Genomic DNA, 576,716 nt, shown 5'->3' on the forward strand with positions numbered 1-576,716 from the left:
ATTTGGCAACAAAACAATTCATCAATGAGCTTAGTGAGTAGTTTCAGTGGAAGAGTGAATATGAAAGCTCCACTGCAGTAGACTCAGGCTCTACTAGAAGATAAGAAGGTAGAGACAGTATAGATTCCTTTTTCAAGAAGCCTGGCTGTAAGGCGAAGGAGAAAGACTGAGTAGATTCTAGAAATGGCAATAGAATCCAGGGAGAGTTCCTTTCATTTCTTAAGATGGGAGAGACTGGATTATCTTAATGTGAAGGAGAAAAGGTCCCACCTCAGCCAAATAAATAATTTAAAAGAAGACATGGAGGTAGGAAAAAAATCTTTACATGTACCACATTATTGTAATTTCAAGCCTTGCTTTCTCTTGACTGAAACTGTATGTGTTCATCATTCTATTTCTATAATTTAGCATAGTGCCTAGGTCACAGTGGAAATTCTAATACATGTTGAATGAATAAGTGCGTGAAAGAATTTAGAGAAGTAAATAAAGTAGTAACAGGTAACACTGAAAAGGAGAGCACATAAATTGAGAGAATTATTGCTTGTTGTTTTATTTCCCCTATAGAGGAATACCCAGGTCATCTGCTGAAGGCAAGGGAAGAAGACTGTAGAAGAATGATTAAAGATACAGTCACTGTCACAAGTGAGGAGTTGATTGAGGTACACAAAAGTCTGGCCAGGCAGGGCAGGTGATTCAGCTAAAACTGCAAAACATGTGTGTGATAGCACCTGGGACAGCACAGGAGTTACTTTATTGGCAATAGGTACTGATTGGATAGAGGATGTAAACAAACCAGGAGGGGGCTCCAACTTGGGGGAAAATAGAGGCAACAACTGACTGAAGTTCTCTCTGAGCTAAGAACTGATGTGGGAGAAAATGAAGGAGCTGAGAGGATGAAAAGCTGTGGCCTGAGGGTGCCATGTTAAACTTCACAGAAGAAATAACCCTAGGAGTGACACATCACAGGTAATAGCCCTGAATGTAAGTGGACAAAGTATAGCAGAGGTAAAGGTTATTACAGATGAGGAGGTTAAGGTACCGTGAGGCCAGAGTGACAAGTAGCTTATCCATGTGGACTTTGAGCTCACCCAGGATGATGGCAAGACACAGAGGATGATGGTGAGCCTGGTGCCATGATTTTCCATAATAGATGGTAGATAACAACGATAGATGCGGACAGATGGTGGATAATGATAGATGGGATAGATGGTAGATGATGATGATGAAATAGGCTGGAAGGTGATAGCCAAATGGAAATGGTCTCAAAGGAAAAGATTTTCTTTTTAAAAAAAAAAAAAGGCAGAAACATAATGGATGTGGGAGTGGGGAGCTGAGATAATGCAAACCCATCTTTCTCTATCTGTAGGATGAGGGGCATAGGAGATGAGCACCCTTCCATTCCAACGGCTTGAGGGAGACTCATTATCTGGGGGGATAGACCCAGATTAAAAAAGGTAGAAGATGAAGTCATAAATCCTTCATGCAACATCATTCAACTGACACTGATGGCTGTCTTGTTATTGATGAGAATTGCTGAAGTTACTTCCCCCATTATTTGGTAGGTACCTCCCTGTACACTGCTATAACTCTATAGTCTTTTTGGAAGAAAATCAACCAGCCATCTCAGGTACAAAACCCTAAAACATAACTTAACAGGTCTTAATATTTCTAAGATTTAGAGGCTTATGGTTAAAACAGAACGAAGTAAACTGTAGGCAAACTTTAGAATTCTCCCTCATTCCCCATTCACTGCTAGGAACTGGAGAGTAACTCTAAGACTTTCCTGTTGCTCCTTCCATCTGTTCCTCAAATCCTTCTCTTACGTGGCCCTAATAGAGACCTATTTTTCTCTGACATGTAAAAGTTAAATAACTTAGGACTGAAAAGCAGGATTCAGAAATTCTGAGGTGACTAGAAAACACCTAAAAAATGCTATTTCCCCTAAATGTCATATATATATATATTTTAAAATACTCTAGAAAAACTTTCCCTTCTGCTTTACAATGGGGTAAAAGGATTTCTGTGATCTCTCGAAAGCTATTGCTTTGAAATGAGCTTGAAACGTCATATTTCCCCTCCTCAGGATATCTCTGGACTTCATGATGATACTGTTTCCCTGGTTATTATGAATCAGCTGCTTTTGTCTCTTATGAGCTATGCTGAGACCTTTAGAAGGTCACTGCACTTGGGAGAAGTAGACTTACTGGACCCATTTTTGGTGGTTCAGGGCAGGCTTCTTAGAGCACTCAGTGACCAAGCTGTGACCTGAAGCAACAGAAAGCAAAGCAAGCAACATTCAAGACACTGAGGACTGCAAGAAGTTTGATACATTCAGATCTTAGAGTACACAGTAAGGAGACTGGTGATATAAGTAGAGGCTTCAGAAGTTGCGTTAAGGAATGTGGTTTGTACTTTCTCCTGGAGGAATGGATAGGGATGAGCAGGAGCTTCTGCTGAATCTCACTTCTTCCACACCACTCAGTGGCTGATGTAGACTGAGGAGTCTACACAGAGAGTACAACTCTACCTTCATAGCATCTGTACCACCACCCCCAATACACATCTAATCCACCCACTCTCCCAAGCTGCAGGACCTTCAATCTTCTAGTATTATCAAGGAAGAAAATAAAGGGCTGGGTCTGCCCTAAGCTGATCGGCCCAACTGTATCATCAGTATGAGATACAGTCCATAGGTTCTGTACAGCCTTTTCTAGATGGGGTCCAGGTAAGCAATAAGAACTGGGGAGTTACAGAGTTCGGAAGCTGTGGAATGAAAAGTGTGTTAAAAATTTGATCTAATAGTTTGGAAAAACTCCAATGATGCCATGCTGTGGAGATAACAGTGATTCCTCACCAACTTTAAGTTAGGTTGCTGCCACTGATAAATGGAACACTGGAAGTTTCACATTCCATTATGTTAGCAGGTTTGCATGAGACCAAGTGCTGTTTGTTTTCATCTGATCCTATTCCGCTCTTCCTGGGAAGTTCAAGGTAGCCATGAGAAAAAGGGTATTGTTAGGTGAACAATGGTAAAACGCCATTCTGGTTTCTTCCTCCCCACCTTCCTAAATTAGGCACTCATTTCAATTGCTGTGAGATCACAGAGAGAAAAGTTGTATTCCCACAAGGGGCTAAAGCATCATGCTGACCTGAACAGGAAAATCCAAGTCATACCTAGTCCCAAGTTAATCACTACTGCAAGTCACAAAATATCTAAATAAACAAATTTTAGGTGACTTTCTAATAAACAGCAGAATGACACACATTTCCTTTATCAAATATCAAAGTGGTTTGAGACCTGGGATATTTCCACAAGTTTATTATTGATGTTGGATTTTCTTTCTCGGGAAACAAGAAGAGAAACACAACTGATATCTATCAGTTGCTCAGGCTGTTTTATATAATTTTTACATTGATTATATGACCTTGATCATATCACTCAATCTCTCCATAATTAATTATTAGGTTGTCTTCATTTCATAGATGAGGAAACTGAGGCTCAGGAAGATTGAGAGATATGATCAAGGTTCTGTAAGTGTATAATGGGTGTTGTGGGCAGTATTGAATCCAAGTGTTTTTGTTTCTAAAACACATGTTCTTTTTACTGCACCACATTTCTATTCCAGTGACCATATACATCTATTTTTCTAAACTAGAAAAAAAAGATTGGACCCATCATCCATGGCCTTCTAAATTCACAAATCACCATAAGTAGTGGACCTGAGACACTATCTAGACTTTGGCTCTAGAGTAACCATAAACTTTTCTTTTCTTCTCCAGGTTGAAAGTACACTAGGGTGATGGTTCCCAAATGGTGAGGTTTTCAATATCTTTGGCAAAAGAGAGAAAAACAAAGACAAGGTAGTCAATTTTTTTCATAAAGTTAGAGTTCTAAATGTAAAGGACTTCCTACTATTCTAAAATTATAATTTCTCTTCCCTGACCCAGCCACTTTTTCCCTCTCTCTTTCTGTGTGTGTGTATGTCGGTGTGTATATTCAGACGTCCTTTTCTTTTTAAATGAAATAATGGAGCTAGTAGAAGGTAGTATACTGTTTAATGTGCTTACTTGAGGAAATAAAAAGTGGCAAGTCCACTGAAAGAATGTGCCCAATGGATATCAAAATTTTAAAAATCTTATTCTATTTCCCAATGTCCCACTCAAATCTGTTAGATATGTCCTTCCCCTGACCCTGAATGAAATCTTGGGCATGCTCTATAGCTTCTCTACTGAGCTTTAGTTAATAAGAGGTTCTCTGGTCACATTCACTCACAATAAGTCTCTCTCTTTTTTTTTTTTTGGAGAAAAAAATATATAATTAAAAAGTACAATAATTACAATAGAGTTGTGTACCAATTTTAGAGGTGACTAGAAGAAAGCTGTGTGGGTAGGCAGAAAGGTTAGAAATGAATCTTAAAGATGTACAGTCGTTTTTTTCACAGAAAAGACAAGTGTTTGAGGCAAAAGATTTAGACAATAACAGTCTCTTTTTAATAATTAATATGTTTGGGCTTATTAATAATCAAAACTGCACACTTCACACTAAGTTAGTTTTTCCCCCACCAGCTAGGGCCTGCTCCAGGCTGGAAGCCTGCAGTGGGGGAAGGGAGAGATATGGTGACCTTGTCTTTTCACCTTTCTAGCTACCCTCCATACTCCCCTACCCACCAAACACACATATTGAGTTTTGGCTTATGACTGCACCAGGTTTGGGGATAAGAAGGAGTGAGAGTAAAACAAAGGAATGGTTTTAGTTAATGGCATAGATGACATCTGGCTTTTGTTTTTTCTACACGGGGCAGATGTTTAAAGATGTTCTTTCTCTTATGGGAGTTTTCATCTTATCCAGCTGCATTTCTACCTCTTGAAATTTTCTCAGTGGCCTATCACCATTCAAGACCAAAACAAAAGTATAATGGGTCCCTATTGTGTGTCATGCACTGTACCAGGTGCCAGGATATTTACCCAAAGTTCTGGAAACCCAAAAACACAATGCAAAAGGACATATTAGAAAAATAAATATTCAGTCTCAATATCCTATTAACCTTAGCTTTTCAGCTGTATTTGGTCGTGAAGTCTTACTTTACAAGGTAATTGCTATTGTAAAAAAGGGATAGGTTATTAACAGTCTCATTTCCCAGATGTTATTTGATATATGCTCTAAATTATGTTATATCCAACATAGTGTGCACTTTGAACTTGTAAGCAGAAAAACTATCTTCAGACAGTATACATTCTAATCCTTGAAATTAACGTGCCCACAAATGACAGTTTATCAGGCTTTGAATCATGCAGGTGAATTTCGGGAGAGGAGCTAAGGAATCTAGAGAAACTAGAGAAACTAGGGTGGTTTGGAATTAGCGTAGTGAAGTGACCTCTTGAACTTTAAACTTCCACATCACAGTATGAAGTTGGTTCTAAGATAAGAAATAGAATAAATTCTCTCCTAACGACAGCCCTGAATCTCTGCTTGCCTAGAGGCTCAACCAACTGGAGACCATGGCGTTCGATGGTACTTGGAAGGTAGACAGAAATGAGAACTATGAAAAGTTCATGGAAAAAATGGGTAAGGGCTTAATATTTTAATGGCTTGTTCTTTTGTTTCTCACAGACATCTTTCTCTCTAACTCCTTCTAAACCTTAAGGCTTAGGGAATGGCACCTGTTGTGGTGGTGAGGATCAGGAATGCGTGGTGGTTCAGAGTAGTGAAAACTATATTCTCGCTTCTTACATTGGAAAGAATACACTGCCTCAACATTGGAAGAAAAGATTCTTGGGTGCTATTCTCTGAAACACAAAATACATCCAGATATGTTTCATTCATGTTAACTGCTGATTGAAAATTGACAGTGTTTTGTTCAGAAAGTAAAATATGGCAGTGTGTATCGATAACTTCCAGACTTTAAAACTTTAAATTCTAGGGGAAGGAAAAGCAAAGAGAATGGAATAAAGCAATGAAAAGGAGTTCTATCAAAAGTCACAGCTCTGAATAAATGAGACAATTCTCTTTTCCTCTGACTTACAAAACTTCTGGAATAATCTCATGATGCTATGTAAGTTTCCATGGAAGTTTTAATGTAACAGATTTTAATATCTATACTAACACTCCAGCAGCCCACACACTGAACAAGATGGGGAAAAACATTTGTGTCGTTCCCTAAAAATAAAAATCTGTATCAATTGTATCTTATAGTTCAGGGGTTTCAAGTTTAATCTACGGAATTTGTATGTTCTTACAATAATGAATTTGACTATAATATTTGCTAATTTTCTCATTTTTGAGACAGTCAGAAATGCCACAAAAAGCAAAGAGAATTATGATGTTCAAAATTTTAAAGCCGTTATGGAGAGCAAAAGGACATTAAAAAAAAAAAAAAAAGAGTACCATATAGGCGGAATTAAAGTGGTATATCCTTATAAATATATACTTTTTTCTTTTTATTTATTTATTTATTATTTTTTGGGGGGGGTACACCAAGTTCAGTCATCTGTTTCTATATACATATCCCCATATTCCCTCCCTGCCTCGACTCCCCCCCACCCTCCCCGTCCCAGTCCTCTAAGGCATCATCCATCCTTGAGTTGAACTCCCTTTCTTATACAGCAACTTCCCACTGGCTATCTATTTTACAGTTGGTAGTATATACATACTTTTTAAATCCTTCATTTGACATTCCTGGAATTTGGTTTACTTAAAATTGAAACAAAAAATTGCTAATTAAAAAAAAAATACTCAGTTCTAAGATTCTACAATTCTCACTTCATTTAATTTTTCTTAAGGTTTGGAATAATAGTTTGATATGAGTGAGGCTGAACTTTTTCTACAAAAGCAATCTGAATGCTCTTGTGCAAAGGCAATGCTATCAGACTTTCCACCTCACCCTCAAAATACTAATTAAGTAGTTAAAACAGAACTTGGAAAAGTAAGCACTTTCCATGGCATTTTGAATTTATTTCCTTCAAATCTCTTTCCTTTTGCAGGTATTAATGTGGTGAAAAGGAAGCTTGCCGCTCATGACAATTTGAAACTGACAATTACACAAGAAGGAAATAAATTCACAGTCAAAGAATCAAGCACTTTTCGAAGCATTGACATTATTTTTGAGCTTGGTGTCACTTTTAATTACAGCCTTGCGGATGGAACTGAACTCACTGTAAGAAATTTTTTATAAGCACTGCATTTCTGATTTTTCTACACAATACTAAAATAATCTCTGCTCTCTGTCATTGGATGTAGGTCTCCTTCATTTACCGAAGCAGCCAATAGAATTTATCCATATTATATATCATTCAAGTTAGCAGAGTTTTGATTTTCATACACATCTGTAAAGAATTAAACAATAAGAATTAGAAAAATACCTTTGAATGACTGAGTATACACCTATTCATAAAGAAAACTAAAGCTCACTGTTTTCAACTTTACATATCTGACAGCAACAAAAGCTTTTAGAGTTATCTAACTTAAACATAATAGACATTTAATTAATGTAATTGAAATAACATAATAAATAAATAAATAAATTAGTGAATGAATGTGTGACCAAATGGAAAGGTCTAATGCTACAATGTAGGTCATTGGGAATTCACCTTTTAATATTTAAGATATAAAATTTTATGAAGTCACATTTTTCAACTGATTTTTAAAAAACTTTTTTGCCCTTAGAATTTTTCTGGTTAAATTAAATGTTTGCAATGACAAATTGTCAAATATTTTATCAGTTATGGTGGTGTTTTAATTATCACAACAATTACATAAATTAAAACAAGCACAAGCTTGTTAGTTTCTCCATGAAACTAATGAAATATGACTAAATTTAGAACACTCTTTTTAATGTGAAAGGTTTAGAAAAGAGAAGACCTGATGATCTGCCTTAAAATCTGCCATATGGAAACTAATGAGTGAGAAGAGCATGATGGTTACCAGTGCATACTCTAGAGCCCAATAACCTAAGTTCAAGCCCTGGCTTTGTGACTTTAGATAAATTACTGCATTTCAGTTTTCTCATCTGTGAAATGAAGATAATATTATTATTTTTTTTAATTTTATATAGGGTGCTTGGAGCCAAGAGGGAAATAAACTTGTCGGAAAATTCAAACGGGTGGACAATGGAAATGAACTAACTACTGTCCGTGAAATTATCGGTGGTGAAATGGTCCAGGTGAGTGGTTATTATAGTTATTTTCCAAAGACAAAAATAATTACATAGCAGTGATTTTATTTGGGGGCGTTGTTGAGTTATATTATCAATAAGTAAACTATTATTTTTCTTATAAATCTTACTGACTTTTAAAATATAGATATTTTCTGATGCATAATTGTTGAAGAGAACATATATATGTCAATACATTGAGCCTATTTTAACTGAAAATGTGACTACAAATCAAAAGGTGTTTTTAAATGGATGTATCCTATATCTGTATAAAGTGATGCTAATTAAGTACAAGAAAAAAATACTATAAACATTTCAAAGCTATAATACTACTAATATTTTTCTTAATTTAGCCTTTAATCTTAATGGCAAATTCTTCTATGTTTGTTAACACCTTTCAGACTTACCTGTATGAAGGAGTGGAAGCCAAGAGGATCTTCAAAAAGGAATGAGCATTGTTCCTGGAGCACAACTCAGAACACTAATTAGATGGAAAATCTATACTGAACCAGAACTTATTTCCCTCTCCTTATCAAGTATAAAGTTGCTGACTGATTAGTCCCTTTATAAACATTGCCCAATGGCTTATATTTCCAGTCTTGCTAAAGCAAAACACGTAAAAGCTAATTAGGATTTAATTTGCTCTACATTCTCTAAGATGTACATTTATTGGTGTTCTAAAAAGAATTTGTGACATGTTAAAAGACAGATGAATAAATGTTGTTCCCACATCCACATTGCTTTATCAGTAGTCTCTCCTTCAAAAAAAAAAAAAAAAAAAAGCTATGCGACATATGCATTGATAGACTGTTTTGGGTTTTTCCCTACATTTGATAAACTAAAAACATACATTGCATGGAGGTCTTTAAAATCTTGTACTGGTGGTAAATGTTTCCCTTACTAACATTTATTATAAAAATAATACATATTCAACCAGAAAATTTAGATTAAAAAAAAAGCAAATGCAAAATAAGTATTTCCATGAACCCACAATCCAGAGATAATTACTACTCAGATTTTAATAGACGTCCTCCCAGTCTTCTTCTCTGGATGTGGATCTGTATATTTTCCCATACATACCACTTTGAATAATCTGACAGGAAACAAATGATGTACTAAGGTAAAGAACTGTATTTTTCTACATTGTCAGTGATTCCTAGACCTGGGTAAGCATCAGGATCATCTGAGAAACTTAAGAAATGTTTGCATGCTTAATCTCCACTGTTATCCTGTTAGATCAGAATCTCTGAAAATAGAACCAGGGATTTTAGAAAACTCTCAAGTGATTCTGATACAGCAGGTACACTAACCGGTCTTTGAGAAAAAGTGAGCTATCAGATACCAAAAGTGTCACCTTCAACTGTCACCCCCCCTTTATTTGTAAACACATACACTGACAGTTTTCCAGGGCCTCAAAAGTTTTCTTTCACTCATATGCTCACATAATATACTATTTTATGTATTTCAAGCAATTGCATTTTAGGTGGGTGTGTATTACAGCGCACAGAACGTGGCCAATTTTTTAAGCATTTAACTCTATGGACTTTTGTTTTGACTAATTATTTTTCATACTGGTTGAGGTAACAGTTTATATGGTTCTTACCAAGTTCCAGGTACTATTTAAAGTTGTATATAAACATGGCAGATACATTACAACGTGGGAAGAAAAATGTTTGCATACATGATGAAGATGAACAGATGAGAGGATATGTAATGTTTTGCAAAAACAAGAACTTAAACCCACTGTTTATTTGATAACTTCATTAAAAACTTCACATTGAAAATAGTAATTATTTAGATTTTTCACATGTTTTAAAATAAAGACTCAAAGTGCTTCTACCTCTCTGATCTTGTCTACGTATGTGAAATAGGAAAAGAGCAGGTATTAATCTCACCTGAAAGTGGAGAAACTAAGGCACAGAGAAGTTGATTAGCTTGTTTAATGTTGTACAGAGTCCACGAGGAACACAGGAATTAAATGTAAGTCTTGACTTTTAGTCCAGTACATTATGATCCATGCTATTACTCAGCCTACTATAAACAAAAACATCTTAAGGAAGAAAAAGTCCCTTAATTCCTTAGTGTCACCCAAGAATAGCACTCCAAGTGAGTCAGGTCAGACTGTAAAATCATGGCAATTAAGTGGTTAGGCATTTATCTATTTCTAGACTCACTGCAGGCTCACTTTTTTTTTTTTACAATTTATATCCCTTCTAGCATTAAATCTCCACTATTTATTAGTATTGGAGAGCAGCCTATTGTTTGCTAAGTGACTACCATTGCTATAACCCCTCTTTGAGAAATTGACCTTGACATCATGCCAACCTGATTGACCAAGAGAGGGTACCTGACCCAAGAGCAGCCAATCTAACGCGATTTGGGCAGTTTATGAACCCTGTGCAGAAGGAATGGCACAATGACCTGAACTTAGAAGAACCTCTCTTTAGGGAGTCTGAATTTGAGAAATACACAGTAATTGGTAGAAGGAAAAAGGTTTAGGGAATTTCCTGGCAGTCCAGTGGTTAGGACTTCATTCTTTCACTGCTGAGGGTGCGAGTTTGATCCCTGGTCAGGGAACTAAGATCCCGCACACAGCGAAGCCAAAAATAAAAAAATTTAAAGTTAAGAAAAAAATTTTTTAAGATTTAAAGAGGATAAAGAGGGCAGGCATTAAGTAAATGCCATGAGTTTGCAAAGCTATGAGCAAGCAGGAGCCATAGCGTAAATCGCAGAACAGAGGAGCAGTTAGAAGCAGCTGGGGTAGTAAAAGCTGAAGTATTTACACATGAATTATGGCATCTGGAGTTTCCTTCAAATTGCTTTCTCTTCACTCTAGGGTCAGGGAGGTAGTGGGGAGGAGTATAGAAGAAACAAGTCTGGTCATAAGTCGACAACTGTTGCAGCTGTTGAAAAGTGCCCGACAAATGTTGACACTTGATAGGTTCATGGGGTACCTAGTAGGAACATGGCAATTCATTAAACTTTTCTCCCTACTTTTGTATGTAGTTGATATTTTCCATAACAAAAGGTTAAAAATTTTAACACATATAACTCCAGAAACTAACCACTTCCATCACTTCCATCGCTATCACCTTGGTCAGAATCACCATTTATCCTTCCCCTGATTACTGTAATAGTCCCTAAAAAGCCTCCTACTTTCTTTCTACCTTCCTTACTCCACCCTCTTAGTCTCTTTTTCAACAGAGCAGTTAGAATGATCCTTTAAAAATCTAAATCAGATCATGTCACTCCTTTGCACAAAATACTGCAATGTCTCCCATTCCATTCAGAGGAAAAGCCAGTGTCCTTACAGTGGCCTACAAGACCCTATCAGATTCCTTATTACCTATCTCACATGCGTTCTTGCTTTCATGGGCTATCTGGAGGAGGAATATTTCAGGTGGAGGAAACACTCTAGAGCAAAGGCCTTAAGGCAGGAGCAAGGCTCGTAAATTTGAAGAACACAGATTACCTTGTAAGGGTCCCCAAGATCATCCAGAGATAATCAAAAACAAGACCAATGATCAGGAAATAAAGGCTGACTCAGCCTTCCTGGAACTCAGGAATGATGTGGTAAAAAGCGCATGGGTTTCGGAATCACATAGACTTACCTAAATTCTTATCTTTCCAGTTACTAACTAAAATTCAAGTTCTGAGCCTCAATTTTTCTCACTTGAAAAATAGGGAAAATAGCAATGATTTTCTGAGAATGTTGTCAACTGAGGTATTATATATAAAACATCTAGCATAGGGCTCAGTGCATAGCTGGTACTCAATAAATGTTACTAAGTAATACGAACCTGTGCCCTTCTCTTGTAGAGAAAACAAAGTCTGGCTTGAGTAGGTGGGAGAACTCTTTTCTTAAAATATCCCTCTTGAGGCCTGTGTGGTAAGATCAAGCCTTGGCTGGTAGATGAGAACTCTTAGTTCTGGTCCAGGCTGTGACAACTAGCTGGGGACTTTGGGCAAGTCACTTCATCTCTTCAGAATTTAGTTCAATCATCTTTAAAATGAGTTAATTGGACCAGATGATCTCTAGTGCTAAGATCCAGTGCTGTATCTGAGTAACAGTCAATGACTCTTCCTTTAAGCAGCCCCTTTGGTATGTATCACAGGGAGGTGTTGCCATTAAGAGGGTGGGTTAGGGTGGGGAGAGGGAGATATCTTCTAAATTCTTAAGCCTGGCTGGCTTCGTGGGTGTGTGACCTGTGCAGGCTCAGAAGGGCTGTGTGCTGAATTTAATGTTCTGCTGCTAGTGTCACAAAATTCTCAATAAATTTTGAACAAGGAGACCTGCATTTTCATTTCATACTGGACCCCGCAAATTATGTAGCCAGTCCTGTTCCTAGGAGATGATTATGAATAAGTATAAAAGATATTTTCCTGTGATCAATTAGAAATTGGCAGCAAGACATCCCTGGGCACCTGAAGAGAGGTGACTAGGTACGTAAGATAGTTGTCTGAGATAGGTTGAATTCCACGAAGTCAACCAACCAATCGCATAATATGTATTTATTAAAATAAGTGGGCCCACGCAGTTCAAATCTGTGTTGTTCAAGAGTAAACTGTATTCTGAAATGTTTCTTTACCCTCTGCCATTTGCTGTCTAAAGTATAGCATAAGACTGCCATCTACTGGCCAATGACATGAATTCTTTCAAAGATTTCCAATGCAAGGTCTTTGTATTTCAGTATCTAGAGGGTGTTCCCAAAAGGTTTGACATACTATATTGTGCAGTTTGAAATAATTATTAAATGCTTCCTCAGTTCCAACTTCCAAAATAATCAGAAGTAATACAGAGACTCCTTTTCTGTTTTCCTGAGCAATTCCCTAAGGCAGCTTTCATTTGTTCAACAAAAAATAATTTTTAAAAAGTACTATGTGCCAGGTATCAAGTATTCAATGATAAACACCATTGGTAGAGATATTCAGGTCATTAAGAACTTCATCGAATAGATTCAAATTCTCAGGTTCATCCTGGGTCAGAATCAGAATATCCAGAATAGTATCATCTTCAAAAGTGGATGGTCATTTAGGGGCAGGGTTACCCTTTCATTCAATGTGTGCTAATATGCAGGGTGCTGTTCAGGCCCAATGACCCGCATTCAGGTTACTGGCTGGAACAGACATTACTGGAGAATTGACTGGAAAAGAAGAGTAAGCAAGGCAGTGAGAAAAGATGAAAAACTTAGGGGCATGGAGCAAGTTAATAGTCACGGATAAAGAACAGTGTTCCAGGGAGCTTCTCTCAACCATAAGCAACCCCACTGAGAATTCTACTAGAATGAAGGGTTACCAGAAGTCTGCCGTTCTATGGTATCTAGATTACCAGGAAGAAAAGAGGGGACTTAAATACTTGTCCAATGATTGGTGCTTAGGACCACTGTGAAGGGAGAAGAGTGGTAGAAATCTAAAGAAGGGTGGGGAATTTCTCTCAGGATCTCTGCCCAGTTTTAAAGCCACATTCCTCATATTACAGGTAGTGTTAACAGGTTCTTTTCAAACAATCTTGATATGCTCACTAAACTGAATTGGAGAGAATATCTGAGAGCCAAAGAACAATATTCTCCCTCCACTCAAAAACACACAAGAAAAAGTCCTTTAAGTAAAGCAGTATGTACTCAATGCCATTTCTTGTGTTGCTTTAGATAACTTTTTTTAAACAAGACATCAAGATAACAAGGATATCAAAGGATATAAATGTGACACCGAGCTTCTTCTCTTTAACATATCCTTAGGGCAGAAAAACCTAAGTGAGGATGGGGCTTATTTCACACTCCCAGTCCCCACTGAGTATTCATCCTGTTTCCACAGCACAATGTGCTCACCAATTCATACCATTTTCCATATTCAGTTTGCTTGCCTGTCTCCTCTAGTCCATGAGCTCCATGAGGGCAAGGATAGAGACTTATGTCTATACACCCCCGCCCCCGCCAACTATATCCCTTTAACACATAGTAAACATTAATAATTGCAGTGGAGTGAATAAATGGGACATGCTGGACAGTGTCAGCCTCAGCAAGCCAGACTTCCCCATCCTGAATCCTGAGAACTTACACACAGAAGCTCTACTGAAGGAATCGGCCCTACCTGTTCTTATACACAGATAACCTTATTCTGAACCAGATCAACCCTACCTTGGCTGTAACACATTAGGCTACCTGATTCAAGGGCAGTCAACCTATATACTTGAGAACAGCTTATGAGAACTTTGTCCAAGACCAATAATTCTAATTAGTTAAACCAGGTAGGGTCTCATTCTTGGGAATTTGACCTCAATACACAGAAAAAGTCATCAGCTAATAATGACGGTGTAGAGGAACAGAATTTGCCACCCCAAAATGTATCTCTTTGGCACTATGATTAATTTAGGTTGATTACCTTTAAGAAACAGAAGACTCAGAAAGTCTTTTTATTTCCCTCTTAACTGCCTAAAACATTTAAATTAAGGGCTTGTTCCCAGAATAGAGTAATCACAAGAAATATCTGCAAAGAATATGGGCTAGATGTGGTGGGGGAGACTCAGGGGGGCCTAGAGCTCAGAATTCACCCAAGGTCCCATTTTCTCTGCATGGCCCAGCAAACATTTGTTTACTAAACATTTGCTTTTTCATCTCCATAAGCATTGCCTTCCTCCCCATTTAAGTACCAACATCCTCTTTCATCTCTAGCTGAATATATGGTATTTAAGGTGAGGTTTTGGCCATTTTGGCAAATTACTCCATTTTCCTGGGTCTCTCCCATGCGTGCACCATTTTCCTGGGTCTCTCCCATGCGTGCATGTTATTTAATTTTTGTTTGATTTTCTCGTGCTAATCTGTCTCATGTCAATTTAATTCTTAGACCAGCCAGAAGAACCTCAATGGGTAGAGGGAAACTTCTTCCTCCTAGACAATGGGTACAGAAGGAAAGGCACAGAAGGAAAGGCAGACAACAGAGGCCATGAGGCAAAAGGGATCATGGTGAGTTCTAGTAAACAGAACCAGGAGAGAAGAGGGTGAGATAATAGGTTCTTAGAGATGCAAATAACGAATTCTTGGTTCTGATGAATAAAAATATAACTTTTTCACTATAGCTTCCTTGGATCCTGAGTGGCCAAGAGCACCTATTTCTTAAACAAACATGAATAAAGCATCTACCATGTGACACATATGACAAATTTTAGAGGTAAACAAGACAAATCTATTTGGTTCCCATGGAGCTTTGAATCCAGCTCAGAAATGTAGTATCTAGAAGTTGAAGACTGACATTAAACAAGTAAAAACAACTGTGATAAGCATTACAGAGAAGTAGTACAGGCTCTCAAAGAAACAAACTATCTTGAATTACATTTTCCATTGGCCTATCTTTGCTAAGTTGCCTGATTCTACAGCCTTTCCTGAATTCTACAAGGCTTGACTTAACATTTGAGACTCTTTTCATCCTTTTTGCACCTATAACCATACATAAAAAGGCTACTTCAAAATACAAATTGGCTCCAAATCCAAAGAGGAAATTGTAAAATCTAAATAAGTAAATGTTTTATCCACAAAACACAGCACTAATTTGAATGCACTTCAATGCAACTCTTACTACCACTACAAGATTAACACATACAGTGTTTAGAAAGTACCAGATATTGTTCAAAATGCTTTACAATAATCAACTCAGGGACTTTCCTGGCAGTCCAGTGGCTAAAACTTCGCCTCCCAATGCAGGGAGTGTGGGTTCAACCCTTGATCGGGGAGCTAAGACCCTATATGCCTCACAGCCAAAAAACCAAAACAAATAAAGCAGAAGCAATATTGTAACAAATTCAATAAAGACTTTAAAAATGATCCACATCAAAAAAAAAATCAACTCATATTAATCCTCACAGCAACTCTATACTGTAAGAACTAATATTACTATTCTCATTTTACAGATTAGGTAACTGAGGTAAAGAGAAGTTATGTAAGTCAGTCAAAGGTCAACAGCCAGTAAGTGGCTGAACCAGGATTTGAACCCAAGCAGTCTGGTTCTAGAGTCTATATGTTCTAGAGTTCGGATTCAATTTTATTTAATAAGGTTATACAGGTAAATTTTCTTTCAAAATATCATTCAACAAATATTTATTGAACATTTATTAGATGCAGGTGTTGATCCAGGTGTTAGAAATACAACAGTAAACAAGACAGACAAAAAAATCCCCGTCCCCATGGAGGAGGATACAGATAATGTACAAGAGACAAAGGTAAAATATAAAGTACATTAGATGGTATAAATGCTACGGAGAAAACAAGGACAGGAAGAGGGACGAGGAGTACAATTTTAAAGAGGGATGAGAATATGAGTACAATTTTAAACACGATGGCCAGGACAATAAGCTAAGTAGGTGATGTCTGAGCAATAACCAACCTGAAAGCAGTGAGGAAAGGAGCCATTCTAGTTATGTTTTATATGTTAATGGACAGAGTGACAGCCCTGGGTTTGGATCCTTGGACTCATAACAGTCTTAAAATGGCCCTGGGGTTACATTTAGTGAGTTTCTGGGATCTGCAATACAAACCAGCACATTCTATGAGGGCTTGATGCTGCTAGTTTAGGAAGAACAGAGTAATGGCAATTGAATGAGTGTTATGAAACAAGCAACAGTTTCTTCATTTATTTTGAGCTGAAATTCATGTAGGATTATTTTGTCAGGTGGCAATGTTAAACACTTTATAAACTTTACTCTTCCCAGCTTCTAAAGTCAATACACTCTCTATTTTAGTCTGCCTGGGTTACCAGCTGATATAGTGTACTCGGTAGTTTTTGTGTGGAGTGTTCTGTATATGTCTGTTATGTCTCATCACTTTATAGTGTCCTTCAAGTTCCCTATTTTTTTTCTTTTTTTAAAAAACTGAGGTATAGCTGATTTACAATACAAGTTTCAGGTGTACAACATAGTGATTCACAATGTTTAAAGGTATACTCCATTTATCGTTATTATAAAATATTGGCTATTTCCCTGTGCTGTGCAATATATCCTTGTAGCTTCTTTATTTTACACACAGTAGTTTGCACCCCAATCCCTTAACTGCTATATTGCCTCTCCTGCTTCCCTCTTCCCACTGGTAACTACTAGTTTGTTCTCTGTATCTGAGAGTCTGCTTCTTTTTTGTTATATTCACTAGTCTGTTTTATTTTTCAGATTCCACATATAAGCAATATCATACAGTATTTGTCTTTCTTTACTTGAAAGTCCTCTATTTTCTTACTGATCTTCTGTCTAGATCAGATGTTTTGCCTATTATTGAAAGTGGAGTATTGAAATTTTCAACTATTATGGTAGATCTATTTCTCCCTTCAATCCTGTCCATGTATTCTTCATATATTCTGACTCAGGATTGGCTTCGTTTCTGTAAACCTTTGACGATTTCCCAGAGTTTCTACATACTGGTTTCTGGTAGTTTCTGCTTATTTTTCAATGTTTCTGTGAAGGGACAGAGGCGTGGAGTTGCCTACTCTACTGTTTCAAACATGGGTCTTCCAAGGTGATTTTCTGACAGAACTCTCACCAGAGCAGAAAAAAAAAAAAATAAATCTGTTTCCTAACAGGGCGTATTTATAGATATGAACATAACAGCTGAGTTTCTCCAGTAGAGGCTTAAAGCCCTATTCCCTGTATCTATTCCTCCATTTCATATTGGTCCCTGAGGAAACATGGAGCTCCATGAAACACAGTTTGAAAAACAGTTATAAATCATTATAATTCCCTGATACTTATGTGCCTAGTGCCTGTGATCTGATGTTAGAAACACTTAAGTAATCATTTTGACCTAGACTGTCTCGTTTGTTTCTTAACTTGTTTCAAAAAACCTTCTTCCCATCTTCCCAACTTTGTGAAAAAAGCACAAAGAATAAAATGATCTGTCATTCCATCTCCCAGAGTTAACTGCTGTTAACATGCTGACATTTCTCATGCTTATAAAATAACTGTAATTCAGGTTAACATTTTATATATAACAGTTATCACCTTGGCCTCCATTTGCTTAACACTGTTATTCTAGCTCACGCCTATGTCAATACTGTCATGTCTACTCTTGGAAACCTAATACATAATTTTATGAGAGAAGACATGTCATGTATTGACTAACCTTTCAATCTGTACCCTCAATGACCACCCCTCCAACACCTTTCAATAAAACAAAAACAGGCTGATTGCCCTATTGGTTAGCATAATGAGACTTCAAGGCTGTGGATTTCAACATCTTTGTCATCTATGCCTACCAATTAAGCTTGGCTGTATTGAAGTTGTGTTTAAACTTCAAACGCAGCAGAATGCCCTCTTTATTTTGAAATAAAGTCTTTTATGAAACCCCAAAATATAAAATACACAAAACTGAGCTCTTAAGGTTGAAGTCTGCACATGCATGAGTAGGCGGGGGGGAAGAGGGTAGGCAGTTTATCTACAGCCAATCCTGCTTAGCCTTCCCAGCACCCCAGCCATGATGCAGAACCCCAGGGCTCTGGGACAGAGGGTTTGAATATCCCATATCCCTGAGATGTCCTCAGTCAGTACTTCTTATGAACTGGATGACTATTGCATCTGTTTCTCCTATGGCTCCTCAGACAGTGCCTGACACAGTAGGCATTCAAGGAGTAGTCACTGAAATAAAAGACATGAAATCCAAAATGGGGGAATGGATTAGAAAAATCTCAAAGTGTCGCCACTGCGAGTGGCAGATCAGTAGTGGTAGATCTTAATGGTATCAATTACACTATTATGTTACAAAAGAGATAATTAAGATTGTACTAGTGGATGCAGAATACAGCAAAATATAATTGAATAAATGCTTAATTTCTTCCACAATCAAGGTATTGTTTGAGGGACTATAGAGGCTGCAAAGATGGTAAAAATAATAGGATAGGTAAAATATCCTAAAGAATACTTAATACTCTGACAGGGAAGATAATTTACACAAAATTGTGCTACAAAGCAAACCAATGTACCAAACAATATGTCAAGAAAATTTAATGTTTTTTGAGCTGAAGGTAGAGAAATTTTGAAAAATGACCAATAGACACCTCATCAACAGAATGTAGAGGGTAACTGATGCAGAAGAAAGGCAAAAAACTATGGGAACAAATACTTCACTGCCTAATTTTCAGAAGATAACCCTCATCCTAAGAAGAAAGCATGACATATGAAGTAGTTGGAAATGAGTTAAATGTGAACTTCTTGCAAATGGTGTGTTAAAAATACTGAGAATGGAGAGATCAATGTGAACTGTAGTGAGGAAAACTTTCTGAGGTTAGCAATCTGAACTGAAAAAAAGATTGACAGGATTAGGATAGGAGGGGAAGCATTTCAGTTTAATGAAAATCAACATGCGCCAAAGCCCAAAGGCCAAGAGGAGAAGAGTTTCCATGAGGAAGAAGAAGAAATCAATCTGGCTGGAGTGAAGGCTGTTTGCTGAGCACGAGGTTGGCTGAGTGGGGTGGAGACAGATTAACAGCTGGAGCAGCTAAAGGTCAAGATGAAAATAAAAGAAAAGCTGCAATGAATAGCAATTAGTTTTGATGACTGTACAACTCTCAAAGAAAACTATCATAGGCATGTAAAGTAGTAGTGATGGAAAAGAATTAAAAGAAATGGAAGTCCTAAGGATATTGAGGTGGCCTGAGATGTGGACTATGAAATAGGTTACCCAGAGAATTCAACAGCTTGAATAAAATCAGGGGTGACAGATAGAGATAAATTCTCTGAATGGATGGTAAAGTTGCACCAGTGTCAAGAAATCCAGTTTCTGATTCTCTACTGTAAGTTTAATGGTGAGCTCTGGGGTGCAACTGAGGATCAGTTGACCCTGTCATTTGACGGGGTACTGTCCCTCAGAAGGGGTAAAAATGTACCCTCTGAGGATGCTGGGGTCTATGAAGATTGTTTTTTAAGCTTTTCTTTCTCTACAGCCATTAGAAATAGAAAACAAGAATATTCATAACAGAAGACACTGGAGTCACTATAACCCCCCAAACAGTTCACACAAATGTTTTCTCCTGCTAGTCTAAATTCAGAAAGGGAAAAAGACAAGAAGAGACTCTTACCATTCTTGTTTGATTGGATACTACAGGCAGAAATCTGGGAGAATGACTGGTAGAACTCTCATCTTCTGCGGCTTATGTTAGCAGTCCCAGGACCTGTCAGCAGCAGCAGCCCTGGAGTGAGCAGTGTCCAGTCAGTGACATCCATCCTTGATACCAGAATAGTAGGCGAGGAAATATGCTCCTCTACCACATTGTTCCTTACAAGACTCCAAACGGATTTCACAGTTTTACTTCCAGCTTTAGGCTAATCCCAGTGGCTTACTGTCTGTATAATAGTGGATGGACTACATGCTATCCGACTAGACATGCCAACAGCACACAGCGGTGAAGAAATTAATAACTAGATTATTTCTTATTTTGGTATTCCTTTATGAATTGAGTCAGACCAAGGAACTCATTTTACAGCAGAAATGAAATACATGCTTGCAAAAACTTTGGGGTACTCATTATAATTTCATGCCCCGCAACATCCCCAGTCCTCGGGGCAAATAGAACATAAAAATCTAGACATCAAAAGGACTTTAGGAAAAGTCTATCAGGAAACTGGACTTAATGGCCAGAAGCACTACCTCTGGCCCTTATAAAAATCCAGAATACTCCAAACAGAAGGTGTGGATTAACACCTTTTGAAATAGTGTTTTGTCACCCTATGCCTACTGGCCTCTCTAAACCTCCCATTTCTGGATTGAGTGAACACTGTAGGGACTTAAGCAAACAATGTGATACTATGACCAGCTATGTACAGGAACTAACTAGTATTTGTGGGGATGTTATCCACAGTAAAAAGGGTGTGGCATCCACTGACTGACAAGCCTTGCTATCCCCTTTGACCAGGAGACTGGGTGTACATCAAGGTTTTTAGAAGAAAGCATGCATTGTCATCTCGCTGGGAAGGCCCTTACAAACTGCTAACCACTCACTCTGCCATCAAATAAAGGAAAAATCCCCCTGGATTCATGCGAGCTCTGCCAGCTTTGAACTGTACCAGCAGCAATCCCCAGACAACTGGAAGACCATCCCTAAGGCGACCTTCAACTAAGGATTTCCAGGGCCAATTTCCAGGTCCCAGAAGCAGATAAAATCATGAAGTAGACAGCTTTTCCCAAGATCACAGATCAAGAAACTTCCTTCTACCTATTTTCTCCCCTATTGGGTTTCCCTAGTCCCAGAGGAAGAGGAAAAAAAAAGCTTCCTTTTAAAAAAGCCTTCCCTTTCTTTAGCCATTTATTAAAAGGCTGACTGGAGATTGTTTGTGTCAATCTATTTTATTTTCCCTCTGATTCTCCACTATGGGCTCTTTCAAACTTTGTCTTCACTCTTACTAACTTACTACTTTCTCAACAGGTCAAGCAGAAACCAGATATCCCTTTACATCAGTTTTCTAAACCCTGGCCACATTAACTAATCAATACGATTGCTGGTTATGTCAACATCTAGATTATGCAAAAGAACCTGAATTAATTTTTGTTCTTGCCAATCTGAGTACCTGGTGGACGACTCAGGAAAATGGATGCATAACACATAACAGCATCCATGACCAAGAAAACAAGGTCACTCTTCTACTTTCAGTGAGTTAACTGGCCTTTTGCTCAGGTAAAGACGTTAAAAGGAAATTTTTTCCTTCGTATTGAAAACAGGCATGGTGCTGGACCTTTCCTAGATGACATACTAAGGCAATATTGCAACCAAACCTTGTGGTTTGATTCCACAGATGCATCCTCAATCCTCTCTTGAAGGTCATACGTGGTCTTAAGGTAAGGACACTGGCCAAATCACCAGATGTTATGGGTGACTCCTAAGCCACCCTCGTGTAACCTAGGGTAGCTCAGCTGTTCCCCTCATTAGGGGCCAAAGACAAAAGATTACGTATAGGCAGACCAAAAATCCAGACTAAGTTGGTCAGGTAACAAAACCAAGCCTTACAGCTGCTAAGGCCTAACTGTAGGCCTCCTATATCAGATATTTCACAACCCGTTCTGCTCCTATAGACTGACAGGGAAACACAGAAGATGGAGATGTACAGATGCCAATATGACAGGTGACAAGATACACCAAACCCCAACCTAGTATGTCACAAGTTCCATTCTGACCTTATTGAGGAACAATACTGGTCTTTTTATGTCATCTGAGATAAGGTATATAAAGATAAGGAACAATACTGGTCTTTCTTTATATGAGTCTGACCTGGCTGGTCAGACTTGAATTCCTGACACCCTCTGTCACCTGATACTCCATCTTAAATGTCAGCCCAATTATAAATTTTGCCTTCTTTGTTCATAAAGTAGTGCCACATAAACACACCAGACCAGACGTTATAGAAACCTGGCTTGTATATCACAAGCCGAAGTTCTTTTCAGTTCTAAGATCCTTTTTCTTAGGCTTTGGAACTCATGAGTTGGAAAAGGCAGTTCTAAATCTTTGCATAGTAACAGAACAAGGGTTTAATATTGCTATGCAAATGTCTGAAGCCTTTCAATCAAAAGTTAATAGCCTGTGTTGGACTTGCAAATCACCTTGCCCTGGACTTACGGACAGCTCAAGAAGGAGGAGCTTGTGCCATCACTGATGAAGCATACTGCTTCTATGTAAATCACTTGGGACAAATACTGTCTAATCTGCACCTTCTGAAGACAAGATAAACACTCTCCATCCAATACACGAGTCTCAGCCATTCTATTGGACTTACTTCTAGGGATGGGAACTGATTTAATGGGATCTGGGGAAATGTGCTTAGATTTGCTGTTTTCTGTTTATTCATCCTCATTCTAATCTATGTTCTTCTCTCCCTTGGCAGATTCCTTGCCACTCAGCTAACCCAATTCTTCTCTCCATAGCCACTAACTCAGATTCCATGTGAAACTTCTAGAGAAGTTTCAGACAGGGGAATGAAGGAGATCAGAGCATGTCACCCCAAAATATGTCACTGTGGCATATTGAATATTTTCAGTTAAAGGAACTTGAGAAACAGCTGGTGCTAGAAGGGCACTCTGACCTTCCTTCTTCTTCCTGAAGGAGATAAAACTCCCATGTAAAAGATGCCTTCCCTACATCAGGAGGAAGAAAAACATTTTTATCACCAGAGATGGGAAACTGGACCCCAAAAAACCCATACAAACTTTGTTAAACTAACGCTTATCTCCACAATTTACTACCCCTAACCAAATCTCTTTGTCTTACCTGTTTCTTTCTTCTAAAAAGTATAAAACCTCTCTGCCCTGGTCACTTCCTCAGGTCCTCATTCTCTTGTGAAGGTTCCCATGTACAGATAAAAACAAACAAGCAAACAAACAAAACAAAACAAAAACCACTTCTACGCTTTTCTCTTGTTAACCTGTCTTACATCAGTTTAATTCTTATACCCAGCCAGAGACCCAAAGAGGGTAGAGGAGAATTTTTCCTTGCCTACAGTGGTAAATCATTTTCTTTCTGCGAACATTCTAATGTCATGAGGCAATCACACTCCCAAACCCTAGGATTATTCTTAAATTCACTCCTTTGAGGTAGATACAAAATTCTCACGTTTTGCTGTCTGGCCTCCTGCTCATACTTATGACGTCAACCTCACTATAGCTGCTTCAAGAATAAAATAAAATAAGTGTAACATGCTAGCGACAGTACAAAACCCATTAGAGGAGGCCCTTTGAAAACCTTGGCATAAGGACCCAAAAGGAATACAGGGATGAGGGGAGGTGACCACGGGTTGTCCCAGGGTGGAATCCATCACCTGACAGGAATGGGACTTGACGTGACTTCTGGGCGGGCCAGACAGTATCTCCTCCAGCGAAAAACCCGAACAACCGGTTTCCCACCGGGACGCTGCAGGGAGGAGCTATCGGGCTGCTTCCCGCGCTTCCCCCGCCTCCGGGTGGAGGCGGCGCCGCCTGCCTGCAGTCACGGAGACAGCCGACCGGCCGGCGGCGCTTGCGCGCTGGGAGAGGCGGGCACAGGGCCCATTTCCGGGGCGGGAGCTGCGCATGCGTGTGGGGTCGGAATTTGTCCACTCTCTGGCCAGGTGAACGCGGAAGTGCGGGATCTGAGGGTGTCCCGCTTCTCGGATTGTGGCGCGGCGACTGGTGCGAGATGGAGTTGGACGCGGTGGCCGAAGATGGTCGGGACGGTCCCCGGGAGCGGCGAGGCTTGGGTGAAGCCGAGGGGCCGCAGCAGAACCACCACGTGCGGCTTCAGTCCGGGGCAGACCGGCTTACAAAACACTCCTACTGGCTGGATCTCTGGCTCTTCGTCCTCTTCGACGTGGTGTTGTTTTTCTTCGTGTATTTTTTGCCATGGTGAGTACTCTGAATGCAGTATTGAAGTGGTAAGAGGCTTAGAGACCATCTACTCCAGTCTGGAGAGGTGGGTGGGGAGAGGCAAGGAAACTGCACTACGGAAAGTATGGTCTGTCCCCGATCATCCACCTGGTGAGTGGCAGGATCGGGTAGGTGGAGGAGTCGGAATGAAGACTAGAAATGTCCTTCCTTGGCACCTCAGTTGAGGGTGTTCAAAGAGGTGTGGAGGAAACTTGGCTTCGTAATGTTTTTGTTATGTTTTGGAATGAAACCGGCTGGGTTTCATTGAGTTCCTGCACTACCCCTGAGAAACTGGAGACGTTATTTGGCTTTTTGGAGCTTTATATTCTCATTTACCAATAGTAACCAGGTCATAGGGGTGTGGTGTTGTGGTGTGATGTTTTAGATAAATCGCTGACTTAGCTAAAAGCGATTTATTTGCATATTGCCTGGCAGCGGTTAGCGCTCAGCTAAAGCTATTGTTACTATACAACAGTTTGACCGTGGGCAGGTCACGCAGGGTTATCTCAGATAGGTCCAGAACTGAACTCTTCTTACCTAAATATACTTATTTTTCAGTGTTCCCATTTCAGTTAATGTTAACTTTATTCACTCAGTTCTCCCAGAAGCCTGGGACTCGTTTTTTTGACTCCTCCCCCCCCCCCCCCGCCTTTTTATACACACCCACACACTCCAAAACACCAATTGATAAGGCACAAAATTCTCTAGATTCCACTTGGAAAATCCATGCTCTCCATTTTCATTGCCACTGACTCTGAGAAGACAGTTTTGGCAGAGGATAAAGGAAGGGAACTTAGAGAAGGGGGATGGGGGAGCAGAACAAAAAGGACAGAGGACTGAGATAACAAGGGACTAGTTCAAGGAGAGACGCAGTGAGCTGAAGGAAGAAAAGCAGTGCAGCTCATTTAGTCATTAAACAGCTCTTTTGGACTTTGGGGCTAATCGTTTACTCACTGTAAGTTAACTTCTCTCAATCATCATTCTTACTGAATTTGCGGTAATTATATCTGCTTTCCTCACCCCCAGCCCACAATTTTGGCAAAGATTTTGTCCTGAATTCACTGTACCTGAGGCCCCTTTGTCTCTGAGTTCTTGGATTTCTTGAATGGTGTGTCAGAGGGTTCAGCTGGACAAAGGGAAATGGGTATTTCTATAAAATCCTCCGTCAAGCCATTTATAAAGGAGAATCTTTCCACCCACTCCTCCTGATTTTTGGTAGAATGATACTTCAAATATAGTGGGGGGGTTTTTGTTTTTTAAATGATCTGAATTTTCAGCTCCTGAATAGAAAATGGAAGACTCATAAGGAATATTCAAGGCCTTTTTTTTGCTCTTATCAATATGAAAATCATTTAGGAATAGGCAAATGACTAAGACAATCAAGATTTTCAGAAGTTGGCATAAAGCATTTAAAGGGGAAGAAAAAGCAAACATTGTTGACAAATATTTGGTTTTTACAGAATGGTTTGCCTGATACCTAAATTAAGAATTCTGGCTCCTGGATCCTGTAAAAGACTACAGACTTCTTGAACAAAGAAGAGGGGATTGTGCACCAGAAGAATTTCAAACTCTAAGGGACCTTCCTTTCATTTTACATATTCTGTTATGCTTTGTGGGGGACTATATTAAATGGGTAATGATCTCACCCATTCATAGCTAAGTCCTTAAAATTCAGCTCTGATTCATGTTTTAAAACTTTTTACAAATTATCTGATGGCTTTACAGGGGCTAAATATAATTAGTATTTATACATGAAGGTTTATTATACTCATGAAGAAATAAATGTTTTTCCTTTAACATTTTAAGAGTTGGCCAGGGTTTAGTATGATACAGATAATATGGTGAATATTTAAAAATAAATTATTCAAAAGGAAAAAAGGAGCTAAAAGCTGTACAGAAAATGCAGGCCCACAATGTATTTGCTGTAAGTGCCAGTTTAATTTTTAGATTAGGTGGACCTCTGTTATGGTTGCTAGGTTGGTACAATCTTAGAGAAAGCATAGTCTCCAGTAATCAAAGGCTGGAGTGCATGTCCTCTTACCTGGATGCTTCCCCTGACTTTCAAGCTCTTGAACTCTAAAATAGGGTTGTGTGTTTCAAACCTAATTTTTATTGCAGTTGCATTAAGAACACTTGTGGCCAAAACATGTTTATTATAATGTCTGTAACTACTTTAATTCTTCAGCAATCACCATATTTACTCACAAGCAAATGTTTGAGTACTTACTGTGGGCCAGGTACAGCAATGAAAAAAAGACACAAATCTTTGCCTTTGTGGAGCTTACATTCTTTTTTATCTAAATATGTTAGCAAGAATTTACTCTCTAGGAGTGATCAGCTAGTATTTAATCAAAAAGGTCACATTCCCCAAGCAGCTACTGTAAGTCCTTCAGAAGCTATTATTATAACAGTTATTAGAAATGGGCTCTCGTCCTTGAAATTGGTGACATTTTATATACTGGAATTGCCAAAATAACTTTCCTGTCCCTTAGAAACAGGGGATAGATCTGGTAAACTCTACATCCTCTATTTTTTAGAATGGCATTTTGGGTTAGTGTGAAATCTGGGATTGATTTTGGAGGCTTTTAGCCTATTGCTGACTATAAGGTTAACAATTATGCCTTCAGAGAACCTAACAAATCTGAGAACTTCTTAGGCAAGTTTGAAGCATCTAGAGAAACACAGAACTGGGATTTCATGGAAGGTACCAATCAGATTGTATGAATTTTTTGTGCTGCTTGCTAATAATTTTGTCCAATAAATGTTTATTATACAGGTAAATTGGGTCTGATTTGCTTTTGTTTTAACAAATTACTTGTGTTAGGTCACACACAAAGGTTTGTAATCCATATTACCTTTCTGAGTCTAAAATCAGCCTTCTACCACAACTATTGAATATTCTGAAAATTTCTAGTACAGGGAAGATATACTGAGAAGAAAGCTCTTAGTGTTGTGACATGACTGTAAATGGTATACAGAATGGTGGCATTATAAGGTTTAAATCTTTCCTACAGATGAAACTGCCTGCCACTGAACTGTGCCATCTCAGGTAACATAATAAAATACTTGAAGGCTTTTAACTGGATAAGTGGACACCAAGAAGAATTGGCAAACTTGCTATGATAAAAATAAAGACACCAAAAGAATAACATCAATGTGATTTTAGTCTGATAAATTCCTTTGTAAATTTCACAATTTCATATAAGTGAAATGATTGTATTAATAACCATTTGAAATCAATTGGCTAATAGAGCAATTGTGAGGAAGTCTTAGAGGTCTGTTAACCTGAAAATTTTAGCATGTGAAGTGCTCCATATACCCAGTTCCTAAATGGCATGGAAATACATTCAGATACTACAGGATACTTAGTAAGGGCATTTAATGTAGAGGTTATTATGCTCTAGAAAAAGGGTCGTCAAACTACAGTAATGGGCCAAATCTGGCCCACTTGTCTCTCTTTAAAGGCTGGTGAGCTAAGAATGATTTTCAACACCTTAAAATGACTGAAAAAAATCAAAAGACTATTTCATGATGTGAAAATTATGTGAAATCCAAGTTTCAAGTCTGTAAAGTTTTACTGGAACACAGACACGGCCATTCATTTGCACGTTGTTATGTAAATGTTATGTTATGGCTGTTTTCACACTACAGTGGCAGAGTTGAATAGTTACAGAGATCCTATGGTCCACAAAGCCTAAATCATTTACTATCTGGCTCTTTAAAGAAAGTTTGCCAACTCTTGTGGGAACCTTCCTTTAGACCTTGCTAGAGTTGAACTCTTAGGAGTCTCCTGTGATAAATTTTTTGATCTCTGATATTCCAAGTTCACCCCTGAACTTTAAGTTGACTTACATTTCCCATAAAATACATAATTTGCAGGGGTAAGAGGAAGCCATAGTTCGTGAATGCAAAGAAAAGTCCAACCACATTAAGTGAAAAATCGGTTTATCCCCCCCAAAATTTTGAACCAGAAGAAATTGACTTCACATGAAAATACTCTGAAGATAAGTATTTTGAACATTACAATTGTTGGCTGTGTTATTTTAAAAGTTACCATAATAAGCTTATAACCAGAAGAAAACATCTATAAAAATAAATAGGTATCCTAGAAATAAAAAATGCACATGTGAATGATTAGTAAATACATATTCAATCTATATTTGGAGTGTTGAATCAACAAAAACAAATGGTCAGTTTCTAGTTTTGTTAGTACTATAACATGATTCAGGAGGTTTCAACTGGACAGTACTTTAAAAAGAGCCAAAATCAGACATTTCTATTTGATGTTTGCAACTCAATTGTGAGTTGAATCTCATACAAATCTATGAGATTGTTAAGTATCAGAAATCAATTTAAATGTTTCAAATAACACATTTTCAAATGGACATTAAAAAAACTACACAAAGTTTTTGAAAGCTGTTAAAAAAACTCATTTTTCTAGTATTTTACAATGTTATAAAAGCAGTATTAAATAACACTGACATTTCAAATACAATTGTACAAACTTTACAATATTTACAAACCTTCCATACTAAAAGCTATGTTTAAAAAAAGCTTTCTTAAAAGATAAAACTTTAGTTAATATTCAAGTATTTCTAAATTAAGAGAATATAAAGTAATCATCACTCACTGTTATAGCTAGAAAAGGCTATTAAAAACTCTAGGTGGAAGACAAAATTTGGCCAAGATTTGATAACTGGGTGAGCTTAGACTCCTACAAGCAATTATTTTCTACTTATCTAGAATTATTTACATTTTGGAATATTTTAACAATTTGTGGGATTGGTCAAAATATTAAACTTACTAATTAGTTTATGGAGTTATGTCCCCGCAACCCCCCTTTTGTTAAAAAGAAAGCCTTCTCCATGAAAGCAGGCAGGGTAAAATTAAATTATTATTTGTTTAGAGTAGAAAAAAGGGAGGGATGCTCAAATTAATACATTTCATTAAAAATTAAAGCTGTATGAAAGGCAAAAATTTAATATGGAAACCCAGAAAGATTTTCAAATTCAAGAATATGAAAATCACTAAAATGGGGTGACAACCTACAAACAGGTAATATTATAGCAGGGAAAATTTAGGCAGTCACAGTGATACTCTTAAAAAGAGGGCTATAGGTTAATTCCTAACACTGGTTATTAGCAGCCCAAAGTAAACCAAACCAAAATAAAAACCTTTCACATTTCATATAAAGTTAGAAAAAATGTAACAAGATAAATAAATACCCTAAAATGAAGTATTTTAATTATTTTTAGCTTACATGACTGAAGTCATGTTTATGAATGCATACAACATTATATTCTGAAGATAAAAAGTCTAGGAGCAAAATTACGTCTCTTCTCTTCTGACCTTGAGGATTTAATTAAACAATTGCTTTATCATTAAGGCTTTTTTTCCCCAAATGCTACCAATTTCATGGGTTGATATTTTTTAAGACACTTAAAGGGATCATATGTAGTAGACTATCACAGAAGTCAAAAGCAAATGGGTGAAGTCTTTTGGCTACCCATTAGAAAGTGCTTCCTCACAAAGCAAATACTGCTTTGACTACACAACCTACCTATCATCTGCTATCTTTCAGTTAGCACAGTTTACCAATCTACATATGAGTACTGGTTAGTTTAATACTTATGGGTCTACCAGTCAGAAAATAAAGGGACAAATTATATTTTTACTTAACTGCAGCATATGATAAATGACTTTCTGCATACCCCTTGATTTTGCCAAGACTATTCAGAGGGGATTTCCAAAATATCCAATAAGTTGATCTTCACAAAATAAAATATCTGTATAGAAAGTTAAAGTGATTAATGACTTTAAAAATGCCATGGTTTTAATTTCATATAGCACTAGGTTTGGTCAGTCGATTATTAGTTAATGGCCTCTGAGAAGTAAAAGTCTGCTGGTTTCATCATTTATCTATTACAATGTATACCAGGTTTATATCTTTGCTCCAAAGGGCAGTTTGAACCAAGACCACTGTGTAACACAGGTCCTAGCCCTCTTTCATTCTGAGACAGTGAATTATCATTACAAAAGCCACTGCTCTCTGGAAAACAGAGCTTGGGCCTCTGATGGTATTTCAATCTATATGTATCAGTCATGCAGTTATCAACTGAAAAATAGGTAGTTAATGAAACTGCCTCATTTGGACAGGTAGAACTAGAGTCTGTTTCTGGCTGGCAAAAAGCACCAACAGCTGTACCCAAGTCTGCCTGAAAATCAGTAGCTGAAGAGCTGAATGGGGTGTTTGATGTGTTGCCGACATACTCTTTTGCTTGAAACGTTTCTTTAAGTCTTTCATCATTCATATATGTACTTGCTTCTAAACCTGGTTCTGAAGCTGTACTTAAACTGTGTTTCGGAAGACTAGAAGGATTAGTTTTAAATATCTCTGTTGGTTTGACAGCAGGCATAGAATCATTTTTCTCTGACTGTGGCACACTGGCTGTAGCATATTTCTTTGGTGGCAGAGGGGGTGGTGGATTCTGGCAAACAAGTTTTGGCATCTGACAACCATCAGATCTGCAGGTTGACTGAATTAGATGTTCCCTGGATGGAGAGTTCTCAGAGTAACATTGTTCCATCATATTTTGCATGAGCGGAGCAGTTTCTGGCTTTAACCCCACAGTTCTCATGTGTGAAGACCACAGTGAAGATGGTGAGACTATTTCATTACTGTTCACTTTCTTTCCAGAAGCAGAATTATCATCAACGTGAAAAAGCACACCTGTTCTCTCAGAATTTTCAATATTAAGCCACTCAGAAAATTTGCGTTCACTTGATTTTTCAAGTTTCTGTTCATCTGACTGGTGGGTATGCTCTCTTGCTGTATGGTCCTTGAGTATTTGTGGATTGGATGAAGATAATAACTTTCCATTGGTTTCACGTATATGTGACCTGAAAAATAAAAACACTATGCAAATATGCAAAATTGGAGGGGAAACAAACATTTGTCCTGTAGTTTAACTTCCCAATATAGTGTTTATGTTATTTGTGTAACATAACAGAAATGGAAAGATATTTGCAACCATTAACAATTTACACTCTCTGAATCCAAAATCTTTGTGCCAGAATACATAAATGTTTACCAGCAACATCTGTTATTACCAAGATCAGATTTATAATAATTAGAAGTATAATTAAAAAATCAAATTTCAGGGAATTCCCTGCTGGTCCAGTGGTTAGGACTCGGCATGTTCACTGCCTGGGCCCAGATTCAATCCCTGGTCGAGGAACTAAGATCCCACAAGCCACACGGTGTGGGGAGAGAAAGAAATCAACTCACAAACACTGAAATTACATTTATTGTGATAAAATGTACCATAGACTTAAGAAAAATGTTACCAGCAAACAATTCAATATTCTAAAATACTTCCCACCCAAAGCTTATAGAAATAGAGGTACTTGAACTTTGATATATAATGCTATAAGGATAGTATACTAATCAAAAAAATTTAGTTACTCAATAATGACTACCTTTATTTAAGTAATAATTAACTTCTAAAGTGAAGATAAATGGTATCACATTGCAAATTATTTACCATCATATGATTAAATTATTTTTCTCATATGAATTGCATGAAATTCAATTAGAGCACAAAGATAAAGAGTTGAGACTCTAAGTAGATAAGAGCTATATTCAAATCTCAATTTCATTGCTTTGGGCAAATTACTTAATATAAGCCCCAAATTTTCTCTTTTGTAAAATACCATCTACCTCAAAAGAATGCTGTGAGGATTAAAACAAACAATCATATATTGTACAAGGTACTTTGTAGGCCCCCTTATCATTAAGGTCTATGTCCTTTTAATGATCCCCAATAAAACATGCATCATAATACTCTAGACCCATTGCTTTTAGAATAGTGATAGGTAAGTATGCCTTTCTGATAAAGAGTTCCTGTAATACATGCATTTAATTTAAAAGACTAGGGACTTCCCTGGTGGCACAGTGGTTAAGAATCCACCTGCCAATGCAAGGGACATAGGTTGGATTCCTGGTCCAGGAAGATCCCACATGCTGTGGAGCAACAAAGCCTGTACGCCACAACTAGTGAGCCTGTGCTCTAGAGCCCGAGTGCCACAACTACTGAAGCCCATGTACTCTAGGGCCTGTGTGCCACAACTACTGAGCCCACGTGCTGCAACTACTGAAGCCCATGTGCCTAGAGCTGTGCTCCACAATAAGAGAAGCCACCACACTGAGAAGCCTGTGCACCTCAATGAAGAGCAGCCCCCACTCGCCACAACTAGAGAAAGCCCACATGCAGCAACAAACCCAACGCAGCAAAAATAAATAAGTAAATAAAATGTTTTAATTAATTAAAAAAATAAAAGATTTTAGTATCTCCAAATAGCGAGGGTTACCTTTTTATCAAAGGATTTCTTATTTGTAGATGTGGCTCTGGGTGGAACTCACGAGATTGACAGGCTGCTTCCAAGTTCTTGAGTTCTTTTCTAAAGTCTGAGAAGAATGAGAAAAAATTATTTAAGTGATCTTTTAGAATTTATTCCATCTGTACTTCTCCATAATTTACATAAGGTTTTCTATAATCAGGTAATTCTCTTCCAAATTAACAAACAGACAAAAACTAATTCTTCAGTTTTCAAATAATACCTCTTTTCTGAACCTTTTATACAAAATGAATAGCTCTTTCCTCAATTTACTATCACTTGAAAATGTCAGCAGCCTGAAGAGTGTTATTCCAGATGGGTCCTATGGCGCTATGTTTCCCCTGTTTACTCTTTACTGACAAAATGGTGGGAAAATTCTACATCTGAAGACAGATGGCTTGAGTTGAAGTTTGCATTCACAGCTTGTTGATTGGTAACTTTATATTCCTACAACCAACTTTACAAATGTATACCATCTTACAGTCTAGGTTTCTTCCTTTTTGTAATGAGATGCTGATATCTATTTTACCTGCCTCACAGAAATATTAGGAACATCAACTGAATTAAAATGGGTGGAAGAGTATTACAATAACACATAAAATGTTATCCCATCACTAACTAGTTACCATTTATTGACTGCTTACTCAAGTTGTAAGAAGCTTATATTATTTCATTTAAGTTTTACAAGTGAACACCGTTTTTACTTGAAAAGACAAGGAACAAACTAGTTATTCAGACTTGGGTACTTGGCAGAAATTTCCTTGAAAATGAAAGAAGTGAACCTGTCACTTCAAAGAAAACAACTGGCAGTATTTATTGCCAATTATAAAATTCAAGCTTTTAGGCGAAAGTAAGAGTTTTGGAAAACTTGTATTTACCACCATGAGTTTTGTGGTTTTCCAATAATTATAAAGACTTTCTACTAATATCTGTCGTATATTATAAATGTGTTCTTTAAAAAAAATATGTAGAGAGAGAAATGGGACTTCCCTGGCAGTCCAGTGGTTAAGCCTCTGAGCTTCCACTTCAGGGGACATGGGTTTGATTCCTGGTCAGGGAACTAAGATCCCGCATGCCGCACAGCACGGCCAAAAAAAAAAAAGGAAGACTTGCATAATTTAGCAAACCAGTATTTTCCAAATGAGGATACATGGATGTTTCAAAATCATGCGTGAGTAAAGGATTTATTCATTCTTTAAATGAATAAATAAAATATTTAAAATTTTCAATTTTAATGCCTAATATAATGAATATTAACAGATATACCAACAAAAGCTGTTTGAGGTCCTCAATATTTTTTGAAAATAACTGTTCCAGTTGATTGCAAATAGGTGTCTTTTTAAAATCTGAGTCACAACTATTCTGTAAAACTTCCTTTTTTATACCCAAGGAATTGAGACTTAGGGAAGTTAAGTGACCTAACCAATGCCATATAGTTGGTAAGTGGCAACACTCAAACAAACCCAGGATTAACTGCAAAGCCAGTGCTCTTTCCACTACCTGCAGGCTTTCTTTCACATATGCCACTAAAACACAAGATCATTATACAGAATCTCCTTCTGATGAAACTAGGCCATTAGTTTCAACATCAAATAACATGATATATTTTAACATGCGGATGCCCATAGAAGATACCAAAATATATGGCATTAGCCTGAATATTCAATTCATTGCCTATACTTCTGCACAATCCCAGTAAATTCTCTGTATTTTCCCTTATTTTTAGTTGACCTTTTCATCATGTTAATTTATTTGTTTCCTCTCATTCTCATGCTTCTAGTCTACTGCACGCTAAATCTGTGAACTGAAGATTACCAAGAAAACAGAATCAAGTTATTAAAAAAGCAACATTATTTTTCAAACAATAACAGGTAACTTTATCTTAGATGCCTTTTTATCTCTAAGTTGATGTTCTAGGTACATTTTTTAAAACTACCCTGTCACTCACAATTCGATTGGAATCTACAGTTGATCAAAACATCTAAATATTACCCTATTTTTAAAAATCTATATTGATTATTATATGGCTCTGCAAGTTAAACGTTGCAAGTAATTTCCAAGAAAAAGTGATGTAATATACATGAGATGTTAATACCCCATATGCTATACTGCTCACAGAGTACATGGCAGCTCCCAATAAAAATGAAAAACATACTGTTTTTTCCTTCTTTTAAATCACCCCCACACTGTCTACCATATTCCCAACTCACTGATCCAGTACAAAATAAGTATAAACTGTGACAAATTCTTACCTTACCCTCTGCCAACCTATTTCTATATCTACCAAGTGTCATACTAATAGTCTCAAAAGTAAAAGGCAATATAATGTATCACGGAGAGTCTTTTCACCTGTAACCTTGACACACTGCCTGAGGCTCAAACACTAAGCCTGTCTCTTAAGTGAAGGCAGACAGAAGAAGAAAAATATCATGTGATATCACTTATATGTGGAATCTAAAAAAATGATACAAATGAACTTATTTACAAAACAGAAATAGACTCACAGACACAGAAAACAAACTTATGGTTGCCAAAGGGGATACCAGCGGGTGGCAGTGGGGGGTAAATTAAAGAGTTTGGGAATAACATATACATACTACTATAACAAATAAGCAACAAGGACCTACTGTATAGCACAGGGAACTATAGTCAATATCTTCTAATAACCTATAATGGAAAAGAATCTGAAAAAGTGTGTGCATGTGTATATATATATAAAACTGAATCACTTTGCTGTACACCTGAAACACATTATAAATTCATTATACTTAAATGAAAAAAAATGGTCGTTAAAAAAAAAAAACTAAGCCTCTCTTTTTTTTTTTAATTTTTAAAAAATCTGTATTGGGTATGGTTGTTTTACAATGTTGTGTTAGTTTCTGCTGTACAGCTAAGTCAGTCAACTGTATGTATACATATATCTCCTCTTTTTGGATTTCCTTCCCATTTAAAACCTCTCTCTTTGACAGCTACTTTATGACTAAAAAAAAAGTAATATCAAAAAGAATCTTGATTATTTTTCTATCTTTAAAGTCTGAAAAATTTGTAAGTTGAAGTTACATTATAATTTCCCACACACTGTGATTTTAACTTTGGAATGTTTATTTACTTCTTAACTTATCCATAACTTCAAGTTTAATATTCACAAATACAAGAAAAAGTAAATACTTAATTCTTACAGAATTCTTTACTTTTATTAAAGTATCCACACAATGGGCAGCAGGAGGCAGTAGAGGTTTTATAAATATGTTTGAAATTTTAATATCACTATGGCAGGCATTCAACCAAGTGGTTTGACTTCAGAATTCCAACTAACTTAAAAATAGATGTGTTATTTTTCTCTTCTGCTGACACAGACATCCATGTGTCTTTACTGGGAATTTTGGCTTCAGGTTCTTTGCAAATCTAAGATAGTCAGATTTTAACACTTGGCACAGAAAATACTTCAACATCAAGGCAAGAAGCTTTAATTAATAACGCTAATTTTGGTACTGTATACAAAAAAACTAAACCCCAACAGTAAAGAATCAAAACATATATACTTAATCTGAGAAGCAGACCTCGGTTTAAAACAGACTTACACAGCAAGAAAACCAAACTGCTAGTCTAGACACTGTAATCCTCATTCTTGTTGTATGGGAAGATTTCAGACTATAATAATAATACTACAATTACAAAGCCTAAACATTCAAGAGCAGTAACCTAATAAATGATCTGATTTACAATAAAAAGACAGTTAAACAAAATTTGAATACTTTAGAAAAGTCACAAAGCTTTAACTGTATAATATTCCTGGCTAAATTTATTACATGCCAAAAGGAACAGAGACATAATTTGATATGTAATAATCTACCATATCAGATACTAAATTTGCAGCTGATACAAAATAAAAAGGCAAGAGTAAGTTCTTTTCTCACTGTGATTATTATTTAAAGACAGAGCAAATAATGCTATTTTGCTACAAATTAAATTTTAATACTGAAGGGTTATGGTTTTTAAAATATATATAAACATTTGGTGGTCCTGGGCCACAGCAACTGCCTCTCAATGTTCTATGAAACTCTTAGAGAAAATAAATTTAGTATGCAGAAAAAATCAACTGTTATAAAAGTACCTCGTTCTTTAAATATACTTTCCAATTTATTTATTTTAAATGAATATACTCTGCAATTGGCAAAAAACATCCTAGAGACAATAATCAAACTTATGTATATGAATAAACTCTTCCAATAAAATTTTTTTCATTTACTAATTTTAGGATTTAACAACATTAAGGGTAGTATATTTTACTTAACATAATGGAGGTATAGATTTTTTTTACAGTAAAAATTAAGGGAATTAACAGGTTTTTTTGACCACTGATTAACTTCTTTCACTCTTGTCATTTGCAAGATCAAGATTCTCAGCTTGAACTAACCCTGACTTCTATGATTAACTAAGATTAAGCCAAGTATTAGACTTCAAAGTAAATGGCAAAAGTTTTTTGAAAGACCTAGTAATTCCTTTGTGATTTGTTATTTACAATCTGTAAATATATTTATTTCAGTAGATAACCTTACTCCATAGAGAAAAGAGTTCATTAGGTATGAACTCCTTCAACTGACTCATCTAACACAATACACACTGAATGGTACCCACACTCACCTTGATCTCTCCCATTACAGAAAAACTATTATTCCCTTAATTCAAAGCCTTCTTTGTTCCATTCTCACTCTACCTCCAGAGATCTTATTCCATTAATTACTGTTCTGTTCTTATCTTCACACCTTTCTCATCCTCTGTACATCATTAGTTCCTTATCCTCTGTAACATGAATGCAAAACTAAGTGCTTGGTTTCATTTTTCTCCTTTGGGTAGGGCTTCTTTATTATTCACAGCAAGGTTTTTGACAGACACGTGCATTTATTTACTTCTCTTTTACTTACTTTTTACTCTACTGTAACCTTTTTTGAAAAACTTTTAATTTGAAGATAATTTCAAAAAGTTCTGAAAAGTTGAAAGACTAAAACTACTACAAAGAATAACTACCTGTATATCCTTTATCCAGATTCACTATTATTAACATTTTACCCCATTTTTTTTTCTGAACCATTTGAGAGTAAGTCACAAACATCATGGCCCTTTACTTTTAAACACTTCAGTTCCACTTCAATCTTGTTCTAACATTCCTCTAACACTGGTTTTACTAGGTCACTAATGACTTACTAACTGCTAAATCAAACTTGCACTTTTTAATCCTTATTCTGCTTAATCTGTGACCACTTTTCCTTTCAAAGCTCCCCATTTTCCCGATTTCCACGTGATAGCTCCCTCTCCTGTATTTTCTCATACTTTCCAACTACTCCTCATTCTTTTCCAAAGTTGCTCCTCGTCTCTACCTTAGCTCATCTCCTTTAGGCAGCAAACCCCATGTTCCTTCCTTTGTCTGTTTTTTGCCCTGAAATCTCCTGTTTTCCTGTGTGATGTTGTCCATGTCTATGGCATTCAATTTCCACATATGTTGATGGCTACCAATACATAATCTTTCCTGAATTCCAGACATTTGTTCCTAACTGCCTAAAAAATCTACTTACCTAGATGACAAACCAAACAAATCCAAATATAAATCTTGCATCCCCTCTCACCCCCAAAATCTGTCCCTTATTCCTATATTCCTCCATTTGGTAAATGGTGAATCCACTTACGTATAAGACCCAAATACAGCTACCCCCACCTTCCTCCTTTTCCCCCACTGTTTACATCTGTCAAAGAAACTGACTCCACTGTCCACATATTCTTATATTCTCTCAAATCTTCTTTCTTGACACTGATACTGCCTTTGTTTACACCCTCATCTTTTCTCTCCTAGGCTATTAAAATATTCATCTAAATAACTTTTTTCCCATTGCTCCAAATTCACCCTCTACACTGCCACCAAAGAATTCTTTCTAAAATGCAAACTGGAGTAGGCTACTCTCCTTGTCCTTTGGTGCCTTTCCACTTACTTTTCAGGATTTAAATATAGCACAAAAGTTTCATCATGATTTGGCTTCTATCTTCCATCCATCATCTCACAATTTCCATGTAGGCATTCCAGACTTGCATATAACAAACTACCTGTATTCTTCTAATATGTGATATTTTCTCCTGACCATGTGCTTTTGAACATGTCATTTCTTCTGTTTTGAATGTAACTTAAGGCATTTGAAATTCTCTCCATTAGTGACCCATTTTCAAAAGAGGAACTAAAATAATCTAAATGGCATTGCAGAATTTCAACAATGTTCCCAACTAATAGTTTTAGGCAGTGTAGGTATGTTTGTTTGCAGCAGAACCCATAAATATAACAGGCCATACAATATCTCTATCAATGAAAAACTATCAGAGATTACAGTGGCATTATTACAGATTTTAAGTTTTCTACCATCATATAAACTTGTACAGACTAATATATATTAAAAGCTGACTTAAATGTTAAACAAAATATGAAAACAAAAAAATTTCTAAGGTTTCTTAACTTTGTAAAAGTCTTTTACCTATGGAGTAAAGTGATTCTTCAGGTTAATAATGTAAGTGTTGCCCCCATTTTATAAATAAGAAATAGGAGAAATCCAAGAAAATCATACCAAGCCACAAATAAATTAAATTGTGCCTTATTGGGGGGAAAAAAAAATCCATGCAGGGCAAAGTTTTAGCTTGGCAAAGAAATTCCTATACCCACTTTAATATGTTCTCAGTCAAAGACTAGGGGAGAGGAATACACCTACAGATACCATAAGGCATGAACACTAATAAAGGTTCCCTAAGCAAACACCAGCGTATAGAACTATGGTAGGTTTTGAAGTTTACTAAATAAGAAATAATTTTAATGTAATGCAATTTATGTAGTTAAATAAAACGTGGGTTACATAAATCCACAACAAGACACACCCTGTAGGATGGCAATTCTTTAAAAAAAAAAAAAAAACAGAACATAACAAGTATTGGTGAGGATGTGGAGAGCTTGGAACCTTTGTGCATTGTTTGTGGGAATGCAAAATAGTGGAAAACAGTATGGTGGTTCCTCAAAAAATTAAAAATAGAATTGCCACAGGATCAAGCAATTGCACTTCTGGGTACATACTCAAAAGAACTGAAAGCAGGGATTTCAGGTATTTGTACACTAATATACATAGGAGCATTACACACAATAGCCAAAAAGTAGAAACAACCCAAATGTCCATTAACAAATAAATGGATAGACAAAATGTGTTACATCATATAATGTAATATTATTCAGCCTTAAAAAGGAATGAAATTCTGATACATGGGTGAACTCTGAAGATGTTGTGCTAAGTGAAATAAGCCAGTCGCAAAAAGACAAATACCATATGATTCCACTTATATGAGGTACCTAGAGTAGTCAAATTCAAAGAGACAGAAAGTAGAACAGAGGTTGCCAGGGGCTGTGGGGAAGAGAAATGGGGAGTTGTTTAATGTGTACAGTTTCAATCTGAGAAGAGGAAAGAGTATGGAGACAGATGGTCGTGATGGTGGCAAAACAATGTGAATTTACTTAATACTACACAATTGTCACTTAAAAGTGGTTAGATGACAAAATTTGTGATGCATATTTTACCACAATTAAAAAAATTATTTTTTAGTGGGCTGCATGCATACTCTTTCATATTAAATGGGGAAACCCAGAACAAAGCTATTATAGCAATGCACTCCTAACTATCGAAATTTCTATCAACTTGTCTTTTCATTCATATCAGGAAGCAAGTATCATTTTATAAAGAGCACTGAACTTGCAGTTATTGTTCAGTTTTTACCAACTTCTGCTGTTGATTTCTGGCCAGCCCTTTACTGTTTCCTGTAATACTTGGTTACCAGACTTTTATCAGATTTTTTAAACAGGCGAGACATTTTATATGGGAAAGAAAGGTTATTTCCTTAATATAAGTGTTTCCTTGTGATACTATACCATTTGATGAAAACAAAATAATTAAACATTTAATCACATCCAATATCTGCAACCTGAAAAACAATCTCCACAAAAGCCTTAAGGATGATAAAGACTAAAAACAAACTTTAAAATATGTTCTTCATGGCTACTTTTTATTGTGAAAAATTATATCCCTTCTAATCCTCTGAATTCTAAAATTTGAAGACAGTGTCTTTGATTGCAACCTCAACAATCCCCTTGCTCATCATTTTCCTTGATCCCTGTTCCCCAAATCCTTCAGATATAACCTCTCAGTAACAATCCAAAATTCTATATATATTCAAACATCTAATTTTCTTTGCTTCTGGGCTGCTATGTGTTGCTAACAAATCACCTATAATAATGTCACACCGGGAACTTCCCTGGTGGTCCAGTGGTTAAGACTCCACTCTTCCACTGCCAGGGGCAGGGTTCGATACCTGGTTGGGGAACTAAGATCCCACATGCTGTGTGGTATGGCCAAAAAGTAAAACAAACAAAATAATAATAATAATAATAATAATAATAATGTCACACCATTACATATTTATTGTTTCCAAACTGAACTTTTCCAGCAGGTTATCAGTTTTTCTATCTGTCCTTATTGCCTGTGGTAGACATGAGGGCTGTTCACACATATTGCAGTGCACCTGTAAACTGCCCTTTTCCATGCTCTCTGAAATTAGGCCTGGCTGTTAAGACTTGCCTTGGCCAGTGAGGTGTGAGTGGAAGCACATGTATCACTTCCAGGTTGAAAAAGAGCTTACACGTGATTCTCCATGTTGTGTCCCCTTCAATCTCCTCTCTCCCCAATACTGCAATGATCAGAGAAGTACTGGTGGAGATGAAGTCCCATTAGCCTCAGGCTTTCAGTGATTACTAGGGAGACTTCATGCTAACCTCCACTGGACACGTGTTGTGAGCAAGAAACAATCCTGTGTTAAGACATTGAGATTTTCAAGTTGTTACCACTGCACAGCCCAGAACCTAGCCTAGCCTGACGGACACGTTTCCCCTTTTTCCTCTTCCCTGTAGTAGCTATTTTCATCCTCTAAGGCTTCAAGCATAAACTCTCCTAGCTTCCATCCTCATTACTCATAAACTTATCAGAAACAAGACTGCTCTTAGCTTCTTTACTCTTAATACCATGATTTATTTTTTACTGCTACTATGATAATATATTTAAATAAAATTCTTACCTTCCAATTGGTTTTTGCTCTGTTGGGAGGTATAGTTCACACGATCTATGTTTAGGTTGCTTGTCTTATTCTGGTCACTAAAAAATAGAATAAAACACACAAACACATCAGCTATAATGGATTATTATTTAGTTTACCCTAAGAAAAAGAAAGGAAATAACATCTGTTAAACAATTATTATATACCATGTGCTGTTCTAGGGGATTAATGTACATTATTGATTTACATCTCACAACAATACTTAAAAGTAGCTATTATCCTTATTTTCCAATAGGAGATTAAGGCTAGGAAAGTCAAATTAATTTGCCCAATAATTAAAATCCAAGTCTATCTGGTTACAAAGTCCTGATCTTTCTAATACCCTAGGCTACCCCTCTCTAAGAAGTATTATCCTGCCAAGTAAAAAAGCCTCCTTAAGTCTTTATCACAATGATTATTTCAGTAAGACATGAGCAGTCATTTTTTGCAAATCTGGCTTTTCAATAATGAATGTAATAAAACTCCAGCTAACATCAAATTAAGATGTTTTAGACTGATTAAGAGCATAAACAGTGGCTAAACTGACCTAAGCGGCAGACATGTTTTAGAGGTTACACAGAGAAGTGCAAACAGACTGCTAACAGTAATATAATAAATGTTTTCAGGATTAATTAAGAATTAATTGAACACAAACTTAGTTATTTGGCTGTATTCTTTAATACTGGCTAAAGGAAAAATATCTCTTTCATGGAACTGGGTTGTGACAAAATAACCCCAGTTCTGAGTTACAGCTGTAATGAGCATTAAATAGGTTGAAGAATTAAGCAATTCACTTAATGACTGAGATACACCAATTTAAATCTATGTTTTAAAACCTGTAGTACATATCATTAGCTTTCAGTGGCAACAATGGTAACGTATTTTACTTTCTAAATTTCCCCAAAATAAATAGTTGTTATTTTTGGAACCAAGAAGTAACTATTAAAAATAGAAACTAGAAATATCAACCTGCAATATCCCAGGTTACTCTGAGCTCAAGCTCTTTCCTTTCCATTTAACTGACCCCAACCTTTGACAGTTACTTCAAATAATTAAAAAGAGAGTATGGTAGCGGGGAAATCATTCATATAACTTGTGTATTACCTGAAGAATGCAGTTTCTTTAACACCATTGATATCCATCACGATACCATTTCCATCGATAACAGGTGAGTCCAAATTAGCAGAGCCATTACTGATGTGATCACTGCTTTCATATCCAGACTCTGTCCTTTGCATCTGCCAACTGTCACCATGAACTTTAGTTTCTTTGAGGGCTTTATTTTTCTCTGCTCCTTTTCCATTAAATTCAAGGGAACTCCTGCTTCCTATTTCCTGCTTCATTTCATCTTCATATATAGTCATCAAACATTTTTGCTTTGGATTCTCTTTTGACCAATTGTTAAAACTCTGATCTTTGCTACATTTAGATTTGTTAGTAATATTTGATTTATGTCTTGGACTATGCTGCCTTTTTTCACTTTCATTAAAAACACTATCGACATTTAACGTTTCTCTCATAGGTTTCCAACCTCGGTTTCGGCTTTTACTGCCGCCATTATAGCTGCTTCCTTTATCCCGAGAATCTTGGCTGCTGTCTGTATCATATCCAGTGGCACTGTCGTTCTTAACTTTGCCAGTTATTTTCTCTCCTGAAGAAAGAATCTGGGATTTACTTGAACTTAATGTTTGCGCAGAAGCTCGACTCTGATGGGCAATTCGGTCATGCTTACACGGTCCTTTTCCTTGACTATGATATACATGTGGACTCCCACATTGTCTAAAGCTGTTTGGGGCAGGAGGTGATCCAGGCTTGAAATGTGGAAGGTCTTCATCAACCAAATCTTTAAAAATAAATAAGTAAATAAAGACACAAATGAACTGCTCTTCAGAGCCACTTTTCAGTCACAAGCCAAATACCTTGTTTGAGAAGAAATGTTAAACAGTAATAAGTAAATCACAACAAAAATAGTTACATAATTTTAAAAAATGGTCTCTATAGTAGATCATAAGATAAAGCAAAGAAAAAAACAGTATTCTATCTCATTAATAATTAATAAAAACCACAAAAATGAAAATATTTCCCACCTATTATATTGGTAAAGATTTAAAATTTATTAAACCAATTGCTGCTGGAAACAGACATCTAATCACTGTTGGTGGGAGTGTAGATTATCAAGTATTTTAGGAGGACAACTGAGCCACACCTACCAAAATTGAAAATAAACATATGCTAACCCAGCAATTATTCTGAAAGAATTTTATGCTATGGCTATATGCAAAAAGTACACAAAGGTACCTGTGAAAGGATTTCACTGCAGCAAGAATCGTAAATCAAGTTTTTAAAGTCTAGCAGTATCAGTTAAATTATGCTATGTCCATAAAGAAAGAAACATAAAACCACAAGAAGAAATGCTCATAATGAACTGTAAACTAGTAACAGTAGAACAGAGCGAAGGTCAAGCATTGCAGGAAAAGAAGTTCTTTTCACTTAATTTTATAACCTTCCTTATTTATTTGAATGTACCACATGGGTGAACTGAATTTATAGTTAAAAGTTGAAACATAAAAAACACAAGTATTCCAGGCTAGAATTGAATAAGAACTAGGAAAACTTTACATTTATAGATTTAATAGGTATATTAAAGAAATCATACTAAGATATATAATATATAACTATATATAATATATAAAGAAATTATATTAAATTGTATTAAATTTTAAAACTTAGCTTTAAAATAAGATTTTAGCTGCCCCTTTTCTAATGAATGCAGTTAAGTTCTTAACTTACCTCTATGTCTGCCCAAATCTTTTCTTTGTTCCCTTTCCAAATCTTTCCTTTGTGAGGAAAGAAAGTTTTTCTGTTCAATGGCTTTTAAAGCACATTCTCTGGAAATGTCTTTTATTTTTTCCCTTTGATCATTGTGACTTGACTTAACTGTAAAAGAAACCATTCTTATAATAATGATACGGATGATTTTTCAAATTGCTCAATAAAAGTACAAATTGAACTACAAATATATTAAACATTTAAGATGCTATATACTAACAAAACATAGACTGAACTATACAATGAACTCATTTTTATGCTTAACTAAAAACCCAATGTGATTTATCCTGACACTAGAGATGCAAGTTGTCTTTTAAAACTTCATATGTATAGCCCTAAAGCGAATGTAAAGGAAAACAAGAGATCTTTTCTTGAAATAATGAGAGCTAAAGGTAACTGAGTGGCTACTATGTGTCAGGCACTATTCTAAGTGTCTAAACTCATTTATCAATACTTCTCTGAGGTGGGTACAATTACTGTCTTCTTTTGGATCAGGAGACAGAGGCACAGAAAAGTTAAAAACCTGCCCAGGTTCACATAACTTGTACGTGTAGAACCAGGATTATGAACACAAATTCTCTGGCTCCAATGTCTGTGTTCTTAAACACATACACAGTTTCCAGTAAATGTAGGTATCTTTGAAAAATAGATAATGGCTTAATCTAAGAGTATCAATAATACATAAAATGGAAAAAGGTATAGTTTCATTAAGAACTGTTAAAAGCATTTATTGTAGTTCTCCATTAATGATAATTGTTAATTCTGAATCTTATCATCCTTGATTAAATGGGTTACTTTTAGGGTTAGACATTATTTCATTAATATATTTAAAAGTTCCTCACAAAATCATCCTCAACATCCACCCAATTAGTTTTGCATATTTCTAAACCATAATTACACACCATACTGTGATGTCCCATGTTGGACCCTGACCACAGATCTTGGTTTGTGAAAATTAAAGTTGTGGAATGGCAATAATAAGTAAAAATGAGGTTAAAAATAAACAACTATAGTAACTTCAGATTACTGTCACTGTTCACTAATACTAAATTTAACTTTGGCATATGAGCCGAATTATTAACTAAACGTTTTCCCTCTCCCAGTTAATAACTAACTCCTTGAAGGAAAGGCCATATCATAGCTTTCTTTGGTGACAGTCCAGATTGCCTCCAGCTTACTATGCATGGCTTTGAGTGCATGGAGAAACTCAAACACTAGTTGGGTCAAATTGTTCAAATAAAACTACAGGTCTCAGAGAAATGCTTAAGTCAATATACAAAATTTTGTTTCTACTTGTTATTTGCTCTTCATGACCAAGGAAAGCTACTTAAGGATTCTCCTTCTGGTCCTTACCAAGAATTACAGATTCAGCAAGTGAAGAAAACAGGAAGCTTAACTATGAAGAGAAGGGGGAAGCTTACCTATTCAAGGACATTGTAAAAAAGACAACTTAAATACATACCTGGTCCTCTACCTGCACTTGCTTGAATGTGGCTCCGATTAAATGATGAAATACTATCTGCTTGAAATTTTTTATTTTCTCTCTGTTTTGTCTGATCACCAAATCCATTTTCTTTTGAATTCTCTGACTTATAAATTGGGGGCCTTTCACATCCTTAAAAAGACCAACAGAAATGTATTATCCCCTTCCTCCTCTCCACCAGAACGAGAGATATTTGAATCATCTTTTCAGACATTTTAAAAACTAGATAGAAAATTACTTAAAAACTTAGAGGACGACATCTTTCAAGGACTTCTACATGCTTTGCAATGCATTCAAAAATGAACTCGCTGCTTTAGACTTTTCCAGTGTACTAGCTCACTTTAAATCTCAATATTTACTGCTAGTTAGAGCTATCAGCCAAGTACCCCCTCCTGTGTTTGTGTAACCACAGTAGTGGGTGGCTGCTGAAGGTGCTTCTGAGGCCACAGATGAGGAAAGGTTTCTTTATAAAGGCTAACTCTAAATATTAGAATTTTCTTGAACTCCCCTTTACTGAAACTAAATGTTGAAATTATCCCCAACAATCATTCCATATTCAGTATATGAGTATTCCTAGCGTGATTGTGATAATAGAAAAACACTTAAAAGAACTTTTAAAGAATTACCTATATTTTCTGCAACAGATTTATGATGTGACCAGTTGATGACCTGCCTAAGCGCATCTTCAGTGGAAACTGCTGTGCCGTCTGGGTTTGCATAAAACAAAAGCAGTGGTTGGAAGTGGCATCGAATACACTTGGAGACCACATCTTTCCATCTAGTTCCAACCTTAAAAAATCACAATGAACAGAAACAAAACAAAACCTTGTAATCAATGTGTTACATGAAAAGGCAGAGACTGAATTACTCTGTATATTAAAAAATTTTAGACACTCCGATACTAGAAGTTCAACTGTTCATCATATTAAAGAATTAATTTTATTTTATTTAGTAACTAGTCTAAACAAAAATCTTATAAACATCATCATTAAAAAAATGATGGGCAAGATTGTACACCTTCTATATCAAAATCTAGATTATCGGGGACTTCCTGGTGGCCCAGTGGTTGGGAATCCGTCTCTCAAAGCAGGGGACCCCAGTTTGATCCCTGGTCCAGGAACATCCCACATGCCGCAGAGTAACTAAGCCCATGTGCCATAACTACTGAGCCCGTGCTCTAGAGCCCGCGAGCCACAACTACTGAGCTCGTGTGCCACAACTACTGAAGCCTGTTCACCTAGAGCCTGTGCTCTGCAACAAGAGAAGCCACGGCAATGAGAAGCCCGTACACCACAATGAAGAGTAGCCCCCACTCGCCGCTACTAGAGAATGCCCTTGAGCAGCAACGAAGACCCAGCGCAGCCAAAAAATATAAATAAATAAAAAATAAATGATTTAAATGGTAAATTAAAAAAAAAAAGATTGAGATTATCAAATTTTTAAAGGCTTTGCTCACACATGGTTGATTGACTTTTAACAAAGACTTTAAGCAGTTTAATGGAGAAATATAAGAGTCTATTCAATGAATGGTGCCATAACTGGATGGCCATATGAAAAAATGAACTTTGATACCATTCCACAAAAAGCACAAAAATTAACTAAGAATGAGTTGTGAAAAAACCATAAAGCTTATAGAAGAAAACAAAAGAGAAAATTTTAACAACCTTGGGGAAGGTAAAAATTTCTTAGATAGGACATTAAACAAATCACAGAAGAAAAAATGATAAAATGGGCTTCACCAAAATGAATTAATAACTTCTGCTCTTTGAAAGACACCATTAAGAAAAAGGAGGGGAAAAAAAGCCACAGACATCTAATAAAGAACTGGTAAGCAGAATAAAGAATTACTATAATTCATTAATAAGATAATCCAATTTGAAAAATGTACAAGACATCTGGACATGTCACCAAAATAAGAGTGGCCAATAAGCACATGAAAAGATACTCAAAACATTATTAATCATAAGGAAAACGCAAATTAAAACCACAGTGAAATAACCTTACAAATTCATTAGACGGGCTAATGTTAAGATGACTACCAATGCTGAGAATGTGGAGCAACCGGAACTCCAGGACACTGCTGGCAGGAACGTAAATTGTACAATCGCTCTGGAGATCAATCTGCCAGATCCTTGTAAAGTTTAACTTACTGTACAACCCAGAAATTCTACTGCTGGGTGTTATCTAAGAGTAATGGAAAATAATATGTTCACACAAAGACTGTTCATATCTCAACAAGTGAATGGATAAATTGTTATACAGTCATAAAATGGAACCCACAATAAAAATGAAGCACTGATACACACAACATGAATGAGTATTAAAACATATCATGCCTAGCAAAGGAAGCCAAACACAGAGAATGCATGTTGTAAGAGACCATTCCTATAAAACTGCAGAACGAGCAAAACTAATCTATAGTGAGATCAATGATTTCTTGGGGCCCAGGGTAGGGGACTGACAGTAAAGGGACATGACAGGATTTTCTGGACCGATGAAAATCTTCTATACGATTGTGGAGGTTACACAGGTGTGTATATGGTTGTCAAAATCCAAACTATACACTTAGAATGGGTGCATTTTAATGTTGTAAATTATACCTCTATGCAGTTCATTTAAAAACAAAACCAAACCAGTGAAACAAAAAACAAAGCATTCTAGAATATTAGCTTTTGCAGAAGGGGCCTTTAAAAAATTCTTGAGGCGTTTGTTCAAATTACACATTTAGCTGTTTACCCTCTTTATCTGGGATTCTGAGATACTTGAAGAACTAGAGTAATTTGAAAACAAAACAAATCTAAAACTCACAGAGCGACTACACACTTCTTCCTTCAAACTCTGGCAATTGAAACTATGAGGATGCAAAACAGGACTGCCAAAATGCTGCTGCACACTGACTCAAGACGGAACTTCTTGGGACTTCCCTGGTGGTCCAGTGGTTAAGACTCTGCGCTCCTAATGCAGGGGGCCCGGGTTGAATCCCTGGTCAGGGAATTAAATCCCACATGCCACAACTAAGAGTTCCCATGCCACAACTAAAGATCCCACATGCAGCAATGAAGATCCCACATGCCGCAATTAAGACCCAGCGCAGTCAAATAAATAAATATTAAAAAAAGATGGAACTTCTTAATAAATTGCCATATCAAAGTACTAAGTAATTCAAGCAAAGCATGGACGTTAGAATATGAGTTTCCAAATCTTCTCACTGGCTTTACTGAGTATAATTTAATAAAACCATCCTATTACACTGTACAAGTCAATGACTTCTGACAAATGTTTACAATCATGTAATCCTCCAAAACTTTCCCTGCACCGCTTTGCAATGCCTGGCAACCAATGGTCTACTCTGTCACTTTTTTTTCCTTTTCCAGAATTGTTTATAAGCAGAATCATATTATTCAGTTGTTTGCATTTCATTTCTTTCATTCAGCACAATGCTTTTGAGATTTTTCTACATTACTGCATGTATCACTAGTTCATTCCTTTTTACTGATGATTATTATATTTCATTGTAGAGTTATACCACAACTTCTTCATCTATTCACCTGATAATGGACATTTGAGTTGTTTCCAGCTTTGGTTACTATGAATAAAACTACTATGAACACTGAAGTACAAATTATGTATGGATACGTGCTTTCACAGGAGTGGAACTGCTAGGTTGTAGGATAAGTATATTTTTAAGTTTATAAGACACTGACAAACTGTTTGCTAAAGTGTTCAATTTTGCGTTTCCATCAGCCTCATGAGAGGTCTAGCTGTTCGACATCCTTGCCAACTCTTGGTATGGTCCGCATTTTTAATTTTAGGCATTCTAACAGGTGAGTAATGCAATCTCATTGTGAATTGAATTTGTACTTTTTTTTTTTTAATTTTTTATTTTTATTTATTTATTTATTTATTTTTTGGCGGGGGGGGGGTACACCAGGTTCAAAATTTGTACTTCTTTTGTGCCTAATGATGTACTGAATATCATTTCAAGGGCCATTCACACATCTTCTCTGGTGAACTGTCCAAATCTCTTGCCCACTATTTTTTAAATTTATTTATTTATTTATCGGCTGTTCGTTGCTGCCCATGGGCTTTCTCTAGTTGCAGTGAGTGGGGGCTACTCTTGTTGCAGTTGTGAGCTTCTCATTGCAGTGGCTTCTCTTGTTGTGGAGCACGGGCTCTAGGCATGCCGGCTTCAGTAGTTGCAGCATGTGGGCTCAGTAGTTGTGGCTCGCAGGCTCTACAGGGCAGGATCAGTAGTTGTGGCACACAGGCTTAGCTGCTCCATGGCATGTGGGATCTTCCTGGACCAGGGATCGAACCCATGTCCCCTGCATTGGCAGGCAGATTCTTAACCACTGTGCCACCAGGGAAGCCCCTGCCCACTTCTTAATTGATCTTTTTATTACTGAGTTTAAGAGTTCTTTATATATTCTGGATACAGCCTTTATTAGATATATGCTTGACAAATATCTTCTCCCAGTCTATGGCTTGTCTTTTCATTCTCCTAACAGTATCTTACTGAAGAGCAAAAGTTCTGATGAAGTCCAATTTATCAGTTAGTTTTACTGTCCATATTTACCAGCTAGCTGTTTATCTAATAAATCCCTCTATAGCCAAACAGTAGTTTTAACCTTCTTATCTGATATTTCTACTTGTCATTTTTGGTCTCTTTTTCCCTAAAGTAATTTAATATCAGATCTAGCCTGGCACTGACCTCTGAGATCACCTGGTTATTAGTCTGAACGCTCGTTTTTGAGGTTGATGATGACGTTTCTGAGAGAAAAGAAGGTGTGCTGCACTTCCCTACCATACCTGCTCACCCATTCATGTGATTTTAAGAAATTAAATGGCAGAGAAGGTCTATTATTACTGATATTCCTTCAGGACATGGGTCATGTCTTCCCACTTCTTTGCATATTTGGTAATTTCTTATTGAGTGCTATTTTGAAACGGCATATTGAAATTTCATTGAATTTTACATTTTGGGGTGTTGAATTCTTTTGTTTTCCTTTTAAATTGTTGTTGTGTTATGTTATGTGGGATCAGCTTGGTCCTTTGAAGGCTTCATTTTAAGCTTTTTGTGTCAGGTCCAGAGCAAACTTCAGTCTAAGAATAATTTAGCCCCACTATGAAGGTGATATTTTTCTGAGGATTCAACTTGATGTCCTGTGTAGCCACTCTTGCTACTACAGGTGCAAACTATTTTAGCTCTGTACGAGTTTAAGGAATTGTTTGATCGATTTTCCAGTGGTCCTTTCTCCCACCTTGTGCACATTTGCCCTACAAATGGTGGATCACTGTTCAGCCGAAGATTAAAAGGAATCCCTCTGCCAATCTCCAGAACGTTCCCTCTGTGCAGCTTTCTTTCTGGTAATCTGTCCAGCAAATTTTAGCCATCTTGGCCTCTTTGAACTCCAATTTTGGTTTCCTCAACTCAGTGAGACTACTAGGCTTTGTTTGGGTTTTCCCTCCCTGCACTGCAATCCAAACTATCTACAGGCAGTAGGCAGGAATCACTGTAGGGTTCACCTTGTTGGTTTCCCTTTTTTCTGTCCAACTGTCTGTCATCTAGTGTCTAAAATAGTTGCTTCATCTATTTGTCTTTCTAATCTTTAATACTGGAGGGCTTTAATGATGCTATTATAATTACGTTCACCTATTACTATTTTATATAAGTACTTACATATAATAATTATTTTATATAATTATATCAATTATTATATCATTTATTCCTAAAAAGTAAAAATAATAATTATTCCAGTTAGTAAAGTGTCACTTACCTCTTTCACATTTGCATCATCAAAAAATACCCATTTGGAACTCTTGGTATGAAAAGCAAAGGCACAATAATGTCGGCTGGTGTAGCAAATCATGCCAACAAGGTGAAGTTCACTATTTTTGGCATTTTCATCAGTAACCCTATAAAAAAGCTGTGTAAAAATAATGTATATTTAATACTGTATCTTTTTTAAAATGAGGAACAATAGTTTGATGAGTCATGCATTTGATTCTCTATGAAAAATATTTCTCACGCATACTGCCCCAAACTGATATATAAGTACTAAAGACACCACATTGCACTGTTAACAGAATTACTAATTTCATTTACTCCATCATAAATATTAAGTCCAATAAAATGTATTTACAGCTTAGTTTAGCAGCACAGTATCTCTAACACAAAATTGACACTTTGCATACATGAACTCAAAATGTTCGAGATAAATTACACATTTCCTCATAATTCATGATTGAATCACATATTTTAATATATTATGTTAACAATCAGTTAACAATCTTGATTCAATTAAGTTAACTTACTGAAACATATTACCTCAAGATAACTATCTAAAAGTTTAACTGTAATGTAAACCAATTCAAAATATATTAAGATAGTAAAAAGCATATTAAGAGATCAAAGCTGTAGGTGAATTTTAAATCTTAAATTTTTCTAGCTTAATACTTGTATTTATAATCATTATCATACACACACAGAGACACATATACACACATATAGTATCATATCATCATCACTCTACGGTGATAAAGGGATAGAGCAAGTGATGGTTTAGTTTGTAACTGAAAGCCATTCCTATTCTAGGTAAGAAAGGCAGTCCAGTTAGCCTGATTTGATTAACTTTATCAGAGTTACATCTGTAAATTATTTACTTTAGAAAGAAAATTTAGTTCTGAAAAACAAAGTGCATTATAATATAAGAAGATGTTTTAGAGGAATTTAAAAATAAAAAAGAAGAGAATGAAAAGAGTTGCTATACCCCGGGAAGATAAAGATGTGTTGCTAGATTCCGAACAACATCTTCGGTCAAGTCAGAATGCTCAGAGTCCCAGACTAAACCAATTGTAACAATCTCTGGGCAATTCATTAAAACACGCCGAATTTTTATTTTTTGGCCACAGTTACTCTAAAGAAAAACACAAAAGGCAACTTCTGAAATTATCAAAATATGTACCACAGGTAATGCCTTATACAGTTTATATTAAGCAATAACAATCTTAACATGTATCAGAAATTTATTTCTTCAGCATATTAAACTAGACCTCTAACAAAATATTTGTCTTAATTATTGATTAAACATAAAGTTTATTTAAAATGAAAGTATTTTTCTTTGGTATTCTGTAAATCTGCTAAAACAAGAGTTCAACCTTAAAAAAAGCAGATATAAAGCCCTTGAAGTCATTAATAATATTACATGAGGAAAGAATAATACCATTTGTAATGTTTATTTAAAGGAAAACAAAAAAGAAATCTTCTCTTTAGTCAAAAATAGACTTCAGAACTTAAAATTAATCAACATATGCTACCTTAAACCCTTAACAGTTACAAATTTTTAAAGAAATAAGAGCTCAGATGGTATAAAGAGTTACCTAAAAAAACACTGAAAAGGTAAATTCTTAAAATTAATTCTAGATATAATATTTGCATGTTAATTCCTGAATGCCTATTTTCAAATTTACAAATATAGAAGCACATTAATGTTCTCCAAATTATACTTACAGGACATTTCCTATAGTCATCAGTTGTATTTGCTGCTTGCAGCAATTCTGCGAACATTTCAGGCTTAAAGCGTTCATGCCTTTCCATCATTCTTTCAACTTCATTGCTACAAAAGAAAGAATCAGTCCTAAATCTGGTCTATGAATTTAAAAAAGATCTAATAAATTTGCATCAAAAATATTAAGTTATCAATACAGGTATGATCACTTTTTGTCTTAAAACACAATTTTGTTTGAAAAATTAACCATAAATTTCCATGAAATGAAAAATTATATTTTGTAGGTTATGATGAAAAAAATTAGGTCAAGAACAGAATAAATTAACACGAAATCAAACCACTGCTTGGAACTACATTAATGAGGTAAGATGCTCCATCTGAAGGTAATTCCAAGTTAACTGTTTCTTTTACATTATTACTTAACAAATAGGGACTTGAGTTTAAACTTTTGCCTAACAAGAACAACAAACTTTAGGAAAGGCTCCCTCTCTGGCCTGAAGTTCCCAGAAACAAAGCTATTTTCAGTTAAGAGAACGGCCCTTTGCTGATTAATGCAGAAGTCACAACCAAAGCTATTAAAGCCAGGCTTGTGCCTTTTATTCCTATTGTGAATGCTAACCATTTCATTAGAGCCTAGGCAAGGTATCTGTGCCATTTTGCATCCAACTTTTCCTAGAGTCAAATTTTTACCTATCAAGGTATTTAGTATCTTTAAACAATTATTTCAACATTTCCAAAAAGATATATAATGTAAGCTCAATGTTCCGACTAGTTTCCATACATAGTGTTCTGGTTTTACTTAGTAATTGTAACTGTCCTCGAGCTGGATATATTTTACAGTTCAATGGTTAAAATAATACCCAATACTCAATAACCACCATAAGTACCAATTCTTCTAAAGCACTTCACAAGTAGACTAGAAAGCACTAAATCCGACTGGCTCATTTAAAACGCACGAAATGGTTTTTTACAAAATTGACCACATCAGAGAAGTGGTTAACGAGATACATTTTGAATTTCAAATGAACCCAGATCTGGGTTTCAATCTTAATTTGTCCATTTACCAGATTAATCGTATGAATCCTATTTCTTGATCAACAAAGGTTTTTGTTAAGATTAAAAGCAACAATTTATGTAAAGCCTGGAACATAGTAAGCATTGAACAACTGGTATTCAATACTTACTACCAATAAAGAAAGATTATAATTAGAATTCAAATTCTGGGCTTTTGCGTTTTGTGGCATGGACCAGGGAGAAACTGATGCAGCTCTAATTTTTATTACCTAAGACAGTGTCTCAGAGCACTGTCATTTTACACAAGAGTTTCAAAGTAGACAAAGTTTTACAGTTTCTAATTTGTGGTCTATCCTTATTCAAACACCATCCTACTTTTCATAAAAAGTGAATGAAACTGACTACAACTGACTGAAGTTTAAGGAATGTTCCTCTAAACCAATGTTTCCCAACTCTGTATATATCCAAATTACCAACCTGCTATATTGATGATCTTTAATAATGTGCTATATCCAAAAAAATTCAAGGAAGTTTAATAATATAATGAATGAGCATCCTAATATTCACTTTGAGCAATGATAAAAACATTGGTAGCATTTGGCAACTAACTGCTGTACTGATGTATTCTGATTGATAATTATTGATCTATGTTTTGTCTTTCGTATTAAAGTACCTGCAAACATTTATCATCTTATCCAATGTTTATCACACATCAAATATTTACACTCTCAAATACCTGTTGCTATGTTCAAACAGTTCTTATTATGTAAAGTCTAGGGATCATTTTTGGATCCCTAAGTTGATGTTTCATGGCTGGGAAGGGAGGGAGGGGACAGCGAAGCATGACAAATTTTTATTTCAGGTGAATGTTGAAGCCTTAAATGCAATAAACCTAACAAAGATTACTTTCACTTTTTCCTTTCTTGTCTGCTTACCCTAGCTTCCATCACCACGCAGGGACATGGTAGAGCTGACAGGAGACCTGGCCACTACAAAGGTAACACCTTAGCAAAAAATGAAGAAATCATGTACAGTTCCATTTACCACTGAAGTTGGCATTTTAAGCTCTCCATCACAGTTCCAAAAACTTGCTATAAATATAGATATACATTTTGACTAATATTTTATACATTTCACTGAGTGACATGGATATTTGGTAAATCAGAAACAACCAATTGAGACAGACATCACTTAGTACCCCTAATGGTACCACATTTGTTAATCTCAGAGAGTAGATATTCATGTATGTTATAGTTTCATAAGAGAAAGGCTCAATGTGATCACATACATTACTAACATCCAGGGTAAATATGCATTAATAGGTTCTTACCATAGAGCTGTTGTGGAAATGTACCGCACAAATTCTGTAAAGGGTAGAGGGTCTGATGATGCTCCACAGCTACGACACACACACTGCAGGTAAAAATATGTTTAATTTATCAATCATAAAACATAAATATAGTCTCTAATGAAACAGTTAAGCCATCTCACCTGTTCATACAGAGTCATAGCAAACTTCTGGTGAGTGATACAAGACTTAGAGGTACACATGTCTGTGTCTCTGCTTGGCACTATGTGAAAATGAATCCTCTCCAATATATTTTCCTAATTTAAAAATTAAAAGACAAATGAGTTGAAAATCTTGCACAAGATACTTCAAAATACAACTCTTTTTAACTTTACAAATTAAAAAATCTAAATATTTTCCAAAGTGTTAAATTTATAAGTGCCATATACAGTCAGCTTTTCCACTTCTCTCTTTAACCAAGCCTTCAAATGTTGCTCAATTATTCACCTCTTACAGCATAAGCTTTAAAAAAATTTTAGCGAAACATTATAATGTAATATATGATTTTAATAAAGATTTAAAAAAACAATTCATGGTCGCTGACATCTAGAATTTAGTATTAGAAAACAAGATTTCCTATGTTCCCAGCGTTCTTATACTGAGAAAAGGCAAGTGATTTTTAAAACCCCTACTTAGGGGCCTCCTAGGTGGCGCAGTGGTGAAGAAACTACCTGCCAATGCAGGGGACACGGGTTCGATCCCTACTCCAGGAAGATCCCACATGCCACAGAGCAACTAAGCCCGTGCACCACAACTATTGAGCCTGTGCTTTAGAGCCCGTGAGCCACAACTACTGAGCGCATGTGCTGCAACTACTGAAGCCTACGCATCTAGAGCCTATGCTGCGCAACAAGAGAAGCCATGGCAATGAGGAGCCCGTGCACCACAACGAAGAGTAGCCCCCACTCACCGCAACTAAAGAAAGCCTGCACACAGCAACAAAAGACCCAACACAGCCAATAAAATAAACAAACAAATAAATAAATAAATAACCCTACTTAGATCATTTGGAGAGTCTATATAACTTAAATCAAAACATCAATGATAAAGGCTTATAATACCTGCACTAACACCTTAATGCAAGGAATCTGCTCTTCAACAAACTTCTTACGAAAGTTGGGATTTGTAACATAGATCAATAAGGGGTATTAATCTCCTTAACAAATTATTCCTTTTTACCAAAGCTTAACCAATGGATTCTTTTAATTAGTTAACTTCCCCCTCCTCTGCCCCAGGACATTTATAACCATTCAATTAATTAAGCCTGGATTTCTAGATATCCCATGAATAATCATATTGTGGATTAGCAATATTTCATTTAAATGAAAGTAAAATTATAAAGTTCAGTATTCTTCAAAATATATCCATTTATATTTTAAGCAATCGAGCAATTATAAACATGACAAGTATGAAAAGCATATTTCATGACTGTGCTGTTTTGGTCATATTTTAGTCAATATGGCAAGTGTGCTAAATAAGCAGTGCACTAGTCAAGGAGCTGTCCATCTGTCTAAGGAAACAGTCGAGATGTTTATTTTTTAAAAAACCATAAATGCCAAATAAATTCTATAGAGAGTAATAAATTCTTCAGAAATTTGGAGAACGGAGTGGGGTGCTTTGAGGATGCATTATCTCGTAGATAAGACTTAGGTTGAACTTTAACAACTAATAGATTAGGAAAGTTTGGAGTATTTCAGGAACTTGAGCAAACCCTATAAAACAGGAATTTAAAATACACGTTTGAGGAACAAAATGAAAGTATCTCACCAGAAGGGAAAATTCAGGAAGGAAGCAAAGAGATAAGTTGGAGTTTAAATGTAAAGAGCCTTAAATGTCAGAAGAGTCAGATTTGAACCACAGAAATATCTGAAGAGGAAGCATTTATCTGAAGAAAATTATATTAACATGGTGGCTGTTAAAAAAACACACTCTTAGGATATAGGTTAAAAGGACACTAGTAAGGAGGCTTAAATAATGCTGAGAGTAGAGGCCTGAGCTAAGAAGAAATGGTGACAGGGAAATAACATGGCAAGGCAAACCTTAAGAGGGATTCTGATGAAAGAATTTACGCATTTGCTAAAGAGATGTAAGACTAAGATAAGAAATAGCTACATCTTAAATATAGGTGACATCTATGTTATTGAAACAATTAATCATCAACAGGCATACTTAAGAAGGTATGTAAGGTACGTCCCTGATCAACATGGTGGTAACACAGTCTCAGAACATCCACCTCAGTCAGTGATTCTCAACCTGGAGTAAGGTGTATATCAGAATTGCTGCCCCTGACAGCTGCCCATCAAGATCCTCTTCTCTTCCAAAGAGAATCATTGCATGTAATGAGAAATGTTACTGGGAGAGTGTGCTGCATATGTAAACCCTGTGGGACAGAACAACGACTTAAGTGATATGATTTATACATAATAAGCCTTTTTGTTCCAACAAATAAATTTTAAAGTATTCTAGTAGCCTAACTCTCAAAAATTAGAGCAGCACAATAATCAAAAGTGAAGTACACAAAACACGTGTGGACTTAAACTGAGCTTTGAAGGGTAGGTAAGACAAGGATCTACTAAGCAGTTCTGACTTTTCCACTGTTATGAACTTATGCTTCATTTGTCTCAAAAGATGCATCATTTAAGGAATGCACACTATCATTCTGACTTAAGGATTATCAGAAATACTTACAAAGCACTCTGCAGCATCATCCATAAGACCAACCTGAAATCGCTGCTCATCTTTGAAACTTTCTGCAAGAGCATGCCGTATGTTATCTGAGGGAAGTGCTTTTTCTCGACTGTGTTGAAACTGTGCAAATATTGTCTGGGAATCAACAAATACATCAACCAATAAGTTTAACACCAACAACTAAAAACACTTGAGCAATTTCATTACACCAGCGGAACTCGAAACTTTATACTCAGAAACTAAGTCTTTTGCTCTAAAATTCCATATAAAAATTAATTTTAAAAAATTAATTATTTCTAGTAGTAATACGTAAAAATGGTTGCCCCAGCCTCGAAATCAAATGTTAGTGCATAAGAATCAAACATGAAAATTTCTCAGGTCCCATCCTCAGAAATTCTGATTGAGATAAGGCCCATTTTAAACTGTTCCCTAACTGACTGTGATCTAAGTTGTTTAAAAAGAGTTTTGAGATAAGTTGTTTTAAATCTTAAAGTATACTGTAGGAATTGAAATTATATTATTCAAAACTAAAACATATAATCAAATAAAACAGTAGGAACTCACTAGACTTGAAACAGTGGGAACATTCAAGAACATGTGATTATAGGTGTTAAATCTGGTCTCCTATTTTCTTTATTGAATTTAAGCAAGAAAAACTTTTTAATAAGTTCCAGTTTTATGACAACCATCTTAAGTGGGAGGAAGTGGGGGAAAAATAGTTTACTGTGATAAACCACCAAATAAGGATTGGTCATATTAAGTTCTGTATCAATTAGCTCAAGGGGTATGTCATCTCAAAATAAAATTGCTTTTAAGATCAACATATGGTAGGCTAGGAAATATTTCAAGAATCTGTTCCACTGATACAAGAAAATTTAATTTACAAGAACAAAGTTAAAAAGAAAGATGCCAAATGATATTAGATATCCAGAACCAAAATTTATAGCTACAATTACAAATGCTAAAAAATGAAAAATACTTTCACAAGTCATTTCTTATTTAGGTAGTCAACTTTTCCAGGTAACGTATAAGATACTAATCCTACACAAGACTGATGTTCATTCAACATCTATTTTTTGATTGCCTAGTATGTGTGAGGCATTGTTCTACATCAGAAAACAAAGACCCTGCCCTCATGGAGCATATGTTCTCGTTGTAGTAATGGGGAAAGGGTAATTATATGTCAGAATGTAATGTAATAAGTACAATAGAGAAAAAGAAATACAATACAAGAGAGAAAGATAAAGTAGTGTAATAGGGATAGGGATGCTGAGGGCAGGAGAGACGGAAGGAGTTTACCTATTACCTAGGGTAGTCAGGGAAGGTCTCACTGATGGAAAAATAACATTTAAGGAGAAGCATAAAGGAAATAAGGGTGTTAGCCACAGGGACATCTTGAAGAAAATCATTCTAGACAAAAGGAATAATAATGAAAATACTCAGAGACGAAAGCCAGCTCTGAGAAAGTGCAAGGAGGACAGTGCAGTGTGTGTGTGTGTGTGTGTGTGTGTGTGTGTGTGTGTGTGTGTGTGTGTGTGTGTGTGTACGAGCAAGTGTTTTGAGGTGGGGAGGCAAGCAGGGGGAAGAGGCAGATGATGTGTAAGGCCATGGGAAGACCTGGGCTAGAAAATTTAATTAGTTTTTACAACTGAACAAAACATTCAAAATTTACTGCAGAGTAAATAAAATGCAATACTGTAATTTGATGTAAGTTCATTCTTCATCAATCCTATTTTTGCCATATAAAAAAGAGAATATAAAATTGCCTCCTTTGGTGACTTATTCAAACAGACCTTTTAGGAATATAAGTCAAAATAAACATGAAAATTACCTTTTGTTTTCCTGTATTATGTATATGCGTGTATACTAAGAATATTCAAGAATATAAAACACTGACATATTTCTGAAAACACAACAACGAAATCTTAAATTCTTGGGTAAAAATGTCAGTGACATAAATGAGTTGCTAATTTATACTGGACTCCCCATTTCTGCCTTTGTCCCTGTTCTATGTATTCTCATCCAAGCAGCCAAAGAGATCTAGTCCAAGTATCATACCTACTTAACACAGGTTTTATCACTCCTCCACTCAAAACAATCCCATGACTTCCTAAAGCACTCAAGAGAAAAAGTTAAGGTCCTAGAAGGCCCTACACAACCTGGACTCCTGTTTCAGTTATTAAACAAAACCACCCCAAATCTTAGTTACTAAAAATAACATTTATTTTGATCACAAATCTGCAGTTTGGGTGAGGACAGCTCAATTCTGCTCCACTTGCAGTCATCTATAATAGTTTGAATGTTGGAACTTGGAGGCATCTGAAGGTCGCTCACTAGTGTCTAGAGGTTGATGCTGGTTATTGATGCTGTCTGCTGGCCAGGAACTTTGCTGTAGCTGTGACCAGCTTGGCTTCCTCACAGCATGGCCACTCACTTCCAAGAATGAGCACCCTAACAGACAGAGCCAGGTGAAAGCTTTGTCACTTTTTCTAATCTGACCTAATCTCATTTCTGCCACGTGATGGAAATGAATACGGGCAACCCAGATTCAAGGAATTAGATTCCACCTTTCGATAGAAGAGTGCAAAAGAACCTGCAGACATTTTTGAAACCACCACAACTCACCTTACCTCTGAGCTCATCTCCTATCACTGTCCCCCTTGCTCACAAAGCTTCTGCCACCCATTCAGGCTTCCCTGAAAATGTCACGTACACTCCCACCTCAGGGCCTCTGCAGTTGCTGTGTCCCTGCTTGCCTGGAATGCTCTAGTCCACTCCATCACCTTTTGCAAGCCGTGATTTAAATGTCACTTTCTCAGTGAGGCTTTCCTTGCTACTCAACACTCTCTGTTACCTTTCCCTGATTTATATTTCCTCCTTCACAATTATTATTACCTAACGTACTTTATATTTTGTTTACGTATTTTCTTCTCCCCTACAAGGATTCAAGCTACATGAGAACAGGGATTTTTATTAGTTTCATTCACTGCTATATCCTTAGTAACTACAGCAGAGCCCAGGATACAGTAGTAACTCGAAAAAAATCTGTTAAAATGAATAAAGGACTGTTTCAAAATAATGAAAAATACAATGTTCCTACAATGTTATACTATTTAGAATATTAATTTAAACTGCTTTTACAGGAAAATGGAAATATACACCTGAATAAGTCATATTTTAAGAATTCATCTTCAAAACTGTAAGTCACTTGACAAAAACTTTATTACAAATAAACTAACCAAATATGTCAAACCAGACTATCAAATAAAATTAAATCTTTTGAGAAACAATAGTAATTTTTCAGAACTATTAAAAGGTTACCTTCAGTGCACAAAATATGCAGGCATCTCCCTGACAAACATGTCCAGTCAGAACCCGCAAGCTTCTTCGGAATATATCTAATTGCCATAAAACCTAAAAAATAGTGAGATGTGAAAAAAGAAATACAGTGATACTTTCTCACTGTGATGAAAGACAGATTTAAATATTTTTTAAATTGCAGGAGGCTAAAAACTTCTTTTAATTGCTTGTACATAATCAGATATATACAACTACTAAAAATAAGCATAAAACTTATATACATGTAGTTCTTATATAAACAATGGATTTAGAAAATATTCCTATTAATTCACATGTTAAAACCATAACAGGCACAGAACAAGAAAAAAACAACTCCTCAGTTAAGGAATTTATATGAATAGGAAACATGGGATACTGAACAGAGGACTTGGCAGAGACTTGAAAGAGGAAGTGATTATAATACTTGGAATGAACTGAAATTTCGGAAGGAAATATAATTGCAGTTAAAAGTCAGGGTGTTCCAAATAAGGGTCGGTATGTAGTGACAAGAAAAAGGGCAGAGGCCTGTGTGGTCACTGTATACTGAATGAAAAAGGAGGCATCTGTGTAGTAATGGGGGTACAGCATAATACGAAGCAGCAGTAAAAAGAATAACCTGAATATATTTGCTGCAATTATCCAGTCATCATTTACTAATAAAAAACAAAACCAAAATAAAAAAGACAGTAGTTGTTTAAATCAGTTCTGTACTTAAAATCATTCTAGAAAAACCTGAAATCTATACAATGGGGATAATTGTGCCAGCCTCATAGACTTTTTGTAAGGATTAAATATACGTATGTGATATGTGCAGTGATTAGAGCAGCGCCCAGTACACAACTGGCATGCATTGAATGCAACCTGCTATTTGCTGCTGTAAATACTATTACAACAAACAATTAAGATCTTCCAGTTTCTCTACACTTTTCAGTCATTTCCTCAAATAATAAAACTAAGAAAATCGATACACCACCTCACATTTCTCCCAACGAAAAAAAAAGTTAATAAAAACAAATAATTTTAAAAGTTGCCTACTTTTTAATAACTCAATAACTAAAAACCCTTTCAGAATTTCTTTTAGATAGTTGCTTTTTCTTAAAGCATATCTAATAGGATTCATTTATCACAAATAACTCAGTGTTTTGGAAAGCACTTGAAAATGCTTAATAACTTTCTTGCATATCATATTCTATCATATCATTAAATATACTACGTTGAAATTCATTCGTCAAAATGAAGGTCATGACAGCACAGCCGTGGGAAGTGCACAGCACTGTGGTTAATGATACAACCTCTGAAGACAAGCTGCCTGGGTTCTAATTCTGGCTTTACTGTTTACCAGCTCTTGGGCTGACTTGAGCAAAATATTTTCTGAAACTCAGTTTTCTCATCACTGAAAGGAGGATAAAAGTAGTACCTATCTCTTAGGATCATTGTGAGAATTAGGTTAGACAAAATACAGATTCTACCAATACACAGCAAGAACACAATAAACGTTTGCTATTAAATATTTTAACTTTGCTTTTAACTTAGAGAACTTAAAACCACACCAATAAGTCATACCTACTTAATTGTACCACTTTCTCAACACATAAAAGTTTAAAATATTCAGCCAAAAGAGAAATCTGCATAATCTGCTTATAAGGTTAACGAATTAAGTCTTTCAAATATAACTGGAATGTTTTCTGAGGTTAGCAAAATGTTTAACTTACACTGGATCCAAACTACAGAAAAAATATTTTATGTGACGTCTCTGAAAATTACTCAATATAAAAGTTTCAAAATGATTTCCACAAATCCATACCAAAAATTATCTTCATTATAGTTAATCTTTATCCTATATCATTTTAAAATGTTGATTATATTCTACCACCTGTTTTAAAAAGTTAAATTCTAAGCTAGTTGTTGGACTAATTAGTTTTTAGCAATATAATTTTATAACAAACATTTTTCTTTTGTATCATTTGCATGTTTCATTTTAACATGGTACCTAACAAAATTAATGTAGTTATTTTGAATGTTTATGCATGTTTCTTATTTAGTTATTACCCAAAGATTAATATATACATGCATATGCACTTAATAAAGGAATATAAACCTTTCATCATATTCCTCACTTCAAAATAATATAAAAAATAAAAATTAAGGGGAAATGGCATATAAATTCATGTTTCTGACATTAATCCAAAACATTTTAATAATGTCCACTTTTAGTAATTTCTCACAAAATGTATTTCACAATTTATTTCTCAGCAGTTTTAAAAAGTATTCATCAAACTGCATATTAGCATTTATATTGTGAATTTTAAAAACGAAGTCAGGCTTTTTCTGACAGAAGTCTACTTGAACAGCTGTTTTGTCAGTGAGGACTGGCTTTGTAAATTAGTTTATATGGTAGACATTTTAACATCAGAGGCCAGCAGATTCCCTGAGCTGAAGGGGTGGAGCTGGGAGTTCAGGGAAGCCAAAGCAGCTAGAGTTGGCAGCACACAGTGCTGCAGAGGGGAGAGCTGCACACAGTTAACAACAGAGCTGGGGAGGGGGCCCCTCGAGTAGTCAGATAAGTACTATAAGGAAACTACCTGAGACCAGGAAAGAAATTCCCAAAAGATTAGATGGAATGCCCAGAGCACATATCAGTTCAGGGCAGTGCCGGTACCCAACAGCCAAAGTGGAAAACCACACAATTCACACTGCGTCAGTGAAAGAAAGAAGGGTCCCTCCCCAGTAGCAGAGAAATTAACCCCAGAATAAACACAGTTCTGGTACTGCCTAACAAAGCTTAAACGTAAAATGATCAAACTGTTTCCAAATAATCTAATCCTATCCCAGAATAATGTTCAAAAATATTTTTAGGAATATAAAAATACCCCTTACCCAACAAAGTAAAACTCAAAATGTCATCTGACATCCAATCAAAAATTACCAGGCATTAAAAGAAATAAGAAAATATATTCCAAAACTAGGAAGAAAAAATACACCCAGAATTTGCAGAGGCAGAATTAGTAGACAACTACATTAAAACAATTATTACTGTATTCATATATTCAAGAGGATAGAGAAAAGATTGAACATGTCAAGTAGAGACATAGGCAATTTTTAAAAGACCCAGATCAAACTTCTAAAGATGCAAATTACAATGCCTGAAATTAAAAAATACACTGGATGAGATTAATAGCAGATTAAACAAACAATGCAAATGAAAAGATTAATGAACTTGGAAGACACAGCAATAGAAACCATACAAAATTAAAGAGAGAGAGAAAAAAAAAAGAATGAGAAAGAAAACGAAGAGTGCATCAGTAAGCTCTGGGACTTAAAGCAACCAACTACATATGTAACTGGAATGCCACAAAAGAGGGGAGGGACAGAAATATTCGAAGAAATAATGGTCAAAGAGTTCCCACATTTGATTAAAATTATAAAGCCATGGGTTTAAGATGCTCAATAAACCCAAACACAAGAAACATGAAGAAAACTATGTCATGGCACATCATCACCAAATTGATTTAAACCAGTGAAAAAGAGAAAATCTTAAAAGCGGCCAGAGAAAAGGGGCACATTACAAACACAGGAACAAGATAAGAATGACAGTAGTTTTTCCATCAGAAGTAATCAAGCTAGACAATAGAGGAGCAAAATCCTTAAAGTACTGAAAGAGAAAAACTGGCAACCTAGATTTCTTTAATGAGTGAAAATCTTTCAAAAACAAAAGTAAAATAGAGATTTTTTTTTTCCAGACCCACAAAAACCAAAAGAATTCATCACCAACAGACCTGTATAACAAGAAATGTTAAGAGGGGTCATCCTTCAAGCAGAAGAAATGATACCAGATGGATCCCCGTGAAGGTGTGATGAGCGCCATGAATGGTTAACTATGTAAAGAAGTAGAAATAACCTTCATGGCAGAGGTCAGTGGAATGTTCATTTAAAAAAAAAAATCAACATAGGAATACTCCATTTTCTTTACCACGTAAGTGTTCTCACTTAGAATTTTCTCTTGGTATAACAAGCTTTTCATCTCCCTAAACTACACACAGTATTTTGGGAGCCAAAGAAAAGGACAGACACAAAGGGAAATACATAAATGTAAAAAGAAAGAACTGGAAAGGGGGTAATAGGAAAAGATTTTAAATGACAGAAGCCCCTTCTTATAGCCTGATTCAATAAAAGCATATAATTCCAAGTCTTTTGGTGTCTGGTATTTCTCTATATCGGGTGTCATTCAATAAATATTTTCCTGCCCTCCTCACAGCACTTACTGTCAAAGGGACCTTTCAGCCAGGGCAGAACAGTGACTGTCATTTATGGGTCCCCAAGTAAATTAGAATTGAGGCTTTCCAAATACCAACTGCTTCTCTTTCCCTGAGTGAGTTATAAAACTTTCAAGTTTGACATATGTCCCAGACAGAAGGCAATTGAGAACAAGTCTGAGTCAGATTTCTGAGCACTTGACCCATTCTAGATGTGTTCATTTATCAAATGAGTTAATTAAACAATATTTCTCCTTCTACTCTCAGTTTTCAGGAGGAAAAAAAAGGCAATAGAAAGAAAATATATGAAAAGCTATCTATTTTCAATAAAATCTTTTAAGGTATATTCTAGGGTCAATTAGGGTCACATTCCAATATTCTAAATCTGCCTTATCTTTAATACTGTACAGTCAACAATCAGAAGGATATAGACCCCTACAAAATCTGAAAATGTTGAATTAAAAACTATTATACTTAAGAAAACTGGATTAATACATATTTGCTAATTAAAAGAAATTTCAACAAGGATGAAGCAAAATGAATTAACCGTTAATTTAAGTAAAACAGTGGCATCCAAATTACGATTCTTAGAGAGGTGATTTAAGCCCACAGTAGGAGGGTGAAAGGAGTTTGAGTACTGAGATTAAAAAGTCTGCATTCTCATCTCAATCCAAGCAGCTTGTTTCTTTTCATGCAATCTATGGGGATTCTACTGGATTTCTTAAACAAAAAAAAGGGGGGTGGGGGGGTGGGCAAGGGGAGGGGTTGATTAGCTAATTCAAAAAAACAATTTTATGTATTTTAGAAACATTCTTAATTTACTAAGTAAACATTTTAAGCCACAAGATATTTTTATATCCTAGCAATGTATCATTCTGTTGAAAAAACCACTTCCATTTATTATAAAAACCAAAATGCCCAGTCAAAATACTTTGCTACTATTAAAAGTGATATTAAAGTCATTCCAGTCAACAATAACTTTATTCTTAATTTACAAGGTAAAGAAGCATTAAGCAAAGAATTTCCTGAAAGGCACTTTTTAAAATTTAACAAGAAATTATGGTCTCACCTGTACAGCACTATTAAGAAAGCAGCTGTTTTGTCCTGGTTCATTCAACAAGCCTTTGGTAGGGGCTAGGGATAGCATACTCCCAGGTTGATAAGCTTTTCCAAGATTGCCACCAGGTTTCCGTAAAAATTTTACCCATGCCATTTTCAAGCAACTTTGTTTGCATTAAAGCTAAGAATCATATACTTATGTGATACTTCTGATGATAAAGTGGATGGGGTCTTGAATGGTCCACTTAAATTCGCTGCAGTCTATTACAATAACATAAGTTTCCAAGTCCATATCTTTCCTGATGCTGTAGTTTTGAGAGCTTTGTCAAGTAAAAATAAGATACATAAGCAATGAAGTTCTGAAAGTTAAAAAAGAAAGCTATCTTAAACAAGGCCTTAAAGATGTAAAATTTTTGTGTTAAATTTTATAAGAGTACAATTTAAGATGAAAAAGATTTTTTAAAAACTGCTAAAAATAACATCGATGAACAAATCATATTCTTTAAAATGTAAGTCACTTGTCTTGATGGTTTTAAAAACCGATGATACAAAAAGATATAGAGTTAGCATTTCATATGATTCCTTTGGTCATTCGTTTTCCTTATGTTTTTTTAATAAGAAAAAAGTCTCTCTCTTTCCCAAGTGAAGTTATTAAAGGTGACTCCATATTTCATAGCAACATGACCTCAAAGCAAATCTATAAGAAAAGAAAAGAAATCTTTAAATAAAAGTAAAGGCTAATCAACAAAATTCCTACTTTATTATATGAACACATATTGAATACATAATTAAAATAATATATATAATTATAAAATTAGAACTAAGAATGTTCCTAAAAATATGAAAATGAAAACAGTTCATCATTTAAATTTTCAAAAAATATCAAACTGACATCAATCATTACCTACTTCAAGATTTCAACGGTCATATGATGGTTTCATATTCTAAAGAAAACTAGAATTAACTTAAATCTCAGGTGGTATTTTGAAAAATACTAACTTTACTGTCAATATTATATTGCTGTTCACTAAACAAAGACTGTACAGGGACTCTATATTTTATCTGTTTTACTCAGAATCATATCATTTCTCCAAGAAAGTCAATAAATTTTATATAAATTGACATGCATTAAAACTCAGAAGAAACATTAAATTAACAAATCTTAGTGAATTAAAATAAATTTCCACACTATTAATGAACACATGCTCCTGGCTAAAAGGACTTCAAAATTTCAACTTCTTAATTAAAAACAATCAAGTATTACGAACAAAGTTTAGTTTAATCAACTGAATTTCCTTCCTGCATTCATTCATTCAGCAAATGTTTATTGAGCTATGTACTGTGCCAGGCACTAGAACTGACATTTTAATGAGCAAAGACAGACCATAATTCAGCGAATAATAAATTGTAGCATGTACTAGAAGAGTTATGCACTGAGTGCTAACAGAAAAACAATCCAAGCAAAGGGGATGAGAAATGCATATAATGGGAGATGGTTTGTACTTTTAAATAGGATAGTCACAGAAAGTGTAATTGAGAAGGTTACTTTTGCACAAAGATTTGAAGGAGGTGAAGATGCCACTCTGGAGAAGGCATTCCTAGTGGAGTGAAGAGCATGCCTGGCATATTGGAAGGCAGAAAGAAGCCCAGTGTGGCAAGAGAAATATGAACAAAGAGGAGAGTAGATGAAAAGGGAGGACGTGAAAGAGAGAGAGATCATGAAGGGCCTCAAAAGCCCTGTGAAAGAACTTTGGCTTTAAATTTAAACTCTAGATGAAAACCACTGAGTTTCACTTCATAGCACAAAAACATGAGGAGACAGAACTTTATAGGTCAGTTCAATTCCACTGATCAAACACCCACTAAGATAGCAAAGCACTGAGGAATAAATAGAATTCAAGTCAGGAGATTTTGTTTCCAGTCCCACATACTAGCTCATCACTTATTAGCTGTTTGGTCTTAGATAAATTCTCATCATCTCTAATTTGGAGCATCAGCTATAAAACGGGGACAACAATAACAGCCCTGCTTAATGTAGGTTATATATTTCAAGAATTATAAAACACTACACTATGTTAGTTGTTGTCTTTTTATTTTAACTCTATGGATTGTAACTTCCTCTAAAGTGATCTAAATGATCCTGAAAACTTTACACAAATTTTTAATAAATGTAGTTATGATTTTACAACATTAAGGGAGCTCTGTATTGGTAGTAAATTTGTATTTTTAATGGAAGAATCCTTTGAAATGATATTCTTTCAACGATCATTTAACTAGGCACCAGGTCTCACCCTGAACTGTGATAAGATATATGAAACAATCCCTATGCTAATGAGTTCAGTTTTGTGATGGGCACTGACACAAATAGATAATTTTAAAATACTGTAGCTTCCATTCCTATGCAATATGTCAAACTAATATATCCTGCTGGTTCTCTTCCTCCAACCCAACTCTGGAGATTATACAAAAGCAACAGATAGTCTAAGGAGAAACAGGGAAAAACATTAAGTAACTGGCTTCTAGACTGGGAGGGAAACAGCAGCCAAGAGATAGAGAGAGCCAAGACTGGGAAAGATCTTTCTAGTTGTGACCTTTTCCATTCTTCACATTGTTCTGGGCAGAGAATTCCCACCCCACACAGTGCAATGAAACAGGAAAGCTCTGTTACCACCCCAGTGCCATCTGGAGGGTAAAGGAGATGATAACATCAGGTAAGCATCAGAGCACAGCCATTTTGGTAAGTGGTAATAAGTACAGACACCTGCAAGGCCCCTGAGTGTTCTATCCTCACCATACTCCACAAACAGAATGGAGGATAGTAGGACCTGTTAGGACCGCCACTAAGCAAGTAAACAGTAAGCTCTTTTAGGAATCAACTCTCAAGCAGTATCACCCCAAATCAAGCCCTTACATCCCCACCTCTGCTCCCTGAAATCACCTGAAGAAACACAAATCAGAGCCTAGTGCCTTCATTCTTCTCCTCATGTAAATATTACTAGCTTATAACTTGGTACTCCCAGGAAAAAGAGAACCAGATACTTGCACAGTATGAGCACTATGTGAGAAAGGCAACAAACTGAACAATCCACACCACAGGAAACAGCATGAACAGACCAAACGGAACACAAATTGAAAATAAACTTAATAAATATCTACCAATAAAATATGTGTACAATTTTTGAAACTATTGAAATAAAAAACTCAAAGGATGAGTTAACTAGCAAAATGAATAGAAGGAAACATCATACTCATGAGCAGTAAGTGTAGGTCTAGAAATTCTCCTAAAAGTATTAAAAAAAAAAGTGAAAAATATAAACATTTTCAAAAAACTAAGAGAGACAGATGAAATCTAAGTGTCAATAACTTTTCACAAGGATTCCCAGAAAGAAAGGGGAGAAAGTAAACAAAGTAAACACTCTTAGAAAGATTTAGATTTTTCCAGAATTAAAGGCTGAAAAAATCAAAAAGAAAAATAGATAACACAAAAATCCAAACATCATGTGAGGAAGAAAGGAAGTAGGATGAAAACTGTGAAACCCTGAGAGGGGTGGGGGGGGGAGAGAGAGAGAGAGAGAGAGATTGATTTTCAAGCCCATTAATAGGGAAACAACAGAAAGAAAAAATAAATCTATAAGATTAAACTTTAGAAAAACTAATAAAATCTTCACAAGCATGATTAAAGAAAAAGGAAAAAGAGAACTATATCACCAATAGGATTGATAAAGGAGAAATGACCACATACAGATAAGCAACCGAAAGAAACATAGAGGAATACCATTTAAATCTCATGACAATAACTTTGAATATCTAAAGGAACAGGTAATTTCATAGCAAAATACAAATTACCAAAATTAACTCAAGAGAAGCAGAAAATTTTTTAAAGACTAAACGAAAATGGAAAGGAGACAAAAGTTCTTCCACTGAAAATGGCATCTGGATCAGATGGATTCAAAGTTAAATTTTATCTAAACTTTAAAGAACTGTTAATTCTAATGTTAAAATATTGCAGGCCACATGAAAATAAAATACAAAGAACTCCCAAATCATGTCATGAAGCTAACATAATCTTAATATCAACCATGATAAACCTCAGACCAATGTGACATGTGATTAAAGATGTAAAACTTATAAATAAAACACTAACAATCACTGTGTCAAAAGAATAATGTACCACTGAAAAAATATAATAAGGTTTATTCTAGGAATTCAAATGTGATTCTATATTTATTCTTTTAATAAATATTTGGGAAGCTGTGCAGAAAAGAGCTAACAGCAATATTTATAACAGCAGAAAGGTAGGAAAACAACCCAAATATTCAATTAAAGAATGGATAAATACAGTGTGTGTGTGTGGGGGAGGGGGGTGTATGAATATGTGTACACACACACACACACACACTGGAATGTTATTCAGCCATAAAAAAAAAAATGAAGTACTTAAACATGCTACAACATGAACACTGAAAACCATTTGAGAAGCAAAAGTCAGTCGCAAAAGACTACACACTATAAGATTCCATTCATACAAAATGTCCAAGAGAAATCTAGAGACAGATAGTAGATAAGTAGTTGCTCAGACTGGAGAAGTGGGGACTATGGAGAACAAGTGGGGATGAGGGCGGAAAGTGATAGCTAAAGGGTACCCAGATTCTTTTTTATTCCTTCCAGTTTTATTGAGATTTGACACACACTGTATAAGTTCAGGGTGTACAGCATAAAGATTTGACTCACATACATTATGAAATGATTATCACAGCAAGTTCAGTGACCATCCATCATCAAATATAGATACAGAATTTAAAAAGTAGGAAAAAATATCTTCCTTGTCATTCTTAGGATTTACTCTAACAACTTTCATACATAACAAACAGCATGTTAATTATATATCATGTTGTACACTACATTCCTAGTCCTTACGTATCTTATAACTAGGAGTTTGTACCTTTTGACAAGCTTCGTCCAGTTTCCCCACTTCCCCCACCCCCGGTAATCACAAATCTGCTCTTTTTCTATGACTTTATTTGTACGTCTGTTTGTTTTTGAAGTATAATTGACCTACAACATTATGTTAGTTCCTGTTACACAACATAGCGATTTGGCATTTCTGTGCATTTCAAAATAAAAGTTACAATATAACATCTTACAAATATATTACATAGTTATTGACTATATTTCCCACACTATACATTTCACACCCAAGACATTTATTTTGCAGGTGGAAGTTTGTATATCTTAAGCTCCCTCTGCCCTCTGGCAACCACCTGTTTGTTCTCTATATCCATAACTGTTTCTGTTTTGCTATGTATGTTCATTTCTTTTGTTTTTTAGATTTCACATTTACGTGAAATCATACAGTATTTGTTTTTCTGTCTGATTTATTTCACTTAGCCTAATACCTCTAGGTACATCCAGGTTGTCACAAATGGCAAGATTTCATTCTTTTTTTTTAATGGCTGAATAATATTCCATTGTATGTATGTAAATATATGTAGCATCTCTTCTTTATCCATTCATCTACTGATGGGCACTTGGGTGGCTTCCATATCTTGGCTATTGTAAATAATGATGCAATAAACATAGGGGTGCATACATCTTTTCAAAATAGTGTTTTTGTTTTCTTTTGATAAATACCCAGGAGTGGAACTGCTGGATCATATGGCAGTTCTTTTTTTTTCCTGGCAGTTCTATTTTTAATTTTTTGAGGAATCTCCTTATTACTTTCCACAGTGGCTGATCAGTTTACATCCCCACCAATAGTGCATGAGGGTTCCCTTTTCTCCACATCCCTGCCAACACTTGTTATCTGTGGTCCTTTTTTAAAAAAATATATTTATTTATTTATTTATTCATTTATTTATTTATTTTGTTGCACCAGGTCTTAGTTGCGGCAGGTAGGCTCTTTAGTTGTGGCATGTGAACTCTTAGTTGCAGCATGCATGTGGGATCTAGTTCCCCAACCAGGGTCAGAGTCTTAACCACTGCATCACCAGGGAAGTCCCCATTGTCTTTTTTAATGACAGCCATTCTGATAGATGTAGGTGATATCTCATTGTGCTTCTGATTTGCATTTCCCTGATGATGAGTGATGTTAAGCATCTTTTCATGTGCCTGTTGCCACCTGTCTGTCTTCTTTGAAAAAATGTCTATTCAGATCCTCTGCTCATTTTTTTAATCATGTTGTTTTTCAGGTGTTGTGAGTTCTTTGTATATTTTGGATATTAACCTTTATCAGATATATCATTTGCAAATATCTTCTCCCATTCAGGAGGTAGCCTTTACCTTTTGTTGATAGTTTCCTTCACTGTGCAAAAAGCTTTTTAGTTTGATGTAGTCCCATTTGTTTATTTTTGCTTTTGTTTCCCTTCTGGTGGAGACATATACCAAAAAATATTACTAAGACTGATGCCAAAGAGAGTATTGCCTATGTATGCCTCCAGAATTTATGGTTTCAGGCTTTATATTTAAATCTTTAACCTACTTTGAATTTATACTTACTCATGGTGTGACAGATTAGTCCAGTTTGATTCTTTTGCATGTAGCTGTCCAGTTTCTCCAGTAACATTTAATGAAGATGTTGTCTTTTCTCCTGTATATTCTTGCTTCCTTTGCTGTAGATCAATTGCCCATATAAGTGTGGGTTTATTTATGGGCTATTTTGTTCCACTGACCTATGTGTATGTTTTTCTGCCAGTATCATACTGTTTTGCTGACTGTAACTGTGTAGTATAGTTTGAAGTAAGGGAACATGATATGTTGAGCTTTGTCCTTTCTCAAGAATGTTTTGGCTATTCGGGGTCTTTGTGTTTCCATACAAACTTCAGAATTATTTGTTTGAGTTCTGTGAAAAATGCCATTGGTATTCTGATAGGGATTGCACTGAATCAGTAAATTGCTTGGGTAGTAGGATAATTTTAATAACATTAATTATTCCAATCCATGAACACAGTATATCTTTCCATCTGTTTGTGTCATCTTCAATTTCTTTCAACAGTGACTTATAATTTTCCGAGTACAGGCCTTTTACCTCTATAGTTAGATCTACTCCTAGGTATTTTATTCTTTTTGATGCAATTGTAAATGGGACTGTTTTCCTAATTTCTCTTTCTGATAGTTCATTGTTAGTGTATAGAAATACAACAAATTTCTCCATATTAATTTTGTATCCTACAACCTTAATGAATTCTTTCATGAGCTCTAGTAGTTCTGGTGGCATCTTGAGGATTTTCTATGTATAGTATCATTTCATTTGCAAACACTGACAGTTTTACTTCTTCCTTTCCAATCTGCATTCCTTTTATTTTTTTTTCTTGTCTGATTGCTGTGGCTAGGGCTTCCAATACAATGTTGAATCAAAGTGGCAGCAGTGGGCAACCTTATCTTGTTCCTGATCTTAGAGGAAATCCTTTCAGCTTTCCACTGTTAAATGAAATGTTTGCTGTGGACTTGTCATATATGGCATTTATTATGTTGAGGTAGGTTCTCTCTGTACCCAAACTGCTGAGAAATTTTATAATGAATGGATATTGGATTTTGTCAAAAGATTTTTCTGCATCTACTGAGATGAACATATGATTTTTATTGTTCAATTTGCTAATGGGGAATATCACACTGATTTGCAGATACTGAACCATCCTTGCATCTCTGGCATAAATCCCAAATGACAATGACATATGATCTTTTTAATGTATTGTTGAAATCAGTTTGCTTATGTTTTGTTAAGGATTTTTGCATCTATATTCATTGGTGATATTGGTCAGGCATCTTTTTTTGTGATATCTTTGTCTCGTTTTGATAACAGTGTGATCCTGGCCTCGTAGAATGAGTTCAGAAGTGTTCCTGCCTCTCCAATTTGTTTTAATAGTTTGAAAAAAATAGGTGTTAACTATTCTCTCTGTGTTTGGTAGAATTCACCTGTGAGGCCATTTGGTCCTGGACTTTCATCTTTTGAGAGTTGTTTTATTTCTAATCCAATTTCATTACCAGTAATTGGTCTGCTAGTATTTTCTATTTTTCTGGTTCAGTTTTGGGAGAGTGTACAGTTGTAGGAAGTTGTCCATTTCTTCTAGGTTGCCCATTTTATTGGTATATTGTCCATAGTAATCTCTTATGATCCTTTTTATTTCTGTGGTGTTGACTGTAACGTCTCCTTTTTCATTTCTGATTTTACTGATTTGGCACCTCCCCTCTTTTTTCTTGATGATTCTGGCTAATGATTTACCAGTTTTATTTATCCTTTCAAAGTACCAGCTCTTAATTTCATTAATTAACCTTTTCTTTCTTTTTTTTTTTTTTTTTTTTTTGCTCTATTTATTTCTGCTCTGATCTTTATGATTTCTTTCCTTTAGGTGTAGGGTTACATTGTTTCTCTGAGATTTTTCTTCTTTCTTGAGGTAAACTTGTATAAAGTAAGCCTTTATACAAGGCCACTTCTGAGAACTGCTTTTACTGTGTCCCATAGGTTTTTGGATCATTGTATTTTCATTTGTCTCTAGGTATTTTTAAATTTCCTCTTTGATTTCTTTAGCCATCCATTGGTTGTTGAGCCTCCATGTGTTTATGGGGTTTTTTGTAGTGTTTTTTTCTTGTAGTTGATTTCTAATCTCACAGGGCTGTGGTCAGAAAAGATGCCTGATATGATCTCAATTTTCTTAAATCTGCTGAGGCTTTTTTTGATGGCCTAGCATGTGATCTATCCTGGAAAATGTACCATGGGCACTTGAAATAGCTCTAATGACGAGAGGGGAGTGAGCTTCTGTTGTGATGGCCCGATTACTGTAGGCGGTCTGGTAGACATAGCTGGCTGCCATTCTGGTTGATTGACAGGTGCTGTTTTCTATAGAGACTGCTGGATGCTGGTGGGTGGGGCCAGTTTACAAGGCTGCTGGCTATGGGGCCTGGGGGAAGGGGGTCATGGAACTATTGCTGTCCCATTGGTGGGTAGAGCCAGGCCTCAGAAATCCTAGGTTAGTGCAAGCTCACTGGAGGGCAGAGCCAGGTTCCTAGGTCTCTGGCTGTAGGGTCCTAGGGATCTTGGAACTGATGTTGGCATGCTGGTGAGCAGAGCCACTTCCTGATACAGCTGGCTGTGGTGTCTGGTATTAGCTTTGGGATACCAAAGCTAATGCTGGCCTACTAGTGGGTGAGGCCAGATCCTGAGGTGGCTGACTAAGTGGCTGTGTTGGTCCTGGGGCTGGTGTCTGACTACAGACAGGCGAGGTCAGGGTCCAGAAGTTCCCAGGCCTGGTGCCGGCCCACTAACCAATAGGTAAGGCTGGGTCCTGGGGCTACTGCTGCCCCACTGGTAAGTGGTGCCAGGTCCCAGGGCCTGAGGGTTCCTGGAGCCGCTGTTTCGGCCTGCTGGCAGGTGGGATTGAGGCCCATGGGGTCCCAGGGTTAGTGCTGGCCCACTCTTGGGCAGAGTTCTAAGGTCTCAGGCTGTGGGGTCCTGGGGCTAGTGCCAGCACACTGGCATGTGGGGCTGGGTCCTACAGTGGCTGTGGGCTCATAAGGTCTTAAAGCAACAGTCCTGCTGGTGGGTAGGGCTGAGCCTCAGCCAGCTAGTTTCTTGGCCTGAGGCATCCTAGTACTTCTGCTGACAGGCTGGTGGACTGGCTGGGTCCTGGCACTGATAAGCTAGAGAGAAGAGTCCAAAATGATGCTTGCCAGCACCTATGTCCATGTGGTAGAATGGGCTCCCCAAAATGGTGCCACCAATGTCTATGGTCTGGATGAGTCCTAGCTGCCTTCTGTCTCTCCAGAAACAACTCCAAGATCAACAAGTTAGTCTGACCCAGGGTCCCTTTTAAATTACTGCTTGCCCTGGGTCCTGGAGCATATGAGACTTTGTATATACCCTTTAGGAGTGGAGGCTCTATTTCTCATAGCCCTCTGGCTCTCTAGAAAGTAAGTGCCACTGGCCTTCAAAGCCAAATGTTCTGGGGGCTCATCTTCCTAGTGCAGGACCCTGAGGCTAGGGAGCTCAATGTGGGTATGGACCACTCATTCCTGGGGGAGAACCCCTGCAACTGTAGTTATCCTCCCATTTGTGGGTCTCCCACCTAGGGGTATGCATCTTTACTATTCTGCTTCTCTGCCCTCTTACATGTCTCGTGTATATCTTTACTTATAGAATGTCTTTTCCACTAGTCTTCTGGTTTTACTAACCAATAGTTTCTCTGTAAATATTTATAATTTTGGTGTATCCAGAGGAAAAGGTGAGCTCAGGGTCTTCTTACTCTGCCACTCTTGGCCACTCTCCCAGTATCATACTGTTTTGATTACTACAGATTTATAATACAGTTTGAAATCAGGAAGTGTGATGCCTCCAGCTTTGTTGTTCTTTCTTAGGATAGTTTTGGGTTTTTGCGGTTCCCTACAAATTTTAGAAGTGTTTTTTCTCTTTCTGTGAAAAATATCATGGAAATTTTATACGAAATACATTGTATATACAGATGGCTTTTGGTAGTATAGACATTTTAACAATATTAATTCTGCCAACCCATGAACATAGGCTATCTTTCCCTTTATTTGTTTGGCTTCAATTTCTTTCATCAACATTTTACAGTTTTCAGCATACAGATTTTTTACTTCCTTGGTTAAATTTATTCTTAAGTATATTATTGCCTTTAATGCTATTATAAATGGGACCGTTTTAGTTCTTTCTTTTTCAGACAATTCATTGTTAGTGCATAGGAATGTAACAAGTTTCTATATGTTGATTGTGCATCCTGCAACCTAACTGAATTTATTTTTTAGTTCTAAAAGTTTTTTGGTGATTTTTAGAGTTTTCTATATATAATATCATGTTATCTGTAAACAGGGAAACTTTACTTCTTTCTCTGTGATGTAGATGCCTTTTATTTCTTTTTCTTGCCTAACTGTCCTGTCTATGACTTCCAGTACTGTGTTGAATAGGAGTGGTGAGAGTAGGCACCCTCATCTTGTTCCTGATCTTAGAGGAAAAGCTTTGGAGCTGAGTTTGATGCTAGCTGTAGGCTTAAAAATATGGCCTTTATTATGCTGAGGTACACCCACTTTGTTGAGAACTTTTATACTGAAAGTAAATTGATGGGCTTCCTAGGTGGCGCAGTGGTTAAGAATCCACCTGCCAATGCAGGGGACCCGGGTTCGATCCCTGCTCCAGGAAGATCCCACATGCCACGGAACAACTAAGCCCGTGTGCCACAACTATTGAGCCTGTGCTTTAGAGCCCGTGAGCCACAACTATTGAGCCCATGTGCTGCAACTACTGAAGCCCATGCGCCTAGAGCCCGTGCTCTGCAACAAGAGAAGCCACAGCAATGAGGAGTCTGCACACCACAACGAAGAGTAGCCCCCACTCACCGCAACTAAAGAAAGCCCACGCACAGCAAAAAAAAGACCCAACACAGCCAATTAAATAAATAAATAAATAAAGTAAATTGACTTTGTTAAATGCTTTTTCTGCATCTATTGAGATACTCATATGATTTTCAACTTTCCTTCTATTAATGTGGTATATCACACTTATTGATTGTGCAAATGTTGAGCCACCCTTGCATCCCAGGGATCAATCCCACTTGATCATGGTGATGGATCCTTTTAATGTGCTACTGAATTTGGCTCTTGCTAATATTTTGTTGAGAATTTTTGCATTTATATTCACCAGCAATATTGGCCTACTGTTTTCTTTTCTTATAGTGTCCTTATTTACCTTTGGAACCAGTGTAAAGCTGACCTTGTAAAATGAGTCTGGAAGTATTCCCTCCTCTTCAATTAATTGGAAAAGTTTGAGAAGGACTGACAATTTTATCTTATGCAAGTATTTCTCTTTTTTTAATGCAAGTATTTTAAACTTATGATTTAAAAATTTTAACTTTAACTTGAAAATGTGCCAGGAGTTTGAAAGGGGGGAAAAAAAGGAAGAGAAAGAAAATCACCACTGTTTTCTTATGAATCAGTGCTTTGCCAGTAATAAGTTAACCCCAAAAGGCAAGATTCCAGGCCTTCTCTCCTTCATTACCCTAGATACTAAGTGCATTTTCTTCTCCCAAATTTGAAGCCCAGTACCATATTAGGAAATCTATACCACACTATTTAAAGTCTTTAGTTGGTGTAAATTTCTTTCTCTATGTTTAAAATGGAGAGAACTAGGCTACATAGAATTTATTCAAATTCTAACAACCAAGGATTTGATTAGGCTCCTAGAACAGTCTGGGTAAATGGTAATAATAGTTTAAATTGGACTCATTAAAGCCATTATGGTTAAATTGTATCCCCCTCCCCAAAAGATATTTTGAAGTCCTCGCCTCTAGAACCTTTATTTCCTGAGCTGTGACCATGACCTCACTTGGAAACAGGGCTTTTACAAATGTAATTAGATTATGATGAGGTCATTAGGATGGGGCCTAATTCAACAGACTAGCGGAAGTCATTAGAAGAAGAGACAGAGACATACAGAGAGAATACCATGAGAAGATGACAGACAGAGATTAGAATGATACAGCTATAAGTCAAGGAAAACCAAGAATTGACAGCCACCACCAGAAGCTACAAAGTGGCAAGGAAAGATTCCATGCAGAGCCCTCAGAAGGAATGAATCCTGCCAACACCTTGACTTTAGACTTCTAGCCTCAAGAACTGTGGGAGAATAAACTTCTATTGTTTTAAGCCATCTGGTTTGTGGTACTTTGTGACAGCAGTCCTAAGAAACTAATACAATAACTGATAAACCCGTGAGACTCTTTTATTTGTTCTTTTAAGTATATTGGTTTTTAATTATAAAATAGTATTTGTTTTTCATATAGATATCTAAAATACATATAAATACTGCATAAAGAAAATTAGAAACACCTACAATCCCATAGTAGTAGAGAATCACTGTTAAAACTATTTAAATATATTCTTAATAGTACCCTATCCTAGCCATCAAACTGTAAAGTGAAATTTCATTTTAACATCTTTGCACTAATAAGCAATATAGCTACTCAAGGACACACTGAATGATATATTTCAATGATATATTACTATGTTCATCTTACTAGTAAAAGTATTTAAGGCTTTATTTTAGATAACTAGATAGCAAGCTATCTATAGGTATATAGATACATATACCTATATATAGATATATAACAAGTTAAAGCAATTAAAAAATTCATTATAGAGCTACCTCATTTTTATAAAGTTGAAGGATTACAGTAAGAAAATTGAAGAAAGATGTCCTTTGAAACAGAAAACTACTGTCACTCTACAAATGGAGAAACTGGAGAAGACTATACTAGAAAATTTATAAAACAAACACAGAAAATAAAATTAAAGTAGTAAGGACAAACTTTGCCACCACCACCAAAACCAGCAAATTTTAACTAATTTTCGATGCTTTGTACTTTTTTTGCTCAATTTCTTTGTGTTCAATAAAGAACTGTGTTTTATTTCTTCCAGCTTTTACTAATCACTAGTTTTCACTGGTAACTAATCAGAGAAAAACAGGAGTGCATGTGTATCCAGAATACAGAGTATGAACATTAAAGGCAATGGCTTATGGCAATCTGCTTTAAGACATGACCTTCAGAAGAAAAGTATGCCAAAGCAGGCATAACTTAACCTTCCTTTGCCTTGACAAAGCTCCAAACTGCACTCTTGCTTTACCTATATCTTCTTCCCCATCTTAGCTGATAGCAACTTCATCATTCCAGTTGCTCAGAATAAATATCTTGGTATCATCTTTGACTCCTCTTTCTTGCATATCTCAGTCAGAATATGCCTGATTCTCACCACCTCCACTTCTACTATTCTGGTCTTAGCCATCATCAGATCTTGCCTGAACAGACTCCTAAATGTCTCCTAGCTTCTACCTTTACCCCTTACAGTCTATCCCCAAGATTAGACAAAGAAATCCTTCTAAAATCAAATCATAACGTCATTCCTCTGCTTAAAACCTTGTAATGGGTCCTTATTAATTCAGATGAAAAACCAAAAAGTCTACAATGGCCTGCAAAGCCCATACTACCTTCTAAAAGTAAAAAAGTTTTCTTCTATACTCTCACACCACTTCTGAGCCCAGATGTGTGGGTTTTTACACAACAAGCGATTATCTACTACTCGGCAGGCACTACAATTTAACTCAATTTGACACTACCGGAGTTAAGGTCAGATTCCACAAGTCAAAGGCTCAGTCCCACTAGACTGACACCCCCCCCCCCAACCACAAGTCCCAAGCTGCCACCTGTAAGTCTGATCAACCACCAATAAATTAGGGGTGCCCACCGACCTCTTCCATGGATTCAATTAACTTGCTAGCATAGCTCTGGAAAATGGCTTACTTGAGTAGATTTCAAGTTTATTATAAAAGGATACAAGTCAGGAAGAGACAGATGGAAGAGCTGCATAGGTCAAAAAGTATGTGGGAAGGGGCATGGAGCTTCCATGCCCTCTCAACAAACACCACCCTCCTAGCACCTCCACAAGTTCACCAACCCAAAAGCTTTCTGAATCCCTAAAAAGTCCTAACTTTTTATGGAGGCGTCATTACATAGGCAAGCTTGATTAAATATCTGGCCATCAGTGAGTAGCTCAATCTCTACCTCTCCCCTCCCTGGAGGTATTGGTGGGGGGGGGGGAGCTTGGGCTGAAAGTTCCAATCCTCTAATCACATAGCTGGTTCCCTGGCAATCAGTTCCCACCCTGAGGCTAGACCCCAGCCACCAGTCATCTCATTAGCACACAGAAAAACATTTATCGCTTTGTAGATTCTAAGAGTTTTAGGAGTAGTGTGCTGGGAAACAGCCAGAGACTAAATATATATTTCTTATTATGTAAAACCTGCCCACCTCCTCACCTCTAGCTTCATCTCTACTTTCCCTTTACATTCTCCATTTCAGCTTCATGGGCCTCCTTGTTATTCCTGAACAAACCATGAAAACTCCTGCTCTAAAGCCTTTACACTATCTATTCCTCTGCCTGGAATACACCTCCCCTTGATACCCACAGGGTTTCTCCCTGACTCACTTCATGATTGCTTTGCTCAAAAAATCAGCTTCTATATGAGGCCTATACTTATTTAAAATTGCAACCCACTCCACATTCCCAATACCCCTTCCCCTGCTCTACTTTTTCTTTCCTCCTTGGCATTCTTCACCAACTAATATAGTATACAATTGACTTATTTTTATTATTGTTTATTATTGTTTCTCCTCCCAATCCTCTTAGAATATAAGGTAAATTCCAAGCATCTAGAACAATGCATAGTACATGGTAGGTAATCACTGAATACTTATTGAATGAAGCTCAGGAAATAAAGTGAAACCTCAATCAACGAACCCTCTGCAATCAACAAAGATGACCTAGTCACTAAGGGTATAGGACAATTTCCCACTCTCTTGCAGCTAGTTTAGTGTCGGTACTATAATGACAAGGAGGTAAGATTATCTCAGGCCTATACAGTAGTACCTTATAAGAAGAAAAATCTTCCAGGGTTCAAACAGCCTGCTCACCTAAAACTAAGGAAGGTCATCATTAGAAGCGCAAAAGTTCATTATGCAGGCTGAGAAGTTTAGAAGAAGCCAAAGCACAAAGTACCTAGTAAACAAAAGAATGCCCTGAAGGGTTCTTCATAAGGATGGAATCCATGTTTCGATACTGACTTCATGATTCCCAATTATTCTACCTCTGAAAAGTTTCCACCAACACAGCACATTATACTCAACTACTTAATCATTAAAAGTAGATGAGTTCCATCATCTATAATCACAATCTATATAAAAAGATTCATAGAATTATTGTAAGAATCATAAATCATGTATAAAATACCTAATAAATGCCCAAAACATAGCAGGCACTCAGTAAATGCAAGCTAATTATAATAACAGCAAAAAAAACCTTTGTTAAATGATTTTTAACAATATAAATACACATTTGAAGAAAAAGTAAATGCTGTATTATAGTTTATAATTTTGTTATTTCTCCATTTCCTTAAACTGACATATCAATCTTGACTAAAGCCTTAATCCAAATTAGTGGCATCAGATAAACTGTACAATAAAGTATTAATTTCTAAATTTTAAAATCTATTAATAAGTCATTCTTAGAGGAAAATAAACAGTTTCATTCATAGAGCTAATGTACTTTAAGAAAACTTAAAATATGAAAAATTCTAATTTACAAAAAAATGTTTGGGAATGCTTCACTTTACAAGTAGATTCACCATAGTATTATTTTAAACATTCATTTACAAACTGGGCTAAAGAAAGAGAAATGAGTGACAATGTTAGAAGGCAATGCATCAGAAATAAAGGGAAAGCAACTCTGAAATAACAATGTAAGCAACAGTGAAGATTCAATTTAGAAAAATTCAACCTATGTATACAACTTCTCAGAAGAATAATTCAAAACTTAATTAATGACAATTTTAATTCATAAATAACATGACAATCCATCCAGCCATAAACAGTAACTAGGGCACCCAAAGTGCACCTTGACATTGCTCACATCATGTCTCTGGGTCACAAGAATTCTCCCCACAACCTGTATTACCGACCCTTGTGCTGTCTATCCAGTGTTCTCCTTACACTTAAGATGCAATACACATATCATCTTCATTCCCTTAGTTATTCTGGCTTCCCTCTATAGCAACACAGTATAAATCTTTAACAAAGGTATGTAAAAAATACAGTGGTAATCAAAAATGAAGATAATTCACAGGTGTGATGCGGGTGACTGAGAAGCTGGAAGAGAAGGGAAGCAGCATCTTGCAAAGGCCAAGTATATAAGAAAAAGACTATTTTTTTCTTTGGAAACTCGATGCAGCTGGAGAAGGATTGGGAACAGCCAGAGATGAGGTTTAGGAAAGGTTATTTCTTTCTCTTATTTCTGACTACTTTGACACTGTCTTACTAATTTTCCGATCTCTAGTGCTTACCATACAACAATAGGTCAATAAATATTTACTGAATAAATCTGCTAGCTTGGAAAAACACAAAAAGTAAGTAAAAAAAACTTCCAAATTCCAAAGGCAACGTATTTCTTCAAACTGCTTTTTGCAGGTCAATGTTTGTAAAAATAGAAGACTAATGTAATTATTTCAAATTAATTCAAAAATATCATGACAACTCAGATAACCTGACTATCATTAAAAAAGCTAAGATACTGAAATATGGCTTGTGTTGCATAACATTTTATTTTCTGATGAATTACAAATATATAAAGCAACTTTTCTGAAGTGACTCATGCAAAACAAAAATTCTTCAACCACATGCAATGGTTTGTGACACTTTGGAGTATGTCAATGGACACCTTTGATGGTCTAATGAAGCCTATGAACCCCTTAGAATAATGTCTGTAAAGCATAAAATTCATGGGATTAAAAAAAAGAGAGAATGTATAAGATTCCAAAGAAAACCAATTACATTAAAATTCAATCCTAACCACAGACCACAGTTCTAATCACGTACCCTTAGTTTATAAAAGAACTGCTGGTAGAGGATATGGACTAACTTGGAAAAGTAAAGAACAAATACTTTTGCCTAAATATTCTATATATGAGGTATTCCTATTACTTAAAGAAAATAGCCAAGATTAGGATATTAAATAGTTGTTTAAAGTTTAAATAACCTTTGAAGATTTTATCTGTGGTGGAACATTTCTTGTTTCTATTGTGACCATATACAGTAATGCAAAATGTTCTAAAATCATTACATCTGTACAAACTTAATACACTAATGCTACATATGTATCATCACTAATTTGTAGCTATCTCTCCAAATATGACATAAATTAGCACACTTCCTCCTTTAATCCAAGAACTCATGAGCAACAGTAGACTATACTGACAATCTTTTGGGGCCGAGCACACCTAGCACATCCTGTGTTCAAAATACTTCTAGATGAAATATTTAAGTTACCTTACTGTAGCTTGCCTTAGGGCCTATAATTAAGAAAAACCTTACAGTTAAACCTATCAGATAACAATATCTGCTAAGTATTTTAATAACTAAACATTTCTGTAGAGTAGCTCAATCTACCACTTTATAGATTTCAAACATATTTTTGGAAAATTGTAGGGTAAACAATGTCCTTTCTAGCATGATAGGTGAGTGAATTCCAAGCAGTTCCAGAAGGGAAAATAACTGTAATTTTGACTTCTGAATGTGTACTTTACCCTAAAACAGAATTTTCATTTTTAAACTCTTTGTCTTGCTAAGAGAAACTTCTAAACCATAATTCCAAAATTGTGTTTCCTAATACCACAGTTTAAAATAAACATTTTACACTAAACACTAGAAAAGATCTTGGAACACAGTACATACCAAAATAAGTTGTGTGATTTTTTCTTTTTTTTTTTAAGGAAAAGAATAAACTAGGTAAAAATGGTGCCCTTCCACGATTAAAACAGCTTTCTTTGTAAAAGTTACTTTTTCGTATCTTGTAAAGAAAATAATATCAATGAATGACTATTAGTGTCAAATTCCATGACCTATATGCAATCTACACACATTTATTAAAAGATTTTTTTAGTTAATAGGGAAAAGTAAAGATCTGTTCTTGGTTGCTTATTTTTCATACTGTAGGAAAAAAATACACTAACTACCAGTGAGTTGAGCTGAATAAATCACCATCAGGGTTTATCACCAGTAACCATGAACCTAAACAAACTGTCCAAAGAGCTCATTTTAAAAACGTATAAAATGTAAAATAAAAACAAAAACTTTGTTTTTTCAGAGCATAATTAACTGCTACCTACAGTGAGTTTGTCTATTTGGAATTATGACAATAGTAGATAAATCATATATTTTGATTTTGCAAAAATAAGGTTCGTTTTTTTAATTGCTCTTTACAAGATTAAGGACTTATGCCTAGACAATTATCATGGAACTGAAAGAAACAGAAAATTAAACTAACAAGAAGAATTAACTTAGCCAAAAGTTCAATTCAATCAGAAGTTTGTTAGCAACTTCTTCTCCTTTTAAATATTAAGGATTAGTAACGCTTTTCTTTAAAGAACAGGACTAAAAGTGAATCAGACCCTAGTCACAAAGAACCTCCTCACTATAAACATCCCTCGGAAATAGCCTTGAAAATTCCTCGCAAAAAAATTTTTTTCCAGATGAGAAAACATTTGGCAAACTCTGCTATCTAACAGATAAAGCCTTGCAGTAATTTTGCAAGCATTAACCAGGCTTCACACTGATAAAGAAAACCTTGTAGCAAGATACCAAAACCTCCGAGCACGCTCAGATTGCAGGCTTTAGAAACCCTCCCGATTACACCTGTGCAAAGACTTCCTGTTCTCCAACGATGTTTAAAAGTAGTTTGGTAAACGTCCCATAAGTCGCCGTTTAGAAGCTAAACATTAACTTTATAAATTACTACTACCACCCAGAAACCAGCAGCTCAAAGATCCTCACGAATCATCTCTTCTCCAACATAATCACCTGGACCCCTTTAAAAAGCTGCTGCTCGGGAGAGGCAATGGCTTGCAAAGTGAGGGGCAGGCGCCAGATACGCGTAATATTCACAAACCCGATGCACTGAGAAACCCAGCAAGAGCCCTGGCCAGCCCTCACACACAGCAGCAACTAACAACCGCGACCCAGTAAGTACAGCACCTCCTCCCTCCGCGCGCGCCTCCAGCCTGGCCAAAGGCATCTCCGCCAGATCCCGGACGCGCCGGGCAAAGAGCCCCGCGTCTGCCCCGAGGACAGTGGGGTGGGGGAGACGGTCTCGGGGCTGCGAGGGGAGAGACGAGGTCTGGACCTGGAATGAGGGTCTTCTAGTCAGGCCCATACGAGTTGGATCTCCGCCCAGGGACTAGTTTTGGAGACTTACCTTGAGCTCTGCCCTTTTAAGTGATAGGAACGTGCGGTCCAGGTAGAAAAATACGGGCCTTTTACCTCCACAGGGCAACCTCCCGCTTGCCCAGCTCCGCCTCAGGCTGATACCAGGCTGACCCACCAACAGCTGCCACCGTAACCGAGGCTCACCGGGAACTGGAGCAGAAGCGACTGGTCTCCGCCGCCCAGAGCTCGACCCAGCGCACGGAGCATGCGCACACGCCTCAACACCCAAAGGCCAGTCCGGGCAGTGACACCTGCGATCAACAGGTCCTGGGAACCCCGCCCCAATCCTCGCCTCGCCCCCGCCCCGCCTCTTTGGAGCTGGCCCCGCCTTCATGTTCAAGGAGCTGGCCCCGCCCCCGCACGCGATTTCCCGGCTTTCCGGACTTGCGGAACTGTGTTCCCGCGGGGATTCGATGGGGCGCGCGATTCAGCCGAGGCGCGAGATCCCGCGAGAGCGGGAGCTTGACCGTTTTTCCTCAGGCGGGAGCGGAGCGCTGGGGCTTAGCTGTTGGAGAAAGGTGGATGCAGGTTGGTCTGTGTGGTGTAGAGGGCAGGAAGGGATAGTTCCTCACGTGGAGGTGGTTATTCCGATACTCTTGGTCATTTATTTATTCAGTGTTTCCTAAAGCTCAGGGACGGGAATCCGTCAAGGACTAGCCTTTAAGTTACATGTTGTTACCTCAGAGAAAACAACCTGCATTGCCTGGCCTCGGAACCCTATGGGAATACACAGTTCTCTTTAGCTTTCCGTGGATCATCACGATCTGTTTGCAGTTAAGTGACTTCCTTTGGCACTAATGAATATCCCCCAGCTGGTTATTTCGTGACTACTAATAAAATGAAAGCCTTAAGAAACATATTGACCCGGTTAATGGTTAATTGTGGTGAGAAAAATGTGGCTGCCTCCTTACTGTGCTTTCAGTAGATTTGAAGTTGCAAGCTAATGCTTGGAAAATGGGCTAAACTTTGTTTTGTAATAACTTGTTTCTTAGGAATAGTAAATGAAAAACCCACTGTCATCTGTAGTATCACAGATCCCTCTCAATAAGTAGTAAAGTTTTGGAACTCATTTCAAAATTGTTGCAGGTACAACATACAGATTATAAAAATTTATTTAACGAAACTCGTAGGTAACTCTAAAAGTTAATTTGAAGAAACAGAATGAAGAAACAAACATTTTAGGTCGGTATAAACAAATAGTACTTGGGACTGAATCAGAGCTTATTGAGCATTTAATGTTCCCTTCAATGAACTGGGAACTGAAGAAAATACAATATTTAAGATGTGGTTCTTGCCTTCAGGAAATGTAAAACTAGGAGGATGAGAGGGAAAAAAACCTCTACATTTAAAAAATGACATCATTAATTCTACCCTTAGTTTCCTTAGTGCTGCTTTCTCCTGGTTCTGCAACTCCCTCTCTATGCACTTTAAATATTTTTCTTCTTATGTGTGCCCTATGTGTTCCCAAACTCTCCATTTTCTTTTGTTGTTACTCCTCTTGTCTCCTTGAGCAATCTCTTCCCCTTGATGGACTTACATACTAAGTATCCATGGACTCCCAAATGTATATCTTTAGGTTAGACCTTTTTAAGCAACAGCATCTTCGTTTGGATTTCATATAGGTACTTAAATATGTCCCAAATTGACATGGGCATCTTTGCCTTTCCCTACTCGTAGTGCAATATCTCTTCCCACCCATCTGGAACCTACCCCAATTTCCTTCCCTATTTCAGATAGTCGCATCCAGTTTCCCAAGTCAGGAATCAATGGGTACCCCTATATTATATTTCCTCTATCCTAATATCAAATTTTATTGATTCATCTCCTTAAGGATCTCTCAAAGCCACCACTCATTTTAATCTCCATTCTCACTGTTTTAATCCATCAAGTAATCATTTCTCCTAACTCATCTCCCTTGACTGTTGCAATAACCTCTAGTTATTTCCCATTCCAGTCCAACCTCGAGGCTGTTAAGAGTTTTTCTTACATGAAAATATGATAATGATACTCCTCACCAAGATTTTTTCAGGGGTCCCCCATCACCTTCATGATCTGGCCTCAGACTTTTAATCTTATCTACCATTCTTGCCCATTTACTCCACACTAGCTATACTGAACTCCTTGCTCTTCTGTGATTCTACTAGGTTCTCTCAAGATCCTTTAGGTCTCAGTTGAGTACTTATTTCTTCCATGGAACCTTTTATAACTTCCTGAGACAGACTTGCCCTTCCTTCACCATTTTTGGACTTATTTATAACAATTTTGTGGTAGTATAATTATTTCTTTACAGATGTAACTAACAGAGCACTCTTGAAAAATAATTTGAACTGTGGATAATAAAGTCATACTATCTCCCTCATTTTGAGATTATAGAAGAATGCCCTTCAGTTCACCCTGTTCAAGAATTTGACTTAACCCTGACTGTACACTTTTTTTAATCATGTAATTTCAAACTTTATACTAGTTATTGGCATGTCTAAGTACTGAGTTTTAAATGATAGACTTATAATAGGTCACAAGTTAAGCATCAAGAGGGCAGTCTGAAGCAAACAGATAGAGAAAAGGAAAATTGACAGTGCACTGCATTTTAGGACAGGAGTTGCTCCCGGAAACCTTTGTAGTTAGAAATGTCACAACATAGGTTTTAAATGTATTGCCTCTGAGAATTCCTGTTTGTCCTTGGGGGATATGTATTTATGGTTGATTCAATAGTTATTTATTGGGTGGACCCACATTAATGAAGAAAAATCTCTGCACCTCGCACTGGCTTGAGATCGTGAAAGGGAATAGACTTGGAATGCCAAAGACCATCTTACATTGTTTGAATGAGGTCTAGCCAAAGTGTACGTGATCAGCACCACCACTTTATTATTCCGGAGTGATTAAAACTCAGACTTTGGGAGATATACCATCTTGTGGCTATATTCATCCTATCACTGTAAGTGGTAAGAGTAGCAATATTGTATCCTGAGGAGCAGGATAGTTCTAGGAGGTAATCAATATCTAAAGCATGCATGAGCTGGATGGGATAAAGTGAAATACAGTATAGAAAAATAGCTGAATGGCCTACTCAGGATTGGATATGAGGCAAACTCCTTTTTTCCTAAATGCATCAAGGAAATATTGACAGGTTTTGTTTTCTTAGTAAGCTTCTAGAGAGCAGGGATCATATTTTTTCATTGTATTTCTAGGCTATGATACTTAACAAATGTGTTCAGTAGATGGAGTGAAAAACTGGAAGTTTTGTTGATTACTTAGAGAGTAGCAGCATCTGTGTGGACAAAAATTGATGGGGAAAGCTTCTGTGGGAGATCAGATATGAGCTTCAGCTTGGAAGGTTCATGAGTAGGCATATTTGACAGCACTGAGGAGGAGACATGACTACTTCAAGAGCAAAATGTTAGAAACAGGAATGAACAAGGCCAATGCAGGGCTATAATAGGAAGCCTTTGTAAGTTCTTGAACAGGATGTTTAGTTTGGAGTTATATACAGAAGATTTGTAGAGGCAATTGTAGTTAGGCAAGAAGATGAACTAAACCAGTGCAGTTCGAGAGAAATCTTCAGTCTGTGACTCAATGAGGAGGCCAACCAAAGAAATCTAGTCACAGTCGGCCAATTCCTCCTTGACTCACATCCCAGTTTTTGTAACACCATTCTCTTTCATGGCTTTCCTCCAACCTCTTTGCTTGCTCCTTTTCAATCTGCTTCTCTCTTACACTTTCCAGTCTGCGTTTATCTTCTAAATGATGGTGATCTGCAGTGCCTGGTCCTAAGATCTCACTTTTCCTCATGGTTTTAAATGTTTCCTACACAGCAGCCAAAGTAGTCTATTTTATTTTATTTTTTTCAAAGTAGTCTATTTGAAATGTCAATGTGTTACTCCCCAACTTAAAATTGTTCAATGACTTACTGTTTACATAAAATAAAATCCAAATTCTTGCCAAGGCCTACAGACCCCTGAATGATCTACCCTTACCTCCCTGATAGCATCTCTTGCTATTCAAGGATTTTGCATTCTTTATTCCCTGTGCCTAGAACAGTGATTCTCAACTGAGGGTGATTTTTTTCTTCCAGGGGTCATTGGCAAAGGCCAGTACATTTCTGGCTGTCACAGTTAGGGTGGGGAGGGGGTGCCACTACTGGTATCCAGTTGGTTGAGGCCAGTGATACTGCTTAACGTCCCACAATGGACAAGACAGCCCCCCACAATAGAGAATTATATGGTCCAAAATGTTAATAGTGCCAAGGTTGAGAAACCCTGCCCTACAACACCTTCCCCTGAGTCTCCAAGTAGCTGACTCCTTTTCATCCTCTATACTTTAGTTTTAACTTCATCTTAGAAAAGTCATCCTTGACCTAGAACTCCCTGCTTATCTCTATCAGAGTGTTCTGTGTATTCATCTCATACCATTTTTCACAACCTGTGATTATTTAGGTTATTTGCTTATTTGTTTATTGTCTTCCCATGAAAGTCCTCTCTGCTGAGCATCATTCTTTCTGTAAAGTCTAATACAGTGGCACAGAGTAGGCGTCAATAAAGAGTTGTTCGACACCTGAGTCTGTATCTACAAAAAGTCACTGAATGAAAACTTAACAGTAAGGCTTTCTTCTTTTTCTTTTTTTCTATAAAATTAAAATATACAGTTATCAAGAGAGCAGAGTGAAGACACCTGGAAAGAAGTTATCATCACTAAGAATGTCTTTTGGAAGGCTGCTGTTTTGTGGTCAGTATTCAGATGTGCTCCACGAATACCCTTCCTTCCTAATAGCTTCTCACAATCAGAACCAGAAGTAGAGTCATGTCATGGCCAAATTAACTAATGTCTGGAAGAGAAAAAAGAAACAAGGGAGAACAATACCAAAAATGAGGTAAAATTATAATATTTTTGATCAAGTGATCTCTATATTAATTTTTTAATATATGCACATCTAAAGAAAAGCTGTTTCAGAAATGTATTTAGAAGTGATTGGTTAATATACATTTCAGTTTTTTCAATAAGAAAAAATATGTATTGTGGACATATACTGCTTTCTTTTTTCCTGCTTTTAGTAGTATAACCATACCACTTAACCACAGGATGGGCATAACTCCATGTGGGGCATTTCACCATTTTCTGGCTGTGGTGATTGTGTATGGGTGATTCAGGCTAATTAGCATTCTTTCCCAGGAGTTTTCAAATTAGATCTTACAGGAAAGATCCCTTTTTTCTCTGATTGCGAAGCTATAAAACTGTGAGCTCAGAGGTGCTTGTGCAGTGTGCCTTGTCATTTATAGCATCTGGTCTGAAAGAATAAGGCACATATGGGGAGAGAAGGGAGAGAGAGAATCCCTGAAGGATCTTTATCCCCTTATAAAATAGGTAAATCAGGAATCAAGTGTTCACTGGACTCCTCAAAGCTCTGCAGCATGACATCAGAAGATCAAATTCAATATCCATGGCATCTTAGCCAGCTCTTCCTTAAGCAGAACTTTACTGGCCTTACATCCCAATCTTTCTAAGCCTCTGCTGTGCTGGAGTCAACATTAGCTAGTTGTTTAACCAGTAACCTCCTAAATTTTTGCTGACTTATTGTCAGCTTAAGCAATTTCATTACCTTTATTATTTCACTTTGAAGCGTCCTAATTTTCTTATCTGTAAAGTTGGGATGAGAAATAATACTTATATATGATGTCTTTTGATGATGCCCCAGATAAAAGCTATAGTAAAGTCTTATACTGTGTTATTATGGCCATTAGTGTTGTCACTATGATTACCAGTGCCACTGTCATCAATGATAATGTGATGCTATAGGAACCTATATATTGTCTTTCTTGCTATAATATGTATTTTTTCACAATCTCAAAGATGCAGGAAGCTTTAGATTCCATCTCTTCAGCCTCCCACTCACTAAAGGATCATCCCTGCCAGTGGTTGTCCAACCTCTGTTCAAATATGATGACAGTGATAGAAAACCTGATGCTTTTTGGGGCATCCTTTTCCTTTTTAAGACTTCTTTAACTATTAAGAAATTTTCATCATGATGAGTTGAAATTCACCTCCTAATAATTTCTACACACTGGTCTTATTTCTGTCCTTTGTAGCAACAGAAATCTGTATTCTCTTTTCCATAAGATGCTGTTGAACTTTGAAAATATCTTTTGTATTTTCAAGCTAAAAGTACTCAGTTTTCTAATTTTCTCAACAATTTTTTGAAGGCCTAGTAAATATTAAACTAATCTGCTCATTCATTCATTCATTATACTTCACCTTATCCTACAAAGATTTAAAGTAAGTTCTAAAAAATAAAATAAAATAAAATGAATTCTAGCATACAACATAAAACAATGGTCAAATAAAAATGAGAAAAAGAATCAGAGCTATGGGAAATTAAAATATAAGTAAAATGTAAAAAATGAGAACTAAAGAAGAGAAATATGCATGAGCCTATGACTTAAATTTGTTTGGCTCTGATCTAAAGTCAAAAGTGAATATGATATTTAAGTTATCAGTAACAGGAAAACATTTTTCTGTCATCATCTAAAATGCTTTTTCCTCTACATGGGCCTTCATCTGAGGAGGCTCTTATCCTATGTTCACTGACAATGGACTCATCAACATGTCCCTGGAAAATTGAGTAACAGTCTTCATAATCCATAAAACTGAATTCAGAATGTACTTTTGTTGTCAACTGCTGAAAAAATGTGGTACCCAAAAATAAAAACAGATTTTGCAATTAGCTTGGTTATGGTTTGGGGAAATTATTTCCTTTTTTGGTTTAGACACTGTTTTTATCAGGACAGTTTAAGTAAGATTGTCTTAACCTGTTTTGTAACTGTATCAGTTTGTTAGCCAATGTAAGTTTATGTTCAAAATACTAATTTTTTGTTCCATTATTTTTTTTTATGAATTGGTATTAAGCCAAGTTTCACAAATTTTAATGCCATTAGATTTTTTGGACACAAATCCTTATATTGCCTTCAGAACACAAGCATCTTCATCATCTGTTTCCTTCATGTCTTTAAAACATCCTATTAGGTTTTGAAGTTTTAGTCCATATTTCTTAAGATTCACTGTTCTCCCTGAGATTTTGTGTTGCCAAAATTAATGATATCTTCTTCATCTCCAGCTAAATCATTGAGGAAAACGTTAATGAAGGCTGAATTCCTGACATTCAGCTTCAGCGAGACCATGTTTAAAGGCAACATGGTATCATGAAAGAGCATGGCCTTTAGACTTGGACAGATCTAGGTTCAAATCCTGACTTTACCATTTATTGTTTGTGTGACCTTGAGCAGTTATTAACTACTATAAAATCCAGTTTCCTCATCTGTACGTAGCAGGGTGTCTTAGCTAATCCCTAACTGGATTGTTGTTGACAGGATTCGTAGGATTGCCACCCCTGTGTGCATTTATTTACATGGGTTTTTTTCTAGCAATGTTTTGTAATCTGAGAGAAAGAATGAAAGAAACAGATAGTGGAATTGCTTATGTTCATAAGCAACATAATATGATAGAAAGAATGGATGGATAATGATGGAACTCTTGCTCTCAAGTAGCTGTGTGGCTGTGGGAGGTCAGTTTACCTCTTTTAACCTTTCTTGATCTATAAAGGAAGGGATTAGACTACATGGTTCTAAATGCTAAAGATGTGAAATGGAGTCTTTTCCCAGTTGTTACTTAATTCCAAAATATGTCAGGAACTAAGTGCTTTATGCAGATTATATTATTTAACTTTCCTAACAGCCATAAATTATTAATATTTAGATATTATTAATAGCCTTATTTTAGAGACAGTGAAAGTAAGGTACTTGTCTGGCATATAGGAGGCACTCAATGGACAAACTGAATGACTAAATAAAAGAATTTATTAGTTAAGTATGACATCTGGTTGCAGCCATGGAAATACAGGAGAGTAAGTAGAAATGAGGAAGGCAATATGTACCATACTAACAGATCCAGAATTAAAGGTCAGAAACATCCAGGTTTTGATTGAAAGCCATTCGTTAGGACTTTTGTGCATGAATATAATTTCTCTTTAATTTGTTTCAAAAACAAGTTTTATAACGTTTTATTTTTACAGTTCTTTAGAATCTTAGAGATGGGGAGGATCTGAGAGATTAGTTTGCTAAAATCCCTCTCTGTACAGATGAGAACACTTAAGCTCAGGGAAGTAAAGTTACCTAAGCTCATGCTAGACACTGATAGAAGCAGGACTAAAATTCAATTCCTAGTCACATAGAATTTGCCTGTTGTGAAATATTTTCCCTGAAATATTCTGAAGTTTCATAGCAAATAGTACTCTTTTGTTTTTTAAAGTGCATTCAAATTTCTTCTGTATTCAAATACTGGTGATAAACATACTTGACACCTTTGTGCCCTTCTGAAAGACAAGGGAAAGGAACATAAGGAAGAAGTCAAGAGCATTTCACAGGAAAAGATTTTCTTTTTCTGAATTGTGATATCTGTGGTACTACTGTGACTTTATGAAAAACACTATGGTGTTTGGAAATGTACCAAACTTATTTTCCTACCTCTTGGGAATCTAACAGATCTAAGTCTCTGGGGCATGTGTGGGTACATGTGCGCAGGCACGCGCGCGCGCACACACACACACACACACACACACACACACACACACACACACACACAGAGCTATATATCTTAGACTGATTTGTTTTTGAAGTAGTGCTTTAAGAAATACAATAGTAAAATAACACTATCTCATAGCATATTGGCTAAAGCCATGAACCCAAAGGAAGTTGCCCTGGAGAGCACTTTTCTTTGTAAAGATGACAAAAGTATTCAGGGCACCAGTGTTTTCAAGTTGAACTTCCTTGTTGAAATTCACTTCACAGTCAAAGGAAAAAGGAAAAAAAGGCTTTATTTTTTAATACAGTAATAAACTTGGAAAATATTCACTGATACAAATAATCCAAAGATGTTTAGGTAAAGGCAGACATTTTAGAGTATTTAATTTCTTTATTTCTTTACTGTTAGTGCTCTTGAGTTTTTTAGTCTCTTATCTGTAAAACAAGCCCTCAAACTGAAATTGTGCTGGAGGAAAAAATAAACTGATTCTTGGCAAGTAATATCCCTGGAATGTGTGTTAATGTCTTTTTGTACATTTTTCAATCAAGGTTTTCTGATTAAATTGTTTTCTACAAGTTTTGTTCTGCTTAATTCTGTTCTTTTAATTCTGAAGAACTCCCTTTATCTTTTAATTCTGAAGAACTCTCTATATCAAATTAGTTGTAATAGTTTTGATGTGATGGAGAAAAGCCATTCCAATTGCTAGTAACAGTGCTGACATTTAAATTTTCAACAGCATTTAGTAGTAGATAGAACAGTAGCTTTCAAACATTTTAGACTGCAACCTAGAATAAGCAGTATATTTTACTTTGTGATCCAGTTTGCATGAACATATATAAGACAAAATCAGTAGTTTCCTGAAATAATACTATTTCTATGAGTGATATGCTCTGATATTTTATTTTATTCGGTTTCATTTGAAAAGATACTGATCATAACCATCTAAGTTAATTTTTACACCACGTCACTGAACACAACTATAGTTTGAAAGACACGCACCAAGAGGTTTTTAGAAAGGAGCAATGTTTACTTTTTTTTTTTTTTAATACAGTATGGAAATTTACTCCCTTCCAGTTAGAAAAGAATATTCATTTTGGTTTGATATTGTCACATTAAAATTTCTAATTAAAATTTCTTAACATTGTAAAAAATTGCCTTTACTCTCTGGTTCCACATTTTACTAACCTTACCGCAATTCACAGTTTTATTTCTCTGTAGCTAATAAATAATGTATACAAATTATATAAGGCTATATTTATATAGATATAGATAAATATGAAATCCCATACAGTATGTTATGTCACCAGAAGTTGTGTGGATTGTACCCATGATCTGGATGATTGTTCTCCATGAGAGAATAAGATAGTGGCAGGAATGTTAGATCAAAAGCAGGACTCTTGGGTTCTAATTTTAGACAGTATGAGACTGGGCCAGTTTCTTAACTTCTCTGATATAAGTTTCTATTCTGTAAATGAGGGAATTGATCTAGAATATTTCAAGATAGAGTCTAATTCTGAAGTGCTGTGATTCTAAGTAAGTGATTATTTAAACCAAAGAGAGTGTTTCATTATGCCATTAACATAGTATTAGTGGGTTATATTTGGTAAAATAATAACTTTTTTGCTTATTCTTACATCTCAAATATTAATATCCTTTTGGTATGCTAACAAGAGAACACTTAAGTAAGCATCAGGGCATAGATTTGTACCAGTGGCATAGTCTAATACATTCTGATAATTATGATCATTAACCATAATTAATACACTGTACATATATGCATCTGAAAACATGATAATTTTTCTGCATTGCTATGTGTCTTAGTCTGTTCAGGCAGTAGCTGTACTATAACAGAATACCATAGACTGGGTGGCTTATAGACAACAGAAGTTTATTTCCCATAGTTCTAGAAGCTGGGAAGTCCAAGAGCAAGACACTGACAGATTGGTAGGTGAGAGCCTACTTCCTGATTCATATCTGGCTATCTTCTGTCTGTGTACTCACGTGGGGAAAGGGGCAGGGGAGCTTTGTGAAGTCTCTTTTACTAATCCCATTTATGAGGACTATGCCCTTATCACTTAATCATCTCCTAAAGGCCCCACCTCTTAATACTATCATATGGGGGTTAGGATTTCAACATATTGATTTTAGGGGCCCATGTACATTATCTATAGTATTATGGTAAGTTTAATGTGTTTTTAATAGATTTTGATGAGTTTGTGAGGAAACTTATTGTAGTTAACCATAAAGTATATCCACATCTCTTTCTATATATCAGAAGTAAAGAATGTTTCTTGAATAAATGTGGTCCATGTTTGCATTTGACTTTATGTTCCAAAAACAGTGACTGAGCCTAGAGCACTGTATGGCCCAGAAGGTAGCCTTGCCCAGGAGGCCTGGAACCTGAGGCAAATCAGTTATGTTGTAGAATCTTCATTATCTCCAATTTTTCACATACATAGAAGTAAGGTAAAATAGATATTAGGAACTGAGTTTAAAATGAAGCTTGGAAAGTATTCCTGCTTTTTCAAGATAAATGGGAAAAGAATAAAAAGTTATTTCAGGTTGATTGTATTTAGGTGAGTTTTCCATTATGTTAGCATCAGCTTGTAGAAGAATCACCTCCTTTCCCCACTTATGACTACCAGATACCTAATTTCTTTAAGCTACATGGAATCTCCCCAGGGAAAGGGACTTGGGGTGATTGTTTTTATTCGTTATACTCTAGAGATGACTGTGCCAAAACATTAGAATTCAAGGGTAACATAGTTATACATCCTGATTTGAAATATTCCAAACAGGTATTTAAATGAAAATCCATTTTAGTTTAGAAAAAAAAAATGAAGGATTATGTACCATCTGTCTATGGGAACTCCTTTCTGATTGTATAATGTATTTTCTAAAAAGGTAGGGTATACTGAACAAGTAATGTATCCACCATATAGATTTTTTAAATTCTCAAGTGACCTACAAAACGTGAATGCTCATAAGAAATAGTACTATTTGAGCAAGATCCTATAGTCTCCCTTAATTGCAATTTTCAGTCTGGAGAATAGAGCTGGCACTAATGCTTATCCTAAAAAGTAGTCAGGCCACATTAGTGTTTCTGATTATGTATGTATTTAATATACTCACAACTCCAACATATATTAGCTCCAAATCAAGGTCACATATATTTATCCCAAAGCAGTTCCAGTGTAACCTCTAATCTGACTTCATTCTAAATGCCTTTGCTTTCTTACTGCATGATCTTGATAATTTTTTATTTTGTTACTAATAGCTATTATTTACAGTATATTGGGTGGTATACTTTATAATGCATAATTTTTAAGATAGTTACTAATATTATCCCCATAATTAAGATACATTTAACAAATTTTTATTCTTTACTATATACCATGCACAGAGGATACAGCAATTAATAAAAAAGGCAAAGTCTCTACCCTCAGAGAACATTCATTCCAGTGGACAAGATAAATAATAAAGAAATAAATACATACATTGTGTGTGGCAGCTACATCTTGTGGATCTTAAACAATGTAGTTGACTGAGGGCCCCAGTTCTACTACCTCTGACCTCCATCACTGCATTCTTGCTGAGCTTTCCACAGTCTGACCCTAAGGCAGACCTGTTTCCGGGAAACATAGGATCTCTCCTACAGGTGACTTTGGCTCACAGATCCTCCAAGAGCCTTGCTGAATGTTGCCTAGACTGCTGGGCAGTCTAAAACACATGCATGTGCTTCCATCTGAGGTCCTTTGGGTTTCTCCCAGTCTTTCTTTGACTCTCTCCCCATTTTCTCTCATGTGGGCAATTTTCCTAATGAAATTTTTGCAGGTTTAACCCAATCTTGGCATCTAGTCCTCAGAGGACCCAGACTAACACATTATATTAGGGAGTAATAAGGGCTATAAAGAAAAATAAAGGCACAGTAAAGGGTTATAAGGGTGCTCTCTTCAGTAAGAGTGGTCAGGGAAGGTCTTAGGCAGAAGTGGCCTTTGAAACACATAAATAGTTGGAGAAAACTTCCAGAGTGAAGTAAATTGCTTGAGATTGTATTACTAATTTGTGGTAGATCAGTAGATAGCTGGCACATTTAAATACAACTGCTTTCATATGCAATTTATAAGTGAGCAATGATAAAGAAAATGTAATGAGAGTATCTATTTGAGTGACAATTCACATTGAACAATTGACAAACATATAACAAAACTTCAAAGGGGGTGAGGAAAAGGCTCTAGAAACCATAGAATATCACAATTATTTCCTTTCAGCCTGTTTCATTCTGACATTCCTTTTTTCCCCCTGTTCTTTTAGATTTATTTTGCTAGTTCTGCAGTCTATATCAATTCTTCAGTCAGCAATTGAATATACCTTTTTTCCTTCTGACTTTTTCCAGTTCTGTTTCCTGAGCTGTCTCCTGTCTTCATCTCCTACACTGCCTAAATTGTCATTGAAATGTGCTTCAAAATACTGCACAATCCAGAATAATAAGCACATTGCTTTTGAATCTGTATTGTAACCTCTTAGAAATAGCTTCCCCCCACCCCGCCCCCCTTGCCCATATGTACCATATCTTCCTATTGAAATCACATTATGTTGAGCAGTCAGGGAAAGTTTATATCCTGAGTTGAAATCTAGTTCTTTTATTTAAGGAATTCCAATAGGGGCACGCCTTTTTATTTAATAATACTTCAATGTAAGTCATTGAAATTCTAACAAAATTTTATTTACTTTTTTCTTAGTTCTGAAAAGTTTAACTTTTTTAAGCATTATAATTTTCTAAAAATCTTTTGATATATTTGTGAAGTGCTTTGATCAGTTAGTTTGAAATAGATTCCCCTTGCTTGTTCTTTTGGCAAAAGCCTGGCACTCTTCCACCTTTCATAGAAAGTGAACTGCCCTTCTTCCTACAGAATAGAGCATGTGGAGATTGAAAGTATTTTTCATAAGAAAAGGGGCATTGAGAGCAATACTTTCCTAAGCTTAATAAAAAGCAGTTGTGGTGGAGAAACTGCAGTGATGTCATGTAAGTTTTATCTTGTATAAGCAGCAGAGTGAGGAAATTCCAGAATTAATAAGTCTGCTGGTACAGCTGTGCCCTGAGTTGGAAAGTTCAGGATGTTCTTTTCACACTCATGACTGGACATTTTGCTCCACGTTAGCCTTTGTGAGAATAATTGGCTCCCTCCGTTTCCACACTGCTAAAACATTTATAAATGGGTCTATTTAGAAAATGTAAAATTTTAAGTGGAGAAGTGGTCATTTTGACTAAAAATTATTGTCCATATTTGCCTTGATTTTGTAATAACCAATAATTAGTTATTTTAAATTATCTAGTCCTTTCAAATATTGAGTCAAGAAATGGAAAATACCAGCCTTGAGAAATGATTGAAGGAAGTGGAGAGTTAAAAGCCAAGAATGAGGACTTCCCTGTTGGTCTCATGGCTAAGACTCCATGTTCTCAATGCAGGGGGTCCAGGTTTGATCCCTGGTCAAGGAACTAGATCCCACATCCATAACTAAGAGTTTGCATGCTGCAACTAAAAGATCCCACATGCTACAGCAAAGATCCTGGTTGCTGCAGCTAAGGCCCAATGTAGCCAAATAAATAAATAAATAAATTTTTTTTTTTTATTTAAAAAGCCAAGAGTGATCTTTCTAACCATTGCTCTAGTTGTTAATGTAGCTCTAGTATTATCCAGGAAAAAATTGGCCAGCCGATCATCAAGAAATTGGCTAAATAAAATAGGAGATAAAATTTTATGACCCGGAAATCTGTTGAACAGTATAATGGGAATTCTTCTAAAGTTTTGAAACGTAGAAAATATTTTCATGTAAAGGAATATTTTTGGTGTGTTACCACACTAGATGGTTTCGTTCAGTCTTATGGTTATTAGCATTGTGCATTTCTGTCCTCTTTATTTCCTCTTCTTTCTCCCTTCTTTGCCCTTACGGGGGAAAGGAAAAAAAAAGATTACATCAATCAGAAGTATGCACAATGTTGAGCAGAAACAAGCAGGTTTAATCAGAGTATGTTTTTGTGTTTCTCCAGTTTCATAATTAAACATGCATATTACTTGTTTGAAATTCTGAAAGTTCAACTTTTTATGAGTACCTGAATGACTTTAGAGGGTAACTCTAAAATTACTCAATTTATAGCTCTATTTTCCCAAAATTAATGTGATGGAGATTTTTTATTATTTTGTCTAGACATAATAAAATAGTTTAAGACTGAAATTACCCTGAAAGAGAAGTTATGAACCATGAGTTCTTAGAGCATATATTTTAGAGCCAGACTCACCAATTTCTTCTGCTTTGGAGCTAGAATTAAGCTAGTCACCTTAGTTCTCTGAGGCTCAGTTTTCTTACGTAAAGTGGAGATTATTTATAATACATTTCTCACAGGATGATCATAAAAATAAAATAATATTAAAAATATAGGGAATTCCCTGGCAGTGCAGTGGTTAAGACTTGGTGCTTTCACTGTAGTGGCCTGGGTTCAATCCCTAGTTGGGGAACTAAGATCCTGCAAGTCACATGGCGTGGCAATAAAATAAAACAAGTAAAAAAGTAAAGTAAAATAAAATTTTTATAAACCAGTAAGTATAGTATTTGGCATTTAGTAGTCCGTCAGCAAATATTATTTTCATTCATTTACTTTTTCTTTTATTTCTTTTTTATTTCATTTTTTATGTATAAAAATGTGGGTGGAAAAAAAATGCCACAGTCTTTCTGCTGTTCTAGAAAGGCTATCATATTTCTTTGAAGGATTTAGCTGTTTTTCAGGTCAGTAGAAAACCCATTCAAAATTCCTTTCAAATTCTAATTGTGTAGCAACCAGAGTGCAAAATTTGGCATTTCTAAAGGTGTCAGACAACTGAATTAGAATTAATAGACACTTCCAGGAAAGGAAGAGATACAATAGTGAGCAGAGGGTTATTGCATCGTTTTCTAACGAGGCTTAAAAAAATTACTTAGGATTCCCCCTTTAAAAATTCTCCTTTATGATATGGAGAATACTGTTCTGTATCTAACATTTAATTGCTGGCCCCTTTTTGGTGGTTAACAGAGTGGTGACACTAAGCATAGAGTTTAACTATTTGGAGATAGTTAATGCAATAAAGTTTCAGTTTAATGAAAAATATTAACATTTCAAATTGTTAATAAAGAACTAAACCATTTCATAAAAATGCATAATAGAATATGACTAATTTTTTTATTTTTTAAAAAATTAAAATGAACAACAAAATGGCATGATGGGACCCTCATATCTACAGTTATCAGAGATGCCAGCAGTGGTATTTACCTGTTTAAAAATAACAAAACATAAATAAAACTAAGATATCTTAAAGATATATTTTAAATTCTCTACAATGATAATATGTATAAGTACAATATTGTTCCTTTCTAGGGATTGCGTTTTTCATAAGCAAATTTGTAAAAAATTTCTCTACTTTCAAGACGAGAAGATGATCAAAACAAGTGCCAATTTCAACATTACATACAGCTTCTTTTATAAATATGTGATGTTGCTACATGGCATTTTCATTACTCTGTTATACACTTTTCTTCTTCCAGTCTCCTAAGCTTAATCTGGTAGATAGTTTTCTATGGATGAGACATTTCTTCTCTGGTATAAACATCTATCACAGAACTTTTAACTGAATTGAAATGAGAAGAATTGACATTTATTTCTTACCAGTTCCATGTCATATATTTCTTCAATGATATTTTAAGATATATCTATAACTTTATATTTGTTTGTCTTTTATACCAATATATTAATATATTTCATGATAGACGTGCTATATTACTTTCAAATGTTTTCGTGTTCTTCCATTTCTTGTTTTTGTTTGTGTTTTATAGCATATATAAAGATTTGAGCAGAATTTAAAGATTCAGTAAAGGAAGCTGCCAATTCAAATTACATACTCCCTCGTATACATATATTTATTTATATGTATATTAGCATGTTTTTTGTTATTACTCTTCTAAAAATGCATACATAAAGTTGCACATAATCAACACACAACATTGTGGAACTCGAATTCCAAGTATGCCTTGGTCATGAAAACTGCAATAGTATTTCTTTGAGTCATTGTCTCTCAGTCTCCTTGACTTAATAGTAAACAAAAATAATAACCCCAAAATAACGAACTCTGGAGAATGTCATCTGGAATAATTACCTAATGGTTCAAAGCACGTTGAAAAATACAAAGCACATTAGAAATTCTAAGAATGACTAATGAAAAGACTTCATCTAAACAAGTTATCATGGAAAACTTGTCAGAAAAGAACCCAACCCTTTTCTCCATCAATAATGTTTGTATATCAACTTTTATAGCTTTCATCCCTTAAATAAAATTCTGAATTAATCTAAATATCTTGCACTGTATTTTGATTCTAGATCCATTTGAAAAACTTATTCAGGAGTAGATTATATTAAAGGCAACAAAGATGAAACCCTTTGTTGTCAGTAACTTTTCTGGACTTTCTCCGTGAAAAGGCTGGATTGGTTAGACCAGGTGAAAACAAGATTATGAATAAAGACAAGTGAGTTAAAAGGTTTTAAAATAAGATTTTGAATTGTTTATTAGATTTTGATCTGAGATTGAAATTAAATGTCATAAAAGGAAAATTGCTAAGTTGCTATTAAATTATTGCTACTAATGAAGAGTGGAAGTGCCTTTGCCAGTGAGTAGAATAATAAAACAGCAACATTTATCTTCAGAGGTTTTTGTGGCACATACAACTTTCTTTTCATAGGTCTTCTGATTCTGGTATGGTGGTATCTTCTGTAGGTTCAGTTGTTATCACTATAGGAATATTCTCAGATATCCATCCCTTAGGAGTCCTATTAAAGGACCGTCTGCCAGAAAGAGGATTGGCAAAGGCCATGAACCTGGGATCTGTTAGAAGTAGTAGGTCAAAATCTGGAACCTTAAATTTAACCATTTTTGATGCTTTTTCAAAACCTCCAAATGGGGTGGCAACTCTGTGAGAAATGAAAAGGAAAAGAATAAATTAATTAATATTCAAATTTATTTGCCAGAAAATAGAAAACAATTTATTGCATGGTCTTATGGGCGTGTTGTTGTGTTATATTCTTTGTAGGGTTTCAGTTTGTGACCTCTGAGGCAAGCATTTCCATTCAAGGACCATGCCTTTATGATAAAACAGATATTTGATAATAAATTGGTGTAAAGTCCTTTTGTATGTGCTCTTAGTTTTGGACTGAACTAATCTGTTCCCTAGACCCTGAGTCATTACAGACATTTCTTGTCTTTGTGCCTTTGCTAACAATGTTACACTTGCTTAAGATATTTCCTCTGTGCCTCCTTTCCACCTGTGTATGTCCTGTGGCTTTTAAGTTCTAACTTCCCTCTAACTATTCCAGCCCTCACTCCCTTTCTTAACCAAATTCCTGTCGCATTGATTCACTTGTGTCAGTCATAGCGCTTGTAATATGGTACCTTGTATTGTTAGCTTTTCTTTTTCAGAATATGATTTGGTTGGGGTCAACTGTGAATTATAAACTCTTTGAGGGCAAGAAGTATATCTTTGCATCTTTCCACCTCTATCTCAAAAACCTCAAAATCCTTCTACTCATCTAAATAAAGTCCACCTTCCTTATCTTGGGATTTAAAGTCCCATGTAACATTATTCTAGCTTTGTTTGATTTAGCCATTAATTATTCATTCATTCAGCGCCAGGCACAGTTCTAAGTGCTGGGAGTATAGCAGTGAACAATGCAGTCAAAGTCTAAGTTTTTATACTCCAGTGAAGGAGACAGACAATTAAAAAACATAAACATATGTAAGTCAACTGTATTTCAATTAAAAAAATAAATTTTAAAAAAGAAACATAGAGACAAATATCCAATAATGATAAGAGCTATGAGAAAATTAAAATAGGATGATATAACAGGGCACAACTCAATGACTAGATACGTAGAGAGGGCATCTCTGGGACTTCCCTGGTGGCACAGTGGTTAAGAATCTGCCTTCCAATAGATGGGACACGGGTTCAATCCCTGGTCCAGGAAGATCCCACATATCGTGGAGCAGCTAAGCCCATGCACCACAACTACTGATCCTGTACTCTAGAGCCCGAGAGCTACAACTATTGAGCCCACGTGCCACAACTACTTAAGTCTACATGCCTAGAGCCCCTAGATCCACAACAAGAGAAGCCACTACAATGAGAAGCTGGCGCACCACAGTGAAGAGTAACTCCCGTTCACCACAACTAGAGAAAGCCCATGCATAGCAACAAAGACACAACGCAGCCAAAAATAAATAAATTAATCTTTAAAAAAAGAGAGAAGACATCTCTGAAGAGGTGACATTTAAACTGCCATCTGGAGGTCATAAGTTACCCATGGACAATATGCTGAAGCACTTCAGCATTTCAGCTAGAATCTAAGACAGAAGCAATGTTGAACTTTTCAGGAAAAGAAAGAAGGCCTATGTTGCTATACAGGTAGGTGAGGGGGATGACAGAGCGAAGAGAGGACAGAGAGGAGAGGACAGAGAAGTAGATTGTGTGGAACTTTGTCCAATAAAGAATATGGATTGCATTTTAAGTGTGAAGGGGAGCCATTGTAAGGTGTTAAACAGAGGGGTGGTATAATCTGATTAAATTTTTATAAAGATCACTCTGGCAGCTGTTACTATGTGAACGATTACAGGTGGACAAGAGTGAAGGAAGGGAAGATATAGCAATTCAATTGAGAAATTATGACAGCTTGGATTTCAGATGTTTTCCTTGAAGAAGTGGGTTGTTTCAAGATGTGTGCTACAGGTTCTACAGGTAGAGTCAACAGGATTTGCTGACAAATTGGATAAGAATTATGAGGGTAATATAGAAATCAAGAATTACTCCTAGGTTTAGAGTTGCAGCAACTGACTGATAGAAGACAAAGAGGAACAGGTTTGGTGTGTATGTGGGAAAAATGACTTTGACATCCCAATGGAAAGGTCAACCATGCTGGTTTTGCCCTATTCACTTTCATATACTCTTTGTTCCAGTCAAACGGATACATTGCTTTCTCTTCTTATGCTCTCTAACGTCACAGCATTTACTCATATTCGTTTTCCTCTGCCTGAAATGCTCTGTCCCTTGTTACTACATTTCTAAATCCCCTTTAAGTTCTTTGAGTTCCAAGTATGTTATATAAGTAACTTATATTTAAGTATTTAACTTTCTTCTTGAAGCTTTCCCTGATCTCCCATAGCAAGAAATAAGGTCTTTCTACCCTGAGTTTTCATGGACTCTGTTTTTACCTCCCCTGTAGCCCTATTTTCCATCTTTCATTATATCTGCTGGTCTGTCTGCCCTATTTCTTACCAGACTGCACTCCAAGAGGACAGGAATTCTCTCTGATGTATCTGTGTAACTTAATATATGTACTTGTATAATGTATTGTACCTAGAAGATCCTCATAAACATTTTTTTGACATTAACTCATTTTTTTAGTTTTTATTTTATTTTATTATTATTATCATCATTATTATTATTTTGGCTGTGTTGGGTCTTCATTGCTGCACGTGGGCTTTCTCTGGTTGCGGCGAGTGGGGCTATTCATCTTGTGGTGCACAGGCTTCTCGTTGCAGTGGCTTCTCTTGTTGCAGATCACGGGCTCTAGGCGCACAGGCTTTAGTAATTGGAGAACGGGAGGTCAGTAGTTGTGGCTCACGGGCTCTAGGGCTCAGGCTCAATAATTGTGGCACACGGGCTTAACTGCTCCACAGCATGTGGGATCTTCCCAAACCACGGCTCAAACCCATGTCCCCTGCATTGGCAGGTGGATTCTTAACCACTGCACCACCAGGGAAGTCCCTAAACATTTGAACAATGTAATTGGCAAGACTATATAGATTTTCCAATATTGTAGAGACTATTTTGAAGCCTGCAAGAGATATGATTTTCTTCGAAGCTCAATCACCTGTGATCTTTCTTGAATATCTTAATTTCTGGGTAATAATAGTAGGGGACCATGGAGTCTGGTAAGATAAGGAGAAAATGATTGATGGACTTTGAAAAATGATATGGCTTTGATGTATGGAATTGAAGCATTATTGAAATAAAGAATAAATGAAAAATAAAAGTAAAATGTGATAGAGAGTGGGATGCTTGAAATTGAGATTTTGAAGGTGATAATAGGTATTAGTAGTGGCAAATTTTAAGAGAAGCCAAGAGTGACTAAGATGGGATTGAAAGATGAATCCTTAAGAACAAGACCGTCAAGGACTTAAAAGGGCCGAGAGTTCAGTGGATCATTTACATGGATATTTAAGCCACCAAAAGCTGATGACACTATAGCCTTGTAGTATAGTTTGAAGTCAAGGAGCCAGATTCCTCCAGCTTCATCTTTCCTTATCAAGATTGCTTTGGCTATTCGGGGTCTTTTGCATTTCCATACAAATCATAAAATTTCTTGTTCTAGTTCTGTGAAAAATGCCATTAGTAATTTGATACGGATTGTGTTGAATCTGTAAATTGCTTTGAGTGGTATAGTCATTTTCACAATGTGAATTCTTCCAATCCAAGAACATGGTATGTCCCTCCATCTGTTCGTATCATCTTTGATTTCTTTCATCAGTGTCTTATAGTTTTCTGCATACAGGTCTTTTGCCTCCTTAGGCAGGTTTATTCCTAGGTATTTTATTCTTTTTGTTGTAATGGTAAATGGGAGTGTTTCCTTAATTTCTCTTTCTAATCTTTCGTTGTTAGTGTTTTAGGAATGCAAGAGATTTCTGTGCATTAATTTTGTATTCTGCTACTTTACTAAATTCATCGATTAGTGCTAGCAGTTTTCTGGTAGCATCTTTAGGGTTTTCTATGTATAATATGTCATCTGCAAAGAGTGACAGTTTTACTTCTTTTCCAATTTGGATTCCTTTTATTTCGTTTTCTTCTCTGATTGCTGTGGCTAACACTTCCAAAACTATGTTGAATAATAGTGGTGAGAGTGGGCACCCTTGTCTTGTTCCTGTTCTTAGAGGGAATGCTTTCAGTTTTTCACCATTTAGAATGATATTGGCTGTTGGTTTTTCATATATGGCTTTTATTATGTTGAGGTAATTTCCTTCTATGCCCACTTTCTGGAGAGTTTTTATCATAAATGGATGTTGAATTTTGTCAAAAGCTTTTTCTGCATCTATTGAGATTATCGTATGGTTTTTATCCTTCAGTTTGTTAATATGATGTATCACATTGATTGATTTGCATGTATTGAAAAATTCTTGCATTCCAGGGATAAACCCCACTTGATCATGGTGTATGATCTTTTTAATGTGCTGTTTGATTCTGTATGCTAGTATTTTGTTGAAAATTTTTGCGTCTATATTCATCAGTGATATTGGCCTGTAATTTTCTTTTTTTGTGACATCTTTGCTTGGTTTTGGTATCAGGGTGATGTGGCCTCATAGAATGAGTTTGGGAGTGTTCCTCTTTCTGCTATATTTTGGAAGAGTTTGACTTCAGACTATACTGCAAGGCTACAGTGATCAAGACAGTATGGTACTGGCACAAAAACAGAAATACAGATCAATGGAACAGAATAGAGAACCCAGAGATAAACTCACGCACATACGGGCACCTTATCTTTGACAAAGGAGGCAAGAATATACAATGGAGAAAAGATAGCCTCTTCAATAAGTGGTGCTGGGAAAATTGGACAGCTACATGTAAAAGAATGAAATTAGAACACTACCTAACACCATACACAAAAATAAACTCAAAATGGATTAAAGACCTACATGTAAGGCCAGATACTATAAAACTCCTAAAGGAAAACATAGGCAGAACACTCTATGACATCCATCAAAGCAACATCCTTTTGGATCCACCTCCTAGAATAATGGAAATAAAATCAAAAATAAACTAATGGGACCTAATGAAACTTAAAAGCTTTTGCACAGCAAAATAAACCATAAACAAGACAAGAAGACAGCCCTCAGAATGGGAGAAAATATTTGCCAAGGAAGCAACTGACAAAGGATCAATCTCTGAAATATACAAGCAGTTCATGCTGCTCAATATCAAAAAAGCAAATAACCCAATCCACAAATGGGCAGAAGACCTAAATAGACATTTCTCCAAAGAAGACATGCAGATGGCTAACAAACACATGAAAAGATGCTCAACATCACTAATCATTAGAGAAATGCAAGTCAAAGCCACAATGAGGCTCACACCAATCAGAATGGCCATCATCAAAAAAATCTAGAAACAATAAATGCTGGAGGGGGTGTGGAGAAAAGGGAACCCTCTTGCACTGTTGGTGGGAATGTAAATTGGTACAGCCACTATGGAAAACTGTATGGAGGTTCCTTAAAAAACTAAAAATAGAACTACCATATGACCCAGCAATTCCACTCCTGGGCATATACCCTGAGAAAACCATAATCCAAAAAGAAACATGTACCACAATGTTCACTGCAGCACTATTTACAATAACCAGGTCATGGAAGCACTCTAAATACCCATCAACAGATGAATGGATAAAGAAGATGTGGCACATATATACAATGGAATATTACTCAGCCATAAAAAGGAATGAAATGGGAGTTATTTATAGTGAGGTGGATGGACCTAGAGTCTGTCATACAGAGTGAAGTAAGCCAGAAAGAGAAAAACAAATACCAAATGCTAACACATATATATGGAATCTAAAAAAATGGTGCTGATGAACCCAGTGACAGGGCAAGAATAAAGATGCAGATGTAGAGAATGGACTTGAGGACACGGGGTAGGAGGCAAAGGGGAAGCTGGGACGAAGTGAGAGAGTAGAATTGACATATATATACACTACCGAATGTAAAATAGATAGCTAGTGGAAAGCTGCTGCATAACACAGGAAGATCAACTCGATGATGGGTGATGCCTTAGAGGGCTGAGATAGGAAGGGTAGGAAGGAGTTGCAGGAGGGAGGGGATATGGAGATATATGTATAAATACAGCTGATTCACTTTGTTGTACAGCAAAAACTGGCATATTGTGAAGCAATTATACTCCAATAAAGAGTTTAAAAAAAAAAAAAGGTGATGACAGAAAGAGTACAGGCGAAGAAGACGGAGAGCCAGATAAAGTCTTCAGTGTCCACAGAGTGGTTAGGTGACCTCAACAATGGCTGTGTTGTATAGTGTAGAATATCATGTTTTATTGGTCCATAATTTTCTTGTCTTGTAGTGTTTTGCTCCCTTCTGAGGAACAGTATGTTTTACTTTCTATTGCATCTGTTTTCAAGATAACTGATCTTATGATATTTTCCCCAAATTGCTGTGGAAGATATGGATAAAAACAGATCACTGACTGATGCAGTAACCTCAGTCTAATGTAGTATTTCAGCAATCATATCAGTATAGACTTTCAATCCAGGGCCTAAAACCATTACTCTGGAGGTGAGAGAGATCAGTTAGGAAAAGAACTTTAAGAATTTAGATTATCAGTCAGGTGCTTTATGATTGTTAGACTTCAGAAGGCACAGTAATAATGAAAGCTAATATTTATTGACAGGGTACCATGCACCTGACACTGTTTTAAGTGCTTCTCAAACTCTATTAGTATAGGAATCACCTTGGGACCTTGTTAAAGTACAGATGCTAATAATTTAGTCCATCTAGTGTATGTCCTCAGATTCTGCACTTTAAACCAGTTCCCAGGTGATGCCAGCACAGCTGGTCTGAACACACTTTGAGTACCAACTTTTACATGATTGCCTCATTAAATTCTCACAACAACCTTATGAGTTGATTCTTTTTATATCCCCACTTAATAAATGAAACTGAAGCACAGATAGTTAAATAACTCGCCCAAAGTAACCCACCTAGTAGGCTGTAGAATCAGGATTTAAATCCAGGCATCCAAAGTCACTGAAGGCCTTCTCTTCTATACTACCTTATATCATACCCCCATGAGATAATTCTTAAGGAGTATTGGGCCTTCTGAGATCACTTTCTAAGTATAACAGTGCATTTAGGACTCTTAACCACTTGGCTGTGTCTAAATGTTATCAAACCAATTGCTATCACATTCGTGATATAACTAGGTGATTTAATGTCCCACATTTGTCACTTGATTTAGAGAACTGAAGAGTCTTTATGACTCAAATTTGACTCAGTACATAAGTAAAGCTTCTTATTCTTGGATGTCCAAGGTGTCCAAGACAGTATTTTGTCATTTTAGAAATTTACCATTGTAAAGCAATAGTTTGTTCATTTGTTGATTCATTCATTTATTCATATAACAAATTACTGATTCTTATTATATCCAGACACTTTGCTATATGCCAGGAATTCAAAGATTGTAGTAGGTCTTAACCTCAAAGAACTCACAAAAAAGACAAGAGTGAAAAGTAAGGGAAAAAAACACACTATGGACTAAGTTACTTTAAGGGAAAAATTTCCTGAATGCAGAGGAGCTTAGGGTAAAGTTTAAAGCCTGGGATCAGGACCAGCCACGTAATTTTGTAGGGCACAGTGCAAAATGAAAACTCAGGACCCTTTGTTAAAAAATTGTTAAGAATTTCAAACATTAAAGTAGAACACTAAACCTACCATGGCCTTTTTAATTGTGGGGCCCCCTGCAATTGCACAAGCCACACATCCATTTGAGGGAGTTTAAGAGTATACGGTTATCCATTGGATACAAGAGGCTGGAGTTGAACATTTCTAGATTCAGGCTGAATTTGGTCAATTAATCTTGTATTTATTAATTCCAGAAATCACTTTTACTCATTTATATTTTTTTTTCTGAATTAACTGAAAAAGGAAATGTTCCTGTGCCACTGAAATCCAATATTTGGGTTTGGCATTTAGTGCATTAGCTTTTCCCTTTTTATCCAGAATTGTTTTGTTTTTCCCTCCCAATCTGTGGGTCATTTTCTTTTGTAAATGAAAACATTCCCTTCAATTCCATCACCCATCTCCTACCACCTACCACTTATCCAGTGAAAGGTTGCTGTTTAAAAAGCAGAGTTTTCTTTTCTTTGGCACCACTGAGACTATATGCTGTTTGTTTAAATTTTTATTGCCCTCGGACACAAAGTAAAGAAAACCTTTTAACAGAGATGTTAAGCATTCAAAGTGAGAGACTATTTGTAAGATTTTTAAGATCTCTGAAAATAGTTTCAAGTTTTAGTCAGTTAGTGAAGCAAAAAATTCCACTGAAAGATTTGGAATATTCTACTAAAAGATAACTGTGCCTCTCTATAATTCCTATAACATAGTTTCTTCAAACATAGATCTTACTTAAAATGGTTTTTACACTGTCATCTACGTAGTGACTAACAAGCTTGTTTCACTCAGATTCACTTAATGTATGCTTTGTTGTTTATTTTGATTGATCAATAAGTGGCTTGCATTTGTAAAAATTAATAGTGCTGGACATGTAAAACACCCATAGTAATTACTGGTTATTCTATACAGTAAAAAATTATGTTGGTTATATAGAAGTTAAAATAAATTGTTCTACTAAATAGATAATGCATGTAATATATTAAAGGTACTTAATCACATAATCACAGAATGTATTTACAGATGAGGAAATTAATACAAGGAAAGGTTAAATGACATATCCAAAGTCATACAGCTTTTTGAAACAGAGTTGGAAATCTCCTTGATCCTAGTTTACTTTTCCTCACATGTTACATAGATTTAATATAGTATTATTTAAATATAACATACATGTTTAAATATCTCAAAATGAGTATAAGAATACAAAGTTGTATTAAACTGTGGGCTATTTTGAAATTATGATTAGACTTGGGAGCCCATTTGCATCCAGTCATTACCACTGCTGAATACTATAAGACTGTATCTCACTCTTACATGCTTTATTAATAATATCTAGTAATTACATATAATAATGTGGGGCTACCAAAGAACGCTTGTAAAAGACTTTGGTAATATCTGGAAACTACTTATTTCTTCACCCTCCCTCTCCCTCTCTCTATTGTTCTCCTTTGAAAAAAATAGATACATTAAGAAAAAATAGATATATTAAAATAAAATTTTCTCAGGTAAAGGAGAAGTACTAGCAAGTTAAATTCCTTCCTCTATCTCTCTCTTTCTCTCTTTCTCTTATACATATGCACGCGCGCACACACACACACACACACACACACACACACACACGGTTACATTTACAAAAGCCTTGATTTAACACAGGGAGTTACGTTTCCTAATTATATAGTATTACGTTCATTGTTATAGCACTCACTTGGTCTTTATACAATCAACAGGCATCTCTTTATAACCAACCCAGATACTATAATGTGTTTGTAGAACTAGAAGCAAGCTGCTCAGCAGGTATGGGATACTGAAGCCACGAGGTATACAGAAGTCATATGGCATCTCTAAAGCACTAATCTCAAAAGCAAGCCTCAAGTATTCTATTATTTTCCATTTTTTCCTAGTGTTTTACTTTTTATAATTTTCTACATTCTCATTTTTGAAAAAAATTATATCATTGATTAGAATGGGCTTTCAACATCCTTTCTCTGCCACATCTCAAACTCTCCTTAAATTCTATGGTATACCTCATTTATGCAATACATGTAGTACTAATACTACTAGCATTACTAATAATGTAATACTAGTTACTAGGTGTAATACTAGTAGATGTATTACTAATGTATTATGAGTAATAGATGTAGTACTCATAGCATTACTATAGCAGTAAATGAAAACTAAAATGTTAATAGTACAATAATATGAAAAGTACTAAAGAAGAGCACTATTTAAATGCAGGCTTTTGGCATTCTTTTATAAATCAAAAATTTACTCCTTAATTTATTAATTGTTAAGTGAATAATCATTAAGCAGTCTATAAATTGAGTATGAGACAGGATACTGGAGATATTTTACTCTAAAATGAAAATCTAGTGATCAAAGAATGGATTATGAGACCATTAAAAATATATGGAAATTATAAAAAGTGGATAACAGAAAAATAAATGTCCATTGTGTAAACTATAATGCAGATATAATCTGGCAATATTTTTGGTAGCATAAGTATTAGTGTGTATATGTGCTGGAGTCTTGGGCCATAAATCCCTAAATTACCTTTAATCTGGTTTAAAGCCTACACAAATATAAATTGGAACCTAGAGTTAGGTGGTAATTCTCATAGTCCTGCATGCGAATTATTTCTGAATTCTTGAACAGCGTTGTCATTTGGAGCAACATATAAACTAATATCAACCTTCGAATTAGAAATTACTATTAAAATAACATTTTAAAATGTGGGAGATAATCTTGATCTTATAACAGTGATAGTTTCTGAATTTTAGCCTTCATTTTTATACTAAAAAGGGACTAAGGTTTGACATAGTAGTAGTATTGCAAAAATGAGTCTTTGCCTAGGCTAAGGACATGTTATATATTTCTGTTGAGAGTCTTTAAAATTTTTTTTCTTCTAGAGGATTCAGTTCTCCATACCATGATATAAAAGCCTTGGTATTGCATGCTGAAGTATCACCCAGGACAATTGAATTACCTGTTAAAGCTCCTGTAGTCAGGCAGTTCTATCTTTCCTTCAGGCTTGAAAAATTTAGGGTATAAAGCCTCTAAAAGCTCCGGATCATTGCTAATGGCCTGTTCCCAGGGTGACTGGTAGTACTTAGGGACAGCTGTGGTGTTGAATCTTTCAGGAGGAATTTCCTTCAGTGGTCCAGAATATCCTTTGGAAAAATATTGCAAGAATAAGTAAACACAGAGTGCCTGAGAGTTACTAAACTCCACCTAACATTTTACCATGTTTAATTTTTCAGGCAGGGGTAAATTTATGAAGAATGCATTCTTTTTATGATCTTTCAGAAGAGTAGTCTGCAAGTGTTAGACATTTTTAAATCCCTTTAAATTTATGGAATTTTCAAAAGACACCATTTAGTGTTTAATTTTACCAAATCATACACTTAGTTTTTTCCTTGACTATCCTAATATATATTTGTTCAGTGAAACTATTAACTTAATTTTTAAAAAATTGTCTTGTGTTAATTTATACTAGGTCTTATATACCACAATTAACAAATTAATTTAGGAATGTACATTGAGTATCTACTGTGGTCTAGCTTCTGGGGAAATAACAATGAAGACAAAATCTCCCTCTTCTAGAAGCTGATTCTTTAGAAGTAATGTTCAGGTGTTGACTATCTTAAATTGCTGAGTGGTCTGTAGAATGTTCCAGCTTCAAAATGGTGAAGCTACTTGCTTCTATTGTCTTAATCAGGCCCTTCTTATTCCCTGATGTGTCCATCCCTTGTTTACGTTGTTCCTGAGGATTTCTTACCTAACTTTTTTCTGCTTCCAGTCTCACCTCTTCAATTTATTCTTCTCACATGAGCTAGAAAGTTTCTGTAAGTACCATTTAAAAACCACATGAATTCCTGGCATAAATGTGAAACCATTTTCACATGCATTAAGTGACATTCTTCAGGTCTTCAAAGGCACAGCTGTTTACTCTCCAGCTATGCTACCATACCACCTAGTTACGTCTTTCATATAATTCTCTCTTCCACAATGTCAAAACCTCTACCATGTGATCACTCCTACTTTTTGGTTTCCCTGATGCTCTTTTCCTTCTCTAAAATGTTTCCTATTTTCTTCTGTAAAACCATGCCTATCCTCTCTTTACACTAAAAATTAGTTTCTCTTTTCCAAAAACTCTTGATAATTCCACCAATGCAGTTATTTGTTTGCAGTAATTTACTTTTTTTCTGATTGTCACCAGTAGCAAATGGTAGTCTCTTCAGTAAGCTGCTTTTCTCCGCTTGCCACTTAAATGTTGGTGTTACTCAAAACTCTTTTCTTAGACTATACTTTCTGCCTAGAAAATTTCATTTATATTCTTGGCTTTAATTGTGACCTACATATTGATGATTCTAAGGTTTGTTTTTGATCTCCAGGCCCTTCTATTCAACCAACTATTATATTTGTCCAAATTAACATTCCCCTGGCACCCTTTATAACCTGTCTAGACCTACATGCAGCCATTTTCCAATACATCCTGCTTCTGTTTGTATATTGGTCATCTTAGCAAATGTGATCACTACCCTCAGATGTCCAAGACAGAAGCACTGTCCTAAACAATCCCTCATTCCCATAACAAATCAATAAGTATTACCAACTATATTTAAGGATTTCTAAAATAGGGGCTCTCAGCTTTGTGTTTCTAAATCACCTCGGGCACCTACTTAAAATGTTGATAATGGATTCTTCCCTCCAGAGACAGGAAGTTTCAGGTATGGCTTACAAATTTTATGCAAATAATTTGCAAACAGAACATTGGGAGATCTTGTTCTAGCAAATTCCCTCTTTCCTCCTCATTTCCATTATTACCTACCTGTTTCAGGCCCTGCGCATCTCTTACCTGGGTTTTCACAGTTGCCTTCATCACTAATCCTTTAGCTCCCAGCCCTTCTTCCAGGCACCTCCACGTTGCTGCCTGAGTGACCTTTTTAAGTGGGAAACTTGATCAGGTCACTCATTTCCCAGGTTCTATAATGGCTCCCGAGGACAAAAATCAAAACTTCTCAGCAAGGGAATTCCCTGGAGGTCCAGTGGTTAGGACCTGGCACTTTCACTTCCATGGCCAGGAGTCAGTCCCTGGTCGGGGAACTAAGATCCCATAAGCTGCGCACAGCAACCAAAAAACTACTCAGCATGACACAAATGGCCCTACCTAACTGTCCAGCCTCATCTCCTGCCAACTCCTCTCACATTTTTTTTTTTTTTTTTGGCACACGGGCTTAGTTGCTCCGCGGCATATGGGATCTTCCTGGAGCAGGGATCAAACTCATGTCCTCCGCATTGGTAGGCAGACTCCCAACCACTGTGCCACCTAGGAAGCCCGCCTCTCACATTTTATGTTCCAGAACTATGGATCTACTTGAAGCTTGTTGTGTCCCCTTATGCTCCCTACTTGTTCCGTTTGTTCCCTGTGCCTGGAATGCTCTAATGCTTGTCACCTGCAAATTCCTATTTTAAGCCTTAGTTTGAGGTTATCACTTCTGTGTATTCATTCCTGACTTTCTCAGGAAAGCAGATTACCTTTTCCTGTGTCTATCCTTTATATAGTATACATAACTCCATTATCATGACTACCACATTTTATTTCCTGTTCCTTTCCTAAAATTGATCAGTCAGCCATATAGAAATTGGAAATTTTAAAATTTTGTATTTTTAAAAATTTATTGAAATCCCACTACTGAAACACAATTTTCCCCCAGTTTTTCTTCACCTGTAAACATAATGATCACATAACTATATTCTAGTGCACATGGAATCTTGTATTTTATTGCAAATCAATTTTGTTTAAAATACTTTTGAAAGCTTCTACATCACATTCATGATCATTTTAAGGGTTTTGAATAATCTTTTGACTTGAGGAACTATAATTGGTCTAATCTTTTCACATTTTTGAATATTCCAGGTTTTCAAATGTTTTACTAGACGGGAATAACTATTAACTTTTTTCTTTTTTGATATGCTGAATTATTTACAAGAAAGAAGCCGCATGTTTAACCTCTCAGTAATATTGCAATTAACAGTGCTACATGCCAACATTTTTGTTTGATTTTTAAATATATTTTTAATGTAACTGATTTAAATTCAAAGGAACTTCATTCCTACAGTATTGCAGCATCGTAAGAATCTTTATTAATTCACGTGAGATAAGTTCGCTTGTGGAGACAGGAGGTTAATCAATAAAAATGTTTGCTAAATTGGGATAAGCTACGCTCCCTGAATTTGTTATACTTTTCAACTCATCAACCAGGAAGGAAGGATCCATTACTCTTGCTTCACTGCAAGCTATCTGATAACCTCCAAACTCTCCCTTTTCTTAGTCTGTATTACACAGATATGTCCAAATATTTAATAATTGAATATTTAACTTTAAATAGCTATATGAATTTATACTTTCAAAATTTCTCTCTCTCTCTTCCTCTCTCTCTATACATATATATATACACACACACAGAGATAGATAGATAATTGATAGATTCCTAACAGTAAATAAAATATAATATGATATTGAATTACATATGCAGAGAGAAAATTAGACTACAAATATAGTGTGGACATTTGTCCTGTCTCTCTATGTATGAATTCCTTAAGGGTAGAGATGAAATTTTCTATTCCTTTTGCAACTTCATAGTTTATGATAATGATTAATAATGAACACTTTTAACTTAGTAATGGGAGTGCCAGAATGAATCAACATAAACTTTTCTATATGTCTTCTCTTTCCTATTAAAAATAACCCTACCATCTCAAACATTAGAAAGAAGGAGGCTGCAATATAGTGGTTGGAGATAAAAGAATATATGTATAGTCTGTTGTGTATTAAGAATATAAAGGTGGGTAGGGAAAGGATTCATTTTAACTGAGTAATAATGTTAGGGACATTATCACATTTAATTCTCACAATGACCATGTGCAGTTAGATTTATTTTCCTTGTTTTAGAGAGGGAGAAAACTGAGACTCAAAGAGATGTAGTTTCTTTCCCAACACAGTAGTAAAATGGGCAGGGATGAAAGGAGCCAGCAGGTTGAACCCAGATCTGTCTGATTCTAAAGCTTGTTTTTCCCCCATGTGCTTAATGTTGTATGTGTAGCACCTGTTGACTGCTTTTCTGCCATAGAAAAAGCTATTTGAGAACTTTATTACAATGCTTCACTTCAGAATTCTGTGTATTCTAATTGTGCATTTGGTTTCCTTCAATGTTGCTTTATTACGTCTATCGATACCTTTTCTCATTGTGTTCAGTAAGAACGTCCTAATAAATCTAAGCTCATCAGTGATTGACATTCAACTTACTTTTAAATAAGATTTAATATTATACAGTTGCTTTACTTACATATTTTCAAAAATACTGTTACTATTTGAGAAGATTTCCAGAAGTACTCTTGCTAAATTACTGTTTAATTTACAAAAATATGGTATAGGTATTGCTGATTTCAATATAAAAGCAGTTGAAAATATTATAAATCTACTTTATACATAACTCTTGAGAAAAAAAAGTATTTGCTACAAGTTATTATGAAAAGTTATTGTCTAAATCAGATAATTTTTCTGATTTAATATTTCAAAATGTAACAATACTTCTAAATAACATAACATCCAGATAAGCATTTGCTTCTCTTTTAAGATAATAAACAAATATACGGTATTAAAGGATTGCATTTAAAGTCCTGTAAGAGAGCAGAAAATAGCAAAAGCAATCTCCACAAGGGCGTTTCACATGAGGCATCAGTGAGTTTGGTACCAGATATGGATTTAATTCTTGATCAGTCAGTATTGGCTTATAGCTATTCACAACCTCAGGTTCCTAATTTGTAAAATGAGGATTATAATAAATGTCATAGAGTTACTATTAAATTAAAAAAGACATATATATCATAGCACTTAATAAATTGTACAGTTTATAAAATAGGATTTCAATATAATTACAAACAACTTAATTTTTAATATAACAGGTGATTGCCAACAAATACAGTGGACCATCTGAAAGAACATAAGACTCTTGTAAATGTTTTACAAGACTCCTCTAGGTCTAAATCTTTACATTTGTCCTGAACTTATCTGCAAAATAGATATGTAATGAGAAAAGCTGTATCATTTAGATACCATTTACTAAAGAATCCAAATAACTTGGGTCATATATTTAAGTGCATAGCAATTTTATCCTTCTATTTTTAAGGGGGTTATTTACCTGGTGCAATGTTTTCTGGATTTGGGGGACTTCGTGGATCCGGGGTGTTAGGAGGAGTAAATGGGGCTTGCTGTGAACCACCTTCCAAGTTGCTTCCATCCAGTTTCTCATTCTGCATGGCAATATTGTGCTGTATTTGATCAAAAGTAAACTCAACTGAAAAACTCAAAAATATTAGATACACTAATAGGAGATATCATATGTGCAAGATGCCATTTGTATACTTAGAATTTAAATGCAATGCCACTTCATTGTTACATGAGGTCTCAATAATTTATATGGTAATTAGTTGAGCTATTGAATGAGAAATTTTACTGATATAAATCTAAGATCTGTTTTGTGATGACAGTCCACTTAATAATAATTAATTGAGCTTTACTGTATGCCAGGCACTGTGTCTAGGGCTTTGTATCAATTATGTAATTTACTATTCATAACATACCTATAAGATAAATCTAGGTATTTAATTTTTAAGTCTTTACTAATTTAATATCATACAGCAGACTCTCCAAACGTATGGCTTAGTCATTGTTACATTGCTATTTTATTTATACTTGGGATATAACTGTATGCTTTAATATGCCTTGTTTTAAAATTTAATCTGAAATTTGGACAGCAGTCATGTATAACAAAAAATATTTGCACTTTTAGCTGCATGAACTTATAGAAGGAAAAATTTGGAGTTTCTAGAAAATAAAATGCTTAAAAGAGCATTTGTCTTTAAAGTTTTAGGTGAATTTGTTTTAATATTATAATTTAGGATTTTTCTATGACAATATAGCACTTTAAGAACGGTCAATTTGCATTTTAACAGAGAAAAATAGACATTGTAATAGGTTATATCCTCAGAAGTATGGCTAGGACTTATCTCTATAATAAAGTATTGTTTTAATTATATATGAGAAATATATATATATTTTATAAAGCCAATCTGTTTAAGAAGTGCATAGTCAAATCATCTTTTAACTTTAGAAAGAAAAATTTATTGAAGGTCATAGCAAATAAAGACCAGTTTTGACTTTTTTCTGTGTGACATAAACAGAAAATATTTAAAAATATTTTTTCATTTCTTTATTTATAAAATGATAAGGCAAAGTACAATTTTACAGTTTAATACTTATTTAACTATAGAAATGTGATGATAAAAGACTATTTTGTCCTAAAATCCAAATACTGTAATTAAAGATCATAAATTAAGGCCTCACCTGACAAAATTATGAAGAAAATAAAGTTTATTCCATTTTCAGGCTTCACCCACCCATAGCCACTCTCCAGGTGCTTTTTACAATCACCTCACTCTAGCAGCACCCTAGTAAAGTTGCTGTGGAAACGAGTAGGGCAATGTTAGTGGTAACATTTTAGTGGTAAGCTGGCTTGTGGAGACATACAAGAAGGCATGAGAGGTAACATTAACTAGGTGAGTATAGGGTCTTGATTATTGAGCATAAGAGTTTGCATTTTATTCAGTAGGCAATAAGAAACAATTTCTTAAAGCTGACTAATGCTATACTCAGACACATCAGTTTTCAGTGTTTTGAATTTAGCTATTATCTTAAGTGTTCAGCTTAATTGACTGGGTTAGTATCTTTTTTCACTTCTGAACATACACCACCTCTTAAAAAAGAGAAAAGTTCTTACTAACTTTAATTATAAATAAAAGGTAGTTGAGATAAATATAGAAAGTTTAACTGTATCATGCATAAAAATTCCTTTTTATAAGTTATCGAATTGTGTCCATGAAATGAATTTCATCTAAATTTACAAGTCATTCTACCTACGTTAATTTAAAAACTGTCATACTAACCTCCTTTATAGATAGGAAAATCAACTCTTTCTTTCTAACTAGCCATTAATTATCAGGAGACACCCAGTAGCTCAGCTTTATTGTCATTGTTAAGTACACAAACAAGTGATATGAGCCTTAAATTATTTTTTATAAAGTTATTTTTTGAACAAAATATGTATATATTCAGAATCTCAGTATATTTAGTTTGGTCTTATTTCAGAATCAGTTTTTACAGTATACCTACCCTTTTCCCAGTATTATCTAATATTTTAAGGATTTTTAAAAGTCCAATGTGAATTGTTTTGGTTAATATCCTTTTGTAGTGATTTATAAGCAGGAATTTGAATTCTGAGGAATCACTCTTCTAGTTTTACACTCGAATGTTTATTGTCTTCATCCTTTTTTTTTTTCCTGTTTCTGTGAGAAGTTCATGATCAACTTGCTAATTGGCATGTGTAGCAAGCATCGTATCTTCATTTCTTTTTTTTTTTTACTGTAAATATCAGTTTTTAATTTTTTCTTAATTTCAACATGTCCATTCAAGTACAATAATAACAACTTGGCCTACTAGACATTTCTGTTTATTTTCTTTAGAGGACAGTTTACTTTGGCATTTTCTTCTTCCCCTCCTTAAAAGTACTGGGGTTTTTTTGTCGTTTTTTGTTTTTGTTTTTAAAGCTCTCTATTGGAATATAATTGCTTTACACTCTTGTGCCAGTTTTTGAGGTACACCAAAGTGGATCAGCTGTATTTATACATATATCCCCATATACCCTCCCTCCCGCGACTCTCTCCCACACTCCCTGTCCTGGCCCTCTAAGGCATCACGCATCATCGAGTTTATCTCCCTATGTTATGCAGCAACTTCCCACTAGCTATCTGTTTTACATTTGGTAGTGTATGTATGTCAGTGCTACTCTCTCACTTTGTCCCAGCTTCCCCATCGGCCCCCACCCACCCCATTCATTTCTTTTTAAAAACGCATATTTTCTGTTGTTATTTATGACATAAGAAGGCTTGTGTGGCTTCTTTTTGCCAGTTTCTCAGCAATAGAGTAAGCCCAAAGCTGTGCTCATTTTTTTTTTAATAATACTTAATACTTAAACAAATGGCATTGATTACCAGGGAGTCAGTTTATATTTTCATCTAATGATGTCCTGAACATTATAATAAGAAATGCATAAATATAAATTAAATAATTATTTTGACAATATCTATAGCTCAAGGGAAATAGTAAAAGGAAAAGCTCATTTCAGAAAATGTCATAAATGTTTAAGTTAATTTGATATAAATCATATAAAGATGGTTCAAGAATTAGATTGTAAGTAAATAGTTGTTTCCTATTTTTCAGTGTTATTTTGTCTCTCCATCACTAGGCGAGGGCTATATTTATTTATCTTTGAAATCCCAGCATAGTTTCTAGAACATAGTGGGCAATCAATAAATTTTTGCCAAAAGTACAAGTAAATGAATGGAACTAGACCTGAACCTAATATTATTTTTAAAATTCCTGTCATATTATCAATGCTTGCTCCAAGTTGCAATCTAATACCTTGATAAAGCAAATGTGTTATCATACAGTGTAGCTCACTATCTTCCTCAATGATTTATTGTGCAGGTCATTTTTAGAATTAAGATCAGAGAATACAGATCATTAAAACCAGAATGCAGCTTACAAAACCATTTGCGTCAATCCCTTATTTTATAAATGAGAAAACAGGTCCAGAAAGGCAAAGAAACTTTTAAATTGACTCCAAATTGCACACCTTGTGGGATAGCCAGGACTGAACCCTGGTCTTGCAGTTCCCAGGCCAGAGTTTCTCTTAATTACGCCATGATAAGTGTCAGTGCCAAGAAGTCTAGAATTCTGAGAGCTGTGTTTCAGTCTACTTTATTATGGTGTTACTTAAGCCAAATCAATATATATACTTCCTTGAATACTACTTTCCTCATTTCTAAAGAAGAGAGAGTAAATTTTATCACACTTCAGAGTATGTTATGTAACTCAATGACATGTGACTTCACTCCATGACATGTGACTTCACTCCATATATCGTTATTGTGTATTGCTCTGTTATTTATCAGCATTTAACTGTTTGTTTCAATATAGCTGTTTGGGACTCTTTTATTTATTTCCCAATCTTCTAGGAACACTGAAAAACTATCAAGACCTATTCTTACACATTTTACCTATGACAAGAACGTTTGACCACAGGTGTATAAGATTATTGTCAGTAATTTGAAATACTAGTGATGTGAGAATATATAGTATTCTAACTCATTGTACCTTCCACCAGAACTGTAGTTAAAGCATTTACTTACAGATATAAATGTAAGTTATGAAACTGGATTTATTCATTTATTCAGGTGTCTAGACTTGTAGGTGACTTTTCAAAGAATTTCCCTTAAGCCGCTATATTTCATATTATTCTTCAAAGCTGCCTCTCTGTTGTCATTATTGAAAGAATATGGTTATATAATTATGCTTCATGAGATGAGGTGGGGGCTATTTTAGGCTCATCCTGTATTAGCTGCAGACATTTTCTGATGAGAGGATACAGGGCGTAATTATAGGATAACATAACATTACATTTACCCATGACTTCAAGTGAAAACCATCCATCATAAGTGTAAATACTACAGTTGAGTAAAATTGGATTTCTAACTGAATTCACAATCATAACTAGATTCAATTCATGGATGTTGAAGGATGCTCATTAATGTGGGGACAAAAAACTGTTTAAGATGTTCTCTAACCATTTGTTTTTGTTTTTGTTTTTTATAACTTTTTTGTGGTTTGATTTTTGGTTTTGTTTGTTTGTATTTATTTATTTAATTAATTGGCTGGTGCATCTTTTTTTGCTGTGCGCTGGCCTTCTTTGGTTGCGCTGAGTGGGGGCTACTCTTCATTGTGGTGCGTGGGCTCCACATTGCAGTGGCTTCTCTTGTTGTGGGGCACCGGGCTCTAGGCTCATGGGCTTCAGTAGTTGCAGCACATGGGCTCAATAGTTGTGGCTCACGGGCTCTAAAGCACAGCCTCAATAATTGTGGCACATGGGCTTAGTTGCTCCACAGCATGTGGGATCTTCCTGGAGCAGGGATCGAACCCGTGTCCCCTGCATTGGCAGGCGCGTTCTTACCCACTGCGCCACCTAGGAAGCCCTAACCATTTGTTGTTAACCAGGATCATAACAAGGGAAATAGAAGTTTCAGGAATGAATAAAATTTTAGTGTTTGTGAGTGTGGATGTTAGTTCTGTAATGTGTTTTAGTAATTATGATAAAAGATCAGTGAAACCAGTCTGTTTGCTGTAAAGAGTTTAGCTGTCCATTCGAAACAACTTACTAGTAGTGATGGCACCTGGAACAGTTTCAGATTTAAGTTCATAAGTAAACTTATAGACTTTTCATAACTATAGGAAGAAACCCTCAGTAAAAAAACAAACAAAAACTTATAGCCGTTGTAGTCTCCACCATCTCCTCAAATTTAGAACCAAAGCACTATTCCTTTTTGATTCTTCATACCTGGTATTTTATTTTTAAAGTAATTTTCCCAAAGCTAATTGTTTTTCTACTATGAACTTCTTCCTCTAAAATCTCTCTAAATGACAGTTTAAAAGAATATGGTATCCATGCAATATGTAAAATATAATTTAATTAATTAATTTGTTTCCTTTTTTAACTTTTGGTTGATAAAAACTTTTGTCCAAAGACTTTTGTTGACATTGGTTTTGTTAGTTAGTAAGTACCGGACTTCTCTATACAATGTGGAATAAATGCTTTGAAAGGAGATCAGCTGTGTCTGTAGTTCCCAGGCATGTTTTAGTGCCAGGATGTTCAGCCAATAAAATGCTTATACTTACTTTATGGAGCACTGTGTGCTTTGGAAATGTTTCTATCCCAAACATTTAACCAGTGGTGATAAGACCATGGAAACTTTTAGTACCACCAATCTCCACTCCCTCTCCCAGTTCTTAGCAGAACAGACCAGTTCTTCGGTGCCAAATCTACAAACTTACAATGTCTGTACTGAACTAAAAAGATACTCATATTATGCTTAATATTTCTTTTTGTTTATCCACCTAAACTATTCATTATCATGGGGAAAAAAAAGCCTAACAGAGTTAATGAAAAGAAAATTTGTAGAATCCTTGTTTGGGACTCTAATAATACGTATAAATTTAGAAATGCTGCCCGTTTATTTAGACACCACATTATCAGGTTATACCTACGTTTATTTGTGCTTTAGATTCATACTGGAAATTTTCAAATGTGTATTTGTCAGATCTTCTTTGTCGCATCTTAAATAGTCTGGCACCACGGTTACTGAGATGGGATAATTCTTCCAACATGATGTCTCTGGGGATGCTGACTTTTTTGCCCAGGTCCATGCCATCTACATCTGAAAAACAATATTCATGTGCATGAAAACCCCAAGAAAAGCATTTTTAAATGCTTTGCTATATTTCGTAATTTATTGCCCGCTATATACTAGTATAGTGACTAAAATGTAGGCTCTTTACTCAGACTGCCTTGGGTTGAATCCTGGCTCTACTACTTTCTACCATTGATCATAGATATGTTACTTATGTTTTCTAAACCTCAATTTCCTTATCTCTAAAGTGGGGCTAATAATAACAAATAATATCTACTGCATAGGGTTAATATGAGGATTAAATAAAATGTTTCTTATCAAACACTTAGCATCATACCTGGCCATAGAAAGAGTGAATGAAAGTCAGCTAATGACACTATTAATTTAATCTCTCCTTATTTAGTGAGTTTTAAAATAACACTGTTCACAGTTCTCTTCATAAGCTCTGTTTGACTCCCAACATTTTTCTGTATCAGTTTTAGCAGTCTCTATTACAAGAATGCCTGCCCTTTGGGCCATGCCACCCATTTCCCTGTCTGTGTCAGAACACTGTTCATTCTGCATCTAGCACCAAGGAGCCTAACTTAAAGTAGGTAGGTGATAAGTATTGAATGAACAAATCTTTCTCAGTCCAGCTTATGTGCCGTTTCTGTCAATTCCTTCTCTAAAATCTCTATTCATAATTATTCATGCCGTTTCTGTATTTCCATAGCACTGAATCACAATTACTTGATTCCATTTTACTTTTATGGCTTGCATTTTCTTTATGTTTTTGTCTTTGTGTCCCCTGTGCCTTAAGTATAGGGGATGTTCAGTAAACAATTGTTATTTTTATTTCTAATACTGAAGGACTTTTCTAAAATCCCAAAGAAATAAAACTCCTCCACTTGCTCCTTTAATCAGAAATATCTTTTTGCATAACCCACAGAGTTCTTTGGCCATTGAGGACTGCTATTAAATGCAAAGAAGAAAAATTGGATTATTTGTAAAATAAATAATCATGCCGGTTGATTGGGAAAACATTTTCTAATGTAAAAAATTAACCCTAATAATTAGGCTTTTGGAGGTCTTTGGGGATAAAATAATAAAATTACTTACAAACTTTCTCCCCATTTTGCTTTAAAAAAAATCAATTTGTTTATATATTTTGATGTTACCTAGAGAGGAAATCTACTAATTATAAAAATTATAATATCAAGACTTTTGCTTCTAGGAAGATAGAATAGATCTACTTTTCCCTATACCTCTACTAAGTAAAACTAAAAATCCTGGACATTATGTATAAAATAAACATAAGAAGACTCTGAAAGTTGGAGAGAAGAAGGCAGACCAGCTAGGGACTTCAGGACTCAAGGAACAACATGATACTTAATATTCTGGGTTTTCTTTTAGCCCCATATATCCCGGAGTTGGGGCTGAAGATGCTATTAACCCAGAAACACCAAAATGTGCAGTTGAAAGCCTCCAATAAAAGATTGTTCTCACTAGCCAAGACCAGGAAAGGAGCAACCTAGAAAGAAAATTTTTAGATCATACCTACTCTACTTCAGCCAATACCACAGAAAAAACTTTGGCCTCAAACATATCAACAAAGTTCAAGTGGGGAGCCCAGAATTTTACCCTTGCAAGGCTATAATGAGGTGCCCCCATGCTCCCAATAAGGGTCATATCAGAGAGACCAAGGAGGAAGCTGGAACTTTCATCCCTGTCAGCCAGTAACAACCCTCCATCCCTGCACTGTTAGTGGAGACCAGGCAGGGATTCTGAACTCCTACCCCTCCTAGTAGTAACTAAGTGAGTGGCCCTCCTCAAGTTTCAATGGGGGCCAACTGGGAAACCTTGACTTCCTACTTCCATCTGGCAGTGATGCGGTGGCACTCTCCTTCCCCTGCTGAAGCAGTGTCAGACTAGGATAGATAAAACAGAAGGCTTAAATTAGAGCATAGTATGAAATGTGCAGGCTCAAATAAAAAAATCATTCTTGTCATACCAAGAATCAGGAAGATCTCAAACTGAATGAAAAAAGACTGATGCCAACATGAGATGACTGAGATATTAAAATTATATAACAAAGATTTTAAAGCAGCTGTGATAAAAATACTTCAAAGAGCAATTACAAAGTTTCTTGAAACAAATATTTTAAAAAGATAAAGAAAAAGAAAACTTTAGCAAAGAAACAAAAAGTCATGGCAGAGGAATAAAGTTGTAAAGAACCAAATAGAAACTTTAGAACTGAAAAATAAAATACCCAAAATAAAAAGTTCAGTGGATGGATTCAGTAGCAGAATGGAGAGGACAAAGGAAAGAATTGGTGAATTGAGAGATAGAACAATGCAAATTACCCAATGAGAACAACAGAGAAAAAAATAGACTGGAAAAAAAAATAAAGAAAGCCTTAGGGATTGGCGTGACTAGAACAAAAGATACAGTATTTGTATCACTGAAGTCCCAGAAGGAGAGGAGGCATGTGGGACTGGAAAAGTACACAGGTAAATAATAGCTGAAAACTTCACAACTTTGGCAAGAGACATAAGCCTACAGATTCAAGAAGCTAAAGATAGTGTATAAAAGATAAACCTATAGAACTCTACAACAAGATATATTATAAACTTCTAAAAACTAAAGACAATGGGAAAATCTTGAAAGCAGCCAGAGAAAAATAACAACTTACCTATAGGGAGAAAAAAATGAGAATGACAGTGGATTTCTCATCAGAAACCATGAAGACCAGAAGGAAGTGGCACAAAAATGCTGAAAGAAAAGAAATGTCAACCCAGAATCTGAAACCCAGTGAAAATATTCTTTGGAAATAAAGGGGAAATTGAGACATCTTCAAATGAAGGAAAACTAGGAGATTTGTTGCCTGGAGACCTACCCTAAAAGAATGTTTCATGCTGTTATAACAAAGTATCAGAGACTAGTGGCTTATAAACAACAGAAGTATATTTCACATAGGTCTGGAAGCTGGAAGTCTGAGATCTGGGTGCCAGCATAGTTGGTTCAGTTGAAATCATTCTTCTGAGTTGCAGACTGCCCACTTCTCACTGTGTTCTCACATGATGGAAGGGACAAGAAAGCTCTCTTGGGGTTCTTTTATAAGGACATTAATATCATTCATGAAAACCCCACCCTCATGGCCTAGTTACCTCCCAAAGGCCCCATATCCTAATATCATTAGGGACATTTGGCATTCAATATATGAATTCTGGGGGGCCACAAATATTCAGACCATAGCAAATAACTAAATGAAGTTCTTTAAAAGGAAACAATAAAATGAGGAATCTTAGAACATCAGAACAAAAAAAGATTACAGTAAGCAAAAATGTGGGTAAATACAATAAGCTTCCCTTCCCCTCTTGAGTTTTCAAAATTATGTTTGATGATAGAAGCAAAAATTATAAAACCCTTTGATATAATTATAAATACATGTAGAAAATAGTTAACACAATTATAAACAGGGGAGTGTAAATAGGCATGAAGGTAGGTAAGTTTTCTATACTTCACTTGAAGTGATAAAATGACAACATGAGTAGACTTTGATAAGTTAAGCATATATAATGTAATAGAACAACTACTGAAAACTACATAGATATCCTTGAAAAACTATAGATAAATAAAAATAGAATTCTGAAAAATATGCAAGTAATCCCATAGGAAGATAGGAAAAAGAAAACAGAAAGGAAAAACAGAGATAACAAACAGAAAACAAAAAATATAATGATAGACAAGTTCTAATAAATACATTAATAATTACATTAAATATAAATGCTCTAAATATACTAATTAAAGGATAGAGACTAGCAGACTGGATTAAAAAAATATGACCCCAAAATAAACTGTCTAGAAGAAACTCACTTCAAATAAATGCCTTGAACAATACAGGCAAATTGAAAATAACAGGATAGAAAAAGATTTCAAGCAAACATTAATCAATGGAAAGCAGAAGTGGTTATATTAATATCAAAGTGGACTTCAGAGCAAAGGAAATTACCAGAGACAGAGAATGTTATATAGTGATTAAAGTGTCAAGCCACCAAGAAGACCTAAATGTGTATGTACCAAAAAACAGAGCTGCAAATGAAGGAAAAATTAATAGAACTAAAAGGAGAAACAGATAAATCCACAATTAGAGTTGGAGACTTCAACATCCCTCTCTCAACAAGTGATAGGACTACAGAGAGAAAATCAGCAAGGATATAAAAGAAGTCATCAACACCATTAACCAGTAAGATATAATCCTATGTTTATAAAATATTTATAACAGTATAAAATATTCTACTGAACAACAATAGAATGCACATTGTTTCCAAGTGCACATGGAGTATATACCAAGATAGACCATTTCCTGGGCCATAAAATAAGCTTCAACAAATTTAAAAGAATCAAAATTGTACATAGTATGATCTCTGATCACAATGGAATCACACTAGAAACGAGTAACAAAAAGATTACAGAAAAATCTCCATTTGGAAATTTTAGTCTCCATTTGGAAACTAAAAAGAAAAACCACACTTCTAAACAATCCATGGGTCAAAGAAGAAGTCTCAAGGGACATAAAATATTCATAGAAGTGAGTGAAATTGAAAATAGAGCATATCAACCATATGGGACACAGATGATGCAGTGCTGAGAGGAACATTTATAGCACTGAATGCATACATTAAAAAAAGCAGAAAAGTCTCAAATCTATAAGCTTTCACCTCCACACTTAGAAAAAGAAGAGCAAAATAAATGCAAAGCAAGCAGAAGGAAGAAAATAATAAAGATAAGACAGAAATTAAAAACAAAAAAATAATAGAGAAAAATCATTGAGCACAGTGTTAGCTTTTGAAAAGATCAGTAAAATTGGCAAACATCTAGCTAGACTGACAGAAAAAAGAAGTACGAGTAGAAAATACAAATTACCAATATCAGGAACAAAATAGGGGATATCGCTACAGACACTGCAGAGAGCAAATGGATAATAAGAGAATACTATGAACAACTCTACATGTAAATTCACATAAATTTGAAAACAGAAAAAATATGAGCAATCCCTTGAAAAGCAGAAAGTATCACATCTCACCCAACATGAAGTAGATAATTCAATTAATCCTATAGCTGTAAGGCAATTAAATTTATAATTTTAGAATCTCCTCCAAAAGATATCTTCAGAGCTAGATGGTTTTCCTGGAGAATTCTAACAAACATTTAAAGAAGAATTAACGCCAATGCTACATAATCTCTTCCTGAAAACAGAAGATGAAGGAACACTTCCCAATTCATTTATTAAGCTAATATTACCTTAATAGCTAACAGAAACAACACACAAAAGAGGAAGCTACAGAACAATATCCCTCATGCTTAAAGAAACAAAAATCTTTAACAAGATATTAGTAAATAGAATTCAACAATACATAAAAAGAATTCTATACCATAAACAAGTGGGGTTTATACCAGGGATACAAGGTTGGTTCAATATTCAAAAATCAATGTATTCCATCATATTAAAAGGCCGAAGAAGAAAAATCACATGAGGATACCTTTGGGATCTAGGGCTGGACAAAATGTTGTTAAACTTGACACCAAAAGCACAATCCATAAAAGGAATGGTTGATAAATTGGACTTCATCAAAATTAAATACTTTGCTCTGAGAAAGACTGTTAAGAGGATGAAAAGACAAACTACAGAGTAGGAAACAATATTTGCACATCACATATTTGACAACAGACTAGAATATGTAAAGAACTCTTAAGACTCACCAGTGAAGAAAGCAAACCATCCAATTAGAACATGAGCAAAAGACATGAAGAGATATTTCACTGAAGAAGATATACAGATAGCAAGCATAGAAAAAGATGTTCAACATTATTAGTCATTAGAAAGATGCAAATTAAAACCATGAGATATCACTATACACGTATCAGAATGGTCAAAATGAAAAATAGTGACAGCATCTAATGCTGGGGAGGGTGTGGAGAAACTGGATCACTGATACATCGCTGTTGGAAATGTAAAGTGGTACAGCCACCCGAGAAACTAATTTAGTAGGCTCTGTTAAAAACTGAACATAGGACTACCAGCAATACTGGGCATTTATCCCAGTGAAGTGAAAGCTGATGTTCACACAAAAAACTATACACAAATGGTCATAGCAGCTTTATTCTTAATAATAATAATGATAATAAAAGAAACAACTCAAATGTGCTTTAATGAGTAGGTAAAAAGTTAAAAAAACTGTGGCCCATCCGCAATTTGATACTTGGCAATAAAAACGAACAAACTATTGAAATGCATACCTGGATCTATCTCTAGGGGATTACACTGAGTGAAAAAAGCCAATCCTCAAAGGTTACATACTGTATGATTCCACTTTATAGCATCTTAAAATGGAAAAAATATATATGTGTGTGTGTATATGTATATGGGAGGCAGATTAGTGATTGGTAGGAGTCTCTTGATTGCATGAATGTCAATATTCTGGTTTTGATATTGTACTATAGTTCTGCAAGATGTTGCTACTGTGGGAAACTGAGAAAAGGTGCATGGGATTGCTTTGTATCCTTTCTTACAGCTGCATGTAAACTACATTTATATCAAAATTATAAGTTTCATAGAGCTATCAAGTCATGAAAAGGCATGAATGATCCTTAAATGTATATTGCTAAGTGAAAGAAGCCAGTCTGTAATGGCTACAGCTATAAGACATTCTGGAAAACACAAAATTTTGGAAGACAGTAAAAGAATCAGTGGTTGCTAAGGGCTTGTAGGGAGGGAGTAGCAATGAAGAGGTTGAGCACAGAGGAATTTTAGGGCACTGAGACTATTCTGTATGATACTGTAATGGCAGATACATGACAGTGTGCATTCATGAAAACCCATAGAACAGTGCAACAAAGTGTGAACCCTGATGTAAACTATGGACTTCAGTTAATAATGCTATATCAGTATTGGTTCGTCAGTCATAACAAATATAACACACTAATGCAAGATGTTAATAATAGGAGAAACTGTGTTTGAAGGAGAAGGGTTATACAGGAACACTATACTATACTCTCTGTTCAGTTTTTCTGTAAACCTAAAACTGCTCTAAAGATAAAAGTCTATTATTTAAAGAAATGTTTAATTAAAAAAAATTTTATAGCCTTTCCTAATGCAGTGTGGAATGGCATAGTCTACTCTCTAAGATGAAAAACAAAAATATCTGTTTTTTTCAGTCCCCAGGGATGGCAGAAATAGCTTATGGAAGAGGTATGAAGGCACACACAGCAAGGTAGATGAGGCTATTTTACAGTTTCCTGGGATTTGTTTGCCAGCTGAGTGCTACAGGGAATATTCACTTTTGTTTATTTGCAAGTGTTTGGAGTCTCTGTTACTGTGTGCTAGCAACATGTAAGGAGGAACTGGCTTATTTTTCAGTGTGTCTATGAATATATCTCTCAGTATTCTAGAAAGTGTGACAGGAGTGTACTATTTCAGCTTTTTGATTCTGGAATCAGAATAGCAAGTTCCCTTTAGATCACAAATGATTGAAAAGACACAATGTTGCTTATAGTAATTTTGTGCAACAACAGGTGGTGGAGGGGAAATCTTTAAATGCATCTTAAAATAATTCAATTAGCAGTGCAAGAGAGAGAAAGAGAATAAAACAATAACACAGAAAATCGAAATCCATAGATTTTTGTCCATTAACCTTCCAGGAACACACATTCTATGTAAATAATTATATATTACAAATAATGTTTTTAAACAAATTCAGGTTTTTCCTGAAAAACCTTTCTAATGGGACCTTTTCAGGAAATAAAAAATGCCCCAAGCAGGCAGCCACTAGAAAATGCAAAGGTGACAGTCTTTATATTATAGTAATGAAATCTTTTGTCTTTACAGTTAAGGCTACAAAGTTCTTTCATAAGGAAACCAAAACAGGAATGCAACTTTTCTCTTTCTCCTCTTTTCTGTTACCATTTTGAGTCATTATAAACAGTTAAATGAAAATAGAGAGCTTAGAAAAAGGAATAGCATATTATTATGTTATTTTCTATACATTCTAAATTTCAAGCTAGGGCATGAGTTTAACTTGGGGATCCCAAGACAAAAATGTGAGCAAATGTTTTTATCTCATTTCCCTCTTCCTAATGGGCCCCAATATTAGCTGATTCCACCAGTGTTTCTGAAATAACCACATGACCTAAGTGAATTCCATCCCTCTGGCCCCTTAGATTTACAATAGTTTCCTGGGGAGTATTTGACAGGAATTAATTACCTTTGTGATTGATACAAGAACAGGTGTGTGACCTGACCTAGGCCAATGGGACAAAATATCAGGACTTTTCTTTGTGTACATTATGCCAAAGATACTTTCTTTTCCTGCTGCAGGTGAGCACAGATGTGTATTGCCAAGGAAACTGTTGGTATGTACTTGATAAAATGATAGAGCCAGACGTGATATGAAGCTTACCCCAAGAAAATCAGAGCAGAGAGAGAAAGAAAACTGGTCCGCAGTGGCATACTTCAGCTGCCAAATGAAGACTTATTAGATCACCTCTGAACTTTTCATTTATGTGAGGCAGTAAATTCCCTTTATTTTTTAATCTAGTTGGTTTCTGATTTTCTGTTATTTTTAACTAAAAGCATGCTAACCAATATGGTCATTCTCTCCAGATCTTCATCTCACTGATGTAGGTTCAAAAAGTCTATTAAGATTGGAATCACAAGAAAGACTAAAGGAGAGCCTAGAAGCCCAGCAGTGGGGGCCTCAGAGAGGAAAGGAAAAAAAAGAGCAAAAATATAAAATATGGATATACCTCTGGCCAGACTCATTTGGGCTCATAAGAAACATTCACTCCTTTTTAGCAAAACGCAACAATCATTACTCAAGCTGCCATGAGTAATAGATGTGCAGCAAGAGCCATGAGGAACTCACCTACCCTCAATAATCAGCTAGTACAATCCATTATTACTAGTAAATTTATGCCATGAGAGAGAAGATATGAGACAAAAAGGAAAGAGGCACACAAAATAATTGACAAACTCTCAATTCTGTTTTCTTATTCTTTATACTTCCTTCTATTTCCTTTAATCCTAAGATTTCTCCCTCTTACTCTGTAATTAACAGACAGTGAGTTAATAATTGGCTTTGAGGTATTATGGATTTCTGGAACCAGAAGCACTGCACGAGAAATATAGTAGTGTCTGGAGCAGGCTTGAACTGGCTCACAAGAGTCAATTGATAAATTTTCAGGAATCCTGTGAGCCGGTAGTTAAACTCAGTGAACATAGCCACTTTTAAAATTAAATTATATAAAGTTAATAATTAGATAAGTTATATCAAAAAGAAAGCAATAAATACTCAAAACTATCACTTTATAAATTTTTATTCCTTTTTACTATTATCTATGCTCTTGATGTTTTCTGATATCTATTATATCTGTATGGTGGAAATACCATATAGTGTTGTATTACTACACATTTCTTCCCAACTCTGCCTTCCATTTCTCCTTGATGGTAGCTCAGAATTGACCATGGTAAGAGTATTTATAGCACAGAAATTGGCAAAATCTACAAACAAAGGCATTCTCTCCCCTACCCCCCAAGAACCCGTTAAATATTCACTAGCATACTAATAATAGATATAGGAACATTTTAAATCAACATATTTTGCATAAAGAAACAAACAAAGGACAGAAACTAAATTCTCCAAGGTTTTCTTCCCTTCCCTTCCACTAGTTAAGTTTATGATGTAACTGGGGCTGGAGTTCCAGACCACCTGTGAGTTGGGAAATCTAATGTATGAACACTCTCATTTACTTAAACTTTCAGAGTGAAGAATGATGTCGACTGAGCAGATAGAATCCAAGTTCAGCTGTTCCTTGCCCTTTATTGCAAACCTCTGTGCAGGGTCTTAACAGTGTGTTTAATCTGGATGCTTGATAAATGATATAACTTATTCAGGGTTCATATCCTTGCCCTGATGGATTAGAAGGTTGTCTTTGTGGCATTAGATCATCTATTGAAAATAATATTGCTAGGCATACTTTCCTGTTGATGTCATTTATAGTGATCTGGAATTTTCCATTTATTCTTTAAAGATCTTATAGGACAATCTATTATAGTTTGCTGCTATTGTAAGGAAATAACGATTATTTTGGAATAGTTAAATATCTGATTATAAAAAACTATTAAAATATAACTTTAGGGTCTTGACCATAATCAAATTAATTTCCACAAAACCCTCCACACTTTTCAATCTACTAGAAATATTAAATAATTGTAACCAATATTCTTTCTTAGTAACGTCCTCAAATATGCATTATTTTTGTGGTTAAATTTAGATTTAAAAATCTTACATGAAAAGCTGAAAATTTTTACTTGAGTATACTTTTCTTCTACTTTAGCCGCATTACTGTGAGTACTCGAAACCAAATGGACAATTGTATTTTACTGGGAGAGTATCAGTGATCTTTGAAAATGTGATCAATTCCTTTTTCAAACCTTTCTTGAATATTTAGTCTTATGAGCAGACACTGAACCTAAATTCCTCCAAAGGAAACATTCTTTTTTTTCACATTTATTTCATGGGTTAACATTCTGAAACTTAGTCAACAAGGATTTATGTGTGCACAGGTATTTCTATACTTTTAATTTGAAATTTTGATCCTGCCAAAGTTACATATTTAGTTAGATCCATGAATCCAGTAATTGTTTGCAAAGATACTCACAAATAATTGTAGTAAGACAAAATATCTTTCAAAACTGTCGTCACTAGGAGCTGCAGTTGTGGTAGAATGGTCAAGATCACGGAAGGGAAGACAATTGAAACTGATTTGCTTTAGGGTGATCCTATCAATTTGCTTAAAAGCCTAATTGAAGCCGAGAGATTTTCTCTGCAGTTACACAGAACTCTTCAGCATGTTTACAGACAGTTGGCCTATGTGGATTGAATAATAGTCCATAAACATACATTACTGCATACTACAAACATGCATATATACATTTTATATAAAAGTTAATAGTCTAGACTGTGGTTTTGAATAATACTTGAAAAGTCTACATCTGATTAAAAGTTTATAAGTAATCTTTAATAATTTTCTTTACATTAAAAAACTGATTTTGAAACTCATCTGGGATTCTGTATTTTCCCATTTCATGTCTCCTTGCCTTGATTTGAGTTCTAAACTATAAAGTTTTCAAAAATTTACTGTTAATTAAAGTATTACCATTTAATAACTATGTAAACCTGTAAATATTTTAAAAATGAGATTACCAGTGTATTGAATTATGCAAATTGAATTACACAAACCAGTAATTCATCTAGTATTGTTTATAGGATACATATCTAGAGCATATTAGAGTGAAAAAGACAACTATTATGGCAAGAATTAAACATTGTAATTTCAACTTTGGTATAAACTGGAATTTTGCCTACTTCTCTGCTGCTACTTTGCTGGAGGGCCTTACTAGAGGTTTATAAATCTATGGCATGCTTAGAAAAATCCATGATTTCACAACATATTACTGCACACCAAATTTCAAAATAAAGCATGCTTTTTCTTGGGGTTATGAGAATGCTAATGTGAAATTTTAAACCAAAGAAAACTAACAAATTTGCACATTGAAGCATTAGGTTAACTTCTTTTTCTCCCCCCGACTTTTTACATTTGATCTGTGGTGTTTAAGGCCTTCCTTGTGTCCTCATTTTTATATTTGTGATGATATTATGGTTTAAAATATGCTTATACAGGAAAAGTGAAAGGAGTCCTCATGTTATCTTTCATCTGAAAGTCAAGACATTATATCTGTGCTTTTCAAAATACCCCTGCAATTTGTGTCAGTATTATCATTGCCTTTGTTATTGGTGGAGAAACACAAATATGCTGATGTTTGACTTCAGCACATAGCTCAATATAGTAGAATCATGAAATTTTAGAATTAGATGACAACAAATCCAGCCCCCTCATTTTCAGATGAGGAATCTGATGTCTGGTCTGGAACCCAGAGCTCCTGGTACTGTATCAACAACAGCACTCCATTTAGAACCTAGCTTCCTGTTTTCAGACCACAGACTAAATTCTTCCTGAAATTGCAAAAAACAACCTGCTCAGTCCTCTTCTGTGTGCTGGGAAAAGCTGCTCACCAGTCATGAGGGAAAAAACAAACAAAAATGCAAAAAAAGCCCTCACGGAGCCAAGGTGAGAAAACTGTGGAGTGACTGAAACAACTATAGTATTTCTATTTCTGAAGCTGTTCTTCTAAACTGTCAGCAATATCTGTGCTTAAGATCAGGGGACAGCATACTCCCAGTTCTTAGTAATTTTGATTCCTATTCCTTTTCCGCACCATTTTTGGACAGATGCCAGTTCCTCTAGCGTGCCTTTCCTTCCATTCCTTCATTCCCCTTTCTCTTTCTCTATAGACTTATTACTGCCTATTCTTTTATCCTTCCCTTTCTTTCTTCCTTCTGTGATCAAGTCTCAAATGAATTTCTGAGTGAGAAAGAAACGTGATCACCACTGGAGAATATATACAGCTTCAGGAGTATACAGCACAGGGCTGGTGGGCATGGAACCATTATAAGCCATCTTTTCTTGCCTCCACAATGAATTCATAACAGATAATGGCAAAATATTTTTGTGTTTTTGTCTTTTAGAATAGCACTTGTTAGATGGTAGCAACCTGGCCCTGATATTTCTGTTTAAAGCTTATTGGTTTTGTATCACAGTAGTAACACAAAACAGCTACTAATCATCAGCTCTAACACTTCTCGTATTGATGATGGTGACCATGATGATGTGATGGTGAGGATGGTCAGTCTGAAAGTATACGGCCTTAGTGTTAGGGCATGCTTTTCATTAATTACTTATTGAGTGTGTAGTATATTTGCTTCTGGTACATAATTGGATACCAAATCATTATGGATACATAATGAGTGAACAATTTGGGGTGTAGTTAGTAGAGGCTGGGAGTTATCTACATTTTTACTCATGCTATCCAGTTCTATGTATTTTAGTCTGTATTGATAGGATTTCTTAGTAGTTCTCTGAGGTTATTTCTCCTTCAGATTCAATGAGTACTCTGATGAAAAACTCTCCTTTTTGATCCTTATATTTTCCTACTGATCATCTCAAGGATCACCAGCTATAGTCTCTCTCCCCACAACAAGAAGTGGACTGAACTTCTAGCTCAGGTTTAGAAGACAACTCATTTAGCCATCTCATTGTCACATTTCATTCTCCTCCAGGCTAAATGTTTTTGAAAAGTGATATAAAAAATAAATGAATTATAATACTGCCAAAAAAATAATCTTGATGCACAAGAGGAGAAGAGGGTGGGAGAAAAACTTTGAATACCTTCTCTGTTCCTTTTTATAGAACACAATCCAGTCCAGATTTTACTTATTTAGTCTTAGAATTAAGATCGAAACAGTTGCATGTTTTATCTTAAATTATCCAGGTTTTTGTTAGTGTGAAGTGTTTGAAAGTTTGGGGAATTATTCCCAAAAAGGGTTTTCTGCAGTCCATGTCTCATTTCTGCCTCCTTAGAAAAAATGATACTCCCCTAGCTCCAGATCTCTAAACACGATGTCATATACAAATAGTAAAGTTCCATATAAGATGTCAGAGGAAATAAAAGAGAGAAATTAAACTGCTTCCTAAAGTACTACAGCTGTTTTATCTGAGATGAGTTAAGAAAGAGTCTGCGATTATCCCTGTTATCTGTAGTGCTTGACCTCCAAACAAAGGCAGAGCATGTGACTCCATTTAAGGGACTGGAAATCTTCCCATGACTTGGGAGGGAGGACTTCAGCAGACTTTACATGGCCAGGACCTGTTGGTAGTGAGATTATAGTCTTGAGAGGTTTTTCCCCCTTGAGATATAATTGTACTTTTTCTTCATATTTCATAAAAATACAAAACTTATGTTATAAAAAAAAAGGAAAAAGATACTCTTATAGATCTATGTCAGGAATAAGATAGAATCCAACACATGATTTAAACTAGAAATACATTAAAACAATGGATTGATTTATGATTATGATGCAATTAGAGAATAACATATCCCAAGCCTAGTTTTAAGGTAAATAATTTAGTCTCAAATTCAAGTTATTGTCTGATTTTTTTCCTTATTGATCAAGGAAACTATTAAAACAATTTCAAGTAAACTGTGTGAAGCAGGAAATACAAAGAAGCATAAAAATTTGAAAGAAGCATGAGTTTTGGAACCTTGCATTTGTACAAATTTAGTTCTGGTGTCTGATTCAGAATTATTTTCACTTTATTCCAAGCTAGTGTGACATAATAGTGAAACATGGGACTAAGTTGAATCCAGTATGATGATTTTGTATTGCAGAAAATAGAAAACAAAACTTAATAACAGAACCCTTTAGATATGATTACATTGTGGGGGAAGCATCTAACACAATCTCTGATTGGTTCTATTCAGCTTGCTTTATGGAAGGTGAAATATGAAAATGCTACACTTATACCTGTTCCCAGCTGCCTTCACCAGATCTCATTGCTCTAGGTCTCAGTATTGTTCAGGTAAAAGATCACATTCCTTATTAATAGAAGGGAAATAAGGAGGTGCCCTGAAAACTCCACAAATATATTCTGGAATGGCTCAAACCAGCCCTTAAAATGATCTGCATATTCTACTTATCAACTTTTAGAATTGATGCTATCCGTTGCTTAATTTCCTTTATAACAATCAAAGTTGAATTTCCTTTATAACAAAATGCAATGTACAAAGCATTACTTTCTACAGCTTTTGGCTAGAACTTAATGAAGAGAATGGAATATCATCTTGCATCTAATTTACATTAAAATTTTTTTGAGTCATATGCTTGACTACAAGAAATCTATATTTTCCTAGAAATTATAAGTAGAAGTAGATTTCCACACAAAATATCTTGCTAAATCATTTACTAAATATGAAGACTGGTTTCAGGGTTAAAAAAGTTCACAATGAATACCAATTCCAATTTAACGCCTCTTTTTTTTTAAAGGATGCTAGAACAGATTTTGAATGATTTGTATAAGGTAAAAGAAATCAAGGTAGATCTTGTGAGATGGACAATGAAGAGAAGATTATATGAGACCTGTCCAAAAAAGAAAAAAAAGAAGAAAAAGATCTGAGTGGTGATATTAACTTATAATGTGAAAGGCAAGCCAAGCAGAATGTACATCAGCTGTCAGATTGCTTCATTCCTTTAGAGCAGTTGTTCATCTGAAAATAGCTTTCAAATGAGAAAGGATGACTACAAAAGGATTAGTTACCATAGGCTTTTCTACACCCCCTAGAGCTCCAGGTTTGTTATGACAGAATACTAGGAATTTAAAGGAAGTAAACTATACAATATTAAATAACATCAGGAAGTGTCTACATTAATGCTGAGCTATATTATTGCTATGAAGGACTTTCATTGATACCATTTCCATGGATTTCCTTCATGATGGCTGATGCTTGCTGTTTCCTCTGCTTCACCAAGGTATTATGTGATAGCATGATTTTTTGTTCCCTGTTAAAAATAAAGGAACATTATTGAAGCAATGTCAAGAACTCATTTGGAGTGTTTTATAATCATCCTTTTGAAAGAGAGCATCTTTGTTCTTTATTAAGAGTTTATTATTGCTTTCTACTGAAAGACTTTAATATCACTGCTTGTCTGATGACAGAGCATGCTATTCATTGACAGGCAATATTCCAGTAAACAGAGGCTGATTCTCAGAGTTTCAGGCCCAGTCTTATCTATAGACTAGTACTGTGATTATTGGGCAATGAGAAACAGTGAAAGAGCTGGCCTATTTTCCCCTTCCTCTCTTTTTTCCACAGTTTATTTTAATCTGTCATTGGTCCCTTACTGTCCTTCATTTGTACCAGCATCACATACATCAATTACAGCAAACTGTAAGAATGAAGAAAAGGACACCAGATTAAACCAGAATTCTTTGGTAGTAGGTAGCATTTTAATATTGGCATCAACAGGTATGCTTTAAAGCAAAGAAAGCCCATTAATGAGTCACAACTCTGAACTTCCTTGGATAACTGACTAATAGAACATTCTAGGAAACAATATACATACCTTGCTCTTAGACCGTGCTTTTCAGGATGGATGAATCCCGATTTGTGGAAGAAAGATGGAATATGGATGGCACTTGGGCCCGATGGTTTTTATCCTTGAGCCTGGGACGGCATGGTCCCTAGCTCTGACTCAAACTGGGGACTGAGGCTTCTGAAGAGACTGGCATCCAGCTGACATCAACTGGCTATATATAGCACCAAATACTTCAGCTACTCATATCTTCCTGGCGAAAGGGAGGAACCAAGAAAGATTAGGTTCTCTCCATTGTGTTTCTAGTTTGTGAGATGGTTGAACGAACATACAGAAAGTTTTTATGGCGCACCTTCTGTTTGAAGAGGTACTACCCAAAAGAGATTTTTAAAACTTTTTAAGATGTAGCTCTCACATTACATCTTAATTGAGGTGGCAAAAGATACATACTGAATACATGAATTAGAACAGAATGATAGATTATTAACAATTAAAATGAAAGTATTGACAATAATATTTAAGGCGTTTCAAGAAGAAAGAAAGCAATATGGGGCAGATCAATAGTGCCATCCCTTAAGCAAGAGTGAGAACCTATGCAAAGTTCAGAAAAATGGGTGATATTTGAATGGCAAGGTGGGGGAGCACTTTGTAATGGGCATTAGAAGCTGAGCCTTGTAGGTATCTGAGTAAAAGTTTAGACTCATAGCTGGGTCATGAGTCTTTCTGAAGAGACCCTATAGAGAACAGTGCCTGCAAAGTTGACTGATCTCTGCAAGGTCTGAAGTCAAAGATTCCTGTTTGGGAGTCAAGATGAGAGGTCGGAAGTTAGGCCATGTTGGCCTCCTTGCTGGTCTTTGAACACAGAAGCATGTTCTCTCCCATATTCAGGCTTTGGCTTTTACTATTTCCCACTTCCTGGAACACAGTCTCCCCCACCACTTGGCTGACTCATGCATTCAGGACTCCCCCCAACCATTGATTCCTCATAAAGTCCTTCCCCAGTCACCCTGTCTAAAATATCACATGGTGCCACACTCTAGTCCCTTACTCTGCTTTATTTTAAAAAATATTTTTGTATTAGTTAAGATTAAAGTCGAATGGGAGTGACAGAAAATCCTAAAAACAGAAATTTCAAAAAGATGGAAGTTCGTTTTTCTCACATATAAACTTTGTTCAGAGGTAAATAATCTAGGTTTGGTATGATTGACATAATCATCGGGTGCAGTCACCTCTAACTTTTTGCTCCATTGTCCCTGAAATTCAGACTCTTGGGCCTAAATGACTGCTTCAGCTCTAGTCAGCATGCTCTTATTTCAGTCAGCAGGAAAAACAATGAGCAATGAGAAAGGCAGCAGGAAAAAGAAAAAGTAATGAAGGTATCCAAACATGTCCTGATACCGCTCAGATCTCTTTTGTTTACATCCCTTTGGCAGAACTTAGTCACATAGCCATACACAGCTCAAGAGGTTGGGAAATGTAGATTTTATTCTGGGTGGCCACACCCAGTTAAATTCAGAGGTTAATTTACTGACAAAGAAGCTAATGATTACTGGATGTCAACTCTCAATTTTTACCACAAGGACATAACATTATTTTATCTGTGTCTATATATCTATAACTATATCTAATCTATGTCTATATCTATACATCTATCTGGCTGGCTAGCTAGCTAGCTATCATCCATCTATCAATCTATCTCTATCATCTGTCTATCTGGTATCTCTTTTTCCTATTAAAATATGAACTTCATAAGGACTTAGGCTTTACATCTTCAGCAGCAAGAATTGTGTCTAGTATATTGGTGGACATTCAATACTCATTAAATGAATGTATAAATGAGTGGTTGGAGATAAATTGTGGAGTACATGAGTTTGGAATTCTTTTCCTATTATGTCAAGCACTTGAGGGAATATAGAATTGTAAATAAACAGTCACTTGAATGTAAGATGATGGTTGCTACTTAAGGGAGAAGTTGTTTTATATGCGACCAAAATAGGTGCCTGATCATAGGATTGACAGTAGTAAATGAATGGTAGATTTAAGCTAACTTATTGCAATTGCTTCTAAGTAAACATTTGCATTGAAGTTAGTAATTAGGTACCAATGAGAAACATTTAGCCAAGCCAATGAATTTAAATTCCCTCTCAAGACTCCTCAACTGCTTGTATATTCCTGCTTTAGCATTTACGGTGGTGTGCTGTTAGTCCAAGTCTCTCAAACTCTCAAAGTTTTTTCAGCTGTAAAATGGAGGTTACAGTATCTACCACATAGAACCATGGACATTTTACATGTAATAATTTTAGAAACTCTTGATACTTAGTAAAAGTTTAGTAAGTTTAATTTTTCCTTTTACTATTTTATTCCTGCAATATGAAAGGATTTAGAACCTTAGAATAATCAACTGCATTATTCAGTAAAAATTAGAATATATTTGGAAAGACCATTTTCCTATTTGGTCACCTTTATATGTTTCCAATTTTGTGTTATATATAGTTCTATAGGTTGAAATGGTGTCCTCAAGACAATAATTGTTATGTTGATTTTGGTTTCCAAAATGAAAGATTATTTTAAAAGATTTTAAAGGTTTTGAGGAATATAATAACTTACTTGTTTTTGTTTATTTCTGAATTATACCTAAAATTGTTTTGGCCTATACTTTAAGCTCATTTAAACATATCTCTGATAGCTTTCTGGTTTTTTGAGTTATTATTTGTTTTGAAAAGAAGAAAGAATTAGTCACTGGTATCATAGCTTTAAGACAGTATATACTATCCATTTGCTTCATGACACAACAGCTAAATTTTAAAAAGAACTTTAATGGTTATTATACAGCATTCCCAGATGGTCCATGCTGAATGCCAGTGCATTTAAATTTTAAATCAAGTCACAGTTAATATATTTTTGTTTCATCTACATAGAGGTCTGGCTCTAGATTAAACTTCCCTCAAATCTGTCATATTGCAATCTTTCTTTGTCTGCAGCCCCCACCCTCTTACCTCTAAGACCCAGGACTGCCCTGCTCCCTGTGTCCCCCCCACACCCACACACACTGTACAGTAGAAAAAAATCTCTCCTACCCCCAGGGTCTAAGTACCTACACTGGTCCTGCTAATCATTCCTGCCCTTAAAGTGTCTCCCGACCCTAATTTAAATAAGTAGTACTTTATTTTCCCCTCAAGGCCCTAAGTATTTTAAACTAATTGGTGCAAAAGATAATGATAGAATCTTTTACTGTAGGCAGAATAATGGGATTCTAATGGTAGAACCTGGTGCCTTAGGAGTCTAGTGAGGAAAAAGTTCTTGGCAGAGCTTTTAAACAGCCCTATAACCAAAACATTTCCATTTCTGGGCCTGCTGCAGTTGCATTTCCAACTCTTTTACCACTTGCTATAAGAGAAAAAAAGATTAAATAAGGTGAATTTTACTGCAAATATGCCACCTAACAAAAATCCACACCATGAGGACCCATGAAAGGCAACTTTATTCAGCCACTGGTAAACATGTGCCCTTTAGCCAAGTAGTAAAATAGTAAACAATGTCTACATTGAACTTCCTCTGACTGAGCACTTGTTTTTTAATTCCGTGTTTCTCCTTGTCCCATTTTCAGTCATTATTAGGTGGCTGTGGGCATTTGGAGATTAGGGCAGGGTCGGGGGGCCCAGGATGTGGGGACTGACTGTCTGCTAGGTGGGCAGACCGCACATTACCATACTGAGGCTAAGTTCTGGATTAATGCACACAGAACCCTGTAAACAGGGCAGTTCCCAGGCTAGCGCTGAATGACATATCTGAGAAGACGATCAGTTCTTTACCATCCTTCAGGGCCTTAGATATGGTAACCCTGGGAGGAAAGAATCTGCTTGAGGGCCTTCTTTGGTTAAGAATCCGCCTGCCAATGCAGGGGACACAGGTTCGAGCCCTGGTCCAGGAAGATCCCACATGCCGCAGAGCTACTGAGCCTGTGCGCCACAACTACTGAGGCTGCTCTCTAGAGCCTGCAAGCCACAACTGTTAAGTCCACATGCCACAACTACTGAAGCCTGTGAGCCTAGAGTCAGTGCTCCGCAACTAGAGAAAGCCCATGCACAGCAACGAACACCCAACGCAGCCAATAAGTAAATTCATTAAAAAAAAAAACTATTAAAAAAATAAAAGAAAGAATCTGCTTGAAAGGATAAAAAATGTGTAAAAACTCACAGCTGATGAGGCTGTGTATGGTAGCATGGGCTTTGGTTTGTGCAAAAAACCTTGTGCATTCTCCTTAATAGCTAATTGGCTTGCCATGCCTTCCATGGTTTCTATTTTCCTATGTTGAATAGGGTCCAGCTTACAGTTGATCTCCTTACCAGGGCAGAATAGTTATAAGCAGAGTTGTGGTGATTATCCTATTGGCCAAAGTGGGATAGTACAAGACAGATAGAGGCCTAAGTGCACCAACTAATAGTAAAAGGAACTATTACAGCCACTATTTAGTTACTATTTGCTAGGCATTTGTTTTGCAGATGAGGAAATTGAGGTTCTGAGAGATTAAGTAAAATCCCCCATGCATCATACTTGTAAATTATAGAGATAAAACTAAAAGTTGTTTCTCATTTAAAGGTTTTTGTGTTTTCACTGTATTGTGCAGAAATCTCAAAGTTCCTGATTTCTGAATATCTGTGGTGATACCTTCATGATAAAAATAAAGAAGTAGAGTTAAGAATGGTCAGGTTAACTATTTCAATGTGCTCCTTGTTGATTCCCTTTGGAATTTAGCATCCCAACACTAGGTTTACCTTGGCTGAGCTACTTTTTACTTATTAACATTGATGGCTCTTTCCCAGCTCATGTTTTTCTGGTTTGCAAACTTCTAGAGTTCCTCATGCTGTCTATCCTCAGGGTGCTTTCCTTTCCTTCAGCTGTGCAAATACTAACGTTATTAAAATGCTGAACATAAACAATGGAAACATGCCCATTTGCTGTGCAGACCTCTCCTTTCTTTCCTGGACCATGTACCACACACACAAACACACTTACCACCTTCTCTGCCAAAAATAAGGATTAAATCCAACTCCATCAAAATAATCCATTTATAGACAAGCCCAGTGTTTTACCTGTCTTCCTCTGCAAATTTATTTCTTTTACTTAAGCATTTCCTTCTAGGCTCTTAAATTAAGCCTTAAGGTAAACTGGGGAGAAAAGGAGAGGTAAACAGAGCCCGATGACCAGCTTGTCAAGGACAGAAGCTAACGTAATAGGGTTGGGAACCTGGAAAGAAAGAAAGTTTCATATGCAGGAATATTAAGAAAGAAGTTGCCAAAGAAAACCTGCAAATCATTTTTTTTCCTTTGCTTGCATAATCCCAGCATTTATCCAGAACTTTGTCACATTTCCTTTCACGATTCTAGCCAGCCTGTATTTTTCCTATCGTCTACAGAAGCATTTTCTTTCACAGTTTTCCCACCTGCAAGAAGTTATCCCTGCTTTTATATACAAATTTAGCATGACCTAATTAAACAAAAGGTAATTAAAAGAAACATGAAGTTTTTTTTAAAGGATGTATAGTCAAGGAACTTAGTGACAGAATCTGGATTTCACAGCCATGTATCACATGCTAGAGTCTCAGCTGCATGGTTATAAAATAAGGACAATCATAATATCAACATAAGGCTGCTGCATAACATAGTACTTATCTCAATGCCTGGCTCATATTAAGTGTGTAAGAAATGTTAGCCATTATTATTATCATCAAAAAGTTTAACTGTGGCATAAATGTGAAAAGATGACAATCAAAATATGTTGTCACCTTAAAAAATAATGGCATAACCCTCATTTGCAGACGAGGCACAGAGAGGTTAAATCACATGTTGAAGGTCACACAGATAGAAAAAGTAGAATAGTTCCTTAATGAGAAAGATGTGAATATGAATTGAACTGTGGGATTAACATACATAAATAAAGCATGTGTAGATCAAAAGAGGAATTGCTAAGAAAACAGTCAGAAATGAACAGTGAAGGGTCTGGTATATTTAATAAGTATATATCCTATGTGGGAGTGATTTTTCAGTGCATCAGAACCCAATGTCATGAACAAAATCTGAATTGTATGAGTAACTCCTTATTCTGATTCTGTGCTCCGATGCAGACTTTCACTAATCTACTGGTTTCCCATGCAGTTTGTCTGAAGCCAGACCAACGTACTACTTTATTTCATAAATTATGACACATTTTAAGAGTAAAAAATTCAGTGCCTAGTAATTGTTTATTGAATAAGTGAGTGGATGAAAGGATGAATCAGAAAAAGTTAAAGAAATTGGGGAGAAAAAAAAAAAAACAGGAGAGCAAAGTTCAAGAGAAAAGAGAATTTTAAGGCACTGTCAAATTCTACACAGAGATTACAGAGGATGACATGAGAAAAGGTCGTTGGATTTAGCAAGAAGTAGGTCATTGGCAGAATTTAGAGACACTTTTTAATGTGTTAGTCACAGAACCCAAATAGAAAGGATTTAAGGCAAGAATGAGTGGATGGGAAGTGTAAGCTACAAATGGAAACTATTTATTTAAAAGAACTGGTTGTGGACTAAAGGGGAGAGAGAGAGTTCAGTAGCTAAAAGGAAAGCAATTTTCATGTGTGCGTGCTTATGTATTTAGAAAGAGGAAACTTCGACAGTTTCGAGATGAAAGCAAAACAAAAATATTGATGTGTAAAACAATAAAAACTCTGATAATTTAAGATTTGAGGTGGTTCACTTCGGGATGGATGTAAGTCTGTGATGGTTGATCATTGGAGAGAAATCCTGGTAGGAGGGAAGAAGTATGTGCCATGCAAGGTTGAAAGGGAAATGTGCATGGAGCTTTGGCATCTGGGCCAAGTGGTGCCATCAGAAGGCCTTCCAGCATGCCATCATCAGGGTAAATTTACCAGGGACCAGGTGCTGAACAGATGCAGACATGCCAGCTTACCATTTTCATTAGTCTTAGCTTGTGCCCCATCAGTTCATTGAAATTACTTTTGAGACAAGTGACCTCCTTGATGGCAGATCCTAATCTGTCTCCTGGCCTTCTTAACTGTATTCCAAACTGCAACTAGAAAACTCATTTTAGTGTCCCACAAACATCTCAACATTAACATGCCCCAAACTGGGCTTATCATCCCCTTATATGAGCTCCTTATCCTGAATTCCCAATCTCAGACAATATACTCATCACTACCTGCCCAGTAGACCAAACCAGGAATCATCCTGGAATCCTCTTTCTTCCTTTTCCCTCTTACAATCTCGTCAAGCTCTTAAATCATTTTTGGACTTGGGGGATGGAAGTCTACCTCTACCGCACCCCTCTTACCCAAAGAAAGAGATGAAATAATAATCTGATTGTTGGCTCCCAAGGCACAGATCTGCTTAGGCTGAGTGGTGACTGTAGCCAAAATGTGTTCAGAGGATATACAACTAGGTATTGTTTCATTCTTTGCTACCTTTTCCAAGCAAGCAACAAAAGTTGTGAGCAACTGCAGTTCCAGTCTTCTTTTCTCTTCTGTTTTCAATTTTATATGACTGATAAGATTTATTGAAGCTATGTTTAGGCTTGGGGTTGGTAGGCTCTTAGGCCTCTACCCATGTTCATTGTTTGGAACTTAAAAGTTTTACAAACAGTGGTTTTTCCTTCAACCTGATGAGTCTTGGTGAGTCTCCAGTGATTTTTCTATGGTCTCCTTCTACATATTTCTACCTCCTTGAAACCTTCTCTGACCTTCCCAAGTAGAGTTTGTGCTTGCTCTTGGGCTGCTTGCTCTTCTGGGCTTATGTTGTATTATGTTTATATGTATAATACATCTGTTATTATATTCAATCTCTTTATTCTAACAAGGCTTTGTTCCAACAAGGCTAACATACATTATGAATGTAATGTATGTTAGTTCCTTTCACCACCATTAGCTTAACCATCCATTCTCCATTCTTACCTCCTGATTCCATGATATGCAGTGGTGGCTCAAGAAATGATATTGATTAGGGGACCTTTAGCTCCTTTATTTTGTATCAGAGCTCTTGATGCCAAAATGGTGTGCATGCCATGCAAACAGGACTTTAACACACCTCAAATAAAGTCAAAAAATGCATCAGTATTACCTTTTCTCTTGAAAAGCTTTCATTCCTGATTCCAGAAAACCATATAATCTTGGTTTTCCTCCTCTCTTCCTTCCTAGTTTTTTCTTTCTTTTTTTTTTATAAATTTATTTATTTTATTTATTTATTTTATTGGCTATGTTGGGTCTTTTTTGCTGTGTGTGGGCTTTCTTTTAGTTGCAGTGAGTGGGGGCTACTCTTTGTTGTGGTGCGCGGGCTCCTCCTTGCCGTGGCTTCTCTTGTTGCAGAGTACAGGCTCTAGGCGCATGGGCTTCAGTAGTTGCAGCACATGGGCTCAATAGTTGTGGCTCACGGGCTTACTTGCTCCAAGGCATGTGGGATCTTCCTGGAGCAGGGCTCGAACCCGTGTCCCCTGCATTGGCAGGCGGATTCTTAACCACTGTGCCACATAGGAAGCCCCTTCCTAGTTTTTTCATTCAATGAATATTTATTGAGCAACTATCATATATTAGTTACTATTCTAGGCAGTGGGTAGTAAATAAAAATTTTTAAATCCTCACCTTCGTGGAGCTTGCATTCTAGTAAAAGAAATAGGCATAGGGCAAGATAAGAAAAAAGTACTGTATGTTAGATAATAAGTAGGAAGAAAAACAATAAAGCAGGGAAAGCAGACAGCATTGTTGGGAGCAGGGATTGTGCTTTTAGATAGAATGACTGAGGAAGACCTCAGTGAAAAGATGACATTCAACTAAAGATCTGAAGGAGATGCAGGAGGAAGCCAGAAGGGTATATTAGGAGAAGAACAGCCCAGCAAGAAGGAGCAAGTATAAAGGCCCTGAGGTGGTAACGTGTCTGATATATTTGAGAAAAGTGAAGAGGCTAGTGTGACTAGGCAGAGTAAGGGAGAGAGAAATTAGGAGATTGGTCAGAGATAATGTAGGCCTCATCAGCCATCAAGGACTTAGTTTTACTCTAGGATGAGAAGCTGTTAGAGGGTCTTATCCAGAGAAATGACATGATATGACTGCAGTCCTAATAGGATCACTCTGGTTGCTCTGTGGAGAACAGAGCACAGTGGAGCCAGCGCAGACCACTTAGGAAGGCTCTTGCAATAATCTAGGCAAGAGATGGTGGTGGCTTGGTCCAGGGTGGAGAGCAGTGTATGTGGTGAGAAGTGGTCAGATTCTGGATATATTTTGAAAGTAGAACCAATAGAATTTGCAGATGAATTGGATATAAGATATGAGCGGGAGAAATGACTCCAAGTTTGGGGAACTGCAATGGGAAGAATCAAGTTTTCACCCTCTGAGATTTGGAAGACTGAGAGGATTGGATTTTGCGGAGGATGTCAAAAACTCAAATTTGGAAATGTTAATTGTGAAATGTCTGTGAGACATCCAAGTGAAGATGTGAAGTAGCCAATGTTATATATGAGCTAGAATTTCAGGGAAGAACTCTGGAGTAGAAATATAAATTTGAGAATTGTCAGTGCTTACATGATATTTAAAGCCTTTGAGACTGGATGAGATCCTCTTTGCTGGTTCCTATTTAGCAACCCAAGCTCTTAATGCTAAAATGCTACAGGGCTCAGTCTTTGAACCTCTTCTTTTCTGCCTATACTCACTCATCTCTTGTTCTTTCCCCTTTCTCTCATGCTCTTTATCAAATCTGGTCAGCAAATCCTGGCTATATCCTGCATTTTGAAGGCTTCAAAATAAATCCAGAAACTGACCCCTTCTCACTGTTAATACTCTGATCCATTTCGTTTGCCTAGATAACTGCAGTAACCTCAAAGCCAATCTTCTGTTTCTGAAACTGTGCTCCATAGAGTTAACAGAAGCTGATGACTAACAGGAATTTTTGAGCTTGTCTTGCAGAGCGACAGATAGGAAAAAGCTTGTTAAAAAGCCCTCTGCTTGTAAACTGCCTTCACTGATTAAGCTTGCTTTAGTTATTGTTCTCTTTCTTTCTCTTCCTTCCTTCCTTCCTTCCTTTCTTCCTTCCTTCCTTTCTTTTTTCCTCCTCTTTAATTGCATATCTTCCCAGCTTCACATAGCCCAGTTGTATTGCAGGACCTTGGAGTCAGCTCTTGTCCGGTGAGAGCTGGTTAACACTGATTAGACCAGCAACATTAAAACTGGTCCTGCTCAGGTGTCTGAGGAATGGCCTTTTGATGTCAGAGGGCCAGAAAACTCCACCCTCAGATCATACTAAGCACCTCCGTTTTTGAATATGCAGAAGCATATAACCTGGATACATCTGCACAAAATGCTGATTATCTCGCCTTTTTCCCTACCTCTAATCACTTTTCCCCTTGCCTAACACCACCCTGCCCCTTTCAGAAATATTCCACTACCCTTGACTTCAAGGAGGCAGATCTGAAACTTGTCCTCCCAGTCTCTATCTCCTCACTTTCTACCTTGCTTGGCTGCCTTAGGTATATACTCTTTCTCTGTTACAAACTTCCACATCTCAGCGTTTGGCTTGCTGTCTATCAGGGAGACGGGCTGGTTCAGTAACATTTCCACATGTATCTCACTTAGGTTCTCAAAAAGTAACTAGAACTTTTTAAAAAATTAAAATAAAATTTTACTCCTCTGCTCAAGATACTCTAATGCTCGAATGGTTCCTATCTTGGAGTAAAATCCAGTCCCAAAAATGGCTTAAAAATATCTTCCACAATCATATTATCTGATAACTCATTGACCAACACCTTCTATGCTCTCTCTTACTTTTGCTGTTCTAGACCCCCCAGTCCTCTTTGCTTTTCTCAGACATCCTAGGCTGTTCCCTCTGAGAGGAATACTTTGTTCCAGATATCTGTGTGGCTCGCTCCCAAACCACATTGGGCCTTTACTCAGTGCCACCTTCTCAGTGAAGCATCCCTTGTCCACCCTATTAAAAAATACACCACTTACTTCCCCTAGAATTCCTTATCCTCCCAGATTTATTTTTCTCCATAATACTAATCACTGTCTTCATATTTATGTAAACACCATGAATGCATGAATTATTTTCTATTTTGTTCCCTGCTGTATTCCTAGCATCAAGAATAGTATCTGACACATTGTTGGCACTTAATAAATATACTTTAATAAATGGATGAATGAGATAAACATACAGTCTAAGCAAAAGCAGTCTGCTTGCTATGTGAATATTGTTTTAAATGAGTCTCCTGCACCCTCGTCCCTAAAAATCCCCTCTAGGCTCCTAAATGAAATGCTGAAACATCCACAGATGGTACAGTAGAAAGTACATGCTGTGGGGCTCAAGAGTCATACTGAATGCTTCTTTAGTTCATGCCTATGGCAGACATTTATAAAAATGATTAAAATATGTTTTGAGGAATTCATAGTCCAATTGAGGAGAAAGTTGTGTGCAATGTGACTTGCATAAAAAGAACAAACTTTAACATAAGTATTCACAACTTTCCCTTTGGATGCCAATTTGTAAAGAATTTTTTCAGCCTAAGGCAGCAGAGAGCTGCAAATTTGAAAGAAGTTGGGCAGGCTTCCTTCATTTACATTAAAAAGGGGAGGAGTGGCTCCAGAAAGTTTTTCTCCTGAATGGCCAGATTGGAAAGGAAGGAATTGGGTAGTGATAATAAGAAGGAAGGAGTATGATCAAGTCATAATTGTAGACTTAGAGTTTGGCAATATGGATGCGAAGAAAGAGAAGGATTTTGGGAACAGTTTCCATAAGAATTGAAGGAAACCAAGTGGATAAAGAGAATCTTTAGATTATTTATGGGTCAAGTAAAGGAACTGTCCTTTCTTTCCTCTAGAATATTGCAGTTTTATGACCACTTTTTCTTTTTGAGAGCATTCAAATGGCTTGGTTGCAAATGTACCTCTAGGAGGCTGAATAAAGTCATCTAATATTTGCTATTTGACTTGGAAAATGTCTTGTTTCAAAATGATAATTTCAGTTTTGCCTAATATACAGCAATTCATTCTGACTATAAGTAGTGAAGATCAGAGGCTGTCCCTGGCTTTTTTATCAAAACATGACATGAGCACAGAGGAGAATGTCTGTGAAGGGAAATATTGCATCTGCTACTTTTATAAAAGAAATCTATGAATCTATATGTATACACAAAACTCCTTTTTATCTAGAAGGTACTGCATTTGTACTTTCATTATTTGCTCTCTGGAATACTTTCTTTCCTCTCTCTTTTTCCTCTTTTTTTTTTAGTTTCCTTTTTTTTTTTGTCTTAAATGTTAAACCATTTTTATACCATAAAAATTATAAAATTTTGTTAATGTTATGTGTTTTTCTTTTTAAATTTTCGTCCTTTTATACAGGGACTCATTAACTAACTGATGAACTGGCCCAAGCAAGGACTAGAAAGACCCTTCTCTGTTAAGGGATCTCTGAGTGAGGGATTTCTATATCCCACAAGTGGATTATCACAGTATCAGTATTAGGTTTCCATATATGTTTGTCTGTTTTTATGACATCTATCATGTTCCACTGGTCTGTTGGTCTATTTCCATCCCAATATCACACTCTCTTAAATTTTGTAACTTTATAATGAATCTGTATCTGGCAGGGCAAGCAGTACCCTATTTGTTTTTCTTCTTTAAGATCTTAACTTGTCTTGGATCTTCCACATACATATTAAAATCATTTTGTCAATGTCAAGAACTGTGTGAGTTCTGAAATTTTAGCATACTTGCAAGCCAACAAGTTAGCTTACCACAGTTTCATGAATGCTGACAGAAGACATGAACTTCTGAGTCAGAGATTTATTTGGGCCTCCCGGGTGGCACAGTGGTTGAGAATCTGCCTGCCAATGCAGGGGACAGATTTGAGCCCTGGTCCAGGAAGATCCCACACGCTGCAACAAGAGAGGCCACTGCAATGAGAAGCCCACGCACCACAACAAAGAGTAGCCCCCGCTCACCGCAACTAGAGAAAGCCCACCCGCAGCAGAAGACCCAACACAGCCGATAACTAAATAAATAAAAATAAATACATAAAATTTATTTATAAAAATAAAAATGCTAATGCTGAAGAGATACCTTAGATCAATTTTAAAAAGAGAGAGATAAAAGACTTTATTTAAGGCACAGTAAGCAGCATGAGCTTCATATTCACATCTATTCTCCTTGTCTCCAAGTCCCATGGGGGCAGTGTGGATAGGCTCAGATGGATGCTTGCATATGCACTGAGTGCATTATAGAAGAGGAACCCTAAGCTTAGGGAACTGGAATCTTTTATAATGGGCAGAAAGTATGAATGCTCTTTGCTCCAGAGGGAGACACTATAACCTTCCAACACTGTTCATTATGCAAACATCCCTGACAAGTTAGTTCAGAATGAAATCAGTCAATGTCTCTTATTTTCTAGTTTTTAAAATATTCTCTTATTTTAAAAAGCTCTGCTATATTTGCAGTGTTCCCCCTTTTCATTCCTAATATTGTTCATTTTTGCCTTACCTCTTTTGCCCTGGATCAACTTTTCCAGAGGTTTGTTAATTTTATTAGCCTTGTTATATTGTATCCAAGAGTAAAGGAGGTAGGTTTTACATAGAGTTCTTTGAACTGAAATCTTCTAAAAGAGTTGCATGTCTTTCTGAAAGAGGAAAATCTCAAGAATTTTGTGCTAAGTGACCTGTTTAGAGCCAATAATGCCATTCTAGGATTTGAATGCACTAAGGCCCTTGATGACTCCTTGGACGCATATCATATTTTCTTATAACTAGTTTCATTGTGCGTCTTCATCTGCTCACTTTTGCATGAGTACAGTATAATAGAAGCAGCTTATGTGGCCTCATGTCCTTTCCTTTTTTTTTTCTTAAATATTTAAGAGTTGTATGCCTTTGTTTCACTTTGTTTTCAATCCCTGTATTTCTCTGGTATTTTGAACAGTTTGAAATGAGTCTGATTTCACTTCCTAAGGACTCATACCCATAAAACCTATCAAAAAACAATGATTAGTTTTGCTTATGCCTGAAAGCATGGATCCCAACACACTCTGCTTCTGTTTCTAGCGTGATTCTGAGTCATGCTTTAAAAAGAATGTTTAGCACTTAGCAACCCAGAGTTCAGTCTGGCCCTGAAGTCACATTGTTTGGTTTGGGATGTAGCATGTTTTTAAAACAATGGATTCCTGTCTCCACTCCAGACCTACCAAATTTGAAACTCCATGAGTGCATGAGTGGAGGTCAGGGAATACAGTTTTACAAAACTGTACTTTTAGCTCTGAGGACTTCTTCTCTGGGAAGAGCTGAGAGAGCAAGTTATTTGGCTAGAAAAATGGAGGTAGGGTTGAGGAAGACTTCACAGAAGAGCTTTTTTTTTTTTTTAAATTGTCTGAAAGATGAATCAAATATTTGTCTGATGAGGAAGACTAGGGAAGGATATTTTACACAGAAGTGGCATGAGTCGCACAAAAGTGAGACTCCATGGCATATCTTTGAGAGCTGTGAATGGTTTAGTGTGACTAGATGGATACCAATACAGAAGTAGAAATAACAGAAGAAGAATCAGGAAAGTAGATAAGGACTAAATTGTGAAAAGTCTGGACTGATAAGGAATTACATTTTATTTCATGGGAAATAGAAGTCATCAAAGGATTCGTAAATATGATAATAATGTGGCAAGATTTTTATTTTATATTATAACTGTGGCAGCATTGTGGAGGATGAATTCAAGGAAGAAACTGGAGACAATGAGATTGATTGAAGATTTAATTAGAGTAGCTCAGAAGAATGAGTATAAGACAGTTGTTGGGGAAATAGAGGAAAAGGGCATAGATTGAGAATCATTCATTTACTCAGTAAATATTTGTTAACTATTTTGTACGTGCTAGCTGTGAGCCCTGTGCTAGCTGTTAGGAAAAAACCAAACCAAACCATGAATGTGCTAAGGCAAATAAAAAATATGTAACGTGTGTTTGTGTGTGTATGCATGTGTATATGTATATGAAAAAATAAATATTTTTAAGATAATGGTATCCTCTTTGTGGAAGAAATATAATTTTACTTTTATCTTCTTAGACATTATTGAATCTTCTAAAATGTCTACAGTGTCAGTGTATCACATTTTAAAATTTTTCTAATTTTAAAGTGTATATATTGTTTTGCCTCCCAAAATCCTAGTAAGAAGATAGACATGTGAACCACAAATATAACAATACAATAGTTACAAGGGAGATATGTTCAAAAAAATACTGAAAAGGCAATCAGTAGTATCTAAACATGCCTTCAAAAGACAGGGAACCTTCACGAAGGAAGCAGCATTTCAAGTAAAGCTCGTAGGATTTGTGGGAATCCCAGAGAAGAGATACTTCAGGCAAAGGAAACTCAAATTAATTGGAAAATTTATCTGAGTGGAGAGGCAGATGTCAGATTCTGAAGTCTTTTATTCTTTGTGAAAGTGTTTAGAATTTATCTTATAATCTATTATGAAAATGCAAGCTGGAAGAAGACAGCAAATGTTCACACCATGAAGGCCATTCTGCAGCAGTACAGAAGTTAGATTGAGGTGATTTGGAGTGAAATTGGAAGCAGGCAGGAAAATCAGTAAAGAGACACTTGTTATAGTTTAGGTGAGAATGAACAAGCATTAGTGATTTGGCCAGATGGGTGGGCTGGTATCTGTGTGTATTTACATGCATGTGCATGGGTATGCAACACATATGTGTTTGGTGGGTAGATAGTGAAAGGAGCAGAAATTATCTAATTTCTGATGTCTATCAAATTATCAAATTACTTTTTTTTTCCTCAGTTGAGGGGATAATGGTGTTATTCACTGTAATACGAAATACATGACTAACAGACTGGTGAGTTATGGTGAGTTTAAGGTACAAGTGGGATAGTCAAGTGGAAAATTATAAAGATTAAAAAATCAATAAGACTTGGTCACTGCTCAGATATAGTTGGAGGAAATGGTTGTGAGGTATTCAAATATGGGAAAAAGAATGAGGAAAGAGTTGGAGAGGAGTGAAATATTGAATTTGACCTTGAGTGTTATAAATTATTTTATGACTATATAGCAGAGTGATTAAAATCTAAACTCTCATAATGCTTAAGACTACTTGAGTTAAAATCCCAGCTTTAACACTTGCTGAGTGTATTGCCATGTATCCCCAAATTATTTAACCTCTATGAGGCTCAGTTTCCTTATCTGTAAAATAGAATTAATGTTAGTCTTAACCCATAGAGTTGTTGTGAGAATTAAATGAAATAGTTTATGAAGGGCACTAGAAGTAATACCTGGAGCATAATTAGTGTTAGTTATTATTTGGATTATTTAAGAATAATAAAGAAGAATTTTGATCTTAAATGATGAAAAATGTAGTTGTGTGAAACTCTTTTATGAAGAAAAAATTTCTTTGCTGCTTGGTTACCATAGAGAAGGTAACCTTTCTATCTGTGTTTTGGTTCATGGATCAAAGTGAGGCAAAACAAGTAGAGCTTTCAATAGAAAAAAATAACTGATGTTCTAGTCAAGTTTTTGAAATTTAGTTCACAGTTGTCCAAAATATAAGACAATAAGACAAAGAACAAATCTGTGTTGTCTCAAGACATGGCCCTAGGGCTTCCTAGGTGGCGCAGTGGTTAAGAATCCGCCTGCCAATGCAGAGGTCACGGGTTCGATCCCAGCTCCAGGAAGATCCCACATGCCGCGGAGCAACTAAGCCCGTGTGGCAAAAAAAAAAAAAAATCTTCAAGACAGAGCCCTGTTGTGTCCATCATGAACATGAGGCTCTCTTGGTCTTTTCTGGGCATGGTAGATTATTTTGGATCTCCAAGCTAGGTAGTTTGAAGACACATTTCTCATTTAATGTCCTAACCATTGCTTCCTTTTTTCTTATTATAAAGTGTTACAGACACAGAAGTTAGCCACCAAAGGGAAGTGGAAGCCTGGAACATGATGTCTGGCTATGTCCTCTCATTTGCTATGCGTCACGTTGGTTATATCTTTTTATTTCTTAAGAATAACTACAAAGAAATGAACAGCTAGGCTTTCAAGGTTTTAGTGACTTTTCTTCTTAAATGCAAAAGATGAGTGGATTTTAAGAGAGACAGTTGGGTACTTTTCTAAGGCTTGTTTTGTTTTGTTTTTTCTTTTTCTGAAATAGTAAATGAATCACATGGTCTGATTATGTAAATACCTACATCCTCTAGTGATAAAGGTGCCAGCTGATTCACATATCTTTTCAGATTCTTATTCTTCTTAGAAGAATACTTTTGAGTGTCTATTGTATAACAGTAATTGTTCTAGGTACTTTGCATATTTTAATGAATTTAGTATGCAAAACAGCCCCATGAGGTAAGTACTATTGTTATATGCCATTTTATAGGTATTGAGAAACAGATTAAGTAGTTTGCCTTAGTAAGCAGCAGTTTGACTCAGAAGTTTATGAGTATAACATTCATAAATGCTCTAGTATATATTAGTTATTGAGTTTAACACTCATAAATGCTCTAGTATATATTAGTTATTTTTAAATAACTGGTTAAAAAATCATGATAAGGCTTACAGAAGTATTTTTAAATAGTTTGGATATATATATTCAATAATGTATATATTTATATATAATAGGTGCCATATTATATATCTTTAGTAAAAGATGCACAAATTCATTACACTTTTTTTAAAATAAATTTATTTATTTATTTATTTATTTATTTATTGGCTCTTTTGGGTCTTTGTTGCTATTTACTGGCTTTCTCCAGTTTCAGTGAGTGGTGGACGGGCTTCTCAGTGCAGTGGCTTCTCTTGTTGTGGAACACTGGCTCTAGGCGCATGGACTTCAGTAGTTGTGGCATGTGGGCTCAGTAGTTGTGGCACAGGTGCTTAGTTGCTCCACAGCATGTGGAATCTTCCCAGACCAGGGCTTGAACCCATGTCTCTTGCATTGGCAGGTGGATTCTTAACCACTGCACTACGAGGGAAACCCATTACACTTTTTTAAACTGCAAAGTAATAGGCCATTTACAACAAACCCCAGACAACATAGTACTCAATGGTGAAAAGCTGAAAGTCTTCCCACTAAATTTCAGAAACAAGACAAGGATGCCCACTCTCACTGCTTCTATTTTACATAGTATTGGAAGTACTAGCCACAACAATCAGATAAGAAAAAGAAATAAAAGCTACCCAAGTTGGAAGGGAAGAGGTAAAACTGTCACTATTTGTGAATGACATGATACTCTGTATAGAGAACTCTAAAGTCTCCACCCAGAAACTATCAGAATTAATAAATGAATTCAGCAAGGTTGCAGGATAAAGGTTAATATATAGAAATCTGTTGCATTTCTATACATTAATAATGAAACGTCAGAAAGAGAAAGTAAAACAACAATCTTGTTTAAAATCACATTAAAAAGAAATAATGAAAATAAATAAATAAATAAATAAATAAATTTAAAAAACAGGAATAAGCTTAACCAAGGAGGTGAAAGTCCTATACTCTGAAAATTATAAAAACATTGATGAAGGAAATTTATGATAATTCAAATAAATGGAAATTTATTATGTGCTCTTGGATTGGAAAAATTAATATTATTAAAATGGCCATACTACCCAAAGCAATCTACAGATGTAATGCAATCTTTATCAAAATACCCATGACATTTTTCACAGAACTAGAACAAATAATCCTAAAATTTATATGGAACCACAAAAGATCCTGAATTGCTAAAGCAATACTGAGAAACAAAGAACAAATCTGTAGGTATAACTGTCCCAGAATTCAGACTATACTACAAAGCTACAGTAATCAAAAAACCATGGTACTGGCACAAAAACAGATACATAGATCAATGAAACAGAATAGGGAGCTCAGAAATAAACCCACACACCTATAGTCAGTTAGTCTGACAAAAGAACCAAGAAAATACAGTGGAGAAAAGACAGCCTCTTCAACCAGTGGTGCTCTTTGGACACTGGACAGCCACATGTAAATCAGTGAGATTAGAACATTCCCTCACAGTGTATACAAAAATAAACTCAAAATGGTTTAGAGACCTAAATGTAAGACCTGAAATCATAAAACTCCTAGAGAAGAACATAGGTGGAACACTCTGATATAAATCATAACAATGTTTTCTTGGAATATTCTCCTAAGACAAAAGAAATAAAAGCAACAATATATAAATAGTACCTAATTAAACTTAAAATCTTTTGCACAGCAAAGGAAACCATTGACAAAACAAAAAGACAATCTATGGTATGGGAGAAAATATGTGCAAATGATATGACCAACAAGGGCTTAATATCCAAAATATATAAACAGATCATACAACTCAATATCAAATAAATAAATAAATAAATAGCCCAATCAAAAAATGGGCAGAAAACCTGGATAGTCATTTTTCCAAAGACATACAGATGGCTAACAGGTACATGAAAAGATGTTCAACATCACTAATTATTAGAGAAATGCAAATCAAAACCACAATGAGGTATCACCTCACACCTGTTAGAATGGCTATCATCAAGAAGTCTAAAATAACAAATGTTGGAGAGGATGTGGAGAAAAGAGAACCCTTGTTCACTGTTGGAGGGAGTGTAAATTGGTGCAGCCACCATGGAAAACATTTTGGAGATTTTTTAAAAAACTAAAAATAGAATTAACATATGATCCAGCAATTCTGTTCCTGGTATATTGAGAAAAACTGAAAACACTGACTCAGAAAGATACATGCACCCCAGTCTCCATAGCAGCACTATTTACAATAGCCAAAACATGGAGGCAACCCAAGTGATTGGGTTAAAAGATGTGGCATATATATAAACACTATGAAATATTAACCATAAGAAAAAGAATGAAATACTGCCATTTACAGCAACATGAATGGATCTAGATAATATTATGCTTAGTGAAATGTCAGACAGAGAAAGACAAATGCTGTTTGATATCCCTTAAATGTGGAATCTAAAAAATAATACAGATGAATGTATATGCAAAACAGACTCACAGATACAGAAAACACACTTGTGGTTACCAAAAGGGAGAAGGAATGGAGGGAGGGACAAATTAGAGGTATGGGATTAATAGATGATACAAACTACTATATATAAAATAGATAAGCAACAAGGATATACTGTACAGCACAGGAAATTATACTCATTATCTTACAATAACCTCTAATGGACTATAATCTGCAAAAATACTGAATCACTATACTATACACCTGAAACTAACACAATATTATAAATCAACTACCTTTCAGATTTTTAAAAAAGTGCTTTACATGTATTATCTCATTTGATACTCACAACAGCCTTATGAGTAATTTTTGTCCCCATTTTCAAATGAGAAAATGAGGTTCAACAAGATTACTTACTCAAGGTTGCATGGCAAGTAGTGAAGTTGGGACAAGAATTTACATCTGTCCAATGTTTTCCCCACCAGACCATCTTCTTACTTTCATAAACAGTAATCCCACAGTGCCTTTGCAGGGTAGAGGAAGCATGGGGCAAAATGGGACATTTTTTGAAACAGATTTTTTACTGAATCATAGAAAAGTGCAAACTAAGGTAAACATTTATTATTTGTACTACATTTAATACCAAAACTGAATTTCAAATGAAGAGTTGTTAGATTATTTCCTGGCTTCCTTCCTTCCTTCCTTACCACAAGATCCAGTCTTACCTAGTCCAGTTTTAGAAACTGCAGTTTTTCACAATGAATATATTGGAAATTAGGCTATCCTCTTTACCTGCCTGTTGCTCTTTAAAATTTTTTTCCTTGAATAAATTTAAAGTATTTCTGAGAAGAATTGAAAAATTTGTTTGATTTTACTTAAGGCCATTCTAAAAACTGATCTCTTGCTGTTAGTATTCACTGAGATTAGTTTTGAGGTAATTAATTGTGATAATATCATAGCCTAGTACAGTTTATCCTTTCTGCTTTTTGTTTGTTTGTTTTTAAAATCCACAATGCCCTTTGGAGATTAATCAGTTTGCTCTGCTGCAGACAGTACATTAATAAAATAATAGTGTTTAGAATCTTCTAAAGCCATCCTCTTCAAGCTGCTGCTTAGGTTCAGTGACCTATAATCCCATGCAGGCAGAGTGCTTTTCTGGAGCTTACTCTGAATGCAAGAACAATAGATATGTCCTGAGTTTGTTATAAATCTGAGAAGTATCTATAGGAGATTTATAAATAAGATATACTAGGGTGAGTCAAAAATTACCTGCACTCCAGTTATATTAAAACTTCTGTTGGCCACACTGTCTTATCAGTGCTTTTTGTTCAAGGCTACTGTCTACCCAGTCACTGCTGTGCAGGTGTGAATGTGTTACATCAGTTCATTTGTAACTGTGGTGCGAGCAAAAATGGATGCCCTACTTGTGATTTGCATGAAAGAAGAGCAGCGTGCAGTGATTTGTTTTTTGTGGTCTGAGGATGTGCACGTCTACACACTTCTGCACACACTGTCGACACTCTACAAAAATTTCATTTTGAGGTGTTAAAGCATCCTCCCTATAGTCCTGATCTTGCTCCATCAGACTTTCGCCTGTTTGGTCCCCTGAAAGCAGCCCTGTGAGGATGAAGATTCACTTCTGGTGAAGAAGTGAAGACAGCAGTGCATTTGTGGATCGCCGCTCAGCCTAAAACATTTTTCAATGAGAGAATACAAAAGCTTGTTGACAGATGGACAAAGTGTATTGAAAAGCAAGGAGATTATGTTGAAAAATGATGTATTTATCTTTTCTAAAAGTTAATTAAAATAAAGTGTACTGCTAGAGTGCAGATAATTTTTGACTCACCCTTGTATAATAAAGCAAATAAGTTAAGGGAATGAAGGGGAGGCAGTAGCTAAAAACCCAGGACAACTTCTTTCTTGCTGGTTTACTCTTTCTGAAGAAAGAGTTCAAGCACTATGCTCTCAAAGGCCTTAAAACTATACCTTCTGGCTAACAGCCATGTCGTGGAAACATCTGCTGCTTTTCATCCTTGAGTTGAATCCTGTGTATGGGGAAGCAGACCAGAAAATGAAGGAAAGGCTGTTTAATGAAGTCATATAAAGTTGGTCTATTTATTTTTTGCTCTAATTACATCTAATTCCTAGTCATATAATAATCCAGTTATTCTGATTCCTGAGAACCAGAGTGGCCCAAGAAATAAAACCTTGGACCCTAAGTTTGGGGCCACATTCATTCATATAGACACGTGGTGGGCAATTGCAGCACATGGAAATATAAGGTGACAGTGGCTTTTTAAGTTGGTGCTGTGGTTCTCATGTACACAGTCACTCCATACATTCCTTCACTTTGTATCATGCATGGGATGATCCTCTTTTTCACAGAGTGCTCTCTCTTGTGATTTCTTGTTCTTATGGGCTATTTTTTATATTTACCATTTCTCCTCTACCAAAATTGTGGCTGTTACAGCTGGGGAAAGTGAGGGAGCATAGCCGAGGATAGTGGGAAATCCACCCCTCCTTTCCCCTATCTATAGTCTAATTCCCCAAAACCAAGAAAATCCTTCATTTTGCTACATTTTGTTTAGTTTTCTCTTTCTCCTCTGTGTTCTCAGAGCACTTAATGCATACTTCTGCTATCGAATTTGCTATCTAATGTATATGGGTTTTTTTAATGTGTTGGGTTTTTTTTTAAGCTCTTTATTGGAATATAATTGCTTTACACTCTTGTGCCAGTTATTTTAATGTGTTTTATATTTGTCTCTACTGCTTGATGATAGGCATTGTATTACATTCATCTTTGTATTGTTATCTAAGACCCCAAAAATTACTCCTTATGCATAGTAGATATTAAATAAATGTGAATCAATGAGATCAATATTTCCATTCATTTTCTCTACCTGTATATTTTTTTAACAGTGCACATTTTCTTATGTTACTTTCTTAAGGAAAAAAATTAGATTGTGTTACTTGAAGAATGTGCTAATTCCTAGATAATTCCTTTCTTGTTGATGATCAGTGTAGTTGTCAACTAGCAGCAAGATCCTCAGAGATTTTTAGAATCATACCAGAAGCAGACACTAATGAGCTCCAGATGCACATTGAGAAGAAAAGACATGATTGATTGATTATCATTTTTGGTGCAAGGCCTGGCCTGGTCCAGAATCCTTGTTCTTAACTGGCACTTGTTGGTTAGCCTCTATACAGTGGCTAGGAAGCAGGGCTATTTATTGATGGTAATGATGATAGCTATGGACACACTAGGTACTGTGCTGTCCACATGTATTATTTCATCTAATCCTGTGGTGTAGGCACAGAGAAGGTAACTGACTTTGTCAAGGTCACACAGTAGCATGTGAGGGAGCCTGGCATTCAAACCCCCACAGTTTGCCTCTAGCCTTTACTCTTCACCACAACATATTCTGTTTCTGTCAAAAAGACAATGAATTAAAATAAAGAGCAGTAAAGTGAATTTTCTCAAGAAATAGATGGTTTATATGTATGTTTAATGACCCTTTGCCTAACTTTTAATAGAAGTGACAACTAAGGTATTTAACGTATTAATTAATATGCACAGCAAGTACTAGTATATGTAAGTAAATTAAACAGGGCAACTCAGTAATGAAAAATTTTAAATTATAATAAATATATGCTCTTTCATTTGTACTGTTTAAAAGAGTTTTTACCTTCTTAATCTATGCCTTTATTTTCTACAAACGGAAGAGGAAGTAATTATTTTTATCAGAACTACAGAATTCAGAAATACTTCTTTGGGGGGATATTTATAGACATTCTTGAAAAGAAGTTTGTGAAAACTTGGGTCACTTCATAGATTTTTGCAGTCTTCCTTTCAAAACAACAACAACAACAAGAGAACAAACAAAAGCTTCCTATAGCAAGAGCAAATAGAGAAGATCAAATTCTTAATCATCATATTATCTTTCAAAATGAAGATCTTTTTATTCATGACTTTCAATTTATTAGCACTCATACCTTTATCTTGGACCCCTAGCTAAATTTTTAATTATTTGATTCTTTACCACAATTTCATTATACAATATATTTTAACCCTTAAAGTTTTATCATTAGTGGTGTTCAAACTCTAAAACACAACTCAGATTGATCCCGAATCCAGAAACATAAAGCTTCTGATCTTGCTCTCAAGTCCTGCATTTTGTTTTCTGATTATTTGTAACAGTAGTTCTCGAACACGGGTAATTTTGCCCCCCAGGAGGCATTTGGCAATGTCTGGAGAAATGTTTGATTATCACAACTGAGTGTGCTTCTGACATCTAGTGAGTAGAGGCCAGAGATGCTGCTGACCATCCTCTAATCCACAGGACCCTCCCATCTCCCACTGTTATCCCACCCAAAATGTCAACAGTGCTGAGTTGAGAAACAGTGGTTTATAAAAAAACCTTATTGAGAACATTTCTTTGTTGTCTTTTCAGCTACTATAGAGAATTTTTTAGGCACTATATGAAAAAAATGTCAGATTTATAAGAATTTAAACATTCAAATGAAAGTTGTGCTTCAAAGTCAAAGAGATAGAGGGTGAGAATGGGATTCAGAACCTACATTGAGAGGTTTTGTTTTTTTCCAGAAGGTGGAAGCCTTTCCATAATGGAAGGAGGAAAGAAGGAAACAATGGATGTGGGTACAGATAATTTCGAAGATGTACAGATATAAAGTTGAGGTCACCTATTGAGAGGGAGGTGCCAGTGGTGTCCTAGGAGGTTTAAAAATAATGGAAATTGCAATAGCCACTGTAGAGAATGGACAGTGGTTGTGCTTGAAGTTAAACCCTAGGGGTATCAAAGTTCAGATAGCTCATTGAGTTAATGCCAAACATAGCCTCCAGGAGAAGGAGACTATGGAGAAATAAGGAAGGGCTCATTTCTTACCAAGTGGACCAGGGTACAGAACAGAGCCCTAGCCATAGCAAGGGACTTGGGAAACTAGTAGAAGCCCAGTTATAATGGCTGGACAGAAACAGTGGTGGTTAAGGGAAACAATTGTAACTTGATGGGCATGGAAAAGCCCAAGCTTACACTAAGATTGATTCTTAATCCCACCGGCAGATGGGAATGAAAGTCTTATTCACATATGTTTCAAGCATTAGCTCCCACAGCTATTGGAATAAAGGCTGGGAAACTGTGGAGGCGCAATAAATATCTGTTGAATGCATAAATGCTACCCACTGTTCTAGTACTGGAGATGCATACTTTGCTGAAGAAAATGGTCTTTTCTTGCATAAACTACTTTGATTTGTGTTTTCTGGCATTTTGATACTGAAAGAGACATAATTAATACAAGGGACAAGCGCACTGTACTCTGAGACCCAAAGGAGAGTCACTTGACAGCCTTGAGGATTCAGAGAGGGGGCTTCCCATAGGAGGTGAGCTTTGAGTTTGTTCAGAGCATGCCAAGGATGAGGCAGGATCTTTTTTTTTTTGTAAGGATGGGTCCAGGTGGGCTGTGGTAGGCAAGGCTAACAGTGAGAAATTCACCCTTTGCCCTAAATCCCTTTACCCTACTGCCAGAGAAAAGTTGTGTAGGACAGGAATATCGAACAAAAGCTGTAAGTCTAGGAAGACCTTACACACAACAATTGTGAGCCAGCTGCCTGTTTTACATATTGATATTAATTTAATAACTCCACAATAATTCTGCAAATTAAGTATTATAATTTTACCCATTTTATAGTTTAGGAAGGTAAGGAGGTTAAAGAACTTGGCCTAAGACCCAGGGGCTACTGTGGTAAAGTCATGAGGGTTGCCTTTCTTATGGGGATCATGTCTGTGCTATCCTCCTACTTGTGGAAAACTGTCCTCCCCTACAACATGTGATCTGATTGGCAGCTGCCTTATCTTATATGATCTCAATCTTCTGGGCTACCCTGAGTGACCTTGGAATGACCATTTGACCTAAGCTGGACTAATAACAACAATCTTCGAGACCCAGCTCATGAATGCACGAAGAGAGCCTGGAATGGAATCTCTCTTACAGATTAGAGTCTTTTCTCACTTTTTTTTTTAATACATTTATTTATTTATTTATTTATTTATTTATTTATTTATTTATTTATTTTATTGGCTGTGTTGGGTCTTCATTGCTGCACATGGACTTTCTCTAGTTGCAGTGAGTGGGGGCTACTCTTCATTTTGTGGTGCGCGGGCTTCTCATTGCAGTGGCCTCTCTTGTTGCAGAGCACAGGCTCTAGGCACGTGGGCTTCAGTAGTTGCGGCACATGGGCTCAATAGTTGATGCTCATGGGCTCTAGAGCGCAGGCTCAATAGTTGTGGCACACGGGCTTAGTTGCTCTGCGGCATGTGGTATCTTCCTGGGGCAGGGATCGAACCCGTGTGCCCTGCATTGGCAGGCCAATTCTTACCCACTGCGCCACCTAGGAAGTCCCTTTTTCTTTTTTTTTTTTAAACTTGGATGAGGTGAGGGAGGGAGAAAGGTGAGAGCGGTGATGTGGGGAGAACGTCATCTTCTCTGATTGGGATGCTGTTTAGATGGGAGCCAGAGGAAGCCACTGAAAGTTGTCGTGGTAGGCATATTGAGAGTGCTGGTCCAAGAGAAGGAGGCTGACGTAAAGACAGAAACAGAGATGAAAGATAGGGAGCTAACAGCATTCATGTCTCTGATCTAGTTGCCCCTGATGACAATTATATTTTTATCCTTCTGCCCATTTGGTTTCCTGAGCCAATAAATGCCTCTTTTTCCTTTGCCTAAGCTACTTCTAATTGGTTTTCTTCAACTTTAAACAAAAGTCCTGACTAACACAACTGTATATAGGCAGAACCAAAATTTGAATGGATACTCTTATTCCAGTTTCCCTGCTATTTCCCCCAAACCACAATATCCATCGTGTCTCTACTCTGGGGTCCTCAGGTTCTTCTGGAATCAACATGTCATTTATACTGACAATAGCAGACAAGTTGTGCCAGGTGCAAGTTTCTGGCTTTCTTTCTTGGATCTCATGATTTATGCTGCCTGATCATTCCAGACTGGTGTTTCTTGTATGAAAAGCCAAACATCCAGGGCGACTCAGTATAAGCTAAGTTCTGGGCTGAAGTTAAGTTGTTCAGATCTTGCACATTTAGAACTAGCTGGATATCTTTGTTGTTAGGTCTCAGATCCAGCTTTTCCCCCTTTGAGGAATTAAAGCCAAAGAAGTGGAAACATGAAGGATATTTTTCAAATGTGAATTTTAATGGTCTCCCAGAAGAATTAATTTTGGAAGTACAGCTAGTTCATTAGATTTAACTATATCCTTTGTCATCTTATTCACTAGAGTAAGATGGCCCATTCTTCCTGTATGACAGAAAGTGGTTGTTTGCTCTTCTGAATTCATATTATAGCTACCATTGCATATTCCAACAGCTTAAAATCTTTTCTCTAACCCATTTCATTTTTTTAAGGAAAATATTGGTTATTTTGATATCATAGAGTCCTTAGCCAAAAACCTTTTTATTCCCAAATAGCATTACTTAAAAGTAGATTTAGGGATTTCCCTGGTGGTGCAGTGGTTAAGAATCTGTCTGCCAATGCAGGGGACACGGGTTCAAGCCCTGGTCTGGGAAGGTCCCAGATGCCAGAGAGCAGCTAAGCCCGTGTGCCACAATTACTGAGCCTGAGCTCTGAAGCCCATGAGCCACAACTATTGAGTCCATGTGCTGCAGCTACTGAAGCCTGCATGCCTAGAGCCCATGCTCTGTAGCAAGAGAAGCCATGGCGAGGAGAAGCCCATGCACACAAGGAAGAGTAGCCCCTGCTCACCGCATCTAGAGAAAGCCCATGTGCAGCAACAAAGACCCAATGCAGCCAATAAATAAAAATAAAATTTTTTTAAAAAGTAGATTTATACTGAAAAAGTATTTGTGTATTCATATACGTATAATGCATGTATTTTATATATAATGTAGACTTTAATAAATTGCAATTTTTTGCGTAGAAATAAGACATTGAATTAAATGACTTATCTGAAACCCCCAAATTCTGATTATACAGTATTCTTAATAATATCTCTCTGTGATTGACAAGTCCTTTTTTAACTCTGTTCAACTTGCAGGTGAAGAATTCATTTAGAAGGGCTATGTAATGCACTCTACAGTCATAAGTTTACATAGTTATAGGATATATCATTCATGATAAGAAAACACCTATGCTTAGTTGTACTTGATCATTTTCCCCCAAAAGATTTGCTCTCTTAACAATTTTCATATATAACATACAGCTTTGTTAATTATATTTACCATGTTCTGCATTATATCCCTAATACTTATTTACCTTACAAATAATTTGTACTTTTGACTGCCTTCAGCAGGTTCCCCCTCCATCCATTTCCTGCCTCTGATAACCACAAATCTGATCTCTTTTTCTGAGTTTGTTTGGTTTTTCATTTTTGAAGTATAATTGACCTACAACATTATGTTAGTCCCTATTACACAACATAGTGATTTGGTATTTCTGTACATTTCAAAATGATCACTGCAATAATTCTATTTACAATATGTCACCATACAAAAATATTACATAGTTATTGACTGTATTCCCCACACTGTACATTTCATATGCGTGACTCATTTATTTTCCAACTGGAAGTTTGTATCTCAATCTCCCTTACTTATTTCTTTCCTCTCCCCCACCCCTTATTTTTGGCAACCACCTGTTTCTTCTCTGGATCTCTAACTCTGTTTCTGTTTTGTTATGTTTCTTCAATTGTTTTGGTTTTAAGATTCCACATATAAGTGATATCATACAGTATTTGTCTTTCTCTCTATGACTTATTTCACTTAACGTAATACCCTCTAGGTCCATTCATGTTGCTGCAAGTAGCAATATTTCATTCTTTTTTTATGGCTGAGTAATGTGCCATTGTATATGTACATACCACATCTTCTTTATTCATTCATTTATTGATGGGCACTTGGATTGCTTCCGTATCTTGACTATTATAAATAATGCTGCAATGAACATAGGAGTGCATATATCTATTCTAACTAGTGTTTTTATTTTCTTTGGATAAATACCCAGGAGTGGAATTGCTGGACCATATGGTAGTTCTGTTTTTATTTTTCGAGGAATCGCCAAGCTATTTCCCATAGTATGAATTTACATTCCCACCAGTAGTGTATAAGACTTCCTTTCTCTCAACATCCTCACCAGTACTTGTCATTTATTGTCTTTTTGATGATAGCCATTCTTCTGATGGGTCTGAAGTGATATCTCATTGTGGTTTTGATTTGGATTTCCCTGATGATTAGTGACTTTGAGCATTTTTCATGTGCCTGTGGGGCATCTGTATGTCTTTCTTGGAAAAATGTCTATTCAGGTCCTCTACCTAGTTTTTAATCAGTTGTTTGTTTTTCTGATGTGTTGTCTGAGATCTTTGTGTATTTTGTATATTAACTGCTTATCAGTATATATTTTGCAAATATCTTCTCCATTCAGTAAGTGACCTTTTCGTTTTGTTGATAGTTTCTTTTGCTGTGCAAAAGCTTTTTAGTTTGATGTAGTCCCATTTGTTTATTTTTACTTTTGTTTTCCTTGCCTGAGGAGACATATACAAAAAAAAATATTACAAAGACCAATATCAAAGAGAGTGTTGCCTGTGTTTTCTTCTAGAAGTTTTATGGTTTCAAGTCTTACATTTAAGTCTTCAATCCATTTTTAATTTGTACTTGTGCATGGTATGAGAAAGTAGTCCAGTTTGATTCTTTTGCATATAGCTGTCGAGTTTCCCCAGAACCACTTGTTGAAGAGATGGTCTTTTTTTACATTCTTGCCTCCTTTATCATAGATTAATTGCCTATATACGTGGGCCCTCTGTTCTGTTCCGTTGATCTACGTGTCTATTCTTGTGCCAGTACCCTACTGTTTTGATTACTGTAGCTTGGTAGTATAGTTTGAAATCAGGGAGCATGATATCTCCAGCTTTGTTCTTCTTTCTCACGATTGTTTTGGCTATTCGGGATCTTTTGTGTTTCCATAGAAATTTTAGAATTATTTGTTCTAGTGCTATGAAAAATGCCTTTGGTATTTTGATAGGAATTGCACTGAGTCAGTAGATTGCCGTGAGTAGTAGGGCCATTTTAACTGTATTATTTCTTCCAGTCCATGAACACAGTATATCTTTCCATTTGTTTGTGTTATCTTCAATTTCTTTAATCAGTGTCTAATACTTCTCCAAGTACAGGTCTTTTGCTTACTTAGATTTAGCCTTATGTATTTTATTCTTTTTGATGTTATTATAGATGGGATTATTTTCTTAATTTCTCTGATACTTCATTGTTAGTGTGTGGAAATGCAACAGAATTCTGCATATTAATGTTGTATCCTGCAAGTTTACTGAATTCACTGATGAGCTTTAGTGGGTTTTGGTGGCATCTTGAGGATTTTCTGTTTAGTATCACGTCTTCTGCAAACAGTGACAGTTTTATTTCTGTCCTTTCCAATTTAGATTCCAATTTAGATTTTATCTGATTACTGTGACTAAAATTTCCAATACTATGTTTAATAAAATTGGTGAGAGAGGGCATCCTTGTCTTATTCCTGATCTTAGAGGAAATGCTATCAGCTTTTCACTGTTGAATATGATGTTAGCTGTGGGCTTGTCATATATGGCTTTTATTATGTTGAGGTATGTTCCCTCTATACCAACTTTTCTGAGAGTTTTTTTTTATCATAAAAAGATGTTAAATTTTGTTAAAAGCTTTTTCTGCATCTGTTGAGATGATTATATAGTTTTTCTTCAATTTGTTAATGTGGTGTATTGATTGATTTGCAGATATTGAACCATTCTTGCATCCCTGGGATAAATCCCACTTGATCATTCGATCCTTTTAATGTACTGGGGTTTTGTTTGTTTTGTTCTGTTTGTTTGTTTTGTTTTTAATATTTGTTTATTTATTTATTTATTTAGGCTGCACTGGGTGTTAGTTGAAGCATGTGGGCTTCTTAGTTGCAGCATGCGGACTTCTCAGTTGCGGCATGCATGTGGGATCTAGTTTCCAGAGCAGAGATCGAACCCAGGCCCCCTGCATTGGGAGTGTGAAGTCTTACCCACTGGACCACCAGGGAAGTACCCCTTTTAATGTATTGTTGAATTTAGTTTGCTATTATATTGTTCAGGATTTTTGCATTTATGTTCAGTAGTGATATGGGCCTATAATTTTCTTTTTTTGTGATATCTTTGGTTTTGGTATCAGTATGATGCTGGCCTTGTAGAATGAGTTTGGAAGTTTTCCTTTCTCTGTGATTTTTAAAAAACAGTTTGAGAAGGATAGGTGTTAACTCTTTTCTAAATGTGTGGTAGAATTCACTTGTGAAGCCATGTGGTCCTGGACTTTTGTCTTCGAGGAGTTGTTTTATTACTGATTGAATCATGTTGCTGGCAATTGGCCTATTTGTATTTTCTATTTCTTTCTGGTTCAGTCTTGGAAGATTGGACATTTCTAGGAATTTGTGCATTTCTTCTAGGTTGTCCATTTTATTGGTGTATAATTGTTCATGATAGTCTCATGATCTTTTGTATTTCTGTGGTGTTGGTTGTAACTTCTCCTTTTTCATTTCTGTTTTTATTGATTTGGGTCCTCTCCCTTTTTTTCTTAGTGATTCTGGCTACTGGTTTATCAGTTTTGTTTATCCTTTCAAAATAGCTGCTCTTAATTTCATTAATCTTTTTTGTTGTTTTTTTAGTCTCTATTTTATTGATTTCTGCTCTGGTCTTTATGATTTCTTTCCTTCTACTAACTTTGGGTTTTGTTTGTTCCTTTTCTAGTTCTTTTAGTTATAAAGGTAGGTTGTTTGAGGTTTTCTTTTTTCTGAGGTAAGCTTGTACTGCTATAAACTTCCAAGAACTGCTTTTGCTGCATCCCATAGATTTTAGATCATTGTGTTTTTATTTTCATTTGTTTCCAAGTATTTTTGCTATCTTCTTTGATTTCTTCGGTGATCCATTGGTTATTTAGTGTCACATTATTTAACTTTTACATGTTTATGTTTTTTGGCAGTTTTTTCTTATTATTGATTTCTAGTCTCATAACATTATGGTCATAAAATATGCTTGACATGGTTTTAATTGTCTTAAATTTACTGAGACTTGTTTTATGTCCTAGCATGTGATCTATCCTGGAGAATGTTCCATGTGTCCTTGAAAAGAATGTGTGATCTGCTGCTTTTGGACAGAATGTTTTATATATATTCAATTTGGGCTAATGTCATTTAAGTCCAGTATTTCCTGTCTGGATGCTCTGTCCATTGATGTAAGTGTCGTGTTAAAGTCCCCTACTGTTATTGTGTTACTGTCAATTTCTCCCTTTCTGTCTGTTAATGTTTGCTTTATGTATTTAGGTGCTCCTACATTGGGTGCATATATATTTATTTACAATTGTTATATCATCTTCTTGGATTGATCCCTAATCATTATGTTATGTACTTCTTTGTCTCTTGTTGTCTCTTGTTTTAGTCTTTTTTGGCTCATATAAGTATTGCCACTCCAGGTTTTTTTTTTCATTTCCATTAGCATGGAATATCTTTTTCCACCCCTTCACTTTCAGTCTGCATGTATCTTCTGATCTGAAGTGAGTCTCTTGTAGGCAGCATACATATGGGTCTTGTTTTTGTATCCATTCAGCCACTCTATGTCTTTTGATTGGAGCTTTCATCCATTTACATTTAAAGTAATTATTGCTAGGTATGTACTTACTGGCATTTTGTTAATTGTTTTGTCTTTCTTTGTTGTTCATTTCTTCTTTTTTTCCCTTCTCTTGTGATTTGATGATTATCTTTAGTGTTATGTTTGGATTCCTTTCTTTTTTCTTAGTATCTTGTATAGATTTTTGGTTTGTGGTTACTGTGAGGTTTATATATAGCTATATACATACATTTTATATATATATATAAAATGTATGTATATTTATTTTAAGGTGCTGATCTCTTAGGTTTAAACGCATTTTAATAATGCTGAACTTTTACCCTCCTTCCTACCATCATTACTGTTTTTTTACATCATATTTTACATTTTTTTTGTTTCACGTATCCCTTAACTACTTAATATGAATATGGATTTTACTACTTTTGTGTTTCAACTTTCCTACTAGGTTTTTGTGTGGTTGATTTACTACCTTTACTGTATATTTACCTTTACCAATGGGATTTTTCCTTTCATAATTTTCATGTTTCTAGTTTGGCTTTTTCTTTTTCACTTAGAGAAGTCCCTTTAACATTTCTAGTAAAGCTGGTTTGGTGGTGCTGAACTCTTTTAGCTTTTTCTTGTCTATAAAACTTTTGACATCTCCATTAAATTTGAATGAAAACCTTGCCAGGTAGAGGGTTCTTGTTTGTAGGTTTTCCCCTTTCATCACTTTAAATGTTTAGTACCACTCCCTTCTGCCTACAGAGCTTATGCTGAAAAGTCATCTGATAGCCTTATGGGAGTCCCTTTGTATGCAATTTGTTGCTTTTCCTTGTTGCTTTTAATTTTCTCGCTTTATTTTTTTTATTTTTGCCATTTTAATTGCAGTATGTATTGGGGTGGTCCTCTTTGGGTTGGGGGTCTCTGTGCTTCCTGGACCTGGATGTCTGTTTCCTTTCCCAGGTTAGGGAAGTTTTCAGCTATTATGTCTTCAAGTATGTTCTCTGCCCCTTTCTTTCTCTCTTCTCCTTCTGAGACCCCAGTAATGCAAATGTTAGTACCTTTGATGTTGTTCCAGAGGTCTCTTAAATTATCCTCATTTCTTTTTATTCTTTTTTCTTGTGCCATTCAAATTCAGTGATTTCCACTACTTTGTCTTCCAGCTTGCTGATCCATTCCTTTCTATCATCTAATCTGCTATTGATTCCTTCTAGTGTATTTCTTCATTTCACTTGTGTTCTTAAGCTTGGTTTGGTTCTTCTTTATATTTCTAACTCTTTTTAAAGGGGGAACAGGAAAATATGTTCCAAACAAAGGAACATATTTTGCCTAATTTGCTTTTTAAAATTGCTATGTATTTGGTAGGTTGGTTACATTTCCTGACCTTAAGGAAGTGGTCTTTTGTAGATGTTCTGTGCATTCCAGCAGCCCACTCCCCTCTGGTCACCAAAGCTATACATTCTATGGCTGCTTCCTACTTGGACTGCATAGGTCCTTCTGTTGTGACAGCCTGGCTACTGTGGGTGGTCTAGTGAGTGTGGCTGGTGCATGGTTCAGCTTGTTGCCGAATCCTGTCTTGTGCAGAGGTTACATCATATTTTACATCTTTTTGTTTCATGTATCCCTTAACTACTTAACGTGGATATGGATGATTCTACTATTTTGTCTTTCAACTTTCCTACTAGGTTTTTGTGTGATTGATTTACTACCTTTACTGTATATTTACCTTTACCAATGGGATTTTTCCTTTCATAATTTTCATGTTTCTAGTTATGGCTTTTTCCACTGTTGGGCAGGGCATGGTAGCGTGGCTGCTGGCTGTGGGGCCCTAGAGGATTGCAGGGCTGGTGCTGGGTCAGTGGTGGGCAGAGCTTGGTTCTGGAGTGGTTGGTTGCAGGGCTGGGGGCCCCAGATCTAGTGTTAACCTGCTGGTGTGTTGGGCTGTTTCCTGACACACCGGCTGCAGTGTCCAGGATGTCCCAAAATTTCTGTTGACCTGATGATGAGTGTGGCTGGATTCCAGGGGGTCCTGGAACTAGTGCCATCTCACCGGTGGGTGGTGCTGGGTTCCCAGGTCTCTGGCAGCAGGCTCCTGGGAGTAACAGACCATTTGTTGGCCTACTGGTGGGCGGGGCCAGATCCAGAGCTGGTGTTGGCCTGCTGGTGGTCAGTGCTGGAGTCCAGGGTGTCCCAGGCCTGGGGCTTACCTGCTGGCAAGTGGGCTGGGTCCTGAGGCTAATACTAATCCACTGTTGGGCAGACTTGGATGCTGGAATCTCTGGCTGCATGGCCCAGGGATTCTGGATCTGGTGTCAGCCTATTATTGGTGGGCAGCTGAGGCCTAGGGGGACACAGGGTTAGTGTCTGCTCACTCATGTGTGGAGCCAGGTACTGGGGTTTCTGGCTGCAGGACCCTGGGGAGAGACACACTGGTGGGAGAGGCCAGGGTTCAGGGAGTCCTGAGGCTGATGGCCACCCACTAGTGGGTGAGGCTGGTCCTGGGGCTAGTGCCAATGCACTTATGTGCAGGGCCAGGTCATGGGCTCTCTGGTCAACAGGGCTTGGATCTGAGGTGGCTGCAGGCTCAGGGGGTCATAAGAGAGCAGGCCTGCTGGTGGGTGGGGCTGTGTCTCTGCCTGGCTAGTTGCTTGGCCTTAGGCATCCCAGTACTGGTACAGATTGGTTAGCGGGCAGGGCTGGGTCCTGGTGCTCATGCTAGAAGGAGGATTTCAAAGTGGAGCTTGCCAGCACCAGTGTCCATGTGGTAGAATGAGCTCCCCAAAATGGCTGCTGCCAGTGTCTATGTCCCCAGGGTGTGCTCGTGTTACCTCCTCCCTCTCCAGGAGGCTGTCCAATATCAGCAAGTGGGTCTGACCCAGTCTCCTTTCAAATTACTGCTTCTGCCCCATGGTAGCCTGATGTGGGGCTCAGACCCCTCACTTCTTGGGGAGAATCTCAGCAATTGTAATTATCCTTCCATTTGTGGGTGCCCCACCTGTGGGTATGGGTTTTGACTATACCACATCTTGACCCCTCCTACTCATCTCATTGTGGTTCCTTCTCTGTATTTTTAGTTGTAGAGGATCTTTTCTCCTGGTCTTCTGAACCTTCTCATTAATAGTTGCTCTGTAAATATTTGCAATTTTGGTCTGCCCATGGGAGGAGGTAAGCTCAGGGTCTTCCTATTCCACCATCTTGACCACTTCCTCCCAGTGGTCTGTCCTTGATCATTTGGATGTGACCATTTTTATTGAACAAATTATCAAAGTAGCAGTAACAACAATAACAACAACAATACTCACTTAAGAAAAATATTCAATGAAGAACATTAAAGACAAAACCAACCTTAGATCCATAATTCAATTAAGAGAGAGATCAAAGTTACAGTGAAGATTTTAAAAAAGTCAAGTTCTGCTTGTGTTTTCATTGACCTGCAATGCTATGTAACAGGACTCAGTGCCAAGTCAGCTTTAGCTATCTCTTTTTTTCCTTACCATGCTCACAGTTTCTATTGCCATCAGTAGAGGCAATAAAAGGCAATAAAAGCAAGAGGCAAAAACAATAGAATGGCAGTAGAATCTTGCTTGAGTTTTCAAGTTACTCATCAGTCCTGGTTTATGGGCTTTCCGTGAATATACATGTTATTTATTTTTCTTTGCCAAGTCACCTGATGTCTCAAGTCCTGGCTTCGAAAATGTGACAGGCAGGGAGGCATTCCATTGGCTCTCGGAGAACTGTGTTTGTCACAGATGCCTTTTGTTTTATTTTTACTGTACAAAGCATAAAGTGCCATGTAATTACAAGACTAGATTATTTATACTCTGAGGCTTAAGAAGGTAAAGATTAGTCCCTCTGTTTTTTTATTCTATTTTTCCTAGACATTCTGCTATGCTAAACTCTTAGATTACAAGGTATTATTTGCCAGAACAGTGATCTACATTTTGATGTCCGATGTGCAAATACTAATCTCTTTAGAATAACTGAAAATTTTAATATTTTGAGGATATGAAATAATACATTGAGGTAAGCTATAAGATTTGATATAAAATTTATATTTGTCCCCAAGGAAAAGCAAAACACTGACGTGATACCTACTCTAAACTTGGTGAGTAATTGTGAGGAATTTGAGAAATCTCTTCTTTCTAAAGAAGAATTTGTTAAAAGCATTGAGTAGATGAAAAGTAAATGAATAAAATTACTCTAAACTCATGCTGTATATATACTTCATATGTAATTTTTTGTACATGTATTTTTCTTGTTTAACCATCACAGCAATATGAATGGATGAGGCTTCACTGCCCCCATTTTGCAAATGAGAAGTCTGAGACAGAATGATTAAGTAGCTTTCCCTCCACCTACAGCTAGTAAACAAAACCAGGATTTGAAGCCAGGTCTATAGGTTCTAAAGTCTACATACTTAACCCCTGTGTTATACTCTTTCCTTTTTTATTTGTTTATTAATAATAATAATAAGACAGATTTTAAAATCTACTTGCTATATTGTGGAAAAGAGACCTGCCTGAAGCCCTCATTCTTTCTACTCATTAATCTGAATCCCAATAAGTGAGGTCATGCTTCCTGAACTAAAGCTGAAACTTTTGTTAAATTTGGTGAGAGTTCTTTAATTAAACCAGCAGATTAGGAAACAAATTCATGAACATACAGTATAAGAATTCAAAAAAAGACACTGGCACACTAATTCTCAACTAGACAAAGAACCATAGTCTGAAAATCTATTTGTGTAGAAAAAACTGAATCCTAGCTCTTGAGTGAACTATTCCAGCACCCATGCTGAAATACCTCAAAAAGAACATTTCTAGAGAAGATGTTAGTAACTTAGTGGTAGAGATACTATAATAAAGAATGACTTTTGCTCTGTGGATCTTTCTTTCCTTCTTTTTTTTTCCCCTTAGTCATCCATTACTGTTAACTGCTGGTCATCATAAAAAAAGACATTGTCTTGGATTTTCAGGATTTCTTAATATTAAGTCATTGTTACTAGATGGAAGGAAGTTGAGTACTTGGAACTTAAGTGACTTACTCAAGATAACAACAGTGAGTCATTTACTTAGCTGAAAAGACAGTAGGGAGCTTCCTGGTTTTAAGTGTTATATGCTGGGGACTCCACTGTTTCCCCTTCAAACCCACAGGCTTTTAGTGTAGGACTAGAGGGCTTGTTCTTTAGTGTGACTGTCACTGCTGCTTTCTGAGAGGACATCAACTTGAACTAAGATTTGTTTCTATCGTCAGCATACAAACCTCATGGTTTTATTTTGAGAAGTTAAATCTTAAAGTGAAGATTCCTTGTCAGTTGCTAATTTCTTTGGATAAACATTGCCTTAAGAGTTGACTATTCCTAGAGAACAAAGGTTTTGAAGTTCAGGCAGTCTGAGTCAAGCTGTAAGCAGGCATAAGGAATGAGACAGTGTGACCATTTGCTGCCCTCTTATTTTGAAAAATAGTTTAAACCTACTAGGTATCCACCTGGTATGATGTAATATTTCAGGGGAGGCACTGTTAGCTCTGACTCACAGGTATCACTGTTGTCTGGATGTGAGTGATTTCTAGAATTTATTTCTCATGAAATAAGATTCTATATGTAGTGCTTTATTGCTTAGAAATTAATCTTACATACGTATTGATAATTCTTAATTATTCATTTTTCTTTATGTCTGTTTCCAGTTCTAAACTATATACCATATTCTTTCCTATATTGCAGTTATCTGTATCATAATTTTTCTCATGAGTTTTGATTACGTAAAATTTGCCTTGTTGACCTGTGCTTTGATATCTTTCACGAGACAAGTCAGGAATGACCCCAATTGAACTGAAACAACAAGCCTCTTTTCTGCTGTCTCTTAGAACAGTAGATATTAATAGAAAACTTCACCTTCCTTTAGATATTGCCTTTTACTTCTCCCTACAAGGCCCCCAGGGATAGATAATATTGCTGATTAAATATTTAAACTTTTAATAACATTTTCTAAATTCTTCTGATCACTTCCTACCTTCCTTAAGTAATAACAGTCATTGCACATCAGAATACATTCTCTCAGTCGAGCAATGTGATATGTCCAGGTCATATGATATTCCTCAAAGCAGTTGCACCATCCACTAGTCATTCCCGGAATGTACTTCCTCCTCAACTACATCTCTTGCCTCCATTAAAAAAATGTTAGTAAATTTCCCTTCTGTAGATTTCTTACCTGCCCACAATCCTTACTGTATTTATTGTCTTCAGAGAGTAGAAGATAAGAATTTAAGATTAAAAGGGTAAGTGTGTTCATTGTAGCCCTAATCATCACTTTCCATCAGTGATCCCGGAGAACATCCACATTCTTACAACCACATATGCCAGCTTACCTGCTTCTGTAATGTTATATTTTGCCTTCTTTCCTATTATAATAGATTAATTATCCATGCTGTTATTTAGAGTTAAACCCTCCGCTTGTGCACTGGATCCTCTCTAACAGCCTCACTTCGTTCAGGTTCACTGCTTCATTGTCATTAAAAAGACCTTTCCTAACAATCTAAAATAACAGCTTTCCCACACCATTGCCTTCTATCCCCTCGGCCTGTTTCACTTTTCTTCAAGGCAATTATCATTACCTGAAATGATATTATACATTTTCTTGTCTCCTTCCACTTGGAACAGAGGTTGGCATACTATGGCTTGAAGGACAAATTGGCCTGCCATCTGTTTTAATTTTAAAATTAAATTCTTAAATTTTTGAATTTAATTTAAAATGTTTCTTTGGAACTCAGCCATGGCCATTTGCCTGTCTTTCTATGATGGCTTTGGCACTTACAACAACAGAGTTAAGTAGTCATGAAAAAGACTGTATGGATCACAAAGTCTGAAATATTTATTGACCCTTTATAGAAAAAGTTGGCCCACCCCTGCACTAGACTACAAGCCACACAAAGGAAAGTACTTTATTTTGTTGCCTGCTGTATCCCCAGTGCCTAGAATACATGACACTCAATAATTATTTGTTGAAGAAAGAAAAAAAGAAAGAATGAATAGATTGATCATCCCTGGCACCATCATGATTCAGTCTTCTCTGCTCTCAATATCCTTCTTCCATTTTACATAAACTCTATCCTCTGATTTGTTTCTTCCATTAACTTCTTTTTTTTCCACATTCATCAAATTTCCAGTTGGAGGAAAAACCCTAAAAATAGCTAAATAAATTTTCGAAATATGAAAATTAAGTTAGAGGAATTTTTTTCTCTGTAAATAATACTAAGAATGTGTCCATTTTTTTTCTTTGCTAGCACCTGTATCATTGTGTTCATTATAGAGCAAAAACTCTGCCACGAAGAAATGCTATTTCTTTTAGTAGTCATCCTTCACAACTAGTTACTTAGCGTATTTCTTGATACTCTTAGCAATTTTTGCTAACAGTGTTGGCATTTTTTTAACTTTTTTTTTTTATTCATTCTATAGAGTTGGATTTTTATAGAACAGTCTCCTTTTATATTTGGTTGACTGAGCACTTTTTATTATTGATATGTAATATGCTTACCCCTTCTTCAGTTTTTGCTCATGAGTCTCTATTCAAAAAGTAAACTCTTCTGACACATGCAGTTGTTTTGATTTCACAATTTACCCATGCCGGAGATACTTTCCATACTGACTTTGATCTCTTGCAGATGGGGAGAAAAACCAGTACTGGATAAGCGAACTTTCTATGCCTACACTTAAAACAAACAAAAATCTCTGCTGGATCTGATTAGTCCTAGGTGACTAAAAATTCTGTGAACCTGTGGAATCTGGAATGTGCTGGCAACAGAGAGCTGGGATTATCTATTGGAATCTTGGATTATGCTTTTGAAATAGGAGGTTAAAGTTCTAATGTATCCAAAAACAATCTAAAGTGTGAGTTATTATTGCTCCGTTAGAGGGAAATTCACAATCGTATGATACCTGTGGTAAAAATCTGTGACTCTGAATATACAGTTATTCACATGTTAAGAGTGGATGCATTGAATCAGGTCCATCAGAACTGTCCTGACATGATTACTTCTGTAATTTGCTTCTAATACCAAACAAACCTTCATGGTTCCTCAGTCAAGTTGATTTGCTGCTGCCTTATCGTGAATAATAACGAAGACACTTGCCCCCTCTCTCTGTCTCTAGCTCTGACCTCATTTATTTAAATTCTGAGGTTCACTCCTGACATCTTCACTTCACATTCCACCCCACCTAGAGTTTTACTTATAATTTATTTGAGTCTCATAAGTAGTGATAATGGCAGAAAAGCTTGATGAAAGATTTTTATTTCTAAATGTCGAAATAAATTTCTGTTTATTTCAAAATATAAAGGTTGTAAATAATAAAAGCTTTTTCTTTAATAATAATGACATCCCTAACTAACTTTAATGTTTCCTAGTTTTCTAACTACTGTGCTGGTAAAAACAACTAAGATACTGGGAAACAAAAGGATTAACCTATACCATGTAATGGAAAGATTTTTTTTTCAACTGTTGGTTTTATTTGTGAACTCCAACAGATTGTTTTTGCTTATTTTGCATTAATCTGGCATTAGATACTCAAAATAAACAAAATAAACTAAATTTACAAAATTTATCAAGTTTGTTAAATATGTTTATGATTTTTTGGTAAAACGAATCTGCTTATTATATGACAGCATAATATAGTTGAAAGAAGTAAGTTCCTGGGAATCGTGAGACCTTGACTTGGAATTGCTTCCATTGTGTGATGCTTCCTGGGAATCAGGAGACCTTGACCTGGAATTGCTTCCATTGTGTGATGCTAAACAGGTCACATAACTCCTCTGGGATTTTATTTCCTCATCAGTGATGGGAGAAGGTTGAATTACATAATTTCTCTTCCCTTCCAGTCTCACACTGGAATAGTCTCACACTCTATTTTAGGGTGTCTGTTATGTGTGTTGTGGATACAAATTCACAAGCTGGAATCCAGGTAAATATTCCTACTTCCATTTTTTTATTGCTTACTTTCAGTATTTAGCTCAAAATAAGGATCAAATTAAATTCTTTTAGTTTATTCATCTTTTGTTATTCCAAAGGCACACCCAAACATGGGTCAGTGAGAAAAATGTTCAAACATTTGTAAACAATCAACTTTCCTAATGTGAAGGCCAACCAAGCAGAATCCTAAACAGGGCAAGGCAATGAAAACAGTCTAAGTTCTGACTTGGATTTCTTTAAGGGATCTAGAATTAGGATTCTTTGTTAACTGTATCTTTTTTATCTCTCTTTCTTCTGCAGCTATGTTTTATTGCTTGAGGCAAAAATGAAAGATAATGCAACTGACTCAATGAAACATAAATCTCAGCATAATAACTTAAACACTGTGACTTCGTATTAGGCTCATCACCAAGCAGGGTGATCAGGCAACTTGAGTCAATATCAGACCGCACAAACTATGAAGGGCAAGCTGATGTTTTGGGTGCCCAGACCAAGCCTGTTGCTGAAAGCAACTTAAAGTGTTGTTTGAAAAAAATCTTGAGTGTATCCATGAGCTGGAATAATCAAGCCATGAAATCAGTGAAGGTGGGAACCCAGAGAAGTAAGCAGAGTATATCTTTTGAGTGTATTTCCTGATTTGGATGAACTTGAGGGTTGATTTTTGTATCTTTGCAGTGTTATGGGGATGGGTGACACCAGGAGGGGAAAGAATGGCACCTTTGCTTATAACCTGACAGGAAAAGAGAATCTAGAGAAGAGAAATGAGAAAATGTCTACAAGGAATTTTCAAGTGGTCAGCTCTAGAGTGTGTGCTGTGAACTTTCTCTTCCTTTGTTTCCATAAAATCCTTTCTCTTCTCAGCAGTGTTTTTCTGTGAAGTGGATTCATTATTTTGTGTGTTTGGGGGAAGATGTTGGGGAGCTCAAAGAGAAGGACCAGGAGACAGATGAAATCTGAGTTACATTTACACATGATCTCCTAATTTAAGCCGCCAAGGATACCTTTTCAACCGTAGGGGAGAGGGTAGGGAACATTGAATGGGCTTTGAGTGAAAACAGGAAGGCTGTTTTCTCTAAAAATTCAGTATGACATTAGGATAGTGCTGCTTAACCCAAACGCCATAGTAAGACACAAACTGAGAAGAGAATCATCCTTCCCTCTTTGGCCAAAAGCTGGGCACTCTCTGTGAAGGAAGTGCAGAGCTGTCTTTTTGAGCCCACAGTCCTGAGCAGCCCTGAGCCGCAGCCCAAGGTCTGGCAGTGAAACAGTCATGCGTGTCAGGAGATATACCTTGGGCATGTGGACTTCCTATTGTTAGCCTGGAGGAAATAGCAGGACAGAGAGGTTAAGAAACTTGTTCAAGGTCACAAAGCAAGGAAGTGACTGGGGTTTGAACCCAGCCCCCTGACTACAGAATCAGGTTCCTTACCACCATACTAGATCCTAGAGGATAGGTTCTGGAAATCAGACACCTGGGCTGTTCCCAGGCTCCACAACTGTATTCAATAGACTGCAAGCTCCATGGAAGTAAACTGGACAGGGCAAGGAGTATGTCTGCTCTGCTCATCACTGTACACTCAGCAGCTGTTAAATGGTAGGTATTCAGTAAATATTTATAGAATGAGTAAAATGAGATGCATCACTGCATACACAGGATGTCTTCTCTCATCCAGACTGGAATTCTCTACGCTGTATAAGTCAGTAGGATGTACAAGCCAGAGCAGAAATATTTTAAATTGTTTTGCTTTGAAAGATAAGAGAGCAATCTCTAATAAATTCATAGGGATTAAAGAAATGTGACACATCAACTTTATAAATAAGTGACCAGACCCAGAGTGGTAAGGGACGCTGCCAAGGTCACACTATCAGTAAGGACTAGGATAGTGTTAGAATAGGCAAACCAAGCATGTATCGGGGTGGGGGGTGGTGGGGGGAGAGAAGTTCTAACTAGTTTGTTCAAAATGTAAAATTCACAAAATATAGAAAAACAATTATCCTAATTTCAGCATACAGGTAAGGTATATGTTATTAAAAATGTTAAAATGTTATTTGAATTACATAATGGGAGCAGTGGTGGACCCATAGTCTTTTCTGTGCTTGAGACCTAGAAAGATCTAAATCCTACCCAAGCCAGAACCAGCAACTGGACTCAGACACCTTTTTCTCCTCCCACCCCCACCCCCCCAGCTGTCAGTGTATGCATTGCTCTTGAAACCGAGCAGGACCCTGCGGGGCCCTCCTGGGTACAAAAGCCCTTCCTTCTGTGCCTTCCATTTCTTGTTTGCAGAAAAAGGCCTTAGTCTCCTAGGCCTTCCCTGAGTTCCAAGGTGCAGATTTAAGCAGTTACTAATTAGGGAAGTGAGAGAATGCAGGAACAAAGAAAAAGCAGACAAGAAACAATGGTTCAGTGATAAAACACAATCCTAGCCCTTAATGATGGAGTAAACTTGGAAGAGTCCCTTACCACTCTGCGTCTAGTTGCTCATTAATAAAGCTGGTGTGTCATATTTCTTTAATCCCTGGTTCCTCCTCATGCTGAGCACGGGCTTGTAGACCCCAGATTGGTCAGAACCAGGCTGATGATTGAGGTTCCTGACACACCACCCTGTTACCTCACCAACAACCAATCAGAAGAAAGTCATGCACCCTGCAACCTTCACCCCAAATTTTGCCTTTAAAAACTCATCCCTGGAAGCCATTGAGGAGTTTGGGTTTTTGAGTACAAGCTGCTTATTCTCCTTGCTTGGCCCTTGCAATAAACCTTTCCCTGTTCCAAACTTGGATATTTCGGTTTGTTTGGCCTCACTGTGCAACGGGCACACAAACTTAGGTTCGACAACACTCTTTTTCCCATTTGTCACATGGAGCTATTGTGTTAGCGCCTGGCTTGATTCTGAAGGAAATGCTGAAGGAGGGGTGGAGTAGGGAGAAGGAATGTGGATGACGGACTCCCAGCCCATTATTCCTTTTGCTCAGGGAGGCCACAAATGACACAAGGAAGAACTGGACTCATTAGTCATGTTCTTGGTCTTTGTCATATGTCCTTCTTCCCTTTTTCTCTTGTTTCTGACCTCCCTCTTCCCCTCACTTCCCAACCACAGCAAACGTGTTTTACTTCGAAATTTCAGTCAGGTCGCAGGTTTGGTGTGAACCTGATGAGACTGAGTAAGCCAGCACAATGCATTTGCCTGGCAGCTCAGAGCCACGTATTCTGCTGCTCCCGAAGTATTTGTCATCTTTCTTTTCCTTCCTTGTTTTCTCATTCACTCCTCTTTTAGGGTGTGCCGGTGGTAGGAAAGGAGGGAGCAATAGGAGACGCTTGGTCAGAGGCCCTACCCTCCCGCTCTACTCCAGCGGAGGACTGAGCGGTGGCGCTGAGCCACTCCCACTCAGTGCTCAGTCTGCGGGCACAGAGGAGGCCTGTGCAGTGCAGGAAACCCTCCCAAGTCACTGTTGACTTTTCTGTAAGCTTTGTTTACAAAAATTGCCACCACAGATAATCATCTAAGTCTTGGGACCAGAGGTGGGTGCAGGTTTTGTGGAGTCTGAAATACATCCAAATTTGTCCTCTCTCCCCCACCTTTAAGAAAATAAAGACCTAAAGTTAAAAATATAAAATTAGCACAGAACTTTAGAAGGGACCTCTATAAATCAATCCCCTTAAACTACAGGAAACCAGCTTAAATTATATTAGCTTCAGGCTAAATGCTGGGAGGGCTTTTTACTTTTAGACTGGAAAGTTTTATTTTGTGACTGTAAATAAGTTATGAGGGTAGAGATTGTTTTAACTGCTCCAACATTTAGCCACAGCACCTACTACTGGTGGATAATAGGTACTGGTCCATGAATTGTGTTGTTGATGAGACAGTCTGATAGACATTGTGCTAGACTGATGGGATCACTACAACAAAGTGCTCCAGAAACATTTGACCCTAGAAGTGGTGGGGACATAAGGGAGGAAAAGGTCAGTTCTATTTGGGGCAGAGGCAGAGTAATCACCAAAAGCTTCAGAGACAAGTTGATCTGCGGGTTGAGACTCGAAGATGGGTAAAGGTATGGGGATAGTGTTGAAAGGCATTTAAAGCAGAGAGAGAAGTGTGAGCCGAAGCTTGCAGTCTGAAACCACATAAGGAGTTCATGACATTGTAAGTAGTTTGGTGTGGGTGGAGTGTGAATCACTAGAAGATGAGGGGTCATTAGCAAAATGTAAGTCTGAAAGGCAGGAAAAGATGAAATACCAGAGGGCTTCGCAGGAGTTGGGACTTTAGTGTGTGAATTATGGTGAGCTGTTGATGGCTTTAATGCAGAGGAAGAACACGATTTGCATTTTTGCAATATTATTCTGGCACTTGTATAAAGAACAGATTGAGGATGCGGCAGTAAGACACTTAGGACCCTACTGCAGTGAAAGGCCATGAGGAGCTATTCGAATGCTGTGACAATGGTGGTGGAAGGACAGGCGAATAACCAGAGATGCTCAGGAGGGAGCTCACAGTGTTTGGTGATTGATGTGTTGAGTAAGGGTTGGAGTGAGGGAGAAAACTAGAGTAATGATTCCAGTTTTGGCTTAGGTAGTTGGGTGGATGGTGGTAGAACCGGGGCATGTAGGAGAAGGAACAGGCTGTGGGGGAAAATGAGGTGAAGTCTCTTTTGAATCGATGCTGTTTGAGAATCACTCAAGCAGTAATGTCTAGTGTGATTCAGGGCTCAAGCTGAAGGGATCATTGAGTAAGACTTGGGTACGGATTACCTGTCACCACGTTGAGGTGGTTGTAATTGGGTTACTCAGGGAGAGCCTTCAGAAAGAGGAGGGCAGGGGCAGGGTTGGAGCACTCGCGTTAAGAACAGGAAAGGGCATTTCCACATTTGCTCCATTGGAAGTTTTGGAAACCTGCTACCTGCTACCTCTGTTCAATGGCACAGATGCTCCTGGAGCAGTTCCACAGTGCTCTATCAGCTGCTTCTCTTCTCTGGCGAAGAACTATTGAGCTGCATCCTGATTAAATCCTACCTAATGTCCCCCATAGAGGGTTGGGTGTCCCTGCCGTGTGTACTACATTCAGCACATACAGTTTATTTTAATTGGTGGTTTCTTCTTTTTTGTCTCCCTATCTAGTTGGGCGCTCCATGAAGGCAGGGAATTATAGTTCCCATGCTTACTCCAGTGCCTGACTCATTATAGATGGTCAGTAAATAGTTTCTGAAGTGATAACTGTGGAGGCAAGTGGGTGTCCGCAGGTGATTGCCACTGGATAAGAGAGCTAAATGGGTATCCAGTTAATTCCCCTGGGAGAAGTCCTTGTTGAGCAATAATCTCTACTTGGTGCCCAGTACATAGTGATTTCTATAATGGCATTCATGATAAGAAAAGTTATTTTATTTCAGCAACAGAATTGTCATTTATTTTAAAAAATCAGTGTTTAAAAAATCCTATCATGTAATATACGGAGAGCTGTGTTTGGTTCCTGTTGGTTTTAATTGGAAATAAGTAGGATTTAATTTCCTGGCACCAGGTCAGTACTTTTTCTTTATACAAATATTAAAAGGCCAGGTTCTGGAATCAAACTGCCTGGATTTGCATCCTGAATCTGCCACTTACAAATGTGAGGTCTTGGGGAGATAGCTTGACCATTCTATACCTTATTTTCCTCATCTGTAAAATGGAGGTCACAATGGTAACTTCTTCATGGAGTGATTTTTTTGGGGAATTATATAATTTAATCTGTAAACAAAGTCTGACACATGGTAAGCAATCCCAATGATTATTAGCCATTCTTATTGTTATTTGGTGGTTCATTTACTTTAAGAGCAGTTTTCCACAGTAAATTTTAAATATCCATTCTTAATATCATTTCAATATGTCCAAACATAGAACTTTTTATTTTCCCTCATAAATTTATTTCTCACTTTGATCTTCCTCATCACAGTAAAAATTATGCCATCCAACCAATGATTCAAACCGTAAAATCTAAAAATAAATCGTGATGCTTCCCTTTCTTTTTTTGCCCACGTCTAATACATTTCCAAGACCTGGTGAGTCTATCTCCCAAATATAACTAAAATCTGTCTATGTTTCTTCCATCCCCAGTGACTCCACTTTAACCGTTGTTTGCCTAAACTTCTGCCAAGAGCTTCCCAGTTGGTCTTCCTATGTTTACCCTTGCCCTGCTTCAATTCCTTTCCCTCATATTTAAGTGCACAGGTCAGATCAGTTCCTGTGGATAGGAACCCTTCCATAGCCTCCTGTGGTTTTTAGGAGAAAATCCAAATTCCTTATTATAGCCTACAAAGCATGCATGAGCTGTGACTGCCCTCCGTCTCCAACCATTTACACCAACGTGGCTAGAGTCACATAAGCCTCTTTCTTTCCTTGATCATAATGGTTATTTTCTTCTCTACTTCCTTGCTGTTCTCTCTGCCTGAAATGCTCTGCCCTGACCCTTTGCTAGGCTAGGCATCTTATCCTTGAGATCTTCATTAGAATATTACGTGCTTGGAGAAGGTTTTTCTGACCCCTCTTTCTAAGATGGCCTTCCTCAGTTACTTTCTCTGTTATCTGTTATCTATTACTTCCTTGGCATTTATTATTTGCTTGTTATTTTCTTTTATCTGCATTTCTTGGTAGAAATAGCTCCATGAGGGCAGGGACCTTATCTACCTTTTTACCACTGTGACCCCTGCACCCCCTGTGCCTCGCAGAGTACCTGGCACAAAGAAATATAATCAATATTTATTGGAAGAACTAAAAGACTGAATGGAAGCTATTGTGGTAAAAATTGATTTGGAAATCAAGAAACCAGAGTACTCTCAGTTTATTCATTCATTCAACAAGCATGTATTGAAGACTTACTATGAGTCATCCATGTGATTTATTAGGTGTTAGAATAAAAGATGAGCAAGTCATTGTCTCTAATATTGAGTATAAATGAAATATTATAGAAATGCAGAGGAGGGAGTTTGGGGGACAAAATGCTTTAATGAGTGATATTTTAGCTGCTTTTGAAGGATGAACAGGTTCACAGGCTAGGAAAGGAGAAGGCATTTTAGTCAGGATTGTGGAAATGGATTACTGACCAGCTAGAGCAGTGGTGGGAGCTGCAGCAGGAAGAAGGATAGATTGGTGCTTGATAAGGCAGAGCTGGGCCTACAGGAAGAAGGAAGAGAAAACCTTTATGAAGAGTTTAAGTAGTTCAACATTAACAGATCTGAGTTCATTATAATCATAATAGAATTGTATATAGATATAATTTTAATAGAAAATAATGGAACTAGAGATGGAGAAACATAGTATGATGCTATTTTAATAGTTCAGGTAACAGATGATGAGCACCTGGATTTGTGTAGTAGCACTAGAAGTAGAGAGAAGTGCTTCTGCACTCCATTGGGCATTTTGTCCTAGCTAGGTCTCAATTTTCTTTCTGCAAAATGAGAGCTTTGACAAGATAATTGCTATGACTCTTTTCAGCATCATGATCCCATACATGCCTTAGAATTTTTCTTCTGTTATAAATTTATCTATCTAGTTTCCCAAACATGGAGAGGCCATGCCACCTACATCTTTTTATCATGTATGTATAGATAAGTGCAAATAGAATGGGCTGTGAAAGAGAAAGGCCCACATTCAAATCCTTGATCTACCACTTTCTATTTGTGTGACCATGTCAGTTATTTATACATTCTGTGCCTCAGTTTCATCATCTGTAAATGGGGATATTAACAGTATCAACCATAAAAAGTTAGGAAGATTAAAAGAGACAATAGAGTTAAATTGTTCAGCAAAGGACTTGGTACATTGCCAGCATCTATAAAGAGTGACTACCCTTGTCATCAGTCTTTTAACTTAGCAGAGTGCTTATCACCTAAAAAATACTTACTGTATTCCTTTTTTAAAAATATTTGTTTATTTATTTAGTTTATTGCGCTGGGCTTTAGTTGCAGCAGGCAGACTCCTTAGTTGTGGTTCGCTGTCTCCTTAGTTGTGGCATGCAAACTTTTAGTTGCAGCATGCTTGTGGGATCTAGTTCCCTAACCAGGGATCGAACCCAGGCCCCCTGCATTGGGAGTGCAGAGTCTTAACCATTGCACCGCCAGGGAAGTCCCACTTATTGTATTCCTGATAAGTGATTGGATGAACGCAGTGAAAGAGAATAATCATTCAAGTAAATTATGTCAAATAAATCTCTTAATTTTTTTTGATTGTTGAATAAGATTGTTGTTAATTCTATGAGAATAGATAAGCAACAGCTAAGTCTCTAGTGCAAATATGCACCTTGCCATGTTTAAGAAGCTTCATTTGGAGCGACATATGTGATGAAATCAGAGCAGATCAGAAGAATATATGGCAGAATTGCCCAAGTTTTGTGACACTTTTCCAATTTTTTTCTGTTTTTGAAAATCCATAATAAACTCTTGTGACTTTGTCATAATTTTTCACATATCATCCTTTCGAAAGATTTTCACATCATTCTTGAACTTGAACTGTTTATGTGGGTATAACAGACTGCAATTTCCAGACTCCAGAGCTGCTTTAATTAGAATGAGTTATTATTGTAGTCAACTCTGGCTTTTTCTGCTTTACTCTTTTAGAAGCACACATTATTATACATCTTCCATTACTACCTTCTCTTTCATTTTGTGTTTCTCCACTTTGGGAGGATTTCAGAATGGAGGTAATGATAGAGTGCAACATCAGTTGCCAATGACATCACCTCTGTCTGTAGAACAGGAAGGGAGGAGGGATGTTAAAACCGTCTGTGTCTGGAACAATGTAACAGTAGTTCAGGTCTATACACATTAAGCACTTTAAGAGCTTAAAATGGAATCGGTATTACAGCAACATTCATGTTTGAAAACGGCATTGTACCCAATGTAGGATGATACTGACATCTTAAATCTAGCAGATATTGGGTTAGAAAAGCTCTGCCATCAATTCTTTGAAGAAGGAACACAACATTGAAAGGAAAAAGAACCTGGTGCATTTTTTGTCTTTTAAAATCCCCTCTGTGTTTCATTATATGGTCTATAGTTCCCCTTCTCATTTTAACAGTCCATGAGTTTTGGAAACTTACCAAAGATATTCCTATTTTAGTTCTTAATCTATTAAAATAATTTCAGTACCAAAGCATTTTTGTAGCATATTTAACTTCAAATGCTTTGAAATCAAGACTATTTAGCAAAGGATAAAATCTTTGATTATGCTGCAGGAAAAGAAGACGGCATTACTTCATCTGCCAAATGCAAATTAAAAAGAAAAAATATTTATTCCTGTCAACTGGAAAACAAATGTTCTGAAGATTGTAACCACATCTGTAACATATATTGATGGATTGGAGGAAGGTTGGGTCACGCTAGTGCTCACTCAGCCATTACCGTCTTCCTAGAAATTAGAGAAGTGAGGCTACGGGGGGGTGGGGGGGGTGTCACTCTTTCAGCACAATTCCCTGTTCTCTGTTCTGTTGAAAGAGTTTTAAAGATGAGGCCAGCTGGCAGCGATGGTGTGTGTTTTGGATGAGAGTGGTGAGATGAGGAGGAGGGTGAGATGAGAGGAAGAGGCACGGTGGCAGAGAAAGGAGTGGGCAGTAATGGAGGAGGGAAGGGATGCTTAGAGGGTATTCTGGTGTTGACTGATTTCTTACAAAGTGTTCAAGGAGGCAAACCGGGCCTCCTTTTCACAGGAAAGATTTGACAGCTCTCTGCGTCCTTCTTTCCTTGGGCCCTCCTCTCTCAAATGTATCTTCCCCACTGCTGCCAAAGTGAACTTCCTACCAAGAGGACTAGGTCACGCCAATTCCTGTTAAAAATCCTTTCATAGCTCTCCATTGTTGCCTGACAGCAGGAAAAGGCAAACTATGGCCAATGGCCCAAATTTGGCCTAATGCCTATTTTTGTACAGACAGGCAGTTACAAATAGTTTTTACATTTTTAAATTGTTGGGAAAAAAATTTTTTAATATTTGATGACTTGTGAGAATTATGTGAAATTCCAATTACAATCTCGGTAAATAATGCTTTATTAAGCCATGCTCATTCATTTTCATATTAGCTGTGGCCCTTTATGTAGATTTCAGTCAAAGCCATATGCTTCTCTAAGCCTAAAGTACTTACTATCTGGCCTTTTACAAAAAAAAAAAGTTTGTCCTTCCCTGTAGGATAAAATCCACTGCTTTCTGACTCTCACTTTATTATCCAGTAATAACACAGAATTGCCTGGAGGTTATTAGCTGTGCCCTCATCTGGAATGGGCTCCCCCTGGCTGTACCTTAGCTCTACCTCTACTGGTAGAGGTGAGTACAGCCACTCAATCTTTTTATTTTTTATTTTTGGCTGTGTTGGGTCTTCATCTCTAGTTGCGGCGAGCAGGGGCTGCTCTTCATTGAGGTGCACAGGTTTCTCACTGCAGTGGCTTCTCTTGTTGTGGCGCACAAGCTCTAGGTGCGTGGGCTTCAGTAGTTGTGGCACACAGGCTCAATAATTGTGGCTCTCGGGCTCTAGAGCACAGGCTTAGTAGTTGTGGCTCACAGGCTTAGTTGCTCTGTGGCATGTGGGCTCTTCCCGGACCAGGGATCGAACCCGTGTCACCTGAATGGGCAGGTAGGTTCTTAACCACTGCACCACCAGGGAAATCCCCAGCCACTCAATCTTTAAGACTCAACTCTAAGGATGCAGATGCAGAGAATGGACTAGAGGACACGAGGTTGGCAGGGGCGGGGGCAAAGGGGAAGCTGGGACGAAGTAAGAGAGTAGCATAGACATATATATACTACCAACTGTAAAACAGATGGCCAGTGGGAAGTTGCTGTATAACAAAGGGAGATCAACTCGATGATGGATGATGCCATAGAGGGCCTGGACAGGGAGGGTGGCGGGGAGTCGCAGGAGGGAGGAAATATGGGGATATGTGTGTAAATACAGCTGATTGACTTTGGTGTACCTCAAAAACTGGTACAAGAGTGTAAAGCAATTATATTCCAATAAAGAGCTTTAAAAAAATAAAATAAAAAAATAAAATCATTTCTAAAAAAAAAAAAAGACTCAACTAGGCCAAGAATTCTTAAAGGCTTCTTTGAGGATGCTTTCACCTCCATGCAGCAATCCTCCCACCCTTAAGGCTGAATGGTTTTTTTGCTCTTCTCATAATCTCTGTGTACAATCCTAACGGTATTCTTGTCTCCTTACATTGTACCCTCTCTTAGCACTATTAGCTCTGTGGGGACAGAGGCTACATCCCTGGCATGAAGCATTGTGTATAGCCCTGAGTAGGTAAATGATAAAGGGTTACTGACTGATAGGTGAATGCATCCATCTCCCCCTGACAGTAGTTACTGGAGCTGCCAACAAGAGGGCTTTCTATGTTCTGGTTAAAAGTGGTATATTCTGGAGGAATTACTAAACATCCACCAATTGTGACATTGCATTCTCCTTCCTCGGGATTTCTTCTTAAAATTTGCAGTCTATAGCCATAGACTATATTAGCTTTCCACTTAGGGAAAGGATTTGAATTTGCTTTTCCTTTAAACCCAGTTCTGGGTACATTCATTGTACTAAGAAAAAAAGTCTAGGACAGAACAGAAATATCATTCAGTGTTTTTAAACCTGCTCAGGCTGATAAAATTTCATGTTTCCCTTGTCACAGAAATTAAAAATCAGGATGAGCATTACTTGCTAACCTGATAATTCTGCTGTCTTCACCAAAGTCATCATTTTCTTAGATTAAAATCAAGCCTTGGGCTTCTTAGGTGGCACAGTGGTGAAGAATCTGCCTGCCAATGCAGGGGACACGGGTTCGATCCCTGCTTCAGGAAGATCCCACATGCCGCGGAGCAACTAAGCCCATGAGCCACAACTATTGAGCCCATGTGCTGCAACTACTGAAGCCTATGTGCCTAGAGCCCGTGCTCCACAACAAGAGAAGCCACGGCAATGAGGAGCCTGCGCACCACAACGAAGAGTAGCCCCCACTCACTGCAACTAAAGGAAGCCTGCACACAGCAACAAAAGACTCAACACAGACAAAAACAAACAAACAAAAAATCAAGTCTTGCTATTGATAACTTCAAATAATAATAATGGGAAAAATTCAAGGTTGGGTAATTTAATACCTGAAGGGAGATCTCTTACAGTGAATGCAATGCATGTTTTATGGAAATATTTGTGCCATAAATATCGATGTCTTCATAGTAGTAAAATCATTTGTTTTATACTTATGGCTAAAATTCACCCCCTTCCTTTTTTTTTTTAAGAATAATTTTATAGCAGGGTAATGGTGAAATAAAAATATGTTACAAATTATTTCGCAACTTCCTCAGGTAAAAGATCTATAGAATTTGTTCATACCTCTGATTTTTTTCCTACGTGATAGCACTTTAGGGCTTGAACAGTTAATTCTTATTTCTTTCCCAGTGTTTTCCTTTTCATGCAGAAGGAGAAATCCAGATACTTTGCTTATTAAAACATATTGTGGAAGTTGAGTCTCTGTTGGAAACACTGTAAGATTTGCAAACATCACCACTGGAGAACACTGCAGGACATGAAACCTCTGCCCTCTTTTTGATTTTTTTTTTTTATCAAATTCATGCTGTACCTAGGGCTTGGCTTAGCTGAGCATTGAACTTTGACTGTTTTACCACAAAATCAGCGTTCTTTTTCCTCTTCTTAACCCCCTACTAGGTATCAATGTCAATAAATTAAAGGCATTTTTGTATTGCTAATAATCAGAGCTGTAGTTACTGTAGGTAGAAACCAGAGAAGATATCATTCAAATTTAAGGACAAAATTTAACTGGCATAAAATTCCAAATAAAACCAAGTTATAGGAAAATAGATAAAACCCCTCCTTTATTTATTTATTTATTTAAAATATATTATTCTTCTCTGTCCTATGTACTGGTCTGGCAGAAGGCTGTGGTATGAAAGACATGTAGAACAACAGGAAAAACTACCAACCTCTTGAAATGAGGCTAGGCCTGACTAGGTCAGGGATTGGCCCTGGGCCCTGGGGTCCTGAAAAGCTGCTGTGCCCTCCTGTCATGGATTTCTATGCTGCTTAAAAAATGGTTGCTCCATCCAAGTGGGAGTAGGGACAGTACAAACAGTGTATCTTCCCTAATTTAAGGATGGCACTTTACTTTCCAGCATATGCACTGTACCTGCAGAATACATTTATAGCTCAATTGTCTAAATGGATAATTTTTTCTAGAAGAGGTGATGCTGACAAAAGGCTAAGATCCTCTAAATGTTCATAGTAATGTAGACAGGGTTCTTCAAGGTCAGTTTGGGCTTCCATATTTGTGCCTTTGCCTACATATACCCCACTGTAATTTATTTGGTAATTTAGGGCAAACCTCACATTTATTCAAAATCATCTTGTGGCATTCCTGCTCTATAAAGCCTCTTCAGACCTTCAAATAATAAATATAAATCTCGAAATCCTGAAGAGGTGGTGAAGCTTTTTCCTCTTGGCAGGAGGTGGGAATGGACAGTTTATGAAGAAGAATGACAGAAAAGTCAAGGAGAAAGCAGGTACAATATAACAACTCTTCACTACAACTTAAGAGAGGAAAAAAATATCAGAGCAAGATAAACTTGGTGGCATTTCCTCTTTAAGTGGCTTTCATAAAGTTACATGATTTTTATGGGGGGATTGCCAGACTCTTTCTAGAAATATAAACTGTCACATTTTATAAGGCTGTGAATAATGAAATGTCCCTTTGTGAAAAATACTGCTCCAATAAATTTGAGAAGTCACAGGTCTTGTTAGTTGCCAAAACCACCGAAGGAAAGTACTTTGCACTAAATACTTCTGGTGTTATGTGGGCTAGAGAAACACTGGCTAGTCCTGAAGCATCTTCCTGGTGACTAGCCAGGGAACTGGACTCTCCTTGACTCAGGCTGCCCGCTGGCTCCACGTGGAGATAATATTACTTATCTCTTGGCATGTTTTGAAATTTGTAGTTTACTGAGTGCTAGGAATTCCTGAAAGAAAAGGGGCTTTTTCTATGGCATTAGCTTCTTCAGACATGTGAACAAAAAAAGAACAGAGTGTCATTCATCATCTAGTTATACAAAGGGTTAAGTTGGAATCCACTGCTGTTGGCCCACCAACAGGACAGTGCATGCACCCTGAATGGAAAAAACAGGATGAGTCATTCTATGCTTTGGATAAACAGACCCCTAGGTAGTTAAGATGTACATCTCAGGAAGAATTTCAGTCACCTCAGTTTCTTGCAGAAAAGCACGAAAATCATTAATTTGAGATATCTGTTCTATGTGATTAGCAATAATCTTTTACTAAGATGTATGCTTGACTACCAGTATTTCCTAGCAAAAACTTTCATATGTATACTGGCTCCTCTCCTGACTCTTCAGAGCAGTTTCTCAGAGCTACTGAGTGACTGTCTCCCAGGCTGTAGTCCTCAGGAAGACCCTAAGTAAAACTTAAACTCACAACTCTATGTTGTGTGTTTCTCTTTAAGTTGATAGACAGTATAGTGCTACTATCTTTTAAGTTATTTAAACCTTTAAAATGATCCTCATTTTTAAAGAATGTTTCAAGTGCTGGCCCTTTAAAAAACATTTTTTATCAGAATGCCAAAAGCAGCCATTTTATTCATACTTTTAGAAAACAGAGGATCAAAAAAAGCTGTGCTGCATGATATCACTGACCAGGGAGCTCACATTCCAGCTGATGGTTTTAATAGTATGTAGGGAGATCCAAAGTCATTTTTGAAAAGTTTTACTTAAATATGCCTCATTTTGATGAAGTCTTCAGTTTAATCAAGGTCAGTCATAGGACAGCCTAAAGAGGATAAGTGATCAGAAGCACTGGAATGACAAACATGGTAGATTCTTTGAGTCCAGAGTGGTTTTAGAAATCCAACCAATACATTATCAGGTCATATTACCATTGGCTATAACTTAGAACTGATTTTCAACGTTATGAAAGAAAGAATTAATAGAGAATAATACTAAATTAATAAAGAATAATATTCTAATATTAAATATGGATCCAAAACATTTTAACTTACATGTGAAATTGATCATATTTTGAGGTAAGACTTTTTTTTAAGTTTTTAAATGTTACAGTTAAAATATTGCCAATCAGCATGAAATTCTTTTGATGTGTCTGGAAGCTGATACAGTAGAAACTAAAATTTAAAAATATGTAGTAGATAAGATTAAATCCTTGGAGCAAAGACTATTTCAAAACAATTTTTTATAAGAGAAAATGAAAAGGCTCTTTAGGTTTTCAAGTTAATTTTTATTACTAATACAATTTTGATTTTCAGTATGCATCTTTCAAATACAGTCTTTTGGGATAAACAAAGGTGGAAATGTTAAGCTAATAAGCAGGAGAACATAGTCTATTTTAGTAGAAAAGTATGGACCGTGTAGATAATTCTACTTTGAAAAGAAATCAAATGTGAAAATCTACTTTCTCTTAAAAACAAACATTTCTACAGTTCCTCTCTAATTATAATAACTGAGCCTGTCTGACATATTTTTTATCCAAAGTTTCAATTCAGTAATATATATATGTATATGCTTGAGGCCTAACAGTGTAGCCCTTTCCGATGTGAGTGATGGGGCCAGAACAGAAGACATATTCAGAGATAAATGGACTAGAATCGTGCAATTATAAAACTTAAAATACAGGACAATATTTAAATCAGCTTAATAACAGACACTTCACAAACATGCAATGATATATTTAAACTCGATAGAAAGCAGGTGCCAAATTAGTGTACTTTTAGAGAATCCTTATTCATGGTAGAACAGCTATGTGATTGCTGCTAGTAGAAAAATGTCTTAACACGAGGTATTTATTTACAAAGCAACAGCTCTTCTCTAAAAAGGCTATTATTTGGAATATAAGACAAACTGATTTTATTTTTGTGAGAACAGTAGTTATCTAGGTATTCTTAACAGGAATCAGATGTCAGCATGGCAATCTTAGCTCAAACACTAGCTTGAATGCAAGCAATCTAATTTTACTCCTTTTCGAGTAAACTGGAGATAAATACCCATACATTTTGTGATGATTTGACAATGGCACTTTTGCTTTTCAGAATTATATCTGCAAAAAGTAGGACTTCTTGAAACACTGACTTCTAATAAAAATATGAGACATTCATTTCCTTGTGAATGAAAATGTATAACTTTCCTGCCATGTATTGTCTTTTTCTTGATGTCTAGAATAAGCTCAAATAATTTAATACAATGATTATTTTGATCCAGTGCATGCAAAGAGGGAGATGGCTGTTTTATACTAATATTTAAGTTTAAAATGTCTGATTCTTTCTATTTTGAGTCCAGTGAAAGTTTTAGTGAATAATATAATGTATATTAACTTCTAGAGTTGAAGTATATAAAATCTAAAGAGTAAAGGAAATAACTTCTAGCATTATTTTAAAAAAAGCAACAAAATAGGACATGATCCTGTCACACGAAATCTTTTCTGCTGAATTCTGTATATCTTAAAACTTTGACATCTAGGACAACTGGACCACTATAAGAATTTTTATGTGGGGATTCCTGAGAATTCCTGACAGATTAATCAATATACCAGGCATTATTTTTTTAAGATTCCATAGGAACTCTTCAGGAATCGATAATTATATCTTATCATTTGAGAGAATGAATGCTATATCAATTGAAGATAATTTAACAATATAACTTTAGAAAGTTCTCATCTTAATAACTGAACAAATTAGTATGTGGATGATTCCATTACCAATAAACTTACTGTGATTTCTTCATGTTTTAATTTTTTGTTTCCAAGATAATGGATTACTTGTGTCCTGGCAATTTTAAAAAAGTTTTATACTGTGAACAAGACCATCATAATGATAAATTCAAAAGTCAAAAAGTAAAACAAAGCAAAATAATCATATTTAGAAACCTAAGAAAGGTTTGCCCCCTCAAGATGTTTTTATTTACAATATTCTCAGTGCTTGTTTATGATGTAAAGTACTTTAAATTTCCTTGTATTTAATACTTTGTGGGTATGGCAGCAAGGAGCGGGTATTTGACTGATTGCCTTATGGTCACACTAACAAGGCCTGGGTCCTGGAATTGTCCAAGCAACTGTTTAACTTCCTTTAAACATCCTAATGATGCCTTTCTAAAGAAGCGCCACTTGTTGCATAGGCTTCTGTGGCATGCTTTCTATAACTAAATAAATGGTCATGACCTACAGTTGCATAATAACAGACACATCCCTCTACCACTTCCTTAAATCCATTAATAGCTTTTTTTCTTCACATCAACCCTCACTCCACGTAACACATAGCACAAAACCTGCTGCCCAACAATTCCTCTTGGACCTTTGATGACACATATAGTGACACCAATGACCTAATCCGCTCCTAAACTTATGAGCAATAAAAATGAATAATGCATCAAAGGTCATTCTACAAATGAGAGAAACAGAATATCAGAACTGTTAAGGATATAAGAGATTAAATAATCTGATCTTCTCATTTGACAAACAAGGACACCTGAACCCAGAGTCTATTCCTGTCTCAGGCTCCTGGCTTTAAATAGATTAAAAATAAATCCTCTAGCTAAATCTTTCTATTCCCCGCATAATACACCATTTACCTCAAAAGTCTGTCTGAAATGTATAATTGTCTTACTCTCAAATATTTCTTTCTTTCTGAGAACGTCTATATTTTAATTCCAAGAAACAAATCTGAATTTTATCAGATTTTAAAATATATTTCAAAGAAATGCTTAAAATAACACCAAGGAAATCCTTTTTATATAATTACTCATTGGCATACTCCCATTGAAAACTTCTCCAATGTTATATTCTTGCTGTTACTGCTAATGACAATTAGCATACTGTATTTCATTAATTCCATCCTTGACTAAGGCACAAACAAGAAAATACTAAATTTCATTTTAATTGAGAGAGTTTAGTTGCCTAGACTACTCCATATTAATGAAATAAATGAAATTAAGATTATGAGTTATATATAAATGCCATCAGCACAGAAAATGAATTTTTCTTCAAGGAAATTATCTGTGCATTTGCAGAGAATGAAGTGATTCACACTCACGTGTGCATACACACACACACACATACAAACTCAGATAAATGACCTATGAGAACAAGCCAAGATCAAAAGTGAATCTAAATGTATTGGAAATGTCAAGAACACTGCAAAGAAACATTAAAAAAAGTTATAGGAGGCACATGATTAGTCCTTCTAACTTTCATGTTTGGCGTCTCCATCCCCTTGGGTGTGGGTTATAGTTGCAACTGGTTACTGAAAGACAGTAATCAGACCTGGTCTCCATGGACATGATTTCAGAATCATTTCTGGAAGGCTGCCTGTTATATGCATATGGCACCTGTGAACCATATTGGGAGTTGCTGGGCATATTATTGGGTAGGGATGCAACATTATACTCTTGCCTTCCAGATGAGCCTATATTGGCCTTCTGGGTTTGAGGGACATAGGACAGTCTTTCATTCCAAACCTCAGACGACCCTGGAAGCACCTTCCTCCGAGCTGCTGAGACCACATTTGCCACAATGGATTCCTGAATGTTTCTGGGTCTGAAGGCATCATCCACTAAACCAAAAGGAGACTTGGCCGCTGCTTCCCAAGGAGTTAGTCGCTTGTTTGCTTCCTCTAGCCCATCAGTTGGCTTGCTAGAGTAGCTATAAGCAGGCTGGTATACCCAAGGAGATGTTGTAGAGATGGGGGGTGGGACTGGTCTTCCAGGAAGAGAAAGAGAGCGTCCAGTCTGCTAGAAATAATGAAAATGTTAATATATCTCATTCATTTTGGTTTATGCTGATTGTTATTCCAAAGTATTCTCCACACCATTACTAAGTACTATAAAAATCAAATGCCCACAATGCTTAGTCCTAAGATAGGCTGCCTCTACCTGGTCTGGGACTTGGCCTGCATTTAGGGCCTCCTCCTTGCTCTCCTTTTCTGAACCCATAGCTCCAATTGCTACCACATTTCTTAGGCATAACCACCATGGCAGGTGCCCTGTCATCACTGGGAGCCACCCTTACTTCTGCCTGCATTCTTCATATTCATATCTACATCCACAGCCCACCCTCATTCTAATCCTGTTTCCCTGATACCAAATAAACATAACATATTGATATACCTCCAGAAACAGACCTTAAGCTACTGGGCTTTGTACTTTTTCCAAGTGACTTTTAATATGTTATCTTATTTTGACCCACTGAATATAGCAAAAACAAAGAAAAACTACTTGGATGTATTTAATGTTACTGGTCTGATGGAGTGGATCACCTTTTTCCAGCCAAATTCTTTTTATACATGGTGAAAATCACATCAATCTTTATTTCCTGAGGGTGGTGTCTTGCCTATGTTTTGAAGGAAACGTTTCAGCTACCTTTTTCATTTGTGCTTTGGTTCCTTTTATGTGTATTACATTCCTTATTTCTTTGAGAGTGTGTGTCCCTGAAACAGCCCCTTGTGTATGCTAAATGTTCAGTTTGTCTAATATGCAGAAATATAACTTATTGAAAGTAGTAGTCTCTCCTTTTACCCATTCTGTATTTCCAGGGACCTTGAAGTCTGGTTATATACGTTACTTCCTCACACACCCCCATTTGCACCAGACCTTTAAACAAACTCTTGGCAGAAGTATCAAAGGCACACTTAAGAGAAATGAATCAACTTGAAAGTGTCATAACATTGTGTTTCTTGAACAAAAAATATTGCCATGCTTAAAATTGTGTTCAAATTCCATAAATGGTTTCAACGGCTTTTCTTTCTTAATCAAGTTCTTACATTTAAAATGAATAGCAACACCAGGATTTGGACAAAATATCTCAGATTAAAATGTTTGGGTTTTGCTGTTGTTGTTGTTGTTCCATTAGGCACACAAAGAAGGTCAGTGATTCATTCTTGGTTTGCATATAAAGAATAAGAAAGGCAATATAATGAATCTTGATTCTCTCTTTTCAGTCATTAAAACTTTAGTAGTAATGGGGAACTTTCCTGGCAGTCCAGTGGTTAGGACAAGGCATTTTCAGTGTGGAGGGGTAGGGGTGGGGGGCTGATCCCTGGTGGGGGAACTAAGATCTTACAAGGGGCACAGCCAAAAGAAAAAAACACTTTAGTAATAATGGTTGACTTCTATCAAAAACTTGTGGTTCATTAATCTCCTTCTCTTTATCTAAATCCAGTAAGTCTCTATTTAAGGACTTGGTTTCTATTCCATATTGTTAATGCATTAGTTTCAGTCATTCATTCATTTAACAAAAATTTTATTGAATACCTAATATTTCTAGGCACTTTCCCATAAGCTAAAGATACAAAGATGTTTCAGATAAAGTCCCTGTCCTCGGGAAGCACACAATCCAGTACTGTTTTTACCTCTGCAATTGTGAGTTAGTCAATCAGAGGTCAATTTAGAGAAGAGACTCTTTACCTATCCTGAAAGGACCAACAGCTAGTTTTGTACACTGTGAGATGTATTAACATTCAGCATTATAAAGAGAAATTAGCTCTTATCTCACATAGTATATGTCTATGTCTCCCTTTTGTCCTTTTCTCTAAAAGAAAGAGAACAACCTTGGTCTGTAGAGTCCCTGGGACATTTTTCACATTCCAACGATGTGTTTTCCATCAGATATAGCACCTGCTTTAGTCACGTCTTTAAAACAAAGAGACTGAAAGGATGGCAACAAAAGGATCCAAGTCTCCACAGAAGTATAGGAGAGGCTCCTGAATATGCATACAGGTATCTAAAATCACTGGCTAATAACTGGAAAAAGAAATAATTATCAATATATTTTTAAGTATTAAGTATAATGTGAAGGCATACACCTCAACAGTAGGGCATGCAAAACACTGGATGAAAGAGAATTTTATTTTCTGGTCTTTCTTCTACCCACTTAGTTGGAAAATCTTCAGAAGAATGGAATCTTAACAGAAATGTAAAAGTTCAAAACACTGTTGAATTTCTATTCTGAAAACAAAGACATCAGGGATTGCTTTTCAGCTAAGGTAAAACATTAATCAATTGAATGTGGGGGAAAAGAGTAAAACTGTGAAGTATAATATTGAAAGAGTAAGTCAAAGTTTTCTGAAGAGAAATTTAAAATTGCATTGAAGTTTTTAAAAAAGATCTTACGTAGAATAGACATAAGCCAAGTATAGCAGCAGTGCTGGTTGTGAAGGAAGAGTGCAATGACCTCAGTGAACAAAATAACAATTGCTCTTCTACATACTCCTCAGACTGCCAAATGTGACTTCATGGTCCTTTCAGTGCTAATGATAGAATAAAATCACAAAATTGTCTTAGGTTAGAGATACAACTGTGGTATAAATAAATCGTTCTTTAGGTACATTATTGTTTCTGTTCATGCCAAAATTATTGCAGGCCTCTAGTCTCTGCCTGCACCCAAACCCCTAATTCTAATGTATTTCCCCAAAGCAATTTTCACATCTTGCTCTTTGGTGCTATTTCCTTCTGTCAATCTCTGTCCCAAGGCTCATGCTGTTCTCTGCTTGGCTGGCTAAATGAAGCCATGTGATCTATCCCGAGCCACAAATGACCAAAGGGACCTGAAAATAACAGAAGTGTTTCTTCTGTTTTGGAGTTTGGATGTCTGATGGTAGAATCCTAGCCACATATGGGTTACATTCTGGGTTGGAGTTTCTATCTTGGGTTGTATTATTATCAACAGAATTTAAAGTTTTGATATGAGAGCACATAACTGTACTCAATATGTTAAATTGGCTATTTTTTGGGTATTAGTATATACTATGAGTCATGAAAATGCTTTTTTCTTTTTGTCTCCTACTACCCTTTAAATTTTTTTAATGAAAGAAATTTTTTCACTGCTGCTGGATGAAAACTTAGCAGATGCTGTGACATTCTGCTTCCTTTTAAGACTAGTCCTATGGTTACCTTAAGTTACCCAAACTAGTTTATTTCAACATAGAATATTCTAGCCACTGGAATAACAAACTCCAAACTCCTCTTAGAGTTAAATCTCCTTTCCTTCCCCAACTGGGGCCCATTTCAGGAGGATCACCTTCCTTCCGGGAAGGCACTGTGGTTGGCTTCTTCATGCTTTCCTCCTCTTCCTCTCCTCATTTGCTAACCCTGACTTCCAGCCCCTTGGGTTAGAGTACAAGGATAGAGAAAAAGATGAGCAGAAAGAAATTTTTACTTGATTTGGTAATATCATATTCTGGCTTTTCACTCTCGGATCCAGGGAGGCCCAGAGAAGAAAACTTTCAAGGGCTATTTGAAGATTCCTATCACTGGGGACGTCTTGTCTGTAGTCCTCAATTCATGCCAATTCATCTCAATTCTAGGAGTTAACTTGTAACTCAATCTGCACCCCACAGAAAGCTGTCTGCCTACAGCTTGTAGCTACTGGGGTCTGTTTGCACACATGGAGAGGCCCCAAGACAACCCCATCCAGCTCTGCCTTAGTGCTGGCCTGCTCTGGTCCATGGGGAACGCTCATGTCATTTGCCTTTGGAAGTGCAGCAGCAAATACCCTGGTTCTTTGCCAAAACAGTTTTCAGACCATATCTCACCCTGTAGATATCCTGGGAGGGAGTCAGACTGACTCCAGCCCACTCTGACCTCCCATCCATCCTCATGCTGACATCTCATATCAAGTTCTCTAAGAAGCCACTTTGAAACTCTTTTCTCACAAGGCTGGAGGTGAGAGGGTAGGGCCCCCCAACTCCACTTATGCCAAACACACACCATGATCTATAGCATTCCAGAATTCGTCCTCACAATATCCTCTCTCCTTGCCACACTCTGACCCCCTTTTATAACCTGGACCTCGCTAAGGAGTTAAAGAATTGTAGAAGTGTTTTGGGTCTGTGAATACACCAGGGACACTCATGTCTACTATTTTCTTTGTAAAGTCTATATGTTTTAACCTGGAATCTCACTGCAGTATGAAGCATCTCTTGTATTTGAGGGCCATGGGGCAAACTTGCACTTTAATGTCCTACTATATAACATTATCATTTTCAGTAGAGCATATAGTTATTTCTCTTATTTTTCTTTTTAAAATGAAATATAGGCTAAAAATAGAATGAAATTTTTTTTTCTACTAATTAATTTCAAGAAATTTATCTAATAACTTCAGATGGTTTTAAGAATTGAAACCTTATGTCTCACCTAGGCCTTGCTCTAGAGAAGAGGGCTCACTTGTTTTCAGGGCATCCTCAGGCAGTTCTTAAGCTCTAATTGTTGAGAACATCTTCCTTACAAGGAACCAAACTTTGCCTCCCATAACTTTATCCCATTGATCCTGATAACATAGAATACATCTACATATAATCCTGTCCAGCCAGTCCTTTACATATTTCCAGTTGCTTCCACTCTCTCCGAACAGCTTCACCGTCCTGATGCTACTCTTCACTTTTCCAACTAAGGGGAAATAACATCTATGGTGTTCATTCCCTCAAGTTTTCTGCATCCTTCTTCCTCTAGTTTGTTAGATAAAGCTAATACAGATATAATATCTTAATCTCCTTAAGTAGATGTACTTACATAAACACAATCACCCAAAGTAAACCCATGAAAATATCATTCAAACTGAGGGGCCATGTCATCTGGCAGGTGGCATAGTTAATGTTGCATGTAGAACAGCAGTCTGTGTGTGTTTAGACCAGTGTATCATTTAAGTGTTGAATCCATGAGAGTACATGTCAGTCTTTAGCTGGTCCAATAAAATGCATGCAGTAAAGGCTGCAAATATTCACAGTGAACTCGTGAATCATGTGGTGCTAAGTATTCCCATCAAAAGGATAAACAGGAAGGAAGCGTTTTCCTGCCTCTGCCTTCAGTAATAGCCAACACTAGTAGATCATGTGCTGCACTTACTGTGTGTACTATGTGCCCAATAGCAGGTGCTAATTGCTTTGCATGGAATATTTCATATATTCTTCATAGCAATCCCATGAAGTAGGCTCTTTTAAGATCCTTATTTTCCAGATGAGGACAGTGACACTCAAAGAGGGTAAATAACTTACCCAAGGGTAGAAAGCTAATAAGTGCTGGAGTAGGGGGAGCTGAACCTAGGTAGTCTCATATCAAGGTTCTTAATCAAATACATAGGACACTATACTTGCAATTAAATTGTTTTGAAAAAATATCTTTTCAAAAAAAGACTTGAATCCAAGCAAACTAAATGGAATGAGATGTTAGAAATTTTGGAAAGGGTCATTGAAATCTCAAGTTTGGATTAATTGAAACTGGCATCTTGCCATTTGTCATAAGCACAAGTAGGTACCAGTGCATAGGGAATACATCACATCACATGAGATGCATTCCCTCTCTCTGAAGCTGAGACACAGGGCACTCTGCATTCAGGTCAGCTGAAAAGCTCAGAGAAGCTGGGGGCCTTTCTCTGCTTAACATGGACCACCTTTTATGCCAATTAAGTGTTGGCACATAGCTTGTTAATGAAGCAGCTTTGTGAGTTTCCTTGTTAAACTGTCTGGTAACCAATTTAGCTGGCAGGAAACACTTGACATTTAAAAACAGGAAAGGTCATCTAAGGTTTACCTAGGACAAAGAAGTGAATTCTAAAGCAATGCAAATAGCACTAGAAGCCAAAGAAGTTTAATGTGATATATGTTTTGAAGTTCAAACTATTTCATACCATAAACCTTAAAAGCTAAAAAATTCTATTGGCTGAAACCCTGCTTACACATGCACAGCAGAGTCTCCAGCTGACAAATGTTATTTCAACTCCCTTGACTCCTTTCTGTCTAAACACACATAATCAGTAAATATTCATCACAAACACATGCTTTATCATAAGCAGATTCCAATAAAAGCCAACAGATATAAATGGCATTTCTTTTGCCTTTTAAATCACTGATTAGAATTTCTGCAAAGCAGAGGTCCATAAAAGGGCACATGGATACAAGAAAGCACCAGTCACTCACCAGTTTTCCATTTGCTCAGGTCAAAATATTTGGAGTGGACGTCCTAGGTGGCGCAGTGGGTAAGAATCCACCTGCCAATGCAGGGGACAGGGGTTCGATCCCTGCCCCAGGAAGATACCACATGCCACGGAGCATCTAAGCCTGTGAGCCACAACTATTGAGCCCATGTGCTGCAACTACTGAAGTCCACGTGCCTAGAGCCCATGCTCTGCAACAAGAGAGGCCACTGCAGTGAGAAGCCCGTGCACCACAATGAAGAGTAGCCCCCACTCGCCACAACTAGGGAAAGCCTGTGTGCAGCAGCGAAGACCCAATACAGCCAATAAAATAAATAAATTAACTAATTTAAAAAAATTTTGGAGTGGTTGTTGACTCCTCCCCATCTTGTTCACTCCACACCTGAACTGTCAGCTTTAGAAAAATATCCAGGAACTTCCCTGGTGGTCCAGTGGTTAAGAATCCACCTTCCAATGCAGGGGATGTGAGTTCGATCCCTGGTCAGGGAACTAATATCCCACATGCTGTGAGGCAACAGCCTGCACACTCTAGAGCCCATGTACCACAAGTAGAGAGCCCGAGTGCTGCAACTACTGAATCCGTGCACTCTGGAGCCCACCTGTCACAAGTAGAGAGAAGCCCACACACTGCAACAAAGAGTTCATGCACAACAAAGATCCCGTGTGCCGCAACTAAGACCCAATGCAGCCAAATAAATAAATATTTTTTTAAAAAAGAAAGTATGGGGCGGGGGGTGAAGGGGAAGCTGAGACGAAGCGAGAGAGTAGCACAGACATATATATACTACCAACTGTAAAATAGATAGCCAGTGGGAAGTTGTTGTATAACAAAGGGAGTCCAACTCGAGGATGGAAGATGCCTTAGAGGACTGGGAAGGGGAGGGTGGGGGGGACTCGAGGGAGGGTGGGGGGGAGTCAAGGGAGGGAGGGAATACGGGGATATGTGTATAAAAACAGATGATTGAACTTGGTGTACCCCACCAAAAATAATAAATAAATAAATAAAATCTAAAAAAAAATAGCATGTACAAAATTATTTTTTTTTAAATAAAATAAAATACACGCAGTATCTGACCATTTCTTACCACCTTCATTGGTACCACCCCAGGCTAACCAACCATACTCTTTTGCTTGGATTATTGCTATAGTCTCCTAATTAGTTTCCCTCGTTCACCCTTACTCCTTTAGTCTATTCTCAACGTGGCAGCCAAGATTATCCTGTTAAAACCCAAGTCAGATTTTGTCACTTAGTCCTCTGTTTAAAACTCCATGGCTTCTCATTTCAAAACAGAATATTCTTTCATTGACCCACAAGACCCCACAAAAATCTGCTGGTTTCACCCCTCCTTACACCTCTGATTTCATCTCCTCCTGTTCTCTCCCTCCCACTTTGCTCCAGCTACACTGGCCTCTTTGCTATTCTTTGAACAGATCAGTTACACTCGTGCCTCAGGACCTTTATACTTGCTGATCCTCTGCCTGGAACACAGGACTCCAGATATCAGCATGGTTCTACTTCTTTTCCTTCAGGCCTTACTCAGATATCCTATGATCACTGTTTGGCTATTCTCAGTCTCTCTCCCTCTTCCCCCCATCCCCAAGATTCCCTGTCCTCCTCCCCTGCTTTATTTCTCCCCTTAGGCTTATGCCTATCTAACATAATAAATGTTGATTTAATTATTTTGTTTATCTCTTTTCCCCACTAGAATTTAGCTCCATCTAAAGTAGGGGTTATTGTTTTATTCATCAAGACATCCCTTGACCTAGAATAGTGCCTGGCAAGTAGATGCTTAGTAAATATTTGTGAAATGAATGAATAATAATTTCTACATCAGACTGCCATAATCAGGAAATTGTTATCTTCACCAAACCTTTTGATCCTGTTCCAAGATGTAGTCCTTCTCACATGTCAGTTACATGTGATGAGGGACTCACACAAGTAGACCCATCCCTGCCACCCCAATATATGCACACCAGTATGCACACCAAGACTTGTTTGGCAAAACAGATAGCATTAATCAATGTTTAAAAACAAATCAAATTTTCTAAACAGGTAAAAGATTTTAACGTGCTTCAAATAAATGCTTTGCATTTAGGTTGGTGGAAGTGTAAAGGTTTTAAACTGCTTTGATTCCCCAAGTAAGAAAAGTCTTAGAAAATTATGCATCAATTCTAAAGAGAGCCCAAAATCTATTATTTGTGAGATTTAAAAATTAAGACTAAAGAAGAAAAAGATAATGGAAATTGGGATGATTTAGAGTTGGAGAAGAGAAAGCTGAAAGTTAATTTGCCATTTATCATGAGATTGCAAGCAGGCGTAGGAAATGGCAGTTTCCGCTGACTGATCTCTTAGGGGCACTTCCAGCTCTAAAGAGTTTTCAATTACAATTTTTCTGACAGTCGAAGCAGGTCAACATTGTAAGGAAGTTCTCCATAGGGATATGGAATTCCTTTATCTAGAGATCTTTAAATATAGGACAAATGCTCCCTTGAGATAATTTAGATACAATTAAGTAGTCGCGGGATAAGGAGAATTTTAAGGTCATTTTTGTTCTAGTCTCTTAATAAGACAGTCTCTATCTCATATTCCTTGGAACCTGCCTTCTCAAGTGAATCTGAAATCTTCTTCCTGGTGGAAGAAGTGGAGTTTTTAGAAATTTTGTTGTAGCTCTCTCTTATCTAAAAAATGGAAGAGTGTCTGTTTTTTAGACAGAAGTCAGCAATATTATTCTCCTCACCAAAAATAGTGCAGACAACCAGGATGAATAAGTTGTATTATTGAATAGAAAAGTAGCCAAGTAACCATACATTGCTTATTCCATAAATGCAATAAACATACTTAGACATCAAAATAAGAGATTATGTCTTGTGGCTAGAGATTCTCATCTTGGCTTTGCCATTAACTATATATCGTAATTCATCTTAGACTAACTATCAGATTAAATTTTTGGTTCTAAAACAATAAAATTTTTTTTAAAGTTTTATTTTAGATTTGAAGGCAATCCCTTTGTGAGAGTGAGTAATCCCTTTGTGAGAGTGGGTAATAGTTGTAACTGAAAATAAAAGCCAGCATGTTCTATTGGAAAGAATGTGAATTTGGACATCACACTGACCTAGGAGACCTGCCTTTGCCTCTTTTTACCCATATGATTCAACCTCTCCCAGACTTACTTTCCTTGGTTGTAAAATGGTAAGAATGCTGGCTACTGTTTTAAGATTGTGGGTAGAGTAGAGGTTGTGTTTACACATCAAATGCCACATAACACAACAGATTATACTTGTTATTGTGAGAAGAGTCTGCGAGCCCTTAAAAGGTGTCAGAGACCTGGCAGAACCTTTTGTTCAAGAGGCAACTGCATAGCCCGGCTGCTGACCCAGGATAAAAATAGGAGGGAGCTGCCTTTGAAGTGGCATTAGCACCGCACGCCTCAGATACTGCTGTGCCAGCCACTGCCTCCCTCCCACCAGAGCACAGGCAGCAGAGCTAGCCAGAAACATCGCCACTGACCTCACCTCTCTGCTAGCTCTGGGTGGGCCAAAGTATAGACGTCTCCATTTTTTTTAACCTTTTGTTATAGAAGAATAAAAATAACCACATTAATTTAAGGTCATGAAGACTGATGTTAGGCAGGAATCTGTGCGTATACTTCTGTGGTCCCTTTCATCTTGGAAGCAATGATAGCAATAACAAAAATGTATAGAATTTTTACTATGTACTAGTCACAGTTCTAAGCACTTTTTGTCTATTAACTCATTTACTCTCCCCAACAATCCTATAATCCCCAATTGCTGCAAATAAGGAAACTGAGGCATAGAAATTTGGTGATTTACTTGAAGTCGCACAGATCATGTTTGTAAAGGAAAATTGAAGAATTAAGGCCATAGATAATAAAATTTTATCTAAACAATGTGTTTTAAGGTATTATATCTGTTACTGGAAAAAAATTACTACAGCAGCAGTTTTTACCCTCTCACTTTCCTTTATCCTCAGAAAAGAAGCATGTCACTCTAAAAATTATAATCTGTGAAAATACTACTATTAATATAGACTATTTTATTTAAGTAGCTGGAATTGCCTTTTTAGTTTTTAAAATTCTTGGAGAAAAGCCTTACTTAAGTGTATTTTTATAATAGTCTACTTTAATTGGTTTGAACGTAAAAATAAAATCTTTTAAACACATTTCAAAATATTTTCTGAAAAGAAGTTTTCTCTCCTCAGAAGATTTAAACAGTAAAAGTTATATAGATTACCACTACAGAAAAGAATGAATAATAGATAGCAAAAGTTCAGCTCTCATCAGTTTCTATAGAGAATTTCACAATAAAGGACGCTGATCCCATATGAAATAAATGAAATTTTGACCTTGTGGGAGGTTTTTTGTTTTGTTTTTGCCACATGGCGCAGCATGTGGGCTCTTAGTTCCGCAACCAGGGATCAAACCTGTGCCCCCTGCGTTGGAAGCACAGGGTCTTAACCACTGGACCACCAGGGAGGTCCGTTGTGGGAGGTTTTTGTAGAGAAAAATTATCAGTGCCTGGCATATAGAAAGCACTTCATTCATAAAGAATACTCATCTGTATTAGTATAAAATTAATACTTATACTATATGCTTTATTAGAATTATAATTATGATAAATTATAAAACCCACTTAAAATGTGTTTAACTATGTGAATATAGCTTTAGCTGTCCATAATATTCTAAACACCTTCTTTCCTGAAACAAATCCAGGCAACCATCTCTCCTCCCTCCCTCATTCACAAAAAAAGTTACCATGAATGTGCATTTATCCCTGGAAGAAAAGTAGGGATAAGAGATATCTTTTATAGCTTATGTGTCTGCTATTTGAAGTAGAGATAATATCCTTAAGCAAACTTGTGTCCCAACTAGGGCAGCTTTTGCTTTCTAAGAGGAAAATTTTATCAGTTAAGATATTAAGAACAATTTTTAAGATGAATGTGGCTGCTGTAGAACAGGGGTTCCCAACCCCCTGGCCAAGGACCAATACCAGTTCACAGCCTAGGAACCAGGCCGCACAGCAGGAGGTGAGTGGCAGGTGAGCGAGCGAAGCTTCATCTGCTGCTCCTCATCGCTTGCATTACCTCCTGAACCATCCCTCCCACCCCTGTCCATGGAAAAATTGTCTTCCATGAAACCGGTCCCTGGTGCCAAAAAGGTTGGGGACCGCTGCTATAGGACAACCTTGCTCGGGCCCTTTGCATGATGATATTCTCCAATTTCCTCCTCCCAGGTTTTTAAGCAGTCCTACTGTCACAACTCCTTATAACATTTTTAAAAAACTGGAAAATCCAAGCTGGTTAATGGTAGTGACAGACACTTCAATAACTACACAGCATGTGACATTATTTCATAAGGATGCAGAGGATACAGCATGAGGAAAATGACTTACTTGATCTTTGTAACTGTTTTTCTATCCATTATGTTTCTAAGCTTATTAAATAGATCCTTTGATTCATATCCTGGGCTCTGGGGGAAATATTTAACCTACTGTTCTTGGGAAGTTTAAGATTTAGTGCCAAATCATATTTATGTTTCCTTTGTCAAAAATACAGCCCCAGAGTGATGTTTAAAATTAGGAATAAAAAATGTAGCTATTCATCTGGGAAATCACCAACTTGTTTAAGTGCGGATAGAATTTTTGCTTAATTGCCTTACCATATCTCTCTGAAACAAGTGGTAAATTTTATTTAATGATATCTTTCTTGTTTGAGGGAATTTACACGATAATTTCATATATGTCATTTCATTTTAGAGACACAGGAACACAATAAAGTGGGATTTACAAATGAATGATTGTTTTTCAAATGAATAGATAAAAGACCACTAAGGGGGGAAACAGATTAAAGCAGAGTATACAGTGATAGTCCTGATGGTGTGCTTTTCAAATGCAAATGGGAGATATGGAAGCATCTCCAATCAGAAGTACATTCCTTCAAAATAGGAAGCATTTACTTTACTTGAAAGATACTAATCCCAGATATAAATGTAATCCCATTAATGGTTCAAGGGGTTGTCTCATAAGGTATTAGGATGCTTGTCTATTTATGAAACTTTCAAAATTAGAGAGCAAATATTTAATTTTTCTCTTGGCATTAGTTGTTACAGCTTTTCCTATTGGCAGAGCTTTCTTAGTGCACTTACAAAAGAGCAATATGTAATTATCTAGACATAACATTGCATATTAATACTATAGCAAATTTTTCTATGTGGGCCACTCATTTATTCAAAAGATCTCATTCCTTATTATTTCCTTGACCACTCCTCATTCCCAAGTTCACCTTCACTTTGATATGATGTTAGGTAGTTATTGACTATCCAATTACTAAACGATTGTTTCACTTTGAGTATTGATTCATGCAAATGCATAGATGGATTAACAAAAGTCTTATGAATTAGCTAACACTTCATCAACCCTCTAAGCCACTTTCGTTGTGAAGTCTTAGCCTAAGGTAAATTCTTCTGGAGGTACTAACACGTCTGGGCCCTCATAAATATACATTTGAGATTGAGAGAAGAAAAGAGATCCTTCAGTATGTCTGAAGATCTTAAGCAACTATTCATGTAAGAAAGAAGAAAAATGCTGGGGAAGGGATGGAAAAAAAGTGACCAGAGCTTATCTATTTGTAAAAAGATCCCTTACTTATACCAGTAATATTTATGGTTTGTTTCATAATTATATTGAGACAGTTTCTGATAGTGGTGTGCAGTTTTTCCAGTTGATGGTTGTTTCCCCATTCCATCTTCGTTCTTAATCTTGCTTCTTTCAATATTGGTAAATCTAATGAAGACAAGTCCCTTGTAGAATATAATTAATAGATAAGAGATCACTGACCACCTGGAATCACGCATGCTAGTGACCTAGGCTAGAGCTTTTGTGTGTTCTAGCTGGGAGGAAACTTATCCCCCAATTCTTTCATTTAAAGAGGCTGAAGGAGGTGGGGGTAGGGGGAGCTGCTCTTACAATTTCTTATTGTGGGTCAGACAGTCCTAGATGAAATCCAACTTTGATGTTACAACCAGTTGTCTAGACGAGTACATTTTTGGCAAAAAGATGAAATCTAGATGGGACAAAATGTAGTCTGACAATGAAGTATATCCCCATGAAACGTTGATAACTAAACATCTATGTACCATTCACAAAACAGAACTTTGACCATGGTTGACAGTGGTAGATAGAATATTACAGAAGTTTGAAAAGGAAAAAAAAAAAAAAAAAAAAAGACAACAAAACAGAGGTTGAATAGTGAAAGCAAAGGAGAGACATACTACATGGTTCTTTGTAAAAAATTGCTTTTTGTATGAATGCACAATACATTTGACATAATTTTATAAAATGGACATGTGCATTTTAACAGCAAAGGATGGAGAGCTAGTGATTACAGTGACATGATAAGAAAAGAGCAGCGAAAGTTCTTGCAATGCTTTTACAAGCCCTTTTCTTACTTTACTCCAGGGTGCATAATGGCTGCCCTAGGATTCGAGGTGTCTCTGAGCTTCAGAATGCTCGCCATTCTCAGGAAGTATCTGTGTGTGTGTCAAGAATAGTCAGGAGGAATTATAATCACACTTTACAGACACTGGCAGCGAAGCAAATCCTCTAGTCAGGGCTTCACGGAAAGAAAAATTATTCTCTAACCTCCTAAGCTATGCTTTTTCTCTCATTAGAAAAATGATGTCTTTAAGATATTTTTCTTCAAATATTCTGGAATTAAAGTGGTAAGGAACAAGCAAATTTTGTCTTGTCGGGTTTTAAACTGACCCTGGTTTTTAAAAAGCATTGAACTACATCAAAATACTCACAACACTTAAAAACCCAATTATTTTAAGCAGATGTTTATATAGAGAATTATAAAATCTTAGACATGGAAGGCATTTTAGAGATTCTGCAATTAAGCTTCCATGAGGTACAGGAGTTCCTTTTACAACACACCTGATATGCATTGCAATGGAAAAAGCACAGGCTATGAAAACAGATAAACTTGGACTCAGCTGGTGAGTCTGCCACCTTTCTGGCTGGGTGAATTTGGGCAATTTTCTTAAGCTCTCTGAACTTGTTTCCTTATCAATTGAAAAAAAGAGGATAATTTCCACCAAATAAGGTTGTTGTGAAGATTAAATTAAATACATGTATTAAGGCCCTTAATACATTTTATATGTGTAATATATTTGTTAGTTCCTTCTCCATTCCTTCCCCACAAGTTTTTGAAGTTTTCTTAAGTTAAACTGAAATTTAATGTCTTGTAACTTCCATTCATTAGTCCTGTTTTTCTTTTTCACCAATGGAGACCTTTACTCTCTTATCCATACCAAAGTTCCTCAAATATCCAGCTCTCCTACCTCCTTTTAGTCTTTTCTCCTCCCACTGGTAAATGTACAAACATTTATCTCCTATTACAAAACTTCCAAACATATCACCATCCTTTTTGTTTTAGAAATAAACTAGTGCAACAAAGGCCTGAAAACAATACTCTTGTTGAGATCAAAGCTGCTACTCTGTTCACTCTTCTAATGTTTAAGCAGCCTCTTGACTGATTTTGCATTTTGTCAATCCACCACACCATTTGATTGTATTAATGTTAAGGTTAAACAAAAATATTGGGATGTTTCCCTATGACCCATAAAATAGACGAACTTCTTTTTAGTTTTGAAGATTTTACAGTCATATTTGTTTTCATTTTAAAAAGCTAATTAGCATTCAAAGTGCTTCAAAATTCTCTTTTAGTCTAGATCCCAAAATAAGAATGTTTTGATTGCTGTCAGAGAGATTTCAGTTTGTTATTACTAAGAACATTTTTGATTAGAGATAAGAGACTCTACTGCCCTAGGGCCAAGGGAAGCCATACAGTCCCTTTCCCCAGAGATAAAAATCAGCCAAGGAACTTTGTAAGTGGCTTCTCCAGATGATAAAATTGTATCATTCTATTCCTAGAAATATTTATTATTGGACTTGTTTAGAAGCAGGGGGTCAGATAAAATCACATCTCAAGGCCCTTTTTATTCTTTCATTTAAAAAGCAAATTTAAAAGAGTGTTCAAAGCAAATTATTTACAGGACGCTTTAGAATGGCTGCCTGTGAAGCACTGTCTGAGCAGGAAGAGAATTTGCTGCCACCTCCTGGGCCTTTGTAATAAAGCCATCAAGATCAGCGCTTCCGGGCCTGTTCCCTTCAGACAAGGCACCAAGAGCATTTGAAAGCAGGTGCTGTTTACAAGTCTAGCTGTCCCCGACTGAGTGCACTAGAAAACTATTTATGGGTTTTAAATAATAAAGTTGACTTAAGTGTTTTCTGTGTTAGAAAACTGGTTTTCAAAGTGTGGTTCACAACCCATTAGCATCAGAATCACCTGGGGTATATGTTATAAAAACAAATTTCTGGGCCTCACCCAGGGCCTACTAAATCAGAACTTCCCTAGGGCGAGGGGAATCTTAATTTTTCCCTGAGAACAAAAGTTGGAAAACGGTATGTTAGAATACGGTGAAGGCAATAGTTTGCTCACACTGAAACACTGTATATAAAGGAAATAGTATTCGTTGGTGAATTGAAGTGAAAAATTAAAAGTTCTAAGAGATATATTTTGCTTTGCTCTTAATGTCAGTAATACCACGTGAAATGAATTGTGACATTTTGCTGGATATTTCATAATGTAGAATTCAAAATCTATTCAGCCCATAGTGAGTTTATATGAAGAATTATAAGCACCAACCGATAAGTATTGACAAGCAGTTCAGTGGGCCAGACCATCAATCAACTGTGAGTGATTAAAAAACAAACTTCCAATTGTGCGAGGATGGGTGTCATACTGTAGCATTTTATTTATATCAGTCCAGCCTATTCTGTAGTGATTTTTAGCTCTAGAGGATGGTTTGGTGAATACTTCTTTATCAATCTGAGATATCCTAGCAGAAAAAAAGAACTAATGCCAAGTAAAAAAGAAATCTAGTTGTTTTTCACCTTTTAAGAAAAAGTGTAATTAAATGGCACAAAAGGAAAACTGAACTAAGTCAACTTAACTATATTTGAAACAAAAGCAATTTTAGACTCAGAGAAAGTTTTCCGAATCTCATCTTGTTGTGAGTTTTCTCTCTTCAAGATCAGTCCTAACTTCTGCTTCTGACTCAGAAGAATTCTAGAAGTACCAGAAAACCCACAAAAATTCCCTGGGTTTGAAAGGCAGCTGGAATTTTAGGTTCCTCCCTACATCAGTCACTCAGCTTCTGAGAATTGTTTTTCATCACTTGCCCTGTGAACTGGGAGTTTGCTCTGTTCAGACAGAGGTTTCACTCTTTCTGGTTTTGGAAACTGATCATGCTTCTCAGGCAAGGGGATCAACTACTCTAAAAAGGCCAGGTTGCTGACCCTTTGTCCTGGGACAGTGTTGGGGAGGAGGATAAGAACAGCTGTCTGCTGTGCCATCAGAGGCCAGCCAGGTTCTGTCAGAGCCCCAACTGTTGCAGGCCTGAATTGGGGTAGCTTCGGGGATTGGGTTGCCAGCTGTTCCACTTTATGTGCGATAGGCCTAGTTAAGCTTCAGCTATCCTACTAGAACCTTGCTCAGGATACTAGCTATCCTACTTTGAGAATATATTTAATTTACAAGCCTTTCTCCATAAGAATTCTCTCTATATTGCTAGATGCACTACACTTATTTTCTTTAATACTGATACTTTGAATTGAACACAGTCCCTTTGTAGTAGTCTCAAAGCTGACATTTTCTTTTTTTTTAAAAATATTGTACCAGTCTTTCTGAATCCTGGTCTCATCTTTGTATGCCACTACAACAGTGCTAGTACAATAGATGAAGAGAAAGAAGAAAAAAATTGACCAATAGGCTGAATATAGAGGGATATAGACATATAAAGCTTCAGTAAAAAGAAAACAGTAGAGAAGAAACAGAGATCACTCAGTAAAAGACTCCTGGGGGTAGATTATTTTTCATGTCACTATGAGATTTATACAGACACTGCTTCGCTTTTTCTATTTTAATTCTCTTAGATCCTCTTAAACTGGGACTCATATTAGCAGAGAAAACAAAAGAACTTGTTTAATTATTGTATGTGTTTCCCTCCTTGGTAGTTTATGGAATTAGTAGCTAGTGTTTATTGAGCGTCCTTTACAAGAATATTAAGAGCTAACATATGTTGAATGCTTTCTGTGTGCCAGGCACTGTTTTATACACATCCCACATATTGGTTTGTTTAATCTTCACAACTTGTGAGGTACACCTATTATTTTCTCCATGTCACAGCAGAGGGTACTGAGACACGGAGAGGCTGAATCATTTGCCTAAAGTTTCCCACCTAGCAAGCGGCGGCCTGGGACTCAGCTGCAGGCATTTTGGCCCAAGTTCATACACCCACTACAAAATGTTATATCTGTATGCTTGGTGTTTATGTGTATTATCTCACCTAACAGGTGAATTTCATTTAAAAAATGGTTACCTTTTGCTTCCCCTAAATCAAACCATGGCTTTTATTTATTTTTCTTTAATTTAAATATTTGCAGGAAAATTTTTCTGCATTGTTGTTACTAAAATTTGAGGAATTTCTCATCCCTATTCTTTTTTTCCTTAATTTACCTGGTGTAACTGAGCACAGCTGTAGTAATATATGATAGCTTGAGGTGAGTGTTTGAGGAATTTAGTCTAACGCATCATGGGTATTCACTCAACGGAACTAGCAAAATGTTAGACTTCCCCCTACCATTTGAGTTCTAAGCAAATAGGCTGATAGAAATAAAAATGACACCTTTCTCCCTTCCCTTGTACCTGTTCACAAGTGTCATTTGGGGCTACCAAACTCTAAGACGTTTATTCAACACTTCTTTCTTTGATTTAGAAGGTTTAAAGTGACTTTTGAGATATTCCTGAGAAAGGTATAGCTTATCACCTCTGAGGGGCTGTTCCTTTCATGTGTGACCTTTGTCTTCTTGTGATCAAGGGAGGTAATGCACCCTTGTGATTAGAGAATGGCTCTGGAGTCAGACTGTTGGGTCTTGAGTCTTAGCCCCATCACTTTAGACAAGTTCCTTAACTTTTCTTTACTATATTTTCTCATCTGTAAAGTAGAATGGTAACAGTACCTTCTTCATACACTAGTCATTTTGTGATGACTAAAAAAGTTAACATTTGTTAAGTATTTAGAATGGCACCTAGCATACAGTAAGTCCTCATAATTATCACTGTATTAGTGACTCTACGATTTTAAATTAAGGCAGGGAAGCTCTGCAAATATAAAGAGGGTTTTTTACAACTAATCTAGAAGTTCACATCTTCTCTCCTTGAAGTTAGTGATGAGAATGTTCACACCCACATTTAGAATCCATTACACTCATTCTTTAGGAGATGTTTCCAAAATGACAATGAGACATAGTTTAAAGCAAAGAAAACGAAACAAAAAAATACTGGAAAAATAATAAGGTATAAAAATGTCCTTTCTGGGAACTTTTCAACAGAAATACCTGTTGAGAAACCTTCCATTGAGGACATTGTGGCAGGAATGTCCAGGATGAATGCTAGCTCAGCTAGGGAGACTTCATGGAACTCTAAGATGCCAGTGGCAGCTACTTTTTTGGATATATTTTGAAACACTGAAAACTTGTGACTCTCACAGCATTATTCTGTTTAGACTTATTCTTGTTGAACTATCTCAAGTTATTATTAGGTTTAGTAGCAAGCCAAGCTCTGTGCTGATTCACTATGATAAGAAAGTTCCCTGAATTGCTTTTAGTGGGAAAGGCATGAAGCCAAGGGAAGCACTTCCTTTTGTGTAGAGGCTTTGCTTTTGCTTTTTTTTTTTCTTCCTTAGTGACATTCCTTACCACCCCCAGCTCGTGAATATCGCCTTTTCATCCTGAAATAAAGTGAAAGAATTGGGGGAACTCATACAAAATCACTGTCGAATCCATCATTTCTATTTATAAAACAAATGCTTCTTTTCTCAGACTGGTTTTCACTCCCTACATACTATCATAGGATCTAATTTTATGAGCAATCTTATGAAAGTAGTAGGGTCCTTCCTAATGTCTCTCAAGTGGTCCAAACCATCCTTTAAGCATATGCAGATTAAGGCTCTTGGTGGATGGTTTGGTGAAAACACAATTAACAGGTCTCAGGGAGTGGGATTCTGGGGTCTAATGAGACTGTGGAAATCTTATGGTACTGAAGGGAGAGCCTGGGCTTGGATGTCAGATAAGTATGTAGGTCCAACCCTAGCCCACTACTTTATAAGCTTAGTGACCGCCAGGCACGTTGGTTAGCCTCTCTGGGCTTCAGATACCTCATCTACAAAATGGAAATAATAATAATACCTTCACATTCAGGGTAATTCTGAGGAGTAAATGAAATCATAGAGTGTAATTGGTTAAGTGTGTAGGTCCAGACCGAATCCAGGGTCCACTACTTAACACTGTGTGATCTTGGGCAAGGTATTCAGCCTCTTTGTGCCTCAGAATCCCCTCTATAATCTATACAGCGAGGATTATGATGGCACCTATCTCATAAGGACTACTGATTGAAAAAGATAATCTGTGGTGGTTGCCAGAGGGGTGGAAGTGTGGGTGGGCAAAATGGGTGAAGATGGTTAAAGGCACAAACTTGAGGTTATAAGTTATGGGGATGATGTACAGCATGGTGACTACAGTTAATAATACTATATTGTATGTTTGAAAGTTGCCATGAGAGATCTTAAAAGTTCTAATCACAAGAAAAAGAAATTTGTAACTATGTTTGATGATGGGTGTTAACTAGACTTACTGTGATTTGTAATACATACTAGAATCAAATCAGTATATTGTACACCTGAAAATAACATAATGTTATATGTTAATTATATCTCTGTTTAAAAAGAGAGAGAGAGAGAGAATCTGTGAAGATACTTGGCATAATTCAGGGCCCAAAGTTTGTGCTCCGTTAGTGATTGTTATAATTTATGTAAGTATTTAACATCATTCTTAGCTTTTAGTAGAAACTTAACGTATCAACCTCTCACCCTGCCTTCTGTCTTTTCCTTAGACCTCGTGAGATTGTTCAAATGGCTGCCACAGCTTCCATCCCCACACATGTTATCCTAACTGGGACCATAATCTTGACTCAGAACCTTTGGATGGTCTCAAAAACAGATTATTCCACTAAATAAAGATACCAAAGGTTCTCCTTGACTTCCAAAATGTCTCCTGAAGAACAAAATTAAATACTTTTGCTTTTTGATATTTACTTGCAAGAAGAAAAATTTTCTCAGTTTATTCCTAAAATGTGCATTTCTTTTCAACTTAGAGCTAATTGCAATTCTATGTTTGTTTGTTTATTTTCCATGAACAACCATTAATAGTTATCAAGAAGCTCAAGAAGCAGGGGCTGTGAAAGCAGGATTCCTCCATGGTATATTGGAATATTATTATTTTAAATATTATTATTATTATCAGAGGAAGAAGGGTAGGCTGGAAAGTAGGTCCTTGTGATTATTTTTATTAGGGACCCTGAATGTATATTTCACCAGTCATAAAGCACACATAATTTAGATAAACATGTCAGGAATGAGGTATAAACAGAGGTAAACATGAGGAACTTTACATTTAGAACCAAAAAATGAAAATTTAAGAAATTCTGTGTACCAATAACAATTATTTAAACTACAGGACCCTGTAGAAGTCTAACTTTTTCTTTTTATATTTGAGAAATACTTTATTAGCTGGCCTAGCTCTGATAAAATCAGGAATCTGAGACTTGTCTGACAGGATTTGATATTTTTAAATTAAACTTCTCTTTATTCAATTGCTTCTGAGTAGTAAGGTCTGTGATTGCCAATTGGTAATTTAGAGTACAAATATACATACCATAGAAACATTATTTTTTTTTTTAATTTAAGAAACTGGCTGTACCTGATAACATCAAGGAGAGGATAGTCTGATGTGGGGCTTCTGGTTTTTATTGGCATAATGCTCCACAGGATGCCCTGTAATTTTTTTTCCTTTTTTTTTTTTTATTTTTTATTTTTTATTTTTTTTAATTTTTATTTAACTCAGACTGGCCTCTTTTAAGCAATTTTGCCTGGTGTTTGGGTCCTGTGGGAATTTACTAGCTTGCTTTATGGCCTTTGGCCAATCCTGGTGGGAAGTCTAGAGAAGAATTCAATTCTGCTTTTTCCCAGAATACTTGTTGACAAACTCAGAGGCACTGAAGTGTTACATGAGGCTTTTTGTCCCCCAGAGTCCAGTGATAAGGGGACATGAGACCAGCAAGGGGTCAGTGCTTCTGGGAATATAATGTTGGCTCTTAGAATTTACATATTTTTCTCATGAACTTTTAACAATTTTTAAAACAAACTCAACAACTCTGGTTTTAGGAGGGAATGAGAACACAGCCCACTGCTTCCCTCTGGAAGCATTTTAAGCATTTAGCTTTTCAGAAAACAATCACTTGTTTTTGATGACCATGACTTCAAATACCCTTCCTGCCAGGCCAGTGGTGACTCATAAAATAGCAATGGATCTCAGGAATTCACTTAGAATTTGGGTGCTTGCAGGTTCTCGAATTTATAACTGGGTGAAACGATACACAGCAAAGGACTTTTGTTTGAAAGATTAAATCCAAACTCAGACACTAACAGCCATGTGTCTTCTTGTGTTCTCACGAGACTTCTATGAAAGTGCTGCAGTCAGAGTGTTTAATATGCCTGTCAGCAGAAAACAGCCTTCAAAGTTTTTTTAAGCTAGTAACTGTAAACAAAACAATGGTCTCACAGAAGTTAGTCCACTCCATTTAAATGCAGATCATTTGTTCTTGACATCTCAGATGTGACTCTTGCTGCCAGGCTAGAATTCAACTGTGTGATAACACTCCGTTGCCCTCTGAAACCCACTTTTTGAAAGGGGTCAGCACTGTCTAGAAGAGTTAAAGAACGCTGGCTTACTCTCAAGAACTACTGTAACTCAGATCAGTTTTCCTATTGTTAAAGTGAGTTGCTTCTTGTGAAGATTAAATGAGATACATGTTATCATTAACAATCAATCATACTAGATATATTTTGAGTTACAAACTTTTACATGTTCCAGAAGGACAGCCCCAATGTGTCTTATAAAACATTCCTAAAAATGTATGCTTTATACTATCAATGAATAGTCAAAAGGCAGAAACAGTGTGATATTCCTCTCTCAAAACAGAATGTTTGTATTGAAATATTAGAAATAAAACTGTAACTGTTCTAAGCTCAAAGTGGCAGTGCTCAGATTCCCAATCTTACCAGTTCTGTGATTCAGCTGGCCTCCTATAAGACTGAGAGGAATATGTGTACTTACATTTACATAGCACCTTTCTTCCTAGAATATCTACTGTGGTGCATATTCACCATGGCACAACATTCCAAGAAGAGAGGTTTGAGACATCATTAAGGGGACACTGGTGGAAAGAAATTTGCATAAGTACCTGCAGTAAGTCAGTGACTGTGATTACATTTCATTTTATATTCCAGTGCCTGTTAACCATGCAGTGGATTCCTTGGGTTAATGTACATAAGGCACCCCTCATAACACAAGCACTCAATAAATGATCATTGCTATTGTGTTGACAATGAAAACTCGACTTCATACGTGCTCTGCCTAGAAATTAAGCTAACAAGGGACAAGAACAAAGGCAGGATCCTGAAAACTAAACAAAAATTGCCTCCTCATACCCTCAAACCAGCCAACCAACAAATCCAAACATCTACCACCACAATAAAGCTAACAACACCCAGAATTCAAAGGGTGCCCAGTAGGAGGGAAGCTGAGGCCATGAGTCCTAAGTCTCTCACCTGCCACAATGACATCATTTCCACAACTCCAACCTGAAAGGTGGTACCCCCAGCTTATTCTGCTTGCAAGTTTCCATGGGGCTCCCCGGCAAAGAAATCCCTCCTTCTCCAGGGAGTTGGCTCAGTCCTTCTCCCTCCCATGCCCCCATCTTTCAGGGTGAGGATGGACTCCACCATGGATACAATTTTGGAGGATTCCCATGCCTTTTCCATAATTTGGGACTGTATGGTTTCAGATGAGATATATACTACCAGCTCCCAGTCGAAGCTGTGGATGCTTTGACTGCATGACTGACATGCTTCTTAGAAGCTTTCTGGGAACCCCATGATATAGTCCCAGTCACGTTAGTTGTATCTTTAGTCATCAACTCCAAACAGTGGCTCTGCTAAGATGGCCACCTGTCCAACAGGAAATGGACCCCAAACACTTCTCATTCCTACATACCACAAATCACTGGACAAATGGCAATACTTGTGGGTCATTACCACTCTAGGCTGCTTTTGAACCAGTGTGGTCTCAAACTGACTACTTTGTGTTCCATTGTCTTCCCTCTAATTCATGCCATTCTTAAATGCTATGTTAAGAATGCAAAGTGATAAAAATGATCTCCTTTCCTGCTTCACCTTAAGATGGCTTTTTTGGTTGTTCTATTAGAAAAGAATGCAAAATGCACAGCATGCAACAGACTTCCTTTGCAGGGAACAAGTAATACAAACAATAGTGTTATATAATGGATAGACTGCTTTTATCTTTATCCTGTATGAATCTTCCTAATTGATTTCCCAAAAAGGCAAATAAGAGACCAAGCTACATCCAGTGGTTCTAACCTCTACGTAAATTGCCACCAAATGCAATGGAAGATTTTCCAGAGAAAAAGCAGAAGAATAAGCCCCATTGTTCTACAGCTGACTTAATTCTACTCTGTGTTATGTTGTATGTAAATACCTACAGCTTGCAGTTTTACAATGTACAGAGAAATGGAAATGTTCCAAAAAAAGAAATTCAGATGTTTGGGAAGCAATATAAGAGCAATATCAAATGACTTAAGTCAGAACAGCTCATACAGGGAAGTTTTTTTTTAAATACATTGAACAGATAAAGAAGAAAGTAGTATTTTAATAGGATAGTGAAAATATAGCAGATTGACAGTGACAGCAGAAAAGAACAGGAATACAGATATTTTCAGAGGATTAAAATGGTACCATGTACCCTCATACCAGGCAAGCTTTTATGAGAGGTCTCTAGACATATCTCTTGTATTGAGTAGATGGTTTTCCTTGGAGCTGTCAAAAACACTTTGTGGTTCTCTACATTAATTCACGTTGAATATTTTCCATGGTTGGTCAGACTTGGACTTAAAATAGATATGAGAAAGGTCTTCAGGTTTACTGTCAGTAACATTATTAACTTCAGAGCCAGCTGGATGATGGCATGGTGTGTGACCAATCCAAATTTACAAGGTAACCTTGTCTGAATCCTCCTGGTCCATCAAATATAAATAAAAAAGTGAAGGTGCAAGAATAGAATTGCAAGGAACAGTGGGAGAAGCAGTCGTCAGAAAGCAAAACAAACACAAGAAAAATAAAATCTGTGAGGTCACTCAGAAATGATGCTAATAATTGTGTGTTCTCCCCCTACAGCTTCCACACACAATGGGGTTCCTCATGCTTCACAATCAGCCCCTGGACTCAGTAACCCTTCATGCCCCAATCATGTGACTTCCCAAGGGAAAACAATAGTCATATGTACCTTTATCTGCAGCCTGCTCACCTTTTTATATGTCACTCCTTTATACTGTACTCTACCACTTGCCTCAGCCGAGGAAAACAAACTTAACGCTTTCATGGACAATTGGAGATGTACTCACTTTAGTTTCTTAAGTAACTGGGGAGAGGATGGAAATCAATCTCTAAGGATAATTATCCTTCTTGCCCATCCAGTTTATTTTAAAGAAGTCTTCTGAAGTGAGCTAACATATGTAAAACATCTGGCAAGGAGCCTAGTACATAGTGAGTGCTCTGTAATTATTACTCCCCTCTTCCTTACCTACCTTACTAACCTATGTACATTCCAACAATCCCCAAGGTACCTTCTCTGCAACATCAAACAGGTGGCTGAGGTTGACAGACCAGAACTGATCCCTGTCCTCAATAAATTTCTTATCCCTTAATACTATTAATAGAGATAAAGCCCTACTTAAAAAGGAAATGTCAGTCAATACATGTTATATTTTCACTACATTTGAACATTTTCATTGTAGGAACACAGCTGTTACGTTACATAAAGACTGTGTCCGAATGTTGATAACGCTGATCACTGTCTTTCTTGTGGCTAAAGCATAAACCCCTAAGTATCCCGCTTACTTAATACAATGGCCCATGTCTATTTGGGGGTGCTCCCAGATTTTTTAAGTGTGCAAAGAAGATAAATATGTTTTAAGTCAATCTGAGTTAGATTTTTGACTCATTAAAAATATTCTGCTCCTTGGACCCAGATTGGGAGGTGACATCTGAAATTAAGTAAGTTGAGGACTTGCTAGGCATTCTCAGGGACTCAAGTAACACTGCAAACAATTCGTTTCAAGCAAAGTGGACACTCAGCTTCCGCTACAAGATTACTCTTCCACAACAGACGGTTTCCACACCTGAACTGTGACACCGCTTTTCTTTGCTGAGAACTTCGGCCTTGGTGCCACAAAGTAAGATGTTGAGGCTGACTCTTGCTTTGGAGAGGTGGGAATGGCCACAGGCACTGGGGAGGCTCTGACTGGTGAGGTGGCCTCGGCAAAGAAGGCAGGCGGAGAGCTATAGGCCGGCACTGAGTACACGGACGAGGGCTGCACATTAGTGGGCAAGCCAGCATTCACTGGCCGAGGAGGAAGAGCTTGCTTCATGGCTGGCAGTGAACTGAGCTTGACTGATGGCTTTGCAGGGAGGCCATCCTTTGCATCGGGAGGTTGGAAAGTAAACAAGGACGCATTTAGCTGATACGGTTGGTGCTTCATAACATCCAAAGCATTGAGGGGTTTCTTGCCCTTTTTCTTGCTTGTTTTGGAGGCCTGTGGGGCTGATGGCTGAGACTTGACGGCAGCCAGTGGGTAGGAGGGGGAGTGGATAGGATTGTAGGCCACAGGAGGAGGTGCTCGGACGTTGGAGGAGTACTTCCAGCCAGCTGGTAGAGATGGAGTCGGAGACTGAGCACGGGCAGCATGGGCTTGCACGGTGTCTGAATCTACCACGTACTTCTCCATCCTTGACTGCCTTTTAGCAAACAGCTGGGCTCCTTTCCCACTCATTCCCGGAAGCTCATTGGATGGTCCCACGGCACCAGCATGAGCAGCATTTACTGTTGGTGTGGGAGCTGCTGGTTTGGGAGTGTAGTTCAGACTGGCTACTGATGCTTGTGGTCCTTTGAAGGGACCAGCCAGGTTCAGAGCACTCGCAGGCCGGGCAGGAGGGTAAGAAGGCTGCGCTATTTTGATGGAGGAGACAACGGTGCCGTGTGATGGGTTGGAAGTGGGGAAGGCAGGAGGTTGGGTTGGAGCCACTCCTGGTGACCAGACTGGAGAAACTGGAGTTACTGGTTGGGAGGATGAGGACTTGACAGCAGGCTTTGGAGCGACAGGAGGTGGGGTCTTTTGTTTTGCAGAGGGGCTTTGCATGAAATTACAAGCCTCTGCTCCTAAACTGAGGTAGTCTTCTTCAGGTCCAGAATCTCCTCCTGCTCCCTTTTTGCCTTCTGAATTTTGAAGAAGTGACAAGAGTTCAGGATTTGGGCTTACTTTGGGCTCTTTAAAAGTGAACATGGGTTTTGTCGTGCTTCTCCTTTTGGCCTCCTGCAATATTCCTGTTCTTTTTGCTGGCACCGCGATCCTTTCATCCCGGGAAGCTATTCGTTCAGATGAATCGTAAAAGGCTGCCTGGGACCATGGGGCAGGCTGGGGCCACGGAGGGGGCTGTGCTGGGCCAGCTGTCGGACTTGACACTGCTCTGGAGAAGGATTCAGGTGGGGGTGTGACTGAAGAATAAGGTGGAGGCGCAGGAAAGTCAGTGATGGGACTTGTCACGTTTCGGGTTGGAGAGAAGGGGGTTGCTGGCTGGTTCACAGATCCCAAGAAGGGTTTGGCCGTTCTATTCATAGGGATCATCCTCTGAGCCTCCGCTGTCTCAGACACCCCAGTGAAGCCATTCTGTTGGGGCACATGGCCAAGACCATGGCTTACCTCGATGTAGCTTTTGCTCACAGAGCTCTGCACTCTCACTGATTCTTCTTCCTTCCTTTGGTAAGACGTCATGGTTCTCAGGCCATCTGTTTGGGCAGCATCTGGTTCTCTGCTTGGCATTCCACCCATCCTCTCCTCCTCTTTTTGGGCTGTGATCTGATCCATTCTCTCCCTCCTCTTGGCAAACATGAGGGCCCCCTTGCCTGTGGTGTCTGGCAACATCTCCATCTTGTCCTCTCTGTTCAGTTTCTTTTCAATATCCACTAGTCCAGAATCCCAGTCAAAGTTCACAACTTGTGTGTTGTCGTCAGTGTCAGACAACAACTCTTCATCCACCTCGGATTCACTTGCACCCAGAAACGCTACTTCACATGTATCCTCTTTGTCTCCTTCCTCCTCTTCGTCTGCCTCTCGCTCAAGTTCGCCAGTCCCGTAGCTGACTAGGGTGTATTTCCTGGCCCTCCGACGACGCTTCTTAAACATCAACACCCCCTTGGAGTTGGGGTTGGGGGCATCTGTCAGAAGGAGGGCAATGCTTTTGCATTTAGATTTTGCTTCTTTCACCTGTTTTTCTGATAGGCTTTCACTCCTCCTGAGTCCTAGGGAAAATACAGAAATTATATTGAGTTGATGAGTTCAAGGAAGACTCCATACCAACCCAGAAATCAACTCTTCTGGGGGAAAATGAATACAGAAAGAACATGTTTACAATTGAGTACTGAATTTTGAAGCAATCCAACTCATTTTCTTATTTCTTTTAAAATGTATACTTCTATAATGATATACATGAAGACATAATACAGATATAATTTATATATATACCATGCCATTCCATTTTTTCCTGTAAATACATTTTTAGGCATGTTGGTTAGAATATATGTTTCATAATTTGTTTCTGTATGGATCCTTACACTTTAACAATAAACACTGGAAAACAAATGTCAGTTAATTGGATGTAATTAAAACTACAAAGGAAATAATTTGACATAATATTTTCTGCAAACAAGTTAGGACATACCTTGCATTTCCAAACTTAAAAAATAAAATGCTGATATAAAACATTCCCAAGCATTTTTAAAAAGTGGGAGGGGGAAACAATAAAATATTGTTTACCCAAATGTTTTAATGTAATGAATTTAAATGTTTGTTTTCTTTTTTTTTTCCTACCTTGCCATTCCTCCCAAGTCTTTGCATTCACAGCCACTAAATTAATATAAATTCAAAGAACTGAATGAATAATAATTGAAGGTACTGAGTCAATAATTAGTAATAATTCAGAATACAAGATTATTGTGAACACATTTAAAAAATTTTAGCTACAAGGTTGTCTAGATAAATTTGTTTGTAAATGTATTGTCATCTTGGAAATATAATACTACCTCAGTTGTAGCAAGAATAAGTGAATCTTGGGGAAATTGGGACCTAGAGTCTGTCATACAGAGCGAAGTAAGTCAGAAAGAGAAAGACAAATACCATATTCTAACTCATATATATGGAACCTAAAAAAATGGTACAGGTGAACCCAGTGACAGGGCAAGAAAAAAGATGCAGATGTAGAGAACGGACTTGAGGACAAGGGGCGGGGGAGGGGTGGCAAAGGGGAAGCTGGGACGAAGTGAGAGAGTAGCACTGACATATATGCACTACCTAATGTAAAATAGATAGCTAGTGGGAAGCTGCTGCATAACACAGGGAGATCAACTCGATGATGGGTGATGACTTAGAGGGCTGGGATAGGGAGGGTGGGAAGCAGTTGCGGGAGGGAGGGGATATGGGGATATATGTATAAACACAGCTGATTCACTTTGTTGTACAGCAAAAACTGGCACAACAGTGTAATGCAATTATATTCCAACAAAGAGCTTAAAATTTTTTTTAAAAAATTATATTACTAGTGACCCTTATAACTGTGGGTAAAAACTGATGCAGAAATTGTAATATAAAATGAGAACTTGACAGTTTTAAAATAACAAAAATTTATATTTAAATTTTTAATTTTATTATTATTGTCATAAAAAAATAAGTTGGTGGCAAATTAATTTATAGCATCAGCTAATTATAATCATGTATTCAATGATAATTGAGCATGAGTCACGAATAATTTTTGAATTACTCAAAATAGTTAAATGGAAATTTCAGAAAGTTTCAATATTTTTTGATTGAAAATTAGCTCTGTTTGTCACTGGAAGAAAATCAGACTTAATGGTTAATTTTTTAAAAATAAAATAGAATCAGTAAGTTTTATAACAAAATTACAGATATTCACTGGTAATCAAATTTTATTTAGAGAAAATAGTAAAAAGCATGGTCATTCCTAAATGTAATTCCTTTTTTGACTACTGTTATACAACTTACTATTAAATTGACAGTCACAGTTGCACAGTTGTTGCTAACCTCACCGCCAACATGTAAAGTATGTGAGCGCTGCCTTAATACACATGTTCAATATGCTATAAATGTGAAGATGCATACAGATGCTTAAAGTATAAGGAATGATTAACAGCACTTGCAAATTCAGCTACAGATGGTTATGCTAAAAATATGCTTTAAAAGGAACAACAATAGTTAGGAGACCTAATAGACTACTTTGAATAACCAAGATCATTACCACTGTGTATCATTCATGCATTCAAGTGCCTTTGACAGTCAGTCTTTACATCCTCAAATGAAATTCCAAATTTGTTTTTTAAAAGGACATGAAAGAAAATAACGAAAGTCATAAAACCTAACTGCCATTCTTATCTTCACTCTCCTTTCTGTAATCACTCCCCTGGGTAAAACAAAACACCATAAAAAGTCTTGAATTTAAAAAATATTTTGTGTTGGGGGACATTTAAATGCCTCTACATGGCCCTGGGGATTGACTCCTGTGTCTAGAAGGTAGATGAAACGCTCTGCAGTCTAGTGAAGGCTTACAAAACGGAGAGGATCATGTAACTGCTCAGTATTCCACATGTCCTTGTCCGTCAAACTCACTTCTGCAAGCATCATCATGCTGCACAATGATTTTTTTCAAAATGAGGATCTGCTTTTAATATCAGTGGTGGAGCCCGTATTTTAAAGACACCTCTCAGCAGCAGACTCAACAGTTTTTGACATATAAACTCAGCATCCACATGACTTCAAATACTCTCAGATGTTATCTTAACATGAAATATCACAATATTCTGAGACAAATCAAAAAGACACAGTAACAGTATTATTTTCTTTAACAGTTCCTGTGCCTTTGGGATAAAAGAAAGTGCATTAAAAACATTTACATCTACTACAAAGTTCAAATTTATTACTTCCAATTCAGAAATTGGTGTTTTCCACAATTTCATGTTTATTTTGTGCATTAATTAACTTAAAAAAAAAGCCAATGAGAGACATACTAAAAATCTTACCAAAAAAAAAAAAAAAAAAAAAAATCCACCCAGGCGAAGCAGCAGCAAAATGCCCTAAGTTCCCAAGCCCCTTCCGACAGCCCAGCAGTGGTCCCCCCCGGGGAAGGACTTACGTGCGTGGCGTGCTCTGTGCTTGTGAGGTCTGCTGTGATCCCTTTCTGAGCGTGGATCTTCTCCCAGCTCTGTGCCTTCTGATGAGACTGCAAAGGATACCAGAGAAGGAGGTGCTTCTGACTGCCCTCCTTCCACTGGAGAATCCACACACCCCTTTCCTGCCTGAAGCCTGCACCCTTCTGTCTTCTGCCTGTCAGAGCAGTCGAAGATCACTTCCACTCGGGGCAGCCTCGCGTCTCCTGCTTCACTTCCCTGGATCACTCTCAACTCTTGGCCACTGGAGATGTGGATTATCTTGCTGGATCTCAGAGAAGGGTCCCCTTTCTCACCAGTGGGGACAGAATTTATGTGGACAATCCCGTCGTGTTGTAAATTAGGATCTGGGTCAGGAGACTTAGATTTTTCAGTTCCCAGGAGAGCCACTACAGGGGCACTAGTGCCCTTGTGTCTCTCTTGTGAAAGGGACAGTTGTAGCTCAACCACAGTGCCTGGCCGCCCCACTTCTGCCTTCTCCCTTACAATAACCTCCTCTGGTAAGCGTCCACTTTCAGAGTCAGACGTGTGAGGGGCCAGGCCTGTTTCTTCTTTTATGTTCCCAGAAAAGCCAGCACCACTTGCTTGGTCCTCAGTTAAGGGAACTCCACTCTTGACTGGGGCGATATAGAATTCTCTGTACTGGCTCTTTGTGGCTGGTCGAATCTGTAGGGTGGTACTTTCCACATACCCTTCATGGGTGAGATGTTCATGGTTTTTGTTTTCAGTTTCAGAGATCAAGCTCTCACTTATTCCACTGGATGGTCTGCACACAGGAAAATCAGTCCAGACAGTTAAATCAGAATGTGTTACACCTGCCAAAGAACTTCCTGACACTTTTATGATGTCTAATACATGATACAATAAAAATATTTCCTCCTAAATGTCAACTGCAACATATTTGAAAACAGAAATTGGCAACATGTTTATATTATTATTTAAAGATCTTCCAAATAAACTGGTCTTTAAAGCAAAGCAAAAATGCTCACAAAAGGTTATGAAACCAAAATCCATCCTAAATTCAGCTTTTATTTTTTTTTAAAGCAAAGGTTAGAGCTACATGGATGCCCTTTATCTATAATTGGGGTGTTTTCAAATAACCATGCTTGTTATGATATGACAAAGTGTTTTAATGTCTTAGGTGTTTTCAAATAACCATGCTTGTTATAATATGACAAAGTGTTTTAATGTTTTATTGACTAAGTTTAGGTCTGGACATTATAAAGTCGCATAAACATATTCAGCAGCCTCAGAGCAATATTAATATACAGATAACTCAAGTAATCCTTTTAGAGACTGTGCTTTCTTAAAAGGAATGAAATAGAAGCTGTTTTTTTAAGCTCCAATGAGCATGTGTTTTGTAATAAGTGGACCCCAGCCCAGTACTCTTGTGTAAAGAGAAATCCTTTCCATGCTGCAATGAATCATTGAGTCATGGAGTATTTATAATCTGAGATGCCTCCCCTTCTCTATTTGAACTTGTCTCTTGGAGCATTTTCCTTATAGGATCCCTGAAGTCAAACTGTTCCTTAATGGCTCAGTTAAGAAGCTCACAGCTGTTCACCACAGTCCTTTGATTTTGACCTTAACCATTCCCAGCTGGTTTTTGCAAATTCGGGTTTGCAAGAAACAATGTCAGTTAAGGGTTAAACAACTTCTTGCTAAAACTCTAATTTAAACTCTAACTGCTTTTAGAAGAGAAGCATCATTCACAGAACAGCTGTAGGAGATGCCTTCATTTCTTACATTTGTAAGGTTTTTAAAGAAGCAGTAGCGTCTATCTCGGTCCCTTTCTTCTTTCCTCAAAAGGTACCCTGACTAATGCAGGATCATCAGTTGAAGGAAGTGAGCCCCTACTTCTGTTCTATTCAAGGGAATTTACCTTAGAATTTATGTGGTAGTAAAATTTAAGACTAATATTCAAAATAATTACTTCTGACTTTGCTTTTGACTGCATTTAGCAAAACAAAAATAAAACACTACTAACGGTCAAATGAAATTCAGCTTTCTCTATGCAAGTAATCTGTAAAGCTTCCTGGTAATACCAAAAAAAAGATTATAATATAGTATTTTTAAAACATGATGAAAGCAAATTAGATCTTTCTTATATAGGAAATGATGAATACACTCTGTGCAACTGAATTTGAGGGTATCAAAAGGCCAGAGAGTTTTAATTTAGGAAGGCCTTGAGATGGAAGTAGATTAAGTCACTTTGAATTATGTCAGCAATCAATTATGAATCTGAGAAGAGAGTAGTCTGAATTCATTCCAGCCTTACAGGCAAATGGGTCAGATAAATGTTAACATTTATTGGTAGCCCAAGTAAAACGGATAGTATACATGAATAAAAAGCATAAAAGAACTAGAGGTTAAAGCTCATTTCCATTCATTGCACATAGGTACTCAATTCCACAATTTATGTGTCATAATTATATGTATATATATAATCATTTAAATAAAATTTACAGTAATAGAGACAATGTTAAAGGAGGATTTTTTTAAGATAGTCTGACCCAGCAGTAGTCCAGGAAGAGTAAACCACTTGTCCTCTAGGGATAGATGACAGTTACACGAGTGGAGAGAAATATTTAATTCCGGGAAACAATGTTTAGGTATCCAGATTGGTGGAGGTGGCAGTGGTGATGATGATGATGATGCTTACCTTTGGGCTGACTTTAATTTGAGATTCCATTTTGAATCTTGTCAATTATTTATTTATATTGTAAAAGTAAAAATACTTAAGAGAAAATAATAATGATCATGATTCCAGTTATTAAAAGCAGCAGAGAACTAGTCTATTTACTTCTGAAAGTAAATAGGTACCTAAGACTCAGCTTTAAACCACCAAGGACTTTCCCAGTGACAGTCATCCTAATCAAAACAAGTAGAGGATGTCCCAGACTGCAAGTGTGTTCTGAAGAGACTGGCCTCATTAAGCCAGCAAAGACACTAAAAGGGAATAAATTAGAAAAGGTTTTTCTCCCCTTTTTGGATGTGATTAAACTTTTACAAAGATGGGATGCTTCAAATACCTCAGAGATTTATGTATAATATTGGCCAACACTGTGACTACACTTGGCAATATTCCTATTAGATCCCTTTTAAAAGCAAATGGCAGCTTTATAAATAAGTAGGATCCCAGGGGCTTAAACACTGGGCTTGAAGGGTAAATATTTAGACGGGAGATTCAGAGACAAATGCTCGATTTCTTTTATTTTCACAAAATTTTGGCCAAAGTGAGTTCACATTTGTAACAGAAATGGAATCATACTGAATGATTATCAGAGGGGTAATTCGGAACGTAGTCTTTCTGCGGTTAAGACAAAACCTGGAAGGTTTTGAAATTCGGTGTGGGAAGTCCTTCCCTTGTCTTCCTGAAGGCTGCTCTCTAGGAAGCCAGAGCTTTCCTTTGTGGATTCACTATAATGTCATGGTCAGGGCCTCTCTTGCAAAGTTAATATGGACCATACTGCAATTCGCACATGGTAAAAATGTTGATGCTATAGTTTTTTGTGATTACTCTCATTGTTTTGTTTTTATGTTTAAGGTTTACTTATGCATTTTTAAGCAATTAGGTGAGGAGGGTGGTATTTGGAGAGACCAAACTGACAAGTTATTTGCACTGATAGTCCAAAAACTAACCATCAGCTTTTGACATATCCAAATATTGTGTTTTTTTGGCAAACAAAAATCAGGCTGCTTTTAAGGGTTTCTTGGTTCTTTTCCTTATCAAATAAATATTATACAGCATAACATTTTAACATTTAAACATTTTAAATTAATCTATGAATCTAGGAATTATACTTTAGTGATCCTGAGCCACCAAAAAATCTTGACCTAGAAGTATTACATTATGTTCAATATACTGAGCTTCCTAAGGAAGTAGTCTAAAATACCTAAGATTTTCAACAAAGTTCTTGAAACAAAATTTTCAAGTTAATTCTCAATTAACCAGAAAATTCAGTTGATTAGAATTGCCGTTTTTCAAACACTATGATTTTTCTGTTTAACTATACTGACCTACCAAGTACCCTCATTTCCCCATAGATGATGGTAGTAGGAGCTGTGGTAGTAGGAGCTATAAGCGTTCCCATGTAGCTTCAGGAGAAAATATGTATTCCAACAGATCTTTTTACCTTTTGACGAGCATTTGGAGAGAGTCTGTTATGCTCTCCATGAGCTTGATGACTTCTGGGTAGGTGAGGTCTGCACAAGAGTTGCCATTGATAGAAACCACTTCATCCCCCTCACAGAGCCCAGACCCGGAGGCTTTGCTCTGGCTTCGGATCTGAGTGGAGTGAAAAAGGAGGCAATAGTTAGAATTATATAACTTACAAAAAACATGCCACTATCTCTGAGAAATTTTTACTTGGGAGAGGTAAATGGATCTGCAGACGGTATAAATCAGCCCTGATTTTTAATTTACCTGTTAACCTATAAGACCATCTTAAACACTTCTCACCCCTGTTACACACAATTGATTATACACCATAATGTCAACATTTAATTCATAGCATTATAAGTAAACAGGAAAAAAAGGAAATTAAATCTATGGTGAAGGAACTAGAAAAACAGAAATAAATAATAGTGAAGAATGGAGGAAAACAGATGTTTAAACTGATTATACATTAAAAATAATTATTTCACATTACGAAGTTTGATCCAATCAGAAAGTGGCTTCTCCCATTAAAATAAAATGTAAAAGCCCTTCTCATTGCCAGGGTGGGTGGAACACTGACTGTAAGAAGGACATGTAGGGCAGGATAATTGATTTAAAGAGAGAGCTGTACAGCTCAATGAACTGATGAAAATCATCCCAGTAAAATGGGGAAATCAGGCAGCAGGATGTTAAGAATTATGTCAAAGAGAGAAATCCTTCATTGAAATCAACTCTCCAAGACTTGATAATAAGCAAACTTTAGCAAAAAAGAAAGAAAAAATAGGATTATTTTGCAAAAAATGAAAACAGCCCTGCTGTAAGGATTGCATCATATTCTAACATAGATTCAGTGGGGACAAGAACTGACTAAAAACCCAGAAGAGAACCTTCAGATCCTGAAAGAAGAGAAATGCAGAGGAGTGGGATAGCAACAGAGAGGTCCCACGAGTCCTTAGTGAGGAATAACATTCAGTTATTCCTGGAGGTTTACATTCTGTATAATTATGATTATGGTAAAATGTGCTGGTTATTCTCCCTCTGCCCTTACAGGCCCGTTCTCTACCCTCCCTGGTGCTGCTTTATGGCGGTGGGGGGATTGGCCTCTAGAGAATGCAGTGACCAAGTTCCCTTGCATGCTGATTCCTGGTTGGATTTGGTCAACAGGAAGCCCAGAGATCAAAGAGTAAGGGAAATGAGAGGTCAGGGAGATGTTCTCCTTGCTGGACCTGCTGGGCCATGATTTGGCAATGGCTTTGTTCCTTGATCTAGACAGTCAGAACTCCTGTCTATCTGTCCCTCTACCGTGCCTTAACTCTTGTTATATTCCAATAAGACACCATCTCTTTGCATCTTCAGGCCTAAGGGTAATAATAGCTTCCTGCTCTTGATCTCTGGGTGCTTCATTATTGTTTGTTGGTTCACTTGAGCCTGCCTTTGGTCCCTGCATTACGTTATCTTTAATTACTCCTTTGAACATGCTACCTATTTCCTGCTGGGACCCTAAGTGATACTAATGTGTTTAGATTTCATTTTATAATGTGAATTTAATAATTCTCAACGAACCATGTATCATGATCACACAATCTCAAATTTAATAATACTTTAAATAATCTTATATATATTTTCTACTAAGGGGATCCCTGTTTGACTATTAAAATTAAGATTCTGAGTCTAAAGAGGTCAAAACCAGGTAAGCAGTGCTTCTTGAAGAATGTTTTCATAGCCAGGCTCATTTCTGATTAGGCATGAAATGTATTTCAATTTATCTCTAACAGATGCCCACTAATTCTTGCTAAGATCTTAAATGATAATTAATATGCTGACTGATATAGGTTTAAAGTTTATATCTCCAAGTGCATTTACATTTTAAATGATACTCTTGGAAGCAGAAGCATATCTTTAGGTGCCAAAGCAATGATGCTATTGAAATTTGAAGTGATTCAGTTAGTTTTGTTCTGGGAGGGTCTATCCTTTTATTGTCATAAATTATAAGAAGGCCTTCTCCTTTTCTGAAAAATCAATCTCATTCCTATTGTTTTGAAAGAACACATTAATTTATTGCAAAAATTAAATGAACTCGATATTTCCAAGGCTAGAAGGAAGCAACAAAAGCAAAGAGAAAGAGGATATTCACCCAGTTTTGAAAAATATCTGTTATCACTGCCAAGTATATTTGTTTTGTTGTCTTGCATGAAATTATTAAAATAAAGAATCATGAGAGAGTTGTTACTAAGTCAAGAATAAAGCAATGCTCAACAATGAATATTTAAGTTAGGAATAGAGTTATTCACATTTCATTCATTTAAATTTATTTAATTTTTTAAATAAAATAAGATCAGGTGAATAATAAAGCATATTTTTAAGCATAAAACCATTCATTCAGTGGAGTCAGATGTACTAGAATACGAAAAGAAAATTCATCCTTTTGAGAACCAAATGGGTTTTATGTTGCTAAAACAGATTTGTCATTATACCCCGTACGTCCCCCCTGCCCAGGCCCAATCTTGAAGCTGGGGGTCCGTTTATCAGCAATAAGTTGTGTGAGTTTTAAGCAGCTTCATGGGTTTGCAGAGCAAGACGAAAAACTGGTCCTTGGCAAATAAACAAATTCCCAACTTAACAGAGCTGTCTATCATCCAAACATGTGCTGCTTGATGAGAAAAGTGCAGTTCATCATTCTGCTTGTCAAGTGGAGCTTTTAGTGGTATCCAAATAAGCAAAAGCATTATGGTAGGAGCCATTAGCATTCCTTCAGAGCGTACATTCTGAGGTCAACATTTGGAATCAACTGCTGTGATTGTGTTTAGCTGATCTTTTACATTTGTCTGAACAGCAGGAAATAGTCTGCCCTCAAGAACCACGTTAAATAAGGTGATACTTTCCTTGCCACAAAAACTTTCTAAAGGACTATTCCTTCTCCATTTTTAATAGGACTAAACTAAACAAAGGTTGCATGCCAGAGTCAATTATGCCCAAACATATCCCTTGCAATCACCAACATCACCATTCATAGGTGTATTATGAAGAATAAACATTTTTAGAATAAAGATCTTCCTTATATTGTGTATAATTATGTATTTTTATAATTTCTATAACTGTGCATTATTATGTATCTGAGTAAAAATTCTATTCCCTGAAAACATTCTTACTTGTTAAAATGAAATACATTGTCAGTAAAAAGAGTAAGTTTGCACATAAAAATCACTAGTATTTATAATGCTGAATCTCTATCAATGAAATTATCAACCAGTCTCCTCCTTAGGCCATTAGTCTTAGATTCATAAAGTATGTTTCCTAGTAGGAAAGAACACCAACTCTGATGAAAGAAGACATAGGATTCAATTGTGTGGCTCCAATGTTTACTAACTCTCTGAACTTAGATGAGTTACACTACATCCTTAAGTTCTAGTTTTCTGAAGCATAAAATAGAACTAATAAATTTGATCTCTCTAGATGGTTAATAAGGATTAGAAATAATATATGTTAAGTTCCATGATGCACATACAGCTCATAGAGGTGTTTAAGAAGGGACTAATAAATAAAAATGCATTGACTTTCTATACACACACACACACGAAAGGAACATGCCAAGTAAACAGAAAAACTGTAAAATGTTAGTACTTTGTCTATAACATGTTTGAAAATATCTGGATTTGTTTTTCAGTTTTTATCCATATACTTGGCATTATCTCATCATAATCTAAGATAAACAGTGTTTTATCTGTGTTTTCCTCAGTAAGCACACATTTCATAACTGAAATATGGGAAAGAAGACAAGCCTATTTACTATGTTTCCCAGCAGAAGTAATAATACAAATATTTAAATATTAGTGGCTTGTTTTTATTGAACACCTACTGTACTAAGCCCTTTACATTCTTAAATCATTTATCTCTATAAAACCTTAATGAGAAGTATAAATGTACTTCTACTTGTATGTGTTCAAATGGACTGTCATTACTCTCATTTTTATGGAAAATGAGGAAAACTCAGAAAATGAGAGACTCAGAAAAGTTAGGTACTTCCCCTAAAATCACACAGCTAGGACCAGAACTTGAATACAAGGATTTTGATTCCAGAGTTTGTGGTTTTTAACCATTACACATGTTGCCTCCCTCGTCAATAATCTAAATTCTCTACCGTGAGTCCTACAGTGAAGAGAGAGAGGAGTATAATAACAATTAACATACAGTGAGTAAAGTCAGGGAGGAAATAAATGGAAGAGACCAGGAAGAAGTGACAGAAACTTGCCTGGTCAGTCCATAAACCAATGTTGGGAAAGACAGGTTTTATTTTGTTATCCTTCTTCTTCTTCCTCTTTTATTATTTTAAGAGTATATACATATATATATATGTATATATATATAATATTCTTCAAAGATTTTTCAATCTTTAATTTTTAATGGTCAGTATTATACCCGATACGTTACAAATTCAAAATTGAATGAAACTGTGTTTGGCAAACTGATTTGATACAACATACCTATGCAAGCATGCCATATAATTCCCTTTCTTTGAAAACATTCCCTTAGAGACCTTATTCCACACCTAACACATTAGTCAGATGAGTGAGTTTCTATCCATAAATACTATATTCCCTTTCAGTGTCTCTCAGTTTAATCAGACCACATAACTAAGAGAGATATTGGTAATGTAAATATTTACCAAATACTATGTTCTATTGCTTACAGCCTCTTGATCCATGTCAGGAAAGATTTATTTTACTGCAACCAAGTGAAAATGTAAAGTTAAGGCTTCTTTGGGAAATTTAACATTATTTCATTTCATAAACTAATCTGAGAAGAATGTCAGCTATGCTCATTTACATTTATGATAAATAACTCACTGGTAAAATGAAAAAAGCTCCATTTCTGTTAACTTATTATTGCTTCATTTCCACGTCTTCCAGAACTGACTAGAATGCAAATACTAGGTTGAGTTCTCCTAGAACCTTGTACTTAAACTACTTTGTATTGTGTATATGACATACCAAGTGTGTCAGATTCCTGTTAGCAAAACTAAATCTTGTCTTATGGGCTGCATTTTCACATACAATTCATTGATAAGTCCTCTTGGAAGATGTCAGAGTAAGTGGCAGAACCAAGACAATCTCCTCCTTAAATTCCACTACTATATGTATTGAAAAACATGAAAAAGACAGAGAAAATTAGCATAAATTAGCTTATCCCACGCAGGGCTATTCTTAATCCATAAAATAAAGTCTTGGGACCTGGAGATAACTAAGACAGGATGAGAGACATGATCTTGGACAAGTAAAAGCACTTTGATGGAAGCTGGAAAATAGTCTATGATCTAGTAGCTCTTTCTGAAGCCCCAGTCCTTCCTCAGTTTTCCACTTCAGGCCTTTGGCAAAACTCCCGTCAAACACTGGAGACAAAATTTAATAAGCATTCTCTCACCCAAACTGGCTCTTAAACGAAAGACTTAGGTAAGTCTGTTCATCAGCTGTCCAGAGAAATGGTCAGAATGGTCATTGGAAGGTCCACAAGAGCAACGATGATGGTTAAAGTTTTAGAAATAAGTAAATAATCCTACTTTTAATGGCTTTGCTATCCAGATTCCAAACTCCAAATTCAGCCCTTGATGGGGGAGGGAGGGTCCCTAGTACCAAAACTGAGTTCCTAAGTTGTTGGGAATTCATGTTTACAGTGGTAGTGTTTTTGGAAATCAATAGCAAAAGCAGTATAACAGTTTCAGGATGACAAGGCAAAAGAAAACAACAAGGACTAGAACACAATGGAATAAAAATAATAATAACACAAGAAAAAATAGTAAGAAGCAAAAAGCATCTTGGGATTTAGTGCAGAAATTCAAACAGTAAAATGGAAAAAAAAAAGACTTGAGGACATATCTAGACTATGGGATAAATAAATAAGAAATATAACTAGTAACTGAGTAAATCAAAAGTCAGTAGAGAAGACTGTGGCCAAGAGTTGAATGGATTGCTTGACTTCTGTCCCAAGCCCCTTTGAATGTGCCTTGTGTCAACAGAGGCTAAGATAAAATAACACTTCCCAGACTCTGCTTCAGCTAGGGTTCTGGGTGTGACTTAATTTCAACAAGCAGGTGTACCTGCAAGAAACTTGCACTTGAAATTGAATTAAATGGAAAGAGGCTTTAGACTGTGAGGCATTCATCTTGCTGGTACAGATCTGGGAGATGATTTTACTCAGGATACAGCAGTTCTACTGGCAGCTTTATAATCCCAGATCACAGCTAAGGTGTGTAACCCTAGACCCAGCACTGGGCCAGCCCAATAGCTTCCTGACTCCTTAGCTTCCTGACTGTGGCAAATGTTGCCAATCCCTTGAGTAGCTAGTTCTGCAGTGTTGTTTGAAGTCATTCCTGGAGGTCCTGCCTAAAGTCTGCCTTTCCAGATCTTTCAACAATTCTATAGTACTTCTTACATTCCTTTTCTCCCTAAAATAATTAGAGAGGTTTCTACTATCTGCAAATGAACCCTGAGCTGATACAGAAAGATAGAATTAAGGGCAAGCATAGAAGGTAAAAAAGGACAAGAGGTAAAACAGCAAGTGTTTCTCAGATACAGAAAAGAAAAAAAGATGGGCACAGATGCTGCTATTTCAAGACAGACAGGAGAGACAATGCGGGAAGATGCAGGAACTGACACCAGATAAATTGTATGAGGTCACCATTTACTAAGAATAAAGGAGGAAAGGCAGAGGGGGATTAAAATTTGAGGACAATTAAGGAGGTTCAGAAAAACCATTGCAGAATACGTACTAGGAACTTAATATGAGAGAAATAAAAGCTTTGTGAAGAACTTAGAAGGAATAAAGTGAGATGATTATCAATATGCACTCTTGTCCAGAAAAATGTTCTAAAAGGAGAGTAGATACTTCCTAAAATGAAGCAAGGCTTTTCTCCACTGAAGCACTGATAAGTATACGAAGAATTGAATAAGAAATTCTATTATACAAGTTGTCTAAATAGTGAAAATAATTCTTACATTGTATATTCAAGTCAGGTCTTGGGTGCAAAACAAGTAGACACTAGGATTTTTTGGTTATTCTATACTCAGTTCCTCAATTCAAACTCAATAACCTGTTCCCATATTGAGTTTTGAAGACTATCAACTTTTCTGCTCTGATCACTAATATATGTCCAGATACTGGGCAAAAAGTTTTCCTTTTGGATGACTGTCTTTATCCTTAGGGACCAAGTCACCATAAAAGTAAAAAGCATTCCTGGTAGCAACTTTGGAAAGATTCCCGAAGTAAATAACTCTGACAGGAATGAGGGCCCTAATCCATGGGGCTGCATACTTAAGAATCTGCATACCAATGTGATTCCACAAGCAGAAACGATGCCACAATATAACTGCTATGAGCTCTTATAAAGCAGTCACCATGATGCTAGAAAACCAACAAGTACAAATATGGAATGGTATTCTCTGCTCTTCTTTACTCCCTAAGAATGTAAACATCCCAGCTCTTTCAGAAAACACTGATGAACCAGAGCCTTATGTAGGACATGTCCCTGTCTGCTGGTTTGTTGGATTAAATTGTGGAAGATTGCACAAAGGCTTTGAACTATAGGCAGATTCTTTTTATAAATATTTATACAGAATATTAAAAAAAAAACTTTTTAAAGACCTCATTAAAAAAGCACATGTAAAACCGAAAATATTAGATAAATAAGTAGTCAGTATAATCAGGATGAATCAGAAAAGAGAGTAGATCTAGAACTCACTATTTGGTTTCTCAAGTCTCTGTTTATATTTATTAACTGCACACCCAACTATTAACTGAATGATTAATATGCTACAATACCTTATCTATTAAGAATTTAGTTATCTAAAAAACCTATAAGCTTTTTGAGTGGCAAAAATACAGTAAAAGATAAAGTTCACTAAAACTTCTGTACATCACTGTAAGTGTCTGGGATCCTTTTTCAGTCTATTTACTCAATTTTAAACAATTCTGATAAGCTTTTTCGTTTGGTTTACAGAAAGTTAGAAATGGAGAGACAAACATGCACACTGTATAAAGATGTTACAGTTAATACACCAAAGCAAGAAGTAAAAGGCAACATTTAAAAACACATGAAAATCTTAAAAAAAAAAAAAGACTTAGAATACATTTAATGAAAGTGTAAAAAACTTTCACACACTCAGTGGGACTTAGTGCCTCTACTGTATTTGAGTAAAATAATGGGCATTAATAATAATGATCACAAGTCATTTAAAATATTTAAACCCTCTTAGTAGACTGATCAGATGCAGAAAAACATGTGACATCTTTTAGAAAAAGTACCATTCCAAACAGCTAAAATAAAAGTTTTTCTATTTAACAGTAGCACTAGGCCTGAGGCATTGCCATATTATATAGTGAAGGAACTGGATTAGAATTCTTTGCTTGTATTGGTTTTTTTTTTTTTTAACGGAAATTGTTTTATTTCAGACACTGAATATGTCTCATGTACCCAGAAAAATGTATCTGTTTTTTCATAGCTCTAGATGCTGGTGCAGAGGCCAGGAATGTTAATAAGGACTATGCCCTTTCAGGGAAAGGCCAATTTAAATGATCTCCAAAGTTTTGGTTAACTGGAACTTCATTTAGTCAGTCATTAGCATATAAAAGTGTGTGACCTAAAGCAGCAATTCTCAAATGTTTTAGTCTGAGGACCCACACTCAAAAATAATTGAGTACTTAAAAAATATTTTGTTCTTGTGGATTCTATCTATTGGTATTTACCATGCTAGAAATAAAAAGATATTTAAATTTTTTGTTTATTAATTTAAAAATAAAATAGCAGTATGTTAACGCAAATGTTTTATGAAAAATAATCATGTTTTCTAACACTTAGATAATTTGGTGAGAATGGTGACATGGTTTTCCGTTTCTGTAAATCTCAATGTCTGAGCTTAATAGAAGACAGATGAATTCTCATCTGTGCTTCTGTATTCCTTCTGTTGTGTTACACTGTGTTGACTGAAGTGTATGAAGATCTAGCTTCACACAGATAAATAGTTAGTAAAGGGAAGAATATTTTAATAGCCTTTACAGATAATTTTGGATATTCCTTGATACTAAATCTAACTCAATAAGTGGCAATGCCTCAAACTGCAGTGTAGAATCTGAAACCATAGCAATGAACTTTTCATACTTCATTATATTAAAATCCACTGGTCTGTTTTGCACTTTGGATGGATCTTTAGCCCAGCATGATTCTGTTACATCCCACACTGGCCATTTAGAAAATATTGATTCACTGAGTTATGCAACTCTTCCAAATGTTGACACATTTAATCATATAATATACAAAATCACACTCCTTAAAATCATCAATGATCTCAACAGAGAAGTCTTTAAGTATTGGGAAGCTGTCAAAATCACGGTGGCAGGTGTAACTTTCTAATTTTCCCTTGAAAGCTCAAATACTGTCAGTTGTTTTCCTTGAAGTGACAGGCTCACTTTGCTCATTTTCTAGAAGATGTCTGCGGAATACCCAAGTCTGAAAAGTCATAGTTCATCAGTCATTTTTTAAAAATATTTATTTATTTATTTATTTATTTATTTTTGGCTGTGTTGGGTCTTAGTTGCGGCACGTGGAGTCTTTTGTTGCAGCTTGTGGGCTCTTCATTGCAGCACATGGGCTTCTCTCTCTAGTCATGGCACGTGGTCTCAGTAGTTGTGGCTCTCTAGCTGTGGCATGTGGGTTCCAGAGTATGTGGGCTCAGTAGTTGCGGCACTTGGGTTTAGTTGCCCTGAGGCATGTGTGATCGTAGTTCCCTGACTAAGGATCGATCCCGTGTTCCCTGCACTGGGAGGCATATTCTTAATCACTGGACCCACCAGGAAAGTCCCGTCAGTCATTCTTTAACTAAAAATGATGTTCCATGTAAAAATGACTAGTTGAGCTTGCAATTCAAAAAATTGTGCAAATGCTACCACAAGACAAACTTTCAAAGTGCTTTACATGTATTTTCATTTTGTCACGCAGAATATTAAAAAGATGTGTGCTCGAGATTTAATAACATGCAAACTTTTACTGCTCCATCAAGGACATTCTTACGTGAAACCAGCATCTTGTTTAAGCCAAACGTTGACAGTGATGAGTTCAACTCCTAGTACAGGTAGATATCGCTGCCTTAAATGCTAAGGTATCATCCACCTTTGCTTTTACACCGTCAGTGCAAATGTCAACACCGTGAAAAAGACAAACAACGTCTTGGTACCATTAGGAAAGTCATTTTGACCTCACAGATCCCCTGAAAACATCTAAGGGACCCCTAGAGATCTGCAGACCACACTTTGAGGACTACTCATCTAAAGGGACAGGGATACAAGATACACATCCTTGGCCTCTTGGGTATCTGAGTTTGAGAAGAGGAAATTCCATCAAAGGCAATGCAGGGACAAACAACAGTAAGGTCCAGCCTAGGGAAGAAAGGCTGACGGAAGCCAGGAAGGGATACCTTTTAAGAGTGTGTGCTAAGAGAGCATGCCACAACCATGAATTCAGATAAAAGACCACTCTGATGATCTGGGGAAATGGAAAAGCAAGCAGTTTCAGCCCAGATTCCAAGTCCATTCTCTGAAGGGAGGAGAACAAAGGGGAGAAGAAAATTGTTAACTGGGCTGGAGTGCCAAGGGTGCTTTGAAAATAACTTCCATTCAGTTTCCAAACTACTGGCTAGTTGAAATTCATTGAGAGCTGTGACTGCAATACAAAGATCTTTGTATCTTTTATAACCTGATATATGTATTGCACACATGGACATGCAATAAATATGTGCTAAATAAATGTCAATATGATTAAATGAATTTTACCCAAAAGTTTGTTTCAGCTTCCCTCAGCAATGGGCCAATAGTTGCTGCCAAGCCTACTAATTTCTATGTATTCTTTCTTTGTGGTCTCTTTTAGGTTTAAGATTGCTACAAAAGTTATCGTGATTAATGGGAAATTCCCAGCGTTATCTGTGGAAGAGAATTGGTCCTACTGGATACTGGACTTCAGAGATAACTGAGTTTTCCCCAGCAAAGGGGATGGCCGCACCATGACCCAATAAGCAACTCTGCAGCTGCTCCTGCCAATCACTCCATTTCGCCATCATTCCCCTGGCCCCATGAGAGGTAAGGTCACAAGGCAACCAGTAAAATATAAAACTTTACTAAATGTGGGTTTGGTTGCAGCTTACGGAGATAAGCACATGAGCAGCAGTAGTGTGAGGCACTGGAGCTGAGGCACTACCACAGGTGCTGCTGCAGTTTCTATGCATTCTGTCTGCCTTGGTAGCTCCGTATGAGCTGTGCTAGGCTGTGGTAGTGGGTTTCCAAACCCGTATTTAAAGAAGGGAAATCAGGGTCATGCCAAGTGCCCTCTGTGTCCATGTAAGTGTTCTGTTGACGCATTTTAAAACCAGTCACGCTCCTTGCTGGAATTGACTAATACTTCTCCTATTTATTTCTGATTGAGGAGAGCCTACATGAATGTCATCATCTTGCCAAAAAATTCTGGGTCAGAGCCAGCCAAGAAAAGCCTTCCAGAGGCAGGCAAGAACCCTCAGCTATTCTCTTTTTTCACCTAGCCAGAGGCCAGTGTTGAATTTACAAAGGAAATGGAGTTGGAGTTTGAGGCTTTGCTTATGTTACCTTATTTAATTAATTAGTTAAGTCATTATCCTACATATTCACTGACTGTCTTTCATGGACAGAGTTCCGGGGTCTTAAGTACAATCATGAGTATTGCCCTCAAGACCTTTATATTCTAAGATAGATAAGTGTAACCCAATATAACTGCTATGATTAAAGTTAACACAATATGCAGCGGGAGCACACTAGCAATGTCACAACCAAGGATTACTGGAGGAAGTAGGATTTTCTAAAGGACACATAAATGTTAACCTCACAAGGAAAGGTCAAGGGTAATCAGAAACACAAAGGCATAAGAACCTAGCACTCAGGAATGCTCAGTCAATGCTTGTTGGATGAACTACCTTTTCACAATGTGACGCTGCCTCCCATTAATACTACAGTATCTTGTAGAGTACTTCAAAACAAATGCCTGTTAGTTCACCTACAAAATGGCTAGAAAAATCCCATCTTTGCTATTCAAAGTGAGGTTCATAGATAAGCAGCACTGGTTAGCCCCTAATCCAGATGAACCAACATCTGCCTTTTAAGATCCCCTGGTGATTCATATACACATTAGGGTTCAAGACTGTGCTGCAGTAAAGGCTTGTCAACCAGTGATGGCCTTCTAGGACAGTGGTTTATAACCTTTGGGAACATCAGACTTTATGGAGAGGGCTTTCAAAATGCAGAAATCCAGTTTTTATTCCCTCATCTTCCACAAAAAACAAATCTTGGGGGCTGGGACCTGTGTATCTGCATTTTTAACAAACTTCCCAGGGAATCCTGAGGCCTGTTCTTTGACACAACCTGGTGTTATTTTCTATAGAATACTTTAGGGAAATATGTTGGGGGCCAACCATTTTTCTGTGTGTGTGTGTGTGTGTGTGTGAGAGACGAAGAGGCAGATCTTTATTGAATGACTCTCTTTCAAGTGACTATGTTATTAACTCTTTTGAACTTTTGAGCTTCATATAACCATACATTTCAAGAAGACTAGAAAATGTGTTTATAATCATTACTTTGTGGTTTTTTTTTTTTTGCATGTCCTTTTATTTTAACTATATAACTTTTATGCTTTTGAAAACAAAGATGATCCAAAGTCAAGATTTTCTGGATTAGAAGTGGTGAATATAATATAAGCTAGAGTGCCGCTAAAGGGCGCTTGTGGGAAAATTATAATCCAGATTTTATCCCTAAGCAGATCATGCAGGCAGATAACTAGCTCTTCAAAACTATTCTGTGTAGCCTCCAGCCATATAAAAACTCCAAGTATCATTTGACAATATGTGTGCTAAATGTATAATGCAAATATAGCAACGCTTTCAATTTTCTATTTATTTCAACTATCAATATAATTTTTATTCTCTAGCTGGTCATAAAATTTAACATGCTAAAGACAAGGAATTTGCATTTGTTCTTGATTTTCATTTGAAACTAAATATGATGAAATTTCCATTTCCTCTCTATTATTACATAAACGAAGCAAATAAATGGAATTACCAAGCCTTATTTTAAAGGAAAAATTATCTCCACATTAATTAAATTAGTTGAGCATAATATGGCATCTTCTAATATTTGAAGGAAATGGAATAGTCAAATGGCAGATAAATACATTTAAATATTTTAATGAGTTAAAGTTCAGTACAAAAGCACTTGGTATAACTCGAGCACACTACATAGCAGCCTGTATAAATTATGCTTTTAAAGGAAAAAATAAACCATATTAATTTCTTCAGACAAGGACTTTACTACTTTTACAAATTGTTTGCAAAAGAAAATTTAAGTGGGGCTTCCCTGGTGATGCAGTGGTTAAGAATCCGCCTGCCAATGCAGGGGACACAGGTTCGATCCCTAATCCAGGAAGATCCCACATGCCGTGGAGCAACTAAGCCCGTGCGCTACAACCACTGAGCCTGTGCTCTAGAGCCCACAAGCCACAACTACTGAGCCCACATGCCACAACTACTGAAGCCTGCGAGCCTAGAGCCAGTGCTCCAAAACAAGAGAAGCCCATGCAAGGCAGCTAAGCATAGCCACTGCTCGCTGCAACTGGAGAAAGCCGGTACGCAGCAATGAAGACCCAATGCAGCCAATAAATAAAATTAATTAATTAATTAATTAATTTAAAAAAAAAGAAAATATAAGCAATATGGAGTCTTCTCTTCCCATGAAACAATTTGGATTTGAATGAAAATATCAAATCACTACCTTTTTCAAATGCAATTGTTTGGCACCCATCTTTCATAGTAACACAACATCTATGTTACTGTTTGATCACATTTATATTTGTTAAGACTCGCTTTCATTCAGAGTTTGCTTTACAGAGAAATAAAAAGCCTCAGTTTTGAAGGCATTCAACCATTCACCAAGTATTGAGTGTCTCCAGGAGCAAGTACTGTTGTGGGCTTGCCTTCCCCAGGCTAGCTCCGGAGACCAGGAAGAACTTGGCAATTAAACCTAAATCTTAAAAGGCTGGTTATATGACATGCCTTGCTGACCACAGAGAATCATCAGGATCCAGAGTGAGAGGGGCACTAAACCCATGAGGACTGACTTAATCCAACAACAAATTATGTATTAAGCACATAGTATGTGCAAGGTACTGTACTCTGAAACATATCAAGATGTTTATGGCAGAGTTCCTGAGCAGAGAAGAGCTCTTTGAAGTGGAGAGCTGTTGCATTATCTGCTGCAAAATTTAGCCACCCATTTCTGACTTTCATTTATTTGTCTGTCTTTCCTCTCCCCCTCTCTCTCCCTTTCCTCTATCCTCTCCTCCCCTCCCCCTTCTCCTTCCCCCTCTTATTCTCCCCCCGTCCCCCACCTCTTTCTCTCATAATGATGTCTTTTACAAATTCTCCATGGACTACAATTATAGCTGATGGACTCAATCTACTTGTCATTTATAAGGGTGTGGAAAGAGGTTTCTTAGGCTTGAGTCTACATTTAAGATACATTCTCACAGATTCTTTTATTAACATTTATATTTGACGTCTGTAGTCCTTGAAACAAAACATACACAGCACAAGTATAAGGTGATCTTATTAGCATATGTGTATAAGCAAGATGTTGTGTCTGTTCCCCAAAATCAGTGTTTAAAAAATTGAAATCATATCAAAATAGGAAAATATGATTGGAGGAAATATGAACTGACACTCCTGCATTAAGAGCTAAGATAGAAGCATGAAGAAGACCCAGGCCACAGGTAGCCTGACACTGGTGATGAGTACAGTACTGTGCTGTGCTTTACAAAGTCCAAAGTTGAACTGTGGATCTTATTCTGAATAGTGTAATTGTTTGCTAAGAAAATGATGAACATATTATAAAATCTAGATTTTGTCTTATGTCATATAAGGCTTATATATAAATATAAATATAAGTACTTTATTCAGTCTCTACTGTTCAATAATTTAAAAGCCAAACTCTCAGATAAAATGGTATTACTTTTGGTTTTTTAAAATTTTAGTATGACCCTTTTCTCCCCATGCCCTCCATTTTAAAAAATGTCGCTAGTATTGATAAAATAGGACTATGGCTTCTCATATACCTTTGGGGTTTTGCTTTGTTTTAGGGATTTTCTGGCTTCTTCTTACCTCTCTTTTCGTGTGTGTATGTGTGTGTGTGTGTGTGTGTGTTGTCTGTGTGTGTGTGAAGAGAAATGTCTAGGAGCTGCTTGACAGTAGACACGACGTGAAGAAATATGAACTAACCTAGGTGGCCACAAAAATTGTTGCAAGCATACAATAAAGGAAAGCTTGGTTGATAATAAATGTAGATTGAAAGGCAAATGGTAATTAGGAAGACAGTGTCTGCAAGTTGCAATACGCTGGCTACAGCAGATAACTCTAGCTCTCATAGCTAAAAGGGAAAGCTGTTAACATAATGGAGCAGTTGTATCTGTTACAAAAATAAAATATTGTGAGTATCATAAAAAAAATTTAAAAATAAACAACAATCTTGTTTGGGGGAGGATTACCTAAAATTCAATTCACTGTTTTATATACAGATATTAGTGATGCTTACTAGGTCCTTAATTTATTAGTTTCTCCTTTGATATTGACATCTTTTGATGGAATAAGTATGTCAAATTGTGAGGCTGTCATATTTTTTCCCAAAACACATTCTGTTATTTTCCTTGTAAGAACCTGGCAGTCACATGATTTCTCTTAGTATTCCCCAAGGCTTCCATGAGCATTCCTAGAGCTTACAGCCAAAGAAGTCATCTTGGAATTTCAGATATTAAAGCTTTCTTCACAGCCAGAAGCTTCTGTGATATGTGGGTTATTGAACACAGATTTGCTGGATAATTTCTATTCTAGTCAAAGAACTATATAGTCCACTGTGCTTCCTTTTTGATGAACACTATGATTCCATCTTGAACAACTTCATCGGAATCTTTTTTTGTCTTCATATATTATAAAGTATTTAAAAAGGCAGTGGTTAGGACATCAACTTTCACACCTTCATGTTCAGTCTTAACTTTAAGAAGTTCTGTATTGTTTACTGCTGGTAGCGTCAGGGTAAGTATGGCCTGAGTGGGTTGCTGCCTTACCTTACCTTCAGCTCAGAGCTTCTTCTTGCTAAGAAAGCTGACATCTTGGCCCTTCTGGTGCCCCAGGGCTCTGGCTAAAAGCTCAGGTTCCCTCCATAGACACACAGTGGGCCAATGCTTTCTGTGTGTGTGTGTGTGTGTGTGTGTGTGTGTGCTATCAAACAGTTTGTTCTCTTTGTAGAACATAACAGTTACATTGTTGAATGCTCCAACTGGATATGTGTTCCTAGACTAGCTTGGTGTCAATGTTATTTCAAAACAATTATTTGGTTATTCTCAGCAATGCTATTTGCACATATTGTTTTCCAAAGGTAAATATTTTCTATTTTAAAACTTGCCTTGGTTGTAAAGAAAAGTAATTTTTAATAGTTCTACAAACAAGCAGACCTGGGAACACTGACTCCTAAGTCAGAAATGGAGAAAAACAAGAAGCAACATAATTTGCTCTGTAGAATTCCCTGATGACTCAGGAATTTGTGGGAACAGTTTACTCTTGAAGTAAGGATGAGGGTAAGGATGAAAACAGGAAGGCTAGTTGAAAAAAAAAAAAAAGACATGAGAACCCCCCAATACTATTTCCTATTCCCCAAGCCAAGCAAATGTCCTTTATTCACCCTGCAGCACAGCAGGCACAGCTGAGGGTGGGTGTACCATATGGAAAATAGAGGCTTATGTGAAAGATTAACTACTAGATCTTAAGACAAACCCTGTCCCCAGCCACACTCCTGTCCTGGCTCTCAAAACTCTGGCAGCTGGACTTTATACCCTTCTAGAAGGAGATTAGGAGATTCTGATTAGCCAGTTAATTAGGTATTAGAGCTTTGCCAAGAAATGGCCCCACCTGCTCACGTACAGTAAGAAGGTAGCAAGAAATTGGTCTTCTAATCTAAGGGAAAGCCTCTACTATAAAAGAGACCAAAACAAGCAAAAAGCAAACATGGAAACTATGCTGGGAGAGGAAAACATCAAAAAAATTATCACTGATATCTCCAGTGATATGAAATTCATGAAACAGAAACAGGATGATATAGAAAAGAATGAGAAAGACTCTTGCCAATTGAAAATATCTCAGCAGAAGTGAATAGTTCAGTAGAAAATTTGTAAGATAATGTTGAAGAAATTTTCTAGAGTGTCCTAGAACCTAACAGGTTTAAGTAGCAAGACAAAGAGATGAAAATAGAAGAAAAAAGCTAAGAAAATTAGACAATGCATACTAATAGTCCAATGTATAAATAATAGAAATTTCAGAATGAGAAAACAAGAATGAAAGAAATCATCAAATAAGTAATTCAAGAAAATTTCCCATAATTGAAGTACAAGTTTTCTAGATTAAAAGGACCACATAACAGATGAAAATACACCCAAACCAAGGCACATCATTTGAAATTTCACACAAAACAATCTTGTTTCCAAGAGAAAAAGTTACATACAAGGGATTGAAAAATCAAAATGGCTTTGGACTTAACAAGACTGGAAACTAAAATACAGACTAATGCCTTCATGATTCTGAGGAAAATATTTCCAGCCTAGAGTGTTATACCTAGAAAAATTATCAATCAAGTTTGAGGATAGAATAAAGATAATATCAAATATACTAGGTCTCAAAAAACTTAGCTCTAATCACCCTTTCTTAGGAAGCAATTGGAGGAAGAGTGCCATGAAAATGAGGAGGAAAAACAAGAAAAAGGGAGACATGGGGTCTAGGAAATAGGGAATCAACTCAAGAGAGAGGAAAGGGAATCTCCAGGATGGTTAAGAAAGGAGATTCCAGGAAGTAGGTGTATACCTTGCAAAGAGAGCTACCAGTCCAAATTAGCACAGGTCAGAAGATTCTAGGAAAGATGTCTCCCAAACAGACAATACTGATCAAGTTCCTAATATGTTTTAAAATATCAGGAGGATTATTTAGACAGATGCAGAGAGTTTGCAGGGGGAGTTAATGATAAATACTTAGAAAATTTAAAAGAAAAGATGGCTATTAATTCTAAGGGGAAGAAAGGTGTGAAAGGAAAAAGTACTCATAGCATACTATATGGCTTAACTTCACAATATAAGCACTGGATATTGATTCAATCAAAATATGATACAGTTATATTGGGAGGATGGAGTAAGGGCAAAGGGAATCCTGTGAGCTTGAGGCAGGGAGTAGGTAAGGTTAACAGAGCTATGATCTTCATTTTCCACAGAGGTGAGCAAAAGGATAATGTTTACAACTAAAAAAATGAAGAAATAGCACAATAACTGTGTATTTTATAAATAAGAAGGAAAATAGCCAAAGGTAAAAATGTTGCCTTTCAGAAATCGAGAACTGATGGTTTTTCATCATGTCTTCTAGAAATATTTGACTCTTTAAACTAGGTGCGTGTTACTTAGATAAAAGATGAAAAACTAAATTTAAAAAAGTATCGTGGCTTTTTTCCAAATTTTTGTATTTTTAATATTCTGGTCCTAAGATATACTGGATTCAAGCAATCTATGAATCTAAACTTTGTATAAATAAAAGTTGTTTTGATATACTCAAACTTCCACTGTAAAATATTAAATAATCCATGGGATTTACGGACATGAAAGATTAGCCACTTGCCTAATTCTTCAGTGAAAAATGAGTATCTAGGTAAGGAAAATGTTAAAGAGCTGTTTTTATTTCGGTATCTGTCCTTAATCTACCAGCCAGTATCAAAACATGAGTATATATAAATATATAAATGTGCTTATGTTTTATCTATAAAAGACTGTGTTCTAAGATTCTGAGATGAAGTGGGTTTTCTTTTTCTTTTCCTTTTTTCTTCCTGGTCAGTTGATCCATTCTTTCTTTTAACTGGACATAGAAGGGCCAGGATGGTGCACAATTTCAAGGGGCATGCTTCCCATTAGATACATGTTAGTGACATCCCCTATGGGGCACAAAGTCAAGAAGAAACAAATAGTGGTTATGAAATGGGAGTGACTTTTGACCTCTTGAGAGGAATATGTGAGGGTAGAAAGAAAACCAGTGCGGAATAAACTTCTACCATGGAGAGCTCAAGAAAATTCCACTTCCTTCCACTCATTTCAAACCATAGACCTAACAGACCTGTGCCCCAGTGAATGACTTCAGAGTTTTGGTGCTTAGAGATTTTCTAGATTTATGTCTCAGCAGCACTGAGAGAGGGAGGGAGAAGGAGTAAAGAACAAGAAGACAGACCCTCTGTGCAAATGATATACTTGAATTCTAAAGGTGGGACTAAATGTCTTAACAAGTTCAACTTGCTGAACTGTGCTTCCTCTCCCTCCTGTCCTCTTCCCTTCCCCTTTCTCCTGGCATCTAGCCCTGGCAACTCAGACGGTGATGAGGTCATAGGCTCCAAAATATGGCCATGGTATGAAGGCAGCAGCACAAATTTTTAAACAGCATTTCAGCACCACTCTGCAGGGCCGAGAAGGGAACCTTGTGTAATGTGAGCAGCTATTGAGCTCGTGCTATTTTATTAATCCAGGGCGGCCGTCCCTGGAGGTTGCATTACGTGTGTGTGTGTGTGTGTGTGTGTGTGTGTGTGTGTGTGTGTGTGTGTGTGTGTTTTCTACAGTCTCTGATTTTATATGACAGTCATCAAGACGTCCTCCTTTTCTCAGACATGCCTAAAGGAGAGTAGAGATAACCCGGTATTAATCCTAACTCGGGTTCTCACCTTTACGCAAGGTCTTTGACATTAAAAGCAAAGAAAGATTAAAATGAAGATGACCTCTGACATCCCCTGCTTCTAGACTGTATGTGTCAGTTTCTTGTTCCTTATCACCTCATTAAATCACCAAACCTGGCTACCTGGAAGGAAAGATTGATGGAGTGATAATGGGATAGCTCTTGTCACATTGCAGCCAGTGCTATTCTATTTGCTTATTAAAGGAGCCTGGCTTTTCCTCCAGGTGGACTCAGATTCTGGAGCTCCTTTCTGTTAATAGGCCATTCTCCAAAGCTCTTAACTTTTCCCTTGCCAAATCCTTCCAAGGAAAAATAACTTCTCAGACCAGAACATGGAGGTATTTAATATCTCTGCTTCAAAACCTTTTAAAAATACCAGGCAACAGTGCAAAAGCTTGAAGATAGTAGTAGACTAGAAGAAAATTCTTCTCTGTGTTTAGAATCTATCTTGTGTTTCCAGGATGTCCATCCTGTTTTCAAATCTGATTTTTCCTTCAGAACCCAGACCAAATGACTGCACCTCCCTCATGGAGCCCTCCCCCTGATTATCCCACTTTACCTTCCAGACAGAAGTATTTACAATCTATGAACTCATTAAAAATGGCTTTGAATTTCTCTTCTGGCACTTATAACTTTTAATTATTAGAAAACACATTATCTCCAGTCCTAAATTTTATCTTCAGAAAAACAGGAACCTCGTTTAATCTCCTTACTATCCAGACATGGTAAATTAGTAATAACAATAACCACAGCTTAAACCATTTACCATTCATACACAATTTCTAACCCTCACAACAACCCTGAGAGGCAAGGACTATTAAGTCTATTTTGCAGAAGAAACTAAGTCTGAGAGAGTAATTGGCTCACCCAGGATCACACTATTAGGAAGTAGCCAGCATTTCACTGAACTTATTTTCAACCAGAATCTGGCCTCTTCATAGTCTGCTACAAATCAGAAGGAAAGAAATGAAGGAAGGAAAGAGAGAGGGAGGAAGGGAGGGAACAAAAAGTTAAAATCTCAGGATTTTACCCATTTATTGGAATAATACTTCACAGACTCCCAGAGTAGTGAGAGATTGAAGAAATTTAACACAGCCCATCCTCTGCTTTTTACAGCAAATAATTGAGACCAGAGAGGTTAAGATCCCTGGTCAAGGTTGCACAGCCAGGGACACAGCTGGGACTAATGCAGACCTTAAGGATCCTGACTCCAATTCCCAAGTCTCTTTCTCTGTGAGATGCAAATTTTGAAGCAGGCACTAAAACATTAAGATGTGTAAAACAGGATAGCAGTTCATAGGCATATAAGCTTGATTATTTGTTTAAACTTTTGTTTACTAAAGTCCTCTGGCTACTAAGAAGCAAGAATTTGAATTTCTGTAAGTTTTCTTGAATAATTTTCTCATCTCCAAACAGGATAATATCTAAAAAATACAAGATAACATAATTCTCTTTTGTTGGATCACCAAAAAGGCATTTTATGCCTTTAAAATGTCCTTCACTACAATGTTTCATCTGTGAGCACCCTGCTAAATACATACTTCTGCACAGCACAAAGGCAGCAAAGTTTAGAATATGACCAAGCCAGTGAGGTGTGGGTGTTAAAAATCTGTATGTATTTAGGGCCAAGTTCAGGGCCTTGTAAGTTCCCCCAATTAGCTGATATATACTTCCAGAAAAATGTATTTAGCAAGCATGGGCAGTTGACCAAATCCTAGATGACTCCCAAATCTAAAAAGTAGAACTGTGTGCTTCACGCCAACCCCCATCCCCCGAATCCTAATATCCTCTCCTCCAGGAAGCTTTCCTCTTCTTCCTAAATTCTTTCCCTCCTCCCCCGAAGTGAAATGCATAGTGGCTGGAGTCTGGGATATCTAAGATCCTGGGGATAAAGGAAAGGGGGCTGCCTCTGAGAGAGAACTCTAAGATCATCAGCAACAGATGAGAACAGGAATTTTCAAAGTTACTTTAGATGAATGGACTGGAAACAGACCAGAGCAGCCTAATGGAAGGAATTACCATGTCTAAAGAAAGTGTCTTTCTGAATGTGTTGTCCAGAAATAGAAATTAGAAAAGGGTAGGAGGCAAACAGTAACCATAAAAGTACTGCCCAGAGGAGAAGGTATCCAGATGAAGGGCTTGAGCTGCACAATACTAGGTGCATCCAATTGTAGAGGTGAGTGCAGCAGGCGCCCACAGTTGAATCTTGCAACTCACGCTCTTGTTCTGATTCCACACAGAAAGCCAGCTTACCATACTAGTGTGGTTTCTAAGGGAAGGGAGACACTGGCCAGAAGATGCAAGTATTCAGGCTTCTTGTCAATGTGTTTTTACCTCTCTCTAAATGAAAAAATCAGAATTCTAGCTTACCCTTGATCTTCTTGGTGTTTAGGAGCATGAATCAGTATCACCAGACTGGGTTACTGTTTGAACAATGACAAGACTGTTTTAGATTTTGGATAATTGAGGGTCAGGCCCTGGACTATGTGAAATTTACAAAGATCAGACTACCTTCTAGAGACCTTTTGTCAGTCTGTCAGTCAAACTTTCCCTACCTCGTTATATCTTCTTTCGAATTTCAGTTAGAATTAATTGATTTCTTCTCTGATCCACAGATAGACATTCATTGATCTCTCCCTCTCTTAGGGCATATCTTATGCCTGGTATTATATTTACTTTTACTATAAGAGAGTGTATCTCCTTGAAAGCAGGTATTATTTTGTTTTGTTTATTTAATTGCTGTCTTTTTAGTTTCAGGATAGAAATGAATAAGATACAGTTATATCCTCTATATACTCCTGAGTAGGGGTAACAGACAGAAAAACGTTATACTTGTGGCAAAGCAATAATGAAAGTATGTATAAAGAACTGAAATGTTGCAAAAGAGGGAGAGATGAAGGATGCTGGGAAGCCTCCCTGGAGGAGGCGGGGTCTGAATTGGATTGTGGAAATAAACAAAACCTCACCCAAAAGATCAGGAAGGGGAAGAGTATTCAAAACAAAGGGGAAAGCCTATGCAAAGGCAAAAAAAGTGTGAAGTGACTTGGGAACCAGAACACAGTTCAGTATTGCAAAACTGCGAAGTGCAAGGGAGAGAGTCATTCAAGATCTGAGATCTGAGGCTGGATAGGCAGAGAGAGGATGAAAGGTTTGTCTATTCCCCAGATGGAGTATGGACTTTCCACTGCAGATGACAGAAACCAGCAAAGACTTTTTATGACAAAAGAGACTGGATCAGATTTGTGTTTTAAAACATGTCTTTCGTACCCCTGTGGACAAGGGAATGAAGAGAGGTAAGACAGGAAATAGCAAGATTAGATGGATAAATAGAGGAATAGCTAGTGTTAAATTAATTAAACAAGGAGGCCATTAGACTGAGGTGGCTCTAATGCCATGGCCACCAACCTAAGCAAACCAAAACCTAAGCCTCAAGGTTACAAAATCAACATGCTAAGGACAAGCAATCACAAATAGCCAACGAGGCTTTAAGTTATAGCCAATCAATAATTACCTTACTCTGCTTTTGCACCTTCACTATTTGTCTTTCCCCTAGCTCCTGTTGGAGGGAGTGCTTCCAACCACTTCTGGTTTGGCACTGCCCAACATCTACAAATGCTCAAATAAATGCTTAAAATGTTCAATATGCCTGTTGGCCTTTTAACAATAGGTAGGTAGATAGATGATAGATAGATAGATAGATAGATAGATAGATAGATAGATAGATAGATAATAGATAAAATAAGAAGGCATTTGGAAAAGTCCAGACCAGCTGTGGCCAATAGAAATATAACATGAAACACAAATGTAGGCCACATGTGTAACTTTAAATTTTCTAGTGCCCATGTTAAAAAGAAACGGTGAAATAAATTTTAATATATATTTATTATACACAAAATATTCTTTCAGCATGTAATCAATACAATTTAATATATATTTATTACACACAAAATATTCTTTCAACATGTAATCAATATAAAAATTATGAATGATGTAGTTCATGTTCTCTTTTCATTCTAAGTGTTTGCACTCTGGTGTGTATTTTATATTTATAGTGCATCTCAGTTCAAACTAGCCACGATTCAAGTGTTCAATAGCCACACGTGGCTGGTGGCTACCATGCTGGACAGCACAGATTCAGACAATACATGATGAGGCAGTGATGGGAAGGACAGGATACATTTACAATCTACTTATAAGATGAATTTGGCAGAAATTAGGGACTGATTTATGTCAACAATGAAACACTAGTTGAATATACAGTTTTCTAGTTTGGAAAATCTTGCTGATGACAATGCCATCAGCCAAGTCAAGGAAGCAAGTTGGGGAAAATAAGATGACGAATTTGTTTGGGACTTAGGAATCTGAGGTGTGTGCAGGACAGTGTGCCTAGTGGGTATGATAACGCCTACAGCCTACACTATATAATGCTTCTGTGTTTCAGACACTCTTCTAAGAGCTTTTTGTATACAAACACATTTAATCCTCAGAACAGCACTACAAGGTAGGTACTACCTCTGTCCCCCAAATGAGAAAACTGGGGTAAAGAGAGTCACTTGGCCCAGGCCTCATTGTTATCAGATATCAAGCAGCAGAGCAAAGATTTAAACCCAGGCAGTCTGGCTCCAGAGGCAAAGGTTTATAATACACATTGCACAGCCACTCCCAAAGCGGGGTCTATGGAATCAGACAAGTCTGGGTCCAAATAACTCCTCCTTCACTAATTGTGTGACTTTGAGCAAGTGTATTAATCATTTGGTTTTCTCATCTGTAAAGCAGGGATGATATGCCTATCCCATGGGGATGCTGAGAGGAATGACTGACATAATATATATAAAATGTACATCACAGCAATAGGTATACAACAAATAGTAAATAGTAGCTGTTGTTATTAGTAACATCCATTGGGCTTGGAGCTTAATGTAGAGCTCCAAGTTGGGGGTATACATTTCCCTTCAGATACCTAACATGGGATCTGTTCTGAGTTCTGTCTGTTGAAAAAAAAATGACTTTTGATTCATTACAAAGGCATATATTTAAAGAACTGCACAGATGAGAGCTAAAGACTGGGATCATCCTGCAACAATAGCTAAGATAATCATGGGCATTTAGATCATGAGACAGCACTGCTGAGTGTTCATAGATCCTGTGGAGAAGAGCATTGGAAGTAAAACTCTTGCTCCTACCCTCAAGAAATCTAGAACAGACTGAATACATCATGAGAACACATTTGTTTGTGTGCACTTTTATTAGTTAGTGATAAAAATAATCAATATAAATTAGTTATCTTATAGGAATCTATGGTTGTTTGGTTAAAATCCCAGACAATTTAATCATAAGGTCTAAGTTTATCACATCTTCCATCCGGATAATCTCATTCTTGTATGGGCAGGCATTTGGATAAGAAAACAAAAGACAAAATTAAGTAAATTAAATAACCAAAACCATAAACAAAGGACATCTTGCTCTACAATCTCTGGCATTTTTAACTTCAGATTTCCAACACATTCATGTTAATTACATGCCATTTCCTGCCAAGTTTGCAGTCATGTGATCTAAGTTAGCACTGTAATTAGCTTTGCCTCTTACAAAACACTGGTTGTTGTTTTTTTCTAGCTAATGAGCTGCTGGGCACAGAACCTCTTGAAGAGTTTTAAAGAAAACTTCAGCAGCCAATTAGCACTCAGCTCTCAAGATCCCCCAGTTCACATGTTGAATCAACAAGTGCTCATAGATTAAATGAGAGAGTAGCATAGACATATATATACTACCAACTGTAAAATAGATAGCCAGTGGGAAGTTCCTGTATAACAAAGGGAGATCAACTCGAGGATGGATGATGCCTTAGAGGCCTGGGACGGGGAGGGTGGGGGGGAGTCGAGGGAGGGAGGGAATACAGGGATATGTGTATAAAAACAGATGGTTGAACTTGGTGTACCCCCCCCAAAAATAATAAACAAATAAATAAACTTAATTAAAAAAAAAAAAAAAACCAGTGCTCATGTTGAGCCATCCAATCCCTCAACTCTCTACATTCCATTTAGGTGATAGGTCTCCTCTTACAAATCAGGGCTAAACCAATAACACACTTTAATGCCGAGCTCATGTGATTTTTCTCATCTCAGGTTCCGTCCGGAGGCCCGCCTAGGAAACCTCTCCACTACAAGATGTTCAAGTGGGCCACATACCTGGCTTGCCCAACAGGCACAACAGATGAGTAACAAGTGTGTTTATAGATTTTGTGGTGCTCCAGCTGTCACTGATGTAAGTGTTTTCTGCTAAAATTGGTATATTTTTGGCCATCTGCTTCATCTCCCAAGCAGTTCAGACATCATCAGAAGGGCCCAGTGGTCGGAGGAGGCCACACTTAGATTCTTTGTAGGTATAAAACAATTTGTCAGAAGGCTGCCTAATACGGTGGCAGTGACTGACCCAGAGGCCTCCTAGAAGAATTAAATGTTCAAGAGCAATAAAAGGGAACACTAATTAGCTCAGGGATAGTACACGGGACTGGAGATCAGCCAATCAGGCTTTAGCCCATGTCTCTCCCAACTTGCTGGGTAAGGCTAGGTAAAGCATGGACTCACTCCATGCATCCATCTCTATTAGTCCAGGAGTCAAACTTGCTAATACAATATATTTTCATCCCATTGAATACAAGTGAATATTCATTTGAGAATCCTTTACAATTTAGAAAATTCAGAATAATATTTCATATGCAAAAAGCATATATATATATATAGAGAGAGAGAGAGAGAGAGAAAGAGGAAAAAAATGTGGGGCAGAAGAAAAGACCCCCTAGAAGCAGTTAAATAGGTTCTCAACAGACACGTAGAAACACCTTACGAAGCTGTGGGTTATGTATAGGAGGAAACCTTTGTCATGGAAGTCTGTAGGCCAAGAGATTTGTCTTCCTAGAGGATTGTGCTTGAAGAGTGAATGGAGGAGGGAGGGAGGTTGCTGGCTTGCATACAAGTATTCAGCAAGTGGATGGATCCAAGAGTTGAGTGGTGAGTTGTTTGAAGATGTCAGAAATTCATGCAGACATGTTAACAAGCTGCACTTGATGATCTGATCCAATGGACTATGTTCTTCCTCTGAATTTTAAACCAAATGAAATTAAGGAGGCCTCATAAAATGAGGTAAATCTGTCTAAAGTGAAAAGTTTCCAAATAAATTTCAATCCACTAAAATTATGTTTCTCTACAATGGCCAACTCTACACACTCTGTTGTGTTTACTATTTCATTCCACCGTGTAAAGGACTTCTTCCTTTTAAAAAGAACACACACACCCACACCCATACGCCTACCCCACCCCATCCCCACACACTACATATTTGGCTTCCTGCCTTCCCTCTCTTCCTTCTTAACTCTGCAAATCAATGTTCAATGGATTAATAAATATTTCTTTGTGTCACTTTACTATTCAAGGACTAACATTGGCTTCCCATTAATTGTCGTATTTACTCTGCTTGGTTTTAGTAGTTATCTTAAGAAAATAAGCCTAGCTTTGCCTGACCACCTGCCTGGGGTCCAGTGGCGGATGCTTTCTCTATGGTCAGAGCCAGAGTAGAGCCTCTAGATAACAACAGAAGATGCCTCAGACCTGAGTAGCAAGAGAAACTGAAACCATGCAGAGGAGCCAGGATCCAAAAAAGGGAGGGCGCTTAAGAAAGCAGTCTAAGTGGGAAGGCTTAGAGACAGGCTTGAAAGGTTGGACAGGGGCTGCTGAGCCAGGCCAGAGTTCCAAACCTAAGAGCAAATAGCAAGTCCAAGCTAAAATGCCTTCACTTATCACACAAGCAAGACTCCCACGATCTGACCCCCATCCCCTGGCCCCATCTCCCGTCATGCTGCTCCATCACCCCACTCCTTCCTCCAGTCTAGGGTGTGGTCACAGTGAAGTTCTCCCAGTCCTTAGCACACACCAGACTCTTGTGAGACTCTACACCTTTGCACGTGCTACTCACTCTGGAGTGAACACCCCTAAATCCTTTTTTGTTGCACTTCATTAAATGGTATCTTCTCCCTTTTTTATTCTATTCTTTCCTTGCTCAGCCAAGCCCTTCCCTGCTTTAGGACAATTGTACATGCCATTTCTGCCTAGAACATTCTGCCCTACAGTCTTTGTATGGCTTGCTCCTTCTCATCCTCTGGCTGTTGGCTGATATCAGGACCAACATTCCTGCCAGCCCCTCTCCCTATCAGCACAGATGTTAGAGCTACAGGAGCCTCCCATCTGGCTCTGCCCAAGCACCCTTCAGACTTCTCTGCAAAAGTCAAAGGCTGAGGAGCCTCAACGGCAGCGTGTGCTTCTCTCTTCGTCTCTCTCCATTCTCGCTCCTCTCTCTTCTCTTTTTTATTTATTTATTATTTTATTGTCTGTGTTGAGTCTTTTTTTGCTGTGTGCGGGCTTTCTTTTTAGTTGCGGTGAGTGGGGGCTACTCTTCCATGTGGTGCGCGGGCTCCTCGTTGCCGTGGCTTCTCTTGTTGCGGAGCACGGGCTCTCGGCAAGTGGGCTTCAATAGTTGCAGCACGTGGGCTCAATAGTTGTGGCTCACGAGCTCTAAAGCGCAGGCTCAATAGTTGTGGCGCCCAGGCTTAGTTGCTCCGCGGCATGTGGGATCTTCCTGGAGCAGGGATCGAACCCGTGTCCCCTGCATTGGCAGGTGGATTCTCAACCACCGCACCACCTAGGAAGCCCCCTCTCTTCTCTTTTTTTATTCTCTCTCCCAAAGTCTAGTCAATTCAGTCTTCCGGGTCCCCAGACTTTGATAGAAGGCTCAACTTTGATTAAAAGTTCTCCAGGAGATCACTCAGCTACTATAGATGATGAGGAGCAGGTCTTCCCTTCCATGATTAAAAAAAAAAAAGAATAAGGTGGTCACACAAAAAGGAGTCATTGAATTAGGCCATAACTGGGCTTTGGGAATAGAATTTAAAGCCGTGGAACCAGTGATCTTACCTGCATAATTTTATGTTTTATACACAAGGTGGCTTTGAAAAGACCTCTTAGCCTGGTCCAGGCTGAGACCAGGCTGTGTTAGCCTGGTGCTCTTGCCAGAAGAAAGAATACAGTTGAGAATCACAATTCCCCATCTCAGTCACGCTGCCCATACTGAGCGTGTCCACTTGTTTGGTTTTGGCCTGTCTCTCCCTCTGGCAGATAAACTCTACAAGGCCCAGGATAACATCTGTTTTGTTCATCACTGTGTCCCCAGTGTCTGGCATGATACTTGGCACTTAATCATGCTCTGCAAACATGCGCTAAATAAGTGATTGAACAAGGGACTTATTTATTCTTCAAGATCAAGAGAAAATGTTAATTCCTAGGTAGAGTCTCCCCTCCCTTTCTAGGCAGCTATTGATTCTTGCCTCTAGGCACCCACAACATTCTACATTCTACTATTACGGAGCAAGGGATCAAACATTTTCTAAGGGTCTATCGTATGTACGGTGGTAGCCGTTATTTATATGTGCTTCTCCTTTCATTCTTTCAACAATTCTAAGAGATAGGATTATTTTCCAGATTTACAGATGAAGAAATAGGCTCATAAAATCCAAGTCACACAACCCATAACAAGTGGCAAGGCCTGAATCCAAAGCTAGGTCCACTTCCCTCTTTTACAAAACTCCTTTTCATTAGATCATGCTGCCATACAGTTGTAAGCTTGGTATCATAATTTATCTGTTTATAGGTCTGTCCCACCACTGGAAGCAGAGACCATGCATATACATCTTTATATTCACAGCACTGAGCATGGTGCCTGCCATACGATATTTAACATCAGAATTAAAGAGTATATTAACAAATGAATGTGCATCTGTCTGCTGATGGAGAGAGGACTTCGTGCCCTCCAGGCCTCGAGGCTTGCTCTCAGAGACTGCTCTGGAGAGCTTCTGCCCAGGTCCCTGCCTGAACACAAGTTGGGCCTCCTCCACCAAGTCCCTGACCCTTAATCCAACCACTTGTTTCTTCTGTCTCTGCCACAAGATTCCTGAATACTGAGGGCATTTGACTTACTTCTGCCTCATGGGGTATTTCTATCTTAGTGATCAGTGTAACACCACAGAGGCATGACTACATGACACACTTCTTTATTACTTGGAACATAAACAATTTTTCTTTATTTGTAACTGAAGTCACTGCTACCAGGGGCTGTCAGTCAGTCAACAAGGTGAGCCCATGACTCTGGCAGATTCTTTTAGAAAATCAAAAATAGCATGCGCTCTGTCTTCAGATGCTTTCAGGCTTGCTAGGGAGATATGATCATACATGAAACAATGAGAGAACGAATGGTACAAACAAGTTTGGAGTTGCAGGCCAATTTGAGTCACAGTTTGAGGCCCTGGCTCTCAGTCTTAAGCTTGCCAAAGCCTTAGCTATGCCCCGTTGCACTCCAAAAAGCTCTGCACATGCTATCACTCCCCCAGAAGCTGAAAATCTCCTCCTCAGGTTGGGCACAGGGTCTTACAGGCATAATCATGACCCAGGGCCTGATGCTTTCAAATGTATTCAGAGGCTTCTGGCAAGAGCACCAGGCTAACACAGCTTGAGACAGCCCAGACCAGGCTAAGGTGTCTTTCCAAATCAGCTACCTTGTGTGTAAACATAAAATTATGCAGGTAAGATCACTGGTTCCAGGAATTAATGCATTTCCAAAGTCTGGTTATGGCCTAATTCAGTGACAGCTTTTGGTGTGACCACCTTATTCTTTTTTTTTTTTTTTTAATCAAGGAAGGGAACCATGAGACCTGCTGCTCATCATCCACACGAGCTGAGTGACCTTTAGTCACTTTTAACCAGTTGAGAGAACTTTTAATCAAAGTTGAGCCTTCTGTGGAGGCCTTTAAGGCTGAAGTTACTAGACTTGAGGAGGAAGAATAAGAAAAGAAAAGGGAAAGGAGAGTAAGAGGGAAGTGCACATTGCCTTTTGCAGCTCCTCAGCCACTGACCTTTGTAGGGAAGTCTGAAGGGTGCTTGGGCAGAGCCAAATGGGAGGCTCCTGTAGCTCTAACATCTGTGCTGACAGGGAAAGGGGCTGAGAGGTCTGGATCTGGAACTATTCATTTTAATATAAATTGAATTCCTTCCCTCTCCCAAAATGAAAGCTATGGTCATTTATTATTTACAAGCAGAAGTCCAAATTCTTACACTTTTCTTCAAAATAACTCATCAACAGAGAAACAGTCCTTGGAGCTTTCCTAAAAGAAATACTGGATGCGCTCTCCAAAACGTCAGTTAGAAATAAAACAGAATCCAAATGTCCCACCTTGTAGAGTCCAAGCAATTCCTAATTTTAGAAAGAGGTGTCACCCAACCTGCTGTATAAGGCTGTGCTAAGAGCCTCGGCTTTTAGGGAAGTTCCCTGCTCTTCCCTAGAACAGGGCTGTTTCATTTCACATTTATTTGCCTTTCCATTAACACCTTCCTCCCATCTCCAGGGAAAATAAGCATCCTTCTTGGTCTAAAGGTGCTCTTAAAAACATGACAGTGTACAATATGAAAAGCTAAAAACAAAACTAAAACAGAATAAAACAATAAGACACACAGGTGCACTTGTACATAAATTAATGTTAGAGATATTGACAGACAAATAAAATGTATGCAATATTTGCTCTAGCTGTTCAAATAAACAGGACAAAAATAACTTTTTGCTCATGAAATTGAGTCTGAAAATTGAGGCAGTGCGTACATAGGAGCAAAAGTGCTCTATTTTACTTGAGTTCAGACTTAAATTCCCCCATTCATTAACTTGTATGAATTTGGGGAAAATAATGATAATTTTAGCAAATATTTATTGAGAAATTGTTACATGTCAGGCTCTGAGACAGTAACTTCACATGTTACATAACTTTTCTGAGTCATTTTCCTTTTCTGCAGAGTCATGATGATAATATATCCCTTATATGTTTTTGTGAATATAGAAAATCATGTAAAACAACTAGAGATGGAATAAGTTACTATAAAAATGACTATTTTAAAAATAAAAATGGAATTAGCAATAGCACTGCTAGTATATTTAAACAGCCATCTAATTCTCTGTCTACTCTTAGATATATAAGAAAAGAGTCTAAAAGCAGTGATTCTGGTATATATTAGATATTTTAATAACTGAAAATAAAACCAGAAATAACTAAAGCAACATTTTCTTTGGAATCAAAGTGAAATTCTAAAGAATGAAAAGCATATTTGATTTTTCCTTGATGTTATTTGGGTGGGTTGGTCTATGTTCTGAGAGAAAACAAATTTTATTATAGTCCTAGAAGAAAATTATTAGACGTTGGTTCTTCACCTCTTCTACCTTTATTAACATGTTCTGTGAACTTGATCCAGTCAATTAATTTTTACACTTGTGCACTTGGATACCTGTAATTAAGTTATTAGAGATTATTTATTTGTAATTTCACCTTAAACAATGATAAGGATAATGAGATAAGTAAAGAAGACTTTGTCTTGGCATAATTCAGCAAAACCGTGGTGGATTTATTGAGTGAGACATAGAGCACATGTGCAATACACATGAATGGGCAACAGCCACCCACTGGCATTGTATGGCCCTTTCAGAGATGTTGATAGGGGAAGTTGTTGGACGCTTTAGGGGGCAATGTCAATAGCACTGAATAATATTCTGTTTCCTGGTTCCTCTGATCCAGCCAGGGCATTTATTTAATGGCTAGATGAGATGGAAAAAGGAAGAGCATGTACAACACTCAGCCTGAAATAGAGTGTAGAACGATGTGAAGGTAGAGTTACTGGCCAAAATCTCTCTCAGTAAAGGGCTGTGCTCCCTGCCACCCACAGTAGTTCAGCCTAGTTCTAGCTCTAGCCCACTTGTAGACTGAAGACAGTGGAAATGACCACACGTGCCTACTATCACCTCTCAAACCTGCAACAGGCCAGCAATGTTTCCCACAGATAACTTTGGTACCATCAATGCCAACTGAGATCAGGGTCAATTTTCCAGGCTACTTTTCAAAACACACAAAATCTAAGAAAGATAAATGGCCAACATTTTTCAGATCTCATCCTTGGTGATTTTGTTCAGATACTGGCTCCCTAAGGGAACCTATGATGATTGAAATACGATTTTCAATACCCTGAGTGACCTCACAGAATGTATGATAACCTATAGGACACTCTTGACATAGAAATTCCCATTTGAGTTGTCATTTTTTAATACATTGAACTTACTTTACTATCTTTGGTTCATAAAAAAGTAAGCTGGTAGAAAAAAGCAAACTGTGTTGTACATTCATGGCTATGGTCTCCACTGTGACTGTCAGAAAATAAATGAAAATATAAGTATCAGTAAATGTAGCCTATAGCACAAGAACATTCTGTCTGCCTATTGGTTTGGGAAAAGGGTAAAGGGTTGGGGAACATAGGTGGGTTTAAATAACAACCTTAACATGTAAAAGGCCTTCAGATTGTGAAAATGAAGGTCATTTATGCTGAGTGGGGATTTTTGAGTGTAATGTGGAATGGCAGGCGAGGAGAAAAAAGGTTTCTTTCATGGAGTCACATACTTCTTTTCTGAGTTTCTAATGTTAATTCAGTGGAAGTCCAAGGAGAACCCAACATTATCAGACGAACAGCATCAAGCTAAGATTGCTGAGTGGGTGCTCACACTGGAGGAGCTGGCCTACCCCTGTTCCTCTTAACTCCATTAAGGGCTGCAGAATTATGTAGTAAATGCTGGTGTTCAAGAGAAATATAGCTGAGCAACCTGACATAACCATAAAGGTAGCCAACTGTGGACGGCATGGCACAGAATTAGATCCTAGATCAGGGATGATGTAAGGTCACTGAACCAAGTTCTGCACAGGGCCTAGCCCAGCCAGCAGATGTTAAACAAGACACTTCTGGACGCCTAATCCCCATTCAGTAAGTACTTGTTGATTAATTGATTGACTTACTGATTGACAAAATGGTCACTGGGGATGCCAAGTTGGGTGACTGGGCTTTTAACATTAACTCTATTCATATGTCAGAGGCTGAGGCAAGTTAACATTTTCCTGCCTCAGGATCCTCCTGTCAATAATACAGGGATAATCACTTGTTCACTGCAGTTACAGGAAAAAAGAGATGACTGAAAAAAAGATGAGATTATTGTTGAAATCAGAGGCACCCCTCTCCAATCAAGAGGTGCCAGCACAATCTACTACAGGGGATCAGCGTGACAGCTCTGCTGAAAGGAGAGACAGAGGGCGAGTCCTGTTCCAGAAGCACGAGGCACAGCCAGGCACATGGAACCGGCTGGGCAGCCCGGCTGAAGGACTGGAAGAAGCTGAGGAATGTTGAGCAGACAAGCAGGGTCAGCTTGAAAATCTCAGGGAAGAAATCTCAGGGGTTCTCTCCTCTGAAAACCTTCCCCCAAACCCTGCTCTATCTTATTAGAGCAGAGGCTCTCAAACTTGAGTGTACATGAGGATCACCTTGGGATGCTTGCTTTAAATATGGATTGCCAAGCCCTACCCCTAGAGATTCTGAACCAGCACATCTCAGTTGGACCCCAGAAATCTGCATTTTAGCAAGCACTACAGGTATTCCTGCAGCAGATGGTCTAGGACCACAACTGGAGAAGCACTGACCTAAAGCAGACCCAGCAAGCTTTGTACTTCTTAAATGACAATGCCAAGCACCAGTGATGATATGCAGATCCCATTGGGTCTTAAATCCAAACACTTCTAATTTGGATTTCTCGGTGTATCAAGGGCCAATGACATTCAGAAAACATTTTCTGAAAACCCATCATGTGAAAAGCATTGAACAGCATTAAGAATAGTCACGTGCACAGATAACTTCAAAACCAGGCTGACTTTGATAGAATCATCAAGTGCTTAGGCTAGGAAACCTGCAGACGAGAAGGAGTCCTTCTAAATGCTGGGATTTAAGAAAGCACTTTGGAAACAGTGCCATCTGAGGTGAAGCTGGAAGGAAGGTAGGACTGCTTCTGGTATGAAGAAAAGCACCTCAGGCAGAAGGAAAGGTTTAAACAAAGGCTGAGACACCTCAGAATCCAGACTGATGGCATGTGCTGGCCTGTGGAATGTGTTAGAGACAGAAGCAGAACAGAAGAGAAGGCTAGAAGGGTGGGCTGTGACCAGACCTCAGAGGGCTTTGAACAACAGGATGAAGTTTGATTTTTGTCTTGAAGGCAATGTATGTAGGATTTTGAGAAGAGGAAATGAAAAGGATGTTTCATTTGTTTTTTTTTTTTAATTTTTATGGGTAACACAATGTTTAACTTAGTACTCTTTTTTCAACTGAAGTATAGTTGATTTATAACATGTTAATTTCTGCTGTACAGCAAAGTGATTCAGAAAATATATACATTTTTTTATACTCTTTTCCATTATGGTTTATCATAGGGTATTGAATATGGTTCCCTGTGCTATACAGTAGGATTCTACTGTTTATCCATTAAACAGTATTCTTAATAGCTAATATATCCATGGGGCACAGAATTTTAAAGAAACAAGATAGTACATAAATGTAAAATTTCCTTTCCTTCCACCCTTGTCCCTCAGCCGTTTATTCTGTAAGCAACTATTGCTACCTATTTCTTTTGTACGGAGAGGACTGTTTGGGAAAATAGCTAATGGCCCAATACTGGTTGGATAGTAATGGAGAAGAGAAAGGCTAATAACAAGAGACACCAGTTTGGCAATCATTGCAAAAGTCCAGGTGACGAAATGAAATCTTGAAGTAGAGTACAGTCACTGTGAACATAAAGGAGACACTACAAAGACATGTCATCATCCTTTACTCCCAATGTCTGATCAGTCTAAAAATGGCACAGTAGGAGTCGAAGATGACTGAAATTTGGTCTTGAGACTGAAGGAATGGTAAGGAGGGGAAATTATTTTGTGACAGGAAGATGCAGAGGCTGTGTGGGAAAGATGACCCTATTTTGGAAATTTTTGTTTGAGAAATGACAAATATTCCATTAGAAGGTGAACTACTGATACACAGCTTGGAAGAGAAACATATACTGGAAGTTAAGGGCAAAAGAGGTAGTTAAAGCTGTGGGATTGGATATGCTCAATAGAGGAAGATCAAAGGGTACTGAGTACTGAAAAATCCCCACATTTAAGGGGGCAGTAGAAGAAGACTGAAGAGGAATGGCCAGAGAGTGAGGATATGCGTTATTAAATCCAGGGGGAGAAAGAATTTCAAAGGGAGAGGCATGGGAGGATTTCTGGCCAACACCACCACCGGGTAATAGGGATGTGATGCAGTAAGGAGAACCGCTGAAAAGAAATCAGTGGACCACCTGGTGATGAGCAGATTACTGATGAGCTTGAAAGGGTAACTGTTGAAGAGTGGTAAGGGCAGAATCATACAAGGGAGAGAATGAAGGGGGGCAAAGGTGCAGAGCCCCTGTGAAGACCTTTCTCTCGAGAAATCTACTATAAATGGAGGGAGAGAGGAAAGGACCTGGAAAAGGGAATAAGGCAGATAAAGGACTTTTTCTGCAAGTGTAGCAGAAAAGGCTGAAAGGGGTAGAGTTAGGAAGATACTTGATGGAACAAGATCCTGTAAGAGATCAAAGGGGAAGTACTGAAATGAAGGCAGGAAAACCAAGGAGTTCACGCCTTATCTCCTTGGCCCTTTCAGCAAAGTAGCTGAGCTTACCTCCATGCTTGAGAGAGAATGAATTTGTTTTCGGAGGTTTGCTCCCCCAACACCACAATCTCAAAAGAGTTGTGCTGAAAGTAAGTTGACCTCTTTGAATAATCTGGGAAATATATTCAAGACTATCATGTTCTTTCTGTAGCTCATAAAGAAAAGCAGAGGAAGGAACATAGAATTCCTTCCAGATGAGTTTCTGGGAGACAGCCATTGGTCTCTGTTATTAAAGTAGCTTATGCAGTGATGTTTGGAAAGAGAACTTAAAATATCATTATCACACTAGGCTGATCAATTGCAATTTGTTTATTAATATCCTTTGAAAACTACCAAAAGGTATGCACAAACAGTTTACTGGGGAGGGGTGAGAGATGAGTGGAGTCAGTGCACCTCCCTGTGATTTGGGTCAATGTAGACATTTCCCTACAATTCATTACTGGTGATTCTCCAAGGACAGAGTGCAATGCCTTCCTCCTTCTCCTCCCTTTCCTCCTAAACCTCCCCCCTTTATCTTCACTTGCCCATCCTGGATTTACTCCCAAAATATGGAAAAAAGGCAGAGAGGCAGCACTCCTGCTCAGGTTAAAAGAGGTTATAACAGGGACATGTTAGTTGTGAAGAACGACGTGTCCCCCAAGAGGAGCATATCCTGATTTTGTCCCCAGGTTAATATATTTTAGTTTAGCTTTTCTTATTTTTATTTTTATACTGCCCTGGTCCTTTCTTTTTTTTTTCTTTTTCTTGATAGCACTCTAGTTTTAAATCTTTCCTCATATGAATGGTTTATATTATGCCTGCCTCAAGAAATTATGTTGTATAAGAGAATTATGTAAGTACATTTAAAGTTAGGCATTTATTCCTTCATCCTTAAATTTGAGATGACTCCCAGGGAGTGCTTTCTCATTGTTTACGGTTTATTTCCTGAATTCCGGTAGCAGTCGTCTGTGTGTAAAACCCACACTGCCTATTTCCTCCTTAGGCTGCGTAATAGGTGGTCAAAATACACACTCTTAAGGTTATGCTGCCCTCAAGTGGTCTTGGTTGAGAATAACCAAGTATTTTTTTTTCTGGACGGAAAACGGGTTTCCAATCAGACCTGTCTGACTTAAGCGTTAACTCCTGACTAGAAAAAAAAAAATTATTATGTGCCAAGTCTGAGGAGCATGAGGGAAAAGGAAGATTTTATTTCCCAATATTCCCTCAAAAGGTATAGAGTAAAAAGTACAATAGCAATAGCCACACGGCTTGTTCTTCTTAATTATAGAGTAACTGGCTGCATGTGTGTGGCCACAGGGATGCAGCTGTGGGATATGAGTTGAACTGGCTCCCTCAGCCCTTTGGGGCCAATCTTCAGCTTCTCTATGGCAACCCCCTCATCAGAACCCGAGACATCATGTTCTACAACGAAGGACATACAGTTGTTTGGAAAGAATGCATTCAGGGAAAATGTTCAACTCTTCCCCATGTGGCCAAGGCTCAAAAAGGAGGCCAGCAATTATGGTGATTACATTAATCACAAGGATGGTCTGTGGAGGCGGGTACCGATGTGGAGGGCCTATAATGGTAGCTCTGTGGGGACTCTGCTCTAATTGGCCACCATCAAGGCCCTCTAATGCCTATGGTTAGTTTCCCAGGTTGTTGATGGAGAAAGGAGGAGACCACCCTCATAGGGATGCGCAGACTCAGGGTGTGCTAGGCTGTTCTGGGCTGGGCTTGTGAGGCAGGTCAGTTATGGAAGCTGTCACCTACTCAGCTAGAGAGCCCATCCTGAAACAGGTGGGCCAGCTAACAATGCACAGGGTGCTGTCCCTTGTGTTTTGCCACATTGTTTCTGATATTTTCGGTTATTTGGGTTAATTGTGAAAATCCTTCAATAATGAAAGATTTTTAGCTGGGAAAACACTAGTACTTATACACTGCCCTTGGGCTGGGCACAGAGATGAATTGGACTAGTCCAGTGAGTAGAAATGAATTCTTGATTTAGCAGCTTTCTGTGCTGTGGGAAAGCCCGGGAAAGAACGCTGTGCTTAGTAACTTGGGATCTAGAATCAGCTCTGCCACACACTGGGTATGTGACCATGAGAGAGCCACTTAATCGAAATTTCTGGGCTTAGTTTCCTCATCTGCAAACTGTGACATTCATTTCAGATTAGTGCTAAGTAGACTGCTATGTAGGGAGGCTGTGCTTCACAGGCTACAGTCCTCTCTTCCCTCCCTCTTTAAGCATAGCAAGCCCACTTTGTTGTTGTTGTTTAATGTTAACACCTGCTAAATCTGAATGCTAAGTGAGATAAGATGGGTTTTTTAAATTAATTATTTTTTTGGCTGCATTGGGTCTCTATTGCTGCGCGTGGGCTTTCTCTAGTTGTGGTGAGTGGGGGCTACTCTTCACTGCGGTGCACGGGCTTCTCATTGCGGTGGCTTCTCTTGTGGAACACGGGCTCTAGGCGCATGGGCTTTAGTAGTTGTGGCACGTGGGCTCAGAAGTTGTGGCTTATGGGCTCAGTAGTTGTGGCTCATGGGCTCTAGAGCACAGGCTCAGTAGTTGTGGCACATAGGCTTAGTTGCTCCTTGGCATGTGGAATCCCAGACCAGGGATCGAACCCATGTCCCCTGCATTGACAGGTGGATTCTTAACTACTGTGCCACCAGGGAAGTCCCAGCAAGCCCACTTGGATCCATTTTATAAATCTAAATTTGAGAAACACTAGATCGGATGGTCTATACATCTTTCCTTTCCAGGTACATTATACTGGATCAGGACAGGTACTCTGAATGGTGATGGTGACACTTCCTGGTGAAGTTCTTTTTCTTCTTTTTAATCTTAAGTGAAATCATATATGGCTCTATGTCCAAACAACTTCCTATAAAATGAGTCCCATCTGATTTGGGGATGATGGCTTGTGTGTGTGGATGCGAGGGATGAAGAAGGAAGGAGTGTGAATCACTCAGTCCCACAGCTCCTGGGGGACGTAGGCCAGGGAAGGAACTAGGGGGAACTCACCAAGCAAACACCAGACAGTTCTAGGAGCGTGCGTATGTGCGTGAGTGTGGTTATACTCTATCAGGAAAACCAGCCAGAAAATGGAAGGTCATGGTTAAGGAATGGTCTGGAAAAAATAAGAGGGAGCAAAGAATAACAACTATTTTAGGAAGAAGATATATTAATATATCACATATATTATATTTAAGATATAATAACAACTTTTTTGTCAGGAAGGTATAAGTCCTGAGTGGGCCCCAAAAGGAAAAATACACTAAAAAGAGTTGAAAGTTTTCCAGAAAACAGAGGGAAAGGTTTTAATACACTGTACATATATATCATTACTAGTAGGAGCCATGATTAATAAAATTAATATTATTTCTTTTTTTTACAAGTTTATTTATTTAGTGATTTTATTGGCTGTGATGGGTCTTTGTTGCTGCACACGGGCTTTCTTTAGTTGTGAGCCGGGGCTACTCTTCCTTGCGGTGCGTGGGCTTCTTATTGCAGTGGCTTCTCTCGTTGTGGAGCATGGGCTCTAGGCCCGTGGGCTTCAGTAGTTGTGGCACATGGGCTCAATAGTTGTGGCTCACAGGCTCTAGAGTGCAGGCTCAATAGTTGTGGCACACGGGCTTAGTTGCTCCGCAGCATGTGGTATCATCCTGGGGCAGGGATCGAACCTGTGTCCTCTGCATTGGCAGGCGGATTCTTAACCCCTGCGCCACCCAGAATGTCCCAATATTATTTTTTTTCATCCAGGAAGCTTTCCCTTTAAGTTCACTTAAACACAGGATATAATATAAAATGTATACAACTTTATTTCCCAACCACCAAGAGTCTTTTTTTCCCTCTGTTCTGTTTAAGTTGCAATCATACAAGTGTGGATGAGTGACAGTTGGGCTTCAATCTCCTCCTCAATGGGTACAGATTAAGTACCAGATCGAGGGACTCAGAATCATGAAATAGCCACTGTTCTAGTTCCAGTATGCTGAGTGAATGCAGAAAAAATTCCTTTTCCACTTGGTGTTTTCATATCACTATCTGTAATCATATTTATCGAGATTATAATTTACGAAATTGTTCAAACTGTAGTTCATAGTTATATGAATTTCTGAGGTCCGATTTCTATGCCCCCAAAAGATTTCTCTATTGGCGTACCCCATTATTGTGCTGAAAATATAGTATAGATAGTGAGAGAATATTCATTGGGTGAACAAACACTGCGTGTAAACACCTACAAAAAGTAAGGCAGTAAGTAGTGACTGCTAGATGCATAGTGTAGTAATATATGCTTCTGATACAGAGTTAAGGGTGGGATTTTAGGTAATTTGTCCAGGAAAGGGTTTATGGAGTGAACTTTTGGTCCAGGCCTTGAAGTTTACATAAAATGTAGGTAGAAAAGGGAAAAGCAGCCAGGAATGGCAGTAACAAAGCTATGGCAGTGGGGAAGCACAGCCAATATTCAAGGGACAGCTAGGCAGGCAGAGGGTGTGTGTTGCAGGGGATGGGAGGGGGGAGGGATGAGGAGGAATAGAAAAGTCTGGACAGGAGTTGGAATTTTATTATAGAGGCATTTGTATTTGTGCTGAGGGGAGGAGCAGAGCTGTACAGCTGCAAGCACAGAGGCAATGTACAGAATGATTTAAAAGGAAAAGTGACTAATCCAAAATTGCCTCTGGAAGACTATCAAGTTAGTCCAGGTTGGGTGCGGAGTATTATTGAAAAACTGGAATTCAAATCAAGGCCACTGCACAGGGTAAAACAATAAGTTGGACAAAATAGAAAAGGTTAGAGTCCTATACATAAAAACATTATAGCCACTTTTCAACGGATGGGTTAAATGTGTGTGTGTGTGTGTGTGTGTAAGTGTGAGAGATGTCAGGAGTAATTAGTGTGATATATTTGTACCCATAATTAGCCATAAAGTCATGGCATCATTTTCCAAAGTAAAAGAACATTCTCTAAAAATGAAAGTGAGAAATAATCTGGAAACAGGGAGATGTAGCTGGGTACTGATAATCATTACTTTGTAAAGGAGGATGAGTGTTTTTCCATTTCAGCAAGTCATTAGAACAAGTGGAAAATCCACTGGAAGACAGATACACAGTCCACAAACAGAACAAGATAATGTAAATTTCCCTGATTATTCATAAGCCAACTGGTGACAAGGATGGTGTATAGCCAAAATTTCCCTGCAAATGGTTTGTAGTGCTTTTCTTGTTGAAAAAAAAAGTATTAGACCCAATTCTTGTGTTTTTTACTTCCCTTTTTATCATGCTAGGGAAAATGTCATATTTTATGTCAGATATAACAACTGAAGAAAATGATTATCTAGAATTACAGATAATCATTGCAGGCTGAATGCTCATTGTGAAGGCAACTTTGGGCTAAATTTTGGGGGAACCAAGAGAAAGAAGAAATTCAGCTCATTCATAGACAGGTTTGAAATTTAGCTGAGCAATCTGGCTAAAGAACAAGAGGAAATTAAAAATCAATAAATTATCATATGGCGGGTCATTGACATTCGTTATCAAGGAATTCATCCAGAGAATTTAGAAAACTCCTAATCCTCAAATTCCACAATAGCATATATGCAGAGAATGCAGAGAATGCAGAGAATGGACTGGAGAACTCGAGGTTTGGGAGGGGGCGGGGGGTGAAGGGGAAGCTGAGACGAAGCAAGAGAGTAGCACAGACATATATATACTACCAACTGTAAAATAGATAGCCAGTGGGAAGTTGTTGTATAACAAAGGGAGTCCAACTCGAGGATGGAAGATGCTTTAGAGGACTGGGGCGGGGAGGGTGGGGGGGACTCGAGGGAGGGTGGGGGGAGTCAAGGGAGGGAGGGAATACGGGGATATGTGTATAAAAACAGATGATTGAACTTGGTGTACCCCCCCCAAAAAAAAAATTCTCCCATAAAATATTCATGCGGAAACAACCTGATATCATCAAAAGTGTTGAACTACAATGGGGGATGATTTTCTGGGTTCACTCACTTGGCTAGTGGCCCATGACCTCACACCAGCTCTGCATAACTCCTGAATGGAATTTACGCCTTTGCAAGACTACAAATGGCAATGCCATGAACCTTAGGGATTACTTGAAAGAAGCCAAAACTGGGACTGCAGTACTACACATGTTCAAGTACTATATAGCAAGATGCCTATTCAAAAGGGGCTAAAAGAACAGAGAAATCCTTAGAACAGAGTTGGCTTCTCAGAAGACGTGGAGTTGTGTTGAGAATGAGTCATGTTCAGGACTGGTAGAGATGAAAGGAGAGGAGCCTGGAAGAGGAGGGAGGAAGGGAGGCAACCCAGCATCCAGCTTTGCATGATGTCTTGCCTCTAGGCTCTTCTGTGCCATCTGTGGAATGGCTAGACCCCACCCACATTCTGTGGAATATGGACTGACTTAGCACCACCTCAGCCAGTAGGGTTAGTCCTTTTCTTGGGCAGGAGCGATTTCAGAAGCTCTGACAGAGGACAGCAAGCCTATTATTAAATGATAGGCACCATAGCAGGTACTTTATTTAATCATCATACCAAATCTGTAAGATATTATTATTCCCCCATTTTTATGTATAAAGAAATCAAGGCTCACAAAAGTTAAGGAACTTGAGCACGATCACAGAGCTAGTGGCAGGAGCATGAAATTCAAGTCCAAAGTTGTTTTCTATGGTAGATTCCCTCTCTGGCTCTGGAACACATATTCTTAGCCCTGGGTTTTGGGGGCACAGGACTGGGTTATTGATGCTGGTTAACTTTGATTGTGTGACCCAGTTTTGACAAGCTTCCGCCTTGTTCTGGAGAAATAATCCTGTAATTAGATTCCACTTGTCTTACTCTTTGTGACTTATCCTGCCCTCAATAAACTGCATGAAAACCCAGCTCTTCTACAATGGGAGACTTTTCTTGCCCTTGTCACACCTCCTTTTCTCAGGATGGAAATCCTGTTTTACGCGAATGCTTGGACTCTCTACTACCACCTGTTAGTTCCTATCCAGGGGCTGTCTGTATACCTAGGTTTCTCAGAATGGTTGTCCTGGATCCTTCATCTCTGTCTGTCATCTATATACGAGTCTGTTCCCACTCTTGAAGTTTGGCTCTTTGGGAAAGGAACGGCTTGCCCAGACTACCCCCAATTTTCTGTTCCCACATTTGTCCCAAACTCTATTCTATTTGTTACACTTATCTTCCTTCCAGCTCTAGTAGAGGATAGATTTGAGAATCTACCTCCCAAATTGTTTATCATTCCACGCGCAGGTCTTCTTCCAGCTCCTTTAGCCCTGTAGCTGGGCTATGTGTGACTCATAATGTACGTGTGACAGAACAGTCGTGGGGAAAAGCAGAGTATGTTCTTCAGAGGTGCAGAGCTTGACCTAACAAGGGTGGGAGGGTGTGTGTGACAGGTCATTGAACGTAAAGGTGGACTGGTGAGGTGGAACCACATTAAAAACAATTTTAAATCCAGGATGAAACACTTGGATATAACACAGTAGTGATGAGAAATTATCACTGGTGCAGGATGGACCGGAGAAGAAAAGACTGAAGATAGAAAAACTGAGAAACCATTAAGGTTGTGCAAACATGAAGTGATGAGAGCCTGGATTGGAGTTTATCTATAATAGCCCATAGGAAGGAGATAAGAGACACATCGTGAAGCAAAAACTATAGACTCAGTGAAAGACTGGATTTACACAGAAGCAGAAATCAGTAACGACTGCAAATTTGTAATTATGGTGGCATCCCCTGGTAGAAGCAAAGAAATCTAGGAAGGGGAATCATCATATTGGGGGAAGGAGCCTAAAACCCCAGCTCTCTTTCCAAGGTGTTTCAGTAATAACACTGACTATATCTGAGCACCTTGTTAGCAAGTATTCAGGCAGAGGGATGTGTTAAAATCAGTTGAATTGCTGAAGTGAGACTGGAGGCGAATGAGAGGATCAGGGCTAAACATATCAATTTGGGATAGATGTGGGAGTACAAGTCATTAATATGGATGAGGGAACTGTAAGGGAATTCAAAGCTAATCTGGCAAGTGGTCTACTGTTTTACACAATCTTCTGGGGCTGGGCATTTGCTGGGCCAGTGGCCAAGGATGGGCAAGGGAGTTATGGATGGACTGAATATTCATAATAAAAGAATCTGTTATACAACTTGGCTCTAAAAACTCCACCTCTGTGCCTAAATATGGAATCTCTAGTGCATGAGAAAGCTGATGACTTAGCGCTTTTGTGAACATCTCCCATCTCATCCCACTGAGGAAAGCTGCACACAGGCTGCTGCACTGAAGGTGTTGCAAAATACCTCTTTTCTTAGATCAAATTATCTGAGTGTAACTCTCAGCTGTGTTTAACTCACATTCTCAAATTTCCTTTCCACAAGGTAGATAAGGTGACCAAGATTACCAAGTTGTTGACTGTTTCTAAGTCTGTGACTTCAGCTATAAAATGGGAACATTAATCCCTGACTTCCCTTTCTGTGAAGAAAGAGGAATCTGAAAATCGGTCAGTATAGAATTTATATTTTGTATAAGTGTCGGCAGATTATTTCGGTGTGGTTCTTTTAGCTTATGTGTTCAGAGACTAGTGACAGGTGTAATCAATGTAACGTTTATGTAACTTCAGGACAAAACTAGGCCTCATTTGGTTCTGATCCTAATTAAAATTTAAAACTTTGTTTAAAAAATAAAAGAAAGGGAGAAAGGAAAAATTTGGATATTCACAGTGGGTTCTTTTGTGAGGAGGGAATTTTTTGGATACAAATGGCCATTTGCCCAATAATATTCTGAGTTCAGCAAATAACTCAGCACACATGCATTAAGTTTCCAATGAAAAACGTGAAGCTTAAAAAATAAGTGGAAAGTACTTGGCCAGGCCACATATTTACATTTGATGAAGGGAAACTTTTTGGTGGTTAGCCAAACCTGACAGGCATAGGGATTAACCCATCCTCACTCATCACAGTAACAGAAACTGCCAGTTATCACTGGCACCAAGCTGTGGCTTTCCCAAAGAAATCGGCACCACTCTGGAAGGAAGCTGACTTCTGTGTGAGTATAGTATGTGCATGTGCACAAACATAGTGCACAGGTATGCCTGACGAGTGAATCATTAAAGACACGAAACTTCTCTGATATATAAACTACTTTCTAAAATGCAGGAAAAAGTCTGATAGCTGATGTACTATAATTCTCTTCTTTTGAATGTGAGTCTGAATATAGGTCTCCCTTCTCATTGTAATAACATTTTTTAGCACAGTTAAAAAATGAGCCCTTCTGGATGATTTACCCATAGTTATACAGCTAATGAACAGCAGAACAGAAATTCAAACCCATGACTATTTCACTCAAAAGTTCAAATATTTTCCACTACATTTGCTGCCTGCAAAAAAGTGGTGTGGATGCGGAGACAAAGCAGGAGGCTGGCGGGGACAGCCAGCCTACAAAGTATATATTTCTAACTCCACGGTATCGAGTTCACTTCTAACGTTCAAAGGAAAGGCACTAAGATTAATAAGCACTCACCCTATGATGAAAAATAAACTCAGCCTCAGAGAGATTGTGGTGGCTTTCCCAAGGTCACAGAGCTAGTACATGATAGAGCCAGGATCCAAACCCAGAGATATGTGACTTAAAATGTTAGGCAATAGGCGAAACTTTTTCAAATATGATGCCTCTTTAAACCTGACAACAATCCTAGGAGAAGAATGCTATGGTGATGGAAAGACATTGGAATCAAACCCAAGTGACAGATTTGCTAGGCTTCCTTATGGGTTACTTCAGACAAATTAGCTCCTGTATTTTGGGAGGAGGGGAGGGAAGGAAAAAATATATAAAATGTTTTACTTTCCCAAATGGGAAATATAAGGCGATCAGATTTTGCTTGTAGGCTCAAATCTCTTTATGTATGGTAAATATTGTTCTGTCCCCTTTCTTTTATGTTCTGATGAGGGTCTCAATCAGAAGAAGTTAAGATAATTCTTACATCAGAATTTCTGCAGAGATTGAATGAAGTTGTGCACGTAAACCTGCAGTGGTGTTCGGGACAATCCGCAGAGCACCATGACGGTTGCTGGGACTGCCCCGTAAGGTCTACTCCTCAGGAAAACTTTGGTATTGAGGAGACCTTTATTCCGCTTTTCATTCTTTCTCAAAAGAGGGAAATTCCATTCCACCCACAGATGGGACAATATAACACTTCTGGATGTCTCCTCTCACTTTTCCCCTGGGGAGAGGAGCTAATCTGATTGGTGAAGAGCCTGAAAGCCACCGATCCATGATTTTTCCAAGACCTATGGTCACTGAATTGAAATGTTAGTGACAGCCAGTCCTTTCTGTTACTGGTTTGGACGGGCTGTGCTCATGGGCAGTGGGTTCACTTGTGCTTCAAGGTCCAGGAAGTAAGCGAATTTTCCCCAGGTAGGGTCAGCTAGGCTTCTGTTCTTCTTGCCAGCTTTCTTGTCTGTGAACGGGTGAGTCAGGAGGCCCATCACCATAGGCCCATTAACTTTAATCTAATAAATCTTAATTCCCTAAAGGAAGTGTTATTTTAGCCTAACTTAATAAATGTGAGTTCCCTAAAAGGAAGTGCTGTTTTAGTCTCAGGTCCAAGTCACGTTGTCCCATCCATCTTTATTGTGAGTAAAATTGATAATTTGAAGTTAAAACCTAAAAGGAAGGTGGACTGTGTGAGTGCTACTCTAAGCCTGGAACACCTGAGGTAGCCATTTCAGTCCTCTGCCGTCTTGAAAACACTGGCATAACATAACCATCAGCAGGATCTGGCTCCCTGTTCTTAAGAGTCATGAGTTTGTTTTGCATTTTTCTCTGCTTTCTGCTTAAAAGGCACATAATAAATATGTTGGTTGATTAGAGTAATTTACTAAAGAGGAGCTGCTGTTTAAATTAATCACAGTTGAGCCAAAACAGCTGGCCTAAGGCATCGACCAAATCTCAGAAATCAAATGTATCTGCCTTCCCACCAGAAAATAACATGTTGTATTTTAAGATGAAGGGAGAGGAGGAAGAGTAAAAGGTGCTGACGGGACCTCTCACTGGTACCAGAAGTGCTCAGTCTGAAAGCCGCTCCAGCTTTCTGCCACCTCTGAGTGTTGTGCTCATACCCGGCAAGTCCAAAGAGGCAGAGGGTCATTGAGGGTCAAAACAAATGAAAAGATTCAATGTACTCTGGAATTTATATTGAAGCTCCACTGAGGAAAGCAGAAGTAACTTTATCGATTGATTGCTTCATTCACTCATTTATTGGCAAGGAGTTAGCACCTATAACTCTTCTAGGTAGAACAGTTTTCTTTGCACTTGCAAGTGCTTCCAAGATGAAGGGAACCTGTAGAAAGCCTGATGTGGTCGTAGATCAAACCGTGTTCTCCAGGACAACTTTACCAATAACAAAGCTGATTTTTTTCTTTTTTTGGCTCCATCTGTCTAACTCTGGTCTATTTCTTAATTGGTTCAGATATTCAAAGGGAGAGAAGGGAATAATTCATTATTGCCCCCTAAAATTTCACAATGTTTATTTGTATAAAAAATTAAACTTTATGGAACTTGTTCTTAAAATATTCCTTAGTTTAGACTGGTTTACGTCAACCAAATTTTTGGTAAGTGCCGTTGGACAGTAGTTAGATGTTACATTTCCTGCCATGCTTCTGTGATGCAGCAGCTGAAGAACCATGTTGACTGTAGGATGGAGGAGACTGAAAGAAGTTGCCCAAACAGAAGGTCACTCTGCTTCCACATTGGAAGATAGAAGTGGCCAATGGAGACAGGCTGGGCTTGGCTAAGATTCTCAAGAAGTTTGGTTTTTATTCAGAGCTCATATATATGGAAAGGCAACCAAGGCCCCCCATTGCACATCTTACAGTATGACCTCATTGACTGAATCTTGGAAAACTTTTGAAGCAAATATAACCAAATGCCTACCTTAACCATAACAAAATGGAAAGCTTTATCAAAGCATTAACTTCCCGAGTATTCCTTATATGGCATTTGAGGATTCAAGCAAAGCCCCTTGAATATCCCTTGTGTTTTCAAAACACACTCTTGGTAACCAAATAAACTAACTTGCTAAATAGGTTTATTGACTCCTAGCCAGTTAAATGTCAGAATCATTTACCAAAATCACTCACCTTGGTTCTGGAGTGTTGCATCTGTAGCTCTCTGTTTTGGCAGTAACTAGATATAGCAGGGTCAGTTTTCTATTGCAACTCCTCTCAACTTATAACAATAAAATAAGGTTATCTGCACTTAGAAGTATATTTATCTTTTTATTATTTACAAACACTTGTGATTGGTGAGTTACGGTAGATGCATGCATCCATCTTGTCCATGGGAGGCATCAAGTTATTAAAAGTACATGGTGGGAAAAAAAGAAAAAAGAAGATGCAAAAACCCATTCCTGTTTTTCTTAATGAGTATTGAGGAATACTACAGGACAGAACTGGTCACTAGTGCCCTGGATCCTGATGGGAAATAATCAAATTACTGGAACTCTAGATTGGCACAGAAGCACAATATATGGAGATTTCTCAATAATCCATCTGTTTATGTACATTTTGCTCTCACTAAGTTTTTGAGCGCCTTAGGTCAGAAATTCAGTTTACTCGTCCAAAAGTCTATGCCTGGTACATGGTAGGCATTTGACATATAATTGTTAAATGAATGAAATCTGTTGATAATTTACAACTCCAGGAAGCCTCATGAATGTCAGTTATTATCTTTTGCTATCATTATTAAACTGAAGCCCTAAAGAATGAACAAAAATGGCACCTAGTATTGTTAATTAAAAGTAGATGAAGAGGGACTTCCCTGGTGGCGCAGTGGTTAAGAATCCGCCTGCCAACACAGGGGACATGGGTTCGAGCCCTGGTCTGGGAAGATCCCACATGCCATGTAGCAACTAAGCCTGTGAGTCACAACTACTGAGCCTGCGCGCTAGAGCCCGTGAACCACAACCACTGAGCCCACATACAACTACTTAAGCCCATGCACCTAAAGCCCATGCTCGGCAACAAGAGAAGCCACTGCAATGAGAAGCCCACACACTGCAACAAAGAGTAGCCCCCGCTCGCCACAACTAGAGAAAGCCCATGCACAGCAACAAAGACCCAATGCAGCCAATAAATAAATAAATAAATTTATATTAAAAAAAAAGCAGATGAAGATATAATTGAAACTATAAAAGCACTCAATCTTTTTCTTATGGTAAGCAGCCAATATTAAATGCCAACAGTAGAACATTCCCACAAAGCAATTCTATTGTTTCACTCTACTTTTTAAGAAGGTTTTCATCTAAGATCAGTTTTGTTGCCGTTCTGCTAATTAAAAAAAAAAATTTTATTTGGTTGCACCGCATCTTAGTTGTGGCAGGCGGGCTCCTTAGTTGCAGCACGTGGGCTTCTTAGTTGTGTCATGCAAACTCTTAGTTGCGGCATGCATGTGGAATCTAGTTTCCTGACCAGGGATCAAACCTGGGCCCCCTGCATTGGGAGCCCGGAGCCTTATCCACTGCACCACCAGGGAAGATCCTCTACTAATTTTTCATGTTTTAAAAGATAACTGATATTTTTAAAAACACACCCTGTAGTCAACTTCTAAATAAACAGCTCCTTCCGCATATTAGTGATCTTATAGAAAGAACACCCAAAGCTTAATAAAACCCCAGAAGACTTTAGGAAATACTGACTCACAAGAACATAGTGCTTATTTGGTTTCAGGCCATTGGCTACTTCATTGTTGAGATTTTCTGAGTCAGATAGTGTTACACTTGGAATATGCCAGTGAGCATTAATAATAATGACCATAAATGAAAAGCTGGCCTCCCCCAAGTCAGATGTAAGACTAGGCCTTCCAAACCCAGTGTTCTCCTTAGGGCAGCAGAGGGCAGTAAGAGCACTGTTAATTTATGTGATTAAAAGTTAATCACATAAACCTTTCATTACAATCGAGAGAGAAATGTTGTATTTCCATACAACTGCATGTTCCATTTTAAACACTACACATGTAAGTGGTTTGAAAGAAAATACATTTTGAGGGGGGGCGTCTCAGATGCACTTTTGGAGCCACACAGAACATTTACAAAGTGCAATGAGAGACTATATAGCAATTCAAGGCAACAGTTCAACTTAATATACCAAAAAAAGGAAGACAATACTACATTGGGAGCTTGGTCTAAAATTTACCTGTGTAGTGTAGGAGATACTAAAATTGTGGTAACCTATCAGAGACAGAGTGCTGTGTTTATTTAGCAATGAATTTAAGAGGTGCATGGGTCCTTGAGGTCAACTAATGAGCCAAGCCCCTCTTTTTAACTGACCTGGAAAGTTTATTGGATTCTTTCAACTGGATAGAAACTAAGCTATAATCAGAACAGTAGTCTCCTCATTTCTCTCCTCCTACAGTTTTTTGTTTGTTTGTTTCTCTTTGTTTGTTTCTGCTACAAAGGTCGAGGACTCTTAACTTAGAAGGATCTGATAAGTCTGTCACTCATTTAGAAATGCAGGAGTGTTCAAAATCACTCTGATCTTGTCTCTACAAAAGTTCTTTTCAAGAGGTGGGGAGAAAATAAACCCAGTAATATCACATATTTGAAGCTTTAAATTTTTCTCTACCTACAGCAAATCAATATATATTTCACAGTCTTCGAAAGTAGGACCCTGTCACTCCCTAGCCTCAACCCCAGGACTAAGTGGAAGACAGCTCTCTTTTAATCTCAGCAAACTCACATAAATCTGGTCCCCTTTCCTTCTTGGCATGCTCCAGCACTGGATCATGGTTAGAAGTGTTACTAAATGAGACCAGGATTGGTTATCAATGCTTTCTTAGTTGTGACCTTCCAAAGCCTGGGCTTCAATCTGGTAAGTCTGTCACTCATTTTCTCTACTAATTTAGGAATGTCAGCATCAGGGGAAATGGTTAGATGCCAATGGTAAAAATACCCTCTGGGAGAGACGACATCTCAGTGAAGTCAGGACACTGCTGTAACAGTGTCCCACATTGAGACATTTCGTTTGTAGACTTTGTTTATCTATCTGGAACAGGAGATCTGATTGGCATTAGTAAGTTCAAGGGACACCAGAGACTTTCTCCTGACCCCTGTGGCAATTTCTTCCTTCTTTAAAGAACACACGCTAAGCCTCAGGCTCAAGACCTCTTACTTTCATTTTCACTAGCTGCTTTGTTCCTAGCCAGCTTGCTTTGTTCTAAGTCTGTAGTCTTTCAGCAAGTCAAGGGCCAGGCTGAACTCCCAGAGCAAATTCCTCCAAGGCCAAACAAGGAAATGTTCAACAGTCTATGGAAACCAATAACCAAGAACATTAGGTTATCTTACTTGGATGTTAATATATTGGACGTTAACATATTTTTCACCAAAATTAGACATTTTATGGATTAGCTGTGTATCTCCATTACATCACATTCTCTAACAAAGGTTAAAGGTGCATGGATAGGTCCATGTTTTAAGTAGACTCTACATTTTTTTGTAGAATACAAGGTTTTTCAAAGCCAAGTCAAAAGGAATACTACCATAGAGGCTCTGGTGTTATAAACTTTACTTAAAATGCTGTGTATCTTATGGTTTCTTGAGGAGATGGCTAATACCTAAGGAAATTATCCAGAACTGTGCCAGAAACATGGGGAAAGACATGGAATCTCTTTGTATAGCAACTGTCAGGTACTATTCAATATTTATCTTTCCCAGACGGCAAGTGGTTCTCTGGAAATGACCATGGATGGGGGGGGGGGGGGGTTCCCCATTGTGCCTTTTAGTTGGGTTGGCAGAAAAAAACACAGAGCCTCAGGCCAAGGACCAAGTACAGCTTTGTTTTCTGTTTGTGTGCTGACATGTATTCCCACCTGGCAAGGATTAGATGTGCAAACCTGAAGCCAGGATTTTCAGAATCCTGGGCAAACCCCAAACAACAAAGGGAAGCTATTTGTATGGAAAGCCCAGTGTCTGGGAATGTCAGTGCTAAAAGGTCAATTGTAGAGTTATCAAGAAGCTCAGTGAATACCTTATTAACATGGTTCCTCTGAAAGGAACCATGAGGGAGACAGAGACAGAGAGAAAGGAGAAAAAGAAGAGAGGGAGGGAGAGAAAAAGAAATAGCCAGCATAGAGTGGGAGTTAGAATGAGCTCTGAGTTAAAAACTACTTACTAGTTCAACCACCTGAGCCTCTGTTTTCTGAAACATTAAATGGCAATAATAATACCCACCTAGGATACAGTGTTATTCTAAGAATTCATTGACTTAATATCAGTAAACGACTTAGTGCAGTGTCTGGAACTTGTCAAGTGTGCTTGGTAAAAGCTAACCATTGTTATTGTTATTTTAAAGTAACTGGATAAGAAGGAGGAAAAAGATGTACCCATTGTGAGGTACACGTCCTTAAACACTCCCATGTTATTAGCTAATCATTTCCGGCCTTGCAAGGAAGGACTTAGTCTTCAAGTACATCCGTGGATTCAGGTCCTATAAGAATCTCATCAATTTATTCAACCTTTTGAATTTATAGAATTTACACAACCTGGGACAGACTGGGTCACCATTTGTTCAGGTTGCACCCTGCCCAAGAGGGACGGTTTAGAGGATCTTTGTTTTCCAAGTCTTGCACCCCAGATTTGGGTTGGATCATCCCAGAAGAAGTGGCTTTTTTTTTTTTTTTTAGTTTTGCATAAATGTTCCATATGACATAGCAGCAACCCTGCGGTCCAATCGCAAATCCCACAGCTCTTTGCAATCATGACCAGACCTTCCAGCCATTTCCTGGCTTCCCTCCTCCAGGTGAGACTGCAGAGAAGTTCCTCCCTCGGGATCTGCCTGGGGAAGGAGGGAGCTGTGCTCCAGGGGCCCAGCCTCTGGGGAAGAGCAAAGAATTCAAGCCTCTCCTAGCTGTTGACTCCACCCAGAAACTCTAAGGGGGAGGGAGATTCCACCTTTTCTTCCTCCCCAGAGAGCTCATACCTCTATTCTGGCCCAAAGGTATTGCTTGAGTTATTGAGGTATGGGAGCTAAAGGGAAAGATGATGGAAATGAACCACATTTTCTGTTTTGGATGGCAGAGAACTTTACAGCCATTGTCATTGAGTCCCTCTGTCTGAATTACCATCCTCTGATCCACCTAGATTAACCCTGCTTGTCCTGTCAGACTTAGCTTTCTCTGACCTGCAATCCCATCCCCTCTCTTATTTCTTCATAGCATCTCGTACATACTCCCAGGAATGTAAATCCACGAGGACAGGACCTGTGCCTATCTTGTATGCAGTTTTATTCCCAGCACTTAAAATGGTACCTGATACATAGCAGGCATCCAGCACATGTTGTCTGGATGTCTAAGTGAATCAGTACATGCAGAGGAGGGGAAAAACCGGGGTGCAACCACCACTGCCTTCTGTATGGAGAATCGAGTGGATTCTAGACCATGAAAGGCCCCTTGCCTGAGCATCAGGGTGGATTTAGGTATGAACAAAACAGCCTGGATTTGAATTGGGCTCTCCTGAAAGGAACAGAATTACTCTGCACAGTAGACAGCAAGAGCACCCCAGAGCTGGAGTGTGGGGGCGGGAGAGCCCAGGGCAAGAGGGATGGCCTGAGGAGGGAGGCACAAGGGAAGACTGGCATGAGTCTGGGCGCTCCGTGGGGTGAAGCAGACAGAGAGAAGGTTCTGGTGATGGGGGGCCAAAGAGACCCATACAGGAATGTGCCCTATGCCATTTGAAGTTTATTACTGTGTTCTCCCAAGACCCAAAAACTCTCAGTTCAAGTTTTGAAACATATTATCAGCTTTGTTTTCATGATTGCTTTGTGTGGGAGGAGGAGGGGCAGATGGGGGCGGCAGAGGATAGGAGAGAAGGAATTGCATCCCAAGCTTGGGTTTATGTCAGGACAGAGATAAAGGAACAGCTACAAGATGCAGAGTACATCAGAAAGCAGGAAATCAGAGCACAGCAGACTGCAAATTCAGTAGGAATCTTGGGGGCATGTGTTAGTCTTCAGAAGGACATGACATGGGAATTCTGTGCATCTAATCTTCATCAGATCTCAAGGGGCTAGGAGGTCCCAGCTAACACCTGGGGCACATTATGCATTCTGCCATAGAGGTTAATTTTCTTGTCTGGGACCCATTTGGACTATGAGTTCCCTGAAGGCAGGGGTTTTCTTATTTGTAAGAGCATCTGTACCTCTAGCACCATGTCTAACAGATAGTAGTTATTGTTTGTTGAATGAATAAATGGATGGCTTTATCATAGATCTTCTTCATTAAGAACTACCAAAGATTAATGAAAAATCAAATGAGAGAGAGAGAGGAAGGAAGAAGGAGATGGAAATAGAGATGACAGAGATAGAGGGAGGGAGGGAAGGAGAAAGAGAATAAGAATGGAACCCTAATATACAAAACCTAAAGGTTTCCTCAGGTTATGTTTTTTTCTTTGTCTCCAATTTATCCCTAACATTAAACTTTTCTTGGCACTTGCTCCATATTCTAGAATTAGGTTGAGAAGCGCCAAAAGCCTGGCGGATGGTCTTCATGGGAGGTCCTCCTCCTAAGCAAAGGCCATGCACATCCTGATAGGTTGCAATCCCATCTCAGTGAGAGCCATGCATCACCTGGCCAGTAGCTGAGTAGAAGTAGTCCCATTTCAAGGACAAAATGTATCCAGGCCATCTCTGGCCTCTATGCTACTATGAGTTTGCCTGGAGGCAGTACTTAAAGATGAATAACAGGTTTCCCAGCCCTTTGTTGAAAGTTTACTGCAAGTTGTTAGGTCAGAGGATCTGGGAATATACCACTGCAATAAAGGTTTTACAGATAATAGAATAAATTGTAATAACATTTAATAATACTAATTTTTAAAAGTTGGTTGATCCTCATTTCCTTGTGTATTTGATCAATTGATAGAAAGAATAAATAAAACCTGATGTTTGCAAAAACTTAAAGATGCAAAACTTAAAAATAAGTTTTGGGACCAGGTCTAAAGATGTGAAAATCCAAATGTCATAAGTTTTCCTTATTATTGCAGATATATTAAGCATTGAAATAGCAATTACTGATAACATAGATCAGTAAGTCAGGCAAAAATGATTTCTCAGTCTGTTAGCTTGTGTGACTATGTCCTCAAACTGAATTAACCCATCTTTGAAATTGTAGATAGGATTAAAGTTTAGTTTTTCCTAGATGAAAATATGCTTAAATAGGACAGAAACTACTGTTTGTGTACTCACGGCAGTGATCTAACAGAATAGATATTTGCCCAGGATGCCTTGTGGAAAGCATCTGACTTTGCGCATGAGAATGTACTCTCTCACTAACGGTGTTATAGAAGGAAGTGCTTCTTTCTTAGAATCAAATGTAATAATTGAATTCATTCTCAGACATGTTTAACTCTCATTCTCTACCCTACTTTCAAAAATGACCCCTCTTTCATTTCTCTTTTCATGTGATGGGACAAAATACACCACCACAAGGTAAGCTCGATAATGGTGCCTGCAGTGGAGTAAGTTCTCACCCAATGGCTGCACCTATAATTTCTCTTGCTCCTCAGTTTAATTTGACCTCAGATTCTGGACATTACTGACAGTTTGCATTCCTCAAGGCCAGGATCATGGCTAACGGGTGGTAGGGAGAAAAGTGCATTTCATTTTCCAAAGATACGACCTGCCAACAAAATGTGGATAAGCCCAAGAAACCATTTCCAAACATGGAAACATGACTGGATCAGTTTGGGGCAGATGGAAATTTTTGCCAGTTCTTAATTTTGCCAATCTCCCTAGCTAATTTCTCAACCACTCAACACAGTATGAAAGTGAACAAAATGACTTCTATTTCCAATACTTTAGAGCTATTAGAAATGATAAAAGTTTTTCCATAATAAGTAAAATAGATAATAGAAAAATTAGGTACCTGAGGATTATTTTGAAACCCTTTACAATTTGGAAATTTCACAGCAGGGTTAAAATTTTTTTAAGAAAGAACTGAATATTCTCATTACCTTCTGTGTTTGTAGGTACTTTATAGCTAAGTTTATTTTTCCATTGCCAGAAAAATTTTAGCTGTTCACTAATTAATGGAAGGAACATGTACCCTTAACCCAAAAGCATAAAAATTCCCAAAATGCACTATCAATTCTTCCTTTATAAATTGACTCTCTTCTATCACTCCATGATTGGGGCTTCAGAAACGTTTTCTTTTGTTTTCCAATTACTTTTCTAATCAGTTTTTTCTCTATTTCCTTTGCTGACTCTTCTCCTCTATTCCTAACAGTAGGTTCTCTCAGGGCAAGTTTTTGGCTTTTCTCTCTGAAAGCAATCCCTCAGCAGCCTCCTCCGCGCTCAGGGTTTCATCCATTGCTTCTACGTGGATGCTTCAAATCTACAACCACCTTAACAACTGGTTACCAGTCATCCACCACGTGAAAGCCTGCTCTGTCTGCAAAAAATAGATTCAAAAGTAAAATTACATCTTTTCTCCCTAGCTTCTCGTTCTGTCAGTGGAGTTAAGACTTAAATGAAGGCAACATCCAGAGAGCCATATACTAGAAATTGATAAGGGCTTAGAAATAAGCCTGTCTTCCTGGTGATTCACTGCATCACCTTTGGCACCAAACATTTTATGGGTTAATTATCCTCTATTGCTTTACACTTGTTTGTCAGTGATTTGATGAATATTTATTAAGTACTTACTCTGTGCCAGGTGCTGCTCTAAATGCAGGCAAACAACAATGAACATGAAAGACCCTAGAGGACTTTGCAATTTTAGAGGGAAAAAGCCAATAATAAACTCATAAAAATATACAATAAACTACCAATAAGAGCAATATAGAGGATAAAAACAGGCTAATGCAACAGAGTAGGGATAGGATGCTGGAGGCTGCTTTAAATGGGTGGTACCTCTCTGAGGAGGTAGTATTAGACTTGACACCTGAATAAGGAAGATACAGAAATGCAAAGATGTAGGAAACGTATGTTGCAACCGAAAGGGAGAGCATATTCAAAGGCTCTGAGATGTGGACAAGCTTAGTGTATTTGAGGAAGAGTAAAAGGAAATGAGGCAGTAAAAGGCAGGTGTCAGCTCACGGACTCTGTAGAGCACAGTTTTTCAACCCTGGCACTATTAACATTCGAGGCCAGATAATTCTTTCTTGTGGGAGTGCAAGGTGTTTGTGCAGTGTAAGGTGCCTAGCAGCATTCCTGGGCTCTACCCACGAGTCTCCAGTAGGCTCTCCCTAGCAGTAGCAACCAAAACATGTCTCCAGAAATTGCCAACTGTCTTTGGGGTTGTGGGGGGCAAAATAGCCTCCGGTTGAGAACCACTGCTATAGGCCAAGGTGTGAAATTTGGATATTATTCTAAATGCAATGGTAAGCTATTAGAACATCTTATGCAGAGAGTGATAAGAGATGAGTTACACTGTAGGAAGTTTACTCTGGCTTTTGTGGGATGAGACAAGAGTAGAGGTAGGGAAGAAATCAGAACTACAACAGAAGCTTAGGTCAGAGACAATGGACCAAAATGGTAGCCAAGAGGATTCATCTAGGAGTTAGGTAGGGAGGGTTGAGAGGAAGGAAAGAATCAAGCATGATGCTTAGGTTCTTTGCAGGAGCCATGAAGTAGATGGACCTAAGCCTGAGATGGTAGTGCCATTTATTGATAGGGAAGTCTAGCAAACAGATTTGTGGGTGCAGGAGACAGAAATCAAGAATTCTGTTGGCCATACTAAGTTTGAGATGTCTGTTAGATATCCAAGCGCAGATGTGAGGCAGGCAGTTAGATGCATGAGTGTGGCACCCAGAGGACAGTCAGGATTGGAGATTTAAATTTATAGATGGAATTTGAAGATGAGAAATAGATGGGATTTCCTGCATATTCACTTCCTGTGGATGCTGTAAGAAACTGAGTACACACTGGTGGCTTAATACAACAGAAATGTATTCTCTCACAATCTGGAGGCCAGAAGTGCAAACTGAAGGTGTCTGTAGGGGCTACACTCCCTCTGGAGACTCTAGGGGAGAATTCATTCCTTACTTTTTCTCACTTCTGGTGGCTGTCAGCAATCCTTGACTGCAGCCTTGGGGCCACACCTCTCTTTGGTCACATTGCCTCCCCTTCTGTCTGTCAAATATCCTCTGTGTTTCTCTTATAAGGACATTTGTCATTGAATTTAGGGCCCACCTGAATAATCCAGGATGATCTCTTCATCTCAAATTCCTTAATTTAATTACATGTGCAGAGACCCCTCTTCCAAAAGGTAAGATTCACAAGTTCTGGGAATTAGGATGCAGACATATCTCTTTGGGGCCACCACTCAACCCACAACACCTAGGGAGAGAGTGCAGATAGAGGAGACAAAAGGCTTGCTCCAAGGCTGACACTCTGAAGAAACCATCTTAGAGACTCCAACATGTAAATGTTGATAGAGGAGGAGCTAGGAAAGCCACAGAGTGCAGAGGTCACAGATGATTAGAAAGAGAGAGGCTGGGGTTCATGTTTCTTTTGTATCTCTCATGTTTCTTTGCACCAGATTTGTCCCAGAATAACTTTAAAAGGTACTCCTTGAATTGAAATGAATGTTTATAGTGATCTTCTTAAAAAGCACATTGTCCATGCCATTAAACTTCCTTGAGAGTGTTGGAAAAACTCAGGGGTAATCACCCACACAGTTATTGCTTTAGGTGAGCACATGGAAAAAAAAGAAAGAGAGAAAAAAAAAATCTGTTTTATTTTGTGCCAAGTTTTTACTATAAAAGTAACCATCACTCTTCTTTTAATTCTTTATTCCCAGGGCACAAAGAACTAACATTTGAAACCTATTTAGCAAATTCTTTGGAACTTGTAGCAAACTTCCAAAGTTAAATTTAGGATTCAGACTTCTGTGATTGGTCAGTGAAGTGAAAGGGATGGTGAGTAATGATTTAAGGAAACTGCTTTCCTCTGATGCCCTGATACAGTAACGGGAAATACGTCTTCACTCCTGGAGAAAATATACTTATTGTCTTTTCATAAAAATAATAGATTTGGTGTTACCAATAACTTTAGAGTCAATACTTTTCAGCTTTACCTACTAATGAACAAATATACCCTAAAACCCTGTGAATAGAAATATACAGGATCAAAATGTCATCTGTCTTACAAGGTAAAAATTAATACTTGGAGAAACACATTTTAAATCAAAGTAAAATGAATGTATGACATCAGAATGGAGGAATACGAATCCTTCCCATCCCCCCTATTCCCCCATGTGGGGCTCTCTTACTGGCTGACTAGGATACTCTAGGTCTTACCCCTCAAAAACTCTGGGGGGAGCAATTTGAGGGACAGTTTCAACTTTTCTTCCAGTCCTCTTGCTTCTAGAAGGAAAACGATGACTGAAGCAGTTTGTTTCCTGAGATGGTTGAAGACTGCAAGAGGAGGCTTTTAAGAATTTTCTATAGTTTCCCTCGGCTCACACAACAGTGGACAAGTTGTAGGGCAGAGCTATTCTCCCTCCACTGGAGATGGATTCAATACTTCTGACCCTCTCCTCCATCTCCCACCCTCATTCCTACCTGCCACAGGGTCCTAGGGGGTAAACAAAGTTATGTAAGACTGAGTCCTACTCATCTAGGGCCTCACACCTCCGAAGCAAGTACAAAATCTATGATGTAATGGACCAGTCAAATAACTTGCTGAACAAAGTTGAAGAAAAATATACTTTATCCTTAAAATCAGAGGATCTCAAGTAACATGACATGTCAGAAAATCTTTGAGATTAAATTTCACTTGCACTTTCCTCTTGTTAACCACCCTCCCCACCCCCACGACCATACCCGCACCACATATAACCAAACCAATATTCTGATCTGAATAAGTATTTGGATGGTAATGTCAACTAATGGAAACATAAACAAACCACATTTTTTTTGAGATGCAAAAAGGATGAAAACAATGCCTACTATTCAAGAATGCTAAGAGTAAACTGAAAAGTGCCTTGAAAAATAAAAGTTAAAGCAGAAAAAGTGTCAAGGAATTGCTGAAGCTGTGAAATGATGCACGACTTGCCAAAAGTTGCAAGTTCAACAAGCAGCTCTTTGATGTGACTAGAGCATTAGCTCATCTCTGCACTGTGTTCGCTACATAAGTGGAGGGGTATTTTGGCAAGAAAAGTGGCAGCAGATTCTTGGCTTTTCCCATCAGGCTCTGACAGGAGTGAGCATCCCTGGGCTCCAATGCCAACTCTGTGACCTTCCTCTTTTGTGACTGAAATAAGTCCTTGTCCCTTTCTGAGGCCCTCTTTCTCCACCTGCAAAATAGGAGCAATAATGAACACACACTCATTCACAGGTTTGTTGTAGGGATAACACGTATTGGCAGACATGAAAGTGCTTTGGAAAAGTTTAAAGTTGCAAGTCATTTTATGATGTAGTAAAAGGAATCAGGATTGAGATTTTCTGACATTACTCAGGCCTCGTAATCAACTAGGATAATCACCATTCTTTCCATCAGACCCCCTTAAATAATAATTAGAGTAGCTATCATGTATTTAGTGTCACATGAACAGAGCATGTAACAACACTCTTTGATACAGAGCTATTACTTCCATCTTCACAGATGACAAAAATAAAGTCCAGAGGGATTAAATGGCTTTCCAAACCACAATTCTGATAAATTGGAGGAGCTGGGGTTTGACGCCAGGTCTGATTCCCAGGCACATTCTCTTACATACTAGGTCATACAGAATGAAGACCAGAAAGGTGTGAAACATGGCCCCCAACTGCATGGGTGGGTGTACCGGCGGACCCCAGCTTACTTCTTCTCTTCGCTAATTCTCAAGAGACTTTCAAATTAGCAGCATCCACTAGGTCCCTGCCATGGAAGGTCACAGTGAATTTCCCTTGGGAGGAGCCTCCTGTGTTTGTGGGGAACGGTTTTTCCAAACAAAGACCCCAGTTTCAAAGACCTTTGCCTTTGGATCTATTGTGAGTGAGTTCATAAGCGTTTTATCACATGCTATCTTCCTGCATCTATTCTCCATGTACCTAAAGAAAAGGAATAAGACCACCCAAGCTCTATGGTTCAGAAACCATTTTATTTTACTGTTACACTTGCCTCCACTTCTCCCACTGTGCTTCCTCCCTGTTGTTTTGTTACAAGTGTTCAATAAGCATTACTGATGGACTGGGTGTCTAAGTAAGAACTGATTTACCCAATAAGGAATAATTTTGATGTTGACAAAATTAAAATAATTACAAGTTAAAAGAATGAAGTTGTGACTACTTATATCTACCACTGTTGTGACTACTTATATCTACTACTGTGTAATGCGAGCGTGCTGGTTCAATAACATTTTCTGTGTTCCCATTTCTCCTTTTCCTCTCTGCAACTCTTAGAACTGTTGACCACAATTTACTTCTTGAAACCACTCCCTTCCTTGGCTTCTATAAAGCTTACACCATCCTGATTCTCCACAGCCTCTATTTTAATAACTGCATCTTCTCAGTTTCCTTCAAGAACTTTTCTTCCACTTCCTATTGCTCACACATGGACATTACCTAAGGTTTTATCAGTCCCCTAGTTTCTCTTCAAAATCAGTCTCCATCTATGGAGATGGCTTCTAAATCTGTCTTCAAACCCCTAATCTCTCTCATTTCCAGTTTGTATCTACTTTTCATCTGGACTCCATCTTACTCTGTGTATCCCAGGTGAAAAACCTTTGAAATAACCTTTGATGATTTCTCTTAGGCTTCTGTAACAGTTTGGACAATTCCTCTTGATATTTCCTTAGTAACAGTTCTAGAATTTATGCCTTCTTTTTTACTTATTTAAAACATATCTATTGAGTTCCAGACCCTCATCTTGAAAAAACTGCAAACTTCTGAGTAAGGTCTTGTTTCCTTCTGCTTATCCCTTCTATTCTTGCACGTGGTTGCCAGATTAATATTCCCCAAATACTTTTTTTACTTTCCCACTCTTGCTCTTGACCTGTTAAGACAACTCTGCTTTATCTATGAAATGAAGTCCAAATTCTTTGCCTGAGAGTCACATCCTTGTAACATCTGGATTTAAGCAAACTTTGGAAACACGTGTCCTAATTTTCTCTACTTGAACCTGTTGCTTTGGGTAGACTGGTCTTCCTACTGCTGCCCTATGATAATGCTCTGTCCATTTTGATCTCTGCATATTGGCTCAAGCCCTTCCTCTCACCTAGAATGCCTTCTGTTCTCTGCCTCTCTCATCCAATTTCTCCAGTTAAAAAGGCCCAATTCCTTGGGGGGGGGCTTGGGGGGGGGAGTCAAGGAAGGGAGGGAAGATGGGGATATGTGTATAAAAACAGATGATTGAACCTGGTGTACCCCCCCAAAAAATAAAAAAAAAAAAAAAAAAAAAGGCCCAATTCTTCAATTCTTCTCTTCCTAAAAAGCTCCTGTTTACTTCAGAGTAAAATAGGGAAACCACATCCTCTAAATCTGCAGCTATCATGGCCTCAGAGCCCATGAACCATCTAAGACACGCTATTATGGGCCATTTCATATTGCAGAACTGAGTTATCATTTAGCTTCTCACATATGAACATTTAAACTTCCCATTACGTTGTACCTTCTCTGAGGACAGAAGCAGTTTGGCCTGGTGATAAAGAGTATGAAGTCCACAGCAAGACTGTCTGGGTTTAAGTCATCACTTACTATCTATGTAATCTTCAGCAATGTATTTTATTAACCTCAGTTTCCTCATCTGTAAAAATATGGATAATATTATACTTCCCTCACAGACTTATCATGGGGATTAAAAGAGTTAATATGTGTAAGATGCTTAGACAGTACCTGGCACATAATAAGTACTTTGTAAGTGTTAGCTATTATGTTTCCTTATATATTTCCCCACGTAGAGCTAAATATATATAGAGATACACATATCAATATATATACACATTATATCTATATCTGTATATCTGGAAAGATAGTTAATCAACTAACCAGTTGATCTGGGGAGTGTGGAAATACCATCTATTTCAAGAATACATATGTGTTTCTCGCTAGCTCAGTTTTGTGCCTGAATTATGCCTAGGGTTCCTTCAGCTTCTCATTCTTTTCCTGACTGGACGTGAGTGTTCTTCTGAGACAGAGAGATGGGCAGCAGACTTAATTTCAGTAAAGACTTTGACCAGAATAGAAATGCCCATATTTAGTTGAACATCCTTTCATATTTGAGACATACATATTCCCTAGATGGCAATGATGAGTCTATATAAAAGGCTGCTTTGTATTACAGTTTGTGTTTGGTTTGGAAATAGGCTCTACAGCTTTCCCCGTGAATAATCTTCCTGGAGTTAGAGAGAGAGAGAGAGAGAGAGAGAACGGAAAAAAAAAATACCCACTGTTAAATGATGAAGGCATTTAAGGCACATCGGTAGGCAAATTGCCTATTTTTAAAACATCTTCTTTTGTTTTAAAGGTGTACAGATGATAAAATATGATTACATAAAAATTTATGTCCTTAAATCTTTTCTTAAAAACTGAAATAAAAATGTGATTTTACAACATAACATAGTAACACCTACATGAGAAGAAGAGCATAAGTAATTGTGACGCTAAGGAGAAGTTACAGGCATAATCTGAGGAGAGAGCTGTAGACCCCACATAGACAGATGTGGGCCATGTGTCAGGAGGGCGGAGCGGGACAAGGCCTTGCGCAGGAATCCTGGCCTTCTGGGAGGGGTGAAGGGGACACAGGATCTGCTCCACCTTTTCGCATTCTGATCTATTCCTCACCAAGCCCAGAGGAGTCGAGTTTTGTTAGAGAAAAATTCACTGGCGAGAACCAAGAGAGATCAGCATCTCTGATTCTCCATGGAGCTCATCAATACTCAATTTCACGCTGGCTTATGGTCTTCAATTTGGTGATATGTGGCAGTCTATCTATTCCTAGCATATATAATAAGGAGGGTGGTTTTGCAGTTATACATGAAAATTATGAAAATACAACAATAGATATTCTACATGTGGCACAGAGTGTTCAAAGCCTCATGAGGTGCACAATTATGAGAAATTTTTGATTTTCAAAAGAATGGCTACAGCTGAAGAAAGGCTGAGTCCTGCAGAATCTCTCCCATTCTTGCCTGAAGCTAATACCCTGTAACACCATTTCTGAGACCCCATGCCTTTAGTCATTAATTCGTGTTGTTCAAATAATCAATGACTAATGAGCACCTATCCTGTCCCAATGCGATGAATCCTATGAAAAGAGAAGTACAATGGTGTGCCTATAAAAGCTTCAAATTATAATCAGTGCAGGAGAACTTGTTTCATTTTCTCTAACCCCTCAACATAGTTTGGATGAATCAACCAAACATTGTAGCTAAAAATGAATAATGTGTTTAAACTCATGTGTGAGGATTAAAAAAGCCTTGTCTTCCCACCCCTTATTACACTTCCATTAAATGAAGTGCCAAGGTCACTTATTAGTTATGCTAATGGAACAACAACCTTGTTTTCTTTTTTCTTTTTTTAAGGTTTTTTTTTTTTTTTTTTTTGATGTGGACCATTTTTAAAGTCTTTATTGAATTTGCTACAATATTGCTTCTGTCTTAGGTTTTGGTTTCTTGGCCATGAGGCATGTGGAATCTTAGCTCCCAGACCAGGGATCAAACCCGCACACCCTGCACTGGAAGGCAAAGTCTTGACCACTGCACTGCCAGGAAAGTCCCCCAACCTTGTTTTCTTTCTTTTCACATTAGATTCTTCCCAGGGGTAAGCAGAAGGATTTATTTAAAGGAAAATATGTGGGCTTTGCAGGGCTCTGGGCTAGAATTCTGACTTTACTTGTTTCAATCTGTATGTATAACTTTGGGGAAATTATTCAACCTCTCTGAACTTGTTTTCTCTTCTATAAAATTGGGATAATAATAATTCCTTCCAGTGCTATTATAGGATTAGAAATAAAGCTTTATAAAGTATCTGACACAGTGCCCAACACATAAAACACTTGATAAATAGTATATGTTAGTATCATTGTTGAAAGCTACCAAATTCTGCTTTTTTGACCTGTATGTGTAATAATGAAAATGTGCCTAATTGTTCTATCTGGAAAGATGAATTAAATACCTACCAACCAATGTGATCAACTAAAATACCAACAAAAACAATTGAATAGTAAGATTTAATACTTGTGTTTACAGATTGCTGTTGCATTATTTCTGGCATTTTCACCAATCTACAGTCTTACTGGAATGGAATTTGAGAATTATATATAAAATCAATGAGTTAATTCAGAATACATACATAATCACAAGTAACTCGGATTCATACAGAACATCCCCTTTTCTCATAAATTAAGAAGTTTAGTGTTGAATGTTATATAAGATAAAAAAAAGAGGGAGCTATTTCACTAAATTCAATATCAGAAGAATATGTGATAAATGAAGTCTTGGTGAATTTATCTCTTTCTATTTAAAATGCCTATTGCTCTGGTTAGACATCTTGCATATCTTATCTGTAATCTATCTTCATAATAATCTTCAAAGTGGTATAGGGGGATTTCCATCCCTACTTCTAATTTTTCCAGGATAGGGAGGCAGAGACCTACTGTCTCCTCTTTACCACTCCTCGCTCACTCTTGGAGGAGGAGGAGGATGGCCTTGCCTGATGGTTGAGACTGGGAGCAGGGACTGAGTAAACTAGCTCAAGTCAGACCCTCTCTTGCTCTTTATAGCTCAGGAAACACCTTACTCAGGATCTGTTCTCAGCTAGTTCATGTGATAAGTTTAGAAGAGTGGCTGGGAATTCCCTGGCTGTCCAGTGGTTAGGACTTGGTGCTTTCACTGCCAGGACCAATATTCAATCCCTGGTCAGGGAACTAAAATCCCACAAGCCACGAGGCACAGCCAAAAATAATAAAAAGAATGGGCTCTTTGCCTGAACCTGGGTGGGGCAGTTTAATGGTGGTGAGAAATAGTAAGAAGCTCATTGCAGCTACACATCTTGGCCACATCTTCCAAATCAGCTTAATTTAGTTTTTAAAAATTTTTATATTGAAATCTTCATGTTTTCTATGTTTTGCTTCTTAATTGTTTCCAATCTCAAGAACAGATATAATTTGCATTTTATGATGAAAAAACTTCTGTTTGGAAAAGTGACATGTATAGCCCAAGATTGCTCAGTAAATAGCTGAGTTAGAATTCCAGCCCTGGCCTACTTTACTGTACACTCTAGTTTCTTTTCAGGGTACAATGTTGCCTTCTTTTTCTTGAACAGTAAAAATAACATGAAAGCAATAATAAAACTTTTGGTCCTATTTGGAAGCTATGTATATTTTCACCCTTGGGTCCCAACAAATTTGCTATCTCTTTATGTACTGGTACTGTCTGATAACAAAGTGTCTGCTCTGAACTTCATGGTTACATACCATTTCTGCACATAGAGAAATAAGACAGGAGACAGAATTAATTAGGCCATAATGTCACTCAAATCCTCCCTCCTCCAGCTCCCTCCCAACAAATCTCACCCGTTTAAGACGAGTGATTTTTCTAAATTTATCTGTGCAATAGCATGAAGACGAATAACTTTATACTTGGGTAAAACTTTCTACATACTTGTATATAAATGGACCTACTTTCATAGTGCTTGGTTACATTGTTTGCACATTTGAATATCTTTCTCCTTTTCACAGCTCATTTAGTTTATAGTTCTGACTTTCTGGGACACAACCCTGTATTAACTATATTTAACTACATTAACTATATTTTCTTATTTTCTGTATTCCTGATGCTGTGACATCTGCGACCTCATTGACTGGAGAGAGACTGCCTCTCCCAGGTTAGCTAATTCCTAGAGATAGTAAACAACGTGCTTTGCCTTTGAGCACAACTTTGATGCAAACCGACCAATTCTGAGTCCCTACCCCTACCTGCCTCTATTCAGCACTCCAGGAGGCAACATTCCTCTGCCTAATCATCTCTGGGCCAGGCACCAGACAGCTAGGGACCACCTTGATAATGCAGAGCCCTCCAGAATTATTCAAACTGTCCAATCCTAAACCTGCTCACCTTGCCTTGCCCATTCCCCCACCTCGAAAACCACAATAAAAGGCTTTTGCACAAGCTCACCCCTCTCTCCCTGCCTCCTGACCAACCCCGGTTCTGCCCCATGTGGCCCTTCATGGTATGGCATGTCCCTCCCCTTGTGAACTGTGAGTGACAAACTTCAGTTGACCCTTGAACAACACGAGTCTGAATTGTGTGGGTTCACATATTTGAGAATTCTTTCCAACAGTAGGTACAACAGTACTACAGGATCTGTGGTTGGTTGAATCCAAGGATGAGGAACCATGGATACGGAGGGCTGACTATAAGTTATGCCTCAAGAAAGATCCTTTACTGCTAACCAGAGAGGAGCACGTTAAAGTGCTTATTCAATGCTTTAAGTCTGTTACAAGCTAACCAAGTAACATGATGGTGTATTTGTAATTTACCTTCACTGTAAATTGACATATAATACATCAGTTCTTTCACACTGTAATAAAAACTTGTATATTTACATGTAGATTTATATGAATGCCCCATGTACAATTAGGGGACAAAGGTGGTGGAGAAAGTGGGCAATGATAATGAGCCCAGGAATGCAGTATTTGAAGGAGAATATCCCGCCTTTTCATTTTGGGGCAGCAAAGGGATGCTACCTGGAGCAGGAGAGCACTCAGTTTGCACTGACTCCAGGAGGGCTGGTTTTGATAGAATAGTAGTTCTCAAAGTGTGGTTCCTGGACCTTAGAACTTACCAGAAATGCAAATTATTGGACCTTACCCCAGACCTACTGGGAGAATCAGAAACAGGGGGTGGGGGGTGGGAGACAGTGATCTTTGGTTTAACAAGCCCACCAGGTTATCGTGATCCACCCTTGAGTTTGAGAACCACTGTGGTAAAACCTGGTTCCCAAGCATCATGTGTCCCAGCTGCTTCTTTTCTTCCTTAAGAAAATTTACCTTTTATTCCTACTGCTGATTTTTATCCTGTACTTGGTTAATTTGCTCTTAATTTCCTTCCTATGAACCAAGATCTTAACAATCTGGATCACATTAGTGCAATCAACGAACTTTAAAAATTCCATCTTTCATAAACCACTCTTGGAAATATTAAGTGAGACAGAGCTCTAAACCAAACACTGAACCTCTCTTTAAACAAATTCTACACAGAGAAAACAGGGTTTTTTTCTTTTGTTTTTTGTTTTTTCTTTTGCTTCCAGAGTTAATTTAGCCAAAGAAGTTTCCTTTTGGACTATCACAGACATTTAGAATTGTTTTGCTGGAAATGCCAAACATAATCAGATCCCCAAAACTAGGGTGACATTAAATAAAAAGCAATTTAGATTATGGTGATAATGATATCTAGTCTCTCCTTATTATTTAAATTATGCCAACTCCTAAGCTACACTGTCCTTAAAAATATATGTATGTGCTATGGAAGCACTTCCTGCCAGAACTTAAAACATATTCCACATGCTAGGATTAAACTCTTCCATTCCCTTAAGTTGTTTTAATTTTCCACGTAGTTCAACATTGCCTTTTAACAAGGGAATAGATCCAAAAGCAGAAGTGTGATGATTACTTCTTCTAAGCCAGGCCTTATTAATAGTGCCGATTCCACCCTTACAGAGAGAGGAAGAGAGCTGAAGATACAGAGGATAAGAGCACAGTTTGAGGAAATAAACTTATTTCAGGTGGCTTTAATCAAATTTAAGAGGACTGGAATGAAGGTCATCCTCCTCTACACTTTAAGAGGAAATGCTGCTTTAAATAAGGCTCAGGTGTTGACATGAACAATGCTTAGGAAATAATATCATATGGGAATCCAGGCATAAAAACAAAGTGCTGTGTCCCACTTGCTATGTAGCTTAAAGGGGAAGGCTGTAACACGTAACATGTCTCACTGCCCATGAAAGGTAATATATCTCTGCTTGTGACCTTATTGTTCAAATATACATTGTGCCTGATGTAAACCATTTTCCCCATCTGGCTGTGAAAGAGATAATACAGAGATGATGGGGAAATTTATCACCAGAGACTCTGAATTTCACAGAATTCAGTCAGTCTACCTAAAGATGAATTAAACTGATTTGAAGCCAAGTAAAAATGTGATCTCTTGTAAAACCTGAAGTACCAGGGGAAAAAACAAAAACTCATCTTGATAGAACAGAGAGATTAAGAAGAGTGGTTAAAATTTTTGCTGTAACTTCACAAAAGACAACTGATCAATTCTGTAAAAAATCAGTCAATTCTAAGTGCTTGACCCAAAAGTCCTAGCCTAAATGTATTTATTTTAACCATACTGATTTTTACAGAAAAATAGAAAATTTTGTATTGATTTTATTCTTAAAATACTCATGGCATTCTCTCAGCACTTTACATAAGACATTTAAAAAAGAGAACATGCTCAATTATTTTATAATGGGTTTGAAATGTTAGAGGAGATTATAAGGAGGCTAACATAACTTAGTGTAACTTTTTAGGATTTTACAATCTCCAACAATATTAATGAAGGAAAAAATGCACTGTACCAATTCTAATAAAGTTTAAAGAACATAGAAAGTATAAACAATTACTGCCTTAATTTTGCAGTTAGAATGCAACAGAGAGTGAGCAAATGACATGGAGGCTCACACAGGAAAGCAGAGGCTAACCGGGGTCTGACTGTCACAGTGTGGAATCCTTCAGGAGCTGTTCTCTTCTTTTTGGGTGGCAGATTTCTAAAACTGGGTCACAGAAAGAATGAGATAGTCAGTGAACTCTCCTAATCATCTGTCAGCTGTATTCAGAATAGCACTGGAGCTCACCAAACAACACATCTTGAGCCCTCATTTGGCAAGAAAGTGCTGGTTTTGCCTAATGTCTTATCTTTCTTTCTAAATCTTCAAAGTCAGGTCTCATAGAGAAAACAGTACCACATACACTACAGCAGAACACATGGTTTTAGGTTCATGGCATCTGGACCTATTTATCATATAAGGAAGTTGCTAGATGAAAGCTGCTTCACATGCTCTCCCCCCACCCCCTTCTTTTCTTTTACTCTACCTCTGGTTAGCTTGGTAGATGGCCATGTGATCCTGCCGTGCTTTATCTACAGTGCCCTACAAGGGACACATCTTGCTTTTTCCAGGTATTTTCCTGAAAGTGTTTTTAAAGACTGTTAAACTATTCAGTCAATAGCTGCTTTCAAAACAGCCATAAGAGAAACTTTTGAGGGACAAAGTATTGACTATTTCGATTCCATATATATGTAACACACTAGTTTTGAAGTCATTATGTTATGGAACTTTGGAAGATAGTTATACAGAAGAATTTGGGGCATATTATGTTGCTTTTTGAAACCTGTATAGTAACTATCTTGGGTTGTCATGACTTGGTTTCTAACATCTTTATCTTAATACATATGAACAACACATCTTACTTTCTTGTCCCAAGTAAGATATGTTTCAATGTCTCTTGCCTAAGATGCACATAAAGTCGCTTGCAAGATATACTAGTAGTTCAAATCTGGTTCTAATAGTTATTGACTGTTGTTTTTTTCCTTTAATTGTTCAGTTTCAGTTTTTAGAATTTCTTTTTTTCTTTCTTTAGGTTATGCTGATTTGCAATAGCCAAGTGTTTTGTGTCATGGGTGATTTTTTTCCTATCAATATTCCCTAGAGTAAGACTATATTGATCTTTGGAACCTAGAATAATACATAACGAAATATCTTTTATCAGCACTCTTTGTGTTCTTTGTATATTTCTTAAACATGATCCTTCCACAAAAAGTAATGGATAGAAAATAAGACATTAAAGAAATAACATGACTCAAATACAGTCAGAGTATACAATTACAGAAACTTTTGGTAGGAGCAAATAATAATGGTTCACATTTATTTCACACTTACTACATGCTGGGCATAGTGTTAAGTATTGCACATTCACTGTCATTTAATAAACAGCAATTCCAGGAGATAAATACTGGAATATTTGTGCCTGTTTGTTTCATGAATGAACTGAGGTTTAGAGAGGCCAACGACTTGTTCAAAGTCATACACCAGTTAAGGCAGAATGCAAAACACAGCTCTTCCTGACCCCAGCGCTTCACCACCACACCATCCTCTTTCCTATCTGTATAACCCTAAATGCCCCCTCAATGATGTATATTTTTAATGTTAACTCTCAGCTAAAATCCACCATAATTCATCTTCAAGCGTTGTATATAATTGCTAGACCCACTGTACAAAGCCATTGAAGAGCTAAGTAAACCTATTAATTCCTTGCCCAAGGACATTAGTTGTCAAAATATCACTTGTAAAAACCAAAAAAAAAAAAAGCCTGATGGGTAAAGCATAAAATTTTATTTTTTATTATTGAAGTTGTTGTTGTTATTACTGGTTGGTAAAACATGGCCTGCATCATTACCATAAAATAGAACTTCTGACTTCAGTTTGAATCAGCATAAAAGTTAGCCGTTAGATCAGCCTACTTTCAGCTAACATGTGTTGCTGTTTGACTTGAGTTGCTATGCTTCTCCCAGTAGGGATATGTCCTTTTCCTTTATTTATTATGTGAAGGCATTGTTTTGTTTTCACTGTAGATAGTCCAAAAAGAACGTAGGAGTTAGCTAAGCGACTGGGAGTTTGGTAACCATCTCAATTTGCCTAGGACTAAGGGGTTTCCTAGGAAGCAGGACTTTCAGTGTTAAAATCAGGATACTCCCCGGCAAACTGTGATGCATTACTACTCTCCTGGGAGTAGATTTGTAGTTTTATTAATTCTTCTTTTATAACACTAACCTATCTTAAGTACACTAGACTTGCACTTGATTTGATGTTGAAAAGCCATCCTAAATTAGGTCTATGTGGCCAACATAAAGTTGACATCTGAGGAAAGAACTTAAAAACCTCCTTGCCTAAGGTAGAAATTCCCAGATTTTGAAATGTGGTATTGCAGCTTAAAAGTTAAACTTTAACATTAGAGAACAGATTGGTGGTTGTTAGGGTTGGGGGATAGCGGGTATGGAAAATGGATGATTTGTACTGAAGTACAAACTTCCAGTTATAAGACTAATAAGTTCTGGGTATATAATGTACAGCGTGGTGACTATAGTTAACGACACCATATTGCATATTTGAAAGTTGCTAAAAGAGTAGATCTTAAAAGTTCTGATCACAAGGAAAAAAACTGTAACTATGTGAGGTGATGGATCTTAACTAAACTTACTGTGGTGATCATGCTACATACATATCAAATCATTATATTGTATACCTTAAATGAATACAATTATATATGTCAATTATGTCTCAATAGAATGGGGGGGAGAAAAAAATTAAACTTTTACATATAAAAAGCACTATAAGACCTGTCCTAAACATTCTCATGCTGACAGAAATTTGGTTGTGCACAAACCTGGGATTATTTCACATACATCTGTGGCACTGAAATCAATATGACTATCAAGTAATGTTTTGCTAACACTCATACCTCAGTATGAGCATTTCTCCTGAAAGTGGTCATCGTGAGAGGCTACACACTTACTCCAATGACACTGACTTAGCTCAAGACATTTCTAAAACCCCTTTTCAGAATTGCCTTTAAAGTCAGATTCATATAATTTATAGCCTCAATTTTTATGAACATGGTATTAGGAGCATGGATGATTTTCCTTATTCACCATATATAGTCCAAATAACTTGATTTCCCCCCCCTCAAATCAAATTCCTGCCTAAAAGGACAATGTTTGCAACTTCTGATGTTATTCAACAGAGCATGACACAAGCTCTGAAGACAGTTCCAAAAAGGTATGACAGCATTGCTTTGATCAATGGCAGCATGTTAAGCTTAAGAAGACAACTCCAATTTTAAAGAGAGCAGTTTTGGAGTTATAAGCTGTATATGATTGTTCCTTTCCCCCGTATCACTTATGTTAACTTAAAGTCATACCTTTTAACTGTCAGCTAAAAAGCCTATAATTTCAGTGTTCATTTCAAGCCCAGACCTCAGTGTCACCATGCTATGTATCAATCCACTTAGATTTCCTTTCATGGCATCTGCTCAAATACTGAACCCCTCTCTCTTGCAGCTTGCCGTGTGTCCACCTCTAAAAATTACTTTCCCCTCAGGGCTGCTGTCTTTACCTCTAAGATATCAGCTACTCAGTTTGTAATTGCTTCGTGGAGAAGTTGGGGGACATGGCTGGTTGTGTGAGGTCTGTTTAGGTAAACCTGTCAAACACATCATCCTCTAACAGAAGGTTTTTCAATGTCAGCACTATTGACATTTTAGATGGGATAACTGTTTGTTGCAGGGGCCTGTTCCGTGTATTATAGTATATATAGCAATATCCCTGGTCTCTATCAACTAGATGCTAGCTGTGAGAACCAAAAATGTCTCCTGACATTGCTGAATGTCCCCTGACATTGCTGAATGTCCCCTACAGGGCCAAACTGCCCCTGGTAAAGAACCACTGGCTAATGCAAGCAACACAGAGCTGTCTTGGTCTCTTTATAGAGTTGTTTTTGGGTTTTTTGTTTGTTTGTTTTAAGATTTTTTTTTTTTTGATATGGACCATTTTTAAAGTCTTTATTGAATTTGCTACAATACTCTTTCTGTTTATGTTTTTGGTTTTTTTGGCTGTGAGGCATGTGGGATCTTAGCTCCCTGACCAGGGATGGAACCCATACCCCCTGCATTAGAAGGTGAAGTCTTAACCACTGGACCACCAGAGACGTCCCTACAGAGTTTTAAATAATACACATTATGTGGAGCCAAATTAAACTTCACTTCGTTTGAAAGGAAAAAAACCCCTCACATTTAAATAAAATAAAAATATATTTTACTTAATTAATTGGTATAACAAAATCTGTATCTAGAAAAAAATGCTATGCTTTCCAGGTGAAACACTAACCACATATGCCAGATAGAAAGGTGTCCATTCATTCTTTTTTCATCCACTAATAGTTACTGAGCATCCACCAAGCGAGAGACACTACCCTGGGCAATGCGGCTACAGTCGTGAACCAGAGAGACAAGAGCCCTGCTCTCAAGAAGCCTGCAATTTAGCAAGTTTGGGAGATGCAGGCAACACAGTGAGATATGTACCATACCCAACAGGTGATAGAGTAGTGTAGTAATCATGTGTTTTATTGTCTGTATTTTATAATGTTTATAATGTTTTCACATCTTGGTGGAGGGGAGAAGGTTTCTGGCTGGAGAGAGATTGCCCTTCCCAGAGCTAGTTAATTCCTAAAATAATAAACAACATGCCTGAGAGCACTCCTTTCATATGCAAATCAACCAATCTTGAGTCTATACCCCCAACCATCTTCTTTATCTAACGCTCACCCTCAAGCCAGCATTTTCCCTGCCCTACATCAGTGCAGGTCCAGGTGCCAGACAACTAGGACAGCCCCTATGCCCCAAAGCCTGCTGGAATTACTCAAACTAGCCAACCCTAAACTGTTTTCCTGCCTAGCTTTGCCTTCTCATGGAAAACACAATGAAGACTGTGCCCTGTGCTTTCTCCTCATTCCTTTTCACATCCCAATGAACACTGGTGCTTCCTCATGTGGCCCTGCATGATATAGTATGCCCCCTCCGCTCTGGAAGTGTAAGTAATAAAAATCTTCTTTCAATGGCATTACTTTCATGTTGTCACTCAGTCATCTCTAAAAATTTAAATACCACAGGTATAGTCACTGAAGTGGCACATAGAAAGTTTACCCTATTCTAGTCAAGGGGAACAGAAAAGCTTCCCTGAGGAAGCACAAAATTAGTAAGGTGAATACATGGGGAATACACTTCATGCAGGGATAGAAGAATATATAAATGGCCAGATGTGACCAAGCTGGGGTAAGAGAGTAGAAGTGCAGATTCACTCGGAATGTTCATCCTGAAGGCAACCAGAAACCTTAAGTATTTAAACAGGTAAGTAACAGGATTTACTCTGTTTTATTAGAAGATCTTTCTGGCTGCTTTGTGGGGGCACAGACCAGTTAGTAGGATTTGAAGCAATATAGGAAAAGATTGATAGTGTCCTAAACGAAGCCGGTGACTGGGAATGAACAGAAGCTGCCAATAACAAGCACAGAGTAGGTATTCAACTTATATTTGTTAAATAAATGAAAAAATGTGAGTGCTCTTGCTTAAGTAATAGGACAGTTTTTTGGATAATCACTTAAAGCCAATTTACTATTATTTTGGAAATAATGCTAATAATGTTTTCTAATCCATAGGTGACTAGAAACAAAAAATTAAGGGAGCGGAGATGGAACTAGAGATACACACACACACACACACACACACACACACACACACATACACTGACAGGGCACTGAAAGCTAAAAAGTGAAAAAGAAGAAACTAAAAATGCTTTGTATGTGGCAGTCTAGCATTCTTCAGCATAAATGCCAACATGTTCACAAATTTTAACACAATACGATTCCGAAATTGATGCTCATGTGAGAACATGGAGCCTCCAAGGAGGCTGTTATGACAGGCAAACTCTATTAAGTAAATCAAGAGAGGATATGTAAACTTTTAATAGATTTATTGTACCATGGCAACTGTTTTTAGTTTTTTAAAGCAAAGATTACGGTGAAAGAAAGATGCAAAGTGTAAAGCAACGATGCATTTCAGCTGAGCTTCCAGATATCTGGAATATGTGCATTATCTGGAGTAGATCATTCTCTAATGGTAGGAAAGCCATATAAACAAGTTGCTGCCATATGTGGAAATGCTTTACTGAGAATGACAAAATGGAATCTCTTGCCTTTCTCGCTTATAAACTCATAAAGACCATGTTTCTTACAAAAGCATGTAAAGCATGACACCACATTTCCAGGCGGCTACCCCACTGTTATCAATGTCCTCTGTGTCAGTGTTCACAAGAATCGAGGGGGATTTTCACAACGCGAGTTCCCTCTCTGTCCCCCATGGCACAGCACAGACGTGTATTCTGCTGGCTTTTGCAGTCAGCGTGAGCTTCCCTGCCTCCAACTTATGACCGTGTTCTTAGACATTAAAATAAAGCTCACTCAAAAAATATTCCTAAATAGGGCACAATGGTTAAACTGGCAATGCTATAAATACTACAGGGCCAAAGTATATTTTTGTCTTTATTTCTCTCTGCCAGACACTGTTAGGTCAACTGTTAATACACAAACGTTTTTGTTGTTGTTGTTGTCAAGGAGAGTGTGCAGCTTCTTCAGGGCTATTTTAAATTCTGTGCCTCATTTCACATAAATATTTACCCAGAGGAAGGTGTTTGACAGTGAAAAATCTATACACTATCATAATCTTTTTACACAGAGCAGTACTTTCACCGTATAGACCCTGCTGAAGTTGTAAAAAGCTCCCCCCGTGGAAATCCCATCATGAGAAGAGAGAGAGGAGAAAAGAAAAGGTATCCTCTTTCTTCAAAAGTTGAAGTTTATAAAAGCAAAATACCTTTGTCAAGAGGCCCAACCAGTTTGTCCTGTGTTTAAAATATGTTCAACTCAGAAATATCAATGAAAAAATAAAAAGTAATGGATTACTTTTCAAAGCATCTGAAAATATATATATATACATGTATACATATATATTTAACAAATAAAAAATATTTTAAGACAACCCCTGAAGCAGAGATTAAACTATATATTAGCATGGCTACACTGAAATATTTGACTTAAAAAAAAGCACTTTCAGGGAGAATCACAGCGAGGCTATCAGTGAAAAACACGTTTTGTAAGTGCTGTTCTAACTTGTATAACAGTAACTTTTCTAGAGACTTTTTAGACTTATTCAAGAAACAGATATCACTTTCTAGTGGCTTTGCCTACAACAAGTAAACATATCCTGAAAGCAATGATAAGATACTAATAACCAATACAAATTGAACACCTGTTATATGCCAGGCACTCCATTAACACTTTACATTTTGTGATTTAATCCTTGCAACAACCCTACAAAAAAGGTTATTTTCTCTATTGGAGAAACAGAGGCTGAGTATTCAAAGCCCCACAGCTACCAAATGATGGTACAAGGATTCAAACTCATTCAGTCTGACCACACCCGAGAGACCCAGTAGTGAGCCAACCCATTCCTCCTGCAGTTTGTAGTCCACTGGTCAAGGTGAACTTCAAACTCTCAAACAGTACAGAGATTGCCCCCCCCCCCACTTATCCAAGGCAGGTACATTCTAAGACCCGCAGTAGACACCCAAAACTGCAGATAGCACTGAACCCTATATATACTGCATTTTTTTCTATACATACATACCTATGATAAGGTTTAATATATAAATTAGGCACAATAGAGATTAATAACAATAACTAACAATAAAGCAGAACAATTATACTGTAATTAAAGTTATATGAATGTGGTCTCCTTCTAAATATCTTATTGTGCTGTATTTACCTGTCTTCTTGTGATGACATGAGATGATAAAATGCCTAAGTGATGAGATGAAGTGAGGTGAATGATGTAGGCATTGTGACATAGTGTTAGGCTACTACTGACCTTCTGACAGTACCTCAGAAGGAGGAGCATCTGTTTCAGGTGATCCTGGGTCATGGAGCCATGACAATGTCAATGGTTTGATGTCAGGAGGAGAGGATGTCGATGGTTGGGGATGAGGATGGGGATGGGGGCAGAAGGACGGAGTGGGACAGCGCAAGATTTCATCACGCTACTCAGAATGGCATACAATTTAAAACTTATGAATTGCTTATCTATGGAACTTTCCATTTAATATTTTCAGACCAAGGTTGACCGCTGGTAGTTGAAACTGAGAAAAGCAAAACCAAGGGTAAGGGTGGACCACTATACACATACAGGTGCTCTGAAAGAAAAGGAGAGAAAGCTTTTAGGGAGTTTAAAATGGGGTCCAAAATTGGGCTACCAAGGAAGAATGGAGTGTAAATGGTCCTTGGGCTGAGGGGTAATGGTTAGTATGAGTTAGCCAGACAAAAAGATGGGGAGTGCTCCAAGCAGCACAGGGAACAGAGGGAAAGTAGGGAACAGAGGGAAAGTAGGGAACAGAGGGAAAGGCCCTGAGGAGGAAAAGAGCTGATTTCACTAATGAAACGGGAAGAAAATGAATATAACTGCAATGTTTTAACTGAGAGAATGGAGGGGGATGTGCCTGGATACGCAGGCAGGCCTTGCAGACCATGTGCGGAATTTTGTATTCATCCTGATCGCAGTGAGAATTGATTGAAGAGTTTTGAGTAAAAAGAAGAATGTTCCCATTTGCAGTTGAAAGTCCTCTGGCTGCTGCTTGGAAAATGGACTGGAAGATGGAAAGAGAGCAGTTTGGAGACCACTGCAGGAGTCCCAAGTAGCTAACGATGATGCTTGAACTAGTGGTGGCAGTAAAGCTGGAAGAAAGAGAGTGTGCTTGAGGTACAGGTAGAAGTAGATTCATAAGACCTGGTGGTGGATTGGTTGAAGAGGGAAGAGTTCCAGAAACCTCATCAGAGGTTTTCCTTAACTCAATGCTCAACTCCTTCCTACTTCTCCTGTGTCTGATGGGAACCAGCCCTTTTCAGAGTTAATACCAGTATAAATATTTCAGGGAAGGGAGAAGAGAGGGAGACCACAGACTTAAAAGTTATTGGTTAGTGGTATTAAGTTGTAAGTGTAACTAAATTTCCTCAGTGTTTCTAGGTGGGAGAGAGGGACAAAGAGGTGGGAGAAAACTGTCTACCCCTAAGGAATAGCTGTGGGATCATCTGTCAGATTTGCCTTACAAATGCTTCAAGTTGTAGATCCTGGGAGGTTGTCACCCTGCTGGAGAATACTTTTGGTTAGGACAGAACTCAGAGTTCAGATGACAAATAGAATCTGACCAAGCATACTGATGTAATACTTTCTCTTTCATTTTTATGGGACAAGAAAAAGAATTATCTTAAAAAACAAAATAGTATGTGTGTGTATACATACACACACATATAGTATTTAGTATATATATAATAAACCACAAAATCAATATGTATTAATACTATCATTAGGCACTTATTTGTTAAAATACTAATAATTCATAACATTAAAAAAATTAAAGGTCAAGCCTACAACAACCAAAAAATAAGTAATTAAGCCCAATATTTAGAGATTAGAGGAATCATGTTCCAAAACACATTTTTGCACACGTTCTGGCTGTGGATATTCCAGTTTAGGTAATCAGTTCTGAGACTGATTCTACAGACTGCTATTAAAGTGACTCTCTACAAGATTTAGTCTTCTTTCCTCAGTATCTTTCTACATGTGGCGATAAACCGCTTCCCAGTTGCCACATGGGGAGCCTCTATGTCAGTACATGGAGCTGTGTGTCTGAGTATGGACTTGACTAGCCAGAATTCATACAAAGAAGAGAAGCCAAAAGAGTGAGGGTGTTTTAAATCTTTCAACATCAATAACAGATGAGAGAATGGGGGGTGTTGAGCCTGGAAAAGAGAGACTAAGGATGAATATCTTAACTATTTTAATATATATTAGAAAGCCTGTAATGTGCAAGAAGTATCTAATTTACTTCTTTGTGGCCACAAGGGTAAAATAAGGCTCAGTGGGTGAAGCACAAGGGGAAGGGAAGCAAACTTATGCTCAATGTAAAGAAGGCTTTTTGCAATAGAATTGTTCAAAAGTCACACAGGCTATGGTGGCTCACTGTCACAGGTGGTACCTGCAGGGACTAAATGACTATTTTTTGCATTAACATTTTGTAAAGTTTGTTTGGCTAGATCAGAAAGTTTGGTTAAAGATTCTAAAGTCTCCTGTTTCTAAGATTCATTGTGTAACTGGTGATGTCTTCAGCCTCCATGATCACCATTCTAACAGTCACAGATTTCTGTTTGGTGACTTGGGTAGTTCACTGGCGTCACATTGGGGATTGCGAGGGAGGAGTCCGAAGTTACGATAAGTAGTAAGTGCATGCCGTTTCTTGGCCACAGTGATTGGGTCAGGAGTGAGCATGTGACTTAATCCAGTCTGATTTCTTAGGAATTCTGGGACAAATATGCTTTACTTTCATCAGCTATGGATAGGAAGCATGTAGCCTCTGCAATAACTGATAGTTTTCTCAGGACTACAAGAGGAGATCTTGCCTAGAATGAAGTTAACAAAGAAACCAAGCGAAGAACTGAAGAGAGAAGGACCTGGGCCTGGTCAAGTCATGGATACCAGCAGATCAAACCATGCCTAAATCTGGTTCTCCCAGTGGACTTTTCCATAACATGTGCCAGTGAAGTTTCTTTTTGGTTTCAGCACTTTGAGTGTGTTTTCTGCACATGCAAACACTTCCTAATGCTGATTCTTATCCAAATGTGTGTAAAGTCATCCATTCTCAGAAAGGAAGCAAAAAAGAGACCAGCTGCATTTTGCATCCAGGGATCCACTTAGCAACCAAAAGATATCTTAACACTAATCTCTGAATTATATAAACTCAATTTATGTCAAAATCTGGCTTCTGTAACCATCATTATCTCTTTTAGAACAAACCATATTAACCAACACTGCAACTAGAAATTTACTAAGGATTTAAAACAGATCCAAAGCAGTTTTACAGAAAAATTCTCATCCAACCTGCCTAAACTTAATCCTTCTTCCTCCTTGCAGGGATACTATCAATGTAAAAAAAGCAGTTACAATCAATTTAGATATCCTGCGGGGTTCATGTCCTTGTGAATTGATATTAAATGCTTAAATAATTTCTTGATATGCTTAGTGTTTTGATAATTTCTCAACACTTAGAACTGTAAGAACTTGTTATTTTTCATGCTGTTTTCCAATCTTTCATATTTTAATTCTGTAGAGTTTGGTTTTTGACCCATATCAGCAGGTCATCCTCAGTGGGGTTCAAATTTTACCATCCTATGCATATCTGTGCCTATATGTAAATTGAAATATGAAAAGTTAAACCACAGACATGAGCCAAGGCTGGATATTAACATCAACCTTGCTTCCCAGCTGCTGGTTTGTGGCCCATTAATGTGCTGAGACACTGATTTTTTTCCTTCAATCCCCCGGGCAGCTATGCAGGGCCCAGATAGACCAGGACCCCAGATCAGAAGCCTCTGGCCAGCAACAACCTTGTCTGTTCACCCAAAATGCAGTAGAAATATTTTCATTTCCTATGTGTGGCATCAAAAATAAAAACTCTATGATGCACTACCCTAAATAACACTGCTTAAAGGTTTTACCTTATTCCTCTTTTATTGAACTTGATAGATTCCAACTCTGGAAACTTATAAAAAATACTGTTTTGCCAGCATATTAGTAAAGGAAGGTAAGCTTTCCTTTGAGTTTGAATTCAAAGAATTCCAAAAAATCTAAAATTTACTTTCTTTTTCAGCATTGAGATAAAATGTTTTCACTTGTCTCTTTCCCTTGAAAATTATTTTTATGTTCCTTTACTCAGTGTTCCTCTTAGAAAAATGACTTTTAGCAAGTGCTGGCTTAAAAATTGTGGATTTTCAGGGCGGAGCATATTATATATCACTCATGGACAAAGCTCCTGCAGCCAAACACAGAAGGGTTTGAGAGATCATTGAGAAATATTGCAGAGATCACACAACACAGTCCCTGGAAAATTTGTAAGGGACACTCCAGAAAGATGGGTACGGGTTCCGATGATGATGCCAATGAACCACCACGTGCCTGCCTGCCTATTACTCTCATTTACGATGGTTAGTTAGCACTTCCGGTCTTGAATTGCAGAAAGCAAATTCATACACAGGTGTTCTCACACTGCAACTTAATGTTGACACAGAAAACACCATTTTACGGCAAGCACTAACCCTAAATAGGGTCTGTGCCCAGTGCCCATGCACGTTTCCTATTTAGGCAGGATAAAGTAACTGAATATCAATAGTGCATGAAATATAGCTATTTGTTGGCTAAAGTTTAAATTTTATAACTGGCAGAAGATAAATTGCTTCAAGATGCTTCCTTTCATAGGATAAAATTTCTTATTAACAATAACCAGTCAGATACAAGCTCAAATAAATCTCTGCTGTATTTCTGAAGGCAGGACAGGAAGCTTTTCAGAGCACTTCTTTTCCTAAACTAGAATCTTCCTTTGAATCCCACACTAAGTGCTGCCTTATTCCTTGTGGGGTCAGTGCTGCCTCTATCTCAGAATACAGGTAGGTCAATGAAAACACTCTCATCTATTTTCGAACATCATGGGATCTTTGAAGTGAAGATTCTTATAAATAGTTGAAAGCGTACTGTTAGAAGTCTCTTTGGAAACTATACCATTTTGGTCAGGAAAAGATACCTGCTGAGGAAAGAGTTTATAAAGCTTTGTATAGTCATGAAATCAAATGGTTTATAGCAGCTCGCACACTGCTTATGCTTCCCTGTGCTAGATTCACACCTTCCAAAATGGGTAATAGAAACAGAGTAGTTTAAAAACGTTGAAATTTTGAGCAATAAGAAGTGTTTAATTTAGGGAAAAAAAATTCTGTAATTCACGGAATTCAAATGACTGATGTAGTAAGGAGTTTTCACCCAGGAAATAAACAACTATTTATTTTTAAATTGTGTAAGGTTGGCCCTACAGTAGGCATTCCATAAAAGCCTGAGGTATTCATTGGCAATCCCAACCAAAGAGTTTGTGATTCGATGAACCAAAGGAATGGAAAGAAATTCATTGTATATAGGTGGGTAGTAACGGACTGGATGTGGAGCTGGTTTTCTGAGAATCTGGTTTGCTCACATAATTTACTATGCCGCACTTACTTCCAGCTATATCTGATCTGTGCAGCAGAGCTAGATTCTTCATACAGTTTAGATTATAGAGAAAAGAAGTGATATCAGTTCATCTCAATATAGGATTGCTTTTTTTCCTCCTTCCAGGGGAAGTCAAGTCTCTTGGGAGCATGGCACAGATGTATAAAATTTTTCACAAAGGAGCCTATCATTTTGTAAGTGTTCGATAAATATTAAAAACAAAATAACCTAATGACCCAATACTTGAGGAGTTAAAAGTTCTCATAAATTGAAATGTCAGCTGTAATACTTTAATATCATAGCAAGGACCCAAACTAGTTGTCAGGAGACCTATGTTCTCATCCCAGCTCTGCTACTGAAAGGCGTGTGAATGCAGACAAGTCACAAACTCTCCAATAGTCAATTTGCTTACTTATGAATCCCTAATTTTCAGATTTATTGTAATAATCCAACAATGTTCTTTTATAAGTGGAAGGCCCTATAAGGTATATCCATCCTTTTAAATATCTGCATAAGATGTGATGGTATTCTCATATCTTAGGTAACATGACTTAATAGATATAATTTAATATTCTTTATAATAATAAAATGTTTATTGAATATAGCACTCATTTAAACTCTTAATCCAACTCAGAAAATATTAATTTATCATCACCATGGGTAAAGAATTCACAAGTCAAAAAAAAAAAAAAGTATTCACAAGTCAGATATTTCCCTATCCTCAAGGTAGTCATAATCTAATGAAGGTGACAGACCCAGATGCAACCACTTATTTATTCAGCAAATATTTATTGAATTCCTACTAGGTGACAGACACCATGCTACAAATATGAAAAAGTCCTGTGTGACTTCAAGGAGCTTGTGTTCCAGTAAGAAAAGAAAACCTTTTCTTTAAATTTGCAAATTATTCCCATACAATACATAAACGCTTTAATGGAAGCATGCACCACACTGTTTAAGAGTAGGAGTGGGAAGGAAACAATGGAGAAGATAGGAAAGTACTAAAATATGATGACCAGTGCAACTGATGAAAAGCTCAGGATCAACTTCATGTTAAAGTTCTACCTATGTGATCTCTTCCAAGTTACAGTTACTAGCTTTCTCTATTAGTTACTAGATGTGTAATATGGGGAAAAAATCATATTATCTTCCTTATAGGAATTCTGTGTGAATTCAATGAGGTAATGGAGATAATGGTTTAGTATTGCACCTAGTCCACGATAAATGCTTAATAAATGTTTAATTATTGTTATCACATATATGTCCCATCTTTAGTGTCTCTGAGTGCCCAATACAAAGTTGTATTTATTACAGGTTCTCTCTAAATTCTTAGTTACCATCCTACAGAGTCATTATTATGAACATTAATTTAAAGGAGTATCATCATAAATATCTATTCCAACAATGTAACATTGAAGAGGTAATTTCTGTTCACTAAATTAATACCATCCACTTACTTTCTTAGTCCTTTGACTTTTTATTCTATAAGCAGAATGAAGAAAATAAATAAATCAGAAATAAAATATACACATCTGTGAGAAATCATTAATTGAGGGTTTTTTGTTCGTTTGTTTGTTTGTTTTTCCCCTATCTGCTTCTGGTCAGTTTCTTTTTTTCTTTTTTAATTAATTTTTATTGGTGTAGAGTTGCTTTACAATGTTGTGTTAGTTTCTGCTGTGCAGCAAAGTGAATCAGTTATACGCACATATATATCCACTCTTTTTTAGATTTCCTTCCCATTTAGGTCACCACAGAGCACTGAGTAGAGCTCCCTGTGCTATGTAGTAGGTTCTGATTGAGAGTTCTAATTAATGGATTCTGACTTAAGCCAGATCAATCCAATAGTTATGATAATCACTATATATTTTTATTTAAAAAGTATACATGTACTTTTTGGAACTTTCCATCATAGTTAACTTAATGAAAAATTATTTCAGGACTTCCCTGGTGACACAGAGGCTAAGACACTGCACTCCCAATCCTGGGGGCCCAAGTTCCATCCCTGGTCAGGGAACTAGATCCCACATGCATGCCACAACTAAGAAGGTGGCATGCTGCAACTAAGTAGCCCGCCTGCCACACTGCTGCAAGTAAGACCTGGTGCAACCAAAGAAAAATAAGTAAGTAAATAAATAAAATTATTTCAATTTTGTAGACTCTTCGGAGGTAATTGAAGGACCCTGTACACATACACACCAAAAAATGAGGATCTGAAGAAATGATTTGGCTAAAGTTAGGGGTAGGGTTCAAAAGGAAGAAATGAGGTATAAATTTTTCTATTAAAAATTAAAAGGCAGTTCTTCACTACTAGGAAAATATAACAAAATATATTTATCTTTTTCTGCATTATTAGCCAAAACGAGATAAGAAATCCCTTGATTTTAAAGCCTTGAGAGGCATTTAATTTTCTAAAAGGACATTCTGAATTAATTAGTTTGTTTGTTCGTTTACTTATTTATTTACTGGCTGCGTTGGGTCTTCGTTGATGCTCACAGGCTTTCTCTAGCTGCGATGAGTGGGGCTATTCTTCGTTGTGGTGCACGGGCTTCTCATTGGGGTCGTTTCTCCTGTTGTGGAGCACAGGCTCTAGGCGCACAGGCTTCAGTAGTTGTGGCATGTGGGCTCAATAGTTGTGGCTCGCAGGCTCTAGAGCACAGGCTTAGTAGTTGTGGCATATGGGCTTTGTTGCTCTGTGGCTTGTGGGGTCTTCCTGGCCCAGGGCTTGAACCCATGTCCCCTGCATTGGCAGGTGGATTCTTAACCACTGTGCTACCAAGGAAGCCCTAAATTCTTTATGTTGATATAAATTTAAAGATATAAATGACTCAGTTACTCATGCAAAAACATTAAGTTTTAAAAAGGGCCAAAGTATTGGCTAGTTTATGTTTTTATGGCAAATGAAAAATAGCATTCGACTGGCTTTTTTTTCTGCATGCATTTATTTTTTTTTTCTTCCAGTTTTTTTGAGATATGATTGACATGAAACATTGTACTGGTTTTAGGTGTTCAACACGATGATTTGATATGTGCATATATTATGAAACAATCACCACAGTAAGTTGAGTTAATATTCATCACCTCACAAAGTTACAAATTTATTTTTCTTACAATGAGAACTTTTAAGGTCTACTCTTTTTTTAAAATTTTTATTGGAATATAGTTGCTTTACAATGTTGTGTTACTTTCTGCTGTACAGCAAGGTGAATCAGTTTTACGTATACATATATCCACTTTTTTTTAGACTTCCTTCCCATTTAAGTCACCACAGATCATTGAGTAGGGTTCCCTGTGCTAACTAGTGGGTTCTCATTAGTTATCTATTTTATTTAAGATCTACTCTTGTGGCAACTTTCAAATATATGATACAGTATTATTAGCTATAGTCACCATGTTGTACATTTCATCCCAGAACTTAATCAACTTATTTTTTGCTTCTGTTCTCTCTCTTTCTCTTCTTTCCCTTCCTCTCTCCTTTCTCTTCCCCTCCATCCTTCCCTCTTTCCCTCTCTCCTTTCATTCTTTCTATTCTTCTTACCTTCCTTCTTTCCTTTCTCTTTATCTCTACCTTTCACTTTTTTCTTTATATGGCCAGGGACCAGGATGTTTCCTAAGTGCTGGCAAGAAACAATGAATAAAATAGACATAATTCCTTCCTCAGAGCTTACAATTTTCTATGGAAAACTGTTAATTAAAGTGTTTTCATTACAATATTAGAAGTGCTATAATCAGGCAAGAACAGTGTAGGACAAGAGCACATTGCTGTGGAATGTTTAGTTCATGACCAAGAAATAGTTCATTACCCAGGGTTTTTGAAGTTGCTTTAAATATTACTATGTAGATATTTATGTATATGTATACAAATACAAAAATACAACTTAAACATACTTTGCCTCACAGTATCCCAGTGTGATTAGGTTTAAGCATTTTGGTTCACTCTAACACATATGCTAATCCTCTTCACCAGATGTTTACAAAATAAAGGAACAAACAAAAGAAAGTTAAAGAGAAAACATATCTAGGTGGGGATGACCTGAAACTTTCTGAGTAACATCTAATCTTTCTAAAGAAATGTCACTGCACACATTTGAATGTTGTTGGAACTAGTCTGGATATTCAAGTCTCAAAGTATCAGTTATGACCTAATAAGACCTATGCCATCTGTTTTTTTTCTTGCTTGGAGAAGCTTTTTTTAGTTTACTATAGAAGGACATATTTTAGATGTATTTCTTCCCACACAAATTTATATGCAGGTTGGCAAGCTTTCTCAAAGATCAACACTTTTGACTTCATCATAAGGGTTTTTTTCCTACAGTATAATCACAGATGACTGTTTTCCAAATGCTTTTTATAAGTTTTGATCCTGACCAATTAGCAAATAAACCCCTACATGGACTGATTAGTTCTGAACAAACAAACCTCATGCCATGAAATATCAACACTTCTTAAAGGGCAACACATCAACAATTATGGTTCATTTCTAATTTACTGCGCCTACTTGCCTTCTTGAAGGATGGCGGCAGGCCAGGCAGGAATATCCAGGCTTGTTTGAAAGCTCGCTCTGGTTGCCTAGCAAACCTCCTGTCATGGGAGCCAGGCAGCCTGGTCTCTGCAGATCCTGAGCACCCAGCAGACACCCTCCTCCCCCCAGGATGAGGTCTAAACACAAATGCTTTTTTTAATAAGAGAATACTTTCTTCTTTTCTGTAATCAACCCATGTACATATTTAACACAGAGCATTATAAAGTTAAAAATGGGGGAGAAGTAGTTTAATATTTCTAGATCAATATAGTTTCCTGACCAATTTCTATATAACACCAGCACAACACATATAAGCAGCATGCTTTTTTTCAAGATGTATAGCACAGCTAAATGTTCCCAAAATTTAAATTATACCCATAGAATATATATGTGAAACTAACGGCAACCACTAGGTATCAGTTGCAGTAACAGCCTTTGCAAACTCTCGGTCATCTATGGAACATTAAACATCCATTATTTTCCAAAGTTCTGTCATGATTGTAACTCTTCAGTCACTTTTAGGAAAAAACAATCTCTAGAATAACATCATTAAAAGCAACCCTGGGTCAGCATGGCCACCAGTATGTATCATAAAGCAGATACAAGTCTCTGCATTCATAGAGACATAATACAGTACTATTTTGCAGCTCTAGAATTATAATATGTAAAAGATTTTTTATTTTGACAGCTCTGCTTTTCCAGCACAGAGGGCTAATGTTTTCAACATAAATGACACACATTCCCTTTCCCTTTCCCTCTCTCCCTCTCTCCGTCTCTCTGTCTCTCCCTCTCCCTCTATCCCTCTTGTGCAATTTGAAGAAAGCTCTGGGAAGCAGCATGGTAATGGAGAAATACTAATCTGAGAGTCAGGGCACTTGAGCGTAGGTTCTGCTCAGACACCACTTGGTTGCATCACTTTGAATGATTCACTTTACTTTTCTGCACCTCAATTTCCTCATATGTAAAAGGACAGGATTGGCCCAGATAATTTTAGGGTCTTTCCTGATTCCAACATTTTATGTCTTGGCTCTAATATAAACTAAAGAGAATCCAGCAGCCATATTAGTTAGAAAAATAAGAGTAAAGATCTGAATAATGTCAAATTTTGGAATTTTGTTTAAATGCAGGAAATATCTATGGCAGGACTCTCATCTTGCTCCTCTGCCCAGCACTTGCTGGTGTCCAGGCAAGACTGTGCATGTTGGACAACTAGTGAGACAGGACTAAGAGGAGGTTTTGGTTTTGCTGAAGTGGAAGGAAGAAGGAGAAGAACCCAGGAAGAGAATGGAATAGATGGTGTGTCCCTAAGTATGCCTCTAAGAAAGAGGTGTCAGTCTAGGGACAGGGATGGTCTGGGCAGGGACTAACAGAGGGTGAGTCCCTGCTGCTTCTGCACCCACCTGCTGAGATGGGGCCCAGGGAGGGGAGCACATTCTCACTCATTATGGACAGAAGCTCTGGGGAAGTGGACCACCCCTGCACCACTGGGCTTTGGCAGACTTCAGAGAGCTGGAAGACGGCACTTTGGCTCCTCTAGGGAAAGGTATATTTGACTATAATAGTAATAATTTATCTTTATTACAGTTTATATCTTATAGCATCTTAGAGTTTTTGTTTTATTACACCTTTGAATAACATGACTTTTGTAACTGACTATATTTTTCTCTATGCTTTGACTGCTAGAAAGTTCGGAGACCAACCTACAGCTTGGCTCTCAGGGTTACTGTGCTGTTTTGTACAGGTTTGCACTGCACAACTCCAGGAGGTGCTATATTCCCTTTGGAGTAGGTGTCAGCACCATTTAATCAAGGCAGAAGAAACGGTCCTTTAATCATTCTTATTATTCTTTCCCCTACTTCCAATGAATCATCCAAACTTTCCACTGCATGACCCCAACATTTCTTAACCACATCCTATTCTCCTCAACCCAGTGCAGCTGCCACAATTCACATCCTCGCCATATTCCGCGGTTGCAATAGCTTCCCACCAGCTCCAGATATGTATAAGAAAGCAAAAGTTTTTTTTCCTCTCCTGGAGGACTCAAGATTTATGTGAATAAATTTCACTCTTGCTCCCTATCACATACGGACAGGATGAAACCCAAGATCTATATCAGGGCTTACAAGGCCATCCTAATCTGGCCACTGCCCACCTCTCCAGTTCACCTCCTATAATCCAAAACTCTGTTCTCCACTCACAGAGGTGTTTGTAGTTCCTCAAACACACAGCCTCCTTGCCACTTCAAACATTGTTTCATATGCTCCAACTGCATTTCTCCTCATCTGCCTCATGAAAATCTACTACCCTCTCCCCTATGAGACTACATTTTGGAGGCAGAGTCTGTACCTAATTGATCTTTGTTTTGCCAGTACCTAGCAAGACAGGGGTAGGGTATTAAGAGATACAAACTACTATGTATAAAATAAGTAAGCTACAAGGATATACAGTACAACACAGGAAATATAGCCAATATTTTACAATAACTATAAATGGAATATAACTTTTAAAAATTGTGACACTGTTTTGTACCTCTGAAACATATAATATTGTACATCAACTATACCCCACTAAAACAAAATCTTGGCACCTTTTTAGACATTTTTTAAATGTCTTGGGATTCTAAGACATCAAAGTTGGAAAACTGTCACACTGAGATGTCAGGGTACCAACTCTGTACCTATAATTGTCACCCAAACCCAACAGGCAGAGAGTTATAATCACATATCGCCCCTCTACATTCATGGAGAACTCTTACTTATCCTTAAGACAGTTCCCACCTCCTTTTCCTCTGAATATAGTGCAGGCAGAATTAAACTGACCCAGTGATGTTAATAATAACTAAATACAGCTGCATTCAGGAACTCTATTAGGGTTAGATTTAATGAGCCTGACGGTAATAAGTGTTGCTTTGGGAAAGCTATGGGGCTCAAGATATTTAGGCTTTTGTCCTCTTAGAACAGCCTTAAGGATAAGAAAGAATGACACAGATCATAAGCCCTGATACCTGGGGTCTGTATTAAAGGTGGAGCTCTTGATATCTAGGTGATGACAACAAACTATGACTAGCAAAAAAATGCAATAACTGCAGTGGGCTTTGGGATGGAAAAAAAAAATCAATGCATTATTTCCAAGTAGGCTGGGCTTTTAAGGCCAATGGCCATGTGCTTTGAGGTTGGTGCACTACTGGCTGGTGAGTCTAGGTACCAAATCATATCTAGTGCTCCACATGCTAGTGAGTCCAGGTAATGAAATTGTATTTCCTTGGGTTCTCTTGCTATGTCAGCAATATTTTCCATCCTGATGCTTCCCTAACGATACATTTGTTTAGTTACCATGGCACTGAAATGACCACATTCTTAAAACTTTGGTGCCCTCCACAATATCAGTTAGACTGTAAACAGATATTCTAGCAAAGTGATACATCACTAAGAGAAGAATCACTCTCATGCCAAGAAAAACTTAGTTATTGGATTACTACAGCTACGAAGACTGCGTATCAGGTTTTATGTGCCTAGGACAGCAATTTGCAGAATAGTTTTCAAAATTCCAGTAATATGTTGGCTACTCAACTTCAATGCACAATATTGGAGTTTTTGCAACTGAAAGACTGGCAGAAACAAGACTGGAGAGAAGCTGCTTGATTGCCTGGAAAGTGGCCCAGAGGAAAACCGTCCTTTAAACAGTGGAGATGCTAGCAGGACAGACTGTCACTTTCTAGAACTGAGCTTTATGTACCTGGCCAGAGGAGACATAATCTGAAAGAATTTTCCTGTATCTTTTTGGAGACTCTTCAGCCCTTCACACAGAAATGGTGTGTCATATATCTTGGGACCAGCGCAGATGGCCCTGTCAAGTGCCTAAGAAGGTGGGCATGAATGCACGGGGGCAGGAAAGGAAATGCCAGCAGCACAATCCATCCAACACGAAGCAAGGTCCTGGCCTTTTTTTGCTTTGAATCTCCTATTGCCTTCTGTGTTGCCAGTGCATTAGGTGCATGTTTGGGGAACTATTTCTACCCTCTTTAAGATCCATGTTCTTACTACTAATGAATTAACTCAGAATGCTCGTGGCTTTGTTCTGTCCCAAATGATAACACCTAAAAGGCAATGCCAAATTAGAAGTTTCTATATTCCTCATTGCAATCATGCCACAAGACTCTCTTCTGCTAATTCTAGACCCCCATGCTCTGAAAATAAAAAATGGGCAAAGATTTCCTGCAGACCTGTACAGTCCTGGAGTAAGGGTATACCCGTGACAGAAGGGATTGTTTTTGATATGTGTCTGTAATTTTGCATTGATCTGCGGGTCCTTAATCCACTGGGGAATGCTACACACCCACACAAAGCTGCCGGGTGCTGCCCTTCACATTTAAAGCTTTGATTTAGGACTTCCTGGGTGGCGCAGTGGTTGGGAATCTGCCTGCCAATGTAGGAGACATGGGTTCGATTCCTGCCCCAGGAGGATCCCACATGCCACAGAGCAACTAAGCCCGTGAGCCACAACTGTTGAGCCCATGTGCCGCAGTTGCTGGGGCCCACACGCCTAGAGCCCATGCTGCGCAACGGGAGAGGCCGCAGCAATAAGGAGCCTGTGCACCACAGCAAAGAGTGGCCCCCGCTCGCTACAACTAGAGAAAGCCCGTGTGCAGCAGTGAAGACCCAACACAGCCAATAAAATAAATAAGTAAATAAATAATGACTAAAAAAGATTTTAAAAAATAAATAAATAAAGCTTTGATTTACTAACAGATGTGTAAAATCTGACGTATCCAGGCAGCGTGTGTACTGAAACGCAAATTACATAGAAGTGCAAATTATTCCAGCTGAGATCAGTATTAATTGAAACAGAATAACAATCCCCTTAAAACTTTCTTGAAAAATGTGTTGCCACATGAACTCCAGTGGTTGTTTTGTGGTTTGGGGTGTGTGTGTGTGTGTGTGTGTGTGTGTGTGTGTGTGTGTGTTTAGTGTAGCCTATTGAGATATCTGTTCTTTCCTCATGCAAGGAATTTTTCACAAGAAGAGGTTCAGGAAGCTAAGGAAAGGAGCTACCTTATAGAGAAACACAAAGGTCACACTGATGTTAAGAGACAGTATCCTTTCTAGTGGGTCTGCAATCTGCAAGCATGTCCTCAGCTACACTCAACAGCCAGCATTTATATTCTAGGAGGGATGACATAGGTCAGTTAACCATCTTGTTTGTATTTAGAGCTAGGAAGCAACCTTCAAGGTCAATATTTGGGCTCTTAGATTATATACTATGTGTGAAATTTAGCTAAAACACTGATTTTCTCAAGTTGCCACCATGCTGTGTGTATGGCAGAGACTTTTTGCCCCCTAACATATGCAAGGAACCTGGATGCTGCAATTCCTTTATTATATATCCATGAGATGTACTGGTTCATTCACAAGGTTTACTTTGTATTTTAGCACATATGTATAATTTAAAATATATGCAAAGATAGGGCCAGCCAGTCCAAAAATGGCAAAATTATACTATATAGATGATACGTCCAGTAAAAAGATCTTATTTCTTCTTGACAGCCTGAACCTATTAGCTGTCTGAAATCCCTAAATATAAAGTGATTCTTACAGGACACTTTTCCTTGGAGTTTAAAATGTAAGATAACGCTACGTCTCTCTATCCTATTACAATAGCAGCCTTATATTCACAACTAACAGAAATCAGAAAATGCCAAGAGTTAATGTACTGGAAAAGGCTGTTAACCCTCTTTGGTTTTATAAACAAATATGCTCTGTGTCTCTTTGTATGAACATGTAGGTAGAAAATATACAGGTCCTATGAATAGGTAGATTGAAAAGAGTTAAGAGCAAACCCTATCTGACCATCCTGTCAGGCTAGAAAGTAAACAGTTGGAGTTTCCTCAGGGAATTCTTTAGAAGGATAAAGTAAGGAGCACCACCAATATAGCATGTTTTTCCTTGCAGAAGGGATCACTACCTGCGGGTCTTAGAGCAGAAAGCCAATAATTTTTTTCCTCCCAAACTGAAGGAGTTCTTGAGAGAAGGAAACAGCCCTGTACATCATTCAGGGGTATGTCCACTTCAGATAGTATCTGATTAGGACTGGTAACAAAAAGAATTTAACAGTAACAAATTTGCATGTGGCTAACTGGAATTACTAAGTGGCTAAAAAATTAAACCCAAGTACAAAAACATGTTTTCCATGTGAGTTTTCCCTTGACCTTCACTCCTTCCTCACCTATTTAACCATTCTATGAGCATGCTGGACACTAAGGATGCAAAGATGAATAGGATACAGTCCCTACCCTCAGGGTGCTCCCAGGGTAGTGAAGGAAACAGCCATTTAAACAGGTAATTAGGTGGAGAACAGTATGGAGGTTCCTTGCAAAACTAAAAATAGAATTACCATATGACCCAGCAATCCCACTGCTGGGCATATACCCAGAGAACACCATAATTTAAAAAGACACATGCACCCCAATGTTCACTGCAGCACTATTCATAATAGCCAGGACATCGAAGCAACCTAAATGTCCATCAACAGATGAATGGATAAAGAATATGTGGTACATATATACAATGGAATATTACTCAGCTCTAAAAAGGAATGAAATTGGGACATTTGTAGAGACTTGGATGGACCTAGAGACTGTCATACAGAGTGAAGTGAGTCAGAAAGAGAAAAACAAATATCGTATATTAACACATATATGCGGAATATAGAAAAATCGTTCAAATAAACTGGTTTGCAAGGCAGAAATAGAGGCACAGATGTAGAGAACAAATATATGGACACCAAGGGGGTAAAGTGGGGGGGGGGTATGAATTAGGAAATTGGGATTGCCATATATACATTACTAATTAGAAAAAAAATCAAATTGTACACTTTAAATATATGCAGTTTATTGTATGTCAATTGTATCTCAATAAAAGTTCTTAAAAAAAATAAATAGGTAATTATGAAGCAATGTGTTAAGTGACAATGATATGCACAGAGTATTACAAAAATATAGAGGTAATTCATTCAGGGTCAAGACACCTCACCTTCTGAGGAGGTGACAGAAGTTCACCAGGTGAAGGAGGGAGAGAATTGCATATTGAGTGAGAAGCAAGAGTGAAGACAGATGACCAAAAAAAGCATATATATAAGTGTAAACATATATACATGCATATATGCATATATGTGAAGAGTAACTATAAGCAATTGGTGTTACAGGAGTTTAAGGCTCAAGTAGTCTTAAAAAAAAAAAGATAAAGAAAGCATCATCGATAAAGGATCCATTTTCCCAAAATTAAAGAGCATTTGCCTTAGTGTGAAAGAAATGAGGAAACACTGAAGGGTTTTAATCAGCAAAATAGCATAGGCCAATATGAGTTTTGCCAACATCACAACAGCTGGCAATTGTGTAGAGGAAAGATCTGAAGGTAACATCTGGACTAGAGACAGAGACGTGAACAGCATTATCATGATATGGGCAGCAGAACCTCTGGGAATGAAATAATCTCCAAGGGATAGTGTGTAGAGTAAAAAGGCAATGGGCTGACCATGAAACCCTATAGCAGACCAACATTTACAGGCAAGGTAAAGAACTTAGGTGGATTTTCATAACCATCTCCCTTGGCCAGAGGAGATTATTCTTGATTTGGCCGGTGTGCCCACCTACTATAGCCTGGTTATTCCATGATTAGATTGGTGTCCAAAAAAGAAATGGTTTCATATGTGTATTTTGAAAATATTCATTTGATTTAAGATTTATTTCATCCTCAGCAAAATTGTTCCAGTATGCAGTTTTAATAAAGTTGGAGTATGAAATACATATTTCTTATTAGATCACACTAAACTACAAAGAGTTTTCTTGATGGTTAAATTACCTTACAGTGTAGAGAGAGAAAGCATAGGAAATGATTGCCTTTCCTCTGTTCCATGGCAGGTTATTTTATTCTTAGAGCCCATGCATGGTCCAGGACAGAACAAGTACCTGGTAGTGTGCCCACTGTAGGTGCCAAGAACTGTTGTATCTACTCTAATATGTATGAAGCTGGATCATTAAGATAAAAGTTGTTTTTCATGATGTGGGTGATCTCACCCACTCCAATGACTTCAACCACCAGCTGCACACAGATGACTTCCAAATCCTTCCCTTTCTCCTGAGCTCTGGAGCCTTACGTACAATTGCCAACGAGACTCTGTGGATGGCCTCCGGGGACCTCCCACATCAAATGCACAGAAGTAAATGCGTTATCTTTCTTATACACCTGTTCCTTCTCCTATAGTCACTATCTCCAAGAATGACACTAAAATTTGCTCAATTACCCAGGTAAGCTCAGATTCTTCTTTCTCCTACACCACCTCTTGTGTCCTTTCAACCACCTAATCCTATAGAATCTAATTATTTTGAACAATGGTCTTCATTTCCTTTTTTCTACTCCTCATTCTCTGTTCTCTCCCAGCCTTTAGTTCGCTCACCCAACCAATCTTATTTCCAGGGGTTGATCATCTTATTCCTTAAATGTGTAAAATGTTTTTTTAATGGATTCCCATTGCCTTTTGAAAATTCTAACTTCTTAGAGGCCACAAGTCCCTCCGTGATGTGGCTTCTGCCTAACTCCCTAGCTATATGTTTTGTCTGAGGCTCTCCACCTTCAGCCTGCTCCACACAGTCACACTCCAAGGCTCTGGTCATAGCAAACTCCTACGCTCAGAGGATCTTAACAGGCCATGCTGGTTTATGCCTTAAGGCTGCTGCTAGAACACTTCCTGTGACCTCCTGCTCCATCCTGACAGAACCCTTCCTGTATTTCATGCTTCAGCTTATGCGTTTCATCTCCTAGAAAACATTCTGACCATCCCTTTCTATCCCTCTTTGTGCCTCCACTGTCACCTACACCATCATCTACAGTAACACAAAACTGTATTATACTAATTGCATCACACATTTGACTCCCTCTATAATAATGCAAGCTTTTTGAAGAGAAGAACTTGATAACATTCATCCTTGCATCCCTGGAGCCTAGTTTGATTCATGGCAAGCCCTTAATTAATGTTTACTGACACCAAAGCAGTTTTTAAAACTGATATTCAGATGAATACATTTTTCTCTTTTCCTTTAATTACTTTGTTATATAAAAGTAGCCAAAATATGATGGGGGGGGGGGTGCGGGGAGGGCAGGAATGACTAAGTATGGTGACTGTAAAGAGATTTAGGTCAAAGTCCAGCTCTAAGTAATTGCAAGTGGCTGACAGGGCACAAGCTAGAAGGATAGGGAGGCCCTGAAGAATAAGTGTCATGATCTATTAGCACTTTCTGTCATGTTTGTGGCTTATATTTGCTCTCCTTCACTTAATGTAAGTATTCACTAAGCAAGTATTTTTGAATGTGTTCAATAAGTATCTTTACAGATCTCACTTTGTGCACATGAGTACGGCAGTATCTGCATTTTCAAAGAGTATATTCTCACTGGGAACATCGTGCTAAAACGGCAAAGGGCACTTCAGTTTGACACTGCTATAGAAATCTTAAAAAGTATATTTAATTGTATAATAGTCTTAATTTTAAGCTATGCAGTCTGGTTGGTACAATTATATTTTTTATATGCAAGTCAATGGACTTGGGAATCTAAAACAGTCATTGCATTACCTTTGCGACACTTGAACAAGAATTAAATCATTTCTGATTTAGCTAATAATCACCTAACATAATAACACGTCATGTCTTTTGGCAAATACAAAAACTAGATACACTGAGTTAAAAAGGCAAATGAAAATCTTATCCCGATGTTTGGAGTAAGTCTTTTTTAAAAATAAGGAGGAATTTCCTGGTGGTCCAGTGGTTAGGACTCTGCGCTTTCACTGCTGAGGGCCCAGGTCCAATCTGTGGTCCTGTGGTCAGGGAACTAAGATCCCATAAGTCACACGGTGCGGCCAAAAAAAAAAAAAAAAAAAAAGGCGAACAGTTTATTTTATCTACAAAGTAGACTTAGGAAAATGCAATCCATAAAATTTCCTTTAAAAAATTACTCTTGTTTCACACAGTCTAATTAGAGTCTGTTTCATTATAATTTTATCTGAACTCTATATGCTGGAGTGCAGCCCTGTAAATGAGTCATAGGATAACTATTTCCAGTTTGTAGCCAATTCTCCAGAGAAGTGAGGGGAAAAAGAAACAACTGCCTTTTAAGGAAATCAAACCTGTTTCTAGAGATAAACCTTTGTCCATTTCTATTTGAACATATTCTCAACAACCAAAAAAGAGAATACTATAAAATACAGGTCTACTGGATGAGCCACCCAGCCAAATACATCTGTAGGTTTATTTAATGTTTCTCCTGTGTCATGATCTATCATACATAAACACATTACATAAACATGCGCACCTGGGCACATGTGAAATGGTAAAAATAAAAGGACATTTCTTTTTCTGCAAACATTAAAACATCTGGTGGCAGTTTGGGATTATATTTTGGCTACTTTATTACAGAAATTTCTTTTTAAAAGTTAAAAAAGACAACTTGCAGTTTCTAGGAAACATAAAACATGAAATTTGTATTGCAAAGAATTTGTATAGAAAGCTGAATGGGAAAGATTGTAAAAAGTAGGGCCAGGCAGCAGGCACTGTTCAATTATCCTCTCTGCCTAACTCTACAAGTTGATGGGAAAACTATCACCTCAGTTTGTACTTCTCTCTAATTCTGCTCATTCTCTGAATTTGAAAAGTGAAAGAATATAAAATTTTAGTATACGGAGGCTTGATATTTAGCTATTTTTCCAAATTTTTGCAATTGTTTTATTCTTTACATTATACCAAATAATGCCTGCCACTAGTCTATGTGCCAGTGTCTTAGAATGAACTAAAGAAATGACTCCTGGCATAATCAAATTCTTCTTTTAAAGTAAAGCACAAGTGATTGATGTTAATCCAGTAACACAAATCCATTTTTACAGACTGAAATATTTCTAGTTGCTACCTGGAAGCCATTTATAATAAGGAACACACATATACATAGTATAAAACCAGATTTTGGTTTTGACAAATTCTTTCCCGCTTATCTTATCCAAACAACAAAGCTACAGCTGAATAATTCAAAAATTAAAAATCTGATTCCCAGCTATGAAGTCACAGCATCCTAACGCCATTCAGTCAGAGTATTGCAATAGTTGAATTCTATGAATCTCAGCAGGGAGGGACTTGTTTTTAACCAAGTACTTTTAATCTCCAAGATGATTAAAACAAAATTTTTGAAAGCTGCAGAAATGTTCTAGAATTTAAAGAACAGCATTATTTAAGAAAAATAAAAGGTTTATTGTAAAAAATATATCTAGTAAAACATCTTGGAAACAAAAATTTTAAATAATAATTATAGAACAAGATCTTATAGAAAAGATAGGTGCATATTTCTTAGACTTTGTCATGATAAAAGATTTCTCCAACAAGACCCAAAAAATTAGTTATAAAATAAAATAATTGATACATTTAGCTATCTTGAAATTGTTGTTCATCAAAAGAACTCTTAAATAACATGAAAAGACAGGTTATAAGTTTGTGAGTTCATTTACTATACATCCAACTGACAATGCTTAATATGAAGAATAGGTAAAGTACTTGTACTAATCAATATGAAGAACACAAATAACCTAATTGAAAAGTATTCTAAAGATACAAATAGGCAATTCACAGAAGAAAAAACACATACAGCCAATAAACAAATGAAGAGATATTCAAATTATCTGGTGGTCAGGGAAATACAAATCAAGACCACAAAGAGATACCACTTTATACCCAGAAGAATGGCAAAAATTTAAAAGTCTGATCAAGTGTTGGAGAAGATGTAGAGGCACAGGGTACCTTAGGCATTGCTGGTGGAATTGTAAAATCATGTATCAATTTGAAAAAGAGTTTTTCCTCCTAAACCTGGTCATTTACAAACCTATGACCCAGCAATTCCACTCCTAGGTTTATAGCTAAAATAAACCCTTGCCCACTTGCAACGGGAAACATGTTCTAGTAGCATTGCTCAAAACAGCAAAAACTTGGAGCACCCCACATGCCCCTTGATAAGAAAATGATAAGTAAACTGAGATGTTCACACACTGGAATATTATACATCTGATGAAACAAATGAACAAGTTGCAACCATATGGCTATACCCTAGTGATAATATCTTAAGTAAGAAAAACAGTCTCCAAATACTAAATACAGCATGATGCCCTTTTTATAAAGTTAAAAACAACTAAAATTAAAACATCTACTTCTTAAGAATGCATAAATATTCAATAGAATTATATAAAAAAGAAACACAAGTAACAATGAATACAGAATTCAGGATGATGCTTACATTGAGTCGGGAAAGGCAGGATGATATAGTGGGAAGTGGGAGCCCATAATGTTAGATGTAAGTTATTTTTTTAGTTTTTGGTTAGGAAGTTGAGGTCACATGTGCTTATGATATTATTAAAAATAGCTTAAGAAATGTGCTATGAACTAAGGATTATAATTATTCCAATTCTGTGCTCCTGTTGTCCAAAGTAAAAAAAATAATTTTTTTTATTTAAGTAAATAAAAAATCACAATCTCTGGCTCAAACACTTTAGAAGGCATTATTTTTTTAGAACAAATAATGAGCTTATTTGTTTGTTTTCCTGTTCTTTTGTAGGGCACTTTTACATTTAACATTGTTCATTATTTAAAGAATACTTCCAAATATCAAAGTAAAATATACAAAATATCAACATATTTAGCACTAAGTTCAATGGCTTTAATCTTTCCCAAACTACTCTAATTTTGCTATAAAAGTAACTATTGATACTTTTTCTCTCTCTTTCTCCTTCCTATATCCTAAAAAACACTTTCCTGGACAGTCTTTTCCCTCACGTAGATGCCATCTTCACTCTTTCTGTTTTCTAGCCAGACACATGCTCTTTGCTCTCTTCCTTTCACTGCCAAACGTTTAATATAATTGTCTATGCTTGTATCTCTACTTGCTCTCCTCCGATTCCCATTCACTTCCCAGCCACTACTATGTGGCTTCCAGCCCTACCATTCTATTAAGAAACAATCACCCAAATCCTCCTACATGTCAATGTATGGTCTTATCATCCTTCTCCTTGAGCCCTGAAATATTTGTCACTGATAACCTATTCCTTAAAATATTCTCCTTTCTTAACTTACCAGAAATGCTTATGCTCTTTCTATCTCTCTTGTGACCTCTTTTAAATTCTTTCATTGGCCTCTCTTTCCCTGTCCATACTTTATATATGGGTCTTCCCCAAGATTCTGTCCTCTGTCCTCTTTGCTTCTTGCTTCATGTATCTCAGCTATTTCCCCAGATAATCTCTAGTACTGGTAACTCTCCTGAGCCCAGACCTATACTCTTAACTTTTTACATAGCTCCTTCTGGATGTCCAAATTCAATTTATTTAGAATTAAATTTCTTTTCTTTTCCCCATAATTGCTCCTCATCCTCCTGTGAAATCTTTCAATAAATGCTATATCCATCCCTTTGTCTTCTGAGATAAAACCTCCAAACTACAGTCCACTCTTTCCCCCTGTTCTTGCCATCCACATCTATATCTTTCCGTTTGTGTTTCTTCTTTTTCAGCCCCGGTGCCCTTAGCCTAATCTGCAGTCTCATTATTCGTCCTTGGAGTATTATAACCACCTCTTAAGTGTTCTCCATCCTCTCAGCTCCGCCCTTCAATCTCCACATTACTGTCAGTCATTTTTCTAACCATGCACCAGATCGTGCCAGTCCCCTATTAGAAAATCTTTAATGAGAATTTGAGAAAAATTCTCTTAACACATGAGATGATTATCTTAACACATAAGATGATGCATTTGAAATGAAGAAGCTAGTGACTTTTAATCCCTGGTTTTTCTCAATCTCTCAGATAATAAACTCAAGAGAGTCTAAAATTTGGTATCTTTTAACTCTTTCCATGACAGTGAGGTGGCAAGATCTTCATTTTAGCCTTTCTCACAAAGAGTTTTCCTTTGAGTCTGACACAAAAACTTCATGCAAACTATAGAAAATGAGTATACAGTTTCGAATGCTATCATAGGAACATGCCAGTGAGCTTTTATGCTTGCATAAAGAAGAACAAAACAATAAAAAAAGAAGACCCAAACATCAAAGAGGGTCATTTTGAATAGTATCTGATTGAATTCTGTCTTATACATAATTCACTGAGATTTATCCAGTACTTATAAAAGAGATCATTATAGCACCAGAACTGAACAATTTCTCAGAAGATACTAGTCTCTACAGCTGCTTGGTATTCATTCATCATGCCATGCTCTCTCCCTTTTTTTAAGGGTTCGTGTCCTTTTTCTAAAAAAAAATTTATTTAGTTTCACAGGGTCTTAGTTGCAGCTCACAGTTTCCTTAGTTGCAGCTTGCTGGCTCCTTAGTTGCTGCTCACATGTGGGATCTTATTCCCTGACCAGGGATGGAACCCTGGCCCCCTGCATTGGGAGTGCGAGTCTTAACCACTGCGCCACCAGGGAAGTCCCAATCATGCCACGCTCCTGCATGCTCTTGCGTCCGTGTCGAATGTGTTCCCCAGGCCTGGAATGAATTTGTCCTATTTAGGGTCCAGTTTGAATGGTGAATTCTCTGTATTGCTTCTTGATGCTACTATGCAGAATTAATTTATCCATCATTTTTATTTCACAGTACATTACATATTCTTCTCTTTAAAACACTGTCACCTTCTTAACAGTTATAAATCTGCCTCTTCCATGGAAGCTTAATTTAAGAGCAAAGACAATGTCTCATTTACCCCAGAAAATCTAGCATATTTGTGGTATAATAAGAAATATATTTGGTCTTTGTCCCTAGTACCTGGCACAAAACTCCTAAACCCTTGGAATTTCCTGAGTGTCAGCAGCGTCTTTTGTTATTCACAAAGAGCCTTTTTGAGCACACCTGAGTTTATCTAATGAGGTGACTGAGAGGGGGACTGCTAGACAGCCTCAGGATGGGGCTGGTCACCAGGAGAATCAAGTGATTAAGGGCTGGAAATTTCAGCCCCACCCACTGACCTCTGGGAAGGGGAAAAGGAAGGGGGTGCTGCAGATTAAGCTCCATAAAAACTCTTGAACAACAAGATTTGATTAACTTACAGGTTGCTGAACACATCACTTGCCAGAAAGGTGGTGTACCCTAGTTCCACAGGGACAGAAGCTACTGCACTCAGGACTCTCCTTGACCTTGTCCTATGAACCTCTTCATCTGGCTGTTCATCTGTATTCTTTACAATATCTTTTATAATAAACTGGTAAGTGTAATTTAATGTTGCTCTGAGTTCTGTGAGCTACTCTAGCAAGTTAATGGAACCCAGGAGAGGGTCTTGGGAACCCCAGTTTATAAGCAGTCAGTCAGAAGCACAGGTAACGACTTGGATTTGCAATTGATGTCTAAAGAAGGGGCAGTCTTATGGGACTGAGCCATTAACCTGTGGGATCTGACACTATCTCCAAGTAGATAGGATCAGAATTGGATAAAGTTTGTAGGACACTCAGTCAGTGTCTGCTGAGATTGGAAGTATTGGAAAAAAAACCATTGGAATGGTACTTTTTACAAAGCAAGTGGTGAATATGCCTGATGAATTAAAATAAGCATCCGAAGCCAATGCTAAAAATTAGATGGAATCCATAAATCTGGGAACTGTGGTTCATTTTACCCTGAAATAACTCCCCTAATGGTTATGGACCCAATTTGGAAAATTACATGAAGAAAATTCTTACAGTGACGTTGAAGCTATAAACATAAATAATAACCATGTGTTTAGCTAAACATTTTCCTTATTAATGCTGAGATTATTTCATAACTGCTGAATTTCAATGTTAATTAATAGTGAGCTTGGCCAACTAAAACCCTAAAGTCTTATTTTTCTGAACTACTATCTAGCTGGTATCACCCATCACCTTATAAAATTTATTTTTTTAATTAAATGCAGAACTTGGCATTTACTGATACACCTAGGGATCCAAGGTAGATGCGTTCCATTAGAAGGATAAGTTACAGGGAAAGAATGATTGGCATTTCTAGGAGTCTTTGTTTGAACAGCTGTCATAGGAAGAAGGAGTAAACTTGTTCTATAATCCACTGAAGGCAGAGTTTGGATCAATGAGTAGAAGTTAAAAGTCCGAAGAGTTCACCTAAATATAAAGAAACTTTCACTTTGAGTAATGGTGACCAACAATGAATTCTTTAGATTTTACTGAGTCCCAAGAAAAAAACTATTTTTTAAAAGCCTGATTGCTTATCTACTGTGATGTTAAAAGAAGTCCTCCATCTAGGGGCAAGTTGTATCAAATGAGATGTCTCTTTCAACTCTACGGTTTCATGATCCGATTAATATTTTCCATATTTTTCAGTTGTTGCCATTCTGCAATCAATCTTATTTTGCACCTAGACTTAATCCTGTCAATTGGTGTAACTTGTTAATTCATGTCTGCACCCCAAGGGAAATTTCTCTTTATAAATTAAGTCTGTGTTCTCATTGTATATAGATCTATTATAACAAGAGAAAAAAGGTCTATGGGTGGAAATGGGACCTGTAAACAAAATGATTTTTAGTACATGTCTCATCTCAACTCCTAGAATTAATGACCTAAAGAGCTTCCAAATGTTAGTTAACTCTTAACCACTTCCATGATGGTGACAAGACAAGACCTTCCTTATGACCTCTCAGGCAAAGAGTTTTCCTTTGACTCTGACAGAAATTTCATGGAAACTAGAGATAAAGAGTGTAGAGTTTTTAATGTTGTCATAGAAACATGCCAAGACACTGTCATGCATGCGTGAAGAAAATGAAACAATAAAAGAAAGAACGAAGGATCAGGCAACCAGAGAACATACTGATATTTCCACTCCAGCTACTTGAAAGGTAACTAGATTCAACAGAAAAACAAGTGGTGAAGGGGAGGACACAAAGACTGAATTAATCTCAGACATACATCTGAAGTTTATAAGAGAGAAGCAGAGAAGGACTATGTGACAGACTCATAGTAATAAATAATCAAGAAATTTCATGCAGGTATAACACAGGCAGTTCCCAATTATCCGTGACAACAGAACCAGGTATAGAAAAAAATGATTTGAAATCCATATAATTTAAAATAAATTTGCCTCAAAATTCCATCCTCATATCCTGTAGGTTTTTCTAAAATCAAAATACTTTCTTATCTTTCCTTTATCCACATTACAGTAAAGGTGGTACTCGGTAGCAAAGGGACTAAAGGGCAGACACTGCATAGGAAAATCCAGGAGAGATCTCCTGGATATTTATTGAGGGTCTCTTATGTGCAAGAAACCATCACACATAAGAAATGTAAAATATACTCCCTGCCTTTAAGGAACTTAGCATTTTCTTTGTCAAAAACACACACTTATGAAAAATCAAATAAATCAGCAATACGTGATTAGGCAACAAATGCTTGGGCTTTGACAGTACATGGTATTGACAGTCTTAGAGACTGAAGTACTCATATTTTGTCAGAGGAGAGATTCATGAAAAAACTGGACTGAACTAAACTTTGAAGGATTATTAGGGGGAAAACGGCTGGATAAGATAAGAACGAAAGATTTGTTCTAGCTCTGTGTTCCTCTTACCTACTTAAAATGACCTATCCGACTGGGTTCCCCCACCTCCTCCTTAGAGATGGTCAAGATCTTCCAAAACCCTAGTCCCTAAAAGCATTCTTCTCTCTTTTTTGAGGGGGGTTGGGGAGGTCAGTGCAACAGTTTCCCCCGTCTATCCTATCAATTAGGAGAAATTTGCAATCGTGAAAAACACCATTATTTCCCATAAACACATACACATTCACAAAATTAAGCAATAATTTCTAGGCATTTGTGCTCATGAAGATTAAGTGATTTTGAGTGCTGTAAAAACGGAAATTCCCAGTGCAACGCTCCTCTTTTAGATATGAGCAGAGGCATGTTCTGCAAGGTCAAAAGCAAATTAAGGAACAAGGAAACACAAAGTCTCAGCACAGAAAAGGAACAGCCAAGTTGAGTGATGGTGTCTGCATTCTCCACTGCATCCTTTGCCGTAAGGCCATCCTAGCATGAGGAGGAACCGGTTCAAAAGAAGCATTTGGGGCTACAAAGTCAGGGTTTCTCCCTGCACCTTGCAGCAACCTTCAGAGCTAAAACAACAATGAAAACCAGCACCATGTGCTGCTGCAAAGACAGACTCTAAGATGAAAAGCAGCGACACAGAAGGAACTGGAGAACGTTCAGCACTTCAGCTAGATTAATGATTTGGGGGTCACTGCAGAATGCAGGCTCTGGAAATGGAAAACCAAAAAATGGGGGTGGGGGGTGGGGAATCACGTTCAGGTCATCTGTCGTCAACACATGGGAGAGACCAGGAGCACACTGTGAGCGATCAGTAAATGTCATTGTGCAACTGCTGGGTCATCTCATTTGTAATTATTTCAGTTTATAGATAGCTTTCGGTATATGGCTATCAACTGCTGGAAGGAGTCCGAGACAAGCATCCAGGCTGTGCTCTCTGGAAATCACGCAGATGTAAGTATAGTCACAATGCCCCCAGGGACACTAATAATTGGAAGTTTGCTAGCTCCTCCTCCACACGCAGGGACAGGTCCGCTCGCTCACATCCTCCTGCGGCAGCCTTCCCGAGGACGGGTGTGGCCCCTGATCCACCCACGCCTGCCCCATCAACCACTCTTTCCAGAAGTCTCCGTGACAAAGCTGTCTCTCTGCTAGGAGTGTTGAGGTTCCCGTGTACAAAGCTGGAGATCTGTAAAACCTTTAAAGCGTTCAGCTGCAATGTCTCCAGTCCTTGCCATTCCCCACGCATGTATGAGAAGGAAGGGCCAGAGCACCTCTCTCCACAATGCAGAGTCACACATTGTCACCTGGACGCTGGCACAGTTAATACCCTGAGTTTCACAGAAAACGGTTCCTACTGCTGCCACCTACTCTCCCTCTATTGGAGTGAAATGTTGTGCCCTCAGCAAGGCTGGGGAAAGGGCATCTCCATTCCCCACAGGCTCTCCCCCTCCCACACACCCAAACATGTCCCCTACTCTATGTCACGACCCCCATGGATACGTTTTTTTTGCTTGGGTTCACTCAGAACCAGCCCCATTGCCTCCACAAAATTAAACTAAGGACCACGTACATGGAGTAGATGGTCTCCATGTATGTAAGTTTCCATCCTTTGGATGTTTCAACACAAGGAGCTTTATCTTGCATATTCTGCTTCTCTCAGGGCAAATTTACAATCACCAGTACTTTCTGTGGATGCCTATAGGATGTTTGAGAGTATGTATGAGCCACACCCTCACATATCAGCCCGGAGTCATTCCTCCTGGGGTCCTGCTCCAGGCCAGGCTGCTGGGCCTGCTTAGGAGCCCCTCTGCAGAACCAGCAAACTGAACAGTAAACCAGAGGTGGTCATTCCTCCATGGTTCATATTATGTATGTAGGACTTTTTATATTATGCATTATCTTCTAAAAAATAATTTATCTTTTTCTAAGAACCAGACAAGTTGGGACTTTTAACTATATTAAAACAAAATTTTATAAACTATATTAAAAACTAAATATAGCTTCTGCAATACATTTTATAAACTAAAAGCAAAAAAAAAAAAAGAATTCTAAGACCTAAATTTCAATGATGTGTTTCTTAAAAGGAAGGCTTCTCTTGAAACTGACCCTATAACTCTAAGAAAACAATATTACATGATATTTATAACAATACTTTTGTATCTGGCTTTATCATGTATACAACTTATTTTCACATATCTTTCAAGAGAGATATTAGAGTTTATTTCTTTAAGATAAGTTTTTAAAAATCTGATTTATCTGACTATACCATCTTGATAAGTCCATGGAAAGCTGCAAACCCTGATTCTCTGGGCATTAATACCTTCTTGTCCCTTACTTGTAAGACACTGATCATCTTTCTTTATACAAATTTTTTATCCTGAAACAATCTGGAAATTTAATAGAACTGGAACACGTGGGAATTTTTTTTCTCTCAAAAATTTTTCTTTCAAGACATTTGTAAATGTTACAAATTACTATCAATATTTTTAAATGTTTCAGAATGAAAGTATGTTACCTAGATTATGTGATCTTGATATTTACTTATTTTATAAGCCAAAAAGAATTCTACTGACTAGCATGATAATGAGTAACATGTACATAATAAGAAATTTTCTCTTTATATATAATAGTTGGCCCGAAATTAATTAAAATAATCTTAATTTTCACCAAAAAAATATAGCATACTCTCAGACTACTTTTAGGGATTAATTCTATAGGAATGATCAGATTCCTATAGAATGCACAAATATATTTTATATATGCAAAAGTATTCATCTGAACACTATTTGTAATGGTGAAAAATTATAAATAACTTATATGTTCAATAGGGAATGGATCATATGAATTAGAGTCCGGGCATATGATGTGATATTGTGCAGTCACTAAAAAGATGATGTGAATCAGGATTCACTGATACAGGAAGATGTTCATGGTGTGTGTTTAATAAGAAAACACATTTAGTCCCATTCTTTTTACGTGGAATTGGATGTAAATATGACTGTAAGTTGCTGTGTGTACAGAGAGAGAGCAGACTGAGGAGTCGTTCACCAAAATGTTAATAATGTGTTATTTCTGGATGGTAGGATTTTTATTTTATTTTTATCCTTTTCTGTAACATTTGAATTTTTTTTACGACAATGTGTCATTTTTTTATAATCCAAAAATAAAAGCTATTTTCAGTTCTAGCTATTTTTTTAAACATAGACTTTAATCCATTTGTGAGATAGAACCATGATTTGATTCAGACTACTGCACTTCAAGATGTGGAACTAAACTAATCAAGTCCAAGTTTACCAAGGACAATCTCCTTTTTCCTTTGACACACTTTACACAAATGAGAGGGATTTAAAGATAGATTAAGGATATCAAAAACATTCCCTCTCCTCCTTCAAGTTAGAATTTGTCATAGAAATGAAAGTCTGGGTCAGAATGGGGTGGTTTTACTCAGTGAGATAATCTCTATCCACTCTCTCTCTGGGATTTCTAGTAGGGTAAGGAAAACAAAACTTAAAGGCTATAAAACATGTCAGATCCAGAGTCTGAGTAAAGAAGTAAGATGTATAAAAACATCAATTGTATTTAAATCCACGAATTCTTAATGATATTTTAAAAACCTGTTGATTACATTTGTATGCTAGAGAACTACCTCTTTATTTAGAAAAATAATAAGGAAAGAATAAAGCATTTTTTAAAAAATCAGAAAATGCTAGTGGTAATTCACAGCAGTACAATTATAAGCATTAAAAAAGTAAATTCTAGCAAAAAAGCACATTAAATTGACACCATTTTGAGAGTTTTTGTTTTACTCATTTATGTATTTATAACATACACGTCCTGCAAATTATGGTTTGGAGAAATGAGATAAAAATGCTGTATAAAGGATTGCCCTTCCAGAAAATACTGTTTTAATTTTTTAATACTGTTTTTAATTTTTCAAGTTAACAGAGAAAATATGACCATTCATGATGTTTTCTTTCATCTATTATCTTCTTGATTTAAAATAGACCCCAGCTAAAAGGAACTTTGAAATTATGTATTCAGAATCTTTCCTTTTATAAATAGAGAAATTGTCAGACAGCTTGAGTTAAGGTCACAGAGTAAAGTCAAGTTAGCCCAATGCCTAAAATTCAGGTCTCCTGATTTCCAGTTCAATCAATGGTCTTTTCACTGAACCTCTTGAATTGGCATCTGGTTACTACATAATATCAAATAAAAATAGGAACACACACATATAAAGCATATATATCACTCTTCTAATTACCCTTTAAACAAACTGCTCATTCAAAAAGCAGATAAAGCTTCAGCAACATCAGGCTTTTCCATAGTTGCCATTCTCACACTAAAGAATAAAAGATATACATTTACTCATTCATTTATTTATTCAACAACCTTACAATAAGTATATAGCCAACTTAAGTACCTAGTTATACATATGTGTATGTCATTCACCTTGCAGAGAACTGTTTTAGAAGATGCCAAGAGCTAGGCTTCTGCTTTCAAAGAACAAGGTGACAATGTAAGTGTGGAAAATGCAAATTTTTAAACTAGAAATATCAGTGAGAAACTAGCCTCTTTAACACAGCCATTAGCTCTATCAAAACAATTATATTTGTTTGTTAAGCACAAAATAGGAAGGCATACTGTGGTCTGAAGTCACCCTTTGCTACCCTGGCTGCCGGATCCTAGGGCCTGAGTAAGAGCTATGGTTTGATCCTAACGTGAGCACTTCTAAAGGAAGAATGCCCTTGTTTCATGCTGTGCTGCCCTGCCAGCCCAGTCCCCTTCTCCCTGCCCTTTCTTTAATCCCACAGCAGAGTCATCTTCTGGCTCCCACTTGCCTTTGATACAGATTCTGAACTTAAACTCATTTATCCTTATCATTTGAAACATTTATCCTTAAAGCTTCTGATAAAATGTATGAACTTCCTCAAACAATGTGTACTTGTTTTCAACTGAATGTAATTTTATCCCTTACCAAATTAAAAAGGAGAATCATTATTAATAAATCAGTAAAAAAAAATAAGTCTTTATTGCATACCTACTGTGTGCCTGGCAGAAATAAATATAGAGGAACATTCCATTGCAGAAAAGATCATGGGCAAAGTCACAGAGACCTGGAAGAAGAATTAATGTGTCATGTTCAGGAGAAAATGAGAACAGCTTCCCAGGAAGAAGCAAGCTGCTCAGACCAGAGACAGTGATAGGAGGCAAAGGGCCTAAAAAACCTTGAAAAGGAGTTTCTGTGAGTGAAGGGCTGGACCATGGAAACGTACTCCTGGAAGGTAACTCTCCATGCCAGTTCATCTCAGCTCTGAACTGAAAAATCCAGCATGTTGTTACCTTTCCATGAAAATCAATTAAGAAAGAGAGACTTACGCAGAACTTTCTCTTTTGTATCTCTCCTCTCTCTCTCTCACACGCACACTCACACACACACACACATGCAATATTATTCCTTTTTCTTCTGCAGATAAGCCAACATCAGATTTGATGTCTTAATTTACTTAGGAAGCTACAGGGGAAAAGAGAAGCATAAAAAGAACTAGATAATGAGAATTAAGAGAATGGGGGCAGTATCTGCATACTTCTTATAATTCTAAATTATATGTATTATTACCATCTTACATAATCCCATCCAGTTGGTTTATTACAATATAACCTCTGCATATATTCAAATATATAGACTTATTTAAAATTTTTGCTAATATATAATATTTCATATATCTTTTCCATCTGTGGAATAAACTTGCTGAGATGCATTTATAGAAAAGGGCTTAATATGTAAAAAGTATATTTCATGTCACATTGGCTACCAGAGTATTGTAAAAACTAACACTTTCATCAGTCTACAATTGTCTCAGTTTTATTATAATTGTTTGCACAAATATATAAATTTTCCTTCTCTTCTCTAAAAATTGTCCTCTCTATTTTTATCTCAAATTCGTTTAATTTGTCGCACTGTTGAAATATTGTTTCTACTTTGAATTTTAAAATGAGCATTTAATTTCTTAAATGGTCCATCTGTATCTCGGAGTATGCTAATACATATTACCTTTGCATAACAGTCTAAAAAGTTACCAGTTATTTGTATTTTGCAAGATGCTATATTAAACCATTCACAGCTTGAAAAATAAAAATAAAAAAAAGAGAATGGGGGCAGTGAAGACAGAGAAGAAGAAATTTTCCTTCTCAAATAAGAAAAAGCAGCAGAGGGTAAGAGAAGTGGAGGGTAAGGAAAAGAGAGTGGAATAACTATCATAATGGGACCCTTAACTGAATTTGTGTCTGCTCTCAGCCCTGTGCCTGCAGCTGATGGAAACCCTCGGTAACTCACGCGACCTGAAGCTACATGGTCATTTGGGCACGGAGGAAGCAGACAGCGATGAGCTTCCTCTCTCAGACTGCAGCTCTGCCTCAGGATGAAATTGTTCTGATCAACATTTCCCCATCCGGCAGGCAGGCGGCCAAAAGAATGGAGACCTGAAAACGATCACTGCATTTTGACTCCCTGCAGCAGCCAGGACGTGTACTATAATATTTACACAATTCAATCTAATATCAGTCATGCTGAGCACCATCCAATGGACAATGTTATGTTTTCCATGAAAGAAATAAAAATAAAGGTGACTGCTATGGTAGGATCTGACTCCCAAGGCCTAAGCCTTTCACAAACTGTTTTTCATTTTAGCTTGATCTTGACTGATGAAAATAATTCTCCACTGTTTGAAAAGCTAAAAACACCAAGAGTTTAACGATTATCATTTACTTAGAAAAAGCAGCCTTATATAGTCATCACCTCTTCTAATTCAGAGGACAAGAGCACGGGGGAGGAGGTGGGGGAGGGACTGCAACGCTCCGTAGCCTTCCCCAAAAGCCCTGGCACGGAGTTTTCCTGACTATTCAGAGATCAGCGTCCTATATTTACTTACCAGGGGACAATTTATTTTTCTTTTATATCTTCAAAGCCCTTGAAATGATTCCTTCTCTTTGTGATGATTTCCATATGCGTTTCCAATGAAAGAGTGATGGCTTATGGAGTGCACGTAAGGCCACATTCTGAAATCATGACATGCCATCTCACAGGGAGAGATCCTGGGGACTGCAGAAGCCCTTCGTATGACCCTGAGATCTGGACCTCAAAAAGCATGGCATGGAAGACAGCAGATAACCCTTCAGTTTTATAAAGGTTGGTTAAATAAAATTAGAATAACCACAAGTGTGATAGTAGTAATTTTTTAAAACCCTTGAATGTTTCCTGTGTGTTAAGTAACCTGCATGTGCAATTTCTAACCCTGAAAACAATCTTTGGAGCTAAGTGCTAACACTATCCCCATTTTATAAATGAGAAAACTGAAGTACAGGGACTAATATGATTGAAAGAGTCAGAGTTGACTTGCTCTAGACAGAGCTCAACATACATACAGGCAACTAATTCTTCATGGCTTGAGATAGTTTCCTTTCAAAAATCTGTACTCTGCAGAAATCAACACAACATTGTAAATCAACTATACTCCAATTTAAAAAAATCTGTACTGTTTTTAAGTAGGACAATCATTTTATTTGGCCCTGTAAAATATATAACTTTAGGATTTACTACATCAAGCTGATTAAACTGTATAACAAAGAAATCTTGATTCGTGATCCATACTTGCAAATATTTTGTGAAATGTTGCATTTTATCAATAATGAAAAATTGCCCTGGGTAAAAGATTCATCACAAATAGTTTATTTAGATTTTTGCTCTTAACTTTCATTTGCTATCTGGAGTACAAGGGATTGCATTACTGCTTTTCTTAATTTCTGAAGAAAACAAATTTGTATAGAAGACAGTTACTTCCTCCTCTAATTAGAATAATAACAATGACAGACTCCTTTACTGCATGATTACTCTGTGTCAAGTATTATTTTAATATACAATCTTTTAAAAGTATCACAAGACATACTATGAACTGATTCCTTGGATCTCAGATTCCTCATAGATTTTTAACAGATTTTTTAATCTATTAAAAACAGCAATTCCATTACCTAGTATGCCATTTTACAAATAAGGAAACTGAGGCTCAGAAAAATGTGTTTCAAGCTACACAGTAAGTGGCAGCCAGCATTAAAATGCTTTTATCCTTTCAATGGGTCAGTTTCCAAATAATATCTAAATAAGATCATCTCTTTTTTGAAGAAGAAATGAAATTAAGACAAACTAGAAAATATAACAAAATTCTTTGCTCTAGATCTGACACTAAAGTCAAAATAAACAGGATCTATGTATCAAATTCTCTTTGACACTCCTTAAATTCTTCTTCTCTCACTGGGAGAATCAATTTCAGAGGAAGAGGAAAGATTAATAGAATTTTTAACCAAATATCTACACAAGAGGCGGTAGTAACTATTCATTTAAATGAAGTGTTCTAAAGACCAGCCAGTAGGCTGCTACTGATAGCTCAGAGTTGTTCTCTAGGACCAGTATGTTAATCATCTAACCATGGGAAAACAACCACATGGTCGGGGTTCCCAGGAGATAGAGGTTTTCATTTTTATCACTGTGAAAGACTGGACTTCTTATAGCAATTTCTCATGGAAGTATGTGCCTTTTACTTTGGCATCTTCATGGTTCCTTGAATGTGCCAAGCACGCTTCTGCCTCAGGGCTCTTGTACTTGTAGTGCCCTATGCCTGGAAGGCTTCCCCCACATCTCTGCCAAGCCAACTGGAACACCCATGGACATTTATTTTCAACTAAAAAATCAGAAGGAGCTCTAACTAATGTTTAATCTACTTTAATATATGGATTGACACCAGTAACCTGGTCCCGTCTGGTCCAGATAGTTATGAATGTCATACAGTACTTGAGGTGACCCCACCAAACAGGGGACAGGAGCTCCTAGCACGGCAGAGGGGAAGGAGGTTTCCTCACATGTTCATTCTCTTGCAATATATTACATTTTACGGTGCTTGATTAAATGAATTTCCATGTTATTACCTAGTTTTAACCCTCACAAAATGACACAAGTTTTAAAATTTTCTTGAAAGCCAGCTATTAAAGATAACACTTACATTTCAGGCACAAGAGAAAAAGAGCTGACCCTCCTCTATATTCCTTCAGAAACTCTTCATCAGCCATGTAGCGAGATTAAACACCATTATTGTTTAATTATATGTGTCAGGTAAGTAAAGTATTCAAAATTACCAAGAACACTATTTGGAATTGGATTTACATCCACTATTGTTAGAGAAGAACTTTGCCTTATTGTGCTCTATGATATCAGCTAGTGTTAGTGTGAAGTAGTCAGGACTAAGAAGATATTTAATAACCAAGCACCAGAGCATTAAAAACTTCCAGATTTGTGTTTTTTTTTTTTTAACAATGGTTGAAGTCAGGCAATACTCAATTTAAAACATTACAGAATTAAACTAAATGATAATGTTTAGAAAGCTCCTCCTGGATGCATTTAAAAATGGTTAAAATAATACAATATGGCAACAAACCAAGATGTATTTTTTATCAGCAAATATTGTTGAAGATGTAAAGAAGAAAAGAACCAGGAAATTGGTAGAAATAATATTAGAACAAACTACATGTGGCAGGAGTTTTGCTGTAAAGTTAGATGAAAGAACATATATTTCTGGTATGTCTCAGCCTACGGTATTTTCTTGATTCTATTTCAGCAATGAAATAGATGAAGAAATACTCCTTTGGAGAGCCAGTACAGAAACACATTAGAAATAACTTCTCAAAGTAAATGAATTCTTTAATTTAAAAAAAATCAACATTTTATGCGGAAAATGTAAATAAAACCACTGACGAAGAAGCTGCTTTAACAGGGATTAACAAAAAAAAGGTTCTAGGGTAGGTTATGAAGTGCGTCACATAAAATTCACTCAATGCATTATTCGTAGGCAAGTTAAATTGAAGAGAAAAGCACAATAAATTGGAGAAGGGCAAAAGTGCTGCAGGATGTCATCAGTGTGGTTAATTTGATAGAAACTCACATTTAATATATACTGGAATCTATAAAAACATGTTGCCATGATATAGGGAGCGCAGGGGGCCGTTCAGAGCATGCACTTTGGCGTCCAACTGGCCTCCATCCTGGACCTGCCTGGACCTGCTCTATGACCTTAGTTATTCACCTAACTTCTGTAAGGCCCAGTTTTCTCATCTGTGAAAAAAAGGATAGTTATGGCTATTGTGAATGATATAATAAATAAAGCACCTAATTGTACAGATTTTTTAAATGCCACGCTTATTTTGATGACTATGATGGAGAGACTTTGAGGTATTTTAAGCAGGGGAATAACAGGTGATTTAGAAAAATCTCCCTGGCAGCTCTCTGTAGCATGAACCTGAGAAATGTGAAACCCAAATCAGGGAGACAGTTAAAAGGCCAAGGTAGCTATCTAAGAGACAGCTGGTGAGGGCCTGAGCTGTAGGAGCAGAAGTAGGCACACCGAGCAGGAAGTGAGTGAGCTATTGAGGAGGTAAAGTCAGTACCCAGTTCCCACCTCAATGCGTTACTTTTATACCCCTTTAATATGTCTTCAGCTACATGGTAAAATTCTCAAACATGGTCCTACTGCTGGAAAATTTTTGCTTCAAAAATAAAGTAGCATGGGAATTCCCTGGTGGTCCAGTAGTTAGGACTCCACGCTTTCACTGCCAAGGCTGGGGTTCAATCCCTAGTCAGGGAACTAAGATCCCGTAAGCTGCACAACACAGCAAAAAACTAATAATAATAATAATATAATAATAATAAAGTAGCATGTCATATTTGTTAAGAAAACATGGGAAATCTGATTACAAAATTTTTCTTTAAATCTATCCTTCAGAAGACAGAATTATGAAAGTTTCTAGTCTGTTTCTATTTCATTTCCTAAATTATTTGTTCTAGAAATAAAAGTTTCAAATAGTGATCTGACACTAATTTAAATTAGTGAAAATATACTTACAGTCAGAACAGAAGTAGGTTTGGTTCATAGGACCACAAAAATCTTTCCACAATGGTCTGTTGAAGTCATTCTTTCCCTCTTAACTGGCTGTTCAAACTACACTAAACCTGAAAATGCTCTGTGTAGGAGCTTAGAAGACAAACCCCAAAGTCAAAGTGGGTGAACCCCAGGTCTGGCCCTACCTACCCATGTGATCCAAGGAAGTCACTTAACCACTTTCTGCCTCTGTAATGGGGATCTTAAATGGGGGTAACCTCACAGAGTTCTCTCATTGTATTTAAAAGGTGATTAAAGAAGTATCCAGCACCCCACAAACATTAATATGAGTTTCTTAAAATTATCTCCAGAAGGCAATAAGATGTTGGGAGGAAAATGACACTCTGACCATTATTATAGATTTCTTCCAGAAACAATAATCTGTGTCCTAAAAAGGTGAAATTCAAGCCAGATAAGTTTTGATAAAGGAAGGAGTATTGCCTAAGTAGGATCAGATAGAACATAAACACGTAGCTCTGTTCAGGAAAACTCATCCACTACATTGTTTTATCAATGCAGTACCCACACTGCTTCCAAAGAAAAGCAGAAAAGCTAGTCTTGGGTGAGTAAGATTATAAAAACCAAAAACCAATGGATAGGAAAACTATTTATTACGTAATCAGTGACACAGTCTTTCATTTATAATATTTCAACTAGTAAATCCACCACATTTTTTAGTACTTTATCTGAAACACACCAGATTTATACACCAGTTAAGGAAAGCTACACCCAGACCATCATAACACCAAACTGTATCTGCTATCACTGATGATCTGCCCCATGCCAATGGATTTCACACAGATTTTGAAGACACAGTTTGTTGCAAATGTGGCCTTCTCTGCTTTTTCAATAGTAAGAAAAGAATGGTAAATAATTCAGAAAAATAAAGTGCCTTAGGTAATTCAATACTATAAATATGTTCTCAATGAGGTGGTGAACTATCCCCCAAAGAGCAAATGTTATTTCTGTTTCTCAGATGAGCTTTTAACTTCATGAAGTTGTTTACCCTTTCAGATTGTTTAATGAAGCTGATGCAGGAATTCTCCACTTCCTTTTACAAAAACCTTATGGCATTTGGTTTCATCATGAATCTGTTAGGACAGACACAATAAACATTTTGGAGTCCATATATTTTTCAGGTTTATTTACAAGTAAACCAGTTCTCTTCCCAGTCTTGCCTCTCATTACACATTAGCTCAGAGATATGTTTTCTGTAATCTTTGTCCTCATGCCCATTAAAAGATGAAATCGTTGCAGATATTTTTAAAGATCAGATCTTAGATTGGTGACATTCTGTCTGATACAATTCTGTATCGAAGTCACTGTAATGTTCAGTATTGCTAAATGATAGCCTGTTCTCTCATCCAGGCTGATGCAGAGAGTGATATGATGCCCCTGCTAGAGGGAAAGAATTATATTTGACTTTAGACTGTTTTATATAATTTTTTTTGAAAATAATTTTTTTCAGAATCAGTTGTTTTCATCTACAAACTGAGAATAATAAAACTTTACCCCACCAGTATCAAATGAGATAACATATGTTACCACACTTAGACAACTGTAAGATAAACACAGGCAGTGTTTTTAACTAAATATATAAATTCGCTTATATTCTTAAATACATTAATTAACAGAAGGAGCTAAATTATTTTGGAAGCCAACCTGTCTTTTAAAACCATTACCATGAAAAATATTATCCAGTTAGGTATAATGTGTATGCCCCAATGACATTACATACTGACTTTTGGAATTTGCAATATGACTTTCTTTAAAAAAAAAAACAACAAAAAAAAACCCAATCACCTTAGTTTAATACCCAATAAAAGTTCAGAGTACTTCTAACGTGAGAGTTCTAGCCTCTAATAATAACATTCAAGAAACACCTCTTTAGACTAACCAAAGGTATGCATCTGCCTAATAACAAAACACATCCCAGGTTATTAAAGCACTGATTCACATGCAACAAAAGAAGACAAGGGGGAAAAAGTAGTTTTCATTTCTTATTAAGCTCAAAGTCAGATTTTCACGCATTCTGCCTAGAAACAACAGCTTCAACATGATTATCAATGGAAGTCATATGAGTTGGTGATAAGTTTTCAGGCTAACATACATCAAGTACATGTGATTGATAATATGAATGTATGTATGGTGGAACTGATGTTTCTGAGGAGTGCCTATCATTCTGTTATAAACGTGAAACTATTTTATTTCTTCCAGTAACTGCTTCCAACTACCATAAAGCCAAATCTCTCCCTTGATAATACTTTGGTCAGATCCCATGCATTTCTGGTGGCTTTTTGGTTATTGAAACAGTCTAGTCCAATTACAGCTTTGATCTACCATCTAACTCTAAGCTCTCTTCCCTAAGCATGGTGGCCAGCTTGTGGCTCCAGGGCTTGGCAAGAGGAGAAGAATGTTGTCTGCTCTTTACCCGCCTCCCTCCCACTCCTCCTAGGTTGAAGGCATGAAAACAGACTGGAGAAGGATGGGGAAGGTAGATCTATTTATTCATAACTGAATGAGGTGGCATTTCTCTTGTTAGTTTTTGCGCTTCTCTGGTTAATGCTGAGTAGCCATCACTGTCCTCTCTGCAATTGGTGTCCAAATGCTGGGACCCTTGGGTGGTTTCTCCCAGGAACCCGAGAGGGCTTTGCCCTGAATAGTTCCCTAACACTCGAAATTGGGTTCCTACCCAATACTTCTCTATCCCTTCCGAGCCCCCAGTATTTCCTCAAGATGCCAGCTTGCTCCTTCCAGCCCCTGGCTAAGAGCTTGGCCTTTCTGGGTAAGGCCAAGCAAGATGGCTTAAGTCCCACCAGTGACTTTCTGTGATAGTCATTCATCCACCGGAAACGCAAGGACCCTTGCCTTACCAAATGGACAAGTTCCTATTCATTCTCTCTCTGTCTCTGTCTCTTTTTCTCTCTCCTTTTCCCTCCCTCCCCCCTGCATCTCCCTCCAGTTTTATTCCCCCCGCCTGCCTCTCCCTTCCCCCAACCCCCTGTTCATATAGACACTAGGCAGGTCAGCAACTGCACTGACAAAGCAGACATCCTACCAGGGATGCACCTGGAACATTTCCTGGCATATGACAAGGGCCTGATAAATGCAAACTACATATGGACTATGTCTAGATAATGGCAAAGTTTATACACAGTCATGGTCATTATTTTATCTCATTGTCTTTCAACAGTGATCTGTCTTAAAACATGCAATTCCAAAATAAAAATTTTATGTAACATCTGCTTAAGAGATTTAGCTAGCATGCATGGATTTCTATAAGGATAGCTGTTTTTAGAATTTCTAGAAAGTGCTCAAAAATCAATAATAATTAAGTGATCAGTCATATTTACTAATGAAGATGTTCCTAGCTTTCCATATGTAGTAAGGAACACTTATGCTGAAATATACATAATCAAACATGAAAATCTTTCCTATTTTTCCCTTTAGAAATAGCTATGTTTCTTGAATTATGCTATCTGAAACATTTTAGATACCTCACTGATGGCACTAATGGATATGAATTGTGTATTTGATGTGCTTTGCCTAAATACTTTTTATTCAAACGTTTAAAGAGAGGATATATAATAATAGATGAGAATCATCAAATCTACCTCTGCCTCATAAAATGGATGATTGTAATTTGTCATCTAAATTTTAATAAAATCATTTGAAACTCTGAATTAATATTCATTTTAATAAGTACCATAGTGGTCTATACTTTTGAAGAAAGCATCCGTTTCTAAACATTAAAACATGTAAAGAATAAATAGTCTAAACATTTTTTGTTCATTATTTTCAAAATGTGAGTTATTTTTGAATCATTCATAAGATTTGTTTGCAAAACAAAAATTTCTGCCCATTTCTTTATGTGGAGATTTTCCAAAGTGATTTTCCAAGAGTATGTCCAGAGACATAGCCATGTAAGTACATGTTCCAAAAAAACAGAGTTTCGTAAAGTAAAAGTGCTAACATATTTTTATAAGGACATCTGCACACACACAGTGGAGTTTTATGTTGTAATTATGTCTGGATAAATTTGTTTCTGTGGATGATCTCTTGGAAATATACCTTGTAAGAGTACTGTCTTATGACTCTGTATTAGAAATGGTTACTTCCCATCACAGGCATTTCGAACATAAATTAAAAGATATATAAACGTTTAAAAACCAGGACAATGTTACTGATTATTACAGCCTTTTAAAAATTCAATTTATCTTGAAAACAAAACAGAATTTTGTGACCTTGAACTTCAATGTCAGTGAAAGATTTTTTTATTAATATTTGTTAGTGATCTTTAAAAGATAGGGTTTGACTACAGTTCAGCCAGCCAGCCAAAGACTAAAAACATTTGAACATCTTTCAAAAATGATGAAACATGTCACTAGAAGGCTATTTACTAGGAATTATAAAGCTATTAAATTTCTGATCATTCTTAATAATATTAGACTAGTTTTTCTTTTGCTATTTCAGCCTGCTAGATTTTCATTCTATGTAGAATTATTGAAAATCTAAACACTAGATATTTACAAGCCAAAACTTTGTTGTTATCTACAGAGCTGCTTTGTAGCATATCCAACACACAGTGCATGATTTAAGCACTGTGTGAAACTTCCTTTTCTTTGAAAATATTCTCTTCAATTCCCAAATTATTTCTTTTCATGTTCTTCAAAACTGTGAGCATTTTGTATGCCAGCAAACAACCATTCCCTACCCAGCCTTTCTGACTCTTTCCTCTACATCCTCCTACTTGGAGGTAACTTGGTTCTAATAAGTTTTCACCAGTCCTTGGAAAAGGAGAAAATCTGTACCAAGCAACATACACTTCACCTTGATCTCAATGAGAGACCTTTACTAGAATGGAGTTTACAATGTTTTGAGTAAAAAACAGTGCTCCCAGTGAGGCCATGGCCTTGATAACGTAGAAAGTGACATGAACTTTGTTCCAAAGGTTTTCTAGAACAAATAATGCTAGTAATGAGAAATTAAACGTAATAAGTTTTAATTAAATGTAAAACCAGACCAAGAAAAGTGAGCATTGCCATGGTAATTTAGAAACTGTATCTTCTTTAGAAGGCTCTCTAGTCACCTTTTTCATGGGGAAAAAAACTATAGATTATCCTCCCTCTCTCTCTGTCTTTCTCTGTCTCTCTCTCTCTCTCTCTCTCTCACACACACACACACACACAATAATTAAGGCAAACATCCAGGTGCTTTCATAATGATATTCTATAATCAGTAACTTTATAGTAACACCAACTAAAAAATGAAAGCAAAGCTTTAATATAATGATCTTTTTAAAACCAAAAATATATTTCCTGGGTATTTTAGGAAAGATGATTTGGCAGAGAGCAGGACTAAATTTTTTGGCCCTCATACAGACTAACAGCCTCTCTGAATCCTGGTAATAGAGACGCTACCAGCAGAGAAAGGCCTCCAAAGCACCCTTCCTATCAAGTTGCTTCAGTTCTTCAAAAAAATCACCACACAGTGGTTCCACTTTGAAATAAGCAAACTGAGAACAGGAGAAGCCATTCTATTCTGCAGGTCTGGCTATGAAAGCGCCACCAGGAATCACAGCTTCTAGCCACTTCTGTCCCCACATTTTAACTGGTAGGCAAGTGATTCTAAAACCATACACTAATGGGGCTGTCGAAAACTTGAGCAACATAGAACCCCACTAATGGTAGAGTCGTTTCCACCATACTTCTCTCCTTTCCCACCCCACTCAAAATCTTTGTCTCTCTCTCCTTCCACACACACACACACCCCAGAAGAGTCAGGAAGGGTGATTTGTCTCAGGCCTGGCTGCAAGTGAGATCAGAGCTGGAATTAGAACCCAAATCGCAGTAACAGGAGCCAGCCAACGGCTATTCTAGACCCAGGACAAATCCACTTCGGTCTCATGAATTCTACGTACGCTGAATTAGGCATTAATATTTTGTCTGATGTTGCCTACCATTGACTCCTAAAGAAGCACGATGAAACCAATCAGATTTCCGTACCCTTTAATCACTCTGCCAGTTCCAAGCCAAAGACCAAAGACTGGAGGCAAGTTACTTTACCTCTCAGTGTTCTTTCCTAATCTAAAATTAGTGGGTTGAACTGGGGAACTCTGAGAAACTTTCCAGTTCTAAAAATTTCTGCTTTTCATCTCCCCTTTTTATGCTTCATCCTTGATGTTTGAAATTTTCACTAGGTGGCAGGATTCCGCCATCACATCGTGAAAGGATTTTTCCAATGGAAGCCTGGGTGCAGAAAATTTCAAAGAAACGCCTTTCTTCACAGTGAACATTAAAGAAAAAAAAAAAGCCAAAGGGAAAGAAGAATAACTACAAAGCCCAGTGGTCCATATATTTCATAAGGATCTAGATCCATTTTTAATGTAAGTATAAAATAGGAAAGTAATCAAAAATGTTCTTTCTTGTAGTATTTCAATTTAGTATTAAAATCGGGTAAAAGTCTGCTTATTTTCATGTATTTAAAAATTTGTTTCAGCTGAATCACAATTAGACAATATCAGATCCCCTCAAGCAAACTGGTAAGCATATTGAGCTAAGAAAAAAAGCAATCTAATGGAAACCAAAACATCTAAAATATCTTAAATCATTATTAGATGCATTTCAAAGTTACCTCCAAGTTACAATATATTTTTGGTGTCTTTGAGTTTTATTTTGAGCACTTAACCAGACGAATGCACATGATGAAAACAATACTTGGATTTTTGCATTTATTAGCCAAATCCTTAAAACAGTATTCTTTCAAATAGATTGTATGACATCATCATATTTTAAAAATTATTGCCCAAAATTGGCCTTCTCATGAATGTGGTATAATAAATGTCATTACCAATACTTTATAATAGTCCCCAAGATAGCCAAGCCAATTGGTTACGCTAAGCTACGCATTTCTCCTCCGCCAGACCCAAGCAAAGTGACATGAAACAATAACAAATGTAGATTCTAATATTGCCTAGAAGAAATGTTCCCAAGTGTCTTGCTGGCTGCTGAAGAAAAAGCTGATTAACTAGGATTAACTAGGTTTTCCTTCAGCTGATAAAATATAGCATTATTTTCCCCTATTACTGGTTGATTAATTACATGTGTGCTATATGTTACTCTCCAAAGTTTCTTTGGAAAAAAAAAAGAATCCACATCTAGAAAAATTCAGTGTCGGCATCCAAATCAAACTAATACACAGACTTCTGAATCAGAGCTAGAAAAAACCATCCACAGGTTGCTTTCATTCCTTCCTTCCCAGCCCAGAACGGTAATAACCCATCTTCGGGGGTCCTACCTTAGCAACTTGTAAGGGCTGCTGCTGCTCCTTGCCACCTTGCAATCTGAACCCCCAGGGCGCCCCTCCGGTCATGGAAATGCAGATAAAATCCCCCGTGCCCATTTTCTTCTTTTAGTTGGGTAGCATGAAGAGCTTGAAAAGACGGGCGAAGCCTGGGTGCGGCTGAGGCTGTGCACTCAGCTTCGGGCTCCCGCCAAGGAGGCAGGAGTGGGGCGCGCAGAGCCTCCGCTGCAGCCGCCGCCGCTGCCCCGGCCGCCGCTGCGAAATTGCGCCGCTGATGGGATCATTCACAAGGCGGTAGAGGCGCTAGAGGCATCAGGGACACAGCCCACTCTTGCGTCACGCGCCTTCGCTCAGCCCACCTTCAGGGAACCGAAAGAGCCTCACGCATCGAGGAGAATGTTACCTCTTTGGGGCAAGATGGGGGGCGGGGAGGGGACCAAAAGTTCTGTGGCTCTAACTGATTAAATCCCAGCCCCTACAGGAAAGAATGATAGGAAAACTTTCATTTCATAATTCTATAAATAGTAAAGGACACATGAAGGTTTTAATCTCCAGGCCACAAGTGACATCCTAAAATATGAGCTCTGAGAAGTGAACTACTAGAGGATTAGATTCTCTCAAATAAATGTTTTGAGAATTACCACACTGATGATTGAAACAGACAGAAGGGAGTTAAGGGTGGGTTAAATTATTATTTTTCTTAGCTTTTGCTGCCTGCAGCCTGCAGAACTAATCTGCAGGAAATAAAAGAAAGAAGAGAAAATAAAAGAAAGCAAAACATTTATTTTAAAAAACAAAAACCTTGTACTCTGAAACGTACTTTTCTGAACTGGTGCTTATATAGTTCAGAAGAAGGAGGAGAAGAGAGACAGAAAGAGGGAGAGATGATTTCCCCGGAGCTACATTCTTATAACTACATCTATACCATGGTTTGGAGTATTTTAAATTTAAATGTGTTTCATTTTCTTCCTTCCTCAACAGGAAGGAAACTTCTTAAACCTGACAGCCAACTGCATACGATGTCACCAACAAGTTTCTTATTTTTAGAGTCTTTCATCAAGTGTTCTGAGTCTGGGTGGTCCAATATAAAAGTTGATTTTATATGTGGCCCAAAATAGTTTAATGTTTTAAATCTGAATACAACCCACCAAAAATTGCACAAATGGAACATTTTTATTTTCCCTTAATAGTTTTATTTTCCATGACATTCATCCACGTAAAAACACACTAAATAAAGAAGAGCCTGGGAAAGTTAGTCTGTGTTACATGCAACACCAGAACAGTGACTTCCAGACTCTGCCCGCTTCACTACTAGGAAGCATCATACGAGGAACGTTTACACAGCCCTGCTCCCAGAACCCAAACGTGTCACATGATTTTATTTGGGCCTCATCACTGGAGTAAGAAAGACCGTGAAGACCGTGTAATCAGAGACCGTTGGCGGCGGAAGAGACCCTTTGAAGGTTATGAGGTCCAGACTCTCATCCCAAGTTTGCTTCTCTTCAGAAAGGTGAATTGACTTTACCAAAAATCTTTCTTTAAAAAAAAGAATTTTACAAGTGACATCCTGAAATATGAACTCTGAGAACAATAGAAAAAGAAAAGAATTTCTTACATTTGTTCCTTCTGCTTTCTCCTGTCTCTTCCCCTCCTCACCTACTCCAGTGTCGCTTCTGTCCCCACAAAGGAAAAGCTCTCAGCAAGGTCACTTATTACCTTCTTGATTTCGTGTAGCCCTTAATACGTCCTCCTTAATTTTTTTCTCTTTTAGGTTTTCAGGACACAACACACTCTTGGCTCTGCTTTTGCCTCTCTAACCACTGCTCTCTCACCTTTGGCAGTTCTTGGCCTCTACTCATCCATTAAATGTTGGTGTTCTAGGCCAGAACTATGTCCTTATCTTTTTTTACCACACATCCTTTCTATGGGTTCTCTCATTCACCCCAGAGAATTTAACCTTCTCCCTCAATCCCAGATATCTTTCCTTAACTTCAGGCCAGTATATCCAGCTGCCTATTATACCTCTTTCTATATGAATATATCACAGAAACATAAAACTCAATATATTCAAAATCAAGTTCATTATTTCTTCCCAAACATCTGTCTTCTCCTTCTGTGTTCCCTATCTCCGAAAAACTGACTAACCCATTACCTTTCTCTTATGCATGTTTCCCTTCAACCCTGACTTAAATGTAAATGTGATGCTGAAGGCTGGAACTGGGGCAGCCATATTGTGACCATGAGGTAAAACCGAGGATAACAGCAAAGACTCCAGTTCCAACTGAATTAGTGCCAGTAGCTCTCCACCCCCTTTTCTCTTATTGTGCAAGAAAAATAACCCATACTTTTATAAACTACTGTAAGTTCAGTTTACTGTTACTTGCAGACAGCACACTCCTGACTGCTGTACTCAATGAACAGCTTCTCCATCCAACCAGTTCTTTCAGACAGAGAAACAGGAACTGACATATTGCTGTAATTTATTAGAGATTTATTCTGTGTTAGGAACTTGCCATATAGTATTTTATAATATTTCTTTGTATATTTATCTTCAAAGCAGCCATGCTAGGTAGTTATCGGTGTCTCCCTTTTGCTGGTCATTAACTCAGCCTTGGATGCTAAGTGTAGAGTCAGGATCTAAACCTTTGCTTGCCTGAATTAAAAATATATGTTCTTATCATTGCTCTCCTACCTCCAGGCCTTCTGTATTTCCTTATGCTCATCTCATGCATCCAATTACTCATTAAGACCTATGGATCCAACTTCTAAATAGATTGCAAATTTGCCCCTTCATCCCATTTTCACTGGTATGATTACTTCTATCTGTGAGCTGGATTTCAACAATCTCCTAACTAATCTCTCTGTCCCAGCCTTGTTTCTACCCTCTTTTCACTCTATAGCCAGTGTGAAATTTCTGAAATGCAATATCTACCTTGTTTTCCCTCTGTTTAAAGTCTTCAAGATTTCTCAGAAGTGTCAAAGCTCCTTTACACAGTTACACTTTCTGCCTCCTACTCCTTACTTCTTCTCCCACCTCATCTCTCACCTTGAATTTTATGATTCAGACACGCCAAACTGCAAGTTTCTGTAACTTGCTTTGTTTTTCCATCTGCTAAGGCATTCTTCCAAGATATTTAGTCCTCACCCACACACAGATAACCTGATAATTCCTGCTCATCCTCTGGCTCCAGATTAGATGTCATATTCTCCAGGAAGCTTTTCCTAACCTTCCCACTCAATGTCCAGGTGAGGTGCTCCCTCTATGTGCTACCGTCATTCTGTATTTTCCCCTCATTCTAATGGTCTCTTAAAATGAATCCTTCACTAGATTCTTAACCTGTGAAATTAGGGGTCATTTCTGACTTTTTGAGAATTGTAGCCCCAAGTTTAATACAGTTCTTACCACCTAATTGGTGCTCAATTAATATGAGTACAGTGAAAAAATAGGTAAGTCTTGCCAGAATAAAGGCATAGAAAAGAGAGCCAAAGAGTTCTAATTTCTTTTCTTTGTCTCTACTTCATTTGACTTGGAAATACCTGAAATACAGCAAAATTCTTGAATTATACCACTTAGAGACATGCCAAATAGGTAATGGTTGCCCCCTTACATTTTACCTCTTCCCCATTGGTAGCTATTAAGTAGGTAAAATTGATCTTTCTACCCCAGCAGCATGGTTGATCCAAGTAATCAGAATAATCTTTCCTCCTTAGCACAGAGATTAGTTCAGGAATGGGTACAAGCCTAGGTCTAAGTCAAGGACATTCCTCTGGCCTCAGTGATTAATTCATATAAGGTTCAACCACAGGGAAGCTCAAGACTTTTCCAAGTAGCAGTCAGGGGCAATATCTTACCCCCATGGATATTGATAGCAGTGGGGGAAGCCAGTGTAAGAATGAAACTACCACAAGGTGCGAGTGGGGGAGTCCTCCATGGGTCTCTAGGCTCCTATATGTCTTTCTAGGTGTGTCAGAATTCAAGATCCCAATGCTTCTTTTCCTGAGCTATTTCTCAGGTTGTGTTTGCAGCAAGCAACCTTGAGAAATGGGGGTTATTTCTCAACCTGAGACAAAGAGCAAGTTTGTTAGCTGATTGTTAGCCAAAAACAAAATAAAAGCAATGGACTCATTAACTTTAGCATTCCTTAGCAGTTATGCAAACCCGCTGTGTGTGTAGCATCCATCTGGGTCATATCATGTCAACCCTGCGGAGTTTGAGGCAAGATTAACCGGTGTAAACATGCTGATGTTCATGCTGCTTGCTGCACCTTGAGCAATAAAACTCTTCGTCTCTACCCAAGAGTCTCACATCTGCTGAACTCCATGAAACAGTAACAGGGTAACTTAGTAGCTTGCAAGGAGGGTGGAATTAAATCCCAGACCCAATGGGGTGAAACTAAGACACTAGTAGAGAAATGGAACCAGATCTCTGGTCAAATAGCACATAAGGCTGCTCTTTATTTTATTTGGGATTTAAGAATCATGTCAAGAGCAAAATACATATGTTCTTAAGGGAAACAGCTGTGACTTAAAGTGGTTTTGAAAATGATCTTCTTAGACTAACTCTACTTCTGTGCCATTTAAATGATTTAACACTGTATCAGATGCTCTGTTTTATACTACCATTCATTCATTCATTCATTTGATTTTTCATTCAGCTAATAATATTTATACTCTCTTTCCCAACTTTGACAGCATATTAAGATTTCTGAGCGTAACATGAACTGGGAAGGCATATTATGAAACAAAAATATTCCATTAGGAATTACTTATTCTGCAATAATTTCACATTGGCCACCCATGCCTTGCTCATGCCTCTTTTTTATTTTTCTAATTCAGGTTTTCACTCAAAAATATCATTACTTTCCATTTTGAACTAATGTCTATGAGTTTTTCTAATTATTGAAAAACCTAGAAATTATTCTTCATTATGAATAACATAGTAACGTTAAATTTTGGAGAGAAATAAAGCCTCACAGCAAAAGGAATAAACATTTCTTTTGGTTCCTGATCACAATTCCAATGTGTGTCTGTGGGAAAGGGGGGCCCCCTCATACGACCAACAGGCAAATCTCAGGACACCGGCAGGGTGTCCAAGAATTCAACTAAATTCGGACACTATCTACCAGGAGATAAGGGCTCAGTCCCACAAGAGTGCCCCCCACCCCCACTCACACACACTGAAGACGCCAGTTGCAATCCTAAGTTATCACGTGTGCTTTTGACCAACAGACTATGGACCAGAGTTTCCAAAGACTCTCTTCTTGGGTTGCCTCATTTGCTAGAGCAGCTCACAGAACTCAGGGAAGTGCTTACTTACATTTACCAATTCCTTAAAGTGTATGGTAAAGAATACGGACGAACATTCAGAGGGAAGAGGTGGGCAGGGAAGAGAAGGAATGTGGGAAGGGGCACGGGGCTCTCTTGGCCTGTCCAGGGACACCACTCTGCCAGCACCTCCCTGTGGTCACCAACCCAGAAGCGCTCCGAGCCCCATCCTTTTGGAGTTTTATGGAGGCTTCATCACATAGACATGCTCAATCATTAACTCCATTTTCAGCCCTTCTTCCTTCACAAGAGAATGTGGGGCGCGGCTGAAAATTCCAAGCTTCTAATCATGGCTTGGTCTTTCCGGTGACCAGCCCTCATTCAGGAGCCTTCCAGGAGCTCACCCAGAGTCACCTCATTAGAACAAAGGCACTCTTATCACCCAGGAAATTATAAGGGTTTTAGGAGCTCTGTGGAGGAACAGAGGTCAAAGACCAATATTAGAACAAGAGATGCTCCTAGTGTTCTTACCGCTTAGGCGATCACAAGGAGTTTAGGACCTCTGTGTCAGGAACTAGAGGCAAAAGACTACTATATATTTTTTATTATCTCACAACATTGTTGTAAAATTATGTGAAATTTAGAATGACCAAAACTGGAAAAATGCACCTCCGTTTCAGTATTTAAACCAAACCTGTTTTCTTTCCTTTTGGGCCACCAAAACTTGGTGCTTATTAAAAGGACTTTAAAAAAAAGTAGCAGGCATCAAATAACATTTGCTAATATATTTATGTGAGTTAAATTTGAATGAATCACCAAATGAAACCACATGGATTGTAGTCCTTGTAGGATAAATACATATTAAAAGTTTCATTTTCTAAAAGCAGACTTTATAAAAGTGGTGTGTGTATGTGCCTGTGTGTGTGTGTGTGTGGCATGTACTTTAGGACAATGAAGATGGAGTTAAATAAACATATTAGAGAAGATAGTTTTAGGCGTCTGATTTTTCCAAAACGCTGGAGAGCATTTGTCTCTAATGTCAAGGAATGAAATACAATGCTATGACTCATGGTGTCTGCTGACTATATCATTTTGCTACTTTAGGTTTTTGCTCATATAGTCATGTTTTTGCATTTCAGATAGTACTGGATTATCTGAAACATCAGAAAAAGTAAAGGTAGTTTTTAAGGACACATGTCAGGTAATGTCAATGAGTTATCAAAGATGAGATTTACCTGATAGCCTCTATGTTTTTGAACAAACAAAAACATTTTTCCACAGGTACAACCATTATTTGGAACTGTCACTAAATTATACCTTCCAAAATCAGTGTTAAAATGTGGAGCTTTGAAACAATGCATTTTGTTATTGTTTGGTTTTACTTTTCTCCCTGCCAAGAATGACTGACAACAGTTAGACGTAAGATTGTGTGTATGAGAAGAAATTAATATCTCAGAGACAACAAAATCTTTTCAAATGCTTGTTCTTCATTTCTGGAGGCAACGTGCTGGTTGGAATTCGTTACAGATGTCAGAACTGTATTCTAAGCGTTAACAAATACATAGGCAGATAATCGATGTGATGGACAAACATCTGTGAATGCATATTTGACAGTTATGCAGCTCTCTGGCTACTGGAGAGTCACTAATTCATCATCTGCTGACCCCACCAGGGCGTGCCGCCACTCGCGTATTTGTGTTGTTTCCTGGAACGCACGTGCATGAAATGCCATGAGAGCAGGTGGTGTTGGGCTCTGCGGCATTCCAGTGGAGGCGAGAAGGAGTCGTGTGAAAGAGGACACCCCCAGGCCCTCCTAAAAGCATTTTCCCTGCGCATCTACATGCCCGCTCTTGCTTTGAGGCTGAAGATGATTTGGAGAGAAACCACCACGGTTGCCGCCGCTGGTGATTTAAAGTTCCATCACGGAGGCTTACAGAGCTAAAGAGAGGCACACTAGTAATTCCTACTTTTACACAAAGCCCAGAGTGGCTGCTTTGCCCAACCTCACAGCATCAGGGAGTATATCAGTTTGCTAGGCTTCCATTACAAAGCACCACAGGCTGGGTGGCTTCAAGAACAGAAATTTATTTTCTCACGATTCCGGAGGCTAGAAGTCTGAGATCAAGGTGTCAGCAGAGCCTTCTGAGACCTTTAGATGGCGGTCTTCTCCAAGTGTCCTTACATGGTCTTTTCTCCGTACCTGTCTGTATCCTAATCTCCCTTTCTTATGAGGACACCAAACATTGAATTAAGACCACCCTAATGACTCATTTCAACTGAATTACCTTTAAAGCCTCTATCTCCAAACACAGTCACATTCTGAGATACTGGTGGGTAGGACTTCAACGCATGAATTTGGGAGGACAAAATTTAGCCCATAATGGAGAGCATAGCCTACAGACAGCCGAACTTTCTGTTAGTTTCCTTTCCAAGACACAAGACTATATAAAATGGGTGTGTCAGGATCATTTTTGAGGTTTTGATAATTTTGTTTGTTCTTCAGATTTCCCCTTTCTATTTCAAAAAAGTAGTCATATCCTTACAATTTCCTTAACACAAGGATTTTGCTGAGCAGAAACAGAATGTGGTAACAGTGACTCTGTTTTGTAAGGTCTAAACACCATGAAATGATTTTGCAAGGTGTCCCAGAGCAGTGCCCTTGGGAAAAGCAAGGGAAGGGGTTAGTTCTGACTAGGAGGGACTAGTGGTTAGTGGACCGCCGTGCTGCTCTCAGGGAAAGAATGGCAAGGCCTCAGGGGAAATGGCTGCAGGGGCTTTAGAGGGAGGCCAGACGCCAAGAGCAGGGCTCCCAAGCCCTGCCAGCCTTCCTCAGCCACATGCATGTCACAGAAGCTGCCGTTAGGACCTGGCTGCTGGCCAAGACCATGGACAGTTCAGTGACCACTGAGGGCAATGACTGAAGACCTGCTCCTCTGTTGAATTCTAACACCTCTGCAAACCCCAGGGAGGAAGGGGCCCTAACCATACCTGAGACTGGCTTTGGGCCAACCCAGTGAAATGGGGAACTAGCGTTGGAGTAACTGGATTAAAATGATAAAATTATATTTTTGAGCTAATTAAAAAGATATTTATGCACTTTTGAGCTTGTGGTTCACTCATTCAAAAATCATTTGAATGGATGAGTGCCAGATGCTCATTTTAGGTTCAGATGGTGCAACCATGAGAAAAATTCCTGCTCCCTTGGAGCCCGCATTTTACTGGAGAAGCCAGACAATAAATAAGTAAACAAAATAGCTTTGGAGAGAAATGAGAGTTAAAAGAGAGAGGAACAGGGTAACATGGCGAAGTGATGGGAATGATACACATAGGAGATCAGAAAAAGCTTCCCTGAGCTGAGACACAAAGGATAAGGAGATGGTTATTGGAAAGGCAGGAAGAGTGGGAGGAAGAGCAAAAGCACGCCCTGTCAGTGCAAAAAAAGAGATGGCGGTTAGGAAGTGTAGTAGATGTGAACCCATTACTGGAGAATCTAACATTAAGTTAATGAAGCAGAAGCTCAGAACCCTCCCTTCCAAGTTCTCTTCCAAGGCCCCGAAAGGAACACCAGCAATATGTTTACATGGTCAGATGCCTTTGTAAAATTTGCCAAAGTAAAATACTTGCACTGAATTTGGTTAAGATTGTTGTCTTTTTTCACTCCAACTTCCCCTCCAGGTGATGGTGGAACATTATTGAAATCCAGCTAAAGGGAAGATGAGTTGGGGATTTGTTCAGCTTGGTTTTGCTGGAATATATTTATGTGGTTCTCAGTCACATGCAGGTCAAGTTATCACCAGCTGCACCAGCATGTGTTGTGCTGATTCGCCTGGTGTGGAAGCACTGAAGGGCAGGGCCAGAGGTCGTACCGTAACATCAACCCATTATTACGTGCTGACACTGTTAGTATTGGGTAGTAGAGGAGAGACATAGGCTGACATGCACAGCACCACAAATTAGTCTGTGGAAACTTTTTCAGTAGCTAAGTATAAAAATTGCCAGTGAAGAATTAGTTTCTTATTGATGCCTAGTCAAATATGAAGCTTTCCCCTTTCAGGAACATGCCAGATGATGTAGCACATATAGTTATAAATGCACCATGCCTTTTTGTGTGTGTGTGTGGCTGTTATGAAAAATAGAATTTATCAGAATTCCTATGTTTCTGGGCACAAACCTGCAACCATGTTACAGTGAAAGTCAATTATCAATAATAAAAACTAATATTAATTAAGTATGGTAGAAGTTAATGGAAAAAATGATACTACAAAGTTATTGTCATATAAAGAGGAAATCAAAGAGAATTCAACTAAATGATGTAGGGAAAAAAGAGGTGTATCAAACAGTTAATAAAAATATTGTTATTTATCTGTATTTTGAGATGTCTTAGTAGTTATCAGCTAATTTGTGGGTTTTTTCAGAGATAAAACTAACACTTTTTAAATTTTTGTGATTTAGTTGTCTGTCTTCCGATCTTTTCGTTTTTCATCAATCTTTCCACCCTCTCTCTAACTTCATAGCTTCATAAGATAAATTAAAATGTCTGCTTTACCCTTAGGCTTCTGGTAGGTAATAATATTTAAAATAGGTACATTTACATTTACAATGACAAAATGTCTAAAGTACTATTTAAAATGTCTAACAAATAAAATAAATAATGCTGATGGAGTTCTTGAGTGAAACGTTATATTGAAGCCAAATTTTAGAAAATGAGTAGTAATTTCTTAAGTTGGGAATCATGTTTAACCTATGAAACAAAAATTATGTTCAAATTGCTGCATTTATTGCACCAAAGTGATGTTTTCGAGACTAAACCACGTGGTGCTGTCAACCTGTTGCAGGCTTGCTATCTACCCTGCCTTTAAAAACCTGCTTTAATGTGTTCATTTAATAAATGTTTATTATTGATTTCAGGCAGTATTCTAGGCATGAGGGATACGGAAATTAACAAGTGAGATGAGATGCAGTCCCCCTAGACTCTCACGTTCCAGTAAGAAGGACAGACAGTGAAGACAAATAACCCTATGCATTGTCAGAAGATGGTAAGTGCAGTGAAGGGGTAGAGTAGGGAGCGGTTGGCCACTTTAAGGAAAGATTTCTCACATGGGGAGGTGATATTTGAGCAGAGACCTATTCTATACTGTTGCAGTAGTGGTGGTTGTCACTGTTTATTTAAATCTTAAAAATATTTAACCAAGTAATATACTGTAAGTATACTTTTCTCAGAGGCAGCACAGGTAGCCGGGAGAGGCAAGAGCTTGGTGTGAATTCAAACCCCAGCTCTGCTGCTATTTTCTACATAGCCTTGGGTGCATCGTTTATCTTTTCTGAACCTTGGTATTCTCCTCTTTTGAAGTTGCTCTGAGAAGTAAATGACATGTTTTTAAACACCTGTTTTTCAAACAAATTTTAAAATGTGTCTGGCGTATAGTAACTGCCTAATAAATCTTTCCTTCAACCCCTCCCTTTGCTCTCTAAGATGGTCCTTTCTGGATGGAAATGCAGATGCCTTAGCTGAGAGTTTTTGGAAGGAAATAGCCTTTCATTGCAGGTCAATGCAATGGACTTCCCACAAAAGTGAGGAATTTCCTACAAAATTGCTAATTAATTGCAGGGCAGGCAGCAATAACTGAGCAAAGAGAGATAAGACAGCCACCACTGAGTTTGAGAGCAGCTGTTTAGCTGGCCGGATTTCATTACTCCTCATAACTCTTTGGAATCAAGACAGGCTTGGGTTTGTGTCCTGGTTCAGCCACCCACTAGCTGGTTGCCGTGGCTCTCTAAGCCTCAGGTGTGTCATATGTGGGAAAGAAAAAGCTGTTTCGAAGAACTGTAATGTACATTGACACTCAGCTGTGTGCTGGAGTACAAGAGGCTCTCCGTTTATATTTGTGGTTATTGTTATTAGTGGCTTATCAATTTTTGTCTCAGGATGCTTTCCCATTCACTGTCTTACCATGAAGTAGTAGAAATCACATCATACTCTTTGATAAAACTGTGAAATAAGGCCATGAGAGAGCATGGTTTCATCCATAGTTTCATCCAGGACTGGGATTGCATTTCAGTCCGAATTCCCCAGCATCTGGAACAGTGTCTGCAACCAACTAGGAGCTCAAAAATATTTGCTGATGGATTGACTGTACTGTCTCCCAGTTTTCCCGCTGGGCTTCACATCTGGATGTAACGGAATTGCTGCACCAGATAGGGATTTGGGAGATTCTTTTTCTGTCCTTCAAGCAGGGGAACCCCTTTGCCTTCCAACATGGTAAGTGAACCAATTTCTATAGGATTTTGAATTTTCTGAAGGTAATCGTAGCTCCTCAATAAATACACATGGAATAAAATTGCATAGAATCAAATTGAATTAAACAAACACAGTAAATGCAAAATTAAACTAACATATTAAACCTGGTTTGAACTTTATTTCCAGATTTCAACTTTCATTGACCAACAAGTAGAGTAACAAGGAACTATACTTTGTCCATCTTTGGTAACTTTCTCTGATATCTTGAAGTGGTTATAAACATTAAGTCCCACCAGGTTAAGTGTCATTTTCTAAACTCTCTGAGGAGAGGGAGAAGAGGCAGCCGGGTGAAGCAAATTGGCTGAGGTCACACTGGAATCAAGAGCAAACCAGATTTCACAGTCTTCTTACCCATCACTGGTGAACAGAGAAAGTTATATGGAGGTACTTAAGCCATTGTCCTGACAACATATTCAGGGGATTTTCCTGCATTTTGTTTTCCAGCACTTTGACAAATCTGGCCTTAAGTATCTCTTGGAACAGCATTTCCTTCCACTTCTCGTCTTTCCAACTTGGGTAATTATGTCAGCATCCAAGAGCTTCGATTGCCAGGAGAAGTGTGTCTATCATTTAAAGCATAACTTCCAGATCTCTCTTCATATTCCTATTCTTCTTATTACTTTTTCTTCCTTTTGAGTGCTGATCGTAGTAACGACTAGGATTATTGGGAACAGAGCTATCATATGTGAAAAACTTCTTCTCTGAAAGAATTTTAAATGTCTTTGAAAAAATATTTCTTTACACCTTTAATTAAAAGGTAGGTTTTTTAAAAATCAAAACATTGAAGTAATGTTTGAGCAAGTCGTCTGTTCTGCCAGATAGCTATAGGATTTCAAGAAAATTAAAGTTTTTTGAAAGGCATACGTAAACATGCATGAAAATTTGCACAGGTTGACAATTTTAAAATGTAATGTTATGTTATCATTATAGGAAAGTTTAATGCACACATGAGATACTTCAAATACATTGTTTCTGAGGTACCCCATTTGTAAATGTATTTTAAAAATCTAAGAATCACCTGAATTTAGATAATCAATTTGAAAAGTTGTAAAATCTAGACCAAGTGTATTATATTTTTAGGAATAAAATGTTTTAACAAATGCAGGCAATTAAAACATATATATATGTTATATATATATATATATGAAATATATATATATGAAATCCAACAGAGTCATTGCACAGAAATGTCAAGAAAGATTACGTCTCTTACTTCAACATTTTTCATTAGGTAAGTAGTTTTTAAAGTCAGAGATAGAAGAAGAATCGATTAGGTCACTGTAACTTTTATTCCTATGAAGTACACACTCAAAGTTACACATGACAAAACCTGACTTGGAGGGAAATTTTCAGTCCAGAAAAAAACAAAACAAAGCTGATAATGATCATTAAGACTGATTTCATCTCACTCTTTTCAAATCAATCTCACTCTGCCTTAGCAATAAATGAAATCCAGATGTTCGAGTGGTGCGAGATACTTTAAGCGTAGCAAAGCAGAGCCATGATTTCTAGTTAGTATAACCATTCATTTGAAAAACAAACCCTTTAGTTTCCTCACAAAATTGTTTTGGCTAAGGAAACCCTGGGATGTAAATGATTAAGAATTACCAGTACCGTCGGAAGACAAGCAAATAAATAACAGATACTACCCAGGTACAGTGGCAACTCAAAATCAAAAATAGTACAGTTTCAGAGTTTTAAGTAACTTTCGTTCAAAGACTGATAAGGTTTATAGTATGGTAAACATGCTTTTGCCACAGAATTAATGGAACAACAAATACATACACATTAATATCCAAGATGCAAAATGAGTTCAGGATAACATCTGACTAATGATGTTCACCATTAAAGATTAGCAGAACAAATCATTAATAAGAATTATAAAATTTTAAAGTGGAAGCATACAGGCAGCAACTGTATTTGGTAGACAGCATACACAAATATTATTTTAGTCCAAGGACAAGTAATCACAACAACTTTGAACTAGTAAATAATTTCCTTCCTATGGTGTATGAGAACATTTGTGATGTATGATCATACTAATCACATTTACCTCATTTGTGCCTGTGAAGGAAGGGAGAGGAAAATGTAACTATTTCAAGGGTTATCTGCTTTTGAAAGATATTAAGTAGAAGGTATGCTTCTTATCAAAATACATTATCAAATGTATATATCAAATATAAATTATTACATTCTTCAGATGAATTTCAAAGAGGACACATGTGATGTAAACATGTGTAATGTAAAAAGATACATGAGGAACTGTATTAATATAAAGATGAAGTAAATGACCATCTTTAATCAGTATACTTTTTTTAATCTTTAGGAATGACTGATTTGTAGTGATACCTTTATTCATATTGTCCTAGTCTGCTTGTGAAAAATAATACATTTTTTTACAACATAGGTAGTGAAAGGGGAAGTCTATGACTGAAAAAAATGAAACTAATAGGTACAGCCAGGAATTGGGTCTATACTCTTTTTAAAAAATATTTATTTATGTATTGGCTGCGTTGGGTCTTCGTTGCTGCATGTGGGCTTTAGTTGCAGCGAGCAGGGGCTACTCTTTGTTGCAGTGCGCAGGCTTCTCACTGCAGTGGCTTCTCTTGTTGCAGAGCACCGGCTCTAGCTGCATGGGCTTCAGTAGTTGTGGCACATGGGCTCAATAGTTGTGGCTCACGGGCTGGAGAGCACAGACTCAGTAGTTGCGGCCCATGGGCTCAGTAGCTCCACAGCATGTGGGATCTTCCCAGACCAGGGCTCGAACCCATGTCCCCTGCCTTGCCAGGCAGATTCTTAACCACTGCGCCACCAAGGAAGCCCCAGGTCTATACTCTTAAAATTACATTCTTTGGCATTATTCTTTAACCAATGATGCCATTTGACTTAAATGATACAGAACAATGCAGGCAAATGCAGCACCATCTTTCATTGCCTTTAGTCATTTGAAACAAAATGACTGAGTTCAATTTATATTTTTAGATAAATTTAAGAAAATTTAAATATGCTCCCATTCAGCTATAGCATATCAGACACTAGAGATACAGCCTTCAGAGTGTTCAAGATCGATAGTGGGGATTGGCATTTGGCCCGAGGGCCATAGAGCTCTGACAACCACTCTGCAGTCTTAGTGCAAAAGAAGCCACAGACAATATATAAATGATGGGGTGACTGTGTTGTAATAAAACTTTAATCCCAAAACAGGCAAGACCTGGATTTGGGGCCTGATCTGAAGACTGCTGATCAGTTGGTTAGAATAAAAGAAAAAAAAAAAGTAGAACTAAATCAGTAATCAGTGAATTTTAAAAAGATAGTTCTTTGGAGTTGTGTTTCTGAATATTAGGGGTACCTTTTGGCAGAACAAAATTCCCACAGAGAACTACAAGAAAAGCCAAATAAGTTTTTATTTAATCTATTTAAAGGCTACAGAAGTGCTGAGCCAATTAGAATAAGGAAGTGCCAATATTCTAGAGAAGGACCAGAAGCTGAGAATAGAGCCTTTGCCCAGAGAGAGCACTACTGCTGGGAACAAAGAAATCAGCAGAGCCTTTGTTGATCTCATGGAGCTAGGGCGGCGATTCTCAACCCAGGGTAGTTTTGCTTCCAGGGGACATTTGACAAGGTTTGGGAACACTTTTGATTGTCATGATATGGGTGAGGGGATGGTTTGCTGTTGGCATCTAGGGAGTAGAGGCCAGGATGCAGCTAAACACCCTAAAATGCACGGGACAGCCCTCCATCCCCAGCGAAAAATTATCTGGCCCAAAATGTCAGTACCACCTCAGTTGTAAAACCCTGGACTACAGAAATTGGAGGCTTAGAATCTTACACACACACACACACACACACACACACACACACATGCACACACACACCTACATACCCCAGAGTGTATATAATTCTTATTCCTAGTTTGGTTCAGACATTTTCTAGGAATACTTGTGTTAGACTCTCTCAGTGTCAGGTATGGAATTTTCCTGCCCCTATTAGATTCCACACATGAAGTGCTCTGAATCACCTCCATTCCCTCAGGTCCCAGTCCCACCACAGCCACATTCATCCTCAGAAAAGCACCTCATCAATTACTGTCATGATTTGGTTAAAATCATCCTACAAATGCTGTGCCTACTTCCTTCTTTTCCACATTTTTTTCCCTATAACTTCACTCATTCTTTTCCATCTTTAAAAAAGTATTTCCTCCTAAAAAAAAAAAAAAAAAAAAAAAAAGTATTTCCTCTTTATCAAGGAAATGCCTTAGGGGTTCTCCTTCCCCCTATACCCCTCCCCCTCAAAGTCACTTTTTCTTAACCCTGCTATCTTTTTAGTTTATTCCCTATTCCTCGCCTTCCTTTCCTAGCCAAGTTATTGAAAGAGTAGTCAACATGACTGTGTCTTTTATTACGATCTAACATCTGTTTCAGCGACTCTCTGCAAATGCTTCAAATCTTTTTTATTTATTTATTTATTTATTTATTGGCTGTGTTGGGTCTTTGTTGCTGCACACAGGCTTTCTCTAGTTGCAGCGAGCGGGGGCTACTCTTTGTTGTGGTGCTTGGGCTTCTCATTGCAATGGCCTTTCTTGTTGCAGAGCATGGGCTCTAGGCGCGTGGGCTTCAGTAGTTGTGGCACACGGGCTCAACAGTTGTGGCACACAGGCTTAGTTGCTCCGCAGCATGTGGTATCTTCCTGGGGCAGGGCTCAAACCCGTGTCCCTTGCAATGGCAGGCGGATTCTTACCCACTGTGCCACCTAGGAAGTCCATCAAATCTTAATTGTAGAACCAATGGTCTTCCTTTAGCCACAATACTTACTGTTAAAAATCTCCTGTGTCCTCCTCTGATACTTACCGACCTGATCCTCCATCTATCATCATTTTTTGGTCCATTCACTATCCCACCCACTGCGTATATCCCACAAGGATCTGTCTGCAGTATGGCGGTTATCATACTGTGCCTCTCAGCTTCAAATCCACCCTTCTACCTCTACTCTGTGATGCTCAAGCTGGGACTCAGACGCCGTTTCCCCTTCGCCAGCGGCGCCTTATTAGGTCTGCCAATAGAGGGCGCTGGAGGGAGACTGCAAGGCCAGAGCAGAGGGAAGGGACCTGCTTCTACACGATTGTCTCCAGTTCCTATGGTGGTTTCTTCCAGTAGCTGACCTGGATTCCACTCTGTGGCTATTCCGACACTTCGCAAAACCAATCTCATGACGCCTCTACCAGCTGAGCAGCAATCCCTCCTCAGAAGGCTGGCCTAGGCCCTTTCAAACGTCCATATTTTAATAAATTCCGACTTCTTCCTTTTATCCCGCACCCCCCCCACCCCCCCCAACTTATGACGGGTGTTGCAGGAGAGCTGCTTCTTGCAGCTGCTGCCTCCATGATGCCTTGGTGTTCTTATTTGCCTTTTGAGTTATTTAAAATAGAGCCAGTAATACATAGGATAGCCGTAATTATGGCTACCATCATCTTATTTATTCAACAGGAGAGTATCAAAACTTTCACTTATCTTAGAACATTTTGAGTTTACTTTTCCCCTGACATGAAGGGTATATGGGATTTTGGTGTTCATTTAGTGTACTGATATGAATTACAAGGAAAGATCTGGCCTCCAAAGCTTAACTCACAGCCAAGTTCACCCTTCCATCATGCCTCCAAATAAGGCTTCCATTCCATCCCATCGTTATGGGATGCCAGTGGTTATGGGGGGGGGGGGACCTAAAACTGGAAGAAGTTTGCAAGGTTGAATGAGGGAGGGGGTTTTAGTGACTTATACATAAACCTTGATGAAATGAGCACCTTTGGGCTAAACTGAGGACCTCCATACCTTTGCCTCATGATACAGTAGACATTGTATATTAATAAAATTGAAGATTCACTCATTCAGGCTTATTCATTTTTGTATTATCCCAATACCCCCAGGAATCATGATTACTCAAAGAAAGCTGCTAGGTGTGGTAACATCATAAGGAAATGTGTTCTCTTGAGTTGTGACGACACTGAGAAGGAGTTAAGACTGGAAGGTGCTGAGACAGGTACCCTAACACTGACTCTGACTTACCACCTTTCATTTTGCACCTTCAGGCTTACGTAGGGAAAGCAGGCCTTTACAGAGAAAGGGATTTGGGGGCCTAGAAATAGGAAAGTTAGGCACACATGAAATTTGCTCTCAAAATAAAGAGCAGGTAGGAATCCTCAGAGTTCCTAGGCCTTGTAGCCATAGGGGAAAACTGTGAAGGGGCAACATGCATTAAAATGTTATAAGAGAGAGAGAAGGAGTTATATGGGAAATCTCTGTACCTTCCTATCAATTTTGCTGCGAACTTAACACTGCTTTAAAAAAAGTCTTTTCCAAAAATGTTGTGTTTTATTTTTATTTTGTACTTTCTTAGTCTGATCATTTTTGTCGAGATTCTATTCCACAATGAATAACAGTAAAATTCTGAGAAGAGAAGCATTTTCTATGCTTGTTTTCAGGGCAGTGAGGAAGTGGGAGCTGGAGAGACTATATATATCCTTCTCATTATGTAGCTAGAATTATCAAAAGGCCAGCAAGCACCAGGGAAGTTGCTAACACTGTTAAAAAGGATGGTGAAGAAGGCTACAGCCTGTGGGCCTGTGCAGCAGGGAAGACATGAAAGCAAGGAAAGCCAGTCTAACCTAAGGAAGCTCTGTGGTTTTCAATTATGTGGAGGTACAAATTTTAAGGAAAACAAGAGAAATATAAGCTAAATAAGTAATCACCACCTCTTCTTGATTCTTGCAATTTTATTGCATCACCGTTTCTCCCCAAATTACTTTTATAAGCCAAGATAGCCAAAAAATCCCTCAAAAAAGCCACTCACTTTACTTAGAACAAATAAAGATACTCTAAGGTATCTTAGTTATGATACAATGATCAATGTTATTGAAATAGTGGTTCTAGAAAAATCTATACGACTCAGTATGAAAGCATTCTACTCAATTGGAAATTAAAGACAAGCTTAACCTTTACACTGAAATTCAGTGATTTTCTTTTAACTAATTTTCATGTTATGTTGATTTGTGAAGAAATTTAAAATTTTAGCGATTTTTCACAGGTTAGTTAAAACATTTGATTAAAAAAAATCTATCCTGTTTCAGTGAACCATATGCTCTGTGTAGTTCTTCACTGAAAAATCCAAAAATTTCTCCACCGAAAGCTTTCTACTGTCAAATGCAATCCAATCTACTATTAACATGTCTTGGCTGGCCTTGGAGTTATAATTATTTATTATATAATATGCACACCTATCACAATTTATCATGCCCTCAGCTTGATAAGGTTACTATTTATGAATTTTTCTGGGGAATTGTGTTTCTCTGTATGGCTGTTACTTATGCACGACTACTAATAATTTCCTGAAATGAGGAATTTTCTCACATTTGGTGTTTCTTTTGCGCTGCTTTGTTAAATTACCCAGTGCCTTTAATGTAGAAACTCAAAGAACTGCTTGTCTGTATTTTGCCCCTTTTAATGCTTGGAAAAGAATGGGGGATAACACGTTCTACAAAGATTGCCCCAAGTTTAATATAATATAATAATATAAATAGCTTAATTATATATTACTAACAAATTATTTTGAAGCTAAGATTTTTTTAATTATAAAAATAAAAGCCTATACTTTGTGTTTATATCTATAAAGATAAATTTACCAAATAATTTTCAGAGATTGTTTTTTAAAACAAAGCAAATTCACATCCTTTATTTAAAACACCACATGGAACAGGGACTTCCTAGGTAGTGCAGTGGTTAAGAATCTGCCTGCCGATGCACGGGACACAGGTTCGATCTCTGCCCCAGGAAGATCCCACATGCCACGGAGCAACAAAGCCCATGAGCCACAACTGTTGAGTCAGTGTGCTGCAACTACTGAAGCCTGTGCACCTAGAGCCTGTGTTCTGCAACAAGAGAAGCCACCAAAGTGAGGAGCCCGCACACCACAGTGAAGAGTAGCCCCCGCTCGCCTCAACTAGAGAAAGCCCGTGTGCAGCAGTGAAGACCCAAAGCACCCAATAACAAATAAATAAAGAAATTTAAAAAAAGGGACAAACATTTGAAACAAAATAAAAAATAAAAAACTAAAACACCACATAGAATAAAAATAAAATGAGGTTGTCCATTAGTTCTATACAATTGAAGACTCTGTGTGTCTTCTTCACAATAACAATAGAATAAGAGGAAATGCTATTTTTAGTATATACACATTTGAAATTTTCAGTGATCTGGAGTGATTTCTATGCATCTCAATATAAACAGTGCCTTAGTATGAAGCTTTGCTAATCAGGAGGATTTGATTGTCCTGTGGTAGGTTTTACAATCCTCCCTGATAAATCTATAGGCATCTCAGAACCAGATATTTGCTAACTCCAAGGAACTAGAAGATACAAGGCTGCTCACTTCAAATCATATTTATCAAGAGCCATCAATGTGGGCTTCCCTGGTGGTGCAGTGGTTAAGAATCTGCCTGCCAATGCAGGGGACATGGGTTTGAGCCCTGGTCTGGGAAGATTCCACATGCCGTGGAGCTACTGAGCCCACAAGCCACAACTACTGAAGCCTGCATGTCTAGAGCTGGTGCCCTGCAACAAGAGAAGCCACTACAATGAGCAGCCCGTGCACGGCAATGAAGAGTAGCCCCTGCTCTCCGGAACTAGAGAAAGCCTGCACACAGCAAGGAAGACCCAACGCAGCCAATAAATAGATAGATAGATAGATAAATAAATAAATAATTTTTTTAAAAAGTTAGTTACTTAAAAAAAAAGAGCCATTAATGTGTTCAACCCTTTGTATGATCCAATAAATAAAGATATCTTTCATTTCACAGGACACTTGTTGAATTCCTACACTGTGTCTTGCACAAAGTGCTAAGTGCTGGGAATAAATGTGGGTAACATATAGTCCCTATCCACAAAGAACTCACTAGCTAGTTGTGGGACCAGGTATAAATGCAAATCACAATATACAGTGTGATATGTGCTATAACAGAGATAGATTCACTATGTTATGGTATCTCAGAGGAGAATAAAAGAATTGTGCTGGGGGTAGTGATAAAAGGGGTGCCTATGGAGAACTGCCAAAAGAAGAAATGATATTTGAGGTGGACTTTATAGACAGAAGTAAGAGAGAGAGAAGAGAAAGAGAAGTAAAAGTAGGTAAGGAGACAGGTAAGGAGGGAAGCAGGGAGGCAGAGAAGGAAAGAAGGAGGGAGGGAGGAAAGCTGAAGGATAATGCAGAGAGAAAGAGAGCAGTTCTAACAAGGACACAGAGACATAAGTAAGTAAGTTTAAGAACTACTGTAAACAAAACAAAACACCCCCCCACCCCCCACCCCCGGCCACCGCGAACCTCGATTAGAGTCAGGAGACTAGAAGGGGGAGCTCTCATACCCTGTGACAATAGCAGAGCCCAACAGGAAGCAGAAAGACTCCTCTTCTTTCCTGGCAAGGACCCAGCCAATGGAAAGCCACTGGACTCCTTATTTCCTATAGTCTGCCCAACTTCCTTCTCCCCTCTATAAAAGTGTTCTCCTTCCCTTTCTCTGCGGGAACTTGCATGTGGCTCACCATGGTTGTAGACCCTAAAAGGCAGTTAGTTCTCCACTTATCCTGAGTAAACTCATCTTTGCTGGAGAAATATCTGACAGTCTGTTTTGGGTCAATACTACTAATGCAGATGTGTGGCTAGAGAGTAAAGGCTGGGGCGGAGGCAGAGTTGGAATGCTAGAGCTGATGCTGGAAGCATTGGCCATAGAATATAAAGGACCTTGGTACTATGGTAGACTTTGGACTTTATCTTAAAAGCAGTGAAGAGCCAACAAACATTCTTAAGCAAATAAATGAGAAGTTGATATTTTTGGCAGTTATTTTGTTTTGTTGTGTTTTGGATGTTGCTGTTTAGTTGTGTGTTTTAGAAGGTTACTTTGGGAGTAGTGTGGGAGGTAGAATGTGTGTCTTGGTGCCTCTGCAACTAATAACAGTTAGGTCTTGACAAAGAGCTATGAGAGGTGAGGGGATCTAAATTATATCAGTGACAATAGAAATGGAAAATTGTTATCAGTTCTTGCCTGAGGTGATATAGTGTGGTGGCAGGCTCTGGGAATAAACAACTTAGATTGGAGTCAAGGATTTCCAGTTATTAATGGCATAAACTTTGGCAGCTTACTTAACCTCTTTATAACTCGGGGTGTTTGTTTTAATCTATAAAAGTGTAATTAAGATCTACCTCATAAGGTTGTTAGGAAGGCTAAATGAGTTAACATATTTAAAACACTTAGAATAAATAGTACCTGACTTGTAGTTATTGTAATATGTGCTAGTGATTATAAATATTATCTAGTCATAGAAAAAATAAATCTCATATTTTTGGAATGGAGGAAGAAGAGAGCATTTAATTTGGAATGTAGGGAGGAGGAAAAATGCCAAAAGGCAAACACTACTGGAGTTCAGAGGGTACTGCAGGTGTAGGTAATAGCAAGATCTAAGACTCAGAACAGGGAAAAGGATAGTAGATGTTCAGCTTTCAGGAAAAGGTTCAGAGGGTCATGCTTCAGCAGGAAAACATTTCTTCAACTGGAAAAAATAAAAATCTGAAAGCCTAAGGGCAAGGAAGAATCAACCTTGCCTATTAATAGGGGACCATAAAAATTTATCATCCAATTGTGACACTTTTGAAAGAGAATAGTAAAAATGGTAAAAAATTAAATCATTTATATTTAATACATTTCTAACATATTTTTGAAATATTTATTGTCCAAAAATTGTTTTATTCAAAATTATTTTAAAATATAAGCCTTTCTAGGAAAAAAGTTACATACATTAAAGGACATTTTTTAAATTTTAAAAGTTAAAAATTTTTAATCTGAACATTTAAAAATGACAAGTGTAATAATTACAAGAACAGAAAATTACAGGTAAATATCTATCATGAGCATAGATGCAAAAAGTCCTGTGTAAGGTATGAGCAAATCTAATAAAGGACATATAAAAAAGGTAGTACATCAAGACCAAATGGAGTTTATTCCAGAAATGCAAGACTGATTTAACATTTAAAATTGAATGTAACTCATTATATTAACAGAATAAAGGAAAAGAACATAGTTATCTCAATAGATGCATAAAAAGTATGATCAAAAAATAATAAAGACTAAAAAAATAAAAATAAATAAAAAAGTATGATCAAGGAAAAAATCAAACAAACAAACAAAAACTGAAAAACAACACCAAACCTCTTAGCAAACTAAATGGAAGGGAACTGCCTTATTTCACCAAGAATATCTTTTTAAAAAATTGATAACTACATTCTACTTAATGGTTAATTTTAAGTAGTTGCCTCTTGAGTTTGGATTAAGATAAAGATGACCAGTATAACCACTTCTATTCTGCATTGTACTGGAGGTACTAGTCAATGCTATAAGGCAAGACAAATAAAAGAAACAAAAGATATAAGCAAAAGTAAAAAGTACTTTTTGGGAGAAAAAAGTAAAATTTTCATTATTTGCAGATGACATGATTATATATGTATGTATGTATGTAAAAAGTCTAAAAGAATGTACTATTAGAATTAATAAACACAGCTACTAGAAACAATATCAATATCCAAAACTCAATTGTATTCTATACACTGGGAACAATTAGAAAATGAAAATAAATTTTAAATAGCATTTTAAATGGCACTGAAAAATAAAACTCCTAAGAAATCTTAAAAATGATGTGCAAAACCTCTGTGCTGAAAAGTACAGAGTATTGCTAAAGAGATTATAAAGACCTAAATAAATAGAAAGATAGTCTATATTTATGATCAGAAGATTCATGGTAGTAAAAATGTCAATTCCGCCCAGAGTGATTTACAGACAATTCAAAAACTCAGACTTTTCTGTGTGTGCCAGTTGAAAAGCCCATTGTAAAATTTATGTGAAAATACAAATTACCTAATATAGCCAAGGCATCTTGAAGAAAAATGGAGAGCTTGGAGGAACGTAAAGTTATCAAGGTTTGTCATGAAACAAGAGAAATTACAATAGACTGGTGTTGGTTCAAGGACAGGCAAATAGACCAGTATAACGAAGTAAGGAACCCAGAAACAGACTCATGCATATAAACTCACTTGATTTATGGCCAAGAAACTACTGCAGTTCAGTAAAATAAATTATAGTCTTTTTAATAAAAGGTTGCCAGAAAGAATAGATATAATATTAGAAAAAATTGAATATGACTCCTAGATCACACGAATATTAATTTGAGATGGATTCTGCTGTAGACTGAATGTCTGTATCTCAAAAATTAACATGTTGAAACCTAATCCCCAATATGATGGTATTTGGAGATGGGGGCCTTTGGGAGGTGATTAAGTCATGAGGGTTAGTGCACTTATAAAAGAGGGTCCAGAGTGCCCCTTGTCCTTTCTGCTAATAACCTGGAAGTGAAGCCTCACCACTGCCTTGTGCCTTGATTGTGGACTTCCCAGACTCCAGAACGATGAGAAATAAACATATAGAAACACTCCATACCTAAATGTGAAAAGTCAGAAAATGAATTTTCAAGAAGAAAACACAGAATATCTTTATAGACCTGAGACAAGAGTAGATTTTCAAATAGTACAATTCACTAGTAAGAATAAAATAATAATGTATTTGCCCTTATTAAAATTAAGAATCTTTTCTTTATCAAAATCCATCATTAATAGAGTAAAAAAGAAACCAGAGATTGGAGGAAGATATTTGAAATACATATATCTCCCAAAGGACTTGTGTCCAGAATAAAGAAATAATTTATACAGAACAATAGGAAAGAGACCCTTAGCCCAAAATTTTTTAAATAAGCAAGAGATTTGAACAGGCACTCCACAAAAGAAGGTATCAAAATCACCAATAAATATATAAAAAGATGTTAATATTATTAATCACAGTGAAATGCAAATTAAAACAATACTGAAATACCAACACACCCATCAAAATGGCTATAATTGAAAGGACTGAAAATACGAGGTGTTGGCAAGCATATAAAGAACTGGAACTCTAATGTTGCTGGTGATAGTGTTAGTTATAGTTTGGAAAACTGTTTAGCAATATCTCCTAGAGCTAAACGTCCCAAACTCTATGACACAGTGATATCCGCTTCTAGGTATGTACTCAAGAAAGATGATTACCTACATGTGCCTGCCAAGTATATACCAAAAATGCCCATAGGAGTATTACTCATAATGGCCCCAAATTGGTAACAAACCAAATGTTCACTAATAGTACAATAGATAACTTAAAACTGGTTTTTTCATATAATAGAATACTATACAACAACAAAAAGGAATACACCTCTGTAATACCTCAAAGCATGGATGAGTTTTATAATGTTGAATGAAAGAGGTCAGAGATAAAAGAATGTATATTGCAATATTCCATTTATGTGACGTTCAAAAAGAGTCAAAAGTAATTTTTTGGTTACAGAGGTCAGAAGAATAGTAACTTATTAGGCGTTAAATCTACTGCAAGGAGGCATCAGGGAGTCCACTGTGGTGCTGGAATGTTCTTCTCGTGATCTGAGAGGTGCTTGCACATTTATATACAAGTGTGAAAAATCGTTACGCCTTAAGATCGGTGAATTTTATGGTATGTGTTATATCTTCACTTAAGGAAGATAAATAAACAATACAGATAGTACAAACAATACATACAGAATTATTATCCTCATTATGTCTTCATGTATCAGTTTCTTAATCATAATTGTCTCTAAAAGCATGTCACCAGTATTTTCCCATGGTCTTATTATTTTGTATGTTTGTTATAAAATTACTTGCAATCTTTAAAGTGGTATTTTATTGTTAATATACATGAAATTGTTAATATCTCCAGTTGATTTCTTCTATCTCAACCATACTATTTTTAATTATGAAAATACTCTCTACAGTTACTGATGTACCTGGTCAGATCAATAATAATGGTAAATTGAGAATATTTTCTATTTTAATTGCATTATATTGAAATATAGTAATATTTCAGCCAAAATATTTTCACAGGTACTCTCTTTTTACCCCCAGAGTATATTTATTCAATAAATGTTTTATTTGACAAAATTTATTAAATTATCTCTCTATGATTCTTTTGAATGTTTTGCCAAATTTAAATTTTTAACTTTTATTCTATTTTGGCACAGGGAATAATTTTCTCCAAACAAAAGTGGGGACGCAGTCAAAGGACGTTTGAGATATCCCAAAGATCTATTATCTAATTTCAAAATCAAATCTTGCACCATTTGAACTTTCATTTCAGTACTTACAAGTAAGTCGAATATACTGTATTGCACTTAGGTTAATTTACAAAGAACTTCCTTAAGGGCTCAAGCATTTCTAAAATTTGATAACATGTAGCAAAGAGAGAAATCATCTACTTCCACACTGAATCTGAATTATTTTTTATTTCAACATCAAATTTGTAAAAATAAAAAGTATACAGTTTAGTAACTCTAACTGCATGTATAAACAAAATATTTATAAAATTTAACAACTATAGCTTCTATTTCAATTAGATCATCACAGCTCTTTTAGGATGCAATTATGAATTTTGTGTGTACCACAACAATTACAATAAGCACATTTCTTCAGTGTATATTTCTTAGTTTAGTGGAGCATTGTTTTTACCATGTTTTTACAAAGTTGTCCATCAAAATTTTTGTTCATTTTATTACTGTATAAAGCAAATAATTTTATATCAATGTTGAACTTTGAAACTAAATTTATGTCTTTAACAATGGTGTCAGATGCTTTGTCTTGACAGAATGAACTTTAGTTTTACTTTGGTTCCATGATTTGTATGGTAAAAAAAACTGAAACATTTTCAATTGGCTGGTTTTTATGTGTAGCACCTGATATGTTCCTATAAGATTCTCATCATTTAACTATCTGTGAAGTTATCCTGTTAGTGGAACTAATAAAGTAATAGTTATCACTTCACTTTTTGTACAATCATAAGAAAACTGGGAATCTAAAATGAGCAAAACGTAGAAGTAAAATCATTTGATCCAAATGGAAAGTCATGCTTCACAGAGTGACATGCAAATACACCTTCTGCAGCTGCACATGTTAAATCATGATCTCCAGGAACAATCGTCTTAAAATAACATTAACTTTTGAAGTGGATACTTTTCAGTTTTCACCTGTTCAGCAATTATGGCCCCATTGTTGGATGGGGAATTTAAAATTTTGGAAAGTTACACCTTCAACATTAGCTTTTTTAAGAAACAGAGACCCAGTACTTAATTTTTCACGAAACACTCTTGGCTTTTAGCCTATTACTGGCAAAAGAGTTTATTCCAATTTTTAAAAAGGCATGGATAACAAAATAATAAAAATTCAAAAGATTTTTACCACAGGATACTGACAAAACTGCTGTAGCAAAAGCATTCAGACCACTCTCGGTACACAATATGGTAACCAGCCTCTATTTCCTGAACATATGTCACGGACATCTAATCTGTAATTACCCACATTTCCTAACAACCCTGCTGATTAGCAGCCTGGCAGCTTGCTACATCTTGAAATCTGTAGAATGGGCCGTGCCTGTTGGCTAGAACACCAAATAGACTGTATTGAATATTTTCTTCCTCTACTCACAAGACCAGAAGGATTTAACTATTCCTAGTCGCTTGAATCCAAGTGCACATCATTTTATCAATTAAGACTCCGCATACTGTCCTGAACAGCAGTTGTTGGTTATTTTGTATTTATTTATTTATATATATGTATATGTACATATATTATACATATTTAGAAAGGTTCTGGAATAGAAAGATAAGTTCTCTCTAACCAGACAACTGTCTTTACATGTGCTAAACTGAGAACTCCTTTCCCAGCATGTTAGTCTCACCCTTCTAGGTGAGACTGTAGCAGAAACTGCAAGTACAAAATAAAGGCCCATCAAATTGATCGTCACTTATTTTAATACAACACAACACTACTTGTTTAAATCGGGGAAAAAAATCTTACAGTAGGGGGAAGGGGGACAAATGGGGATTATCTCAGGCACATGGGCATATCCCAACCCTAAAGTAGTTTAAATTCACAGTGGAAATAAATTCAATTCAAATCCACAAATATTTGTTGAGGACCTACTAAGCCCAAGAACTTAAGCTATAAGCTGAAAAGAAAATACAAATAGGAATTGAGCCAATTGTTTCCTCTTACCTGTAGGAAGGATAAGGCATATATACAAATGATTTGTATTCAAAGTAGAATGGTATGACATTTTCTCAAAAATTAACGAAGTAAGACTCTTGCATTGAAGAAAAAAGTAATTGAAAGGTATTTGTTGCCAATGAGAAAACTTGAGCTTTTGAATAAAAACAAGAATTTGGAAAAATTGTATCCACCACTGTGAGCCTGAGTGTTTTCCAGCATCTAAAGGCTTTTCTGATGCTATTGGTAATATGATAGTAATATGAACAAATCTGATAGTGAAGTGTCATTTCAAGGACTTGCGTAACTAAGTGGGTCAATATTTTCCAAATGACAAATGTGTAAGCAATGCTATAAAAAACGCGCATGGGTAGAAAATGGCCATTCAAATTGCAAGAAAGACAAGTGGATTCTAACATAACAGTTTGAAAGTGTTATTGATATGGTTTCAGATTCCACATTACAAAGTAACCTTTAAGAAATAACCCCTTGTCAAGTTTCGGTATATATCCAAAAAAGGAAGAATACCCACAGTTTTCTGAAAAGCTATTAGATATGTCCTTTTTCCAACTATATATCTCTATAAGGCTGAGTTTTCTTCCTGTCTTTCAGCCAAAACAGCTAATCACAACAGATTGAATACAAAAGTGGTTATGATAATCCAGCTGTCTGCTATTGAGCCAAGCATTAAAGAGGTTTGCAAAAATGTAAAACAATGCTACTTTTTTCTCTAAATTGTTCTGTTTTAGAAAATATATTTTTTCATTAAAATATTATTTACATTGACATGTAATGGCCTTATTGCTATTTCGAAAGGAATTAATATATAAAGATCACCTTAAATAATACAACTGTGTCTAATTTCATGACATTAGGGCTATTGGGGAAAACAGGGGAAAGAGAGATTATGGCAGAAATGATAGGGAAAGTTTTCACCAAAGACCTGGTATCCCAGTTTAGACTTTGAAAAGTAGGACTTCAAGAGGAACTCTTTTTAAAAGGATGAAAATTCTTAGAAACAGGATAAAGGCTTAGAAACAGGAAAGTACCTGTTATTCTCAGGAAATAATGAGTAATGAACTCAGTTGGCTGAAATATAAGGAAGGCACCATTCTTTCCTGCTTCTCTTGTTACCTGTCTAAACTTCCTCTCTCTCTCTCTCCCTCTCCTTCCCGCCCCGGGCTTTTCATTCTCTCCCACTCCATAAATCTTGGTGCTTCCGATAATTTTGTCCTTGGATCTGTCTTCTCACTCTATACGTCTCCCTCAACAATCACATCCGTCTTCAAGATTGGAACTTCACTTCTTGGCTGCTGAATCCCAGATGTTTATCTCACGTCCCTTCCTGAGCTCCAGAATTATATATTCTAGACATCTTGAAAGCAACAAACTGAAAATGGAATAAACATTTTCCCAGAAACCACTCCCCCTCCTATATCCCCTTTCTTGGCATCCCCCCATGTTCAGAAATAAATCAGGTCACAAACAGCAGAGTCATTTTAATGTTCACTCTCACCTTCCTCCCCTATCTTCTTCCAGTTTCATCCCCTTCCATCACCACTCTTCCTTGTTTTTCTTTTCTGTACTGTTACATTATTTTCTTAGTTCTTTTCTGCCACTAGTCTCACAACCTTCTATCCCATCCTCCTTATTGCTGTTAAAGCTGATAGTAGTACAAAAGCAACAGATCTAATCACCTTTCCCTGTCTTGAAACTCTTTGATGCCCCCCCTAAGGATCCCTAACACCTTAGTGGAACATGAAATTCCATCCATTACCTGGCCCTTGATTACTTCTCCATCCTTATTGCTTGACAGGTACCCTCCTCAGCCCATAGCAAACCTATTTCTTGATTCTGCCATATTGAAGAACTTGTAGTTCTCAAAATGACTCCAGGTTGTTTTACTTTTCCATGCCCTCGTTCAGGTGCTTTCTCATCCAGGAATGTCATTTTCTGCCCTGTCAACAAAGGATACCAACCCACCTTTCATCATTATTTTATAGATCCATTTCCTCTAAGAATCTTTCTCTTCATATTGGGTTAAATAACATTTATTTTCCTCTTTCAATAATAACATTTTAAAATGATTTTTAGCATGTGAAATCTGTTTCTGAAACTATTCTTGATTTCCCCCTCTATGCTGCAAAATACGACTGAATGAAGCATTTTGCAAAAGCTCATATTGTTTTAAATAAAAAGCAAAGAAAATTTAAATATCTAGCAGAAAGTACCCAAGTCCATATTTCTTCTATTTCTACATACAAACTGGCAAACAAAGAGCCAAGGTTTATAAAACACACGTCTAAAAGCCATGTGTGTATTATGTCCTTTCAAAACTTTTTTCACAAATGATTTTGTATGTCTGGAATTCCTCAAATATTTTGCAAATTTAGTTTTTGACCGATTTGACATTCTTTTATATCACAGAGGTATTTTCTTTTGAAAGTTTTTTTCCTCAAACTGAGCCACATGTCTAGTCTTTCATATTAACATAGCTGGTTATTCACAGCTCATTTTAAAAAGGATTAAAATTCTTAAGGAACAACATCATAACTGTATCTGCCATCCCCTGAACTCAAGTGATATCAGAGGTACAGATAAGCCTGCCAGAGATTTGCTCACTACTGGGCTCAAGTCCCCCAAATCAGTGAGCATTCAATCCAGCAGATAGAAAGGAGCTCTGAGCAGCTGTATAAAATGAAAGGCTTTTATGGGCAGAAGGGAGCGGGAACAAGGAAGTTATACCAGGCAAAAAGCAAATTGGTTATTGCAACGTTACTTTCCTTTAGGGGATGGCATGGGTCTATCAGGTAGATTACCTCACTACTGCTGATCAGGAAGGCAGTTCCTGATTCACTGGTTTAAGATTCCATTTCTGGGAGAGCCCAAACTGTAATCAAGTCTTGGTTTGGTCACGTGGAGCTTAGCATGAGTGACTCCATTTGGGGCCTGTTGTCTGATCTTTAAAAAAGCAAACTTGGATGGAGATATACTGAGGAAATACAAAATGTTCACAGCTTTTATGCCTAATTACATGAAGACATTATCCCAGTTATGGAAATGACAGATCACACATTTACACAGGAGCCTAGACTTCAGAGTCTATCACACTCATGCTAAAAGCAGAAACAATGAGTATAAACGCAGGGAAGTGCCACTCATGTGCTAACTCAGGTGGTTCAGTGATAAGAGATTTCTTCATCAGTCTGTTGATGGCAGTGATGTTTTTCAGTGCCTTGTAAGCACCTGATGCATGGAAGCAGGGAGTTGGTTCTTTTAAAAGGGCTAATCGAGAAAGGTGAGAAATAAGTAAAGGAAGCAAGGCAATGACAAATTAGAAAAGAAAAAAAAAGTTATGTGAAAACCATCAGAGAAATTAGCCAACATTTGTGGAGAGAATATAGAATATAGAAGTTACGGTTCTTCATGTTCAACATGAGAATATGAAGATTGAGTGAAGCCAAAGTTTTATGACAGAGTGGTGGATCTCCGCCAAATCAGATTTTCCCTCATTTATATTTCTATTTAAAAGATTTTGTTTCATTGTAAACTGTATGGTCAATTTAGTAGGGGCAACAAATGGTTTAAAAGTGTAATAGGAACATAGAGCACATGGCATTAGTGATACATTTAAACAGGACAGAAAGTTCAACCTCAGAAACAGGAAAGAGGAGGCTGTCCTTCCTTTCCGAGAGGGTACGTGGAAAGTCATCCTATCTGAGAAGATTTTGGTTTCCCACCTTCTGCTTCCCACTTAGTGACACTTGGTGCCTGCTTTCGGTAAAGATGAGATCTTACAGCTGAAATTTGGAGGCAGAAGAATTGGCTTTTATAGCTAAAGCATCGTGCTACAAAAACAGATTTGTATCTTCTCTTGGATGGCTTGGAAACTGTCGATGCAATCCAGGGTAAGAAGGTGTGCAGCCTAGAAAGGCAGAAGGTGAGAACTAAATTCCCAGGAACTCAGGGATTGTGTACAGTGTTGGGTTAAAGTGAGCCATAAATGGCTGATTTCCCTCCCCTCCCCTCCTGTCTCCCCTCCCCTTCTCCATTTGCGTGTGGGGTGGGGGTGCGGGCATATGCCTCCATGCACACATGCACTTTAATGTGTATATGTATTTACACACACACACACACACACACACAGAAAGAGAGAGAGACTTTAAAAAAATGTTTGCTTCAAAGCATCCTCTTGAAATGCAGTTATAATTCAAGATTTGCTTAGCTCTTAAAATAGGCTTTTTAAGGAAAATATAGAAAATGTGGAGAGAGTTTGGAATCATGGAAAGGTACTGGAGTGCAGACTGAGAGATCTGGATTCTGCTCCCAGCTTTTCAGAATCCATGTGACTTATGAGCCTGACTATCTGAACCTCAGCCTTCCCATCTGGAGAATGAAAATATTGGATGGACTAGAATGATTTTTAAGGCTTCTTTCAAGTCTGAGATTTGATTATCCTATGACATCTGGATTAAGTAGAGAGGCACCTTTGTATAGCACATTAACATCTGGTAGAGGCACACCTAACGTGTAAGAGCAGAGGGGGACAAAAGCAGCTTCTGAAATACTGAAATCGCCCCTCCTCAACAAATGAGTAGCTTGCTTTGTAACAAAGTAAGAACAAAAAGGGTCATATTATAGCAACATGTAGACTTTGTTACAAGTGAACAGGGCTAAAAGGAGCAAAGGCAAAGAATATGCACATAAGATTACCAAAACACAAGTGCCAAAAGACAACATATATGCTGGGCTGTCATTCAATCTTCCAAAAGAGATAGATGATGTAAGTAAAATTAGGTAATAAAAAATATAATTACAATACAATAATAAATCCTGTGAGAAGCAAGCATGCTCTTTGGAACAGTGTTTTGATGGATATCCTTGCGTATATTTACTCAGCTTGACCACTTACCAGCCATGTATACTTGGGTAAGTTAATTATGTGTTCATTGTAGAAAATTTGAAAAATATAGAAAAATATCAAAGAACGAAAAAAAGCCTCAATGAGAGGAATTCTGGAAAAATGTAGTTTTAGCTTTCCAACCTTTATACTAAAGGAAAGCAAACTAGAACAGGTGTTTCTGTATTTGTGATGCTTATTACTTTTACCTAAAACATCATTTAAATACATGTGCTAAAGCCATTTCCTTTAAGAGCACAAACAGAAATATTCATCATCATTTATTAATCAACATTACCTTGGAGGTTAATAAAAAATGTTAAATGAAATAATTTGTAAAACCACTGGAATAAAAAATATGTAGGGCTGATGATGTAGTTGTACATCTAAAAAAATGAATTTCCATTTTAATGTAATAAAATAAAAAAGGAGTTTGATAATTCGATCATGTATATATTTTAAAATCAATAGCTTTTTCCTTACCGTCAATAAACAGAAATGAGAAAAAGCAAACACACATAAAGCAGTTAGTAATAAAGAATTAAGCTAAGAAGAAAAACACAGGACTAATATCAAAAGACAAACAAACAAACAAAAAACCCACACAGAAACCAAAAAAATCTATAGTAACTTGTTGAAGGGCCCAAAGGCAAAGCAATCAAATGAGCATGGTCTGGGGTGGAAAATCTTAACATCACAAAAATATCAAGCCTTTAGAAAAAATGATAAATTCAATTAAAAGTATACAATTGAAATACAGTAAACTATACATATTTAAATACAGAATTTGAGATACACATGCACACACCACACAAACACACCTATAAAACCATCATCACAATGAAGATAATGAACATAGATATGTTCAACCTCAAAAGTGATCCTTTTTAATCCCCCCTCTCTGCCCCCTCCCCATTTCTAGGCAACTACTGACTTACTTTCCGTCATTATATATTAGTTTGCATTTTTTGGAAATTTATGGAAACTGAATCTTCTGTTCTTTTTGTTTGGCTTCTTTCACTCAACATAATTATTTTGAGAGTCATTCATTTGTTGCATGTAGTTCATTCCTCTTTATTGTTGAGCATTTCATTGTATGGATATACCACAATTTGCATATCTATTTACCTGTTCATAGAAATTTGGGTTATTTCAGTTTTGAGCCTTTGCAAATAATGCTGTTATGAACATTTGTGTATGGACATGTGTTTTTGTTCTGGGAACTTTAAAATCTCTAGAAGAAAACAAGAGAAAACTATTTGTGATCTTGATTTTAAAGTTTTAGGTTTTTCGTTAACGTCTATGTTCCATTTCGTTGTGCTTTTTTTCTTCTTTTTTTATGTTCCATTTCAAATTAATTTTTAAAATATGATGCGAGGTAGGTAGTACAGATTACAGTTCATTTTTTTGTATGTGAATATCAAATTGTTCCAGCACCATTTATTGCAAAGACAAGAAAAGTCTGTTCTTTTTCATCTTTGTTGACAATCAATTGAATATATATGTATTTATATATAAATATTTACAGGATCTGTAATCTGTTTCCTTAATGTTTTTGTCTATTTTGATGGTAATACCATACTGATTTGATTATTGTAGCTTTGTAATGTCTTAAAAGCCAGATGGTATAAGTCCCCCAACTTTGTTCTTTTTCAAAGTTGTTTGATTAATATAGGTCTTTCATATTTCCATATGGATTTTTGAATAGCTAGTCATTTTCTAAAAAAAAGAAAAAGAAAGAAAGAAAGAAAGAAAGAAAGAAAGAAAGAAAGAAAGAAAGAAAGAAAGAAAGAAAGAAAAAGAAAGAAAGAAAGAAAGAAAAGGAAAGAAAGAAAAGAAAGAAAGAAAAGACACTTGCTGGGATTTTGATTCAGGTTGCATAGAATCTACAGATGAATTTGGGAAGAATTGACTTTGTAACAGTATTAAGGCTTCCAATTCATCAAATCTAAAGTGAGAAAGAACCCTGCCCTCCTCACCACTAAACAATTGTTCTCGATGCCTGTTCGTGGAGATGAATGGGACTCAGAAGTGCTCATATAGGCTGCAGGGTGCTCCAGAGGAAATGGGCTCCTGCTCTCAATTTGTGGCCAGGATGAGCTCTCCAGACCGACTCCCCAACTGGCATAGTGGCAGACTTCTCTGCATCTCTAAGTCTAGACTGATCTTTTAGCTCTAGGTGGAAGGGGAGAGAGAACCCTCTCCTTTCTCAGTCCAAAAAATCACCTGAGTTCTTGGCCAATAAAACACTATCCATTTTGATTAATAATAGAAACATCTGCTCTCTTCAAAAGAAAACTCCACTCTTACCCATCAGGGTATGGTTTTAATGCTAGACTCCATCAAAACAGTAGAATCACCGAACTGTCTACACATTTTCTCCTATTTGGTTAATTCAGTCTTTCCCATAATACATACCTTGTTATTCTAGTGTACATGCTGATCTGTTGTTTATGATAGATTTACTCTGACTAGTACAGTTTACAGGTATTACTTATTTTTTTAATATACTAATTTAAAACATATAATTATTTGTTGGAAGAGGTCCCTTGTCCACCCAAAATCACTGACTTAAGCTAGAGTCTATTTTTCTCTCATATAACAGCTCAGAGGTAGACATGAGTTTCATGGAGATATTCAGGGACCAGAGTTCCTTTCATCTTATTTTTTGTCATCAGCCCTAGAGAACTGTCCACATCTAAATGGCTAATTTGGCTTGATCACTACCATGTCTACATCTCAGCCTGCAGGAAGGTGACAGAATTGTGATGAAAATTTTAAAGATGAGGCAAAGAAGTTGCACACATAATTTCCACTCTGATCAGTGAGTCACAAAATGACAGCCAGTTGTAAGGAAGGCTGGGGCTGCTGTCTTTGGCTAAGCAATCACACACCAGCTGAAACTCAGAAGAATAGATAGTATCCCAGAAAAATTAGCAGTCTCTGTCACAAATACAATATTCCAAAAACTAAATTTCTGATATTTTAATTTATAATTGACAATATAGAATTGCATTATTTTTCTAGGTAATCAAGTAAATGGATTTAAGGATGGAATCAAAGGAAAATCGTTTCTTTTTGTTAATGATCATATATTATTTATTTATTTATTTTTGGCACACTGGCTTAGTTGCTCCATGGCATGTGGGATCTTCCTGGAGCTGGGATCGAGCCCGTGACCTCTGTATTATCAGGCAGATTCTTAACCACTGCGCCACCTAGGAAGCCCTTAATGATCATATATTAAGGCATCGACTTCAGTTAGGTTGTGAGTACAATTTCTACTTTTTCCCAACTATTTTAGTGAGTTATCAGGTTTTCTTTTTTCAGGTTTTTAAAAAAAATTTATCAATTCAATCTAATAGCAAAAAGGGAAATATTTGTAATAGAATATCACATAATAAACTTTCAATACTATGAAGGTGAGAGTACCTTCCTTATAATCATCTTGTTACATAAAAATTTGGTTTCGTTCACCTCTTAATTTCCTATTCTCCTGTCTTCTTTGCTTTGATCAAGAAAATCAGTGCACTAAAAACACTGAGTCTTATCTCATTTACTTCATCAATTGGAAAATCTTTCAAGTCACCAGGAATGTGGTATCAATAAGGGGTGAACTGTGAATACAGAACTATGGCCATGCAGCCATCACAACTCAGTTTTCCTCCCACTTTTATAGTAGGTCGTAAAGCTGCATTTGCTATTCCTCTTCAAACCTTAGCCACCACCAAGAAAACCTGTGGGAAACCAAATGATTGAAGGATGTTTGAGGCCTAAAATCTCACTGAGACTTTGTAAAATAAATGTTTTCCAAACACCAGATTCTGTACAAAGAGATGCTGCCTCCCATATGAGTAAAAAAATTAAAAAAAAAAAAAAAAAAAAGGAAAGCAAGTCAGATCCTGTCATTCCTCAGTTCAAAACCTGAAATGACCGCTTTTAAAAATCAGAATAAAAACCAAACTCTTTTAAAATGGCCTAAAGGACCATATACCATCTCCTTCCCCACTTTGCCCTTCTGTCCTACAATTTTCCCCTCATTCCCTCGTCTCCAGCCTTGCTGGCCTCGTCCTCCTCCTGGAGCATGCCAGCCACTGTTGTTCCTAACATGGGGACTTTGGGGCACTCTCCCTTCTGCCTGGAATGTCCTGCCCCCAGGTGATCTGCATGGCTGCCTCCCCGATCAGGCCTTTGTTCAGATCACACCTTCTGGAATGTCCTGCCCCCAGGTGATCTGCATGGCTGCCTCCCTGACCTTCTTCAGGGCTTTGTTCAGATCACACCTTGCGATGCTGTATCAATTCAGGTTCCCTGAAAAGCAGGCACCCATGTGGAATTAGACGTACAAGAGAGTTATTGGGGGAAACACATATAAAAGAGAGAACAGGAGCAGGTGAGAAAGGCTGCAGGTGCGGTACAGATCTGACACCTGTGAAAAGAGGTAGAGGAGGTGGGAGGATTGGGTAGGATGAGCCTCAGATTGCACTGCAGCTCTGAGGAAGTCTTGGCCAGAGTAACAGGAACCCCAGAGGAAAGATTTCTTACAGAGGGATCTCATGTTGGGCAGAAATATTATGACTTTAGTATTCCACCACGCTTAGCCATCAGCTTGGAACTGCCAAGGTGGCATTTGCTTTGGGATGAATGGCCTACCAAGCCCAAAGGCATAACTGCTGAAGGCTGTCAGCTGCTTACATTCCTTGGAGCAAGTTATCTTGAAGGGAGATCTGAGTGACCGGCCCCAGAGCCCTACCCTAACCACCCTATGTAATACGATAATCACTTAATTACACCATTTAATGCTACCCACTGCCAACTCAGCATTCCCAATCCCCCTTACCCTCTCTATTTTACTTTATTCCATAGCACTTCATTTATTTTATATCATTTAACGCTCATGATCACAATGAGAAGAATGTATTATAATATCCCACACTTACAAGTGAGCCAAGGTTAGTAAGCTTAGAAACTGCACCCACTGTAGGGTTCCCTGGAGTTTCATCCTTAGACTTTATCTACTTACATTCAATTGTCACAAATATAATGATGGTTATGAAACTGGCACCGAAACAACATCATTGAGCACTTATATGCCAAACAATGTACTAAGTGCTTTACCTGCATTATCTCATTTAATCCCCAGAACAATCTTTGAGGTTAGTATTATTATTACTTCCACTTTTATAGATGAGGATACTGAGGTTTAGACAGGGAACACACTCTCTCTACCAGGAGGTAGTGCTCATGTTCCAAGTCTGGGCTAAGGTAGCATATATTTCAGGTTTTGTGGGCTTTGTGGTCCCTGTCACAAATACTCAACTCTGCCATTGCAGTGCAAAAGCAACCACAGAGTTTGTTAATGAAAAGTGTGGCTGGGTTCCAATAAAACTTTATTCATGGACATTGAAATTTTAGTTTCATATAATTTTCACGTCACAAAATCTTCTTTTGATTTTTTCAACCACTTAAAAATGTAAAAATCATTCTCAGGAGCTACAAAAATATGCAAGTGGGCCTGGTTTCATAGTTTGCCCATCCCTATACTACTCCATGAACTTTTAACAGCCGGAGAAGTATTGCGTCTGACTTTGTGTCCACGCACGGTGCTTAGAATAGTATCCAGCTTATAGTGGGTACTTAATAAGTACTTGTTACGTAAATAAAACTCACATAGCTAACGGTGAGTGATAGTGTCAGGATGCAAACCTGAGTCAACTGGTTTGGCAGCGTGATGTCATACTGCCCACTCTGCGGCTAAAGCCATGAGTGATGCAGCACACTCAGAGCAAGATACTGAGATATTTAAAAAGTAATTCTACCTAGGAGGGAAAGTGCTGGGTCATATGGTAGCTCTATGTTTAACTTTTTTTCTGTTTCTTCTTGAATCAGCTTTAGGGAGTTACATTCTTAACTGACTTCAGTTTTAATTTGTTACTTTTTTGTGGGGGTGACATTGCATATTTTATTTTAAAAATAAAATTTCATACAGAGTGACAGCATTGCATAGTTGCTGAGAGCACAGCCTTTGGAGCCAGACTGTCTGGGTTTTTTTTTTTTTAAGTACATTGTTTATTTGATTTGGGAATTAAATTCCCGAGAGAAATGAAAATATATATCCAAACAAAAACTTGTACATAAATGTTCATGGCAGCATTACTTATAATAGCCAGAAAGGGGAAGCAAACTAAATGTCCATCAACTGATGGATGGATAAACAAAATGTGCTATCCACACAATGGAATATTATTTGGTAATAAAAAGGAGAGAAATACTAACACATACTACAACATGAATGAACTTGTAAAAGGATTGTCACAAAGGACCACATATTGTATGATCCCACTTATATGAAATGTCCAGGATAGGCAAATCTATAGATAGAAAGTAGGTCAATGGTTGCCTAGGGCCGTGGAATGAGGAAGGTGGCGGGAAAGGGGAGTGACTACCAATGAATAGAGTTTACTGGGAGGGATGAAAATGTTCTAAAATTGACTGTGGTCATGGCTATACAACTCTGTGAACATACTAAAACCCATCAGATTGTATACTTTAAATGGGTGATTGGTAATTATATTTCACAAAGCTGTTATTTGTAAAAAAGTAATTCCAGCAACATCTTGGTGTTGGGCCTTGATGAACACCTGAACTCTATTGCTACCATTATTGGTTGCTACTCAGTCTACCAGGTACCCTTTCCCCTGGCCCCCACTTAACTTGGCCTCATTTACTGTGCTGCCATGTGTTTAACATATTCCAGATCTTGGCCATTTCAGTTTTTTAAAATATAAAGCTCCTTCAGACTGTAGCTTTGTAATTAGAAACCCCCAGACTTCTTAAGTTACATAAATGCTTAGAGCATCATAATTCTAACTTTCCAAAGGCCACCTATCAGACAGAACCCTGAATATTGTCAGAAAAGTCATTCTTTCTATATCGTCTTTGGCAGAGTTGACTCTTTTTTCTTTTCCTTTTAGAGCTAGAACAGAAAGACCCTAAGAACACAGAACCCCAGCACAGAGACATTCTCTATTACCTCACCTTTCAATTAGGATATGGTTACCAGGGTGACTAAGTTAATTACATACAAAACATCAGGGGCTGACCTCAGGTGGAAAGAGCTCAGGTCAGACCCACAAGGGCTGGGAATCCAGGCTGAGCCTCAGGTCTGGTGAAGGTCAGCAACCCAACCACAGGAGTAAGGTAAGAAGTTAGTCACTTAAGGGATGGGCACAGGGAGCCACAAGCAGGAAAGCAGGACTGAAACCAGAAATCCATGTCATAAGAAAAAGAGATTTGTGATTAGTAACTCCAATCACTGGTGAAATTGTGTGGTTAATTAATATTTTAGTTACTTGAAAGTGTGAATATAAAACAGTAACAGGAGAAAAAGGCAGAACCAGTTAATAGAGAATAGCAAATCAGAGTAATATCAAAAAGAAAAAAATATGAGGTGAAAAGAACTTTGAAATTAGAATCAGAAGGTATGACTTCCAACTGATTCTAAGACTAGTAAGTCATTTTCATTTCCTGAACCTGTTTATTAATCTATAAAATTATTGAGTTGAATTCAGTCCTCACTGAATATTGAGTTGAATATTCATCTTTCTAAAACCCCTCCCAGCTTTAAACATTTAGGAACTCAAAACTGTCTTAGAACTGAACCCACAAGTTGTTTGTTCTGGTGCCCTGAGTGAAGGAGAGAACAAATGTACAAATTAAATTTAGTGGTTTTACAGGAAATGCAAGCTAACCAAGTTATCACTGTGTTCCTATTTCCAAGTGACTCTAGTCTCTCTTGTGACATGGCTGTGACATGAAAACTTTTAAAATTGCTCTTACAAGTTGTACTGCTTCAATACAGGCAAAACTTTCTAAACTCCCATCAAATATTTTCATCATATTGAGAATATAAGAAAAAATTTAAAACAAAATTTTCATTGTGGGTTTTCAAACCTGACCAGTGTTGAACTGGACGTAGGCAGGGCATCACATCTTAACATCTTACAAAAGTAAAATGGGGAAAGGGACCATTAGTCTTCACTAAGCTGGAACAACATAAAATGCCTACAAAATTCATGGAGCATTTCAGTACAGGCGTCACCCCATGGAAGTGTTTACCTAGGAATTTCATCACTAAGGGAATTTGTCAAGTAGCTTTCACTTTCTTGTAGCCCAGAAGAAAGTGTATTTTGAAAAAAAAAAAAAAACAATGGCCTGGTTTTACTTTTCTAAGTTTGAGCAAAGTGGTAGCTGTACTAAATCTCAGGTTGGCTGAAGGCCTTTCTATTTAGCAATGGGGTGTTGTGAGAAAGCAGCCGGATGGCTGTGATTTTTAAGGCTAGAGAGGACAAGATCCAGGTCTCATAGGTTGCCTTTCTTTCTCAGCTATTTCTCACAGTACAGTGAGCTAAAGTAGCAATCCTTGTTTTGGCGGGGAATCAGACATCCTACTTTACAGAAAATGAATATGTAGACATTTGTTGAAGGAATACACAGAAATCTGGCAATCCTTCAGCCTCAGTGAAGACACTGAAGAGGAAAATTAGAAACGTGGACTCAGCTAAAAATAACTCCATGCTTGTTCTGCTTTTGTAGAATATGCTTGCTGCGCCGAGAAAAAACAAACAAAAAAATAGGATGACCTAGCAATCCAAAGTAACCATAAGATGTTTTGCTAAAAATGCAATGTTCTGCACCAGCTCTTGTAAGTTTCTGTTTGGAAACTTCCGTGCTCTGTAAACCAAGTAACCAACCTACGCATGCTTACTGTAAACATGTGCACTAATTCCTATAAAAGTAAAACTCACCCTGAGCTCGGGGCCCAGAACTTTGGAGCGTTAGCTCGTCTGGGGCCACCGGCTTAATAAACCTGAGTTCTCCAGCCCTCCGAGTGTGGTGCTTGGTTTCTCAACCGACCGATTTCTGCAACAACACCTCTTCCCATACTTTTCATTTGGGACATCCTTTCCTCCCTTTTTGTGCCGCGGTGACAGCCGCCTTGGGCGTTCCTTCCTCTGTAGTGCATCGCACCAGTACGTCATCAAGTTGTCCTTGTACATGTGCCAGATTAGCCTTTAGACTATAATCTCTTTGAGATCCGGAAGCGTGTACTCTCGCGTGTGGGCAGTGCAGTACCTGAAATATCCTAGTTACTCGAGTAATATGCAATGAGTGAAGAGCTGAACCTGAAACCTGTTGAATGAATGAATGAATGAACCCTCAATACGAACGCCCTCATTCCTACGGGAGCTCCACCTGAACCTGTTGCTCTGATTCCGCAACAGCGTGAACATCTTTGACCTGCTGGAGGGAAAGGAACAAACAAAACAGGAAAGGGCGAAAAGAAAAAGAAAAAAAAAAAAAAGGGAGGACAAGCAGCCAATACGCGTGCCGCGCTGGGCGGCGGGCGCTGCCGCAGGCCCCGCCCCCGGCCCGCCTGCGTGTGTGCGCGTGCGCCGGCGCGAGCGCGGCCGCCGGTCCGAGCCCGGGAGCCGGGGGCGCGCGGCCGAGAGAGGGTTTGACGTGGCAGTTCCCAGCCCAGCTGCAACTCCGCGAGCGAGACCAGCCTGCGGGGACGCCGGCCCGAGGCGAGGCGAGGCGAGGCGAGAGCAGCGGCCGCCGCGGGAGCTGGGCCACCGGGGGCAGCCGGCACTGGCAGCGGAGCGCAGGCTCTCGGAAGCCCGGCGGCGTGCGGGAGCCGACCAGGTACTGCCTCACCCCAGCCTGGCTGAGCTCCGGCGGGACCCCTCCCCGGGCACAGCTGCGGTGGGGTGCGGTGCCCGGCCTGGGGTGGGGGCTGGCCAGAGGCTAGATGCTCACCTGTGGCAGGGCAGTGGGGGCGACCTCCTGCTTTCGCCCTTTCGTGCAGTTTAATAATGGGGGGTGGAGGGGTGGGGGTAGGGGGGTGGGGATTTTTTTTAGCGGCCCCCGCCCCCATCTTTGTATCTGGGGATGCTGGAACTAACTCCTTGATTACGGGCCTCAGCAGCCACGGTATCCCAGTGTCACTGCCAGAGGTTTTCCTATCTCCGTATCAACTTAATTTCCCCTTCCTTAGAGGAAGGGAATGTTGGAAATTCTCATAGTAGTGTTGGCAACTGTATCTTCGAGCTTCGGGACAGCCTGATGGGGAAACGGATTCGTGCAAATCCGAACCTGGCCCAGGGTGAGACGTGCCTCTCGGCTAGAAAGGTCGAGTGACAGCGGACTGGGGGTTGTCCTGGGCTTGAAGCTCCCCAGATTTTGAGCCTCGGCCTGCTCGTGCCAAGTGGCTTTCTGCCATGTTGCCGCTTGAAGCTGAGTCAGGTTTCTGTAACTTGCTGCTCCGTGGTGAGGAAGTTTGACGTGGCAAACTGGGGTGCGTGGGGAAGCAGATTCCTCTTGCCAGATCAGCTGCGAGGGACCCGGTTGCTTCCTGCTCTTTGGAGTGAACATCCCTGCCTTTCCTTTCTGTCACTCAGCAACAGGCTGCTACGTAGGTGTGTTCCTGCTGACTTCCTAAGTGCGCTTGGTTGGATGAGCTTGACCAAAGCTCAGGCTGCCACGTATCTCTCTGCTAAGTGGGAGGAGGGAGGATGCGTTGTCAGTAACACAGTGGACCAGCAGGCCTGTCTCTCCTTTCTTTAGATCTCCCCTTCCAAGGAGGAGAAAGTGGTCTTGTAATATTTTTACTTCATTGCTTTAGTTTTAATGTCTTACAGAGTTTAATATGAAAACGAAACCAAATGAAGAATGCGGTTTCCTGTGTATAGATTTCAGATCTTCGCAGGTTTCGCTGAACTTTTAGCTTAAAAGGTAGCATCATAAAATAACAAAAGGGAGAATATTCCTATGCTGGGAGAAGAAACTGGAGAGATCCTAGAATCATTGTTTTGTATCTGGAGACGCTTTTAGAAGCTTCATTTTGTAGGAGGGAACTGATTCCCAGAGAGGTTCTTCAACTTATTCCATGTCACACAGATAAGTATTGGCAGTGTAAACACACCTCTCTTACCAGGATTCAGAGCCTTTTCTATCATAAAGAAAATTTTTTTTTAAGAATAGTTCTGTGACATGTCTCACGTTATGAAACCTGGAGAAAATGACAAATTTAAAACAAATTGATGTTTTGGTTCTGAGTAGAATCAAGATGGATCTGTTGTATTTGTGAGTTGTGTATGTGTGTGTGTATGTGCCTCAAAACATACGCAATTTGACTTTTCGCCTTAGTTTTGTAAATATGCTTGCATATGTTCTTAGAGGTATGATATTTAAATCAGAAGAAAAGTCTGTCATCTTTGATTGAGAAACCACTGACAACTCTCAAATAGTTGTAGGCTGCCACCTGGCTTCGTCAATATATGACTCATAAAGTCAGTCCATTATCAACTTATCTTCTGCTACACTTGTTGGACTTTTGATTTCTCTTTGTCCTAATTGCCTGATTAAAATTACTAATTAGGATAGCACTAAAATGACACAAGTCAAAACATCTGATTGCAGACAGCTGGCAGTTCTGCTGGTCAGTCAATTGAATGATATGAGATTATTGCCAGTGACATGCGCTATGCCGTAGCGGGGTGGTGGAAACCAAAGGCACCAAAACAGTAGATGCATTTATGAGAGACTCTCTGTGAAACAGTTTGGTCTTACAATGAAAACGTGATTGGCAGGTGTTATGCAGGATTTCATGCTTGAGAATTTGCCTAGGACTATAGAAGTGAGTTGCTGAGTTCCACAGAGGTATGGTTAGAGCCTTTTTAGGGGGTAGTGATATGATATATTGTACAATATGAAGCTGTCTCACGCACCTAATAATTGTACCTTTCCTCAAACCATCATAAACATTTATTAAGTGTTTATATTTTTAATAGCATTAAGTGACTCACACCCTCTTGTTGATATTTTTTTTTTTCCTCCTGTTGCAGGGTTCTTTTATAGAACTATTCCTTGGAATGATATTTTCATAATGAGTCAACAAGGTTATGTGGCTACACCCCCATATTCTCAGTCCCAGTCTGGAATAGGCCTTTCTCCACCGCATTATGGGCACTATGGGGACCCATCTCACGCAGGTTCTCCACCAGGTAAAGTGCATTATTTTTACCCATATGTTATTGTTGAATCTCAGACTCAGAGATGTAACATGTTCTGAAAGAGGTTTGGAAAAGTTGAATGGTTATTATAGACGATGCAGTGGCTTGAGATTATAGGATTATTTGGAAAAGCCTACCTCATCAGTTTGGTTATTGCATGGACTACAATGAGTTTGTTTTTTAAATATGAAAACAAAGACACTTCCCGTTTTGTTTTTACTGTTAGACTTGCTCTTGCTATTAATCAGTGGTGTAGGGTTATTTAAACACTAAAACCCCCCACAAATTATACACACACACACACACATATATATATAGACTATATACTAAATATATGTATATTAAATATATACATATTTTGATATTGGAAAAATATCATTAAATTTATATGCAAAAGATTACTCAATGATGATAATAACAAGAAAAACATGGCCTTGCTTTGAAACCATTATTGACTAATGTTGGTTGCCTTAAAATGTGGTACCCAGCAGGGAACCTTGGCTTTTGGGGGCAGAGGTGGGAGAAGGAGTGATGGAGTGGGACTGCTGTTGCTCTGATGGCAGTTGACACGATAAGGTCACCTCCCATTATCAAAGGGCTGTTCAGAGGGACAAGGTTTCAGGGTCAGAAGTGAGGCTAATAATAGCTTGTTTCAGTTCTGATGATCCCAAATTCCCTAAAAATATTTGTGTAAGACAATTCTTGGGACCTCTGAGGGAATTCTGAGGAATTCATTTCAAGTCCTTGGTGGAAATGGGGTGTGTATAAATCAGTGAGTGTCTCTTGGGAGCCAGTAGGACTGACTCAGGTGTGTAGGATCCAGGCTGTGCTGGGTAGCCTGTATGGAGTGCAGAGTCAGTCAGGGGTGGGGAAAGCCTCTGGAGAGGTTTGGTGGTAGCAGTCACGCGGTTTGCTGTAGAAGATCCTGTGAGACTGTGAATTTCCTGTGGGAAGTCACTCTTTTTTTTTTTTTTAAATTTTATTTATTTATTTTTTTTGGGGGGGTACACCAAGTTCAATCATCTGTTTTTATACATATATCCCCGTATTCCCTCCCTTCCTTGACTCCCCCCCACCTCGAGTCCCCCCCCACGGAAGTCACTCTTATAACTTAGTCTGCCCATAATTTTTCTTTTTTTTCTTTTTTTTTCTTTTTTATTTTTTTGGGGGTACACCAAGTTCAGTCATCTGTTTTTATACACATATCCCTGTATTCCCTCCCTTTCTTGACTCCCCCCCCCCTTGAGTCCCCCCCACCCTCCCCGCCCCAGTCTTCTAAGGCATCTTCCATCCTCGAGTTGGACTCCCTTTGTTATACAACAACTTCCCACGGACTATCTATTTTACAGTTGGTAGTATATATATGTCTGTGCTACTCTTGCCCATAATTTTTAAAAACCTCCAGATGAGGCATCCTTCTCTTGTCCAGGACCAATCCTCCCCATAACATTTCTAGATCCGGATCCTGGATAAACCATTTAACCCATCTTTCTTTGGTTTCTTTCCGTCTGGTGGTTCATTCCTGCTCAGCATTTATATATAATGATAATTATAAATTATTCTTTTTTGAGTGCTTACCAGGTATCAAAAACTGGTCCTAAAAGGTTTACGTGTATTATCTTCTTTAATCCTTATGCAGTGCTATTCAGTAGATTATTAGCCCTATTTTGCAGCTAAACAGACTGAATGTTGGCTATACCATTATTTATCCAAGGTCACAGAGCTGGTGGTGTAGCCAAAATTCATATCAGGTCCTTCAAGAAAAACAACAAACTCCAGTACACACCTAAGTATAACATTCCGTATTATTTGCTTTTACTACCTCTCTTCACAGCCATCTTCTTAAACTAGTGCTGGGTTCACTCACTCTCTCTCTTTGCCTTGCAGCCCCTCCTTGGCTCAGTGTAGTGTCTACTCTATAGCTTGGGCCCCATCCACCCTTCCCCTTCGCCCTCTGTGGTCATTGGTGGCCTCCTATTACCAGATGCTTAGGCACTATCCTGTTCTCTTTTGAATTTGACACTGTTTACTGCTCTTGTTTGTACAAAACTCTTTTCTCCTTTGGTTTCAACGACACTATCCTTTTGTTATTTTTCTTGGTGGGTTTCTGGACATCTCCTTCTAAGGAGTTCCCACTCCCCTACATAACCCTTAAACGGTGCTGTTTCTCCTTCTTTGTTCTATCCTCACCCCTCTTTTCCTCTCACTCTATAGATTTTTCCTTTAACCGTATCATCCCACGTGAAGTGCTTGTCTCTCATCTGTTTCTCCAGCCCAGATGTCTCTCCTAAGCTCCAGGTCACATTTTCAGTTGCCCACCTGTTTACATAGGTATATCAAACTCATCATGTCCAAAATAATTCAGTATTTTTTTATCATAAAACATTTTTTTCTGACATTCTATATCTTACCCAGCAGCTATCATTCATTCAGCTACCCAAATTAGAGAGTTCCACTGTTTAAAAAAAAAAATCTCTCCCTTTTACCTTCCCTAATCCAAATTCTTTTGGGGTGATCGTAAATGTCTTTTCTACCTGCTTCCTCCTTTCTTCCTGTTGTCACTATTCTTGTTCCAGCCATCTACCTCTCACCTGGATTACTGACGTGGTCTCTTAACCATTATGCCTCTCTCCAGTACTGCCTTTCTCCAAAGAATTCAGTCCTGGGCAGGAGGGGCTTTTATAGCCTGTAAATCTCGTTCTGACTTTCTTTTGCTTCAGACCTTTCTGGCATCACCAGAAAGCCAATCTGTGCCTCTACAAGGTGCTCCCAGCAGGGTGTACCTCACGTTTCTCCTTCACGTTCAGTTCATGTGTGGTGCTTGCAGGCATTTCTGACCACTGTTCTACTTCAAGCTTATTTTTAAATCCTCCTCTCCTGTGTGCTCTAACACCTGTGTGGCCTCACTACCATCTACCGCATTGTGTATAATAGATGTGCCTGAGCAGAGAAGGTCCTCATTCAGTGTTCATTCAGTGAAGAAGTGAGTGACCAGCTGCTGAATTCATCAGCAAAACACTCAGGTGTTCACCAGTAGTAAAAAACTGTCTTTGTTGGATTAACTCCTTCATGCTTTGATTTAAACCTCTTTCTCCTTATTCAATTCTCCGATGGATACCAGGCTATCAGACGCTATACATATCTTCCTGTAGATTGTGGTATCTTTGTTTAATGATTTAAGGTGGTCACTAAATTACCCTAGCCTCTATTTCTCTGTGCTGAATGACCTTAGCTATCTTAGTCTTCAGTCATCAGGTGCCTTTTTTATTACCTTTTGGTGATCTTTTGTTTTTTTCTTTCTTTTTCTTCGCCCCCCCCCCCCCTTTTTTTGTGTGTGACAGACACAGGCAACTTAGCTGTGGTTCCTTGAAATACCTATTCTACCATAGATCTGGCCAGTGTTAAGTCTTGGTTTGAGTTTCTTACATACAGTATCGCCACTTGTGCCCATTGTGTAATGCTAGTGCTAGGTAGTAACACATGTAACAGATTTATTGAGTGAGCAAAATACTTGTGGTGATACAACTTGAATAAAATGAACCTAAGCTCTGTCCTTACAGTACTTATTTGTCCAGTGGGACATTAGGTGCATTCCGGAAGTTGACAGTGGCAGTGCAGAGGGAGCACCCTCGTGAGGAGGTCGAGGGTAGGAGGGACGCACACAGCAGGGGCACCTGACCAGGGCTTACAGGTGAAGGGGATCTTGGAAGGAAGGGCCTGAAAGATGAGTGACAGTTGGCCAGGTAGGGAGGCGGCCTGCGGGGCTGGGGAGGTGGCACGTTTGAGGACCTGCAGGAGGTTTACCATGGCTGAGGTGTGGAGTGTGAGCAGTGACAGGTGCCTGGAATGGAAAGGGGGGCCATTCAGACTTTATTTAGGCTTTATTCCAAGGGCAGTGGGGTACCGCTGAAGCATCATAAACGGGGAAGCGTCACGATCCCGTGTATATTTTTCAACTACCCTCCGCGTTAGAAAGAGCGTGGAGAAGGGATCAGAGTGGGCACCCTGCTCTCTGCAGCAAGGTTTCTGGTCCTCAGCACCGTTGACATTTGGGCCCAGCTAATTCTTGGTTGTGGGAGGCTGTGCTGTGCACTGCAGGGCCTTTCGCAGCATCCTTGGCTTCTACCCATTGTTAGGTACGAGTGCTCCCTCTCCTAGCGTCACCCCAGGTCCCAGGCCCTGGCAGCCAGAAGCCCTAGACTTTGCCTATGGCCCCTTCAGGAGCAACCTCACCCTTGGTTGAAGACCGTTGGTCTGGAAGCTGAGAGGCAAGAACTGTGGATGTCCTGGAACGGGTGGTGGGGGCTGTGGGGATGTGAAGCTTCTAATAAATAGTGAGCTCATGTAGGTACAGCACCAGGCACAGTGCCTCAGGAACAATAGTCATTACGGCTCTGCCCATACAGGAGGGAGTTTTTCTTTGTTTATTTTAGATAAACTTCTTTTTTTTTTCCACAAATGGTTTTGAATTTTGGTTTAGTTTGTTAGATCCAGGGCCAAATCCAAGATATGCTTTTCTGTGATGTTGTTTTGGCTCAGGTTCTTTTGCCGGTAACAGAAACCAGTCTAGCAGAAAGAGATTTGTGAAAGGGTATCAGGAAGCTAAGAGAATGTTAAAGAGTCAGAGAACCAGGCTTGGGACTCTGTGGTCCGTAGAGTGCACACCTCACACGGGGCTGTTCCATCAGCAGCCACTGCCTTTCTGACCTGGAGCCACCATCTCTGCCCCTGGCCAGGGTCTCCCAAAGGTGTGTGGCTTTGCTCAGTTAGAGCACATGGCAACCCAGTGTATAAGGGAGGCTAGGAAATGGAGATTCCATCTCTCCAGCTCAAGACCATACAGAAAGGCAAGCCAGAAAGGAATTGGAATTGGTATTGAGTAAGCTAGTCTATAAAATCTGTCACTGTATTAAAGACCAGTTTATGATTTGAGATCTTTTTCTTTGAGCATACGCATAGTTAGATCTTTCTCATGGTATGGTTTTGCTTTCCTATTAAAATTCTCATACCGCCCTATAAAGAACCTGATTTCTCTTTATCTCTGACCACTTATGACAATGTCAGTTATGTGACCAGGCAAAGACTATGACTTTGCAGATAACAGCAATACTGACTTCCCTTTGCCCTGAGTAGAGAGTCCAAATGGCACCCAGGACTTTGCAGTCTAACCCCAGCCAACCTGGACAACCTCTGCTCCGGCCACTTTCCCCACCATCTGTTCACAGCGTGCCTTTTGCAGTCTCTGATCACACCGTGCTCTCTCAGGTCTTCGCTTGAGCTTTGCCTTCTGCCTGGAATCCCCTATCCTGTCTCTGTACTAAGAGAACAACTGCCTGTACTTCACGATTCAGCTCAAGTAGTCCTTCCTCTTTGAACTTTTCTTGATTCGCCTAGGAAGAGTTAGGTAGTCCCTATGCATATAACAGCACTAGTCACAGGCACTGTAATTGTTTGCTTACTTGGCTGTCTCTTCCCTAAGAGCTCTTAGTGCTTCAAAGGCACATTGAATATATGTTGAACAAGAATGAGTTTGAATCATTGCTATAGAGTTAATTTCCAAAAATAAAAGGAATTAGCCATGAGGACACTGCTATATTTCAAATTGATAACCAACAAGGACCTACTGTACAGCACAGGGAACTCTGCTCAATATTATGGAACAACCTAAATGGGAAAATAATTTGAAAAAGAATAGATTCATGTATGTGTATAATTGAATCACTTTGCTGTATGCCTGAAACTAACACAACATTGTTAATCAACTATACTCCAATATAAAATAAAAAGTTAAAAAAAGAAATAAAAGGGAAAGAACCTTTTAGTAAGATTGGCGTATGACATTTCTGCTCGAGTGCTTAAGAACTGTTTTTTGTTTGTTTTGGTTTGATTTGGCTTGGTTTCTAGAAACAAGTTTATTAATATGTGCATCTCTTGTACACATGACATGAGTAACTCCTGGAACTGTTTTTTGATTTTCTGGTGTATATGTGAGGGTTGTTGATGAAATTGCTGTTTGCCTACTTATTTAAGAAATGAGAATATCTTTGGTATCTTATAGTGCATGTAATTATTTACTGCTTTAGCACTGACATTGTAGATTTTCTACTTTTGTCCAAAATAACATTTTAAAAATGAAAATACAGGTGTGCGTATAATTATGGTATATATATGTCCTGTGAGAATATAAACCCTTGAAAAAAAGAGGGCAAGGGATATGGCCAGGGAGAGGAAACTAAGATTTCCTGAGAGATTACCTTTCTATATCAGGCATTGTTCTGGATGCTCTTATACCCGGTGCCTCATTTAATTCTCAGAACAATCCAAAGAGACAGGGGACATTATTGCCATGTTATAGTGTTAAAAGTTCAGGTTTCGAAAGAACAAAGTATCTTGTCAGGGTCACAGGTATTTAATGGTTGGGGAGGAATGCAAAGTCCAGTCTGTGTGACTGCATATCTCATGTTTTTCTAACTTTGCTGGATTTGGGGTTTAATTCTATATAAAAATAAGAATAATATTTGTTGTTTTTGTTCTTGGTATATGGAAAATGGCTAAATAAACTGTGACTGTAAAGTTAAGATGAAATTTTTCTTAAGTTTGAGGAATCGTGTTTTAAGAAAAGAAACATTTGTAAAAGTTTCAATAATTTTCATGAACACTGCCCCTTCGCTAGTTGTTTTCCATGCTGGATTACCCAAGCATCTGAGAGCCTGCTCTCCAAAGTGCTAGATGACAATGTGAGAAATTCTTCTTGGGCTACTGCAAGGTCATCCAGTCACTTCCTTTACTATCTGAGGGAGTAAACTTTCTAGAGGAAGATAAAAAAAGAAAGGAGATGCCGAGCATGAAACACCATCATGAGGTCAAATGGAGGAGTGCACAGAAGTCAGCCAGGAGGTCATTGATGATGTTGCCAGAGAGGAAAACGGGGTCAAAAGTAAATTTATAAAACAAACTTATGGTTACCAGGGGGTGGGGTGGGGGGAGGCTAGATTGGGAGATTGGGATTGCCGCATATACCTTACTAAGAAAAAAAATATCAAATTGTACACTTTAAATATATGCAGTTTATTGTATGTCAACTGTATTTCAATAAAAGTTCTTAAAAAAATAAAATAAAATAGATAACCAGTAAGGATCTACTGTATAGCACGGGGAACTCTATTCAATACTCTGTAGTGGCCTACATGGGAAAATAATTTAAATAGAGTGGATATATGTATATGTATAACTGATTCACTCTGCTGTACACCTGAACTAACACAACACTGTAAACCAACTGTACTCTAATAAAAATTTTTTTTTTAAATAAATAAATTTATTTTTTAAAAATTTATTTTTTATGGGCTTCCTAGGTGGCGCAGTGGTTAAGAATCCGCCTGCCAATGCAGGGGACACAGGTTCGATCCCTGCTCCAGGAAGATCCCACATGCCACAGAGCAACTAAGCCCGTGTGCCAAAAAAAAAAAAAAAAATTATTTTTTAAAAATTAAAAAAATAAACTGAAGGGAACTTCAGGAAATCATTGTCAAGGGATGGGATTGAGATAGGTTGGGACCTGGGACCTTTTGCTGCAGTGCTTCAATGCTTGCACCTGGACAAACTTCTTGTCCAGCAACAAAATACAAAGAAACAATAAGGGACTAAAAATAACTGCGTGCACGCACATTTGGGGCAACTTACAGATAAAAAGATACAAAAAGACCAAAAAAAAAAAAAAATCCAACTGCTACTTCCAAAGAGCAGAGCTGGGAGCAAAAACAAGGTGTTGGGAGCAAAAGCAGGGTACTGCACGTGCCCCCTGCACTCAGCACCACTAGAGGGGTGGGCAGACCACCTAGGGCCACCCCTCCTGTCCAACCGCTGACGCGCCCCTACCCTCACGTCGTATAACAAGCTTGCACCCCGTTCAGGGAGAGAGCCGGCAAGGGAAACTATTACTTGTTTTTAAGGGGGCCGCAACACGGGCCCCCTAAAAGCCTTGCCTTAGATTTCTTGTCTGGCCTCTAGTCAACTTCTATTGATTAGGGAAGGCCAAGAATCCTGGTCCCTATTAGGGTTATTTTTGGAAGGGAGGAAGGGAGAACTGAGGGGGTGGTTACACCACACCAGATAGCAATAAAACCAGAAGGCTTTCCAGCCACCACTGCTCATCTCGTCTTCCAGAACCTCTTGACTCAAGGTCTTTTCTATGCTCTTCACTCTTTCACCTCAACCTTGCCTATAGTCTCCTGCCTGACACCCCCCCTCCCAGCTGACACCCCCAAAGGCAATCAAACAACAACTAGCACACCTAGGGGGGCATCACCAGGGAACGGTGACTCCGATCGCCCCACTCCAGTTCCATTTCAAAGGTGAGGAAACCTAGAGGCTGGGTATTTGCCCAGTGGTGGCAAGGCTGGTGGATAGTGGATCTCCCCATTCAGACACCAAGCTTTCCCACTGGCAGAGTGGGAAGGGGCGGGAGGGGCCTCAGTGCGCAGGGGGTTCCCTGCAGCCCTGGGAGGGGAAGGAAAGCAGCTGTGGGAAGGAGGCCTTGGGTCATGGGGACAGGATCTGGTTGCCAGCTCCCTGCTACCCTGGCCTCTGCTTGCTCTCTTGGGTCCTGAAGAGACCCATGCAACAGCTCCTCACCTCCGCCGCCTGGCTGCCTGACAAGATGTCATTTGTTGGGTGGCAGCAAGGGGGCCGGGGATCCCCTTGTTATGACGGCTGGTCATGGGATGCTGACTCACTGCCGGCCAGACCACCTGATCTCTAATAAAAATTAAAAAAAAAAAAAAAAGTAAATTGAATGGCCTGGAATAAAAACAAGCAGGATGGAAGTAGAGCAAATAGAAGAAATATACTTCTTCTCTCTTTTTTTTTTTCCCCTTTAAAAGAAAGGGGTGTTATAAGTAACCTAGTCTAAGCCTTTCCTTTTGCAATGAGGGGAAACTGAGGCCCACAAAGATAAACTTCTTGCCCAGCGCCGTCCCATTCGCTAGTAAGTGGCTGGATGGGGCGTCGAACTGCTCTAACCCAAGCTCAGTGATTTTTCTCCTATACCACGATTTCCCTAGAAGAAGGAGGGAAAATGTCTGAGAACAGTTTTAAAGAGAAACCTTTAAAGATCTCTCTTGGAAAAGAGCTGCTTATAAATTAAGATGCAGGCACTGCCAGGAGTATGTCTTGATCCCGTGTGATCCCGTTTTGTATGAGTGAGCGTGATGGCTTTAGCAGTCCCTCAACCCTTTGGAATAATCCTGGAAGAGTTATTAACACTGAAGGCTGTGCTCTGGATTCATTGGAGAAGCAGATGTTATTCTCTGTTTGCTTTCCTGCTGCTATAACTCAAATAAAGGCATCTTCAGAAGCCTTTTTTTCCCCCCCACAGTTAGAGTTAGGATGCTTTCTGATGCCTCAGACTGTTTTTTTCCAGATTTGTATTCTGATATCCAGTGGGCATTTTTCATTGTGTATTCTAACGTTGTTTGTGTGATAGTGTGTTCAGTCAAGGTGCCTCTCTACCAGATGCAAAGCTTTATTTCTTCTGTTTTAGTTTCTGTTTAGTGTTAAAATGATTTCTGCTCTCCTATCATTGTGACGGTTGAATCATGATGTTGCAGGCTGGGATTGGTAAGTCTGTGATGGTTAAAGCAAGTGTGAAGGAGAACTTGTTCTAACCTGTTGTTTCCTCCTCTCCCTCCTATTTTGCATTTTTAACCTAATATCTTTGTGTCCTCTCTCTTTGCACTTTCATACTCCTTTCTTCTAAACTCATGTTTGGTGTACTTTCTTCTAAACGCATGTCCTCCCCTTACAGGTTTGATGAAGCCAGCAGGGCCTTTGGGGGCTCCTGCCCCTGGGGGGATGATGCCTCAGGGCCATCCGCCTCCTGGACCCCATCAGTTTGGCCAGAATGGAGCTCATGCCCAGGGTCCTCCTCCTCAAAGGTAAGAGAGATTCTAATCCTCATTTGTATAATCTACTAAAATTATCCCTTCTATACTTGTATGTTTGTTGATTGAAACTTTGACCTCTTGATACTGTTCACATCCTTGAAAGGATCTGCTGGAAAACTGCCAGGAAACAAAGCATTTAGAAAAGTTAAGAGGGAAAAATACCAATACTAGTGCATATTAAAAAAAATATTAAAAATTACTTGTGTCAATACCACACATTTTAGCTTGGGGTTATATTCATTTTAGTTTAGAGTTTTGTATTAATTTCTAATTCCTTCAGAGGTCTATGGCTTGTATTCCCCAATGAAATTTTTTTTAATAAATTTATTTATTTATTTATTTATTTTATTGGCTGCGTTGGGTCTTTTTTGCTGTGTGTGGGCTCTCTTTTAGCTGCGGTGAGTGGGGGCTACTCTTCGTTGTGGTGCGCGGGCTCCTCATTGCCGTGGCTTCTCTTGTTGTGGAGCACAGGCTCCAGGCGTGTGGGCTTCAGTAGTTGCAGCACATGGGCTCAATAGCTGTGGCTCACGGGCTCTAAAGCACAGGCTCAATAGTTGTGGTGCACGGGCTTAGCTGCTCCGCGGCATGTGGAATCCTCCTGGAGCAGGGATCAAACCCATGTTCCCTGCATTGGCAGGCGGATTCTTAACCACTGTGCCACCTACGAAGCCCTCCCCAGTGAAATTTTAAATCACCTATTCTCTTGCATCTTTTACAGAACTGAGCTCCGTGCCAGTAGGTGCTGAGTAAATATTTTAGAAATTAAATCAGGTTGCGACCAGAGGCAAAGACAGTGGATCTGATGTGGAAGGCACATGGGTGCCAGTGAGGGACTCTTGAAAGGCAGGGTGATAATGAAAACAACACGGGAAATAAACCTTCTGTTTGTGTTTATAAATTAAGGGAGAAGTAGGAGACAGGCCTGGAGAAGCCAGGGTATGAGATGTGGGCGATGTCGGGAACCCTGCAGCCCCTTGAGACTGTGCCCTGGGAAGGGAGCCCATGTCACCCCTTTCCTGATGGCATCCCGTTGCTGTTTGTCCTGTGAGGTGTTGTTGTTGCAAATCCCATTGCCAAGCTGTACACTGTGCTTACACTGGAATGACTCCATGGATTACCCAGAGGCTTCGTTTCCCAGGTTCCTTTCCCAGGTTGTCAGGCTGCAAGGTTGGGGTTGGGGGACGAGTTAACCCCTCTGGAGGACTCTAGACCCCGCTGATGGTGAGGCCATTTAGTTACCCTTTCAAGGAGCCTGTGGTCCCTGCTAGCGGGAAGACTCTCTCTGGAATGTTTTAAATCATCAAGTTCATTCACTGACAGGGCATTTGTGAGGTTGAGACTTCCTGGCTCTTATTTGTCGTGATAACATTTGCCATTGAAATGGTAGCTCTGAGATGCAGAGTGGAGGTTAATGTAGGAATCACTGGAGGCGTGAGTCTAAGTAGTTTGGTTTACATGGGACTGCGGTTTGAACAAGGAGCACGAAGTCGAAGGGCCTGACGCAGGACCTGCCCCTCCTGCCCCGTGCTGTGACGGGTCACAAGGGGAGGACAGAAAGACTGAACCAAGATGCTGCCTCTTGTTCAAGCAGTTGACTAGTCTTGTGATGCTGGTGACATCCCTGGGCTTCTAGACCTCATTTTCCTCACTTGTAAAATGAGGAAGTAGAGTTCTCAGTCCGGAGTATAGAGGAGAAGATCTGGAGAAGTACATTGTGATGAACTGCCAAGCGGGTCAGATCTCTTTTTTTTTTTTTTTAAAGCAATGAAAAAAAAAATGCAGAATTTGAACAGCCACTTTGGAGTTAAGAAACGATTTGAGTCACTGGTATTAATGTAGATTGGATTGATCTTTTTGGTTGTTTCTACTCCTTTCACTTGAATTAGGTTGCTTAGGAGTAAGTAAATCACAGATGTTGCCATCAGATGGATCTGAGCTGTGTGGTTGTGAGCTCGGCACAGGGTCTGACAGAGTAACAAATAGACACTTTAGGGTCAGGCATGTTTGATACTCTTGGCTCAGGCAGTTCTGGCTGGACAAGTAGGCTACGGTGGCTCTGTGCCTTGGATCACAGCTGTAACAATAATGGTGTGGTGGTGAGGGTTTTGATCAATTCTTGCAAAGAACTTTGCACAGTGCACAGCGCCCATGAAAGACAGCGCATGTTCGCAGTTACCAACACCATTTCCACGGGATATGGGAAGTCCACGGTCTGTTGCGTGCCCTTCCTACTAGCTCAGTGTAGCTAACCCCCACTCAATTTAGGAGTCTCCCTTTATTGTAATTCCCAGGGAAGCACTGACAGATTTTGTCCAGTCTCTTCTTTCTCCGCTGTTCACTTGCTTCAACTCGAACTGTGAATTAAAGGTTGGAAATGGGATTTAAAAATGGAAAAGTCTAGTATTCAGGCTAAGTCTCCGTAGTGAGGCTACCTAACGTCATGGGGTGTATTTCTGTATATACAGTTCCAGGCAAGGGCAAAGGGCTCAGTGCCTGTGCAGATGAGTCACACCAGTGTGATGACAGGGGTTGTCCGAGAGCATAGATCACATACGACCTGGCTGTGATGATTATAGCACTTCAGGGAGTCGTTTTGTGCTTAGAGGACCCGTCATACAAATCTTTTTGTTTTTACAGTATCTAAACTGTCGAATAAAAACATGACTAATTCAGAGTCATTATGTTGATTTAAATTTAAAAATTATACTTTTTATTTTAAAATGTTGCTATTTCAAAGGTAATGTTTCCTAAAACTTAAAAATCATACCTAGTTATTTGTCTTTTTGCTCTTGGCTGAGGCAGAGTAAATGTCTTAAACTTGTTAACTGGTACTAAGGTTATCTACAGAGTGTTACTGCTGGGTGAGGTTAATCTCCTAAATCAAATCTATAACCTAAAATTCCATTTTTTCGTTATGGGGGAAAAGTCAATTGTAAGTGTTCTATTTTGACCAAGAAATGGCATTTTGGGTGGGAGGGAAAGTGGGAAGGAGACTCATCTTCCCAAATTGAAGCTATGGTTAGGGTGAATCTACTAAGAAATTGGTTGCAATGGAAAAGGAGAAAACAAGAGGGCTTCGTAGGTGGCACAGTGGTTAAGAATCCGCCTGCCAGTGCAGGGAACATGGGTTCGATCCCTGCTCCAGGAAGATCCCACATGCCGTGGAGCAACGAAGCCCCTGTGCCACAACTATTGAGCCTGCACTTTAGAGCCCGTGAGCCACAACTAATGAGCCCATGTGCTGCAACTACTGAAGCCCATGCGCCTAGAGCCTGTACTCCGCAACAAGAGAAGCCACGGCAATGAGGAGCCCGTGCACCACAGCAGAGTAGCCTCCACTCGCTGCAACTAGAAAAAGCCTGCGTGCAGCAATGAAGACCCAACACAGCCAATAAATAAACAAATTAATTAATTAAAAAAAAAAAGAAAAGGAGAAAACAAGAAGAATAGAGAAATACCTAGTTGTTTTCTCTTTCATTTGTGTGTGTATGTGTAAAGCAATGACACGACTGGGCAGAGCTTTTGTTTTTCTCTAGTCTATGGGCCGAGTATGTAAAAATCTAGATTTTGTGTCAATCAAATCTTGAAAAATTTGGTACTTTATCTCCAGATTCTAGCAAACTTCAGCATACAACTCTTGAGCAATTTGTTTTAAACTTGAAAATGAAAAGTGTTTGAGATTAAGCAGACCACAGACAACTGAGTCAACTCTCCAGAGGTCTGGATTAAATTGAGGCTAATTTCTCATGTGTTACTAATCCTCTGACTATAATCCTTTATGGTTCTTTTTGATGATGAATCTGCCCTCTTCTGACAGTCAATGAAACAGTTAATTAAAATATGTAATTGAATGTTTCTCAGACCAGAAACATGTTAAATGAAGTAATCAATGAGAACTATTTAAATCTATGTGATTTTTAATTCTAACCACATATGTACAGCAGGGAAGGGGATTGTTCCATTTTTATGGATTGAAAGCTGATTGAGCCACAGGAAATTAAGTGGCTTGTCCATCCATGCTCACACACCAGGTCTCCAGGCTGGTTGTACATTCTTTCATTCTGTATTTTAAATCTTTAACCTTTTGTTAAGCTAAAAAACTACTTGATGGTGCTTGTCATAACTTGTATTTGAAACATGTTTCATTCCACCTGTACTATCTCTATAAAAATGATACACAGAATTTTATATTTTAAAAATATTGTTAACATTTGTGAAATATCTCTGAACATGTTTAGGGGAATTTTTTTTCTTAAATGATTGAATAACACTACCCGCCTCCTCTTCCCGTTAACTGCTGGTTAGCCCACGCCCTGTAACTGTACCTCACTGCAGCCACTAATATATTCTTGTAGAGAATGTACACTCTGCCTGTGTGCAGTTGTTTCATATAGCTAGGAAACCCCATGAATGAGTTTTAAGTAAAAGACAAAAAGCAGCAGTTCTTGAAAAAAAGAAATGATTTCTTTTCATAAAGCAATGGATTTACAAAACATATCTTTAACACAATTCTCAAAATCATTTCTAAGTGATCATAAAGATACAGTCACAAAGCATTTTAGTTCTCTTGATTTCTGGTCTGTTGGTCATTAGCCCTAGTCTAGATAAGGCTGTGGTGGACTCAGCTTTCCAAATTGATTTCCAAAACTTGTTCTTTGTTTACATTAGAATTTTTTTCTTCGCTAGGTATCTTGATATCCTTAGCATGTGAGCATAGACATGGGATGATACCAAATGATTCATTTTGAGCTCACTTTGAGGTTAACTAAAGATGTAGTGTATAATATCAGTCATTTTCCTAGTGCCACTAGATGGGCCGATTTCAGTTTGCAAGTTACTGATATTTGTTGTATGTCATTTGCATGTGAGACTGTGTGATAGTAACACTCCTCTTCTCTCTCAGATTTCCTGGCTCTCCACATGTCAACAGCGCGGCCACCTCCTATGCTCCTTACTCGCCTTCTACACAGTCATCTTACCCAAGTCCGGTGTCCACTTCATCCATCGCCCAGCTGGGCAGTCAGCTCGGTGCTCTGCACGTCAACAGCTATGGTAACAATTTCATCATTCATGCTCACAGACTGTCTTGTCTCCTGAGTATTTTTAACAAGAAAGATTTTCTTCAGATTCAAAATAGACATACCTCTGGCATACCATAATGAAGTAGTTTTCGGACATTTTCGTATAAATCATTTGTAGTATGTATAGCAATAATTATTTTTTTCCAAATCATGCTGCCATCTATTTCAAGATAATTGAAGAACCCTCAGAATACCTTATGTTCAACACAGACCCATAAAAAACAAAAACATGCCGACTTCACAAATAAACATTAGAACAGTGAAATTATTTTAAGAAATGTGAGGGTAGTTTTAACCCTGTGTTCATTATAAGGCCTCCAAATCAAAAATATGATACGCGTTGTTTCAGAGTGCATTTTAATTCTGCATTTAGATCTTGGGAAGAATGGAAGCTCAGATGTTGTGAGGCAGAAAAGAGAATAATAGGAGAGAAAACAGTTACAGTACTGAGATTTACATCGATAGCAATGCTGTATATATTAGGAGTCATAGAAATTTTCACTGTAGCAACAGCAGCGTCAGCCATTTATCTTGATGACAAATGTTTTCATTACTTAATTTCTTAAAAGTATCAGTAAGAACCCCCTCAGAATATTTCCTTTTACTGATTTCAAAATGGATAAGTCTCCAAAGCAGCAACTCAGTTTCACATTATCAGAGAAAGGAAAAAATAATCTGATTTTATGATTTCCAGTATGATTGCTTAGAATTTTAGTGGCCTGTCCCTTCTCCTTGGTTATTTCTACCTACTTCCAAAATCCATTTGATCACGTCAAGCACAGAATGCAAATAGTTTATTGACTTGAGTGAATAATTTTTTGTTATGCAAAAAATTTTTCTTCTGTATGGTTTTCTATATTTTGTACCAGATAAAATTCCTTAATTAAGGCCATGTATCATGAAAAGTGAATGCAACTGAGTTTATCCTACTAATTGTCTCACTATCATTATAAATGCTGCTTTTTTTTTCTTTTTAAATTCTCCACTGATATATAATACCCCAAATAGCATTTTGTGTCACTTTTTTATTTCTTGTTGGGGCTTCATGGCTGCGCGTGGGCTTTCCCTGGTTGCGGTGAGCAGGGGCTACTCTTCATTGCGGTGCACAGGCATCTCACTGCTGTGGCTTCTCTTGCTGTGGAGCACAGACTCTAGGTGCACGGGCTTCAGTAGTTGCGGTACACAGGCTCAGTGGTTGTGGTGCATGGGCTTAGTTGCTCCACGGCATGTGGGATCTTCCTGGACCAGGGATCGAACCTGTGTCCCCTGCATTGGCAGGTGGATTCTTAACCACTGAGCCACCGGGGATGTCCTGTGTCACTTTCTGAATGATGATTTCATCTTGCGGGGAAAAAAATGTGACTTGTAAGGGTGCCTTCTTGCTTTACTCAGAAAAAGAAGCGTCTCTGTTGTATACATGGTAGAAGTTAAAAAGTTGAGAAGTGCGGCATTTAGGTGGGCTGGTCTTCCTTTTTTTGCCTAGGTTCGGGCATGGCTCCCCCCAGCCAGGGTCCCCCTGGCCCTCCGTCAGCAGCATCGTTCCAGGGTCCTCCACGACCTCTGCAGCCATCCATTTTGCAGCCTGGATCGCAGGTTCTCCCTCCACCACCCACTGCGCTGAACGGCCCCTGTGCCTCACCTTTGCCTCCGTCAACACACAGACAAGATGGGCTCCCTGGGCCGGCTCCTCCGAACGCCCAGTACCAGCCCCCGCCTCTTCCAGGACAGACCCTGGGCCCTGGATATCCTCCGCAGCAGGGTAAGCTGGGCAGGGCTCCGAAGAAGGCCTTGGGTTACCTGGGGATACCCTTAATTGGGAATCAGATTTTTTTCTGTGTTACTTGGCATCTATGACTTACTAATTTTGAATAGGGGCAAGTGCAAAGAAAAGGGGAACTGTCGGTATTCACGTTTAACTCCCTGCCTTATTTGATATGAAAAATGCAGCATGCTTGACTGAACAGCATAATATTGTCAGACAGCCCTGCATCTGGGTTTGGGGATTATAATCATTTCTTTAAAAATTTTTTTTTCCAAGCAGGCAGCTTTGGCCCCCAGATGGCAGGTGCACAGCTTTCCTACCCAGGAGGCTTCCCCAGAGGTCCCGCACAGATGGCGGGTCCACCACAGCCCCCGAAGAAGCTGGATCCTGACTCTATCCCCAGCCCAGTAAGTGCCCTTCTCACTCTCACAGTCTCCCTCACAAAGAACCATTCTTCATTCATTGTTCTCAGAAACTCTTCAGTGTGTTAGCATTTATCTTGTCCTTTATTGTCAAAGCACAATACCCATCACATAGATAAGGCTTGCTTCCTTCTGTGTGTGTATGGGGGTGGGGAGGGTGGGTTATGGCATGCCAGAGGTCTCCATGAGAGAAACAGCCTATGTAGATTTGTTGGGGTATCATAAACTTGGAAGTATCTGTTGATGTTTATATTCACATATATTGACAGTAGTTATTGATATTTAATGAGTGGTTAGTCCTAAGAGTATATTCTATATAGAAATCCTATTTTAAGAAACTAAAGGACCCTTTTCAGGATACTCATAGGAGTGAAAGTACAAAGTATTTTACATATTTAAAAAAAAACTGTTTTAAATAAAATTAGAGCCGTAACTTAATTCTCTTCCACCCAAATGATTTTCTTTGGAGGATTACTCTTTAGTAACTGTATCAGTCAGTTTTTATTAATTTAGTCTGCATAATAAACTGTCCCCAACCTGGCTTACATCCACAAAGATTTATTTATCACTTAGGTTACATGTAAGGTGCAGTAGCTGCAGTTTGGTTTTAGGTTCTGCTCTATATGCCCTTATCACTACAGAATCCAATATGAAGGGGACATGTTGGGGACATGTATTCTCATGACAAAGGGAGAGAAGGAGGAAAACGAGTTGAAAGGTGCAATAGCTCTTAAAGCTTCCAGTCAGGTGTGGTACATGTCACAACCACTCACATGCCCTTGGCAGAAGCAAGTCATATAACAAAGCCTGATGTCAATGGGACAGGGATGTAAACTCTTCCCTCAGAAGAAATTGCAAGTCTTGTAGTTTTGAGCAGGGATGTAAAGTCCTTTGGAATAAGCATGAAATTATCTACAGTTAGCTTTCATCTTTGAAGTGGTTCTATAAACATGAGTAGAAAAAGTTAGAGACTGAGGAACACTGAGAGCTATTATATTTTTGTATAAAAATATAAATGTATATATTGTTATATATTGTCTATGTATATATATAACCTAACTTTTGCATGCAACAAACCACCAGCAAACTTAGTAGCTTACAACCACTATTTACGAATGCTGAGTCAGCCCTCTGGGCTGGGCTTGACTGATTTTGACTGGGCTTGCTTTGTGCATCTGAGGTCACTAGAGGCTTGGCTGGAGCCTGAATGATCTAGGATGGTCTGTGAGTTTTATGTGGTTGCTATAACCAAGTATCATAAACTGGGTGGCTAAATGCAACAGAAATTTATTCTCTTACAGTCTGGAGGTCATAAGTCTGAAATCAATGTGTTGGCATGGCTGTCTTCCCTACAAAGGCTCTATGAGAGAATCCGTTCCTTGTCTATTCCAGCGTCTGGTGGCTCCAGGCATTCCTTGGCTTGTGGCTGCATCATTCCAGTCTTTGCCTCTGTTGTCATATTGCCTCCCCCTCTTCTCTGTGTCTTTCCTCTGGGTGTTGATCTCAAAACTCCCTGTGCCTCTCTTATAAGTTTCATGTGATTCCATTTAGGGCCTACCCAGATAAACTAGGATAAGTACCATTTCTCAAGATCCTTAATTTAATCAATTCTTTTGCCATATGCAGTGTTAGTCACAGGTTTCAGGGATTAGGACATGGATGTATCTTTTTGGGGGGCTATATATTCAGCCCATTATAAATGGTGTCATTCATGTATTTGGTATTTGACACCCATCTGTGAGCTGGGGATGACTGAGTCCTGTCACCAAGCAGGATAGCCTAGGTTTGGTGGTGCCAGAGATCTAAGAGGGAAAATAGGAATATGCAAGGTCTCCTGAGGCCTTGGATTGGAACTGGCACATTTCCACATCTGCAGTGTTCTCTCAGCCAAAGCGTGTCACAAGACCCCCCCAGAGTCAGGGGGTAGAGAAGTAGATCCTGCCTCTTGATGGGAGGCACAGCAAAGTCCTTAAAAAGGGCATAGGTACAGGGAAGTAGGGGCGGAGGATATTGGCTGTTTTTGTAATCTATCACTTATTCTATATTTATTTGAATAAAAACTTGAAGATTTGTGATAAGGTATCTGATACTATGTTAGAAATTAAATTTTAATAACTCTTAGTGCCCTTATTGATGATCGTATTACCAGCCATGACTTCTGTAGTTTAATATTATTTGATTGTTCCAGTTGAAGAAGTATCATGTATTTACAGGATCTACATTTTGACTTCTTGTTTGTCTGCTTGTGTATAAGACCTACAGACACGCTGGGTCGTTCCACTTCATTCTCTGATGTTTTTAGCTCCTGGTTCATTGTTAGTTAATCTCCCCAGTATTGTTTCTGTTACAGTTCTTGGCAATTTTGCTATCCGTTTGTGGAAGCTTCCATTTCTCTGAGCTCTCAATTCTTGATCTTATTTTCTTCCAGTGTTCCTTTCATCTACCCCACTTGTGTTATCCAGAGTCTTAGCATAGACCCTGTCATTACCAGTGACTGTACACCTTCAGAGTCTCGGCTGAAAGCATCCCATCCTCCAACCACTGCCTCCTATCTTTTCAGCTCGTTCCCTTTAGGACTCAAACTTCAATAATAATTCACCCACCGGGATTTATAACCTACCACCTTTTCTTGACTCATACCACCTTCATCCTCTCACTTCTCCTATGCCGCTTATATTACCTGATCCATGTTTATAAATCTGTCCCTTGCATCTTTTACCCTCAACTCCTTTGCCCCCTCCCTCCACTGAATTCACCTAGAAAATTCCCATTTGTTGTTAAACCAACGCTCCACCTGCTCCATGACTGCAACCCCAGATGCTGAAGGCGACTTGAGAAGATGCACTCCATGCTTACGGGTCTCACTTTGAATTCATAACCACTAAACTAGAGTGAACCTTTAGTCGTGTTTCTAAAACCTGGCTGCACAAAGTAATAACTGGTGGAGCATTTAAAACTGTTGCTGCCTTGCTCCTGGCCCCCCAGGTTATGATTTCATTGTACTGGGCATTGGGATTTTCCAGAGTTCCTCTGTTAATTCTCACGTGTAGCAAGTTTGGAGACCATCACCCAGCTCAACCACCCCTCGCATTTTCCTGGATGACTGTCATTTCTTCTCTCTTGAAACTCCTGACACTGTCTTTCCCTCTTCTGACTCTTTAATGATAACCTTGCTTCTTATTACACGGAGGAAATAGAAGAAATCCAAAGAACCTCTGCATGCTTCATTTCCACATCTGCCTACATCTGTGCCCATTTACCCCTCTTCCTCCTGTTAGTGTGGATAAGCTTGTCCATACTCCTAACCTAGGTCATCACCTCCATGTGTGCCCTAGCATCCATCCCTTATGGCCTTTCAAGAACAGCCCTCCAGAAAATGTCCCCTGTATTAGAATTCTCCAAAAAAACAGAACCAATAGATATGTGTCTATATATGGAAATGAACTTACTTTAAAGAATTGGTTTACTCAATTGTTGGAGACTGGCAAGGCCAAAATCTGCTGGGCTGGCCAGCGTGCTGGAGACACAGGAAGAGCTGATGTTGCAGCTTGAGTCCGAAGCAGAATTCCCTCTTCCTCAAGGGACCTTAGTCTTTTTCTCTTAATCCTTAAACTGGTTGGATGAGGCCCACCCACACTATGGAGGGAACTCTGCTTCACTCAAGGTCTACTGATTAAATCACGTTAAAAAAAAAAAAATACCGTTACAGTAAGATCTAGACTGGTATTTGAAACTGGGTACCGTGGCCTAGCCAAGTTGACACATAAAATTAACCATCACATCCCTTATCTCCTGCATTATCTTTACTTATTTGAAGATAAACTTCAGTTTTCTGTCTAGATCATTCTCATCAGAATATAAACATCCTGTAATACCTCTTGTTAATAAAAGAAGGCTCCTTTGTCTCTTCCCCATATCTATCCAGTTTCCTCCCCATTTTGTGGCTCTTTTTTACAGCAAGAAATCTCTTGAAGGGTTGCCTTTACCCACTGTCTGCGTTCATCTCCTCCTGAACCTGTTCTATTTTAGATCTTATCACTACAGCCCCACTAAAGCTGTGCTTGTCCAGGTCTCCAGTGACCTCCCATTTCCAAATCTTGTGGCCAGTTCTCAGATCTCCTCTGTCCTGACCTGTCAGCAACAGATTTGACACATCTGTTCATTCCATCCTCTTTGAAACACCTTTTCAGTGGCATTACCCTGTCCCCAACGCAGAGAACAGCGCCCTTTACATGGTATGCACTCAGATATTTGTTGAATGAAGGAATGTTAACTACGAAAGCAGTGAGCAGTATATCATGTCATTTCATCCAAGACCCTTAAAATACACACATAGGAATCCGTCCAGTGTTATTTTATCTTGAGTTATGGCAACACCACCCACTCATTTACATCTCTTCTTGCTTCACTGATGACTCTTTTTTGTCTCCTTTGTGGGTTTCACCTCATCTTTCCAACCTCCTAGTGTTAAAAGTGTCCGGAAGGCTTTGTACCCGTCCCCTTCTCCATCAACATTTACTCTCTAGTCAACTCTACTCAAGGTGTACGCCCAGGATGGCACCGTGAACATGGGCTGGAGCAGCCAAAATGTCCATTGACAGATGACTGGATACAGAAGATGTGGTATATATACAATGGAATACTACTTAGCCATAAAGAGAATAAAATAATGCCACTTGCAGCAACATGGATGGACCTAGAGATTGTCATACTAAGTGAAGTAAGTCAGACAGAGAAAGACAAATATCATATGATATTACCTATATGTGGAATCTAAAGTATGATACAAAGGAACTTATTTACAAAACAGAAACAGACTCACAGACAGAAAACAGGTTTATGGTTACCAAAGGGCAGAGGCAGTGGGAGAGATAAATTAAGAGTTTGGGATTAGCAGATACAAACTAATATACATAAAATAGATAACAAGGCCCTACTCTGTAACACAGGGAATTATATTCAATATCCTGTAATAAACCATAATGGAAAAGAACATAAAAAAGAATATATATATGTATAACTGAATCACTTTGTACCAGAAACTAATACAACATTGTAAATCTACTATACTTCAATAAAAAATTAAAAAGAAAAAACATTGGCTTGAAGCTTAATGCATGTCTTCAGGCTCTACCCCAGACCTGAATCAGAATCTCTAGGAATGGGGCCCTGGAATCTGGGTTTTAGCAGGCTCTTCAGATGTGTCTTAGGCACTCTAAGATTTGAGAAGTCCCTGATGGTCCAGTAGTTAGGACCCTGTGCTCTGAGGGCCTGGGTTCAATCCCTGGTCAGGGAACTGACATCCCACAAGCCACACAGCATGGCCAAAAAATAAATTAAAAACAAACCCCCGCCCCCAAATATGGCCCAAGCGGTACTGCTTTAGATGAATCATTGTCATGGCTTTAAATGAGCATGCAGGTATTCCTAGTCAAGACCTTTCCTTGAAATCCAGATGGTAACTCTGTGCTTCCAGTTCCTCTGGTCAAAAAACTTGGAGTCATCCTTTTTAAAAAAAAAAAAAAAAAACATTTTATTTTTTATTTATTTATTTTTGGATGTGTTGGGCCTTTGTTGCTGCGCACAGTTTTTTTCTAGTTGCGGCGAGCAGGGGCTACTCTTCATTGCAGTGTACGGGCTTCTCAGTGCAGTGGCTTCTCTTCTCTTGTTGTGGAGCACGGGCTCTAGGCGCGTGAGCTCAGTAGTTGTGGTGCACGGGCTTAGTTGCTCCGTGGCATGTGGGATCTTCCCAGACCAGGGATTGAACCCGTGTCTCCTGTGTTGGCAGGCGGATTCTTAACCACTGTGCCACTAAGGAAGTCCCTGGAGTCATCCTTGATTCTCTCTTTCTTGCATATCTCACGTTTAGTTCTTTAGCTAATTCCATTGCTTCTGCCTTTTGTACTCATCCTGGTCCAAGCCTCTACCATCTGTATCCACCTGAATTATCCTAAGAGCCTCCTAACTGGTCTGTCTACTCTTCTAGTCAGCACAGCAGCCAGAGTGATCCTTTCACATTCTAAGTCAGATCATGTCACGGCTCATAACAAACCCTCCAACACTCCTCTAGTTAGAAACCAAAGTTCTCACGATGGCTTGCAAGACCCTACCATATTTGCCACCCCTGACACCTCCCGCCCCCCCCCCGCCACGCCCCACTCTGACCTGGTCCCTTACCACTCTTCTCCATCACTTTGTTTCAGTCACAGCAGCCTCCTTGTTTTTCCTCGGCCACGCCAAGCGTACCTGTCTTGAGGCCTTTGCACTTGCAGTTCCCTCTGCCTGGAGTCTCTTCGCCTGCATGTGTACAGGGCATGGCTCAATCCTGCATTTCCTTCACGTCCTCATTGCTCACCCCCAGTCTCACTGGCATCCCTATCCACATGGCTTCATATCCACAGCACTTATTACCTGACATAGGATGTATCTTATCTACGCATTTATTTATCACCCGTCTTCCATACTAGAATGTCAGCCTCAAGAGGTCAAGGATTTGGTTTCATTCACTACTGCGTCCGTAACATATAGAACAGGGCCTGATAGAGAGTGTGCACTCACATATTTGTTGAATGAATGAATGTTAACAACAAAAGCAGTATGTGATGTGATTTATTCAAGACCCTTAAAATATACATATACAAATCAGTCCAATGTTGTCATCTTAAAAGTAATCAAATAGCAGTACCAGATGGAGCCTGTTTATATTCTTATTACCAAAGTAGGATGCTTTTGCTAACTAAATTAATGCTTCCTTCTGGAAAGTAAGATGTGAAATCATGTTTACTGAACTCCTGTTGCATGCCAGTCCTGAGCTAGGTGCCCACTACAACTCTTTTTTTTTTTTTTTTTAATAAATTTATTTATTTATTTATTTATTGGCTGCATTGGGTCTTTGTTGCTGCTCATGGGCTTTCTCTAGTTGCGGTGAGCAGGGGCTGCTCTTCATTTTGGTGCACAGGCTCCTCATTGAGGTGGCTTCTCTTGTTGGGGAGCACAGGCTTTAGGCGAGTGGGCTTCAATAGTTGCGGCACACACGCTCAATAATTGTGGCACATGGGCTTAGTTGCTCCACGGCATGTGGGATCTTCCTGGAGCAGAAATCAAACCCATGTCCCCTGCATTGGCAGGCAGATTCTTAACCACTGTGTCACCTAGGAAGTCCCACAACTCTTTTGGATGGTGGTCTTATCCACATTTTGGAAGTGAGGACCCTGGTATCACCGTAGACTCTTCCTCACTCTCTGTATCAGCAGGAGGGTTGTTCAGCCGTTGAGGTCTACCTATTCCCTTCTTTCTCTTACCATGCCCAAGTGCAAGTAATTCTGCTTTAAGTAGCCTGCCTTAGCTATGCACATGCATCTTATTATCTCGTCTCTCCCTTATCCTTCTTGTTCATTTATCTCGAGAGAATCACTCTTTTTCTCTTTCCTGATTCTTTTTTCTGAAACCAGAATACTCTCTTCACAGCAGATATGCGTGAAAGTAATTCTAGTGGCACATCTTCTGGCGGAAAAAGAAATCTGTACATTTCGAAGTAGCACTGGCATTACCAGGGGTCGCTGTCACCACATTGAAACCCTCTAAGACCTGAGGCACAGCCACAATCTCTTGAAATTTTTGTGGGTTGTTTTATCTATAAGCTGTTTCCTGAGAACATGAATTTGAGGTGAAAAAAAAAAAAGCTGTATTTTTAGAAATTGCTGGAACTGTTATATTTCTTACTCTCTTTGTAGGATTCTAGCCAAGATGTGAATTAATTTAGAAATGTAATTACCACTAATGACATTGTTTCTTTGGAGGCAGTGCTTTGTGAGTTGCAAATGGCTAATTTAAAATTAACTTTCTGGAAGTAGAGTACCTGAAGACTGAGAGCTATCTATGTTCAGTATATAGATTATTATGACTTTTACCTCGCTTTCATATTTGACACTTCATTGGTTGAAATGATGGCAGTCAATGTTGGTAATAGAAAAACTACTCCAGTTTTGAATGAGCCAGGGGAGCCTTGTGGTTGAAATATAAAGTGTAATTACAGTGTTTTGATTTTTCTGTTTGCTTCTTGTCTCTGCCCATGGTAGCTTTTCGTCTCATTTGTATCTTACAGTAGTTGTGTTTGGGGCATAGTCTATATCCTTAATAGAATATAGAATATAGAATTTAATAAGAATTCAAATGCTATGAAATTAAAAGAACAGAAATGTGTGCATTTAAAAGCAGGCTAGATCTGTCGCTGATATGCTGTAGAAACCAATGACATCAATGCCAGCTGGGACCTGGATTGGATGAGATGGGAGGGGAGAATGGAGCAGGTAACATTTCAGAGCTTAGGGAAGACAATTTTCATATTATTAGTAGTTTCTTTTTTTTAATTGAAATATAGTTGACTTACAATATTATGTTAGTTGTAGATGTACAGTAGAGTGATTCAGTTATACATATATATATTTCTTCAGATTCTTTACCATTATAGGTTATTATAAGATATTCAGTATAGTTCCCTGCACTATACAGTAAATCCTTATTGTTTATCTCTTTTATATATAGTGGTGTGTATATGTTAAACCCAAACTCCTAATTTATCTCCTTCCCCTTCCCCGTTGGTAACCATAAGTTTGTTTTCTATATCTGTGAGTCTGTTTCTGTTTTGTAAATAAATTCATTTATATTATTTTTTAGATTTCACATATAAGTGATATCATATATTCATCTTTCTCTATCTGACTTACTTTGCTCAATACGATAATCTCTTAAGTCCATCCATGTTGCACAAATGGCAATATTTTTTTATGGCTGAGTAATATTCCATTGTATATATATATATCACATTTTTAAAAAATAAATGTATGTATTTATTGGCTGTGTTGGGTCTTTGTTGCTGTGCAAGCTTTCTCTAGTTGCAGGGAGCAGGGGCTACTCTTCATTACGGTGCATGGGCTTCTCTTTGCAGTGGCTTCTCTTGTTGCAGAGCACGGGCTCTAGGCACGCAGGCTTCAGTAGTTGTGGCACATGGGCTCAGTAGTTGTGGCTTGCAGGCTCTAGAGCTCAGGCTCAGTAGTTGTGGCACACTGGCTTAGTTACTCTCCGCCATGTGGGATCCTCCTGGACCAGGGCTTGAACCTGTGTCCTTTGAATTGGCAGGTGGATTCTGAACCACTGCACCACCAGGGAAGTCCCCACACCACATCTTCTTTATCTACTCATCTGTTGTTGGACACTTAGATTGCTTCCAATTCTTAGCTATTGTAAATAGTGCTGCTGTGAACACTGGGGTGCATGTGTCTTTTTGAATTAGTTTTCATCTTTTCCAGATATATACTCAGGAGTGGCATCACTGGATTATGCAGTAGCTCTATTTTTGTTTTTTTAAGGAAACTCCATACTGTTTTCCATAGTGGCTGCACCAGTTATATTCCCACCAACAGTGTAGGAGGGTTCCTTTTTCACCACACTTTCTCCCACATTTATTATTTATAGACTTTTTGATGATGGTCATTCTGACCAGTGTGAGGTGATACCTCATTGTAGTTTTGATTTGCATTTCCCTAATAATTAGTGATGTTGACCATCTTTTCATGTACCTTTTGGCCATCCGTATGTCTTCTTTGGAGAAATATCTGTTTAGGTCTTCTGCCCATTTTTTGATTGGGTTGTTTGTTTCTTTGATACTGAGCTGTATGAGCTATTTGTATATTTTGGAAATTAATCCCTTATTGGCCACATTGTTTGCAAATATTTTCTCCCAGTCTGTGGGTTGCCTTTTTGTTTTGTATATGGTTTCCTTTGTTGTGCAAAAGCTTTTAAGTTTGATTAGGCCCCATTTGTTTATTTTTTATTTTATTTCTTTTGCCTTGAGAAACTGATCTAAGAAAATATTGCTGTGATTTATGTCCGAGAATGTTTTGCTTATGTTCTCTTCTAGGAATTTTATGGTGTCATGACTTATATTTAGGTCTTTAAACCATTTTGAATTTATTTTTATGTATGGTGTGAAGGTGTGTTCTAACTTCATTGATTTACATGAGGCCATCCACCTTTCTCAGCACCACTCTCTGAAGAGACTGACTGTTCTCCATTGTATATTCTTGCCTCCTTTGTTGAAGATTAATTGACCGTAGGTGTGTGGGTTTATTTCTGGGCTCTCTATACTGTTCCACTGATCCACGTCTGGTTTGGTGCCAGTACCACACTGTTTTGATTATGGTAGCTTTGTAGTATTGTCTGAAGTCTGGGAGGGTTCTTTGTGGTTCTTTGCAGTTCCATATAAATTTTAGGATTATTTGTTCTAGTTCTGTGAAAACTGTCATGGGTAATTTGATAAGAATCACATTAAATCTGTAGATTACTTTGGGTTGTATGGCCATTTTAACAATATTAATTATTCCAATCCAATAGATGGGTTATCTTTGCTCTTTACTTTCTCTTTCTGATATTACATTGTTAGTAGAAAGAAATGCAACAGATTTCTGTATATTAATCTTATATCCTGCTGCCTTCCTGAATTCATTTATTAGTTCTCATAGTGTTGGTCTGGAGTGTTTAGGGTTTTCTATATAGAGTATCATGTCATCTGCATATAATGACAATTTTATTTTGTCCTTCTAATTTGGATATCTTTTATTTCTTTTTCCTTTCTAATTGCTGTGGCTAAGGCTTCCAGTACTATTTGAATAGAAATGATGAGAAAGGGCATTCTTGTCTTGTTCCAGAAGGCTTTAGCGGGAAGGCTTTCAGCTTTTCACCATTAAATATTATAATGACTCTGGGTTTGTCATAAATGGCTTTTATTACATTGAGATACATTCCCTTTGTACCCACTTTGGTGAAAGTTTTTATCATGAATGGATGTTGAATTAATCAAATACCGTTTCTCCATCAGCTGAGATGACCATGTGGTTTTTATCTTTTATTTTGCTGATATGGTCTATCACGTTGATTGATTTGCATATGTGGAACCATCCTGGTGACCCTGGAATGAATCTAGCTTGATCATGGTGCATGATCCTTTTTATGTGTTGGATTCAGTTTGCTTTTATTTTGTTGAGGATTTTTGTGTCTGTATTCATCAAAGATATTGGACTGTAATTTTCTTTTTTTGTAGTGTCTGTCTGGTTTTGGTATCAGGGTGATGGTGGCTTCATAGAATGACTTTGGGAGTGTTCCTTCTTCTTCAGTCTTTTGGAAGAGTTTGAGAAGGATAGGTGTAACTTCTTCTTTGTATGTTTGTTAGAATTCCCCAGTGAAGCCTTGCAGTCCTGGAGTTTTGTTTGCAGGGTTGGTTTTTTGTTGTTTTTTTTTAAAATTACAGATTCTGTTTCATGTCTAGTGATCAGTCTGTTCATATTATCTATCTCTTCTTGACTCAGTTTTGGCAGGGTGTATGTTTCTTAATACTTGTCCATTTCTTCTAGGTTGTCCAATTTGTTCATATGTAACTGTTCATAGTATTTTCTTATAATTTTTTGTATTTCTGTGTTATCGGTTGTTATTGTTCCTCTTTCATTTTTTAATTTTCTTTATTTGGGTTCTCTCTCTTTTCTTCTTGGTGAGCCTGGCTAGAGGTTTGTCAATTTTATTTATCCTTTCAAGAAACCAGCTCTGGTTTTATTGATTTTTTTCTTTTTTGGGTCTCTTATTTATTTCCTCTCTGATCTTTATTCTTTCCTTCCTTCTGCTCACTTTAGGTTTCAGTTGTTCTTTTTCTAATTTTTAGTTGGCAGTTTAGGTTGTTGATTTGAGATTTTTCTTGTTTTTTGAGGAAGGTCTGTATTGCTGTGAACTTTCCTCTTAGAACTGCTTTTGCTACACCCCATAGGTTTTGTATGGTTGTGTTTTCATTGTTGTCTTGAGTTATTTTCTGATTTCCTCCTTGATCTTATTGTTGACCCATTGGCTTTTTTAGTAGCATGTTCTTTAGTCTCCATGTAATCACTTTTTTTCCTCATTTTTCTTTCTGTGGCTGATTTCTAGTTTCATACCATTGTGGTCAGAAAAAATGCTTGAAATAATTTCTATCCTCTTAAATTTGTCCTAGTATGTGGTCTGTCCTAGAGAATGTTGCATGCATGCTTGAAAAGAATGTGTATTCTGGGTTTTTTGGATGTAGTGTCCTGTAGATATTAATTAAGTTCAACTGTTTTATTGTGTGATTTAGGATCTCTGTTGCCTTATTGGTTTTCTGTCTGGAAGATCTGTTCATTGATGTCAGTTAAAGTCTCCTACTGTTAGTGTATTCTCATCAGTTTCCCCCTTTATGTCTGTTAGTATTTGTTTTATGTATTTAGGTGCTCCTACATTGGGTGCATATATGTTAACCAGTGTAATATCCTTTTCTTGTATTGATCCTTTTATGATTATATAGTGTCCTTCTTTATCTTTCTTTATGGCCTTTGTTTTAAAGTCTTTTTTGTCTGATATGAGTATTGCTACCCGTGCTTTCTAGTTGTTTCCATTTACATGAAATATCTTTTCCCATCCCCTCACTTTCTATATATGTCTTTCACCCTTAAGTGGATCTGTGGTAGGAAGCATATTATACATTCTTGTTTTTTTATTATTATTATTATTATTTTTTAATCCAATCTTTGTTCTTTTTTTTCCTTTTTGTGATTGATGGTTTTCTTTTGTATTATGCTTAAGTTCCATTCTTTTTGATTTTTGTGAATCTGTTGTATGTTTTTGATTTGTGGTTACCCTGGTTTTCAAGTATGTTGACCCATAGCTATTTCTACTTTCTTTAGACAGATAGTCATATAAGTTCAAATACATTCTAAAATACCTACTTTTTTTACTCCCCTCCCCCACATTTTATGATTTTGATGTCCTATTTTACATAGTCATGTTTTATTGATTGATTGATTATTGTTCTTTATAGTTATATTTGCTTTTACAAAAGTTTTCTTGCTGTTTTCTAATCTATATACTGGCTTATTTAAGTGATCTTCAGTCCTTTTATATATTTGCCTTTCCTATTATATTTTTCCCTTTCCTGTAGATTCTTGCTTCCTTTCTATTTAGAGAAGATCGTTCAATGTTTCTTTTGAGTTAGGTTTGGTATTGCTATGTTCTTTTAGTTTTTGCTTGTCTGAGAAATTCTTAGTTTCTCCTTCTATTCTAAAGGATTCTTTTAGTTTTTGCTTGTCTGAGAAATTCTTAGTTTCTCCTTCTATTCTACCCTTCCTGGGTAGAGCATCCTAGGTTGCAGGTTTTTCCCTTTCAAGACTTTTACTGTATAATGCCACTCTCTTCTGGCCTGCAAAGTTTCTGCAGAGAAATCAGCTGATAATCTTATGGGCAGTTCCCTTGTACTGACTCTGTTTTCTCTTGCTGCCTTTAGAATCCTCTCTTTAACTTTTGCCATTTTAATTGTTTTGTCTTGTTGTGAGTTTGCTTGGGTTCATCTTGTTTGGGACCCTCTGTACTTCCTGTATCTGGATATCTCTTTCCTTCTTAGGTTTGGGAAGTTTTCAGTCATAAATTCTTCAGATACATTTTCGATCCTCTTTTCTCTCTCTTCTCCATCTGGAACCCCTATTTTATGTATGTTGGCATGCTTTGTATTATCCAGTAGATCTTGTATGTTCCCTTAATTTCTTTTTTTTTTTTTTTTTAACATTTGTCTTCCTGTCTGCTGTTCTGATTGGGTGATTTCTGTTATTCTATCTTCTAGATCACTTATTTGTTCTTCTGCATTATTTAGTCTACTATTCATTGCCTTTAGCTTGGTGTTTGTCTTGGCAATTGAGTTGTCTAATTTTGATTGGTTCCTCTTTATAGTTTCTAGTTCCTTGTTACAGTGACCTGCATTTCTATTGATAATTTTTTCTTAATTCCTTTAGCTTTTTTATTACCTCATTTTCAAACTTGGGGTCTGGTAGACTGGAGTGGTCTTTTTCATTGTTCTTTCAGGGGATTTCTCCAGTTCTTTTAATTAAGAGTAGTTCCTCTGCTTTTTCATTTTACTTAAATTTCTCTGACTCTGAATTTAGGAGAAACAGCCACCTACTGTGGTCTTAAAAGGGTGTTTTTATGTGGGAATGTCCCTGTGTAGGCTGTGTGATTCCAATATTTTTGATACAAGGGCTGTTATTAGTATGGATGTCTGCCACATCTTTCCTCAGAGTGTGCTGGCCATTGTCTCCTTGATAGGGGGTGTATTTTTGGTATTGTGGTGACTAGAGCCTGCACCGGATGTTGGGTGGGGCCTCCTCTTTGCTGTGTGGTTGTCACAGCCTTGTCATGGGCAGGGGCAGCTCCCCAGTTGTTGTAGTAGAATCTCCCAGCTCTGGCTCTAAGCTATGATGTGAGGTAGGTGGGACTGGAGTGCTCCCACTGGGAAAGGAGGTGTTGCATATTCCTTCCCAGGGGCTTTCTGCTGCAGACATGCAGTTCTGTGAGGATTCTGTGATGCCACCTGCCACCTGGTATGCTTGCCCACAAAGTCCACCACTGCTGGACCTTCCCCCACTGTGGGAGCACTGATATTTGACTGGGATGTCAGCCCTACCTCTGGTGTGCGCATGCTCCCAAAGCCCACTGCCACCAGAGGCGTGACCTGCCACGAGCGTGTTGATAGTGGGGCTCCTGTGGTGGACCTGTGCTGCGTCCTGTGCATGCCAACAGTGGCTTCCCCGACCACACTCCAGGCCCCTTGCGCTGTCTCCTTGCAGTCAAACTGTGTCCCCTCCCTGGGTCTAGCCCCTGAAGCCTATGTTTCAGACCAGCCACTGTGCACACCAGCAGGCGCGTGTCTCAGGCTGGGAAGTGGGACAGCGTGGCACCCCTCAGAGCTGGTCCCTCTCTGTGCTGCCCGCCAGCAGGCCAGAACCTACACACTCTTCCTGAGCAAAGTCCAGGCCTCTCCAGCTCCCCCTCTGTCCCGGTGGACCTCCCAGCAGGGAAAGGAGGTTCTTAGGGTCAGAGAACCTTTCCTTCTTTACAGCTCTCTTGGAGCACGGGCACAGGTCCCATTCCAACTTCCCCCTTCCCCCCCCCCCCCCCCACTTTTGTACTACCTGGTTACATAGGGATCTTTCTTGCAGCTTTGGTTATATAAGAGATCTTCTGCCAGCTTTCAGTTAGTATTCTCTGGGAATTCTTCCACATGTAGATGTGTTTTTGATGTGTTTGTGGGAGGAGGTGAGCCCCACATCCTTCTACTCTGCCATCTTGACCTCCCCTCACATTAATAGTTTCTTTAGGACCATAAAAAACTGCATCTCCTCCAAGGTTACATATTCCAGTCTGAGCACTCCTCTCATTTCTCCCCTTTTTTTCCCTCTTTTTATTGCCTCTTTTTTTTTTTTTAAACCCCCTTGTCTCTTGTCACTTTTATCCTATAAAGAAAGAAGGGAGAGCAGGGAGAAGATAAAGAGGAAGAGAAAGATCCTCTTATTATTAGAATTCCTTCTTAACTCCATGCAACTAGATCTTGCTCATTATTTTAATCCCTAGACAGTTACAACAGAAAGACGATATTTTGTCTCTATAGTCTCCATCAATAAATGTTTTAATAGAGAAATATAATATGTTTCCAAGTTAAAGGGCAAAACTTAGGAAGACTTCCCTGGTGGTCCAGTTGTTAAGACTCCATGCTTCCAATGCAGGGGGCGTGGGTTCATTCCCTAATTGGGGAACTAAGATCCCACATGCCACATGGCCCGGCCAAAGGAAAAAAAAATTTAGGGACTTTTGTTCCTTCTCTTTTCTATATGATAGGCAAAAATCCTATGGGACCACGATATTGTTTGTTTCTTATGTCTCAAGGAGCAGGGGTGTGGTGGGGAAAACTTGAAAGGCAAACTGAAGATCAAGAGGGATTTGAGGAGAACAAAGTCTTCTTCAGCTTATATATTTTAAATCATTTATTCTGAATTTAATTATTTTTAGCCTTTTAGAGTTTTCTTTAGCTTCAAAAAGTATTTTCTTTAAAAAAAAGTTATTTTCCATTTCTTTTCCTATGAGAATCTTTTCCCAAAAAAACTCTTATCTATGGTCCCAAGAAACAAATTGAATAAAAATAGAGTTCTCCAAAAGATCAGGGCCAGAGCTCAAGGGTATTACAGAATAGAATTTGGAAGCTACTGACGTAAAGTTGTGAAAGTAAGCAAACGTGGAATTGAAGACAATGGTGGGTTCTCAATGAGAGTTTGATCTGAAATAAACTGAAAGGATTTAGAAAATGTGTATGTGTGTGGGTGTGTGTGTGTCAATAATGAGAGGGGAATTTTGGGAAGTCAGCTTACCTTAACTTTCTCTTGATCTCTTGTTTATCAGATCCAGGTGATCGAGAATGACAGAGCCACCAGAGGAGGACAGGTTTATGCCACCAACACCAGAGGCCAGATCCCTCCTCTGGTCACTACAGATTGTGTGATACAAGACCAAGGTATTTCTTTTCAGTGTTGCTTTTGATTGCGGTCTTAGTATTTCTCACCATTTTTTAAGCACATACACTGACACCCTTCAGTAATACTGTCACTGATGGGCATCCCCTTTATAGATGGTTAACAGGAACCAATTTGCCATTAATCAAGTATGGAGAAGGTACTGTCAGCTGAGTTCTACTGTATTCTCTGCTTGTAGAAATCTAGAGGTTTTCTGGTGAGATACAGTGCAATATATCAGTTTAAGAAAAATTTAAGTTTTAATTTATGGGTTTAAATGTGTTCATGCCCTACCTTTAATTTATTTATTACAGTGGAAACCTGGCAGGATGACATGAACAGAGCAGTAGGGGATTGAATACTTGAGTTAGCAGACCTGGTTCTAGTCCCAATGACATTTTTTTCTGCAGGTCCTTTAACGTTTGGGGTTCTGGTTTCCCACTTTTAAACTGGGATGAGGGACTTCCTAGGGGGCGCAGTGGTAAAGAATCCGCCTGCCAATGCAGGGGACATGGGTTCGAGCCCTGCCCTGGGAAGATTCCACATGCCACGGAGCAACTAAGCCCGTGCACCACAACTATTGAGCCTGTGCTCTAGAGCCCGTGAGCCACAACTGCTGAGCCCGTGTGCTGCAACTATTGAAGCCCACGCGTCTAGGGCCCGTGCTCCACAACAAGAGAAGCCACTACAATGAGGAGCCTGCGCACCACAATGAAGAGTAGCCCCCGCTTGCAGCAACTAGAGAAAGCCCGTGTGCAACAATGAAGACCAATAAATAAATAAAATAAATAAATAAATAAAATTATAAAAAAAAAAGAACCTGGGATGAGGAGAGGCTGAGCTCTGTCTCTACTGACTCTGTCCCATGTCTGCTGTCAGTTTCATGTATCTGTCGAGCTTCCTGCAGGTTTGATCTTTCTGGGAATGTATTATTCCATTGTTTATGGCAAGTAAAACATAGCCTGACGAAATGTGGCATCTCAGATTCTGAAAAAACCATTTTAATGGGTCATTTGCTCAAATCTAGAAATGTTGGATTGGCCAAAAAGTTCATGTGGGTTTTTCTATATGGGCTTATGGAAAAACCCAATGAACTTTTTTGGCCAACCCAGTGTAACATTGGTATACAGGCAGGTGTGTTGTTTCATCTCAGATTTGTCAAGGCAGCCAATTTCCACATGGGGCTCCCCTGTCTTTAGTTCATCCTCTGTGTTGCCTTTGGCACTGTCCTTATAGGGCAGGCAGCACAGTGAGGCAGAGGGAGCTCTGATTGGGAGCCTTAGACACACCTGCATAGGGATCCAGGCTCTCCTCCTTACTGCCCTGAGCTCTGCTTATCCCTCCTCTCTGAACCTCAGTGTCGCCCTCTGTAAGGTGTGAGGACTAAGACCTGCCCTTCAGCGCCAGTGTAAGGATTAGAGGTGACTGTGTATGTGTGTATGTGTGTGAGTGTGTGTGTGTAAGTTTTTATATGTATGTCAGGGGCTTGACTTGTAGAAGGGGTTGATGAAAATCACAGATGATGTTACTATTATAGGTATTAATGTTAAAACACATGTCAAATTACTTCATTTCCTATTCTAAAAGTAATTTGTCCTGACTACTTACAGAATCCATCCAGACTTGCTAAATAAATTCACATTTGTTAAGCACTTAGGACCTGGTCTATAATGGGTTGAGCTATATGAAAATGCTGATTTTTTTTCTATTACTGTTGACCTACAAGAATGGCAGTTTCATCTCAACCTCATAGTAAGGGTTACACTCATATTTTAAATATTTATCTATGTATTTAGTATTTCAGTTTGAGGCGCTTTGCAGACCTAAAGAATATTCCTTAGCATCCTCTCGCCTGTTTCTTCCTCTGCATCTGCCTCAGCCACACCAAACTCATCCCCGTCCCCTCACGTCTCTGATGCTCCCTTTGTGCTGTTTTCCCTGCAGCAGACTGGGGACTGCTTTTTGTTCACCATGGCACCCCTGGAAATTCACCTGGTATCTAGAATATAATGGTTGCCCAACAAATATTTATTGAACAGATGTCCTCGGTGTGTTGATATATAACTCTCACTCTTTTAGTTGGGAAATTCTTAGTTCTTCCAAACTCAGTTTAATTTTCTCTTTGAAATCTTCTCCGATTTCTTTCCCCATAGCGCGTCACAGACACTTCCATGATCGCCCTCGTTCTGTGACATGTTACTGTGGTTTGGGTCTGTCTTTTCTGTGAGACCGTGAGCGACGTAGGGGCAGGATTGTACTTGTTCACTCATTTGTTCGCTTATTCAGCAAGTATTTATTCAGTACCTGTTCCCATTGTGGTTAATATTTTTTAAGTGCTTGCTATGCATTAAGACAGTCTTCTGAACACTTTACGTGGATTAATTAACTTAATCCCCCATGTAACTTAATGAGATAAGTATTAATATCATCCTCATTTTACAGAATGCTCAGGTAACTTACCCAAGACGCGCAGCTGATGGGAAGCAGAGCTAGAATTGGAACCGCAGCATTCTGGTGCCAGAGCCCATGTTCTTAACCACTGATCTCCTGCCTGTTTTCAGGAATAAGAGACACAGTTCTGTTCTTAACTGAGTGCACTACGTGGCAGGGAAAGAGATAACTAAATATTCATATTATAATGTTAATGATAATGTTATACTAGAAGGGTAAAAGGCATATTTCTGTGAGGACTTAACTGTGAGGTAACTAACCCGGCCCGTCCTGCTAGGGTGGGGACAGCTAGGCTGAGTCTTGAGTGAGCACGTGTAAACCGGAACAAAAGTGGAGATGCTGGGAGAGGAAAAGGTTGCCGGGCTGCAGAGATGGGTATGCTACGGTTCGGCCGTGGGAGAGAGGGTACGTGCAAAGGAGCAGCGTGTGCAAGAGTGTTTTGTTTTTGTGTTCTTTTTTTTTAAGTTAATTAATTAACTTATTAATTGGCTGCGTTGGGTGTTCGTTGCTGTGCACGGGCTTTCTCTAGTTGCGGTGAGCAGGGGCTACTCTTCATTGTGGTGCGCGGGCTTCTCATTGCAGTGGCTTCTCTTGCTGCAGAGCGCAGGCTCTAGGTGCTCAGGCTTCAGTAGTTGTGACATGTGGGCTCAATAGTTGTGGCTCATGGGCTCTAGAGCACAGGCTTAGTAGTTGTGGCACGTGGGCTTAGTTGCTCCACGGCACGTGGGATCTTCCCGGACCAGGGATCGAACCCATGTCCCATAAATTGGCAGGCGGATTCTTAACCACTGCACCACCAGGGAAGCCCTGTTTTCATCTTCTTTTTGAACATAGAGATGATTTTTTTTTATTGTGGTTAAGTACACATAAAATTTGCTGTATTAATTTTTACGTGTACAATTCAGTGGCATTAATTATTCAGTGTTGTGCAGCCATCGTGATTATCCACTTCCAGAACGTTTTCATCAGCCTACACTGAAACTCTGTGCCTAATAAGCATTCGCTCCCCACTCCTCCCCTCCACCAGCCCCTGGTATCTCCTGCTTTCTGTCTCTATGAATTTGCCTAGTCTAAAGCCTCACATAAGTGGATTCATAAAATATTTGTCCTTCTGTGTCTGGCTTATGTCACTTAGCATAATATCTTCAGAGTTCGTCCATGTTGTAGCATGTATCAGAATTTCATTCCTTTTTAGGGCTGAGTGATACTCACTTTGATGTATACGCTGCATTTTGTTTATCCATTTATCTTTTGAAAGTCTCATGGGTTGTTCCCATCTTTTGACTACAGTGAATATCCATGGCTGTGCACGTTGGTTTACAGGTATCTGTTTTGAGTTCCCGCTTTCAGTTCTCTTGGGTGTGTACCTAGGAGTGGAACTGCTGGGTCATATGGTACATGCAGGGAAAGAGTATGAGGAAGGAGGGGAGAGAGAAGGAAAGACGAGGAGGTGGCAGGGTACAGATCGTAGCCTGCAGCCCAGCCCTTGGCAAGAAGTCTCTTCTTGCTGCCTGGCATGGAAGGAACCCTGAAGTTGGCCCAGTCACATCCCATTTGCTGTGAAGACCCTTCCTCTGGCTCAGCTTATTTGCTAATACTTGTTAGTAGACTTTTTTAAAATTTATTTATTTTTTAATTGAAGTAGGGACTTCCCTGGCGGTCCAATGGTTAAGACTTCACCTTCCAATACAGAGGGTGCAGGTTTGATCCCTGGTCAGGGAGCTAAGATCCCACATGCCTCTCGGCCAAAAAAACCAAAACATAAATCAGAAGCAGTATTGTGACAAATTCAATAAAGACTTTAAAAATGGTCCACATAAAAAAATAAAACTTTAAAAAACAATAAATTGAAGTATAGTTGATTTACAATATCATGTTAGTTTCAAGTGTACAGCAAAATGATTCAGTTTTATATATACTCTTTTGCAGATTTTGTCTTTATAGATTTTTACAGAATATTGAGCATAGTTCCCTATGCTATATAGTAGGTCCTTGTTGATTATCTGTTCTATATATAGTAGTGTGTATATGTTAATCCCAACCTCCTAATTTATCCCTTTCCCACCCCACTTTCCCCTTTGGTAACTGTAAGTTTCTTTTCTATGTCTATGTGAGTCTCTTTCTGTTTTGGAAATGTTCTTTGTATCTTTTTTTTTTTTTTAGATTCCGCATATAAGCTATATCGTATGATATTTATCTTTCTCTGTCTGGCTTACTTCACTTAGTATGATAATCTCTGGGTCCATCCATTTTGCTGCAAACGACATTATATCATTCTTTTTTATGACTGAGTAGTATTCCATTGTGTAAATATGCTACATCTTCTTTATCCATTCATCTTTCGATGGACATTTAGGTTGCTTCCATGTCTTGGCCATTGTAAATAGTGCTGCAGTGAACATTGGGGTACACGTATCTTTTCAAATTATGGTTTTCTCTGGATATATGCCCAGGAGTGGTATTGCAGGATCATGTGGTAGCTCTATTTTTAGTTCTTTGAGAAACCTCCGTACTGTTCTCTATAGTGGCTGCACCAATTTACATTCCCACCAACAGTGTATGTTCCCCCTACTCCACACCCTCTCAGCATTTATTATTTGTAGACTTTTTGATGATGGCCATTCTGACTAGTGTGAGATGATACCTCATGGTAGTTTTGATTTCCATTTGTGTGATAATTAGTGATGTTGAGCATCTTTTCATATGCCTTTTGCCCATCTATATGTCTTCTTTGGAGAAATCTCTTGTTAGATCTTCCGCCCATTTTTTTTTTTTTTTTTGGCACACGGGCTTAGTTGCTCCGCGGCATGTGGGATCTTCCTGGAAGCTGGGATCGAACCCGCGACCTCTGCATTGGCGGGCGGATTCTTAACCACTGCGCCACCTAGGAAGCCCTTCCGCCCATTTTTTGATTGGGTTGTTTGGTTTTGTTTTGATACTGAACTGCATGAGCTGTTTGTATATTTTGGAGATTAATCCCTTGTGCACATTTATGGCCAAAATCAGGAAGGCAGAACATAAGGACATATTACAATGGGGTTGACGTGATGGTGAGCCTCTCCTGCTGTGCACTGCTCAAGTGTACTGCTGCCATGTCTCCCTTCCTTTTCTTATATCATCAATACTTCCCTTTTTATACAATTATTCCCATCTTTTAAAAAAAAAAAAAACCTTCTATCTTAAAAAAAGAAAAATGTTTTCTTGACCCACTTCCTTTACCGGCTACCCCTCGTTTCTTTGCTCCCCTCCACAACAAAACTTGAAAGGATTCTTGCCAGTTCCTCACCTGCCTTTCTCTCTTAAACCCACCCCCACTCCTCACTCCCCCCTCCCCCCCCATTCCACCAAATTTCTCTCTTCCGGGTCCCCAACACCCTCCCCGTTGATAAATCCAGCGGTCATGTTGATCTGGCGGCAACACCTGGCCCAATGGATGCTGCCTCTTCCTTGATGTACTTTCTTCACTTCACCTCCAGCACACCCAGACTCCCTTGTTTTTTTTCCTTCTCAGTCCTTTAGCTGGTTTCTCCTTTTCCTCTGGCTTCTTTATGTTAGAGGACCCAGGGCTCTGTCCTCAGTCGTCTTCTCTTCTCTGGCCACTATGATTCCCTAGGTGGTTTTAATCTAGCTTTGTGGTTTCAAATACCATCTATATGCTAAGAACTCCCAAATGTGTATCTCCAGCTCAGCTTTCAGCCCAACACCAAGACTCAGGTATCTAATGGTTTACTAAGCATTGCTGTTTGGTTGCTTAGTAGATTTCCCAAATGGACATGTCCAAACCCAGGTTCCTGACCTCCACCCACACACCTGTTTTAAAAAAAAACCCATTCCCTTCTGCAGCCTTTCTCTTTTCAGTTGATGGCAACGTCATGCTTCTGATTCCTCAGGCTAAAAACTTTGGAGTCATCCCTGACCCTATCCTTCTCTCATACCTCATACATTATCACACTTCATACATTAACAAATAAGTCACTGTACCTTCAAAATGTCACCCGAATCTGCTGCTAACAGGCTGGTCCCTGTCACCACCCTATTTCTCACCAGGCTACTGCACAGCCTCCGCACTGATCTTCTTGGTTCTCCTCCCCAGCACAATCCGTCCTCAGAACCGTGGGTAGGGTCAACCTAAGTCAGATAACACCTTTCTGCTCAGACGTTGGCCGTGTCTCCCCCTTTCACTGAGAGTACAAGCCGGAGGGTTTAAAAGTGGTCTAAGCATCTAGCTGATCTGCCTCTGACTTCTGTGAACTCCCCACCAGCTGCTGTGCCCACGTGCCCCGTTGTCAGCTCCTGATCCTCCTCCACCAGGCAAGGTATGCCCTGCCCCGCGGATAGCTGCTGGGGAGATCCCTTGCCACCTGCAAGTCTTTGCTCAAATGTGGCTCATGAATAAGACCAACTCTGGGACTATTTAAAGTTGCAGTCTGCCCCCCACTATGACACACCTTAACCAGAGGGCTTCTCTTCATAGCCTTTATCATCTTCGAAGGCCCTGTATACTCTACTCACTTCCTGGGTTTAATACTTATTGTCTGTGTCCTCTGCAAGAACAAAAGCTCTACAAGCAAGCACCTAGCATAGTGTCTAAAACTTGGTAGACACTCAGTAAATGTTCTTTTGCCAAAATATATTATTTAATTTCAAAATTTATTTTAGATAAAATTTTCTAGTGATTTAGAAATATTCTTCATGCCATGGATAGAGTTTTAATACTCATGCACGCCTTGAAAAAAATATTTGGTCAGGAAACCTGATGTATTTTTTAAATAGATTGGGGAGGGGGTGTTTAAAAAATAATATTTCTGTTATTTAGAATTTTCATTTCTAAATTGAATTTCAAGTTTAGAAAAAACCCATAGTTTAAAAAAAAAAAACACATAGTCAAATGGAATCATGTTTGACAAAGTATAACTTGCTGATGTGAGATGGTATACAAGTACCTACTTTTCCCTAGTAGATGTATCAATAGAAAAGGATGAAGAGGAAATTTTATTCTGTTTTGCATCTTTGCTTTACTTCTCTCATTGAATCTCATTGAAACACCTCTCAAGTCTATGAGTAGCTATGTTAACATCCTGCTTATGGAAAATAATAACAATTTTAAAATCTCATATTTTTGCAATAGAATGCAGAGTGATTTATTTTACAAGAAACTATAGTGTGCTTAGACTACAGATTGTAAAAGTATATAATACTACCTTTCTTGTAGAAATCATGAAGAAATTTTACAAAAAAGGCAATGCATTATCTAGAAGTACCTTTATAGATATTTAAATATCGTAGGGCAGGTTTTTTTTTCTAAGCAGATTTGAAGTATGCATCCTTGAATGTTTCAGGCAATGCGAGTCCTCGATACATCCGTTGTACAACATACTGTTTCCCGTGCACATCCGATATGGCCAAGCAAGCTCAGATTCCATTAGCTGCCATCATCAAACCCTTTGCCATGGTTCCCTCAAACGAGGTAAGTGATAAAGAAAAACAGCCGTTCGGTAATTTACCAATTCCAAAATTCTGCTTTCATCATTATTTTTCCTGTGTGTTATTCTGTATTGTAAACAGAAAACCGGAGTATATATAATGTGAAAAACTTGTAGTCATTCAATTCATTAAGAAAACAAAAATCCAACCAACTATGTTTTTTGGCATCCTGTATTCCAAACACTGATGAGCTGGGTCACTTTTTGGCCTATTGTAACCATGCACATATACAGGAAATATGGACTGTCACGCAGTGACAAATACCCAAACCTCTTGTGAGGACCTTATGCCCTAGTTCAGGGCCCCAATATCTAGGATCTCTGGTAAAGGAAGATAATAGAGCCTAAGGTCCTTGGTGTTACTACCTCTGCTTTAATAATCACTGGGCCAAGATGCTCATAAACTCCTGTTTAAAGTCAGCATGATTAGAAAGCATGAGCTAGATAAATCTATATCTTTCAGCTAGGAAAGATGTACCCAGCTTATAGTTAATGGGAAAAAAGACAAGAAGTGGAGTATATTTAAGATTTCTGATATCAGGATGCTGTTAGTGGATATTGTGGTCAGGACATCTACTCTCTACAGCTGCCATTCCTCCTTTTGATGCCCCTGAGGGGTGGATACCCACATGCACACAGAGACAGACACAAGGTACTATAGCAGAGCTGGTCAGATAGGAGGTGAAGAAAAGCCTTACTTCTGGCTGGAGCTTTGACTGTAACCCTCTTGCGGTGGTCCAGTAAGTTAGGCTGAACCCTGGATTCCTTTTGCTCACTAAAAGCTGAAGCTGATTCTCTTCCCAGTTTAAACCTGAGCTTGGCTCAAATGATCCTTTGAGTTTGCTGATCTAACATGCACCTAGTAGCACCTGAGCAAGAGGTAGAGCATTTCTAAGAGAGAACAGATTTGCACCCTTTCTTGGGCTGGCCATGCCAGCTGGGATGGGGGTAAAGTGGCATGGGGAAGGGGAGGGGGCCTGCTTTATGTCCCCTCAAGGAAGGAAGAAAGAAGAGAGAGACAGTGTCCACGTGGACAGTGGCTTTCACCCCATTTGAGATGTCCACTTACTTTTTTCATGAGTATAGCAGAATGCTGCCATCTCTTCTTTTTGAGGATACAGCGAACTGGGTTAGAGTTGGGTGTAGAAGAGGCACTGGGCTGTTCCTAGAATCCAGCCTTACATGCAGTATGGTCTCATAGTTGTAAATCAAGTACATTCAGTAATTACTTTAGTTATGTTAGGCATGGTATCTTCTGTGATGGCCTCAGAAATTTAACATAATGCTCATAAACTTCTCTTTACAATCTCTATATTTATTTATTTTATTTTATTTTATTTTTTTATATCTAATTCATGACTAAGTTTGGAAAATTTATATCACAAAGTTTTATATTGTGATATCTAATTCATGACTAAGTTAGGTCTCTCATTTGTGTCTGTCTGGATATGTGTATGTCTCAGTGTGTCTTTGTCTTTGGATATGTTTACTGAGGTTAATTTGTAAATGAGCTTTATTTTATTGAGTTAAGGAAAAATAGGTGCTTACAAATTGTACAATTGTAAGTACAAGAAAAATTAAGCTAAATAAATTTCAGGTTTATATGAACTGGGAAATATTCAGTATCAAATGAATACCTGGTTTTAATATTTGTTCTTTGATCTAATTGTGGCTCCAAAAATGATGCAAAGCCCACCAATTCTTTTACTACTCCCGAAACCTTCCCTATTTATCTTAAGAGGCTTTTAAGTATTAAAAAAACAGGAAACAAAGTCATCTTAGTAGGAACTTGCTTGTACCTTTGAGATGTAAATGTCTTATCTGATCATCTTTGCTATCTTTTTTTTTTAAGAACTTTTATTGAGATACAGTTAACAGACAATATATAGCATATGTTTAGAGTGTACAATTTGGTATCCCAATCTCCCAATTCATCCCCTCCCAACCCTCCCTGCTTTCCCACTTGGTGTCCATGTGTTTGTTCTCTACATCTGTGTTTCTATTTTGTCCTTTCTTGTCTCTTGTAACATTTTTTATTTTAAAGTCTATTTTATCTGATATGAGTATTGCTACTCCAGCTTTCTTTTGATTTTCACTTGCATGGAATATCATTTTCCATCCCCTCACTTTCCGTCTGTATGTGTCCCTAGGTCTGAAGTGGGTCCCTTGTAGACAGCATATATATGGGTCTTGTTTTTGTATCCATTCAGCCAGTCTGTGTCTTTTGGTTGGTGCATTTAGTCCATTTACATTCAAGGTGATTATTGATATGTATGTTCCTATTACCATTTTCTTAATTGTTTTGTTTTTGTTTCTGTAGGTCCTTTTCTTCTCTTATGTTTCCTGCTTAGAGAAGTTCCTTTAGCATTTGTTGTAGGGCTGGTTTGGTGGTGCTGAATTCTCTTAGCTGTTACTTGTCTGTAAAGCTTTTGATTTCTCCCTCGAATCTGAATGAGATCATTGCTGGGTAGAGTATTCTTGGTTGTAGGTTCTTCCCTTTCATCACTTGAAATATGTCGTGCCACTCCCTTCTGGCTTGCAGAGTTTCTGCTGAGAAATCAGCTGTTCCCCTTATGGGAATTCCCTTGTATGTTATTTGTCATTTTTCCCTTGTTGCTTTTAATAACTTTTCTCTGTCTTTAATTTTTGTCATTTTGGCTACTACATGTCTTGGCATGTTTCTCCTTGGGTTTATCCTGCCTGGGACTCTCTGCGCTTCCTGCACTTGGGTAGCTATTTCCTTTCCCATGTTAGGGAAGTTTTCAAGTATAATCTCTTCCAATATTTTCTCAGGTCCTTTCTCTCTCTTTTCTCCTTCTGGGACCCCTATGATGCGAATGCTGGTGCGTTTAACATTGTCCCAGAGGTCTCTTAGGCTGTCTTCAGTTCTTTTCATTCTTTTTTCTTTATTCTTTTCCTCATCAGTGATGATCACCATTCTGTCTTCCAGGTCACTTATTGGTCCTTCTGCCTCAGTTAATCTGCTATTGGTTCCTTCTAGTGTAGTGTTCATTTCATTTATTGTGTTGCATATCTCTGTTTGTTTGCTCTTTAATTCCTCTAGGTCTTTGGTAAACTTTTTGATCTTTACATCCAGTCTTTTTTTCAAAGTCCTGGATCATCTTCACCATCATTATTCTGAATTCTTTTTCTGTAAGGGTGCCTATCTCCTCTTCATTTACTTGTTTTTCTGTGTTTTTATCCTGTCCCTTCATCTGGTACAAAGTCCTCTGCTTTTTCATCTTCTCTATCTTTCTGTGGCTGTGGTTTTCAGTTTCACAAGATGAAATACTGTTGATACTGCTTGATACTGCTGTCTGCCCTCTTGTTACAATCTCTGTATTTAATAAAGTAGACCAATGGCAATGACAAAGAAATCCGTGCTTAATATGTTTCGAACAATAACTCGCTTTTTTAACCAGGTATTTTTCAACCTTTTACTGTGAAAATGTTTAAGCATACAGAAAAGTTAAAAGAATTTTGCAGCAAACACCTACACCTGCCACCTAGATTCTACCATTAACATTTAACTATACTTGTTTTATCACACATTGATCCATCTGTCCATCAATCCATCTTTTTTATGTATTTCAAAGTAAATTGCAGTTATTAGTGTACTCCCCCCTAAATACTCCAGCATGCATATCATTAGCAAGGGTTTAATATTTGGTTACAGGTTATTTTTCCTTTTAGGGACAAAATTAATTTACAATAAAATGCATGTATCTTAATTAAACATTTTACTGAATTTTGACAGATGCGTACACCTGTGTCCTCCAAACCCCTGTCAAGATATGGCAAATGATTGTCACCCTAGAAAGTTGTCTCATGCCACTTCCTTAGTCAGCCCCCAGCCCTTCTCATCACCTCCCTTCTCCGACAACCATTGTTCTGATTTTTTTCCCACCATAGATTTGTTTTGCCTGTTCTAGTTCTTCATGTAAATAGATTTATAGAGTACACATTCTTTTGTGAAAGTTTCTCTCACCCAGCATCATGTTTTAGAGAGCTGTCATGTTGTTCCCTGTATCAGTGGTTTGTTCCTTTTTTATTGCTGAATAGTATTTCATTGTGTGGATATTACCAGTTTATCTGCTCTTTTGCTGGTGGACATCTGGGCTATTTCTGCATTTTGGCTTTTGTGAATAAAGCAGCTTCTATAAATATTCTAGTATAGGCCTTTCTGTGGATATGTTTTCATTTCTCTTGGATTAATACCTGAGTAGTTTGCTGGCTAATGGGGTACATGTTTATTTAGTTTTATAAGAAACTGCCAGACCATTTTCCAAAGTGGCTGTACGATTTTACAGTCCTTTCAACATGGTATCAGAGTTGCAGTTGCTCTACATCCTCTCCAACCTTTGGTACTGTCTTTTTAATTTTAGCAGTTCTGATGGCTGTGTAGTAATACCTGTGAGAGGTTTTTTTAAAATTTTTAATCTTGATCTTTTGAACAAAATTTAAGGTACTGGTAAAAAATATCACACCCATGTACATACCACCATCATTAACAAATGTTAATATTTTGTTGTATTTGCTTAAGATCACTTCATAGCCACATCGAAGTCTCCTCTAGTCAGGCCATTCTTCTCTTCCCTCCCACTCCAGACACAAATGCTAATGAATTTGATATGTATCCTTCCCACATCTAGATTTTATATATTGACTTCATATGTGTGTATCCATAACAACGTAGTATTTTTTGCTTTTTCATGAATCAGTTATTTTAAATAAGTAAAATATAAACATTCAAAAGATGGAAAGGGTATACAATGAAAAAGGTCCCTTCCTACGCTTCCACTACCCCCGCCACCCTTACAATTTTTAGCCCTTCTTTGTGATTCCTTCTAGAAATAAATTTGCATATACCAGCATATCAATATTCATCCTTAAGAAATAAATATATTAACGATAGCACAGTATATATACTGTTTGGCACTTTCCTTTTTTCAGCTAATGTGTCTGGCACTTCATTCATGTTGCTGCCTACGTGTTGCTACCTACAGAGCAGTGTCATCCTTTGTAACAGTTGTGTAGCCTAATATATTCGACAAACACTTTTAAATGTAGGTGTCAATTCTAAGTTGCATACAGATTTCAGAAACGTGAAAATTTAAAAACATGAATCCTAAAACTGAAGGAAATAAACGTGCTTGGAAGAATGTCTTCTCCTAGGGGCATGGGATTGTTACAGACGTGCGTGCTGTCTCACTCATTCCCATACTGTCTGAATCTTTCTACAGTGATCTGTTATTTTCAAAATCAGGAGAAGATGACAGTTCCACCCCGAAGGAAATCTAGGCAACAAGTTTATTGTATATCAATATGGGATGTATGCTCGGGACAGGGTTAGCTTGAATGTACCTTGTTCATGGCAATGAGTTCGCAGTTTTCAGCTACTTACTAGAAAAAACCTCTCCTCCCATCCCCCTCCCCACGAGACAGCTGACCTGCGTCATGCATACAAGAAACAGAACAAAATTCAACGGTTCTTCAGACCCCAAACCAGAATGTGTAACCAGCTTCTTATCATCACCGTTTCGTATTAACAGTGAAATTATTCAGTAACGTGTTCCTGAAAATGAAACCTTTTATTTAGTTTTTTGGTTGAAAACATGAGTCCGAGCCTCCCCCTAAATGTATATACACATTTCGTACACACGCTGAATGTGTGTGCTTTCTATTTTCTGAAGTTGTTTGGTCTAACCAAATAGTACCTTCTCACCAGCATCAGGTTTTCCCTTAGTGAACCTTATGCTGCATTTTAGTTTCTGTGCTTTCCAAGGTAAGAAGCAGGTGAGTTTAGAGTGATGGCTTATTTTTTGGAATCTGACTTTGGGTGAAGCTCTGTGTGAGAAAGTAACACACTCTAGTCTTTTCATGTTGCTATACACTCTGCATGCTGACCAGGTAAATGTATTTTCTCTGTTCAGGCTCTCTCTACAGAAGCCTTTCCTTTATTTCTTAGAACTTCAAGAACAGGATTACTCAAATGTATGTTTAGGTATTATGTATATGAATATATATATTTATACATAATTAATTTATAGATACTATATATATAATTGAGGTATAATTGATAAATAAAATTGCATGCTATTTAATAGATATACTGTATTTAAGAAGGATTACTATTTTTTTATAAATTTAATTTATTGGCTGTGTTGGATCTGTTGCTGTACGCGGGCTTTCTCTGTTTGGGGAGAGCGGGGTATGCTCTTCATTGAGGTGCACAGGCTTCTCATTGCAGTGGCTTCTCTTGTGGAGTATGGGCTCTAGGTGTGCGGGCTTCAGTAGTTGTGGCCTGTGCTCAATAGTAGTGGCACACGGGCTCTAGAGCGCAGGCTAAGTAGTTGTGGCACAGGGGCTTCATTGCTCCGCGGCATGTGGGATCTTCCCAGACCAGGGATTGAACCTGTGTCCCCTGCACTGGCAGGTGGATTCTTATCCACTGCGCCACCAGGGAAGTCCAGGATTACTATTTCTTATATAGCAGTGTCGTCTGGGTTGAATGAAGACATTCTCTATTTTAAAAAATACTTTACTTTTTTTGTTAAATAGACTTAAAGATGAAAAAAAACATAAAAGGGATGCTAAAACACCAGGAGGAAGTTCCTAAAGGTTGTTCCCTGAAAAAAGTTATCCTCCTCTTTGGGTGTTTAACTGGACCTGAACGTGGAGTGCCACTAGCATTAGGGAACCGTCACTGCTCCACTCCACCACCGGCTGGATGAGAGTCTAGGTCACCAAGGATGTGGGCCTTCTTGGCAGCCTCTCCTCTTGTAGTTTCCATGACACCCTCCTGATGTATTTTTTCCTGCCTCACAGGCAGGAAACATTTTAGTTCCCTTTGTTGTCTTCCTGACTTCTAGTATTGGGGTTCATTAAGGCTTGGGCTTGGGGGTCTCCTCTTTTTTATCTTAGACTCCCTATTCCCCCAAAGGCTAAGTATCGTCTGTAACAGCTACTAGAGTAGCTAGAGATAATAATTACAGTCAGGACTTAAAGAGCACTCCGTGAGCACAGCTATAAGGTTTTAAATGTATGTTCATTTATTTCATCCTCACATCAACCTATTTATTGTTCCATTTTAGATGTGAGGCATGGAGTTAGATAACTCCTTAAAGCCAATGGCTACTAAGTAACAGAGCTAGGATTCCAAGCCAGGCTTGCTCCCTTATCCATTCACCCCTACGTCTGCAGCCCTGCATTCACATGTCCAAATGCCTTTCTGAAATCTCTCCTTGGATATCTCATAGAACCCTCAAACTTAACATGTTCAAAAGTGAATTTCTTATCTCTATACCCTAAACCTTTTCATTCTTCCACATATCCATAAATGGTACTATCATTTATTTAATTGTTCAAGCCGGAAGCCCAAAGCTAAACAACTAGAGCTAATAATAGAATATAAGGGACATGCTGATTTTTGATATTTATACCCTATAATCAAGAAGGTAAATTTTAAAGTGTGTTTCTTGAAGGTAAATGAATACATGAATACTTTATTTTCCTCTCGAATAAACGGCTTGCTTATTTTTAGGTGTAGTAAAACTTTAGGGTTTTATTCCTTATCTGACTAATATTGCCATCATTACTGCAATTAAAAAAAAGATATCCTTCAAGATATCCTGATTTGGCATTGATCAAAAGGATTTATTTAGTACAGTTTTTTTTTTTTAAAGTCAGTTTTATTGTTTGACAGAACCTTTAAAGCATGTCATTGTGTTAGCAACGGGCTGTAAAAATAAACCTAACCCAGGCAGTTATGATCCGAGAATGTTCCCTGCGAGCATGTGCTTTGGTGATGTATGCTATTTCCAAGGGCAGATCTGTGTCATCTTTGTTTAATATTTCATACTCCTTACCATAAGTTTTAACTTTTTTTGGTATGTGTTCTATGTGAAACCCATTGCCATATTTAATATAATTAACTGTGAGGTATTTATTCAGCAAAAGTAATTGGTTATCTTGTAAGCTCTTTTTGCTTAGTAACCTGTGATTTTGTTTTCGATGCTGTATTTTAAGAACTAAGATAGAAATGATATAGATTTCTGGCACAAAGGATTGAAGATTGTACTTAATTTTGCATTTTCTTTAAAATAGGAAATCTTTCTATTTTGGACAAGTGTGTACATCATCTAATTATACATGAAATTAAGTAATTTCACCTATAAACCAGATGGCAGAAGCTTTTACTCCATCTGTGAATAGATTCAGGAATATCTGTGTATTTTTTAAGATTATAAATGGATATATTAGTCAAAGTAATTTCCTTTCTTATTGAATTAGTTTAATCGGATACATTTTTATCCAAGACTTTAAACTTCCCTTGATTTATAATCCCCTACTTACTTTATAGGAACTGAGTTGGACTTTAGGGACATGGGGAAAAACAAGACCAGTTATTCTTGTCTAGAACGTATAGAAAATCTGCTGGGACAGAGCTGATTTTTGTACACTGTGAAAAAAGCTCTGATGGGAATAATCTCATTCTTTGGACTTTAGGTTCAGGGAAATTTTACCATAGTTATGACTTAGTGAATAAAGAAGCTTGTACTGTTATTAAATACTGTTTAAATTATTTTTTCTTCATGACTGTTCATGTTCTGATAGATTTGGTAAGTATGAAGAAGATGTCCATTGGAAAGAAAAAGGGATGGATGTCAGTGAACTGACAAATGGGGTTAACAAAAAAGGAAAAGACTGTCAGAGAGTAAACACCAACACATTACATCCACATCCATCACCTGCAGAAGGCATTGCTTGGTCATGCACTTGACTTAGCCAGTCTTGCTGGCAAGAGCTGTCAGAGTTTCCACTGCTGTTTAATGCATCAAAGGAAAAAAATTCTGCCTCACTGTAGTATTTTGTCTGTGTGTCAGCTTTTTAAATGAAGATAGTAGCTTGTGAAGTGGGTGCTATCTGAGTTTTATAGATGTAGAAGTTCTACAGGTTCTGGGGCAATGAAAGTCATACAGCTAGTAGTAACGCTGCTGGAACTTAAGGTTCCAAATTCCAAGTTCTTCAGCAACATCTGTCTTGTTGAGGCTTTATTCAGTTAAACACATAAAATAGCATTCCCTTTGCTGGCAATAATTTTAGCAATGGGCCTCCTGTTTCTGCAAACTTGTGAGTTATCTTGACATGTCCATCTTAGATCTCTCTCTTTTTTAAAATTCTCCCATATTCTTTTTTTTTTAAATTACTTTTTAAAAATTAATTTGGTTGTGCCCGGTCTTAGTTGCAGCAGGCGGGCTTCTTAGTTGTGGCCAGTAGGCTCCTTAGTTGTGGCTCGTGGGCTCCTTAGTTGTGGAATGCGAACTCTTAGTTGGGACATGCATGTGGGATCTAGTTCCCTGACCAGGGGTTGAACTGAACCCAGGCCCCCTGCATTGGTAGCTCAGAGTCCTACTCAACTGCGTCACCTGGGAAGTCTCTAGACCTCCATTCTTGAAGTCTTTTGACTTCAAGCTACTGCTTAGTACTCCTTGAAGGCAAAGACCATCCAGAATCTGGCAGTGGGCTGGGGATACTGTAGAGGTCCTAGCTGAGTAATGTACTCTCCTGAGGGTTGGATAGATATTTTAAAAACATAGACAAATCAAACTACAGAACAGTGGTTGATTTCTAGGTATTTTAGGCTTCTAACAAACTCTGTGGATAAAGAAAAAATAATCATTTGAGACATCATAGATGTTTTCTATCGCATTAATGAGAGAGGTTATATTTCATTGTAGAGCAGAACAGCTAAACAAGTAGGAAGAATTGTTGATCACATAAAGATATTTCAGAAACCAATAAAAATTGACTACTTTCTCCAAAGCACAATAGATGTTATTGTGTGTCTAACCAGTAGGTAGAATGCTGGGTCAGGAGCCAGGAAATGACTGTAGGTCTCCACTGTGCCCTGTATTGGGACCTTGGGCCTCCATTCCCAAGAGGGAGAAGTCTGGCTCTGATGTTCTATAGATCTGGAAGGCTGCTAGTGTCTCCCTTACTTTTCCACTGTTTATTGGTCTTTCAACGTGGATTATCATGTCTTTGTCACACATCCTATGTGTTATTAGAAATTCATGTGAATATATTGTACAACCCAACCCAAAGGGGTTTCATTTATATTACGCTTTTAGAATAGGAAATCTGTAGTATATTATTCATTTAAAAAGCACATGAAGATTGTGAGACTATGCATTTTTACATAGAGCCCCGATTTAGACAGCTTTACTGATAAACATGCTCTGAAATGAAACTGATTACTTCCTAATATTGTGTCCTTTGAAGAACTTAAAGAAGACTTATATCTTAAATTATTTTAAAATGCAAGCTTCAAAAACCTGAATCTGTTTTTTAACTATGTCCATTATAATCTTGAATTGTTTGCTTTAATGCAGTATTTTAAAAGTATTAATATAAAAACTTGGAAAAATAAAATGTATGTACTCATGTAGAAATAGAACTATGAATATAACACTTAAAATACTTAATGCATAAAGTTTCTTTAGAAACTGAATCTTATCCCTTAAGGATTTTGGCCACTGTTTGTGTAGTGCTGTGAAAAAATACTATGAAAAAAGTGTGGCAGCTGAAGAACAGAATGTTATCCCTTTTTAGAATGGTGTTATAGCAGGGAGAGTCACATTTGTCAGGGCAAAGGTTGTTAGCATTGTATTTTAAGTTACAGTTTAGAAGTTTAAATACACCAAGCTTATTTTTTTCAATCACAAAATTATTCATGTGACTCTTTGTTTTTTATTAAATTGAGAGTAGCGTCAGGAGAAACAAGAATGAAAAAGAAAACATTCTTCCTTGGTTTAACTTTCAGTGAATCCAAGTGTGGGTTTTGTGACCTTCAGTGCCTGCCAGTGGAGTGTACAGCATCTGTAACATAGGCGCCGAGAGGACCAGGCTCCCTGGGTGTAGAATGCTGGGTGTCCGTGAAGAGCCACCACAGGAGAGGAAGAGCCTCCCGCGATCACTTTTAGAGCCTCTCCCTATCATGTTCATCAATTCTGAGACCCACATTTTCTCACATTTTAACGTTTCTGAAAGAGAAATATATCTTACTAACAGTGACTTAGCATTATGACATGTTTAGTTGGAAACTGATGGGATTTTAGAATCAGTGAAATACACTCTTTATATCCTGCTTCACGATCCCTAACTTCAGTCACATTTTGTGGATCGTTAGACAGGGATTTAAAATGTATGCAGCTGATGTGTCTCCTCAGTGCTCAAGTGTAAGAAAGTCAAAATTTTAAAGATTTTTATTTGAAAGTTTCCCAAGCAACAAGTTCTCACTGAATAAAAGGCTAAAAAATTTGAGTCCTATCTTTAAGGTTGGAAGGAAGAGAAAGCCTTACGCACACCTGTGATTTGGAATTGTTTCATGGAATGTTTGAAAATGGCATCCAAGTTTGTCTGATGCACAAGTGATTTGGGGAGCCGATTCTTTGTCAGGAGGTGAACATCCTTGTGGGTAAGGTAGTACGGGCAGGGATTTGAGCATCATTTCAAATTGGGTGCACAGATGGCCTATCCAGTTCTAGCAGTGTGACCTTGAAAATATTTACTTAACTTTTTGGAACCTCATTTCTCTCATAAAATTATAACACCACTTAACTCTTAGTTGTTTAACAATAAAATAAGCTGTTATGAGAAAGGATATCTTTATCATTAGTTATGATTAGTTGCTGTACAATATAAATTCCTCTTTGGAAAATTTAATCTAACAATCGTTGATTTGGGTGTCTGCTATGTGCAAGGAAGAGAAGTATGAAAACTACAGTAAGTTAAATGTACCTGAAGTGTATACATCTAAGATCATACCCCTTCAGTGATTCTAGCTGCATATCTTACATAAGATAGAAGAGGAAACTGATGTGGAGGCCATAATTTATATTCATATAAAAGGGAAAGAGTTAGCTAAATCATTTACATTTAAAAAAAGAAATGTTGCAGGGTCTCTGTCATTTGATATTATATCACTGTTTTCTGTTTTTACTATTCAAATGATAAACACCCCCCATTGCATAAACATTTCTATAGTTGTGTTTTCATATGGTACTTCCTGGGCATTTGCTGGAATAATTTTCTCTAGATCTCCCACACACCATCATGTCCTTTTAGCCTAGTTAATGACTGGTCACCTTTTAGTTTCAGTTCAAGGTCACCTCCTCAGGAGAGCTTTCCAGGATACCCCACATTATACTCCCTGGAGCTCTCCTAATACTATGTATCACAGTTCTTAATTTTGTATTTGTATATTTGATTCCTTTCTCCCACTAGATTCCATGGAGGTAGAGACTACCTATAGTTTTTCCTCACTATTTTATTCCCAAGACCTGAAACAGTTGCTGGAAAACTTTTGTGCTAAATAAATATTTAATATGCTAGTTTCATTACACGATATCATTTGTATAATGGAAGTAAAGTAGACTTTGAGGCCAAGTAATTTGATAAGATTTTCACATAGACATCTGTGTTCAAACACTTATTGAGCACCTACTTTATGTAGAAATGCTGCATTTGATACTGAACAAGTTCCAAGGTGGTTTAAAAAAGGATCTGACAATCCAGGAGCCGAGCTGTGCTGACTAGGATAACAGTTGCTTAAAGAATTTCCTGGACAGTAAAATTCTTCATGTGTTTAGCTTAGATTTCACTCTCCCCTCCAGTATTTGTTTCTTTCCATATCATCTCACTATAAAGTGAAAATGTACTCTGTGTGTGTGTGTGTGTGTGTGTGTGTGTGTATTAGAGAGAGGGGGAGGATAAATAGACATACATGTTAAAAAAAAAAAAGGATTAAAAATTTTAAAATGTTATTCATTGTTTGGGACAGTAAGAGCATCTTTGACTTTCTTGAGCAATATGTCTGCAAAATACAAGTAAAACAGAAGAGCCATAACGATAAACTCTAGTGTGTATGTAGGTATCACGGAACTCATCCACTACACAGTTCACTCTTCTTAATCCAGAACTGTACTACTGACGTAAATTGACGTATATCATAGTCTTTAACACAGGGATGAGATTTGAGTATCTTTTTGTTTACTGCATTCCATACTCTCTTCTCCTCCACAGTTTAAAAAGTTTTGAAAAATTATTTTATCTAAATACATCAACCATACAATTTTGTCTACATTTCTCCATTTCCTCTAGAAAAAGGATAGAAAATTTATTAGCTCATATGTATCAATTTTTATTATTTATGTGATAAATTATAAAGTCATCTTTCCTCTCCTTCCAGCTCATTATTGATATATAATAAATGCATGAATGTATTTCTCCAGATGATTTCAAATTGGTCTCACACATTTTTTAAATTAAAAATTTCTTTTCAACTTTTTTAAAAGCCCTATTTTCAAGTCTTACCTCCAAATGGCTTTTGTCTGTTTGCCCAGATCAAATTAACTCACAAAAGATGATTTGCTGCATCACCTGAAAGTGGCCTGGCCAATGCATGGGGCTGCCCACCAGGGATGGTGCATTGACAGCACATTGGAGTCCTGTACTTCCCACTCTAAAAGCCATTCATATAAAAAGCTTGGATATGCTTGGATAAAGGTGCAGCTTCTGTAGGTGTCAACTCTGAAAAGGGAAATAGTAATTTGACTTTTCTGATATCCTTATTTACAAAACCAATTTTACAATTGTATACTTACATATGGATTTTTAGGAATTTTTCATTTGTTTTGTACAACAATCTGGGAAGTAATACATTGTTTTGTGATATGATGAGCAGTGTCCATTTTTATGAAGGATTTACTTACTGTATTTCAACAAGAATTTTTTTTCTTTTTTTAGTGAAGTATAGTTGATTTACAGTGTTGTGTTAGTTTGAGGTGTACAACAGAGTGATTCAGTTATATATACATATATATATATTTTTTCAAATTATTTTCCCTTATAGGTTATTACAAAATATTGAGTATAGTTCCCTGTGCTAAAGAGTAGATCCTTATTGGTTATCTGTTTTATATATAGTAGTGTATATGTTAGTCCCAAACTCCTAATTTACCCTCCCCCACCTCTTTTCCCCATTGGTAGATGTTTCTTTTCCCTGTCTGTGGCTCCATTTCTGTTTTGTATATAAGTTCATTGTGTCATTTTTTCCCCTAGATTTCACATATAAGTGATATCATAGTTGTCTTTGGCTGGCTGGCTTCATTTAGTATGACAATCCCTAGGTCCATCTGTGTTGCTGCAAATGGCATTATTTCATTCTTTTTTATGGCTGAGTAATATTCTATTGTATAAACATACCACATGTTTATCCATTCATCTGTTGATGGACATTTAGGTTGCTTCCATGTCTTGGCTATTATAAATAGTGCTGCAATGAACATTGAGGTGGAAACATTTTTTCAGATTAGAGTTTCGTCCAGATATATGCCCAGGAATGGGACTGCAGGATCATATGGTAGCACTATTTTTAGTTTTTTAAGGAACCTCCATACTGTTCTCCATAGTGGCTGCACCAATTTACATTCCCATCAACCATGTAGGAGGGTTCCCTTTTCTCCACACCCTCTCCAGCATTTATTATTTGCAGACTTTTTGATAATGGGCATTCTAACTGGTGTGAGGTGATATCCCACTATAGTTTTAATTTGCATTTCTCTAATAATTACGATGTTGAGCATCTTTTCATGTGCCTTTGGCCATGTGTATGTCTTCTGTGGAGAAATCTCTGTTTAGATCTTCTGCCCGTTTTTGATTGGGTTGTTTGTTTTTTTGCTATTGAGCTGTATGAGCTGTTTATATATTTTGGAGATTAATCCCTTGTCAGTCACATCATTTGCAAATATTTTCTACCAGTCTGTATGTTGTCTTTTTGTTTTCTTTACGGCTTCCTTTGCTGTGCAAAAGCTTTTAAGTTTAATTAGGTACCATTTGTTTATTTTTGTTTTTATTTTCATTACTCTAGGAGACAGATCCAAAAAGATGTTGCTGTGATTTATGTCAAAGAGTGTTCTGCCTATGTTTTCCTTTAGGAATTTTATAGTATTCGGTCTTACATTTAGGTCTTTAATCCATTTTAAGTTTATTTTTGTGCATGGTTTTAGAGAATGTTCTAATTTCATTTTTTTCTGTGTTGCTGTTCAGTTTTCCCAGCACCACTTATTGAAGAGACTGTCTTTTCTCCATTGTATATTCTTGCCTCCTTTGTCATAGAGTAATTGAACATAGGTGCATGGGTTTATTTCTTTCTATCCTCTTCAACAGGGATTTAATTCAACAAATATTTACTCTTTACCCAATATGTGCCAGACACTCTTCTTGGTCCTGGGATATGTCAGTGAACAAAACAGACAAAGATCTCTACCCTCATCGAGCTCACATTTTAACAGAAAGAGGCAAGACAGTGAACCTCATAATAAGAAAATTACTGAACAAGTGGAAGAAGGAAAAAGTAGAGCAGGTTGGAGGACGAAGACTGCCCTGGGGAGGGGGTAGAGTGCAGGTGTCTGATTGAGTAGGGGAGACAGGTATGCCTGATTGAGAAAGTGTCATTTAAATATAGGCTAGACTCTGGCATAGGGGGAATATTTTGAAGGTGTTTTCATGGCCATAAAGAAGTGAGATAAATGGAGGGAAAACTTTGACTAACTTGTAATTCTCTCAGAGAGACAAAGGAACTTTGCCTCTAGGCTTATTATCTTTAATGCTGTCACCTTTAAAGTGGGGTATTTTACAACTTTCCTTTGAGGAACAAAAAACTGCCAATCATTTTGTTATGGAAGAAACAAACTTGATTCATAGGGTTTTTAAGTCTGCAACATATTTTCATCATCTATGGAAAATGGTGCGTTCTTACAGTAATTAAACATGGCTTCTGTAAGTGGTCTATAATTAGACAACAAAATATAATTCTTCCTTAGGGACCAAAGATACACTATAACAGATCATAGTTTAAAAGAAATGTGAGAAGATGTCTGTCGACTATAGAATTCCTGAATATCATAGCTCCTTGAGGGACCATGTCTTACTCGTGTTTCCAGCACGTGTTCCAGCAGGAAAAAGGATGCTGATCTTTGTAAATATACCCATAACTTGAAAGACTGTGTCAGCATAACCCAATCCAAACAGACCATTTTTTTGGTTAAGAATCATTTCTCATGGTTTATAATTTAATCATGAACTATGACTTCCATTCAGGAAAATTGATATTATGGTGCTCTCTGAACTGCACTGATATTTATTTTCCCTTTCGAAACTCTGGATGCCCTGTCACCAGGAGCAGCCCTTTCACAGACTTTAGCATATAGTCCAATTTGACCTTCCCACTAAAAACCCCCCTGGCATTAGAGGGCCTGGGGAGAAAGGTCACAGCTGTGTTTACTTTAAGATGCTATTGGCCATTGCAAGAGAAGAGTCTCCCAGTGTAGTTATCTCTGCATATATTGGGATCAATTTAACATATTTAGGTTTTTCACACCCACACCTTATTTTCTGTGATAAAAGAACTGGCAAATATCCTCATGTCCAAATGTGACTTCTGTATTTTCCTTCTTCTTTTTTTTTTTTATTCAGACTTCAGTTTTTCCCTTTTCCCTCCCTCCCTCCTGCCCTCCCTCCCTCCCTCCTTCCTTCCCTCCTTTTCTTGTCATCCATTCAATAAATATCTATTGAGAATTTACTCTGAAATATAGGCCCTGGGGATCAGTGGTAAACCTGAGGTTTACCTAAGTTGTTACGGAGTGAATTTTTTTAGTTAGAAATTTACCTTAAAAATTAGAACTAATATTCAAACATCTTTCTATGTTTATTTTTAGAAAAGTTTTTAGGAATTGAATAAAATACAGGAAATGATGAAGCAAACAGAAAATCTAAAAATCCCTCATGGTGATTGTAAAACATGTGATAGAATTTACTGATGTATAAGCAGGTTTGAAAACCTATACCAACCGTTCTTCCAAAGATATGATTTTAGTTTCGTGAATGGTGAAATCTCTTAACTACGTTCTGTCAGAATTGTTACTATGCAGTAGCAACCGATTTGAGGAGACAGAGAGAGAGAGAGAAACCTGGCCAGTCAGGACATACTACCCTACCTGGCTTGGAAAATTGTGCATAAAATCCTTCCAGCTTTCCCCTTTATCTTCCTTCCTCTCAGTGGGACTAGGCTACCTGCCTGCTAGTCACCAACATATGCCAAGCTCAGGCTTTTCTTCCCGAGTTCTGCTCTTCTCACTCTTCTCTTTCTGTCAGTCAGCAGAAATGTATCTCCTCGTAACGACCCACCTGGAAAGGATGCTTTATTGACCCCCCCCCCCCCCCGCCGCTATAAGTGATTTCTTCTTTCATTTGTGCTTTTTGCTTCGCACCTATCATGAACTGCCCTGGCTTATGGTGATATTTGTGGGTACCTGCTGGATATTTTGTTTGTTCATTCAAAAACGATCACTGCCCACTCTCTCAGGTATCCTGCTATAGGAGACACGATTTAAAAAAAAAAAAAAAAAAAAAAGCCCTGTGAGGCATGGGTCTGAGAAGTTAGTAGTGATACTGAAAAGTAAAGCATTGTGATGGGTGCTGTCAGGCGCAAGGGCGCATGGCAACACACAGCTGAAATGCCTAAGCCAGTCCTGAGGGGCCAGGTAGAGACTTGGTCCCAGTGTAGGCAAGATCACCGAGAACAACTCAGGAGAAGGGAGGGATACCCCTTCTATGGTAACAGGAGGGAGAAAGGAAAACATTAGCTAGGTGCTGGTAAATTTGTGGGAAAAAGTTAAGGGAGTTCCTATCTGAGGTTTTCTGTTTTTCTTTGTGAGCAAGGAGGCAAAGTTATCTGCCGAGGGAGATGGGAGGAGAGCTTATTTGAAGGATAAAATGGAATTGAAAAGATATAAAATAGTTCCTGTAGGGAAAGAAAGAGAGAAATGACAGGAGGCACTTCATGGGTGCCAGGGACCACCAAGGGCTTGGTTCAAGTCACAGACTGTGATGGCAGCTTTCTCTGAAACGATGTGCTTTTCTCTGGAAGGGAGCTGCAAGCAGCTTCTGAGTGTAGCATAGCACAGAAAATGAGTGGGAATTTAAGCTACAGCTCAGCTGTTTATTGGACAAATCACTGCCCTTCACTGATGTCCATTATCTTCTTTTTTTTTTAATAAATTTATTTATTTATTTGTTTGTTTGTTTGTCTGTGTTGGGTCTTCATTGCCGCACACAGGCCTTTTCTAGTTGTGGTGAGCGAGGGCTACCCTTTGCGGTGCAGTAGCTTCTCAGTGTGGTGGCTTTCTCTTGTTGCGGAGCACGGGTTCTAGGCACACGGGCTTCAGAAGTTGTGGCACAAGGCCTCAGTAGTTGTGGCTCATGGGCGCTACAGTAGTTGTGGCACACAGGCTTAGTTGCTCCGCGGCATGTGGGATCTTCCCGGACCAGGGATTGAACCCATGTCCCCTGCATTGGCAGGCGGATCCTTAACCACTGAGCCACCAGGGAAGTCCGGAAGCATCTTAAACTGTAAATCATACAGATGATAGTTATGATCTTACATATATCGATATAAATTTGAATCAGTGACATTTTCCAGGACTTTTCAATGCTGGATAGACCAAAACAAAAAATAAAAAACACCCCTCTAAACCCCAAAAGACCAATTTCCAAATAAAAGACATGTTCAAATCCAATATAAGCTCTAGATACAGTTATAACGAGAATAAATAGACTCAACAGCACTGTTGAGGAGGATGAAGTTGAAAATAATCTCTCAAGTGCCACAAACACTGAAACTAAGCAAGAGGTTAATTTCCTGGAGGTAAGAAATCGCAAAGTTTTAGGGCCAACTGAAAACATTCTTTAAAAGTATAAATATATTCACATAATTCATACAATACATTGAGTGTTCCATTCTCAGGCTTGGTTTCTTTTCAGAAGATGCATAACATGATTTTTAAAAGGAAAATATTATTCTTTCACGCTCGTTATTTTAAAAAGTCCAACTAAGTAGTACTGCTTGTTGAGAAAACGTGTGTTCGGTAAGCAGCCTATTGTCCTGTACCTTTTCTGTCTGTTGTAGGCTGACTGAATGTCATACACAGTGAAGCCAAAAATAGAAAACACACGCAAGCTGCTTCTCATTTCTCTTTCCTGAGGAAATATCTTTAATAAGTGCATTTGATACAGACCCTCTTTTCATCGTAGCTGCTGCACATAATCCTCTGGGAATCCGACTCTGCCTAATGGTCTGAATGTTTAACATTTTAGAAGCGTAGTTGTCCATCACAGGTTCTGGATTTCTTTTCACGTACCATTTTCATGCTTCTACTTATATCCCCTGATTAATCCAAATTACCAACTGACCTCTCTTGAGATAGATCCAAAAAATAAGCAGCTCTCCAATCCCAAAGAAGTGGCTGTGTGCCAGAATCACACACTTGACGGATACAGAACCTTCGCCACTAGGGATATATATTTACCGTTGTCAGTTTCAAATTTACCGGGGAACGTATTCTGAGGTTGAATATGAGCCATTATCGAGCTGGAGGACCGTGTCCCACTTTGGCAGGTCTTCTTGCTGTAAATCTTCTGATCTGATTTAGGAATCACTGCAGGCAAAAATGTCTCTCCCGTTACTAGTAATTATTTAACTGAGATATTTCCTTCAGGCACTTAGTGAAGTAGAATATTGGTCGTGGGGGGGGACAACTGTATAGTCCCAGGACACTGATTACTTTCCTGGAGGCTTCTAATGAAGGAAATAGAAGGAGAGGAAAAAAGAGACGTATACATTGAAAATGGGAAATGTGTGTTGTTTTCAAAATCAGTAAACAAGTATTAGAAGACGGGAAAGCGGGTGGTTAAAGAGTGAGCGTGTGTGTGTGTGTGTGTGTGTGTGTGAACTTAAGTGAACTCTGGTCCTGAAAACTAAGATGGTGAGCAGTGGAGAGGTGGGAGAAGAAAGAGGAGAGGGGGACAGTTTTTACGCAGGAATATCCTGGAGATAGGCCGGAATACCTTCCCAAGTCAGGGTGTTCCTGACGTCTCCAAGGTGGCCACTCTGTCCTCTCTCTCCCCTCAACCACACCATGGCCTGCGATTTGATGTTCCAACAGGAAGACAGCCATTTCTCCATTACAGTGCACCGCTGAGCGCCATGATGCAAGCCTCACTGTCTTTGCTTTGTTATTTAGCACCTCGGGTGCAGACGCGGAGAGCAGGGGGCGGGCGTGGGCAGCAGGAGCTCAGCTTCCTCGCCCCCAGGCTGCCATCAGCGTCCCTGCTGTGCTTGGAGTTGCCTGTCCCCACAATGCCTCCATTTCCCTACATGTAGTCAAGGAAAAGTTGAGAGAGGATTAGAAACTTTTAAGATAGGTTTTTCTTGGCTATTATCTTCCGTAAATTTGGCACACTCTGTAATTTCTATCTAATTCATGCTTAAAATAGCCTATATTTCATATTTAATCTATTATAGGTACCTACAGAGGAAATTATATAGTTTTGCTTTCATTCATAGTTATACAGTGCCACCTAGTGGATCTGTGCTATAAGAACACCTTCACGTTTTCTTTAGCTTTACAGACTTGGTAAAATCAGCTTGTAATATTTAGATGCCTTCTGTTATTCATCACTTTACTAAGACAAAGACTATATAGCAAGACTTGGTACTCAGACTTTTCTTGGTTGTAGAGATGCCAAAACAAAAATAGAGGCTATAAACTTTATCAGAATTTGTCATGTTAAATCTTTCCAGGTTGTGTTTCGTTTCTTTATGCTTCTGTTTTTGCTTTGCATTACCATATGTAAGTAGTTTAACATTGCATTTATTGATGGTGATTTCCCAAGGATTCTTTCTACTCCTGCCCAAGGATTCTTTCTACTCCTGTCTTGCTCTTTCAATTGCATGTTTGCATGCTTGTTTGTTTAATGTCTTTCTATCCCATTGGACTGTATTCCCTACCAAGGCACGCAACATACCCAGCACTGAATGTACAGATGTTAAAGAGAGTGGCAGAAATACTTAGAAAACTGGTAATGTATACATATAGGAAAACTTTAAAAATTGTATTAGTAGTGCCAAGGAGTTGTTGATTGATACATTTTGTCATCTACTCCTTTTACATGGAATAATAACCAAAAGTTTTAACACTGAACCTAATTTCTCAATGAATTATGTTCTTTTTTGTGCCCCAGAATCAACCATGGTGGTATATATTCACAAGAAAGGGATACATTTTATTCGATTAAAGCATCTTAATTAAAATTAATACCAACAAAATATTTGGCATAACCCTGGTGGTGCAAAAATACAAGCCCAAGATTCAAATATTATTCTCCTCCCTCTTCTTTCCCCAGCTTCCCCTTCACTTTCATGTTGTATGAACTCATGTCACACAGGACCAGAGCCAAGAATAGCCAGATGAGGTTTTTAGAGCAATGCTCTCCATCCTTTTACTTTTTCCATTTAAGAGAAGAACAGAAAAGAAAGAGCAGGCAGGAATATAGTAGAGGCCAAAAGATTAAAACGCACTTATAAACAACATTGCAAAATCTGAAAATAGCTCTGAGGTAAGTATCATATAATGCCCTTGATAAGGAAAAAAAAAAAACTAAGGGAACTTTTTGGAAAGTAATTTGATTTTTTTTGAAGCTGTATACACTAAAGTTGAACTCAGAAGAAAAGTGAGATTAGCTATTTATGAGCTTATGCGTGCTACTGTAGAACAGATAAGTAGGCATCTGGAGAGAGCAAAGAAAAACCTCTGATGGTTTTCAACATAGCCTGAGAGAGATGAAACAAGACAGTGTAATTTGGAAACCCTTGTCCTGTTGCCCCCAAAGAAAATGTAAACAGTTAAAAAGCTTTTAACATTCTTTACTGTCACCCCAATTGTCTGAAGACCTTCCTTACCTATCCATCATCCAATTTCCAAAAGAGTGAAAATGGAAAAAATGCAAGTGCATGTCATAGCCTCAGTACAGCCATTACTTGATGCCAGTTTGTTGCTAGACATTCATTTTCAGTTCTGCAAGTTTGAATCTGCCAGGACTGGAATGCTTAGGTGGTAGCTGCTGACAATTTCACAGTAATTTTAGGCTGAGCCTGCCTTTCAGTAAATCATACCAGTAAAAATAAGGTTAATTTTCCTTCCATTACCTCTGCTTTGTCTAGCAAATAATTGCATCAGATTGTGTTTCTAAAATGCCTCAGGGAATTGATTATAGCCTTTGAACTCTTTGAAAATAAAAGGACGATACACTTGGCTGGAGTTTTTGCGCATTGCAGGCTTTTGCAGGCTTTAACTCTAGTTTAACTCTCTTGAAATCACCTCCCCATCTCCGAGGCTGAAGCTGTAGAACAGAGCAGCAGCCAGAGTCATGACTGATGACTGGAGTTTTGACCCAGAAGAAGCGACCTTATCATTACTTTTTTGTTGTCCTTCACTTCTTATTCTGATTCTTCATTCATTGTCCTAAGACTCTCTTGTTGGTACCTATATCTTTTTGTTTGCTTCCCTTTTGTCCCCTCTGATTATTTACTGTTACCAGTTGAAGAAGACACACATTCATCACTTTATGCTTTTCAAACAAAAAATTTATATTAAAAAGTATTGTATATGTCTACATTTGTATATATATGTGTGTGTATTTAAATCAAACTCCTGAATGGTTTTAAAATCTACTGTACCTCTCAACTTTTGTCACCGTCAGATAGTATCAAAAGCTCCCGAAAGGTAGATTCCCTGTCTTCTAGATCATTTTTACAATAACATTTTACAGTAACAAGGTAGCTAATTTGAAAATTTATATCAGTAAATGCCTTCAGGAACTTAAGCCTATCTCAAACTTATCAAACTATAACTGTCCTGTTAAATATACCCTCTCTCTTGAGCTGAGTGGTTTTAAGAGAGGAAAGGTTGTTCGGTACAGATATGATAACAACAGTCAGTTACGTTTTATCCAGTAATTTTATGCCAGGCTGAGTTGTCTGTACTGCACATCACTTCCTCATTTAATCCTTGTCACAACCCTACCAATGGGACACCAGAGCTACGCCCAGGCTGCAGATAGGAAGAGACCAGAGACAAGAAAATCCAGTCCATCTTCTGACTTCCTTGAGGCAAGAGGTGGGGGAGAGGGCAGTGCAGAAGGAGTGATTCTGAATGTTCTGTTTTGTTTTGTTTTATCCTTTTCCTGATTCTTTTATGTATTATACTGTCTGTTTTTTTCTACTCTGAGGTCTCACAACTCATTTCCGAAACCTCAGCAGTGGATTAGTTTCCACGTTGAATGTCTGGGCAGGGATAGACAGATCTCTCTCTCTCTCTCTTTTTTTTTCCTCTAAGAAAATGGCAGAAAATGGCATTATGACCTCGCCTCACCACTACCTTCCTCCTGCTCTTCGAGTCTGCGTTGAACAGCAGTCTGCTTTATTTACGTCTTTTTCTTTAAAGAAAAACTTGGTTGATGTGCCCAACTATGGAATTGTCACGCTTTTCTAGAAATGTTATCTTTAAGGAGATTTATAAAAACAAGAAGAATCTTTGTGGTTTTATTCTGAAAGCCGGAAGTGTTGAGAAGCAAGGCAGACTTCTAATGCTGAGCTTTTTCATTTCAAGCTGTAAAAGATGTGTGGTGGTTTCTACGCATGTTTATGAGGAAGAAGCTATTCACATATTTATTTTTTTCTTCTGGCAAAGCATGACCAGCCACATTGAAAGTACTTTGTGAGACGTTTTTGTCATGGGATTAAAGAAACAGAAAAGGCAGAAGTGGTCTCCTTGCCTAAATAAGTGAACATTATTGCATATTTCTTCAGAGCCTTGCAGTTTTGAAGAAATATTTTATGTACTGTGATGGAATTAGCTAAGTGGCACACCACTGTGCAAACCAGAGCATTTATTTATATATTTTTTGTTTATTTATAAACTTTGGGTGCACTGTGCGTCATGTGGGATCTTAGTTCCCTGACCAGGGAACAAACCCATGCCCCCTGCAGTGGAAGCGCAGAGTTTTAACCATTGGACCGCCAGGGAACTTCTGCTCTTTTTTTGTTGGTTTTTTTTTTTTTTTCAAACCAGAGCCTTTAAAATCAGACCCAATTCCCTTCTTTATTTATAGTTAATGAAGAAACTTAGCAAAATATATGATACACAGCATCCAGGACATTTGCAACCTAAGCTTTATTGTTATTACCATCATGGTATTTTTTCTCTGTCTTCACACATGTTGGTAAATACACATATACATAAATGTATACTTGTGCTTATAAATTACATATACACTTAAATTAATATGTGTTTGCGTATTGCTGAATTCCACGGGGTATCAGGAGGGGCATCCTTACTCCCCTGATAAACACCGAGTCGAGTTCCTTCACGAGTCCAGAGTTTTCAAACCGCAGTTAATATGGAGGACTTCTGAAATCACCTTGGTTATTTAGAATAACCTAGAATAAGCTGGAAATCCTATACCCACGTGCCTCTCACTTGTACTTGCTTCCTATAGACGCCCCTCTACCTGGTAGATCATGGGGAGACTGGACCAGTCAGATGCAACAGGTGCAAAGCCTACATGTGCCCATTCATGCAGTTCATTGAAGGAGGAAGGAGGTACCAGTGTGGGTTCTGCAGCTGCGTGAGTGATGGTAAGTGGCACCAGCACGTGCTCTCGGGGACAGCTCTGCAGCAGACGGCTCGCGCTGTACTTCGCGGCTTCGGAGAAACACACACGTCTGTGAAAGCTCTTAGTGAGACCTGGGCTCTTCCTAAATGCCTTCAGGGGTAATTCAAAGGAATGATGAGGCGGGGAACAGTCTCTCAGGGTTATCTTCTTTAAACCTGAGAGGTAAAATTTCACTTTGCTTCCAACGGAGGCGTTATGGAAAGGAATTGAGAAATTAAATGACTTCCCTGCCTTTGAGTTTTATAAGAAACATAGCAACTTCCCTGTGGCACTCATGCATTTGGATGAGAGTAGGAGGGGCTTGGCTGTCCTCAACTGAGTGTGTTCTGGTTGCCTTCCTTTCAGGGAAATGATAAAGAACTGTCTTTTATCTGTGTTGGCAGACGATAAACTTGAGAGATTGTTCCCTTTCGCCATTCTTCCGAATTCTTCTTGAATGTGAGTTCATCGGTATTTAGGAAAAGCTCAGGTATAACTAAGGGCTTTCACATGTATATAGATCTTTTTCCTCCAATATGAATGTCAGATTGTTTAAGAAAGAAAAAAACGTTATGATGAAGGGCTTTCCCAGATTGACTGTATTTTCAGTTTCATTCCTGTATGAATTCGCAGATGTTGAAAAAAAACTGCAAGCTTGCCAAAAGTGCTTACATTTATTATATTTTGTAACATGGTCTATTTTTTTAAAAATATTTATTTATTTATTTGGTTGCACTGGGTCTTAGTTGCGGCAGGTGGGCTCTTTAGTTGAGGCATGTGACCTCTTAGTTGAGTTGTGGAATGAATGTGGGATCTAGTTTCCTGACCAGAGATGGAACCCAGGCCCCCTGCATTGGGAGCACCGAGTCTTACCCATTGCGCCACCAGGAAAATCCCCATGTCTCTATTTTCAATTCATTGGTGTCAAATAAAGCACATTCTCAGGCTGAGAACATTCCCACATTTATGTTTATAGAGTTTTTCTAGAACCGTGCGGTGATTATGAGAGCGTGAGTCTTTTATGCGTTTTTCTCTGTTTCTTGGTAGACACCCTTCCCTGCAGGGCACCAGCTCTGAGGAATGCACAGCACTCTGCCCAGGGGCCTGTGGCTGCTGGCTTCTCCCTGATGACAAGGGAGCTCAAGCACTTTTCTGCCTGTGTCATCACGTTCTTGGCCTCTTGGTTCATGTGTGTGCTCTGGGGGTAGAGCAATTCTAGTCTCCGTGTTTACCGGCCCCCTTATCACAGTCCATGGCTTTGTCCAACTCCCAGGGCCAGAGACTACATGGTGAGGCTTACTCACAAAGACCTTCAAGAATGCCTTACTGTGCAATGGATTCATTGGTTTCCAGCCTCATCTTGAAGACTGGCTCGTGGTCCTCTTGGGAGGTCTCTCTCCTTGCTCCAACTGTGTCACCTACTTAGTACAAATTGGATATGCCAGTGAGACCAGATTTTGTTCATTCTCCACCCTTACTTTTCTTTCTGAGGAAGATCTTATTCCATCTGTCATCCTGGATGAAATCTGCAACCAGATTCTTGGCTGTCACACAATCTTGGGACCTGGATTTCAGGAACCCTGTGAGGTCGTGCACTTCCCGGGGCTTTAATTTTGGGGGGAAAAAAGTCACGAGATGGCAGAAGCCTCTTCTGAAGCATTTTGATAAGTGCCTACACCAAGGTCACCAAATTTCCAGTGTCTTCACTCAGGCCCTCAACTTTCTTAGCAAAGTGGTCAGAAATGTATCCAGGAGCTATCCACATAGAGCATCTAGGATCTTCATTTTGGTGTCTCTCTGGCCTCACACCCAAAGTGTCAGCTCAGAGCCTTAAAAGGCCCCGCCACTTCCTACTAGAGAAAAAATGCACGGAGTTCTTGTATTTCTACACAGTAAATTCCCCTCCCTTGATATCCATGCCTAGGAAGCTGCCATGTTCATTTTCTGATGGGGTTGTTCATAGTAGACTCCAACATTTGTCCCTGCACGAAAGCCAGACTCCCTTAGATTTACATTGAGGCCTACATTCTTCATTTAGGTTTAAAGAAGACAGAGGTTTGTTGAGTTGGAAAGAACCCAGCAGGCTTGGTCACAGGGCTCCACTCTCTTTCCCTTCAAAGGGTCCAGAGATTACACAGTGGGAAGCACGAGAGGCCAGAAGACACGCGGGAAGACGGGTGTCATTTGGCTGTGGTTAATTTATGGGGGGACTTGAACTCTGGTTTACAAGATGTGACAGATAATATTAAACACTAACAAATATAAAAGTAATTGATTTTTAAGGGGAAATTTTTTCACATATGACATGCAGATGTGTGAATGAAAATAAATTACAGAATCTGTAGAAAGTACCACCATGCATCCTAGAACAACCAGTGCAGCACCGTCCATCTCATCTAATTGGAATAAAATAGCAGTTTAAGGCCCTCCTAGCTTTCTTAGCTCAGCCAAGACTATCAGTTTCCCACTTCTGTAATCTTTTCAAGACATTGAATTTTCCAAATTCAGAGATCCATATGTATACATGAATCTTATAAAGCTTGTTTAAAAAGAAATGCCCATGATATGGTAAGAAAATGGAAAAAAAAATGAAGCCTTAGTGATTATTTTCTTAAGTCCAAACTAAGGAAACAGTCCTGTTGTAACCTATGCGTTAGTTTACAACTAAAAATAAAGAATACTCAGTTATTGGTTTTAAAACAGGTCATTACTTCTGTGGTTTTACAAATGAAAATGTTCTTTACGAAATGCTTAAAACCAGAGCATGACTGCTTATTCTAAATACTTCTATTGTCAGCGGTTTAATAGCCAGCCCTATTAATCTCAAGGCAACAGGAGTTCATTTTTCACAGAGATACCAGGCCATATTTGTCCAAGTGTTCAGTGTGTGACTCATAAGTGTTCCTGTGCTATTGGATGACTTCCAGGGTTTTGCCAGAACTAACCCTCTTAGACATTTGAATCAAATTAAGAGTTCCTCAGCTGAGATCTTAGTGGTGTAGTCTTTCCCTAATACAGTAATCCTCTCCTCTCTGAAGCCCAAACGTTAAAGATTACTGTGCAAACTACCCATGGCTGAAGACATCTCTTAATTAAAAGATAATAAATATAGTCCAAATGACCAATGTATATTTGCTGGTGTATTGAAATTTAAATAGTTAGAAAAGTTGGAATTCCTTTTAAAAGAGGTAATTAAATAAGGACAATTAAATTTTGGTTGTGACAATTTAGAAACTCCAGTACTTTTATCCGCTCGTTCTCGGTGATTATCCAAATCATTAGTGTTTTTGTTATCAGTAACTTGCACAAGGGTCAAGAAGATATTTTAGAAAACCCTCATTCTTTCTAAGCACGCTTTTAAATAGTGGATATTTAGAACGTACTGCATTCCAGCTTTAAAATATTTATTTTCTCATACTAGCTCTTTTCTTCCCATAATAAATTTTGAGAACTTACTAAATTGTCTGTGTTGTAAAAACAAAAGATTTCCTTTCCTATTTTGTTTTTATTAGTTCCACCATTCTATTTCCAACATCTGGACCACATTGGAAGAAGACTGGACCACTACGAGAAGCCAGAGCTATCTCTAGGATCATATGAATATGTTGCTACTTTGGATTACTGCAGAGTAAGTGTTCCCAGGACTTCAAGTGTTTATATGCGGATGTCAAATACAAGTGAATAACCTTCATATGTAATGAACTGACTCTTGATTCACAGACAAAGCATTCAGGTAGTGCCGTGGGGACGTGGAAATGCCTAAGACACAGATCAAGCTTCCTAGCCTGCTAACATGATTAACTAGCCACAGCATCCACGACAGTGATCATCTTTAAAAACTAAAAAGTGGTGGCAGAAAGAAAAAAATAATAATTTCATTTGTATGTCCCTTTCAGATAAGCTAGATTCTTAATGCAGCAGTTGCACAGAGTGCCTCTGCCTTGTTTCGTCAGTCATCTCAGAAGAGTTTCCCTTCCAAGGCAGAAGCTCAGCCGATATGTAAGACTGTTGACGTGTTTCTGCAGCTCTCTTCTCCACTCCAGCTGTCACTGCAGTGATTTCAGCGCTCAGTGTCGCCCTTAGACTATTTCAGCAGCCTGGGATCCTGGCCTCTGGTTTCCTTGCTTTAAAATGTAACCATGAGACTCCCCCCAACTACCTTCATCTAAAAAATTAAATTCAAAAATTGAAGTTTCCTTATAAGGCCATTAGCTACCACCTCAGCTACACCTTCAATTGTAGAAAATTCTGGCCCACGTACTCTGAACACATCACTCCCCTGTACAACTCCATGCTTTTATCTAAGGTACTCTTTTGACCCGACTACCTTTCCATCCTCCTATTACGATACATACCCCGCCTAGCAAACTCCTGCTTACTCTCTAATCCCTGGCTGAAATTTTATTTTATGTGAGGGTGTGAGAGTGTGTACACAACTTTCTCTGACTTCATCATGATTGTTATTTACTAAATCTTTTGATTTTGTTTCCCATATAATTTGGGCCATATGTGTGTTTTAGCAGTTATCCCCGTAGAATTTAAATCTTCCTATATTTTCCCTTTTCCTAGATTCTGATATCCTTGGGAACAAAAATCTTATCCTAGCTATCTTTACGGCATCTACCGGAGTGCCTGTCACAGGGTGGGCAGCTGAGCAATGCGTGTGGATGGATGGATGAATGAATGGGTGGGTGGGTGAGTGAGTGAGTGAGTGAATTTGCATATGGGTTGCTATTCCCAGGACTGGCTGTTTCCCTTATCCAGTGTCATAGTGAGTGTGACATCATTATGGGTATCTTGCAGGGCTTTAAAGTTCTTCAGTGATTTGAAAATATCTTCTTGGGTATCAGTTCAGATTTCAGCTTGTATCTGAAGTGCTGTGTGTAGACAAAGAAACAGAGTCACTCTGACTTACTTCCTTTTCCAAAAATGAATTCCTCCTAGTGGCCAGTTCTCAGAAAACAGCCTCTGACCCACAGATTTCTTTCCTAGGCAACCAGTCCGTGTTGTATTGAATATAAATTACAAAGAACATTATTCCTAGCTAAAAGTTTTTTCAACTGAGTGGATGTAAAAATGTTTCCCAATTAACATACCTTTTGCATTTATTTTAGTGTTTTGTATGAGTTTTTCATTACATTACATAGAACTAGTTATTAAAGAAGAGTTAACACTTTATGAGTTTTAAATGTAACATTTGAACATATTTTGGGAAACATAAGAACATTTTTGGTACAAATGCTTTATTTCAGGCAAAAAAAAAAGTCCTAAAATACAAATTAGTTTTGGACAGTTTATTTGTCCTTTACTGTTATTGACTGAAGAAGAATGACCAGGCAGAACATAAACATTTGAAGTTCTAATTAAATGTAATAAAGTCATTGTAACTAGTGATGGAAAATTTATTCACTGGTCTTTGCAACTGTAGCGTAAATCTAACTATGCTCTGAGTTTCCAGTTCTCTGCCAAAAAAGCTATATTATCTTGATTTTATGCTTTTTTAGCAGAAACTTAGGCAGGGAGTCAAATCTATTTCTGGGAACAAAAGTTTCAGTATCTTCAAACTCTTTTATCTGGAAATGTTCCAGATGTCTAATTGATGGGAAATCTCACACAGCAGGCAAAAAAACAAATAAAAACTGTACATTTTGGAGAGTTTTTGGTAAGCTTAATCTTCCTTTTATTATTCCAAATAAGGTTCATAAGAAAAGAACTCTTAATATCTTCAATTTTAATTATACCTTAAAATGTAAATGAAGTATAATAATGAATTGCTTTAGGGATTTTTGGCTGATGAAAAAGAGCTTATTTAATTTGTATATGTATTTTTTTTTTTAACACCATATAAACATAAAGGAGAATTACAAAATCACATTTTTCCTATTAATTTTAGTTAATCTTAATGCCAATCTTAGATACTAAAATTAACATTCATTGCTCATTCACTGCGTGTGCTGCTCTGTGCTAAGTGCTTTCTGTGTATTGTAGCATGTAGTTCTCACAGGGGACTCGTGTGGTGAGTACCGCCATGAGGTGGGGAAACTGAGGCTTAGAGAGCTTAAGTACCAGCCTCAGGCCATACATGTAGGAAATGGTGGAGCCAGATTGAAAATCATGTCTGTATGACCACAGAACCCCTGCCCTCTGTCAGTACACTGTGGGTGTGTAGGCACGCATTCACAAAATCACCATGGAGTTCCCCTGGGAGAAAAGACCCAGCTCTGTCTCATACCTGAAAGTTTTTTACATAGAAGTTTACCGACTTTATCTATCTACATACAAAGTGTACCTGAAAAGTAAAATCTCATTTCAGACCAGCCTTTTGTTTCCTAAATAAAAATGTAGTTTCTCCACTGAATTTTAGTTCATTTTGACATGTATTATGTACCAAGCATGTCCAAGCCACTTCAGCTATGTGTGTGAGTGATGCCAGAATTAGCAAGAGTGTGAACCTGATCTCAAAGTCCTTACCATGCATAGACCTGATAAGGAAAGTGTATAATTATGATATAAATAATATGTTAAATACTGTAAGAATAGAATAATCAGAGTGCCATAAGAAAACAGATGAGCAGTAATTTCTGATTTGGTGGATGAGGGAAAGCTTTTAAGAGTAAGTGACATCTGAGCTGGTTAAACCACGAGCAGAGTATGGCCGTGTGGAAATGGAAGGGGAAACTTAATGGTGAGCAGAAGCAGTTTCTCGGAGGTATTTGTAACTTTGTAGAAGAGTGACAGGGACCTAGCATAGGGACTAGGGTAATTGGAACGTATATTCCCCCTTCCCCCAAAACACATTCACATTCAAATATTTTTTAAAACACTATGCCAAACAAAATACGTTTCCAGCCAAGGAAATACTTTTCTTGGCCCAGGCCCACTAGATTGTGACTTCTGGATAGAAAATGTTTTGAAAATGGTAAACACTTAAATTAGTGGGAGGAATGTGTATTGGGGCATAATAGGAAATAAAGCTGGGAAATTGTTTTGAGACACAGACTATGCTTTTGTTTTCCACTAGGCATGGCATCATCGCTTTGATCTCTTAGGCTTCTATACGTGTTTGCTAAATGAGTATTATGGGGAGTCTCAGATGCCAGGCCGTTGAAGGATTGTATTAACTCAATAGGCCATGAAGACAATTAAAGGCAAAGAGGGAGTTGTTTCTATTCATCCATCTACACATCCATTTGCTCATCTCACAGTATTGAGCACTCTTCTGAGCCATGCTCTGTGCTTGGCTCTGGGGACTCAGTAAACTTCCTGTCCTCAGAGGCAGTAGCATTGGGATCTATACTGTGCCTTGGAAAGTGCATTCTGACAGCAGTCTGTATAATGAGAGGAGGGAGGTTAGAGGTAGGGAAGTATTAGACGTTAATGTAGTAGTCCAAGCAAGAGGAAATGAGGGTAGTGTAGCAATTCCTCAAAAAATTAAAAATTGAATTACCAAATGATCCAGCAATTCCACTTCTGGGTATATACCCAAAATAATTGGAAAGAGAGTCTCAAAGAGACATTTGCACACCCATGTTCAAAATAGTATTAGTCACAATTGCCAAAAGGTGGAAGCAACCCAAGTATCCATGGATGGATGAGTGGATAAACAAAACGTGGTATATGCATACCATGCAATATTATTGAGCCTGAAAAAGGAAGGCCATTCTGGGCTTCCCTGGTGGCGCAGTGGTTAAGAATCCACCTGCCAATGCAGGGGACACGGGTTCGATCCCTGGGCCAGGAGGATCCCACGTGTCACGGAGCAACTAAGCCCATGTGCCACAGCTACTGAAGCCCGCGCATCTAGAGCCCGTGGTTCACAACAAGAGAAGCCCCCACAATGAGAAGCCTGTGCACCGCAACGAAGAGTAGCCCCCGCTCGCCACAACTAGAGAAAGCCCATGTGCAGCAATGAAGACCCAATGCAGCCAAAAATACAATAAATAAATAAATAATAAAATAAATCTTAAAAAAATAGGACATTCTCTTTTAAGAGGCGAAAGATTTATACGATCTGAAGAGAAACCAGAGTATTGGACATTCTCTTTAAAAACAAAAAAAAGGAAGGAAATTCTGACATATGCTACAGCATGGATGAATATTCAGGACATTATGCTAAGAGAAATAAGCCAATCACATAAATGACAAATGCTGTATGATTTTACTTAACATGAAGTACCCAGGGTAGTCCAGTTCATAGAGACAGAAAGTAGAACTATAGAATGGTGGTTGCTAGGAGCTGGAGAGGGGAAAATGTTAAATGATTGTTTAGCAGGTACAAAGTTTCTGTTTCTCGTGATAGAGTTCTAGAAATGGGTGGTGGTGATGGTTGCACAACAATGTGAATGTACCTGATACCAGTGAACGTAGACTTAAAAATGGTTAAGATGGTAAATTAGTAGTAGTAGTAGTAGTATGTTTTAATTGGGGTATAGTTCTTTTACAATGTTATGTTAGTTTCTACTGTACAGCAAAGTAAAGCAGAGTTCCCTGTTCTGTACAGCAGATTCTCATTAGTTATCTATTTTATACATATTAGTGTATATATGTCAGTCCCGATCTCCCAATTCATTCCACCCCTCTTTTCCCTCCTGGTGTCCATACGTTTGTTCTCTACATCTGTGGCTCTATTTCTGCCTTGCAGACAGGTTCATCTGTACCATTTTTCTTGGTTCCACATATATGTGTTAGTGTATGATATCTGTTTTTCTCCTTCACTCTCTAGGACAGTCTCTAGCTTCATCCACATCCGTACAAATAACCCAGTTTCGTTCCTCTTTATGGCTGAGTAATATTCCATCGTATATATGTACCGCATAAGACAGTAAATTATATTCTGTGCATGTTACCACAATTAAAAATAATTTTTAAAAAGGAAGGAAACAAGGGTCTAAATTTGGGTACTGGCACTAGGAGCCACTGAGAGCTTTATGATTAACTAGGTGTGGCTAGTAAGGGATATGGACGCAGAGAGAATGAGGTGTCCCGCTCAGGTGATTACGCTTTCTGTAAGTTCCCTGTAGAAGAGGCCAGCACAGTGGGAGAGACGTCGTCTTCACTTCCGAGATTTGGAGCGTGCGGTGCTGCTGGAGCCTTGTGTGGAGGTGTGCTCCGGTTGATTGGAGCGCTGGTCGGGAGCTCAGAAAACAGACCGTGAGGAGAGAGAATCTGAGGAGTTGCCTACAGAGAGGTGCTGATTAAAAGTGAGCAAATGAGGGCTTCCCTGGTGGCACAGAGGTTAAGAATCTCCCTGCCAATGCAGGGGACACGGGTTGGAGCCCTGGTCTGGGAAGATCCCACGTGCCATGGAGCAACTAAGCCCGTGCTCTGCAACTACCAACTACTGAGCTTGTGCTGTAGAGCCCTTGAGCTACAACTACTGAGCCTGCATGCCACAACTACTGAAGCCTGTGCACCTAGAGCCCGTGCTCTACAACAAGAGAAGCCACTGCAATGAGAAGCCTGCACACCACAACTAAGAGTAGCCCCCGCTCGCCACAACTACAGAAAGCCTGGGCACAGCACTGAAGACCCAACACAGCCAATAAATAAATAAATAAGCAAATGAGATTCTGTGATGGAGCATGTGGTAAGGAAAAGAAGAAGGTATCCTTTGGAGAAAGATAAGAAAATGAAAAACAGAAGCAGCAGTCAGAGAAGTGGGAGAGGAAGTGACACCACGGGGCCTCAGCAGCTGAAAAAGGGAAAGTGGTCTGCCAGGCCAAAAACTGCAGAGAGAAGAGAGACCGAGGATGAGAGCTGGGTTTTATTTCAAATCACTGTAGTTTGCAGCCAGATCTGTGAGCTTCAAGAGAGCAGTTTTAGTAAGATGTCACGGTAAACCAGGTTATAGCGTTCGTGTTCAAGCCTTTGGGTTGACGTGTAGTGATGTTATTGTTAGAGATACTGAAAGAGAACGTTATTTAGAGGAGTGATGGATTCGTTTTGCACACGTAGCAAACAAGTTGCAATGAAGCATTCTGTAGAAATGTGTCGGTGGGAGATACGGAACCTATTCAGTGGGAAACTGGTGATGCTGAGCCTGGGAGGGAACGTGAGGTTGCTAAGGCACGCTTGGCTTGGTCACGCGAGGTTTTGGTTTAATGAGTGGAAAAGATTGTTATTTTCGTTCTATATAAATCAGCGTAAGTTTCTCTTATGAATTAGATTAGGTGGGAATCAGGAATATTTTGCAGTAAAAATCATTGCTTACGTAGACTGCAGCAGCATTCTTATATTTCTTTGTTCTGATTTTGGCTGTGGCAAAGCCATAAAGTTTTCAGGTGGATAATGTTCAAGTCTTGCAATTTTTTTTTTCTTTTTTCAAATGCAAAACTTTTATTAGAGGACTGTTACATCTAGCCCTATAGTGGATATAGAATGAATTAGTAAGATAATTTGGAGATTTTGTCATCTGCTTTTATAATGGTAACAATTAAAATATAATTTGGAACACTTTTTTCATTTAACAATTAAAATATAATTTAGAACACTTTTTTCATTATCATAAAGATTAAATTAGCCTTAATTCTTTATTCTCTGGTGTGAGTCACTAAAGTTGTTTGCCTGTGGTTCTATTTTCTGAATATTTTGTAAGATCCAACTGAAAAATAGCTTCCTAAGAGCTCTTTGAACACCAGCCAAGAAAGGGACCAAAAGCTACAAAATACCGATGTAGCAGCTGCTTTATGTTACAGTCATTGTTTTAAACAGAGAAAAGGCCCAGTATTCAATTGTTTACCATAAATATGTAAGGAACAGGTATGTATTTAATCATACAGTACAATTTTTTAAGTATACAATTGTATTTTAGTATGTAATTTCATATCTTTAAAGAGCTTATAAAGGAAGAGAATTGAAAATGATGATATCAAGTTAATGAAGTTTTACTTCAGGTTGAAAAACAAACACTAATGATAGTTTTGCACTATTTGGCGATGCAGTTTGCCAGGGTTCCAGGCACACTTCCTCCGCTAAGGCAGAGTGTTATAAGCAAGGCCACCACAAGATGGTACTCACCTTTGCGCAATTGTAATGAGGTCTTCCGAGCCCTGCAAAGGTGAACCTTCTCTGCTAGCTGTCATAATCCTGTCTAATTCAATAGTGGGACCCAGGTCATAGCCTGTAAAATAAACAGCTTTTATTTTTTTTTTTATAGCATCAGGGACTGTTCCAGAAAATGATTTAATTCCACAGATGTCATAACATATTAAATGAGATGTCTGATGACCTTCAAGAGTTTCTGGGTGTTTTAATTTGATTATGAAATGTATATACATTATAATTATATGCGTGTGATTTGTTTGCTTTCTTGTAGAAGAATAAGCCTCCCAACCCACCAGCCTTTATCTTCATGATTGATGTTTCATATAGTAACATTAAGAATGGACTTGTGAAGCTCATATGTGAAGAACTGAAGACCGTGCTGGAAAAACTTCCAAAGTAAGGGAACTGCGATTCTTTTTGTAACTTATACAGTATTGCTGAGTTAACATATTGGCCAGAAAACAAGTACAGAATGGCCCATGGGTCTCTTCTGCTAATGGGGACGTTGGATAATTGTTTACAATGTATAAACAATTATAAACAGCATCAAACAATCCTTAAAAAATCAGTCATCTTTTGTACAAACCAAAAGAAACACAACTGATAAGAAATAATGCCATGGTGGACTTCCTAGATGGCGCAGTGGTTGGGAATCCTCCTGCCGATGCAGGGGACACGGGTTTGAGCCCTGCTCTGGGAAGATTCCACATACCATGAAGCAACTAAGCCAACTAAGCCCATGCGCCACAACAATTGAGCCTGTGCTCTAGAGCCCATGTGACGCAACTACTGAAGCCCACATGCCTAGAGCCCATGATCCACAAGAGAAGCCACTACAATGAGGAGCCCGCACACCACAATGAAGAGTAGCGCCTGCTCGCCGCAACCAGAGAAAGCCTGTGTGCAGCAACGAAGACCCAACACAGCCAATAAATAAATAAAATAAATTTATTAAAAAAAATAAAAAATAAAAGGGGAAGAAAAAAAAGAAATAATGCCATGGTAAACAACACTCAAAAATCCATTCTAAATTGTAAGGAGAATCCCAGCAGTGTGATGGAAAAGGCCTTGGACGTCTGTTATTCACTTTTCAAAAGCGTTGATTTTCCAGTGGAACGGGGTAGTTGCTGGGTGTGATGGAGAGTTCTAAGGATGCCAGGAAACTGAACTGTTGTCTCATGGCAGGCACTGTGGCTTTTTGGCCAAATTTCCTTTTGCCGTTATGGTACTCTGTCTAACCCCTCTGCAGCTTTCCTGCTTCTATGTTCTGTAACTGAAGGGCACAGGGTACATCACTTGTCCTGCTGTTGCAGAGGGCAGGGCATAAAAGGAAAGGTGAAAAGATACATTAGCAAACATGACTGTGTTTTATCATGTACAAACTAGTTGTTTAGGATGTGAACTAGCATCTAGTAAGGAGACTTGAGAGCAATGAGAAAGCTTTCCTTATGAGAGGACGATATGCTTAAGAAAATAAAAGAGGCTAGGAACGATTGAAACGTAGCGTCAGCACCAGTCTTAACATCGTCCACCCCTCCCCATGTCCTGAACATAAGCAGCCTCTGTTCTGGAAGAGGATGCTTTGAGGGGCAAGTTGTCTGCAGCCCCTAAGTCTCCCCAGGTCCTCGGGTGCCCACTTCTCTGTATTTGTTCCACGTGCGGCTGTGTTTGGTGCCTGTGAGGCTCAGTTGAGTGAACTCTGGACCTCCCAGGAGTAGTTTTGTTTGTGTCCATGAAGCTGAAGTCATAATATTCTCATGAATGGTTTGGAAAAGCAGTGGGGATGTTTAAAAAACATTGAGGTGATTTCAAACTGAATTCTACAATGAGGAATGAGCTGGGAGCAAGTTGAAGATGGGGCAAAAGAAAGACCTCTGATGCCTGCCGACTGTTGTGACTGTAGTTTCTGTTACCTCATTCTCAGGGACACTCGACAAGTATGAGCTTTCTGCTGAAAATGACATATTTGATCACAGACTGCTTTAATACTGCATCTGAGTTTCGAACTTGAGTTGTACGAAAGAAAACTACTATAATTTCTGGAAATGGTCTCTCTCTCTCTCTTTCTCTTCCCCCCCCATCCCCTCCTCCCTTCCTTCCTCCCTTTCTCTCTCTCCTCCCTCCCTCTGCGCCCCGCCTCCCCGTCTCTCCCATCTCTCAAACTGATTCAGGTTTAGTTTCTCATAAGCTGTTTTCACAGTCACTTCACCAACCCCTTGTTTCTTTTCAACGCACTAGTGATGTGAAGCTTATAACCTGCTGATATCAGTTATGAAACCACACTGTTAGGGGTCGTCATGACTGTTATATCCCATTGGAGCAGACATGTGACTTTGGCAAGAGAAAGGAGGGGAAGAAAGGATGCTGCTGCTTCTCATCACTTTTCAGATAACTCTCTTGAAAGTTTTTATTCAGGCCAAAATACCTTCTTTTCCTTTATTTTTTAAAACAAATCTGTGTTTTTCTTTTCTCCCCTGAAATTTCTTTTAGGCTGCGTGTATGTGATAACTATATTTTTAATGGTAAGAGTGCCATCAATTTGCTTTACTCCTGTGAACTAAAGCAGTCTTTTTAAAGCACAGTGTAAGTCTTGATTAATATCTAAGGTATGTTCATCTCTCAGCTAATCTTTTGAAAACGGAAAGCCCATTCCTACTCTTCAGCTTTGTTTTTTTGTTTTGTTTATTTATTTATTGGGTGTGTTGGGTCTTCATTGCTGTGCACAGGCTTCTCTTCATTGTGGTGCACAGGCTTCTCATGTTGATGGCTTCTCTTGTTGCAGAGCATGGGCACTAGTCGCGCAGGCTTCAGTCGTTGTGGCACATGGGCTCAATAGTTGTGGCTCAAGGGCTCTAGAGCTCAGGCTCAATAGTTGTGGTGCACAGGCTTAGTTGCTGCGTGGCATATGGGATCTTCCTGGAGCAGGGATTGAACCTGTGTGCCCAGCATTGGCAGGCAGATTCTTAACCACTGCGCCACCTTACTCCTTAACTTTGAATTTGCATCTTTGATATTGCCAGGTTGCCAGACTTTTCTGTCTGACTTCTCTGGAACAGGAAAGAAAAGATTTGAAGTGTTTCACTTACTACTCAGATCAAACTCTCATATTTTTTTCTGGTTGTTTGTGTTTAATGCTGCTGTAGCTAAAATGTTCAAAATGCTTGATTTTGGAATATTCTGGTTCTTCTAGTTACTAGTATCTTCAGTGTTGCTCTGTCATATTCATTCCATTATAATAGTAGGGACAAGTGTTGAGGGAAGGGGTCATTGAAAAATGGAACAAAACTCATTCTTCGTTAAGATATCCCTATATAACTCTACAGAATTTGTGTAGAATCAATATGAAGGAGAGACTGAGATTTCGTTTTCTTCTGGATGTGGTTTAACAAGGCAGCTATACTGTTGAAAACAAAAATTTTAGGATAGTTCTTTATTTCTCAAATTTGAAAACAGTTTTCCCAGTGGAAACATTACTAATATGTTGTAATAATGTGAGATGTCCTGGTTAGATGTTTATAAAAATGTTAATTAGATTTGAAGTGAACCCTGTGAATCCCAGGATACCCTTTTCCCATCACAGAAAATATCGAAATCCAATGGGGAATAGCAGTCCAGATTCTTCTCTGTAATTTTTCCTTTGTGTCTTTTGCCTTGGTTGACTCCAAATTAACTATTAAAAGAGAACAAATGCCCTTCATGATTTGCTGGACGTTTTTCACCCTATGTAATAAAAGGTTTTATTTGTTATTTATTTATTTATTCATTTTGGCTGCACTGGGCCTTTGTTGCTGTGTGCGGGCTTTCTGTCGTTGCAGAGAGCGGGGGCTACTCTTCATTGCGGTGAGCGGGCTTCTCATTGCAGTGACTTCTCTTGTTGTGGAGCACGGGCTCTAGGTGCTCATGCTTCAGTAGTTGCAGCACGCGGGCTCACTAGTTGTGGCGCACAGGCTTAGTGGCTCCACGGCATGTGGGATCTTCCCGGACGAGGGAAGGAACCCGTGTCCCCTGTATTGGCAGGCGGATTCTTAACCACTGCGCCACCAGGGAAGTCCCTGTAACAAAAGGTTTACTGGGAAATAGGAGCTTAACCAGTGGTGTGCTGGAAAACTGGCTCTCAAGATAAACAAAGCCTCGATTTGTAGTGTTTGCTTATTTGTGTGGTAGAAATACTTCCAGCCGGGCTGATTTTAAACTACCAAGGCGACATCACTCAACTGGAGTTGAGAAGAGATGCAGACAACCAGTTTCTCAGTTTGGGCTCTCACTTGCCATCCCAGACACAGTGTTTCACATCATGATAGTCATCTTCAACAAGACCCCTAAGTCTCCACATTGTACTAGACCCTCTGGGAGCAGAGAGCATAAGCCTTGGACCCTGCCCTTTATTGGTTTATAGGCAAAGATTCATGAAATGTTAACTAAAAGGCATTATCCACCAAGAGCCAAATGGGCAAGAGTTGCAGGAATTTAGGATGAGGTGTGAACTTCTGGTTGGTAGCGTCAGGGGAGACCTCACCGAAGGAGGATTTGTGCTTGGCCTCGAGGAGTAGAATTCTAAGAAATAGGGAGGGGGCGGGGGAACTCGGATACAGTTCAGTGCAGTCATTGGTTGCATGAAGTCGTACAGTTTAGGATGTGGAGGGGATGTGTGTGTTTGTGTGTGTGTAAGTCTGCGTACGTGTAGTTCCAGAAGATAAGGATTGCCATTCCTAAGAATTTTGCAAGAGTCCGAAATATGGACATTTACCGAGTGCTCTTGGAAGGGGTTATGAGGATCTGTTTCAGCCTCCCACCCATTTATCAAGGCCGCAGTGAAGAGCAAATGCCGTCAGTTGGCAAAGGAAGTAGAAAAGAACTAAAACAGAGTTTAAAGTCAATAGTTTGTCAGCCTGGACTCTGCTGGAACATCAAGGAAGTTGGAAAGTCTGAGGTTGGATCAGCAATTTGAACTTCGCACATTTCCATTTTCCTTTCTCTTGTACTCAAGTTAACTCTTTAGGCCACGTGCAGAATTTAGAAACGGAGCAAACTAGGTTCTTTTTCAAAAAAGTTGTCCCCTAAGCAAAATAAGTTTTACCGATATCTAAGGGTCAAATAAAACGGCATCTCTTTTTTGTGGCTTTCACGCAACTGCTGAGCACTGTGTTATATCCACTGCTGAAAATTAGTAAGAGTATCAATAGTGTCTAGGTGTGTTATTTTAGGAGGGGGTGTGGAAGGAGGAAGAGGAGGGAGAGAGAAAAAAACTGGAGTCTAGACCGCTCGACTCTAAATATGCGTAGTGTAGACTTGACTAGGAATATTCATGCCCTTATACTCCTTCCAGGAAGATTAAGGCCTTGTCCTGGAATTCCTAAGAAGTTTTTTTTTTTGGCTTTTTGTTATAGCTTTGAAGCTTTTATTGCTCTTACTGTCTAGCCATGACTGTCACAAATGGTTACTGAATAAGAATTACATTGTCAATTTGTATATGTGATTTGTTTTATGTATTTACACTATATGTTTGTATGGTGTATAGCCTTCAAAATCTAGCCCATTGTCTATTGAGGGTCTTGAGAATGTGTAAGAAAAGAATCACACAGGAGGAGCAAGTCTTTTCTTGATAAAAATAGCTGTCCTGTTTTAATCTGAATATGCCTTTCTGTAGCTTCAGATAGGCCATTTGTTACTCTGACCTCCCCGTGACTTCTGAGAGCTCAGTTTATAAAGAATGTCATATGCCTAGCTTGTTTAGGGAAAGAAAAAAGCATGGGAATAAATATATTAGAAAAATATGAGCAAATGTTTTCATAGTATCTATTTGGTTTTTGAGTATTTTTTTTTCTTTATCCACTTCCTTGGTTTTGTAGTATCTACTGTCCGCTACCATAGTGACTCAGTATTATCTACATCTGGTAAACGATAATTAAGACCACAACTTTAAACACGTCTTCTGTATATTTTATAGAAGGTATTCTTACTGAATTTTTCTCTCTCACAGGGAAGATCAAGAAGAGACTTCTGCAATTCGAGTTGGTTTCATCACATATAACAAAGTTCTCCATTTCTTTAATGTAAAGAGTAATTTGGCACAGCCGCAGATGATGGTGGTGACCGACGTTGGCGAGGTCTTTGTTCCTTTGTTGGATGGTTTCCTTGTCAACTATCAAGAATCCCAATCAGTGATTCACAAGTAAAGAGCTTTATAATTCAGATCCAAATCAGCTCTGTTTTTTTAAAATTAATTTTTATTGAAGTATAGTTGATTTACAGTGTTGCGTTAGTTCTGCTGTACAGCAAAGTGGATCAGTTATACATATACATATATCTACTCTTTTTTAGATTCTATTCCCACATAGATCATTACAGAGTATTGAGTAGAGTTCCCTGTGCTATACAGTAGGTCCTTATTAGTTATCTATTTTATACATAGTAGAGTATATATGTCAATCCCAATCTCCCAATTATCCCTCCCTGCCTCTTTCCCCCCTTGGTAACCATAGGTTTGTTTTCTACATCTGTGACTCTATTTCTGTTTTGTGAATAGGTTCATTTGTACCATTTTTTTAGATTCCACATATAAGTGATATCATATGATATTTGTCGTTCTCTTTTTTTTAATGTTTTGATTCAGTCACATATATTTTGTCATTAGCAGGAGGGTTTTAACACATGGATTATGAAAGTCTGTTATTTATGTTAGCTCTCTCTCTTTTTAATGCAGACCGGTATCTAAAAGGAGGAGTTTTTTTTTAGTACACATACTCAACCCTACCAATCCCTTCTCTTTGCTGGAAAGGCAACGCAAGGGCGTTATTTCCTGAGTGTGGATGAGAGTATTAGGTGATGATATAGCCACTGTTTCATCATTTATAGTCTGAGAGATAAGACATGTAGTAAATAGAAAAAAAATGCCTACGAAGAGTGATTTTTTTTTTAAACGTTCCAACCAAATCATAAATTTTGGTGCCAGATCATGCCAGGATATCATTCCATGAGGAGCGACCTGTGAAATTCACCCATAGGTGTTCAGTGTAAAATAAACACCATATGTATTTAGGCTTGACGTGTTCATGATTTATTTCTTGATGTTTATTACAAGTATGCTAAATATTTAAAACCTTTTGCTCATTCATTTCTTGCAGTTTATTGGACCAGATTCCAGAGATGTTTGCAGATTCTAATGAAAACGAGACTGTCTTCGCCCCTGTCATCCAGGCTGGCATGGAAGCACTGAAGGTGAGAAGAAGCCACTTTTAGTTGCTAGTAGATAAACTTTAAAGGACAGACAGACAGACACACACACACACACAGGAATTTTCATCCATGAGAGAAAATACAGCCTTCATTAAAACATGCAGGTTGCTGGAGGCTGTTCCCAACTTCCCCACAGATCCCGGGAGGAAATGGCCCAAACCACAGCTTGCTCCTAGCGTTTACATTCCAGCACTGGGAGCATCTGAGCAGCTGATTTTGTCAGGATTTCCAGTTTAGCTCCTCCCTTTGGCTTCGATATGAACTTTATATGATCTATTTTTAAATTATTTCAACAAGATCTGAACTACCAGATATGAAAAGAAAGATTCCCCATGTCTCTCCTTCCTTGGGGTTTTCACACATGCAAGGGTGAGGTCATGACCGTCAGTGAGAGAAGTGAATGCTGCCTGGGGCCTTGCCGCGTGCCAGGAGCGGACGTGGGGTTGGCCACCTCTCGGGTGGTGAAGCTGAGCCCAGGTGACTCTGCTCGTTTTCATAGTAGTAAAGTCTGTCATCTGAGGAAGGCAAGAGGGTCGGAAAGTGCTTACCTCCTAACCGTTGTTACCTTAGCACAAGAGTCAGAGCACTTTGGCTCAGACAGCTAGCGCCTGAAATTGATTTTGAGATTTTATTATTTAAAGTTGCATTTAAATTAATTTTTAAGATAAAATGGCTAGCAATAATAACAAACAGCAACAACAGCCCTACAGAATTAAGTTTGTGAAATACGTCCACATAAATTTTATGACCAAACATTGTAGCCTGGTTCCAGTAGAGTGATTCTGGCCTGGGTTCTTTGATCTTCAGAGTATTCACTCATGGGATCAAAGACTTGTAGAGATCCCTCAAAAAGCCTCAATACATGTTAATTTAACATAATATTAAAGATAAATTTTACATCAGAATGCGATTTGGAGATGTTAAGTTTCATCCCGTGGAAGCCTGCAGGGATCATTGTTTGGGCTACAGAAAGACTTGGGAGTTCCTATTTTATTCCACATTGCTAAAGAGAAATACCTTCTGTTTCAACATGAAAGAGTGTGCAATTGTTGTTATTCTCTCCTCCCATAAAGTGTCTAGAAATTCGTATGCAAATCTCCTGATATGTGATTAGTTACACATCAAGCCACAGGTCTTTCTGCTCTGAGAAGTTAGTACTGGGAGTAACATTGTATTCATGTCCTCATGCCTGAAAGATAAGTGGATATTCATAAGGCAGTAAATCATTAGTTAAGACAGTGGAGTGGAAGGAAGAGCAGGGCATGGCTCTTCTTTAGTTGCTAGTAAATAAATTTTAAAGAAGACAGGCGCGCGCGCGCGCACACGCGCGCGCACACACACACACACACACACACACACACACACATACACAGAACTTTTCATTCATGAAAGCAAATAAGGCTTCATTGAAACATGTGTCCAGAATCCCAGCTCAAACCCATATATCGTTCCTAAAAGGGATTTCTCTCTTGTCACAATGGGTTCTGCATGTCCATCCACAGGAGGTCTAGAGGCTGCTTAACAGCCTTGGAAGAAAAAATACGTAAAGCAGTTTGGGTACCTGCGTTCTGCCTGTCTAAAACGTGATATTACCTACGGTACATGGCTTAACACCACTGGTTCTTAATAAGCGTGACGTTCTTCAAGGTTGCTAAGCACCCTGGTGGCCATGGCTGTCAGTGTCCTCAGCTGCCTGTCATTTGCCAGGGGCCAGTGCATTTCAGCCAATCTATTTTCATGTCTTTTGCATGTTGTTTTTTGTTATACTTGCAATTTTAATGTTAGAGTATTATATACTTTTACACTGAAGTTTAAAGATGAGAAGAAACTAATATCTAAATATAACTAATCAGAATAACCTTACAAATATCAAAGTTAATAAGTAGCATTACTCTTAGAAAGTAGAATGAACTCCCTTTAGAGAAGGTGAAGAACTGTCTTTATGTGAGGATAAGGAGCTTCCTGTGTAAAATGACACTGTTGGACGTGATGTCAGTGGCCATTACTGCCCTGTGCCTGCTGCCAGGTTGTTCTCCTAGCCCGTCTTCACACAGACTCCACGGCTGCAGAAGGACCCGGAAGGCAGGCGCTCCCCAACAGGTCATGGAGTCACGTGTTAAAGAGAAGGTTCTTTTTTAAAATGCAGATTTCTGGCCCCACTTCCAGAGATCCTGATTTGTTAGCTCCCCCGTTTCCTCTGCTGATTTTCCACATTTGGGAACCACCAGCATAAAGAATTGTTACTAATTCTGCAATCACTAGAAATATCCTTACATTAAGTTAACTCACCAGAAAATTGCAGACCTGACCTGTACAACTTCACATTACACTTGCACTAAGAATGCTTTTGTTTAACTGTGATTTAATGTCTTGCCCTAAGCTTTTAATTAATGGTTAAATTAAGAAAGAACACTAGGAAGAGAGTTCTTTCTTGTGTAGGACATTAAGTGGAGACATTATTGCATGATTCAATCTCTTACCTGTAGAAAGATTCACTAGCTGGTTTCCTAGAGTCAGTTGCTATAAGCAGTCTAACTCATAATGTTTCTTGTAGCCTTAACTACTAAGAAAGATACTAATACTACTTAGGGTAGATATTCTAATATAATGATTTCTTTTCCCTGGCCTTTTTACTGATTTCTAGTTCTTTACCTTAGCATTTCTATTGTATGTGTGCCTTTAATCATCTGTTTCCTCAAAACTTTCTTTATAAATAGATTGTTGCTGTAAATAACATTAATGAAAAAAGTTTCTTCTGCATCTTCCAAGAAGATTCTGGGTGATTATAATTTGTTGTATAAGAGCAGAAACTGCTGTAGTATAATTGGATACTTTCTGCCTCATAGCAACTTTATCAGGTTTGGATGAAGAAAAGAATTTCCCAAATAAACTAAAAGTATGCATGTGTGTGTAAATGTCTGGTGTGTGTATGATAGCTTAGCGGCCTCTGACTGTCACATGATCGCATCATCTTTTCAGGTCCCATGTGGCTAAAAATCAGTCAGACTTAAATTTGTGTAACATATACAAGGTTACTAAAATTCTTGCCTCAAGTCATTATTAGGCTAAGAGCTAACATTTTTGAGAATTTGCAGGGTGGTATCTAAATATTGAAGAGACCACATCATTAATTCACTTGTTCTTTCAATCAGCAGCAAGATTGATTAACTGCCTGTGTTTTGTAAGAAAATGTGAGGACTACTGTCCCTGCTTCTGAGTTGCTTAGGGTGTAGAAGAGCTGTGACTCTGTAATACAGGACCTGATGTTTATTGCTTGTATTCCCTGCTCCCCCTAAAAAAAAGGTGTGGGGGAGGAGAACAAAGAGTAACTTTGGAAAGTCCAGGACTGTGAGAGGTCAGAGGAATAGCTCAGGGTATTATGCACAAGAGACCAGAGCTGAGTCTCATCCTCTGTGGGTGGGAGGAGAAACTGAAAGCACATCAAAGTGCAGTGTTTTTTGTTTGTGTCCAAGTGGAGACATTTTAGAACTGGACTCCCCCATTTGAATTATAGCTTTACTTTCTATCAGATAGATGCCAAGTAAAATCTATATATAATTAGCTGTAGTAAACTTTTTGAAGCAAAGAGAGTAGACAAAAACTAACATAAAACATGTGCTAATTTGTGACAAAGATCAAGAGGGACTGTTTGGAAAGTTCAGATGCATACTTTCTCAAAAGCCCTCAAACTAGCCAGCTAAAGGTTTCGATTCCCTGTTTTCTGTTGTACGTGTCCACAGCCTCGTACGCTTCGTGTCTTTTTTTCCATAGAGTCTTTCAAAATCTGCATCTCTTTCAAAATCTGACACCCATAACTCAACTATATGTGAATTTCTGGCTTTGTCTTTTCAGTTGGCCTCAGAACAGTTTTCTAAGTTAGCTCTTACTTCCCCCATAAAGCTAGATAAATAGGATTTGGCAAAAAGTTGGAGGGAAATGGCCTTTCGTGGTTGTGCTTCAAATACATCATTAGGTGGGGGGAATTTATCTTTCAGCTGTCTTAATATATGCTTAATTTGGTTTCAAGATGATGCATCACAACATTCCTTCCACGAAAATGTATGGAGCATCTATAGCGTGAGAGGCACCAGACCTGGGGTGGGGGGTAAGGGGGTTGGACAAACACACTGTAGAAAAATCAAGGTCCTTCTTTTTTCATGGAGCCTGTGATCCATGGAAGACGGTGGAATACATAAAGTTGTGACACAGTGTCATTAATTCTAGAAAAGTCTTATCTACAGAGCAGAGTGGGGACATAGAGTCAACCAGCTCTGCTGAGGGTGATAATAACACGTCTCTCAGAGGAAAGGACGTTGGAGCCAGATTTTGAGCAATGGGTTATCTTGGCAAGACTTTCTCAACCTGTTTCCATCAACATAAGAATGAAATGTCATTCATCTAAGCCTATATGATGCACTTATGTGGGCACAATCAAATTTTGGTAAAAACATAAATTTTGTAGGGAAATAAAGCATATAGTGCCATAGGAGCTCTTTTATTGCTACCTATAAAAGATTTTATGAGGATGTGATTAATGAAATTATAAATCTGAAATTAATAGCAATTATAGAAGGAAAAAAAGATAAATATGGCTTCTTTATTTTTTTCAATATTGTACTTTGTTTTTTTTTTTCCTTCAGAGTTTTACTCCATAGGTAATATTAACTAGGCAATCGTGTGTGTAATGATGATTAATATCATGTCCTCGGTCGTTGAATTCTCTCAAGAATATTTTGTAGTTACTGTTTTTCCTATGTCATGTAATTAGGTAGCTAAGGCTTAGAGAAGTTAAATATTTTGCCCAATGTCACTTAGCTAATAAAATGGCTGGGGGCTTCCTAGGTGGCGCAGTGGTTAAGAATCTGCCTGCCAATGCAGAGGTCACGGGTTCGATCCCAGCTCCAGGAAGATCCCACATGCCGCGGAGCAACTAAGCCCGTGTGCCAAAAAAAAAAAAAAAAAAAAAAAAAAAAAAACCATGACAATGATTTCCCCCATAAAATGGCTGGGATTCTAACCCATGCAGATGGGAACTAGGACCCATGCTCTTAACGACTGTGGTATAAAGTTACAGTGCTTCTGTGAATAGAGAAGATCTAGATGGATAGAAGAATTTTTGACAATGAATTCCTTAGGAGAATTGGGCCGGTGAGGCACAAAAAATCAGGGAGAAGATAGACTTTTAAGAAAAGCTTTATACCTTTTTTGCTACTTGAATGCAAACAAAAAGTACCTTCATAATAGTAAAAGTGATAGGAATGAAAAAAATTGTCATAGAATTGCAAACACTTTAACATGTTATTATCAGTATTACTGGAAATTTTACTTGAATTTGGTCATTGGTCACTGTCATTATTGGCCCAAGTGTTGACAGCATCTCCTATGCACTGTGTACACACAGGGAGGGTCAGCCACTGCCCATGCTCTTCATTCAGCCTTGCCTTCCTTCTTATTAATACTGTAAGTATCAGAAATTTTCAGTAAAAGACTCGGGCAACAATAAAGTCACTGCTCACTATTGGCTTCATAGCAAAGACAAGACGGGGCATGGGTTACACACCCTTCCCAGGGTGTCAGCTGGGACCCCACCTCTGGGACCCGCTCCACAAAGCATATCAGAATGTCACTCGGTGAGACATGTTAGGGCAGGGCTAACCTTGAATTCTCTTCATTTGTTTTTTAAGGAAGTTATTCACAAACCCAAGTACCTTCTTGTTGGTAGCAAATGACTTCACAACACATCTTTCAGCTGACCCAGGCACACCAGTGTGTGCCGCTAAAACCCATCTTTGCAAACAGCAGCTCCAGGCAAGGAAAGGGAGAGATGGATTCCAGGCAGAGGGAACAGAATGTGCAGAGATTGGAGGTGTGTGAAGCACGTGATGTATTCCAGGAAAGCAAGAAGCTTGTGTGGCTGAAACTTCCAATGCAGGGGATGGTCAGGGGTGAGAAGATTAGACTGGAAAGACAGATTCAGACTAAACTCCAAAGGGCCTTGAAACTGTTGTTCACAGGCTTGTGTGACCTCAGCCAAACCGGATGAGCCTCAGTTTTCCTATCCTTAACATGAGACAATACTACCTTCATCACCAGGTTGTGAGTATTAAATAAGACATGTGTGTGAAGGGTCTGGTGCAGAGCTGCACACAGTGAATGTTGATAGCAACACATCTCACTGTTTCCCCGGCCTTCCTGCTCCCAAATAAAAGAATGTGGACTTTATCCTATAATGGAAAGCCTTCAGGGGTCTTAAGGAGAAAAGCCACCTGTGTGATCAGAGCTGTTGCCTTTATTTCAAGGCAACAGTGTGTGCCCGGGTGGTTTGGAGGGAGCACGATTGAAGAGGGGCAGTTTATTGAATCATGGAATGTCCGTAAGTGCCTGTCTTGTCTTTGCTGTGTGGCCAGTAGTGATGACTTTAAATATTTTTAATGCTGGCTTGACTTTCATGGAGTCTACCTGGGCTTTTTGTTGCTGCCTGGGGACTACAGATAGTGTGATGTTGATCCCACAGTTTTTCCTTTTGTCATCTTGCCTGAGAACTGGTTCCTTATGTCTGCTGTTGCCACAACGCCACTGCATTCTTGTACATTCTTCCTTGAAGTACCACTTTAGCTTTAATCTGTGTTTGCTAATGGTTTCAAAGAAGAGCTTCTGTTGCATCATAATCCTGGGAATCCTGTCATCAGGGGATTTACCTGGTCCTGAAAGACGACTGTTGGCTAAATGAGAAAGCATTTTTACTTGGACACATCATTCTAATAGATATTGAAAGCATCATGGTATAGAGACCTACATGTAAATATTGGCTCTTTTAGAAATTCCCTAAATGTCCAGTGGTTAGGACCTGGTGCTTTCACTGCTGTGGGCCCCGAGAGTTATCCCTGGTCAGGGATGGTCAGGGAACTAAGATCCTGCATAGTGCAGAGCGTGGCCAAAAAAAAAAAAGAAAAAAAGAATCATTGGCTTGTGTGACTTTAGGCAAATCACTTAGCCTCCCTGAGCCTCAGTTTCCCAATCTATATAAGGCACAAGGTTATTGTGAGGATTAATGAGATGTATACAGTGCTTGGCTCATAGAAAGTACTTTTATTTTTCTGAGTCCCTTAAAATAAAACTTTCCCACTCAAGACTTTTTTTTTCCTTTCAGGCCGCAGACTGTCCCGGGAAGCTGTTCATCTTCCATTCCTCTTTGCCAACTGCCGAAGCACCAGGGAAGCTCAAAAACAGAGATGACAAAAAACTGATTAATACGGACAAAGAGAAGGTATTTGTAAAACAGTTGCCCTTTGAAGTGTCCATATGTCAGTTCTTAAAAGGGAATAAAGAGAGAGGGAGTGTGTGCTTTGTGTAGGAAAGGGGAGACGCTAAATGTAATGTATAAGTCCGGGACATTGTGTAGTGTAGGAAGATTTTGAATTGCAAATAACTTAGGAAATTGTCTATTCCTAGAAAAACTGGTGTCTGAAATATACCTACAATAAGATAAGGTCTCAAACTTTTTTTCATGTATAATCTGTGTAAGAGACTGGGTGATAAGGCTGTTCTGGGAATGGAAGAAATGGGAAATGCAGAAAGAAGATGAAGGTGGAGGGCGAGTGTAGTGGACGGCCCCGTGTGACAGCATCCTGAGGCATGAAGCAGAGGTGCCTGCTTTGCTCAGACCCTCTGGCCGTGTAGCCATGGGGACAAGTCAGGGGGAAGGATAAACCATGAGGTAGGGACCCAGCCGCAGGCACATGGCAGCAGACAAGTTGCCTCATCTCAGTCTGTGAAGGGAGGACTAAACGTGAGCTTCCTCAGAGTCGGAGGCTCAGATAACATTGCCCGCGTACGGGTACTTCACGTGGCACACGCCTGGCACGTGGGCCGCTCCGCGCGTGGCCGCTGCGCTGCGGACGACCACGGCTGACTTCTTCTCTGTCACTTAACTGGAAAACAAATTCATTTCACAAACTTCAGTAAGAATTCAATAGAAATTAAAAACAGAAACCAGAAGCATTATGTGGTTTTCTTTTTCCCCTCGTGCACCTTTTCCTTCAGATACTTTTCCAGCCCCAGACAAACGTCTACGACTGTCTGGCCAAGGACTGCGTGGCTCACGGCTGCTGCGTGACGCTCTTCCTCTTCCCCAGTCAGTACGTGGACGTGGCCTCCTTGAGTCTCGTGCCTCAGCTCACGGGAGGGACCCTCTACAAATACAACAATTTCCAGGTAAAGGCCAGCAATTTGTTGGCCCCGGGTTTCCACTGCCAGTTTCCTTTTGCTGCTTAGATCTTAGGCTGAGCAAGCTAGGTTGCGCCCCCTCGTGGGCAGCTGGCAAATGTAAATCCTGGAGCCCATGGAAAAGGATGGACAGATGGTTAAGAATTGCTTTCCTGCTCCTGAAGTTATGGCAACAGATTGAGCTCATTCAGCCTCACAGTTGAATATCAATGTAAGCGTCCATGTTGGGGGGAAATATATTTAATATAAAAATTTGATATTTTACATTAAATAATTTAAGATATTGTTTTTTTTAAAAGAGACCATATATTTGTTTTAAATTGTTATGACTTGGGGTGGTCAGTTCATTATACCCCTCTCTTCCAAGCCTGAACTGAGAGAGTCAAGAGATGATCAAAGTGTCAGCACTGGAACGGACTTAGGTCTGCGGGCAAGTGGGCTTGCTAGTGTTTTTCCCCACCATGAGACAAACTTTACACCCAGGCACAAGGTGGGCACAGATAAAGGCTTCTCCTGTGGACCCTTGCTCTTTGCAAGCTACCATATTGAGGGCCAGGAAATGTGTGCCTCCTGCAGGCAGGCTGCCTCCCCAGAAGGAGGATGCAGGAGAGGCCGAGCTATGCCCACCCAGTTCCTCTTCCCAAACTTAGAAGTTAGATACGTCACCTGCCCTCACCTGAGGAGAAGGGTTTGGGGCGGGAGTTGCCTCTAATTTATGAACCTCCACAGGGAAACATGGAGTGGGAACAAGTATTCCCCAACATAAATGATGAATGTTCACCATTGTCTATCTTTATTTTGATGAATGCAGTTATTTTTAATTGCCTCACTGCATAATTATAAGCTAGATAAGGGATTTGATTAGACCCAAGATTATAAATGAAATAACATTGAAAAAGCTTTCAGAACCCTTTCTAAGATTTCTGGATAAAGTAGGTTTTAATCAAGGTTTTTTTTTAAAAAAAAGTATTGCCATTTTAAGTATTTTACTGCCACCTGGTGGGCATGATCATACTTTATTTTTTAGGTGCACTTGGACAGCCAACAATTTTTGAATGACCTCAGAAATGATATTGAGAAGAAAATAGGATTTGATGCTATTATGAGGGTTCGTACCAGCACAGGTACTTTTCATTTCTATTTTTCAGGTCTCTGTTGTATAATTGTTTCCTCTTCAAACTAATACAGGCCAACAAAAAAAATAACAGTAAAACCGGGAGAAGCAAAATTTCCCTTTTTCCCTCATCCTTAGGTTTCAGAGCCACTGACTTCTTTGGTGGTATTTACATGAACAACACCACCGATATAGAGATGGCAGCCATTGACTGTGACAAGGCAGTGACCGTGGAGTTCAAGCATGATGACAAACTCAGTGAAGACAGTGGAGCCTTAATCCAGGTGATTTAAAATGTATTCCCATCTTTTGCTTTGTAGTTTGTTAGTGACCGTAATCAGTGGGGAGACTCCAGTACCATCAACCGTGTTAGTCTCTCCATAAAGAAATTCAGCTCCATTTCTCTGAAGGCAAAAGTCCGTAGATTAGAGCGCTTTGTGGTATATTTTCCATACACTGATTCATATATGCTATTTCTATGAAGTAACGATTATATATGACTTTGCATGAGAGCCTCGCAGACTTGAGGTCAGAATGACAGGCATCAGTACCTATTCATTCACTGGTTTGCTGCACTCCTGCCGTGTGGCAGACACCATGCTGAGAGGTGTTATCATATCAGAAGAAAGTATCAATAGGATTTGGCTTTGTAGCAGATAAGATTAACTAGAAGCAATGGAGACTTGGAATTAAAACAGAAGTTCTAATGGTCATAGCTTTCAGACACGAGCATCACCCTGAAAGAAGGGAAAGAGGTTGGCATCAAGTTGAGGAAGAACTCTGTTTATTTTTAAATCACACCTATTTGGGGAAATGGTTACTTGTTTGCATCTTTGAAATGTATGCATATATCAACAGTATAAAAACCTAAGTACATCACCAAAGCTAGTTGTCTGTTTTTTAATGGAAGTGAGCCTTGAGGAGGGCTGTGAGAACATGAAGGTATTATTTCTGGACCTGAATCCCTGGTAATAAAATCTGAGCTAGGAAATGTAGACTAGTTGTGGAAATGCAAACAGATATTTGCACGTGAATAGCCCTATTAAAGCTTAAATTTAAGCCAGTGAAATGCTACATGGAAACCCAGTGTATGACTGGGCATTATACCTCACATGTGTGTTGTTTAGTCTTTAGCAATAATAGAAAAAATCCTGTGGGAAAGTTTAGAGGTCTTTTAGCTGTACACACTGTTCTGTAAATGTAAATAAGATCAGGCTAGCGTGAGTGAATATGTTAACCAGAAAAACATGTGCCCTCGATGTGGCCTCTGCAGTGTGCCGTGCTGTACACGACGGTCAGCGGGCAGAGAAGACTTCGGATTCACAATCTGGGCTTGAACTGCAGCTCCCAGTTGGCTGACCTTTATAAGAGCTGCGAGACAGACGCCCTTATCAACTTCTTCGCCAAGTCAGGTAATACTCTGCTAATCCTGGCGTGCAGCATACCTTGCCTAGTGATGCAGGCAGGCCTTGTGGGTTGATCGAGTTAGTCGCTGAAGGTCCTGTGGTGGTGCAGCCTTTTGGTGGGTAAATGCAGAATTGGTAAAAGCAGAGGGTGAAGGAGAACAGTCAGCATCTCCAACTCTCGACTGTTAAGGAGAGCACTGAGTCGGGCCTGTACTATCCAGTTTTGTTTAAAGTTTCTTTCCCATGGGACCGAGTTAAAATCGAGGCAGGTGATACTTAGACTCGTTACGGTATGTGCGTGTGCCCTTTGGCACACGAGGATAATGGACGATGGTCCCTCAGGTGAGACTGAATTCGCTTATCCATACCAAGATAATCAGGAGATGGTAGGGGCCTGAGGTGGGGGTTTTCTGGCTCCTTCTCCCCTCCCTGCTGCAAACCCCAGCTGAAATTCTACACTAAGGTTTAGAAGAGCAGTCCAGCCCAGAGGAATTCAGAACACCAGAAGGTAGTAAACTGGTCTTTCTTTTCTCTGTGTGTAGCTCTGTTTCTAATATTCTGAGGGAAAATCTAGACCAGTTACCTGCCTTTTGTTATGGGTAGGCTGTTGTTCTTCATTGGCTAAATTATCATACTTAGTCAAGAGGAGAGCATTAGCACACGACATGAACATTTTTCATTGCTGTTATTCGTTGCTGAGTGGTCTGAAGATAATAGCAATTTTTTTTTATTATTATTTGAAGGGATCACTTTCTGAGCTACACCGTTGATGCCCTTTTCATTGTTTTGTGCAAATAGCTTTTAAAGCAGTTCTACACCAGCCCTTGAAGGTCATCAGGGAAATTCTGGTTAATCAGACCGCCCACATGTTGGCCTGTTACCGGAAGAATTGTGCTAGTCCATCTGCAGCCAGCCAGGTAAGCTACCTGCTAAAGTGTTACAAACACCTACTTGTTCATTCAGCGTTCTGCTCGTAAAGGCTTATGATGTTCCAGGCACTTAGATGCTGTACAGTAAACCATACAACCAAGATTGAAAATGCCATTTTGGGGGACTGGTATTTTTATAGCCAACATTAAAAAACTTAGTGGCTTTACAAGATGCATGAACCCAAAAATGTGTGTGCATATTGGATTAACCGTCACCACGTTATGTATAAACAAAAGAATGTTATATGTAAGAAATGTGAATATAAATGGGGTTCTCTTTTGCATATGAAGATGGATATTGCGTTATGAAATGAAAGTCAAAGTTGACATGAACTCAGGGCAGTAATGACTCCTTTATATTTTAAAAACATAAATACAATTTATAAGTTTTTGGAGTTCTTTGTATTTAAAAGTTAATAATAGGTATGAGGAGTTTTGAAAAAATGGTCTCTGGCTGTCATTAAGTAAATTGAAATTTTAGAAGATCCTTTAAATAAACCTGACTCTCTCTGATAAAAATGAAATACACACATGCAAAAAAAAAAAGAGAGAAAAAGAAAAGAAAAAAGATAGAACCTCACATCCACGTTTATTTTTGCATCTGTTCTCTTTCTCATATTCTTCCCCATCAAAGCTCAGTGATGTTTTTCATTGTTATGTATTTGAATATCTGAGTATAGAATTTGGATTAAAGAGAAGACAGTGAGCAACAGATGGGAAAACTTTCTGGTTAATTCCTTGTCGACAGCAACATCTGAAACTCCACCCAAAGCAATCCTTCAGCAGCAGCAAGAGTGCAGATACATCTGGGGGCCAAATTCATAATCTGGGTAACGAAGGAAATTAAAACAAACATAGTCATTAGCTTGGACTTGACACAAAAATTCCTTTCTGTGCTGTCCAGAGAGATTAAAGTCGCCATCCATTCTTTCATCTCCTGTTGATAATCACGAAAGCAGCTCCTAAATCTGTATAAGTTAGTTCTCTTTATTATTCAGAGGACTTGCCACTTTAGCAAACTCCAGCATCAGTCCTGGTTCAGAGCATGTGTTTAATTTATATAAAGTCCCCCAGGTGCACCTGGATATAGTCCAACCATGACCACTTTACTCCCCAGTTTTACTATTTGTTTTGGAGCTCTGGAAACATCACTCTGTCTCTGGAGTGTCTCATACTTCAGAAGGATTTGTTGAAGAAGAACAGGTACAGTTAGTGTCCTTGCAGGAAGTTTATTTGCTAATGCTAAAACAATTGGACTCAGAGACCTTAAGTTAAAAATAAATCTGTTGCCTATTTAAGGGAAGAAATAAAACTGGTCGGTGCCTTCTGGTTTAAAGTTAAAAGCTTTGCCTCTACTACTAGATCATCTCTTTGCACGCTTTATTTCTGGAGTAACAACATTATGATGCCAGTTTTTTCCTGAAAAGGTTGATAAAGATTATTCCTGCTCTTTTGGAGATTTGTCTTTCTCCATTAGCACATTTCAAGTGTACCTTTAACCTAGGATTACCCATCATGGAATGGGGAAAATGTAGAGATTATAAAACTGCTAGTAACAATAATACATTAAAATATACCATTATTTAATTTTAAAAACAGAATGGCTGGACTTGAGGTTCTCCTCAGAGAATGTAACTTCATATTTGGTGGCTTTCCATAGTTCACTTGCAAGAAATAACTTGCATGGAGAAATTCATAAAGGAATTCCAGTATTTTACTGTAGAGCCCAGTTTCCTGGATCCAAGCAAGACTGCTAAGGAGCTATATACTTGGATTATATGATAATGGACCTCAGGAGATAGGCTTTTACTGACTTGCTAGGGCCAGGACTAGGTTGATGCAAAGGAGGTGCTTAAGGTGTAAAATTTAAGGAGACATCCACTCGGGGGGTAATAGGATTGATGCTGGGTTAAAAACAACATTAAAACAAATTTTTAAGCTTATATAAGCAATGTAGGTTCTTTTTTATTAAATCTAACAACTCACTGTTCTGCACTTAAATATATTACATCATATGGAGTACATTGACTTTAAAAGGCAAGTCACATGACCTTAATTGCAAAGTAATAGTGTTTTTTTTTTTCATTATTACATCTGTTACTTCAAAACTAAAAGGAGAGAAGAATTCTCCAAATTCAATCAAACTGGACTCATGAATTTCCACTCCCTCCTCACTCACACCTTTTCTCCCCTGAGATAATTTCGTTATTTACGGAAAAGATCAGGAAGGTGGGGAAAGGTTTTAAGTACTGATCTGTTGCCACATTTTCTCCACCACCTCAGAAACACTGTCTCTCTGTTGTCTTCCCCCAACACCAGTTTTCTTCTTTATTATGCATTTCCTTCTTACCTCCTCTGTTCTCTTCCCCCTGCCCTCTAGGATCCAGTCTCCTCTAGTCAGACTTCTTAGTCCTGATAGTGTCATCATGGACCAAGCTCACCTTTGTGGCGTTTAGGACAACATCTCTAAACGGTCTCAATATGAGCTGATGAATGAGGAGCAACCAGTGAATTGCAAGATAATATTCAAAAAACTATACATATATGCGTCTCTGTGGGACTCTATGAACATTCTCAATCCATAACATCTAAGATGCCTAAGTGGTAATTAGCCCAGAAATAGTATTGGGGCCACACGGCTCTGAAATATGACCATGATCTGTGTCCTATCCCTTTGGATAATGATTTTCTTTTTTTTTTAATCCGAATTTTCCTTGGCTGAATACATATTCCAGTACCATATGTTGTCAAATAGAAACACCCAAATAAGTGAAAGAAGTCAGACAAAGAAAGACAAATACCACATGATGTCACTTATGTGTGGACTCTAAACAAACAAAAACCAAGCTCATAGATACTGAGAACAGACTGGTGGTTGCCAGAGGGGTGGGGGTGGGGGGTGGTGGAGGGTGGGCAAAGAGGGGGACGGGGCTCCAAAGGTACGTATTTTCAGTTATAAAATCATTAAGTCATGGAATTGTAATGTACAGCATGGCAACGCTAGTTAATATTGTACTGCATATTTGAAAGTTGCTGAGAGTGAATATTAAAAGGTCTCATCACAAGTAAAGAAAACTGTAACTTTGCATGGTGATTATATTAACTAGATATATTGTGGTCATCACTTCACAGTATATACAGTTATGAGTTCCACGTTATATACCTGAAACTAGTAGAATGTCGGACATTGATTATTCCTCAACTTACAGAAAGAAAAAAATTTTACGCCTGAGAAAAAAATTACAAGAACAGGGTGTTTCCTTATATGAGGAAACATGCATTCATTTAACTGTCTTTGGTTCTTTGAAAGGAGGTAAAAGTTGAGAAGGAAAACAAAGTAGAATTGTTCTGAAATATTTTTTCCTGAACGAGTTATGAAGTTCTGTCTTACACACTCCTTACTCAGTAGATCATGAGGAGAGACCTATGATAAAGGGATTTAAGTTGAGGAATAAATCCAAACAGAGCCCTGAGGGAAATTTTCTTGTTGGTGTGGATTCTGATAAGTGAATATTCTTTTTCAAGATTAAGATAGAAAGCTAAAAAGAAATCATGAATTTATAGACCGGCTGTTTCTATTTGCAGATGATCATTATCTCCTGTGCATACTTCTCTTTTAGATATTTCGTTGTCCACTGACCTACTGTTAAATGGAAGCAAGTGACACCCAGATCAGTCAATCTTGATTCTTCGCCATATTTATAAAATTGAGTTGGGAAGAAGGTTAAACACACAGGCAGATTACTTGCAATTTTACAAATTACAAATTATTTGTAATTTTTTTACCCATCAAGTTGTGTTTAGAACTGCTTCATTGTGTTATTATTTGGAGCCTCACATTATGGTAGGTACTTTGAGGCACTTAGAATGAACTCAGAATGAAGTCACGGGAGCCAAAGAGAGGCTGGAGGAGAAGGTATAGGTGGATTATAAAGGTGGAATAGAAGGAATTCATGTACTAATTGAAGGTAAAGAAAAAATGAAATTAGGGTTCATCTGGTAGTTCTAGTATCTAAAATAGGAAACGTAAGAGGAAGAACATGTTTGTGGAATTGTAGGAGTTTGATTTTTCCTGTTATCATTCAGTAGTGACACAGCTAATAAATTCATGAGGCATTTCCAGTTTTAGTCTCTACACACAGTATTGCAACTTCCTTGTTATGGTTTATCTATTTATATGGGTATCATCCTCAGTGGACGTTAGACATCTTGCATGTGGACTATGCCTCATTCCTCTGTAGGTCTTTGATACTTTGATAGACCTGGGACGTGGTGGCACTCATTCAATGTCTGATGAGTCTGTGACGGAGTTTAAGATGCATGAAGAGCATAAAGAGATATCTTGTTGGAAATGCTGTTCTTGAACTCGAGGTAGAAGCTGGTAATACAGATCAGGAAATAACTATTTCATTTTATTTAATAAACACCTATATGATACTGTATGTTCAGCACTATTATAAGTGCTTCACAAATTGAAAGTAACTTAATCCTCCTAACAACCCCTCGATCATGAAGTGGAAGGTGCTATATTCCATTTTTAGAAGAGAGAGGGGAAGGGATTCGTGCAGCCTCACACCCCTGCTGAGAGGCAGGGCCAGGATGGCATTCCTGGGCGGTGCCCTGTGCTGAGAAGCACTACGCCAAGCTGTTGGAGCGCTGGAGAAAATACCCCCACCTGCCGCTCTCTGAACACCTACTCTGAGCCAGTTTCTCTGCTGCAGGTGCTTTACATGGGTTACCATTTAATCCCTTCCACAACCTCAAAAGCAAATGTTGTTTCTATTTTACAGGTAAGGTGCGGCGGGTCTTGATTCTCAGTAAAGACCAAGCATCTAAAACCCACGTCTCTCTCTCCCAGCTTATTTTACCAGATTCCATGAAAGTATTGCCAGTGTACATGAACTGTTTGTTAAAAAACTGTGTGCTGCTCAGCAGACCAGAGATCTCTACGGACGAGCGGGCCTACCAGAGGCAGCTGGTCATGACCATGGGTGTGGCCGACTCTCAGCTCTTCTTCTACCCACAGCTTCTGCCAATAGTAAGCACACTGCGGTGGCACGTTTCCTAGGAGACTGGCAGGGAACCATATTTTGCTTTTTCCCACACGTTATACCTGAAACATCTTGTTCTTAACAAGAAACTTAAGAGGCATAATGTGCAGTGTGGGCTTGAGAGCCAAGGCGCTGGGTGAGCCGCGCTTCAACCCGCGCTCACGGTAGCGGTGTTGCTGGTGGGCGGACCTGAGGAGTTCCTGCCTCATTCCCAAATTGGACATCTGCAGTTCAATAGGCCGATTGAAAAGTCAGCCAATAAGTTGTTGAAGAACCTAATGGCATGAAAGGCAACTGATATGTGTTGCCTTTCGTGCCATATATAAGTTCCTATCTCCAGCCGTACCACTGCCCTGAACTCTGGATGTGTCTGTCCCTGTCGCCTCCCGAGCGTCTCTCCGTGGGCACCTAAGGGGCATCTTAAGCCGAGCCCTGCTTGCACCTCCCACGCCTGCTTCTCCTGCAGCCTTCTCCGTCTCCATTACTATCCCTCCCTCCTTCCAGTTCTTCAGGACCGACGTCCTACAGTCACCCTTGGCTGCTTTCCTCCTCATCCACCCCATCTCATCCGTCGGCAAACATGCCAGCTCTCCTTTCCAAGAATATCCAGAGGCTGACACTTTTCACCCCTGTCACGACCCAGACTCAAGCATAACCACCTCTTCTGTGGACCACTGCAGTCCCTCCTGACACGTCTCCCTGCTGGCACCTTTGCCCCTCCAGTCTGTTTTTGGCACAGAAGTTAGAGCGATCCTGTTAAAATAATTGTCAGTTCATGTCCCTCCACTACTCAGAACACTCCAGGATTTCCCATTTCAGTAAAAGCCAGAGTTCTTACTGCCCTGGTCTCCTGTCTGACTCATCTTATTACTCTCCCCTTTCTCACTCCACTCCAGCCACACTGGCCTCCTTGCTGATCCTTGAACATCCCAGATAAGCTCTTGCCTCAGGACCTTTGCACCAGTTGTTCCATCTGAAATGCTCTTCCCCAGATATCATGGCCCTCCGCTCATCTCCTCAGGTCTTTACTCAAATGTTATCTTCTCATCAAGCCTTCCTGTCCCCTATTTAAAACTATAGCACTACCACCACCACCACCACCACTGACATATCCTATCCCACTTTCTGCTTCTTTTCTTCATAACTCTTATCACCATCTAAACTTCTATATATTTAACTTATTTGTTGTCCCTTCTTCCCTCCAGAAAATGGTCAACTCTACAAGGCAGGGATTATTGTCTAATGACTAGTAGGATAGTGGTAGATAGGACAAGTAGATAGTAGGAACTCATTAAATATGTACTGGAAGGAAGGGAGGGAGGGGAAAGGAAAAGGGAGGGAGGGGAAAGGAAAAGAGAGGAAGGAAGGAGGGGAAGCTAGAGGAAGCCTCTGACTCTCTTGCCTTTGCCTGCACAGCACACATTAGATGTCAAGAGCACAACATTACCTGCTGCTATCCGTTGCTCTGAGACCCGTCTTTCAGAAGAAGGAATATTCCTATTGGCTAATGGTCTGAACATGTTCTTATGGTTGGGAGTAAGCAGCCCACCAGAACTCATCCAAGGAGTATTTAATGTGCCATCTTTTGCACATGTTAACACAGATACGGTAAGTATATTTTTTCTTCGTTTTGTAGTAAATACAAATTCTTAACTGTTTTTTGTTCATGTGCAACTATGTATTATAAAGAAGAGAAAACAATAAGGCATGTGGTTCTATATAAGTAAATTTCATGTTTTGATGAATAATCAGCTAGTATAAAGCTATTTGTATAAAGTATATATATACATTACTAATAAGAAAAAAATCAAATTGTACACTTTAAATATATGCAGTTTATTGTATGTCAATTGTATCTCAATAAAAGTTCTTAAAAAAAAAGTATAATCCAATAACCAAAATGTATGACTTTAATAGAGACTGTCTTGTGACTTCCCTGGCGGTCCAGTGGTTAGGACTTGGCGCTTTCATTGCCATGGCCTGGGTTCGATTCCTGGTCGAGGAACTAACATCCTGTAGCCGTGGGGCGTGGCCAGGAGAGAGAGAGAGAAAGAGAGAGAGATTGTCAACACTTCCAGATCATTTACTGTCATTACTGGTTGTCAATCACATATGTATCAAATGAGGCTTAGAGACAAGTTCTCTCAGCAGTAAGTGGCAGAGGTGGGGAGTGAATTTGGTTCTTATGCTCTGGGCTCATCCCTGCTGCTGAACTGCATATTCAAAAGGATGCCAGAATCTTTCATACATATTTAGCTATAATAACCCCACAAAAACAGATTACGCACCCGTTTCACTTATTCCAAAAGAGACTGTAGGTTTGATGTGGAATGAATACAAATGACTTTATTTTTAAAGTATATTAGGAAAACCAGCAATTATAATTTGTTTGAGAGTCAACACCGCATACCTTTTTTGCAGACCATTGTGTGAGGACCACTACTGTGGTGGTTGTTGCCTTACTCTGCTTGACAGTGGATTCCTTATGAATTCACATGTAGAACTCAGAAGATAGTTTGTTCCCTGAGTGCTCATGTGTGTTATGGCAAGATGGTATGAAGGTAGATACACAGCATCTTGGAGGAGGGGGCAGGATTAAAATTTCAGGCTAAATAGATGGGTGGTCAGTTTAGAGAGCTGCATATCCATTATGAATGTCAAAAAAATATTTTCAAGGGAACTGAAGGTGTCCATATCCCATTAAGAGACTAGTTTTAAGATGAAGATTTAGAAATAGTAAGATGTCTGCATGTGGTTGAAATTAAGGATTAGAAATGCAGTTTTTAAAAAATAAAAAATTAAAATTCAGTGGGCAAAGAACTATGAGTGTGAAGAATGTTTATATAAAATTTAAGGAGGCCTCCTCTTACTTCACAGTGTATTGATAAAGTAAATGTTAGTGCATATTTGTTGACTTGCATATACATATGAAGTGGGCAGTCTCTCTACCACAAAGCGGCAGATTGCTTGGTTTGTGCTTACGTCAGCATACCTCTTCTCAACCTTCTTCAAAACATAAAACAAAAATCAAATGTTGCTTTCTTTTTAGAGGCAGTTGGCACGTTGAGACATATATATGAAGTATACTTTATCTTTTTTTTAATAAAGAGATCTTAATAATGTCAAAGAATACACAAAGGGAGTGGAATGTGAATATTAATAATGTATTTCCTGGCCCCCCCCCCCCTTTTTTTTTTTACAACTCCTGTGGAAAACAATGGCCATGATCTTTTCCTGAGATTTGTGACTGTGGTAAAATATTCTAATTCACTTTTTCAGTAGCTAACTCAAAGATGATGTATTAGCTCTTGGTATCTTCTTGCTCAGAAGTAAACACTAGCCTTTTACTGTCTTAATGGAAGATATCTAAGTACAGATCTTGCACACCCCCCAGGGGTCACATGCAGCTGGGTAGTTACCTTTTGTATACCACTAAACAGATTTCAGGGAAATCTAAGAGGCCACATTCCCTTTGAGAAATAATGTTGGAAGAGTGGTATGTGGATGGCATTTTCCAAATGGGGTGGTGCCTCAGGGTCCTGCAACTGATCCACTGAAGGAATAAAATGTATCCTTTTTCGCACAACATAGCCTTGAAACACCCATCTTGCAAAGGGATTAAAATGATGGTGAATGGGCCAGACACATCCTTTGCCAAAGAAACACACACCCTTTGTGTCATTTCAGTGATATACATGCATCAGATTCCAGGGAAGGATTTTTATTTTGAAAAGCGGGTTCACTGGTGGAAATGCATGCTGATGCGTATCAACAATTTTTAGTACATTTTTTCAAATTTTTGGTTTTTAGGTAAATGAACTAAGCCAACAGTTGAGTATACGGTTTAGAAGCATGTTTTTTTAACTTTAACATTCTAATAATCTCATTCTGCTTCTATCTAAAGGTCAGAAATTATACTGAAACTTAAACTTTGATTTTTCTTAAATTTAGACATTATTGCCTGAGCTGGGAAACCCATACTCACAAACACTCAGAATGATAATGGGTGTCATCCAACAAAAGCGACCATATTCAATGAAGGTAAGAATGAGATCTTTTTTCAAATCTTTTTTTTTTGTTTTGTTTATAATTTCCTTACAGGCTTTTAAAATGCATGTCCTGTATTTTTATAACTTTATTTTTTGATAGAAAACTCACATTAACCTATAAGTATATCTACCTACCTGTTAATCACAAATGTACAAAAATAAACAGCTATCACCATGGGTTAACCATGGGTTATCTTACTAAGAATTAACTTAGAAACAACTGACATTAACAGGCTTTGAAATGACTTTTCTTTCAGTGTTTAAAATTAATTATAGAAGTATCAGAACATTTGTTATATTTGAATTTTACAGTTTTTGATTTATTTTCTCTGAAAAGTTTAGTTTTTCTAGTGCTTCTAAGGACTCCTTTTCGAGTTTTAGTAAAAGAGTTAAAAATGTCTACAGCTCAGGAAAAGTATGCCTTGTTGCTAAGTCCCAAGTACTCACCTCTGTCTTCCTTCTCGAGCTCAATATTAGAGTCTCCTGGAATGTGGAATGTACAGATGACGGTGGTCTATTACTGTACTACTTAAGAGGTGCAGGATACTTACCTGAGCCTATACAAGAGCCTCTACAAGAGCCAGGGTATTATGGGACTATTTTCCCACTGAAACGTAAATGTGATATCAGTTTATATCAACATTCTTTGCCATCAGTACTCACGCATGCAAACATCAACTTTAGGTAGAACTTAAGAAAACTGAACTAATAAAGAGCTTTATAATCTCTAGGACATCTGGGTGAACATAAAACCTTTCCAGAACTGTTTTACATCACTACGTGGGTTCAGTTTTAGGACAGGACCTAGAGATGGCAGAGAAGGCTCAAACTAAACATGTTCTTCACACAACACTCTCTGAACACCCTAGAGACACGTAGTGAAATCTTAGGGTCTTATCAAACACAAATTGAAGACCACTGGTTTTCAGAATGCACAGCAAGGATGGTCCACCTTTGTCTCAGCAGCAGCAGCTGCATCTGGCCCCACCTGCACAGAAGAGGCCACACTAAACATGGGGATCATCCTTGTGCTCAGGAGCCCCTCCTCCCAGGGGGAAAGAAGCCCTTTCCTCTCCTCTGCTTTCTCCCACCTGCTCCAATAACCCCTTATCAAGGATATGTCAGCTTTGGTTATTAAAATATCTGGGGTAAGCTCCAAATATGATATGTAAATAAAACATTAACAATTACATAATAAAATAATTTTAGTTTGAATAGTTAATCAGATTTTTTTATGTGCCACTTGCAAACTTATCTGTTGTTTGTAAAATCCCCTTGACATTTTCGGGGTATCATCTGTATAAAGAATTTGAAAATCTAAAATCCAGAGATGTAAGACCTAAGGGGATCTAGGAGATACCTGGTCCACCCCTAGCCTTTCAGCTGCCCCCGTCCATCACCATTTAGCAGATAAGAAAGTGAGGCTCAAAGGAGTTCACTCACTTGGTCAGGATTGCACAGCTAGGTCACAACAGACACAGGTCTAGCCCTGGTTGTTTAGTCCAGTGCCCTTAGTTTTACATCTTTTTCTCCAACATTTGAAAATGGACCACACAAAGGAAATGAAAACACATTTAAGGAGTCTTTAAATCTCTTTGAAACAGTCAAGATTGACTAGGAGGCGAAAGCTACAACAGAAGGGTCAAGGATAACAAAATCAAATCCAGGAGGCACTGCTACCTTGTAGGTTATGCTATATGCTAATTAGTTTTTCAGAGAATCAGCCCTCTCAGACCCCACTGTTGGTACAGTCTTACATTTGTGGGGGAAGAAAAAAAGATTTCTATCACAGTGTATTCCCAGAGTACATAACTCAAATGCCTTACTGATCAATTCTGGTCCTGCCCTGCTCACAGTTCTCCAGGCTCCAAGTTATCTTTTCTTCCTTTTGTGTTTTCCAGATTACTCCTTCCTCATTGGCTTCTTTACAAGCTGTTCAATCTACCTTCTTTGAAGCTGCTGCTTCTCCAAGATTCTGCTTCCTTTTCCTTTCATTTTATCCCACAAACTTGTACTGAACACTAGCAACACAGCAGGCATTTTCCCACCATGCTTCCTGAAAAGTCATCATATGTAAACTGCTTGTATTTCCTTATTCCCATCTCTCCAGTCTTCTGTGAACTGTCAAATTGCTAAAGACAGTTTATTCTCAATCCCTTACAGAATTTATAAGATCGAATACTACTTCTTTCCTCAATTTTCTCTTCTGTCAGCAAATTTCTCGTCTCTTTCAAGACATCATACTCTTCTGATTCTTCTCCTTTCTCACTGACCTTTTTCTTTTGGTTTCTCTTCATTCACCTGCCGCTTAAAGAGAGTTGCTGTTCTCCTAAGCAGTATTCATGGCTCTCTTCAACTCTCATTCAGCGTACTCTCTCTGGGCCATCCTAATGACTGCCATCATTTATCTGTTCCCTATGAAACAGGCAATGAGAGATGAAAATGGCTTTTGAAGTACAATAATTCTGTAAGGCCATGGTAACGTGGTCCGTAGAATATCAGATTTACACCCCTTGAATTAGCCATCCCTCCATGGAGAGGGTGCACAGGAAGCCGGGAGGGAGACTAGCAGTGACCATTTTGCTGTTCTTCCCCCACTCTACAGAGTTCTGTCCCTCCCTATAGAAATGTAAGGAGGGGGATAAAATATGGATTCCCAGTCCATCCCAGTGTTTCCTCCTCTGATTTGTGTGGTGTACCCCTTGAGAAGACCACCAGCATGTCAAGGCAGCAGATCCACCACTTCTCTAAATGCAGTTCCCTGAGACCTTCCACCACCAAGTGCTGGGTGGTCCAACTTTGTAGAGTCTCAAATGGTAGAGCAGGATATTAATTACCTTAAAGTTGAGTTTCTCCCAAGGCTGAAATTCATTCCCTGTTCTATTTCCCACTTCAGATCATGGCCAGATGCATTCATCAGAGGAGGTTTTAAAGTGAGCACCACATGAAAACCAAAAAAATAAATAACCTAAATGAATGGCAGCAACAGAAAATACCCCATAGATGAGCAGTATGAACTTCCATTAATTCCCATAGAGAAATTAAATTCTAAGGAAACCGGGGACGCGAATCCTTCCCGCCACAGTGTTTTTATTCTGCCCAGTCTCAGACTGAGTTGTGTCACTGGAGGCAGACCCACACTGCTATCGCCGATAATGGACAACGGCAGAGTCCTAGCGGCATCCAGGGAGAGGCGGAGAAAACACAAGTAAAGAGAAAATCACCTTGGTTTCAGGCTCACCAGATGCACATCTTAAACTCCGTTGGAGATGTTTCCATGAAGGGGTTAGTTTCTTTCCCCACGTCAGATTGGAATATGACTATCCACACAGCTGTTCCAGTGTCAGCTCCCAGGGCCTGGCACTGACGAGCCGAGACCTCATGTGTCCATATCCACATGGAAGTAGCTGGCTTGTAATGGTAGCAGCAGTTATTATTATTAGTTCAGAGATAGTTCAAAGTTTATCAGCTTAAGGCCCCAGCCGAAATAACATAAAGGAAAAAAAGCAAGCTGTGTGGACAGCATAATTCTACTTGATAACAAACAAAGCATACAGAGCAGCAGCACGGAGGGCTAGGCCCCCCCAGCCGATACGTAGCATACCTTCCTCGCTGCAGCTGGTGTGATGCTGGGGTAGCTGCAGGCCTCTGGGTGCTTTCACCACGTGAAAGGAAGTAAAGACGATGCCCTGGCTCTTCTTAATTTTACAGGAGGCAGGTGGAGACAGTGTTGTGTATGTGTGTCTCCGTGAACCACACTGGTGGCTCAACAGATAGCAAATTCTGACCATTCTGATCATCTACTCTGAATTCCTGAAACAGGAGTGAGTAAGGGAGGTCAACAGAAGAGCTCAGAGTATTCATGACAAACTACCTTCTCTGGGTTTCTTTCCCGTGTGTCTCTTCCTCTACAGCAGCGCTGTCCAATAAAGCAGCACTTGTAATTCTGTACTTTGCAGTAGCCACAATTAAAATGTAAAAACTCTATTATGGTAATAATTTCATTAATCTAGTATATCCAAAATATCATTTCCACATGTAGTCAGTGTAGAAAATCATTTTGAATATTTTAAGAATTTATTAATTTTAGTAGTTTAAGAACTTTTACATTTTCTTTTTCATCTACTTCCTTTGCACCTACACTGCCTAATTCAGACCCTGATCGTCTCTCACCTAGATGCTTCCAACTGCTTCCTAATTTCCCTCATCCCCCTAATGCAGGCTATGCACCACAACCACTTGTTCTTAAACACCTTCACTGGATGACATTTCCTACAAAAACCCAAACTCATTACCTCCCACTGACTTTTAGAAGTGTGTGCTAATTTACATGCTAGCCGGGACTGTGTCTCTGGTATATGGTGCCCGGTATGGAATGCTAACTCCACCCCCACATCCTTAAGGAACTCCTACCCTGTCCTTTAAGGTTCAGTGATAGTCACTGCCATTGCGAAGCCTTTCTCATAGCACTCTGCTTATGTTTCATTGTTGCCATCTATAATTAATTGTCTTGGTTTTTGTGGTTTGGGGTCATCACCTCTCTCCACTCTGGATAATAGGCACTTTCCTGTTATCCTCCAAGGCCTCACAGACAGTGGCTATTAGGTAATTTTGGTGGAACTTAAGCAACAAAATTGAGCCACATTCAGAAAATGTTTGTAACCACCTACCTTGTTTTCTTCCCCAGCTCATGATAGTAAAGCAGGGAGAACAGCCAGAAATGGTTTTCCGACAGCTCCTGGTGGAAGACAAGGGACTTTATGGAGGATCGTCCTACGTGGATTTCCTTTGTTGTGTTCACAAGGAGATCTGCCAGCTGCTTAATTAATGGAAACTTCTCTATTGTTAATACTGCATTTCTAAGGAGATAATCTCCTTCTTGGTGCCTAATTCTCCAGATAGTAACAGGCTAGTTTTGATTTCTTACTCCTTTTCAGAATAGCTTTCCAAGACGGCATTTAGAACTTCAGCTTTGGTGCTCAGGTATAAAGCCAATGAAGGTACAGTTGTACCTTAAAGGGAACAGTCTATTTCTGATTGCACAATTTTTAACTGTTAAAACTGATGCAGTTTGCATTTCATGAAAGGCATAGTTTACAGAATTGTAAACATTCTCAATTTCTTTGTGCTAGATAAATTATTTTTCAAAATGTATAGATTTGGGGTAAAAAGTTGTCTTGGTTCCTCTCCCATTTGCAGTGAGGAAAAAAACACCTTAATTTTTACATTATACTTAATTTTTTTTAAACCATATAACCCCACTGAACACATTTTTCAACTTAAGGTTTGCATAGCAGACTCTTAAATAACCTTGGAATCTATTCCAGTAGAACAATTTGTGTTCTACATTTTTGCCTAATTATATGTTGTGTAAAAACTATTTTCCAGTTGTTGTTTTGTCTGTAAAACTGTCTTTATCAATATTCTTAATGGGTCCCTGTACAATTTGATGGTTTCTACCTGTATATAATGGATCTTAACCAGTATCAATAAATCACTTCATATGCTCTTACTTAGCAGGTAGAATTCATTATTTAGGTATTTTAAGGTGTTAAAAAGAAGGGTAGTAGTTAAAGTGTCTTGGAAAAAGTTTTTTGGATCACTAAAAACTAAATTGTGGGAGGGGGGGAGTTGGGGAGTATTAGGTAAATATATATAAGCAAAGTCAGAAACAGTGTATTTGAGAAAGGCAATTTAAAAGTTCTCCAAAATGGGGACTTCCTTGGTGGTGCAGTGGTTAAAAATCTGCCTGCCAATGCAGGGGACACAGGTTCGAGCCCTGCTCTGGGAAGATCCCACACGCTATGCAGCAACTAAGCCTGTGCGCCACAACTACTGAGCCTGCACTCTAGAGCCTGTGAGCCACAACTACTGGGCCCTCGTGCCACAACTACTGAGCCTGCACTCTAGAGCCTGTGAGCCACAACTACTGGGCTGTCGTGCCACAACTACTGAAGCCTGCACGCCTAGAGCCCGTGTACCACAATGAAGAGTAGCCTCCATTCACCACAACTAGAGAAAACCTGTGCACAGCAACGAAAGCCCAATGCAGCCAAAAAATTAAAAAAAAAATTCTCCAATATGTCCTGGTGAACCAAAAAACAACAACAAGAAGAAAAAGGAGCATTATTAATGAAAATACACAAACCTGGGAGAGTGGTTTTGAGTAGTGTGACACAAGTATCTGTCCTCCTCTGCCCTGTTCAACTTTGACAGCAATGCTATGAGTAAATAACAGGAGCTAAAGTACACTGAATACGTACACTGTCCCAGGAGCTGCACTAGCTGTCTTGTGAACATTTCCACATCCCTCCCTCACAGCAGCCCTCATCTTATTATCAGCCCCATTCACAGATGAAGAAACGGCTTTGAAGTGGTTCAGTACTTTGTCTATGATTACACGCCTAATAAGGTCGGTTTTAAAATTTGTAAATATCATGAAATTGAGAAAAATAACAAATACACTGACTGACAGGATTTCAATCTTCCCACAAGTTAGCCAACTGGTATGATGTTTCAGATCAATTTGGATGGGTTTTAGCAAGAAGAAATGTAAGATCCTGAACTTGTGTCCAAAAAACAAATGTACATGAAGCTGTTTCTTGGAAAAAATAGGCATTTAAAAAAGAATGTAGGAGGTTTGCCTGTCAAATAAGTACTTTTTTACAAGGATTGCCTGTCAAATAAGTACGGTGATGATCCCACTCCACTCTGAGGTGAGACCACACCTAGGTGAGTGTTCAGTCCTAGACACCACACTCTGTGTGAAACAGAAGCCCAGACCATATTCCTTAATCTACTTGAAGATAGTCTATGAATCATTTCAGCCAAGATGGCAGAATAGAAAGACCCTGAGCTCACCTCCTCTCATATGCACAACAAAATCACAACTATTTGTAGAACAACCATCGATGAAAAAGACCAAAACCTACCAGAAAAGATATACAACTAAAGATAAAAAGGAACCACAAGGAGATAGGTCGGAGGGGCAGAGTCATGATACAGTCAAGTCTCATAACTCTGGATGGGTGACCCACTAATGGGAGAATAATTACAGTTGCAGAGTTTCACCCAAAGGAGTGAGAAGTCTGAGCCCCATGTTGCACTCCCCAGCCCAGGAACCCTGCACCAGGAAGATGAGCCCCCAGAGCACTTGACTTTGAAGGCCAGGGGGGCTTACTTTCAGGAGTCCCAGAGGGCTGAGGGGAATAGAAACTCCACTCTTACAGAGTACACACAAAATCTCACATGCTCCAGGACCCAGGGCAGAAGCAGTAATTTGATAGGAGCCAGAGTCAGGCCTACTTGCTGATCTTGAAGAGTCTCCCAGAGAGACAGGAGGTGTCTGCAGCTACCCTGCGGACAGACACTGGTGGCAGTCATTTTAGAGAGCCTGTTCTACCGAATGGACACGGGTGCTGGCAAGCGCCATTTTGGAACCATTCTTCTAGCTTACTGGTCTCAAGACCCAGCCCTGTCCCTGCCCACAGCCCGTACTTGCCAATGGTGGGATGCCTCAGGCCAAGCAATGAATTGTGTGGGAACACAGCCCTACCCACCAGAGGGCTCAGGGCCCAGCCCCACATACCACAGGGCAGACACCAGCCAAAAGAACATCACAATTCTGCATACCTGGCCCATCCACTACCAAGCTAACACAAGCTTCAGGATCCCCCAGACGCCACACCCAACTGTGTCAGGAACCAGCCCCAACCACCAGCCATCTGACACCAGCTCTGGTTCACCTGGGCCCTGCAACCAGACTCTAGGACACAGTTCTGCCTGCCAGTAGGCCAGCACTAGCCCCAGCTACTGGCTTTACCTACCAGTGGGTGGGCAACAACCCGGGGTCTCCTGGATGTCTGGTATTCCGTAGTCCGCTACCTTGTGACCCAGACCTGAGCTAAGAAAAGGTTAAAAAAAAAATTGATAAATCTTTCTCAGACTCATCAAGAAAAGAGAGAAGGCCCAAATCAATAAAATCAGAAAGAAAAAAAGGAGTTACAACTGACACAACAGAAATACAAAGGATCATAAGAGATTACAAAGAACAACTATATGCCAATACAATGGACAACCTAGAAGAAATGGACAAATTCCTAAAAAAGTAGTCTCCCAAGGCTGAACCAGGAAAAAATAGGAAGCATGAACAGACCAATTGTCAGTAATGAAATTGAATCAATAAAAAAAAAAAAACAAAAAACAAAAACCTCCTAACAAAGAAAAGTCAAGACCAGATGACTTCTCAAATTTCTACCAAATAGAGCTAACGCCCATTAAACTATTTCAAAAAACTGCAGAGGAATGAACACTTCCAAACTCATTCTATGAGGCCTGTATTACCCTGGTACCAAAGCCAGATAAAGGTATCAAAAAAAGAAAAGAAAAGAAAATTACAGGCCAGTATCACTGATGAATACACATGCAAAAATCCCCAACAAAATACTGGCAAACCAAATCCAACAATAAATTAAAAGGACTATATACCATGATCAAGTGGGATTTATTCCAAGGATACAAAGATTTTTCAATATCCACAAATCAATCAATGTGATACACCACATTAACAAATTAAAAAATAAAAACCATGTGATCATCTCAATAGATGCAGAAAAAGCTTTTGGCAAAATTCAACATCCACTTATGATAAAAACTCTCCAGAAAGTGGGCACAGAGGAAACCTACCTCAACATAATAAAGGCCATATATGACAAGCCCACAGCTAACATCGTACTCAATGATGAAAGCTGAAAGCATTTCCTCTTAGATCAGGACCAAGACAAGGATGCCCACTCTCACCACTTTTATTCAACAGTGTTGGAAGTCATAGCCACAGCATTCAGACAAGAAAAAGAAAAAAAAGAAATCCAAATTAGAAAGGAAGCAGTAAAATTGTCACTGTTTGCAGATATACTATACAAAGAAAATCCTAAAGGTGTCAACAAAAAGCTACTAGAGCTCATCAATGAATTCAGTAAAGTTGGAAGGTACAAAATTAATATAGAGAAATCTGTTGCATTTCTATATACTAACAACAAACTATCAGAAAAAGAAATTAAGGAAATAATCCAATTTATAATCACATCAGAAAGAATAAAATACCTAGGAATAAACCTATCTAAGGAGGCAAAAGACCTGTACTTGGAAAAATATAAGACTGATGAAAGAAATTAAAGACAATACAAACAGGGACTTCCCTGGTGGCACAGTGGTTAAGAATCTGCCTGTCAATGCAGCAGATGTAGGTTTGATCCCTGGTCTGGGAAGATCCCACATGCTGCAGAGCAACTAAGCCTGTGTGCCACAACTACTGAAGCCTGCGCACAAGAGAAGCCACTGCAATGAGAAGCCGGTGCACCGCAACGAAGAGTAGCCTCCACTCACCTCAACTAGAGAAAGCCCATGTGCAGCAACAAAGACCCAACACAGCCAACAAATAAATTTACTTAAAAAAAAAAAAAAGACAACACAAACAGATGGAAAGTTATACTGTGTTCATGGATTGGAAGAATTAATATTGTTAAAATGAGTATACTACCTAAGGCAATCTACAGATTCAATGCAATCCCCATCAAAATACCATGGGCATTTTTCACAGAAGTAGAACAAATAATTTTAATATTTGTATAGAAACACATAAGACTTCAAAGAGCCCAAACAATCTTGAGAAAGAAGAAAAGAGCTGGAGGAATAATGCTCCCTGACTTCAGACTAAACTATAAAGCTACAGTAGTCAAAACACTATGGTACTGGCACAAAAACAGATATATAGCAATGGAACAAGATAGAGAGCCCAGAAATAAACTTACGCACTTATGGTCAATTAATCTATGACAAAGTAGGCAAAAATACATAATGGGGAAAAGACTGTCTCTTCAGTAAGTAGTGCTGGGAAAACAGGGCAGCTACATGTAAAAGAATGAAACTAGAACATTCTCTAACACCATATACAAAAATAAACTCAAAATGTATTAAACACCTATATGTAAGACCAGAAACTATAAATCTCGTGTAAGAAAACAGGCAGAAAGGTCTCTGACATAAATTATAGCAATACTTTTTTGTCTGTTTCCTAAAGCAAAGGAAATAAAAGCAAAAATAAATCGGATCTAATTAAATTTAAAAGCTTTTGCACAGCAAAGGACACCAAAACAAAACCAAGACAACTACTGAATGGGAGAAAATATTTGTTAATGATATATAACCAATAAGGGATTAATAACCAAAATATGTAAATAGCTCATACAACATCAAAGAAACAAACAACCCAACTAAAAAATGGGCAGAAGACCTGAATAGACATTTTCTAAGAAGACACACAGATGGCCAACAGGCACATGAAAAGATGCTTAACATCACTAATCATCAGAGAAATGCAACTCAAAACCACCATGAGATATCACACCTGTTAGAATGGCTACCACTGAAAAGAACACAAATAACAAATGTCAGTGAGGATGTGGAGAAAAGGGAACCCTCATACACTGCTGGTGGGAATGTAAATTGGTGCAGCCACTGTGGAAAACAGTATGGAGGTTCCTCAAAAAGCTAAAAATAGAACTACCATATGACCCAGCAATTCCACTCCTGGGTACATATCTGAAAAAAACAAAAACACTAAGTTGAAAAGATACATGCACCCCAATGAACATAGCAGCATTATTTACAATAACCAAGATAAGGAAGCAACCTAAGTGTCCAACAACAGATGAATAGATAAAGATGTGGAATATAAATATAATGAAATACTACTCAGCAATAAAAAAAAGAATGAAATTTTGCCATTTGCAACAACATGGATGGACCTGGAAAGTATAATGCTTAGTGAAGTAAGTCAGAGAAGACAAATACAGTATGTTATCACTTACATGTAGAATCTAAAAAAATAAACAAGTGGATATAGCGAAAGAGAAAGGCTCACAGATATAGAGAACAAACTAGTGGTTACCAGTGGGTAAAGGGAAGGGGGCAGAGCAAGATAGGGGTAGGCCATTAAGAGGTACAAACTACTGCATATAAAATACACTACAAGGATATACAACATATAGGGAATATAGCCAATATTTCATAACTATAAGTGGGGTACAACTTTAAAAAAAATAAAAAGGTAGTCTATTGATTGCCCTGTGTGTTCCCAAGGGTACAGAAATAGAACCAATAAATAGAAGTGACAAGGTGCTGCTCAATTGAAAGAAAAACCTTCTAAGTAATTAGGTGCTCAAAGAATGTACTGTTCAAAGAGGTAATATGTTTTGACTTCACAAATATATATTTCACACCTGCTATGTGCCAGGCACTATGCCCTCTACTAGGGAGACAGACAACAGTAAGCAGCAAAAACCAAACCCCCACCATCTCTACAATTTGTTTCATAAATGCCATGACATGCTATATATAAATATATATTGTACATATATATATTCTTGGTATGCTAATATATATATATATAGCAGGTATATACTAGGGATATCTGACCTAGGCTAGCTAGGGGCAGGGTGTAGTCAGTAAAGTAGTTATATTGAAGCTGGGACCTGACAGATTTAGTAGACATTAGCCAGGTCATTGAGAGTACTGGTAAATATTCTAGAAGAGGGAAAAATATGCATGAAGGCCCAGAGTGAGAGAGAGCATATACTACCCCTTCAATTATCTTAAAGGATTTTAGTTTAAAGTTGACTGAACTCACTAAGGAGAAAAAAAGTGGCAAAACATAAAACTAAGTGAGTTCTAGTCAAGGGGGAGTTTGGACTTAGGCCTAAAGGCACAATGTAGATGTTCAAAGTGACTTCAGCAAGCATGACAAGATCACCTTTTAGGAAGATTACTTTGGGGGTGTAAGGTGGCAGAACTAGAAGCAGAGAGACCATTTAGGAGGCTCTCATGGTAGTCCACTTGAGAATACATGTGGTGGCCTGAACTAAAATAATGGTATTTGACAGAGGGGAACAGGGAAGAACTGGAGTTAGTGAGGGAGAAGTAAGTATCTGAAAATGATTTCTGCTTTGGGCAGCTGGGTAGACAGTGAGACCATTCCCAAAGAAACACAGGAGTTGAAGCAGACTGTATATATGTACGTGTGTCTGTGTGTGTGTAAGGGGTAGTAGTTCACATCTGTACATGTTGAGGTATCTTGTAAACTATGCAAGTGAGATCAACTACAGCACCTGAAAATATGAGTCTGAGGCTCAGGAGAGAACTCTGGGCTGGAAATTTGCAAACCATTTACATATAGAGGGGAAAAAGAGCTACAAGAATGGATGGGAAAAAAAATACAGGGCAATCCTGTAGTGAGAGCACAACGAATCCTCGACAAACAGTAAAATAGAAACCTGAAGAGACTGGGGAGGAAGTGCCAGAGAAGTGAGAAGGAAAACCTGGCGAGAGGATGTCATAAAACCAAGGGAAAAGAGGGGTGCATGGAGAGCGAGCGGGCAGCCAAGTACAGGCTTCCCAAAGGCAAGCTACAAAGACGAAAGCATGTTGTAACTAGTAAGAAGGTCATGGGGAACTGGTGAGAGCGGTTTTACTGGGTCAACGAGCTTAAGTGCTGGATTGGAATAGGTTGAGGAATGGGAGGCAGAATGGAGGCAACTGGAGAAGTGGATGAAAGAGGCTCACAGGCAGAAGGGAGGATTTTGTTGTTTAAGACAGGCAGGGATGATTTGACATTTAAATGCTGGTGGAGAGTCCAGTATTATGTTGGAAAAAAAAAATACTGGCAGCACTATTTCATTCTTCAACTCTGAAGAATGTTGAAGACTGAAGACAGAAAAAAACAAACAAAAAAACCAACACCAATGAAACAAACAAAACCCTTAGAAGAGCAAGACTCGGAAGACAGAGAGAATACTATAAAGAGTACAAAGAGAGACTAGATTTCGATGGCAGAAGAACCCAATATGTACTGGAACTGCTCCAGTGAATCCTGAATGACCACCTGCCAAAAATAGGGTGAGTGCTGTCCCATGGTGTTCTGAAATACAGAAATAGTTACCCCATCTCCCAAACCCTGAGAGGCAGTAGAGCATAATGTCTAAGAGCATGTGGGCTCTGGAACAACCACATGGATTTCTACACTAGCTGTACCACACAGGTGTGTGATACAGGTGAGTTAGAAACCTTTCTGGGCCTCGGTTTCCTACTCAGTTGTTTCAATAATTAAGTTAATGAACGTAAAAGGTTTAGAACAGTCCCTGGCACAGTGTGGCACACAGTCATCACAGTTCATTGCTACTGTTATTTTATTGGGTTTTTAAATTAAACTTGCTAAGGATCATGAAAAATAGGACTAACTGGACTCCTACATGCCATGAGTATCTTAATTTATATCCTTAAAACCAAGCATCTTTAAATGCTATAGAAGTGTCCAATTAAAAGATGGTTTCAAATATTAAAATAAACCCTTCAATATGAAAAAACTGTTAAACCAAGCTGCTTTAAGTGTTAAACCCAAACTTAAACCAACTCAACGGCTCTAAATGTTAAACCAAAACTTTAGTAATATGTAAATCAAAGACAAGAATTTTGTATTTTGAATGCTGAAGAACCGTTATAAAAAAATAAGAATTCACAAATTCAAAAAGGCGTATTTTTGAGGATGTTACTAAATGGTACTACTTTCACTTCCTAGAAACTGAACCTAATGACAGTAGATTGAGAATAATTAGGAATAGTATATTAGTCTGTTTTTAATGTTGTCAGATGGAAACAGTTCTCTATTAATATAACAATAAAGAGTAAAAGATCAAAATTTAGATCATTTTCAAAGAAAATCTGAAATTGAACTTCAGCTCCACTAGGAGGCATTACACACTAAAGTGTCTGAAACCTTCCAAAAAGATTAGTCAGTTAATCTTCCAGAGAAGACAACTCTTTGGGGGAAATTACATAATTTATAACTGCTGAAAACATAAGATGTAATACTGAATAATCTGGATAAAAAGGAAAAAAAACTTAATTGAAAGAGGCAATAGAAATCCCCTAGTCATCATCTTTAACAGATGTTTCCTGGCCTCTGCTTGGAAAAAAAAGTAATCAGAAGCTTACTCCTTCCCAAGCAGCCATTTATGAACAGTTCTATTAGAAAAGCATATTTAGCAGACAATTTTACTTAAATTTCCCCTTTGTGTGCAAACTGTCTGTTTTTTGAGGCCACAGGTGAATTCTTCTTCCACTCAATGGCAGTTTTCAGATAGTTCAAAAGCCATCACATATCTCTATCATGTCCCTTCTTCAGGCCAAACTCTTCCAATTCCCAAAGTATATCCTCATGAACATAACTCCCAGAGTCACTGTCATCCAAATTTAATACAAGAAAATACAGTTTTAAATCACATAAAAAACAAACACAATTTGGGAAGCAAAATGACTAGTGTTTAGTTTAGGAAACTATCGTCATAATAGTGACTATAGATCCAGTCCCAAGAGTATGAGATGTGCAAGAATTTTTAGGGTGTACTTTTTATTTTCATGACATTTAAAAAAATTGTTACCGGTTATAAACACAGAGCTCTTTTGCGATAAGAATTTTCAACTTTAAGACCTTTCACAGAATAAGACTTTGAAGTCAGTATTTTTCAAACTGAGGTACCCTTGGGTCCATGAAAAACTGTTTCTTTAAAAAGATATTAATGTTTGAAAAATACAGTTTTAGGATACCCCATGGGGTTTAGAGCAATGTTACCCACTCAACGTTTTAGGGACTTAATATGCCTATTTGGCAAAAAAGCTATTACATTTATGAATTAGGGCAAATCAGATTCAGCATATTAACATAAATTTGTAGCAGTAAACTCTAGTGTTCCAAAAAAAAAAAAAGAATCATGTTTTACAAATCAACCTGATTGAATCAGACTAGTTCATGCTGGCAGGGAAGATTTCCTATCTTTGGTCCATACTGATGGCTAGTGTCAAAGCCCTGTAGTGGGGACTCCCTGGAGGTGCAATGGTTAAGAATCTGCCTGACAATGCAGGGGACACAGGTTTGATCCCTGGTTCGGGAAGATCCCATAGGCCGTGGAGCAACTAAGCCTGTGTGCTGCAACTACTGAAGCCTGCATGCCCTAGAGACTGTGCTGTGAAACCAGAAGCCACCGCACGGCAATGAAGAGTAGCCCCTGCTCACCACAACTAGAGAAAGCCTGCACACAGCAACAAAGATCCAGTGCAGCCAAAAACAACCAAGCAAACAAACAAGGACCTTTTTTTTTTTTTTTTTTTTTTTAAAAAAGGCCCCATAGTCTCAAGTCCAGGGCCTCCTTTGCTTCCACGCTGTGTTTGGGGGAAATGAATGTGTACCCTGGGGACCGACACTTTCCTTTGTGCACCACTCAGCTACTTCCCAGTGAGCTCATCTCTCCCTGAGGCAATATTACCGACCCGGAAGCAGTTTCCCAAGACTCCTGGGAGCCACCTTGTGCCCGTCCTCAACCATCCTGTCCTCTCCTCACTCTCAGGCAATCTACTCTCCCTTAGGTTCACTCCTGCAAATAAGAGGCATATAGTCTAACTTTTTACTTAAGCTATTATTAACAAGGTGATACAGATGTGGTTAATTAATCTGCCTTACCTTAATAGGTTACACTTGGCACAAGTATTTTAAAAACTTATGCCCTGAGGAAAGAATCAGATGCCTTTAAAATCGGACCAAAGGAAACTGATTCTGTAAGTCCACTGATAAGTAGTAAGTCAGTGGAAATTACTTCGTTTCCTCAGCCTCAAAGATAATATTCTGTTATTAAAAGAAAAAAGTCCTTACTAGAGAAACAGTCCTCTTATGTAGCAAGAAAGTAACAGCAGAAGGGAGAAGTGAAAAGAGAAGGATATTAAAAATCCTCCAATTATTCGCTCAAATAATTACTTCCAATTATTAGTCAAGCAAAGAGTAAAGGACTATTTATTGCGCATTTACTATGTGCCACACATTAGAAGCTGAGAAAGCACACCATGGCCTTTACCAGGTCGATGACAAAGATCAATGCTAAGAGCCTGAGCCGCGGGGTTCTGGGCTCAGAACTAAACGGGTAGGCCAAGGCAGGTATCAGAGGGGACGGGAATCCTTCACTTAAGAAGCAATCCACCAGAAAGCAGTCAGAACTGCGAATGTTCCCCAAAAAGGTTCTAACGCCATTCTGACCCAGTATCCTGTCAGCATCATCTAAAGGAGGTGGTGGGATTTAAAATTTAGGGAGTCAGTTGGCTGACAAGCTTACATGTGCTTATATTTTCTTAAATTTTGCTTTGGAATTATTTTTATAAATACAATATTCTTTTTTTTTTCTTTCCTCCCCTCTAAATACAATATTCTTAATCATGCTTATATGCTTTAAAATTTTTATTCCAATAAGACATAGCAGTAGAAAAGTAAGCTAAAATCTTGAGCTCCTATTTACCACACATATATGCCTTGCTTTTTGGACACGGCCAAACAATCCCTCCAGCTGTGTAGCTTATCTGAATCACAGGCAACACTATTACACCAAAAACCTCTCCTTTACTTAATATGAAAGTATGTACCTACCCAGAAAAAGCATAAACCTATAAAATGACAGCAAATTCCATAAGACAACTAAGCAATTACTTGGGAAAGTTAACCAGCATAAACTACTAAACTGGGCATCTCTGAGCAAAGCTGTTTCAGTTTGTCTTCTGCTTTAAAAAGACAAAGGAAACAAAAAAAAAAGGCAAAAAAGGTAGAATAATGATGTATTCTTTTATGATACTGACAAATGTAATTGTTACAAGGGTGAGTCAAAAATTATCCGCATTCTGGTTGTAGAATTTAGACGTCTTAATATAACTGGAGTGCGGATAATTTTTGACTCACCCTCGTAGACTAAAAACTCATGCAGATGTGGGATTCTATAAAAGGTATGACCACACAGGCCTAGACCTCTGCATTTTCTCTACTGGAGAGATGAATGGCTGCAGTCACATCACTGTAGTCAACTTTAAAGTATTAGTTCATGTCTGCAGTTTTGTGTGTTCCAAAGTGTACCAACTACCCAACGTTTTCAAAGGTGATGGTTTCCTGTCCTAATTTTTTTCTTCTTCTTTAAGTAATTTGGTCACACCATATTTAGAAGCCAGAATTTGAAATATGCATGCAGTATTTAGCTAGCCAAATTAATTTTTTAAAATTTCAGTGCTATGAAAGGAAAATGTAAGCAAAGGACACAAACTATTTTAACTGCCAACACCAAGGGAGGTTTCACATGAACATTTCAGACTTACCATCTTCCCTCTATGGTGACAATTAGTTGGAGCTGAGTAGTGATGTCCACCTTACCCAGGGCGTGAGCTGTCTCCTCAGCTCTCCATCAGGTCTCCATGGCCCTGAGATCAAGTCAGTGGCTATTTATTAAGATGTTCTGTACTGCTCTGATTTTCTTAGAGAGGAGCTGAGAAAACCCAGCAATTTAGGAAAACAGCACAGACAAGATAAAAGGGAGAAAGTAAATGAGTGAAAGTAAATATTCCCACATTAAACATGCAAATAAAATGTGCCTAAAAAAATTATTCCACTATAAAACAAACTCATGGCTTGCTTCACTGATTTACATTATATGCTTAGTTCCTATATGCGTTTTACATCACTGACTTTGCTTTCAATTTTTCAGAAGTATTTTTGGAAAAAACCTACCTTATCTGACTTCACTGTTTAATAGTTACAGTTCTTACAGAGGCAAGAACTGTAACACATACTGAAACCGATCATTTTGACATTTTGTCCAATTCTAGAAAAAGGGTTTACTGCAAAAGAACATCTAGATTAATGAGGTAGTATTTTCTCTGTGCATTGTAGCTAGCAATGTTTATATTTGAGTAATTGACTGGGGGCCTTGAGAGCAGAAGCAATGTGACTTTTTCAGAAACAGAGTCTTCGATGGGCTCAATTTGCTGGATAAATGTTCTAACCTTCTGGGGAGTCCTAGATTCTTAGCTTCAAAACTGATGGCAGATACTTGAGACCTATACTGGGCAATTCAGTCCCTATCACTAAACATCAAAGACAGGATAATGCTAAAAGTCCTACATGGACCCCAAGATTACAGGATTACTCTAAGAAAGGCCTTTTTTATAAGCAGTCTTACGTTTTTAATAGCTCACAAAAATATGAGACATTTTCAGATCAAAGACTACTATTTAGAATGAATCCCAACCTGGCCATCATTTTGTCAAGTTAATAAAAAAATATATTTAATCTGTAAAAAACTATACTTCAAAGACCAAACCTTATGTTCTTAAATTCAGGATGAAAAAAGTATGATTTTTAAAATAAGCTGCTGTAACTAATCAGAACATTATAATTTAGCAATTAAGATGGGTAGAAAGTATTTTAAGAGACACGAAAAGGAATCATTTCCCAGCAACAACCATGACACAAGACTCTCAGCTATCGACAGTACACTTGAACTCCAAGGCATCCTACCATTATGACTGCGTCAATTTAAAATGAAACTACGGCATAACGCTTACTTGATTTTTCAATAAGAGACCTGTAGTTTAAGTTTCCACACTTAAGAGCTAAGCACTCATAGGTGGCTCTTCCACTTACCAAAGTATCAGCAGCTTATTGCTGGTGCAGTACTGATCCACTCCAACTCTGGATATGCGACCTGGCTGCCAAGCCAGGCTCCATGCTTGATCCCCTGCTTCCCAGCTTGACACCTCTTGCACAGCGCTGTCTCGTTCTACACTTTGACATCTCCACAATTCCTTGGTCTAATCTCGTTCAGCAGTGTTTGGGTATGATATTCCCCACCACAAACTCTACTGTAGCTGACATCATCACCTCCTCTCCTTTTCTGTTCTACATAGTGAGGAAAAGTCGAAAAGAATTGTAGTATTTTGGACCGCCTAACCTCCATCCTCTGAAAGGAGACTGGTAACAGGGAAAACTGTTGCCAGTGAAAATAAACATCAACATTTGGCCTAGAATACCTAGAAATATAATTACGTATAAATATTAGGTATGCTGATCCAAAAATTTTTAAACTGAAAAAGTTTAGGGTTACTACAGAGTTACTGGCTTCAATCTTCCATAAGGAATTAGTAAATAAAGCAACTAAAAACTATTTTTGGTGATCCCTAGATAATTTGTGAAAATTTAAGACATATAAATATGATCGATATAAACAGATGACCAGAAGTCAAAAGAAGTCACAGTAACTGAGTTTTCATTGGAAACCTTTCCTCAATGAATGAAGATCTATTGTAAAATTGATACTCCAATCTTTACTGAAAGTGAAGGGTAGCAAAACCAGAGAGTCGATTCCATCCTCTGTTATAAAAATGCTCATTACACTGTCAAAGGGAAATTCTAGGCCTTGCATTTTTTTCCTAACACCTATTCTTTTCTTATTTGCTCTATTTTAAATATGGTGGGCTGTGGCTCCTTTTAACTTTGAATCTACAAAAAAGCCATTCCCAAGTCTCTCTAAGATGACATGATACAGATCTCACAGACGACTTGGCGAGCTAAAAACCAGAAATACTGCCATTCCTTGGCTAGACCCAGGGTGTGCACCAGACTAGAGTCCTGTTTAAAGGACAGAGTCACTCCCTAGCTGATATTTCTAAGGAACCACACTGGGCAACTGGAGCATCTCTGTCTTCTTCATCCCTAGGTCAACTTTGACAAATACAGTTCTATCTCTAGATAAGTTTTAATTACTGAAGTTGAAAATGTACAATCATTTCAGTAAAAATTCTAACCAGCAGGTTCACATCATATCTACATCAAGAAAGGCATCAGTCAAATGCTATCTGCACTAGAAAGCACTAACAGGTTGAGCAAGTTAAATTCATCATTCATCCTTTGAAGGATCTCAGGCCTATTTCTATAATTCAGTCCCTATTTTCAAACTGAGTCTTTAGTGGACATAATATAACCTCATGAGCTAATGTAAAGCACAGAATGGCTACTCACAGACCAAGAGAATAGTCTCATCTTAGGTCAGTCATTTTTCATTTGGTAATAGCAACAATTCTACTCACAGAAAAGAGACTCCCAAATTGCAAAGGTTTAAAGTTTCATTAGAAAAATCATACACAAAATAAAAAATATATTTATCAAGAACAATGGCATTATTTCATTCAGCAAATTCATTTAAAACATGGGTTACAGTATAGAAAGAGAAATGACAACATAAAGTTTCACACAACTAACTGATCTGGAAAACCAATCCCTTAAAAGCCAACTGCAGTGCCATTTTCCAAGCTCTCTTCTTAAGTTGAGGGTTTTATATTAAGTTTTCTCCATAACAAGTTTAAAGATGCATGTCATTTCCTCATCACCAAGTACTTTATTCCCCAAAATGTTTAAACCAAGTACCTGATAACCAGGTGTCTCTGCTGCCTCCAATTCTTTTATTTTATTAAGGAATATGAAACTGCTTTGAAAGTCAATCTAAGAGCAAGTCCACACCAAACTTCTAGCACTTAGATATTTGTCCTCGTTTGTGTCTTAGAACGTATGATTAACAGTCATTGGTAGCTGCACAACTGAGATTATAATGAGTATTTTTTTCTCTCTTTGTAAAGTCTGCCCACTAGGTTCTACCTCTTCCCTGCCTACCCCTGGGAGCTCCACCTCCCTGATCTGATTTAGATTTAGGAGAAGGTGATTTTGTTCCAAGTCTCTCAATTTCTTCTGTGGTCAAATTACATGAGTTTAAGATTTTTCAAAACGAAGAAAAACGAAGTCTCTTTTTACTGTTTCAACAAGAAAATGTTAAAAGCCTAAGAGAAGTTTACCATCTGTCCCAACTCCATTCCATCAAGGCTGCCAAACAGCTTCCCATTTGCTGTGACAGCAGTGGCAGGATGCCCATCATCAACTACTGTCAGCACTAGTACGATACTCCAGATTGGGTTTTTTTCACTGCTCACTTTATTTCCAAAGAGCAAAAGCCTTTGCAACTAGTTGAAATCTATCAAAATAAATTCAGTCTCTGAAAGTGAAGGGATTTGTGTTGTTCCATTCTGTTATTGGTTACTACATGCACATGACAAAAGACAGGATGGCTTGTTTATCCTGGACAAAATAGACAGTGACAACTGCAAGGGAGGTTGGCTAAAATACTCCTGCAGCTTAGAGAAACTAAAGCAAAGTGCGAGCTGGAACAGAGTTCCAAACAACATCTCCAAGGTGAAATTCAAACCATCAGAAAGAAGGCAAAGGGGCATTAATAGGATCAGTGTCCTAAAAACTATCGAGGTGGAAAACCACCTCTGTGTGCTCCTCCACGGCCCCCCCTGAAACCACCTCTTTCTCCTCGGAAGTTAGATCGATTTCTTTCTCGCCCACGGCCAGCAGAAGTTCCACCCCTTCCTCCTCCTCTGGGAGCTCCACCTCCCCGATCAGATTTAGATTTGGGAGGAGGTGATTTTGGTCGAAGTCTCTCAATTTCTTCTGTACATCCAGTCAAGTAGGAATTCGGGGCACTGAAGTAGGATGCATATGTTTCTGCATTGTAGTTGCTATTTGTGAGAGTTGGTCCAACTGTAAGCCAGCCTGAAATGGAGGGAAAAAAGATTATCCTTTTTTTTTCTCCAATTCTCTTCTATTGATCCCTTAGGAGCTATTTCAAATCTCCAATTCATTCTTAAAGATGTCCCTATCACTCATCCGATATTGATCTTTTTTACAGAATGCATGGCATTTAATCACGGTCATAAAGATTTCATATGCATATATCTTATTTCTTCTCCTAGACTGAAACTTTTATAACTATAACCTTCTTCATTGTCTCCATCCATATTTCACATTCTGTGAGAATAGCACTTAGAAAAAAAAATATTATATACTACACTGAGTTTGGGCTTAGTGAAAACTTAAGTCTTTATTTTTCTACTCCGCTAGTCCCCTAACACATGTAACAGACATACATATATACTGTAATGCTCTCCCAACTTCTCCCTCTAAAAGTGGAAAGCCTAAAGCAAAGCTTAAACTATGTTCCTTCTCTGGGCTTTCCACAAAGCCCAAATTTGTAAACATGTAATCTAAAGTCTTATACAATGAGGTCTGAACTAGCTTTCCAATCACATTGCTCCTTAATGCTTTTCATGACACCTTCATTTGAGTAAAAACAACGAACCACTACAGTTAACTGCTTGCATACTCATCTCTACCTCTGTGCCTATTATTTTTCTATCCTGTCAACCTGTTGAAAATTCCATCCTTCATCATCCACTTCAAATATACATCTTATACGAAATTAATTTTCTCTCAGAATTTCCACTGCACATTACATTTCTATAGATAAAAAGGTATTTTTGTCAACTACATTGCTAGACAACTTTGCTTATAATAAGGATGGTTTCTGTTTGATTACACTGTATCTGGAATGGGAGGAACAACAAATGAACTGTAAAAGCCCGAGAGACATCACACCTGCAGGTTCCCCGGGTATGGTGATTCTTGCTCATTAGGGCAGGTCGAGGAATCTCTAACAATTCGGTTCTTCATCTGAAATACTAGGTTCACACTATTTCTGCCCTATCATTGTCAAGATTATTTCTTAGACTATTAGGTCCATTATAAATGTTACAAAATGCAAAATGCTTTACTAGGATCACATTCTAAAATGTAGCCATTTTTGTACAAAATTTTGTTCATCATTTAAAAAAATCACCAGTATCTAACAGTGCATAGATAACTAAGATCTGTAATATCTGAAGAAAAAATAACAGATAAATTATATTGTGCCTTTTATGTCTCATCTAGTAGATACCCTGATAAGCAGAGGAGTACCTAATCAAATGAAAGAATACACTGCACACCTATGTGGTCTCACTGACAACCGAATCTATGAGACTTTTACTTGCTCCCTTCTGGTTTGTTTTTTGGCATGTATGTGCTGCTGCCAAACACAACTCACAAGCAAGGGGGAAGAAATGAGAAAATTTAAAGATTTAATAAAAATAGTGAATACTGTCTCTTTCATGCTATATTGCCTCTTACATAAATAAGACATGCACATTTTTACAGAGTAAACTACAAGGGACTCTGCCTCCCACCCACAAATTCTTCACTGCAAGTGTTTTATTACAATTTCTAAACAGACCCAAGTAAATTTAAATTAGCCTGAATTCAGCATATATGGATACAGATAGCAATTTTTAAACTTTTTAAGGCAATAGTAAAGAGTATTCCTATGGTATGTGTGATATACCTTAGACTACCTCCTTGAGGAGGAGGTGCATTTGAGGATTCAACCCAAATAAATTAAGGCCCCTTCAACAGACTTCCCTCAATTGCTCCTATTATTATTTACATGGTTAACCTCCAACTACCTATAATTTCCCCAAGCAGATATTCCTTCTTAATTTTGTTTTACTATAGCTGACACTAAAATAATTTTTGCAATAACAGGCAAAGATAAAGAATCAGATAGTAGTTCGGAGCAAAAAATAAAATTTGTACGTCTAAGACTGTGTTTAACTGGTACAGATACAGATAGAAGGATATCGTACACAAAAGATACAATTTATAACCTAAAGTGGGTAAAGTGGCTACAGCTAAATGGATGGAGAAAACCTCCATTACCCTGCAGTTTTGGTATCATTATAAATAAAAATTGGCATCAAGCAAAATGTCTATTTTAGTTGCTGCTTATGCTTACACCTATAAGTATACTTAACAATTATCTATTTTCTCTACTCCTTGGGTTCTACTCATGTTTAAAAAGAAGTCTTTAATTAAAAGAATGTTATAAGGCCATTAAAAGGATTATAACTAATTATTTAAATTATTTGACATAATACTGAGAAAAATACAAAATGGTGACTACAGTTATATAAAAATTTGTATGCACAGGATGACTGGGAAGTATTATGTAAAAAAAAAAAGAAAGTAATTCTTGGAAGTAGTGAGATTGAATCTTTTCCCCTCTTCAAAATTTTCTTTAATGTTGTTACATTGACTTTTCAATTATTAAAAGATTAACATCTGTTTGATGTTTGCTTTTACTCTTCAAATAGTTTTGCTTTTTCTTTAAAGTTTTCTACTTCCTTTAAACAGCAATTGCCACTGGAGATCATTTCCAGATTCAGGAGCTATTTTTGGGTAGAACAGGTTAATGATGGAAGAGAAAAATCTGTTCCTTATTTCCTCAAACACTAGAGCCATAATCTTGATATTCAATATATATTGACATCTACACTTCCTGAAAAACACACCAGTTGAGTACCTAGGATTAAGGAAACTATGAAGTTTAAACCATAGCATTCCTACCCTTTAAAAATCAATATACTATTTTAATTTAGAATTTAATAATTCAAAGATGCATACTGCAATTTCTGAGATAAGCACTGAAGGAACAATAAAAAATATCTAACAAGCTAATAAAAAAAGAAAAATTGAGTAATACAAGAATACTTAATCCAAGAGAAATGAGAGAAAAGGGAACACAGGACAGGTGGTACCAATGTAAAGCAAATAGTAAAATGGTAATTTATGCTCAAATACATCAGGAATTACATTAAATATAGACTGACTGAACAATTCAACTAAAAGATAAAGAGAAAATGGATGAAAACTATGTGTTTGCTCACAAAGATACAAGGATATGGAAGACTGAAAGTAGAAGGATGGTGATATGCCAAGCGAACACAAACCAAAAGAAAGCTGATATAGCTATGATAATGTCAGATGAAGTAGGCTTTAAAGTTGAGAAACACTGGGTAAAGAAGGACATTTCATAATATCAAGAGGGTCAACCTACCAGGAAGGCATAAAAATTTTTACATTTTAGATACACCTAGCAACAGAATCTCAAACAGATATAAATTAAAAACTGACAACTAAACAAAACCATAAACCCATAATTCAAATAGATTTTAACATACCTTTCTCATAGAATAAGTAGTTTAAAAAAAATCAGTAAAGACATGGCTGATATAAACAGCACACAACAAATACTACAACCAACCAAAAAAAACAATATACTGTTAAATTCTTTTCAATCAGACTTAGAATATTTATCTAAATTGGGTCAAAAGCAAATCTCAACAAATTAAAAATGAGCGAAATCTTATGGTGTATTTTATTTGACCACAATATTAAGCCAAAAAGCAATGACAAAATGATAACTTAAATGACACAATACTGAATAACAACCTGCCAGGAGAAAAAATTTAGTTTTAAATATAGGAAACATTTTCTCTAAAGCCAAGCCCTTGGATTTCTCTGGTGGCGCAGTGGTTAAGAATCCGCCTGCTAACGCAGGGGACACGAGTTGGATCCCTGGTCCAGGAAGGTCCCACATGCCGCAGAGCAACTAAGCCTGAGAGCCAAAACTACTGAGCCTGCATGCCACAATTCCTGAAGCCCTTATGCCCTAGAGCCCACATGCTCTAGGGCCCGCATGCCATAACTACTGAGCCCGTGTGCTGCAACTGCTGAAGCCCACACACCTAGAGCCTGTGCTCCACAACAAGAGAAGCCACTGCACTGAGAAGCCCGTGCACTGCAACGAAGAGTAGCCCCGCTTCACCAAAACTAAAGAAAGCCCACGTGCAGCAACGAAGACCAAAAAAAAAAAAAAAAAAAAAGAAAAGAAAAAAGAAAATTTAAAGCCAAGCCCCAGCGTAAACATGTCACATGCAAAATATTTCTTTGTAAAGAGAATGCAGTTTTACTTTTCTCTTTATCATTTTACACAATTTTATGAAATTTAAGGCCATCAGTTTCTACAACTGAAATATTTTTAAGATAATGTGTTCACCAAAGCGCACTCAAAAAGAAATAGCTGATGGAGCTGGGGATCGGTTGGGGGAGGAATGCATTATGTCATACATACATAAGGGAACTTTAAGGATTACTTTTTTAGAATGAACATCAAAGTTTCTCCTAAATTCTTAGGTACTTTTAAGGCCAATTATTCCACTGTAACTTCTTCAACCTTTACTTTTTATAAAATGTAGACTGTTTAAAACAAATAAGATTCTGGCTCCTTCCAGGTTTAAACAGCATTTCTAGCATGGCAAGGCTAAACATGTTGATTTTATATATTCTGACTGAAGTGATGCAATGTTCTTAAAAGTTACTTCTATATTTTCTGAGAAGTAAAAGAAACAGAATCCACTATTATTTCAACAATACTTTGTAAACAAAAGCTGTGCCCTCTAAAGGAAAATCCTAGTCCATGATATTATTTTCTACTCATTTTTTTCAAAATAGTAAATTCACATTATACCGATTTAGTAAAGTGTTAAGATTTTGATACAACACAATGACACATGTAAGGAAAGAAGCCAGGTACCTTAGTTTCTAGGAAAGCCGAGATCTATAATCCACAAAGGTATGGTTATTTTCTGCAGGATCACTTGGCTGGCAGACATTTAGTCCTGCCCAAAAAAGTCAATAAGACATTTGGTTCAAGCCAAAAGATACTTGGAATTTGCTCCTATCCAAAGCATCCATGAGCAAATTTGGTCCATGCCAAATGGTTCTGGACTGGGCCAAATATCAAAGACATTTTGGTGTGGACCAAAAGTCTTACAGACACTCTGGACAGGACCAAATGTCCTTTATGTACTTCTTCATTCAACACAGTTTTTACTCAATAACCTGAATGCTGGGTAGAAAGAAGAAAATAAGACAGTCTTCGCTTTCCATGAGACTATATGCTAAAGAGACTGACTATAAACATATGCCAAATGAATCTATAATTCAGATAACAATAAGTGCTATGAAGAAAAAGAAAATAGATTAAAGGGAGAGTGGTGGGAGGAAGGGAGTGGAGTGGGAAGTTGGCGAATTTAGACAGGGTTGTGAGAAAAGGTCAGTCAGGCATCTGAGTGATAGGAGAGGTTCATGGAAGAGCACTGAGACCAGATTGAGCTTACCATATTTGAAGTATAGCAAGAAGAGGAATCAAATATATCACAAGGATTTTATTTTACATAATGCTGTGTGCTCTTCTTAACATCTATATCCCAAGGAACTATCAACGGTTTTCTCCCCCCAAGCCTTACCTGGTCGAATTGTACTATCTCTTCCAAATAGATGAAGACGTCTTCTACCAAGACAAAAATGTTCAATTATATGAAAAATTTCTACAGGCTTTTCTATATTGCCAATTTCAGGTTCTTCTGTGATAATCAAGTCAATGTCAACATTGGCATGAATGAAGTCCCCGTCTGTGCTACGCTTAACAGTTCCTTTGATCCCCATAAGGCAGTGTTCCTAAATAACAGTAAGAGCAGACCAATTAATCTCTTTTCATCAACAGTCATACTTCACAACATTTTACATTTCTGATATCCCCAATTCCAAAACTATCCTCATTTCCCTGAATCTTTGGGATATAGTTCTATGGGAAAAACACAGTAGGAAAAACCTGGATCTCTGGATCTGAGAAGATTGCCAGGGAAGCTAGATATTAAGAGTATTAAAGTATTAAACTTGGGGCCATCACACTTTAGAACTTAGTTAACAACCATGGAATCTTTTCCTCTGTAACCCTTGATAATAATTTATCTTCAGCAGTTATGGAAACGCAGCACTTGAGCTTGGAACCTTAAAATGATACTACACTGGGCCTCACATGATCCAAGATCAAAACTATACACAAAGTATAAGCCTTTTCATATGGAGAGAGGACTTTAAGCATGGATACAGACTTATAAATATTCAACATATGTAAATGTGAAAATCAATTTCCTTTTTTGTTGTTTTTTGACCTCTATTTGATCTTTATGACAGAGTATGGTTTAAATAAATTTAATCTCACTTGGACTCCATGAACTAACAATAGCAAGGATGGCTTAGGTTCCCTTCAAAAAGAATTTCTAGTCCAAGAAAGACTTAAAAAAGACCCTCCACCAGAAACTCCCTGAAGAGTGAAAGACTGGAGGACAAACTGTTAAACCCTGATAACTAGCTGGGCAGTCCTCTGAAGCAGAGGTTCTCAGGGGTTCTTGTTCAGGTACTTATGTAGAAAAAAGAAGGGAAGGGGAGAGAAATTTTCATCTAAGCTGGCCAGCTATGAGTCTTGCTGCCATTTCTTTTTTCTGAGCCTAGAGAAAGGAAAAAAAATCTGGGGGGGACCAAAAGTACTAAAAGCCCATATCTGACTTAGAACTATAGCAGTTTAGGATATACAGGAATACATATTACCTTCTCCAACACAGTATAGGTTGATCTGAGTGAATATAATATTTTAACTTGTATATATTAATTTAATGCTCAGTGCCATTTGTACAAGTCTAAGAGAAGGACCTTTCCACCAAAATTAATTAAGCAGTATACAGTCATTTGGAAAAGCTTCAGAGAAAATCATGAAAATATAGAAAACAAAACAGTAAAGGCAATACCTTTGTTCTCTGGAAGACAGCCTTTGGATCTAAAGTCTTAGTCTTCCCAGGATTGTTTTTATTGGTTTTAATCCAACAAATATCTTCACATCTTCTGTAACCCCACTTGCGTAAACACTAGAAATAAAAGAATTTTTTAAAAAATCCTTAGCTAAAAGGAATAAACAAAACTTAAAATAACCAATCAGCATTAAAAACTTCCTAGAGGTTTGAGATACTAAATTCCAAAGTGTCACAGTAATTTTGTCTTTGTGAAGAAATAGAAAAAAAGAAATATTAGTCTTTAAATGTACAGCCATTATACAGAATACACATACACCTTCTGGATATTAATATATAGTTAATATGAAAACATAGAAAAGATTACTTAATACTCCAATTCTTTTAATATTACCTCCCACTGTCGTCAATAGAAAGTGAGTTTTAAATCACAAGAAAACTCAGCCCCTCTTTAACCAAAAAGTAATCAAAGTTATCAAAAGATAATTTAGTTCCTGCCATCTCAATTTTCTATCCTCTGACAAAGCTAAAACTGTTGAAAATGTTCTAATCGATAACTTCTTTTCCAATGAGTTTTACAAAATGTTATTTTTATATATTTAATACTAAACCTCAAAAATTCAAAGACTTAAAATTGTTCTATATATTTCTTTATTGGGTAAAACTTTACTTTCATCTTTATGTAATCAGGACAATAGAGGGATTTGAACCTTAGTGTCCTAGAACCTGTTACATATGAACATATAACAAATACTAGCTAAATGAGTACTCAGAGTGGCATTTTGAGGCCCACCATCTGTAGGTGTTGGTAGCTGCTGAGAATAAAAACATGAAAAAGATACAGTCCCTAACCCCTAGCTGATTAAGAGCAAAGTAGGGGGAAATATGTAAATTGTGCAGTACAATATTGTTGGTACTATGAAGTACCAACAGAGGTGCAGTGAAGCATAAAACCTATGCACTTTTCAGGAATGCCCTTACTGTATAAACTGATACACCTCAAAATGAAATGTTTTAATTTAAAATCTAAAAAACCAGGATTAGTATCTGTTCCTGTTGCCACATATTTGTTGTGCATGAAATACCACAAGGGCCTAAATCCAACATATGCTCATCAACTTAGTGGTGCTGAATTATTTGTGTAATCATTTTGGGCCAAAATCTGCTTTCACCAATATGATAAACAGCTCCATAAACAAGTAAGCTAAAGCCTTCAAATCAATTTCAACCTAATTTGAGGGGTGGGACAAAAGCCCAAAGCCAGACATTAGAGCTAAAAAAGGTAAATACCAATATACATATAAAAACATACAGTATGTTGCTATTTTCTTAGATTTTCTATAGCATCTTAAGGAGGTACCAGCAATAAAACAGATATCCTATATACAGTTATAGTCTTACCATGGAATTACTAAATGACAGAAACAATGATGTTATCCAACAGTCTCAAACTTGCTATTTATAGCAATAAAAAAATACAAAGTAATTGCAGAACTTCAGGATTTGAGCACAAATTTATCTCAATATAGTCCTACTTAAATTCTTCACCTGTCAAATGGACATCTCCTAAAATCACCAGGATTAAATGAGATCATTGGCAATACATCAAGTAATATGTCCTAAAATGGAAAGTATTATCCAGTAACAAGTGAGGAAACTGAAACACACGAGTAAATATCTCTACCCAAAGTTTCACTGTTGGACAGCAGAACTGGAACCAAAACCAGCCATGATGCTCCCATTATTAAAAAGCTTATATTATTTTGTTTCCATTTAGAAATCCAAAATACGCCAATAAAAAAACCAAAAAAAGTTCTGAAATACAATAAATATGAAGTACTTAAAATAAACTGAGATGTTATAACTTTTCTCTTACTCTCATGCATCCATTCAAACTGTGTTCCAGATGCTGTGTTATTTTTCCAATTTTGTTTGGCTTCCATTTGGAATTCAGGAGATGGTGCTATTCAAAAGAATACTTTTTAGCTAGTAATAACGAATAGTAAATGACACTAAGCAGCTTGTTTTTGAGCTGCAATTCAGTTTCAAATTTCTAAACTGCTCTCTTCCTGCAGGTGTAATAAATCATATTTTGATTTATTCATCTCTAATGCTAGTTAACTGACTAAGGGGTACTGCCTTTTGCACGTTCTTTTTAAAACTTTTTTGTCTTCTGAATATTCTGGTACTATGCAAGAAACAAAGGACAAAATAACATTAATTTTCAAACTTCTTACGCAACATATCATGTTGTTTTTTTCTTATGAATTTAAAAAACCAGTTAAAAAAACACCATCTTACCACTCTTCCAAGGTCCAATCCCTCTCCAGAACCACACCAGAGAAAAATAAATGATCGAGGTGCTGCAATCTCATCAATTTCTAACTTCATAATCTGTAAGAAACCAAAATAATATTGCATGGAACTACTTTGTTTCCTATTCATCCTAAATCTGACAGAACAACCACTGAGATTTATCAGGACTTACAGTAAATATGTTCTTTAAATGTCCTAATTTTCATTAGGAAATACAATGGAAAACAAATTTTATCCTTAAAGTTTTTTTTTATTCTCTATTTAGACAACACACACAGATGCACACATGTAGATACATACACTTGCTTTTATATGGAAAGAGTTTATAGGAAACCATATTTACAGAATTATGGAATTTTATAAGATATGGCTTGAGAGCAACCTGTTACCATTTACAGAAAAAGAAAATGAAAAAGGATTAAATCACCCCAAAGTTAGGGGCAAAATTAAAATAAAACATAACCACAACTGTTTGGGGAGGACTTGGTTTCCAATAGAACAGTTCTAAATAAAATAAATCAATATACACATTTCATTATAATGACTAAGTCTGAAATGTCAAAAAAAAGTAGACTATAGTTGTTGCTTTGCATTTGTTGAGTGTGTCAATTAAAAAAAAGTTCAATAATTAAATCTCTAACTTTGGGGAATACTGTATACTTGCATAAATGACTACAAAAGAAACCATTTTATATGGTATTGCTTTTCTTTTCGCTTCCTCTCACAGTTAAGGAGTTCCAGAGACCATGGTTCAAGCAAATATTTATTAGTTTCACGTATTAAGAAAATTTTAACTTACACCTGAGTGGATCATAACCATATCATCTATAACTTATCTAGGTAAAAAAACATTATTTGACAGTGATAATCAAAATTACTGTCAAATAAACATTACAATAGGCATAAACCTATTCAGTTTTATACTTCAGACTTTGTCTTGATATATCTCATCTAATATTCTCATAGGAATATGAATAAAAATAAATATGTAATACACACACACACATATATTCCTACATACATTTATACATGGTATAGCTAAAGATAAGTGATAGCAGGGACTTCCTAGGTGGCGCAGTGGGTAAGAATCTGCCTGCCAATGCAGGGGATATGGGTTCGATCCCTGCCCCAGGAAGATCCCACGTGCTGCGGAGCAACTAAGCCCGTGAGCCACAACTATTGAGCCCGTGTGCCACAACTACTGAAGCCCACGTGCCTAGAGCCTGTGCTCTGCAAAAAGAAAGTCCACCGCAATGAGAAGCCCACACACCACAATGAAGAGTAGCCCCTGCTCGCCGCAACGAAGACCCAACACAGCCAATAAAATAAACAAATAAAAATTAAAAAAAAAAAAAAGATAAGTGATGGCACACATCAGAGAAGAACAGTAAGCAAATTACTCTCTTGACATTACAATTACAAATGCTAAATGCTGGTATTTTAAGAAAGTGCTTATATCCTTAATTAAAACACACTGGCCTCTACTAACTCTCCAGTGTGAAAAAGAATACTTGTGAAACCCAAATGATTTTCTTATTTATATTTTATTTATATTAGCTACTGGCACTTTCTTTAGGATATTATCACATAAAGGTTACGAGCTCAGGGCTCTAGGGTCAGATAAAACTTTTCAATATGTATACAAAAAGGAATTCCTTTATTTCAAACACTATCAGTTTATCAACTGAAGCTCTTGTATCTTCACTGAGCAAACCTTAGCGATTGGCTACAGAAAATAGAGTTCAACCTAACTACTAATCATAGACATAATAAGATGAATTCTTCAATTTTCTTTTGACTAAATTGACAAAGATTGCTATATATTAATCAATTTTGATGAGGATATGGTGAAATAGATATTTCTTAAACACTACTAGAAGGAATGTAAATTTGTGCAACCTATCTGTAAAACTTCTCAGCAATAAATATCAAAAGCATTACATCTTTAACCTAAGTTTTGGGGATACTATATACTGTATACTTTTCTGTGTTACAACAATAAACACAGATGTGTTATCAGAGGAGAGGAAAAACTTTTGTAAAGTAAAATAAAATAAAAATAAATAGGTAAATAAAATTGTCAGAGGTACTGAAGCTGGCAGAAAAAGCTTCAAGGAAGAAAAACTAAAATTCATCTTGAAGAGTAATATTAACAATAGTAATGACTATTAACTCAGAAGAAGACATGCAAGGATTCAAAGGAGTTTCCTATGAAACATCAGCCTAGAGTTTCAGTCCTTTCCCTTCTTTCCTCTCTTCTGTGTTCAATGCTCCAGATCACACTCTCCTCGAAATTCCCCATTCCCTCGGCTTCCGTGACATTCACATTCTCTAGATTCACCTTATTCATCTCTGACCTGTTCTCTTCCTATCTCTTTTATATGCATCTCTTAAACGTAAGTTTCCTGAGGATTTACTATAAATCCATATTGTATCTTAATTGAGACACTATCTCAAGACTATTTATTCTCATAGGTTTAATGTGCTAACCCTTTAAAATCTGTAGTTTGAGATGACCAGATCTGTCTTTTAAGTTTTACACTATTACACTTCTTTTACACTTCTCCTCTTGAATGTCTCACATATACCTCTAAATCAATACATTCAATATAATCTAATAGCTCTAATCCTGCTCCTCTTCTTAAATTGACTCTCTCAGCTGGTGATAACTCAACCCATGTATCCCAAGACTCAAACCTTTGAGTCATTCTTAACTCTTCCTCTCTTCCTGTGGGGTGGGAGGAAGTGGGAGACTGGGAATGACACATGTACATTATTGATACTATGTATAAAATAGACATCTGATGGGAACATACTGTACAGCACAGGGAACTGTACCTAATGCACTATGGTGACCTAAATGGGAGGGAAGTCCAAAAGGGAGGGGACATCTGTATGTGTATGGCTGACTCAATTTGTCGTGCAGTGGAGGCTAACACAACACTGTAAAGCAACCACACTCTAATAAAAATCAATTAAAAACAAAAAAACAAAAAAACTTTTCCCCTCTTCCCAATCACTAGATCTCACCAGAAGTATATACAAAACATTACTGAATTTATCAACTCCCTTCTATTCTTACTACCACCACACTAATTCAGGATCCCTTTGTCTCCTAACTAGACTACTGCAACAGTCTTCTAACTGCTCTCCCCTCTCCAGACTTCATTTTCTCTAGTTCATCCTCCTCCACACACTGATCTGACCATTTTACTACACTGGTTAAACCCCTTCAAAAAGTCCTTAAGTCTTTAGGATAAAAGTCCAAGGTTCTAAGAAGACAGCATCAAGATAGTTCCAATCTGTATTCCAACAACATCAACCTACATAAAGACCTCCCTCACCTGTCTCTTTGCCTCCACTCCTTCTGCTCTCACTGTTCCTTCTGTTTGGAATCCCTATCCCACCTTTCTCCTCAGCTGGCCAATTTCAGCTAGCCTAGCTGTACTGTTACTGTCACCTCCTCTTTATGTCCCCCAGCTTGGTCAGTTTTTCTCAGATCACCTTACACAGTCCTCTATTATTGAACTAACAAAATGATAATGTAATTATCTGTTTAGGTCATGTTTACCCCATTAAACTGTGTGCTCCTTAAGGCCAAATACTAAGTCTTATTCATCTTTGAATCTCCAGTACCTAGTTGCCTAGTACAGAGTGGTGCTCAATAAATATTCATTATTTTCTGTTATTTACCAATAAATCAGTTATTTTATAGGATTTCCCTGGTGGTGCAGTGGTTAAGAATCCACCTGCCAATGCAGGGGACATGGGTTCGATCCATGGTTGGGGAAGGCCCCACAGGCCACAGGGCAATTAAGCCCAAGTGCCACAACTACTGAGCCTGTGCTCTAGAGCCCGAGAGCCACAACTATTGAGCCCGTGTGCTGCAACTACTGAAGCCTGCGCACCTAGAGTCTGTGCTCTGCAAACAAGAAAAGCCAGTGCACTGAGAAGCCCGTGCATCACAACAAAGAGTAGCCCCTCGCTCACCGCAACTAGAGAAAGCCCACGCACAGCAACGAAGACCAAACGCAGCCAAATAAATAAATAAATAAAAATTTTAAAAATCCCAGTTACTTCTAACTAACTGAAGCTATGAGCTTGTTCAATTTTAGTTAGGAAAACAGAACAATCACAATTATGATACTGAAATTATACATCCTTTAAATCTATTATACTGTAAATTCTTTAGAGTAGAAATTATGTGTGTTTATGTTTACTCTGATATTTACTAAAACTAACCAAATATAGAAAGTTATCAACCATTCATTCTGTGTTTAGACATTTCTAGCTATACATCCAAGGACTCTAAGACTGAAATTGTGAGTTTTCTACACATGATTTACTCACTACCTGCTCAACTTCTGCCTCAAAAAGAAAAACCAGACTAAAGATATTATATTTGTTATTGTACCTTAGACCTTCAGCTATAATATATACTATAAATCTGTATTTGCAATTACTAAAAAAAGTGGAGGTATTTAAAATATTACTTTCTGATCAAACATATATTCATTTGAAAAACAAATAATTCATTACAATGTAGAAAGTTTCATCATACATCATCCCAAGTCCAGCATTTTTCATTAGCAGTGATGCCAGTCTCTCTGTAATATTCTTCTAAAGGGGGTTCAAGAAGAATCACATCAAATTTGGGTGTTAGTTCTCTGATGTCAAAGGCTTCTATATCTGCTTGTAAGTACCTATTTGATTAAAGCATAAAAAGTAAGAGATTTTCAAATACCTTACAGATGACAATGAAAGAAATTTCTTAAATATTTCCTAAACACTACTTACACACTCATCATGAGCTAATTACTGAACGCCCTTCTATGGAGGGGCATCTTTCCTCAGTACAGACAGTAAACCATCTACCAGTGCTATTCCTGAGGACATGGATATAATCACACTACAAAGTAAAATCACAGTCCCACATGAACACCCAAAATATAAACATCTCTCATTTTTTATATTGAAAATCCATACTCAGATGTAAGTGTCTGAGCCCCTTTCCATTATCATCTTAATATTCCAAGGAATATCATATTACTTTTTCTGCAATTGTTAAGTTAGAAAAACTATTTGTTTGTAAGTTTTAAATTCCTTCCTCTAAAAAAGTTTCCAAAGATGGACATAATTTCCTTTTGTTAGTTTGTTCATCAGTAATATTGTTTACATTAGCAGTCTTTTCCAGCTACTTAGCATAAATTACTACTAGCTTTTACTTAATGGTTATTTCCACATAGTATGAAAGTATTTTAAATACAAATACAAAATACTTTAAATATAAGAGTATTTTTAAATAGGATGAATATTAGTCTGCTAAAATTTTTCCCACAAACTCAGACTTCTCTGTGGTTTTTCTAATCATTAACAGCATATATTTTAGCAAATTGTTAAAATGTACAAAATGTTCACAGTAAGCTAAATGTGAAATAAACAGAGTCTCCAATCTCAAAGATCTTAATCACACTTTTTTAGGGAAACATTAGTCTGTTTAACGAAGGTTAAAATGAACTTTTGTACTCCAAAATGTTAAGAATAGTATCCCTGGATGTTGACTTTCATTTTCTTATTTTCCCTAAGTTTTCTAACTTTCTTCAATAAGTAATTTTGAGAAAAGTCATTTAAAAACATTTTAAGATAGTCAGGAATACAACAAATATGATTTTCTGAGAAAAAAATATTTAAATTAGAAATTTGAAGTAAATTGTCTAGAAAACTGAAAATAAATTAAATGAGAACCTACTGTGTACTCAGCAGTGGAGTTTGAAACTAATGCATTTTACTGTACAGAAGAGTGTGTTAGTGATGGTGAATTTTTTTCAAACAGAAAGGGGGTTACATGATAAAAAGACTAATATTTTAAGCCTGAACTGGGAACAAAAAACCCCACTTACATAGGAGGAGTGTTAGATTTAGCTATTAACTCATCCTTCAGCCTGATGAGCTCCCTCAGTTTAGGGTATTCTTCAAATCTGTCGGCCAAACCTGAGGAGGAAAAACAGTAAACTCCAAATTTCAATACAATTGAATATCAGTGAATTCAAAGGTGATGAGCCCGCTCAGGGAAACAAAACAATATACAACCACCTCATCATCCTCACATCCTTTTAAAAAACTTAATTTTGAGTACTTTTAAACAATTCAGATATATATTTTATACCTAATGACCCTAATCCCATACGCAGGCAAACACCTAGATGTTCCAAAGCCCAGATCAAGTCAATTAACCATTTAATTTCTCAAATTTATTAAATTAAATAATCTGCTAACACCATCAAATTTCACCATTCTGTTTCTTAGGAAAAGAAAAATTTTTCTTTCAATCATGCTTTTTCTCGTTTTGTTTTTACTAAAAAAAATTCTTTCTCCCAAAGAATCTAGTGGTTGTTAAGATTTTTACTTAGTTTCTTAGACAGTTATCCAAAGCAGAGAAAATGAGGATTTTTCTTTACACCTGATGATCTTAAATTAAGTGGCTATGCTTTATGGACATAATCCCAGAACAAATCTATGAGAGAGTCAAAAATTATCTGCACTCCGGCTGTAGAATTTATTTTCATTAACTTTTAGAAAAGACAAATACATCATTTTTTGACATAACTTCCTTGCTTTTCAATAATACACTTTGTCCATCTGTCAACAAGCTTTCATATTTCCTCATTAAAAAATGTTTTAGAAAAAAAAAGTTTTAGGGGCTTCCTAGGTGGCGCCATGGTTAAGAATCCACCTGCTAATGCAGGGGACACAGGTTTGATCCTTGCTCCAGGAAGATCCCACATGCCGCAGAGCAACTAAGCCTATGTGCCACAACTACCGAGCCTGTGCTCTAGAGCCCAAGAGCCACAACTATTGAGCCCATGTGCTGCAACTACTGAAGCCCACGTGCCTAGAGCCCGTGCTCCACAACAAGAGAAGCCACCACAATGAGGAGCCCACACACCACAACAAAGAGTAGCCCCCACTCACCACAACTAAAAGAAAGCCCACGCACAGCAAAAAAGACCCAACACAGCCAATAAAATTAATAAATAAATAAATTTATATTAAAAAAAATGTTTTAGGCTTAGCTGGGAGCCATGAATGCACTGCTGTCTTCACTTCTTCACCAGAAGTGAATCTTCATCCTCGCAGGGCTGCTTTCAGGGGACCAAACAGGTGAAAGTTTGATGAAGCAAGATCAGGACTATAGGGAGGATGCTTTAACACCTCAAAATGAACTTTCTGCAGAGTGTCAACAGTGTGGGCAGAAGTGGGCAGATGCGTACACCCTCTGACCACAAAAAACGAATCACTGCACGTTGCTCTTCTTTTGTGCAAATCAGCAGTGGGGCATCCATTTTTGCTTGCACCCCAGTTAAAAACGAACTGATGTAACATGTTCACACCTGCAGAGCAGTGACTGGGGAGACAGTAGCTTTGAATGAAAGCACTGATAAGACAGTGCTGCCAACAGAAGTTTTAATATAGCCAGAGCACGAATAATTTTTGACTCACCCTCATAGTTAAGAAGATAATAAGTCCGTAATAGTTGATTAGCTCTTATCTTATTCACTCTGATTATCTAAATTGTACTACCAATTCCAAGACAAGTCACTTTCTCTAAGAATATTTTATATACCAATATTTATAGTTTTAAAGATCTCACATCTCCACATTATTATAAACCAAATCCTCAGATATACTTTCAAGTTTAGGACCTTGAAAAACATCTCTAAGTCCCATAAAGGTTAAAAACAGGAAACTCATTGTTCCCATGTCCTCAAAAATATTTAAATCTTTGCGCCTCAGAAGAGATTTAAGGTAAAACAGCATAATGCCTGTTTAAACACTGCAGGGGTAAGTAGGGCTTTGAATATCAAAGATTCCTAGAAGTTCTTATTTTGTTTTTTCTTTCTTCCCTATAAGAAGCATATTCATAACAATATAAATTATATAAACATCTTAAGTTGAAAACCAAAAGTACATTTTAATAACTTTAATATCAAAAAGCAAAAAAGTGAAAGATTTTGTAAAGCCTCCTCAATCAGTGGTTATAGATCAAATTTCAAATGAAACAAGTTTGAAGATTTTATTATAGTTGGCTTTCAATAACAGTAGAGTCAGCTCTCAATCATCTACACAAGAGGTACACCTTTTTCTCAATCCATAATAGTTTCCTAAGTACATTTTCTCTGCCTTGGAGAAATAAGTCTCTTAAAAGCAGAAAGGCTGATAATGAAATTTGGTTATATCAACATAACTTATCATAACTTTGAAAAAAATAGTGTTATTGAAGTATAATTGATAAATAAAAACCTTATATATTAAACTTATATTTAATGTATGCAATTTGATGAGTTTGAATATATGCATACACCTGTGAAACCATCACCACAATCAAGGTAAGACATTATCAATAACCTCCAAAAGTTTCTTTGTGTTCCTCTGGCTCGTGTGTGTGTGCGCGCACGTGTGTGTGTGTGCGTGTGTGTGTGTGTGTGTGTAGGAAGAACACTTAAGTAAGATGAAATGTGTGTGTGTGTGTGTGTAGGAAGAACACTTAAGTAAGATGAAATGTGTGTGTGTGTGTGTGTGTGTGTAGGAAGAACACTTAAGTAAGATGAAATGTGTGTGTGTGTGTGTGTGTGTGTGTGTGTATGTGTGTAGGAAGAACACTTAAGTAAGATGAAATCTACCCCCAAATTTTTTTAAGTATTGTTGCCTATAGTCAACAGTATTGCTGACTACAGACAATTTGCTATACAGCAGATCTATAGAATGAATTTATGTTGCATAACTGAAACTTCATACCAATTGAACAACTCCCCATTTTCCTCTCCTTCCAGCCCCTGACAATCACTGCCATATTCTGATTCTATGAGACTGACTATTTTAGTTACCTCATAAAAGTGTATGTATTTACATACATGTACTATTTGAGGTACCGCTCTAAGTGCTTGCTTATTTGTCATTCTGTGACTGGCCTATTTCACTTACCATTATCATAAATTTTGTGCTACATCTAAATTTTTGCCCATGAAAACATTAAAATCAGTTTCTACATGTTGCTTACAAGCAAAAAAGAAAAAAATAAATTGGATTACATTAAAATTAAAATTTTTGTGTTGAACATGGTACCAACAGAAAGTGAAAAGATGGGAATTCCCTGGCTGTCCAGCGGTTAGGACTGCAAGCTCTCACTGCCAAGGGGGCGGGTCTGATCCCCTGGTCAGGGAACTAAGATCCTGCAAGCCTCGGTGCCGCCAAAAAAGGACAGCCCACAGAATGCAAGTAAATGTTTGCAAATCATACATCTGATAAGAGACTTGTACTGAGAATGCATAAAGAACTCTTGCAATATAATAATAAAAAGACAGATTACCAATTAAAAAATAAGCAGAGTTTAGACATTTCTCTAAAGTAGATTTTTAAGTGGAAAAATAAGCATAGGAAAAGATTTTTACCATTATTATTCACTAGGGAAATGTAGATCAAAACCACAAAGAAGTACGACTTCATACCCACTAGGGTGGCTATAATTAAAAAGACAGATAATAAAGTGTCAAGGATGGGAAGAAACTGGAACCCTCACATATTGTTGGTAGGAATGTAAATGGTATAGCTGCTCTGAAAAACAGTTGGGCAGTTCCTCAAAAAGTTGAACATAGAATTACATGACCCAGCAATTCCAACCCCAGGTATATACCCAAGAGAAATGTAAGCATACATTCACACAAAAACTTTACAAGAATATTCATAGCAGCCAAGTTTATAACAGTCAAAAAGTGGAAACAATCCAAATGAAGAGGTAAACAAAATGTGGTATGTAATGGAATATTATTTGGCAATAAAAAGAAATGAAGTACTGATATATGCTGCAACATCAATGGCCCCTGAAAACATTATGAATTATCTCAGGCAAGCTGTTTTTAAAAAATGTAGGGATAATGCCTTTGATGAGCTCATTGGTAGACTGGACACAGCTGAGGAAAGATTCTGAGCTTGAGTATCTCTCAATAGAAACCTCAAAAAGTGAAAAGTAAATAGAACAAAAATTGCAGGGGGTAAAAAGCCAGAATATCTAAGGAATATGGGACAACCACAAAAGGTGTAATGTGTAACAGAAATATAAGAAGGAGATAAAACAGAAAGAGGAACAAAAGAAATATTTGAAATAATAATGATTGAGAATTTCCCCAAATGTTAGACATCAAACCAGATATAGGAAGCTCAGAGAGTACCAAAGGATAAATACCAAAACACTCCAAAACAAACAAAATTCAACTATACCAACATACATATCATTTTCAAACTATAGAAAACCAAAGATAAAGTCCTGAAAGAAACCAAAAAGAAAAAAATTGCGTACCTATTGAGGAACAAAGTTAAGAATTATACCCAACTTCTCAGAAACATGCAAGCAAGAAGAGAATAAAGTGAAATATTTAAAGTGTTAAAAGAAAACACCAATCTAGAATTCTGTACTTTGCAAAATTAATCTTTCAAAAGTAAAGGAGCAATAACGACTTTCTCAGGCAAACAAAAATCGAGGGAATTTGTTGCCAGCAGGCCTGCCTTGCAAGAAATGTTAAAAGAAATTTTTTAAAGAAAAGGAAAATAATGTAGGTCAGAGAATCAGCTTTACATAAAGAAAGGAAGAGCATCGAAGAAGGAATAAGTGAAGGCAAAATAAAAATGAGGGATAGTTACAAAACCAAAATGAAGGAAAGATGGAAGGAGGAGGGAAAAAAGTAACACTGCTTGATGGAAAAAGAGAGTGAACTAGAAGCACTAAGAATGGAAAGGGGAAGCCAAGCCAGGAAAAATAATTTTGTTAGAAATAAACCACAAAATGGATAAATTACATGCATGTAATCAACAGCTAGCAATAGCATGTTCCCAACAAATCTGACATACCTACATCTCTGATGAAATTTTGAGGTCTATGTCCAGTGTCTACAAAGTGTTGGCAGTAATCATTATGGGGATTTAAACTCTGTGTTCCCTAAAGAAAACGTCAAAATAAAATTAATAGTACTCACTCCGATGGCAGATACACTAATTCTGTACTTTTTTTTTAAATTATGAGGCAATACAAAATATAAGTTAATTGACAGATGTAAAAAAATAGCAAACATTACTATTAAAATAACAGAATTACAATTCGGTACCTGCAGACATTAATAAAGCATTATCTCATTCTAAATAGCCAAGCATCAGAATATTTCATGAATAATTTTAAATGATCTTTATTTTATAATAATGACCCCTCAACAACTGAAAAAAACTTGAAAATAAATAAGCATGTAAAATCTTTTCAGGCACAGATCTAAAATGTGAAGAGTTATGGATTTGAAGATTATTTACCTTAAGAAAAGTACTAGAATCTTTGTAAATCTCTTCTTCATATGGCAAATTCTCTTCCTCCTGTTGCATTTCTAATTCATCCTTGGAAAAGGAAGATTAAGTATACATTTTGTATATTTGTATATACATTTGTGTATAAGAGGAATATCTTACATATTACGATATCATGAGTATTAAGACTCATATAAATCTTTTATTTCCCTAAGATATAATGAAGTTTTCAAATTACTCCTAAAGTCAAACATTGAAGTCTTTGCTTTCTCACCATTAGCTATAACTAGTTATGATAATAAAATAAAAATTTCTTTTTCATTCCCATCAATAAATAATTGTCTATAGCTAGTAATTTTGTTGACTAAGTTATCTACAATTATCTCTGATATCATACCTTAAATATTAGAATTTAACTCAAATCATGAAAGATATGACCACCAATGGGGCAATTTTATTTCTACTAGATCGAACCATATGAAACTGCTATTTTATAGGTCAAAAATGTTAAAATATCAGGAACTGTATATGGTTTGACGTAACATAATCACAAATATTTAAGTTAAATATTAGCATATATCAAATGCAACCAACACACAGATAGTATTTATGAAATTAGGTAATTATACCTAGAGATTTACTGAAACTATTTATTCTCTTCTCTATTGAATATAGTTGTACAACAATTAATCTGAAAAAAATCGACGTAGGTTTTTTCTTTTCTTGGCTGCGTTAGGTCTAGTTGCAGTGAGCGGGGGCTACTCTTTGTTGCAGTACATGGGCTTCTCACTGCAGTGGCTTCCCTTGTTGTGGAGCACAGCCTCTAGGCATGCGGGCTTCAGTAGTTACAGCACACAGGCTCAACAGTTGTGGCTTGTGGGCTGTAGAGCACAGGCTCAGTAGTTGTAGCACACAGGCTTAGTTGCTCCTCAGCATGTGAGATCTTCCCCGACCAGGGATCGAACCCATGTCCCCTGCATTGGCAGGCAGACTCTTAACCACTGTAAGACCAGGGAAGTCCCAGGAGGTAGGTTTCTTTTGTCCTTAAAATTAATTTGAAAAAATGGAGGTAGGTTTTTTTGTCCTTAACTTCCTTTTCAACTAAATGTTGCAATTACAAGTTTAGAAGCTGGGTTTTTCCCTTGGGCCTCTGTCAGAAATGATTCTACAATGCTGTCTAGCCCATGAGTTCTCAAAATATTTTAATTCTACTACCCTAAATTGTTAACATGGAATAATGCAACTCAAAAAACATAGTATTGTAGACTCCCCAAACTTGGTCAAATTATCCAAAGTTTCTGATAAATCTACCTCCTCACTCTTATTTTAAGAATGTTATTGCCTAGTGCTTACTAGGCATTATGCTAAGTGCTTTATATATATCACCTAATTTAATCCACACACCTTTTATGTTAATTTACCTAATTACATACACACTACTAACAGTTATTCAGTATTTTATCAAAATTCAGCTTCTGCCAAATTTGTTTTCCTGCATAAGACTCTACAGATTGTAAGCACTTATTTTTTCTTGACCATAACATTGTCCCATTCTCTACTTGCCTTATATTCTTCCATTTTGTCTTCATCTGTCTCTCCTTCATCCTGATACTTACGTTTTGCATTTGGAGCAGCGGTATCATAGGAAGCCCTGAAAATTAAAACTGAAATATCACTCACAAATATATACAAGATGTATAAATGTATCCATTAATAATATTAAAGAACAGGCTATAAAAACAAAGCAAGGCAAATTTTTCCTGACTAAACAGTATCTATTCACCCAGTTTATAAATCTTAAAACTATCACAACCTGATTAATAATTCTGTACTTTATTTTTATGAGAAAGCAACCAAATAAGAAAATAACCTTTTATAAGGTACGTATGGCAAAAGAGAACCTTTTACATTATGTATCATTCTAATCTGTCTTGAGTAAAACTGATGTTCTACAAAGGATCACAAGCAAAGGATCACAAGCAACTATATACCAATAAAATGGAGAAACTGGAAGAAATGGACAAATTCTTAGAAAGGTACATTCTTCCAAGACTGAGCCAGGAAGAATTATAAAATATAAAAACAGACCTATCACAAGTAATGAAACTGAAATTGTAATTAAAAATCTTCCAACAAAAAAAAGTCCAGGACCAGTTGGCTTCACAGGTGATTCTACCAAACATTTAGAGAAGAGCTAACACCTATCCTTCTCAAACTCTTTCAAAAAATTGCAGAGGGAGGAACACTCCCAAACTCATTCTACCAGGCCACCAATCACCCTGATACCAAAACCAAAGATATTACAAAAAAAGAAAATTACAGACCAGTATCACTAATGAACATAGATACAAAAATCTTCAACAAAATACTAGCAAACAGAATCTAACAACACATTAAAGGGATCATACACCATGATCAAGTGGGATTTATTCCAGGGCTGCAAGGATTCTTCAATATATGCAAATTACTCAATGTGATACACCATATTAACAAATTAAAGAATAAAAACCATATAGTCATCTCAATAGATGCAGAAAAGGCTTTTGACAAATTCAACACCCATTTATGATAAAAACCTCTCCAGAAAGGAGGCACAGAGGGAACCTACCTCAACATAATAAAGGCCATATATGACAAACCCACAGCAAACATTCTCAATGGTAAAAAACTGAAAGAATTTCCCCTGAGATCAGGAACAAGATAAGGATGTCCACTCTCACCACTATTATTCAACAGTTTTGGAAGTCCTGGCCATGAAAATCAAAGAAAAAACAGAAATAAAAGGAATCCAAATTGGAAAAGAAGTAAAACTGTCACTGTTTGCAGATGACATGATACTATACATATAAAATCCTAAACATGCCACCAGAAAACTACTAGAGCTAATCAGTGAATTTGGTAAAGTTGCAGGATACAAAACTAATGCACAGAAATCTCTTGCATTCCTATACACTAACAATAAAAGATCAGGAAAAGAAATTAAGGAAACAATCTGACTTACCATTGCAACAAAAAGAATAAAACACCTAGGAATAAACCTACCTAAGAAGGCAAAGGACCTGTACTCAGAAAACTATAAAACGCTGATGAAAGAAATCAAAGATGACACACATGGAGACATATACCATGTTCTTGGATTGGAAGAATCAATACTGGGAAAATGACTATACTACCCAAAGCAATCTACAGATTCAATGCAATCCCTATCAAATTACCAATGGCATTTTTCACAGAACTAGAACAAAAAATTTTACAATGTGTATGGAAACACAAAAGACCCTGAAGAGCCAAAGCAATCTTGAGAAACAAAAACAGAGCTGGAGGAATCAGGCTCCCTGACTTCAGACTATACTACAAAGCTACAGTCATCAAGACAGTATGGTACTGGCACAAAAACAGAAATATAGATCAATGGAACATGACAGAAAGCCCAGAGATAAACTACGGTCAACTAATCTATGACAAAGGAGGCAAGGATATACAATGGAGAAAAGGCAGCCTCTTCAATAAGTGGTGCTGGGAAAACTGGACAGCTACATGTAAAAGAATGAAATTAGAACACTTCCTAACACTATACACAAAAATAAACTCAAAATGGATTAAAGACCTAAATGTAAGGCCAGACACTATAACACTCCTAGAGGAAAACATAGGAAGAACACCCTTCGACGTAAATAACAGCAAGATCTTTTCTGATCCACCCCCTAGAATGGAAATAAAAACAAAAATAAATAAGTGGGACCTCATGAAACTTCAAAGCTTCTGCACAGCAAAGGAAACTATGAGCAAGATGAAAAGACAACCCTCCGAATGGGAGAAAATATTTGCAAACGACTGAACAAAGGATTTATCTCCAAAATATATAAACATTTCATCCAGCTCAATATCAAAAAAGCAAACAACCCAATCAAAAAATAAGCAGAAGACCTAAACAGGCATTCCTCCAAAGAAGACATACAGATGGCCAAGAGGCACATGAAAAGCTGCTCAACATCACTAATTATTAGAGAAATGCAAATCAAAACCACAATGAGGTATCACCTCACACCAACTAGAATGGGCATCATCAGAAAATCTACAAACAGTAAATGCTGGAGAGGGTGTGGAGAAAAGGGAATGCTCTTGTACTGCTGGTGGGAATGTAAATTGATACAGCCACTATGGAGAACAGTATGGAGGTTCCTCGAAAAACTAAAAATAGAACTACCATATGACCCAGTAATCCCACTACTGGGCATATACCCAGAGAAAACCATAATCCAAAAAGAAACATGTACCACAATGTTCAATGCAGCACTATTTACAACAGCCAGGTTATGGAAGCAACCTAAATGCCCACCAAGAGATGAATGGATAAAGAAGTTGTGGCATATATATACAATGGAATATTACTCAGCTATAAAAAGGAATGAAATGGAGCTATATATAATGAGGTGGGTAGACCTAGAGTCTGTCATACAGAGTGAAGTAAGCCAGAAAGAGAAAAACAAATACTGTATGCTAACTCATATATATGGAATCTAAAAAAAAAAAAAAAAAAGGTACTGATGAACCCAGTGACAGGGCAAGAACAAGGATGCAGATTCAGAGAATGGACTGAAGGACACGGGGTTGGAGGGGGGACGAAGGGTAAGCTGGGACGAAGTGAGAGAGTAGCATAGACATATTTACACTACCAATTGTAAAATAGCTAGTGGGAAGTTGCTGTATAACAAAGGGAGATCAACTTGATGATGGGTGATGCCTTCGAGGGCCAGGACAGGGAGGTGGGAGGGAGTCTCAGGAGGGAGGAGATATGGGGATATATGTATAAATACAGCTGATTGACTTTGGTGTACCTCAAAAGCTGGTACAAGAGTGTAAAGCAATTATATTCCAATAAAGAGCTTAAAAATAAAATAAAATATACAAATCAAAAAAAAAAAAGAAATTCTGTGAACTAAAGACCACCTTTATGTAATACTGCTATTAAATGCCTACTACAATCATTTTATAAATTTCCAACAATCTGTCATAGAACACTTCAATTAATGTATACTTAACATGTTTAACAAAAAATTGTTACTCTACTCCAAATTCAAATATATAACATTATTCTAATAAAAAATAAATTAAAAAAAAAAAAGAGAGAGAGAGACACCTGTAGGACTTCCCTGGTGGTGCAGTGGTTAAGAATCTGCATGCCAATGCAGGGGACATGGGTTTGATCCCTGCTCCAGGAAGATCCCACATGCCATGGAGCAACTAAGCCCGTGCACCACAACTATTGAGCCTGTGCTCTAGAGCCCGAGAGCCACAACTATTGAGCCCGTGTGCCACAACTACTGAAGCTTGCATGCTTAGAGCCTGTGCTCTGCAACGAGGAGCCACCACAATGAGAAGCCTGCACACTGCAATGAAGAGTAGCCCCTGCTTGCAACAACTAGAGAAAGCTCGCGTGCAGCAACGAAGACCCAACACAGCCAATAAATAAATAAATAAATAAATAAATAAATTTATTAAAAAAAAAAAAGACACGTACCCCAATGTTCACTGCAGCACTATTTACAATAGCCAGGACATGGAAGCAACCTAAATGTCCATCAACAGATGAATGGATAAAGATGTGGTACATATACACAATGGAATATTAGCCATAAAAAGAAACAAAACTGGGTCATTTGCAGAGATGTGGATGGACCTAGAGTCTGTCATACAGAGTGAAGTAAGTCAGAAAGAGAAACACAAATATCATATATTAACACATATATGTGTAATCTAGAAAAATGGTACAAATGAACCTATTTGCAGGGCAGGAATAGAGACACAGACATAGAGAATGGATGCGTAGACATGGGGGCAAGGAGAAGGTGGGATGAATTGGGAGATCAGGTTTGACATATAGGCACTATCATGTGTAAAACAGATAGTGGGAACCTGCTGTATAGCACAGGGAGCTCAACTCGGTGCTCTGTGATGACCTAGGTAGGTGGGATGGGAGGGAGGTCCAAGAGGAGGGGGATATATGTATACATGTAGCTGATTCACTTTGTTATACAGCAGAAACTAACACAACATGGAATACCACTTTTAGGGTAAAGTGTGCTTTTTTTAAATAAGGATTTTTTAAATAAAATTATATACGATGTATAAGCTAATTCTTAGCCTAACATTCCATTTTCTAACTACTTTATAAATGAGAACTTACTATATTCAGAAAATAAGTATTTTGTAATTCATGAACTAACAATAAAACCAACGTTTCCTAAATCTGTATGCTGATGCTTATCATAACAACACACTTCATACCTGGGATTATTGTTTATTAAGACAATTATCCTTTCACAAATCTCAACATGTCACTAAAAAAAAATTATTTGACTGACCTGCAAGTTTCTCTTGTTTCAGCAATTTCTCTCTGCTCATCTTTGCTATTTAACACAGCACCAATGCTGTCAGCACTTTCAGCTCCCAACTGAGAAAAGACAAAAAACAAATATTAGATCATAATGCACTGAAAGCCTTTCTAGCCATTTGTAGCAGGATCTAATATATCAAGCATTTAAAAAAAACAAGCAAAAAGAAAACAAAAACAAAACACCCGTAACTACCGCAGCAGGCAAATGGAATAATTATCTTGTAGGAAAAACAGAAAACGCCTTGGAACAAAGCCATGTTAATTAAGAATGATTTTAACAGCTGAAAAGTAGTTTATGCTTTCAGTTATTCTGAAATGAAACTACCTGAGCCAATCCTCTACTCTGAAAGCAATAAAACATGATTTAGCAGTAGCAGCAATAACAAAAAAATAAAGCCACTAACATGAAGTGTTTATAGTGTGATAGGCACTATGTTAAACGCTTTGCATCTATCAGCTCACGTATTGTACCTTATTTATCCCCAGCTGTAATAAACACCTTTTCAGTTTTATTCAAGCCAAGTCTTTATATAATGATTATAGGCACAATACTAAACTTTGCAAATACCTGAAAAATAGTAATGCAAATTTGGGTTGGCAGTTGGAAATTTTGCAAAATACAACAAATGTAAACAAATCACTAGTTGAGATAAGCCTGGCTACATAGTGTGGGATCAATTCATGGAAAACTTTAGAAGCCAAACCAAGAAGTATAGAATGCAATTTAATTTATAGGCCATAAGGAATCACTTAATAGTTTTAAGCACAAGAAGGGCATTAGGATATCTGCATTAAATAATCTCTTTAGCTCAAGAAAGGTGAGAAGGCTTACCACAACGTTAGAGCTGCAAGTCCCAGCCTTGATCTTAAATAATTACCACTGCCTCTTTAGACTACTCAATTCATCACTCCCCTAAGGTTTCCCCAGTGATAAATCTCTTCCAATATATCGACTGTTTCTGATATTTTAACGCTTCCATAAAATCTTCCTGAGCCCTATTCTCTTTAGTCAGAAAACACATTTACTTCCCATAGGTGGAATCCTTTCTAACCTTCCCAAGACTGACTTCACTCCCTTCAAATCTCAGATGAGTACAAGTCATTTCCTGAGGGTTCTTCCATGAACATCATATACAGAACAGGTAGCCTCCTCCCATTATTCTGTTTACCTCCTCATTTCCTCACTCAGACCATAGCACTTAATACACTCTTTTTGTTTTACTTTTATTTCCTATTTGTTTCATAGTCTCTACCACAACCTCCAATTTTTTATTTGTACACTTCAATTATCTTATCAGTTTACTTTTGTTTACTCCTCCCCCCACGCCACTGAAATGTTAGCTCACTGTGGGGAAGAACTGTCCTGTTGATATCTGTATATTCAGCAGCTATTATAACATCTGACTTATAGTACATGCTCAATAAATATGTGAACGAACCAAGATTTTCTACCAAGGTGTGAATTAAAATAAAATGTTTTATAAGAGAAATGCTTTACATCAAATTGTGCTTACATATGTAATTGTCTTCTCATGCTCCAACAGTTTTAAAAAATTGTGGAATGACTGGAATAAGTAAATAGTATACTTTCCACTGTGATAGCACAAAATATATTATTTGAATCATTATGACAATTTGGTGTCATGTATAACTTTTTGAAACAAAGCTACAAGTTAAATAAAAACAGGTGTGAATCGCTGGTGGTAGCACTGATTGCCACAATCATGGTCTGGGCCTATATACTGCATCCAATATCTTCATCCAGCAGCCAAAAGTAAGTCAAGCAAATTATATACACTGAGTTGTGCTCTACTCTGATAGATCATCAATTAACAAAAATTTATTAAAAGCTTACTTTAGGCAAGAAACAAAGTTACGGCAGAAGATTAACCCAATGGGAATTAAATGCAAAGACTCTGCCCGCAAACTGTTTATATTCTGTATGATGGCTATTAGTGTACAGTAGTGGACTCAACAGTAAGGACAATGGATGTTCAGAGGGAGAATAACCTAAGCCAGGGAGATCACAATAGGTTTCATCACAAAGTTCTGACTTGGGCTGTGCCACAGAGGATAGACAGAAATCAGAAAGAAAGGGCTATTTTTAAAAATCATAACGTGTATATTGCACAAATCACGTTCTGGAGAGTAATAAACCAGTGTGTCTTGTTCATACAGAGATAAGTAACTGAAAGAAAGGTTGAAATTAGTTGGTAAAGGGGAAGTCTGTCATTGACTATTACCGGACATCCTTACTTAGGTGGAACGGTTCCTATGCAACTATACTAGGAGGCAGTCAGGTGTTTTGGAAACAGCATGGAAAGGCCTAAAACTGCAGCTTGCAAATGTAAAAGTTTTGTGACCTTCAGCATGTAATGTAAATTCCTTCAGCTTTATTTTCTTCATCTATAAGACGCAGATGGCATCTGACTTGTATGATCAAATATAATGTATGTAAAAGCTTGGCAGAGTCTTGACACACAGAGAGGACTTAATACATGGCAGCCATTATTAAACTTTGTGCATTATACAAGTTCTCTGAGAGTAGGACCACCTATTATTCACAGCTGAACTGCCAATGTCTACAAAAGCTCCTGGCCCATAGTAAGACACTCAACACGTAATTGTTTATGACTGTATTTTGAGTCAAACAGACGTTGGAATTCAAAACTAAAGAGTAAGAATCTTGCTTGGTGGTAACAAAGACCTACTGAACATTTTTGAAGATAACATGATAACAGAAATTGGGAAAAAGAAGGCTTGGAAAAGATACCTGATTTGTCCAAAATCATAATGCCAAAGGGACAGGAACAGATCTGACTCCAAACGCCCACACTTTTTTTTCTTTTTTGGCCGCCCGCTTGTGGGATCTTAGTTCCCCGACCACGAGTTGAACTCGGGCCACAGCAGTGAAAGCGCTGAGTCCTAACCACCGGACCGCTAGGGAACTCCCTAAACGCCCACATTTTTAACACTGTACCATAAATCTTTTCATCAGATCATAAAAGAGAATAGGTCTCGGATTCCCATTTACTAAAACGAAGATTCATTTCTGAAAAAAATAACAAGATGCCTCATTAAAGCCTATAAGCATTTCCCCATCACTTTTACTGATCTGAGTGGTAAAAAGGAAAACACAACCTCTAACTTTAAGCAGTGGTGTGCATCCGCATTATCCACACGTGTACTCTACTAATCAGCAAGTGTTAACTTATTCATGCACAAGAAGGAGTGAAAACAAGATGTGGAGAGACAAACCCGGGTTCAATTTTCTGGCCTAGCGGTGAAGGATCCGGGGCAAAAATCAGTTAACCTCTTGAGTCTCTGTTTCAATTATCCGAGACATGAAGATATTATCTATTTCAGAGATCTGTTGTGACTGATACAGAGTAAGAATTCAAGCATCAGCTGTGGGTGATGACAAGGTCGATACCGTATACAGTACCGTCGACTACAACACACATGACGCAGAATCTAAAATTTACACTCAGGCTACTTTCAATGCAGTCGTTATACACCATCCCCGAGAAAATACTGTAAACCTGATCCCCAATGAAGCCACCATCTCAAGAATCAGGTGCTGATTACGAGGAAAGGCAAGACCCAAACGACCATTTAAACAGTGAAGAGAAATTGGGGGACGGGACAAGTCATTCTGTGCGTGAACTGCGGTAACTTGTACACAAAGACCAAAGCTTTGTACCCCTGTCATTCAGCACCGTGCCAGACACTTGGCGGGCATCCCACAACGGTCGCTGAAGCCCAAGCGTGGCGTTTGCTTCAGCAGCACCACCACGACCGCGACATAAAAAGGAAAAGATCCCGGGCACCGCGGGAGTGGAGAACAAGCGGGTAGGCAGACGCAGGGATGAAGGTCGCGGGACCAGAGAGGACCGCACCGCCGCAGGTAAGCAGGCAGAAAAGCGGGGAGGAGGGAAGAGGGCGGCCGCGCACGCGCATTCGCGACCCCTCCCTGGGCCGCGGACCTGCTGCGCAAGAAGCTGTCGCCGTAACTTCTGCCGCTCCCGGATCTCCTGCAAGCGGCTGTCCATGTCCCAACTCGTGTTTTCCACTACCTCGGAAACTTGGCAATTAGAGGATGAATCCCCGCCCAATTTTTCTTCCGAGTCTGTGGAACACAAAATTCTTCAGGAGCTCCAGGTTGCGGGTACCCAATATTCTTTCCTCAATACGTGTTTCCGGCGCGGCCAAAATTTGGCTCCCGCACCCCACGCCCCGACCCGGAAGTCCCGCCTCCTTCTGGACGCCCGCGATGTGACGCCTAGAAGGGAACCAATGAAAGTCCTGCGATGCCGGCGCCGGAGACGTCTCGGAAGGCTTCCGCGGTCTAGAGGCAGGGCTGTCGGAGCTCTGCGGCCGGATCGGAGTCCTCGCTTGTCCTTTTCTGGGACTTCTGGCTACCTTGGTCTGTCCGCACTGTTTTCAAGTTGTGGGCCGTTTTTTTGATTCCCTTTTCCATTAATTCCCTAGTTGTCAGTTCTGGCTTTTTAAAAATTGCCAGATACCAGTTTTTTCCTGAAAACACAAGCTCGAGTCAGATTGCCGGGTTTGAACCCTGGACTGTCGTTTACTAGCTGAGTGGCCTTGGCTACTTAACCTCTCTGAGCCTCTAGTCTTCTCATTTGTAAAATGGGCGTGCTAAGAGAGCCTACCTCACAGAGCTGTGAAGAGTGAAAGAATAAACAGAGCCAAACACATAACGCCATGAAAGAGCTTATTAAGATTTTTGTTATTACTTTCCACTTGAGGCGGGGAACGACACGTGCATCTGTCCCTATTCCTCTCCACAACTCACTAGCCCTTGAGAAGTTTCCTATTTTACCATAATGCATTTTATGGATTCTTTAGGGAGGTGGGTTGGGTCATGGTAAAATATGTCTTGGTTCACGTTCTAGAGGTAAGAGGCTAGGGGGCCTCTTTTTGTGCTTGTGCATTTGTCTTAGCTGGAAGTAACCCTGAGATGTGAAAAGAAATAGCCGACTGAAATTACCTGCTCGTGGCAGGAGGCTCAGTGATGATTCTCCTCTCTTCGTAGAAAGGCAGCAAGGACCAAAATCTTAGGATATTGTCATTATGCATGACATTTGTCATCTTATTCCAGATTCAAAATAGAAGTAGATTAAGATGTCATGTTGCCATAAGTTTAATTGGAAGTTGTGGCAAGTATTTACCAACATTAATAACAAGTGTTTGGGCTTCCTAGGTGGCGCAGTGGTTGAGAATCTGCCTGCCAGTGCAGGGGACACAGGTTCGATCCCTGCTCCAGGAAGATCCCACATGTCACAGAGCAACTAAGCTCATGCACCACAACTATTGAGCCTGCGCTTTAGAGCCTGTGAGCCACAACTATTGAGCCCATGTGTTGCTACTGAAGCCCACATGCCTAGAGCCCGTGCTCCACAAAAAGAGGAGCCTGCCACTGCAATGAGGAGCCTGCACACCACAATAAAGAGTAGCCCGCACTCACTGCAACTAAAAAGAAAGCCCACGCACAGCAAAAAAGACCCAACACAGCCAATAAAATAAATAAATTAAAAAAAAAAAAAAAAGCAGGTGGGTCACGCTAGGCCCAAAGTGGGCAGGACTAGACCCTGCTAATTGTCATGTATTTCTCAAGAACTAGCCCTGAAAGGCAATTTCAAAAGAGGATTCCTGGGACTTCTCTGGTGATGCAGTGGTTAAGAATCTGCCTGCCAATGCAGGGGACATGGGTTCCAGCCCTGGGCAGGGAAGATTCCACATGCCACTGCCAGTAAGCAACAAAGCCCGTGTGCCACAACTATTGACGCCCACACACCTAGAGCCAGTGTTTGGCAACAAGAGAAGCCACCACACTGAGAAGTCCACACACTGCAACAAAGAGTAGTCCCTGCTCTCCACAACTGGAGAAAGCCTGTGCGCAGCAAGAAAGACCCAATGCAGCCCCAAAGCAGCCAATAAATAATAAAATAAACCTTTTTTTAAATTAAAAAGAAAAAAAGAGTTCTAAAAATCCCTTGAGTGATGGCAGCACTATTTGGAAAAATGTGTTAACTTCCAAGGGCATTATAACATAAAAGACAATACTAATTTGTACATATGAATTAAAGTGTTTCTTTAACAATCAGCTGCATCACCTGCCAGTCATGTAAGTTGAGTACCGATTTGAACCATTTATCAGCGATGTGAATAGACATTCTGTTCACTCAAATGTTTATTGATATTTATTGACATTTTATATAGCAGACACTGTGATGGACCCTTGAGTCTACCAAAGACCAAAAACCAAATCAGTCAGTTTTTCTTTAGGGAGTTTACTATCTAAAGGTGGAAAAAATTTTTTTCCTGCTAAAATGCAGTGCAGGTGCTGGTGGTATTTAAGCCCCATACTCACCTAAACTCTGCTCTGTGATGACAGTTGGGCTGGGAGTTTGCAAACTGTATTTCCCAGCTTTCCTCGTCAGATGGCTTCCTGTAAGATTCTGCACAGAAAATTAGAAGGTGGAACATGGGAAAGTTATTGTTCCTTATTTCTCTTCCTTTCTGCTTCTGGAGTCCGGGGGAATGGCTGTGCCCTTTACAAGTTCCCAGCACCAGTTGCAGCAGCCCCTCCTTGGTAGTCCTGTCTTGGCTTTCCCTATACCCATGTGACATCCTCAGAAGAGAGTCTGCACTTAGGCTCTGATAATACCACCTCCACCCTGTGTTCTACCAGCTCCAGGACTAGTAGCCACTTCCCGCAGTTAGGAATTTCTGATTTAATCTCACCTTCCTCTTTATACTCTTCTAGCCTTCAGGATTTCTCCATAGCAAATGCTGTCTGTTTCGAATTCCTTGTATGATTTCTGTTTTCCTGCCTGGGACCTATACTGACGAAGATGCAGATGTCTACTACCTTATAGTATTTACAAAGCCATTGGAATAAACAGAGGGTTGTCATGTTTTTCACAAAGAAAAGGATATAACTCTGTAATCTGTCTCCCAACCAGTGAATTTTAAAACACCAGACCACATCAGCACACCTGTAGAGTACTGTACACGCCTATCAGTAACATTTGTTCATCACAGCAACACAAGGAACACTAGGGAGTGTGTGTGGTGGGGAGGTGGGGAGGAGAAATTTAGAAAGTCCCCACATGTAATTCACATTCTTTGAAAAAGCAATTTCACTTCTAGGCACTAATTTTAAGGAAGTAATGAGAGGTCCACATAGCAATTAATGCATCTCCCCTGTTGGGCTGCATCCCACAGGCCTATAAGCCCTGTGCTTGCCCAGCTTCAAGACTAAAGAAAGAGCCCAGAGTCAGCCACAGAGACATCAATGGTTTAATGGATGAGGGAGCTTATACGTCTGAAGCAAAGTCCTGGAGCAACACCCCACCGGGTGCAGCGGAGGGCAGGCAATAGGAGGCAGCTGTCTTCATTGAGGGGAGGGGAGGGAGGTTACCAGTTATAGGGGAAATTGACGCCAGGTGGACTCACTAGTTACCAGGGAAACCAGAGGTTTATGCCCCTCACTGCTCCTCTGATAAAAACAATCACTAGCTGAGGCCTGGGGCAAGTACATAAGAAGGTCAGTCATGTGAGTAGGGTGTAGGTGACGCGGACACTGGTCGAGCAGGGGATGTACAGAGAGCAAGAGAGTAGCCATCTTGAGTGGCCTGACCATACATCCCCCTAAGTTCCTTGAGACTGACTCTTCCAAACCTATGTACCCAAATGCCTATTGTCCATCTTACTAAAATGTTGCTCACGATCTCAGAGTTAACATGGCTATAACCTGAATTCCTCAATCACCCTCATCTTCTCAAAAATAATTTTTTAATTGTACTCCTAAGGTGTTTCCTATTTCAGCAAATGGGATCAATATCCACCCATTTTCCTAAGAAGCACTCTACTCCTTCAGCCTCCTTATCTACTCTGTGCCTGTAGTTCCGCCCCTGACCTCAACACACACACACACACACACACACACACACACACACACACACACACACACCCCATTCTTCCTTTCCACAAACACAACCTCCCTGCAAACATATCCTGATTCATATCCTAATTTCCTACCAGTTTCCAGTCTGTCAGATTCTTCCTAGAGATTTGTGGAAAATTATAGTTTTATCACTTTCAACTCTGCTCAAAATTTTTACGTCTCCTCAATGTCTGGGGCAGTGCTGTCCCAGAGAACTTTCTATAACGATAGAAATGTGCTATTTGCATTAGCCATATGTATCCACTGAGCACTTGAAATGTGGCTAGTGTACCTGAGGAATTTTTCTTTGATTTTAATTAATTAATTCAATGTGATTCGCCATATGTAGTTAGCAGCTACCATATTAGATAGCACAGGCCTAGGTTCAAGGAGATAAATATCAAAACCACGCAGCATTATATGCTAAGCAGTCCTCTGCCACCCTGCCCATTTTCATTCTATTCTCCTTTATGTACTCAATCTTCCAGGCATATTAAAATTTTTGTATATTTTCTTGAAACATACCTTCTTTCTCGTACCTTTTTTATGAATTTATAATTGATTAAGAGAAAATTCTCCTAAAATAAAGAGAGAGGTTCTAAAATGACTTTAAAAAAATACAACATTTGGTAAGCAGAACTTTTCGGGAAAGAACTAAAGAACTAAAAATGAATGCCAGAATCTGTTGGTAACTTCTGCTTGCTCCCAGTGCCTTGTAAAGAACAGACACTCAACAGATCTTATTGATGAACTTGCTGATTGAAGCTCTCTCTAACTTTTCTGAGCTTTGTTGGAAGGGTTGCTTCTAAGTAGCTGAGTTGGGGAGGAAGAGGAGACAGCCAGTTAGCATTCTACATCTTCTACATCACCCTTAGAAATTCATTTATAGCCATTAGGTGCAGAAGCTTTCTCAGTCTGTGCATTTGATTGTGCCCAACAGGACAACTGTTAAGATCTAGTGGAGCTGTGGCACAAGAGGAGAATATTTAACAAGCCTCGTGTCAAATAAATGGACTACATAAGAAACAGGGAGTGAGATTGTTTTTCTTATCACACGTCAGTAGATTTTTTAAGGGTATTGTGATTAAATTGAAATATTTTAAAGCATCGGTTTCCTGGAATATAAAGAAGACTATTTCACACACTATATGTCAGTATTAAATGGAAATGTGTGGAGAATTGAATATGTTTGATCTACCTGGGGAATTTGCACAAAAAAATCCCGATTGTCTCTTCAAAATGACCAAAATTGGGAGGAAAGTGAGAAAGGGCAAAGTGAAAAGAATAAAGTAATGCAAAGACAGTTTAAGTAACATCAATACACTTAACTGAATAGATGAAGAAAAAATATTTAAATGTTGGTTAGTGCAATGTTAGTTGGCTATGTTTGCAAAAATCAGTTCTGCAAGAGAGCACAAAATGGGATAGACGAATTCCATAGGATGTGTTAAGTATAGGTGAGTAAGGAAGTAGCTTGTGAGACATAGACAGTGTTCATAAGGAGACAGGAGGGAAGGGGGTAGGGCACAACCATTAGCCGTTAGGGACAGGACATAAACCGGTTAGAACCAACTAGGTCCAACATGGTGGGAGATTCGACTTCCAGTAGAACTTGAGTCTCATTACACGCTCATTGTAATACATTAGCTAAGTGACACACTCACAGTCACCATGACATCTCCAAGGCCAACCAGAAAAGGCCAAAAAGTGGGTGGTGGTCCAATTCCTGGAAATTCCCACCCCTTCCCCAAAGTAGTTGGAATAATCCTCCCACTCATTAGCCTACAAAATTACCCAGCCCATAATAACTAACCACCCCATGTTTCGGGCCGCTCTCACGTTCTCAGAAGACCTCATGTCCTGGAGCTGTTCTTGCCTTTTTTCTTCTTCTTCTTTTTTTTAAATTGATTAATTATTTATTTATTTTTGGCTGCTTCGGGTCTTAGTTGTGGCTCACCGGCTCTCCCTTGCAGCGCGTGGGCTTCTCTCTAGTTGTGGCTCGGTCTCCAGGGCACGCGGGCTCAGTATTGCCCCACAGCATGTGGGATCTTCGTTCCCTGACCAGGGATCAAACCCGCATCCCCCTGCACTGGAAGGCAGATTCTTAATCACTGGACCGCCAGGGAAGTCCCTGCTCTTGCCTTCTGAGAGCAACTGCATTCTGCCTATGGAATGTGTATCTCTCTAAATAAAGCTGCTTTCACTTTACTATGTCTTGCTCTTGAATTCTTTTCTGTAAGAAGCCAAGGACCCTCACTTGGTGGCCCATCCCACTCACCCCAAACCTGGGACATGACCATCCTCTAGCGCCCCATTTTCCTGCAACAGTAAGATGTGCTAAATATAGATACTAAGTAACCCTGAAACTTGAAGGATGTAAAGCTAGCTAGACTAAATGAAATGTATGATGGAACAAACAAGAGTGTTATTTATAGACGGTGATGAAATAAAATTTATATTTTAAGGCAGGACAAGAAAAAAATTAAACATAAAATTCTCTCTCTGTGTTTTTTTGGGGTCTCTTTCCTCCTTCATGTGCAATGTGCACATTAACCAGAGCACCTCAAAGGTGGGAGTGCCTGCTCAACTGTAAAGATCATTATTTTCCTTTCTTCTGAGGCTAGCAATGTAACTTTTCAAAAGAAGAGTGTTCTTTCCCAGCTCTGTAGGGGGTGATGGTAACTTGCTGCTTGCTTTGTATGTGATCACCTGGATTATGTATCCTTGGTGACATTTATATAAAATATCATTATGACATTTTCATGTGTGATCCTTTGTCTCAAAAATGTATATAACTATGCCTTCGACTTCTAACAGGCAGAGCAGCTCTCAGAGCTTTCTGAGAATCTGCTTCCTGGGTTATAATCCTCAGTTTGGCTCAAATAAAATTCCCCTTTTTTCTTCTTAACTTGATAGTTAACTGAATTTTCACTGACAATGAAAAGGAATGGAAAGAACAAATGATGACTGTGCTCCCTCTGGTCTGACAGCCAGGTTGAAACAGGAGGGAAGGGGTCAGGGCACAACCTTTAAAAGAATGACATAACCCAAGGACATGGCATAAACTGATTAGAACCAAACAGGTCCAAGATGGCGGATGAGTTGACCGCCACTAGACCTTGAGCCTCAGTATATGCTCATTGTAACACATCGGCAAGCTAAATGACACACCCACAGGTGCCATGACAGCTCCAAGGCCAACCATAAAGGTCAAAAAGTGGGCGCTGGCCCAATTTCTGGCAATCCCTGCCCCTTCCCCAAAAGAGCTGGAATACTCCTCCCACTTATTAGCCTATGAAATTACCCAACCCTATAAATACATACTCTGGGGCCACTCTCGCCTTCTGAGAATGGCCCACACTCTGTGGAGTGTGTTTCTCTCTAAATCCACTTCTTACCTATCACTTTGTCTCTCACTGAATTATTTTTGCGATGAGACATCAGAACTTGAGCTTCATTAAGTCTTGAAACCAGGTGTGATTTCAATTAAAAGACCATGGGTTCAAGTCTCAATCTGAGTTACACAGTTTCAGTGTCACCCTTACATGGGCCAGCCCGTGTTGTATTCTGGACTCAAATGTGCTCCATCTAAGAACTGCTGATAGTACTTCTAACTGTTGGCAGGCTAACTGGCAAGCTACAGCTGTGGCCAGGAGTATTTGCCAATCAGTGCTTCTCTTTAATAGAGCAATTGTGTATTCTTGGCCTCAGGCACCTCTGTCTGTTTACCCTCTTGCTCAAATGTCAGTCGCTAGCGGAGAAGCCTGATGTAGCAGAGAATGGCGGGGGGGGGGGGGGGGGGGTGCGCGGGGAGAGAGAGAGACATATGAAAGTTGCATAACTTGAGATTCATGAAGTGTGGTCCTCCCATTTGCACTCTATCCTAAGTGTGTGTAACGTACCCATTCTTTCCTCTTGCTTTAAAGGGATGTGTGATTTGAGACTCTTGATCTGTGAGCCTGTCTGTCCCATGACTTCTGGAACAGCTTGGATTATGGTGTACTTGGAGGCCACCATCGCACCAAGGTCATTTCCCATGACAACTTTTTCCAAGGAAACTTAGAAAAATAAGATCACAGGGCTATAGGGCATAAGCTGAAGTAATATGAGGAGGGAAAAGAAAGGCAGTCACAAACTGTATCTGTTAATAGACTGAAAGACAAAAATAGGCAAGTAAAGAGCAAGCTGAAAGATAAAATGTGGGAAAGATTTTTTTTCTAAATTGCTGAATAGAAAAGGGAAGAAAAGAAGAAAGAAAGATTTATGGTTTTTGACACTGTTGCATAAATGTCTTATTGCTGAGACAAAAATAACTGTTGCAGGGGTAAATACAACAAAATCCAAATGAAGGGAAATGCTCTTCCAAAGTGGACTAATCCCAGAATGTCTTAAGAAGGCATTCTTGATTAGAGTGAATTAAGAATTCACTCTATATAGCATTGCAGTAGGGTTATTTTCTTAAAGTTTATTATATTTTAAAGCATTTAAACTATCAAGAAGAGAGAAGAGTAAGAGGCTTTAAAAAATACTTATAATTAGGAGGAAATGCATGTGTAGTGCTACTTTCTATGAATGTTTTTATTATTTCTATAAAATTCCTGAAACATCCCCTGTAAATTAATTCCTATTTTAAAAACACTAATAAAGCAACTATTTTAAAGACCTGTGAGATAAAAACTTTAGTAAAGTGAAATATCCCTTTGAAATGAAAGTAATTTTCCCCTAATTTATCTCTTTTATAATTTATTTTCTTTAACAGGTCACCGTATCTCTATGTATTACAGAAAATGTTGTTAAAAACTCATTAAGTTTGAAATACTTGTAACAGCATGTGGGGTTTTCTCTAAGAAGATTACTATACTTACATAAGAAATAAAATTGTTTATGAAGCAAATACTTTTTGGAGCTTACTCTGTGGTTTATAAAAGAGTAGGAGGGCTTCCCTGGGGGCACAGTCGTTAAGAATCCACCTGCCAATGCAGGGGGTATGGGTTCGAGCCCTGGTCTGGGAAGATCCCACATTCTGTGAAGCAACTAAGCCCGTGAGCCACAACTACTGAGCCTGCGCTCTAGAGCCTGTGAGCCACAACTACGTGCCACAACTACTGAAGCCCAAGCGCCTGGAGCCTGCGGTCGGCAACAAGAGAAGTCACTGCAATGGGAAGCCCATGCACCACAATGAAGAGTAGCCCCCACTCTCCGCAACCAGAGAAAGCCCGCACACAGCAACGAAGACCCAGTGCAGCCAATAAATAAATGTGTTAAAAATAATAATAAAATAAAAAATAAAAGAGTAGTAAGTTTTGTGTTGTAGCTCATTCAAACAGCCTTAATGCTTTATACTGTTTTTTAATGTATTTGTTTCTAGAACTTAATTCTTACTTTGAGTTGAGTATTCTCTCCCTCCAGAATTTGAAAAAATAAAAGAGATTACATTCTGTGAAGAATCAAAAATAAAATGTATATTCAAAGAGAGCTTACTTTTTAACGACGTTTGGAATTTTTTAATATTTATATCATTTTATAACACACACACAAACAGCAGAAGATCTGTTCTCAGAATTTACAAAGTACTATTTTTAAAGAAATCCACTATTCTAGAAACTTGGATCAGAAAAATACTAAAAATTATCTTTGTGACTTTATACCAAACTACCATAACGATGGATTTAGTTGTATACATTCTTTAATACGTGACTTATTATTGCAGCCAATGCAAATGTAATTTTTACAATATTTATTTTCTAAATTCCAAAGAATTAAGCTTCAATAATATAAAAACAAAACAAAGCAAAAACAAAGAATTAAATTTCTAATGATATTAAAAGACAATCCTTGTACATGTGCTCAGAAATAAAGATATTAAAACCAAATTATGGCTAAGATGCTAAATCTGTTCCAGATTATAAATCAGTGCATCCAAGAGAAATCACTGGAGTCGCCCTACTTTCTCCATTCCCAGCATCCTCCTCTGGGCAGTTATGTCAGATGACTTAGGAATGTGCAGAATTAGTATTCACTGACTACTCATTGGTTATTCAGAATTCTCTCTGATTTGAATTATCTCTACTGTTTTTTCCTCTCATCTGCTTATGGGTCAAATGTACAATAAATCAAAGCATGTTGATCCTGGTGAAATTTAGCAGAGAAAAACAACTTTGGCCACAGAAACTTGAAGAGCTTTCTTGGAGGGAAAAAACTGGACATTATCTCATCCTGGATAAGAGCTGGATTCTAACTTAAATTTCCAACTGTAATAGTTTTGTTATTTCTCTACAGGCTGAACCTTACATAGAGAAAGACTTATCTTAAGCCAAAATATGCAATTTTATATTTGTAGCACAGGATTATTGCTATGCAAGTTAACTAATTCAGGAAAACTGGAAACCATACTGTAAAGAAGCGACTCATCTCACATCTATACCCAAGTCTGGATTGCTGGTTGCTGAAATTATATTCATACTAGGGCAGGGGAAAGCACATGATTCTGCATGTATGTGTATATACACATGCATATATGCATGTATGGCAATAGTATAAATTGGAAAAATTTTGTATTAGAATATTGAATAAGCAGGGTTTGTAGTATACATTCATAAAACAAATTATTTTCTTCCACTACCCTTTCTGTGAGGCTGGTTCTTCCCCTGTCCCTGCATCAAAACTTCAGCAGTCTTCATGCTTTTTCTGGTCACTCTTATTTATTAGAAACAGTTATTTGATTATTTAAGCTTCAGTCTCAGTTTAGCAATCAAACTATGAGGTCAAAATTTAATTCTAGCTTTTGAGTTAGCGCTTGTTTCCTCACCCTGTCACCAGGCCAGCTGCAGGCATGAGGCTAACAGTTCCGGAGGTAAAGAAAGGAGGTCACAGTCTGCTGCTTCTCTCTTTCCCCTGGGGATGCTCCAAGTCCATCTTTGCCAGGCCTGCAGACCCTCCCAAGGTTGGAGTATGTGGACTGAGGGGATTTAATGGAAGCAGCTTACAGGAAAAGTTCTTACTAAATTGATACTGTCTTTATGACCTAGTATTGACACTTTCTGGACTTGCCAGATGTTTAAAATGGATGCTTTTTCTCAGTTCACATTTTCATTTCACTCTATTTTCCCTGTGGGTTCCCTGACAAGAGCTAATGCAGCTCTGTTCCTCCCAGTCCTTGGCTTTCTTCACATACTTGGCTTCTTTCTGCAGAGGACCATTCATCCCTCTTGGCCATCCTTCTGAGCATAACCTAAGAAGACCCCATGCTGGCTTTCTAAGTGAGTAGCCCAGATCTGGTTCATGGCAAAACCACATTGTTTACCCCCAACAGACTCTGGGAACAGTATTTTACTGCTGGAATTCAAGAAAACCAGAAATCCGATTACAAAGTGGCCATTTGACCCCTTTTTGTCTCTGCCTTCTGAGCAACTAGCCAGCCATTCCAAATGGGAAGGAAACAGTCCCATGTCCCCCAGAACTCAGATTCTCCCCGTGGTCTCCCGAAAGCCTCCTTTCTTGATTTAGGTAAAGCAGGGCTAGGCTCCACCTCTCTTCCTTAAGGGGAAGGGTGATATCACAACATAACAACAGTGAACTCTGAAAATTCTCCCCTCCAATCACTAGCTCCTAATCATGAGAGAGCTCCGAAGTGGACAAAGTAGTTTAGAGCCCTACAGCCAATCATCCTCTCCTTCTTTTACAAATCTGACAGGCTGGTTGTGAGCCTCACTCTGGAATGTTGTATTTACTCTTTCGGGGTCCTCTAGCCAAAACTTCCACAAGTACTGTTGTGTACTTAAGTGAAAGATATGTCCCGTAAAATCGTTAAATTTTAAAAATCAAATTTTTTATTTTGAGATCATTGTAGACCCAGCAATCCCACTACTGGGCATATACCCTGAGAAAACCATAATTCAAAAGGACACATGTACCTGCAATGTTCATTGCAGAACTATTTACAATAGCCAGGACATGGAAGCAACCTAAATGTCCATCGACAAACAAATGGATGAAGAAGATGCGGTACATATATGCAATGGCATATTACTCAACCATAAAAAGGAACGAAAGTGGTCATTTGTAGAGAAGTGGATGGACTTGGAGTCTGTCATACAGAGTGAAATAAGCCAGAAAGAGAAAAACAAATATTGTATATTAACACATATATGTGGAATCTAGAAAAATGGTACAGATGGACCTATTTGCAGGGCAACAATAGAGATGCAGATGTGGAGTGTGGACATGTGGACACAGTGGGGAAAGGGGAGGGTGGGACAAATTGGGAGATTGGGATTGACATATATGCACAGCTGTGCATAGAATAGATAGCTAGTGGGAACATGCTATAAAGCACAGGAAGCTCAGCTCAGTGCTCTGTGATGACCTAGATAGGTGAGTTGTGGGCATTGGGGGGTGTGTGGAAGGGAGGTCCAAGAAGGAGGGGGTATAGGTATACATATAGCTGATTCACTTCATTGTACAGCAGAAACTAACACAACATTGTAAAGCAATTACACTCCAATAAACAAAATACATAAAAAAGAAAAAAAAAGAAGAAATAATAGAGAGATCACACGTACCTTTTACCTATTTCCCCCAGTGGTAACATTTTGCAAAACTGTAATACAATATCACTATCAGGATATTGACATTGATAGAACATTTCCATCTCTACAAGGATTCCTCATGCAGCTCTTTTCTAGCCCCACCCACTTCCATCACACTCCCATCTTCTTCCTTAACCCCTGGAAACCATTAATCTAGTCTCCATTTCTATAATTTTGTCATTTCAAGAATATTATATAAATGGAATAATACAGTGTGTAACCTTT

At 38.0% G+C, this 576,716-nt stretch overlaps 7 protein-coding genes, 1 long non-coding RNA gene and 1 other non-coding gene across 26 annotated transcripts; 5 read left to right on the plus strand and 4 right to left on the minus strand.

The window, feature by feature from the left end:
- Window positions 1-5,499: 5,499 nt before the first annotated feature.
- On the plus strand, window positions 5,500-24,214 carry FABP2 (fatty acid binding protein 2). The gene is made up of 5 exons (XM_057704648.1): window positions 5,500-5,566; window positions 6,982-7,154; window positions 8,052-8,159; window positions 9,387-9,450; window positions 23,964-24,214. Exons 1-5 carry the CDS (start codon window positions 5,500-5,502, stop codon window positions 24,212-24,214), a joined length of 663 nt encoding a protein of 220 aa, XP_057560631.1.
- On the plus strand, window positions 24,167-31,340 carry C13H4orf3 (chromosome 13 C4orf3 homolog). Of its 2 annotated transcripts, none has more exons than XM_057705472.1 (2): window positions 24,167-24,484; window positions 31,203-31,340. In XM_057705472.1, coding segments are annotated over exons 1-2 (207 nt in total). In that variant the 5' UTR covers window positions 24,167-24,278; the 3' UTR covers window positions 31,204-31,340. The 2 variants fall into 2 exon arrangements, with proteins under 2 accessions (XP_057561455.1, XP_057561454.1); XM_057705471.1 differs by lacking the exon at window positions 31,203-31,340 and adding an exon at window positions 25,966-27,279 and having other exon boundaries at window positions 24,172-24,484.
- On the minus strand, window positions 28,440-87,668 carry USP53 (ubiquitin specific peptidase 53). 6 transcript variants are annotated; one of them, XM_057705464.1, is made up of 16 exons: window positions 87,541-87,668; window positions 67,596-68,282; window positions 62,256-62,348; window positions 58,935-59,069; window positions 56,390-56,503; window positions 56,229-56,311; window positions 53,887-53,992; window positions 53,147-53,293; window positions 52,154-52,303; window positions 47,003-47,165; window positions 46,356-46,508; window positions 44,855-45,001; window positions 43,169-43,907; window positions 42,047-42,123; window positions 32,876-32,972; window positions 28,440-31,405 (listed from the first exon to the last, which is right to left on the minus strand). In XM_057705464.1, exons 2-16 carry the CDS (start codon window positions 67,737-67,739, stop codon window positions 30,421-30,423), a joined length of 3,333 nt encoding a protein of 1,110 aa, XP_057561447.1. In that variant the 5' UTR covers window positions 67,740-68,282; window positions 87,541-87,668; the 3' UTR covers window positions 28,440-30,420. The 6 variants fall into 6 exon arrangements, with proteins under 6 accessions (XP_057561447.1, XP_057561449.1, XP_057561445.1 ...); XM_057705466.1 differs by having other exon boundaries at window positions 58,968-59,069; window positions 87,386-87,599; XM_057705462.1 differs by having other exon boundaries at window positions 87,386-87,599.
- Window positions 49,298-49,370, plus strand: TRNAR-CCU (transfer RNA arginine (anticodon CCU)). Its single transcript has one exon. It is a non-coding gene; the product is annotated as a tRNA-Arg (tRNA).
- A 182-nt stretch (window positions 87,669-87,850) lies between the features above and the next one.
- On the plus strand, window positions 87,851-264,253 carry LOC130834348 (uncharacterized). 2 transcript variants are annotated; one of them, XR_009048672.1, is made up of 4 exons: window positions 87,851-87,924; window positions 92,042-92,266; window positions 249,007-249,215; window positions 264,070-264,253. It is a non-coding gene; the product is annotated as an uncharacterized LOC130834348 (long non-coding RNA). The 2 variants fall into 2 exon arrangements; XR_009048671.1 differs by lacking the exons at window positions 249,007-249,215; window positions 264,070-264,253 and adding an exon at window positions 223,407-223,446.
- MYOZ2 (myozenin 2) lies at window positions 104,131-143,072 on the minus strand. The gene is made up of 6 exons (XM_057704399.1): window positions 142,907-143,072; window positions 142,254-142,342; window positions 126,706-126,875; window positions 120,689-120,818; window positions 115,471-115,654; window positions 104,131-104,962 (listed from the first exon to the last, which is right to left on the minus strand). Exons 2-6 carry the CDS (start codon window positions 142,327-142,329, stop codon window positions 104,728-104,730), a joined length of 795 nt encoding a protein of 264 aa, XP_057560382.1. The 5' UTR covers window positions 142,330-142,342; window positions 142,907-143,072; the 3' UTR covers window positions 104,131-104,727.
- SYNPO2 (synaptopodin 2) lies at window positions 202,307-361,897 on the minus strand. Of its 5 annotated transcripts, none has more exons than XM_057704394.1 (5): window positions 361,632-361,897; window positions 238,075-238,226; window positions 233,905-234,704; window positions 228,828-231,004; window positions 202,307-203,181 (listed from the first exon to the last, which is right to left on the minus strand). In XM_057704394.1, the coding sequence occupies exons 1-5, from the start codon at window positions 361,734-361,736 to the stop codon at window positions 202,645-202,647; spliced, it is 3,771 nt and encodes a 1,256-aa protein (XP_057560377.1). In that variant the 5' UTR covers window positions 361,737-361,897; the 3' UTR covers window positions 202,307-202,644. The 5 variants fall into 5 exon arrangements, with proteins under 5 accessions (XP_057560377.1, XP_057560376.1, XP_057560381.1 ...); XM_057704393.1 differs by having other exon boundaries at window positions 202,307-203,184; window positions 361,632-361,751; XM_057704396.1 differs by lacking the exon at window positions 202,307-203,181 and adding an exon at window positions 205,677-205,697 and having other exon boundaries at window positions 361,632-361,751.
- Window positions 361,898-403,774: 41,877 nt separating this feature from the next.
- SEC24D (SEC24 homolog D, COPII coat complex component) lies at window positions 403,775-517,061 on the plus strand. Of its 3 annotated transcripts, none has more exons than XM_057705665.1 (23): window positions 403,775-403,986; window positions 406,188-406,346; window positions 416,161-416,290; window positions 421,203-421,351; window positions 422,864-423,139; window positions 423,419-423,549; window positions 439,837-439,948; window positions 447,737-447,864; window positions 472,340-472,478; window positions 476,008-476,123; window positions 483,810-483,934; window positions 489,519-489,710; window positions 490,663-490,756; window positions 497,925-498,041; window positions 498,818-498,988; window positions 500,028-500,124; window positions 500,253-500,398; window positions 501,388-501,526; window positions 502,319-502,437; window positions 507,308-507,487; window positions 508,917-509,108; window positions 511,452-511,541; window positions 516,237-517,061. In XM_057705665.1, the coding sequence occupies exons 2-23, from the start codon at window positions 406,229-406,231 to the stop codon at window positions 516,375-516,377; spliced, it is 3,102 nt and encodes a 1,033-aa protein (XP_057561648.1). In that variant the 5' UTR covers window positions 403,775-403,986; window positions 406,188-406,228; the 3' UTR covers window positions 516,378-517,061. The 3 variants fall into 3 exon arrangements, with proteins under 3 accessions (XP_057561648.1, XP_057561651.1, XP_057561650.1); XM_057705668.1 differs by having other exon boundaries at window positions 403,776-403,986; window positions 423,422-423,549; XM_057705667.1 differs by lacking the exon at window positions 403,775-403,986 and adding an exon at window positions 404,518-404,759.
- Window positions 509,319-564,128, minus strand: METTL14 (methyltransferase 14, N6-adenosine-methyltransferase subunit). Of its 5 annotated transcripts, XR_009048776.1 has the most exons (17): window positions 563,918-564,128; window positions 559,900-559,988; window positions 555,098-555,185; window positions 553,544-553,624; window positions 553,094-553,181; window positions 548,092-548,182; window positions 546,753-546,894; window positions 542,177-542,269; window positions 539,876-539,992; window positions 538,535-538,745; window positions 532,818-533,066; window positions 530,106-530,360; window positions 528,782-528,948; window positions 516,220-516,287; window positions 514,774-515,362; window positions 514,387-514,439; window positions 509,319-513,964 (listed from the first exon to the last, which is right to left on the minus strand). XR_009048776.1 is itself a non-coding variant. In XM_057705670.1 (12 exons), exons 1-11 carry the CDS (start codon window positions 563,981-563,983, stop codon window positions 537,828-537,830), a joined length of 1,143 nt encoding a protein of 380 aa, XP_057561653.1. In that variant the 5' UTR covers window positions 563,984-564,128; the 3' UTR covers window positions 532,935-533,066; window positions 537,820-537,827. The 5 variants fall into 5 exon arrangements, 2 of the variants coding, with proteins under 2 accessions (XP_057561652.1, XP_057561653.1); XR_009048775.1 differs by having other exon boundaries at window positions 514,387-515,362; XR_009048777.1 differs by lacking the exons at window positions 528,782-528,948; window positions 530,106-530,360 and having other exon boundaries at window positions 514,387-515,362.
- Between the last annotated feature and the right edge of the window lie 12,588 nt (window positions 564,129-576,716).

This window comes from Hippopotamus amphibius, chromosome 13, assembly GCF_030028045.1.
Source record: "Hippopotamus amphibius kiboko isolate mHipAmp2 chromosome 13, mHipAmp2.hap2, whole genome shotgun sequence".
NCBI lineage: Eukaryota > Metazoa > Chordata > Mammalia > Artiodactyla > Hippopotamidae > Hippopotamus > Hippopotamus amphibius.

Bases quoted from the DNA above. Each gene is read 5' to 3' on its own strand.
- SYNPO2 (XM_057704393.1), bottom strand. From the start codon at position 361,736: ATGGGCACGGGGGATTTTATCTGCATTTCCATGACCGGAGGGGCGCCC. The intron at 234,705-238,074 runs GTAAAAAGATCT...TCCTGTGTGCAG, and splicing joins CTCCAAATGCTCGTCAAAAG to ACCATCCAGTGGAATAAGTG. The intron at 231,005-233,904 runs GTAAGTCCTTCC...TATTTTCCCTAG, and splicing joins GCACAGAGCACGCCACGCAC to GACTCAGGAGGAGTGAAAGC.
- FABP2 (XM_057704648.1), top strand. From the start codon at position 5,500: ATGGCGTTCGATGGTACTTGGAAGGTAGACAGAAATGAGAACTATGAA. The intron at 5,567-6,981 runs GTAAGGGCTTAA...TTCCTTTTGCAG, and splicing joins AAAGTTCATGGAAAAAATGG to GTATTAATGTGGTGAAAAGG. The intron at 8,160-9,386 runs GTGAGTGGTTAT...TTATCCTGTTAG, and splicing joins TCGGTGGTGAAATGGTCCAG to ATCAGAATCTCTGAAAATAG.
- MYOZ2 (XM_057704399.1), bottom strand. From the start codon at position 142,329: ATGCTATCACATAATACCTTGGTGAAGCAGAGGAAACAGCAAGCATCA. The intron at 120,819-126,705 runs GTAGGTATAACC...GATCAAATACAG, and splicing joins AATCTAAAGCACAAATAAAC to CACAATATTGCCATGCAGAA. The intron at 115,655-120,688 runs GTAAATAACCCC...ATTTTTCCAAAG, and splicing joins TCCAGAAAACATTGCACCAG to GATATTCTGGACCACTGAAG.
- SEC24D (XM_057705665.1), top strand. From the start codon at position 406,229: ATGAGTCAACAAGGTTATGTGGCTACACCCCCATATTCTCAGTCCCAG. The intron at 406,347-416,160 runs GTAAAGTGCATT...CTCCCCTTACAG, and splicing joins TCACGCAGGTTCTCCACCAG to GTTTGATGAAGCCAGCAGGG. The intron at 500,125-500,252 runs GTACTTTTCATT...CCTCATCCTTAG, and splicing joins GAGGGTTCGTACCAGCACAG to GTTTCAGAGCCACTGACTTC.
- USP53 (XM_057705464.1), bottom strand. From the start codon at position 67,739: ATGGCATGGGTAAAATTTTTACGGAAACCTGGTGGCAATCTTGGAAAA. The intron at 56,312-56,389 runs GTGAGATGGCTT...TTTTACCTGCAG, and splicing joins CTATGACTCTGTATGAACAG to TGTGTGTGTCGTAGCTGTGG. The intron at 53,294-53,886 runs GTAAGTATAATT...GTTTTTCTTTAG, and splicing joins ATGACTATAGGAAATGTCCT to AGTAACTGTGGCCAAAAAAT.
- METTL14 (XM_057705669.1), bottom strand. From the start codon at position 563,983: ATGGACAGCCGCTTGCAGGAGATCCGGGAGCGGCAGAAGTTACGGCGA. The intron at 542,270-546,752 runs GTATGATGAAAC...GGTTTCTTACAG, and splicing joins AATGCTGGACTTGGGATGAT to ATTATGAAGTTAGAAATTGA. The intron at 533,067-538,534 runs GTAAGGCTTGGG...CCTCCATTTCAG, and splicing joins AGATAGTACAATTCGACCAG to GCTGGCTTACAGTTGGACCA.
- C13H4orf3 (XM_057705472.1), top strand. From the start codon at position 24,279: ATGGAGTTGGACGCGGTGGCCGAAGATGGTCGGGACGGTCCCCGGGAG.